The sequence below is a fragment of the Phascolarctos cinereus genome, unplaced genomic scaffold (assembly GCF_003287225.1).
Source record: "Phascolarctos cinereus isolate Bilbo 61053 unplaced genomic scaffold, phaCin_HiC Scaffold_7;HRSCAF=346, whole genome shotgun sequence".
Classification (NCBI taxonomy): Eukaryota; Metazoa; Chordata; class Mammalia; order Diprotodontia; family Phascolarctidae; genus Phascolarctos; species Phascolarctos cinereus.
In genome coordinates, this window is record NW_027556180.1 from 197160572 (window position 1) to 197737287 (window position 576716).

General features: G+C 37.2%; 4 protein-coding genes, 1 long non-coding RNA gene and 3 pseudogenes across 11 annotated transcripts; 5 read left to right on the forward strand and 3 right to left on the reverse strand.

Annotated features, from left to right (window-relative positions):
- Positions 1–74394: 74394 nt before the first annotated feature.
- On the reverse strand, positions 74395–105224 carry NSUN3 (NOP2/Sun RNA methyltransferase 3). Its single transcript, XM_020974816.2, has 6 exons — positions 105042–105224; positions 103671–103780; positions 100557–100900; positions 90365–90519; positions 89239–89360; positions 74395–74862 (listed from the first exon to the last, which is right to left on the reverse strand). The coding sequence occupies exons 1-6, from the start codon at positions 105054–105056 to the stop codon at positions 74595–74597; spliced, it is 1014 nt and encodes a 337-aa protein (XP_020830475.1). The 5' UTR covers positions 105057–105224; the 3' UTR covers positions 74395–74594.
- A 122-nt stretch (positions 105225–105346) lies between these two features.
- Positions 105347–113605, forward strand: LOC110199840 (uncharacterized). Its single transcript, XR_002322063.2, has 3 exons — positions 105347–105478; positions 112447–112599; positions 113304–113605. It is a non-coding gene; the product is annotated as an uncharacterized LOC110199840 (long non-coding RNA).
- On the reverse strand, positions 110070–192963 carry ARL13B (ARF like GTPase 13B). 3 transcript variants are annotated; one of them, XM_020974814.1, is made up of 10 exons: positions 192888–192963; positions 185797–185867; positions 181106–181355; positions 144394–144499; positions 140882–141084; positions 137848–137971; positions 135628–135847; positions 128595–128708; positions 127858–127929; positions 110070–112361 (listed from the first exon to the last, which is right to left on the reverse strand). In XM_020974814.1, the coding sequence occupies exons 2-10, from the start codon at positions 185849–185851 to the stop codon at positions 112288–112290; spliced, it is 1218 nt and encodes a 405-aa protein (XP_020830473.1). In that variant the 5' UTR covers positions 185852–185867; positions 192888–192963; the 3' UTR covers positions 110070–112287. The 3 variants fall into 3 exon arrangements, with proteins under 3 accessions (XP_020830473.1, XP_020830474.1, XP_020830472.1); XM_020974815.2 differs by having other exon boundaries at positions 192859–192962; XM_020974813.2 differs by having other exon boundaries at positions 192595–192962.
- LOC110199835 (60 kDa heat shock protein, mitochondrial pseudogene) lies at positions 141277–143292 on the forward strand (annotated as a pseudogene).
- On the forward strand, positions 160227–161236 carry STX19 (syntaxin 19). Its single transcript, XM_020974818.2, is given in 7 exon segments — positions 160227–160284; positions 160287–160559; positions 160562–160732; positions 160735–160796; positions 160799–160857; positions 160859–161029; positions 161176–161236. Coding segments are annotated over 7 exon segments (855 nt in total).
- LOC110199839 (small ribosomal subunit protein mS26 pseudogene) lies at positions 165275–165993 on the forward strand (annotated as a pseudogene).
- Positions 192964–196670: 3707 nt separating the features above from the next.
- On the forward strand, positions 196671–303625 carry PROS1 (protein S). Of its 5 annotated transcripts, XM_020974821.2 has the most exons (16): positions 196672–197006; positions 222983–223084; positions 234388–234545; positions 238486–238510; positions 243401–243487; positions 260135–260257; positions 260380–260511; positions 265272–265397; positions 267660–267781; positions 270734–270852; positions 277732–277921; positions 282362–282529; positions 284128–284296; positions 288701–288849; positions 292644–292872; positions 303021–303625. In XM_020974821.2, exons 1-16 carry the CDS (start codon positions 196928–196930, stop codon positions 303179–303181), a joined length of 2139 nt encoding a protein of 712 aa, XP_020830480.1. In that variant the 5' UTR covers positions 196672–196927; the 3' UTR covers positions 303182–303625. The 5 variants fall into 5 exon arrangements, with proteins under 5 accessions (XP_020830481.1, XP_020830483.1, XP_020830480.1 ...); XM_020974822.2 differs by lacking the exon at positions 243401–243487 and having other exon boundaries at positions 196671–197006; XM_020974823.2 differs by lacking the exon at positions 222983–223084 and having other exon boundaries at positions 196674–197006.
- A 149811-nt stretch (positions 303626–453436) lies between these two features.
- On the reverse strand, positions 453437–454462 carry LOC110199833 (kinetochore-associated protein DSN1 homolog pseudogene; annotated as a pseudogene).
- Positions 454463–576716: the final 122254 nt, after the last annotated feature.

A 576716-nucleotide genomic window follows, 5' to 3' on the forward strand; every position in this document is an offset into this window, starting at 1 on the left:
CTTCCACTTTTCTCTTTGGAAGAAAGAGATAGCTTTTAGCTCTTTCATCTCCTGCGTTCAGCTTCAGAGTCTTAACATAGTGCTAGGGAAAGGATACGAAGAATGTTAGCAACTGCTGAGAAAATCTCATCCTTACAAGATTGTTTCTCTATACTAGTGTTCTGCTCAGGCCGAATGGCTTAGAGAACGTTGGAGTTATACTTACACTTTTGTCTTTCAAGAAAGAGATATGGCTTAGCTGTTCTGTCTCCTGCGTTAAGCTTCACACTCTTCACCTAGTGCAAAAGAAAGAGTACGAGGAATGTTAGCCACTGCTGAGAAAATCTCATCCTTCCAACGCTGTTTCTGCATACTAGCGCTCTGCTCAGACTGCATTGCTTAGAGAACTTGGGAGTGAAACTTCCACTGTTCTGCTCCAACGAAAGAGATGACTTTTAGCTGTTCGTTGTCCTTCCTGAAGCTTCACTGCCTTTCAATAGGGCAAAAGAAAGAGTCCGAGGAATGTTAGCAACTGCTGAGCAAATCTCATCCTTATAATGCTGTTTCTCCATACTAGCTCTATGCTAAGACCGCATGGCTTAGAGAACTTTGGAGTTCAACTTCCACTTTTCTCTTTCAAAGAAAGGGATACCTTTTAGCTGTTCTGTCTCCTGCGTTAAGCTTCACTCTCTTTACATAGTGCAAGAGAAAGAATAGGAGCAATGTAGCAATTGCTTAGAAAAGCTCTTCCTCACAATGCTGTTTTGGTATAGTAGTATTCTGCTCAGACCACGTTGTTTAGAGACCTTGGGAGTTAACCTTCCACTTTTCTCTTTGAAAGAAAGAGATACATTTGAGCTGTTCAATCTTCTGCGTTAAGCTTCACAGTCTTACCATACTGCAAGAGAAAGAATATAAGGAATGTTAGCAACAGCTGAGAAAATCGGATCCTCACAACACTTTTGCCGTCTACTAGTGTTCTGCTCAGACCACATTGCTCAGAGAATTTGGGAGTTAAACTTCCACTTTTCTCTTTGAAAGAAAGATAGCTTTTAGGTGTTTCATCTCCTGCGTTAAGCCTCACAGACTTAACATACTGCTAGAGAAAGACGACGAGGAGTGTTAGCAACGCCTGACAAAATCTCATCCTTACAACACTGTTTCTGTATACTCGTGCTCTGCTGTGACCCCACAGCTTAGATGACTTTGCAGTTAAACTTCCACTTTTCTCTTCCACAGAAAGAGATAGCTTTTAGCTGTTCTCTGTACTGCGTTAAGCTTCACTGTCTTTACATACTGCAACAGAAACACTGCAAACAATGTTAGCCACTGCTTAGAAAATCTCATCCTTACAATGCTGTTCCCGTAGAGTAGTATTCTGCTGACACCGCATTGTTTAGACAACTTGGGAGTTAAACTTCCACTTTTGTCTTTCAAAGAAAGAGATAGTTTTTAGCTCTTCTATCTCCTCCTTGAGATTCACACTGATAACCTACTGCAGAAGAAAGAATACGAGGAATGTTAGCAAGGGTTGAGAAAATCTCATCCTTACAACACTATTTGTGTAGACTGCTGTTATGCTCAGACCCATAGCTTAGATAACTTGGGAGTTCCACTGACACTCTTCTCTTTCATAGAAAGAAAAACCTTGTAGCTGTTCCATCTCCTGCGTTTAGTTTCTCCGTCTTTACATACCGGAAGGGAAAGAATACGAGCAATGGTAGCAACTGCTGAGAAAATCTCATGCTTAAAAAGCTGTTTCTCCTTACTAGTGTTCTGCTCAGACCTCATTGCTTTTAGAACTTGAGAGTTAAACTTCCACTCTTCTGTTTCAAACAAAGAGATACCTTTTCGCTGTACTATGTCCTGCATTAAGCTTCAGTGTTTTTACATACTGCAACAGAACCACTACGAAGAATGCTAGCCCCTGCTTAGAAAATCTCATTATTACAATGCTGTTTGTATATAGTAGTATTCTGCTCAGACCTCATTGTGTAGAGAACTTCGGAGTGAAACTTCCACTTTTCTGTTTCAAAGAAAGAGACACATTGGAGCTGTTCTGCCTCCTGTCTCAAGCTTCACAGTCTTTACATACTGCAAGAGTCATAGTATAAGGAATGTTAGCAACAGCTGAGAAAATCGCATCCTCACAACACTTTTTCTGTGTACTAGTGTTCTGCTCAGACCACATTGCTCAGAGAACTTGGGAGTAAAACTTCCACTTTTCTCTTTGAAAGAAAGAGATAGCTTTTAGCTCTTTCATCTCCTGCGTTCAGCTTCAGAGTCTTAACATAGTGCTAGGGAAAGGATACGAAGAATGTTAGCAACTGCTGAGAAAATCTCATCCTTACAAGATTGTTTCTCTATACTAGTGTTCTGCTCAGGCCGAATGGCTTAGAGAACGTTGGAGTTATACTTACACTTTTGTCTTTCAAGAAAGAGATATGGCTTAGCTGTTCTGTCTCCTGCGTTAAGCTTCACACTCTTCACCTAGTGCAAAAGAAAGAGTACGAGGAATGTTAGCCACTGCTGAGAAAATCTCATCCTTCCAACGCTGTTTCTGCATACTAGCGCTCTGCTCAGACTGCATTGCTTAGAGAACTTGGGAGTGAAACTTCCACTGTTCTGCTCCAACGAAAGAGATGACTTTTAGCTGTTCGTTGTCCTTCCTGAAGCTTCACTGCCTTTCAATAGGGCAAAGAAAGAGTCCGAGGAATGTTCGCAACTGCTGAGCAAATCTCATCCTTATAATGCTGTTTCTCCATACTAGCTCTATGCTAAGACCGCATGGCTTAGAGAACTTTGGAGTTCAACTTCCACTTTTCTTTTCAAAGAAAGGGATACCTTTTAGCTGTTCTGTCTCCTGCGTTAAGCTTCACTGTCTTTACGTAGTGCCAGAGAAAGAATAGGAGCAATGGTAGCAATTGCTCAGAAAAGCTCTTCCTCACATTGCTGTTGTGGCATAGTAGTATTCTGCTCAGACCGCAGTGTTTAGAGACCTTGGGAGTTAACCTTCCACTTTTCTCTTTGAAACAAAGAGATACATTTGAGCTGTGCAATCTTCTGCGTTAAGCTTTACAGTCTTAACATACTGCAAGAGAAAGAATATAAGGAATGTTAGCAACTGCTGAGAAAATCTCATCCAAACAACATTGTTTCTCTATACTAGTGTTCTGCTGAGACCGAATTGCTTAGAGAACGTTGGAGTTATACTTACACTTTTGTATTTCAAGGAAGAGATATGTTTTAGCTGTTCTATCTACTGTGTTAAGCTTCACTGTCTTTACGTACTGCAACAGAAATACTACAAAGAATGCTAGCCCCTGCTTAGAAAATCTCTTTCTTACAATGCTGTTTCTGTACAGTAGTATTCTGCTCAGACCACATTGCTTAGAGAACTTGGAAGTTAAACTTCCACTTTTCTCTTTGAAAGAAAGAGATAACTTTTAGCTAGTTAATCTCCTGCGTTAAGCATCACAGACTTAACATACTGCTAGAGAAAGAATGTGAGGAGTGTTAGCAACGGCTGACAAAATCTCATCTTTACAACACTGTTTCTGTATACTAGTGTTCTGCACTGACCGTATTACTCAGAGAAGTTGGAAGTTAAACGAAAACACTTCTCTTCCAAGAAAGAGATAGCTTTTAACTGTTCTATCTCCTTCCTTAAGCTTCACACTCCTAACGCACTGCAAAGGAAGGAATAGGAGCAATGTTAGCAACTGCTGAGAAAATCTCATTCTCACAACGCTGTTTCTCTATATAAGTGCCTGCTCAGTCCACACTGCTTAGAGAACTTTGGGAGTGAAACTTCCGTTTCTGCTCCAACGAAAGAGATGACTTTTAGCTGTTCGTTGTCCTTCCTGAAGCTTCACTGCCTTTCAATAGGGCAAAAGAAAGAGTCGAGGAATGTTAGCAACTACTGAGCAAATCTCATGCTTATAACGCTCTTTCTCCATACTAGTGCTCTGCTAAGACCGCATGGCTTAGAGAACTTTGGAGTTCAACTTCCACTTTTCTTTTCAAAGAAAGGGCTACCTTTTAGCTGTTCTGTCTCCTGCGTTAAGCTTCACTGTCTTTAAATACTGCATCAGAAACACTGCAACCAATGTTAGCCACTGCTTAGAAAATCTCATCCTTACAATGCTGTTCCTGTAGAGTAGTATTCTGCTGACACCGCATTGTTTAGACAACTTGGGAGGTAAACTTCCACTTTTGTCTTTCAAGGAAAGAGATAGCTTTAGCTGGTCTATCTCCTTCCTTGAGCTTCACACTGATAACCTACTGCAGAAGAAAGAATACGAGGAATGTTAGCAACGGCTGAGAAAATCTCATCCTTACAACACTATTTGTGTAGACTGCTGTTATGCTTAGACCCCATAGCTTAGATAACTTGGGAGTTCCACTGACACTTTTCTCTTTCATAGAAAGAAGAACCTTGTAGCTGTTCCATCTCCTGCGTTAAGTTTCTCCGTCTTTACATACTGGAAGGGAAAGAATACGAGCAATGGTAGCAACTGCTGAGAAAATCTCATGCTTAAAAAGCTGTTTCTCCTTATTAGTGTTCCGCTCAGACCTCATTGCTTTTAGAACTTGAGAGTTAAACTTCCACTCTTCTGTTTCAAACAAAGAGATACCTTTTCGCTGTACTATGTCCTGCATTAAGCTTCAGTTTTTTACATACTGCAACAGAACCACTACGAAGAATGCTACCCCTGCTTAGAAAATCTCATTCTTACAATGCTGTTTGTATATAGTAGTATTCTGCTCAGACCTCATTGTGTAGAGAACTTCGGAGTGAAACTTCCACTTTTCTGTTTCAAAGAAAGAGATACATTGGAGCTGTTCTGCCTCCTGCGTCAAGCTTCACAGTCTTTACATACTGCAAGAGACATAGTATAAGGAATGTTAGCAACAGCTGAGAAAATCGCATCCTCACAACACTTTTTCTGTGTACTAGTGTTCTGCTCAGACCACATTGCTTAGAGAACTTGGAGTAAAACTTTCACTTTTCTCCTTAAAAGAAAGAGATAGCTTTTAGCTCTTTCATCTCCTGCGTTCAGCTTCAGAGTCTTAACATAGTGCTAGAGAAAGGATACGAAGAATGTTAGCAACTGCTGAGAAAATCTCATCCATACAACATTGTTTCTCTATACTAGTGTTCTACTCAGACCGAATTGATTAGAGAACGTTGAAGTTATAATTACACTTTTGTCTTTCAAGAAAGAGATATGGCTTAGCTGTTCTGTCTCCTGCGTTAAGCTTCACGATCTTCACCTAGTGTAAAAGAAAGAGTACGAGGAATGTTAGCAACAGCTGAGAAAATCGCATCCTCACAACACTTTTTCTGTGTACTAGTGTTCTGCTCAGACCACATTGCTTAGAGAACGTGAGAGTAAAACTTCCACTTTTCTCTTTGGAAGAAAGAGATAGCTTTTAGCTCTTTCATCTCCTGCGTTCAGCTTCAGAGTCTTAACATAGTGCTAGGGAAAGGATACGAAGAATGTTAGCAACTGCTGAGAAAATCTCATCCTTACAAGATTGTTTCTCTATACTAGTGTTCTGCTCAGGCCGAATGGCTTAGAGAACGTTGGAGTTATACTTACACTTTTGTCTTTCAAGAAAGAGATATGGCTTAGCTGTTCTGTCTCCTGCGTTAAGCTTCACACTCTTCACCTAGTGCAAAAGAAAGAGTACGAGGAATGTTAGCCACTGCTGAGAAAATCTCATCCTTCCAACGCTGTTTCTGCATACTAGCGCTCTGCTCAGACTGCATTGCTTAGAGAACTTGGGAGTGAAACTTCCACTGTTCTGCTCCAACGAAAGAGATGACTTTTAGCTGTTCGTTGTCCTTCCTGAAGCTTCACTGCCTTTCAATAGGGCAAAAGAAAGAGTCCGAGGAATGTTCGCAACTGCTGAGCAAATCTCATCCTTATAATGCTGTTTCTCCATACTAGCTCTATGCTAAGACCGCATGGCTTAGAGAACTTTGGAGTTCAACTTCCACTTTTCTCTTTCAAAGAAAGGGATACCTTTTAGCTGTTCTGTCTCCTGCGTTAAGCTTCACTCTCTTTACATAGTGCAAGAGAAAGAATAGGAGCAATGTAGCAATTGCTTAGAAAAGCTCTTCCTCACAATGCTGTTTTGGTATAGTAGTATTCTGCTCAGACCACGTTGTTTAGAGACCTTGGGAGTTAACCTTCCACTTTTCTCTTTGAAAGAAAGAGATACATTTGAGCTGTTCAATCTTCTGCGTTAAGCTTCACAGTCTTACCATACTGCAAGAGAAAGAATATAAGGAATGTTAGCAACAGCTGAGAAAATCGGATCCTCACAACACTTTTGCCGTCTACTAGTGTTCTGCTCAGACCACATTGCTCAGAGAATTTGGGAGTTAAACTTCCACTTTTCTCTTTGAAAGAAAGATAGCTTTTAGGTGTTTCATCTCCTGCGTTAAGCCTCACAGACTGAACATACTGCTAGAGAAAGACGACGAGGAGTGTTAGCAACGCCTGACAAAATCTCATCCTTACAACACTGTTTCTGTATACTCGTGCTCTGCTGTGACCCCACAGCTTAGATGACTTTGCAGTTAAACTTCCACTTTTCTCTTCCACAGAAAGAGATAGCTTTTAGCTGTTCTCTGCACTGCGTTAAGCTTCACTGTCTTTACATACTGCAACAGAAACACTGCAAACAATGTTAGCCACTGCTTAGAAAATCTCATCCTTACAATGCTGTTCCCGTAGAGTAGTATTCTGCTGACACCGCATTGTTTAGACAACTTGGGAGTTAAACTTCCACTTTTGTCTTTCAAAGAAAGAGATAGTTTTTAGCTCTTCTATCTCCTCCTTGAGATTCACACTGATAACCTACTGCAGAAGAAAGAATACGAGGAATGTTAGCAAGGGTTGAGAAAATCTCATCCTTACAACACTATTTGTGTAGACTGCTGTTATGCTCAGACCCCATAGCTTAGATAACTTGGGAGTTCCACTGACACTCTTCTCTTTCATAGAAAGAAAAACCTTGTAGCTGTTCCATCTCCTGCGTTTAGTTTCTCCGTCTTTACATACCGGAAGGGAAAGAATACGAGCAATGGTAGCAACTGCTGAGAAAATCTCATGCTTAAAAAGCTGTTTCTCCTTACTAGTGTTCTGCTCAGACCTCATTGCTTTTAGAACTTGAGAGTTAAACTTCCACTCTTCTGTTTCAAACAAAGAGATACCTTTTCGCTGTACTATGTCCTGCATTAAGCTTCAGTGTTTTTACATACTGCAACAGAACCACTACGAAGAATGCTAGCCCCTGCTTAGAAAATCTCATTATTACAATGCTGTTTGTATATAGTAGTATTCTGCTCAGACCTCATTGTGTAGAGAACTTCGGAGTGAAACTTCCACTTTTCTGTTTCAAAGAAAGAGACACATTGGAGCTGTTCTGCCTCCTGTCTCAAGCTTCACAGTCTTTACATACTGCAAGAGTCATAGTATAAGGAATGTTAGCAACAGCTGAGAAAATCGCATCCTCACAACACTTTTTCTGTGTACTAGTGTTCTGCTCAGACCACATTGCTCAGAGAACTTGGGAGTAAAACTTCCACTTTTCTCTTTGAAAGAAAGAGATAGCTTTTAGCTCTTTCATCTCCTGCGTTCAGCTTCAGAGTCTTAACATAGTGCTAGGGAAAGGATACGAAGAATGTTAGCAACTGCTGAGAAAATCTCATCCTTACAAGATTGTTTCTCTATACTAGTGTTCTGCTCAGGCCGAATGGCTTAGAGAACGTTGGAGTTATACTTACACTTTTGTCTTTCAAGAAAGAGATATGGCTTAGCTGTTCTGTCTCCTGCGTTAAGCTTCACACTCTTCACCTAGTGCAAAAGAAAGAGTACGAGGAATGTTAGCCACTGCTGAGAAAATCTCATCCTTCCAACGCTGTTTCTGCATACTAGCGCTCTGCTCAGACTGCATTGCTTAGAGAACTTGGGAGTGAAACTTCCACTGTTCTGCTCCAACGAAAGAGATGACTTTTAGCTGTTCGTGTCCTTCCTGAAGCTTCACTGCCTTTCAATAGGCAAAAGAAAGAGTCCGAGGAATGTTCGCAACTGCTGAGCAAATCTCATCCTTATAATGCTGTTTCTCCATACTAGCTCTATGCTAAGACCGCATGGCTTAGAGAACTTTGGAGTTCAACTTCCACTTTTCTTTTTCAAAGAAAGGGATACCTTTTAGCTGTTCTGTCTCCTGCGTTAAGCTTCACTGTCTTTACGTAGTGCCAGAGAAAGAATAGGAGCAATGGTAGCAATTGCTCAGAAAAGCTCTTCCTCACATTGCTGTTGTGGCATAGTAGTATTTTGCTCAGACCGCAGTGTTTAGAGACCTTGGGAGTTAACCTTCCACTTTTCTCTTTGAAACAAAGAGATACATTTGAGCTGTGCAATCTTCTGCGTTAAGCTTACAGTCTTAACATACTGCAAGAGAAAGAATATAAGAATGTTAGCAACTGCTGAGAAAATCTCATCCAAACAACATTGTTTCTCTATACTAGTGTTCTGCTGAGACCGAATTGCTTAGAGAACGTTGGAGTTATACTTACACTTTTGTATTTCAAGGAAAGAGATATGTTTAGCTGTTCTATTACTGTGTTAAGCTTCACTGTCTTACGTACTGCAACAGAAATACTACAAAGAATGCTAGCCCTGCTTAGAAAATCTCTTTCTTACAATGCTGTTTCTGTACAGTAGTTCTGCTCAGACCACATTGCTTAGAGAACTTGGGAAGTTAAACTTCCACTTTTCTCTTTGAAAGAAAGAGATAACTTTTAGCTAGTTAATCTCCTGCGTTAAGCATCACAGACTTAACATACTGCTAGAGAAAGAATGTGAGGAGTGTTAGCAACGGCTGACAAAATCTCATCCTTACAACACTGTTTCTGTATACTCGTGCTCTGCTGTGACCCCACAGCTTAGATGACTTTGCAGTTAAACTTCCACTTTTCTCTTCCACAGAAAGAGATAGCTTTTAGCTGTTCTCTGTACTGCGTTAAGCTTCACTGTCTTTACATACTGCAACAGAAACACTGCAAACAATGTTAGCCACTGCTTAGAAAATCTCATCCTTACAATGCTGTTCCCGTAGAGTAGTATTCTGCTGACACCGCATTGTTTAGACAACTTGGGAGTTAAACTTCCACTTTTGTCTTTCAAAGAAAGAGATAGTTTTTAGCTCTTCTATCTCCTCCTTGAGATTCACACTGATAACCTACTGCAGAAAAAGAATACGAGGAATGTTAGCAAGGGTTGAGAAAATCTCATCCTTACAACACTATTTGTGTAGACTGCTGTTATGCTCAGACCCCATAGCTTAGATAACTTGGGAGTTCCACTGACACTCTTCTCTTTCATAGAAAGAAAAACCTTGTAGCTGTTCCATCTCCTGCGTTTAGTTTCTCCGTCTTTACATACCGGAAGGGAAAGAATACGAGCAATGGTAGCAACTGCTGAGAAAATCTCATGCTTAAAAAGCTGTTTCTCCTTACTAGTGTTCTGCTCAGACCTCATTGCTTTTAGAACTTGAGAGTTAAACTTCCACTCTTCTGTTTCAAACAAAGAGATACCTTTTCGCTGTACTATGTCCTGCATTAAGCTTCAGTGTTTTTACATACTGCAACAGAACCACTACGAAGAATGCTAGCCCCTGCTTAGAAAATCTCATTATTACAATGCTGTTTGTATATAGTAGTATTCTGCTCAGACCTCATTGTGTAGAGAACTTCGGAGTGAAACTTCCACTTTTCTGTTTCAAAGAAAGAGACACATTGGAGCTGTTCTGCCTCCTGTCTCAAGCTTCACAGTCTTTACATACTGCAAGAGTCATAGTATAAGGAATGTTAGCAACAGCTGAGAAAATCGCATCCTCACAACACTTTTTCTGTGTACTAGTGTTCTGCTCAGACCACATTGCTCAGAGAACTTGGGAGTAAAACTTCCACTTTTCTCTTTGAAAGAAAGAGATAGCTTTTAGCTCTTTCATCTCCTGCGTTCAGCTTCAGAGTCTTAACATAGTGCTAGGGAAAGGATACGAAGAATGTTAGCAACTGCTGAGAAAATCTCATCCTTACAAGATTGTTTCTCTATACTAGTGTTCTGCTCAGGCCGAATGGCTTAGAGAACGTTGGAGTTATACTTACACTTTTGTCTTTCAAGAAAGAGATATGGCTTAGCTGTTCTGTCCTGCGTTAAGCTTCACACTCTTCACCTAGTGCAAAAGAAAGAGTACGAGGAATGTTAGCCACTGCTGAGAAAATCTCATCCTTCCAACGCTGTTTCTGCATACTAGCGCTCTGCTCAGACTGCATTGCTTAGAGAACTTGGGAGTGAAACTTCCACTGTTCTGCTCCAACGAAAGAGATGACTTTTAGCTGTTCGTTGTCCTTCCTGAAGCTTCACTGCCTTTCAATAGGGCAAAAGAAAGAGTCCGAGGAATGTTCGCAACTGCTGAGCAAATCTCATCCTTATAATGCTGTTTCTCCATACTAGCTCTATGCTAAGACCGCATGGCTTAGAGAACTTTGGAGTTCAACTTCCACTTTTCTTTTTCAAAGAAAGGATACCTTTTAGCTGTTCTGTCTCCTGCGTTAAGCTTCACTGTCTTTACGTAGTGCCAGAGAAAGAATAGGAGCAATGGTAGCAATTGCTCAGAAAAGCTCTTCCTCACATTGCTGTTGTGGCATAGTAGTATTTTGCTCAGACCGCAGTGTTTAGAGACCTTGGGAGTTAACCTTCCACTTTTCTCTTTGAAACAAAGAGATACATTTGAGCTGTGCAATCTTCTGCGTTAAGCTTTACAGTCTTAACATACTGCAAGAAAGAATATAAGGAATGTTAGCAACTGCTGAGAAATCTCATCCAAACAACATTGTTTCTCTATACTAGTGTTCTGCTGAGACCGAATTGCTTAGAGAACGTTGGAGTTATACTTACACTTTTGTATTTCAAGGAAGAGATATGTTTTAGCTGTTCTATCTACTGTGTTAAGCTTCACTGTCTTTACGTACTGCAACAGAAATACTACAAAGAATGCTAGCCCCTGCTTAGAAAATCTCTTTCTTACAATGCTGTTTCTGTACAGTAGTATTCTGCTCAGACCACATTGCTTAGAGAACTTGGAAGTTAAACTTCCACTTTTCTCTTTGAAAGAAAGAGATAACTTTTAGCTAGTTAATCTCCTGCGTTAAGCATCACAGACTTAACATACTGCTAGAGAAAGAATGTGAGGAGTGTTAGCAACGGCTGACAAAATCTCATCTTTACAACACTGTTTCTGTATACTAGTGTTCTGCACTGACCGTATTACTCAGAGAAGTTGGAAGTTAAACGAAAACACTTCTCTTCCAAGAAAGAGATAGCTTTTAACTGTTCTATCTCCTTCCTTAAGCTTCACACTCCTAACGCACTGCAAAGGAAGGAATAGGAGCAATGTTAGCAACTGCTGAGAAAATCTCATTCTCACAACGCTGTTTCTCTATATAAGTGCCCTGCTCAGTCCACACTGCTTAGAGAACTTGGGAGTGAAACTTCCACTGTTCTGCTCCAACGAAAGAGATGACTTTTAGCTGTTCGTTGTCCTTCCTGAAGCTTCACTGCCTTTCAATAGGGCAAAAGAAAGAGTCCGAGGAATGTTAGCAACTACTGAGCAAATCTCATGCTTATAACGCTCTTTCTCCATACTAGTGCTCTGCTAAGACCGCATGGCTTAGAGAACTTTGGAGTTCAACTTCCACTTTTCTTTTTCAAAGAAAGGGCTACCTTTTAGCTGTTCTGTCTCCTGCGTTAAGCTTCACTGTCTTTAAATACTGCATCAGAAACACTGCAACCAATGTTAGCCACTGCTTAGAAAATCTCATCCTTACAATGCTGTTCCTGTAGAGTAGTATTCTGCTGACACCGCATTGTTTAGACAATTTGGGAGTTAAACTTCCACTTTTGTCTTTCAAAGAAAGAGATAGTTTTTAGCTGTTCTATCTCCTCCGTGAGCTTCACACTGATAACCTACTGCAGAAGAAAGAATACGAGGAATGTTAGCAACTTCTGAGGAATCTCATCCTTACAACACTCTTTGTCTATACTAGTGTTCTGCTCAGTCCCCATTGCTTAGATGACTTTGGAGTAAAACGTCCACTTTTCTCTTTCATAGAAAGAAAAACCTTGTAGCTGTTCCATCTCCTGCATTAAGTTTCTCCGTCTATAAATACTGGAATGGAAAGAATACGAGGAATGGTAGCAACTGCTGAGAAAATCTCAAGCTTAAAAAGCTGTTTCTCCTTATTAGTGTTCCGCTCAGACCTCATTGCTTTTAGAACTTGAGAGTTAAACTTCCACTCTTCTGTTTCAAACAAAGAGATACCTTTTCGCTGTACTATGTCCTGCATTAGGCTTCAGTGTTTTTACATACAGCAACAGAAACACTATGAAGAATGCTAGCCCGTGCTTAGAAAATCTCATTCTTACAATGCTGTTTGTATATAGTAGTATTCTGCTCAGACCTCATTGTGTAGAGAACTTCGGAGTGAAACTTCCACTTTTGTGTTACGAAGAAAGAGATACATTTGAGCTGTTCTGCCTCCTGCGTCAAGCTTCACAGTCTTTACATACTGCAAGAGACATAGTATAAGGAATGTTAGCAACAGCTGAGAAAATCGCATCCTCACAACACTTTTTCTGTGTACCAGTGTTCTGCTCAGACCACATTGCTTAGAGAACTTGGGAGTAAAACTTCCACTTTTCTCTTTGAAAGAAAGAGATAGCTTTTAGCTCTTTCATCTCCTGCTTTCAGCTTCAGAGTCTTAACATAGTGCTAGAGAAAGGATACGAAGAATGTTAGCAACTGCTGAGAAAATCTCATTCATACAACATTGTTTCTCTATACTAGTGTTCTGCTCAGGCCGAATTGCTCAGAGAACGTTGGAGTTATACTTACACTTTTGTCTTTCAAGAAAGAGATATGGTTTAGCTGTTCTGTCTCCTGCGTTAAGCTTCACACTCTTCACCTAGTGCAAAAGAAAGAGTACGAGGAATGTTAGCCACTGCTGAGAAAATCTCATCCTTCCAACGCTGTTTCTGCATACTAGTGCTCTGCTCAGACTGCATTGCTTAGAGAACTTGGGAGTGAAACTTCCACTGTTCTGCTCCAACGAAAGAGATGACTTTTAGCTGTTCGTTGTCCTTCCTGAAGCTTCACTGCCTTTCAATAGGGCAAAACAAAGAGTCCGAGGAATATTAGCAACTACTGACCAAATCTCATGCTGATAACGCTCTTTCTCCATACTAGTGCTCTGCTAAGACCGCATGGCTTAGAGAACTTTGGAGTTCAACTTCCACTTTTCTTTTTCAAAGAAAGGGCTACCTTTTAGCTGTTCTGTCTCCTGCGTTAAGCTTCACTGTCTTTACATAGTGCAAGAGAAAGAATAGGAGCAATGGTAGAAATTGCTTAGAAAAGCTCTTCCTCACAATGCTGTTTTGGTATAGTAGTATTCTGCTCAGACCGCGTTGTTTAGAGACCTTGGGAGTTAACCTTCCACTTTTCTCTTTGAAGGAAAGAGATACTTTTGAGTTGTTCAAGCTTCTGCGTTAAGCTTCACAGTCTTACCATACTGCAAGAGAAAGAATATAAGGAATGTTAGCAACAGCTGAGAAAATCGGATCCTCACAACACTTTTGCCGTCTACTAGTGTTCTGCTCAGACCACATTGCTCAGAGACTTTGGGAGTTAAACTTCCACTTTTCTCTTTGAAAGAAAGATAGCTTTTAGGTGTTTCATCTCCTGTGTTAAGCCTCACAGACTTAACATACTGCTAGAGAAAGACGACGAGGAGTGTTAGCAACGCCTGACAAAATCTCATCCTTACAACACTGTTTCTGTATACTCGTGCTCTGCTGTGACCCCACAGCTTAGATGACTTTGAGTTAAACTTCCACTTTTCTCTTCCAAAGAAAGAGATAGCTTTTAGCTGTTCTCTCTACTGCGTTAAGCTTCACGTCTTTAATACTGCATCAGAAACACTGCAACCAATTAGCCACTGCTTAGAAAATCTCATCCTTACAATGCTTTCCCGTAGAGTAGTATTCTGCTGACACCGCATTGTTTAGACAACTTGGGAGGTAATCTTCCACTTTTGTCTTTCAAGGAAAGAGATAGCTTTTAGCTGTTCTATCTCCTTCCTTGAGCTTCACACTGATAACCTACTGCAGAAGAAAGAATACGAGGAATGTTAGCAACGGCTGAGAAAATCTCATCCTTACAACACTGTTACTGTATACTAGTGTTCTGCTCTGACCTTATTGCTCAGAGAACTTGGTAGTTAAACGTCCACTTTTCTCTTCGAAAGAAAGAGATAGCTTCTAACTCTTCTATCTCCTTCCTTAAGCTTCACACTCCTAACGCACTGCAAAAGAAGGAATAGGAGCAATGTTAGCAACTGCTGAGAAAATCTCATTCTCACAACGTTGTTTCTCTAGGTAGGTGCTCTGCTCAGTCCACACTGCTCAGAGAACTTGGGATGTAAACTTTCACTTTTCTCTTTCAAAGAAAGAGATAGCTTTTAGCTGTACTATCTCCTGCGTTAAGCTTCACAGGGTGAAAATACTGCAGAAGAAAGAATACGAGGAATGTTAGCAACTTCCGAGAAATCTCATCCTTACAACACTCTTTGTGTATACTAGTGTTCTGCTCAGACCCTATAGCTTAGATGATTTTGGAGGTAAACTTCCACTTTTCTCTTCCAAAGAAAGAGATAGGTTTTAGCTGTTCTCTCTACTGCGTTAAGCTTCACTGTCTTTACATACTGCAACAGAAACACTGCAACCAATGTTAGCCACTGCTTAGAAAATCTCATCCTTACAATGCTGTTCCTGTAGAGTAGTATTCTGCTGACACCGCATTGTTTAGACAACTTGGGAGGTAAACTTCCACTTTTGTCTTTCAAGGAAAGAGATAGCTTTTAGCTGTTCTATCTCCTCCCTTGAGCTTCACACTGATAACCTACTGCAGAAGAAAGAATACGAGGAATATTAGCAACGGCTGAGAAAATCTCATCCTTACAACACTCTTTGTGTAGACTGCTGTTATGCTCAGACCCCCATAGCTTAGATAACTTGGGAGTTCCACTGTCACTTTTCTCTTTCATAGAAAGAAAAACCTTGCAGCTGTTCCATCTCCTGCGTTAAGGTTCTCCGTCTTTACATACTGGAAGGGAAAGAATACGAGCAATGGTAGCAACTGCTGAGAAAATCTCATGCTTAAAAAGCTGTTTCTCCTTACTAGTGTTCTGCTCAGACCTCATTGCTTTTAGAACTTGAGAGTTAAACTTCCACTCTTCTGTTTCAAACAAAGAGATACCTTTTCGCTGTACTATGTCCTGCATTAAGCTTCAGTGTTTTTACATACTGCAACAGAACCACTACGAAGAATGCTACCCCTGCTTAGAAAATCTCATTCTTACAATGCTGTTTGTATATAGTAGTATTCTGCTCAGACCTCATTGTGTAGAGAACTTCGGAGTGAAACTTCCACTTTTGTGTTACGAAGAAAGAGATACATTTGAGCTGTTCTGCCTCCTGCGTCAAGCTTCACAGTCTTTACATACTGCAAGAGACATAGTATAAGGAATGTTAGCAACAGCTGAGAAAATGGCATCCTCACAACACTTTTTCTGTGTACTAGTGTTCTGCTCAGACCACATTGCTCAGAGAACTTGGGAGTAAAACTTCCACTTTTCTCTTTGAAAGAAAGAGATAGCTTTTATTTCTTTCATCTCCTGCGTTCAGCTTCAGAGTCTTAACATAGTGCTAGAGAAAGGATACGAAGAATGTAAGCAACTGCTGAGAAAATCTCATCCTTACAACGCTGTTTCTGTATAGTAGTGCTCTGCTAAGACCGCATTGCTTAGAGAAGTTTGGAGTTCAACTTCCACTTTTCTCTTTCAAAGAAAGGGATACCTTTTAGCTGTTCTGTCTCCTGCGTTAAGCTTCACTGTCTTTACGTAGTGCCAGAGAAAGAATAGGAGCAATGGTAGCAATTGCTTAGAAAAGCTCTTCCTCACATTGCTGTTGTGGCATAGTAGTATTCTGCTCAGACCGCAGTGTTTAGAGACCTTGGGAGTTAACCTTCCACTTTTCTCTTTGAAAGAAAGAGATACATTTGAGCTGTGCAATCTTCTGTGTTAAGCTTTACAGTCTTAACATACTGCAAGAGAAAGAATATAAGGAATGTTAGCAACTGCTGAGAAAATCTCATCCAAACAACATTGTTTCTCTATACTAGTGTTCTGCTGAGACCGAATTGCTTAGAGAACGTTGGAGTTATACTTACACTTTTGTATTTCAAGGAAGAGATATGTTTTAGCTGTTCTATCTACTGTGTTAAGCTTCACTGTCTTTACGTACTGCAACAGAAATACTACAAAGAATGCTAGCCCCTGCTTAGAAAATCTCTTTCTTACAATGCTGTTTCTGTACAGTAGTATTCTGCTCAGACCACATTGCTTAGAGAACTTGGAAGTTAAACTTCCACTTTTCTCTTTGAAAGAAAGAGATAACTTTTAGGTAGTTAATCTCCTGCGTTAAGCATCACAGACTTAACATACTGCTAGAGAAAGAATGTGAGGAGTGTTAGCAACGGCTGACAAAATCTCATCTTTACAACACTGTTTCTGTATACTAGTGTTCTGCACTGACCGGATTACTCAGAGAAGTTGGAAGTTAAACGAAAACACTTCTCTTCCAAGAAAGAGATAGCTTTTAACTGTTCTATCTCCTTCCTTAAGCTTCACACTCCTAACGCACTGCAAAAGAAGGAATAGGAGCAATGTTAGCAACTGCTGAGAAAATCTCATTCTCACAACGCTGTTTCTCTATATAAGTGCTCTGCTCAGTCCACACTGCTTAGAGAACTTGGGAGTGAAACTTCCACTGTTCTTCTCCAACGAAAGAGATGACTTTTAGCTGTTCGTTGTCCTTCCTGAAGCTTCACTGCCTTTCAATAGGGCAAAAGAAAGAGTCCGAGGAATGTTAGCAACTGCTGAGCAAATCTCAACCTTATAATGCTGTTTCTCCATTCTAGTGCTCTGCTAAGACCGTATGGCTTAGAGAACTTTGGAGTTCAACTTCCACTTTTCTCTTTCAAAGAAAGGGATACCTTTTAGCTGTTCTGTCTCCTGCGTTAAGCTTCACTGTCTTTACATAGTGCAAGAGAAAGAATAGGAGCAATGGTAGCAATTGCTTAGAAAATCTCTTCCTTACAGTGTTGTTTTGGTATAGTATTCTGCTCAGACCGCGTTGTTAAGAGACCTTGGGAGTTAACCTTCCACTTTTCTCTTTATAAGAAAGAGATACATTTGAGCTGTTCAATCTTCTGCGTTAAGTTTCACAGTCTTACCATACTGCAAGAGAAAGAATATAAGGAATGTTAGCAACAGCTGAGAAAATCGGTTCCTCACAACACTTTTGCCGTCTACTAGTGTTCTGCTCAGACCACATTGCTCAGAGAATTTGGGAGTTAAACTTCCACTTTTCTCTTTGAAAGAAAGGTAGCTTTTAGGTGTTTCATCTCCTGCGTTAAGCCTCACAGCCTTAACATACTGCTAGAGAAAGACGACGAGGAGTGTTAGCAACAGCTGACAAAATCTTATCCTTACAACACTGTTTGTGTATGCTAGTGTTCTGCTGTGACCGTATTTCTCAGAGAACTTGGAAGTTAAACGTCCACTTTTCTCTTCCAAAGAAAGAGATAGCTTCTAACTCTTCTATCTCCTTCCTTAAGCTTCACACTCCTAACGCACTGCAAAAGAAGGAATAGGAGCATTGTTAGCAACTGCTGAGAAAATCTCATCCTCACAACGCTGTTTCTCTATGTAAGTGCTCTGCTCAGTCCACACTGCTTAGGGAACTTGGGATTTAAACTTTCACTTTTCTCTCTTTCAAAGAAAGAGATAGCTTTTATCTGTACTATCTCCTGCGTTAAGCTTCACAGGGTGAAAATACTGCAGAAGAAAGAATACGAGGAATATTAGCAACTTCCGAGAAATCTCATCCTTACAACACTCTTTGTGTATACTAGTGTTCTGCTCAGACCCCATAGCTTAGATGGCTTTTGGAGTTAAACTTCCACTTTTCTCTTTAAAACAAAGAGATAGCTTTTAGCTGTTCTATCTCCTGCGTTAAGCTTCACAATCTTGACATACTGAGAGAGCAGAATACCAGGAATGTTAGCAACGACTGTGAAAATCTCCAATACTATATTGACTATTTGGGAATATAGGTGAAGAAGGAGTCTTACCAAATTACTTTTATGATACTAATATGGTGTTGATACCGAAACCAGGAAGAGTCAAAATAGAAAAAGAAAATTATAGACCAATTTCTCTAATGAATATAGATGCAAAATTGTAAACAAAACACTAGCAAGTAGATTGCAGCAACTTATCACAAAAATAATACACTAGTATTTATACCAGGAATGCAGGGTTCGTTCAATATTAGGAATACTATCAGCATAATTGAGCATATCAACAACAAAACCAACAGAAACCACAAGATCATCTCAAAACATGCAGAAAGGGGTGTTGATAAAATGTAACACCCATTTCTATTGAAAACACTAGAAGGCATAGGTATAAATGGAGTCTTCCTTAACATAATAAATAGCATATATTCTAAAATCTTCAAGAAGCATATATGTAATGGGGACAGCTAGAGGCATTTCAAATAACATTAGGGAAACAAGGATGTCCATTATCACCACTGTTATTCAATATTGTACTGGAAACCTTAGCTTTAGCAATAAGAGAAGAAAAAGAAATTGAAGTCTTTAGAATAGGCAACGAAGAAACGAAGCTATCACTCTTTGCAGGTGACATGATGATATACTTAGAGAATCCTAGAGAATCAAGTAAAAAAACTGCTTGAAATAATAAACAACTTTAGCAAAGTTGCAGGCTATAAAATAGACCCACATAAATCATCAGCATTTCTATATGTTACCAACAAAGCCCAACAGCAAGAGTTAGAAAGAGAAATCCCATCTAAATTTACCGTAGATATTATAAAATATTTAGGAGTCTATCTCCCGAAACAACCTGGAACTCTATGAACACAATTACAAAACACTTTTCGCACAAATAAAATCATATGTAAATAATTGGAAAAACATCAGTTGCTCATGGTGGGCCGAACTAATATAATAAAAATGACAATCCTACCTAAGTTAATTTACTTCTTCAGTGCCATACCAATCAAACTACCAAGAAATTATTTTACAGAGTTAAAAATAATAACAAGATTCATTTGGAAAAACAAAAGGTGCAGAATATCAAAGGAACTAATGAAAAGAAATGCAGGGAAGGTGGCCTAGCAATTCCAGATCTTAAATTGTATTATAAGCAGCAGTCATCAAAACTGCTTTGGTACTGGCTTAAGAAACGGGGAGTGGATCAGTGGAATAGGTTAAATATGCAAGACACAGTAATCAATGACTATAGTAATCTATTATTTGATATACCCAAGACCCCAGCTTCTGGGATAAGAGCCCAGTCTTTGAAAATAACCTGATGGGAAAAACTGGAAAAGGGTATGGCAGAAACTAGGCGTAGATCCAAATCTCACACCGTATACCAAAAATAAAGTCAAAATGGTTCAGGACTTTGATAAAAGGCTGATACCATAAGTAAACTGGGAGAACAAGGAATAGTTTACTATCAGATCTATGGAGAACAGAAGAATTCATGACCAAACGGGAGACAGAGAACATTATGAAAAGCAAAATGGATAATTTTGATTACATTAAATGAAAAGTTTTTGCACAAAGCCAATGCAACTAAGATTAGAAGGAAGGTAGAAAATTGGAAAGAATTTTTACAACCAGTCTTTCTGATAAGTCCTCATTTCTAAAATATATAGAGAATTAAGACAAATTTATAAGGACACAAGCCATTCCCAATGGATAAATGTGAAAAGATATGAACAGACAGTTCTCAGATGAACAAATTAAAACCATCTATAGTCATATGAAAAAAATGCTCTAAATCGTTATTGATTAGAGAAATGCAAATCAAAACAACTGTGAGTACCACATCACACCTATCAGATTGGCCAACATGACAAAAGAGGAAAATGATAAATGTTGGAGAGGATGTAGGAAAATTGGAACGCTAATACATTGTTGGTGGAGTTGTGAAATGATGCAACCATTTTGAGAACAATTTGGAAGTATGACAAAGGGCCACAAAGTTGTGCATACCCTTTGATTCAGCAATAGCACTTCTAGGGCTACATCCCAAAGAGATCAAACAAATGGGAAATAACCATATGTACAAAAATATGCATAGCAGCTGTTTTTGTGGTGGCAAAGAATTGGAAATTGAGAGGATGCCCATCAACTGGGAATGGTGAGCAAGTTGTGGTATATGAATGTAATGGAATACTAGTGTTCTATAAGAAATGATGAACAGGCTGACTTCCGAAAAACTGGAAAGACTCATATGGTCTGATGCTGAGTGAGTGAGCAGAACAAGACGAATTTGTACACAATAGCAGCCACGTTACACAATGACTAAGAATGTTAAACTGAACCCTTCTCAGCATTACGAGGATCTAAGACATCTCCAGAGGCCTCGGGATGAAAATGCTGTCCACATCAAAGAAAGAACTATGGAAGTCGAATAGCTACCACGTATTTTTACCTTCTGTTGAGTTGTGTTGCATCTTTCTGATGGTTCCTCCTATTGGTTTAATTTTTACTTACAACTTCACTAATGTGAAAATATGTTTAATGGGTATGTAAAGGTAAAGCTTATGTGAGATTGTGTGCCGTCTTGGGAAGGGGGGGATGAAAGGGAGAAAATTTTCAACTCAAAAGCGTATGGGAAAAAAAATAAAATTTTTTTTAAAAAAGAAAAAAATGAGAAAATGAAAAAAATTCTCTTTCTCTATAGCTGTGTTCTACAAACACTGTATTACTTACAGAAGGTTGGAGCTATACTTCGAATTTTCTGTTTCAAAGAAAGAGATATCTGTTAGCTATTCTATCTCCTGCGTTCAGCTTCACTGTCCTTACATACTGCAAAAGAAAGAGTACAAAGGAATGTTAGCAACTGCTGAGAAAATCCCATTCTTAAAACACTGTTTCTGTATACTGGTGTTCTGCTAAGACTTCATTGATTAGAGAAGTTTGGAGTTACAATTCTACATTTCTGTTTAAAAGAAAGAGATATCTCTTAGATATTCTATCTCCTGCGATCAGCTTCACTCTCTTTACATACTGCAAGAGAAGGAATACAAGGAATGTTATCAACTGCTGAGAAATCTCATTCTTATAACGCTGTTTCTCTGTACTGGTGTTCTAATAAGACTGCATTGCTTAGAGAAGTTTGAAGTTCACTTCGACTTTTCTGTTTCAGAGAAAGAGATATCTGTTCACTATTCTCTGTCTTGCGTTCAGCTTCACTGCCTTTACATACTGCCAAAGAAAGTATACGAGGAATGTTAGCAACTGCTGAGAAAATCTCATTGTTAAAACGTTGTTTCTCTATACCTGTGTTCTACAAACACTGTATTGCTTACAGAAGTTTGGAGTTATACTTCAACTTTTCTGCTTCAAAGAAAGAGATATCTGTTTGCCATTCTATCTCGCGTTCAGCTTCACTGTCTTTATATATTGTAAGAGAAAGAATACATGGAATGTTAGCAACTGCTGAGAAAATCTCATTCTTAAAACGCTGTTTCTCTTACTGGTGTTCTGCTAAGACTGCATTGCTTACAGAAGTTTGGAGTTAAACTTCGACTTTTTTGGTTCAAAGAAAGAGATATCTGTTAGCTACTCTATCTCCTGCGTTCAGCTTCACTGTCTTTACATACTGCAAAAGAAAGAATATCAGGAATGTTAGCATCTCCTCAGAAAATCTCATCCTTAAAACACTGTTTCTGTATACTGGTGTTTTGCTAAGACTTCATTGATTAGAGAAGTTTACAGTTAAAATACTATTTTTCTGTTTAAAAGAAAGAGTTATCTCTTAGGTATTCTACCTCCTGCATTCAGCTTCCCTGTCTTTACAAACTGCAAAACAAAGAATACAAGGAATGTTAGCAACTGCTGAGAAAATCTCATTCTTACAATGCTGTTTCTCTTTAGTGGTGGTCAGCTAAGACTGCATTGCTTAGAGGAGTTTGGAATTAAACTTCGACTTTTGTGTTTTAAAGAAAGAGATATCAGTTAGCTATTCTATGTCCTGAGTTCAGCTTCACTATCTTTACATAATGCAACTGCTGACAAAATTCCAAATTTTCAGTGTTGTTCCTCTGTACTAGTGTTCTCCTAAGACTGCATTGCTTAAAGAAGTTTGGAGCTATACTTCGACTTTTCTGTTTCAGAGAGCATTCCTCATATTCTTTCTGGTAACGTTCCTTCTATTCTTTCTCTTCCAATACGTAAAGAAAGTGAAGCTTAATGCAGAGTATAGTATAGCAGAATAGCTAAGAGATATCTCTTTCTTTGAAACAGACAAGTGGAAGTGTAAGTCGAAACTTCTCTGGCAATGCAGTATTAGCAGAACACTAGTACAGAGAAAACAGAGCATTGTGAGGATGGGATTTTCTCAGTAGTTGATAACATTCCTTGTATTCTTTCTCTTGCAATATGTAAAGACAGTGAACCTTAATGCGGAGATAGAATAGCTAAGAGATATCTCTTTCTTTGAAACAGAGAAGTGTAAGTGTAAGTCCAAACTGCTCCTAGCAATGCAGTCTCAGTCGAACACTAGTATAGAGAAACATAACATTATAAGGATAGGATTTTTTTCAGCAGTTGGTAACATTCCTTGTATTCTCTCTATTGCAATATGTTAAGACAGTGAATTCTAATGCAGGAGATAGAATAGCTAAAAGATATCTCTTTCTTTGAAACAGAAAAGTGGAAGTGTAACTCCAAACTTCTCTAGGCAATGAAGTCTTAGCAGAGCACTAGTATAGCGAAACACAGCATTGTAAGAATGGGATTATCTCAGCAGTTGGTAACATTCTTTGTATTCTTTCTCCTGCAGTATGTAAAGACAGTGAAACTTAATGCAGGAGATAGAATAGCTAAAAGATATCTCTTTCTTTGAAACAGAGAAGTGGAAGTGTAATTCCAAAATTCTCTGGGCAATGCAGGCTTAGCAGAACACTAGTTTAGAGAAACATAGCATTGCAAGCATGGGATTTTCTCAGCAGTTGGTAACTTTCCTTTTATTCTTTCTCTTGCAATATGTAAAGACAGTGAAGCTTAATGCAAGGGATAGAATGGCTAAAAGATATCTCTTTCTTTGAAACAGAAAAGTGGAAGTATAACTTCTCTGCATAATGGAGTCTTAGCAGGACACTAGTATAGAGAAACATAGCATTGTAAGGATGGGATTTTCTCAGCTGTTGGTAACATTCCTTTTATTATTTCTGTTGCAATATGTAGAGACAGTGAAGCTTAAGTTCTCTAAGCAATGCAGTTTTAGCAGAACACTGCTATACAGAAACAGTAAATCAAGATTAAGAAATTGAGGCAAAGAGAAAAAAATGGTCACATTTTATACATAGTGTAATTGTTTATTTAGATAATCCTAAAGATTCAACTAAAATTTATTTTAACAATTAATAACTTCAGTATATTAGCAGGTTGTAAAGTAAATAATCATTGCCCTTTCTGGATATTATCAACAAAAACCAGCAGGAAAGCAAAAACGAAATTACATTCAAATAACTATAAGAATCTATAAAATATTTGTTCACTAAGAAACATATAAGAATTTTATGAATACAATTACAAATCATTCTTTACATAATTAAATGAATACAAACAATTGTAGAGGTATTAATTGCTCATGGTTGACATATGCTAATATAGTAAAAATGACAAGACTATCTAAACCAATTTATAGATTCTATGCTATGTTAATCGAACTAGAAACAGTCACTTTGCAGAACTAGAAAAAAAAACCAAAATTCATGTGGAGTAACAAAATATCAAAAGCAACAATGGGGGTAGGGAGTAAGATGGCTAGGTAGCATTTCAGGAAGAGAGCTGGAAATAGAATAAGGAAGTCCTGAGTTTGAACCCTGCCTCAGGCACTTAGTGGTACTGTGATCCTTCATTTCTCTCAGCCTCAGTTTCTTCATCTGTAAACTGAGGGGGCTGGACTCAGTGGCCCCTAAGTTTCCCTCTACTTTGAAATCTATGATGCTATGTTAATGAAGGGAGCCTAGCAATCCAGATCTCAAGTTATATTTACAAAGCAGTAATTTTCAAAGGTATTTAATACTGATCAAAAAATAATTGGAAAAATTGATCCTGGGAACAGATTAGGTACAGTACCCACAAGCAATCAAATATAGTATAGTGTGCAAAAAACAATAAACCCAAGTACACCAACCACTCTGGTAGGTATTACCTATTAAACAAATACTTCTAGGAAAACTGAATAACAATCTGGCAGAAACTAGAACAATATTTCACACCATACACCATAATATATATCAAATGGATACCTGAATTAGATATAAAGGTCATGCTATGAGAGAGAGAGAGAGAGAGAGGAGAGAGAGAGAAGAGAAAGAAAGAAAATGAGATTTCTCACAACTATGTATAGGAATAGAGCTCTGACCATACAAGGGATATATCAGATTTAAAAGATAAAATAGAAAATTGTTTATGTAAAATTGAAAAGTTTGATGCAAAGAAAATCAATTGAGGTAGAATTAAAAGAGAGAAATTAGTTAACTGAGGAAAATCTTTGCAATAAGTTTATTTGATAAAGATCTACTATCCAAGACAAAGAGAAATTGATCCAAATTTATGAGGACAAGAACCATTTCCCAATAAACAGCAAAAAGATATGAACAGGAAGTTTTCAAAAGAAGAAAAGCAAGAAATTGACAACTTTAAAAATGCTCCAAACATTAGCAATAAGAGAAATAAAAGTGGAAACAACTCTGAGGTTCTATCTCGTATCTATCATATTATCAAAAATGACAAAGTAGGAGAATGACAATTGGGAGAGGCTATGAGAGGACAGAAACACTCATGCCTTTCTGTGGAGCTATGAATCGGTTTAATCATCTGGAAAAACAATTCAGAAGTCCATCCTAAAAAGTTACTAAACTGTGTATACTCTTTGATTCAGCAATACTACTACTAATCATATGTCACAAAGGGATCAAAGAGAGAGAAAGGACCTATATGTTTAAAACAAAACATATATACATATGATATATATATATATATATATATATATATATATATATATATATATATATATATTATATAATACATATTGTAGCAACATTTTTTTTGTAACAAAGAACTGGAAACCATGGGGGTGTGGTTTGTCCTTCAAAGAGAACCATGATGTCAAGAAAGATGATGCCATGACTTGCAAGTGAATTGGATTTAAGTGAGAGAGGGCTGTGCAAAGTCACCAGCTTCACTTTTTTTCAGAACCATCTGGGTCCAGTGGTCAGATATAAATCAGGATGACTGGAGATGGCCCAGGATGCAGGGGGAGATATTAGCCTTTTTAAGCTAAGGTCTTTCCTAGTTCTCACTTTGACTGAAACAATGTCTATTCAGTAATTAAGGCTGTTTAAGAAATGAACCAAGGGATGGCCCTTTTAATTAAAAAAAATCACACTGGGAGCAGAAGACCCACAGGATTGTTTATAGTCAAAAGAAAAACAATTGCTATTTACATTCACTCTGAGCCATCAAGGCCCCCAAAATAGCCATTAAGTGGTGCTTAGGCATGGACCTTTTGTTGACCGATCAATGAGAGTCAAGGAATGGGCTTTAAAACATAAATCTAGCCAGTAAACCCCAAGATATCAAGGTAGGTTTCAACCATCAAAATTTACCTTGCTTTGGGCACAGCACCCTCAATTAAGGGCATGATGTATAGGGACACAAATGACTGAACAAATTATAGCATGTTAATGTAAAGAAATGTCATTGTGCTGCAAGAAATGATGGAAGAGAAGAATTCAGAGAAACTTGGGAAGAACTGTAAGATGAGATACACTGTGAAGTGAATAGGACCAGAATAGTTCATATAATGACTATAATAAAGCAAAAGAAAACAACTTTGAGCCTGATAAATACAGTGACTAATAAGGATTCCAAAAAACTTGGTGATAAATCATATTTCTCTTCTCATGACAGAAAAATGAAGAACTAGAGGTGGAGAATGAGAAATATATTTTCAGACAAGACCAATACATGAATTTGTTTTGCTTGACTATACTTATTTGTTACAAAGGAGAGACTTTTATTTAAGGGACAAAAGAGTTGCGGGGAGAGAGCAGAGGGAAGAGTGATAGTGATGAAAAAGAAGCTAATAAAGAGTGTCAATGGAGCATTTAAAAACACGCAAAAGAGGACAGAGCTTCTGTTCAAAAGGGAACATAGAAAAGCAAAATATTGTTTATTCTGCCAAGTTAAATTTAACATATGCTTAAAAAAATAAACTATATATAAGAGATTCACAGTTACAAATATAATCCTTTTTTATTTACTTCTTTGTCTATGGAAATGTTCTTGCTTATTCAAAACAAAACAATAAAATTTAAAATAATACTAGCAGTAATTCAAACCCTTTTTTCTGTTAGGAGTGAAGGCAGGGTACAATGGCAAATAACATTGTGGAGAACACTGAAGTATTTAAACTCCTTGCACTGCTGGAAACCAGCAATTTTCTGTAGCTTATTACTGTCTTATCGAATTGCCTGAGAGGTTAGTTAATGTACTCAGGGACCACAGCCAAAAGTCATCAGAGACAGCATTCTGCCTCCTTCACATCCTTCTAGCCTCCAAAAGCAGCTCTCAGTCCACTGCACTCTGATGCCTCTCAATCCTTTTTTGTACAGTTTCTTCATTAGTGACCAGAAAGCCCTATTCCAAAGCAGTTCCTCCATCCCTGCTGTGTTTTATGTTTATAAGAAGCACTTTTCAAGAAGAAAATAAGGTCTGGCGTATAGATGCATACATAAACCGTCAGCAAAAGGATTTTTTGAGTATTTTCTGTAGCCAAATTGTAAGCCAATTTTAAAGGGTGCAGACAATGGAAATCTAACAGGAAATAAGTCAGCAGAAGCATCTTAAAATGTAAAGGACATTGAGAGTATTGAGCACAAAAAATGGCATAAGCCACCTTACAGGGTGGCTTGTGAATTTAGAGATATTGGAACATCATCATTAAAGCAAAACTCATTTCACTTAGGATTTCACTGAACACCTGATTATTTTAGTCAGTTACACAGGAATTCTCCAATGGATTCCTATGTAAATATTTTTAAAGCAAGTATAGTATATTTCTACAGTGCTCTACTGGAACAGACTCAGGCTGACTATCCTAGCAGAAAAATCCATTTAGAGCATCTCTGAAGGGATATAGGTGTAAAGAAGCAACAGAAGGCAGGGCGACTTCAGGCATTCTACTACGGATGAAAGAACAGCAGCAATTCTCAGGCACTGCGATATTGCTACTACATGTTGTGGTAAAAGGCTATAAAGAAGTACAAATTTATGTTCTACACTCTTTTAGACCTTTTCTAGAGCCAATCTCTTTCCTCAAAAATCCTTTCCCCTAACCTCATTTCCCAGATATTCTCCTGTTACCTACGGAAGACCTTATTCTCCTGATCTTTTCTAATCTCCTCCATTTACCTATGCTATGTCTCATTCTCTGGGCCTTTGCTAGATGACCTTTTAGCTAATCTAATAAACTAGAAACTAGGAATCAAAGTTATTATCAAACTCAAGTCCTTATTTTACAAATGACAAAACTGAAATAAATTAGATGGTATATTCAATATCAGACAGCAAGTCAGTAGCAGAGCTAAGACCAGGAATTAGGATTCCACCTCCTTTGCACCGTAGTCATGGCACCATAGGATTTGGAGCTCCAAGAGATATACTTTTATCTAATCCCCTCATTTTAAAGATAAGAAAACTGAGGACCAAAGAGACCAAGTGACCAGGTTATAAAACTAGTTGGTTGGTTGTCCTTCATGTTCAAAGAGGACCAAAATGACACCGTTTTGTTGGAGTCAAGGCGCAATATGTCTCTGACTGCAGCAGATCAGACAAATACAATTTTATTAGGGCACAAATAATCCATATGAACATTTGGAGTGGTGATGTCTCTAAATTTTCGAATCTCTGAATTTTTGAATCTTCTTTTGAAATTCTGAATACTGAAATTCTGCTTCATTCATAGAGCACAGAGCCTTTTTAATGCAGGCACACCATGCTGTGTCAGTGTCTTCCATGTCTCAATCAATTCCAAAGTTTTTCAGAGAGACCTTAGAGTGACCTTGTATCACTTCTTCTGACCTCCATGTGAGCTCTTGCCTTGTGTGAGTTCTCTGTAAAATAGTCTTTTAGGTAAATATATGTTTGGCATTCCAACAACATGGCTAGCCCATTAGAGTTGTGCTCTCCGCAGCAGAGTTTGAATGCTTGACAGCTTAGCTCAAGAAAGGATCTCAGTGTCTAGTACCTTATCTTGCCAGGTAATCTTCAGAATCTTCCTAAGACAATTCAGATGGAAAAACTCAGTTTCCTGACATGGCACTGGTATACTGTTTAGATTTCACAGGCACACTGAGGTCAATACAACAGCTCATTTCCTCACTGAAAGTATCTGATAACATTGCTGAAAAAATCATGCTAAAAAGCATTGGAATAATCCCTGCTTCACTCCATTGATGACTGGGAAAGTGTGAGAGCATCATCTATTATCCAGAACTTGTGCAAGTATGCCATTGTGGAACTGCCATACAGTACTGACAAACTTCTCTGGGCAAGCAAATTTTGCCCTGATCTTCCACAAGTCGTCCTAACTAACCTTGGTTAAATCAACTGGCCTTGGTTAGGTCAATGGATATTGTATTCAGATCTCTGTTTCTGCTCCTGAAATTCCTCCTAGGGTTGTTGCACAGCAAACACCCTATTGACCATTCCTTGGCCCTTTTTGAAGCCACGTTGGCTCTCAGGTACGTGACCATCTTCCAGGTAGAGGATCAGCCTATTAAAGGGGACTTTAGCAAGAATCTTGCTAGCAGTGACTAAGAGAGAGACATCTACCCCCACCGCATGATTGTCACAGGACAACTTATTGCCTTTTCCTTTATGTAGTTGGACAGTAGAGGCATCCTTGAACTCCTGAGGCATAACCTCCTACTGCCATAAAACCTGGAAGATTTCAGTCAACTTTTGTACGAGCAGTGAACCCCTGTCTTGTAAATTTCAGCTGGAATAGTATCAGCACCAGGCACTTTGCCTCGCAAGAGGAGCCTAATGGCATCCAAAACTACTTCTTCAGTTTGAAGTTCAGTTAGAGAGGGAATGACTTAAACACAAGGTATGTGATAAATGGCTGCAGCATTGGTTGGTGATGGTCTGTTGAGAATGCTATAGAAGCATTCAGCCCATCTCTCCAGGATCGTGACCTTATCACCAATCAATGAGGCTCCATCAACACTGATTAGTTGAGATGCACCATAGGTCTTTGGCACATGAATAGACTTTAGGGCATCATAAAAGCACTTTGGTTTGTTACCATCAGTATAAAACTGGATTTCACCTACCTTCTTGCTGAGCCAAGATTCCTGTATCTCTCTAAGTTTCATTTGCACTTTTCTTTTGATGGAGTTGAATGCTGCCTTCTTATAGACTGGATGAACTATCCTGTTGGTAAACTTTGGAGTTCTCATTTTTTTATTTAGCAGTTTCTGAATTTCCCCATCATTTTTGTCAAGCCAATATTGATGTGTGCAAGTGTTCTGGCCCAGATTAGTAAATTCAGTGCTGTACACCAAATCTCTGAAAGCTCTCCTCTGCTCCACTGCTGCCAATTGTGTGTTGGCTCAGCTTTCCCTCCAACAGTCTGTTAGCAACAGACTGTTCATGCTCAAAGACATGTTCTAATCTTTTGACATTAGATCTTCTGGCATTCATCTTGCCTTGGGGCCACTGCTTTTGCTGAATATGAAATTTAACTTGGAGAGGATGTCTATGATCAGTCTATCTCTCTGTACCATACATAGCTTTCACTTTCACATCCTGTCTCTTCACCTTATAATAACATAGCCCATTAAATGCCACAGTTTGCTGCCAGGGGCCATGCACAAAGTTCTATTGCCTTTAGGTAAACAGAAGATAGTGTTAGTGATTAAAAAGGTTATGAGAACCACCAGTCTTAAGTAGTAAGTGAATGTTGCTATTGCTGTTTCCAACTCTCCTCCTCCCAAGGACGTCCTGCCATGTCTAGTAGTCTGTGCCTACTCTGACATTAAAGTCACCCAGAATTACAAGCTTGTCCTCTTTTGGTACATTGATGTTGAGGGTCTCCAGGTCTTCATAAAATTTTTCTTTGACCTCATGAGGGTTTGCCATAGTGGGAGCATATGCACTGATGATGGTAGCATGGAGCTTTCCTGAAAGGGGCAATTCCATTGTCCTAAGCCTCTTATTCAGTCCTTTTGGTAGGCATACAAGTTTGTTGACTAGATTAGATTTTGAAACCTACATCAGCTTCACAGAACTCTTCGTCACTGTGGCTACACCAGAAATTAAAATATCCAGCTCTGGCTTCAGTAAGCTCACCTTCATGTTTCATTCAGGGCTGCTTTTTGGATGTCATGTCTGCTGAGTTCTCTTAAAAGCTGTTCATTTTTCAGGTCTACTGGATTTTGTGTTGTCCATAAGCATATGCACATTCCATGCACCAATGGTGAATGGAATCATCTTTGCACAGTAAGCAGGCCAAGATTAGGTTAGATAAAGCAAACAATTTTTAGGACACCTTTTCTAGCTCCTTACTCATACCGGGAGCAGTCCTTCAAAAAGGCTGTTCAGACACCTAAGGGGCTACTGAATTCCCACTGCTGCTCCAGTCCAGTGAGAAGATGACTCTATGGCCTATTTTTTCTGAGTGCAGGGTTGTGACTACATCTCCCAGTGTATCCGCACCTGCTTCTTCATCACTTACTTGTCACCACAGGACTTTAAAGTAGATGAAAATAGTAAAATAGCATGGGTGATATCTTTCGACGTGCATAAATTGGCTTAAAGTGAGGCAGAGGTGCTCAAACCATTAACTTTCACTTTCCCTTCTAGAGTGGTCAGAGTCAAATGGCAAGACAAAAGTCAAGAGGGCTAGCAATCATTGGTGTCTTCTATGTCTAACCAAACTCTAAGTGCTCTACAGCACCTGCTTCAGCACCTTCATGACTGTGAAAACAAATTGTTCTCATCCACTTATTTCTCTGGGGCAAGTATTCACACGCTTGTGGTAGATGTTCCCCTAACTCACCAACAGGTCTAAGACCACTCAGTCACTCTCAACCTGGTTTAGCCTGTCTGCTGAAATGGTTGAGCAGGCTGTGGCTGCTGCACATGCTTCAGGTGCTTGGAACCACCAGTAAGAGTTGGGTGAATCAGATGGATGTTAAAAGTGGAAAGCAGCCTGAAAAGTACCTCACACCAGAGGTACTAGTTTTCCCTGAGCATGGGTATACCCCCCAAAAGGTATCAATTAGCGGAGTTATGACTAGAGCTCAGGTTCAATAACTTCAAATGAAATGTTCTTTTCATTACACCATGCTTCATGATAGCTTATATTTATAACATGTTTTTGTATGTTAGAAAGAGTATAGTCCTTATAAGCTCTAAGGATCCTCATACCAACTTACATTGATGAATCAATTCCCCCAAAACAGTGTTATATCTTATCCTATGAGTTCTTAGGGTATCTCTGAGGGATCAGGGTAATTATTTTCTGATGTTATCAACTCAACCTCCTATTACAATGTGTTCTCCCAAATATTAACTGCCAACAATTAGCATGTCAGTACAATATAACCAATTAAAATCAATTAACTTTTACTAAGGGCTATTTACTGAGAAGATATAGCTTAAAGAAAAGTACAAATATTATTTTTCCCTATTGCCTGGAGTCATATTCTTTCCTATGCCATCTTGATTCATAGGTAGAATAGACTCAAACTTAAAGCAGTTTCTACAAAAGTTTTGCCACTTCCTCTTGTAGGACCCAGAATTTTGGTTGTGAAGTCAATTCACTTCTGGCGTGAGTCTTGGTTCTTCCTCTGGAGGACTGGAAACTCTGCCCTGGACTCTGGCTCCCTAACTTCTGTCAAATTGTTTTTCAAGATCACACAATCTCAGCCTAGTCTATTCCATCTCTAAAACTTCTTAATCTTAAAACTAGACACAATGGAGACTGAAATAGTGAGGCCATTCCATTATGGGTTACATGGCTGTTATGCAGGTGCATCCTTTGACACTTGTAATCACCCTCTTCTCTTTGGGTTTTTCTGACACTATGCTCTTCTGGTTCTTCTCCTACCTGTTTGAACAGCTCCTTCTCTATCTTTTTTGCTGAATCTTCAACTCTATTATTCCCACTAACATTGAGGGGAGGTATTCTTCAAGGTTTTGTCCTAGGCCCTCTTGTTCCTCTATAACACTTCACTTGGTAATCTCATCACCTTCCATGATTTCAATTAATATATCTATGTAGATGACTCTCAAAATCTACTTGTTCAACCCCAATTTTTCCCCCATCTCCAGTTTCATATCTCTAACTGCCTGGTAGACATCTCAAAATGGATGTCCTTTGGACATTTTAAATTACTCAATTCAGTTAGTTATCTTTTCCCCAAACTCCCTTTTCTTCCAAACTTCTTTATTAATACTGAGGGTACCACCAACCTCCCTTTCACTCAGGTTCAAAACCTCGGTGTCATCTTTGACTCATCACTATCTTTCATCTTACTATATCCGAACAGTGTTAAAGTCCTATTGTTTTTATTTTCATTACATCTTTCATAAATGTTTCCTTCTCTCCTCTGACCCTGCAACCACTCTAGTACACATCCTCATCTCCTTACACCTAGACTATTGCAATAGTCTAATATTGCAATAGTCTGCCTTATCTCTCCTCACTCCAATCCATCCTCCACTAAGTCATCAAATTGATATTCCTAAAAAATAAGTCTCCCTACTCAATAAACTCCATTGACTCTACTACCTCTAGGAACAAAAAATATTGTCTGTTGGTTTTCTAAGCCCTTGATAATCTCATCCCTTTCTACCTTTCTAGTCTTTTTATACCTTATTCCCCCTCCATGTACTGTGTAATCCAGTGACACTGGCCTCCTTGCTGTTCTTCCCACATGACACTACATCTACAGACCATTTTCCCTCATGCCTGGAGCTCTCTCCCTCTTCATCTCTGCCTTCTAGTTTCCCTTGCTTCTTCAAGTTCAGCTAAAATTCCATCTTTTGCAAGAAGCTTTAACAGTCTTCCTTAAACTTAACACCCTCTGAGAATACTCCTAGTTTATTACATACACATATATGTATATATGTGTATACACACATAGATATATGTGGGTGTGCACATGTGCATCTAATTTGCATAAAGTTGCTTGCATATTGCCTCCACATTAGACTATGAACTCCTTGAAAGCAGAGGATTTTTTTTGCCTTTCTTTGCGTCCCCACTGTCTGAATGCTGAAACGGTTTGACATGTAGATTAGAGTACATTCCGTGGTGTGTTGACATAGTTCTAGACACTTCTGGAGAAACATGAGGTTTAATACTGAAAGGGCTTAACCCTTTAGGATGAAGCAGCAAAGTCTGGAAAATCCTTTTGTCCTCTCCCTGACATGGGACAGAAAAAAGGGGATGGGGCACTACATCAGTTAAAAAGGAAAGATACCTTTAGCATGTATGTCTTCTTTGACTATGCTGTGTGGCCTTGGACTTCCCATGCAGATGTAGGTGAGAGGTGGTATCTCTTCCTGTACCCTGGCATGATGGTGGATGCTAAAACAGAGGCCTGGTTAGGTGACCTGAGTCTGGGCTTTGAGCATCTGACTGCCTCTTCTACTTTATGTTTCTTTCATGAACAGAGGTGACAAATGATGATGCTTTGAGGAATATTTCCAATCTTAGAGTTAGGTTTCTGAGTTTGAGAACTTGATACTACTAGACTCTTCAGTCAGAACTGATTGATTGCAGAAAGAGTTTCTGCATCAATTTTGAAGTATTTTTAATAGAAATGAGTGTTTAACTTTATCAAAAAGTTGCATCTGTTGATATGATCATATGTTTTTTTATCTTTATTATTGATGTAATCAATTGTGTCAATTGTTTTCCTTATATTAAACCATCTCTGAATTTCTGATATAAATCCTACTTGATTATAATGTATAATCTTTGTAATATATTGTAGTACTCTTTTAGCTAGTATTTTATTTAGGAATTTTGAATTAATAAAATTGGTCTATAATTTGTTTTCTCTGTTTTTACTCTTCCTGGTTTAGGTATCAGTATCATATTTGTTTCTTAAAAGGAGTTTGGTAGGATTCCTTCTTTACCTATTGTTTCAAATAATTTCTTAAATATTAGAATTATTTTATCTTTTAAATGTTTGCATCAGAGAAGGTAAGCAAGAAGGTGATCACAATTCCTAGCCTCAGTTGCTAGAAGACATGGATGAGGATAAAAAAAAATTGGAAAATACAGAGCAAAGGTAAAATGTAAAACATCTTTTGGCATTCATGCAAAGTGCTTCATGTTCTGAAGTTTAAGTCTCAATCTCCTGGGAAAGTATAACAGTAATTCAGCTGTATGTTACTCCCACTACTTATTTATTATAATGTCAATATGTACTTATTGATCCTTTGTATGTCCTATATCTGAGATATTTCTATTTTAAGCACTTTTCACTCTCCATTTATGGAGCAGTAGAAATGAGCCAAATCTAAACTTTAAGTGATTCTACTCAGAGTTCCAGGGTAGAGACAGAAAGAACCAGCGCCAATGAGACAAAAAAGCCTTACTCCTCTCTTTGGAGACAGGCTCCCTAGATTTGAATACAGTCTACACATACATCTAGAGCCTCTAGGAGGGGCCTCTTCTAAGAGAGTGAGAAGACAAATCTGCCAGCCCCAGTAGGGCCAGCAGCAGTGATGGTTATGTCATTGTTCATACATTGTTTTGTTTAATCATAATGTAGCAGGCAGATACAAGTGCATTTTCTCATCACTCCCTTTCCCAATCCCTTTTCAAAAGGCCAGAGGGAGTGTTCTTATGGTAGTATGAATTTCTCCAGAATCATTCTGTGCCTCATGAGTAGAAACAGAGAAAGCACATGGTGGAGCTTTATGGAAAAGGTGGCCAGCTTTGTAGTACAGTGGATAGAGCACAGGACCTGGAGTCAGGAGAACTTAAATTCAAATTAAGCCCAGACACTTATGTGTGACCCTGGGGAAGTAATTAACCCTTGTTTGCCTTAATTTCCTCATCAGTAAAATGGGGATAATAATAACACCTACCATCCAGGATTGCTATGAGGAACAAATGAGATAATAATTGTAAACCAATTAGCACAGTGGCTGGCATATAGTAAGTAAAATATTTGTTGTTGTTCAGTGATTCATATCCAGCTCCTTATGAGCCTATTTGAGATTTACTGGAATGGTTTGCAATTTTCTTCACCAGCTCATTTTGCAGATGAAGAAACTGAGGCAAACAAAATCAAATGACTTCCCCATTGTCACATAACTAGTAAGTGTCTAAGGCCAGATTTGAACTCAGGAGGATGAGTCTTCCTCACTCCAGGCCCAGCACTCTATCCACTGCGCCATCTAGCTGCCTACCTTTTCCACAAAACTCTACCATATTATATGAATGTTAGCTATTATTATTATTATTATTATTATTACCAATAATAATATATTATTATATTAAATAATATATAAATAATAATAATATTTTTACCAACAATAATAATTTGAGGAAGTTGGCAACTTTTCTTACCAAGCATGAAGGACCTCACAGCCTCTCTGAAGAATTGGAAAGGAATATCATCCCAAAGCTTCAAATAACCACTTTCTCTATTAATGAGATCTCACATCTACACTCCACATGCATCTGTCAGCACTCCCTCCCACTAGGTTTATTATCAGTCTTTAGCAAAAGTGCTAAAGTTGTGATATGAGCAACCACCTGACTTCTTGGCATCATTATAGATGTACATGGACCTTTCAGTAGCAGACTTTCTCCTGAATAAACATGGTGTGGCTCATCATCTTCCTCTCCTCCCTTAATCCTGCTTTCATCCCTCATAAATTCAACAAATATCTTGAACACCTTGGCTACCCAGATCATCAATCTCTTAAAATTCCATGAATTCCAGTCTCTGATAGAAGTGGCCTCCTAACCTAAACTAATTCTTTTGATCCTGTCTCCTCTGGTATTTTCTAGGACATTGTCTCTTTTATCTTTTTCTCTCATCTCTTTAATCTTTTTTTCACTCCTGTTTTACTCATACCTATAAAAATGCCCAGGTCTATCCCCTCTTGCCCTCTTCCTGGCTTCTGGACTTCAAATAGGAAGCTACCAAGACCAAGCTAAAGTAAGTTGTTCTGTTGTCTTACACTGCTATTCCTACCTCATATGTTGTCTTTTTCAGTAATGACCTTACTTCTAGGGTATTCTAGGGTCTCTGTTCTCCCTTATAGCGTAGTATCTCATTCTCCATATCCTTTTCAACTAACTGTCTTTATGCAATTGTCCCTGAAGAAGGGTCCCCAGAGGAAAAAAAAAATTCTTAATACTGGCTTTGCCTCTAGGGTTCTTTAAAATACTGTGTAATAATATGATTTAAGAAGATCAGGTATTTTGAGGAAAACCAACCTTGAGAACTATATCCTCAGGGCATGTGTCATGGAGACTGCCTCTTACTGGCATGGGAATTGCATCTCTCTGAATGTTATTAATTATCATAAGTAATTTGCCTATGCTCCCATCACCTAATGGGACTAAAATGACAAATAACTAGTTATTTGAGTAACCTAAGGTAACCCATTTTAGGGATGTCAGAAGAATATCAGAGCTGAGTAAGGAAGGTTGAAACAGCAGTAGTGGTTTTCTCATAAACACAAAAGACAATGGGTTGAGCTCCAAATTAGATGTGCACAACAAACACTCTGGAAACATAAAGAATCTACACCTTGGCCAAAGTGTTTGGCAAATACAAATCAATAAAATGAAAACTCCCCAGTCTGGGCCACTATTTGCTTCCCTTCATGGATTCTGTTCCCAGTTGAACTAGCTAGCTAGGTCTTCTGCATCTATGACATCCAACTTGTACCTTCATGCACAAAGGGTCCCTCGTGTCTGAAACACACTCCGTCTTTTCCTTCCCCTTTTAGAATATCTAGCTTTGTTGGTGCTACCTCCTACATTAGACCTTTCCTGATCTTTCCTCCATCTCTCAGGTATTAGCAACTGTTTGCAATTATGTTAAATTACTTTGTCATTGTGCTGTTTTGGTCTTTGTAACCCCAGCATTCAACAGTGACTTAAATATTTTAGTTCAGTTGAATTCTTACCAGCTATTATCTGCCCAGTAAGAAATTCATATTAATAATAATAATGCCTTGTCAGAGTATGTAAAATTTGTGCTTGAACTCTGGTGAGACATATCTAGAAGCTTTTTCAGCACCGGAAGTTGATTGTTATGTGCCCAAGTTCCTTCTGCCTATTTGGTGATTAGCCCATGATTTGAGGCGGGGGCCTTACTAGGAGTGTGACATTCCTGAAAAGTAATAATAGCTACCATTGGTATAGAGCTTTTAGGTTTGAAAAACTGCTTTACATAACTTAGCTCACTTAATTGTAATAATAGTCTTGTGAGTTAGGTACTATTATTATCCCCACTTTTTAGATAAGGAAACTGAAGCTGAGAGAAATTAACTCATTTTTCCAGAGTCATATAGCTAGTAAGTGTTTAAATCAGAATTCAAACTCAGGTCTGCTTGACTACAAGTCTGAAGCTCTCTATCCAGTAGCTACACAGTGTTACTAGCATTGAGTGTTGGTACTGGGGCAGTATATCTCTGCAGAGTTATACAGATTTTTTCTTTATCCACATTTCAAGTTTACATGTTTCATAGAATAATGATTTATATATTTCAGAGTTTACTTAGACCAACTCTCTCATTTTACAGATGAGGAAACTGAGGCTCAGAGATCACTTAGCAGGGCAACTAGGTGGTGCAGTGGATAGAGCACCGGCCCTGGATTCAGGAGGACCTGAGTTCAAATCCAGCCTCAGATACATAACATTCACTAGCCATGTGACCCTGGGCAAGTCACTTAACCCCAATTGCCTCACAAAACAAAAAACAAAAACAAAAAAACCAGAGATCACTTAGCAAATTAGTAGAAGAGATCAAAACAGAACTGAAATCTCTGTAAACCTACAGAACCTTAGTAAAGCTATGTAATGGCTCTATGGCTTTAGTTTTCTAATCTATAAACTAATAGGATTGGGACTAGGTGAGTTCCAAGGTTTCTAATAGCTCTAAATTCGCAAGCCACTTTCTTCTATGACAAGCTGTCTCCCTTCTGCTAAACAAATTGTTAGTCAACTTTTTCTTTCTCATTTCATATGCTTTGGAGCAGGTGGTACAGGTATCCTAATGTGGTAAGAAATGAGTTGCCTAATGAATGACCTTAAACAGTGTGCATAAGAGGATGATGAATTTTAAATGTTATCAATTTAAATGTTCTAATTTGCAACTTACTCAAAATTAGCTATGTAAGTATTAAGAACTAAGGCAGAAGCCCCATTATTCTAATTCAGCCAGCAGTTTCATTTCTTGGTGAGTGAAATAAAGTCCATCATCTATGAAGGGAAAGGAGAAAGGTGCTATATTTTTCTTTCTATCTGAATTCTTGACTCCTGACCTACCTTATATCACCACTGCCCTAACTCAGCTACTGTAGATGGTATTCCAATATCTAGCTCTGTTTTTCTGAATGTCACAACTCACATTTATGTGACTGGACTTATACTAGTGAACTGCCAAGGACAACTATCAGCCAATCAGTCAATAAACATATATTAAGTGTTGTGAAAAATCATTTTTCTTAGTAATCATTATCTTAGAGACTCAGAGCTTTCCCCCAGCCACCTTCTTCTAAAGTTCAGTTTCTTCTTCAGAAGGACATTACTGATAATGAGATTGCACTGAGTCTCATTATCCTTAATTGATTTAATCAAAGGTATGGAAGTTCCATTGTGTTCTGTTCAGGCTTGCATGAACAGTTTCTTCTGTCTAGAAAGTCCAATGCTGGGAGTGCTATGGTATGGTTGGGAAGTGGTGTGATAGAAGAACTATTTCCTCTGTCCAGAGGTAAAAATGATGATGGGTTGATATCAGCCGCTGTTGAAAAGGTATATAAACTTGGCACCTCAACCTCCAAATGAGGCCAGTTCTAGAATAACTGTAGCTTTGGACTAGGACAACTTAATTTCATTTGTCTTTCTTAGATCAAACTCTGCCAGGATGACAGTGCCTACTATGTGCCAGGCACTATGCTAAGTCCTGGGGATACAAAGAAAGGCAAAAGACAGTCCCTGCCCTTAGTCTGATGGAGGAAGTAACCTAGTAACAATTATTCACAAATAAGCTATCTATGGGATAAAATGGAAATAATCAAGAGACTTAATAGGGATTAGGAAAGGCTACTTGTGGAAGCTGAGATTTTAGCTAGGAAGACAGGAAGTAGAAACAAGAATGACTATGTCAGTCACTGTGGGTGTAAAGAAATATAAAATCTAGGGTTTACAATCTAGTTGAGCATACAAAATAAAACAAGGGAAAAAGGTAAATACAATACTGTTTCTGATGATAGGTGACATAGGAATTCAGAAGAGAGAATTCCATTCAATTCAACTTTTGTAAATGAGTACCTCCTCTTTCAAGTACTATACAAGGATGAATAAAACACTACTTGCCCTCAAGGAACTTAGAATCTAGTTATTAAGAGACTGAATTTGTTACATTAACACAACCAAATTTGCAGGCAAAAGTCAAATCTCATTGTAAGAACAATCACTATAACATTAAAAATGTTTTCCAAAATCCAGTCCATTTTTCTCAATACAAACAGTTCTCTAGAAACAGTCTTTTGGAACTATTTGTAACAGGATTTGATCTCTATTCATCTCATAACCCCTAAATTCTTAAAAATTCCTCAGCCCCTTAATTTCTGATTATATTTCTTTATTGCATATTCTTTCATCTTGTTTGAACTTCTAATTAATTATAGTATTTAAAATTTTTGTTCTTTGAAATATTCAAACAGCAGAAAAATATAAAAAAAGTATTAGGTTTTTGATGGAGATTATGTTATTTTATCAAAGATAGTCTTGGAATGTTCCATATTTATATATATTTACTTATTTTTAGCTTTCAACATGCACTTCCACAAGATTTTGAGTTCCCAAATTTCTCCCCACCACTTCCCTCCCCTCCACCACATGATGGCCTTCATTCTGATTTCCCTTTCACCCGATCTGTTCTCCCTTTTATTACCCTCCCCCTTTTCTTATTCCCTTCCCCTTCTACTTTTTTGTAGGGTGAGATAGATTTCTATACCCTTTGCCTGTGTATCTCATTTCTCAGTTGTATGTAAAAACAATTTCTAACATTCATTTCTAAAACTTTGAGTTCCAAATTATCTTTCCTCCTTACTCTCCACCCATCCTCATTGAGAAGGCAAGCAATTCAACATAGGCTATACATGTATGGTCATGTAAAATACTTCCATAATAGTCATGTTGTGAAAAACAATACTTCCCTCCATCCTATTCTGGCCCCCATTTATTCTATTTTCTCCTTTGTCCCTGTCCCTCCTCAAAAGTATTTGCTTCTGATTATCACCTCCCCCAATCTGCTTTCCTTCTATCCCCCCTCCCTCTCTTATCCCATTCTCCCCTACTTTTCTGTAGGGTAAGATAAATTTCCATACCCAGTTGGGTGTGTATGTCATTACCTCCTTAAGCCAAATCCAATGAGAGTAAAGTTCACTCATTCCTTTTCACCTTCTCCCTTTTCCTCTCCACTGTAAAAGCTTTTTCTTGCCTCTTTTATGTGAGATGATTTACCCTATTCTACATCTCCCTTTCTCCTTCTCCCAGTACTTTCCTCTCTCACCCATAATTTTCTTTTTTAAATATCATCCCTTCATATTCAACTCACTCTGTGCCCTATATGTTCCCTCCAACTACCCTAATAATAAGAAAGGTCTCATGAGCTACAAATATCATTTTTCCATGTAGGAATGTAAACAGTTCAATTTTAATAAGTCCCTTATGATTTCTCTTTCTTGTTTACCTTTTCATGCTTCGTTTGAGTCTTGCATTTGAAAGTTAATTTTTCTATTTAGCTCTGGCTTCTCAAAAATGTATTAAATAGGTGCAGCTAGGTGGATAGAGCACCGGCCCTGGATTCAGGAGGACCTGAGTTCAAATTCAGCTTCAGACACATACCACTAGCTTTGTGACCCTGGGCAAATCACTTAACCACATTGCCTAGCCAAAAAAAATGTATTAAATTTCTCTACGTCATTCAAAATCAATTTTTTTACCTCATTGATTACACTCATTTTTGAAACCAAGTGATTCTTGGTTTCAATCTTAGCTCCTTTGACCTCCAATATATCGTATTCCAAGCCTTCAGATCCCTTAATGTAGAAGCTGCTAAATCTTGTGTTATCCTAATTTTGTTTCCACAATATTTGAATTGTTTCTTTCTGGCTGCTTGCAATATTTTCTCCTTGATCTGGGAACTCTGGAATTTGGCTATAATATTGCTAGGAGTTTTCCTTTTGGGATCTCTTTCAGGACATGATTGGTGGACTCTTTCAATTTCTATTTTACCCTCTGGTTCTAATATCAGGACAGTTTTCCTTCATAATTTCTTGAAAGATGATTTATAGGCTCTTTTTTTGACCATGGCTTTCAGGTAGTCCAATAATTTTTAAGTTATTTCTCCTGGACCTATTTTCCAAGTCAGTTGTTTTTCCAATGAGATATTTCACATTGGCTTCTATATTTTCATTCCTTTGGTTTCGTTTTATAATTTCTTGATTTCTCATAGAGTCATTAGCTTCCATTTGCTCTGTTCTAATTTTTAAGGAATTATTTTCTTTAGCAGACCTCCTTTTCCTTTTGTGAATTCTGCTTTTAAAGGCATTCTTCTCCTTAATGGCTTTTTGGACCTCTTTTTCCATTTGGCCTAGTCCATTTTTTAAGGAGTTATTTTCTTCAGCATTTTTGGGGGTTTCCTTTAGCAAGCTGTTGACTCATTTTTCATGATTTTCTTGCATCACTCTCATTTCTCTTCCCAATTTTTCCTCTACTCCTCTTACTTGCTTCTCAAAATCTTTTTTGAGTTCTTCCATGGCCTGAGACCAATTCATATTTTTCTTGGGGACTTTGGATGCAGGAACCCCTGTCTTCTTCTGGTTGTATGCCTTGATTTTCCTTGTTATCAAAGTAAGATTCTATAGTCTCGAGTTTTTCCCTCTGTTTAACTCTTTGTTAAGGTAGGGCTCTGCTTCCAGTGTGGAGGGTGTATTGTCCCAAGTTTCAGAGGTTTTGTGAAGCTATTTTCAGAGATACTTCTAGGGGCCTGTAGGATGGTCCATGAGTGACCACAAGCAATCTTATCTGTCCTGAAATGAGAGGAGGGTTCCTTCTTCTCTGCTGCCACAAACTTTGCTAAGCCAGTGCTCCTCCTTGCCCCAGAACTGGTCCCAGGACTGGGACCCAGATCCAAGTATGGGCAAAGCAAGAGAATCCTGCCTCAGTACCAGCAAAGAGATCCCTGCAATCCCTCTCTGATCAGCTGCTCAAACACCCCCCCCACCATCTGTGAGCTGAGAACTTCTGGAAGCAGGCATCCCAGGGGCTGAGCTAGGGCCAGGACTGGATTATGTTCCTCTTTCACCCAGGTCTGAAAGACATTTCCCACTGTCCTTTTAAGTTCTTTTAGCATTTGTGGGTTGAAAAGTCTGGAAACCATCACAGCTCCCCTTTATTCAGTCCCCTGAGGACTGCTCCAGGTTTGTTGGGTCTGGTCTTTGCTGGTGGTGTGACCCATGCTGAACTGTGTTCCTCTCCTAGCTGGGGGCAACAGACCCTACCCATTGACCATCCAGGTTGTCTTGGTCTGGAACTTTGTTTTACTCTGTCTTTTTGTGGCTTCTGCTACTACAGAATTTGTTTAGAGTCTTTTTTTTTTTACAGATATTTGAAGGGGTTTGGGGGAAAGCTCAAGTTCATGGCTGATTTTACTCTGCCATCTCTTCTCTGCCTCCAATGTTCCATATTATAAGTAATGCACAAAGCTTGGCATGTATGGAAATATGTTCATATTTCTTCCTTTTAATTCCTCATGGATAGTTAATATTTCAGAGTTATCGACTAAATACCTTGAACAAAATTATTGTTGGGAGGCCAAACCTGGAGTCAAAGGAGTAGGGTCTGAATTTCATCTGTCATTTATGAGATATGTGACTGAGCAAGCCATAACTTCTCTGAATCTCATTTTCCTCATCTGTAAAATGGTACTTTTGCTGTAACTTTCAGAGTTAGGAAATACAGTTTTCAGGAAAGCAGTGTAAACTCAAAAATACTGTAGAAGAATGAGTTATGATTTTAATGTCTTTCACAAAGTAGGTGTTTAATGAGTATTTACTGTATTTATTTCTAAAGTAGGGATCTTTAACTTTTTGTATTATGGAACCCTGTGGCAATTTGGTAAAGCCTATGGATCTGTTCTCAGAAACAGAAAGTTTTCAAATAAAATGAAATGCATGAAAATACAAAAGAAATTAATTATTTTGAAACACAGTTATCAAAAAATTAAAAAACAAACAAACAAGTTCATGGATTATGGCTCACTGAAAATCAGAATGACTGGCATGGCCTCAACCCCCTAGGATACATGTACGCCAAATCTAATAAATCTAGAGTCTGGGCCTTACCTCACTCCTCTCCCTACTTCCACCCTCTTTCTGGTTTCATAACAACTAAATTTAAGTTTCCAACATTCCTGCCCATAATTCCTCATTCTTTATTAATCAATTTAGAAAAGAAGCAACAAAAGTTCCAAGAAGCTATTGGTGAACCAGAAAAAACAAAAAAGGTGACTCAGTAGGTAAAGAAAAGCAGTTCAGCACCTATGGAAACAGTGGACTCCAAACCAGCACTATCTCCAATACATGGTAACCACACTAAGGGATGAAGAAGTTGGAGATGAGATGGTGATGGACTACAGCCAACTAAGAGATCAAAACTCATTGAGCTCCATTAAAGATGATTTTTCTTGGTAATCTGTGTCTTGGAGACTCACAACTTCCCCTTCTAGCCTTCTGACCAAAGTTCTTCAGAAGGACATCTCTGATAATGAGATTGCATTGAATCTTCTTATTTTGGTCAAACTCCAACCCAGGCCTGAATTGATTTTATCCTACTCAGGTTTGGGTGGAAACAGACTTCCAAGCCTGGGGGTGTTATTTCCTTTGATGGCAGGTGTTATTGGTCCCTGTGGACTGTGATCTAAAGCACTTACTCAAGACCTCCTGGTACGTTGACCAGTCACAGTCAAGGGGCGATTGGCACCCCTTGGGAACACCTACCCTTCAAAGGGCATATGAGTTTGTACCCCAAAATCCCAAACCAAGACAGTTCTTAACTGGACCCCTTGGGGAGCCCAGTTTTGGACTGAACTCCCATGCAATGAATGTCAAGCCACTTTGAGAAATTAAACCATGGACACATGCACCCCAGTGAGGTAAAAAAGAACAATTAGAATTAATGAAAGGAACTATGAGAATGAAGCAATAAAACTAAAGAACAAAGTAAAAGGAGAGCAAATAATATGCTTCCATATGTATTCAGATTCCATATTGTTTTCTCTGGGTCTGGATAGCAATTTCCATCATCATTTTTTTGGAGTTGTCTTATGCTGTTTTATTGCTGTGAAGAGCCAAGTCTATCAAAGTCAGTCATCCCATAAGAGGCTGTTACTACATACAATATTCTCTTGATTATGCTCATCTCACTCTGCATTAGTTTCTATAAGTCTTTCCAAGGTTTTTGTTTTCAAAGTCTGTCTGCTCATCATTTATTATAGCACAATAGTATTCCATTAGGTTCATATACCACAACTTGTTCAGCCATTCCTCAGTTGATGGGCATCTCCTCAATTTCCAGTTCTTGGCCACCACAAAAAGAGCTGCTATAAATATTTTTTGTACACGTGGGACTTTTTCCTGTTGCTGTGATCTCTTTGGGTTACAGATGCTGTCCAGACTCTTTTTCATCATGGTTTTTGGTTAAACCAATAATTTTTAAATTACCTCTCCTGGATCTGTTTTCCAGGTCAGTTGTTTTACCAATGAGGTATTTTGTTTTCTTCTAACTTTTCATTCTTTTATTTCTATTTGACTGATTCTTGCTCTCTCACAGAGCGATTAGGTTCCACTTGCCCCATTCTAATATTCAAGAAGCTGTTGTACCTTCTTTTCCATTTGTAGATAGGAACAAAAGTTCCTTTTGGCCCATTTTACCTTTTAAGGAGTTCTCTTCCGTGAGTTTTTGTGCCTCCTTTTCCATTTGGCCAATTCTACCTTTTAAGGCACTGTGTGATTTTGCTGCTGGAGAACGCCATCTCCTGTGGTCATTTTCTGAGCTGGTGTCTACTGGTTCCACTTTCTCTATTGAGGCTTTTGGGGTAAGTGGGGTCCTGATGTTGGCACTTGCCTACCCTACCAACCTGGGTCTCAGGATCTCCCCGGTATGCTGAGGAGGGGCTTGCTGCTGATTTGCTGGGATGCCTCCAGTCTTGTACTGTTTCCCCTCCCCCAGAGTAAAAGGGGCCTTTCTTGTTAATCTCCCAAGCTTCTTGGAGTACAAGACTGCTCTGCTCTGTCTTTTTGCTGGCTCAGGGTTTTTCCTAGGTCGATATTTTCTGGGCTTTCAGAGGTCAATGAGGGAGGATGAGAACGACTTCTTACTCCACCATCTTGGCTTCTTTGCCAGTTTGGGTGGGTAAGTCTTATCCTCCAAATCTCTCTTCTTTACCTATCATACCTCCCACTTTTAGGTTGCAGTTTATTTTCCTTTTATTTTCTTTTTTCTCCAAGTGGCTCTGGGGTAGGGAAACTAAAAAATAAAAAAATAAAGTCTCCTCTGCGATATCCTTTGTAATTGGCTAGAGGTCAGTCAGAGTAAATTGGCATTTGATAACTCTGAATTTTAACTGCCAAATTGTAATCTGAATTGTTTGAAGGCTAAATTGGTCTATCTTAAAAATAAACTAAGTGGAGGCAGCTAGTTGGCGCAGTGGATAGAGCACTAGCCCTGGAGTCATGAGGATCTAAGTTCAAATTTGGCCTGAGACACATAAAACTTACTAGCTGTGTGACTCTTGGAAAGTCACTTAACCCCAATTGCCACACAAACAAACCTAAGTCTAAAAAGCCAACAAGAAAATTAGATTTGTGCTCACTTTTCTTGTAAGCTGTTTCTATCTATGTGTGTGTTTGCAAAACATTTCGCATTTGTGGTAAAGATCTAAAATGCAGCCAGAAAAACTTCCAAGGAAACTTCTAAGTCCTGTAATTAAAGAGAGAACATTGGGAAAGAACTCCCACCTTTTGCTTTCGGTGGGAGATTAAGGTTCCTCTTTTTTTTGTGGGGGGGAGGGGCAAGTCCCAACATTGGCCAAGTTGGAGTACCAGAATAAGTTAGACAATGAGTCATGGAATCAAAAATCAGGGAAAAACTCTCCCAGAAGTTAGTGGAAGGCGAAATCACAGAAGCAAGCAGTCTTTACTGATAAGGATCTAGAGCATACAGTCTAAGATAGCAAGGGCTGAGAGAGGGAAAAGCTAAGGGTTCAAATTCAGATTTAATTGGATCTCAAAGCTAAAGTCTGTATTTTACGTTTGAATTAAATCTAGAAAGTTATCTTTGCACCCTATCCAGCCAATATATTTGATATCACGGTAATGTATTTGAAACAGCAAAAATAAGTTTTCCTGTCTTTTAAGTATTAATGTTATAAAAACTGTTTGTGAAGCATATGGGATTTCTCTTGATTTGTAAATCATTAGGCATTAACTCCCTCCAGAGAGAAGCAGGACCAAAAGTGAGGTGAGTATAATTCTTTTTAATTTGGAATGTAAATGAAAGTGGAGGTAGTCTGAATAATGGGTTTGAAAAATTAGGAAAGAGGAATTAAAGGTTTGAGCAAAAATATGACAGGCAGAGAAAAATAGTTTGGGAATAGACAAGGATGGGATGGTCCACAGCAAGCTCATGTGCTCCCAGCCCCATCCCTGGCTAGTTATTCTGGGTGCCTCTGTGCCAGCTTCAGATGTTTTAAGCATGTTGAGAAGGTGTGAGGAAGTCTGAGTTTGTTTTAAGTACAAGGATTGGAAACGAAAATCTATAGCTTGATTTGAAAACCAATCAGGTTATAGAGGAATTATATCCACCCACCTTTCAGGAATAAACCTATTAGAAAGCCTTATTAAATTTAATCTTTATATAAATATTGGCTATGATAAAGATATTGATTATTGTGATTTTTGATTATTACATAAAAGTCTGAGATGTTCCTTGTACTGTAATGGAACTCTGGAGGTTTTCTGCCTGGGGAAAACTGATGACACCCTGTCAGCATTGATTCAAATTCCTCAGGTTGCCTGAGCTAAACTCTCAGCTAACCTGAATGATTACAGGTGATTTTAAGCTGTTTGCAAAACTTATGTACATCAGCCTGAAACTCACAGGAGGATGGAATGTTTAGGGTAGGTAGTTTTTAATCTGATAAGCCTCAAAAAGGGAGATAGGACTTTTCAGCTTTCTTAAGGAAGTAGGGGTGAAAAAGTTATTCAGAGCTGGAATTGTCACCATGTGTCTTATTAAGGGAATATATGAATCTATGAATAATATTTCCTTTTAAATGGCCAAATTATTGGATTTAAATATATATATATATTTAAAATGTTTATATATATATATATATTTAAAATGTTTATCATTAGCACTTATAAATTCAGATTTGATTGATTTAAATCTATTTACCTCCATTTACTGTTCTGTAAAGGAATAGTAGTAGAACCCAATTCCCAGGGATTTTGTAAGGATAACATGATTGCAAAATGACTGGCATATGCTAGACATTATTATTATCTCTCTAATTTAATGTGATTGTTAAAGTACCAAAAGTGATAAGATCAATAATTTCTATGTGTGATAAAATGAAAATCTAATTGATGTCATCTGAAGTTTATTGTTTGTGTTTCTACATTATGTTGTATTTCTAGAATTCTCTTAAATAGTAAAAATTTGAGAGATCATTGTGAGGTAGAAATGGTGTTAAAAGAAATTTTTAATCTGGATTTTTGTTACATATGAATTGAGCCTTTAAAAAGTCATAATTTTTTTTAAAACTGTTAACATTTAATGAAGTATATATGGTTATAAACAAATAATAATACTGATATTTACTATGGGAGCAGATTTTTTTTCATTTGAAATCTTGGCTATTATGAAAATATATGAGGTGATTTCAGGTTGTAGTTTCAACACATTAATGATGAGATGAATGATTCTCTGTGCAAGGTGATTTAGAAATGCATTTATCTAAATTGATAATGGGTTGTTTCAAGTTTTAAATACACTATAATGTGTAGGGTATTGTTCATTTGTGTTGTTAGAAAAGCTATGTCTCATAATCTAGATGTTGTTAGATTAAGAATTGTACTGTCAGAAAAAAAATGAATGGGTTAAGAAGCTGTTGGTCATTCTATCTGACCATGTGTTGTAACACTTTGAAGTACTGTAATTTAAGAAATCTTAAACTTCCAAGTTTTGTCTATATTTAAAGGGAAGTTTCAGCTAAAATTATTTGGTTCTCACTTATGAAATTTAAGATTGTTAAGTAAGCTATTTGGATTTATTGTTTAAATCAAGTATTTGTAAAAGTATTTTTGTGAAGGGAAATTTGATAATTATGCAAGAAAGGACCTTGTAAAATCTTGTAATTAATTTTGTTTGTTATATTAACAGGACAAATTGTAAGCTGTTTTTAAGAAAGGGAAATACTTTTATGAAGAAATGTTTTGCAAAATGTTTTGTGTGATTTTTAAAAGGCTTACTAAATTTCCATTTGCAAGCCAATTTGTTACAGCAATAATTTGATGTTGATGACAATTATGTCCAAACCTACTGTGTATTTTGAGTTTGTTTTCTTAGGTTGGTTGTGTCCTTGGACTGGCCTTAATGGATGCTTTCCGAGAAACAGAGTCAGAATCAGCAGCTCAATGGGAGCAGCGTCAGAGATACTAAAACTAAAGCAATTGCTGTAAAGAGCTGTAAGTGTAGAAGGTCTTGCTATTTTGATCTGAATTCATTTCATCACCTAGCAAGGGTTAGAATTAGTGTTTGAACTTCTCACATGTATAACATTCAATTCCTGAAAATGTCTCATTTTTTCAGATTAAGTATGGTTAGAGAGGGATAAATAAGCATGAGAAACAGAGATGTAGGGGCAGTTAGGTGATTCAGTGGATACAGCACTGGCCCTGGATTCAGGAGGACCTGAGTTCAAATCCAGTCTCAGACACATAGCACTTACTAGCTAGGTGACCTTGGGCAAGTCACTTGACCTCATTGCCTAACCAAAAACTACAACTATAACAAAAAAAAAACCTCTGTGAAAAACAAGAGATGTAGATCTACTACAGTAGAAACTTGTGAAATTTGATTTTACTCATGACGTTATTTAATCAGGAATTGGAACATGTGTAGGAACCCATGTAAACTACTTGGGACACACTTTAGAGATGTTCCCTAACCAATGTGAGATTATAGTCACATCTGAAATTGTGATTATTGGAGATTTTGCTATTCAAGACCTTGGGGGACTGATAACTGACTTTATTCTGAATCTAACTCCAGGTATGGTTATTTATGAACTGATTCAGCCATTGACCCATGAGGCCAGCAACCTGGGGGTGGGGGGTGGGGTACCTACAGAGGGTGTTCTCATGGGAAGGTAGAGAGAATGACTTTACTGCATGAGCTGAGGTAGGATTCTCCTGACTCAATTTCCCCACTATGACATCTGGCAGACTTTAAGCCTGGCTCAATGCAGTTGGCCATTACATAACTTCTGCCTGGAATTGACATGAAGTTAGGGACACATTGTCCCCTTACTTTGGTTATGTCTGTATTCTTTTATGGCAAATTTCTATAATCAAAAGTTTTCTGAGCATAATATCAAATCTACTACATAATAAATTGATGTTGGAACATCTGAGGTTATTATAGTAAGATGCAAGTATAAGATGCAAGTATAAGATTGAGCTATTTGGAGCAGAATTTTAGAAATAAGTATTTAGCCTTGACATTTGTTATGAGTATAAGTTAGGGTCCTTTTTATCCTGTATAAGTTAGTTTAATTTCTCATTATGGTATGGGGATAATTAGGCCAAGGGCTTGGGAAACCAGGATATTGTTCTGTTACTTCATTAATACCTTACCTGTCTCAGTTTGTTACACTTAGTTAATGTAAGAAGAAGAATGGCTTGTGGTCTATCTGGTAAATGCCTTAAAAGAAGCATTCATTTTAATTAAGAGTTATTTATTTGTACATGCCTTTTTGATTTATTACTTGATATGTACTATTTTAAAATTGGTTACTCAATGTATTTACATATGTATTGGACTCTGGCATTAATCCCTTAGTGGAATCTTATCCTCCTGGGACGGGGGAGAACAAATAATGAATTAATACAAAATATAAATGCAAAATATAAAAACCGAGATTAATGCAAAGTATAAAAACTAATTTTTCTGGCTTTCAGGAGCCAAGATGGTGTAGTGAAAAGGTAGTCACTCTCACTCTCCCCTATCAACCTCTGAAAACCCAGAAAATATCACCCCAGAAAAAAACCCCTGGAACACCTGAACTAGAAGAAAGACGAGGAGCAGCAGTGCAGCAGCCCAGCAAACGGGTCTCCTAGTGCCTCAGCAAAAATAAGGGAGGCAGAACTACAAGGGGCCCCAGGCGGACAAGTACCTTGCAGCATTCATCTGAAAGGAGGTGAAGAAAACAACCTAAAGGCTTCCTAAAGCCCGGGCCTTGCTGATTCCAACCCAACACCAGGTGAGCTGTAGGAGCCCTGAAGCCTCCAATTGTGAAGAAATCCTGAAGTCCAGGGGGTAGAGCAGGCAAACACCAACACCTGGACATCTGAGTGCCTGGGGGGGGGGAGGCGAACCTGTGTAAGCCAGCTCAGAAAACCACCAAGAGCCTCGGCACTCCACCGCAAAGGAATCTCCTACAGCATTAGCAGAAACGAGGGAGACAACACTGCAGGGGGCCCCAGGCAGATAAACACCCTGCAGCACCCATCTAAAATGAGCTGAAGAAAGATTTGGCTCAAGAAGGGCATAATATAATCAGTTAGGTATAGAAATCTAACTTGCCCTATAGGCAGTAGGAGGGAAAGGGGAAAGAAAATGGGGGGGGGGGGTAAGAAGGGAGGGAAGCGGCAGTAAGACTAAAGGGGCAGAAAAGGGAAAGGGATAATAAAAGGGGAAGGGACTGAAGGAGGCGGTGGTCAAAAGCAAAACACTAGTGAAGGGGAGAAAGGAAAAAGGAGAAAGAAAAGCATAAATGGGGGGGGAGGATGGAGAAAAAGACACAAATACTAATCATAACTGTGAATGTGAATGGGATGAACTCTCCCATAAAACGGAAACGGATTGCAGAATGGATTAAAAACCATAATCCTACAATATGTTGTTTACAGGAAACACATTTGAAAAAGAGTGACATACACAGGGTAAAGGTAAAAGGCTGGAGCAGAATATATTATGTGTCAGCTGAAGTGAAAGAAGCAGGGGTAGCAATCCTGATCTCAGACAAAGCAAAAGCAAAAATAGATCTAATCAAAAGAGATAAGGAAGGAAACTACACTGCTAAAAGGCACCATAGACAATGAAGTAATATCATTACTAAACATATATGCACCAAATGGTATAGCATCCAAATTCTTACAGGAGAAGTTCAGGGAGTTACAGGAAGAAATAGACAGCAAAACTATACTAGTGGGGGACCTGAATCCCCCTCTCGGCACTAGATAAGTCTAACCACAAAATAAACAAGAAAGAAGTTAAGGAGGTGAATAGAACATTAGAAAAGTTAGGTATGATAGACCTCTGGAGAAAACTGAATGGGATAGAAAGGAATATACTTTTTTCTCAGCAGTACATGGCACATACACAAAAATTGACCATGTACTAGGGCATAAAAACCTCACAATCCAATGCAGAAAGGCAGAAATATTAAATGCATCCTTTTCAGATCATGATGCAATAAAAATTATATGTAATAAAGGGCCATGGAAAGATAGACTAAAAAATAATTGGAAACTAAATAATCTAATCCTAAAAAATGATTGGGTCAAACAACAAATCATAGAAACAATCAATAATTTCATTCAAGAGAATGACAATAATGAGACAACATACCAAAACCTATGGGATGCAGCGAAAGCAGTTCTTAGGGGAAGTTTTATATCTCTAAATGCTTACATAAATAAAATAGAAAAAGAGGAGATTAATGAATTGGGCATACAACAAAAAACTAGAAAAAGAACAAATTAAAAATCCTTAACTAAACACCAAATTAGAAATATTGAAAACCAAAGGAAAAATTAATAAAATTGAAATTAAGAAAACTATTGAACTAATAAATAAAACTAAGAGCTGGTTTTATGAAAAAAACAATAAAATAGATAAGCCTTTGGTTAATTTAATTAAAAAAAAAAGAAAAAAGAAAAAATTACTAGATCAAGAAAAGGAAAAGCTACCACCACCAAGGAAGAGGAAATTAAAACAATAATTAGGAATTATTTTGCCCAACTATATGCCAACAAATTTGACAATCTTAGTGAAATGGATACATATTTACAAAAATATAAATTGCCCAGATTAACCGAAGAGGAAGTAAAATACTTAAATAACCCCATCTCAGAAAAAGAAATTGAACAAGCCATTGATGAACTCCCTAGGAAAAAATCTCCAGGGCCAGATGGATTTACATGCAATTCTATCAAACATTTAAAGAACAATTAATTCCAATACTATATAGACTATTTGGGAAAATAGGTGAAGAAGGAGTCTTACCAAATTCTTTTTATGATACAAATATGGTGTTGATACCTAAACCAGGAAGAGTCAAAATAGAGAAAGAAAATTATAGACCAATTTCTCTAATGAATATAGATGCAAAAATTTTAAACAAAATACTAGCAAGTAGATTGCAGCAACTTATCACAAGAATAATACACTATGACCAGATAGGATTTATACCAGGAATGCAGGGTTGGTTCAATATTAGGAAAACTATCAGCATCATTGAGCATATCAACAACAAAACCAACAGAAACCACATGATCATCTCAATAGATGCAGAAAAAGCTTTTGATAAAATACAACACCCATTCCTATTAAAAACACTAGAAAGCATAGGTATAAAAGGAGTCTTCCTTAAAATAATAAATAGCATATCTAAAACCTTCAGCAAGCATTATATGTAATGGGGACAGGCTAGAAGCATTTCCAATAAGATCGGGGTGAAACAAGGATGTCCATTATCACCACTGTTATTCAATATTGTACTGGAAACCTTAGCTTTAGCAATAAGAGAAGAAAAAGAAATTGAAGGCATTAGAATAGGCAAAGAAGAAACAAAGCTATCACTCTTTGCAGATGACATGATGATATACTTAGAGAATCCTAAAGAATCAAGTAAAAAACTACCTGAAATAATAAACAAGTTTAGCAAAGTTGCAGGCTATAAACTCAACCCACATAAATCATCAGCATTTCTGTATATTACCAACAAAGCCCAACAGCAAGAGATAGAAAGAGAAATCCCATTTAAACTTACTGTAGACATTATAAAATATTTAGGAGTCTACCCCGAAACAAACCCAGGAACTCTATGAACACAATTACAAAACACTTTTCACACAAATAAAATCAGATGTAAATAATTGGAAAAACATCAGTTGCTCATGGGTAGGCCGAGCTAATATAATAAAAATGACAATCCTACCTAAGCTAATTTACTTATTCAGTGCCATACCAATCAAACTACCAAAAATTATTTTATAGAGTTAGAAAAAATAATAACAAGATTCATTTGGAAAAACAAAAGGTCCAGAATATCAAAGGAACTAATGAAAAGAAATGCAGGGGAAGGTGGCCTAGCAATTCCAGATCTTAAATTGTATTATAAAGCAGCAATCATCAAAACTGCTTGGTACTGGCTAAGAAATAGGGAGGTGGATCAGTGGAATAGGTTAAATATGCAAGACACAGTAATCAATGACTATATAGTAATCTATTATTTGATGAACCCAAACACCCCAGCTTCTGGGATAAGAACCCACTCTTTGAAAAAAACTGCTGGGAAAACTGGAAAAGACTATGGCAGAACCTAGGCATAGACCCAAATCTCACACCATATACCAAAATAAAGTCAAAATGGGTTCAGGACTTAGACATAAAGGCTGATACCATAAGTAAACTGGGAGAACAAGGAATAGTTTACCTATCATATCTATGGAGAACAGAAGAATTCATGACCAAACACGAGATAGAGAACATTATGAAAAGCAAAATGGATAATTTTGATTACATTAAATTGAAAAGTTTTTGCACAAAGCCAATGCAACTAAGATTAGAAGGAAGGTAAAATATTGGGAAAGAATTTTTACAGCCAGTCTCTCTGATAAAGGCCTCATTTCTAAAATATATAGAGAATTAAGACAAATTTATAGGAACACAAGCCATTCCCCAATGGATAAATAGTCAAAGGATATGAACAGACAGGTCTCAGATGAACAAATTAAAGCCATCTATAGTCATATGAAAAAATGCTCTAAATCGTTATTGATTAGAGAAATGCAAATCAAAACAACTGTGAGGTACCACATCACACCTATCAGGTTGGCCAACATGACAAAGCAGGAAAATGATAAATGCTGGAGAGGATGTGGGAAAATTGGAACGCTAATACATTGTTGGTGGAGTTGTAAAATGATCCAACCATTTTGGAGAACAATTTGGAACTATGCCCAAAGGGCTACAAAAATGTGCATACCCAGCAATAGCACTTCTAGGGCTATATTCCAAAGAGATCAAACAAGTGGGAAAAGGATCCACATGTACAAAAATATACATAGCAGCTCTTTTTGTGGTGGCAAAGAATTGGAAATTGAGAGGATGCCCATCAACTGGGGAATGGCTGAGCAAGTTGTGGTGTATGAATGTAATGGAATACTATTTTTGTATAAGAAATGATGAACAGGCTGACTTCAGAAAAACCTGGAAAGACTTATATAGTCTGATGCTGAGTGAAGTGAGCAGAAGCAAGAGGACTTTGTATACAATAACAGCCATGTTATGCAATGACTAAGATTGCTAAACTGAACCCTTCTCAGCATTATGAGGATCTAAGACATCTCCAGAGGCCTCGGGATAGAAAATGCTGTCCACATCCAAAGAAAGAACTATGGAAGTCGAATAGCTATCACTTATGCTGTCCACATCCAAAGAAAGAACTATGGAAGTCGAATAGCTATCAGTTATTTTTACCTTCTGTTGAGTTGTGTTTCACCTTTCTGATGGTTCCTCCTATTGGTTTTAATTTTTACTTACAACTTCACTAATGTGAAAATATGTTTAATGGGTATGTAAATGTAAAGCCTATATCAGATTGTGTGCCATCTTGGGGAGGGCGGTGGGGAGGAAGGGGTAGAAAAAATTTCAATTCAAAAGCATATGGAAGTGATTGTTGATAAATCAAAATAAATTAATTTTTAAAAAAAGACTGAAAAAAAAGAAAGATAAAAAAACTAATTTTTCTGTTACTTCTTTTCTAATTTGAGTTTCTTAAACATGACAATTCGCCAAGGTTCCAATTTTGATCTTATAATAATAGTGACATATGGTTAACTTTCATTATTGCCCTGGTTATTGGCAAAGTAAATTAAAATTGTGTTAAGATCAATCTTGGGGGAGAGTGGACACAAGAAAGAGGATTTCTACAAGAAGACAGTCTGCTGGAGACTGCTTGAACAGCCCTCAGACCAGAAAACTTCTTCAGATGATGTCCTGAAAATCAGACAGCTATATGAGATGCCTTAAATGGACAATTCATTATTGCTTTTTTCCCTCTAGGTCTCTGTATTTCTCCCTCCCCTCTCCCATATTGTTATGTCCCCAAAACTCCTTGATGAAATGTCTATATAAGTTAGTGATTCATTGAGAAGGCTATGCCCCTCATTAGAATCAGATAGGTCAATGTTAAAAATGATTTCTTTTGGTAATCTGTGTCTTGGAGACTCAGAGCTCTCCCCCTGCCAGCCTTATGACCGAAGTTCTTCAGAAGGACATCTCTGATAATGAGATTGCATTGAACATTCTTATTTCGGTCAAACTCCAACCCAGGCCTGAATTGATTTTTAACCTACTCAGGTTTGGGTAGAGACAGACTTCCAAGACTGGGGGTGGTATTTCCTTTGATGGCAGGTGATATTGGCCCCTGTGGACTGTGATCTAAAGCATGTACTCAAGACCTCATTTTAATATGACATTTCTCCTAGTATGCAGACCAATCACAGTTGATTAGCACCCCTTGGGAACACCTACCCTTCAAAGGGCATATAAGGCTGTATCCTAAAATCCCAAATTAAGCCATTTCTGAACTGGCCCCTTAGTGGGGCCCAGTTTTGGATTAATCCCCCTGGAATGCAAGTCAAGCCACCTTGAGAAATTAAACCATGAACTCATGTACTCCAATTTTGCTTGTCTCTTTCTTAGAGAAGACTGTTTAAAATTGGGGTTTGTGGGGTTCATGGGGTTTGGGGTTCACAGCTCCAATATCAGCTTGGCACTATTAAGTCACAGAAGGAGGAAAAAAAGGTTCCTACAGTTCCTAGTTGGTGGTTATTGCTCTATAAAAATGGGACAGAAAAAAGGTCAAGGACAAGACCCATGTCGAATCACATGAAGAGTGTGACAGAAGCCTAGAGTTGAGCCTGCATCTGGGTCCTTGTTCCAGTTCCGTGCCCGACTTCCTCTCTCATGTCAGGACTGAAGAACAGGGCAGGGAGGGGCACCAGGAGTCAGACATTCCAACCAGAAGTGAGGCAGGACATAGGCTGCAACATCCAGACTACACAAAGGGCAGAAACAGGTAAAGCCTTCTTTTCCAAGAGTACTGAAGAAAACAGAACCTGGCCTGAAATCCAGTCAGGTGGAGAAGTTGTAATACTCCTTGCTTCCTATGGACAATGTCAGGGTCTCCTTTGACCAAGAGTACTCAATAACCTTTCCTCCTCTGAGTTCGCTTAAATCATACCTTATCAAAATTCTGGTAGCTGTTGTCTACAGACATCCAGGACACTCCTTTCTTTCCTCAAAGAGTTCAATTCTTAGTTCACAATCTTTTTCTCTTTAATTCCTGGCTTCATACTACGGGACTTCAACATGCATATTGATAGTCCCTCAAACAAGCTAATCAACTAATTCCTCAACTTACTCATTTCATATGACATACTCCTTCATCTTACCTCAGCTACACTCAAAGATATCATATCTGCAATTTTGCCATTACCCATAAATGCACCACTTAAATGTTCATGAACTCTGAATCAGTCTTTTATCTTTCCATTTCTCCTTCTGCCTTGCAACTCCAAATCCTGTTTTTCATCCTCACTGTTATCTCCAATTGATCCAATTATCTCCATTTGTTATCTCCAACAGGCCACTGCCCTTGTACTGTTTATAGTCTCTTCTTGCCCATCTTGACCTTAGTGAACCAGTTTAACTCTACACTATCCTTTTCTCTCAAGTCCTTTGTCTTTTTATTCTATTGCTGATCTTCTGCCAAGCTTCAGCCTTGGATTACTCACACCATACATTGCCTTCATTCCTACTCATGTGCTATTGAATGAAACTCATTCTGAATTGATGTTACCAAGGCTAATAGTCAACTCTTCATGTCCCTGTAGTCACAGAGTCAGACTTGGAAGTAAGGGGAAAAGTGTACTTTTAGAGTGATCTGATAGTTTTGGTCAATAGCACCATTCAAGCTAATCACTACAGCCTCTTTATCTTGCTTGAACAAATATAAGCTGAGCCGAGGGCTACAAAAAGAACTGTGCAATTTGAGTAGAAGAGACCCTGCCTTAGGGAGTCACTAGTGTGATGTGAGGACCTCCAAAAGGCCTGTCAGTACTTTCCTCATGATCTGCTGTAAGTTTCTGAAATTCCCATATTAGTGACTCCTTTGGGTTAAGGTCTATATTAAAAGTTAACATATAACCTTCATTTCCAAATCTATAGCATCCATTAGGAACCTAAAGATAAGATTATATTTTAGAGGTTTCATCCTTCTTTCAAATCCCCAAATGAAGCTTCACTGGGACTCAAAATCTATCAGATTACCTGGCAGTCAACATTCTCTTATTCCTTGAAATCACATGATCTTTTCATCAGCCCATGAAGCATGGGGTTCAAGGGCTTTACAGCCAGAATCATGATAGCAATCACTGAAGATGAAAGGATAGAATGACAGTTCTCAAGAACTCAGTTGAATGTTATTTATTTCTTCTATGCACAAATAGTAAAGAACAGGCTATTATAGTTATATTTTTAATTAAATAAAATTGTAAAGGTGTCTTTTGTTTTTATATCACAGTAAGTCTTAAATATAACTCTCTTCCCTCCCCACTCTAAGCCTAACCTCAGTAAGAATTCTTTCCTTGTAACAAAGAAAAATCAGTTAAGCAAAACCAACAATAACCTATATTGTTATTGCATAAATCATTCTCTTGGTTATGTTTACTTCTTTATGCACCATTTTGTGAAAAATCTTCCTAGGTTTTTCTGAAACCCTCCTTTTGTCATTTCATACAGTATAATAATATTACATTACAGTCATTTGTAAGGCTAACTCTTCTTTGGCTCAGGGTAAGCTTCCACACTACCCAGGGGAGCCCTTCCCCTTGACAGAAAGATATCACCTCCTCCTAGCACTGTCCATATACAGGTCTACCCCTACTGCACCCTGATCCACTGACAGGATGAGAGACGGGAGGAGAGAGTGTTGGACCTGGACGGGGTTAGTTTATTAATATAATATAAAGTACTAAGAGAACTATAGTTCTGTTGGTTCTATAGAACCAGAGAACAAAGGAGGGTATGAACCCAGGTCAGAAGCAGTCTAGAATGCTATAGGCACAGGAAATTCAAAGATTGAGGAGGAATAGAGTATGTTAAAAGGTCATTTTCCATTCTGGGACTTGTCTTTGAGACCACTTCACTTCTTTACTGGTGGTAAACAGGTAGCAGGAAGTAATACAGTGTTTTATGCAGCTTAACTGATGATCGAAGTACCTGGAAATAGCTATAGAACAAGATAGAGGCCACAGACAGTAACGGAGGATTAAATGAGGAAAAGCATGTGGAGGAAAAGGAAGACTCAATGTCCCAGGTGAAATTTCTCCATCTTATTAGACACTGAGTATCTGAGAAGGTGTGAGCAGAAGAGCTCTTGAGGATGTTTGCTCCAGCTAAGGAGAGGCCTGAATCTAAGCACTTGAACTATAATCTTGTAATTTCTGGGTTTAGGTCATGCCTCTATACTGATAGTCTGCTTCTTGGGCCTACAAGGAGTTGCTGGAACCACATCCACAGTGTAGCTGGTTTGTTTGTTTGTTTATTCATTTTTCTTCTATGTTAATGAATAAAGAACTATATGCATTTAAGCTATGTGTGTGATCAACTCTTATGCAGTGTTAGTGTTACTTCATTATAATACAGCATGGAGAGAAGTGAGTAAAGTTTTCTTTGTGGAGACCAAGAAATTGACTGGATAAATTCAAATAAATCTTATCATCAGTCTTAAGAGATGTAACTTGCCACTTACAGAAGGAGTAGAACTAAAAGAATGAGCATAAACATGCATAGAGCATAAGCTGATTGCGCCAGAACACCTGGTGGACTGTCTATGCATGTTTCTGGGAGAGAGTGAGCTAATTTTCTGAGAGCCATGGAGAGTCTGGCATTTTCCCCAAGTATACTCTGATGCCGCCCATAGTGAATAACATCTGGGGTGAGCATGGCTTTGTCATGGTCCTTTTTAATTAAATGGAACAGTCAACCAGCTAGCAGCGCCCCTTTCTGGTTAAATAGGTATTTAGGTAAATTGGCAATAATTCCAAGTCTCTTTTCATATATTTACCTTACAACTATGGTGACCTCATCTTCAGAACTGAAAATCGAAGCACATTATCTCTTAACAAATATTCATTTCACAGCTGCACTCAACTGCTTGAAGCCTTGGCCTGTTAATAAACTTTTATCTTACATTTCTGAGTTTGAGTTTGCCTTAATTGAACAGTGTAAAGTTTGAAAAAGGGTTTTCTTTTAACAATAGGATGACTCCAAGACAAGACTGTTAACCAGTGAGTTCCCAACTCTTTTCATGATTTCTGCTCTCATTCTATTTTATGGTTCTGATTTCAGTGGGAAATAGTGAAAGCTCTGGGTCAGTGTATGTACTTCTGTCTCCAGGCCCACAGTTCCTGGACTTGACCTGTGCATGTCCACTACAACAGCAGAGCTCCCTTCACTTATGTGGTTACCAGCTCCATTAGCTGTCACTTGGCCTTCATTGCACAGTCCTTAAAAACTATATCTCTAGTTGCTGAATGTGGTGGGCCAGTTTACTTTTAGTCTTATTATACTGGTATTCCAATATCTATAGACTGGTCAAGAACAACCTGGGAATACTGGAACTGACTCTCTCTTTGTCCTCCCTATCAGCCTCCTTCAGTATCCACTAGCTAATCGTGTCAGCAGAAGCCTGATACTTGTTCCATCAAGATTTCCCATATACAAATATAGACTGTTGTTTTGTTTGTTTGTTTTTTTTAGGAATATGGCCAAGAAACGAGGAGAGATATGCTTGAAGGGATGGTAAAAATTGTTTTTTAAGGGGAGGATCTGGAGATCTTTAATGGCAGTAGGGAAGGAGTCAATAGATAAAGAAGTTGAAGAGAGAAGGGATTACTGAAGGGGCAATCTGCTAGAGAAGATTGGAAGGGATATGGCCAAAGGCACATACAGAGGGGTTGACATTGGCAAGGTCCACCTCATAAGAGACTGAAAGGATGAGAATAGGGAAGTAACATCAAGGAGTTTTGAAACAAAAGGAAGTGGAAAAGAGGCAAATGGTCTCAATTTTCTCAATAAAAGGTAAGGTCCTCAGATGAGAGTGTGGGGAGAGGATTTGGTGTGGGAGGTTTAGGTAGAGAAGGTTTGGAATAGCTTCTTTGGGTAGTGAGGTAGATTCAACTACAGAATAAAAGGATTGCCTTGCTGTAGTGAAGGGCCAGTTGAACAAGAATAACACCAAGTTCTAGTGCATCCATTTCATGGTTGTGTGATTCTATTCAGGACTGTTCAACAGCCAAGTGAGGAGTGAAACCATGTGGTAGGTTTTCTCTAACACTGGGGTTTGGCAAAGGATCAGTGGTGAAGGAACATGGCAGAGAGGGATAAGGGAATACATGACAACGTAAAGTTGCACTCGTTAACTATGAGATCAAGACTGGGAAGGAAGGAAAGTGAAATTAGAGTAGAGGTATAGGCCTGAGAAAATACAGAGAGGGATAAGAGATGATTAATTGACAATTTGATTCATTGAGGCACAGCATCTGTCTGCCCAAACAAAGGCATAGGCATAGTTCAGGTACAAAGTTAGAAGCATTTACTGAGTGAGTACAACACATGCACACATAGGAAACAGCAGAACCTAGCGTGCTGGGAATTATATCAGAGTCTTTAAAGCTGAAAATCACAAATGTTAGTTAATTCTAGAAAACAGTTTCCAGAAGCATAAAGCTTTCTATTTTTTTCCTGGGGATGCATAACCAGGTAGGGTGTTGTAGCAGCTGGTTCTTTCCAATGCTGCACATGGTAATGTGTTTGACCTTGTGGTTTCAACAACAGTTTTGCAAAGGATCATTGGTATGTCAAGCAGCACTGTTGACTTGTTCAATACTTGGATAATAGTGAAGCTCAAGCACGTGGTTAAGATTAATGGAGTCATATTCACAGAGATGAAGATCAGAACAAAAAATAGGCAGAGGAGACATAAGAAAACAGAAAGATTATGTTCAGATAGAGGAATATCAGAGTTCTTGGTTAGTGAAGTGGAATACTTGTGGGTAAGAAAGAGATACTGGGTGTGACCATACCTATGTGCCTGAGGTAAGAGGATGGCTGGACTAAAAGAAGGATTTACTAAGCACTTATTATGTCCCACAGACTGTGCTTGCTAAGCACTTCTATTCTACAAATAGAAGCAAAAAGAAAGTCTCTGCCTTCAAGGAGTTTATTTTTTTTTAAATAAACGGCATTTTATTTTTCCAATCACACACATGTAAAGAAAATTTTTAATCATTTTTTAAAAAAATTTGAGTTCCAAATTTTTGTCCCTTCCTTCTTCACATCCCCCTTCCCTAAAGTGGTAAGCAACTTGATATAGGTTATATACATACAGTTCCACTTTAGTCATGCTGCCAAAAAAAAAAATAGGCTGAAAGAAAAAAAGGCAAAAAAAAATAATAAAGTGAAAATAGTATGTTTGGATCTGCATTCAGACTCCATCAGTTCTTTCTCTGGATGTGAATAGCATAAGTCATTGTATTGCTAAAAACAGCTAAGTCATTCATAGTCGATCATCTCACAATGTTGCTCTTACAATGTTCTGGTTCTGCTCACTTCGCTTTGCATCAGTTCACGTAAGTCTTTGCAGGCTTTTTCTGAAATCTGCCTGCTCATTATTTCTTATAGCACACTAGTATTCCATTAATTACACCCCTATACCACAACTTGTTCAGCCATTCCCCAATTGATTCCCCTCAATTTCCAAAGAGCTGCAATAAATATTTTTGTACATGTAGGTCATTTTCCCTTTTTTATGATCTCTTTGGGATACAGACATAGTAGTGGTATTGCTGGATCAAAGGGTATGCACAGTTTGACTGCTCTTTGGGCAAAGTCCCAAATTGGTTGGATCAGTTTACAACACTGCATTAGTGATCCAATTTCTCCAACATTTATGATTTTCCTTTTCTGTCACATTAGACAATTGGGTAGGTGTGAGGTGGTGCCTCAGAGTTGTTTTAATTTGCATTTCTCTAATCAATTGTGATTTAGAGCATTTTTTCATGTGACTACAGACAGATTTGATTTCTTTGCCTGAAAACTGCCTGTTCATATCTTTTGACCATTTATCAAATCCTTATAAATTTGAATCAGTTCTTTATATATTTGAGAAACTAAGCCTTTATCAGAGACACTTGCTGTAAAAATTGTTTCCCAGCTTCCTGCTTTCCTTCTAATTTTGGTTGCATTGGTTTTGTGTAAAAACTTTTTAATTTAATATAATCAAAATCATCCATTTTGCATCTCATAATGCTCTCTCTTGTTCAAAAATTCTTCCCTTATCAGTTAAGATGCTTCCAACAACTCTTAACTGTAAAAATATGTTGTTACTTACAATTTTTTTTGGTCCAAAATCATCAATAAGTACATTAAGCAATAAAAAGCTTACTTCCTTTTTTCTTCAGCCTGATATAGTTAAGGCACTATCACCCTACCTCTTTTTCATTCATTTCATAATGATATTATAAAGCATGTAAAATATTTCCTGTTACTGATTAAGGCAACATACTACCACTTCTTTGTTTTTGAATAGTTGGTACTACGAGTCATACTTTAATATGGACTATAGTTGAAAAAATCAAGATATTTTGCAAGCTTAGATGGGGCTTCAATCATCATACCAATATTAGCATTCATACACAGATTGAGTATCAATTTATTTGATAACACTTGTATGAGGTTCATCATTTATAGAAACTCCAGGTGCCAGAGAACACTGACATGAACTTCAAAGAGTTCCTTCCTCAGGATCTCCTCCCAAAAAGGAAAACTAAAAGAGGCCCCACCCAATTTGCAGATAGCAGGGCAGTGTGTATCGAGAGCAGAGAATACTTATCTACCTGGACTTTCACGTTAAGTTTTCGTAGATACCAGCTTCTTCTTTAGGAGATCTGCACTCAACTTGTGTGCATTTCACAAAAATTTTAAAGTCTAGTCAAACAAAACTAGCTTGGTTGGAAGGTAGGGCTAGGTGCAGTTTTAAATATATAAAATAGCTATAGGTTTTTTCAGTTCCCTAAAATGACATTCAGTAGTAAACATAAATGAAAAAAACACTTTCAAAATACGTAGTTTTTATGGGGCATTTTACTTGTCCTATAACAACATCACACTCAGTCCATCTTGTTGCTACAAGATACACCATTCACAAAGCTTCCTCTCTTAGAGTCTGACTGTGAAGTTCTTCAATATTCCTGAATTTAAACACTGTAGATATGAAATTTTTTGGATCTCTTTTTCATTAAGAGTTATATGCACATACTTCTCATAACCCTTTGATTATAAGACAAATTAGGAGCTATGCTATAGGCTAAGCATTAGTGCTACCAAAATGGTTTCTTTTCCCTGTCACCCACAACTCTACAGTGACTATTTCTTTTGTTGTTAACTATGACATAACTTTGATGTCATATGTTGTCCATCTGGTGCAGCTCTTCCTAAGAACTTGTCTCTGTACTTAATGTATCATGACTTAGCAACGTGGCCTTGGAACGCTAAGCACAAATGGACATGCTGGCTGTAAATGTTCATATATTGTACAGTATCTTTATATATACTTGAGGTTCTGATTAGAGAAAGAACTGTAAATTGCTCGTTATTTTTTATATAGATAATATTTTTTAAAAAAAGTTCATGGAAAAAAATTCTTCCCTTTAAGTAGCTTATATTGTAAAAAAAAAAAAAAGGAAGACAACACACAGACCCCACCCCCCCACACACACACATAGGTTCTGAAAACCAGGGTGGCAGGAGGGGATAGGTTAAGGTACCACAGTTTAGAAGCTGCATATGCTCTTTTTAAGGTGTTCAGTCCTTTCAGTTATGTCCAACTCTATGTGACCCCATTTGAGGTTTTCTTCACAAAGATATTGGAAGGGTTTGCTGTTTCTTTCTCCAGTTCATTTTACAGATGAGGAAACTAAGACAGACAGGGTTAAGTGACTTGACCAGGATCACACAGCTAATAATGTCAAGGTAAGATCTGAACTGAGGTCTTCCTGACTCCAGGCCCAGTGCTTTATCCACTCTATCACCTAGCTGTCCCCTCTTTTCCTCCCTCTTTTTAAATACATAGATAGAAACAGCTCTTTTAGCTAAAATAAAGAAATTAGTCAATACTTCTGCATTAACTCATTTAAATGTGAAAAGGAGTCCCCTACCACAGACGATAAAGTTGCAGACTCAGTGGAAATTGTATAAGTCTGTTGGGATTTGGTAATTTTTCTTTAAAAAAAAATCTGATATGCACTAGGACTTAAATGGGCAGCTAGATAGTATAATGGATGGAGTGCCAGGCCTAGAGTTCGGAAGATGAGTCTTAATGGGTTCAAATCTGACCTCAGACATTTACTAGCTGTGTGATCCTAGACAAGTCACTTAACCCCGTTTGTCTTAGTTTCCTTACCTGTAAAAGGAGCTGGAGAAGGAAATGTCAAGCTACTCCAACATCTTTGCCAAGAAAATCCTAATGGGGTCACAAAGAGTTGGACACCACTGGATAACAACCAAAAAAAAAAAAGATTTAAACACAAGTTATCCAAAGTACATTTTTGTTAGTCCTGTAAACCGCTTGTATGATAATGTTGGTGGCCTATGGAAGATGTTTCAAAAATGATGACTAATTTTCAGTGATTTACAAGAAAATCAGTATAAATACAAACTCTATGTCTCTCCTGCATTTTGGTGGTTGGTATGCCATTAAAACCCCACTCTAACCCTGCAGCATTAACAAATCAGCACATGACAAACAAAGCCAATGCAACTAAGATTAGAAGGAAGGTAGAAAATTGGGAAAGAATTTTTACATCCAGTTTCTCTGATAAGGGCCTCATTTCTAAAATATATAGAGGACAAATTTATAATATAAGAATAATATAATATATACTATAAGAATATAATATATAAGAATAATATAAGAATACAAGCTATTCCCCAATTGATAAATGGTCAAAGGATATGAACAGACAGCTCCCAGATGAAGAAATTAAAGCCATCTATAGTCATATGAAAAAATGATCTAAATCATTATTGATTAGAGAAATGCAAATCAAGACAACTCTAAGGTACCACATCACACCTATCAGACTGGCCAACATGATTAAACAGGAAAATGATAAATGCTGGAGAAGATGTGGGAAAATTGGAACACTAATGCATTGTTGATGGAGTTGTGAAATGATCCAACCATTCTGGAGAACAATTTGGAATGATGCCCAAAGGGCTATAAAATGTGCATACCCTTTGACCCAGCAATAGCACTTCTAGGGCTACATCCCAAAGAGATCATACAAATGGGAAAAGGACCCACATGTACAAAAATATTCATAGCAGCTTTTTGTGGTGGCAAAGAATTGGAAATTGAGAGGATGCCCATCAATTGGGGAGTGGCTGAGCAAGTTGTGGTATATGAATGTAATGGAATACTATTGTGCTATAAGAAATGATAAACAGGCTGACTTCAGAAAAACCTAGAAAGACTTGTATGGTCTGATGCTGAGTGAAGTGAGCAGAACCAAGAGGACTTTGTACACAATAACAGCTACATTGTGTGATGACTGATATTGATAAACTTAACCCTTCTCAGCAATACAAGGATCTAAGACATCTCCAGAGGCCTCCTGATGGAAAATGCTCTCCATATCCAAAGAAAGAACTATGGAAGTTGAATTGCTATCTTTTTTTTTCTCTTCTGTTGAGTTTTGTTTCTTCTTTCTGATGGTTCCTCCTATTGGTTTTAATTTTTACTTACAACTTCATTAATATGAAAATGTTTAATAGGAATGTAAACGTATAGCCTATATCAGATTGCGCGCCATCTTGGGGAGGGTTATGGGGAGGAAGGGGAAGGAAAATTTTAAACTCAAAAGCATATGGAACTGATTGTCGATAAATCAAAATAAATTAATAAAATAAATTAAAAAAAAAACAAATCAGCACATGATCTGCATATAGATTTTCGTTTTGTTGACACCACCCCTTCACTTATGAGTATGCCAGAAGGAAAAGGGTAAGAACATGGATATCATTTTTAAAAGGTTGTCAGTTCACTGAACAATCAATTGAGAGCTACTTTGTTCCATACATTAATAATCACGTATTAGACCAAGGTCAAGCCCAAACTCTCTTTATGTCTGTCCGTCTTACATAATTTTTTTTCTTTGCCTTTTCCACTACTTGTTAACTTTTCCATTTTTTTTGTCCTCTCAATGTAATTTTTGTAATTAGGAAAACCTGTTTATTTTCTTTTTTCTTCTTCTAGGAGCTGTGATTTTGCAGTTTTCCTGCCAAATATGCTAAGTTTCATAATCATTAGTGTTTTCCCACAGCAATACACAGTGAAGAATTCCTTTTTAACAAGCCATACTGAGTTTAACTGAGTTTTGATATATTCTATTAAATAAATTTCAAATATGGCAAACTGACCCTTTTTCTTAGCTAGTATATGATTTCACTGGGTTTATTATTATCCACATAAACTGTTTCCTTTATTTGTGAAAATTAAATTTTCAGAAAAATAGAGTTAATGTTTTAGTTCATTAATTACATTTTAGCCAAGATATTTTTGCTATTGGGATTCTTTGCTTAGATTCAGTGAAATTCAACTCTGAAAATCTTTCATGTTGGATTATTGGGCCAGGATTTTCTTTAACTACATTGTTTTATTAGTTATCAAATGAACGTCTCAAACAAGTCATATTTTTCATTTCAAATACACAGGATGAGTAAAATTGATGAAAACCATTTGACAAGATTCTCTCCTATTGACTTTGCAACCTAAGGCAATTCCAAATTCTGACATTACTTTTAATGTTTTTTAAGAGAGATACTGTTGGGACCTTTAGTGCAAGCAGTACATCATCTGCATACATTAGCAAGTTGTGAATCTTCATTTGAATATTCTTCAGATCCTCATGGGATCTGGGTTATATTACAACTCTAACGTCAGTATGAATAGTAATAGCAGTAATGAGTAGGGTGGGAAATTGTAAACCATTGATTTGAACCATATAAATAGGATGAAAATAAATTGTGCTATGTTTTTATTTGTCCCCAAAACCAGATTTACCTAACACATAATACAAGTAGTCCCATTCAATTTCATCAAAAGACTTCTTGGTTTCTAATAAAACTGCTGCTTTTGGTTCCAATTCTTTTCTTGTATCCCAGATGAATTGTGTTAGCCTATTTAGATTATCTGATGCTTGTCTCCCAGGCATAAAGCTCACTTGAATCAAGGTCTATTATATTCGTGATTACTTTATTTAGTCATGTAGCAAGTGTTTCTGCATTATTTTATATCTAACCACTGTATTTTTCACAGCATTGCTAAAAAGAGATAGCATATACTTGTCAGTAGGAGGTCATATGGGAAATTCTTAATAGTCACAGGGTCTGCAGGCCATCAGATCCCCAAAACATTGATAATATCTTCTGCTTTAAAAATGCAGTACAAGCTATTTAAATGCACTGCATTTATTCACACTACACTTCTAATACTAAAGGCTTTTTTAGCTTGCTGATGGTGTGTAGAAGTTAATGTGTTGGTAAGTAACCTAAATTTCTTTAAAACTATTGTGAAAGTGACTCAATGTCACAGAAAAGTAATATCAATTATTCCTTGCTTTTTAATTGACCCTGGCCAGGCTACTTGAAATTGCTATCGTTCAATTCAGCATCTGTACAGCATAGGTAGAAAGAGAAATACCTCTAAGAGGGAATCTGAGAGGGAACAATTCATCACAATTATAAGGAAGCACATCTAGTCAACTTGCCCTAAAAATATTTCAAAGGATTTTTCTTTCTTTAATTTTCTTTCTTTAGTTTTCAACATTCACTTCTATAAGATTGAGTTTTAAATTTTCTCCTCTTCATTTCTCTCCCCTCTCCCCAAGACAGTGTGCAATCTGATATAGGCTCTATATATACATTCATATTAAACATATTTTCACATTAGTCAGGTTGTAAAGAATTAGAACCAATGGGAGGAACCATGAGAAGAAGAAACAAAATAACACAACAATAAAAAGAAAGCAAATACTACGCATCAATCTGCATTTAGACTCCATAGTTCTTTCTCTGGATATGAACAGCATTTTCCATCATGAGTCTTTTGGAGTTGTCTTAGATTCTTGAATTGCTGAGAAAAGCCAAGTCTATAAAAGTTAGTTATTACACATTGTGGCTGTTACTATGTACAATGTTCTCCTGGTTTTGCTCACTTCACTCAGCATCAGTTCATATAACTCTCTCCAGGTCTTTCTGAAGTGCACCTGCTTATCATTTCTTATAGCACAATAGTATGCCATTACATTCATATACCATAACTTGCTCGGCCATTCTCCAATTAATGGGACATCTCTTCAATTTCCAATTCATGGCCACTACAAAAAAAAGCTGCCATAAAAATTTTTGTACTTGTGGGTCCTTTTCCCATTTTTATTATTTCTTTGGGATAGAGACCTAAAAGTGGTATTGCTGGGTCAAAGGGTATGTATGCATAGTTTTATAGCCCTTTGGCCATAGTTCCAAATTGCTCTCCAGAATGGTTGGATCAGTTCACAACTGCATCAGCAATGAACTAGTGTTCCAATTTTCCCACATCTTCTCCAACATTTATCATTTTCCTGTTTTGTCATGTTAGCCAATCTGATGGGTATATTGTGGTACCTCAGAGTTGTTTTGATTTGCATTTCTCTAATCAATAGTGATTTAGAGCATTTTCAAAGGATTTTTGAAATATTAATTAATCATCTTATACCCTCGAGTCAGGCAACTTAATAAAAAAGAGGAAAACTAAGTTATGGGGTATCAGAGGAAAGCTGGTAAGTAGTCCTGGGTTTACAGAAGTAGACAAAATGAACTTTATACTATTACATTTCCCAGGAAACATGTTAAGGCTTAATATCTATGTATTCAGAGTGGGCTTAAAAATTACTTAATTGGGGAAAGACTTTACTATGAAATTCAAGAATCAAAGTAAATTTTAAGAGCTTTCTCTGTGATTTATCTACTCAGTCTACTCTACCTTTTCATTAACAACCATCTGGCACTAATTAGTACTTTTGAAAAGTTTTGATAAAAAATTTTTCACATTTCAATTACATCACTCTATAATGTTTCATGATCTGAGAGGAAGAAAGTTATCTACATATATGTATAAGACATATACAGACTCAAAGTATCCTTTAGTTAGTTTTTCAGAGAATTACAGTTACACTATTTCTTAATGGTGGTCAAATTTGTTGGGATCTCTATAGTTTTTTTTTTTCAGAAGAAAACAGGTATTTACTTGAAGATCCAATTCAAAGCATACACATTCACAGTACACAGATAAATGAGAAAACCCATTTAACAAAACTTCAGAGTTTCTCTCAAATAGTGTAATCAGTTCTCATTAGAATGATTTCCTTCTTTTTTTATTTTTAAAATTAATTTATTTTTAGTTTTCAACATTCACATCCACAAGATTTTGAGTTCCAAATTTTCTCTCCACCTCTCCTTTTCTCCCTACCCCAAGATGGTGTACATTTTGAATACCCCTTCTCCCAATCTCCCCACCTTTCTATCACCCCCTTCTCCCTTCTCTTATCGCCTTCCCCTTCTATTTTCCTGTAGGGCAGGATAGATTTCTATACCCCATTGCCTATATATCTTATTTCCCAGTTGAATGTGAAAACAATTTTTAACATTTGTTTTTAAAACTTTAGAGTTCCAAATTCTCTCCCTTCTTCCCTCCCCACTCACTCTCATTGAGAAGGCAAGCAATTGTATAGGTTATACATGTGTAGTCATGCAAAACACTTCCCTAATAGTCATTTTGTGAAAGACTAACTACATTTCCCTCCATCCTATCCTGCTCCCCATTTATTCTATTCTCTCCTTTGACCCTGTACCTTCTCAAAAGTGTTTGCTTCTGATTATCTCCTCCCCCAATGTGCCCTCCTTTCTATCATCCTGTTCTTATCCTCTCTTATCCCATTCCCCCCTATTTTCCTGGAGGGTAAGACAGATTTCTACACCCAAGTGAGCGTGTCTGCCAAATCCAGTGAGAATGATTCACTCATTCCCTTTCATCTCCCCCTTCATGCCTCTTTTATGTGAGATAATTTACCCCATTCTACCTCTCCCTTTCTTCTTCTCTCGGTACAATCCTTTCTCACCCCTTAATTTTCTTCTTTAGATATCATCCCTTCATATTTAACTCACCCTGTGCCCTCAGTCTAGATAGATAGATAGACAGATAGACAGATATATTCCCTCCAACTACCCTAATACTAAGAAAGGTCTCATGAATTACAAATACCATCTTTCCATGTAACAATGTAAACAGTTCAACTTTAATAAGTCCCTTACGATTTCTCTTTCCTGTTTACCTTTTCAAGTTTCTCTTGAGTTGTGTATTTGAAAGTCAAATTTTCTATTCACCTTTTTTTTCATCAAAAATATTGAAAGTCTTCTATTTCGTTGAATATCAATTTTTTTCCCTGAAGGATTATACTCAGTTTTGCTGGGTAGGTGATTCTTGGTTTTAATACTAGCTCCTTTGACCTTCAGAATATCATATTCCAAGCCCTCTGATCCCTTAATGTAGAAGCTGCTAAATCTTTGTGTTGTCCTGATTGTGGTTCCACAATACTTGAATTATTTCTTTTTGGCTACTTGCAATATTTTTTCCTTGGCCTGGCAACTCTGGAATATGATATTCTTAGAAGTTTTCCTTTTGGGATCTCTTTCAGGGGATGATCAGTGGATTCTTTCAATTTCTGTTTCACCTTCTGGTTCTAGAATATCAGGTACTTGATAATTTCTTGAAAGATGATGTCTAGGATCTTTTTTGATAATGGTTTTCAGGTAGTCCAATAACTTTTTAAATTATCTCTCCTGGATCTATTTTCCAGGTCATTCATTTTTTCCAATGAGATATTTCACACTGTCTTCTATTTTTTTCATTCTTTTGGTTTTATTTTATAATTTCTTGATTTCTCATAGTCATTAACTTTCATTTGCTCCATTCCAATTTTTAAGGAAGTATTTTCTTCAGTGAGCTTTTGGACCTCCTTTTCCATTTGGCCAATTCTGCTTCTGAAGGCATTCTTCTCCTCATTGGCTTTTTGGACCTCTTTTGCCATTTGGGTTAGTCTATTTTTTAAGATGTTATTTAGAATCATTTCTCTTGTGTAACATATGTGACATTAGACTCACATAGTGTTTTACAACCCAATGAAGTAAAAAACCTATTTGAGAGTGTAACTATGATAGAATCCAATTCTGTACTAGTCATTATGACTACAATTATGTAACCAAACTCTACAAATATAGTTTAGTTATTGAAGTTATTAGTCATTCTAGTTTTATTTCAAGTACTTGCTTTATAGATTGCATATAGAAATGCAATTATTGAGAATATGCAAAGAGAGAATGCAATAAGAGAATGCATTATTCTCTTCACAGACATTATTCTATAAGCTGAATGTTGGAAGTCAAGTATATGCATGTGAATCTACTGTTTTAAAGACTTCCTGGCAAAATTTACCCTTTCAATTTGTATTTTCTTAATGTGAAAAAAGGGAAAAAGAAAACTGATGTCAATAGAGTCGCTGACCTTTGCAGTTAAAAGAAGACAGTCTTTACTCATAAACTAGCTGACAAATAAGAAATTTACCTTGTTGGCACTAGAACTAGTGCTTCTTAAGCAAACAGTCTAAATACCTACCACTTACTACAAGAATCTAAAATAATCTGTATTTCAAAAAAAAAAAGGGGGGAAAAGCAAGACAGCTGGTAGATATTCAAGTTTAAAGGTTGTCATGGGAGAACTTTATTACATTGATAAAAATCAGGCAATTATTCCAAGTGAAATATCGTTATTAATGGAGCACTGAACTCATTAGTAAAGGGATCTCTGGTCAGCCTCATTTGTGCCAAAAAGACCATGAACATGGATTGACAAGGCTTTTTAAACCCGAGTGTGTCTTTCTGACTGGCCTGACATTATCTTATTTGGACCTCCCCTGGCAATGGTGGACATTTTAATGAGGTGCGTGAAGAGTTCTTAACTCCTCCCAACAAGCTCTCACATGGTAGAAAAAGCGATACAAGGACACTCTCCAAGTGCCCCTTAAGAACTCTGGAATTGGGCTGTTAGGTGGAGCAATGGATACAGCACTGGCCCTGAAGTCAGGAGGATCTGAGTTCAAATCTGGCCTCAGACCAAACACTTGACACTTACTAGCTGTGTGACTCTGGACAAGTCACTTAACCCCAGTTGCCTAAAAATTTTAAATAAAAATTTAAAATAAAAAAAAAAGAACTTTGGAATTGATTGTGTGACATAGCAGACACTAGCACACGACCACTCAGTATGATGTACCCTCATCAGAGAAGGTGCTGTGCTCTATGAGCAATGCAGAACTGAAGAAGCTCAAAAGAAATGCAAGATGTCCAAATTTAAGGAATCCACCCCAAATGTTCACATGGACTATTTATGCCTGACCTGTGATAGAACATTCTGAGCTCATATTGGTCTGATCAGCCACAGTTGGACACAGTATAACTTGACTCTAGCACAGTGATGTCATTTTGGTCTTCTCTGAGAACAAAGGACAACAACCAACCAACCACTGGGGGTTGGGGTAGGGAGAGGCAGCTGGGGAAAGTGGGCTGATCATGAAAACACAGCTGCCTCTATAATCTTTGCTAGAAAAAACAGTCCAATCCAGACCTCCCTGGTTTAGATCAGGTTACTCCCAACTTTGGTGAGGAGAAAAGTAAAGAAAAAGGGACATGTCCCTAGGGGAGGACCTACCTCAGGTTGGCCTCTATTTACAGAAACCCGGGTCCCATTTTGGTGGAACCTAGCCTAAGCTGGTTAACAAGGAGATACCCTGGGGTTTGGTACTGATCACAGAGACTGCCCTTTCAGGAGTGGGATCTTTCACAAAAACATGAGGAAAAAAATGGATCACAAATTAATATCAGTTAATATTAATTTTCCTCAAGGTTTAAAACATCAACACTTAAATTTTTACTAACAAAAATGTGCATTCTGATGATTTTAACTATAAAATATCAGGTAAAATATAGCAAAATACTGGGCAAAATAAATATCACCCACAACCACTTTAAATAATTTTTAATGATGTATTTCCAAGAAAAAAAAGCTTCAAGCATAGATTCCATATGAGGGGATAAAATGCAAATGTAATAGACTAAAATTCCAAATACCTAAGAATAGTATCAGCATAACTATTTACATATTCCTATGCACAAATCATACAAAAAAGAACAATTTGTCTATATGATTTATAAAACATATGTTCAGGATATTGATTTGTTTAATTTTGCTACAAACATCGGGCCCCAGGCTTTACCTTTGTCTGGAAGCACCAACAACCCATATTCCTGTCCACTAGGAGCAAATGTGAACTCATGAGACACTGCACTGGCCATTTCCTTCATGTCCACTGGGATTATATTACTATGAGAATTTAGGATTTGATCAATAACATCAATGTTTTCTGCCTTGGAAAGGGTGCATGTAGAATAAACAAGTGATCCTCCAGGACGCAATGCCTTGATTGCAGATCTACAAGTAATCAGAAAAATATATACAAAAGGTTGGTTTAAGTTAAAGAAAAACAAGAGGCTATCAAGTGAAAAAAATTAACATAATGAAAATTTCTTGACTAAGCTGAGTTAGCTTTTAAAAAATAAGTTAGGTCTTTCTGCAATTTTTAATTCTAGTCTTAGTTATACCTTAACATATTCTACAATTATTTCTCTTACTTCCAATTTTAGAAATTAGATTAATGTAAAAATTCTTGGTTGGTTAATTTTACCATAATTCAATATTCCTTTTGTTGAAAATGCATGTTACATTTTGTTTTTTATTTGCAACCTTGCATTTTTCATCTTAGCAATTAATATTTTACAAACTATCCCAAACATAAAGGCCTACAATCAGGGGTGTGCTGAAGCTAACTCAATCCAGCCTTTGAAAGCCAACTGTTAAATTATCAATGTGATCATTTACACCTCAGAAATTGGCAAATGCTACAAATTAGGATTTATTTTAATGACTGTCTAGATTTAAGAAAGTGATGGAAAAAATGTTAATAAAGTAAATTAAGCTTAAGAATGTTTCCGATACACTTTTCTTCCCAGAAGAACTGGCTGTTAAACATTTACAAACACACTGCTGCCTACAGTTAATCCTCTTTGAGGCAGCCTAATGACAAAAAGACAAAATGACTAATACAAATAAAACCTATACCTTTTTATATTACTCAATTGTCTGATTTTTTCACTCACTTGCACCAGTAGAAAGTTAATATATTGGTAATAGGTAGTCATCTATATGATTAAGAAGGGGAACATCTGAAGTAGAATGAAATTGAAGACTGATTCATATAGCTAGAAGGACAGGCAGGTCCAAAGGTGGTTTTTTTCCCCCAACCCATTAACAAGGGTTAGTTTAATCATTTGTAAACTTATGTTGAGTAAAACTAATTGATTTTTCAGAACTCAGCCTCCTTACTATGTGGCCAGATTCTTCTGAGTGGTTATGAATCTGAGTCATTTAACCTGTCTCAGTTACCTCAACTGTAAAATGGGGAAAATAAGAGCACCTACCTCCCAGGTCTGTTATGACAAATGAGATATTTATAAAGCACTTAGTAGAGTGCCTGACACATAGCAGGTGTTTAACAAATGTATGTTTCCTTCCTTCCTTCTTTTCTGAGATAAGAGTATAGGAGAAGACAGTTTCTGAGACGAAGTAGAGAAGAGGGAACTTCATGAAAATGAGTTCAACTTTCTCAATTAAAACATGAAGTGAAAGTCTCAGCTAGGAAGGTGCCTGGAAGTGTAAAAGGTTTGAGGAACCTTCAGACAGCCTCTGTATGTAGTGAGATTCGACAATAAATTGTGGAGGAGTAAAAGCTATATATTGTTGCAATTATCATTGAATCTCCTATGATTTTTAATGTCATGTTGGAAGATTCTTGAAGGCCGCATTTTATTTTAAAGAATAAACAATATCTCCTGCACCCCCCTCCCCAAAAGAATCCAGCCTTCTCTAATATCAGATTTTTAGAAGGGACCTCCAACTGCCTACTATTTTACTCTATCTTCTCCAGAAAAAAGCCAACAAATAAAAGACAATGAAACTTTGAAATATAACTCCTCAACAATGTGGATAACTCAGTTACTCAGAAAGACTCATTCACTGACCATTCTTAACAAGTTCTGCTTTATTCAGAATTGCTCATATCAATATCATTAGTATTTTATTGACAAAAGGAAAATAAGCAAATATAACAAGCTTTTCTCCTCACTTTTCATCTTTCTGTCTAAGAGGCTTACCTCTTGTCCTTTTAGATCATCTAATCTAACTCCCAGTCACTAAAGAAGCAACTGGTTATATCTCACAGATTGCCTATGGGACTAAACTGCACAATGGAGGAACCACAGACATTTGTAAAGTACAGAAATTATGAAAATATGGATACTATTACCACACCCTTTTGTGCTATTCTCTAACTAACCACTACCTTAAAGAAGCCAGATTATACAGTAAATGCTTACAAAAGACACTAGTTAGATGATTTGGCACTTTTCCCCTTTCCTGGGGTGATCAAGGAGGACACACAGCTGCACGTCTAGGTGAGGGGGGACCTTAGACCCTTTCTCATCTGAAGCCACAATGAAATCAAGGGCATGAGGCCCTGCTGTTACAAAAAGTTGCCTATGGCCTTACCTTAGCTGCCAACACATGGCCCAGGAGGGTATGGCCCTGAAGCTACCTCTTCTTTTCTGACTCTATTTTATCTATTTCTGGTTGCTCTTAGATGAAGGAATATTGGATTATTTTGCAATCTTGTAATCTTTGAAAGGTTAATAGAGTGAGCTGACAGAATCCTGGAAACCAGAATCCAAGCCAGTACCGCTCACAGGAATGACAGGAAACCAGCTCCGCAGTTAAGTTAATCGTGCAGCCAAGATGCTGGATCCTACAAGAAGAAAGCGCTCATCTATCAGGTACACCACATTCATAAATGAATTTGGTAGGTGAATGATTTGTTAAAAAAAGAATCGCTTTAAGTTTGAGCCTACTTTTCCAGGATCCAAAGTGACAGTATAGGGGTCAGTATGGCAATCAGGTTTGGGAAGTATGGGAGGTGCTTTTGCTGTGCATCCTCAGCACTTAGCACAGTGCCTGGCACACGGTAATTGTTTAATAAATGCTTGTTGGTACATATCTGTGCACAAACATACATTCACATTTCTATACATATCTACATAGGTTTCTAAGTGAACACTATAATACATATATGTATACATATTTACATACAAATGTGTGCACACATACATGTATATGTGTGTGTATACTGTTCACTTAAGGAACCCCCTAAAAATATTTTATTTAAATTACTTAATGCTCATAGGTTGCAGAAAAGCACACCAGAAGTGGACTGCTAGAATAAAGCAGAGCACTAGTAAAAATCACATAGCCTTCCCTGTGCTTACGTATTAAAGATAACTTAATTTGGACTACAGTAAAATTATTTTACATTGTGAAGCACCTAACTAGAAATATGCAAAAACATCAATTAAGGAATATATTCACAAGTCTTTTGCTTAAATAAAAATCATATGTTGTTAAAACAATATCAAATCAATTCTTGGCAGTGAGGAAGTGGAGATGATAGCATTAAGTGTATCAGTTCTCTCCCCCAAAACATGGGAGACAACCAGAGGGGGGTGGTTAAAACTGGTTAAATTTACAAAAGCATTCATTTTCCTAGAGCCAGATTTGCTTTGTTCTAACTTTACTCTGTTTTTCAACTGTTACCACTTCCCAGAAAACTGATGCACAAATATTCCTAATTCACAGAAAGCAATAATTGAAAAAGACTTAGTAATAGAAGTTGATATATTAGGGGCCAGGACAAATTACAAGTAGTATATAGATGACTCTTTAAATTTCAGTGATCTTAACAAAATTCATATCCAGACAAGTAGCAATAGGTAAAATGTAATGAGCAAGGAAAACAGAAGAAAATGACTAGTTGGCTTTAATGCCTTCTTTTTAGAAAAAAAAAAGTACCATCCTGAAAAAAGTATGAACATAATGACTGAAAAACTGAAACATTTTAGAGTGTCATGGAGACTTGATAGTTATTAAAAGTCACAAAGTGAAGGCTGTTTCATACAAACATCAAATTAAACAATGGAAGGCTATGTCATTTTGTTCCAGGGTTAATCATAAGTATTTAAAATACAGTATGTTATTTTTATAAATCAATATTAAAAGTCTTGGCATAATACTTTATATGATACAAATTCCACTTCCTAGTTGTTTCGTTTTGTGAATGATTAAATATTTGGAATTCTGCTGGGTCAGTGTTAATTGGATCACAACACTTAACCATTTTCTGCATTAAAAAAGGCAAAATACAGAAACAATAGCAACAGTGCTATCTTTTGGTCAAAATCACAAACAGACCTTGTTCTTTCATTAATGCTGTAAGTCACGATCATCAGGAAAATAAATCCTTTTTAAATCCACTCTATATGGTGCTTGAAGTCATATTCACTGTCTTTCCCAATAACAATCTGATACAAAATATTTATGTAAAACAACTACAGAAACCAATGCTCTGGAAACTTTTTAAAATAGGAACAAATGATATTTAGATTCCTCTTTTACTCTCTTCCTCCCACTAAAACCAAACAATGAAAGCCAGAATGACTACTCCTATTTTTTGACCTCCATACCTCTTACATTGACTACTGCAGTAGCCTTCTAATTAAGTCTTCCTGACCGACTCCAAACAATCCTTTCTCCAATCTATGCTTGGCAGAGCCGTCAAAATAATTTTCCTAAGGCACAGGCTAAACCGAGTTACTTTCCCATTCAAAAATCTTCAGTCTCTCATTAGTGTTTATAGGATAAGATAGAAACTCCCTAGCTTGTCATATGGTCCTCCACAGACTTTCTCCAATATTCTCAGTCTTAATCCCTTCTGTTTCTCTTCTTTTACTCTGTATTCTGCCAACGCTGGACAGCTAGCTGTTCTCTAATATTGTCCCTCTTCTGTCTCCTCTTACTAATACATACTCTCAGATACTAGAAATGTCTTGGTCTGAAATCAAAGGGCCTGAGTTTAGATTTTTGCCATCCCTCCACCCCTAATCCACTTCTTATTTTTCTGACCTTGGGTAAATCACTTTATCTCTGTGAGATTCATTTTTTCTCACCTGTAAAAATAAAGGAGTTAAATGTTTAACTTCCAAGGTTCTTTCTAACTCTGAACCTATGATATGTATGGTAAATTGAACTGATTTCAAAGTTTAATTTCTATCCACCTATCAGCTTAGAGAGGTTTTTGCTTCATAAAATGAAGCTAATTTATAGGAGTTCAATGAAAAACAGTAATTAGCACTGCCAAATGATTCTTCTGTCAGAAATTTAAACCTTTAAAAAAGGTCATTTTTAAAAGAAAAGGTATACTTTCCTCAGTTCTCAAGTCTGGCAGATTGGTCTTCTCATCAAATTCACATTTAATCAATATATTTAAGAGGCCCTGGACCTTCCTGCATAAAATTCCTGCAAAAGGCAGAATCTCAAGATTCCTGCAGAAGGTAGAGTCTGACCTAAGTCTTGAAGGAAGCTAGCTTGGGAAGCTTGTAGGTAGAAGTGGAGAGACAGTAGGGCTATCCAGTGGGGGAAAAAAAAAAGTAATAATAGTTACCATTTACAGTGTGTTTATGGTTTGCAATGAGCCTTACAAATATTACCTTATTTGATGCTCACAACTTTGAGGGGCAAATGTGTTCTCTTGCCACACTTGAATGTAAACTTCCATAGGGCAAGAACCATCCTACTTCTCTGTCTCTGCCTCTTTCTCACTGTCTCTGTCTCTCTCAAATTCTCCCTCTTTCCCTTTTTTCTTTTCCTTTTTTTTTATCCTCCTGCCTTAGATCTTTCTCACTTCAGTTCATCCTCCACTTAACATGCAAAATTGATTTTCTGCATGCTCAGATCTGACTCTGTTATTTCTTGCAGTAAGCTCTGGTAGCTCCCTATTACTGACAAGGTCATTTGTTTGGAATTTAGAAACCTTCTTACCTTTCCAGTTGTCTTACATTTTAATCCCCTTAATGTCTAGCTGTATTTTTGACTTATGTATGACTTGTTTCCACCAAATTCGGCCAGGATTGTGATCCTAGGCAAATCACTTAACCTCTGTTGGCCTCAGTTTCCTTATCTATAAAATGAAGAATTTAATAGTGAATGGGATGTCCCAGTGAAGACTTCTCAGTGTAATTACGGTAATGAGTTCAGAAGGTAGTGTGAGAAATGAACTCTCAGAAAGTGAAGGCTCCTCAAAGGGTCAAATAATTCGTGATTATTACTTTCAAAATCCTCCCCCACTCAGACCCTGTTTTTAAGCATTTAACAGTAAGAATAAGCCCTGCCCCACCCCCAACCTGAGCCATTTGTCCTTGGCTTCAGGCCTCTTGACTTGTCTTTGAATTTCGTGCCTGGAATATAAGCCCACCTCCCAGTTAAGGGGATAGGAAGAGACTTTGGAGCTTAGAATGTAAGCCCCACCTCCCAGTTAAGGGGATAGGAAGAAACTTTTGAGCTTAGAATGTAAGCCCACCCTCAGTTAAGGGGTAAGGGATACTGGTGGGTGGAAACTTGTTTGCATGGTGGGTGGAGGCTTGTTTGCGTGAGGTGGAGATTTGCTTTCACAAGGTGGCCCCTATTACTGTCTCTCTCTCTCTCTCTCTCTCTCTCTCTCTCCTCTCTCTCTCTCTCTCTCTCTCTCTCTCTCTCTCTCTCTCTCTCTCTCTCTCCCCACCTGTATTGGAGGAGCAGACAGCCATCTCACGAGATTGTAATAAAGGTAACCTTTGCTTTCCACCTTGAGAAGTCTCTGAGTTTAATTTGGGTTAGGGTCGCTGTCCCACACAGTATAAATATCCAAGACACCAGGGAAGCAACACACATTTGTTCCACACAGCAACAGAACACAGAGAAAGCTCCAGCTATGGCATTAACTTCCACTTTCATATAACAGTTTCCTTAAAATTCCTTCCCTTATCTCCCTAGAAAGGCAACTAATGACTTTAGCTTCTTATCTCTGATTCCTTGCAACAATGAGGCATTTCTCTGACATTTCTTCTATCTTAACCAAAAGAAAGAATAGAAAGGGAATTTTTCATATCAAGATCAAAGCTATTATTATTAGACCCTGGAGTCTGAGTGGCACTAACACAGATGCCAAATGGGAGAAACCTCTCAAATTTCACAAAATTTTTGTCACAGAGAAGATGGAAAGTATGTAAGGACAGAGGCCCTATCATTTCAAGAAATTAAATTCACCAAGAAAACAAGAACTTATTGAGGAAAGTGGGGAAATAACTGCCTGCCAGTATAGGCAGCATTAACAACCTCCTAAAGAAATTAAATAACTGTTTAATCGAATGTATTATTAACTATTTGTCAATGCAATGTATTTCACAGATAAATTTGTAGTCATGTGGAAAGCTGAGATGGCTCTTGGAGTTAAGATTAGCAACTCTGATTCCATGGAAAATGTCTGTCATTTCTAGTAATGTAGAGGGACAGGTTACTTTAGTGAGTGCGGTAGACAGGATAAAGATAACAAAAAATGTTTTATTAATATGATTTAGAACATAATAGGAATATTTGTATTATTACTAGATGTTCATTAAAATATTAATATTTTTAGCCAATTATTAACTAGTAGGTCCATAAAGTTGTTGCACTTCATGTGTTCTTTTTTACATGCCTCTTCTCCCAACTCTGTTACCCTCTACGTTTGATTTCTTTTCTTCCTCCAAGCATTTATTGGATTTTATTTTACTTACATTTCTTTCCTAGTCTGTAGTTTTTCCTCAAGCTCCTTGGCTTTTACAGCATTTTATTTCCAACTTTTCTCTTTTTGTTCTCCAGCAATTCCTATTTTTCTAATTTTTTTTTTTGCCCTCTGTCTGTTTCTCATCATTTCACTCTCCCATCAGGGGAAGAAGAGATTAAGCACTTACTTGGTGCCATGTGATAGGCACTATGCTAAGTGCTTTACAAAGATCATCTCATTTCATCTTCATAACAGCAAGGGTGGCAGGGAGTGGGGTGAGGTGGAGGAGAGAATAGGTGCTCTTATCCCCATTTTACACCTGAGGAAACTGAGGCAAAGAAATTAAGTGATTTGTTCAGGGTCACACAGCTAATAACTGTCAGAAGCAGGATGTCAGCTCAGGTTTTCATGACCCTAGGCCCAGCACTATCTACCACACTGACTAACTGGTAATTTATTATTCTTTGTTTAATAAAAGCAGAGGGTAGACAAACAAAAATGCCTCAACAACTGATCTAACAAAGAAAAGATATAGTGAAAGGGGGAAAGTAGGGGAGTGATCAACCAAATAAATGTCTTATTTAAAACTGTTTCAGGTTCTAAATTATACTTCAATATTTCAATGGATCTGGGATCTCACTGATAGAGATATGCTTTCTAATGGTACAAGTTACAAACCCATGTATACATTTTTCACCTTCTATTCTTGTCCATTTCCTTCCATCAATCTTCCATAAGTGATCTACTCAACACACTGGATGCCTTTCTCTAAATCTTTAAAATCTCATATATAACAGTGCAGGACACATGCTTGCCCTCACTATATGACTATATGGAAAAATATTTCCAATCCCTTTTCCAATCACACATTTCCTTGATATCTATCTATTAGGGTTCCTAGGAACAAGAAAGGGTACATTTAGTAATATGCTGTGGCCTGCTTAAATCATGGCTTCTCCACTGCCCTCTGAGCCACATCTTATAACCACTAGAAAACTAGTTATTTTGAAGATTTGAGTTACATATTAAACTAGAATTAAATACATTTTTCAAAGCCTGAGGGGTGCTTCTGAATCAAATTCCCAGAAATAAACTACCTACTATAAAAGTACTTTGTAAATTCAGATTAAAAATTCAGTGTATCAATATTGATCACAATCACCTTGTGAGATTATTAAGTTCCTCTAGAGATTATTCTTTCTCATTCCTGAAGTCAATTTTCTTTTTGCTGAAAGGCTGATTTTGGTCCTTCGGGAATGAATACAGACAACAAATAACTTCTGTGAAAGGGATGACAAATCATGGTTTATGCCATTCTTACTATTTTTTATTTTATAGGCTATCAGTGAATGCACTTACTGAGTGTCTTTCATTTGTATCACTATTTTGAAAAACCTCTGACTAACCCAAGACTGGGGTTATTCTACAGCTTTCTTTTACAACATATATTACTTAAATTTTTAAAGCTACTTTTGGGGATGGAGAGAAAGAGAGCTATGTTTGCTTTAAGAAAATGAAAATATGTTGCAAACATCTCCAGCAGAGACCAAGTTACAAAAATGTTTGCAGATAGAAAAGTTCACTAAAGAAATATTAGTGATTAATCACCAATTACATGGTAATTCCAGTTAACTGTGGGGAACAGCATAGTTAATTAGGGCACTTTGGAGGGAAAGCTCTTGATTGAATTAAGCCAAGCTCTGTGAGACAAAAAAAAAAAAAATTCAGTCTTTCCTAGTGCAAAATTGAAGGAGGGAGGCAAAAGGAGGGAATATACTGACATCCAACTGAAAGTATTTAGAAAGCAAATGAACATCTTTTCACATATAAATTCAAAACAGAAAATGACTAAGGGGGTTAGAGCTGAGTTCTAAGTCCTAGAAGGACTTTGACTTTAAGGAAAGATTTAGGGTAAATTTTCTGTTTAGAACTGGTAGAGAATCTCAGAATTTAATTAAGCAGTGATTAACAGTTGTCTTCTCTAAAGTTCTACTCCAAGGCTACACTGGTGGGGGGAAATAACTCTGGATTCTCAAAGTCTATGCAAACAATGGACCGGCTTCAAAAGTCTTACCAAGTTGGAGAGACTTAAAACATGGGCCTGGTAACAAATCATAAGTCTATCATTTAAGGTAATGACCAAAAGTTTTCCTAATGTAAAGAACATCTTCAGAAGGTGGGTTAGTAAGTCATTAATTTTTCAGCCATGTTAACTTAAGAATGATGGAGAGGTTGAAAAATTTTTGTTGAATAAATGAAGGCATATTCACACTGATGAAATAATGAATCTCACAAAGTACCAAAGTAAATCAATCTTTTGTTAACTGCTAAATGACATTTTGCTCCAACACAAACCACAAACTAGCAGAAATCTGTCCTGAGACAGGCACAGATGAGGACTGTTAACAAAACTGAACAGCTGAAAACAATGAACATAAAACACGGATGGAAATGTCAATAATCTATACATGATGACTACAAAGCAAAATTTTATATGCACATATAAAACCACATATTTTTTAAAAGAAAAGAAAGGAAAACAGGTCTCAATGACACAACTTCAACAAGACCCAGAAAGGGACAAAAATAAAAGTATTAACTTTACTGTTAATTTACTGTCTGTTGTTTCTTTTAGCTCTTCTATGTTAAAGGTTGAGTATAGATATGGGTAAGATTTTGCCCCATATTTTACATGTTTATTTCATTGCTCTTGTTATGGTTGTCAAGTATATAATAAAAACAATTTAAAAAAGAAATTCTGACTTCTAAAAAATGTTTATATTTAAACATGATTCCTGCTTGAAGAATAAGCTATTAAAAGATTTTAATTTGTATAACTTCACCAGATGAGCTGTTTTTACTTTTAACAAAAACTCACAAATTAAATTTTGCTTGTAAAACACAGAAGGAAAAAAACTAGAAGGGGTCCATGTTTTATATATGATTGACTTCTTAAGGAAATGGGTGACATGATGCATTATACTCACTAAGACACTCACATTTCTGTAAAAAATCCTTAAGTTTTGGTTAGGTCCTTTTCACTTAAAATCACGCAAAATTTCCTTGCACTACCCTACCCCTATAAAATGTTTTGAAGAATACCAACCTTTACATCATTTTTAGTATTGTTTTCTCTCAATTACCTCTTATATTTGAAGAGTATTGAGGTGATACATTATGACAGATATTCACAGAGGACTGATTTGTTCAGTACAGTATGTGATAAAAATCCTTCATCATAGGCTATTTTGGAAAATTATTTGTTTCTATTGCTATTGGCAATAAGATAAAAGTTTTCCACATTCCACCTATGGAGAATTACAGTAACACTCTATTATTCTCTTTTTTCAACCCTCTCACCTTTAAAAGGCACAGCACAGTGCCTGGCATCTAGTAGGTACTACATAAATAATTATTCCCCTCCCCCATTCATATTAAGAAAAAACATACATTGTTATGTCTGCACTTTATAGAATCATTTCATTCAGGCTTATCCCTGGTGACTGAGGAAGACCATATACTCATAGATGATCTCAGAGGTCACCTAGTACAACCTCCTCGTTTTACAGGTGGGAAAACTGAGGCCTAGAGAAGTTCAATAATTTTTGAAATTCGGACAATTATCAAGTGATAAATTAGCACTTTTGCCACTGTAACCATGGTGCTTCTCCACAGTTTATAACTAATTTTGGAAAAATAAAATATAAAGAGTTTGTTAACTCTAAACTGAGGGTGTGAATTTATGATCTATTTTTTTCTATCACTTTTATTTTTTCTCTTTTTTTAATTCATTTTTAGTTTTCAAAATTCACTTCCACAAGATTTTGAGTTCCAAATTTTCTCCCCATCTAATCCCTCCCCTCACCCCAAGATGGCATGCATTCTGTATACTCCTCCCCCCAATCTGCCCTCCCTTCTATCTCACTGTCCCCCCAACCTCTTCCTCTATTTTCCTGTAGCAGTAAGATCGATTTTATACCCCATTTCCTGTATTTCTTATTTTCCAATTGCGTGTGAAAACAATTTTTTTTTTAACATGTGTTTTTAAAACTTTGGGTTCCAAATTTTCTCCCTTCCTCCCTCCCCACACACCCTCATTGAAAAGGCAAGCAACTCAATACAAACATGTATACATGTATAGCCATGCAAAACACTTCCACAGTAGTCATGTTGTGAATATGATCTATTTAAATATGATATATGCAGTATGCAAAATTATAACTTTTTCAATAGCTACAAACAATTCAGATCAGGGATGCTTAACTTTTTTGGTGTCATGGACCACTCTACTGTGGCAGTATAAGGAAGCCTATGGATCCCTTCTCAGAATAAAGTTTTTAAATGCATAAAATAAAATATAAAAGATTAGAAAGGAAACGAATTACATTTAAATAAAGATGTAATTTGTTCCCTTCAAAATTCAATGGACCCCCTAAAGACATTCCATGGGCCCCTACATGAAAAAACTCTGACCTAGATGACTGTATGAAAAAACATAGGTAAGGCAACTCCTGCCTATAATTCTAGTATTAGAGAAAGAGACTAATTACTCCTTTGCAGGATATGATTGTAACGGAATACTACTATGCTATAAGAAATGATGAGTAGGCAGACTTCAGAAAAATCTGGAAAGACTTGTAGGTGCTGATGCTGAAAGAAATGAACAGAACCAGGAGAACGCTACACACAGTTAACAGCCATGTTGAGAAATGATTAACATTGACTTAGCCCTTCTCAGCAATGCAAGGATCTAAGACATCTCCAAAGGTCTCACGACAGAAAATGCTATCCACATCCAAAGAAAGAACTAAGGAGTTTGAATGCAGGTGGAAGCATACTATTTGCTATTTTTTTCTTCAGTTTTGTTTTGTTTCCTCTTTCTGATGGTTCCTCCTATTGGTTCTAATTCTTCCTTACAACATGACTAATGTGAAAATATGTTTAATAGGAATGCATATGTATAGCCTATATCAGCCTACGAGCTGTCTTGGGGAGGAAGAGGGGGAGGGGGATGGAGAAAAAATTAAAACTCAAAAGCTTATGGAAATGATTGTTGATAAATCAAAATTAATTAACGAAAAAAAAAATTTTTTTTAAATGATGAGCAGGCTGATTTCAGAAAAACCTGGAAAGACTTACATGAATTGATACAAAGTGAGTGAGCATAACCAGGAGAACACTGTATACAGTAACAGCAATATTATATGATGATCAATTGTGAATGACTTAGCTATTCTCAGCAATACAATGATCCAAGATAATTCCAAAGGACTCATGATTAAAAATGGTATTCACCTCCAGAGAAAAAACTGATGGGAGTCTGAATGCAGATCAAAGTATACTATTTTTCACTTTCTGTATTTTTATTCATGTAGTTTTTTTCAAATTTGTGTCTGTGTCTTCTTTTACAACATTGACTAATATGATCGCATGTTTTATATGACTGAATATGTATAACATTAAATTGCTTGCCATCTGTGGAGCAGAGTGAAGGAGGAAGGGAGAAAATTGGAAATTCAAAATTATAAAAACAGAATGTTAAAAATTGTCTTTATATGTAATTGAGGAAAAATTTTATATATACATATACACACATACATTTTACATATATACACATATATACATGTTTGTGTGTATACATAAATATGTGTGTGTGTGTGTGTGTGTGTGTGTGTATATATACACATATATTTATACTTTTTAAAAAATCTTTTTTTTAACAAAGCATTTTTATATTTATTTTTTGAGGCAATTGGGGTTAAGTGACTTGTCCAGGATCACACAGATAGTAAGTGGCAAGTGTCTGAGGCTAGATTTGAACTCAGGTCCTCCTGACTCCAGGGCTAGTGCTCTACCCACTGTGCCACTTAGTAGCCTCATATATACTTTTTTTTTTTAAAGAATGTGGAGGTTTGACGAGAAACTGCAGGAGGAGACAGAGATAAAAAAGCTAAAAAAATTAAGGGCACTTAAGGAGAAATAATTAGGGTGCTGTTTGCCAGGAGAAAGAGAAGGCAGTTTAGGCAATTTCTGATGACAAATTCCAGTGATATAACCAAGCTGGAGTTTGGTAGAGAATAAAGAAGGTTCTACTTGAAACTGAGAAGGTATCTAGGGCCTACGATAATGATTTCCTATTGACAAAGGGAAGAGAGATGAGTATCTCATGACTTAGGTAAAAATATGAGGAAACCAGCAATGAAGGTGAAAAGAATGTGAAGCCCATGGAAGGAGGCAAACGAAATGGGAGTGAAACAGGGAGATCCTATTAGAAACTAAGCAAACAACTCAAACTTTATTTAACTTGAACTGAGTTACAGGAGACAACATAATTAACCTACCTACTTTTTAATGATTGGTATCCCAAAATTACCTAAAACACAATAAAATAATTTCTCTACTAGAAACAGAAGACTTTTATGATACTTTCCCATACCCCCAACCTTGTATTTAATTACTCTGTATTTATTCTCTTTAGATTTATCATGTATCACACATACACTTGTGTCTCCCTTGTTTGAATATAAACTCCCTGAAAGTAGAGATTGTTTCATTCTTTGCATTTGTACACCAAGCTCCTAGCACAATGCCTCACAAATGAGCAGGTGCTAAATAACCACTTGTTGACAGACTATATTTTGCTTTTACTGTACTATAATAGACACGTTAGGAAAGGAGTAGCATAGCAAAACAAAGTCCCTGAATCCTAGGTGTGTGGTATCCAAAGGATAAACCTTCATGATACTCCAAAATGGTATCAGCTGAAACATGTCCAAGTGGTAAACAAAAAGTTCCCAAAGCAGTGGTGTCAAACTCAAAAAGAAATGGGGCCACTAAACTGTACTTAAAGATCCCTGAGTCAACCATATATTAACATTATCTATGTTCCAGTGTATTTCTATTTTGTTAAATATTTTCTAGTTACATCTTAATATGGCTTAGGCCACACTCAGAAGTGTGACAGGCATGTTTAACACCTCTGGTCCACAAGCCAGTACCACTTTTTGACACTTACTAGTTGAACTGGCAACAAGCACATATTAAATATATGTCTTCCTATTCCTCACCTTAGTAGTTCTATCTGCATAATAGGCAATTCCTTTCTTTGGTTCAACCTACAGGATGCCTTCTGGGTATCAGAAGAGAACAGCCAACTTCGATCATTTGAACACGGGGCATCAACTAAAACCTGAAGTAAAAAAAGACAAAAGACAGAAAACTTAAAGTGATATATTCAAGGCAGTTTATAAACTTTAAAGTGCTATGTAAATGTAAGCTGTTATTATTACTACATACTTTTTGAGAATCATTTTCCACATACAATAAAGGTTTGGAGATCCTTGAAAAGAATTATTAATAAAATCTGCCAGTAAAACAATGCATAAAAGTCATTCATTTTAAAAATACTACTACTTTATTTCCGCATTTTAAGCATTTAATTTGCTGAATGTATGTTTCTATTTGTCTCCTGAAGTCCTTTTAATCTTCAATTATCATTATCTGTTATTTTAAAATACCACTGAATTAAAGAAATATTGTACTTTTTTCTTTTTTTAAGACTGGGTCTCCCGCCTTGGCCGGGCTGGAATTGTAGGGGCTGCTCCATAGGCCCAATCTCATTACTGATTGGCAAGGGAACTTGGTCTTCTCCATTTCTGACCTAAGCCAGAGGACACCTAATAGCTACTGACCACTGAAGCTCATCACTCCCAAGCTCAAGAGATCCAGCCTCCCTGTAGTTGTGATTACAGGTGTGCACTACTATGCTTAACTACACACATATGTGTGTGTGTGTATACATATACAAATATATATAGACACATAAATATATATATGTGTATGTATGTACATATATGTATAGTATATTTATATAAAATCTGGTCTTTCAAAGTATCTTTTAAGTACATGGAAAACACGAAAAGGCCCTTTAATCTCCCAACCCCAAAGGTATCAGATACTTGAACCAAACGGGACACCAAATAAATTCTGCTATAAAAATGAAAATATTTCAAATGATGATACTTCTATTTTCATTTTATTAAAATTTCTCAACTCACTAAAAAAAGACAAGAGACACTGTGTGTGTGTGTGTGTGTGTGTGTGTGTGTGTGTGTGTGTGTGTGTGTGTGGAGTTTAAGTAGGAGGGGAAAAGTAGTAGTGATATTTGGAAATCAGTTTGCCCAATACTATTACCTTGTCAAACATTTCGGGTTGATTATCTCCTATCTTTCTGCCATCCAATTCGGATACTTTTATTATATGTGTCATAGGTTGTGGGATGAAGGATTCTAGTGTCTGCTTCAACCACCTTGATCTCAGGCTATCGTACTCATTACAGTGAAAATAACCTAAAAAATTTTAAGACAGTTTTTAAACCATGATGTTATAACTGCTGAAACTTTTAACTTTGCTAGGCAGGTTTTATAGAAAGCATTATAATTATACTATTTAATATACTAAAAGCTTTTATTGTCAACATTTATGACCTTTTTATGCATAAAAATATGAACAAACTGATTATGTTATTGGTGGACCTGTCAACTGATCTATCATTTTGAAAATAATTTGGAACTGTGTGTGGGGGGGTGAGGTGGGGTAGGGGAATGAATAAACTGTTAAAATTCTTTGACCCTGATAATTCCACTGTTAGGCATATAGAACAAGAAAATAAAAAAACAGAAATATTACATATAGATATACATGTACAAGAACACCTTTTGTTCTAGCAAAGAAATTGAAGCAAAGTGGGTACCTATTAATTGGATAACAAACAAACTCTAGTATGTGAATATAATGAAATGCCACATTTTAAGAAACATAAAAAATAAAATAACTGAGGTTTACCCTTTAATACATCAAATTAAAAATGGACATATTTAATTTTGGAGGGTCTGTGGGAAGACAGACATAACTAGTGAAATTATGAACTGGTACAATAATTTTAGAAAAGTCATTCAATTGTTCATACCCTCTAAGCATATACAGCAAGGAGAGCAGTGACAGAAAAAAAAAAAGGTAACTTGTTCAGTCACTCTCTCAATTTTCAATTCTTCACCACCACAAAAAGAGCAGCTATAAATATTTTTTGTATACACAGTTCTTTTCCTTTTTGTTTTTTTTTTAAATCTCTTTAGGACACAGACCTAGTAGTGGTATTGCTGTATCAAAGGGCATGCACAGTTTTGTAGCCCTTTAAGCATAATTCCAAATTTATCTCCAGAATGGCTGAATCAGTTCACAACTCCACCAATAAGGCATTAGTGACTCAATTTTCACACATTCCCTCTCAACATTTATCATTTTCCTTTTCTGTCACATTAGCCAATCTAATAGGTATGAGGTGGTACCTCAGAATTGTTTTAATTTATATTTCTCTAATCAATAGTGATTTTGAACATTTTTTCATAAGACTACAGATAGGTTTGATTTCTTTACCTGGAAACTGCCTATTCATACCCTTTGACCATTTATCAAATGGGGAATAACTTTTATTCTTATAAATTTAACTCCGTTGTGTATATATTTGAGAAATGAAGTCTTTATCAAAGAAACTTGATATAAATTTTTTTCTCAGTTTTCTGTTTTCCTTACAATTTTGACTCATTGGTTTTGTTTGTGCAAAACAAATTTAATTTTAAATTAAAATAAGTTTTAATTTAATGTAATCAAAATTATCCATTTTATATCTCATAATGCTACCTTATCTCTTATTTGGTTACAAATTCTTCTTTTATCATAGATCTGACAGGTAAAATATCCCATGCTCCCCTAATTTGCTTACAGTACTACCCTTTATGTCTAAATCACGTAATCCACTAGACTCTCACCCCTGTGAGACAGACCTTTCCCACTGGTGTTCTAAGCTGTATAGGTCTGAAAAATTGTTTCACTTGTTGGTTCTGCCATTTCAGAATTTGTTTTGAGAGCCTAAGCGAGTCCCTCCCTTTACTTCACCATCTTGGCTCTGCCCTACAAATTCCTAAAAGAAAAAAAAACTAGCTAGCAACATATTAGTAAAGTAACATATTAAAGTGGATAAATCACCGGATGAGGAATCAGTTGGGTCAGCATAGCCCTGGCTCTAGTATTTAATAAGTATGACCAATTAACTGCTTTGGGCCCCAGTTTCCTCATCGATAAAATTAAATGTATTAGATTAGATGATAACTGAAATCTCTTTTAAAACTAAAACAGTGGGGCAGCTAGGTGGCGCAATGGATAGAGCACCGGCCCTGGAGTCAGGAGGACCTGAGTTCAAATCCGGCCTCAGACACATAATATATCCTAGCTGTGTGACTCTGGGCAAGTCACTTAACCCCAACTGCCTCACTTTAAAAAAAAAACTAAATAAAACAAAAAAAAAAAGCTACAACATTATACTTCTAAAAAAAAATGCTGAGACAATAGCCACTTAAGATTCAGGAAATTCCAATCTGTGCTTTTGTTAGACAAGGAATCTACTTACCTTCTTTTCTATTTCATACTACTAATCATACTGCAAAATATTCTCACTATGTACAAAGGAAATTTTATGCTTAAAAGTTTTTGCATGGGTAAGCACAAAGCCAGAAACAGCAGCAAGTATTATTTTATTGTATTTTCTAAGAGGGAAGGGTGTGCAAATTTTTCTATATGGCATTCTTGTTCAAGGAATATTGTAAGGGTTATTAGATGCTTTGAACTACCTGTTCTTTGACAGCCCACTTTCTCAATCTTCAAAAAGATATTTTTTAATCTTAAGTTGACAACTATGTTTCAAATAAATTAGATTACACACCTATGTTTTACTAGACAATAGTGGCAAAGTGATGAAATCTACATTAAAAATCAATTTTAAATGAAGAGCTTCTAACACTTCAAAGCTAGTAAGCCTTTGGCTCAATTTAAGAGATATCCACGGCACTGAGAAAGTTAGTACATTAATGGACTGCATATCCAATGACAGCCCAACTGTTAACTTTGGCTTTGCTTATACAATTTTGACTCGCATTCATTTTGCATTCTAAATTCAAGCACTTCAGCTAAACTAAATTTGGGAGTAAAACGTTTAGTAGAAGCATATATTCACTTATATTCCTAGGTATACCATTTAGAAGAAAAATCCCTTTACTTGAACCAGTGTCTACATATAGGTTATTCCTCTTAATGTGAGAAAAAAAAAGTTAGCAGTCTTCTTTACTTAAACCTTAAAGAATCCGTAGCCAATAACAAAAATTCTATTTACATAAGACACCTAAATATATTCTGGAGATCTAGCCAACATGAATTTTAGGCAGAATTTCTCTTCAAAATGATGGTAGATATGCAACCTAGAAATTAAGAACACATTAAAATTTCAATGCCATTAAAAATCAGAAGAGAAGGAATTGACAGCTATGAGTTGGAGATGTCTTAATTAAATGAGATAAAGATACCTGCAAGGATAAAATTTAATTATGTGGTATCAGAAGGCTTTTGCAAATAAAATTAATATACCTTATTATTATTATTAATATAAAAAGGGAAGCAGTTGAATATGAAAAAAAAATCTTTGCATCAAATTTCACAGATACGAGTATCCAAGTTACATAGAAACAGAAATATATAAGACCCAAAGCCATGATCACCAGATAAGTGGTCAAAGGATATGAACAAACAGCTCTCAAAAGAATTGCTAACTCGACTTTCAGGAGCCAAGATGTCAGAGTAAGAAGTAAGTCACTCTTATCCTCCCTTATTAACCTGAAAGCCCACAAAATATCACCTAAGGAAAAGCCCTGGAACAACTGAGCTAGCAGAAACATGGGGTATGGCAGTCTTGTGGCCCAGGAAGCTTGGGGGATTAACAGGTAAGGCCTTAATTACTCTGGGGAAGGAGGATCAGTACAGGACAGAAAGCAGCCCAGCAAGCCAGCAGCAAGCCTCATCTCACCAAACCAGGGGGAGATCCTGAGCCTGAGAATGGTGGAGCAGGCCAACTGCCAACACCAGAAATGCCTCAGCACAGGTAGAGGAACTGGTAAACATAAGCTCGGAAAACCACCATCTGTGCTGGCGTTCTCCAGCAGCCAAATCTCCCACTGTTTCAGCACAACTCCAGGCTGGCAGACATCTTCCAGCAGCCAATCATTTCAGTGTTTTAAAGAAGCCAGGGTGGGCTCACCAGGAGAGCAGGTGGCCTACAAGGGCCAGATTTCCCACACCTGGCCCAAGAGCTCCAGTGCTACTTACTGACCCCAGCTCAGCACCAGGCAAGCTGCCAGACCCCTACAATCTCCAGCTGCTAGCACTTAAGGGCCCAGAATACAAAGCCAGTGACCAGGTCCCAGGCTCCCAGCACAAGAAGCTTGGGTCACTGCCCCTTTTGCTCCAGCAGGAGAGCTCAACTTTAAAAGCCAGGAAATAGGCAAACACCAGGAGCAGAAAGCAGAAATGGACAATGACCACAGATTCTTATTATGGGAACAGGGAATATCACGGCACACACTCAGAAGAGGACAACACTGTCAATATACCCACATCTGAAACCTCAAAGGGGAATACAAACTGGTCTCAAGTCCAAAAAACTTTCTTGGAAGGGCTCCAAAAAGGTTTTAGGGGCAGCTAGGTGGCACAGTGGATAAAGTACCAGTCCTGGACTCAGGAGAACCTGAGTTCAAATCCGGCCTCAGACCAGACACTTGATACTAGCTATGTGACCCTGGGCAAGTCACTTAACCCCAATTGCCTAAAAAAAAAAAAAAGAAAAGAAAGAAAAAATAAAAAGAAAAAAAGGATTTTAAAAGTCAAATAAGAGAAGAAGGAAAAATTGGGAAAAGAAATGAGAGGTATGCAAGAGAGAATCAATAGCCTGGACAAAGAAGGAAAAAAATTGACAAGTCCTTAAAAAATACAATTGGCAGGGGCAGCTAGATGGCACAGTGGATAGAGTACTAGCCCTGGATTCAAGAGGACCTGAGTTCAAATCCAGCCTCAGACATAAAACAATAACTAGCTGTGTGACCCTGGGCAAGTCACTTAACCCCCATTGCCCAACCCAAAAAAAAATGCAATTGGCCAAATGCGAAAAAAGTACACCGAAGAAGACAAATCCTTAAAAAATAAAATTGGCCAAATGGAAAAGGAGGTACAAAATATAACAGAAGGAAACAATTTGTTAAAAATTAGAATTGGGCAAGCGGAAGCTAATGACTCTATGAGAGAAACAGAATCAGTCAAACACAAATGAAAGAATGAAAAAATAGAAGAAAACATAAAATACCAAATTGGTAAAACAACTGCCCTGGAAAATAGATCCAGGAGAGATAATTTAAAAATGATTGGACTACCTGAAAACCATGATGAAAAAAGAGCCTGGACAGCATCTTTCAGGAAATCATCAAGGAAAAATGCCATGACGTCCTAGAACCATAAAGTAAAATAGTCATCGAAAGAATCCACCTGAAAGAGATCTCAAAATTGAAAATGCCAAGGAATGTTGTAGCAAAATTCCAAAAATACCAGATCAAAAAGAAAATACTGCAAGGAGCCAGAAAGAAACAATTTAAATATCATGGAACCACAGTCAGGATTATACAGGACCTTGCAGCTTCTACATTAAAAGATCAGAAGGTATGGAATATGATATTCCATAAGGCAAAGGAGCTTGGATTACAACCAAGGATCAACTACCCAGCAAAATTGAGCAAAATCTTTCAAGGGAAGAGATGGACATCCAATAAAATAAGGGACTTCCAAGCCTTCCTGATGAAAAGACCAGAGCTCAACAGAAAATGTGATCTTCAAATACAAGCCTCAAGAGAGACATAAAAAGGTAAAGAGGAAATAAAAAAACAATATGTTATTAATAAGGGCAAACTTTTTACATCCCTACAATGTAAGATGACACTTGTAACTCTTGAGAAGTGTATAGTTATTATGACATTTAAAATGGGTATACAGAGACAGAGGGCAAGAGTATAAATTGACTTTGATGTGATGATAAAAAAATCTAATTCAGTGGTGAAAAGGGATTGTTCTGGGAGAAGAGGCAAGGAACAGGCAGACAAAGGTAAATTTCATCACATGAAAAGGAATAAAAACCTTATGCAGCAGAGGGAAAGAAGGGAGGGAAATGAGCATCATTTGAATCTTTCATCAAATTTGGCTCAAAGAGGGAGTAACATAATCAGTGAGGTATAGAAATCTAACTTGCCATATTTAGGAGAGGAAAGGGGAAAGAAAAGGGATGGGGTGGACAGAAGGGAGGACAGACTAAGGGAAGTAGTGCTCGAAAGCAAAATTCTAGGTGAGGAGGGAAAGGGAGAAAGCAGAGAAAAGCATAAACAGGGGAAAACAAGATGGAGAGAAAGACAGAGAATAATCATAAGTGTGAATGTGAATGGCATGAACTCTTCCATAAAACAGAATAGATAACAGAGTAGATTAAGAACAGTAATCCTAAAATATGTTGTTTAAAAACCTAGAAAGTAAAAAACTACTTGAAATAATAAACAATTTTAGCAAAGTTGCAGTATATAAAATAAACTGACATAAATCATTGGCATTTCTATATATTACTAACAAAGCCTAAGAGCAAGAGAAAGAAAGAGAAATTCCATTTAAAGTTACTGTAGACATAAAATATTTGGGAGTCTACCTGACAAAACAAACCCAGGAACTATGTAAACATGATTCCAAAACACTTTTCACACAAATAAAGTCAGATCTAAATAACTGGAAAAACAACAGCTGTTCATTAGTAGGCCGAGCCAATATAACAAAAATGATGATTCTACCTAAGCTAATTTACTTGTTCAGTGCCATACCAATCTAACTACCAAAAAATTATTTTATAGAGCTAGGAAAAAATAATAACAAGATTAATCTGGAAGAACAAAAGGTCCAGAATATCAAGGGAACTAATAAAAAGAAATGCATGGGAAGGTAGCCTAGCCATACTAGATCTTAAATTGTATTATAAAGCAGCAATCATCAAAAGTACTTGGTACTGGCTAAGAAATAGTGTGGTGGATCAGTGGAAAAGATTAGGTACCTAAGACACAGTAGTCAATGACTAAAGCAATCTACTGTTTGATAAACCCAAAGACCCCAGTTTCTGAGACAAGATTTGTCACTATTTGACAACAACTGCTAGGAAAACTGGAAAACAGTATGGCAGAGACCAAAATCTTAGACCATATACCAAAATAAAGTCAAAATGGGTACACAATTTAGATACTATAAGCAAACTGGGAGTCTAGGAATAGGTTATCTGTCCAATTCATGGAGAATGGAAGATTTGATGACCAAACAAGAGACAGAGAACGTTATAAAATGCAAAATGGATCATTGTGATTAAATTAAATTCAAAAGGTTTTGCATAAACAAAGCCAATGCAACCAAGATTAGGAGAGAAGCAGAAAACTGGGAAAGAATTTTTACAACCAGTGTCTCTGATAAGAACCTCATTTCTAAAATACATAGAGAACTAAGTCAAATTTATAAGAATACAAGTCATTCCCCCAATTGATAAATGGCCAGAGGATATGAACAGGCAGTTTTCAGATGAAGATATTAAAGCTATCTCTAGTCATATGAAAAAATGCTCTAAATCACTATTGATTAGAGAAATGCAAATCAAAATGACTCTGAGGTACCACATTAGACTGGCTAACATGACAAAACAGGAAATGATAAATGTTGGAGAAGATGTGGGAAAATTGGAACACTAATGCATTGTTGGTGGAGTTGTGAACTGTTCCAACCATTTTGGTAAGCAATTTGGAACCATGCCCAAAGTGCTAAAAAATTGTGCATACCCTTTGACCTAGCAATACCACTTCTAAGGCTGTATCTCAAAGAGATCATAAAAATGGTAAAAGGACCCACATATACAAAAAATATTTATAGCAGCTCTTTCTGCGGTGGCCAAGAACTGGAAACTGAGGGAATGCCCATCAACTGGGGAATGGCTGAACAAACTGTAGCATATGAATGTAATGGAATACTACTGTGCTATAAGAAATGATGAGCAAGCAGACTTCAGAAAAACCTGGAAAGACTTGTATGGACTGATGTTTGATGAAGTGAGAAGAACCAGGAGAATGTTGTACATAGTAACAGCCACCTTGTGTGATGACTAACTTTGATAGACTTAGCTTTTCTCAGCAACACAAGAATCTAAGACAACTCCAGAAGACTCATGATGGAAAATGCTATCCATATTGAGAGAAAGAACTATGGAGTCTGAATACTGATCAAAGTATACTATTTGCTCTTTTTTTCCTTCTGTTTTGTTTTGTTTCTTCTTTCTTGTGCTTCATCCTATTGGTTCTAATTCTTCTTTAAAACATGACAAACACAAAAATGTTTAATAGGAATGTATATGTAGAGCTCGTATCACATTGTAAGCAGTCTTTGGGAAGTAGGTGGAGACAGAAGGGGAGAAAATTTAAAACTCAAAAGCTTATGGAAGCGAGTGTTGAAAACTAAAAATAATTTAATTTAAAAAAAAAGAAATGAGCAGAACCAAGAGAACATTGTACACAGTAAAAGCCACACTGTGCAATGACTGACTTTGATAGACTTAGCTCTTCTCAGCAATACAAGTACCTTAAAGAACTCCAAAAGACTCAAGATGGAAAGTGCTATCCACATCCAGAAAAAGAACTTTGGAGTCTGAATGCAGATGGAAGCATACTATTTGCTCTCCTTTTTTTGTTGTTGTTTTGTTTTGTTTCTTCTTTCTCATGGTTCCTCAAATTAGTTGTAATTCTTCTTTACATCACGACTAATGAGAAAATATGTTTAATATGAATGTATAAGTAGAGTCTATACCAGATTGCACGCCATCTTGGAAGTGGGCAAGAGAGGATGGGGGAGAAAATTTAAAACTCAAAATCTTATGGAAGTGAATGTTGAAAACTAAGAATAAATTATTATTTTTTTAAAAAGAATTGCTAACTATTAACAACTACATGAAAAAATGCTCCAAATAATATAAAATAAAACAACCCTAATGTTTCACCTCGCACCCCGCAAATTGCCAAAGATGAAGAGAGGATTAGTCAATGTTGAAGCAGTTGTGGAAAGATAAATACACTATTATATTGCTGATCAAACTGTGAATTAGTATAAACATTTTGTAAAGCCCTTTGGAATTATGAAAATGAAACAAGTAAAATGTCTTGGCCCAAAGATTCCACTGCCAGAAGCTAATGAAACCATTGATTTAAAAAAAAAAAAGGCATCATATAGAGAGAAATATTTAAAGCAGCACTTATTGCGGAAGGAGAGAAACAGAAATATATACTCAATAAATTGGGGAATGGTTACATAAACTGTGGCACATGAATGTAATGGAATATTAGTTACTTTGTTGTAAGGGAATTAATATTCTAAATATGAGAGGTATGGAAAAACTTAAATAAACCGATACTATACAAAGCCAGCAGAGTTTTAAAAACAATAATATGACTACAACAATATAAATGGAGGTAATAATAACCATAAGCAAAATTATAAGGCATAACACTGGCCCCACAAAAGAGAGATGAGAAGATACCTCCTTCCCATTTGTTTGCAGAAGTTGAGAGTCCACAGGTGTGGAACATAACTGTCAGATTTGTTTTCCAAGTACTGATTGGTTTTTGCCAATTTATTTCTCTTCATGTTCTTTTTTCTTTAAATTTTTTTTTTATTCTCTAGGAAGGGGAAAAAGGTTTGGAAGAAGGAAAGATATAGGGGAAATTCAGGCAACATAAAAACAAAAGATATCAATAAAAATGTATTTTAAAAAATAAAATAGTAGTGAAATTCCTACTAAGTCTGACAGAATTTGTCTCTTCCATGTGTAATTGCTTTTTGACATGAAAACTTCCCTTTAATATTAAAAGGTAACACTGGGCCCCTAACACATGTAAAGGTTAGTATAGTGTAAAAAAATACTAACGAATACAGAAGTGAATCAAAGAAATATCTTTTATAAAGTACTATTACTTCATCTCCCGCTATGCTTGTCATACAAATGTCCACTTTTAACATAGGTGATTTCCCTCATAGTACAGAAAGCCAACAATACTAAGGTTTTTATCAGAGGCTATTGTACATTTTTTAAAATAAAAAATTCTAAAATTCAGTTAACTATCATTTGCACCAATGTTTTAAGATATGCAAATTATTTATGTATATTACACACCAATATATATCCACCTTTCTGGTTTTGGTTTCCATAAATGTAAAAAAAAAAAGGGATCACCTTGTTCTTCTTGGTTGAATGATTTCAATTCACTCTGTTACACAGTTCACTAGGCTTTCCACAATTCAAATTTAATCTCACATTTCTACTTAATATATCTTTAAGGCACCAAGTATCCTTTGTAGGTGGCACACTAACTTAATACATACTAAAAAGAAAACAATTTACCTGGAAAGGCACACTGTAGAAGAGCTATCGATTTACCCCCAGGAGCAGCACACATATCCAAAATTCTTTCCCCATTTTGTAATTCCAGAGCCAACACTGGGAGAAGGGAGGCAGCATTTAGAAGATAATATCCTTTAAGTTTACCAAACTGATGTCTCTCTGAAGGTATTCGTCCAGGAATTCTACTAACGTAGCATATGAGTGATTTAGGACAGTTGGGAAAATATCCTTGAAGAAGGGTGTGATATCTCTTCAGTTGCAAATCCTTCTCCAGTTCGAAAGGATAGTTGAATCTATTAAAAAGGACTGCATGTTGCCAACATGCTGGAGATGTTAAGATATCCCTAGAAGTAGAAAAAATTAGGAAAAAGATTAACATTACAGACATTGATTTTTAAAATAATTATTAATTATAAAGTATAGTATAGAGTATAGATCTAGTGTTCAATTAATTCCAATGTCTGCCTAATACTTTCATGATCAAACATTAATGTTCTTTGCCATTTAAAGCTCCTTACAATCTGGCTCCTTCCTCACTTTCCAATCTTTTTATATTCCATTGCCTTCTATTATCCATCCATATTGATCTACTTGCTGTCCTTCATGCAAGATACTATTTCTTATCTCTGGGCTTTACACTGACTGTTACCTACAACTATAATGTTCTCTTTGCCAATCTCAGATTCTTAGGATCCTTGGTTTCCTTTAAGACTCAGTTCAATACCACCTCCTCTAGGATCCTACCAACCAGGAATGTTATTCCATGTAAAGTTAACTTTCATCTACTCTGCATGTGACTCCTTACTTCTGATTTATATTCATGGTGCACCTCTATCTAAACATAAACTGCTTGAGGGCAGGTGCTGTTTTTGCTTTTTATTTATCTACTTAGCATTTAGTGTTAAGCCTCTAATGAGCACTTAGTAAATTGATGATTCTGGACATTTGTGCTTCAGTTTTTGTCTTTTTCTTAGACCTGTGATTTCATTTTTACAAGGAATTCCTCATGAGTAAACTCATATCAATGTAGATTAGTAACTGTTCTATAACTTACAATTTTTGACAGCTGTCTGGAAATTTAAGGTTTAAGTGTCTTGCACAGAATCACACAGCCAATATGCATCAGGTACTGAACTTGAAGTCACATCTTCCTGATTTGGAGGTTAGTTCTTTATCCACTACATCATATTGCTTCTCCATGCTTCTATTAATGAATCCCAAACTTTTATTAGTTTTTTTTGGTTATCACACCACGTTGCTGATTTGTGTTGAGCTTGTAGTTCACTAAAAACCCCAGGATGCTGATTGCTACAAACTACCTCTTCCTTATCCTGTACTTGTATAGATGATTAAAAAAAAATCTAGTATAGGACTTCAAACTTATCCTTATTAAGTGCTCCCTTACCAGCTTTATCCTTTTGGTCTAGTCCAGAGATTTCAAACACTCAGCTCTCCCTGAAGTGTGCTGAACCAGACTGCAATGTAATTGTAATATTTAACAAAATGCATTTTAAAAAATAGGACACAGATAATGTTAATGTGTAGTTTTCTAAGTCAATATGTGGTACACAGTGTTCCTTACATAAGATTTAGTAGCCCCCATTTCTATTTGGGTTTGATATCACTAGTGTAGTCTGCCAGAATCTTTTGGGCATAAAGGTCTATTAATCACCACAGTAACTACTGCTCCTAATATCCTGTCACACATAAAATAAGATCAAGTATAGAGCCCTAGACCACTCCACTATAAACACCCTTTCACATTAACACTAATCCATTTGTCATTACTCTTTGGGTCTACGCACATCAATCAGTATCAGATTTTATTTAGGATAGTAGATATAACTTGACATCTCCACTTACCTTCGGTTTTGTTTCCCTGTTAACCATTTTTCTTCTTTTTCCTAATCTAAAGTTCATTCGTCTGGGAAACAAAACAGGACCTGCATAGTCCTATCTCCTTTCCTTTATAAGATATCATTGACCAATCTTTCCCTTCTTCGGATATTTCTCTTGCCACAACCATCAAAAAGGTCTTTTCTGTCATCTTTAATACTCATTGCAAGCTCTGTTTGTTCTCTATTTCAATGTTCCTAACATTTTATAAGAACAATGTCATACTTTTTGTATTCATCCTCAATCACATATCCTTACTTCTCTCTTCTGATTACTTTCTTTAAAATTTGAGTCAGTTACTTCCCTATGTCTCAAAATGCATTTATTTAACCAGTTCTCCCTTATCTTCCTCATCATTTACGCAGTAAAAAATTCTTCCTTGAGATTATTTTATTCAAGAAGCTGGATTCCCCCACAGAATTTTAGGTTATGGGACCCTACTCATCCTCACTCTGAAATCTTTGAAAATCTGCTCTCTCAAATATTTTCTCTTTCCCTATGTGGAAAACTAATTGGCACATACAAAATTTGAACCCTTGACCTTGACCTCATCAGCAGCAGTTAGGTTAATCTATTCAGACATGAACTTTCCAACCAGCATAAAAGTGAGTCATCATGAAACTCACAAATGACAAAATTTCTTTCAGCTACCTGCATATGTTAAATGCTTATCTTCATTCTCTTCTGTCTTTTTAAAATGTTTTGGAGTTATTTTTTCCTAGACAAAATGAAGTTCAAAATAAAGGCAGTGATGAAGGAGGAAATAAAGAGAAAAAAAGATGATGCCCTTTGAAGGGAAACTTAAAACAGGAAAATCCACAAGGCAGTATAGTCTTAAAATAGTATTTTATAATCTCAGAAATTAAATGCTATGCACTTAGTTTCTCACTTGAAAAAATCAGAAAATGTTTATTAAGCTGTAGTTAATTCTGTCAGCCACAAAAATCTTACTGGTGTCAGTAGGAATTAAAGCAGGTAGCTAAATCCAGTTAGAAACATTTGACTCAAAACTCACTTCAAAGTAGGGAATTCTCATTAGTCTGACTTAGTTCCTCCTTCCCACTCGAATTTAAGACAAAGTAGAATAGCTTAGTTCCACTCCCCATAAAATTAGACTAATACAATTTGCAAAGTACCTTCATTTCCAAATTATCATTTTCTGGCACTTTCTCTGGCAGAAATAAAACTTCATAGTATTAATAAAATTTTTATACTAACCTTATTGTAATCCATGAATCTCCAAGTTCTTTGATATACTGCTTTTCAAAATGATCCAACACAACTTTGCAAATCTGTTTTGTAAGCTTCCTTTCTGACTGTGGTTTCAGCTATGACATCGAAACAAGAAAAATATAACTGAGATATATTGGAGTTATTTCATATTTATTACGCCTAGACCATACAAAAAATTGTGGAATTTTTCTAACTATTAATAAAATATTTTCAATTGCTTCTCAACAATTTTTTGTTTTTGCCAGGCAACCCAGGTTAAGTGACTTACCCAAGGTCACACAGGTAGTGTCAAGTGTCTGAAGGCCAAATTTGAACTCAGGTCCTCTTGACTGGAGGGCCAGTGCTCCATCGAAGGAGCAACCTACCTGACCCTTCTTGCTAACAATTCTTGAAAATATAGGTGCAACATTAAGCTTCAAAAGCACAGAATTAATATGTTCTTTAGTACTAAGTGGTTAACAAAATTGAAATAACCTTTTGGAGTGCACTGGACTTAGAATAAATTTGGGTGCCATTAATTGGTCTGTCTTTGACAGTGCTCTAAGAATGTGAACATTAAAATTTCAGGCTAAAAAGGTCCTTAGAGATCACTAGGTCAACCCTATGCCGTTTTTGTAGATGAAGAAACTGAAGCCCAGAGAAGTGACTTACCCAAGCTCATACAAGTTAATTGTGAGAGTAGTGGTGAGAGGCATTAATATTAATTGTGAATTTATTTTATATTTCTCCCATAATTCACTCAACGCTGAAATATGATCCTCCAGATAAGCTAATAGAGAATAAAGGAAAACTAAATACATTAAGGAAAACCCTCATTAAAGTTCCTGTAGAAATTCAGGTACAATCCTGTGAGAAGCTGATGTGATTGATGAGATAATATCGTTATTTTTTAAAACACTATGTGTCGGCTATTATTACTATCTAATAATAAGCCAGATTCGAAAGGCTGCCGGAGGAAAAAGTAATCAATGCAGAGCATTATAGTTTACGAAGCACTTTACATATATTGTCACTTGAACATCGCAATAACCCCTCAAGAGAGAGATTATATACTATTATTCCAATTTTTAAAATGGAAAAAAACGGAGGCAATGAGAAGTTAACTGGTTGGCTCGGCGTCACAGGCAGAATCCTCCTGACTCGAACCCAGGGCTCTCCGCCCAAAGCGAGCCAGCGGCTCCGAAGCTGGTCTCTGGGAAGCAAGCAAGTGCTAGCCTCCGCAGCATCGCGGTCACGGGGGGAGTCACAGTCGAAAACCGAGACAGTTCCTGCCGGACTACAAAGCAGGCCCCGCGAAGCGGCCAGCCCTGCAGCGTGGACGGATGTAGGTGGACGGAGGAGGTACACGGTTCTCACCCGGCTCAGCACCATCCCGTCCAGAGCAGCACCCCTACGCCGACCCGGCGGTGACGAGCAGCAGGGCTCCAAAGCAGCTCACTGAACACGCATGCGCTTTCCAACGCTGAGGCCTGGAAAAGATATTGCGGGGCACAATTCGGCGGTCCCAAGCCCTTCCGCCCAGACTACGCCTCGCCCGTCCCCCGCCCAACTCTCGTGCTCTTCGCCCGCCCAGTTCCCCTGGAAAGCGGGACCTCCTCAGAGAGCAAACCTCTCGGGTGACCTCCCATCCCGCGATATTCTTGGAACCTCCAGAGAACGTGCGCTTCCGTCATCACCCGGCGCCACAGGTTGAAAAGTTTTTACAGAGTCTGGAAAAGCGGGTTCCGGAGTTTCACACGCGAAATGTAGTAAGAAAGAGACACAGAAAGGGGGAGATGAGCCCTTAAGTACAGGTTTGTGATTAAATCTAGGGCTATTTGACGAAGGGTTCCGTTTTGTATTTTCCCACTGAGTGGTCCTTTCCTCGATAGTAAACCTTTACGTAGAATTCAGTGCGCTCTTGGGTCTGGGTCTGGGTCTGGGTCTGGGTCAGGTGGGGCATATTGCCTTGAGAGAAGACACTGCTTCTTTTCAAACAAGGATTTAAAGTTAATTCTTAATTTCTGGCAGTATCATAAAGCTTTTCCAATTTGGTAGAATTATATTTCTTTAGTTTGAAACAAGGTAAATGGTATGGAACACGAAGCCCAAAAAACATGTGGGAAAATTGTCCGATGTAAGAAATGTGGTTCAGTCACTCCTTGGTAGGGTTAGGGGTTTAGCCCAACTGTGGAGCCACAGCTCACTGCCCCCCTAGAAACATACTGTGCTGAGTTCCATCCCCCCTTAAGAAACAAAAAGGAAACCGGAGTGAGCAAAGGGACATTTATTTACATTTCTACAAGAAGAGGGTGTGTGATACCCTCCAAAAAAGAAAAAGGGACACACACACCGACAGATGCCAGAGCAAGCCTTTTATGCAGTTAGTTCCTTCTTGTCCCTCCCTGCAGAGCCATGGTGATTGGGCTCTGGTCTTCTCGGTTACAATCTTCCTGATGCTCCCACTTAATAACATGTCCCTCCTCCCGCTAACATATGAAATGTGCCTAGTTTTGTGCTATTGCTCTCCTCTGGGCAGAGAAGTTAGTATTAATGAGCCCATTATGCATATGCACTCTAAGTGAAGCTTAACCTTTGTCCTACTTCCAGCCTTTTTAACCAAACAACCAGTTTCATCCATTTTCAATCAGTTCTAGAACCTCTGAGCTACTTTTTCTCTCAGTTTCCTTATATGAAAACATAATGGTTTCTTACAATTTTTTTCCAACTTGGTAGAATTATATTTCTTTAGTTTGAAACAAGGTAAACAGTATGGAACATGAAGCACAAAAACCATATGGGAAAATTGTCAGATAAACAGAACCATTTAAGAATCACTTCAAATGACTGAATCAGCAGCAGTGGCAGCAGCAGTGCTGCTCCTGGAGCTATTAGTTCACAGACTGAATGTTTGAAAGTCACCTATTTGGACTTCTGGGAGCCAAGATGGCAGAATAAGCAGTAAGTCTCTCACACCCTCCCTTACTGACCTTGAAAAACCCAGAGAATATTGCTCTAGGAAAAATCCTGAAATAGTAGAGTCAGCAGAAAGACTAGATACAGTCTTTCAGCCCATGAGGCTAGGGGGATTAAAGGGAAAGGGCCCCATTTGCTATGGGTGAAGGGGACCAGTACAGGAAGGGAGGCATCCCAGCAAGCTAGTGGCAAACCCCACCTCAGCAAACCAGTAACCAAGCACCTAACCCTTTGCACAAGAAGCCTAGGACAGTGCCCCCTGTGCCTCAGAAGCAGAGATCAACTTTAAAAGCCAGAAAAAAGGCAAAGAACATGAGCAAGAAGCAACATAGAAAAACAATGACCATAGAAAAGTATCTCAGTGACATGGAAGATCAAAACACAAATGCAGGAGAGCATAACATTATCAATATATCCATATCTGAAACTTCAGAGGGGAATATAAACTGGCCTCAAGCCCAAAAAGGCTTCTTGGAAGAGCTCAAGAAGGATTTTAAAAGTCAAATAAGGGAAGTAGAAGAAAAATTAACAGTTCATTCATAAACTGTCCCATAAAACAGAAGTGGATAGCAGAAAGGATTAAAAAGCATAATACTACAATATGCTGTTTACAAGAAATATATTTGAAACAGAGGGATACACACAGCATAAAGGTAAAAGGCTATAATAGATCATGCATCACCTGAAGTAAAAAAGCAGGGGTAGCAATCCTGATCTTAGACAAAGCAAAAATAGCTTATTAAAAGAGATAAGGAAGGAAACTACATCCTGTTAAAAGGCACCATGGACAATAAAGTAATATCATTACTAAACATATATGCACCAAGTGGTATAGCATCCACATTCTTAGAGAAGAAGTTCAAGGAGTTACAGGAAGAAATAGCAAAACTATACTAGTGGGGGACCTTAACCTCCCCCTCTCTGAACTAGATAAATCTAATAACAAACAAGAAAAAAGGTAAGGAGGTGAATAAAATTTTAGAAAAGTTAGGTATGGTACTCCTCTGGAGAAAATTGAATGGGGATAGAAAGGAGCATACTTTTCTCAGTGGTATATGGCACTTACACAAAAATTAACCCTGTACTAGGGCATAAAAACCTCACAATCCAAAGCAGAAAGGCAAAAATATTATATGCATTCTTTTCAGATGATAATGCAATACAAATTACATATAATAAAGAGCCATGGAAAGATAGACTAAAAATTAATTACAAACTAAATAATCCTAAAGAATGAGTGGATCCAACAATAAATCATAGAAACAATCAATAATTTATACCATATACCAAAATAAAGTCAAAATGAGTAGACAATTTAGATATAAAGGCTAATACTAAAACCAAACTGGGAGTACAAGGAATAGTTTACCTATCAGATTTATGGAGAACAGAAGAATTTATGAGCAAACAAGAGACAGAGAACATTATGAAATGCAAAATGGATCATTTTGATTACATTAAATTGAAAAGGTTTTGCACAAAACCAATGCAACCAAGATTAGGAGGGAAGCAGAAAACTGGAAAGAATTTTTACAACCAGCGTCTCTGATAAGGATCTCATTTCTAAAATATATAGAGAACTAAGTCAAATTTATATACAAGTCATTCCCCAATTGATAAATGGTCAAAGGATATGAACAGGCAGATTTCAGATGAAGAAATTAAAGCCATCTATAGTCATATGAAAAAATGATCTAAACATTGATTAGAGAAAGGCAAATCAAAACAACTCTGACAAAATAGGAAAACGATAAATGTTGGAGAAGACATGGGAAAATTGGAACCAACAGGAGGAACAAGAAAGAAGAAACAAAACAAAACAGAAGAAGAAAAAAAGCAAATAGTATGCTTCAATTTGCATTCAAACTCCTTAGTTCTTTCTCTGGATATGGATAGCATTTTCCATCATGAGACTTTTAAAGATGTCTTAGATCCTTACCTTCTGAGAAGAGCTAGGTCTATCAAAGTTAGTCATCGTACAGTGTGGCTGTTACTGTGTACACCTCCTAATGCATTGTTGGTGGAGTTGTGAACTAATCCAACCATTTTGGAGAGCAATACCACTTCTAGGGCTGTATTCCAAAAAGACATAAAAATAGGAGGACTCACATGTACAAAAATATTTATAGCAGCTTTATATTTCTGTGGTGGCCAAGAATTGGAAATTGAGGGAATGCCTATCAATTGGGGAATGATTGAACAAGTTGTGGTATATGAATATAATGGAATACTATTGTGCTATAAGAAATGATGAGCAAGCAGACTTCAGAAAAACCTGGAAAGACTTGTATAGACTGATGCTGAGTGAAGTGAGCAGAACCAGAACAGTAACAGCCATCTTGTGTGATGACTAACTTTGATAGACTTCGCTTTTCTCAGCAATACAAGGATCTACAACATCTCCAAAAGTCCCATAATGGAAAAATGCTATCCACATCCAGAGAAAGAAATATGGAGTTGAATGCAAATTGAAGTATACTATTTGCTCTTTTTTTTTTACTTCTTGTTTTGTTTCTTCTTGTGGTTCCTCCTTTTGATTCTAATTATTCTTCACAATATAACTAATGTGAAAATATGTTTAATAGGAATGTATATGTAGAGCCTATATCAGATTGCACAGTATACTGGGGAGGGAGGCGGGGAGGGAGGGGCAGAAAATTTAAAACTTCCAAGTTTATGGAAGTGAGTGTTCAAAACTAAAAATAAAAAATAAAGTGATAAAAAAAGAATCACTTCAAGTAAAGAATGGTATATTCTTTAATTAGGATATTTATTCTTTGGCTAAAAGTTCATTTAAAATTTTAAGTGAATTTATTTTTTTTTCAGTCAACACTTAAAATGGTAATTTAAAACTCTTAAGTATCTTTAAGATGATTTTAAAAGCATGGCAAACACACCATAGTTGACTTTAAAAGTGTGGCAAACACACCATCATGAATATAGTTTTAGCCATATTATTATTCAGTCATTTCAGTCGTGTCGGACTCTTCAGGACCTCATTTGGAGTTTTCTTGGCAAAGATACTGGAGTGGTTTGCCATTTCTTTCTCCAGCTCATTTTACAGATAAGGAAATCGAGGCAAACAGGATTCAATGACTTACCCAGGATCATACTGCTAATAAGTGTCTGAGGCCAGATTTAACCCAGAAAGATGAGTCTTCCTGACTTCAGGCCCAGCACTTTATCCACTGTGCCAAAACCCAAATAATACACCTCTTAATTTTTCTAGAATTCTAAAATGATGTCATGCCTTTTTCAATTGCCTGTAGCAACAGTTTACCTCTTTCTCCATATCTTTATAAACAAAAAGGCCTGGGGAAAACATTTTTAAATAGCACAACAATAAATTTGTGTAACAAAGTTAACTAATTTAAACTGCATAAGTAAAGTTTTTAAACCAAAGAGAAAAAACAAAACAGAAACACCAAATTGACAAATACAGCTTTATTGTATGTTAATATGATGGTTCATGATCTTCAGGAGTATAAATTCAGCATAAGACAATCAAGCATTCATAATTAAAATTCATTTACATTTACAAAATGCCTTTTAAAATAACTTGTTAGTTTGAAGAACAAATTATGAGAAATGTTAAAGCCTATTAATTCAGTATTTGCCAGTGGTATTTGATTTTATAATCAGTTTTTTTCTTTATATTTTCAAAGGATTTCCAGAACTCAACAGATAAAGCACTGGTTCTCAGTTGCATATAAAAAATTAAACTGAAATAAAATTGAAGGAAAAGCTGAGAAAAGCAATCATATATGATGTCAAACCACCTATGAAGAAAGTAAAATGTAAAATCAATTTAAAAGCAACGTGTTTTTTCTACATTATAAATATACATATGAACCAAGTTGGGCTACTAAAATTTTCAAACTCTATAATTCAATCCAAGACTGGATCATGTCTTACTAGGTTTAGACTGTTTCTCAGATTTAACCTGCTATGCAAATGGTATTGAAATAGAAGGCTTTTTCCTTACTAATATGGCATACATGATATCTGTTTAAAAAAAAAAAAGCACAAAACATCCCCCTCAAGTTCTTCATAGTCGGGACTTGAGTTCCATGACAATTCAAGAGATGAAATGAAACCGTAGTTCAAATGCAATGCTATCAATTATAATATTAAAAGTAAATTACTATCATAATTTACTTATGTTAATCCTACTTTAAAAATACTAATATTTTTATGTCAGATAATAGTATGTTTCTGCCTCACATAGAAACTATTCAAGAGCCCTTGTTATTCCCCAAAAAAAGTGATTTAGGTGTAACTATAGCTACACATTTAATTAATTATAGAATTGATATATGCCAATAAAATACATAACTGAATCATGTCATAAGTATGATCATCATACATACAACAATATCAAAAATAATATTCAAATTAAAGTATACAATATGCAAATTTTTAATCTGAAAAATAAATAATTTTTGTGGTCTATTCATGAAATACCCTTTGAAGAGTATAGTATTCTACCAATATTTTTTGTTTTTATTGCTGTAGATTTTCTCAGTGTCATAACTACTGACTTCCTAGCTGTAAGACACATGTTTTTGGAAGCTGCATTAACTTTTGATGCAATTAAGGTACTGTAAGTTTTAAAAATTGTACTGAAAAAGAATGAGGGAAACCTGAAAGAGATAGTATAGCTTTGAAATGAGTCAAAATGTTACCCCTGATCATTGAAATAATTTGCTGTTTGTATGTCAAACATATGGGAAGAATTCTTTAAATGGATTTTCGTATAAGAATATAATTTTACTTACAAAAAATGTACTGGTCAATAAAATATTTCAAATCTCTTTCAAACCAAAGAAAACGGTTCAACAAAAATTGAAAATTCTTACTGGATAATATATTCAATTAGTATAATTTGGTGTAAAATAACTTTTAGGTTTGCTATAAAAAAAGAAATATAATATAAAAAAATCAGAGCAAATAAGGAGGGATACTTTAAGAATAATTTACTATTTTTATAAAGCCATATAAATATATCCTACTTGTACAGATGTATTTGTCTAAGTCTATTCTACCAAAACAAAATAGGGATACTGACAATTTACAGAAAACAGCAAAACTTAAATTATATTAATGCAAACTCTCAGAGAAAATTTTAGAAAAATAGAAAAATATAGTTTAAAACTTTAGTTTTTAATTCCCAGGATTTACCCCAACATGCATATGTATCTTACAAAAATATTTTTAAAATGTAAACTATAGAAATATTGTTTATTATTAAACAAAATATCAAAGGGTCCCAAGTCCAAATGCTTTTTGCCTAAAGGTGTTTTCCTTCAGGTCTATTGCCATAGATGTTCACTTAAACTGAAAGGTCAACATTTTATGTTAATTTGGTTCTAAATGCTTTAAGCCTATCATATTATCCCTTTGCCTCTTTAAATAATGAAGAGCAAGTATAAATAGTAACTTAACTGCAAAGTAGTAAAATTGATGAATTAGGTCCTGTGGAACTTAACAGATCTCTGGAAAAAATCTGAATGAACCAAAAAGATATCATGTCTGCAAGTTACCAAAGTTCAGAATATTTTCTTATTTGCAAAAACAAATTGTCCTTAAGTTAATCTACTCATTAGTAACTTGTCTGTCTTGACAAAAAACACCACATGAAAATTAATTATGAACTAAAATCATCGCCAGTATCACTGTTAAGTGCCTGAGGTACTGGTGGCAGAGGCTTTCCACAGAGATCTACAGAAAAAGAAAAGAAACCAAGACATAATTAATCCAAATTTACTACCATTATTTCTATTTTCACATAACATTCTTTTCCCAGGCAACCCTAGGCTTCAGGGGAAAGGGGCTGGCGAAAAACTCAACACATTTTCTTAGATATTTCTAACAAAACAAAAGTTTCAACCCCTTGGATAAAAGCCTGACTCTGTACCTGGTGTTCAGTTTGACTTGGATTTCTTAACAGCATCAAAAGGTATGTAACAAACCTGAATTACTTTATTTCAAGAATCAATTTACATCCTAGTAAATTAACCTAATAAGATAGCATAAAATACATTATCTTCCTTGAACTATAATAACCCTGTAAAATGGTCTAGCTTTACTTAAGATAACTGACATAACATTAAAACTTGCTATTTTAAGTGAATTCACTGCTAATGAAGAGATAAGTAACTATCAACTCTCAACTACTCCCAAGTTACACTCTAATACTGCCTCACACTTTGAGAGAAATGGTACAGCACAGCACTATGAGAGAAATGGTACAGCACAGCACTATCAGAGAAATTCAGGCCCATTTGAAATAAAAGAGGAAGGAACATGTCTTATTTTGTACTTCATAATAAATTCTTATTTCTTTACTAATAAAAGCGACTCCTACATCCACACAAAATGAATATATTAAAATATTAATAAGTAAAAATCTATTTATCCAAAAGTTCTACAATGATAAAGTTGTATTAATAAAGAAACATCAGATGGCCTAAATTAATTTGGTTAACTTTATATCCTCTTTTTACTATACTTTTGAATCTAAAATGAGCAATTTTTAATGCATGATAAATATATTTAACATATAATGTAACTAATGTATAAATAAATACAATATTGTTTGACATATAATCACCATTAATCCAAAGATAAATTACAATTTACTCTAATACTTTTTATCTTAAGGCATTTCAAGATAAATCAGTCCACAAGCATTTATTAAGCCATCTAACATGTTCCAGGCACTGGGGAAACAACTACAAAGAAGAAATATATCTGTACTCCCAAAGAACCAATTTCAAATTTGTGTTCCTTTTTTTAGTATATAAGAAAAGTAGAAACACTGTCTTTTTCCAGCTGACTTTCTATGAAGCTAAGTGTAGATGTTTTTTTTGTTAGAAAATTAAAATTATGTAACATTTCACTTTTTGCTTTAAATTATTAGTCTAATATAATATTCATTTACAATAAACATTTTCTCTCAGGTACTTGGTAGTAGATGCCTCTGCTCTCTTCAGATAGCCATTTAAAAACAAAAATTATTACTGACTACTCTATTTCTGTACTATGTGAAAACCTATAAGCAACAGTTACAAATTCTAAAAAATAATAAAATAGTCACTTTGGGGGTCACATAATATTTACACATTACTAAAATTGACATTTGATTATGCTGATAGAAATCAAAACATCAAGGAATATGAAGTTTAAGTGATATAACTTATAAAAAGTGCTAGTAGTTCATTAATATATTAAGTATATACATTGTATCTTCTCTGCTTATAAAATATGACAAATATTTTAGTTATTTTCATTTGGCATCATGAAGAATCTTTGTAAAATGATAGATCATAAATGGAATACTAATTTTCTAAGATGGATTAAACAAGTTAGCTAATGAATAATGATTTCTTTCATGAAGTCTGTGCTTTGAATGTATATACACACATACATATACATTCATTTGCAGCAAACAAATGAAATTTTTGATGAAAAAAAGCCAAAATGGGGCTACAGTCATACTATTATTAAGGTAAATGCCTAATATAAAAGCTCAACTAAGAAGTTTCCTTGACCATTAATTTTTAAAGTAACCACAGGAAATTGGTGAGAAACCAAATAAGCCAAATAAATTAGTTCCTAACTATCCTTTTTGTATTAGTTCTGTCTTTAATTTTTCCATTTGCAACTTACTGCTTTTATTAAGACACCAGCAAGGAAGAAAAGATAAAAAATAACTATTTGTCAGCTTCTCTAGCAAAGGAAGGCCTAGGGTGGTAAAAACCAGTGAAACTCATGTTTAAATTAGTATTTAGGAGATTATTTTTAAATTTTTATGTGCTGTATATTTCCCCACAATCAGGTATAGAACTGACTTTAGAAACATGCAGTAGAGACTTTAAACAGTATTCAGATTAATACATGCAATACATGCAAATTAAAAGAGATGTCATGAACAGAAATCTGTGGAAATTGAAACAAACATTTAAATCTTTCAATGCAAAAATGTGTTTTTTCAAAACTCATTTAATAATACACACTGGAAATTAAAAGATACCCTATGATATATTTAAAACCCAAATATCTAAAATAATATTATTTTCTTCATGTTCCCTTGCTTAAATAATAAAATAAATAATAATAATAATTTTAATAATACAATCCTCAAGAGGAAAAGATTTTTATTTTACTATTATATGACACAAGTTTATCATTTTATATCCTCTTTGTCTTTTTAAATTTATTTATTTTTAGTTTTCAACATTTACTTCCACAGGATTTTGAGTTCCAAATTTTCACCCCATCTCGCCCCTCCCCCCACCCCAAGATGGCATGCATTCTGAATATCCCTTCCACTAGTCTGCCCTCCCTTCTATCTCTCCCCCCCTTCTCTTATTCCCTCTTCCCCTTCTGCTTTGCTGTAGTGCAGGATAGATTTCTGTACCCCATTTCCCATACTTCTTATTTCCCAGTTGCATGTGAAAACACATTTTTTTAAAAATGTGTTTTTAAAACTTTGGGTTCCAAATTTTCTCCCTTCTCCCTGTCCACCCACCCTCATTGAAAAGGCAAGCAACTCAATATAGGTTATACATGTGCAGTCACGCAAAACACTTCCATAGTAGTCATGCTGTGAAAAACTACCTCTATTTCCCTTAATCTTATCCCACCCCCCCATTTATTCTATTCTTTCTTTTGACCCTGTCCCTCCTCAGAAATGTTTGCTTCTGATTATCCCCTTTCTCAGTCTGCCCTCCTCTCTATCATTTCCCTGCTCTCTTGTGCCCTTCTCCTCCTATTTTCCTGTAGGGTAAGACAGCTTTCCATACCCAATTGAGTGTGTGTTATTCCCTCCTTAAGCCAAATCCTATGAGAATAAGATTCACTCATTCCTTCTCACCTTCCTGTTTCCCCTCCACTGTAAAAGCCTTTTGTTTTTTTGTGAGATAATTTACTCCGTTCTACCTCTCCCTTTCTCCTTCTCCCAGTATAATCCTCTCTCACCCCTTAATTTTATTCTCCAGATATGACCCCTTCAACTTCAACTCACCCTGTGACTTCTATCTATCTATCTATCTATCTATCTATCTATCTATCTATCTATCTATCTATTTATCTAATACATACATATAATTTTTTCCCTCAAGCTACCCTAATACTGACAAAGCTATCATGAGTTACAAATATCTTTCCATGCAGTAATGTAAACAGTTCAACCTTAATAAGTCTCTTATGATTTCTCTTTCCTGTTTACCTCTTCATGTTCCACTTAAGTCTTGTATTTGAAAGTCAAATTTTCTATTCAGTTCTGGTCTTTTCATCAAGAATGTTTGAAAGTCCTCTATTTCACTGAATATCCATTGTTTTCTCCTGCAGGATTATATTTAGTTTTGCTGGGTAGGTGATTCTTGGTTGTAATCCTATCTCCTTTGACCTCCAGAATATTATATTACATGCCCTGCAGTCCCTTAATGCTGCCAAATCTTGTGTTATCCTGATTGTGTTTCCACAATACTTGAATTGTTTCTTTCTGGCTGCTTGTAATATTTTCTCCTTCATCTGGAAACTCTGGAATTTGGCTACAATATTCCTAGGAGTTTTCCTTTGGGGATCTCTTTCAGGAGGAGATGGGTGGATTCTTTCAATTTTTATTTTGCCCTCTGGTTCTAAAATATCAGGGCAGTTTTCCTTGATAATTTCTTGAAAAATTATGTTTAGGCTCTTTTTTTGATCATGGCTTTCAGATAGTCCAATAATTTTTAAATTATCTCCCCTGGATCTATCTTCCAGGTCAGTTGTTTTTCCAAAGATATATTTCACATTGTTTTCTAATTTTCCATTCTTTTGGATTTGTTTTACAGTGTCTTGATTTCTCATAAAGACACTAGCTTCCAATTGCTGTATTCTAATTTTTAAGGAAGTATTTTCTTCGGTAAGTTTTTGGACTTCCTTTTCCATTTGGCCACTTCTGCTTTTGAGGGCATTCTTCTCCTCACTGGCTTTTTGGACCTCTTTTGCTATTTGGGTTAGGCTATTTTTTAAGGTGTTATTTTCTTCAGTTTTTTTTGGGTCTCCTTTAGCAGCACTCTCAGTTTTTCCTCTACTTCTCTTACTTGCTTATCAAAATCCTTCCATGGCCTGGGACCAATTCATATTTTTCTTGAAGGCTTTGGATATAGGAGATTTGGCTCCTTCTGGTTGTCTTCTGGTTGTGTTTTGATCTTCTTTGTCACCAAAGTAAGATAATATAGTCTGACTCTTTTTGTGCTGATCCCAGCCAATTACTTGAGTTATAAACTCTTTGTTAAGGTAGGAGTCTGTTTCTGGTGTGGAGAATGTACTGTCCCAAGCTTCAGGGGTTTGTGCAGCTGTTTTCAGAGATACTTCTAGGGACCTGTAAATTTTCAGTTCTTCCAGGGTGCTATGATCAAGGGCAAGGTGTTACTCCTTTCCTGGCCTGTGCTCTGGTCTGTGTAAGATATCCACTCCACAGACACTACAAGCTCCACTGCGCCAGCGCTCCTCCTTGCCCCAGGACCACCACCCAGAACTGTGACCTAGATCCAAAACAGCAAGAGAATCCTGCTCCAACACCAGCAAAGAGATCCCTGAAATCTTCCTCTGATTGGCCTCCCGATTCCCCCTCAATCTGTGGGCAGGAAGCTCAGGAGGCAGCCACCGCCCCAGGCCACTCTCAGTGAATGGAGCTAAGACCACCTCGCTTCTCTCTCAGCACCGCAGAAACAGACTTTTCCCACTGACCTTCTAAGTTGTCTTTGATGTTAGTGGGTTGAGAAGTCTGGAAACTGCCACAGCTGCCTGTGATTCAGTCCTCTGAGGCCCGCTCCAGGGTAGCTGCAGCCTGTGAGCCCATGCTGAACTGCATTCCGCTCACAGCCTGGCGCGATATACCTTTTCCGATCAACCATCCAGGTTGTCTTGGGATGGAAATTTGTTTCACTCTGTCTTTTTATGGGTTCTGCTGCTTTAGAATTTGTTTAGAGCCATTTTTTAATAGGTATTTGGAGGGGTTTAGGAGAGAGTTCAAGTCACTGCTTTCACTCCACCATCTTGTCTCCGCTATCATTTTATATCTTAAAATGAAAATGTTACTATTTTTGAACTGATGGATTACACTCAGTTCTGATTTATTCAGAAATATATACTCCTAACTCAACTCACAGTGATTCAGATAAATTCTAAAACTAAAATACTAGATTCATTTAATTTGTTATATTCTAAATCAAAGTGAAGGAAAAGCTTGGGCCTTAAAAAAATAAAAATTTCTAATTATTTGATTTATATCCACAGTTATGAAAAATTTTTTGAAACACCAAGCAACAGGTGATCTGTTTGAGATGGCTGAAATGGCGAGAAAATTCCTTACTTTTATGATATTTTACACATTTTTATATCATTTCAAACTTGCCTGATAAAAACTATATATCAAACATAAGACTTTTTTCTAATAAAGACAAATCTATACCTATACCTATAGATCTGGTATAGAACCAGAACAAGGAGCTGAATGCTTTTAATGGATGCTTGAATCAAACTACAGCAGCCTGCTTCCGCAAATGTATATTTCCAATGCTTCACCATAGTGTAGAACTAGCCTTGGGTTTACAATTCAATCAACAAATATTCATTAAGTGTCCTCCAACAAGTTGTCCTCTATGTATTTGTTAAGATCTATTCAAGATTTTTCTATACAGGACACTGTACTAAATGCCAGAATGCAAAGACAAAAATTAAACAGGCCCTGCCTTCAAAGAGATTACAGTCTAAGTATACAACTCTGGAGTTCTACTATACTACAAAGTATGGTCCTAATAACTGAATTTGTATACCATTCAAGACCAAGAGAAGCTAAGTATAGAGTAGTTTATCAAAAGTAGACTAGCGACTAGATGTAAATGCCATGAAACGATGCAAAGTAAAAAATGGGACTTAGTCCCTTACAGTTCTGTAGTAATGATAATAGAGTATCAGAAAAAATAGCAGAGGATACTATGAATCATGCTATTTTTAGAAACTAAATGTAAGATCCCTGCTCAGTGACCAATAAGTCAGTATTCTACTAAAGGAAATGAACCATGTCAACAAATTTTTGCTGTGAATAAAACTAGAAGATATGGGAGGGGAGCACAAACTCTTTTTCTTAGAGGGACAACTAAAAGAATGGATAGAGTTCATTTTATTATGCCCCCAATGGCAATTAACAAAAAACATCTGACCATCTTGCCTGTCTGTGCTCCTGATAAGTATTAGCAAAAAGTCATAAAGATAAGGCAGTTTATTCTTCAACATCTGTTGCAGAGGATGAGGAAGTAGACAAATTCTACAAAGATCTCAATAAGATCCTGCAAACTACATTAACATCTTAATACTCAATAATTGATTAATAGAAGAGAATGGTGGGGGGAAAGTGTGTTGGAAAATACTAGGGTTAAAATATGAAAAGACCAAATGTTTTTGAACTACAGAAAAGGCTCACACTTCTGTAAATCATGAACACTTCAAAAAGACAATGCATTTAGAAGATGCCAAATGATGACCACCGAATATTATCACACACAAAAATTAAAAAAAAAACCCTTACTAGGATGACAGGTTAACATTGTGGAAGTAATTTCTGAATCAGCAATCTATGCAGTCAGATTGACTTGTTAGAGCAAAGATCAAAATCAAAGACAAATAAAAAGGATAAAGACAAAAAGCATGTAATTAGAGCAGCAAGTTATTAATAGATACCAAGAAACTCAAAATAAAAAAGGGAAAGCTCAACATGGAATGTCTGTATTTCCTATAAAAGTTTGCCATGACAAGGAGATCAAAGAGCTCACAAATCATTTTAGCAGACCACCAAGTACCCACATGGTTGCCAATCACACAGTATCACAAATACTCAATATTTTTGATAATCCACTGAGTCTATCAGGGCCCAAACAATGTCCAAATGGGTTTGGCTTGGGACCTATTGTTAGTCAATCAGGGTTAGCCAGAGTGATCTGAGTTTAAGGCAAGGTCCTTAAGAAAGAAATCTCTATAAACCCTAAGACATCTTGGGATACTTTAGAAGAGAAAGAAAGAAAAAAAACGAGAGGGAGGGGAAGAGAGACAGAGAGAAGAAAGAGAAAGAAAGGAAGGAAGAAAAAAGAAAACAGCTGTATTTCCCAACTGGCCTCAAACCCAAATCAACAATAGGTCTCAGGCCAAACCCCACTTGCTCATTAATTTGGGCCTAACTGACTCAGAGTGAGTGTAAATAGGAATTATTTCTATTTTGGCCAGAAACCCTGAGGGTTTTTCCCTCTGAGTTTGAGTTTTGGGTTTTTGTTTTTTTGACTAGGTTACAAAGGTCATTCTTTGCCTCCTTTTTTCAACCTAGCCTTAATCACTGAATAAAGTTGCCTCAGTCAAAATGAGACCTGCTGAAGCTTTAAAAGGCCAAGGTCTTGCACTCCTGGGGCCATCTTCAGTCATCCTGATGTGTATCTGGCCACTGGACCCGTAAGGCTGGTGATGATGAGGATAGAATCTAGACCCCAAAAATGAAAAACCCTGGACTTTCCCACATAGCCAAATCTCTGGCTTCCCCTGAGACTATAATCTCATCAACTGGCCTTTCATTGTGGCTGTGCCAAATCTGTTACCCTTAACCTAAGCCTAGACCTCCCTATGGTCCTGGCCACTTCCCATCCTTAATCCTATCTAGGTTCCATTCTCCTTTGGCCACCCCTGGAGTTCTTATTACCTCACAGACTAACTGGCCACTCCTAGATCCCTCCCATAGTCTTTCTGTATATAAGGTCCATCTTGTCTCCATTAAGACCCTCCAATTCTGGTAATCTAGCCACTGCTCAGATTTCTACAATCTAGCCAATAGTCCTCAGATGTTCAGATTCCTTAAGAGTCTGGCTAATGTGGCAGATCTTTAATAAACCTTGTTTTTGGCTGAAAGAAGGCTCGGGCAGGAACTGTATGTTGTGATTTTGGGATTCCAGCACCCCTCACCTCTAGACCTCATTATATGGTTCCCTGCACCAGGAAAAACTGCCTAATACCAAGCTCTTTACCAGCTGTGACTGGAAGGTACATAAATCTCCCCTCCTCTCCTGATCTTTTTTTTTTTTGCCCTGCAATTGGGTGGATTTCCAAGCTACTAGGAAGTACTTTTGGGGGGTTGTTTTGAACTGGCTATGGGTCCAATGGTTCTGTTCAAGATCATGGACTTGGGCACACCTTCAGACTCTCTATCCGGAAGCATAGGCCCAATCCTCTCAATTCTGTCAGCCCCAGGGATTTAGAAAAACTTAAGGTACTTCTTTGGACTTTTGTTTTTTTATTCTCGAATCCTTCTTTATGGAGGGAGGGACTTCCAGTCCCCACGCCTGCAAAGGGTCAATCCTCTTCAATTCCTGAAGATTCATCTTTTACAAAACTGGGAAAATTTTAGTTTCTCTAAAGAACTAAAAAAGGAAAGGCTGGTGTTCTTTTACAACACCATTTGGCCTCAGTATCACCTGGAAAATTACAAGGCATGGCCCGTTTTGGGGACATTACAGCAAAATAAGCTCTCACAGTTAAAAAGATATTGTCACAGAGATGGAAAATGGGTGGAGATTCCCTACATAATGACTTTCCTCAAACTTTCTCGTGACCCTATTCTCAAGATTGTATGATGCTCATAGCTAAAGCCACCCCACAAATGGGGAACAGGGATCAACTAGACTTTTTGGATGACCCTCTTATGGCCCCCAGGGCTACAGCACTTCCCTCTTCCCACCCTCTATTACCACCATGTCCCCAGGTCCTATCTCCACCTCATTCTCCCCTGGCTGCCCCTGTTTCCTATGCCCCCCCATCCTTTTCTTGGTTTACCTTCCCTTTTCCTCTAGCCTACCTCCCTTCATAACCTGCCTACCCTACATTTCCTCCACAGGCCCCTGGCTCCTGAGGATAAGGGCCTTGCCTTGGCACCTCCTCCGCAGGCCCTTTACCCTGGAGGAAGGACTACCCAGACCCTGACCTCAGCCCCAGTCTCAGTGGTATCTCCTTCCCTGACCCCTCCCCCTCCTCTGGTGCCAGCTGATTTTTCCCTTTGCCCACCAGCATTCCCCAGTCCCTCACAAGTGGGACTTCTTATCTCCCTTCCTCCCTAGCCCCAATTCCTACAATGCCTTCAGGGCTTTTTCCCCTAAGGGAAATTTGTGTCTTTGCCTAATGGAACAATTGGGGTGCATGTTCCATTCTCCATTTCAGATCTCATTCAGGTCAAAGAGAAACTGGGGCAATATTTGGAAGATCTCACAAAGTTTACTGAGGGCTTTAGGGAGTGTCCCTACAATTCGAGCTTTTCTCGGGGTGATTTGCCTATCCTCTTCTCTAACTGTTGTACCATTGAAGAGGAGGAGAATCTGGGAACAGGCCCAAAAATTTGGGGATCATTTTGCTACCAATGACTCCACAAAATACCCCCCAGGAACAGCTGTTCCCACTACTGACTCAGGATAGGATTATCAGAAGAGTGAGAATAGGGCAAAGAGAGACTATACAGTAATTTGCCTGCTAGGCAGCCTAAGAATGCATTTCAAAAGCAAGTAAATGTTCAAAAAATTAAGGAAATTACTCAGGGAGAAAAGGAAAACCCTGTCCTTTTCCACGACAGGCTAGTATAAGCTATTAAAAAGTATACGAATTTAGATTCAGACTCTATAGAAGGGGCAACAATCCTTAGCATGTATTTCATTAATCAGTCTGCCCCAGATATTAGGAGTGTGTGGGACAGCAACCCTAACCCAACTCAGAGACTTCTCAAGGTGGAAAGCAAAGGTTACCTGTATTACAATCTCGGGAGATGGCTGTCTGCTCCTTCAATACACGAGGAGAGAGAGCGAGAGCGAGAGAGAGAGAGCGAGAGAGAGAGAGAGAGAGAGAGAGAGAGAGAGAGAGAGAGAGAGAGAGAGAGAGAGAGAGAGAAGTCTCCACCCACAACTATCCCTTACCTCCTTAACTGGGAGGTGGGGCTTACATTCCAGGCCGAAATCCAAAGACAAGGAAAGAGGCGGAAGCCAAGGGCAAATGGCTCAGGTTGGGGGTGGGGCAGGGCTTATTCTTTCTGTTAAGTGCTTAAAAATAGGGTCTGAGTGGGGGAGGATTTTGAAATTAATAATCAAAAATTACTGACCTTTTGAGAAGGCTTCACCTCTGAGAGTTCATCTCTCACAGGAGGAAACTGCAGAAATTGGTAATGGAACCCCAAACACCTCAGGCCCAATTACTGGAGACAACCCCTTTGGAGTTTTTAACAACTAGTAGCAGCAGAGGAAAGAAAAAGAAGGGAAAGGGCTAGAGACAGAACATGCTCAATTCTTGGCTGCTGTCATGGCTAGAAAAAGACCCAAGAGTGTTCCTAACAACTCCTGCAGTGGGAAAACCTACTTTCGATGCCACCAGGCAGGTCACTGGTCAAAGGAGTGCCCCTCCAGGGTGCCTACTTGGAGGAAGCTACCTTCACCGTGTCCAAGATACGACCAGGAGGGACACTGTAGGAACGATTGTCCTTGAGGTTGGAAAAGTGAAGGAGTTGCCCCCCAATACTCCATCCTCCACTCTTCTCAAGACTGGGAATGGCAAGGAAGCCTGGGGCTTTGTAGCGCTTCCGCTTTCTCCATTACTCTAGACAAGCCCTGGGCAAAAATTGAGGCTGAAGGTAAGGTTACCCATGTTATCATGGCTATGGTCTCTGTCTTCTGTTTTAACCAATTACTCTGGCCCTACCTGCCCCCTGACCTGTCTGGTCATGGGCACTGAAGGGAAAACTAAGGGATGTCTCCAGACACACCCACTTCCCTGCCTATTTGAGGATCTGTTGTTTGAATATTCCCTCCTTATGCTCTCCTCTTGCCCTGCCCCTTTGTTGGGAAGGGACCTGATGGTGAATTTGGGGAGCCAGTCTTCTCTAGTTAAGCTTCCTATCTCCCTTTTACCTCTGTGCACCAGACCTCCCCAAATTCCTCCAGAAATGTGGGAGAAAGCTGAGCTAATTGTTTGGCTTTTATAACTTGGTTACTGCTAAAATAGTTTAGCTACTGTTGGTTATTGTTTTAATGCGCAAACTTGCCAAAAAGCTCGTTGGGTTTTAATTTGCTAAGAATTTGCAAGTATATAGAAATCTCTAATGATTGGCTTTTTGCACTAGGACAAATTTAAGTTTGAGTTGTAAATCCTAGAAAAGTTTTTCCTCAGCTGTGATTAGTGAAACTTGTTGTTGGAGGTAAAAAAAGCTCATGGGATTTTATTTTGAGTTGCCTGATAGATCATAATAATCCACTGATAATCAATAATCTACTATCTGTGAGAAATGCCACAAGCTACTCCAAGAGAATGTAATACTGGGGGGAAGTCAGCATTGGGAAAAAGCTGAGAGAACAATTTTTAACCTCAGTCTAAGATGGGATCCTCCTGGCTCAGTTTCCCATTATGATCTTTGAAAAGGAATGTTACCCACCTGGCTATTCCTGAGACTATGAGGTGGATTTGATACTACATGGTTGGAAAACTGAGTTAGCTGAATCCAATCAGAGCTAAGGATGTTTTATCCTGTCACATCTGGGCCCTGTGGTCTTTTCTGTCAGATTTGTGTCTTCCAGACCATGGGCCATTACCTACAGTTGGTAGCAAACAGCAAGTACCAGCCAACGTCCCCCATCCTTCCTTGGATGCAGCCTGTGCTTGGCTCCAGTCAACCTCCTCTTTGGGACCCCTTCAAGGCAGGGACAGCTCTAAGCCCCTCACCAGCAGGAAGCAATTTCAGAAGCCAAGACCTTCGCCCCTTACCCCAAAAGAATTTAGGTCCCATTTGTTTAAAGGCAGAATAAGGAGGATGGCATCTAGATCCCAAAAAGGAAAAACCCTGGACTTTCCCACATAGCCAAATCTCTGGCTTCCCCTAAGGCCATAATCCCATCAACTGGCCTTTTATTGTGGCTATGCCCAATCTGTTACCCTTAACCTTGCCTAGATCTCCTATAGCCCTGGCCACTTCCCACCCTTAATCCTATCTAGGCTTCATTCTGCTTTGGCCACCCCTGGAGTTCTATTACTTCATAGACTACTTGGCCACTCCTAGATCCCTCCCATAGTCTTTCTGTATATAAGGTCCATCTTGTCTCCATTAAGACACTCTAATTCTTGTAATCTAGCCACTGCTCAGATTTTTACAATCTAGCCAATACCCCTCAGATGTTCAGATTCCTTAAGAGACTGGCTAATATGACAGATCTGTAATAAACCTTGTTTTTAGCTGAAAGAAGGCTCAGGCAGGACCCGAATGTCGTGGTTTTGGGATTCCATCACCCCTGAACCCCTAAACTTCATTAGTGACTTTACACAGCTCTCTCTCACTTAAATTTAATTCATTTGCATAACATGGCATCACCTCCCTGATATCATAGTCTTCTTCCAGAAGGAAGGAGAAAGACAAACAACAACCTGATGGGGTGTTTGGGTGCTTGTACTGGGACCCCAATTCCAAGACCATATTTCTCCCTAGCCTCAGAAACTATCCCTGGTAGTTTCTCCCCAGCTCATGTGTACTATGCCCAGCAGTTATTCATGAGTGGACCTCAGCAACACACTTATCTTTCCCTGCTGTAACAAACTGCTCCTGAAGGAATTATTAGTTTGAACTGGCTTTGCACTGGGTCACAAAGATTCATACCCACTGGACTATCTATACCAACTCCCTATCTCATTATCTCTATCCTGGATTCCTCATGTGTATCTTAGACTTAAGACATATGTATATCTACCTTATCAAACAAGACACTGATTGGTGGACAACCCTCAGTCAGCCTTGACCTCTAACTTAGTGTCTTAGCAGACCTAAAAACCATACCTCCATGGAGCACCCCCTTGGGCCTTTCCTGATGAACTCTGGGTAAAAAGCCTGTGCAGGAGATACAAAAAGTATCCTTTACCTTCCTTTAAGAACTGACCACTCCTTAACCACTCCCTAATCCCACCCTGAATCACCTAGTTAGCATATTTGGCACAAGTTTTACTACAGTTTATCCTATATAAACTTTAACTGAACCCCTCTAAGGTTGCAGGTTGCTTAAGAATCATTAACCACTGAAAAGTATAACAATAAATCTTTGCCAACTTGACTTAAAGAATGCTAATTAGGTGATAACATACAACTATGCCATTCACTACTGGAAACTGCAGGGAGGGGTGGGAGGAGGGAAAGAGAGGGTTCCTAAAGGGTATATTTTTGGTCTGTTACGTCTGAAACAAGATAGCTTCTGGAGTTGACGTCTATAGCTGGACCTCTGGATTGTATACAGTTACTGTGGGCATCAGTACTGGATAGTTCTTTCTACAGAGGTCAGCTCATTTTTGTAACAGAGAGAAATAGTTTGCCTCACTGGGCCCACTCATGAGTTATTGCCAAAGATAAGGTCCTTGAGCTGCAAAGAAACTGTCAGGGATAGTGCCTTGAGGCTAGGGAGAAATTAGGGTCTAGGCACCCAAGCACCCCCATCAAGACCTTTACTCCAAAAGATTTTGGGTCCCATTTATTTGAGGGGGAATGAGGGAGATGGGATTCATGCTGAACCCCTAAAAGGAAAAGAACATGTCTTAGGGACCTGGGCCCTAAAGCCCTTGAGCCTAGATCTCTGGTGTTAGCCTGAAGACACCCAGCCCATCCCAGTCAATAATCCTTTTAACTGCCCTTTCATTGTGGCCTTCATTGTCTGCACCTGGACCACACCCAGGCTACTTGCCCACTTGCTACTTGGCTACTTGATCCCACCCAGATCTTCCCACAGTCTTTCTGCATAGTCAATCTCACACAGATTCCTTAATAATCCCACCCACTTCTACTGGCAATACAATAAACTTTGTCTCTGACTAAAAGAAGGCTTGAGTAGTCAAATTCTTTCCAGGCCAACCCACACTGGCCCTGTATTTCTGGGTTCCTAGCACACCTAGATCACAACAGTCCAGGAGATACACTAATTGATGAGGTGAGGCAGACAGGAGTGCTAGAGGCAGACTGAGCAAGCAGGATGCAAGATGTGAGATATGAGATAAGATGCCAGGTTTGAGGGTCAGAAAGTCATCAAAGAAAACCCCCACCATGGACTTAGCAGTGTGCTTTCACAATGTACCCCCTTAGCAGATACTCCAGAACAACTCATCCCCTCCCCTTTCCTATTCTCTTTGCTTATTTATATGATAAAGGCACATCATGACTACTTGATATTTCCCCTCATAGCTACCTGATATTTCCCCTCCTCCTTCCACCATTCCATAAAATTTTATTTAAACCAGATCTTTATGCTGGCCAATCACCTCTGCCTCCTACAGGAAGCAGGGACCCCTCTGTGTCCCTTAGGGGAGCAGCCTCACTTGGGTGTGTCATCCCAATAAATGGTCAGACTCCTTGACAGTCTGCCCAATATCATGGATCTTCTAATCTTCTAACAAACCTTGTCTTTATCTGAAAGAAGGCTTGCATCGAATTCTTTTGAACAGGACCTGTGTGTTGTGATATGGGGGTCCCAGCACCCCTGAACCCCTAAACCTCAGTCATTCCCTAATTACCACAGGTTTAAGATAATTTCACACAAATATATTAATTTATGTCCTTACCTGATTCACATTTTTAAAAATTCTTTCCAAAGTTCAATATGGACCAAATTAAAGAATTCCACAACTTTCACATTGATTTAGCATAAGTATATTTAACTAAATATGTGGTCATTCAATTTAGTGTTTATAAGAAACCTTCAGAGTTAAATCCTAATTCCTCAATTTGACTAGAATTTCTTAATATTTTGTATTCTAGATCTTTATTTACATGAGAAGAGACTTATGATGTGCCACAGTTATTTAACAAAGAACAACTTAAGATTCCTTCATATTGCCATTACATAAGAAATTTAAAAATGTTTAAACATTTAAAGATTTTATTCTTTTTATTTTTCAACATTATGGGGATAATTATGATGCTCAAGTGCTAGCCAGAACACTTTTGTAACTGCACTTTAAGTATATCAAATAAAACCATATAGACACCAATGTACTTAATAGAAGAAAAAAAATTTTGAAATCAGAGTAAAATAAAACAGATTTTCAAAAATAAAACATGTTTGTTGAATTAACATGTGTAAAATGTATGGAGAAAATACAGTTGAGACATCAAATAAAGATGTTGTCACATTACCATTATGACGTCTTTCACCATAAGGTTCAAGTTTTGGAAGTACAGTGACTCTGGGGGTTGTTTCCCAGCCACCTGAAGGAAAATAGAAATATTCAAAAATATCACAGTGCTGTTAAGTTGTAGGCCTGCTCAGAGTATCCTTGTTTCATTAGGAATTAGGCATAAACTTAAAGGCCAAATAAAAAATAATGAATGACAATTCTAGATATCTTTGTATCTTTTTAAAATGTTTTCCAAGTTACACTTTTAAGTAAAGGCAGTTAGGCTCATTATATAACAAGTTTTATTCACATAGAATAAAGGGGAAAAATTTAGCACAGCATTAATTAATAATAGCGTTCAAATTTAATTAGGGATTACTAAGAAAAATGTCAAAGGAAATATACACACTTTTAAGTTCAATCATTTTGGAGTCAAAGTGATACTATAAATTGAAAATCAAATAGTTTCAGTAGTTACTCTAAAAATATTATGCAACGTGTCAAACTTGTATAGAGGCAAGTCTACATAACTGAGCTCTAATGCAGGGCTGTGAAAAATAGTATTCTAATGGGTCTCAATTCAAAACTTCACCATTCTGTGCACAGATCTTTAAAAGAGAACTTATCTTCCTATTTTCACTATGCTAGGGTTACCATGACTGATATTTTTTTGGAAACTGTGAAAACCTGCTAATTTAGGACTTAAAACCTGTTCAAAAATGTTTTGGGGGAAATTTTTTTTTTCTGATTACTCACCAGATAGAGAACACTGGGGTGATGTCACAATTTGTGGATCAGAATCTCCTGTATTAATTGGTGCTATCTGGTGACTTCTTAGGAACTTCAATTTTTTTTTCTTTCTACTGCAATCTATATGGAATATAAATATTAAGTTAAGAATAAGTTAAATAACTATAACCTTATAAGAATTGTAACATTATTTGAAGACAAGTATTAATTTTGTTTTTAAATCCTAGACTACAGATACTCATCCTCTATGCTATTCTTCCATCAGGAGGTGGAAGTGGCCTCGTATCCATAAAAACAAAATTAAAATTCTACTAGGTCCTACCAAGTTAGGAAAGTTTTCAGGTCAGGGCCTGGCAACAGGCTTTCTGTCTTTGAAGTTTACCTTGCTAAATCTAGAAAGGTTCATTGCCTAAGACGTGGCTACCAGGTGATGAATTTACATTTGGATATAGTAGCTCACTACCCACATTCTAAGGTGTAGAGGAATTTTAATCTGCCATGGTAGAAGACACCAACCCTGAATATATCACCCTGACTGGCAGTTCCAGTCCAGTAGTAACTCCCAACCATTGATCCTAAAGTCTTCTAAGGTTAAGCATAACAAGTCTAATCTCTCCTCTATACAACAACTCTTTCAAACTTTTGCATAAAGAGATCCCACAATTCTTCCTTGTCTTATCTAAGCCAAATTAACACAATTCATTCAAGAGATTCTTGTGTGATGAGATTTTAGTACTTCTCACACTCCTGGTAGCCCTCCTAGGGACAGTGTTTACCACTAGTAAAGTAGTAAACTCCTATAATCCTATCTAAATAATGGGGTGGGAACAGATAGAGAGAGCTGAGGCTCTTCAAGCTCTTGAGTTTGGGATTTCTGAGCTGTAGAGGGGTATGTCCATATGGTGAGCCTTGGGAGTAGGGGGTCACCAGATTGCCTAAGGAGGGATAAACTAGTGCAGGTTAGAAAGAGCAGGTCAAAGCTATTGTGCTGATCAGGAGGAGGATCCAACCTCCGAATAGTTTCTGAGATTCCAGCCTTGCTAAGATGGGGAGACCCAGTCTTTTGAAACAAAAATGATATTCTAAACTGGATACACTACTCCAAATGTACTCTAATCAGAATGGAATATATTGCCCTTGTTATGAACATTATGCTTTTATAATGCATCCTGAAACATTCTTGACTTTTTTGGTGGTGATATCACACTATAGGCTCATACTAAGCTCAGTCTACCCAAAGCCCCAAGGGGTTTAACAAAAACAAACAAACAGAAAGAAAACCTCCCCAACTCTTGAACTTCTTACATTGCTATCTTGTACTTGTGGAATTTACTGCTTGAACTGGAAAGTATAAGACTTTCTAGTTCTATCTGCTGAAAGTGACATTTTATGAAATTTCCCCATACTTGATACTTTATTGAGATCATCATGAATCTGTTTTGTCATATTAGCTTCATATTATTTACAAACGTGATTAAGCATTCCATCTACATCTTTAAGCATTAATCTAAATAGTAAATTGACAAAGCCTGGCACAGAGCACTGGGGCATTCATGACTGAAGACAAAACTTCCATGCTTGTATTAATCCCCATTAATGAAAATCTTTGGTTTCAATAATTTGACTAGTTTTGAGATTTTGCATAACTGCACATTAGCAACAAGTCAAAATCTTTCTATCTCCAAAATGATATTATAAGAGAAAATGTCAAAACAGCCTTACTAAAATCTAGGCATGTTGTGGGAATTCCTGATGTACCAATCCAGTTAACTGTCATAAAACGAAATGAAGTTAGAGTGGCTGTGACTTCTTCTTAATGTATTTACATTGGCTCCAAGTAATATTATCTCCTCTAAGTGGACACAAACTACTATTTTGTGATTAATTTAAGATTTTTTTCTAAGTATCAAGATCACTGGCTATTGTCACAGAATTGACTTCTCATACCTTTTTAGAAAAACTTGCTTGCCCATTTATGGTCCTGCTATACGATTTCCCATTCTGAAGACAGAGATTTAAATTCTGTTTAGCTCAGGTAATACACAAATACCACTCCCATATGTTGTGAGATGGATGCCTTGATTTTAAATTCACATCAGTATTGGAAGAATTACGAATTTCATTAGTGAGAGCAATCTTTCCACTAATATAGACAATGAACACCCTCTTGTGACTCGGTAAATGGTCTTTGAGGAGTTGCAGTGACTGAATACTCATCCAACTACAAGAACCTAGTAATAACCCCTTTGGACAAATAATGAACAATCAAAACATGAACTCGTAGGAGGACAATTATGTCAAAATGCCTACATGTGAAGTGACAAAAGGGAATATGAATTGGTCTCAAGACCAAAAAGACCTCTTGGAAGAGATGAAAAAGGTTTTTAAAAATCAAGAGAAATAATAGAAAAATTGGGAAAAGAAATGAGTTATACAAGAGAATTATAAAAAAAAGAAGTCAGCAGCTTGGAAAAGGAAGCACAAAAAATGACTGAAGAATACAATTCCTTAAAAAATATGGTTGGCAAAATGGAAAAAAAAAATCAAGACTCAAGAGAAGGATAAAAAGGTAAACAGGAAAGGGAAATCATAAGGGACTTAATAGGGTTAAACTGTCTACAATCCTACATGGGAAGATGATATTTAAAACTCATGAGACCTTTCTCATTATTAGGGTAGTTAGGAGTACATATAGATAGTGGGTACAATATGAAGGCATGATATTTTTTTAAAAAAATTAAAATTAAGGGGTGAGAAAGGAATATACTGGGGAAAAGAATGAGAGAGGTAGAATGGGGTAAATTATCTTACATAAAAGAGGTAAGAAAAAGCTTTTATAGTGGGAGGGAAATGGGTGGAAGTGAGAGCGAGCCAGTAAATCTTACTCTCATCAAAATTGACTCTAAGAGGAAATAACATACACACTCAATTGGGAATAGAAATCTATCTTACCCTACAGGAAAGTAGGAGGGGAAAAGGATTAAGGGGAGGGGGGTGTTGATGGAAAGGAGGGCAGATTGGGAGAAGAGGCAATCAGAAGCAAAACACTTTTGAGAAGGGACAGGGTGAAAGGGGAGAGAGAACAGAATAAATGGGAGGGGGAAATAGGATGGTGAGAAATACAGTTAGGCCATAATAACTGTGAATAAAATATTGAAGTAAATTTCTCTGATAAAAACCTCACTTCTCAAACATATAGAGAAATGAGTCAAACTTACAAAAAATTTGAGCCTTCCCCAATGAAAAATGATCAAAAGATATAATCAGTTTTCAGATGAAGTAATTAAAACTATGTATAGCCATATGAAAAAATTTTCTAACTTACATTTGATAAATGGTAAAAGGATATGAACAGGCAGTTTTCAGATAAAAAAATTAAAGCTATCTACAGCCATATGGGAAAAATATTCTACATTACTCTTGATTAGAGACATGCAAATTAAAACAACTCTGAGGTACCATCCCACACCTATCATATTGGCTAATATGACAGAAAAGGAAAATAATAAATGTGGGAGAAAATGTGGGAAAATTGAAACACTAATGCATTGCTGGTGGAGTTGTGAACTGATCCAGCTGTTCTAGAGAGCAATTTGGAGCTATGTCCAAAGGACAATCAAACTGTGCATACCCTTTGACCCAGCAATACCACTACTAGGTCTGTATCCCAAAGAGATTAAAAAAAAAAAGTAAAAGGACCTACATGCACAAAAAATGTTTATAGCAGATATTTTTGTGGTGGCAAAGAATTGGAAACTGAGGAAATGCCCATCAATAGGGGAATAGCTGAACAAGCTGGGATATGTAATGGAATATTATTGTGCACTAAGAAATGATAAGCAGGTGGATTTCAGAAAAACCTGGAGTTACATGAACTGATGCTTAGTGAAGTAAGCAGAATCAGGAGAACATTGTACATAGTAACAGCAACTTTGTGCGATGATCAACTATGACTGACTCAGCTCTTCTCAGCAATATAGACATCTAAGACAATTCCAAAAGACTCATGATGGAAAATGCCACCCACATCCACAGAAAGAACTATGGAGTCTGAAATGCAGACTGAAGAAGACTATTTTCTTTTTTTGGTGGGTTTTCCCTTTTGTTTTGTTTCTTCTTTCACAACATGACTAATATGGAAATATGCTCATATGATTTCACATATATAACCTATATCAGATTGCTTGCCATCCTGGGGGGAGGAGGGAGAAAAAATCTGGAACTCAAAATCTTATAAAAATACTATTTACAAAAAAAATGTTGAGCTCAACAATCTTTGAAAAATGAAAGAAACTTGCATGAAATCATGAAGAGAAAAATGAGCAGAACCAAGAGAACATTGTATATAGTAACAGCAGTATTGTTTTAAGAATGACTTTGAGTGAATAAGTAATTTTGACTATTATAAATACCCAAATTAACTATAAAAGTCATATGAAGAAAGATGCTACCTGCTTTCAGAGAAAGAATTCATTATATATAGAATAGAAATATATATAGAATAATTATATATATATATGTATTTATACACGTATGCATATATGCAAATACACCTATTTGTGTCTAATGGTAGCCTTCTAAAGGGCGAGAGGGGTGGAGGATTTAGAAAAAAGGAAAAAGAGATGTATAAATGTATAAAAGATAATTTTGTTGTATATTTGAAAGGAATAGTATGTTGTATGTAGCAGATTGGCAGTTTCATGCACATCATCTTTTTTTATTGTACTATGTTATGGAAATGCTTGTTTTATTCAATAAATATGTATTAATATTAATTTTTAAAATGAAAAGAGAAAAGAAAGAGAAAAAAAAAGTTTTGATGGTCACAATGTAGGCCACAGGCTTAATACCTCTACTCTATGCCACCTCTCTTTCATCACGCCCAAAATTGAACTCATCTTTCAAAAGCCACTTATCTATTCCTATCAAGTGCACCACCACCACTCTTCTAGTCACAAAGGCTTGCAACCTCAGTGTCATCCTTGATCCTTACTATCCCTTGCCCTACACATCCAAATAGTTAAAGTTCTACCTCTATAATATCTCTTTTATATGTCCCCCTCTCTCTATTCATACCTAAGACCTGGGCCCTACCTTCTGCTTGGACTATTGCAAAAACAATAGGTGTCTCCAACTTGTCTTTCCCTTTACAATCCATTCTCCATATAGCTGCCAAAGTCACCCATTTAATAAACTCCAAATGTTTCCTATTACCTCTATGATAAAATTTACCATTTAAATCCCTTTACAACTTGACCCCATCTAAGTATCTGGGCCTTATTATGTTACTTGCCTTCACACACTCTAAAGTCTAGTTAGTTCTTGCTGTTTCCCATACATAATAGTCCCTTTCCTATCTCTATGCCTTTGTACAGGCTGTCCTTTATATTAGAATGGCCTCTTTCTTTTTCTCCACCTCTTATAATTCCTAATTTCCTTGAGAGCTCAGCTAAAGCCACACCTTTGATATGAAAACATTCCCTGTTCTCTCCAGCTGTTCAGCTCACTTGTCCAGTCCCTTCCAAATTATTTTGTATTTATTTTGTATGTACTTGTATTTCTCCCATGATATAATGTAAACTCTATGATGGCACAGACAGTTTCATTTCAGTTTTTGTCTCCCTCAACGCCTAGCATAGTGCCTTTCACATAGTAGCTGCTTAACAAACATCCACTACCTGATTAATGGTATGAGCTAATGAAGTATTGATAATTTCCTTAAGCATTATCAACTTCATGGAAATTCTTAAATACCATGGAACCACATCATTAACCAGGAAAGGAACTGTTTCTCCATGACATCAGAACAACTGATTTATAATGTTCGACAAACCAACAACCAATTTAAAAAAGAAAACAAAAAACCCAGCCCATCATTTTAGCATCATACAGGAGGGGGAAATGGCTGATTCACTTTCAGCTAGGCATTGCTGAATAACAGCAGGTGAGCCTAATTGTAAGAATGCTTTTGAAATGCAGGTTGTAATATTACTAAGAGGGAAAAAAAGAGTATGCCAATAAAAAGATGAAAAACAAATAAATAAACAAATAAATAAATAAATTGATGTCTGAGGTGACACTTACTGAAAAGTATGACTACTTGAGGATTCCTGAAAACCCACTGTATCCCATCTTCATGAAGACAAATGTGAGAATGGAAATATTAAACTGAGTATTTTCTGTAGTAATATAAATTCCACTCAACAATTACAGTCATTTTAAAAAACTATAGATGCTTAACCTGAAGAAGAAATGATTTCTCTAAAAATTCTCTTTTGAAGTATTTGAAAGGCTACTACGTAAGGATTAGAACTGATTACTTGGCTCCAGGAACTATAAACAAGGAATAAAGGTTATAAAGAACTGAATTTTGGAATTAAGGAAGAACTTCTTCCAAATGAGAATCATCTGAAAAAGGAATACATCATAATGTGTTCTTTATTACTAGAGGTGTTCATGTGGAAGCTAGAAAGCCACTTGTTTGAGAATGTGGTAGAACTGGTTCCTCCTGTTCGCTAACTGTTGGAGTAGACTGACTAGATGTGCCTTCCAATTTTGAAATTCAAGAATTCTATGATCCTTACACAAAACTGACTATTAAAGTTATCTCACTGTATTACCTCACACTGTAAGTTCCTTTATGGCAGGACAAATATCTTAATAAAACTTTCAGCTTTCTTGAACCTAGACTAGTGCTCTGTACTTAGCAGATAATTAATAAACCTTTGTGTAATTTAATTCTATTATAAATTAAATGAAAAAAATTAAATAGGTATAAAATATAAAAACATAACACATATTGATATATTTGGCTAATAAAAACAGTAGGAGAAAATATTGCCTGAGAGGAAAATTTTAAAGTATATCTCATTATATATATTATAAAAATATATGTAATACACAAAGATCCAAATAGTTTGAAGGAAAAGCCTAGGGAGGAAAAAAAAAACGAAAACATAAGACAAATTTGTGAAGAGGTATTATGGTTCTTAGACATAATATAAACAGTAAGTTACTCTTTTTATATCAGAGTTATCACCTGAGTCATAGCATTCAGAGAACTGTTGGCCTGTGTCAGTTTCTTTCTCTACAGGCTTTGTTAATGCCACCATCTTAGGAGGGTTTATGAATGCACAATCACTGCTTTTTTGGCTGATGCAGCTGGTCTGGCTCTGCGTCTCAGACTGCTCCTCTTCTATGCAAGGATTCAGAAGAATGCTGTCCATATTTCTAGCCATTCTCTGCTTTCTTTTTTCATTCTAACAAAAAACAAAGCACAGCATCTTTACTGTCACAATACGTTTATGCAGTTTCAAAGTTTAAAGCACCAAGTCTTAATAAATTAAATAAATTAAAAATAATCATTTAGAAAAAAGGTAAAATTGGAGTCTTTTAAAAATGTTTATATATTTCAAGAAATAAGAGAAAAAACAGACTCTATACTGGTACAATATAACCCAAGAAAGTGAAAATAAAATCCTAAGAAGTATGTATTTTTTACTTTCATTACAACGGTTTTGAAAGAACATTAGCTATTTCATAGAGATTTTTTTTTAAACAAAGTTTTAGGAAGAAAAAGTCACACATCATAAAAATAAAACGCAGACTACTTCAATGTATGTAGAGAAAATTTAGAGGTTTTACAACTTAAAAAATAAGGTGCACATATTTTCTCTTTTTAATGTATGATCTACTACAAGCCTGTACAACCTGTAGCCCATGAACTGCAGGTTGTGCAGGCCTGATCTGCTAAGAAGTGTTATTATAAACATACAATGTGTGATTTCATCATATCAATATTCGTTCTGGATTTTTAACACGGAACTTAGTTCACTATGTTCTACAGTAATGTTTCTCTTCTTTATACTATGAGATGTGTAGCATGCTTTGTGGGATGGATCATGGTACTCTATACTCTGTATGAGCAATTTATTGGTATATTGCTTATAAAAACGTTTACTGTAGTATACAAAGGCTGTCATTTGCAAGCTCCTCACACAAAATAAATGTCTATGTCAAAACATAGAATAATGCTTCAATTTTTCTTTTTAGGCAATGTTTTCAAATGAACAAAAAATGAACATATTTAACAGAAATTAGACATGATAACTCATGTTACTATTTTTTTGCACTCATCCTTGCAAATAGGAATGCCATTAAAGGAAATGTAACTGGAACTGGTATCTGAAGAACTGAATATTCTGATAGCTAAGAAAACTAAGAGGTCCAGTATCTTCTTCTGTAAGCTGCCTTCCCATCTCAGCAACAAGAGCAACTGGGAGAAATCAATCATTACTTGTTGCCCAATGGGAAACTATAATGAAGCAATAAGAAGGATTTTAGAAGACAATATGTATAAGCAGAAACAACTTAGCTATATGAACAATCTGCCAGGGAACAGAAAATAAGCCCAGGAGCTGCCAAGATTAAGGAGTTATTGAGATGTGTTAACATGTAGATGTCATCACACAGACATAGACAGAGAGACAGATACACACATACATATACATACACAAACACACAAGAATTCAATCTATATATAAATTAATTTTGGTAAAAATTTTAGGCAACTGAAAATTATATTCACAAAGGGATATTCTGACACATGAGTGTTTATGGTAATTTAGAACCCTTTACAACATACTCAAAAAATGGTCAGAAAACAATTTATAAATTCTAAAATGCATTTACGTATTAGCACAATGAGATAACACCAGCAAGACAGGGAAAGAAGAGACACAATACTTAAGAATAAATATCCTACCAAGAATAACACAATTCTGAAATGTAAGAAACAATGCATTCATTATGTTCATTCCCCCATTTTGCTTCAGTTCATTCTCATCTCTTTCTGACAACTATGCTTTCCACCTTCACAGGGAAAGGGATAGGTTCTGAACCTTTCATTTACTTCATTGGTATAAAGACCTCCCTCTGAGGAAGGAACTTCTGCCAATGCAGGGCAGCACCTTCTCTGCAAATCAGAATCATTCAGAGTTGCCTGGATACTCAGAAGTTAAGTGACTTGCACAGAGTCACACAGCCAGTATATGTCAGAAACAAAACTGGGTCTTCCTGGCATCGACACCAGCTCTCTCTTTACTTACACCACACTAGAAAATCATATTGGTTATTCATCCACCAAACCTGTCAGGTGTCTCTTGGTAACTATTTCTCTGGCTTTCCTTCAATGTTCCTCTAAATGCTTTCTTATGGACTGTGGCTTAAAAACAAAAATTGCATTTGTCATCACACATACCTCTGCAATTACTACATTGATAGGCCGAAAAGGGCTGATAATAAATGGATCAGAATCCACTTCAAAATCATAATTTTCATCAAATTCAGGATGCTCTGTAGCATGCTCTCTCTCCTTTTGTTCTCTGTTAGATGAATAAGCAAAAAGAAATCTTTTACTCAAAAGTCCTTTTATAAGCAACTTTTTAAAAATTTTAAAAATTTTTTAAAAATTCAAACAATTTGGCATAAAATTATTTGTAACTGACCTTTGGTCATGTTTCAGGACTTCAAACATTCTTCTAGCCTAAACCATGTGATGGCCTTGTACAAGATTATCTCTCTCTTGTTTCCCTACCCTTGAATAGGCTGGTCCCCCCATTCCTCCTCACCTCTGCCTCTTAGAATCCCAGGTTTCCTTTGTAGCTAAGCTTGAGAATTCAAGAGATTGTTTTGGTTTTGTCTTTCTGTCCCAGGACCTACTACAGTACCTGGCATACAGCAGGCTTTTAACAAATGCTTACTGATGGACTGATATTTTTTTTAAACTTCAGTGCAACTTGACTGATCGTGCATTTTTTAAAATTACTATTTATTCCAACTGACAATAATTCGTATTGGTATCACCAGTTTCTCCAAATTAAAAAAAAAAGTCTGCATTAGCACTATAACTGGTGTAGAAGACACAACTAACTTTTATTCCCCAAATCTTTATCTTCTTCACTATGACACAGCTTATGTTTGACAAATATAGTATGATATACTAGATGATAATTATTTCTTTGTCTGACTTTCCTGTCTTTTTCTTAAATATATGTAAAAATAGAGAGCATGCACAACTATGGATAGAATTTACTTACATATTTAAAAGACAGAAAACAAGTAGAAAAATAAACATCGCTAGAACTCACATTTTAAATGATTGCATAATAGTTGTATTCCTGAACAACAGTATAAGGACCTATTAAAAATTTGTTTTATGTGTCACGTAAATAAAATAAAGCAGTACTTCAGAAAACTAGCTATCAATGGCATATGCACTGTCTATGTGATATATAGCAAATAATACCATATGTGAAAGGTAATTAACATTTCCTGAAATAAAACAATCAGAGATACAATAAAGAACATTTAAAAGTTTATTAGCTTTGGATCATAAAACATAATAAAATTAAGGGTTATAGCTGAAACTTTTAATTCTTATACATATAATGAAAAAAATGACTAATGTAACCTTTCATGCTTCATCTTAGTTTGACCTCATTTTTCAAGTTATTCATTTAGTAGTCATTTAAAAAATATAATCAAGTATATCTATGAACATAACATTAAAAATAGTATTTTGTTTTCCAAATACACTGGAAGTGAGTAACTAGATCAATGAGACTAAATACTAGGAAATTAAAAGTTTCTGTATCACTCAGATAATTATGGAGGCTCTGCTCACCAGAAGGGGCCTTGGAACACAGGTATGGTTAGGTCTGCATGGGGAAGCAGGAAAGGAAAAAAATGGAATGTTACAGGGAAACTTGCCTACCAAGTGCCTGTAGTTTCTTGGGAAGGAAAGAATAAAAATACTTTGAAAAAAATTACTAATTATTTCTTTCATAAAAATCACTCATCAAAATACTTGCTTTGTGTACAACAGGAAAAAGAAGAGACTCAAAGAATCTCAGCGACACGTATATTTTTTTTGATAGAACTTGTCCAAGTTTAATCTATATGTATTACTATTGTTTTGTACTTTAAAAACAACACAATACTCACAAAATGTACTGTTTACAGGATCACAAATTTAGTCCAAACTGCTAATTTGAAGATGAGAAAACTGAGGGCCAGAAAGGTTAAGTGCTTCGTTCATAATAGCACAGCTAGGAAGTATCTGAGGCAGGATTCAAATCCAGGTTTTCCTGATTCTGAGTCCAGCACTTTATCTACTATACCAGGTTAATCACGGTTTAAAAAATGGAATACACAAAATAGCTTGATTAAAGCCAAAAGAATTCAAGGTTTCTATGGAAACTAATATCCTCATGATTATATTATTTATCAATCATCAATAAGGCTAGAAAAATGATGAAACCTAATTCTCTCTGAAGACAAATACAGACATTACTTCATGCCTGACTTTCTTAGGAAAAGGAAAATTAATAACTCTACACTCTACAAATATTTCTCCCTATAGATATCAAATCTATATGTGGCTTAAGGGAAAAATTATCATCAGAGAACAGTATTAGCATAGATTGTGAAAAACATGGATCTGTTTCCCTATGGACAAAACTCATCTTTTTCTGGTTTCTGGCCAATACCTAGGAGAATAATAACCTAGTAGCCCCACCCTATCATGAGCTCTACCATGCCTTTACATGTCCATACAACCTATACTCCACGTTCTCGTAAAAGGTTATTATGTCCCAAGTAAGGAGGAGACAATTACCTCTTCCTTTCTTCCTTGACATCAGAGACAGAGATACACAGGTTAAGCGTAGGAATAGTGTATGAATTTTTATTCATATTTTAAATTTCAATTTATGTTTATGTTGGAGCATTATTTAAAAATAAAAAAACACAATTAATTTCTAATCCAGCATTTAATAACTTAAACCTTAAGTGTTTCATCCAGGCAATATTTTTTTTGAAGAGTACAATTTTTCTTACCCTTCCACAAGAGAAAAGCAAATAAACAGATTTTGATCTAACAATTCCTTTGAAAATCCACTTTGTCTCAAAATGGACAAGGAGGATAGACAAAATTATAAAACTCTGAGAGATGATGAAGCCTTATAAGCAAAAAAAGATGTTCTTTGTGTAAATTTGCCTACAACATAATATTTGTATAATAATGATAGTTGTATGATATTACAAGGAGTATTACAAATATGTCATCCAAACTTGCTGGTGCAAAAGATCCACAGAAATAAAAATTCCTACCCAGTAGCTTCCTTCATACAGAAAGAGGAAACTGAATGGATAAAAACAACAAATATAAATTACTCCCACAATTTTGGTGTTTTTGACATGAGATGCATTTGGCTGAGTCCTTTAATTAGTACCTTTCTCTTCGTAGTTTTCTCACTCGCTCAATTCGTTCATGTCTCTCTACTTTCTCAAGAATGTGTTGAGTAACTGAGTCTTTTTCAACTCGGTCATTTAAGGCATCAAAGTCGTTTGCAATGGCACACAGCAACCAATAAAGACCTGTTCTTATGGCCTTGTCAAAATTCTTCCCAGAGCCCCAGACTGCTGAACAGGATTTCTAAAAACATGGTAAACAACTGTTTAATGAACATTACCTAAACACAAAATATAAGGTATTTATACATATTAAGATAACTGTCTCAAAAATAACTACACAAGATAAAATAAAAAAAGAATTTATCGTTTCATTTAACTTACAAAATGCACTGTTTACAGGATCACAAATTTAGTCCAAACTGCTAATTTGAAGATGAGAAAACTGAGGGCCAGAAAGGTTAAGTGCTTTGTTCATAATAGCACAGCTAGGAAGTGTCTGAGGCAGGATTCAAATCCAGGTTTTCCTGATTCTGAGTCCAGCACTTTATCTACTATACCAGGTTAATCAAATGTAAGTAATATACTTTACAAACTTTAAAGCATAATGTATATGTCAGCTATTATTAATATTATCATCATCATTAATCTATTTGCACATAAACCAACTGAAATACAGGAAGTTCTACTTGTTGCTGCTAATTTGCACCAGGTGTTTGTCCACCTGCCCCTGCAGAAATGCTCCGGTTGTCAGATAAGGCCAGTGTCTAGGGAACTGGCCCCCCACCTGATACATGCTTACGCTAAAGACTCAGATTTGGAGCAGATGACCAAGTCTTCATGCTTCAAAGTGTAGATCTTTTAGCTGATGCTGTTGCCATTACGATGGGGCCAAATGGAAGAACTGTGATCGTTGAACGGAGTTGGGGAAGTCCCAAGGTAACAAAAGATAGTGTGACTGTGGCAAAAGCAATTGACTGGAATGAAAAATATAAAAACATTGGTGCCAGGCTAGTTCAGGATGTTGCCAATAACACAAATGAAGAGGCTGGGAATGGCACTACCACTGCCACAGTCTTTGCACGACCTGTTGCTAAAGAAGGCTTTGAGATGATTAGCAAAGGAGCAAATCCAGTGGAGATCAGGAGAAGTGTGATGTTGGCTGTTGATGCTGTCATTACTGAGCTTAAGAAGCAGTCTAAACCTGTCACAATTCCTCAAGAAATTGCTCAGGTTGCTACAGTTTCTGCAAATGGAGACTGAGAAATTGGCAACATAATATCTGATGCAATGAAAAAGGTAGGACAAAAAGGTGTCATCACACTAAAGGATGGAAAAACATTGGATGACGAATTGGAAATTACTGAAGGCATGAAGTTTGACAGAGGCTATATCTCTCCATATTTTATTAATACAGCTAAAGGTCAGAAATGCAAATTCCAGGATGCCTATGTTCTCTTAAGTAAAAAAAAAACCAAACATATCTCTTGTGTCCAATATATTGTACCTGCACTTGAAATTGCAAATGCCTACCATAAGCCTTATAGTCATAATTGCTGAAGATGTCAATGGAGAAGCACTAAGTACACTGGTTTTGAACAGGCTAAAAGCTGGGCTGCAAGTTGTTGCAGTAAAAGCTCCAGGATTTGGTGACAACAGGAAGAATCACCTTAAGGATATGACTATTGCTATTGATGGTACAGTGTTTGGAGATTTGGGACTGGCTCTGAATCTTGAGGATATTCAATCTCAGGACTTTGGAAAAGTTGGAGAGGTAATTGTGAAAAAAGTTGATGTCATGCTTTTGAAAGGAAAGGGTGAAAATTCCCAAGCTGAAAAACATGTTCAAGAAATCATTGAACAATTAAAGATTACTACTAGTGACTATGGAAAAGAAAAGTTAAATGAATGTTTGGCCAAACTTTCTGATGGAATAGCTGTAATAAAAGTTGGTGGAACAAATGATTAGAAGCAAATGAAAATAAAGACCAAGTTACTGATGCGCTTAATGCTACATATGCTACTGTTGAAGGCATAGTTCTGGGAGGTGGCTGTGCATTGCTTCGATGCATTCCTGCCTTAGAAACATTAACTTCAGCTAATGAAGATCAAGAAATTGGAATAGAAATTATTAAGAAGACACTGAAAATCCCTGCAATGACCATTGCTAAGAATCTGGGGTGTTGAAGGCTCATTGATAGGTGAGAGAATGTTATAAATCTCCTCAGAGATAGGTTATGATGCCATGCTTGGAGATTTTGTGAATATGGTTGAAAAAGGAATAATTGACCCAACTAATGTTGTAAGAACTGCTTTGCTGGATGCTGCTGGTGTAGCTTCTCTGTTAACTACAGCAGAACTTGTTGTCACTGAAATTCCTAAAGAAGAGAAAGAACCTGGCACGGGAGGGATGAATGGCATGGATGGAGGCATGGGAGGCAGCATGTTGTAATTTCCTAGAATAATGCTCTATCAATATGATCTGTGATGCAAGCAAGACTCTGCTAACTTCAGAGAAGTCAGTTGGAGAGAGGATGGAAATATAGGCTGATGTTCATGAAAATCACTATAACCATCAGTTACTGGTTTCAGTTGACAAAATATGTAATGGTTTACTGCTGTCATTATTCATGATACAGATAATTTATTCTATATTTTTTGAATAAAGACATTTGTACATTCCTAAAACTGGATGAAAGATCCATGTTCCAATGTTCTGCTTTCAACTAAAAACAGTTGAGGCATTTTTACTATTATTCTATTAAATCAGAATTTTAGTGTTTGCCATCACTAGAACAAAAGTTCAGAAGCAGCCTTTCTGTATTAGCGCGTGTGCGCACGCGCGCGCACACACACACACACACACACACACACACACACACACACACACACACACACACTCTGCCACTGGCACCCTCCCTTAGCCTGGTCTATCAGTCAGGTGTTATAGACAATATTTGGGATATCTCGAGGCAAGAGTGGAACTTACACACTGACTGTGAAAACTGCCTTAAAGCCTCAATTCATTTTGTAATACCACGCTTAATTACTGGATCCTCTTCACACGATTTTCAACACTATAAATTTATATATATATACATATATATATGTAGTCTATTTTTAATCAACATTTTTTCACTAGAACTGTGATTTCACTGATATAAAGACCTTGATGAAAGGAAACTTTTTTACTAGAATACATTGGTAACTGCTCTGCAACTATATTTAAAATTTTTTTTTCCTGCCTATATGAAAGTCAGTGTAATGTATAGCATACTTCATATGATATGATTACAGGTTCTACACTAGTGAAGAACTAAAAATTTTTTGAAAAATGTTATAGTACTGATGTGACCATTTGCAAAAGTTAATTTAACTGAAAATAAATGTTATAGCATTTATCAACACCAAGAAGTATAGAGTCAGAGAAAACATCTGTCAAATTATAGTGCTTATATAATGACTTTTATCTGAAAAGACTAGCATTTTTCATAAAAATAAAGTTATTTATAAAATAATTAGCAAAGATAGAATGAGGGATGGAGAAACTTACTATCTCACAGCGACATTTTTGCTCATTGACAAGTTTTTCTAGAGATAAACGGTGAATTATTTCTGCTTCTGATAAAGACCCTACTTTGTCTCGTTTATTTGCCAACCTAGAAAACAAAAATAAGAAGTGGTTTTACCACAAGCTTATGATCAAGTTATTCAAAAATCAAGCCATTCAAAAATATCTTAAGATACACTGACATCAAAAGTTTTCATCCACTAACTAGAGATTTTAGAAAATTCTGTAAGATTTACTTTACCCTTTCTTCCTTTGTATTTGTAAAGCAAATTTTTAATAGACTCTTAGAATTAATCTAGTTTTCTGCTCATATTGCTAGGTGTAGAAAAGTCCTCCTCATTTTTATCTTAGCAACAGCCTTCATTCCCCAAAAGTCATATCAATGTGATGTTATTCTACTTTCTCTATAGCCTGTATTTAAGTACCAAAGAGCTAGGACTGTGTCTATGATTTTCTTCCTTATACAGTATCAGAAATGAGGTAATATACATAAAACATTTTGCAAACTTTAAAACACTACTTGTCCATTGTTATTATTTTTTCATACCACCTAACAGAACCAAGCACAATTAGGTACATAATAAATTTATTTACCTGAGTTACATGTATCACCCCAGTAGAATATAAGCTCTTGAAATCAAGAACCATTTTTTGTCTTTTGTGTCCCAAGGGTCTAGCACAGAGCAGGTTCTTAATAATCATCTGTTCAACTGCACGATTGTAAGGGAATGCAATTAAACAAAAGAAAACAAAATCTCACATCTCCCTGCACCCCTGCCAAATCATACCATGTTAGAAATTATATTTGTTAGATTCCTGAGAGTTTCTATTTGCTACAGAGTAAAGATTTCTAATAGTGATATTTAATAATTACTGCCATTTATATAGTGTTTTAACATTTGCAAAGAATGTCATACATGCTCATTTGAGCCTGACCACAACAACCCTGCTAAGTACTTACTACAGGTAACATTATTCTCATTTTGCAGTTATAAAAACACTCAGCAACATTTAATGACTTACCCATGGTTATACAGCAAGTGTCAGAGGTAGGATTAGAACATACATTCTTCCTAAGTCCAAGTTTAGCATTCTGTTCAGTATACTACAACACCTTATATCTGAGATCTTTTTGTTTGCCTAGGTGCAGCCCTCTTTCTGATGTGCATCTCACAAAAATATCTACATAACTGAACTACAGAGCTTTCTATCACTTATCATTTTCACCCTTTAAAATGAAACATGACTAGTACATTGTGAACTAAATGTCATGAATAACTTAAATCTCTGTGCCAAGATTCAAGTTTTTTGAGTTAAGTTGTGTATGCAACACTTCCTCTCTTAACAAGAGCAAATACTTGAGCTTAATATCACACAAACTGAATATTAAGCTACCAATAATCTTGTTTCCCTCTCTTAATGTGTACTTCAGTAAATTCTTGGGAAAAATGTCTAGAAAATTAGCATGAATAGAGAATCAAACATATACATAAATTAATGATGCTTTCAGGGAAGAATAAAAAGAGAATGCCAATTATGCAATTTTATTTAAAAGGAAAATATCTTTAAAACTGACCAGGAAAAATCCTTGTATGGCACTGATTATTTAAAGAATTATAATAAAATAAGAAATGATATAAAAGAGCAATTTCTCCTATTTGGTAGTATCATTAAATGAAAGAGCCCAGTAAATCATAAAAACATATCAATATACAGTCAAAATCTTTCAATAATTCAATAGGATTACAACTACAAGGATGCTTGGAAACATGATGTCTTTCCTCCTAACTGCTTAATCAAATCTAGTAACTCTTAAAACTTTTAGCATGGTGCCACATAAGACTTTTAAGAGTAATATTACCATTAAGCAACACATTTCTACTTACATAATTTCCTCACTGAAAGATAACTGCTACTTTTGGGAGGACAAAAATGAAAGTTATCTAAAAATATCATATGATTCAAAATATTCAGAAACTGAAGGAAATTATAAAATAGTATTTAATGATAGTCAAAACATAATTAATTCAACAAACCTTTTTAAAGTGTCTACTCTGTGTAAATCACCATGTTAAATTTTAGGAAAGACAAAAAATTTAGGTAAAACATGGACTCTGCGCTCAAGGAATTAATGATCTGGGAGGAACATACAACATTTATAGATAATTATAAGGCATATATATGTATGTGTGTATAGATGGATGAATATAGGAAAGAAGAAAGGAAGATGAATAGAGAAGATGAATAAGAGAGATTTATAGAGCTGGAATCAGCAGTGGTTAGTAGCTAATACGCAAAAAGGAAGAAGAAAATCAAAGACATCAAGGTAGAAATAGTTAAATAAGAAGGAAGAACAAGATTAGAAAAAACTTAAGATTGGAATTATGCTGTTTGAAATGCAGGTGGAATGTGAAGTTGATAATAAAAAGTAATTAAAAATAAAGCATAAGTACATGCTTTATTTTTTAAAAATTAATATGTATATGTGTGTGTGTATATATATATATATACATATATATACATATATATACATATATATACATATATATACATATATATACATATACATACATATACATACATATACATATATATACATATATATACATATGTATATATATATATATATATATATATATATATATATATATATATATATATATATATATATATATATATATATATATATATATATATAAACATGAGAGACTGACAGAAAGACTGGCTTAACTGGAAAGAGTAATCCAACTGCTTTTATTTCACAGAGAACACTGAGGCCCAGTGAGATTAAGTGACTTGCCCAAAATAATGCTGGTAGCAAGTTTCAGAGCTGAGATTTGAACTCAGGTCCTCCAATGCCAAATCCAGCTTTCTTTTCCATTATATTCAAGTTGAGGGGTTATTCTGTTCCTCCGGATATACTTGGATTTATCTTAATCCAAAGAACTGTGTTAAGAATTTCTTTCTGTTTACTGGTATCTTCAGCCTCAGTTTCTGGGTTAGGGCTTTTCACCAGGACCAGTCTCTATTACCTTCCTGAACTTCTGAATGGGGTAGCTAAGCTCTGATCTAGTCCCCACTATAGCCTCAATGCCACTGCTATAGCCTTGCTACAGTTGTGAATGGGAGGTCTTGGCCCTGGTCTCCCTCTATGCCTTATTGTGTAACCCTGATCTGGAATGTGTAGTTAGAAAATAAAGTTGGCATCATCAAGTCTGACTTCTTGCCTCATTCCCTGTCTTGCCCTGGTGGCCCAACTCTGGCACTGGCTTTGGCCTCTTTTCTGTCTCTTCATCCTTGCCCATTTAAGAAACAGAAGTGAGCTCTGTCTCCCTTACAAAACTCCAACCAAATGCCAGACACTACGCTAGCTAGCTTCAAGCCCTTATAAGGCCTGAGGCACAAAAACTGCTTAGGTGCCTCTTCCCATCCTCCCCTCCTCTCAGTCAATAAATATTTATTAAGTACTTGGGGCCATCTCCAGTTGTCCTGATCAATATCTGGCCACTAGACCCAGATGGTTTTGGAGGAGAAAGTGAGGCTAGTGATTTTCAATGCCCTCCTTCACATAAATCCAATTCACTTAAAAGTCATGGCATCATCTTCCTGATGTTATGTTCCTCTTCAAGAATGAAGGGCAAGCTGCACAACCACATTAAGTACCTACTATGTTACAGTACAAAAAGAGGCAAAAGACAGTTCCTGTTTTCAAAGAGCCCTCAATCTAATGGGGAAGGCATTCAACAACTTTGTTCAAACAACCTATCTAGAGGAAAAATAGGAAATAATTAAAAAGGGAGAAGCATTAAAATTAAGAGGGATTGGGAAAGATGTTCTGGATTTTGGTCGGGACTTGAAGTCAGAGAAATCAGTAGGCAGAGATGAGGAAGGACAGTATTCTAGGTATGGGAGACGGCCTAAGAAAACATCCATAGGAAAGAGATGGAGTATTTTGTTCAAGGAACAGCCAGGAGGGCCTGTGCTGCAGGATCTTAGAGTGAGTGGAGATGGGGGTGGGTGGAAAAGTCATATGCAAGAACACTAGAAAGGTATGATTTGGTGAGGTGGGGGTGACTGGGAATAAAGGGCTTTGAACACATAACAGGATTTTTGTATTTTATCCTGGAAGCAATAGGGATCCAATGGAGTTTATTAGGTTAGGGGGCGGAACAGGGGTCAAAGAGAGGATGGCCCATCTTGTACTTTAGGAAAATCACTTTGGTGGCTGAATGGAGAATGAACTGGAGTAAGGAGAGACTTGAGGAAGGCTGACCCAGTAGCAGGCTACTATAATAGTCCAAGCATAATCTTATGAGGGTCCTGTACCAGAATGGTGGCAATATCTGAGAAGAAACGAAGGTATATTTGAGAGACGTTACCAAGGTGAATTCTATAGGCGTTGGCAACAGACTGGATATGGGGTTGGGGGGTAGAGGTGAGAAGGAAGTGTTACACCTAGGTTGCAAGGCTGAAAGGATGGTATTACCTTTCATAGTAACAGGGAAGTTCAGAAAAAAGAGAGGGAATAAACATTTTTTATTTAGTTGTTTTTCAGTCATGTCCAACTCTTCGTGACCCTATTTGGGGTTTTCTTGACAAAAATACTAGAGTGGTTCACCATTTCCTTCTCTAGCTCATTTTACAGATGAGGAAACTGAGGCAAACAGGGTTAAGTGACTTGCCAGCTAGTAAGTGTCTGAGGCCAGATTTGAACTCAGGTCTTCCTGAATCCAGGCCTGATGCTGTATTCACTGTACCACCTAGCTGCCCAATAACCATTTATATGGTACCTATTATGTACCACACACTCTGCTGAGCACTTTAAAAATATGATTTCATTTGATCACAACCTGTGAGGTAGTGCTGTTATTATTCCTATTTTACAGTTGAGTCCTAGAGCCAGTATCTGGATTTGAGGCTGGATTTGAACTCAGGTCTTCCTGAATCCAGTGCTTTCTACATTGTACTAACTAGCTGTATCAAAAATATTATTCAGTTTTGGACATGTATTCCCTTAAATCTATCCATAGTAAAAACTTCTCATATAGCGGGAAAAAAAGAAGCACAGAACAGGTCCCTAGGGGTCACTCATAGTTAGCGGGCACAATTTGGATAAAGATTCCTGAGATGGAACAGACAGGTAGGAGAGCTAATGTAGAGTAATGTCACGAAATCCTAGAGGGGGGAAGGATCTAGGAGAATGTGATTAACAGTGGAAAAGGCCATTTGGATCTAGCAATTAAGAGATCATTGGTAACTTAGAAAAGTTTCTGTTTAATATGAGGTTCAAGCCAGACTTCAGAGTATTAACAAGACAGTGAGATGGAAGTATAAGTACCTAGTACAGATGGCTTACTCTAGATGTAATTTAGGTGAGAGGGAGAGGAGAGATACAGGATGATGATGGAAAAAGTCCTAGCAAGAGATTTTTAAGGACAGGAAAAGTATGGATATGCTTATAGACAAAAAAGGAAGGCACCAACATACAGGGAGAGATAGAAGATTAGAGAGGGACTGGAGATGGGGTGGGGTGATGGGGTGTGTGGGGGGGGGTGAAGAAGATCACCACCTGAAAGAGATCCCAAGATGACAACTCACAAGAATATCATAACCAAGTTTTGAAACTCCAAGGTCAAGGAGAAAATATTACAAGCAGGTGCAGCTAGGTGGCACAGTGGATAGAGCACTGGCCCTGGAGTCAGGAGGACCTGAGTTCCAATCTAGCCTCAGACATATAACATTTACTAGCTGTGTGACCCTGGGCAAGCCACTTAACCCCACTGCCTAGCCAAATACATATATATTACGAGCAAAAAAATAAAAAATAAAACAAAAAATTTAAGTACTATGGAGTTACAGTCAGGATAACACAAGATCTAGCAGCTTCTACAGTAAAAGACTGAAGGGCTTGGAACATTATATTTCAAAGAGCAAAGCAGCTGAGTTTGCAAAACAATAACTTATCCAGTTATTATATCCAGAAAAATCCTGAATGGGGAGGGGGGAAAAAAGGACATTTAGTGAATCAAAATAATTTCAGGTATTTGTGACAAAAAGACCAGAACTCACTAGAAAATCTGACATATAAGATCCAGGAGAAACACAAGGTAAGCATTAAAGACCAATTATAAGGGACTCAGTAAGATCAAACTATTTACTTCTTATATAGAAAAATGTTGTCTGTACCCTTAAGAATGTTATCATTACTTGGGTAGTTTAAAAGAACATACATAAGATAGAAGACTTGGAGTATGATGGGATGATTAAAAAAAAAAAAACAAAGCCGTGAAGGAAGAGGCAAAATGGAGCAATTATTTCATACAAAGGAAACATGAATGGAAGAACTGTTACAGTGGAAGAAGGTGAGGGTGCAGGGCTGCTTAGAGAATTGAGTTAGAGAGGGAACAACATATACATCTAAAAGTGTATAAAAGTCTTCTAAATTTATAAAGAAATACAAGGGTGAGGGGACAGGATAAGAGAGGGAAGAAGAGTATGTAGATCAAGAAGTAGGATGGTGGGGAGAGAGAAGAAGAGGGGGATTCTTAGAGGTGGGTAGGTAAAGGAATAAGAGGGTAAGGGGAGAGTATAAAGGAAAAATTCTTTAAAAGTGTGTGGATTAAAGAGGTAGTGGTTAGAAGTAAACCAGACTTGTGAGAAGGGATTGGGTAAAAAAGAGAGGATGAGGAGGAATAATAGAAAAATAGGAAATAGGAAAAATAGAAAGGACGGAAATATTCAACTAGTAATTATAACTCTGAATTGGATGAATTCACCCACAAAATGGAAACAGACAGCAGAACAGATTAAAAATAAGAATTGGACAATATGTTGCTTACAAGAAACACATTTAAAAATAAGATAGATATACACTGAGTAAAAATAATGGCCTGGAGTAGAATTTATTATTGTTCAGCTGATACAAAAAAAGCAAGGGTAGCAAAGTTAAAGCTAAAATAGATTTAATTAAAAGAGAGAAACATGTAAACTACATTATGATATAATTATGACAATGAAGCAATATCAATACTAAAATTATATGCACCAAATACTATAGCACTAAATATAAAAATAAAGTTTAATGAATTACAGGTGGAAACAGACAGTAGTAATACAATAGTGGGGTACTTTAATATTCCCCTCTCAGAATTAAATATAACCAAAAAATACATAAGAAAGAAGTTAAGGTGGTGAACAGAATCTTAGATAAACTAGATATGATACATATCTGTAGAGACTTGAATGGGAACAGAAAAGAGTATCCTTCTTCCTCAGTGGTACATCATACCTTTACAAAACCTGACCATATATTAGGGCATAAAAACTTCATAATAAAATATAGAAAAACAGAAATATTAAATGCATCCTTTTCAGCTCACAACGCAATAAAAATTATATTCAATAAGGGACCATGGAAACACAGATTAAAAACTAACTATAGGGTCAGCTAGGTAGTGTAGTGGATAGAGCTCCAGCCTTGGAGTCAGGTGGACCTTGATACTTACTAGCTGTGTGACCCTGGGCAAAGTCACTTAATCCCAACTGCCTCACCAAAAAGCAAAAAACAAACAAACAAACAAAAAACCTAACTATAGACTAAACAACCTAATCATAAAGAATGAGTGGGTTAAAGAACAAATCATAGAAACAATAATTTTATTAAAGAGAATAACAATAAGGAGATAACTGGAGATAACCTATGGAATGGAATACAGCAAAAGCAGTAATGAGAAGAAAAATTTTATGTTTAACTTCTTGTATCAATAAAAGAAAGAAAGAACATACCAATGAATTAGGTATACAATTAAAAAACTAGATAAGGGACAAATAAAAATCCCCAATTAAACATCAAATTTGAAATCTTAAAAATTAAAGATTAACTTAAAGATTAGTAAAGTTGAGTGTAAGAAAACCATTGAATTAATAAATAAAACTAGGAGTTGGTTTTATGGGGAAAAACAACCAATAAAATAGATAAACCACTGGTGAATATGATTAGAGAAGAAAACCAAGTCACTACTATTAAAAATGAAAAAAGTGAATATACCACTAATGAAAGTGAAATCAAATTATTCTGCCCAATTATATGCCAATCAATTTAACAATTTAAATGAAATGGAAGACTATTTACAAAAACATAAACTGCCTAGATTAACAGGAGAGGAAAAAGAATATCTAAATAAACCTATTTAAAAAACTGACCAGGTCATAAAAGAGCTTTCTAGGAAAAAAAAGCACTAGGACGTGAGGGATTTACAAGTGAATTCTACCAAACATTTTAAGATCAACTAATTCCAACATTAAATAAATTATTTGGAATTGCAGGCAAAGAAGGAAGGCTACCAAACTCCTTTTATGGAACAAATATGATACTGATATCTAAATTAGGAAGAGTAAAAATAGAGAAAGAAAATAATAGACCACTTTCATTAATGAATATGGATGCCAAGATTCTAAATAAAATACTAATTAGGAGACTATAACAATATTTTACAAAGATTATACATTGTGACCAAGTGGGATTCATACCAGGGATGCATGGATGTTAACATAAGTAAAGCTAGTAACATAATTGATTATAGTAATAATAAAAATCATATGATTATATCGACAGATACAGAAAAAAAATTTGGCAATATATAATACTCATTCCTATTAAAAACAATTGAAAGCCTAGGTATGAGAGGATTTTTCTGTAAGATGATAAGAAGCATCTACCTAAAACCATCAGCCAAGCATCATTTGTAATGGGGATAAGCTAGACACATTCCTAATAAGATCAGGAGTGAAACAAGGATGCCCACTGTCACTAATATTATTCAATATTGCATCAGAAATGCTAGCAACATAAATAAAAGAAAAAAGGAATTGAAGGAATCAGAATAGCCAGTGAGGTAATAAAACTATCTCTTTTTGCAGACAACATGGTCATATACTTGGAACCTAAAGATTAAAGTAAAAAGTTAGTGGAAACAAGTTTAGGAAAGTAGCAGCATACAAAATAAATCCACGTAAATCATCAGCATTTCTATATATCACCAACAAAATCCTGCAAGAGAAGATAGTAAGAGATACCCCATTTAAAATAATTGTAGACAATATAAAATGCCTGGGAATATAACTACCAAAACAAACCCAGGAACTATATGAACATAATTATAAAATGCTTTTTATGTCAATAACATCAGATTTAAAGAAATGGAGAAATACTAATTGTTCATGAGTGGGCAGAAAAATTTTACCTAAAGTAATCTATTTATTCAAGGCATTCCAATTAAATTATTTTACTAATAATTCCAAAAAATTGTCTTAGTGAGCTAGACAAACTAATTTAAAAATTCATTTGGAAGAACCAAAGGTCAACAATATCAAAGGAGTTAACAGGGAAAAAAAAAAGTAAAAGAAGGAGGTTTGGCAGTACCAGATCTTAAACTATCCTATAAAGCAGTAATTATCAAAACTATTTGGTACCAGCTAAGAAATAGAAAGGTAGATCAGTACAACAGAGTTGACATACCACACAGAGTAGCCAATGGTTATAGCAGCCTTGTGTTTGACAAATATAAAGATGTAAAGTTTTAGGACAAGAGTTTATTGGTAAAAATTGTTAGAAAAGCTAGAAAGCAGTCTGGCAAAAATTGAGCATAGACCAATATATTATATCATTTACCACGATAAGGTCAAAATGGATAAATGAATTAAGATATAAAGGGAGACATCATAAGAAAATTAGAAGAACACAGAACATATTACCTATCTGACTCACGGATGGGAGAAGAGTTTATGAATAAACAAGAGATAGAGAGTATTGTGAGGTATAAAATGGCTAATTTTGATTAAATTTTAAAGGTTTTGTATAATAGAGCCAAGATTAGAAAGAAAGTAGAAAATTGGGGGGAATTTTTATAGAGTTTCTCAGAGAAAGGTGTCATATCCCAAATACATAAAGAACTTTGTTAAGTTTGTAAGTCATTCACCAACTGATAAATCGTCAAAGGATATGAATAGGAAGGTCTTTTTTTTTATTTTTTCTCCCTAGACAATGGGGCTAAGTGACTTGCCCAGGGTCACACAGCTAGTAAGTATCAAGTATCTGAGGCCAAATTTGAACTTTGAATTTGAACAAATAGGCCCTCCTGACTCCAGGGCCTATGCTCTATCCACTGCACCACCCAGCTGCCCCCAAACATGCAGATTTTTTTTTAATAAAGAAACCAAAACTACATATAGTTTTAAGAAAAAATGTCCTAAATCACTAGCAATTAGAGAAATACAAATTAAAAGAACTTTGAAATATCATTTCACACCTATCAGATTGGCTAAAATGATAGAAGGGGAAAATGACAAATGTTGGAAGTGATGAAAAAAACTGGGACATTAATTCACTGTTGGTAGAATTGTGAACTGATCCAATCATTTGGGAGAGCAATTGGGAATTATGCCCAAAGAGTTATAAAACTGTGTGTACCCTTTAACCTAGCAATACCACTATTAGGTCTGTTTCCCCAGGTGATTAGGGACAAAGGAAAAGAATTTACGTGTTCTACGATATTTATAGCAGCTCTCTTTGTGGTGAGAAAAAACAGGAAATTGAGGGAATGCCTGTCAACTGGGGAATAGCTAAAAAAGTTGTAGTATATGATTGTGATGGAATACTACTATGCTACAAGAAATGATGAGCTGGTTGATTTTATGATTGCCTAAAAGATGCTATCAAGGCTCTTTTTTTTAATATTAATAAATTTATCTTTAGTTTTCAACATTCGCTTCTATAAGATTTTGAATTTTAAATTTTTTCCCCTTCCTTTTCCTTCCCCCTCCCCAAGATGGCATGCATTTTGATATAGGTTACACTTATACATTCATATTAAGCATATTTTCATGTTAATCATCATGTACAGAAGAATCAGAACTAACAGGAGGAACCACCAGAAAGAAGAAATAAAACAACAAAAGAAAGGGAAAGCAAATAGTATGCTGAATTTGCATTCAGATTCTATAGTTCTTTCTCTGGATGTGGATAGCATTTTCCATCGTGAGTCTTTTGGAGTTGTCTTAGATCATTGCACTGCTGTGAAGAGTTAAGTCTATCAAAGTCAGTCATCATACAATGTGGCTGTTATTGTGTACTATGTTCTCCTGGTTCTACTCATTTCACTCAGCATCAGTTCATACAAGTCTTTCCAAGTTTTTCTGAAGTCCACCTGCTCATCATTTCTTATAACACAATAGTATTCCATTACATTCGTATACCACACTTTGTTCAGCCATTCACCAATTGATGGGCATCCCCTCAATTCCCAATTCTTGGCCAACACAAAAAGAGCTGCTATAAATATTTTTGTACATGTGGGTCCTTTTCCCGTTTTTATGATCTCTTTGGGATACAGACCTGGAAGTGGTATTGCTGTGTCAAAGGGTCTGAACAATTTTATAGCCCTTTGGGCATAGTTCCAGATTGCTCTCCAGAATGGTTGGATCAGCTCACAACTCCACCAACACAAGCTCTTTTTTTCATCATAGTTTTCAGGTAGATCAATAATTTTTAAATTGTCTCTCCTGAATCTATTTTCCAGGTCAGCTGTTTTACCAATGAGGTATTTTATGTTTTCTTCTATTTTTTTCATTCTTTTGTTTCTGTTTGATTCTTGGTATCTCAGAGTCATTAGCTTCCACTTGCCCAATTCTAATTTTTAACAAATTGTTTCCTTTTATTAGATTTTGTACTTCCTTTTCCATTTAGCCCATTTTACTTTTTAAGGCATTCTTCTCTTCAGTGAGTTTTTGTGCCTCTTTTTCCATTTGGTCAGTTCTACTTTTTAAGGAGCTGATTTCTTCAGTGTACTTTTTTCCCCCCATTTGGCCAACTGTATTTTTTAAGGACTTGTTTTCTACAGTCAATTGTTGTCCTTCTTTTTCCAAGTTATTGACTCTCTCTTGCATACCTCTCATTTCTTTTCCCAATTTTTCTTCTACTTCTCTTATTAGACTTTTAAAATCCTTCTTGCACTCTTCCAAGAATGCTTTTTGGGTTTGAGACCAGTTTATATACCCCTTTGAGGTTTCAGATGTGGGCATATTGACAATGTTGTTCTCTTTTGAATTTGTGTCTTGATCTTCCCTGTTCCCAATGTAAGAATCTATGGTCACTGTCCATTTCTGCTTTCTGCTCATTTCTGCTATCTCCTCGATTTTAAAGTCGTGCTCTCCCGCTGAAGCGCAGGTGACACTGAACCAATATAAATCAGTTATTTTAGAACAGCAATCTTCAGCAGAATTAAAGTCTTTTGAGAAAATCAAAACTCTCATAATGGAAATTTTCAGTCAAATGAAGAATGCAAGGTAATGAAATGATGCAAGATTTGTCAGGTAAATCTTTTTTAGGGTTATGACTGTGTATGTATACATTCTACAAATATTAGAGCACTATTAATAATGATTAGAGTATGAAAGAATTTTAAAGTGCCCTTAGAAGTCATTTTGTCCAAGTCATTGTTGAGTAGGAAAATTTTCCATAACACCACCCCTAAGTAGAATCCTGCCTCTGCCTGAAGACCTATAAGAGTCAGAAGAAACTCACCACCTACAGAAGCAGTCTGTTCTTTTGTCATGCTCTAAATTAGTTCTGTCAAACTTACTTAGCAACCAGATGATATATAAGGCATACAAGAATCCATGTGATGAATATTGGGTTAGAAAAATCACACTTAAAAACATTTATCTGCGCTGTACCATATTTTGATTTATCTTGTTTAGTATTGCCTAAATACACTTTAATCTGGTTTGGGGGAACAGAGTTGGGGGACCTGGAGTGTTGACATCAATGCAGTAACCATATAAGACACCTCTGCTCTGTATTTTAGGAAGATATTCCTTATATCTGACTTAAATCTCTCTCTGCACTTTCTACCTGTTATTTTAGTTATGCCAGCTGGGGCCAAGCAAAGTAAGTCTTCCACATGTCAGCCTCTCTAATATCCGAAACATCTTTAATACACTGTTTTCTTGTTTCCAAGTCTTTTCTTCTGCAGACCAAACTTTTTTAAATTTCTTTAATCAAGCTATAGAGGATACTAGGCTATCAAACCTTTAACCATCCTGTTATTTTTCTCTGGTTATCACTCAAGTTTAACCTCAAGTTTATCAGTGTTATTTCCTAAAATGTGGCCCCAAGAACAAATACAATACTCCAGGTTTGAGCAAAATAAAATACAAGACTAGCTCTGTTATTATGGATTCTGAATAATTCTGCTTGATTTCACATTTAATTATCTGGTTGTCATCCGGCTACTCAGATTTACTTTACAATACAGTAAAACAGCAACATCTTTTTCATATGAATCATTTCATACAAATATTCTTCCTCTCCAGTACTTGTGCAGTTGAATCTTTGAACTCACATGCACAAATTAATATATGTCTCCCTACTAAATTTTAGAAACAGTGTGGTACAGTCTTGCAATCAGGGAGTCATGGTTTTGGGATCAGGAAGACCTGGGCTCAAGTCCTGCCTCTTACATACTGGCCGTGTGGCCCTGGGCAAGTCAATCAGTGCCTCAAACATTCTCTAAGACTATAAGTTGTAGAGAAGGTGACGATGCGCTGAAAGATGAAGTTCTCCACCAGGAGCTCCCTATACTGCTGAAATCACAGGTCTGGTCTAAAAATAATCTACCCGACTATATTTGGTACATTGTTCTGCTCTTTTTGGATCTTAATTCTGCTATACAATGTGTCTCACTTTCCCTCCCAGGTTCATGTCATATGCAGATTTGATGAGTTTCCCACATATGCCTTCATCCAAATCATTAATGAAAAATGCAGAACAGACTTGAACCAACAACAGATATTTGGGATACTCCCATAGAAACCTTCCTCTAGAACAAGTGTTTCATTATTGACAATGCTTTGAATTTGGTCATTCTTATTCAATCATTCTGAATTCACCTCATGAAGGTAGACACATCATTCATTAGATCTGGAAAATGGAGGATCTAGGTTCAAATCCTTATTCCTACTTACTATCTTTATTACTCTAAGTAAACTTGGACTTCAGTTTTCTCATCTTTAAAAATGATGGTTTGGACCACAGGAGGTCTAAAGTCCATTCCAGCTCTAAATCCCATAGATGACCATACTATTACTTGATGTATTTTTTTTCCCCATGGGAAGAATATCATGACAGACTGTCACCTTTCTGGAATCCAGGCACAGCATATCTAGTAACCTTGTCAAAAACAAAATAAGGTTACTCTAGCGTGACTTGTTTATTCCTGAACCCATGCTGGCCCTGAATAGTCAAAATTTCCCTAAGTTTTCACAAATCATTCTTTTAATAATAAGTTACAGAATTTTTTTTCCAGCAGTTGAAAGCAAGTTCATTGGCTTATAGCTTGAAGACTTTGTTACTGAAAACTGGGATATCTGCCAACCTCCATTTCAGCAGAACCTCTCTATTCCTCATTATTTCTTACAAAACACTGATAGTAATCACATCTATAAACTTTTCAAATGGCCTGAGATGTCCAGAACTGGTGACTTGTACTGTGACCAAAGTGTTCTCTTACTACCTCACTTTCATTACTTCTAGTGAAGGGGCTCTCTGACACATAAAGCAGCCAATTATATTTCTGAATAATTCTAGTTTTAATAAATGTACTTTGCTTTCATGAACCAGCCTTTCTGTAGCTTCTAACCCATTGGTCCTTATTTTACCTTCTGGAGTTATTTATAATAAATTTAATCTCTCTTTTATATTTCCTTCAAAAAGCTATTTTTAGTCAGCAGTCCTACCCTCACTCCAACCTAAAACATCACTAATTCTCTCACATGACATTTTTTTGGATCCTCCATCATTCTGCTTTTTGCCCTATAGATACTCTTCACTTTGTCTAAGTCTTTTAGAATGTGGAACTTGAAAGTGAATACAACACTAGAGATTTGGTGTAGAGATAAAGTGAGACTATTTCTTCTCTTATAGTCCCTGCACTTCTCATTAAAGCAACCTAAGAAAAAGTGCTACTGTTGTTTGGGGGGAATGGAAGTATCACACTGGTAAATGTGTACTCAACTAAATCCTCAAAAGTCTTTCAAACACAATAAAATTTGTTAAGCCAGATCCTACCACCCCAACTTTATTCTTTAACTCAGCAGTGTATTTTTTGAACATATGCATTAGAACTTAACATTTATTCCAATTAAATTTCATAATGTTATTATCACTCCAATGTTCTAGACTACTGAGGTAATTTTTTCGTACAAAAAAAAAATTCATGATTTTTACATCAACCAAGTTAATTTGAAACCATAGCCTTATTATAAAGCAAATTTAGAATCTGAAGACTAACCTTGGAAGTTTAAGTTTTCCTACATATCATTCTGCAAGAAAATGTATCCATCTGATAATATATTAACTGAAGAGTAATAATTATTAAAGCAGTTACAATTATATTATTTATTTCTTAGATCTCCTTCATCTCCTAAAAAGGACCACATTTTTACTATTTAATCTATTATTTTCATGAGTAAAAGATGACACTGTATATAGTAGCTTCTTAATTAATCTAAGTTCCCTTGTCCACATCTTCAAAAAGAAAATTATTGCTGGTTCTCCTGACACTTCATTTCTTTTCAGAAAACTAGCAGAGAGCTTTCACTTGGGAATAAGTCAACTTTCTCATTAATAATTGCTACAGGAAAATTCAAACAACAACAAAAAACAAAATAAATCAAACTTCTTTCTATGATCTCCATGGATGATTGTAGTAGCACCTGATAAAAGGAAATCATTTGTGCTTCTGAGAAGAAAAAGAAATATGAAAGACAGATTTCAAGAACTCAAACAATAAGCAAAAGAATTTGAGCTCTCTAGAGATATCATAAACCTACTACAGAGACAGCAGAACATGAGTTTTCACAAACAGCTATCATTTATGAAAGAGAACCTATACCTGAGAGATATCTACATGACATCCAAAGACTTCAGGAGATTTTTAATAATTTGGCAGATGTTCAAAGATCTGGTCAGCAGCAAAAGAGACTGGAAGCTTCCGTGAAAAGGTTCAGTCTTAAGAAGGAATCTAGTCTTACAAAAGAAATAAAAACCCAAGCAGAGCATATTAACAGAGGCTTAGATGATTTGTTAAAAGAATTAAAAAGTGAGAAGTTGAAAGTGGTCCTTTATTAGCTGTCACAAGAATTCTTAAATCTCAATATACTGCCATGTTCCAACAATTCCAGGATACCATGTTTATGTATAATGACACAATAGCAACAAAGCAGGAAAAATGCAAAGCATTCATTATTTGTCAGCCTGAAGTTGCTGAAAAGATGTGTCTGAAGAAGTGAATGATATGCTTCAACAAGAAAAACAGGAAATAGGAAATTTTTAATGTTAAGTCTGCTCACAGGCATCAACATCACTAAAGTACAACTATCTGAAATTGAATAGACACAAAAAACTTATTCATTTGGAGAGCCAGATAAAAGATTTAAAATACCTTTTTATTCAGATATCATTTTTAGTAGAGGAGCAAGGAGAAAACAATATTGAAAAGACAGTAAGTAATACACAGGAGTATTGTGACAAAACAAGAAAGGAATTTAAACTAGCTAGAAAATGAAACTCTTGGGGAAGCTAGGTGGCACAGTGGATAGAGCACCAGCCCTGAAGTCAGGAGGACCTGAGTTCAAATTCAGCCTCAGACCAAACATTTGACACTTACTAGCTGTATGACCCTGGGCAAGTCACTTGACCCCCATTACCTAAAAAAAAAAAAACTCTTGCAAAGTTTCGTGTTGCTGGTGCTGTCCATGTTGCAGCTAATAAGAATAATTTTAAGAATTTTCTAGCTACTGTGCAAACTGAGATGTCCCAGATTTCAGTGTCTTAAATTGTTTTTCATTATTCTGGGACACATAATAGTTCTACATTGAAGTCTGGTCAAGTATTATAATAACTCAGAAGATGTCCTGTATTTAACAGAATGAACTTAATAACCTAAAGCTCCCAGAAAATTTTATCTGGAGAAAAAATAAATAATAGAAACAAGAATTTCTCAGGTCATAGAAGTCTTTGGAATACCCTTATGATTAGAAAAAAACATAATTAAACTAAGAATTTTCAAAAATTTCATATTCTGACTTAGCATTTTTTTCCAGTGTTACAACAGTTACAATACTCATTTAACTGAAGACACCATAAGATAGTTACATTTAAAATGAAACTATCTTAAGTTATTGTGTTTCTTCCTACATTAACTCACTATTACTCCATGTTCTTTTTAATTAATTTATTTTTAGTTTTCAACATTCACTCCCACAAGATTTTGAGTTCCAACTTTTCTCCCCATCTCGTCCTCCTTCCACCCTAAGACAGCATGCATTCTGAATACCCCTTTGCCTAATCTGCCCTCTCTTCTATCTCCCTCCCTTTTCTTATCCCCTTCCCTTTCAATTTTCCTTTAGGGCAGAAGAGATTTCTATACCTTATTGTCTGTGTATCTTATTTCCCAGTTGTATGTGAAAACAATTTTTAACATTTGTTTTTAAAACTTTGGGTTCCAAATTTTCTCCCTTCCTCCCTCCCCACCCACTCTCATTGAGAAGGCAAGCAACTCAATATAGGTTATACATGTGTAGTCATGCAAAATACTTCCATAATAGTCATGCTGTGAAAAACTAACTATATTTCCCTTCATCCTTTCCCATCCCCCATTTATTCTATTCTCTCTTTTGACCCTGTCCCTCCTTAGAAGTGTTTGCTTCTGATTACCCCCTCTGTCATCTCCCTGCTCTCTTGTCCCCTTCCCCCCACTTTCCTCTAGGGCAAGATAGATTTCCATACCCAACTGAGTGTGTATGTTATTTCCTCCTTAAGCCAAATCCAATGAGAATAAGATTCACTCATTCCCTCTCATCTTCCCCTACTTCCCCTCCACTGTAAAAGCCTTTTCTTGTCTGTTGTAAGTGAGATAATTTACCCCATTTTACATCTCTCTCTCTCTCTCTCCTTCTCTCCCTGTATAATCTTCTCTCACTCCTTCATTTTATTCTCCAGTTATCACACCTTCATCTTCAACTCACCCTGTGCCCTCTATCATTGGCTTTTCGGACCTTTTTTACCATTTGGGTTAGTCAAAATTATTTTTTTGGGGGGCAACTGGGGTTAAATGACTTGCCCAGGGTCACACAGCTAGGAAGTGTCAAGTATTTGGTCTGGGGCTAGATTTGAACTCAGGTCCTCCTGACTTCAGGGCCGGTGCTCTACCCACTGCGCCACCTAGCTGCCCCCAGCCTCATTTTTAAGGTGTTATTTTCTTCGGTAGTTTTTTTGGGTCTTCTTTAGCAAGCTATTGACGTGTTTTTCATGATTTTCTTGCATCACTCTCATTTCACTTCCCAGCTTTTCCTCTACTCTTACTTGCTTTTCAAAATCCTTTTTGAACTCTTCCATGGCCTGGGACCAATTCTTATTTTTCTTGGAGGCTTTGGATGTAGGAGCTTTGACTTTGTTCTCTTCTTCTGGTTGTATGTTTTGATCTTTTTTGCTACCAAAGAAAGACTCTATGGTCTGATTTTTTTTTGTGCAGTTTGCTCATGATCCCAGTCAATTACCTGAGTTATAAACTATTTGTTAAGGTAGGGGTCTGCTTCCAGTATGGAGAATGTACTGTCCCAAGTTTCAGGGGTTTTGTGCAGCTGTTTTCAGAGATACTTCTAGGGACCTGTAAATTTTCAGTTTTTCCAAGGTGGTATGGTCAAGGGTAACATGTTTACTCCTTTCCTGGCCTGTGCTCTGGTCTATGACAGCCTACTACTAGCGCTCTTTTCTGCCTTGGAACTATGAGGAGGATTCTCTCTGCACGCCACTACAAGCTCCACCATGCCAGTGCCCCTCCTTGCCCCAAATCCAAGCAAGGGCAAAGCAAGAGAATCCTGCCTCAGCACCAGCAGAAAGATCCCTGCAATCCTCCTCTGATCAGCCACTGGATTCCCCCTCAGTCTGGGGGACAAGAGCTCTGGTAGCAGCCACCATCCTGGGGCTGCTCCAGGACTGGTGCTGGGATCGAGCTTCTCTCTCACCACAGTTACAGACTTTTCCTACTGACCTTCTAAGTTGTCTTTGGCAGAGTTTGTGGGTCGAAAAATCTGGAAACCACCACAGCTGCCCATGATTCAGTCCTCTGAGGCCTGCTCAAGGTTCCCTGAGATCTGTTTTGCCTGTGGGGCCCACGCTGAACTGCATTCTTCTCCCAGCCTGGCATGATAGACCTTTCCAATCAACCATCCAGGTTGTCTTAGGCTGGAAATTTGTTTCACTCTGTCTTTTTGTGGGTTCTGCTGCTTTAGAATTTGTTTAGAGACATTTTTTACAGGTATCTGGAGTAGTTTGGAGGAGAGCTCAAGCAAGTCACTGCTTTTACTCTGCCATCTTGGTTCCACCCCCCTAGAATGATTAAATGAAAACTAATATGTTCTCTTAAGTCAGGAATCATGCTTATTACAATTTTTGTAATTCTCAAACCAACACATACATAGTGCTCGGCACACAGAAGTTTCCCAGTACATGTCAAGTAAACGGCCATTCCTTTAGGCTTCCATAAATGTTTAATTGCATTAAATGCTCTAAATCACTATTGGTTAGAGAAATGCAAATCAAAATAACTCTGAGGTACCAGAGTGGCTACCACATTGGCGAACATAATAAAACGGAAAATGATAAATATTGGAGAAGATGTGGGAAAATTGGAACACTAAGGCATGGTTGGTGGAGTTTTGAAATGATCCAACCATTCTGGAGAGCAATCTGGAACTATGCCCAAATGGCTATAAAAATGTGCATATGCTTTAACCCAGCAACACCACTTCTAGGACTGTATTCCAAAGAGATCATAAAAATGGGTAAAGGACCCATGTGCACAAAAATGTTTATAGCAGCACTTTTTGTGGTGGTAAAGAATTGGAAATTGAAAGGACGCCCATCAATTGGGGAATGGCTGAATAAGTTGCAGTATAAGAATGTAATGGAATACTATTATGCTATAGGAAATGATAAGCAGGCAGATTTCAGGAAAACCTGGAAAGACTTGTATGGACTGATGCTGAGTAAAGTGAGCAGAAACAGGAGAATGTTGTACACAGTAACAGCCACCTTGTGAGATGACTAATTTTGATAGACTTAGCCCTTCTCAGCAATGCAAGGATCTAAGACATCTCCAAAAGTCTCATGATAGAAAATGCTATCCACATCCAAAGAAAGAACTATGGAGTTTGAATGCAGACTGAAGCATAGTATTTGCTTTTTTTTCCCTTCTGTTTTGTTTTGTTTCCCCTTTCTTGTGGTTCCTTCTATTGGCTCTAATTCTTCCTTACAACATGACTAATGTGAAAATTTAAAAGGAATGTATATGTATAGCCTATATCAGATAGCACACCATCTTGGGGACGGAGGTAGAATGGAAGGGGGAAAAAATTTAAAACTCAAAAGCTTATGGAAGTGATTGTTGATAAATCAAAATAAATAAAAAAAAATAAAAATTTTTTAAAAAAAGAATTGCCATTAAATAAAGCAGTTTTAGCTGAGGCCTCAAAGAATACAATACGGGGTAGATACTATAGATTCGGGATGTTTAGTTCACCCAGAGGTAATCAAGTACTGGGAAAATAAGCTTATGATACTCAAACATACACAAGACTGATTAGTATCATGAAGTCAATTTATAAATGATTAATTATACTTCAAATGAAATACGGACATAAAAAATGGAAGACTGGTTTGAAAACATTATCTGCACAGAACACTTTCAACTTTCCTGATAGGTAGGGTCACTCAAGAAAGTTCTTTAGAGGTACGATTACAGCCATGCTCGGCACTTTGGGCCACTTGGTCAGGCCTCAGGTCCCAGCTCCTTCTTTACCACCACTGCTGCCACTCACAAGTGCCGTAAGAGCCATCATGACCCGCCAAGTCCAAGATTGAGGGATTGCAATTCCCAATCCCCATAGACCCTGCCAAGATATACATGTTAATGGAGAGTTATAAGAGTCACAGAGAGACTGTTCGAAAACTCAGGCTTGCGTTCCTGGAAGAGGTTTGGAGAAAATCACATCAAAAGAAGTTTGGGGACTGAAAGCTGTAAAGGACTCTGAAGAACACAAGCAGCTCATGGCCTGGAACCAAGAGGAGAATGCTCAGCTTCAGAGCTGAGGATCCCACGGCTTCAGCAGCAAGAGCAGCAGCAGAAGTGGCTCCAGGAGCTGGAGGAGATGCAGAAGGCACAGGAAATGGAAGCTTTTGTCCAAGAGAAGGAGAGAGAAGTGCTACAGTTGCAGGAAGATGTGACAATGTTTGTTACTCAGGATAACTTAAGGGAGAAGACTGAAGACACCCTTGACAATCTCTGCAACTACAACTGGGCCTTTCCCAAAGAAGACCATGTGATTCTACTGCCTGGTGGGACATATGGCTGCCAGGAGCAGCCGTTGCCAGGGCCCTGGGAAGCTGGAGATCTTCTCTGTTTCCTCCACCCCACCACCAATTTCAGGCTTTCTCTCTCTTCCTTGCCTGTTATTAATAATTAAGGAATAAAATAAAGGGATGCATCTTTTGTTTAAAAAAATTTCTTTAGTAAACAAAGAAATTGGAATGAAAAGAGTTGGATGTTTATAATGGTTTTCTCAAGTTATAATATCTTGATAAATTATTCCTCTTGGCATTTCTATCTTAAAATATCTGTACTAGTGGTATCCTTGTTCTTTAGTACAATACTAATGATATGAGAGATACTCTGACATTTTCTAATTCTCCAACTATTCTTGAGAGTCTATGTTTAATCCAGAATCCAGTTATATGGCACGTTGTTGTTGTTGTTCAGCTGTGTCTGACTCTTTGTGACCCTGGACCATATTGTCTCCGGGGTTTTCTTGGCAAGATACTAGAGTAGTTTACTATTTCCCTCTCCAGTAGGTTAAGGCATAAAGAGAATAAATGACTTGTCCAGGGTAATACAGCTAGTAAGTGTCTGAGTCTGGATTTGAACTCAGGTCTTCCTGACTCCAGGCCCAGCACTCTATCCACTGAGCAATGTAGTTGTCATTTATGACATATTTCCACCACATTTAAGGACACTACAGTCTTTCCTAATTTCTCTACCCTTGGATAAAAGGATTATGCCAATTTCTGCTCCTAGTCCACTATATTCCTAGATGGCCTTTAGGTTTATATTAATCTCAATCCAAAATATTTCATGTGATTTCCTTAAAATCCATTCTAGTGCCTGTCTTACCTTAGTAACTATCATATACAGCCTATAAAAACTGTTTCTTCCAATATTTTCCAGTCTCATTCAAATATGTTGCATAGGTCAGGCAAATTTATCTATATTAAGTATTAAGGAACTTTTAAGAAAAAGTTAAAGAAGTTACAATAATTTAAAAATGCATATTTTGCAAAAATTACAATTCAAGCTTGAGTGATTACCACTAAAATAGCTACACTAACTTTCTATTTCAAATTTTTCTTCCCTGGTAATTTTATTCTAGTAAAGGTTAACTATCCAATTAGCAGATAAACCAGACATTTTACATTTATCCATTTAATAATATTACCATCATTACATGGGGATAGTGCTTACATAAATGACAAATCAAAATCTGGCAATTTTGATATCTGTTACAATCCTGATCAACTACCTATTAGGGAAAACAACTTAAATTAATGGAAAAAAATCAACATGCCAGAGTTTGGATTTCAATTATTTCCACTACCTCTATGACTGTGAATAAATGAACAACTTCTGTACACATGAAAGCCCTTTTAGGAAGTGCCTTAGAGGAACATAGTAAGACTGTGAGCCATTTAAACCAGACTAAATTTTCTTTACCCTTTTACTAAATAAGCACATATCAGAGCAGCAGCTAAATGAATGCCCAAAGATATGCCACATTATAAGGAAATCAAGTGTTCTCAATAACACATCTATAAGAAACATAGCAACTACCTTTAAAATTACATATAATGCACTTTTGCAAGGTAAATGTTTTGTTTTGAAGCTGAAAGTTACAATACTTTACTAATTACACATAAGACTTCAACTTGAATTATCAATGTTAGTTTATTAAAATGGTAAAATGCACCCATTACACTTCACATTTTCACATGTGGATTTTCAAAAGACTTAAGAGATCAAGTTTTTTTAAGTCCTAAATCACAGCTGACATTCATATAGTGCTTTACATACATATTTTTTCACTTGAACCTAATGATCAATAAGAAAAAATACATGAAAAAACATGTTAATATTCAAGCAAAAACTAAATTTCAGTGAAATTAAGTGCCATAAAAATGCTTCCCATGACACTACTTCCTTACAGATTATAAACATTTTGAGAATTATGCTTTTAATGTATGTTTATTAATACACACACACATTAAAAAGTAGAAAAAGAAAGCCAACGATTCTTTATCAAAGAACTTCAGAACAGACTTTCAGAGGTCATCCAGTCTAACCTGGATAATAAACCTCTATAATAACCCTAACAAGTGATCATTTAGCTTCTACTTGAAAACTTTTACTAAAGGTAAACCAGTCAACTAATCAGACTGATTTAAATTATTTAATATGGTGAAATATTATTCTTACTCTTTAGGTTTTCAAAATAGAATAATACATAAATAGACTGTAACTTCCCTACCTCTTGCCTTCACTAAAACCTCCACATAAAATAAACTTCTCTCTTGTAACTTCATCAGCTCCTAAGGTTTTAACTACTATCTCTACGCAGATGACTTCCAGATCTCAACACTCAACTTCTGTCTTTCCCCCAAGCTTCAGTCCTAGATAACCAACTACCCATTAGTAATTTCAAAATGGATGTCCCAGAGACATCTTAAACACATGGGTAAAATTGAACTCACCGTCTTTCCCTCCAAACTCTCCCTTCTTCCCTATGTCCCTACCATGCTTTCAGTGGCTTAGATTCATAATCTTGACATTAATCTTAAACTCCCCCTTTTCCTTTCCCATACAATTCCAATCAGTTACTAAATCTTACCATTTCCATCTTGACAACATCTCTCCTATCTTACCCCTTTTCTTCTGCACATATCTATCACTTTTAGTTTAGGCCCTGATGTTGCCCAGATTATTGTAAGAGCCTCCTAATTGAAGTCCCTTCCTCAAGTCTCTCATCACACTGCAATGAATCCCATAAATTACTGCTGAAAAGATTTTCTGAAAGTAGAGATCTCATATTGACTTCTCTACTGAGCCAACCCCAGTGGATTCCTATTGCCCCCACTATCAAATATAAACTTCTACAGCTTTTACAGTCATATACAACATGGCTCCAACCTATCTTTCTAGCCTCTTTAGTTTATCTATTTTATTGGTTTTTTCATAAAACCAGCTCTTAGTTTTATTTATTAGTTCAATAGTTTTCTTAATTTCAATTTTATTAATTTTTCCTTTGGTTTTCAATATTTCTAATTTGGTGTTTAATTGAGGATTTTTAATTTGTTCTTTTTCTAGTTTTTTTAGTTGTATGCCCAATTCATTGATCTCTTTTTTCTATTTTATTTATGTAAGCATTTAGAGATATAAAACTTCCCCTAAGAACTGCTTTCATTGCATCCCATAAGTTTTGGTATGTTGTCTCATTATTTTCATTCTCTTGAATGAAATTATTTATTGTTTCTATGATTTGTTGTTTGACCCAATCATTTTTTAGGATTAGATTATTTAGTTTCCAATTATTTTTTAGTCTATCTTTCCATGGCCCTTTATTACATATAATTTTTATTGTCATGATCTGAAAAGGATGCATTTAATATTTCTGCCTTTCTGCATTGGATTGTGAGGTTTTTATGCCCTAGTACATGGTCAGTTTTTGTGTATGTGCCATGTACTGCTGAGAAAAAAGTATATTCCTTTCTATCCCCATTCAGTTTTCTCCAGAGGTCTATCATACCTAACTTTTCTAATGTTCTATTCACCTCCTTAACTTCTTTCTTGTTTATTTTTGGTTAGATTTATCTAGAAGAAGGGGGAGGTTCAGGTCCCCACTAGTATAGTTTTGCTGTCTATTTCTTCCTGTAACTCCCTGAACTTCTCCTCTAAGAATTTGGATGCTATACCATTTGGTGCATATATGTTTAGTAATGATATTACTTCATTGTCTATGGTGCCTTTTAGCAGGATGTAGTTTCCTTCCTTATCTCTTTTGATTAGATCTATTTTTGCTTTGCTTTGTCTGAGATCAGGATTGCTACCCCTGCTTTTTTTACTTCAGCTGAAGCATAATATATTCTGCTCCAGCCTTTTACCTTTACCCTGTATGTCACTCTTTTTCAAATGTGTTTCCTGTAAACAACATATTGTAGGATTATGGTTTTTAATCCATTCTGCAATCCGTTTCCATTTTATGGGAGAGTTCATCCCATTCACATTCACAGTTATGATTACTATCTGTGTCTTTTTCTCCATCCTTTTCCCCCCTTTATGCTTTTCTTTCTCCTTTCTCCTTTCCCCCCTCACTAGTGTTTTGCTTTTGACCACCGCCTCCTTCAGTCCCTCCTCCCTTCTTATTATCCCTTTCCCTTTTCTTCCCTTTACCTTACTGTTCCCTCCCTTCTATCCCCCCTCCCTTTTCTTTCCCCTTTTCCCTCCTACTGCCTATAGGGCAAGTTAGATTTCTATACCTAACTGATTATGTTATTCCCTTCTTGAGCCAAATCTGATGAGAGTAAGGTTCAAACAATGCTCACCCCCTCTTCTTTCCTTGCTTAATAGGATTTTGTGTCTTTTTGTAATGTAATTTACCCTTGTCTGCCTCCTCCTTTCTCAGTACATTTTCTAAGATCAGATAATCCACTTATTTGGATCCATTTAACCCACTTGATTAGATATTTTTTTTTTATCGTTACATCAAAATCAAAAATATCCACTCCCTTTATGTATACTCCTTTAACATGGTGAAATAACAATACAGTTCTCAAGAGCTTACATCCCTTGTAGGGATGTAAACAGTTTGCCCTTATTAACGACATATTGTATCTTTCTCTCCCATTTACCTTTTTATGTCTTTCTTGAGTCTTGTACTTGAAGATCAAATTTTTTGTTGAGCTCTGGTCTTTTTATCAGGAAGGTTTGGAAGTCTCCTATTTCATTGAATATCCATCTCCTCCCTTGAAAAATGATGCTCATTTTTGCTGGGTAGTTGATCCTTGGCTGCAATCCAAGCTCCTTTGCCTTATGGAATATCATGTTCCATGCCCTGTGGTCTTTTAATGTAGAAGCTGCAAGGTCCTGTGTAATCCTTACTGTGGTTCCATGATATTTAAATTGTTTCTTTCTGTCTGCTTCTAGCACCTTCTCTTTCATCCAGTAATTTTGGAATTTTGCTATTATATTCCTTGGCGTTGTCAATTTCGGATCTCTTTCAGATGGTGATCAGTGGATTCTTTCTATGGTTATTTTCCTTCTGGTTCTAGGACTTCAGGGCAGTTTTCCTTTATGATTTCCTGAAAGATACTGTCCAGGCTCTTTTTTTCATCATGATTTTCAGGTAGTCCAATAATTTTTAAATTGTCTCTCCTGAATCGATTTTCCAGGTCGGTTGTTTTACCATGAGGTATTTTACATTTTCATCTATTTTTTCATTTTTTTGTTTGTTTGACTGATTCTTGCTCTCTCATAGAGTCATTAGTTTCCATTTGTCCAATTCTAGTTTTTAACAGATTGTTTTCTTCTGTTAGTTTTTGTACTTCCTTCTTCAATTGGCCAATTGTGTTTTTAGGGACTTGTTTTCTTCAGTGTATTTTTTTTCCAATTGGCCAATTGTATTTTTAAGGACTCTTCTACCTCTCTCATTTGACTTTAAAATCCTTCTTGAGCTCTTCTAAGAAGGCTTTTTGGGCTTCAGACCAGTTCATATTTCCTTTTGATGTTGCAGATGTGGGTTTGTTGACAATGTTGTCCTCTTCAGAATTTCTGTCTTGATCTTCACTCTTCTCATAATATGAATCTATGGTACATTTCTTTTTACTCATGGTGTTTCTTTATTCCCTGGCCTTTAAAGAGATTGAGCTCTCCTGCTAGAGAACAAAAAGCACCAACCCAAGCTTCTTGTGTTGGGAGACTAGGTCTTGGTCACTGGCTTTGTGTGCTGGGGCCTCTTATGTTGGCAATTGAGGCTGTAGGTTCTGGCAGCTTACTTCGTGTTGGGCTGAAGTCAGCAAGGCTGGAACTTTCAGGGGATTCTAGATTGCCTGCTTTTCCTTTCCTTTAGCTTTCTTCAGCTCCTTTCAGATGGGTGCTGCAGGGTGTTTATCTGCCTGGGGCCCCTTGCAGTGCTGTCTCCCTCGTTTCTGCTAATGCACTGGGAGATTCCTTTTTGGTAGAGAGCTGAGGCACCTGGTGGTTTTCTGAGTTGGCCTCCACCGGTTCCCCCCCCACCCCACTCACTAGGTCAGAGGTCAGGTTTGGTGTTTGCCTGCTCTACCACCTGGGCTTCAGGATTTCTTCACGATTGGAGACTGCAGGGCTCCGACAACTCATCTGGTGTTGGGCTGGAACCAGCAAGGCCGGGGCTTTAGGAAGACTTTAGGTTGCTTTCTTCAGCTCCTTTCAGATGAATGATGCAGGGTACTTATCTGCCTGGGGCCCTTTGTAGTTCTGCCTCCCTTATTTTTGCTGAGGCACTGGGAGACCCATTTGCTGGTCTGCTGCACTGCTGCTCCCCATCTTTCTTCTAGTTCAGCTGTTCCAGGGTTTTTTTTCTGGGGTGATATTTTCTGGGTTTTCAGAGGTTGATAGGGAGAGTGAGAGCAATTACCTTTTCACTCCGCCATCTTGGCTCCCGGAAGTGGAACTCCTTTCTAGCCTCTCTAGAGGCTAGCTCTCCCACATTCTTTGATCCAGCCAAACTATTCCTCTCTCTGCTCCTAACCATGATACGTCATCTCCCATCTTTTGTACTTTTAAGCTACCATAGCTGGAATGTACTCTTTCATTACCTGCATCTCAGAGTCCCTCTATTCCAAAGACATAGCTTCTATATGAAGCCTTTCTTTAGCTACCCCCAAACATTAGTGCCTTCCCTCCCAAACTACTTTATATTTCACTACTTTTAAACATTTGTATTTATTAACGTTATATTTATGCTTTATGTATTTCATATGTATCTGCTGTTTCGCCCATAGTAAGCTCACTATAAAAACTTCCTTTATTTGTACTTGTATTCCTACACAGTAACTGAAACACAGAAGGTACTTAATGTGTGCTGACTGATTCATTGAAACTTAAGTCCTACTCAAATTTCTCAAGGTGGCATGGTGGTAACTCAAGAGAATGCATGCTCTCTGGTAAGTTTTATTTACCAGGCTAGAAAAAACTTGAATCTGGAACCATGGACTGACTGCATGTCGAAGTCAAAGAGTCTGAAGTCTGAAGTCATGAAATTTTTGGTCTTAGCAACTCTTACACACTGTCTATTACGCTGTAGAGAAGTAGCAATCTATAAGTGGACAATGTAACCTTAAAGTATTGAAGTATGAAGTAAGACAGTGACTAGGATTGAATGAAGACAGAAAAGGTAATGTATACTGGAAAGAACACGTCACTATAATATGTTTCATACTTTCGCAAAGTAAAATCTCATTTTATCATAAAATCAAGCAAATAATTTAGCTAGCTATATATGTGTGCGCATGTGTATGTTACACATATAACTGCATAAATGAATATTTTACACAAAGATTACATATTAAATACACATGTATCTCATAAGCATTTTGCTAATATACACATATATTATGAGAAAAAAGAGAAAGGGAGAGAAAGAGACAGAAAGAACACTAAGTATTACTCTGATAAATCACAGCATTAATATGAAGTGAGTGACCTTGATTTCTAAAAAGCTGTATCAGAGGAACAAAGTCTCTGGCAGGTGCTTTCCAATATGAGCTTTAAGTATGAACTTGGTATCTTACCTAGCTAACTAAGTTTGGAGAGAATCATCATCAGAACTTTGACTACTAAAATCAAAGAAACTAAATTTTCCAATTATAGTAATATTCCAAGACTTGAGCATCAGTGGGAATGTAGAAAATTTTCTGCCAGAAAACTGGCACCCTCTAAGTACCTTAAACACACACACACACACACACACACACACACACACACACACACACATTAACATTAAGTGTTTGTGGAAATACCATCTAAGACAAAGTGCACTACACACTTCTTTTTTTTTTCTTTTTTGGTGTGGCAATCAGGTTTAAATGACTTGCCCAAGGTCACACAGCTAGTAAGTGTCAAACACACTTCCCTTTCTTAAAAAGAAAATAGTAAAATAATATAATCTTTTCTTGTCATGTCAGGAATACCACAATAAACCACATAAATAAGAAATTACTGAGGTGGGTTGGGATTAAATATCTCCAAACTTGTGAGCTCTGGCTAATATGTGTTTTTGTTGTCATCTTTTTCTTTGGCTGACAAAAATTTCCCCAATTTTTTTTTCTCACTGGGGTCAGATGATAGACTTTAACTATCAAGCTTTGTGAGAATAGCGTATAAAATTCAAGTGACTATGCTCTGAGTAAAGGGCTTGAGGAACTCTGCTAAGAACATGAGATGGAATTTGTGAACTTAGCAGCATTAACATTAGTAGCTCTTATGACCTTTTCAGTTTACTTTCTGGTTTTTACTGTGTTCTAGATATATGAAGAAGTCTGATGAATGACTGGCAGATATATAGGATCTGCAAATTATAACTGAATTACTAATGTAAGAGGCATCAGAACAACGGAAACAAACAAATGCTGTCCTGATTTTTAAAAATCAGAAAATGGCTATTGGATTGAAGAAAGATTACTAAGTATCCATGAAGAACTGAACTACTATTACTGGTTATATATTTAAAGTTGAGTTTAGATGCCTATGTATCAGGTTATACAAAAATTACTGCACTAAATATGTCAGAAAGGGAAAACTCGAAAAGGCTCTTCTAACCAGAAAATTCTGATTCCTAAAAATGAATCTCTTATGAACTCCAACAGAGTTGCAGTCTAAAGATTATTGGAGAATAATCACTGGAACAGAATGGAAGGCACAGATTGGTCTTTTTTTTTCCTATAACCATTATGTTCATGAGATATATAAAAAATAAAGGATTTGTGAACTTAAACAACAACTCTGATAAATGTATTTCAATATGTTTCATTTGTAATCTTATATATTTTTTAAATGTTTTTTAAATCATTGTTCTGAAAAAGGTTCCACAGGCTTCACTAGATTGCCAAAGGGGTCAATGATATAAAAAAGGGTTGAGAATCACTGTTCTGGATAGAGCACCAGCCCTGGATTCAGGGGGACCCGAGTTCAAATCCAGCCTCAGACACATAACAGTTACTAGTTGTGTGACCCTAGGCAAGTCACTTAACCTCATTGGCTAGCCAAAAAAAAAAAGAATCAGTGTTCTAAGGATAGTTTTTGTGTGCCATTTAATGGCATTAATGATACTAGTTAGAACTGTCAGTGATATTAGTTAGAATTGTTAGTATCTGTGAGGATATTTGTTTAGTACCTTTCCAAAATTATTCATTATGTGAGCTGAGGTATCATTAAAAAAATTTAAAAATTATTTCCATAAATTTATCAGATATCGTGGAGACTGTTTATGTGTGTGTGCGCGCGTGCAGGCGCAAGTGTATATGTGTATTTTTTGGTTCAGATTTGTGGTTTCATTCGTTCAGCACAGAAACTCCTTCACACAACAAAGGCCAAGCAACTCCTCTGTAACATAGTGTTTTTTTTAATTTTTAGGCAATTTGGGGTTCAGTGACTTGCCCAGGGTCACACAGCTAGTGTTATGTGTATGTGGTCGGATTTGAACTCATGCCCTCCTGACTTCAGAGCCGGTGCTCCATCTACTGCACCGCCTAGCTGGCCCCTAACAGATAGTCTTAGAAAGTTGCCTAGTGGCACTTGAACCCAGATCTTGCTGATTCGAAGGCTAGCCCTCTCTATTGACTAGGCATGACACCTTGCACTCTTTTATATGGTACACAAAAAGCAAGAGAGTTATACTTGGAAGGTACATTTATAAAGCTCTCTACTTCCCACATTTTTAGTGATATGTTATAAGATTAGTTAATAGCTCTTCTTGGAAGGAAACAAAAACACCACAAAACTTATGTGATTTTGCAAGAGCAATGATATGGACGTTAAGCTGTTGTTATTTTAAAAACCATCGATTTTCTTTAAAAGAATGGCAAAGGAAGAGAACTCATTAATTGAAATCCTATGATCATCTGACAGTAAGACAAAATTAACCTTTGTTGCATGTACAAGCAAAGAAGGTAGGCAGATTTCTAGGCCAGTTAAATGTATACAAAATTTAAAGAATAATGTCTGAATTATATAGCCTTTTATGAAGTACTTTGAAATAACCCATTTAATGATGATGAAAACTAACATTTATATAACATTTACTATTTGCCAAGCACTGTGCTAAGTGCTTTACAAACATTATCTCCTTTAAGCTTTATAACAACCTGGGAGGTAGGTGCTATTATTATCCCTATTTAGGTGAGGAAAGTGAGGCAAACTGAGGTTAAATGACTTGTCCAGGGTCATACAGCTAGTAAATGCCTAAGACTGACTCTAAACTAAGTTCTTCCTAACTCCATGCCCAGTGCTCTATATACTGGCACCACCTAGCTACACCATTTATATTGAATGTGCTAATTACAAAGCATATCCATTCATTCTTCAATTTCACAGTTTTATCAATCAACAAGCATTTATTAAGCCCCAAGTCCTCTACTAGTTACTGAGGACACAGTTAAAAATGAAACAATGTCCACCTGTAAGGAGCTTACTTCAATTAGGGAAAATATGAACTCATAAGTAAAATATAAAACATAAACCAAAAGTAAACACCAAGTAATTTCTTGTAAAAGGTACTGTTGTTGTTTGTCCTTCCTTCTCAAAAAGGACCATGACATCAGGAAGGTGATGTCATGACTTGCAAGTGAACTAGATTTAAGTGAGGGAGGGCTGTGCAAAGTCACCAGCATCACCACTTTCTCTTCCACAGCCATTTAGGTCCAGTGGCCAGATACATATTAGGACGACTAGAGATGGCCCTCTGAAGGAGGTACTAGCAATTAGGGGAACAAAGAGAGAGAGTTTAGAAAAGGTCTCATACAGGAAGTAGTCCTTGAACAACTCTGAAGGAAGCTATTGAATTAAACTTTGAAGGAAGCCAGGGATTCTCTGTGGTAGAGGTGACAATGGGAGTTCATTTCAGATTGAGAAAACAGCTGTTTAAAGACAGTGAGAAGGCAGAGGTAGTGTTCTGTATAAGCAAGATCAGTCTGGCTGGACCTAAGGCTGGAAAAGTAGATTGGAGCCAGGTTGTGAAGGGCTTTTAACTGCCATTTGATTTTTGTCTTAGAACCAATAGGGAGCCAGTAAAGTTTTCTCAGTAGGGAAGTGAGATGGTCAAACCTGTGCTTTGGGAAAGTCACTTCAGCAGTTACGTGGAAGATGGATTGTAGAGGGTAGAGATTTAAAACAAGAAGACTAAAAAGGAAGCTATCATGAGAGGTGATGAATACCTGAATTAAAGTGATGACAATTTGAGTGTAGAGAAAGGGCTGGATGTGAGAAATGTTGTGAAGGTAGAATCTGCAAGACTTGGAATTTGGCAAAATATGTGGAGTAAGGGAGAGTGAGGAGATAAAGATGCCTCTTAAGTGGTAAACCTGGGTGACTGTAAGAGTGGTACCATTTATCTAAATAGAAGGTCAGAAGAAAAGCAGACGTAGAAGATAATTCTCATCATCCATCTCCACTCCCTAATAATGAGTGTCCTCCAAGGCTCTGCCATGGGTCACTTACTTTTCCAGGATTATTATGCTCCTCTTTATTCACTGAACATGCCAGCCAAACTGGCCTACTTCACATTCCCTAAACACAACATCCTGCCTCCTAGCTCTGCTTTTGTACAGACTCTCTCTTATGTCCAGAATATTCTGCCTCTGCTCATTTGCCTCTTGGCTCACTTCATAACTCACTTCTAGTGCCATTTCCTATAGCATACTTTCCTAGTTACCTCTTTTATAATTAACTTGATGTATATTTATATTTTACTTACATCTACACATTGCTTCCCACTCCGTCTAATGTAAACTCCTAGAGGGCAGGAAATACTTTAATTTTTTATATATCCCCAATATTTGGTACATAAGCAGAGGCTTAATAAATAAATATGATGAATATTGTGGTATTACCTGGCAACTAAAGGATAGGCAATTCAGTTCTGTATATATATGTTGATTTTTTTTTCTTTTTTTGGTGAGGCAATCAGGGTCACACACAAGTGTCTGAGGCCACATTTGAACTCAGGTCCTCCAACTCCAAGGCCAGAACTCTATCCACTGTGCCACCTAGCTGCCCCTGTATATGTTGAATTTTGAGATGTCTAATGGAGATGTCTAGCAGGTAGTTGGCATGGTGGAATCAGAGATCAGCAGAAATATTAGGATTGGATTTGGTAGTCATCTGTATACTGCTAATGAAACCTATGGGAGCAGAATAGAACATTAAGAGAAATCAAGGGCAAAGAAAAGGGTACAGAATACAGCCTCAAAGGACATTCATAATCAAGAGGGTGGGAGATGAGTAATAATCCATCCAAAGGACACAAACACAAAAATAACCAGAAAATAGCCATGACCATGGAAGCCAAAGGAGGAGAAAGTTTCTAGGAGAAGTGCTCATCAACAGTGCCAAAAAACGAAAAAGGGGGATGAGAACTGAAAAATGATTACTGGATATCGAGATTGTTGATATTTACGTACCTGGATCTAGCAATCCTATTACAAGTCAAAGGCAAGTCAAACAGAAAGATCCTGTATATACTAAAATATCCACAGCAGTACTTTTGTGATAATAAAACCTGAAAACAAAGTGATACCCCTCAAGTTGGGAATGGTTAAACAAATATTGGTATGTGAATATAATATTATTGTACCTCAAGAAACACTAAATGTGAGTGATTCAGAGAATCATAGAAGACTTACATGAACTAAGAGTCAAAGAAATCAGAACTAAAAACAATAAATACAACACAGTAATGTAAATTAAAACACCACAGAAAGACACTGGACTCAGATTAAATGCAATGACTAATATTGATCCCAGCATACAAGAACTTTATCTCCTCTCCATAAATGGCTGCATATGCCAAATGTGATAAACACAGCTGCTTTAACTGTACTGTTAAGTTTTGCTTAAATGTTTTTCTTTATTACAAGAGTAAATTCTGGAAGGAGAGGAAGGATATCAGAAAATGATTGTGACATAAAAAAACATAATGGCATAGATAAAACTTTAAAAAGAGTTGTTGGTAACCCTAAGAAAGTTTGACAGTGAAAAGAAACAAGAGATAAAAGTTTAAAGGAATAAGAGAGTCAAGAGAAGGCTTTTTCTTTCTCTTTTTAAGCATAAATCTATTTAGACATGTTTGTAGGTGCCAGTGATTGGAGGTGGAAGATGGATATGATAGGGTAAGCTCCTGGAAGGGATAGGATCAAAACTGAAGTATAAGGATTGAACCTGGCAATGAGAAGAATTACCTCCTCCCCTGAGACAGAGTAGAAGAGGAAAGGATGTCAATGATATCACTGGGACTTGAGCTGTTTAAGATATAAGGGAGCTCACATCAGCTGCCTTCTTGGTTTGACTCTAGGAACATCATAAGCTCATTGCCTGCAATCTCATCACTGTGGAGACTGACTCAGGTTTTGATATTCAACACCTCTTCAACATCTCTGGTTGGAGGGACGAAAGGGGGTGCAATAAACTCCTCCTAAAGCCTCCCTTTAAGGAGGCTCAGAACTTTCTAACTAATTTCATTTTCCATCTGCTTTGCTAGGTTTCGTTCTAGGAACATCATCCCTCCCACCCATCTTATTGTGCCCCTCCCCACTTGTCAGCTTCCTTTTGTGTACTATCTTTCCTCATTGGATTATAAGCTCCTAGAGATCCTAGACTGACTCTTTTTCTTATTTGTATCCCTAGAATTTAGCTTGGTGCCTAGCACACAGCATGGGAGTAAAGGAAAAGAAGGTAGCTGACCAGGATTGAGGACTGGCAATGCTAGAATGGCAGCAGGACAACACAAAGGATTCAAGTGTGAAGGACAATGTACAACTGAACCAGGCAAGCATCTAGTGTGAAGGCTGTGATTCATTTCAACTAGACTTAATATATTAAAAATTGTACAGATATAGTTAAATTTTACATGTATAAAGAATAAGTTACTCTCTTATATTTTATTCCAAATGTAGTGATTTTGGGGGAGGGAAGGAAGAAACATTTCTTTACTCACCATTACAAGTACCTTCGATTAGAGACATCTGGAATCAGTGAGAAGTAACTTCTAATCTCTGCTACAAACCTCCTAAATGATCTTACGCTAGTTACTCTTCCTAGGCCTCAACAGCTCTCTCCTACAAATAAGTTTAGGAATAAATCCACTATCTCAAAAATTTACAATATCTATATGTTAAGCTGTACAAAAATTCACTGCATAGAATTAGACAAAAGCAACCCAGTATTTCACCCCCAAAAGAACAACAGGTGAATTAATGAACATAAGAATGTTTTAGATTGTACCCAAGGAATGACTTAAGAGTTAAAAGTACTAGAAAGTAAATGGTGTATATGTATGTAGTACAGAAAATAAACTCATTTATCTACACATTAATTATCCACAACAAAATCTAATGCAAAGTGGGCTCATTTCACTAATTCTCTACTGATAAAATTTCAGTGGTTATAAACTAATTTAAATGCAGTATTTAGTTTTATAACTTTATGACATTTGGAAGCCCCTAAATAGAAAGCATAACTACCATTCAAGGAATTTTTTTGTGAGTGAAAGAGAGATTATCAGATAGGTATGAATAAGACATAGCAGTTGGGTTTACTTAGCTTTACACAAGAAAAGTTGTGTACATCTAATCACATTTCCCCAATATTTACAAAATAATAATTCAAAATCAAGGCAAGGATTAAATGGGTGTGAAATGTCACATATGCTCTCAGATGTTGGTTAGTTTTCCTTAACTTTTATAACATTTGTCACAGTAAGGATTGGAAGGGGAAGGTAGATATCAAGAAATAATTTTGATATAAAAACAAAAGACATGACTAAGAATTTCAAAAGATTAATGTGATAAAGTTTAGTGTTAAAATGCACATTAAAATTTAAAGTATTCATTAAGGGGAAAATAAGTTAGCATCTCTTCCCATTCCAGGACAGACTGTATTCTTTGCTTCTTGACCTCCAGCTAATCACTGATTCCACATGGTTAAATCACTCTCCTGCTCCAATTATTAGGTACAACATCACAAAAGACAAAAAAATTTGAGCCTGTATAGGATATGCCTAACCAGTGTGAGAAGGCTAGACAGTAGAAAAATTACACAAAAAAAGAAAAGGCAAAAAGGATCACTAAACTTTTAGCATAAAAATATTAAATAAACTGCAAATGACTTCCATGATACTAGTAGAATTAATATGGTCATCTGTTCAATATTTTAAAACATAAATCAATCTCTTTATTACAATATATCATTTATCTTGAATTTATATATTCAGTATTGTTACTTACACCAATATGGGCTTTCCTGATACTCTGGGATGTCTTAGAACATCAGTCACTGTCTCTTTAACTTCTTTCATTCTCTTTTCATCACTGGAATCCACCACAAATATTATTCCATATGCTTCAGCATAGTAATTTTTCCATATTTCTCGAATTTTCTGTCCACCTCCTAAGTCAAAAATTGTAACTTCAAACTTTCCTTCTCTAAGATCAATTCTAGAAAAGCCAACTGTTGGAACTACATCTTCAGGGTCCTCTGTTTTAAAGGAAAGAAAAACAAAACAACACATTCTTTAGGCTTGCATTTGCTAATAAATATTTTAACTTTATGTTAAATTATTAAACAACTACTAAAATTTTACATCATTCTACTAAAGCTACACTAATTTGAAATATTAATTTAAAGAAATATTCATTGACTGACATATTTAAAAAAGACTTTGTTAGGCAGGCACTGTGGACTATGGAAAACATAAAGAAATATATGATACAAAGACCCTACCTTTAAAGAGCATTGAGATTAGACACACAAAAAGTTAAGACAATATAAGTGACTTACAAACAATTCAACCATATAAATGCTATACTTCCTCCTTTACTTCTTAATAAGAATATCTCACACTTCTTCAGTGTGTGTGTGTGTGTGTGTGTGTGTAAAGAATTGCAAACAGACAGTCTAGTAGGTGGCACAGTAAGCAAGAGTGCCAGGTCTAGTCAGGAAGACCTGAGTTCAAATTCTATCTCAGACACTTACTAGCTAGGTAACCCTGGGCAAGTCACTTAACCCTGTTGGCCTAGTTTCCTCACCTGCAAAATGAGCTGGAGAAAGAAATGGCAAACCATTTCAGCATCTTTACTAAGAAAACCCCACATAGGGTCACAAAAAATTAGACACAGCTGAAATGACTAAACAACTAAGGACTGCAAAGTGCTTCTATGTTTATTAGCTTACATGACCCTTACAACATTCTCTCTGAGATAGATCGTATCATCCTCACAGATGATAAAATTGAGGCTCAGAGAGGTTACATGACTTTGTCACAAATGACAGCAAACATCTGAGGTGGAATTTAAATCCAAGTATTCCTGAACAGAGTCTAATACTGTTTATCCACTATACCTCTTCCTGACCATAAGAAAAATCTCCATGGGAAAAAAAATAGAAGTTTTAGAGAATAGATGGATTCAGCAATAAAACCAGGTATCAAAATGTGAAAAGCAGGATCAGTTTTTGAAAGCTGATTCCCATGCCTGGAATGGTCTCCTTCTTCATCTTTGCCTCCTGGCTTCTATGGCTTCTTTCAAGTCATAGCTAAAGACCTGCCTTCTGAGTGGCTTTTCCAAATCCTTCTTAATGATGTTTGCCTTGCCTCTGTTGACTGTTTCTTGTTTGTACATAGTTTTCATGCTATCTTCCTCATTAAACTGGAAAAAGTGACTGTCTTTTGCCTTTCTTTGTATCTCCAGCACTTAGCACAGTACCTGGCAACATAACAGGTGTTTAATAAATGCCTACTGGTTGACTCACTGAAGGGAGTCAACCCAGGTGGTACTGCTTTTTTTTTTTAAGTACTAAATTCCCTGAACAAATATCTTCATTGAAAATACCTGAATTTTTCTAAGTCCTTCTGATACAGAAATTTTTACCAATTATGTAATTTATTTGGCATTAATAATGATAAACTTTTAAAAATACCACTAGTTCTGGTAGAACTGAAAGGCTTCTTGAGCTTAAATTTATATACTGCTTCAAAGTTTACAAAGTGTTTTCCTAACTGAAGCTGAGAGGTTAAGAAAATTATCTCTTGTCAACCTGGCCTCCAAATCAAATACTTTTTTTACTACTAATTCTACCTCACCATTACATACAAATTTATTGAATTAGATTGCTTTCTTTCCAGTCCTTAACTACATAAGGGAATGGGAAGTGTGATTAGTAAAGGTGGTGACCTAGAGGTCAGATGCCTGGCTGGGAGACTTGGGGCAGCAGAAGAACATGAAATACCTAAGCAAGGTACAAAGTAGTTGGACACCAAAGACAAACTTTAAAAAAAAATGTTTCCTGGGGTCAGGAAAGGGGAGGAAAAAGTTTTATTCACAGAATCATAGAATTTTAGAGCTAGAAGTGTTCTTAGAGATGATTTAGTCTAATCCACTCATTTTACAAATGAGAATGAAGGCCCAGTGTAGGAAAGTGACTTATCCAAGGTTATATGAGTCAGTGGTAAAACCACGATTAAAAATCAGATTTCCTGAATCCAAGTTCAGTGTTCTTTCTTTCATGTCAGTGTTTTTCAAAACAAGTTATACTGTAGACAAGTAAAATATTAAAATTTTTATAATGGCAATTCCACAAATGTTGTTAAGCACTTCTGTGCAAAACACTATGCTAGACCACTGATCACTCTATCTTCCACAGTTCTATCAGCAGGGTTCGTTCATTTTGGGGGAAGGATATAACCTTGGGTAAGAACATCATCATATAGGGAAAGGGAAGAAGGGAAGGAGAGTCAGATTACCATCCTCAAAATTTGAAGAAGCAGAATAGGTTAGCGGTTAGTTAATAAATTATCTTATACAGCTTCCTACTCTTTTTTCCCCACCTATTCTTAGACTGCATGGCCCTATGCTCTGAGAATGAAGATGTGACTTTAAGAATTCATACTCTAATTCAGTCATATTATAGGTTAAATAGGCTCTCTGTATTAACTTGGGAATCTAACCACCATTGACAACACTGTTTTCATGACAAAAAAAAAAGTGTTTCAATTTTCATACAACTAACTTTCAAAACACAATGATTCTAGTAGAGTCACTTCAATACCATTCAAGGAAATTTCATTAAGTATATAACTTGTGCAATATAATATGCTAGGTGCTAAGAATGCTAAAATGAAAAATGACATTGTTCCTAAAAGAGCTTACAAATCTAGTCAAGAAGGTAAGACATACATAAATAACCATAAGGCAAGATATACAGCAATCAGTAAGGTCAAATAGATTAGAAGAGATTAGAAGTGGGACAGTGACTGAGCTCAGGAAAGTCTTCATGGAAGAAACAGTTTGCTTAGGTGTAGGGGAAGTGGAATAACTGTAAAAATTCATAGAGGTAAAAGAGAGCAAAACAAGATATAGTGCAGTAGAAATTTAGCACTGGATTGGGAACCATAAAATCTGGATTTGAACTCTGTCACTTACAGTTACTTGATTTTATATATGTTACTAAATATTCTCAAAAGCTTAGTTTTCTCATCTGTAAAATGAGGTTTGGTTTAATGATCTCTAAGGTCCTTTTTGGGGGGCACTAATTTTCTGTGATTTTGAAACCAGTGATGATATAACATGAAGCACAATGGATAAAGCTAGAAAGAAAAGTTGGAGAGCAAACAGCAAATTGTCTTGAATGTCAAGATAAATAAGAAGTATGTATTTTACCCTGGGGAACCAGTGAAAGGCTCACTGTGATGTGATTAGATCTGCATTTAGACACTTTCTTTGAGAATGATTCAAAGGACAGATTGAAGAAGGGAGTAACTGGAGGGGAAGCCACAATGGAGTCTCTTCTAATATGCCAGACTAGGGGTAAAGTTCTATATTAAGATAGTGGCAATGGAGTGGATGGGAAGAAATAAATGCAAGAAATATTGTGGAGGTGCTGTCGATAGGATTTAGCAACTAATTAAATGAAAGAAGAAGATGAGGAAAAGAAGACTCAAAGTCGACCCCTGTGCTTAGAGGCTGGGTAACTTGGAAGATAGTGACGTTCTCAAAAGAAACTAAAGTTAGGGAGAACATAAGATTTAGGAAGAATACAAGGAGACCAGTTTGGGACATTTGGAAACTGAGATGCTGGCAATATGTCCAGAAAGAAGTATTAAGTATCAAATGAGTGAATTCAAAGGAGAAAAAGATAACAGAGTTAGAGTCAGGGAAGGCTTTATACTTAGCTTTCTTCAAGCTGTAAATATGTGTCTTCTGAATATAGCCACTCTTCCTTCCTGTCTAATAAGAGGGTGTTTAATAAACTTCCAACAAAGAGGAAGGAGCAAGGAAAAGGAGTGCTTTTAAGGAAATAGTGTTGGTTTTAAGTCAGAGAGATTAGATTCAAAACCTGCTTGCGATATAACCTTGTTTTCTCATCTAGAGAATGAAGACAAGATGATCTCTGAGGCTCCCATTTGAACTCTAAAGCTCCAACCTTATCATCTATTATAATATGAAGGAGTGGTATTGGGGAAGATTTTGGGGGCATAAATTCAGTGAATGAATTATAAAGTATGTAGATAGGAAATACAAATATATTTCCATTCTGTCTTAAAATCAAGTGTATATACTGATCAGTCAGTTGTGTCTCTCTGTTTTCAACTATATCTGGATTCTCCTAAATTTCTCTGTCAACTGCTTATACCCCTGAATGGAATCAATCTCTTACTCTCTGGGCCTACCCAAGTGTAACACCTGAAAACATTCCCAAATAAGTGGAAGCCCTCACGTAACCAAGCAACTAGCAGGCAGTAAGTACCTACTGTGTACTAAAAAGTCTATAGGAGCCAGGAGAATAATGGAAAAACCAAGTTACTAATTGAGCTATTGTGTCATTTGCTGGCCTGAAGAGTGTACAAAAAAAAAGGCTTTGTAAGAAATAGCTAATCAGAATTAAGGATAATTTAGCAATTACATAAATATTCATAGCTTACCTCCTTGCATTCCTTTCACTGTTGCACTTTTACCAGCATTATCAAGGCCCACCATCAAAAGTGTCACCTTTCTTAAAATAATAACATTTTAAAAATCACTTTAGGATATAACGAATTTACATTTAAAAAATTTTTATTTCTATAGCACAATTAAGCAAAATCACTTAAGACAGTCACTTTCTGATAATCTATGAAAACAGAAGGCAGCAATACAATAAAAAATTCAAAATGGACGATAAAAAGCAGCAAAAAAACTATACAATAATCACATACAATTGTATTAGATAAAGTCATGAATCTGTGTGACTGAAAGGATAGTGGTGCCCTAAATAGAAATAAGTTGAAAGAGGGTTAAGTGAGAAGACAATTTTGTCTATTTTATACATGTTGAGTTTAAGATGTCTATGGGACCTCCACAGTCAAGTGTCCAATAAGAGGTTGATATAGGACTAAAGCTCAGTAGATTCTTGATAACTATCTTTGAAAATAGCCTGTGTAGGGGGCAGCTAGGTGGCAGCTAGGTGGTGCAGTGGATAGAGCACCGGCCCTGAAGTCAGGAGGACCTCAGTTCAAATTCGGCCTCAGACCAAACACTTGACACTTACTAGCTGTGTGACCCTGGGCAAGTCACTTAACCCCAATTGCCTAAAAAAACCAACCAAACAAACAAAAGAAAATAGCCTGTGTATAGATAATTGAACTCGTGTAAGCTAACGAGGTTACTAAGAGAGTATAAAGAGGGAAGAGGGTACAGGACAAAGCTATTAAGTCTTGAAGGCACTATTCAAACCCAACTCTCTAGACTCCAAGTCTAGTGTTCTTTCTACAATACTATACTGTCCTACAAGGTACTTTATATTCACGAATAATCTATCCATACATAACCAAAACACTAACGTAAGAGCAAAATTCCAACATGACCTATTCAAATACCCTGAAAATAGGGCATATTTAAAAGGAAAGGCTATTTCTCAGTCACTTCATGTCATGCTCGTGAAATCTAGGTTTCTAATGGTTAGAATTCCTTATAGCCCAACCAGACCCATTACCACTGCTGTTTGTCCTCCCAGCACCTGCCATATCTTGCTTAAGGTAAATCTCATCTCTCCTTCCTTCTCTTCACTGCCCTTCCTGTCCCTCTCCTCCTTATAATTCTGCCCAAAGGAATGTAAATTTTGATGGCTGAAACCTAACAAGATATCTAGGGGTTTACCAGGCTAGATTTTTTTTTCTTAAGGACTTTGTTTTAAACCCAAATCACTCTGGCTCTCACAGATTGGCCAACAACAGGTCCCAGGCCAAACCCTACTTGGTCATAGTTTGGGCCCTTGAGTGGCTGAGAATGAATGTAAATAGCAATTGTTTCTCTTTGGGCCAGAAATACAGAGGGTCTTCCCTGAAAGTCTTCCTCTCCTAGATTTTTTTTTTCTTCGTTTGGACTAGCCTTAATCACTGAATGGGAGTTGCCTCAGTTAAACTGAGACCTGTTAAAGACCTTAGTCTAAAAAGGCCAAGAATGACTTATTCTTAAATAATTTAAGAATAATGTAAGACTCTTAATAATTTTTATAAGAATTTTCCCTCTAACATACTAGTACAAGAAATCTTGTTCTTCTAATCTTTTTATTATCTTTGATACTTAGTTTACATATCCATTTAAATCTTACGTGATATATGGTTTAAAATATTAACAATACCATTCCTTCTAGTAATGATGTATATAGCTGCCAGACTCTGAAGAAATAAATTTGAAAATCATGTTAAGGGCAATAATGAACATTTGTTTTACTTGATCATGCATGTTTGCAACAGGGGTTTTATTTTTCTTTTGTTTTCAATCAGCAGAAAGGAGGAGGTAGAAGGCAAATTTTTATTGACCGAAAAAATAAAATTTAATTTAAAAAAGAAAATCCCTATCTCCCCTTAAAAGGATAACTCAATGTGCTACCTCCTTTCCTGATCTCCGTAATTTTTAATGCTCTCTACATCTTTAAGTTATTTTTTATTTATTAATCTGTGTTCTCCTCTGCATAATGTAATTCCTTGAATTGCAGAAACCAGTAAAATCAAGTACCCTGTTAAACTTCACTGTATCCTTCATAGCAGCTTATATATAAGAAATACACAAATAATATATGTTTCACTTGATAACACCACAACTTATCAGTGGGATACCAAATGATAGCCTAGGGCAGTGTTTCTTAACCTTTTTTGTGTCATGGACCCCTTCAAAGTTTAGAGAGGCCCACTCACTCCATCTCAGAATGTCTTTAACTATATAAAACACAATACATAGGATTACAAAGGAAACCAAGCATGTTAAAATAAAGATGTATTTTTTTTCCATACAAGTTGAACCCCATGAAATCTTTTCAATGACCCCTTTGGTGGTCCATGGACCCTAGGTTAAGAACCCCTACTCTGTTGGTGGAGCTACAAACTGATCTAACCATTTTGAAGAGCCATTTTGACCCAAAAGACTATAAAACTGTGCATACCGTTTGCTCCTGCAACACTACTTCTAGATCTGTATACCAAAGAAATCAAACAAAAGAGCAAAGGACCTATCCGTAAAAAAAGTATTTATAGTAGCTCCTTTTATGGTGGCAAAGTAATGGAAATTTGAGGAGCTGTCCATCAATTGGGAAATGGCTGAAGAAGTTGTGATATATGATTGTAATCTAATATTTTTGTGCTATAAGAAAAGATGAGTAGGATAGGGTGATTTCAGAAACATTCTGGAAAAACTTACATGAACTGATGTAAAGCAAAGTGAGCAGAATCAGAACACAGAACACAGTGACAGCAATATTGTACAATCATCAACTGTGAATGACTTAGCTATTCTCAGCAATGATGCAAGACAATCCCAAAGAATTTATAATAAAAAAAAATGCTATCCACCTCCAGAGAAAGAACTGATGGTGCCTAAATAGAGATGGTAGAGTACTACATTTCACTTTTGTTTTTTGGTTCAAGTTTTCTTCCACAAAATGATTAATACGGAAGTATGTTTTATATGATAGCACATGTATAACCTATATCAGGTTGCTTACATTAACTTCAGGGAGGGGGAAAGGCCAGAAGTAATAGAATTTGGAAGTCAAAACTTAAAAAAAAACAAAACAGTTTAAAATTTTTAAATGTAATTCAGAAAAAAAATTAAATGCTATTTTACAAAAAGAACACCTACTTTAAGGCCACAAGTAGGTTCCCCCAAAACACAAAAAAGTAGAAAGAGCTAAGAAAGTTTAAATGAGATGAGAAGAAAAAGAAAATGTAGAGAGGCCAGAAGGTTAATGAACCTGAAAAGGCCTGTTGGAGAGGAAAAGTACAAGGAGCTAAATCACAACTGCTTCTTTCTACTTAGATGAGCTTAGGCAAGTCCTATAAATTGAGCTTCAGTTTCATATGTAAAATAAGGGAGTTGAACTAGATGATCACTAAGGTTCCTCCAGCCCTATGATCTTATTCATAGCTGAGAAAGAGAAAATAGAGGAAGGTATAAGGAAGCAGAAAGATTAAAGCTGGACTTGCCCATTTCTGTGGACAGGATCATCATTCTTCCAGTCAACCTGGCTCAAAATCATCTTTGACTTTTCCTCTTCTTCCCACATCCATTCAATCATTAATTTATATTGGTTCTGATTATTTAAGGTCTTTAAGAGAAGTCTCTTTACAATCCCCAAACCATCAATTCAGCTTGTAAGTACTTCATTCCAGAAACAGGCTTTTAACTGATCCTCTTCAATACATTGTAGATTTTCATTCCAAAACACCACTTTGCACACATTATCTCCCATTCAAAAATTGCCCTCCATAACAACTTAATGCCTTTATAGATTAAAGTCAAAATTTCTTAGCCTGACAATAGAGATCGTTTACAACACCATAATACTCCCTGGTAAGTAATCCGTTTACTCTGTATCTAGAATACACCAAGTACAATCCCACTTTCAAGTGATGTTTCCTCTACTTGAAACGTACTCCATCTTCCTCATCCTACCTTCCTTCCTTCAAGGCTTTCTCCCTCACAGACAGCTCTAAGTCTACTCCAATTCTCTAGGCTTGGCTCTCTCTTCTGATATATTTGCCACTACTTGATTTATTAACACATCAACTTGGGGTTTAGATCCCAATTCATGTGCTTCTGGTTCTGTCACTGGGTTTCTTCTTAGACCATACCTAGTAGCTTACTCTGCTTCCTGATGCTAACACCTGCTGAGTAAGTTTTAATCCAGATCCCTAAAAAGTAAACTGCTTGGCGGGAGAGGCTGTAAATAAAGGAAAGGATGGGTAAGAGAGTGAGTACCTATTTGGATTACAAAAAGAGTAGGTAAGTATGGAAGAAGAGATGGACAGCCAAGTAAATCAATGACAATAATCTCCATTTCCATGCAAAAGAGGTTTCCCAAGAAATTCTCAAAGAAAATACTTTCATGAAATATGATTTTAGGTGATCTTAATTAGGCCTGTAGATGTAAAAGGTTAAATAAATAAACTGTGTATGACTATTGCCCATAAAAATAATGTAAGAAATTAATACATTATCACATATAAAATTTAAAAGTGGTATTAATGAGAATATTCCAAATCCGTTTTCATTAGGGAGATCAAAACATCAACAATTGTTTTAAAAGCTATTTACAAAGTTCTGGATGAAATTAACTAATCTTAATTTTGGTACAGGTATAAAGCAGTACTTAAAATTTACCAGAAAACAACTTTTTTTTTTCCCTTCTTGAAACAACTTGCCATCTTCCCTGGAGTAATACACACACACAGTAAAATAAATTTGATTACCTAATGTAAACTGTAATTTACATTAATTAAGGTAATCTGCTAAATTTGTGAAAGAATGGCACAATCCTAAAATGACAATTCTATCCAATGCAGAAACATATTTTCTTCTGTCTTTGGTATTATGCTATAAGTCTAAAACATGCTTACTGAGGAATAGATTGGCACACAAGTTCTGATTATGAAACTTCAGTGTTACATTTCTACAAATACTAATAAAATTTTCTTATGCTTAAAAAAGTCAAATATTTGACTCTTAAATGGAGATAGACACTTCTTTCTCTATATCATGTGATGACTTTTTTTTTAATGAGGCCCTTTCCTCACATAGTAATAAACTTAATTCATCCCAATGTGTTTAAACTTTGCCTGTTTTGGGGCGTGACTGCTTATGGTAAAGGAAATCAATGTGAGGACTCTTTACATAGTTCAAAAAAAATGCTATTACAGTTTTTGCCTTCAAGAAAATCCAGGGGAAAATATATACATCTCTAAAAAAGAAAAATCAAATGGAAATTTTTTTTTAGAAACAAACCCAGTGAAAATAACCATGGGTTATTTTGAAGGCTCAGGAAGGACTATGAAATTAAATTAGATGTTATAACAAAAAACTCTAAATCTACAGCACAGCAAAACATCAAAAGACAGAAATCAATGTAATTAAAAGTGATGGTATCACAAGTAATTGAGCAGTCTAGAAAGTAAAATCTTTACATTTCTTCAGATATTAAACATGTTATCAATCATTCTACAAAAAAAACAGGATCCCTTCATTCTGATTACAGCAGGTAAATGAAGGAGGAAAAAAACTGCAAAATAATCCTTAAATGTAATTATCACCATGCTTGGGACCTAGGGATGAGAGAAAAACACACCTCCCTTATCTTTCCCTCTCCTTTGAAGGGTAGAGGACAACGAGTGTGGGGCAGGTTTTTTTACCGTTCTTTTTAATTTTTTTTTTGCTTGAGTAGGGAAGTGGGGGAGGCATATATTACAAAATAAAACTGATGTAAAGAAAATATCAAAAACTAATGTAAACGTCAACCTAAAACATGTATTTTTCTTAAGATACATAAATTTTCAAAAATTCATTTTCATAAAGTACAGTTCAACTTGAAGAAAAATACTGTAGTTTGAAGCCATGAAGTTTTTAAAAGGCTTTACCATATTTACCATCTCCCTGGTCATGTGGAGGTGGAAAGAAAATTAACATTAGTTACATGTAACTGCAAACTACCCCGAAATCTCGTATAGTTTCCTGTTGAGGGAATATTTTCTCTATGCAACTCTCTAATTCCCATGATCTTTTAAAATTTACATGAGCTTAAAAGCGAAAACCACCAAAAAAAAAGGCCAACTACTTAAATAGCCAGGGATGCCCAGAGAATTCAAGGAAGGCAATGCAGGTCTTAAGTAGGAGGATGTAAGCAAAAACAATAAAACAGGCAAAGTAGAACCTCGGTAAAGAACAGAAATGCTCACTGCAATTGTAAGAAATTATACTGGTGTGCAGTCTAAAACACAGAAAGCTTCAAGACATCTTCATAGTGAAGATTTTATCGCAGTGTCCATTTTGACTCCCATGATAAGAACAGGGAGTCTAAAAAAAAACCAAAAAAAAAAAACAAAGCAAAAGAAGGGAGGTGGAAACGCTTATTTTAAAAGCCATTGCATGTCTTTGGTTCTTTTTCGGTTTTTTGCCCCCAGGAGGGCGAAGAATCTCCAAATTCAAAAAGGATTCCATTTGGGGAAAAAAAGTTTTCTTTATAAACTCTAATGTGATGGGCAAAAATTTAGGTAGTCACTTATTTTAAGGACTAGGCTTTCCTCCTTCACGGCTCCAGGTTCCCCCGAGAGAAAAATGGGAAAACAAAAGGTCTGGACCTATTGAAGATTTCAAGAAAACCTACGTCATGGGCCCCCGCCTCCAGGAGCGCCCAGCAGCAGACCCCACCAGCGCGGTGCTGGGGCTGGGCCCCTTGCCTTCCCCCTTCCTACCTGGTGGGCTCCCGCCACCTTTTCAGCCAGCCAAAACAGCTGGTCATCAAATTGAACAATCTACTGCGGCCGATTCCGCCCATCTGCGCCAGGGAAGCGAAGACTAGCGGCCTCGTGGCCCAGGATTTAGAGAATCCCGGCCGCCCAGGGGACAAAAGGCAGTGCCTGGGAATCAAGAGCGAGGATGGAAGGGAAAGGGGAGGGGGATGGGAGGGAAAGTGGAAGGGGGTGGGAAGGACCAACGGGGAAGGCCCCAGAGCAGACCACAAACGACTCCGGGAAACTCCGGTCACCAGTGAGAGTAGAAAAGAGGGCCTGATTCCGCAAGACGAAAAGCCTCCTATCCCGTCAGCGCCAACACGAGAGCTGACAAGCCAACGTCACAATTCCAATTATTTGCAGGCCTTCCTAAGCCCCGCCCCCACTTCTGCCCCAGTGTTTGCCTCTGAGTGGCTGGCTGGCTATCGTAGCTCCGCCCCCCCCGCCCAAACAGAGGAAAAAAACGCGGCTTAGGAGGAGGTGGGGAGGAGGGGGAGGTGCAACTAGGCAACGGGAGCGTCTCTGTCACCAGGGTTTCTGTTATGAAAACAAACCCTAGCAAGAAGACTTATTTTATTCCTACAATCCTTTTGCTGTCTTAATCTATTATTTCCCAAATTCCCTTTCCTTTCGCCTCAAATCCAAAAAATCTAAGGCCTTAGAGTGCACTCTTTCTTTCTTAAACTGTAAAAAATAAATGATCCTTCTCTCCCAGTCATAGCTCTTTTTTGTCCAGTGATCTCAGCAACTCAATCACTTGGCAATTAAGCTATGTCTGAATTTGCTAAAAGAATTGGGAATGACTTCTTTAGAAGTCAAAGGAACAATAACAACCACACCAAAAAAAAAATCTTGCAATTATTTGGATAGTTCAGGTGGCATTTAGGGTCTGTGTGAAACTAATTTTCACTTCTCTCCTTTCTAACTATTAAGTAGCAGCTCTACTACTGTCTGTATACCCTGGGAAAAGATGTGCAATATTATAGGATTAAACAGCACACAATATTAACATCAAATACAAAATTTTAATGTATTGATAAGGGGAGGAAGTAGATAGAAATATCTCTGACGTTCAAGACCATCTTTGGGGAAAATTGTTGAATAAATGAAAATTTTTATCATCTCTCTTTGCCCATACAATACTTCCTCACCGACTCTTCCTCAAACCAAGGCATCATGGGCACCCCAACTCAGGGTCCTGCTTTTCCTGGGCTGACTCAAGCTAGAACCCATTATTCTCCTGTCCTCACCTCTCCACTGTATCTAAATTGGACTACTTTATGTTTCTGAAGACCGCCTCACCTGAAGGTACTACGTCAACTCAAGATATTTACTCCATTTAGTATGGACTCACTCCCCTATTTCTGCCTTTTAAAATCTCATTGAATTCTTCAAGGTCCAGATCAAGTGTTCATGATTCATCCAGAAATATTTTCCCCTTCCTATGGACTTCTATAGCATCTTGTCACATTTATAAATGTGACATTTATCAAATACTATCTTTTATTTAATTACAACCTTCCTCATTTATTAGGCGGTAAGCTCCTTGAGGGCAGAAATAGAGTATTATGATTCATTTTTGTATCTTCATCAGTGCCTACCCTGGACTTACATGTTAAGGTATATTCTTAAATCTACGAAAATACTAGAATAAAAGAACCTCAGTCAGAATTAAAGGGGACTTCTCCATCTAATTCTATTTTGAGCAAGAATCTCCTTTACAACATGCTAGACAAAGAGTTTTTAATAATTAGAGATGGCCAGAAGCTAAATGAGCTGCCTTCAGAGGCACCTTTTGATTTCCTTGGAGGTATTTAAGAAGAGGCTGGATGACCACTTGGCAGATATGTAGTAGTAGGGATTTCTTTTTAGAATGTATTGGATTAATGGAACTAAGATGCCTTTCAACTCTCATATTTTCTCATTCTGTAAGTCAACCAGGCTCTGTTTGAAACTTCACTTCTTCCAAGGACAAACATTCCCATATACTCTAGATCTAGTCTAACCAGGGCAAGGTAACCACGGCCATTACCTCACTCATTAAGAACAAGACATTTCTATACTGTTAGTTTTCTGTGGCTGCTACACTCACTGTTGATTTTTTAATTTATTAAAATTCCCAACTCTTTTTGGAAAGTATGTAATACCTACAATTTTAACATTACTCCCAACTGCTGTGTTAAAGTCAGTGCTTTGTTCCTTCCTAATTCTATTACTTTCACTGACTAGGAAGTTGGGAAAATATCTTTCACTAAAATTCCCTGTCAAAGGATATTTGTCACAGATTTCAGACACCATATTCAGGACTAAAGGCAAATCAGTCTATTAACAAGGTTGAAAGGGGAACAGGATCTATTTGTAGAAAAATATTTATAATGGGCAGCAGCTAGGTGATGCACTGGATAGAGCATTGGCCCTGGATTCAGGAGAACCTGAGTTCAAATCTGGCCTCAGAGACATAACACTTACTAGCTGTGTGACCCTGGGCAAGTCACTTAACCCCACTGCCTAGCAAAAACAAAAACAAGAAAAATATTTATAGCTTCTCTTTTTGTGGTAGTAAACTGAAGGTGTGGCCATCATTTGGAGAATGGCTGAATAAGCAATGGTATTTGAATGAAATGGAATCTGATTGTGTTATAAGAAAATACCAAAAGGATGGTTTCAAAGAAACCTGAGGAGACTTGTATGAATATAGAGTGAAATAAGAAGAACCAGCAAAACAATTTATACTATAACATTGTAAAAATGAACAATTTGGAATGACTTCAGAACTTTGATTATCAAAATAATGAATCATGATTCTGGAAAATTGATGATGAAGAATATTGTATTTGAATAAGCATATTTATCATGAGAGTTTTTTTCTTTAATGTGTGGGTGATGGAGTTGGTAGGAAGAAGAAAAAATAAATATTTTTAAATTGAACTCTTAATTGTAAAAAAGTATAGTACACTTTTATAGTATACTATACTGAAGTAGTATAGACAGTCTTGAGCCACAGAATTTAAAAGCCAACGAGATCTTACTGAGATTAATTACAGTAGCATCACCAATTATTTTTTTAATGATCGATATGATGTTTTATCAATTCTGCAAAATAAGTAAATATATTAACTTTTTAAAATATATAAATAAGTAAATAAATATTGTTACACACAAGATTAATTAGACTAATGGGGACTTCAGGCAGGAAGTATATAGACTCCTGTTAGGCTGATAAGAATATTATTTTGAGGGAGTTGGGAATTTTGTAGTGTAAGTCTTTGCCTGTACTTTCATGTGTTTTCAACAATTCATCAAAACTGATGTTTTTATTTTGTCTACTCCTTATCTATATACTGATAAAGTTGCTGATTTCCCTATCTGTTCCTTTCCTTCTTTTTTCTTCCCTAAATGTTCTACTGTAGGAACTGAAGCAGTAATTCAATGGCTTAAAACACCACTTTTGGATGGAAGTTTTAGTCCTTTAATGTTGATTTATGCAATCTAGAACATCAATTAATCGGAAATTTCAGGTTTTTTGCCAGTAATAAAGTCAGCAGGTCAGCATACCTAAAGGGACTGTTTTGTGCAAAATACTGACCTCTTCCTAAGTTCAATTTCAAAGTCCATAAAAAAGGACTAAATAAATGGACTAATGGAACAATATTGAATATCAGGACTACTTATTTTGTTTCCATGAACACTTTTATAAGTACAAGCTCCTGAGAGTATTCACTGAAATCAACTTCAGTGAATTACTGCACTTTCCTGCCCTTCACCTCCTTATAAACTTTTCTTTCTTAGCTCTGACAGGAGCTGAGTCTGGTGATTTCGCAGCAGAAGTCTTATCAAATTTTTCCTGCTGAAATGCTTTCAGTATTCTGTTTACCTTTAAAACTTCACTTCACAGCTATCCCGTCATATAACCAAATGTAAGATATGTGTGAAAGGAAAAATTAAGTGAACGGACTATTTTGACCTGGTTGCAAGAGAAGGAAAGATACTCAGGCTCTGTTTACTAGACTCACTTTCCCCACCCCCACAAAGTCTGAAAAGCTTCCTGGAAAATGTCCTGTTTCTGGGATGGATCCCATCCCACTGTTATCACTTTCCCCAGCAGCGGCTAGGGGACTGGGAGCTGGCAACCTCTTCCCTCCCTCTTGCATACCGCTGTTTTCCTGCCTCGCTCTGAGGCTCTGGGAAAAAGTAAATAGAGGAGCAGAAGCAGAAAGCAGAAACAGTCCAAGCGGCAACAACACAGACAAGGCAGTACATACAATCGCGCAACATTTTGCTGGGCCTTCTCACAATGAGGATCCTAGGAGGGCGCTGCGTTGCCTTCATTCTGAGTCTCATTTTCATGATCCAGATCTCAGAAGCAGTAAACTGTGAGTAATCAATTGTGGCCATACACATCACTCTCCAGCCCCCAACAATTTTGCCAAATTTCGGCGCTGTTTCTTTGTAGTTTGGATTTTCTTTTCCTTGGGTCTTTTCACCTAGCCCTGTCTCCCTCACCTCTATTCTCCTACTAAAGGGGCAACTGTGCATTCATCTAAAAGGACGTGTAATAGTGGGGGTCAGGTAGGGTAAATATTTTCAAGCTTGTGACAATTTACTGCCCACTTGCCTTCTTTTGGAACAAATGTAAGGGATGCTGGAACTAATTAATAATAATGGAGTGAATTGCCACTTTTTGTCTTGTCACATTCCCCTCTCCTTCACCCATCTCCCAATTTAGAAACTGAAGCTCCTAATCAAGGCAAGACTGTATGTTCGGACTCCGGAATCCGAGAAAGCCAAACTTCATTCTTCACTCCTCTCCACTGCTTACCCAGCCCCCACCAGTATCCATCCCAAAACATCCCTCTCTTTACCCTGCCGTTCTACCTAAGCTTGTGCAATGACTGTACTTTGAACTTTTATTGACTCACATTGCCACACTAACTAAAGTAGGGTGACGGCTTGCTCTTTAGTAGGCTGCTGTTCCATGCTAACCTCGAGATCAAAAGAATGTTACCTAGATCACTTGGTAGCATACCCTTTAATACTAGGTATATTAAAACAGTTAATTCGCTTTTTTGACATGTTTTACAGTAGTTTTCCATACATTCACACCTTGAATTAAGTATCCTATTGTCTTTTATGTGATACATAATAGAAATCTTGGAAGAGTAAATCATTTCCACGTTTGGCATAATAATTTGGTTTCTAAAGTCGTGTTAATACTATCTAAAGGTACCCTGAGGTGAATTATTTTAAAGCTGATTACCTATATGATGTTTTTAATTAGGTAGGATCAAGATTAGCAATATTGTCCCTCAAATTCTCTAGGTAGGGCAGGAGACATAAACCTTGTACTCTAAAATAGCTATTGAGGCTTTTGGTAACTAAAAAGATTCCAAATTTAGTAATCCCCAATTAGGAATTTAATAAGGAGGTTAATTAAGTTAACCAATAAGGAGGTTAACTATGAATTGAAACAAAACAACACTCATTTTGCATAGTGTTATAAATATTTTAAAATCTAAATACTGTAAGTTGATGCAGTTTCTGAGAACCAAAATAGGAAAACTTCAACACAAAGTGATTAGTTTATAAGATTTCTTGAGTTTAGTTTTTAAAAATTGAGATGGAGTTTACATAAGTCAATAGGAATTTGGGGAATTCTCCTGTGAAATTGTTTTGCTTTACAAAGGAAAAAAGAGCAAAAGTCCCTTGCCTTTCCCAGATACTACCTAGTTTCATGTTATTATGGAAATTTGCCTAACCTCTTTTTCAGCAGAGGAATTGACCCTGAATATTAGATAGAAGTGTTTATAGTTATGGAATGATCATCCTTCTCTTTAACTATTGGTTCATTTCCCTACTAATTCTCATGCTGGGTTCTATGTCAATCAGAAGGGTATGTTCTGATCCTAAATTGTAATTTACTTGAAATGTGTAGCATCATTATTTAATCAGTTAGCTCTAAGTCCACTCCAGTTTAAATAAACTGAAAAAAAAACTTTTTTTAGGTAGCTCTGGATGGAACCCTAGGCCTGGAATCAGGAGGACCTGAGTTCAAATCAAGCCTCAAATACTAGCTGTGTGATTAAGGGCAAGTCACTTAATCTCTCTCATTTTTCTCAACTGTAAAAGGGGGATAAAAATAACACCCACCTCACAGTGTTGTTGTGAAGATCAAATGAAATAATATTTGTAAAGTGCTTGGCACAGCTCCTGAAACATAGTAGGCACTTCCCATCTCTCCCATATAAACTTTCTCTCCCTTCTCTCTTTTTAAAACCATGATCTCTTAGGTTTAGACAAATGTCAATGTTATCAGTCATGCAATTTATTAACAGCATAATAAACAATACAAAGACATTTAATATTTCAGCAATGTAGCACCCATAAGATTCACCTCTACCCATCAACTGCAACTGAGGACATTTCCTGAACTCCAGAAATACAATCCAACTCTTTAGCTCTTTCCAGACCAAGTAAAGCCAGTCAACAATTCTCTTCAGGATACCTTCACCAAAGTTTAAAAGCTAAATTCAGTTCTCAGCAAATCTCTCTTGAATCTTTCTCACAGTTGGTTTCCTAGAAGTTCTATGATTTCTGTTTCTCTCATAGTCTCTCTCATAACAGTAACAGTATCCAAAATTACAATTAAAGTTCCTCTCTCCCGTGATTTTATGCTTTCCATAAAATGTTTCTGTTATTTGGCAGTTTTAATAAGACACACACACACACATTTTTCTGAGTGAGTACAAAACATTCTAGCACATCCTCCCCGTATCCCCTCTCCTCTTGCCTTCTTCCACCTTAAACTTTTTTGTGTTAATTTTATCTTACTCCTATTTTCTCTTTCTCTCCAAAGTCAGTGTTAATGGGTGGGGAAGTAGTTAGGGCTGAGTTAGGTTTAAGGGTACTGGTTGAAGTTCCTGCTATTCATCTGAAGACCAATTCTACTCTCATTTATTGTGGTACATATCTGTGGCTTCAAACAGAGTAACTGTTGAAGCACAATGACTTCCCCTGCCAATTACATGTAATAGCCTCTAGGTACAATTAAGGTTAAATGTTCTGTTTATTTCAATATTTTTAGTTTTGTGGATTTTTTTATTTTAATGTACTTGTACTTATTTCATTAATTTTTTATTACACTTTAAAAATACTTTAACATTCAGTTTTTAAAATTTGAGTTCCAAATTATCTCACTCCTTCCTTCCCCTCCTTCACCTCTTGAGAAGGCAAACAATATATTGATTATACATATAAAGTCATGCAAAACTTATTTACAAATTAGTGATGTTCCAAAAGAAAATACACAAAACCCAATAAAAATAAAGTGAAAAAAAGTATGTTTCAATCTGTACTTAGAGTTTATCAGTTCTTTCTCTGGGTGTGGGTAGCATTTTCCATCATGGGCCCTTTGGAATTGTCTTGGATCACTGTCTTATTCAGAGTAGCTAAGTCTTTGACAGTTGATCATCCTTAAAATATCACTGTTATTGTGTACAATGTTCTTTTGGTTCTGTTCACTTCACTTTGCATCACTTCATATAAGACTTTCCAGGTTTTTCTGAAACTATCCTACTCATCATTTTTTATAGCACAATAGTATTTTATTGCAATCATATATCATAACTTGTTTAGCCACTTCCCAGTTGATGGGCATCCCCTCAATTTCAAATTCTTTGCCCCCACAAAAAACTACTATAAATCTTTTTGTACATACAGGTCATTTTCTTTTTCTTTTTCTTTTTTTTACATCTCTTTGGGATACAGACCTACTCGTGGTATTGTAGGGTCAAAGGGTATATGCAGTTTTATATTCCTTTGGGCATAGTTCCAAATTGTTCTCCAGATTGGCTGGACCAGTTCATAATTGTACCAGCAGTGTATTAGTGTCCCAATTTTTCCACATCTCCTCCAGCATTTATCAATACTTTTAAAGATTCCTATATAAATTCTCTGTCTGCTAAAGTAAAACTCATTTCTCTCTCCCCCCTAAGCATTAATAAATAGTTTTTGTAGGTAGCCCTGCTTCATAAAATTCATCATGTGGCAGACAACCTTCTTACAGACAAGCTTGTTCAAAGTTAGCTAAGCTTGTACTCTGATTACAGGCATACAAGTATCTCATAAATTCTATACTCAAAGCCTGTCCAGCTTGGTTCTACTAGCACAACCTCAGAAAACCAGAGTGATCTCCATGCCATAATAACGCATAGAAGTAAGACTTTTGTAGAAGCATATACAAACATTTAAAACCTTATAATATACCTACCTATTATAATGATATATGATGGGGAGAGCAGGGAAGAAAATCTACAAATGTTTTATGAAAATCAGCTTTGAAACATGATGACTGAAAATTGTTTTAAATTTGTTGAAGCAAATAAAGTATCAGATTCTGTTACTGGTTCTCAAATAATATATGCATGTGTATTTATACTAAAAATATTTTAAAAGTAAATATAGGTATAAAGTCTACCAAATATGTATTATTCATAGAAAAAAAATTGGGATTTTTCTCATGTAAGGACCTGTTGATTTTTCAGTCTGAGTCTACAGCAGGTAATCATTCTTGTAGAGAATAACATGATGTAGAAGAAGGCCTGCTTACACTTTGAGTCAGCACAGACCTGATTTCATATCTTGGCTTTGCTATGTGACTGAGTAAGTTACTTCATCCCTGTGAATATCAGTTTCCTCATCTCTGCATAGCAAGGGCCACCTCATGGTTTCTGCTCAGAGCTGATATTCCTGGCTCTTGCCAACTATGCAGAAACTTTATGGGTGCTTGTTTCTTGCAGTGTGTGACATACCTATGGGCTTCGTACAAGATGACAGTCTTCTTATTGGCTTTGAAGAATTAGGAAGAACTGATGACTCATCTGGTAGAGTTAGAGTCTCCAGCAACTACTCTGCCACACTTTAAGAAGACATAAAGAAGAAGATTAGCCCAAGCCTGTCCATTTTACTAGCAAATATTTATCAGAGGTTGTATGGATAGTGACAAGCCAAGATAGAAAGCACAGTCTACTATCATTTTCCAAACATTACTCTATAGTATAGCAGTATCCTCTGGGCTGGGAACCCTTTGGGGACAATAGAATCATTTCAATGGGTCTATAAATCCATGCCTGCACCAAATAGTGCCATCCTAATCATTACTTAGCTCCAACATAATATACAGCCTGACTGTATGTTAGTAAGCATATGTTCTAGGGTTACTTCATTGATTTAGGATTGGGATTGGAATGAAATGAAATACCTGTAGAACACCCAGCACTCAAAAGGAGGTTTACTTAAACATATCTTGGAAAAGATATTTAGCAAACATGCAGAATTGTTTCCTTTGGGCACAGCTTCTTCTAACTGCATTTGCTGTGGTAGTGTAACCAGTCAGAGACAAGTGCCAAGGCTGAGCAACCCTGATTCCTCATAAGCTGCCTTTTTCGCTTAGATGATTAGAAAGCTACATCAGTGGTTTAAATAGTAAGCCTTGGACTTATTAAATCTCTGGGATGGTATCACTATTTTTTTTTCTAACGGGTTTTTAAAAAATTAACTTATCCCTCACCCCATCTTTCAATTTACTATTAAAAAAGTCCTTCAATAAAAATCTACATATTCTTGCAAAACAAATATCCACATTAGACATACCACAAAATTTGTCTCTTTATATATTTTAAGTTCATTACCTCTGTCTCAGGAGGTTAAGTATTTATCTTCATTCATTTGGACCCACTATTTATCATTGTGTTTCTCAGAGTTCTAAAGTCTTTCAAAGTAGTTTTTATTTATAATGTTATCATTGTATAAATTATTCTCTTAGTTTTACTCGTTTTGCTCAGCATCAGTTCATAAAAGTCTTCATAGTTTCCTCTAAAATTGTCCATTTCATATTTCTTATGACATAATAATAGTCCATTATGTTTACATGCCACATTTTGTTTAACTACTCTCCAATAAGAGGTTACTCCACTAGTTTCTAAATTTTGGCTACCATGAAAAAGTTGCAGTAAATATTTCTGAACATCTAGATCCTTTTCCTTGTTCTTTGATTTTTTTGGAATATAGCCCTAGTAGGAATAGCTGAAATGCAGGGGATGCACAGTTTGATAACTTTCTGGGCATAGTTCCAAACTGCTTTTCAGAGTATCTGGACAAATTCCTGTTTCCACCAACAGTGCACCTCTTTTCCCACAGCTCCTCCAAGATTTGTTATTTTCTTTTTTGTTATCTTCGCCATTATGATAGGTATGAGTTAGAATCTCATAGTTGCTTTAACTTGAATTTTTGTAATTATTAGTGATCTAAATATTTTCATATGATTGTAGATAGTTTGGATTTCTTCCTTTGAAAATTGCTTGAAAATTCCTTTGACTATTTAACTATTAAGGAATTGTTCTTTGTCTTATATATTTGAATAAATTCCTCATCTATCTTGGAAATACGACTTTCATCAGAGATACTTGTAAAGACTTTTTTCCCAGTTACCTGTTTTCTTTCTAACTTTTACCACATTAGATTTATTTTGGCAAATATTGTTTAATATTACATAATCAAAATTGTCCATTCTATCTTTATCACTTATTTGATTATATATGCTATCCCTAATCCATAGATATGAAAGATAATGTCTCCTTTGCTTCTCCAATTTGTTCATGATGTGACCTTTCATATCTAAGTGATTTATCAGTTTGGAATTTATCTTGATATATGATATGAGGTGTTCGTCTAAATCTAGTGTCTGCAAAGACTGATATCCTCTTTTCCTAGCAGTTTTTGTTAAATAGTAGTCCTTCACCCAGGTACTGGGGTCTTTGGGCTTATCAAACAATATTCAACAGGGTTTATTGTGTACCTCATTTGTTCCAGTGATAAACCTCTTTTTTTAATCACTACCAAATCCTTTTAATGATTATTGACTTCATTATTATTACTGAGATTCTTGATCTTTTGTCCCTCCATTTGAATTTTATTATTATTTTTCTAAGTCTACAAAATATTCTTTTGGGAGTTAGAATGATATATTACCTAATAAATAAGTTTATGTATTACTGTGATTTTTTAATATTAGCTTAACCTACTCACTAGGAATTAATATTTTTCCTTCAAAGAGTGTGTGTGTGTGTGTGTGTGCATGTGTGTGTGTGTGTGTACAGAAAGCCTGTGGGAATAGAGTTGCAACACAGTTTAAGGAAAACTAATTGTAAAGGCAAAGTATTTTACTTGGAAAAGGAAAGGGATTAAGATAATCAAAGAAATAAAACAATCTAAAGAAACAAATATAGAAAAACTCCAACCTAACTCTCATAACTTTATTTATTTATTTTGCTAGGCAATGGGGTTAAGTGACTTGCCCAGGGTCACACAGCTAGTAAGTGTTATGTGTCTGAGGCTGGATTTGAACTCAGGTCCTCCAGTATCCAGGGACGATGTTCTGTCCACTGTGCCGCCTGGCTGCCTCTAACTCTCATAACTTTAAAAGTGAATGGACATAAAAATCCAATAAAAATGAGACTATTAGAATGAATTAAAAAAATTAAACTTCATAAGTTGTTGCTTAAAAGAAACATAACCAAAGGCAAAGACACACATACAATCAAAATGAAAGGCTGTACTTTTTTTTTTTACTATGCAACAAGTGAATACAAAATTACTACAGTTGCAATCATGTTATCAGACAAAGAAAAAATAACAACTTGCAATATTGATGGAGAAAAACCAGGTAATACTCAAAAGAACCACAAGGAACAGATACCAGTACTAAACATTTATTCACCAAATAGCATAGTATCTAAATCAATAAAGGAAAAATTAACTGAATTACCGATAGTAACACAGTAATAGTCAGAAATTTTCTTCTTCCTCTCTCAGAGCTGGAGCTCTCAGAAAGACTGCAACCTCACAATCATCTCTCTGTGTCTACTATTTCCTCCTCTACTGCCTTCAAACATGCTCCTTCAATGGATCCTACAATCCTCTCAAACTATTGTCTTGTATTTTTTCCTTCCTGTTTCAGCCAAACTCTAGACAAAAAAAAGCTGTCTGCATATGCTGTCTTCACTTCTTTACCTATCACTCATTCATCAACTCTGCAGTCTAACTTCTGACCTTATCATTCAACTGAAACTGTTCTCTCCAGTTACCAGTGATCTTTTAATTGCCAAATCTGAAGGTTGTTTTTTAGTCTGCATTCTCCTCAACCTCTCTCATGACTTCCAGTCTTACATCTCCAGCTTCCCCTTAGACATTTCAAAATTGTTGTCCTATAGACATCTTAAACTCACTTACCATGTTTAAAAATGAATTAATTTTCCTTCCCTTCCCAATCCCTCCCCTCTTTCTAACTTATCTATTATTGTGGTGGGTAATACTATCCACCCAGTCACTCAGGTTTGCAACCTATGTGTTTTCTTCTAGTTGTCACTCTCTCTTCACTTCTCATATCCAACTTTTTGCCAAGGTCTATTGATTTTACCTTTGTAACATCTCTTGTATACTTTCCCTTTTCTCCTCTGACATTGCTACCAACTTCATACCTGCATTATTGCAATAGCTTTATGGTTGGTCTCCCTGCCTCATTCTATCTTCAACATAGCTGTCAAATTTATCTTCCTAAATCATAGGAAGGAAATCATATGTGACCACATCACTCCCTATACAGTAAACTGCAGTGGCTCTCTATCACCTCTAGAATCAAATGTAAAATCCTGTAAAGCCCTTTATAACCTGGCCCCTTCCCGCTTTTTCTGTTTTCTTCCCTCCAGTGACACCGGCCTCTTTTCTGTTCTTCAAAAATGAAACTCCATCCTGACTTTAGGCATTTTCCCTGGTAGTTTCTCAGCTCTACCTCCTGACTTCCCTGGCCTCCTTCAAGTCTCAGCTAAAATCCCACTTTCTCTAAGAAACCTTTCCCAGTACTCTTTAATCTTAATGTCTTTGAGACTTTCTCCAACTTATTCTGAATATATCTTCTTTGCAGAGTGTTGTTTTCAGGTTGTTTTCCCTTTTAGACTTCAAGTTCCTTGAGAGCAAGTGCTGTTTTTTGCCTGTCTTTGTATCTCCAGTGCTTTGCATGGTACCTGTCACGTAGTAGGAGCTTAATAAAGGCTTGTTGATTGACTTGCTGACCATTCTTCAATTTCTCAGGTTCATAATAATGGTATTTGCCTTCAACTTTTCACTCTGTCTCACACCACATATCCAATAAGTTTCTTAATCTTGCAATTACTACCTCGATAGCAACTCTAGCATCTCATAGCTTACCCTTTAGCAAAGGACCTCGTCCCCTCTTATTTATATGATTGTAAAAGTCTCTTAATCAGTCTCCCTGTCTCAGGTCTCTCCCTAATTCAATCTATCCTTCACATTGATTCCAAAGAGATTTTTCTTAAGTATAAATGTAAGCATATTGCTCCCCTACTTAATTGAATCTAGTGACTCCCTATCACTTTTAGGATAAAATAAAAGTTCTGTTTAGCTTTTAAAGCCCTTCACTACTTGCCCTGCAGCTGTCTTTCCAGGCTTGTTGTCCATAACTCCCCTTTCTGCATTCTGTGATCTAGACAAATTGGACTTTTCTTGATTCTAATACTCCATCTCCCATCTCTGCGCTTTTGTACTAGTTGTCTCCTGTGCATGGACTACACTCCTTCTTCACCACTATCTCACACAATCCCTCTCTTCCTTCAAGATTCAACTCAATTACAATCTTCTACATGAAGCCTTGTCAGCTGCTAGTGCCCTCAGTTTTTGTCTAGCTTGTATTTTATTACTTTGTATTAATTTGAATTATATATATATATATGTATATATATGTATATATATATATATATATTTCTATAATTGCTTTTATTTATGCTTGTCTTCCCCAAGCTATTTGCAAGTAGAGAGTGTTTCATTCATTATAACTGTGTGCCCCAATACTTGGCAATAATAATAAGAAGCATTTATTAAGTACTTACTACGTACCAGGTACTGGGCAAAACACTGGGGATACAAAGAAAGGCAAAACCAGACTCTGTCCTCATGGAATTCACATTCTAATTGAGGATACAACAAGCAAACAACCATGTGTACATATGCCATATGTAATAAAGGCTCTGCCACTGAAGAGAAGAGGAAAAGTCCTCTTGCAGAAGGTAGGATAGGGGCTAAGACTTGAAGGAGGCCAGAGAAATCAGGACAAAAATACAAAAGGGAGAGCATTCTAGAAATAGGGGACAGTCAATAAAAAGGCATGGAGTTGGAGATGGAGTTTCATGAACAAGGAAGAGGAAAGCAAGAAAGTCAGAGTCACTGGAGAGCAGGTGGAGGAGAATAAAATGTTAAAGAGACTGCACAGGTAGGAAGGAACTAGGTTGCAAAATAATTTTAAAAGCCAAAGAGAGAATTTTATATTTGATCATGGAGGTAATGGAGAGCCATTGGAGTTTACTGACTATGGGGGTAACATAGTCACACCTGCTATTTTGGCAGCTAAGTGGTAGATGAAATGGAGCAAGAAGACACTTGAGCCAGGGAGACCAATCAGAAAGGATTGTAATAGTCCAACCATTAGGTGATGAGGGCCTGCACTAAGGTGTCATCTATGTCAGAGGAGGGAAAGGGATACACATACACACACACACACACACACACACACGCACACACACACACATATATACATATATATATATACACACACACATATATACATATATATACACACATATGTATGTGTATATGTATATGTATGTATGTGTATATATATAGTATATATCTACATACACATATATATGTGTGTATATACATATATATATATATATATATATATATATATATATGCATGTGAGAATTATTGTAAAAGTAGAAGTGATGAAACTTGCCAACAGATTGGACATGTTGGATAAGTGAGAATAAAGTATTAGATGACTCCTAAGTTGTGAACCTAGATGATTGAGAGGATGGTGTTATCCTCAACAATGTTAGGAAAGCTGGGAGTAAGGGGGGGATTTGGGGGAAAGATAATAAGTTTCAGTTTCGGACATGTTGATTTTAAGATATCTGCAGAACATTTAGTTTGAGATGTTCAATAGGAGGTTGGAGATGTGAGACTGAGAGGGTAAGGCAGATCAGAGATTTATCTGCCTAGAGATATTAATTGAACCCACAGAAACAGGTAAGATCACCAAGTGAAATCGTATAGAGGGAGGAGTAGAAGGTCCAGGACAGAGCCTTGGAGTACACATGGCATGACTTGGTTGGAGATCCATCAAAAGAAGCACTCAAGAGGAAGACCATGAGAGAAATATCATGAAAACCTAGAAAAGAGAAAATACCAAGGAGGAGCTTGGTTCACAGATGCAGAGAGGTCAGGAAGGAAGAAAACTGAGAAAAGACATTTAAATTTTACAACTAAGAGGTCATTGTTAACTTTACAGGAGTAATTTCCACTGAATGATGAGGGTGGAAGCCAGACTGTAGAGTTCAGAAGTGAGTGGGAAAAGAAGAAGCAGAAACCGAGGTAAAAGCTTTCTCTAGGAGGGTAGATACAAAAGGGAAGCTAGATATAGAATGATAGCTAATACAGATAGTTATGTAAAGTGAGGGCTGGCACATAGTAGGAGATTACTAATTACTTACTGAATCACAGATTGATTGTTTGGTATATGCCTTAAATTAATACAGGAATCACCAAACAATATGTGAGTTTTGGAAAAGGGATAATTTTTATGTAATCCGCATAGAGTCCAAAAGAGGGTTCATGAAGTATATACATAGTAATGAATCTTCCTTTCCTGAATTCTGGTGGTTCACATCTATGTTGCAAAGAGCTTATCTGAAATAAGAGGCTTATCTGTCTAGGGGCTTTTGATTTACTTTAGGTTATCAGTCTCTGTATGTGCTCACCACCTCTCCTGCTTATCTACATGATCGGCTAAGGAAAACTATTGTAAATAAGCATTTGTGATCTCCCAGTGAAAATCAGCATTTTGCCTCATGCTCAAGCAAAATGTGTCTCTTTTTCACCCAGACTTGCATATTTCCCCTGCTGCTGATTTTATTTATCCATGTTGCACATAACATGGATCAGTGGCTTCAAGTTTTCTTTTTATAAAAAGGAAACAAATGACAGTGATGAAAGAACAGAACAAAGAGTGAGGGAATACCTTTGGGGGACGCTAGCTGCAGCCAAAATCAGCTTTTTCCAATTTCAGTTCCATTCCTTTCTAGGGTGAAGGGACAGGTAAAACCTCTGGAGGAGTGGGACAGTTAATGGAAGTGGCTTCTGTCCCCATACCAGGGGAAGTGAATGAGGGCTCTCTAATCATCTGTTTTATTGTTTCAGTACTTTTTCTTTTGGGGTCTCCCTTTTTTTCACTCAGCACTCCAGACACTTTATCATATTAGTCTGTTAACACAACAACTGTTTTGGTAGCCACAGCCACAGGAAAGACTTGTCAGAGTCTTTGTAGGAAATATCAGGTGAACACAAGCCCAGAGATCCATATCAGTGAGACACCTTGAATTGTACATAAGACCAAAATGGAAAATTAACTCTAAACTCCAACTCTTGACTCAGCTCAGCTCCTTTAAACCGGATGTCCTGGAGACATCATGACTCAACCTGTCCAAAACAGAATTGTCACTCCTTCTCTTCCCCCAAAAAACTTCCATGAAAAAAATCACAGAAGCCACATAAATCATTGGCATTTCTATATATTACTAATAAAGCCCAACAATAAGAGATAGAAATAGAAATTCCATTTAAAGTTACTGTAAACATTATAAAATATTTGGAAGTCTACCTGCCAAACAAAACCAGGAACTATATGAACACAATTACAAAACACTTTTCACACAAATAAAGTCAGATCTAAATGATTGGGAAAATATCATGGGTAGGCCGAGCTAATATAATAAAAATGACAGTTCTACCTAAATTAATTTACTTATTCAGCACCATACCAATCAAACTACCAAAAATATTTTTTGAGCTAGAAAAACAAAAACAAATTCATCTGGAAGAACAAAAGGTCCAGAATATCAAGGAAACTAATGAAAAGAACTGCAAAGGAAAGTGACCTAGCTGTACCAGATCTTAAATTGTATTATGAAGCAGCAATCATCAAAACTGATTGGCCCTAGCTAAGAAATAGAGTGGTGGATCAGTGGAATAGGTCAGGTATGCAAGACACAATAGTGAATGACTATAGCAATCTACTACTTCATAGACTGATGGTAGATAGTAGATAATAGATATCTGGAGTCAAAGACTCCAGCTTTTGGGGTAAGAACTCACTATTTAACAAAAACTGCTGGGAAAACTGGAAAATAGTGTAGCAGAAACTAGGCATAGACCAACATCTTATACCCTATACCAAGATAAAGTCAAAATGGGTACATGATTTAGATATAGGAGAACAAGGAATAGTTGACCCTTCAGATCTGTGGAGAAGGGAAGAATTTATGACCAAACAAGAGATAGAGAACATTATGAAATACAAAATGGATTGTTTTGATTACATTCAACTGAAAAGTTTTTGCACAAAGCCAATACATTCAAGATTAAAAGGGAAGCAGAAAAGTGGGAAAGAATTTTTACAACCAGTGTCTCTGATAAAGGCTTCATTTCTAAAACATATAGAGAACTGAGTCAAATTTATAAGAATACAAGTCATTCCCCAATGGTCAAAGGATATGAACTGGCAGTTTTCAGAGGAAGAAATTAAAGCTATCCATAGCCATATGAAAAAATGTTCTAAATCACCATTGATTAGAGAAATGCAAATCAAAACGACTCTGAGGTACCACATCCCACCTATCAGATTGGCTAACATGACAAAACAGGAAAATGATAAATGTTGGAAAAGATGTGGGAAAATTGGAAAATGATGTATTGTTGGTGGAGTTGTGAACTAATCCAACCATTTTGAAGAGCAATTTGGAACCATGCTCAAAGGGCTATAAAAATGTTCATACCCTTTGATCCAGCAATACCACTTCCAGGCCTGTATTCCAAAGAGAGCATAAAAATTGGAAAAGGGCCCCCATGTACAAAAATATTTATAGCAGCTCTATTTGTGGTGGCAAAGAATTGGAAATTGAGGGGATGTCCACCAATTGGGGAATGGCTGAACAAGCTGTAGCATATGAATGTAATGGAGTACTGTTGTGCTATAACAAATGATGAGCAAGCAGACTTCAGAAAAGCCTGGAAAGACTTGTATGGACTGATGTTTGATGAAATGAGCAGAACCAGGAGAATGTTGTACACAATAACAGCCACGTTGTTCGATGACTGACTTTGATAGACTTAGCTCTTCTCGGTAATGTAAGGATGTAAGACAACTCCAAAAGTCTCATGATGGAAAATGCTATCCACATCCAGAAAAAGAACCATGGAGTCTGATTGCGGATAGAAGCATACTGTTTGCTCTCCTTTTCTTTTATTGTTTTGTTTTATTTCTTCTTTCTTGTGGTTCCTCCCATTAGTTCTAATTCTTCTATACATCATGACTAATGTGAAAATATGCTTAACATGAATATATAAGTAGAGCCCATATCAGATTATATGTCATCTTGGGAAGGGGGAGAAAATTTAAAACTTAAAATCTTATAGAAGTGAATGTTGAAACCTAAAATAAATTATTAAAAAAATAAATTTAAAAAAATCTTATGGAAGTGAATATTGAAAACTAAAAACAAAATAAATTATTGTTAAAAATTGAAAAAATCACAGAAGGTCCACTTCTAAAACATCATTTACTTAGTGGACCTAAAGTAGCATCTGCATGGCAATGTGGGGTATAGATTGAGACAAGGTTTTTTTTTTGGGGGGGGAAGGGGAAAGGGTGGAATCATAGGATCATAAGATCCTAGGTTTAGAACTGGAAGGGACCTTGGAGGTCATCTAATCCAACCCTCTCATTTTGAGGATGATGAAAATCAAAGAGAGTATGTGATTTATCCAAGGTCACACAGCCAGTATGTGTCAGAAGGAAGACCAAAGCCTAGTTCTCCTTGATGTCAACGCTAAGTGTCTATATCGAAATTTTTATACAACATTATTCAGATGAACATGTTTGTGGCAGGTGGGTGGGTTGGGGGAAGAGAAGAAGGGATAGACAACACTGATTTACCCAGAGAGAGTGTGAGAGGTGCTACAGATGGTGGTCAGAATAGTAATTCTTTGAAGTAAAATGCTGTAATAGAAGACAAACATACACAGCCAACTCATGGACTTTGCTATTTGTGTTTGTGTGGGCATTTAACTGATGAGAAGAATCATTGGACACTGATCATTTGAAGGGCCAGAAGCTGGCTTTCTGTTGGCCTAGAACAGTAATTACAGAATTAACAGAATTAAGAACTTATAGACATGAGAGTTGGAAGGGACTTTGTTGACCATTTAGTTTGAGCCATACTCAGAAGAATTCCTATGATCATATACGTGACAAGTAGTTATCTAGCCTCTGCTTAAAAGATTTTCAAGGAGACAGAACTGAATAATAATCAAAATGTCTCATTCCATTTTAGACAGTTGTACTTTGTTTCTGTAGAATTTTTTCCTGATATAAAACCCAAATTTACTTCTTTTCAACTTTCACCCACTGCTCCTAGTTCTGCCCTCAGAGGCCAAACAAAATAGATATAATCCCTTTTCCACAGGAGAACCCTACAAATATTTGAACAAAGCTTTTATGCTGCTTCCTCCTGTTTTTTACCGGGTCTTCTCTTGTTCAGGCTAAACATTTCCTGGTCCTCAACCAGTCCTCATATGACATGGATTCATGGCCCTTCCTTTTCCTGGTTGACTTCTGGATATTCTGCAGTTTATCTTCTTAAACCGATTCTCCTTGTATTGAACACAAACAATCTGGGTTGTTTTTTGTTTTCTTTTCCCCCAGAACAACTGCTCTTTGGCCATATTTTCCATATCTTCTACTTGCAAAGTTGAGTTTTTACACCCAAGTATGAGACTTTATACTTATCTTCATTGAATTTCATCTTAATTATATTAAACCCAGTGCCCTACCTAGACTGTCGAGATTTTTTGGGTCCTGACTCTAATGTAGGATGTTAGACATCAATATCAGCTTTATTTCATCTGCAGATCTGATAAGTATGCCATCTATTGAGCATCAAAGTGGCACAGTGAGTAGAATTTGGACTTTGAAGTCAGAAGGATCTAAGTTCAAATCTGGCCTCAGACACATACTCAGACTTAACCTCAGTCACTTAACCCTGTTTGCCTCAGTTTCCTCATCTGTAAAATGAGCTGGAAGAGGAAATGCAAACCACTCCAGTATCTTTGCCAAGAAATCCTGAAATGAGATCACAGAGAGTTGGATATGACTAAAATGACTCAAGAACAAAAATGCCATATATGCCTTTATGTAAGTCACTGATAAAAATGTTAAGCAGCATGAGGACTACCAAGATTACTGGGGTACTTTACCAAAATCTTGTGTCCTGCTGACACCGAACCATTAACAACTCTTTGAGTCTAGCCATTCAGACCGTTCTGAATCCATCTAATTGTAATATTGGCTAGCACACCTATTTCTGTCTTCTCTACAAGAATAATATGAGATTCCTTGCTTAAATCTTGTTAAATTAGGTCCGTAGTATTTTTCTTATCTGCCAGTTTAGTAACCCTTTTAGAAAAAGGAATAAGATTAGCCTGACATGCTTTTCTTTGATAAAGACATGCTAGCTCTTTGTAATCAAGGCTTTCCTTTCTAAGTATTTTATAATCTGTTCTAGAATTTTTAAAAAAAATTTTAGGAACTGAAGTTAGGCTCACTGCAAAGGTCATTTTCCTTGGCAGAGAAAACGAAAAGCAAAATAAATCTTTGTCTTCTCTATTGCTAGGTCTCGTTCCATTTACCCAAGTATGTCATATCATTTATTTGATTCTTCTTTTTCTCATGATGTAACTTTTTAAAAAAAGTTTTGCTGTTATTTCTAGCTTTGTTCGCCAGCCTAATACCAAATTTTAGCACTCATAATACTATTTTTAGAGGACTGTGAAATAGTCTCATATTCTTCCTCTTTTAATTGTCCTTGCTTTTATTATCTTCACTTTTTTTTACTTGTTTTTAATCTAAGCTAGTAGTTCTCTGTGCATCCACATTGATCTCTTCAAATAAATCCTATTTTCCTTCCTCATTGGAATTATTTTCCTCTATGTCTTCAACATTTTGTTCTGGAGCATCTCTCATTGCTCCTGAGCTGACTTTCCTTGAAGAATTATAGTTGATATGATCCTATCCGTTTTTCCTCTGAAACTTTTGGAATCTGTGTGCACAGATCTAAGGTACACATGGAACTATGCCTAAATTTCCTCTCCTCTCTTACAAACTCAAGGACAGAGGGGTTATTTCCCCCTAGGATTCCAATTATTTCTAACCCAACAACAAGTTCTTCCCTAATAGTAAAAATCAGATCCAATATAAAATTTACATTTGTTGGCCCTCCTACCTTTAAAAGGATACAATTATTGTGAGAGATCCAGCTGATGCCTGGATAATTGAAGTCCCCCATTATTACTACATTATACCTTTGTACCATATTTGTCATCTGTTTCTCAAATACCTTATCTATTTCCTCTTTTTGTCCAGGTGATCTGTACTATATTTCAGTGAAAAAATTGCTTCCATTTCTTCCTTCAGAGACTATTATGCAAATGCTATTCACTATGCTTCCTCTCTCTGGTTCCTGGATTTTCTCAAATGAGTATAACTTTTTGATATCCAATGCTACTCTCCATCTTTTACCTATCCTATTTATTTTGAATAAGGCATACACCCATCCATAGGTATATAATACAGTCATGGGTTTTATCCTACCAGGTCTCACAGATGCCAAAGATGACAAATATTATCTCTAATTTGTGCTTACTTCTAGTGATCCTAATACACAGTGTGTGTTATGTTACCAAAACTTAAAAAAAGAGTCCCCTGTTCTGGCACATTTACAGAGATATTTACAAACAAAACAGTAAATTTATAGATAAAATTATGAAATATTTTAAAAGAAAATATGAACTAAAACAGTCCAGCCAAATGGACTAAGTATATCAGAAATGGGGAAATTTTAAATTGAGGTGAAGCATCTTACAAGATGAACTATTTCTAACAGTGTTATCAATTTTAAAACAAGTATAACTTCTTACATTTCTGTGATACTTTAAGGTAAAAGTAATAATTATAACAATAACTGGTAGATAAATAATAAGTGATAAAATAATGTTTATAAAGTGATTAGTACAGTGCTTAGCACATAGTAGGCACTTAAATGTTTGCTGCCTTTTCCCCTAGATAGAGATAGTACTTTGAGAGGGAACAGCAATCAATAAATCAAATAAGCATTTTTGAATGCTTTTTATGTGCCAGCTAGTCTATTAGGGAGTAGAGAAAGAACAAAAATCAAACAGCCCCTGCCATCTATTGGTAGGTATGGGACAGCTAGGTGGCATAGAGCAATAGCCTTGGAGTCAGGAGGTCCTGAGTTTCCTTGGACACTTACTAGCTGTGGGACCCTAGGCAAGTCACATAATCCTGTTTGCTTCAAGAAAATGAGCTGGAGAAAGAAATGGCAAACCACTCACGTATCTTTGCTAAGAAAACAGTAGATGAGATCATCCAGTGTCAGACACGACTGAAACAACTAAACAACAATAAGTTGTAATGAGGACTGGGATTCATGGCATGGCATAGAGTACTGAGCTTGGAATTTTGAAAGCATGGTTTAAAATGCTGCTTTCTTTTTTTTACTGGCTATGTGAGGCTGGTTAACCTCTAGGTTAACCTCAGGCAATTCTCTAGGACTTAAAAAAACTTTTTTTTTCACTTTTTACTACTAATTTGGTAGAGGGCAAAACCAAAATTACATAGTTAAAATATTTACAAACCATTTCATGTGATTTGTCTAGCCCAGTATGAATCAGAGAAATAACTTGAACACAGGCCTTTCTGACTGGAAGGCCAATTCTCTATCCATTACACCACTGCATCTCATATGTACAGATATTATTATCTCTATTCACCTATAGTTGAAAAAACTGATGCACAGAAGTTTCATCACGTATTGTAATAATATAGTTAACATTATTTTTAATGTTATTGAATTCTGACTAAAAGTGGTCAGAAAATATAAGATTTTTTTCAAATCAGTCATGTCATTTAATACTATATAGAGAGGCAACATGGTATAAGCAGATAAAGAACTGGTCTTGAAGCCAGGAAGACCTGGTTCTAAGTTCTTTTTCTAATACATACTGCCTATGTGACCCCCAGGAAGTCACCCTGAGAGTTTTCTCAGGGCTCTAGGCAATTCTGTAAGATTATAAAATGCAGAGAAGGTTCTAAACTGCACTGGCAGAAAAGGGAATTTCCTCAACCAGTAGTTCCCTATAGCAGCAAAATCACAGGTCCAGTGCCTATCCTTAAAAGAAAATATAAGTAACTATTTCAAAGTATTTCATAGTACAGGGTCACTTGAAATTTTGTTTAAAATAAAGATCTTAGTTGTTGCAAAGTCTTGTGAGAGCTACTAGTTAATACTTTTCTTGTTTGGGAGAGGTAGGAGAGGATGTTACAAAACCATACTAATTGTTTTATAGTTGCTTTTTTAAGATATGCAGGAAAGTTTGCTTGCTCCTTTTCAAAACATAAACACAGTCCCAGGGAACTAGTTATGTAAATGAGAAGACATGCCAAAAACCCAAGTCAAAGAACCCCAAACAAAACATCCCAAGCTGCATCTCCTGCTACATGACGTCAAAACCAGGTGTGTTTTGGTGTCCCACAATGTGAGAGGGTCAAATGGACAAGGAGGTTTGACTACATCACAGAGTCAACTAATGGGACTTTCCATCAAAACCCCAGGAAGCAGGGCCAATTTGTCACATAAATTTTTTCGGAGAAGAAAGAAGGGGGTTAAAAGAAATTACTCTTTACAGTTGTATAGCTCAGAATCACAGGCCGCTGTCTCCCAACCATGTGCAGGGAGACACAGACACACGCCCCTCCTTTCCCCAAAACATGTCCATTCCACCAACTGTGGGCTTAGAACAACAATCCCTTATGCTTGTGAAGAGGCCTTGCCTAGGGTAATGAGTGGCCCTCTCAGTCTTCTTGATAACAGTATTCGTTAGTAACAGTTTGGGAACATTCAGATAGTCATGCTACCTCTGTAAATTGAACAATAGTATATCTAGTGTGGGAAGAGGAATGCTGTCCCTTGTTTTCCACCTCAAGAATCTGATTAATTCTTGAAGAGAGCAATGGTTCCCTTTACTCTTGTCGTTATTTACTACTGGCAATTCATTACCCTTTTCTTTGTCATATCTATACCAAAATTTGAATGGGTTCCTAAATTGTATCACCAGATCATTTTCTCTGAAAGTAAATAAATGCCAGCTGTTACTACCTGTACTTCAAATTCAAATGATCTAGAGCTCAGTCTAGGATATTGTCATCTTAATTGTTTTGCATTTATCCTTCTCTTGCTTCCTATATATTGGGTAGTTTCTTATCTTATGGTCTTTGAGTTTCTTTTTTTTTCTTTTCTTTCTTTCTTTATTTGTTTGTTTTATCGTATGTTTTTAAAATTTTGGGTTACAAATTTTCTCCCTTCCTCCCTCCCCACCCACCCTCATTGAAAAGGCAAGTGTCTCCATACAGGTCATAGATGTGTAGTCATGCAAAACACTTCCATAGTAGTCCTGTAGTGAAGAACTAAGTATATTTCTCTTCATCCTATCCTACCCCCCATTTATTCTATTCTCTCTTTTGACCCTGTCCCTCCTCAGAAGTGTTTGCTTTTGATTATTCCCTCCCCCAATCTGCCCTCCGCTCTATCAACCCCCTGCTCTCTTGTCACCTTCCCCCCTTATTTTTTGTAGGGTAAGACAGATTTCCATACCACATTGTGTATGTTATTCCTTCCTTAATCCAAATCCTATGGGAATAAGATTCACTCATTCCCTCTTACCTTCCCCCATTTCCCCTCCACTGTAAAAGTCTTTTATTGTCTGTTTCATGTGAGATAATTTACCCCATTCTACTTCCCCCTTTCTTCTTCTCCTGGTATAATCCTGTCTTACCCCTTAATTTTATTTTCTAGACATCACCCCTTCATCTTCAACTCACCCTGTGCCCTCTATCTATCTATCTATACATACATATAATTTTTTTCCCTCCTACTACCCTAATACTGACAAGGGACTCATGAGTTATAAATAAATATCAGCTCTCCCTGCAGGAATGCAAACTGTTCAACCTTAATAAGTCTCTTACTATTTCTCTTTCCTGTTTACCTCTTCATGTTCCATTTGACTCTTGTATTTGAAAATCAGATTTTCTATTCAGCTCTGGTCTTTTCATCAAGAATGTTTGAAAGTCCTCTATTTCAGTGAATGACCATTTTTTCCCCTGAAGGATTATACTCAGTTTTGCTGGGTAGGTGATTCTTGTTTGTAATCCTATCTCCTTTGTCCTCTGGAATATTATATTCCATGCCCTGTGGTCCTTTAATGTAGAAGCTGCTAAATCTTGGGTTGTCCTGATTGTGTTTCCACAATACTTGAATTGTTTCTTTCTGGCTGCTTGCAATATTTTCTCCATGACCTTGGAATTCTGGAATTTGGCTACCATATTACTAGGAGTTTTCCTTTGGGGATCTCTTTCAGGAGGTAATCATGGATCCTTTCAATATCTGCTTTGCCCTCTGGTTGTAAAATATTAGGGCAGTTTTCTTTGATAATTTCTTGAAAGATAATGTCTAGGCTCTTTTTTTTGATCATGGCTTTCAGACAGTCCAATAATTTTTAAGTTCTCTCTCCTGGATCTATTTTCCAGGTCAGTTGTTTTTCCAGTGAGATATTTCACATTCTCTTCTATTTTTTCATTCTTTTGGATTAGTGTTACAGTGCCTCGATTTCTCAAATTGTCACTAGCTTCCAATTTTTCCATTCTAATTTTTAAGGAAGTATTTTCTTCAGTAAGCTTTTGGACTTCCTTTTCCATTTGGCCGATTTTTCTTTTTAGGGCATTCTCCTCATTGGCTTTTTGGACCTCTTTTGCCTTTTGGGTTAGGCTATTTTTTAAGGTGTCATTTTCTTCAATATTTTTTTTGGGGTCTCCTTTAGCATCTCTCTGTTTTTCCTCTGCTTCTCTTACTTGCTTCTCAAAATCCTTTTTGAGCTCTTCCATGGCCTGGCACCAATTCATATTTTTCTTGGAGGCTTTGGATGTAGGAACTTTGGCTCCATTGTCTTCTTCTAGTTGTATGTTTTGATCTTTGTCACCAAAGTAAGATAATATAGTTTGACTCTTTTTGTGCTGCTTGGTCATGGTCCCGGCCAATTACTTGAGTTATAAATTCTTTGTTAAGGTAGGAGTCTGCTTCTAGTGTGGAGAATGTACTGTCCCAAGCTTCAGGTATCTTGTGCCCTGTTTTCAGAGGTACTTCTAGGGATCTGTAAATTTTCAGTTCTTCCAAGGTGGTATGATTAAGGGCGACATGTTTACTCCTTTCCTGGCCTGTGCTCTGGTCTGTGAGTGACCACAAGCACTCTTTTCTGTCTTGGAACTGTGAGATTGTCCTCTTTACAACCACTACAAGCTTCACCACTCCAGCGTCCCTCCTCGCCCCAGGACCGCCACCCAGAACTGTGACCCAGATCCAAACACAGGCAAAGCAAGAGAATCCTGCACCAGCAGAAAAATCCCTGCAACCTCCCTCTGATCAGCCACTCGATTCCCCCTCAGTCTGTGAGTCAGAAGCTCAGGAGGCAGCCGCCATCCTGGGGCCAAGCTCGGGAGCTATAGCGGAGACCACCTGGCTTCTCTCTTTCACTGCAGACACAGACTTTTCCAACTGACCTAAACTGTCTTTGGAGTTCATGGGTTGAGAAGTCTGGAAACCACCACAGCTGCTTGTGATTCAGTCCTCTGAGGCCTGCTCCAGGTTTGCTGTGGCCTGCGCTCCCAGCCCAGTGCGATACACCTTTCAGATTAACCATCCAGGTTGTCTTGGGCTGGAAATTTGTTTCACTCTGTCTTTTTGTGGTTTCTGCTGCTTTAGAATTTGTTTAGAGCCATTTTTTTATAGGTATTTGGAGGGGTTTGGGGGAGTGCTCAAGTAAGTCACTGCTTTTACTCCACCATTTTGGCTCTCCCTGCCCCCCATCCTCCTTTGAGTTTCTTAAAGCATTTCATAATATTTTAAAGTGTTCAGTTTTGAAGCATCAAAGTATAATTCGTATCTAGAAATCTTTCCTAGTAGTTAGTGTTTTCTCCTTTCACTTACCTGGTATTTATCTGTGTACATGCTCCTAGCAGAATGTAAGCTTCATGAAGGCAGGGACTCTGTGTGTGTGTGTGTGTGTGTGTGTGTGTGTGTGTGTGTTGTGTGTGTGTGTGTGTGAGTGTGTGCACACATGAGCAAGTGCATGCATGCACACATATTTGTGCTCAGAGTGGAAATAGTGGGTGCTTAATTAGTGTTTAATTGCAATGATATTTTCTGTTACAACATCAAGTAAGGACTGGTTGCTCCACCATACTTTTTTTTTAGAATAACAAAGAGTTTGATTTACAAACTCTTACAAAGTTTATTAAGTGTAGCAGCAATCTCCTTGAAAGCTAATGTTGTTGTTGTTCAGTTGTGTCTGACTCTTAATGATACCATCATGCCAATACTATCCTTGGAGTTTTCTTGGCAAAGATACTGGAGTGCTTTGCCATTTCCTTCTCTAGAGGATTAAGGCAAACAGGTTAAGTGAGTTGCCCAGGGTCACACAGCTTGAAAGCTAATTGAAATCATATCAGAATTTTTGGATAAAAGGTACTTTTATAGCACTTTAAATACCTTATCTCATTTAAGCCTTTCACCAAACCTGATTCAGGTACTAATATTATTATCCCATTTTACAGATGAGGAAGCAAGTTTTGCTGTTCAGTCATTCAGCTGTGTCCAACTCTTTGTGACTCCATATGGGGTTTTCTTGGCAAAGAGACTAGAGTATTTGCCATTTCTTTTTCCAGTGAATTAAGGCAAACAAAAGTTAAATGACTTTCCCAGGGTCACACAGCTAGTGAGCATCTGAGGTCAAATTTGAACTCAGATCTTCCTGACTCCAGCTCCGGTGCTCTATCCACTGAGCCACCTAGATGTCTAGGTGGCCTCCAGCCACCTACTACAAGTTTGGAGAAGTTAAATGACTTGCTTATTTTCATGCTAAATATCAAAGGCAAGATTTAAATCCAGTCCTTCCTAATTCTGAGTCTAATATGCTAGACACTAAGCCAAACTGCTTCTCAAATAGGAATCTATTTGCCCATTTGAGAAGCTCTTTTTAGTTTCCTTGTTCTCTATCTCTTCTCTGCTTACTTATACTTTTCTCAATGATATTGAGGTCCCATATCAGATTGCTTGCTGTCTTGAGGAGGGGGGAGGGAGAAAAAAGTTTGGAACTCAAATCTTATAAAGTGAATGTTGAAAACTTTCTGTACATGTAATTGTAAAAAAAAATAATGTTAGAAAAAATAATAAATTGAAAGGAATCTTCTTTAAAAAAATGATGTTGAAGGTTTCCCTGTAAAGAATGAGGTATTGTAGTGTTTTAGTCAGTATAAATAGATAATTAATAAGGTTCTTAAGTTTTATATCACCTTCCCAAGTGAAATATAATAATTTTACCCTCTGAGCCTCCATTTCTTCATCTATAAAATAAGAAGGTTGGCCTTTAAGGTCTAAGGTCTAACTCTAAATTGATAATCCTATGATTAGTTTCCTACAGGCTTTCGTGTAAAAAAAGTTTAGAAAAAATGCTTTTGTAAAGCGCCAAGGACAATAAAGTGCTAACTGTTTTGCTGCAATTGACTTGATGGGGACTGAGGAAGTAATTTTAGAAAAGCTGATCTGATATATCTGATTGCCAGATTTAGCCAGGCATATCAACTAACATTTCTGCTTCTTCCCTACTTGAGATGAAAGGATTTATATCGGTGGCATCTGAGAGGTAATTGGGCACAATAGAAAGGAATAGACTCCCCAAGACCACACATTATGCAGAATATAGCTCAGTCAGTCAACAAGTATTTATTGTTTACTTAGCCAGGCACTGCTAAGTGCTAGGGAATCAAAATTAAAAAAAAAAAAAGGAAAATTCTCTCAAGGAGTTCACATTCTAGTAAGGGAGATGATGATGAAAACATTTGCATTGTCTTTTAATGTTTTTAAAATGCTTTACAAATATCTCATTTTATCCTCAGGACAACCTTGGGGTAGTAGGTTCTATCATAATTTTCATTTTACAGATGAGGAAACTGAGGTAGACAGAGATTAAGTGACTTATCCAGGGTCACAGAGTAAGTGTCTGAGGCCAGATTTGAACTCAGATTTTCCTGATTCACATACTCTAAAGTTTTCCTAATTCCAGGTATAGTGCTCTATCCACTGCAATAACTAAGTATGGTAAGTGTCCAAGGCTTGGATTTGAACTCATCTTTGTGACTCCAGGTCCATCACTCTATCTACTATGCTACCTAGCTGCCTCAACCATAATGCCTATTGTCTTCCTGCCTTCTTCTTGTCTAATCCTGAACTAGATGGAGGTGCTTACTTATATTTCTCCTTTGTTTTATTGAATGTTTCTTTCTTCTGGTGCTCTTGTTTATCCTTGCTAGGTAGTTTCTCAGGGGAGTTGTGGTTGCCTGGAAATATTTACTTTGTAATCTTTGTTCAAAATCCTTGTAATCTGGATGAACTGAAAGTTCACTAAATATCCTGAAAGTCAGAATGTGTTGTTTTTATTCCTGACCATCACAACTTCTATACCTGCCAAGCTCAGCAACCACCAAGCATAGCTAGATCTCCTAGAAGGTCTCTATCATTAGAAAGACCAAGGGATGCATATCCCAGATTCTCAGACTTCCCTTAAAACTGGAATGAACCTCCCTGCCAAAGGAAAATCAGTACTTAATTTCTAGACTACTACCTAATATGTCTACTCCCAGACCTTTGATACTTCTAGGATTGATTTGTAGGAACATATTCTACCTATGTTATGGCAACTGAGCAACAGGTCACAGAGTACTATTAAAAACTCAGGACATTATCACTTGGCATTTCTCATGGACCCAGGTGGAGAAGTTTGTTAGGCACTACGTGAGATCCTTTAAAGTATGCACTCATGTCAAGAACCTACTGGGAAAATAGCAGGGATGCTTCCCTTTTACCCCTACCCTAATGGATGACCAGGCAATCAGTCCATTTTTTCAGGTAGAGAAAGTATGGACTCCATGGAGAAATAGGTGAAATTACCAACCTCTCCATGTACTTATCTTATTTTCCAAAGCTCTTTTCCCTAATAACATACCTGGATCCCAACCTAGATCCACTTCACTGGTGCCATTCTTCCATGATGGAGGGAAGGAATCCATCAGTAAGGCAATTTCAGGTTTGTATTATTTTATACATTTGAAGGTATTTCTCTATTTCTTTTATGTTCTAGGTTTTATTACCACATAATTGTGCATAAAATGTTCTGATTATTTTTTAATTTCTTTTTGTTCTGATTTTAACTAGCAAATTTGTTATGTTATTGATTTGATTTTCTGTTCTCTTTTTAAAAATCAGATTAGCTAAGAATTGGTTAATCAGTTTTATTAGAACCAGCTTTTAGTTTTATTTATCATTATGGTGGTTAGCCTTATGTTATGATGCCTACTGTTGGATATCCCCTCCTTAGTATGATGGCGTGATCTAATTCATGAGGGATCAGCTATATGGCTTTAACTTAAATCTGCATGATATATCATTGTTGGTCCCCTATTTTATAAATTCTGTGTCTGGTTACAGGGACTTCATGGGAGCCAACAAAAGATCTACACATAGAAACCCTTGGGAATATACACACCTTAAACTCTTAAATATCTCTTTCAGATGGTCAGCATCTGAGAAGACACAAAATAAACAGAAAAGAACACTAGATTTCCACAGCAGAAATACTTCAAGCACTCTACAACCTTATCTGACCTTTTAATCCAATACTTATAGTCAAACTGTATTGTGAGCTTCCAAAAGAGGAGTTGACTTGACAATCCAACATTATTGCTGCCCTAAGTGTAGACCTTACTTAAATAGTTTTTCTTCTCCAACTCAGGTCTTCCTCCAGAGTTATCTCTGGAGCCTATCTCCAGATGTTTTCCTTTGCCTCACAACTCATTGTTAACATCTGACATTATGGAAGCACTAGGACATCTAAGACATTTTGTAAACTGGGTGAAAGGAAAGAATGTGGGAGCCTGTCCATAACCCACCTTGGAATCAGATGAAGCATTTTTTGGCATTTTGGGGGGTCAAAATTGTGGAGTTTGTGGAAACACACTAAGAAGAGGTTTGATAGTGTCAGAACTACCTCAAAGCATAGCTACACATGATAAACAAGAAGGGAAAAAAAAGATAGGCTAAATAGATATTACTGCTGCGCTGATGTCATCAGTTAAATCACAGTCTTAGAAACTGTAGCTGTTGAAATTCGCTTTCAGATTTTTTGCATCTTATTCAATTTGCTTCCTGTAAACAATTACTAGTCACATGACACTTGGTTGTGAGGCTTCTCTGAGCCTCATTTTCCTAATTTATAAAATGGGACACATGTGTCATCCATGTGCCAGAGTTATTTGAAGAAAATATTTTGTAATACTAAAGATCTGTGTAACTAAAGTTGAGGACTTGCCTCAGAGTATTTTCATCTCTTCTCTGTTTATTTTTCTATGATACAGCCTGACTTATTTACATTCATACTGCCTCATTGCACTTCTTGAATTCCCTGGATTCCATCAAGTACCAACTAAAAATCCTATCTTCTTTGAGAACCCTTCCCCTAAATTTTAGTGCCTTCCCTCTTTTGATTATCTCCAATAATTTGTTTGCTTGTTTGTATGCAGTTGTTTTCATGTCATTTTCTCCCCTAGGCTGAGAGCTCCATGAGAGCAAAGACTGTCTTTCTTTACAAAGAAAGGTTTAGCAGTTTAGCACAGCATCTAGAACATAATTTTTTCTGATGAATTGTTAATTAACTCACTGTATTCTTTAAACAATTATTTAAGTGACCGCAATATGCAAGGTATTGTGCTTATCCTATAGTGGATACGAAGTGGATACAAAGATGAATAAGATATGGTCCTTATTCACAAAAGGCTTATAATTTAGTTGGGAAAATAAGGTACATCAACTAATAAATATTAGGAGAGCAATATAAGTACCTAAGGAGACATAAAACAAAGATGTAAGTTCATAGGACAGAAAAATCACTTCCCAGTAGGGTGGTACTGTTAGGAAAATTTCAAGTAAGAGGTGGGACTTGAGTGTATATAAGGTAGTCTGATTATTAATGGGGCAGCTAGGTAGTCTAGAGGCTAGAGCAACTGACCTGGAGTCAGGAGGACCTGAGTTCAAATCCAGCCTCAGACACTGATTACTTTTGTGATCCTGAGCAAGTCACTTAACCCTTTGCCTCAGTTTCCTTGTCTGTAAAATGAGCTGAAGAAGGAAAGGACAAAACAATATCTTTGCCAATAAAACCCCAAATGGGGTCACAAGGAGTCAAACAATTGAAGATGACTGAACCAAAAAAAAAAAGTCATATAATTGGGCCACCCTAGATGAAAAGAAAACATCTTGGTCACTCAATTTTGGTGGCAATGTAATTAAATAAATTGAATGTTCGTAGTTCCCTCTGCCTTGAACACTCTGCCTGTCCAGTTGTTTCTTATTCTTCAATGTCTAGTTCAAATGCTTCACTCTGTCTGAACTCTTCTTTCTCTCTTTCCATCCCAAGCTAGAATTTCCCAAGGTGACAAAGGTATTATTATTATTATTATTATTATTATTATTATTATTATTATTATTAGGTGACAAAGGATTTCAACTCAAGACCTCTGACCCCCAAATCCAGTGATTCTTTCAAATATGAATTAGCATAATGCTTTGTATCTTTCTTAATGCTTTCACATTAGACCTTCTATTTGTTAAAGTTCCTGACTTTCAACAACCAGGGTTACCAGAAGACCACTTGCTGATACTCCTATTCCCTTGGTGGGTGGGGGAGCAGCTCAATAAGGGTATTATTAGGGATAGAACATCTGTTAACCTTGTCTGTGCTTCACTATCCCAGTCCCTCCGCTGGGTGCATATGTATTGCTTCCTAAGCAACATGCATAGACACAAAACACTACAACTCTCCTGATGACAGTTACAAAAGGAATGTAATGAAAAGAATATATTAAAGGTCACACAAAGGATACACCCAGGGCTCCAGGTCTGAGGTGCCCAACCTTATCCTTTCATCCTGCCTTGATCAGTCTTCAAACATTCTACAACCCAGAGGCTATCATGACCAATTTCCTGAAGCACACACCACTGGTCTTCTTTGATGCTAGAATCTTTACAGTAGCAATGTTTGGTAGCCCACAACATAGCAGGAACTTCTTGGGGGAGTTTCCCATACATGGTTATTAATTCATCTATATGGTTTTTGCTGTTTCCTTATCCTGCTGTACTTTTCTATCCTCACTATTGTAGTAAAATGAAAGAATCACTAGATTTGAGGGTCAGAGGTCTTGGGATGAAATCCTGGCTCTATCACATAATACCTTTGTCACCTTGGAAAAATTACTTGGCCTAAAGGACTGTTTCCTTTGTAAAATAGAGGAATTGGATAGGTGTCCTCAGGGGTCGCTTCCAGCTTTAGAACTATGATCCCATGATCTGTCTTAAAAGATGCAACTATCTTTTAGTTATAGGATCAGCAATGTAATGGTGTAGTGAATACCATGCCAGACTTGAAATCAAGATGTCAGTCAGTCAACAAGCATTAATTAGGAACTTATTCTGTGTACCAGGTACTGTGCTAAGTGTTAACCAGGTACAGGCATACCTTATTTTGTTGTGCTTCACTTTACTGTATGTTGCAGTATTGCTTTTTTTGTTTTTTACAAATTGAAAGTTTGTGGCAATCCTGCATCAAGCAAGTCTATCAATGCCATTTTTTCCAATAGCATGTGCTTACATCATGTCGCCATGTCACATTTTGGTAATTCTTGCAGTATTTCAAATTTTTTCATTATTATTTTATCTATTATGGTGACCTATGATCAGTGATCATTGATGTTATTATTGTTATTGTTTTGGGGTGCTGTGAACTGCACTTGTAGTTTTCACAGCTCCACTGATCAGACATTCCCTACTTCTCTCCCTCTCCTTGGGCCTCACTATTCCCTGAGACACAAAGATATTGAAAGCAGGCCAATTAATAACCCTACAATGGCCTCTAAGTGTTCAAGTGACAGGAAAAGCCAATAAATGTGGCAAACTTCATTACTGTCTTATTTTAAGAAACTGACACAGCCACCCCAACCGTCAGCAACCACCACCCTGATCAGTCAGCAGCCATCAACATCAAGCAAGACCCTCCACCAGCAAAACCACTCACTGAAGGCTCAGATGATGGTTAGCATTTTTTAGTAACAACGTATTTTTAAATTAAGGTATGTACATTATATTTTTATACATAATATATTGCACACTTAATAGGCCAAAGTATAGTGTAAACATAACTTTTATGTACATTGGGAAACCAAAACATTCATGTGACTCATTTTATCAAACTATTTGCTTCATTGTGTTGTTCTGGACCCAAACCCAGGATATCTCTGAGGTGTGCCTGTACTGCGCTAAGGATTGCTGGTATCTTCTCTCATAGTCTAATGAAGAAGATAATATGCAAACAATTATGCATAAACAAGCTACATAGAAGATAAATTGAATAATCAATAGAGAGAAGGCACTAGAATTAAGAGGGATTGGAGAAAAGGAAAGCCTTATGAAAAGGAATTCAGGGAAGCCAGGAGATAGATAGGAGGAAGGTGAATGTTCCATACATGAGGGAGAAGCCAATGAAAATTCCCAGAGCTGAGAAATGGAATGAGAGATGTCACTGGATCTAAGAATATGTGTTGGAGAGTAAGGTGTAAGAAAACTGGAAAGGTAGGAGGGAGCTTGGTTATGAAGGGCTTTGAATGCCAAACAGAGCATTTTGATTTTGACGCTAGAGGCCATTGGAGTTTATTGAGTGACAGGGTGTGTGTGTGTGTGTGTGTGTGTGTGTGTGTGTGTGTGTGTGTGTATGGGTTGGAGAGAGAGAGAGACTTGAGACAGGCAGACCCATTAGTAGACTATTGCAATAATCCAGGCATGAGGTAATGAGGGCCTGTATTGTATAGTACTGGCTGTGTCAGAGGAAAGAAAAGAATGCATATGAGAGATACTGTAAAGGCAAAATCAACAGGCCTTGTCAACAGATTGGATATGGGGGACTGGGAGGATGGTGGTGCCCAGTCAATCAATCATTCAATCAGTCAATCGATAAACATGTGCCAGGCAACATGCTAAAACAGGGTACAAAAAGGAGAAAGAGTCCTCACTCTCAAGGAATTTACAATCTAAGGGGGAAGACAACATGCAAACAAATATGTATATATAGATATATATACATGCATACATACATATATATACACATATACATATACACATACAATATACATATATACATACATGTATCATGTGTGTTTGTGTGTATGTGTATGTATATATGCACATACACACATATACATAGGAAATAATTAACAGATGGAAGGCATTGGAATTAAGAGGGGTCAGGAAAGGCTTCTTGGAAAAGATAAGTGTCTGAGGGAGAATTTGAATTCAAGTCTTCCAGGAGGTAGATAGAGTGCTGGGCCTAGAGTCAGTAAGACTCATTTTCTTCATTTTCTTCTTCTTCTTCTTCTTCTTCTTCTTCTTCTTCTTCTTCTTCTTCTTCTTCTTCTTTTTTAGGCAATTGGGGTTAAGTGACTTGCCCTGGGTCACACAGCTAGTAAGTGTCAGGTGTTTGGTCTGAGGCTAGATTTGAACTCAGGTCCTCCTGACTTCAGGGCCGGTGCTCTATCCACTGTACTACCTAACTACCCCCAAGACTCATTTTCTTTCATTCAAGTCTGGTCTCTGACACTAGCTGTGACTGGGAAAGTCACTTAACCCTGTTTGCCTCAGTTTCCTCATCTGTAAAATGAGCTGGAGAAGGATAAGGCAAGCCACTTAAGTATCTTTGCCAAGAAAACCCCAAATGGTGTCACAAAGAGTCAGGCATGACTGAAAAATGGCTGAGCAACAAGAAGATAGAGATGATAATTAAATCCCCAGAAGCTGATGTGATTAACAAGTGAAATAGTATAGAGAGAGAAGAGAAAAGGGCCCAGGAATGAGTGATGGGGCACCCAGAGTTAATGGGCATCCTGTCTAGGCTCTATAAACGTGAATAGAGAGGAAGTTGCCAAACATTTTCACTTAAGAGTTTTTACTATCCCAAGGAAAAGATTTCCTACTAATTACAAAGGCTTGTTTCCCGAATAGAATTATAATGTAACAATAACCATCTCCTTCGCCTAGGGTGATTGAGTCTCTTGGCCTCTCACTCTACTAAAGTACCTCTTTCAATTCTAGAAGCATATATGCTCAGACTGGGCACAGTTCTGGGGGATCCTGGACCCTAAAAAATAGTGGTCAGAGCCCTCCCCACCATTTTCTTTTTCTTTCTCTCTTTTTTTTTTTAACATTCCTTCCCTGGAATTCCAGGAAAAAATAATCACTTATAGCTTAGGTTTGGCCCACTTACTGGGTACAAGTCAGGTGTAAAACAGTTTTTGATTTCCTCTACAAAAAGAAATGATTAACAAACACAATCACTCATTGACAAAAACTTGGAGACTTAAAACAGTCAAGACAAAGGGAGTTTTCAGCCTTACTGAATTGACATTTCATGACACTCTGCACTGTCTAAACAATCCCTTCCAAGTCCCTGCTTTCCGGCAAACCAGGCCAGGGACTAGAGCTCTTCCTCTGTAGTTGCATAAAATTCTTCCTGCTGACAATCCCATCTACTTTAAGTGCCAAGAATCTCTGGACATGTGTAACTCACATGTTGCCCTAAAAGGTAGAAGTGTCCAATTTCAGGAAAGAAATAAAAGAGAAGGAGGCAGCTGAAAATCCAGGCTTAGGCTTACCTAGGCAAGACATGTGCTTTAGGTGCCATATGATTGCAGCTCACAGGGTGAGAGAATGGCATCAGATCCCTGCCCTTCTTCTCCAAGGAGAGGCTCAGATAATCCCCAATCATTTGGCAGTTGGGAGACTCTCTTTTTAAGGTCCACTGAGTCGTTGATTCTATTTAGTGGCCAATAAGGGGATTGCTTTAATGCTGAATAATGTGCACCTTTGGATGAAATGGGGGCCTGAAGGCTTGCTGGTCCTGAATTAACAAAGGCTGGTGTGAAGGAAATAGGTAACAAATCCCTGGTCCTGCTGGTCAAAGATCAGGTTGTCCACTAGAGAAAAAAAATCTACTAATTTATTCAGTCCTCAAATCTAAATTCCTATTTGGGCGTGCAAAGGAAATAAAAGAGCAGTTCTTATCTCACTCTTGAAAGGCAAATAACTCTGGGTTATTCAGGGGCTAATAATTCTTATGTAATTAGCTTGCCCCTTTGCTTTTCTTCCTTCCTCTGCCAAAGCTTTTGGACCTTAAGCTATTAATTCAACCAGGAGATAATGAGAAGCCAGGAGAGGAAGAGAAAATCAGCTAAGTTTATTTTTTGCTTACCTGGTAAAAGGATCATTTAGGGAGAAGATACTAGATACTGGATACTAGGCTTTTGAAATAGCTGTGAATTCCAGTATTTTTCTTACTCTTCCAATCATCGAATAACAGAGATAATTTAAAGTGAATTTTATTTTGAGGACCTGATTAATAATGATGGGGTATGGGCCCAAGCCGAGACCTTTGCTCCTTACCACAAAAAGAATTTGGGTCCCATTTGTCTACGGGCCCTAGAAAAACCCCACTTTGGACTCTCCTTGAGTTGGTACTTGATCAAGAAAGTCTCTAGCATTCTCTGGAGGTTATAATCTTGTCAACAGGCCCTTCCTTATCACCTAAACCTAATCTCTCAATTCCTTGTTACTCTAAACCTAGCCCAGCCCTGCCAATGATCCCGGATACTTCCCATCCTTGATCCTTTCTAGATCCCATTCTCAGCCTCCCAGTAACTCTCATCAAGATCCTCTCTAGACCCTTCCTCCCGTCACCCCAAACTACTTGGCCACTCCTAGTTCCTGCCCACAGTCTTTCTATATATAAAGTCCATCTGACCTCCATTAAGGTGCTCAGATTCTTTAAGAGTCTAGCCAAGTACTCAGATCCTTAAAATCTGGCCTGCTTGCATTAGCGATGCAAATGCTTAGATTTCTTAAGACCCTGGCCAGTACGTCAGATTCTTAAAATCTCCCCCACCCCCAATCGATGTTCCAATAAACCTTGTCTTTGGCTGAAAGAAGGCTTGGGTTGAATTCATTTAGGCAGGAACCACTTTCACTGTTTCAGGGTTCCAGAACTCCTAAACCTTTAAAACCTCAACAATAGTAGTTTGAACTTTCCTTCAGTATTTTCCCAAGGTTTCCACTAAAGTTGAGTAGCTTTATTAGTGTTAGAAATAACCTCTGGTGCCCTAATAGGCTTAGTAAGTTAAACAGACTTAGGATGAGTGAAGCAGTGAAATCTTTATTTAAAATGCTTCCTGAAGGAAGTATCATTATGTCCCATAATGAAGTGGAAGACGTACAGCACCCCAAGGGCCAAGAGAACACCAATATTGCTTTTTCAATACTCTGTGAAGCCTCATTCACTCTACAACTTGAAAGGCATCCTAAGTCTTTTCCCCTTTATCCTGAACCAGTATGTTCCCCCATCATTTAATTTCTAACCGTGCCCTCCCTGTAAAAACATAAAGAATTCCCTTGTTTCCCTCATCCTATGTCATAAAATCCTTTCTTGACCTGTCTTTAATCTTTAACCCCCATAAAACTTCTAAAACTAACTTGCAAGTAAGTGATCATCCTCCTCATCCTGTTCCAATAAAACTGTTCCTAGTCTTCTTTCCAGGGCTAATCTGCTGCTTTTGTGTCAATAAAGCTCCCAATGGTTACAGAGAAGGTCTAAGTGAATTTTTTCCATCTAAGCCAGCTCTCCCAACTCTAAACCTCAACAATAACAACCATTATTATTATTTTTTCTTTATAGAACAGTAAACTTCTGAATTTATAATCACTAATGATAAACATTTAAAAATATTTTTGCTTTAAATCCAATATTCTTGGCCCTTTAAAAAGAAATATTCTCCACAAATTCATATATTCACTTAAAAAGACATGTGGTGATTAATTCCTACTCTAAATAATTCTCCCGCCTTTTCTTTTCTCCTTAAGGGAGCAGAAAAATCCTCTTTCCCTTTTAGAGGCATGTCAGATAAGACTCGTACTCCTTAGAATCTCAGGCTTCAGCAATTTGTATCAATGTTAACCAGCCCCAGGCAGAAAGCCTCTAGAGTTCCAATAATTAATTGAACTACCCAGGAAAATATTTTAAGATTTTATGTAACAATCTCCAATCACAATAACCAATATCTTTACCATAGCTGAAATTTATGCAAGGCCAGATTTAATAAAGCCCTTCTACAGATTTATCCTGGGAGGTGGACGGACTTTTATAACTTCATTGGTTTTTAAATCAAGCTACAAAAATTTCATTTTCAATTATTTTACCCAAAACAGAATCAAACTTCCTCACATTTTAAAAACCCCTTGAAGCTGGCAAAGTCACCCAGAACAAACATCCAAGGGTAAGGAACTTAGAGCACATGGGCTCACCTTAGAACACCCTACCCCACCCAATTCTCAAACTACATACATAATTTTTTCTTTTTCTTTCTCTCTACCCATCATATTTTTGTTCAAAATCTTGACTCCTCTTTCCTACTCTTTCAAACATGTTACCCCAACTACCTCCAATTTCCTTTACATTCCAAATTTAAAAAAAAAATTATACTCACCAGAGCTGCTTTCCTTTGCCCTGTTCTGAGATCTCAAGGGATATAAGAATTGCAAATCCAGAGAACTGCATTCCCTCTCACTCTCTATACAAACAGCTTTTATAATGTTACTATGCATTTTAAACAAATCACAGAATTCCTAAAGTGATCACATCAAAAGACAGAAAAACCTTTATTTTTGCAGTTTTAAACACATTGCCCAGATATCAGATGTATTGTTGACAGGGGTACAAAGGCAGTAATTTAAACTCTTAGCTTGGGGATCTGATTAAACTTGAATTCAAATTCTCAGTGTTTCTTCTATTCTCAGCTCTCTCTATCTTGGGCAATATGTTCTACATCCTTATCAATAGAGGCTTCTTGCTGCTCTGATTTCACTTTCTACTAACTTCTGGGAGAGTCCCTGCTTTTTGATTCTGGTCTTAATCTCCTGCTGAAAGCCTAAGATGGGAGTTCTTCCCCAATGTTCTTTCTCTAATTACAGACCTTAGAAGTTTCTTAGAAGTTTTTCTGGCAAACATAAAGCATTTACATACAGACAGACAGCTTTGACAAACCAACGTGCACACAATTCTAATTTTAACCTTGAGTGGTCAAAAAGAACCATTGTACTCCAGGTAGACTTTGTGTCTTCCCAATATTTTTTCATCCTCCCTGATGGGCTTTTCAGAGGAATCTCTGAAGGACACAAACCTCCCTTCTCAGGTATCTTTCTTTACTTCCCATTCTGGGGACTGTAACCCGTCTTAGCCCTGTACTGGGTCGCTAACAAAGTGGTACTTAAATCTAAATTTTTCTCACCTTGCCCTGAGCACAGACTCAAGTAGTGCTGCCATTTTACTTCCTTTTTTTTTTTTTAAATCACTGGTTCACTCATCCTTTTGAAATGTCAAACTCTCGGTCCTCTGAAGCCAGAAGAGGAGAGGCCACTGCCTGGATAATGAAGTTGCCAAATTCTGAAGTGACTCCCATTTTGTTCTCCACTGGTGGTCTGGATCCCCAGTGTGATGACATCATCCCAAAAGGAGCCCCCATACTGTTGGAAATAACCTCTGGTGCCCAAATAAGCACATTAAGTTAGACCTATTCAGGATGAGTGAAGGAGTGAAACCTTTAATACGCTTCCCAAAGCAAGCAGGTGTGGAACTCAAGATGAGCACACACACCCTTACAGAAGCGAAAACAAACCTTATATCCCTATTCCAGGCCACAAGTCCCTCTTTTCATAAGTAGAAATCAGCACAGTTCACAGATTTCCCCAAACACCCACCACATGTTACCCTAGGTAAGTTTCAAGCATGGGCACTCTAAGTAAAGCTTAACCTTTGTTCTCCTTCCAGCCACCAGTTTCACCCAATTTTAGCTGGTTTCTAACCCACAGCTACTTTCCGCTCAATTTCCTTATATGGAAATGTAATTGCTTTTTCTCACATTAGGAAGTGTCAACCTTAAAGAGTTCATTCTAAGAAAGACAGACAAAATTAGGCTGCATGCACATATTTATCTCTCAAAGCTGGAGATGGGACATGTTTAATATTATATACAAGGCAAGAGGATAGTTACCTAACTGTATATGCTGACAAGTGTGTTGTCCTGTGTAAATATTTGTACTTATTAACAAAAAATAACACATTTTCAGTTTTAAGACTATATACATACTTGTACAAATACTCATGGGAATTGATATTAGAAGCAAACAAGTTATAGAAGAAAAATATAAAAATGAACTAATGCAAGCATTTTTTTTCTTTCTGCAAAGTTTTGTCAAAGCAACATGCCTCACAGATCCTTATGAGGAAACGCAGAGCAAACACTTTTATGGAAGAAACTAAAAAAGGAAATCTAGAACGAGAATGTATCGAAGAGCTGTGTAACAAAGAAGAAGCTAGAGAAGTGTTTGAAAATGAGCCAGAGACGGTAAGAGTCTATAACATGTAAAGGGCCAGGATTAGAATTTTGGGAGCACAAGGCAGTAAGAACCACCACATGATAGCAAGAAGAGCTTTTATTTAAGAGGATAAGCTCACTTTTCCAGCAGCAGACAGAAGCCCCAATAAAGACCTTATGAAATGAGCTCCTATAGAGGAACTTTCTGGCTTCACTGGATTCATCCAGGTGGAGGCTTTATTAAGGCTAATTATAGTGTTCCTTTTTATGGGAACCAGCCTTGAGTTTATATCCCCACAAGTCACGTAGATCTTCAGGCAGTTACAGAAAGGACAGTTCACCTGGCTGGGTTCATTCCATCACCTGGCATTGTATATAATTACATTGGCCAGGTCAAATAGGAGACACTACTATAGGATTTTCCTCTTCATCTCTATTATCTTATGGAGTCACGTCAGGTGTTAATCGAAAAGTGATAACAGGGGGATGCAAGGGAAGCAAATGGGTTGTCTGCACTAACATTACAACTTTGTTAGTTCCTTAAGAATCTGTTCTACATGTGCTCCAAGGCCCCTTCTAGCCAGGGGTGTCCTGAAACCAGCTCAGGAAAGCTGATTGTTTAATTTTCAGTGTGAGCATTTACACTTTATATCTCATGGGGCATCTAATGGCACAGTAGATAGAGTGTCAGGCCTGATGTCAGGGAGACTCATCTTCCTGAGTTCAAATCTGGCCTCAGATACTTACTAGCTGTGTGACTCTGAGGAAGTTGCTTAACCCTGTTTGCCTCGGTTGCTTGTCTGTAAAATGAGCTGGAGAAGGAAATGGCAAACCACTCCAGTATCTTGGCCAAGAAAATCCCAAATGGGGTCACGAAGAGTTGGACATGACTGAACAACATCAACATTTATACCTTGGAAATCAACAAATGCCACAACTCAAAGCTTGATTTTTCATTTTATTGATTGTCTAGACTTAAGGAAGTGATGGAAAAAATGTTAATAATCAAATTTGACTTAAAAGTGTACTATACCTACAATATTGTTAGAGAGCTGATTATTAAACACTTAACAACATACCACTGCTGCCAGCTCTGAATTTATAAAATCATAGTTTTAGAGTGGATTTCATTAGAACTGAAAAAGATCTCAGAGGCCCTCTAGTAGAAATCTCTCATTTTACACATATGGAAACTGAGGCCTAGGGATGTTAAATGACTTGTTTCAAGGTCCCACAGATACTAAGTATTAAGGTGGGATCTGAACGCAGGTCTTAATCTCTAGAGTCTGTATAGTACAGTGTGGCCTTTAAAAAGTCCTGAGTTGACTCAGGATTGAATTTTATACTTTGACCCAAAAAGATTCTTTCCTTGTTTTGTTGCTTGCTGTGTCAGTAGGCAAAAGGGAGAAGGAAAATAAATGTATTCTCCAAGTATGGGAAAATATCATTGAAAATATGCATTATTTACATATGTTCCTAAAGCTTATCTTGGGTAAATGGCCTCTTATTGTCATAGGCAGTCTCCAACTTGCAAATGCCCAACTCATATATACCTTATCTATAAAAGGTGGCCAGTCAGTTTGCCTCAGGAGTACCTCTTTCCATTCCACTACAAATCTCTTTCTCTTACCTTTTTTCCATTTCTTCTTCCTTCCTCTCAAGACTCCTCATCCCCTTCACTCTTGCTACTGCAGAGGACTTCGTCTACTACTCATGAAGGCCTCAGGCTTTCCCATAATTACTCTATGCTCAAACCTGCTCTTTGATTTCTCACCTCTTCAGTGTTAGAGGAAAAAGGAAGGAGAAGAAGTAACGCAGCAATTCCCTGAGTTTCTCTTTTCTCTTAGGTCCTTTTCCCAGAGTCTTTGGCAATGGCAACATGGAAAGGAACAGGAATGAGGGATGAAAGGCAAGAAGAGGAAGGAGGAGCACCTTTAATGCTACTTATTTTAATCCCTTTTCTCTAGCCCAGCAACAGAGTCATTGCTAGCTTTGAAGAGAAAAGAACCGAGAAGATGAGGGAAGAAAGGGGGCAGATTTAGAGGAAGACCATCAATTTCTGATACTTTTATAACCCATCAGTTTGCGATCATAGGCTCACAAATCTAGATAGGACCTCAGAGGCCATCTAATGTAATCTCTTCATTTTACAGATAATAAAACTAAGGCCCAGGGAAGTTAAATATTTGCCCAAGGTTTCAAGGACAGTAAACTTCATAAGTAGGATCTGAACTCAGGTCTTCTGACTTTAGAGTTAGCATACTCTCCATTGTACCATATTTATGTTTATCCTAATTTTAAATTTAATGTCAAGAGGAAATGGGGGAATGAAATGGGTTGTTCTCAACCTCCTCCTTACATGAAAAGTTACCAGCAATCTCCTTATATTACTACCTACCCTAGAAGCAGCTGGTGGCACAGTTGCTACAGTACTACTTGTAGAGTCAGATTCAAATTTGTCCTCATCAGCCTCAGACTCATACTAGCCATGTGACTTTGGGCAAGTTGCTTAACCTCTGTTTGCCTCAGTTTCCTCTTCTAGAGAAGAGGGATAATAATAGCACTATCTCACAAAGGTTGTAGTGAGGATCAAATGAGATAATATTTGTAAAAACACATAGCATAGTGCCTGGCACATAGTATGTACCATATAATGCTTATTTTCTTCACTCTTCCATATCTTCCTATATCTTTCCTACAACGTAAACTTCATTTCCATTTCTCACGGTTTCAGCCCCCATATTAGCCCCTCCCAATATTGAAAATATTAATCCTACTCCCAAACCAAGGAATCCTTAACTTGGGCTCTATAGACCCCCAAGGGATGCATGTATAGATTTCAGGGATCCATGAACTTGGATGGGAAAAATTGCTTCTTTACTTCTATACAGTTGCTTTCCTTTGTAATTTTATATATTATTTATACATTATTCTGAGAAGAAATCCATAGGCTTAATCATATTGCTACAGGGATCCATGAACCAAAAAATGTTAAGAACTTCTACCCTAGGCAAATGGCATCAACTTACCTGCTCACCATCTCTTGCCACTCCCTTAATCTCTTTTGCCTTAAACTTTACCCTAGAAACCCTGCCCCAGATTCCCTAGTTTCCGAAGCCCCATACCTGCGCTTATCTCTTACTCTTCTGGTGTTTCTTCCCCAATCCACCAGAGCTACTAAAAGTGGTTAGGATATTCCTATTGCTTGGCTACAGAAGGGAGAGAGGTGTTCCTACCATCTCAAGTTGTAACTCAAAAATGTAGTGTCCCACAGAAACACTGTTACACGTGTAGTAAGGTTTTAATGGCATATACAGGTGTATCATGGGCCAGATAGGCTTTTGTGAACTGGCCTGGGAACCTCACCACTATATATAACATTGTTTCTAAGGGAAAATGCCTTCATAGTTCAAAAGTGACTTACAAATAAAGGACATAGATTATTTATAAATTGGGGACTTTCTGAAGATAAAATAATAAATTATTGTATACCTTAATAAATATGGACTCTCATACTTAATATTTATTGAGTTCAGTTAGTTTGAAATATATAGCATATATGATGCACCACATAGGCTTTTTTGATCATCAATGATGATGAATGGATTAGATTTAAATAAAAGGGCAGGATCATGTAAAATGATATTCATAAAGCACTTTGCAAACCTTTAAGTGCTATAGAAATGCTATTTATTATTATTCATGTATTAGAATCTTTTTTTAGGTTAAGAGGGCATAGAATTTAAATTAATTGATCAATAATGCATTTCTGGTTTATTTGCCATCTCTTTGTGTTACTGACCATGTACCATTGGCTGCTTATTATGATGAAATTTACAGTAATATTTTAATGTAAAAATATCAATAATATGCAACATATTTTTGTTTTATAATTTAAAGACATTAGATAAAAGTTATCAGTGTAGTATAATTTAAATTTACTAAGATATATTTTCTTCTTTTTTTCTAGAACTATTTTTATCCGTTATACTTAGGTAAGTTCAAAAGACCATAATTAAAAATATTTAGAATTAAATGGGAAATTAGAGGTCATTGAATTCAAGCTACCTCCCATTTATTCTTTCTAATTCTTTCTAATAATCTTGTCACCTGAAGAATCTGTTACATTTTTCTGTCCTTTATCTAGGTTAAATAGTTACACACATTTGGACTTTAATTTCTCTGTGGTATTTTGGCTTTTTGCGTTTTGTCTCTTCACAGTGCATTTAACTCCTTGTAATAATTTAGGAATGTATATTCACTATATGATATATGATAGACCACTAGCAATAGACCATTCTTACCTAGTATGAGATATGGTCCTCTATGATTGGGCAAGGGGGTAAGAGAGAAGAGGAATCATAAGTGATTCTGAGGTTTTCAGTTTGAGAGACTGGAAGGATGCTGATGCCTTCAACAGAAATAGAGAAGTTTGGAAGAAGAATTTAGGGGAGATAATGAGTTCAGTTTGGGACATGTTTGAGGTACTAGAAGGACATCCAGGTAGAGGTGTCCAGCTGGCAATTGGGATTTGGAAGGCATCTGTATGAAGACTGGACCCATGGGAGCTGATGATAACACCAAATGACAGAGTATTTAGAAAGAAGAGTGGATGGCTCAAAAGAGAGAGAAGAGAAGAACTTTTGGGGAAATAAAAACTATGAACCAGCAAAGGACTGAGAAGAAGTGGTCAGGCAAATAGAGGAAGATCCAGGAATAAATGCTGTCATGGAGGACAAGGAAGAAGAGGGTAACCAGGAAGAAGAGACTGGCCAAGAATGTCAAAAGATTCGGAAAATTCAAGGAATGAATGAAAAGCATTTATTAAGTGTTTACAATGTTCCAAAGCACTTATGCCTTAGCACTAGGGATACAAATACAAAAGGAAGATAATTTCTACTCTCAAAGAGGTAACATGTTCTAGACGGAGAAGACAACATATATAAAGCAGTGGTGGTCTAGGAAACATCTTTTGATTTGGAAAATCACAGGAATGGTGAGTGTAACCATAGAGTCGACTGATATGCCCTTTCCAGAGGCAACGAAAGTATTGATTTGATAACTAATCAGAGAATAAGAGGTAGAAAACAGGGTAGGGGGTATGAGTGCAGAAAATGGTAAGGCTATGGATATAATGGTTGGTCATTGGATGGAGTATGAAGCAATATCTGGCTTCTGGGGCTGTCTAGATATAATGGGTCATGTGTGATTACACTCGCTGACTGACTCGTCAGAACAGCATGGCCCCAGTTTTTGCTGAGTGGATTAAATCACCCAGGGAATGATTTCAGGGGATCTGGTATAGAGGGAACAATGGCAGTGCAGATGGCAAGATGATGGCTTGGCTTGGATGGTGGGATGAGATGAGAAGCATAGTCTGGGGTCTCTGGATGGCAAGACAGGGTAGGCCATATATGCTTGCAGTAAGTTCCTTGCTAATCAGGACAGCACAGACTTAGGGTGAGGCCTGAGAAAGGATCGTCAGATTTTTTGACTAAGAGATCATTCACAATCTTTTGGATACTATATTTAGGAGAATGGTAAGCTATATTACAAGGGGTGGTGAAATGAATGATTGTGAGAAAAGAGAAGCAGTAAGTGTAGACTTTTCTTTCTAAGAACTTAGTGACAGAAGGGAGGAAAGTTTCAAATAATAATTACTAGGGATGTCAGGGTCAAGGAAATTATTTTTTTTTAAGGATAGGAGAAACCTTGACATCTCTGGTAGGTAAGGATAAGCAATGCATGTACAACTAATATTCTCCTTGTCATTAAGTCATTTTCTTAACTAGGTCCCTGCCTTTCAAGAGGAATCTGGCTACCTGCTAATAGTAAATCAAATCCATGGCAGTTCTTTCACCAACCAAGTCATATTCCCCTATTCTACTATAGACAGAGCTTTCTAATTCAAAAGCAAATTTTTCAGACTCTCAGATACCCTAATGATTTTTAAGTCTCAAAGTTTGGCCTTCAAGATAGAATGACATTATTATCTTAATGTACTTAAACCCTTAAGCATAAAATATCCTTGTGGCTGCCATTTGTTGTGAGAGGTGCATGATTGTGTGTGGTAGATAAGGTCAATTCAGGATAAAAGGTCCAACTTTGCATATATCAGAGATAATAAAGTGTTGTTTAGTTTTGTTTTTTGTTTTTTTCCCCCAGATACCTTATTTTCTGTGCTACCATGACACAGCCTTTATTGATGTGGGGATTATTTGATATTATTTTATCTTAAGCTTCTTAAAGTTTCTTTGTAAATGTAAATTGTGAATCCTGGAAAATAGGAAGTTACAAACAGGCACAGGAAAAAATGTGTATTGGTTACTGGCACCAGGTGGGAGATCCAGTAGAGAGCTTGAGTTTTCAACAGAAAAAAACAAAAAAAAGCTCAAGTTAGTGGGGGATCTTATGTTGGGAAGCTTGGAGCTCAAAAGGAATTTAGGGGATTTAGGATTTAGAGTTGGAAGGGACCTTCGATATCATCTAGTCATAAATTTAGAGTTAGATGGGTCCTCAGAATCCATCTACTTTAATCTCATTTTACGAAGAAGTCAGTTGGTCTAGGTTGGACAATGAAAGTGCCAGTTAGCTCCTTATAATCCTGAAACCCAGGAGAAAACAAAAATTTTGTTTGCCTTAGGCCTAGAAGCAGCTTCTTGAATTTATGTTACCTAAAAGTCTAGAACTTGAATTAGCATTTGTATCCATACAGGATTTCTGACTTTGAAGATAAGACAGAGAATAACCAGGCAAGTGAAGGGGAAAAAATAAAGAGGCCTAGTTCACTGTGTTTTCATATGTGGCTATTTACCTGATAGATTTTTAAACTTTCCTTTTTGACCTATTTTCATAACCTATCTCTCCCTAAATTTTTCCTTATGATTGTATTAAAAACTTTAAAATATCTTCTGTTTATGCAGTTTGCATGTATTCTCTCCCATTAGAATATGAGCCCCATGAAAACAGGGACTGTTTTTTGCATTTCTATGTATCCCCAGCAGGTGGCACAGTGGATAGAGCACTGGCCCTGGAGTCAGGAGCACCTGAGTTCAAATCAGCCTCAGACACTTGACATTGTGTGATGCTGGCCAAGTCACTTAACACCGAACGCCTCACCAAAAAAAACCTTACTGACTGACTAAGATTGAATGACCCCTAAAAGAGGAGTGGTATGCTGCTTCTAGGGGGCAGAAAAAGAGAAAAATGATAAAGAGGATGGGAAAAAAGCTTTAAAAATTTTTGTTTTCTACCACAGGTGAAGCTGGGATAGTAAGAAAGTCAGTTCAGAGAAGAGAGGTGGTAGCACATAAGTGAAATCAGTCCTGGACTTGTTCACAAAAAAAAAAAAGGGTACCACATTTTCTTTCTTATAAGAGAAAGCAGAGTGGTACTTTGTTCCAGGATACCAACATTAAAAGGGTACTAATAACACCTAAATCCCACAACAAGGAACTATCTGAGTTTATAACTAGAAGAATGGGACTTTGTTCCATGATAACAAAATTTAGAAGTTATTAAAAATTAGATGATCAGAAACATCTTGAACTGAGCACATAGTTAGCAAGAACAATTAACTAAATGAGAGGTTACCAAATGAAAAGCTTCATCATTTTCCACCCTTTTCCCCCCACTGGTAGCTTACCTAACTCTGGCGCATTGGTGTGTCCTGGAGTCTACTCATAGGGTTTATGTTAAAATTTTGATTTGGAGGTATGTTTCATACTTCTTGACCTAGGAGTATTTAGTGAATCAATCAGAGATTTGTTATTAAGTGCCAACTATACATCCAGCCTTATTCTTTCCCCTAGGCTTTAGTATCACCTTTCTAACTCTTTTGGACTTTTTAAAGGGGAGATCCCATAGGCATTTCAAAATCGTCATGTCCAAAATAGCATTCACATGATATATATATTTATATGCATCATAATACATATTCATGCATATATGTGTGCTTAAGCATGTATGTGTATGTATGTATATTACATCTTTTCAGTTGGAGTTTCAAACTGTAAATGAAAATAGGCTTAAAAGACATACAAATTATAGTAATACTCTTTTATCTGACATCTTTAAGAAATGAGGTATTTCCTCCAAAAAAAAGACAGTTTTAACTTAACATTCAAACTTTTAAAAAATTTTAACCATTTTTTGTGTCCTTTACTATCTTGTGTTTTTAAACAGAGATATTGAAACATGGCTTAAACTTTTCTCGATGATTTAGAGTGATGTTATGAATATCAGTAGCAGTAATAAGTGGGCACAGTCATTACCTCTGAAGTTATTAAGGTTTAACGCTTACATTGACCAACCCCAAATTATATTATCGTCATCCTATTTTTTGATTAACCCTGGATTGCCCTATAGTCATCCTGGTTTTTTTTTATTGTTCTCCCCACTCCCCCGTTAATAGTCACTACTCAGTCTGTCAGCTTTTAACAGTTTTCTCCCCAACACTGCTTCTTATTAATTATATAATATAGGAAGAACATAAGATTGTAAAGAATAACTAGACAGTCAGACTTGTTGAATGAATGAACTTAACATTACACAAAATTCTAAGTCATTAGGTTCTAAACTGAGGGCAATTCCATTCCCTTATGTCATTAGAGGTCTTTTTCACTCTTGAGTTCAAAGCTATGCTTCGGATAGTTAAGACTACAAGTAGTCTGGCAGCAGTAAGTATGGTGTTATGCCTAATTAATTCTCTCATCTTTTAATTTCTCCCCCAGCTATTTTATTTTTGGAAGGCGAGTAGAAATCCATGGTAATATTGTCTAATTACTGAATGCTGACAATTACTAGGAGTATATTTTTCTGTCCATAATTTCCATCATGGATTCATGTCAAATAAGTGGATTGCAAACAAATTGTTGTTTTTATAGGTTGCCTTGGTTCTTTCCGAGTAGGGTCATTTGTAGCTGCACGTCAATCAACCAGTGCCTACACAGACCTGAGGAGTTGTGTCAATGGTAAGTGTCTGCAGTATTTATCTTATATCAAACATTGAAGTATTAATTCTGTATTAGGCATTAACCTTCATATACAGAAATGTAAAAACATAATTTGTTTAAATAATAGCAAATCAGTCTTTACATATTTTTTAAAAATCCACATTAGCATTGTTGCAAAAAAAAAAAGCAAGAAGAACAAAGAAAGCAAAAAAATACCTCAATCTGTACTCAGGGTTCATCAGTTCTTTCTGGAGGTGAATAGCATTTTTCATTGTGAGTCATTTGGAAATGTATTGAGCATTGCATTGATGACAGTAACTAAGTCTTTCATAGTTGATTATTGTTACAATACTGCCATACATGCATGATAAATGCATAGCAAGAAAGACATTCTAATGTATATTTTCAACTTTTAACTTAACTCTATGAATCTTGCAGCTTTACTTTTTTATAACATTCTTCATATTAAATTGAACAGTTATTTACTAACTAAGGTTTTTAGTATTTTATTCTGTGTAGCTTTATTTTTATTGATACCATATAACGGTGTAAGAATTACTTAAGTACATATATCAAGACAGTATGCAGAGTCAATAGCATATTAGCTTGGCATCATGAGGATTTAGGTTCAGACCCTGAATTTGATAGCTGTATGACTGTCTATAAGTTATTTACCCTCTCTTAATCTCAGTTAACTCATCTGTAGTGATGACTTAGCAAGGATATTGTGAGGCTCAAATGAGACCATGTATATAGAATGTTACATAAATCTGTGTACACATATGGTGTGAGGGACCTAGGCATTATCAAATTTAACTCCTTATCTGATATTCTCAAACTGAACATGTCTAAAACAGAATTCATAATCTTTCCCTTAAATCCCACCCTTCTTCCTAACTTTCCCATTTCTACTGAGGTCACCACCATCCTTCCAGTCACACAGGGACTCAACCTTAGATTTAGCCTCAACTCTTGCCTCTCCTTCGTATGTCATATTGAATCAGTTGCAAAGTCTTGTTGATTCTATCTGCACAATGTCTCTCACGTCTTTTCCTTTCTTGCCCCTTTTTGATTGATTCTCAGATGGCACAGTTTCCACTTTTCTCATCATTTTGGTCACTGTCAGGGTTAGATATGATCCATCTTATTGATGTGCTTCCTAAAATGTGACATGCAGAACTCACCAGATGTGAACACAACAGATGTTTTCTGATCAGGAAGAAGTATAGAAGGATCATTACCTCCTTAGTCTGGATCATAGTGTTTCTCTGAATGAAGATTTAAATTTTTTTTTTTAGCATTATTGGCTGCCATATCATATTGTTAATTTATAGTGAGCTTGCAGTTTAACAGAGCCTCCAGTTCTTTTCAGATGAACTGTGGCCTAGCCACACTTCCTTCATATTGTATTTATAAAACTGATTTTGTAATGCAAATGTTAAAATTTGCATTTATCCCATGAAATATAATCTTATTAGATTCAGTCTTATTTCTAGTCCATTGAGATCTTTTTGGATCCTAACTCTTCCTCCAGGCTTTGTATCATCTGCAAAATTTGATATGCATGTCATCTATGTCTTTATCTGCAAAATATCAAACAGCAGAAGACAACTAAACACATTTCCCTGAGGCACATCATTGGAGACCTCCCTTTAAGACGACATTGACTCATTAATGACTGATCTCCATAAGTCTCCTTCCTGGTCTCCAGTAGAGGTGGGCACTATACTATTGTACCCCTAGAAGTGAGAGGGACAAAGGTGGACAGTATACTGTTGTACCTCATGTATCTCCTGCCTACCTCCAGCCTCCCAGGGAAAGAGAAGAAGCACTATTCCATCACACCAGTCCTTTTTCTTTCTTTTTTTTTTTTAACTGAAATGAGGAATGATTCCACTAGGTTTGTTGTTCAGTCCTTTCAGTCATGTTCATGTCTTCATGACCCCATTTGGAGTTTTCTTGGCAAAAATACTGGAGTCGCTTGCCATTTCCTTTTCTAGCTCCTTTTACAGATGAGTGAGTGGGATTGAGATCACTTACCCAAATAAAAATTCAGAGGTTTCTCTCAGTAGAAACAGAAGTTTTATTTTAGCAAGTCTCACGCGAGAATTTGGCATCACCTACCCAGAGCGAACTGGAGTAGGGAGGCAGGATACAAGCAGCAAGCAAGCAGTTATATACCCCAAGACAAAACAATTCTAAGAAAACCCTACCCTCCCACCTTTTAACCTGAATCTCTTTATCCCTATTGGTTGAGGTAAGAGACCTTACATTCTACCCAGAAACTAAGAGATACATTTTACCCAAGACAAGCTTGGAAGCTAGAAGATTGCCTTATTTGGTAAAGATAAGGCTGGGGTGGTGGTTACAAAACAAGGGAGGGGGTGGGCAACAGGTGTATGACCCAATCACATGATTTACAGGAAAATGAAACTTAGGCCTTACTGATACTAAAGCCCCTAACTAAATTTTGGGAGTATAGCTTCCATTTCACATGAGAAAATTTCAGTTGTCCCACACATGAGGAAAATGAGGCAAACAGGTAAGTGACTTGCTTAGGATCACACAGCTAGTAAGAGTCCAAAGCTGCATTTGAATTCAGATCTTCCTGACTCCAGGCCTGGTGCTCTATCCACTGCACAACCTAGTGAACTCTAGGTTAGGGCACCTTAACTCTCTCTCAAATCCCTCCCACACTCTGCAGTCCAGTTAAACCAGCCTTAGCTGTATTACTTTACACATGGCATTCCATCTCCTGACTCTGCCTAGAATTCATTTCCTCTTCATTTCCACATAATTAAATCTATCTCTTCTTTTAAGATCTGATTCAAGCACTTTGTTCTATATAAAGCCTTTTTCTTAACCATACCCTCCCCCAACTGCTCTTCTCTTTTTAACTATGTATTCATCAATGATTATTCTGTATTTACTTAAATATGTACTTATTATTTCCTCAGTGGGGTAGCTAAGTGGCACAGTAGGTTGGGTGCTGGGCCTAGAGTCAGGAAGATATCTTCTTGAGTTCAAATCCAGCCTCAGACACTAGCTGTGTGACCCTGGGCAAGTCACTTAACCCTATTGGCCTTAGTTTCCTCATCTATAAAATGACCTGAAAAAGAAATGGCAAATGACTCCAGTACATTTGCCAAGAAAACCCCAAATGGGCTTATGAAGAATCAGACATGACTGGAATGAATCAACAACAAAAATTGTTTCCCCAATAGAATATAAGCTTCCTAAGAGAAACTTGTTTCTTTATACTTTATATTTGTATCCCAGCACCTAGTACAATGCCTGACACACAATTAGTACCTGAAAATGCTTGTTGATGAATAATCTTGCAACAACTAAATGCTGCCTTATTATTTACTCATATATATTAATCTTCAGTTCCCTCTTCTCTATATATTCTCTATCTTTTCTGTTCTGAAAATTTTTCTCTTTGACTTCAGGAAATGGGAGCAAACTGGAAATTATGCAATTCCACTTTCCCTATGTAGTCTGTTACCATTGCACTGTCACTTTCTCAACCAAAGGCCTTGTTCTTCTCTTCTCAAACATGTCTAGCAGAGAGACTAGAGGCAACTGCCACTATGATATCCTAAGTATACAATAGTAATTAATATTTGTATAGCATTTTGCAATTTACAAAGAACTTTCCACAAAACAACGCAGTGAGGTAAGTAGTACAAATGCTATTACTATTATGGAGATGAAGAAATTCAGGTTGTGACTTGCCCATGGTTACACAGCTAATAAATATCACAGGCAGGTATGACGATTTTCTGTCTTCATCTAATGTGTCTCCCTCTACTATGTAGTCTCTGTCAACATGGTTTTATCTTTTTTATTCCATAAAATGGAAGCTAAAAAGAATATTGCAGCCAGAATACCTTGCACATAAGCATATTTGCTCTCAGTGTCTTATCAGATCTCTGATTATCAGCACTCAGAAGATAGGTTTCTATGAGGACAGATCATTTTTTTAACAGAATCTATTTCAGTGAGCATGTGACAACTAAAGCGCTTGCACAGTTGTTATTGATGCTATTGTTCAGACATGTCCAATTCTTTGTGACCCCATTTGAGGTTTTCTTGGCAAAGATACTAGAGTGGTTTGCCATTTCCTTCTCCAGATCATTTTACAGATGAGGAAACTAAGGCAAATGAGGTTAAATGACTTGCCCAGGGTCACAGCTGGTAAGTGTCAGAGGCCAGATTTGAACTCAAGAAGATGAGTCCTCCTCACTCTGGGCCTGACACTCTATCCACTATGTCACCTACCTGCAACACCCCCCCCCAAAAAAAAAACCCCTTTCTTTAGAGTAGGGCAGGAAAAAAAAAGATCAAAGTTTAATAACTTCTGGCTTTCATTACTTTCATCATAGATGGTCTCCTTGTAGCTCCTTTAAAGCACACTACAAAAAAACCCCCCAAGAATAAGCTATTTTACATGATAAGCAGCTTTATCCACCTATAAGGAGAGAACCACAGGAATTCTTTCTCTATTAACATAAGAATAAAAAATAGTGAAACATCATCACAAGTAACATTGCAAAAGGTTATGGATGCCAGGTTTGGAGCAGCAGTAGAACTTAGAGACAAAGTGGGATGCTGGCTCACTTCTCTAGGCTTTCTTTTGTTGACATTATCTATTCCCCTAATTTCAATTGTCATTTCTATGCAGATGGCTCTCAAGTCTATATCAAGTCTATAAAGGACAGTTTCACGATGCTGCTCAGAGACCTCTGAGCCAAGTACTATCTTTCCAACTGTATACTGGCTGTTTCCATTTAAATATCTTTGAAGCACTTTAAACTCAGTACTAAGAGAACAAATTTGTATTTCCTCTAAAATTTCTTCTTTCTTTTCTTTTCTATTTCTGTTGATTGGATCAATATCTTTCCAATCACCCAGGTTTGTGATCTCAGAGTCTTTCCTGATTTTTTTCTTTCTTTCATCTCCATGTGTTGATTCTGACTCATCAGTAAATTAACTACCTTTACATTCTTTCTGTAACAATCCTAGTCGAAAACAATGTGGTTGAAGTTAAGACAGACCTGGGTTCAAATTTTGCTGTTGACTCTTAACTAGTGGTGGCTATATGCAAGTCACTTAGTTTCTCATTGTCTTAATTTACCAATCTTTAAAATGTATGCATTACCTGCCTCATGAGATTCTGGTGAGACTCAAATGACATAATCATTGTAAAGTTCTTAGCAAACCTTAAAGTACTTTGTGCCAGTTATTATTTTAATACTTCACCACCTTTAGTTGGTCAGTTCCGTAAAGGACAGTTTCATGATGCTGCTCAGAGACCTCTGAGCCAAGATACTGAGTAAGATAGATTTACTTTTGAAGAGTAGTTCAAGAGAGATGGGTCAAGATATGGAAAAGTGAACTTTTGAATGGCAAAGAAGAAATCTCTTTGCAGCTGCAGATATGTGGGAAACATGTCTCTTGACTTCCAGGGTGTACAACCATTGAGACTACTAAGAGCAGAATCCTCTAGTGAGATTATTCTCTTTCCTTTACTTCTTAGATAAGAACTCCTGAAGAACTCATTTATACTTTTGCATTCGTTCATCTGTTTTAACCTATATAACTTTTCTGATTTCTATTTATTGCTTTCTTTTCTAAAGATATTTACTAGCTAACTGGTGAGAATAAGCTAAGTGTTAGTTTCCCCTTAAGAGTGACCAAGGAAGCTTTTATTCTGAACCCCTCATATCTCTAAGCTACAATAAATGAGGTGTGGTTCATAGATATAATTCTAGTCAATATGCCTCTTGGGGATAGGCAAGTGAAGAAATGGGCAACTAGCCACAGCCCTTTCCTTGCTTTCCGCAAAAGTGGAAATTGTAGTCTTCCTTGAAAATAGTATGTACCAAATATCAGATCAGATATCTCCCCATGCCACTCATGGGCTAGTCATCTTGATGTTTGAGAGCTACCAACCATATATAGTTTATATTATTTTTATAGTTCAGCTTACCATCTAGACTACTGAAATGTTGTTGTTGATGTTTAGTCATTTGGTCACGTGTGACCCCATAGACTTGGTCCACAGGATTTTCTTGGCAAAAATACTGGAGTGGTTTGCCATTTCCTTCTACAGTGTATCCCCATGTTACCAATAGGGAACTGAGGCAAGTAGGGATTAAGTGACTTGTGCAGGGTCAGCATAGCTATTAAGTGTCTGAGGCTAGATTTTAACTCAGAGCTTTCTGACTCTAGGCCCAGTGCTCTATCCACTGTACCACCTAACTCCCTAGAGTATTCTTTCTGACTCCACCCTCTCCTCCTTTACTGCTGGAGTAATCTTCCCAATGTACCTTGATGATAACCTCACTCTTCAATTGACTGAGTAAAGTAACACGCTGACTAATTCCAGTTTGTCAAGCTATATTTCATACTACTTCTCTTTCACGTGTTTCAGTTAAACTGAGTTCTTGCCATCAATTGTTCTCTCCCTGTTCTATTTTGTCTACATGATTTCCCATGTCTGAAATGAGAGAAGGGAGGAGGGAGAAAGTATTTTCTAGGCCCAACACCCACGAAACCTCCCTCATGATTCTTTTCCTGACTTTCCTAATTGAAAATAAATGACTTCTCCTACCTCAAATTTCACATAGCCCTTTACCTGGAACTCTCCTTTATACTTATTTATCACATGCTGGCTTATCTTATCTCATTAATTGTGTATATATTCTCCTCCTTTTCTTCCTCCTTCACCAACCCTCCAAATTAGATTTTTAGCCTCATGAAAGCAGAATCTGTATCTCTTTTTGTATTCCTATTATTTAGGGAAGTATCTTGCTCAAAGTAGGCAACTTTTAACATTTTGTGAATTATATTAATATAGCTAAGGCAAGGGCTGTGAGATACTTAATAAAGGAAAGGTAGTAGTCATAGGGCGTGTGGTTGAAAAATCAATCTATAAACATTTATTACATATCCATTACGTACCAGGCACTGTTGTAAACTCTGGGGATACAAAAAGAGGCAAAAGACAATTCCTGCCCTCAAGGAACTTACAATTTAAAGGGAGAGACAACATGCAAACAAATATATACAAAAGAAGCTATGTATGGTATAAATAGGAAATAATTAACAGAAGGAAGGTACTAGAATTAAGGAGGGTTGGGGAAGGCTTCATGTAGAAGATGGGATTTTAGTTGGAACTTAAAAAAGCCAGGGAGGTCAGTCGCTGGAGTAAAAGAGAGAGAGCATTCTAGGCATGGGGGCTAGCCAGAGAAAATGCCTGGAGCTGAGAGATGGAGTGTGTTAATTGTGGAATAGCAAGGAGGCTGTCCTTCCACAAGACATTCTTTGGACACATTGTGGCTCTGGCAAAATGACAATTCTTTTAATTCATCTTACCCCCACACCCACCCCAGTCATATTTATGTTGATAGGAGGGACCTTAAGAGATCAAAGGATCATAGCTTTTGAGTTAGAAGACTTTAGAAATCATTTAGTCCTCATCTTACAGGTGGGGAAGTTGTGTCTCTAAGAGAAGTGACTTTTTCAGTCACAGATTTAGTAACTAGTAAAAAATCAAGATTTTATTTCAGTGTATCTGATTCCAAATTCAACATTCTTTATATATTGCCTCCCCAATCAGCGGGTTCATTTTTAGAAATGTTCTCATCATTATTTATGGAATAGATTTTATTTTTCAAATAAAATTCTTAGGGCAAAAAATCAATTCCATTTTTGTGGAAAATCTAGTTTTATGAAATAACCCTATTCCCAAATCACTTATTCAAAATGAGATTTCATGCTGAACATTGTGGTTCATAACCACAATCATAGCTGCCAAGCAGGCTGAGGCTAGTAGGTCTCTTGAGCTCAGGAGTTCTGAGCTACAGTTGGCTATGTTGATTAGGTATTCCAACTAGGTCCAGTATCAATATGGCAAACCCTTGGCAAGGAGGTGTGGGGGTGGGGTGGAGGAGAAGGCTGTGTGGAAAAATAGAGCAAGTTAAACCTCCAGTATGGATCAGTAGGGAGATCAGGCCCATGAGTAGTCCCTACATTCCAGCCTAGGCTAGATGTAGATGGGAAGACACAGCCTTTTTAAAAATAGGAAAGACTGGACTTCTGATGGGGAGACGGTGAAGTGAGGAAGGAACTCCCTGAAGCTCAAATTCCCCTCCAAACCACCTTGAAAACTGCCTCAGAACAAATTTAGGAATGGGGAAGCAACTTACCAGCATAGCAGGAAAAGTCTATCTCATTGAGGTAGGAGGGAGCCCAGTAAACAAGCAGGAGAGACAGGTTGCACCCCCAGGCTGCCTACAGTAATTTCTGAGCCCCGGGGCAACCCACCAGCAAGTCCCTACTCCTGTGCAAGCCAGTAGTATCTGAGGCAAGTCTGCAGTCCCATACCAGCAGCACAGCAAGGCCCTACCCCCAGCATCAGCCACAAGCAATGCCCCACCCCCAGTGCTGGCCAGAAGTGAGACCCCACTCCCAGGGCCAGCCAGCAGCACTGCCCCATTCCTAGGGCAATCTAGCAGAGAGGCTTTGGTCCCCATAAAAGCCAGCAGAGAGGCTCTTAGCCCATTGACTGTAACTCACAGCCCACATGACTGTGATAGGGTAAAAAAAAAGCAAAATAAAGGGCTGAGGGAGAAGATTTCATTGGGAGAAGAGGAGAGAGGGAAATAGGATGGGGTAAATTATCTCACACAAAAGAGGCATGAAAGAGCTATTACAATGGAGGAGAAGATTGGGTGAGAGTGGCAGCAAGCCTTGAACATTAGTCTCATCAGAATTGGCACAAAGAAGGAATAACATACACCCTCAGTTGTATATAGAAATCTATCTTACCTTATAGGGAAGTAAAAAAAAAAGATATGGATAAGAGAAGGAAGTTGGGAAGACTGATAGAAGGGAGAGTGGATGGGGAGTGATCATAAGTAAAACACTTGTGAGAAGGGACAGGATGAAGGGTAAGAGACAGAAAAGGATAACCAACAGAAAAATAGAATGAAGGTAATTACACAGTTAGTTATCATAACCATAAATGTGAATGGGGTGAACTTACCCATAAAAAGGAAGGAAATAGCATAATGAATTAAAAACCCAAATCCTACAATAAGGTACAAGGAACACATTTGAAGCACAGAGACACACATGGAGTAAAGGTAAGGTGTTAGAACAAAATCTATTATGCTTCAGCTGAAATAAAAATAAAGGAGGGGGGTAGAAATCATGATCTCAGACAAAGCAAAAGCAAAAATAGTTCTAATTAAAAGAGATAAGGAAAGAAACTATCTTGCTTAAAGGTACCATAGACAATGAAGTAATATCAATACTAAATATATATGCACCAAGTGGTATAGCATCTAAATTTTTAAAGTTAAATGAGTAACAGGAGGAAATAGATAATAAAACTATATTAGTGGGAGACCTCAATTTTCCTCTCTCAGAGCTAGATAAATCTAAACAAAAAATAAAGAAGTTAAGGAGGTGAATAGAATTCTAGAAGATTTAGATAATGATAGATCTTTGGAGAAAACTGAATGGAAATAGAAAGGAATATACCTTTTTCTCAGCAGTACATGACACCTACACAAAAATTGACCATGCATTGAGACATAAAAACCTCAAAACCAAATGTAAAAATCATACGATTATCTCAATAGATTCAGAAAAGACTTTTGACACAACACAGCACCCATTTCCCTTAAAAACACTAGAGGGCATAGGAATAAAAGGAGCTTTCCTTAAAATAATAAATAATATCTGTCTAAAACCATCAGCAAACATTACCTGTAATGGAAATAAGCTAGAAGTTTCCTCTGTACAATCAGGTGTGAAGCAAGGATGTTCATTATCACCACCACTATTATTCAGTATTACACCATAGCAATAAGAGAAGAAAAAGAAATTGAAAGAATTAGAATAGGCAATGAGGAAACAAAACTATAACTCTTTTCAGATGATATGAGGCATACTTAGATTATCCTAAAGAACCAACTAAAAAACTAGTTGAAATAATTAACAACTTTAGCAGAGTTTCAGGATACAAAATAAACCCACATAAATCATCAGCATTTCTGTATATTACTAACAAAATCAAGCAGCAAGAGATACAAAGAGAAATTTCATTTAATATAACTTTAGAAATAGATAATATTTAGGAGGCTACCTGCCAAGACATATGAATACAATTACAAAACACTTCTCACATAAATAAAGTCTAAATAATTGGAAAAATATTAATTGCTCATGGGTAGGCTGAACCAATATAGTAAAAATGACAATTCTACCTAAATTAACTTACTTATTCAGTGACATACCAAACTGCCACAAAAATTTTATAGAGCTAGAAAAAAATCACAACAAAAGGTCAAGAGTATCAAGGGAGTCAATGAAAAAAAAGTGAAGGAAGAAGGTCTAGCTGTACTAGATCTCAAACTGTATTACAAAGCAGTAATTACCAAAACAATCTGATACTGGCTAAGAAATATAGTAGTGGATCAGTGAACAGCTTAGGTACAGCATGTGTTGCAGTAAATGACCATTGTAATGTAGTGTTTGATAAACCCAAAGATCCCCTTTTGGAATGAAAACTCATTCTTTGACAAAACCTGCTGGGAAAACTGGAAAACAGTATGGCAGAAACTAGGTATGGACGCACATCTCACATCATATACCAAGATAAGGTCAAAAAGGGTATACAATTTACACATAAAAGATGATATCATAAGCTAATTAGGAGAGCATGAAATAGTTTTACCTGTCAGGTCTATGGATAAGGGAAGTATTTAGGACCAAACAAGAGATAAGAAAGCATTACAAAATGTAAAATAGATAATTTTGAGTATATAAATTAAAAAGGTTTGCACAAACAAAATCAATGCAATCAAAATTAGAAGATGGGAAACAATCTTTATAGCAAGTGTCTCTGAGAAAGGCCTCGTTTCTCAAATATATGGAGAACTGAGTCAAATTTATAAGAATACAAGCCATTCCCTAGTTGATAAGTGGACAAAGGATATAAACAGGCAGTTTGCAGATAAAGAAATCCAAGCTATCTATAATCATATGAATAAAATGCTCTTAATCACTATTGATTAGAGAAATGCAAATTAAAACAACTCTGAGGTACCACTCCACACCTATCAGATTGGCTAATATGACAAAAACGGAAAATGATTCATGTTGGAGGGGATGTAGGAAAACTGGAACACTAATGCACTACTGGTAGAGTTGTGAACTGATCCAACCATTCTGAAGATCAATTTGGAACTATAACCAAAAGACTATAAAACTGTACATACTCTTTGACCCAGCATGTACATGTATACCCCATATCAGAGTATTTACCATCTCAGGGAAAGGGGAAATCAGGGAAGGAATGATAGAATTTGGAACTCAAAACTTTAAAAAAAAAAGTTTAAAATTATTTTTATGTGTAATTGAAAGAAAAATAAAATGTTATTTTTTTTAAAAAAAAGACACCCCAAAAAGGGGATGATTTCATTACAATATTTTGTTTACCCATATTTGCTGAAGATGGGTTGCAAAGACATTCATAACTTACTTTTTGGGCATTTAAAGTCTTTTTTAAATGTATTTTTAGCATTCATTTTTAAAAATTTGAATTCCAAATTCTTTCCATCTCTCCTGTACCTCTCCCATCCATTAAGAAGGCAAGCAATATGATATCAATTATACATGTGAAGCATGACTTACTTTTCAGATGTGCTTTGAGCTCTACACAACATAAGGAATTATATAAATACAGTGGATTTCAAGAGATTCTAGTTTATAGAATGACTTTTTAGTCACAAGATTAGTCATTCATTGAATCAGAAAATAAACCCCCTAACTATTTGTATATTAATTAAGGCTATTTATTTATGCTATTCTTCAAGGAACCATACATCTTCATTCTAATTAGTGTTAAACACACACACACACACAATAGGGCAGTGATAGTCCCATTGTTATTAGATTGTCACCTGGAGTATTGTGTTAAGTTCAGAGTGCTATAATTAAGAAACACAAAAATAGGCAGGGGAGTGAGTGTTCAGAGAAGGGCAAGCAGGGTTGTTCAAGGGCCTTGAGTCCACATCAGATTCATTTCAATTCATTAAACATGTATTAAATGCCTACTATGTGCTTGGGGTACAGATAAGAAAAAGACAGTCTCTATCCTCAAAGGAGCTTACAATCTAATAGGTGAAGACAATGCACAAGGAAGCTCCAAAGGCAGGGAGTAGGGAAAAGACACAAGGACTCTCTCTCTCATGGAGAGAGAGAGGATGGTGTTCCACGGAGTCCAAATGAAGCAGAACTACTGATGAAAAATGAAGAGTTAGCTGAAGTTAGTTGAGAGTTGAATAGAAATCTCTTGAAAGAACTGGGCATGTTTAGCCTGGAGGGGAAAAAAAAGACTCAAGGAGGACATGATTACCATTTTCAAGTATTTGAAGGATTGTCATGTGGAGAAGGGATTAGGCTTTTTCTGTTTGGCTACAGAAAAGAATTGAGAACAATGGGTGGAGGCTGAAAAGAGACCAATTTATACTTGATGTCAGGAAAAACTTTTTAACAGTTAGAGCTGTCTAAAAGTAAGATGGCTTGCCTCAAGAGTTAGTGCTTCAACCTCCGTAAAGGTCTTCATCAAAGCCTGGGCCACCACTTATTGTTATAGTTGTATATGGGTGCTGGTTCTCTGAATCTGGGTCTTGGTATAACTTAAGTAAGGAAAATCAATTGTTCTCCATTGCTTAGTGGTTTAGAAACAGGTATATTTTGGGAGGAGCAGCCTTCTTTGGCAGGACCCAGAAGACAAAAGGAAAACAAAAGAGGGACTCAGCTCTTTTGGAACACAAGTATGATTAATCACAGATAAAGTACTTGAATCTACAAAAACTACCCTTTTTGCCCCTGGCATCCCTACATATTTGGCTTTAAATGCCAACTCCAGGAAGAAAGAGCAATTAACAAATTTATTATCCTCAGTTTATATTTCTAATAAGTAAAAAAATTAGTAGTTGAAATAAGCGAAACTACTGTATTATTACAAATATTCTCTTCCTCCTCCAAATATGGTTTGTATAAAACATGGATGCACGCTAAAATCACTTATAATTTAGTCCTCTTTGCTTTTTGTTGGGAAGCCATTCAATCACTCTCATCAGGAAGAAAGAAGCTTTTGGTGGATCTGCTAACTAACTGGACTTCAATTGTGTTGGGAATATTATCTCCTGAATCAAACATCCAAGGCTTCAAAAAAATATTAACCTCCAAAGATAGTATATTATGTTAAGACTGGAAGAAGAGAAAGACAACAAAAATAAGTGGTGGTGCTAAAAATTATGAAAACCTTCTCTATTTTTTTCTCTATTTCTTTTTTTTTAATATAAATTTATTTATTTTTAGTTTTCAACATTCACTTCCACAAGTTTTTGAGTTCCAAATTTCTCACCCCTCCCCCCACCCCAAGATGGCATGCATTCTGAATACCCTTCCCCTGGTCGCCTCCTCCATCCTCCCCCCTCCCTTCTCGATCCCCTTCCCCTTCTATTTTCCTAGAGCAGGATAGACTTCTGTACCCCATTTCCTGTATTTCTTATTTCCCAGTGCATGTGAAAACATTTTTTTAAACATGTGTTTTTAAAACTTTGAGTTCAAATTTTCTCTCTTCCTCCCTCCCCACCCACCCTCATTGAAAAGGCAAGCAACTCAATATAGCTTGTACATGTGCAGTTATGCAAAACACTTCCTTAGTAGACATGTTGTGAAAAACTAACTCTGTTTCCCTTAATCCTATCCTGCCCTCCCATTTATTCTATTCTTTCTTTTGACCCTGTCCTCCTCAGAAGTATTTACTTCTGATTACCCCTTTCCCAATCTGCTCTATCACCCCCTGCTCTCTTGTCCCCTTCTCCCCCTATTTTCCTGTAGGGTAAGACAGATTTCCATACCCAATTGTGTGTATGTTATTCCCTCCTTAAGCCAAATCCTATGAGAATAAGATTCCTCATTCCCTCTCACCTTCCCCTGTTTCCCTCCACTGTAAGAGACTTTTCTGTTTTTTTTGTGAGATAATTTACCCCATTCTACCTCTCCCTTTCTTCTCTGAGTATCATCCTCTCTCATCCCTTAATTTTATTCTCCAGATATGACCCCTTAATCTTCAACTCACCCTGTGCCCTCTATCTATCTATATATACATACATACAATTTTTTTCCTCAACTACCCTAATACTGACAAAGGTCTCATGAGTTACAAATATCATCTTTCCATGCAGGAATGTAAACAGTTCAATCTTAATAAGTCTCTTATGATTTCTCTTTCCTGTTTACCTCTTCATGTTCCACTGAGTCCTGTATTTGAAAGTCAAATTTACTGTTTAGCTCTGGTCTTTTCATCAGGAATGCTTGAAAGTCCTCTATTTCACTGAATGACCATTTTTTCCCCTGAAGGATTATACTCAGTTTTGCTGGGTAGGTGATTCTTGTTGTAATCCTATCTCCTTTGCCCTCCAGAATATTATATTCCATGCCCTGCGTCCTTTAATGTAGAAGCTGCTAAATCTTGTGTTATCCTGATTGTGTTTCCACAGTACTTGAATTGTTTCCTTCTGGCAGCTTGTAATATTTTCTCCTTGACCTGGGAACTCTGGAATTTGGCTACAATATTCCTAGGAGTTTTCCTTTGGGGATCTCTTTCAGGAGGAGATCTGTGGATTCTTTCAATTTCTATTTTGCCCTCTGGTTCTAATATATCAGGGCAGTTTTCCTTGATAATTTCTTGAAAGATGATGTCTAGGCTCTTTTTTTGATCATGGCTTTCAGATAGTCCAATAATTTTTAAATTCTCTCTCCTGGATCTATTTTCCAGGTCAGTTGTTTTTCCAATGAGATATTTCACATTGTTTTCTAATTTTTCATTCTTTTGGATTTGTTCTACTGTGTCGTGATTTCTCATAAAGTCACTGTCTTCCAATTGCTCTATTCTAATTTTTAAGGAAGTATTTTCTTCAGTAAGCTTTTGGACTTCCTTTTCCATTTGGCCAATTTTGCTTTTTAGGGCATTCTTCTCCTCATTGGCTTTTTGGACCTCTTTTGCCATTTGGGTTAGGCTATTTTTAAGGTGTTATTTTCTTCAGTATTTTTTTGGGTCTCCTTTAGAAGCTGTTGACTCTGTACTTCTTTCCCAGTTTTTCCTCTACTTCTCTTACTTGCTTCTCAAAATCCCTTTTGAGCTCTTCCAAGGCCTGGGACTGATTCATATTTTTCTTGGAGGCTTTGGATGTAGGAGCTTTGACTTTTTGTCTTCTTCTGGTTCTATATCCTTGATCTTCTTTTTCACCAAAGTAAGATTCTATGGTCTGACTCTTTTTGTGCTGCTTGCTCATGATCCCAGACAATTACTTGAGTTTTAAACTCTTTGTTAAGGTAAGAGTCTGCTTCCAATGTGGAGAGTGTACTGTCCCAAGCTTCAGGGGTCTGTGCAGCTGTTTTCAGAGATACTTCTAGGGACCTGTAAATTTTCAGTTCTTTCAAGGTGGTATGATAAGGGCGAGGTGTTTACTCCTTCCTTGGCCTGGGACCACAAGTATTCCTTTCTGTCCTGTAACTGTGAGGAGGGGTTCCTCTCCACAGCCACTCCAAGCTCCACCACGCCAGCGCTCCTCCTCACCCCAGCACCGCCGCCCAGAACTGTGACCCAGATCCAAACAGGGGCAAAGCAAGAGATTCCTGCCTCAGCACTGGCAAACAGATCCTTGCAGTCCCTCTCTGATCAGCCACTGGATTCCCCCTCAGTCTGTGGGCCAGAAGCTTGGAAAGCAGCTGCCCCCCGCCCTCCCCCAGGGCCAGGCTTTTTGGGAATGGAGCTGAAACCCTGCCTTCCTCTCTGACCACCGACAGAAACAGACTTTTCCCACTGACCTTCTAAGTTGTCTTTGGCATTAGTGGATTGAGGAGTCTGGAAATCTCCACAGCTGCCCGTGATTCAGTCGTCTGAGGCCTGCTCCAGGTTTGCTGCGGCCTGTGCGCCCACGCTGCGCTCCCAGCCCTGCGCGATACACCTTTCTGATCAATCATCCAGGTTGTCTTGGGCTGGAAATTTGTTTCACTCTGTCTTTTTGTGGGTTTTGCTGCTTCAGAATTTATTTAGAGCCATTTTTTTATGAATATTTGGAGGGATTTGGGGGACAGCTCAAACAAGTCACTGCTTTCACTCCGCCATCTTGGCTCTGTCCCCAAAAAACCTTCTTTAAAAGGAAATGCATATTTAAAATAACCTCCCCCCCAGAAAAAAATATTTTTACATAATAATTATCTGTAATCATTTTAAAGTTGTGTAGTTATATTTATATGCATATACATGTATACATATATATGTATATGCACACACACATATATATCTATAGATATAGATAGATATATAAAATGCCTACAGTTATATACCTTACGTCTGTTCTGCAAAAGGAGGTTCAGAATAAGGTCTCTTCCAGCTCTATTAGTCTATAAAGAACTTGTCCAATGCCCATGATGAAAAAAAATTTCTATGAAAACTTCTCCAAAAAGATGGGGAGAATTTCTTAAATTTTTTACAGGCTTTTGTAATTTTTATAGGAGACTGTTTGATTGTTTGTGCTAATTTGCAAAGTTGTCTGTTTCTCTTAGCAATCCCAAACCAGTGCAGTCCTCTCCCCTGTAATGAAATTGGCTACGAACGCTGCATAGATGGCCAAGCCCAATTCACCTGTGTTTGTAAACCTGGATGGCAAGGAGCAAAGTGTGAAGAAGGTATGTTTAATCATACCCCCAAAATGACAGGAATTAACCATTTGAAAAGGTCTAAAAGATTCAGGGAAAAGGATTCCCAAAATTATGGATTTTTAAAAAACACTTTCCTCCCTCTCTTTTAGACATCAATGAATGTGAAGATCCCTCTTATATAAAGGGAGGTTGTAGTCAAATCTGTACAAATTTGCCTGGAACCTACCGCTGTTCCTGTGAGAGTGGCTTCTATTTGCTTTCTGATAAAAAGGATTGTAGAGGTAAGGATCACTAGGAATAAAGATTTGTTTTCTGTATGAAATTAAAATTAGGGTTGACGTTGTCCTTGCATGATGTCCCTGAACCTGACAATATTATTGCATCATTCAATTATATAACATCTATACATAGATGAAATATTCATAATTATCCTTAATAAATCAATCCATTTAATAACCATCCTTTAGAATTTTTTCTTCATTGTGCCTAAACTAAATATTTTGAGATACAACCCAAGTTAATTTCCCTTTTTTACTTTCACAAGAGAGTTGATCGTGACTGTTCTTTAAGGGCAGGGACTATTTCATTTTTGGTTTTGCATTCCTAGCACCTAGCATAGTGCCTGATAAATACAACAGTTGCTTGATAAATACTTGTTGATTGGCTGATTAGAAGTCAGGAGCTTGCATTCTGTTCTCGACTTAGCCACTGTGTGACTTGGGTCAGTTACCTAACTTCTCTGGGCCTCTGTTTCCTCATCCGTAAAATTACATTTGTAGACTAGGTGACCTCTAAGACCCCTTTTAATCTGAAACATCTATGATTCTGTGATTATTTGGTAATGTTCTCATGTAAGTACTTGAAGACTTGATCCCCAGGCCAAATAAAAATGCCAATTCCTTTAACTATTTTGTGTATGATATTTGTATCTTCTTCTTCCTTTTTTCTTTTAAATTCTAAGGTAGACTTTATTTCTCTTTCTGTCTTCTATAGTATTTCCCCTTCTCCCAACCCCATGATTTCTTCCCAGCAGACTGCTTGGATTATTTGGTTTGGGGAAGATTAAAAATTGCCTAACCACATTTTATCCATGCTCATTGAGCCGTTAGAAGCTCATTTGGGATGGGGAGGAGATTAACTGTCTGTGGTTCATCTTTGCCTATGACAACTAGTAACAGTTCACTTAACTTTATTTTCTTGATAAAATGGTTAAAAGAAATAGTTTAATGAATAATATAGTAAGTTTTACTTTTTAATTTTTTAATCATATTCATGGATTAACCATAAAAAAGGTTAACTGAATTTTTCCCAGTTTTTTTCCTGTTAATCTCAGATCATAGAACCCCAGTATGTTATCCCATTATAGCAAGGCTGTAAACCACTCTTTAGAATAGATAATATAGTGCAGCTTGTAGTATAATATTGCTTAGTAAATTTAGTTTTAAGCATTGCTTTAAATGGCCTTAAAATGATCTAGAGCACTGAATCTTCCCCTCTAAAGCAATGTCCTATCTGTGGCCAAGCCATTTCCCTTCAGTACCTATATGAGGACTGATTTGAGGCTATAATAGCAGACTGTTATAATCATTATAGTCACTGAAACCGAGCTTCATTCTGCTGTAATAAGTATTCCACTCAGAAACTTCAAGAAGACATATAGATGTGAGTTATTATTAGTTATCATTAAGTAAGGAAATAAAATAAATTCACTCATTAAATATTCATAGGTACTTACTTATTAGATTACAGTATCTTTCTCATTAAAGAATGGGTGAATATATTTTTTAGCAAAAAATCAACTTATTCTCAACCCCCAAGGTGAGACACATATATGTTGATCATCAAGCAAGCAAAAATCTCCTTTAAATACTAATATCCCTAGTGATCAGAACACATGCTTATATGAACTTCGTTTACATATGGCTTTTCCTTCATGACAGTTAACTGATGAGATACAAAACAGTTAAGACAATAAGTATAAAAACATCAAAATGAGGTCTTAGCCAAGATGTGGATAACCTTGGAATCAAATGGCCTGTAATCAAAGATTCATGTCAGAAATAAAGTATCTGACAAATTAAGGAATAAGCACTTTTTGCTGACGTTAGATGTCAGTGTAGGTCTGGGAAATAAATGGGAAATAACAAATGGTTCAAATTTTATTCTGTGTTATTATTATTTTATTTTATTTTGTTTATTATTTTAACCCAAGCAATTTTATATATTGATTTTTTTTTAATTTACAAGTTGGAGTATAGACTTCTGTTTTAATGCCTAATAATGAAATGTTTCATCTCAGGTTTAGCCAAGTAAATAATTCTCAATCAAGTGAATATGAAAATGAGGGGTTTATATGAAAACCTTTATACATGGACATTTCTAGTATTTCTTTACTTTAAAAAAGCTTTAAACAGTCTTTTTATAGCATGATGTTTATCTTTTTTTTTTTAAATTTTAAAGCACATACCCTACTGGTGCATTACTGACTTTATCTTACTAGACACTGCCTACTCGAATAAGGGCTAGCAGATGGAAGTTGAGTAAATTGGGAACTTCACAAGATTTGAGTTGTGTGGTCTTGACCTTCCTCACTCCTCTTCTGTAGACATGGGGATGTGAGAATGAAGGTGAAGCATCTTGATGTGAGATCATTCTCCATTAAGGCTGAACATTGGTTGTGTCTTTTGTTCTCAAAGAGGAACAAAATGACATCACTATGCTAGAGTCAAATTACAGTGTGTCCCACTGGCTGATCAGACCAAAATGAGCTCAGAATGTTGTACCACAGGTCGGGAACAAATAGTCTATGTGAATATCTGGGGTGGATTCTCTAAATTTGTGCATCTCACATTTCCTATGAGCTATTTCAATGCTGCTTTGTAAGGCTGAACACGTTAATAAATGAGTGAAAAAAGCACTTATTAAGTAAGCACTTACTACGTACTAGTATTGGGCATACAACTGCAAACAATCATGATAGTCTCTGCCCTCACAGTTTATATTCTAATAGGGGAAATACAGTACATATTCAGGAGTTTTAATCAGGGATACTTCAGACAGTGAAGAAGAGGGAATGTTGATTGGAGTAATGCGGCAATTGATTAACATGTGCTTATCAGGAAGAATAGTGTTAATTAAGTTACTGTTTAGTCTTAGAGTTGGAAAGCAAGGAAAGAGAGTAGGGAAACATATACCATAGTGGGTGTAGTCCAGGTAAGAAGATGTGAATGCTCAACAAAAGCTCAGGGGAACTTGAGTTTCCACTGACAGTGGAGGTTAGAATGCAGGCAAAACATGGATATATCTAGGAAGTGGCTGGAAAATTGACCACAATCACAGCAAAAGTAATCTGGAGGATGCATATCCCTTGAGAGATGGAGCAACCCTATAGCTAGAGACATTTAGGGATTTCTCTGTTCTCAGTGAAGGAGAAGCAGGGGATGGAACTCTTTATTCCATCCCAGTGAACTAAATAGAGACTCAAGCATGTTCTATGAGAAGGAAAATGGAAATTTCCTTAATGGGTGGTTGGGGGATGGTGAAAAACAATATCTCAAATGAAGGCTACCTGGCTGCGTGTTTCTCAAATGTGCTTAATATGTTCTTGATATGTCCTTGCTGACTGATTCACTGACTGATAATGGTTATAGGGTCAGTTTTGGATTGTCTATAAATAAATTATCCATTGTGGTGGATTATGTATAACCTCTTCTCCTTTATAGTTCCAAATTAGTAGAGCCCAACCAGAATGAGGTTGAGGATGGGAACAGGGAGATAGGCATGTATGAGTATACATATATTCTAGTGTGTTGGGCCATGTTTCTGACTACTTTCCAAAGTCAAATAGAATTTATTTTTGAATAATTTTCTGTTTTGGATTATTCACACCACTGTTCTGAGTTATTGTGGATAATGACAAAATCATGCGTGGATGGATATACACATGTATGTAAGTGTGCATGTATGACTACATAAAAATATAAAGGTGGATAAAATGAAAGTATGTCAAACACTAGAATTTTGCTGTTTTTAAAATCCCTTTTAATTTTCATTAAACCTACTTTGAGACCACCATTATAAACAGATTACCATGCTAGATGTGTTACTGGCCTAACCTAGTTAGATTCATTTTATACTTTTATAATTTTTACAACTAATGCAGAAAAATAATAAGTTTGATTCATTTTTGTTGTTTGTGCTTTTTCAGAAGAGAAAGTATAATCTTTTTTCCGTGATGGTTTACATTTTTTCCTCATATTGTACAGATGAGAAAAATTCACTCACTCCTTTCTCTCTCCCTTCTTATTTTATAGGCATATGTGTGGTTTTCCTCATATCTCATTATCCAGCAGCTAGCTGTCATTGATGCTTCATTTCCTACCTTACCTATACATATCATACAATCCTAACGTTTCCAGAATAAAAGTTTAAATGATAATTAGTATTGAATAAATTACAAGTTGCTATGACATAAAGTAATATCCTTAATCTCAATGGCAATTGATTTTATCCAAGTATATCCTAACACCAGAGAGCAATGAACGTAGACTAAATGGAATAAAGGAACAAAGTGTTCATGCATGTAAAACAGATGGACCATAACATTTGTTTTCCTTACTGTTTTGTATCATTGACAAATTTTCATTTGAAAATCGACGTTCAGAAAGCAAATACTATCTGAAACCTGGTTGATTCTCTCTCTTCAGATCAATTCATATTTTGTCTCCTACTAGAAAAGGGAGGGGAAAAAACTCTTTTTTTTCCTTTTCCTTAATTATGTAAAGGCAATAAGAATGTAATTTAAAACTTTTATCTATGTCTGTGCTAAATTTAGGAAGAAGAGAAGAATAGTCATCATAACTAGGTAATTTTTAATGGTGTAAAATAATATCTTTAGCCTAAAACATTTTTTTCTCAATTCCTTAAATTCACGATAGAGCCAGGAAAGGCAGATCATAAATGCAGATTGATTTATATAGTTCACTGGCATCTTCTAGCATGACTTTTGTTTGTAATATGCATATTTTGGTATCATTTACAGATGTGAATGAATGTGCTTTGTCATCAAAAGTCTGTGGGACAGCCTTGTGCAAGAACACCCCTGGGGACTTTGAATGTGAATGTCCCAAAGGCTACAGATATAACTCCATGTCAATGGAATGTGAAGGTAAAGTTATAGGGCTAGATTATATTCATAGTTTTTCTAATGATTTCATGTATACTACTAAATAAATCAGCATTCTTATTGCATGAGGATGTAGGCTAAATGCTGTTATGAGTATCATTAGAACAAAATCTTTTTTTTTATAATAAAAGAACATGCCCCACTTCAAGTAATAGATGTAGAACATTGTAGCAGAGCATAGCAAAATTATTGGGGTAGTCCTATGTAACATTCAGCCTATAGCAGTATAGTATCCCAAGTCTCCCTAATACATAAGTATCCAGAAAGCTATTCTAGGTCCAAGGCATTTTGTGGATCAGTATCTGCTCAAAATAATGGTAAATGAGCCCTTGTCAGTGTCTTTAATTTTACCAGGTCAAGAAGAGGACACACTAGTTCAAACCAAATAAACATTTAATGAAACATTATGTCAGAATAAATGAGAAGAGATGCCCATAGACGCAAAAGTATACTCTTCCATGATCTACCACATCACTTAGGGAGAGGACTCACACAGGGAATATGAATGCCCAGAAAATGAAATTTCATATATGTGTGTGTATGTGTATGTGCGCGTGCATACACACACACACACACACACACACACACACACACACACACATATATGGGATACTTATGGCCAAGAAACATGTATGACTGGGGCAACTCACAACTCTAGTGCTGCAGAGCTGGTGATGTTATTTTAATGCCCCTACTGTGTTATCTCCAGTGTATTATTCTCTGCTGGCACAAGATTATCTTCAGTTGTTTTATGATTTCTTCCCCATAGTGGGAAAGTTCTGCTAGCTCTTAAGCTAGAGAGTACAGAATTAATCTTTAGCTCTTTAGTGATGCAAACTCTAGTCATCTGTACCCAACCAGCTAAGTAAAGAAACTCTTTGACATGTTTGAGTCTGTCTTTTGAATTCCTTTTCCCCAGCTACGGTTCATTGAACCCCAATTTAAACTCTTGTTTTAGTTGTCCTGTGAAGTTCCTTTTGAAGTATTATCGTATCTCTGGGTCACAAGTCTGGATCACTTTCATATCATCCCAAGGACTTTTTTTTAGCAAAACTGCATAAACAATGGGTAGAACTGCAAAGAAAGAATTTCTTTCAATCCTTATCATTCCCTTTGGTTGTCATGGAAATCAACTTGGAAGCAATATAAAAGGGGCCAGGTGGCCCCACTTCCCAGTAACATTGGCAAACTCACTATATTAATACTATTATGAATCTCATAAATATTTTGAAAGTATCTGTGGAGTTTTAGTCAAGCAAGGTGTTTTTTAGATTAAAATTTTATGTGTTAGTGTTCTGAAACATCTGGTTATCAAGCTACTTTGGCTTTTGGCAACAGATGTGCCTGGGAAAATAAAAAAAGTCTTCAAAGGTATGACCTAGGTTGTAGTAGTCATTAATCTTGTGACAGCACAGTGCAGTCCAAGCCTTTTGGTATATGATGTATCTCTAGACAAATCTGGCCTCAGACACATAACACTTACTAGCTGTGTGACCCTGGGCAAGTCACTTAACCCCATTGCCTAACCAAAAAAACAACAAAACAACAAAAAAAACCTGTAAAAAATAGTATGTATTCTCTGAAATCCAGGAGTAGAAGGAAGAAAGAAATGAGGTTGGGGATGAAGGAGGGAAAGAGAGAAGTACTTCATCTTAAATTCTATGTTTTTGCAATTAATGTTATATTTGAAGTCTAACATTCATTTAATAATTTTGAAGACATAGTATGAACCAATGTAGCTTTCTTTTTAAATTTATCTTAACTATCAATGAATAATCTCATAAAAATAATTTCTGATATCATGATGTAAATAGCCCATTAACATTTAGTTTTAATAAGTGTTATTTTCTTGTCCTCCTAACACAAAATTGGGAGACAACTCCATAGGATTAGTACTCCTAACATCCCTACACATTTTATCCTCATCTATTCTGTTTTCCCTACCTCAATTTCCCCATGAAAAATGAGATAATAAGTTTAAGAACTATGGAGCAGTCATGACATGTATTTAGTTAGGTCCTAACTCTTTGTTTGAAATTAATAAACAAGAGGGAAATATATTGTTATGAATCATTCTAATTTCCAGAGCCAAACGTTAAAAAAATTGTCATCTTCTACCCCCATAACCAGTATCTGATAGAAGCACTTGTTTTGTTTCATTGGAGAAATATTGTCATTTATTTCTAGTACTAAAACCTTAAACTGAACATTGAGTTCTCAAGTATGTGTTCTGTTTTACCCTAGATGTGGATGAATGTGCAGAAAACTTGTGCTCTCAACTTTGTGTCAATCACCCTGGAGGATATTCATGCTACTGTGATGGGAAGAAAGGATTTAGGCTTAGTCAAGATCAGAAGAATTGTGAGGTAAAAATCACCAGATGCTAATTCCATCCATCTCTATTGTCCTTTTTCTCAAGTGACCAAACTTCTTGCTAGAAATTCTTTCTATACTAGGTGGTATAGTAGATAGAGTGCTGGCCCCTGGAATCAGGAAGATGTGAATTCAAATCTGGCCTCAGATACTTACCAAGTGTGTGACCCTGGACAAGTCACTTAACCTTTGTCTGTCTTGGATTCTTCCACTGTAAAATGGGGTTAATAATAGTACTCACTTCCTACAATTGTTGTAAAGATCAAATGAGATAAAAATAGTAAAAGTACTTAACACAGTTCCTGGCATATAGTATTTTGTTTGTTTCTTTTCTTCCTGGGCAGCAGAAACATGTCAGGAGAGTGGCAATATGCCCATTACAGCTGCTGTGCACCAAAACTGACTCCTAGTCATGATCTTTTTTTTATGTTAGACTCTATATCAAGAGGGTTGACCCTAAAACCCTGCAACGTAAGAGTTTCTCTAAGGGTAGTGTGGAATACTATCTCCATACTCATTGGTAGAGAATCAGTAGGGCACAGGTAAATGAGCTGCAGTCCAGCAAAATCACTACAGGAACCAAAAGGATTTAAAGTTGTCGTTTCTTGTGAGAGAAACAAGCATCAATGAAGAGACTTCAGTGAAAGCATTTTTCAGTGACTGGTATCTGTTATCTGAATTTAAACAGACTCATTCATTCCACAGGCTTGTGGATACTTGACAAATGGAAACTTTTTGACTGTTTACTGAGACTTTGGTATGTAAAGGTCAAGGAGAGCTATTGTACTGATCCATACATTCTGTACTTTTTTTTAGTTAACGAGATTCAGGAGGCTTATGGTTTAAATGATCTCCTTTGGTTGTAGAATGGGTATAGGCACCAATTTTTCCTTTACTAAAAAAAATAATAGCATGTGTTTAAAGACATTATTGTAAGATCTGTAGTATAAGACAAATCTTCATTAAAATAAAAGTCTATTTTCCTCACACTCAAGTAAAGTTGAAATTTGTCAATATGCTGAATTGAAATTTTTTATATAGAAGACAAAGCTTATAATTCTAAAAATTAGCACCCAGATAATCAGCATTTTTAATTAGTGTATTTAACATATTAGCACTTTTATGCTAATATATTGCCTTCAGGTAATGTTGCATAGTGAGTAGACAGCTTGAGGAACAGGAAGACCTGAGTTCAATTCCTGTGGGAAACAGTGGAAAGAGTGTTGGATTTGTGATCAAAGGACCTGAGTTTGAATGCAGGCTATAGTACTACCTATATAATTGTAGGCTAGTCACTTATTGTCCCTTGTCCTCTGTTGCCTGATCTGGGGGTTGGACTAGACGATTTCTAAGCCCTCTTCCTGCTCTAAAATCCATAATACCATGATCTGTGATCCCTACAAAAGACTTACCCTGGGCAAGTAACTTAACCTGAAAGTGCCCAGATAACTCTCTAAGAGTGTAAGTTGCAGAGCAGTTGTTGATCCACAGTAGTGGAGGGAATTTCCTCACTAGAAGTTCTATAATCCAATTAAATAATAATAGCTAGCATTTATATAGCACCTACAATGTTCCACACTGTGCTAAGTATGTTACAAGGCCATCTTATTTGATCCTCACAACAGCCCTGGAAGGTAGGTGCTCCACTTATTATTATCCCCATTTTACAGATGAGGAAACTGAGGCAAACGGAGATTAAGTGACCTGGGTCACATAGATGTTGTTAATTGTCTGAAGTGGGATTTGAATTCAGGCCTTCCTGACTCCAGGCTTAGTACTTTATCCACTGTGCCATCCACCATCCCAAATCTGGTCCCAAAAAACTCCAACTATTTTTTACCTAGACAGGATATGGAGAAAAGCAAAAAACAGCCTTTGTTCCCAATGAGCTCACAGTCTAATGGGAGAAACAATGTTCAAATAACTGTGAAAAAAAATAGATATGGGATAAATTGGAGATAACCCTGAGCATTTTTATACAAATATAAACAGAGTAAATCTATATTGACTCAAATAGCTAACAAAATATTTCAATAATTTTATTTCTGAAGCACCTCAGATGAATATTTGAGTGTATCACTCATATAATGCTTCCTACTGGTATTAAGAATTTTATAAAATAAAGCTCTAATGTAATTGATTGGAATCCTAAAACCAAATACTTTGTCTACCTCTGTAAATCTAATGCCATTTGTTAAATACTACCAGAAAAAATATCACAACTTTCTTCATTCCACCAAATAAAGCCATTGTTTCAAAAAACTGGAGATCTTTTTCTGCTCACTTGTGATAAGGGCAATCGAGTTCAAAATAAGTTTGAGAGATGAGTCTGTTCTATGATATGAGAGATGTTACGAAATAGCACCTTAATTCCAGGGTCTACTCATTATTAGATAGTCTTAGTGTTTTGCTTGCCATGTGACCTTTGATACCCTTGTGTTCCCTACTTCTTAAAATACTTTGTTTGGCATTATTATCTACTTTGCTGGAATGGCATGAGACAATCGACTTTTAAAACTCTTTGAGATACACAGGTGAAAAGTGTGCTTTAGTTAAAAATGGTAAAGTTATAGATATTTCCTGGAGCTACGGCAGTGGCAAGATTGGGGAAAGAAATGCTGGAGGTAGGTTTTATTGGGAATTGAGACATGGAAAGGAAATATATCTGGGCAAATTAAGAGTTACAACTATTGAGAAATACTTTAATTATAAAGGTATGGTATATAGGGAAGCAATGGCTGATGAGACGTACAGGGGTATGAATGCTATTACTTTATGACTCCCAAGGAAAATCTCAGCTTGTTTCAGTATATCACTCAGGGTATACTTGCCAAAAAAACAAAACAAAACAAACAAAAGAACCCACTGTGGACCAGAACGAAGTTGTGCAACATTACATATCCATGGGATTTCTAACATATGCTTTTTCCTTTGTGTTTTCCCAGCCTGTTCCATTGTGTCTTCCTCTGAACCTTGAAAAAAATTATGAATTACTCTATCTGGCAGAACAGTTTGTAGGGATCCCTGTTTTGTACTTAAGGTTCCGTTTGCCAGAAATCACCAGGTGAGCAGCTGATTCGGCTATTTATTTCTAGAGGTCAGAGAACAAGGAAGGAAGAAAGAAGGGAAATGTTGGAGAAACACTGCTTTGCATGAATTACCAAATCAATTAGAAAAAAGTCTTGTAGAAAGGAGAATTAAATCAATTCTGTGATGCATTCATATAATTAAAAATTCCAAAACTAGTTATGACTTTTAAAATAATTTTGATCTGGCCTTCCCCATATCTATTTTAGTTTCTTACACTGTTTGCTTCCCCTGCTCTTCTAGTAGTTTCCCACTGCATGAACGTATATTTACCTAGGAAAATTTTAAAAATAGTTTACGTTGTTCATCTGAAGTGTCAAGTGTCAAGTATCAAGATATGTAAACCACTTAGGGAAATGCCTGAAAAATATAAATGCTAGCTGTTATCATTATCTAGTTAAATACATGCATATATGGTGTATGTGAAGATAATCTGAGAAGATTGCAGCTAAGTTGTGAAGGAAGCCAGGGAAGCAAGGGGGTAATAGGGCATTCCAGACATGGGGGATAGTCAGTGTGCAGTACACAGATGGGAGTAAATAATATGCAAGTAAGCCAGCGTCACTGGATCAGGGAAGGAAGGGCTCAGTTATGAAGAGCCTTAAACAGCAAAAAAAAAAAAAGGAATTTCTCTTTTATCCTGAAGGTGATAGGGAGGTTTTTTGTTTTTTGTTTTGTTGAGGCAATCAGGGTTAAGTGACTTGCCCAGGGTTACACAGCTAAGTAAGTGTTATGTGGCTGAAACCGTATTTGAACGCAGGTCCTCCTGACTCCAAGGCGGAGCTCTGTCTACTGTGCCACCTAGCTGCCCCAATAGGGAGTTCTTTGAGCAGGGGAATGACATGGTTACACCTATACTTTAGGAAAATCACCTTGGCTGCTAAGTCAAACGTGAGTTGGAGTGATGGAGAGCATTTGAAAGACTGTTGTAATAGTCTAAGTGAGAGAGGATGAAGGCCTGAACTTGGGTTATAGCTATGTGATTTGAGAGAAGGGGACATGTACATGAAATGTTGTGAAGGTTAGAAATGAAAATATTAAATACGAGGGGTGACTGAGAATAAGGAGTAGAGGATGACATGTAGTTTATGAGTCTGGGTGACTATGAGAATGGTGGTACCCTTGAAGTAATCAGGAAATTCAGAAGTAGAGAGGTCTTGGGGGAAAAACTAATGAGTTCTGTTTTAGACATGTTGAGTTTGAGATACCCAACAACCCTTTTGGTGGTGGCGGCGGTGGTGGTGGTGGTAGTGGGGTATGTGTGTGTGTGTGTGTTGTGTGTGTGTGTGTGTGTGTGTGTGTGTGTATACTTACATATTTATGTATAAATATAAGCCTATAAAATCTGGGCATTTTTATCAGAAAGTAAAATATCTAACCAAAAATCTGTCTTTGCCTCTTTCTCTTCTCTGTCTCCTGTCTCTCTCTGTTTCTCTGGGTTTTTTTTTTGTCTCTGTCTCCATCTATCTTTGCCTCTCTGTATATCTCTCTATCTCTGTTTCTTTCTGTCATCTCTGACTTTCTCTTTGTCTCTTGGTCTGTCTCTGTCCCTGTCTCTCTGTCTCTCTCTGCATCTCTGTTTTTCTTCACCTCTCCTCACCCAACTCATTCCAACCAGACTGGATTACTAGCTGTTTCCCAATCATGTATTCCATCTCCTGTATCTATGTATTTGCACAAGCTCTCTCCCAAGTCTGAAACACATTTCTTCCTCATCCATGACTTTGAGAATCCCTATCTTCCTTTCTAGGATCAGCTCAGATGTTGTCTCTTCCATGAAGCTTTCCCTGATCCTCTTCCTGCATTTCCACCCCTAGTTAACACTCCGTACCTCCTCAAACTACCTTGAATTCACTGTTCACTTCTCTGTACATGTGTTATCCCCAAATAGAATGTAAGCTCCTTAAAAGATTTTTTGTAGGATCATGTATCATATCTTCAGAGCTAGAAGGGACCTTAGAGATAATCTAGTTCAACTGAGGTCCAGAAAGTTTAAGTGATTTGGCTAAGTCTACACAACTAATAAATGACAGAACTAGCATTAGAACCCAGCTCCTGACCCTAAATTCAGCATTCCCTACAGTAGGTGCTTAATTATTGAATTGAGTTGAATTTTGTTTTCCTCTTCCAAATGGTGTGATTTGCCTTTTTTTACATGTCAGAGCACAATGGTACCCTGCAGTGCTATCTTGGGGGAGAAAAATTTCTCCTGCTGTTAAGAATAGAAAAACTCTTTTGGGGGCATTCCTTTTGATAATTCATGACAATTTGATCACCTGTTTGTGGATCTGAGTTCACTGAGGAAACATTTTCCTCCTATCTCTTTTTCTTGTCTAATGGCCTCACTTCCATTTTTAAGAAAAAAATCTTCTTTTCCTTACCCTTCCATGTTGCACACATTTGTAATCTAACCATCAGTACAGAATGCCTGAGAAGCGATTAACTACCCTGTTTTGGATAAATCAAGATGTTGATGATTTCCAGAGAGACATTATATGGAAGAGGACCCTTTGAACTGTCATTTTAGTGTGATTTTGCAAAGAAAATTCTCTTCACAAGAGAAAGAATCTCTGGAAGACTTTGAGTGCACACAAATTTGGTTTTTGAACAGGCACAGACTATTTTCTGATTCAGAAAAATATTTAAAGAGTTAATGAAAGAGAATCACAATTTGCCTTTTTTCCCAAGCAAAATGATTTTTAAAAATTCTGTGCTCACATATAAATCCTACCATGTTGTTAACTGTCCACCTTGCTTATCTGTGGACACTTTTGGACTTTTAAAAAACTATTTTTGTGCAGTTTGAATGTTGAAAAGGATACCGAGTAGAAACATCTTATGGTATTGGAGAGCAGTATCCCTTTCTTCTTCCTTGAACCTTCCTCTTTGAAAATGTGTTGGGAAACCTTTCTAGCCTTTCCAGGTTCTTCCTACTTCCAGGATATCATTGGCATGTATCTTTAGGGTGGGCCTTCAGCGACTGCTGGGGAAGGGTACTTTTTGTTATAGCTGTGGCTGCCCTCCTCAAGAATGTCATTTTATGGTAGGAATGTAGTGGGGCAATAGTAGAAGAATCACCTTCATGGGGGCTACAAAATATTTCTCTGTGGTGACTAGAGCTCCCAAGAGAAGTACTCTCATCTTACCATATTGTAAGGTAGGGCGGTTGAACCAGAGAATGTCTCTAGAGAAGCTCTTAGACCTGGATTCTATAGTTCCATTCAGTAAGGGAAACAGTCCCTTACAATATTTAAGTTGCAAAGAGAAGGTGAGAATTACTTCCCTTTTAGACTTTTGGTAATATTTTGAAGCAACTGACAGTGTACCAAAATCCTGATTTAAACTCTCATCATCCCAAGAAGCCCTTTGCAAACTATGATTAGCATAACCTTTACACAGTTATAAGAATCTTGCCAAAGGACTATGAAAAAAAAAGTTTTCAATCTATCTCTAACTTTAGAATTATTGTATATTTTATTTTATATGTAAGACACAAATGCAAACATTTTCCTGAGCAAAGGCCTCATTTAAATCCCAACAATATTCTACCAATATTGTTTTATGTCTTTACGTTATGGATCACAAGACTGAAAAATGATCATCATTCAGAGGACACTGGGAAAATGCAACATGGTGGGTGTTTGTAGATTCTAACACATAGCAAATAAGGAGCTATGAAGAAAAGGTGAAGGATTTCATTGCAGAAATGTGATGTGATATGGTTTCTGAGGTGGCCTTTCATGCAACTGAAATTGCTTTCTGCCAAATTACCAATTATTTCTTTTTTTTTTGTTCAGCCAGAGAAAAAGTTTATTAGTGGCAAAACATATAGGCCGGGTGACACCCATAAGGACGAGAGGGCATGAGAGATTCTCAGCCCTGAACAAGGGCCAGGGTAGATCTTATATACTTTGGGTGACCAGGGAAGGGTCTGGGAAAATGGTCTGGGAAAAAGGTCTGGGTGAGAATTCCCAGAGACTGGAATGTCTAAGAGATTGAATGGACAATGGGAATAGATAATGAAGGAACTGAAAGGAATCTGAATGAAATTAAAAGGTAGGCTAACGCTTTCAAAGGGAGATGAGGGGCTGGGGCCTGTAGACAAAAGGGGAGCCAGATTCCCTTTAGGGCAAGGGGCAAAGACCTTGGCTTGGGCCACACCCCATCATTCCCCCCTCAAACAAATTTGACACAAATTCTTTTGGGGAAAGGGGTGAAGGTCTGGACTTCTGAAACTGCTTCCTGCTGGCAAGGGGCATAGAGCTGTCCCTGACTCTCTGGGTCCTGTTTGAGGGGTCAAACTTCAAAAACCCAGCTGATGCCAGGGTCAGCGGGGCAGAATCCTCGGGTTGGTGTACAGCCTAAGCAGTCATCTGAAAGTTGATGGCTCCAACCCTAGAAGAAAGGAATTTGACACTGGAGGAGGGGGAAGAATCAGTGGAGAAGATGCCACTGCGATACCCTTGTGTGGAGCCTGAGGAGGGGTCCCGTTCAAAGCAGAGGTCTGAGGAGGAGGCAGCGAGTTGAGAACCTCGTCCGGAGCTTGAGCTGGAGTCTCTCTGGAAGAAGAGGCTGGGGCAAGGCCCGTGCTCAAGGCCTGAGTAGAAGTAGCCTCTAGAGCAGGGGCCTGGGACGGAAATGGAGGGACCAGAGGAATAGAGAGAGGGGTCTGGGGAGAATGGGGAACAGCCGGAGAGGCCAGAGGAGAATGGGGTGTAGATAGGTGCTGGGGATAGAGGTTGGGAAGAGGGGGTTGCCATAACCCTAGGAGCCATAAGAGGATTGTCCAAAAGGTCTATTTGGTCCCCCCCAATTATTTCTTAATTGCTTAGTCCAACAAGGTATTTTTTTATTCCTAGAACTCAGCCTATCTATATGCTGCATTTCACACTGTTGATCACTCTAATCTCTCGGATACCCTTTCCTCTCTGTTTTCATGATACTACTGTCTTCTGGTTTGCCTCCTACTTGTCTGACCACTCCTTTGAGGTCTCTTCTACTGATTTGTCATCCAGAAATACATGGTTTTTTCCTAAGGTTCTTTTCTAGGGCCCTTGCCCTTCTCTACTTGTTTTTGTTTGTTTGTTTGTTTTAACCACATAAGCTCTAATAGGTTTTATAATTATCTTTATGCAGGTGACTCCCTGATCTATAGATTTGGGCCTAGTATCTCCCTTTGGTTTTCACATCACCAATTTTCTATTGGGCGTGTCAAATTATATGTTCAGGGGACATCTTAAACTCAAAATATCTAAAACTGAACTCATTATCTTTTCCCCAAACCCTTCCTTTTTCTATTTTTTTTTCTTTTCTTTCCTTTCTTTTTTTTTTTGGCTGGCAATGGGGTTAAGTGACTTGCCCAAGGTCACACAAGCTAGTAAGTGTTATGTGTCTGAGTCCACATTTGAACTCAGGTCCTCCTGAATCCAGGGCTGGTGCTCTATCCACTGCACCACTTAGCTGCCCCACCCTCCCTTTTTCTAAACTCCCCTATTTTTGTTGAAGGTGCCACCATCCTTCCAGTCTCCTACATCTCCAATTAGTTGCAAAATTTTGATGTTTCTGCCTTCACAACATCTTTCCTATATGACTTCTTCTCTCCACTTACACAGCTACCATCTTGGTTTGAGCCCTCATCATTTCTTGCCTAGATTATTCCAATAGCCTTGTAATTACTTCAAATGTCTTGTCATTCCAATTCATCATGTATTTGCTGCCAAAGAAACTTTCCTTAAGTTCAGATCTGACCATGTAACTCTTCTATCAGTCAACTCCAGTGGCTTCCTGTTGCCTCTAGGACAAAATAAAACTCTTTTGTTAAGTTTTCAAAGCTCTACACAAGCTGTCTTTAATCTATCTTCCTAGCCTCATTGGACATAATTCTCTTTCCTTCCTGCATTCTGTGATCCAGCCAAATTGAACTTCTCTCTGTTCTCCATACTCATTGCTCCATACGTATTTGTACTGGCCATCTCACATGCATTAAATGCACTATGTCCTTTCCACTTCACAAAATCCCTCTTTCTTTAACATGCAACTTAATCTTCATCATTTTCATGAAGCCTTTGCTGATTCCCCCATCTGCTAATGTCCTCCTTCCAAAGCTACCTTGTCCGTATACTTTAAATAGATTCATATTTATTTGCTTTATATTTATTCTATATGCAATTTTATATGTGCTTGTCTCTGCCATTAGAATGTATACTCTTTGTGAATAGTGATAGTTTCATTCTCTATATACGTAGCCTCAGTATAGTACACACAGTACCTGGCACATAGCAAAAGCTTAATAAATACTTATTGATTGATATGACAGGCACTGTGTTAGGCACTTATTTTTATCTTGTTTAAATGTTTTACTGTTTCAGTCCTGTTTCTTATCAAAATCTGTTAAGATGGTGAGAAAATGAATATTTAAGCTTGCATGAACTCCAGAAGTTGCTAGGTTTTTGTTTTTGTTTTTTAAAACTGGATGAGGGCAAGAGACATGAGTTAGATAAATTATCTTTGAAAATCTTCACAATTCAAACCAGATTTGCAAGAGTCTAAAGCTGGAGGGAAGAGTGGGGTAGATTCACAAATAACAGAGATAAAGGGAAGATAGAAACTTTATTAGGCATTTTTTGACTTGGAAATGTATCTATAATCAAGAAAAAAAAGCAAAATAATTTGTATGTGAAGAGATAGATTAAAAGAGAATCTACCCAAAAACCTATTTCTGACTATTTGATTAATTCCAAGGAACCAGATAATTAATTTCTCTTTTGAACCTGTAAATATTTGCCAATGTAATTAAGAGTTATGTACCGAGCTTTCCAAAATTTCACATGTCGAATATCTCTCATTCCACTGTTAGATTTTCAGCTGAATTTGATTTTCGGACCTATGACTCAGAAGGTGTTATACTCTATGCAGAATCCCTTGATCACTCAGCATGGTTCCTGCTTGCCCTTCGTGATGGGAGGATTGAAATTCAGTTCAAAAATGAACATGGGGCTAAAGTCACAAGTGGTGGCAAAATTATTAATGATGGCCTATGGAACATAGTAAGTTTGAAGCTTATCAGTCTCACATTTTGCTTATAACTTTTTGGTATATTTCTACACGATTCAGTAATGTTGCTCTTAGTAGCAACTAAATGACAACTTTTAGAGAAGGAAATGGCAAACTACTCCACTATCTTAGCCAAGAAAACCCCACGGACAGTATGGTCCATGGGATCGCGAAAAGTTCATGACTGAATGACTAAGCAACAACAAATGTCATTTATGTTAAATTCAGGCTTATCTGATGTTATGTAAAATGGATGCGAAATACACTACATATCGTTGTAACAGAATGGGGATTGATTCCCTAAGAATATATCTGTGGTATTCCTATCACTTTATAAAGTGTGAGGCATATGTTAGAGGGCATACTTATTCTACCTCTGGACTATGCTTTTACCTCTAGATACCTCCATTAGGTGACTATTTGGGGCAAAGTAGAAAAAGCACTGTCCCAGAAATTGAAAGACTCTGGTTCTCACCCTATATCTATGTAAATTTCCTCATCCACGAAATTGTGATGTGTTTGTACTGTGTTTGTCCTTCATTCTCAAACAGCATAACGACATCAGGGAGATGATGACATGACTTGCAATTGACTTTATTTTGAGGGAGGGAGGGCAGTGCAAGGTCACCAGCCTCACTTTCTCCTCCAGAGCCATCTCAGTCCAGTGACCTGGTATTCATCAGAAAGACTGGAGATAGCTTAGGATGCAATGGCAGACCCTGGCCCTTTTAGGCTAAGATCTTTTCAGATTCTCACTTTGAGTGAGGCAATACCCTTTCAGTGAATAGGCCTCTTTAAGAAGTGAGTCAAAGGATGGCACCTTTAACTAAAAAAAAAAAATCAAACTGGGAGGGGAAGACCCTCAGTGTTGCTAGCCAAAAGAGAAAGTTACTATTTACATTCACTCTGAGCTAGGAGGACCCAAAAAAATAACCATTTAGTGGTGCTTAGGCAGAGACCCATTGTCCAATCTATGAGCTCCAGAGTAAATTGGGTTTAAGGCTTAGTCTTTGAGAGAGAAATCTAGCCAGTAAACCTGAAATTCAGTAGGCAACTTTCTGCTATCAAAATTTACCTTTCTTTGGATTATCATCATCTATAAGGTCCCATCTAGCCCTAAATTCAGTGTTTCATTGTCATTTAATCATGGTCCTTGCCCAGTTAACACCCTACATTCAACAGGGTTTGTTTTTTTTTTTAAAGATATGTATTTTTGATAACTAATAAGAAATTGCTTTATAAACACACATAAAGGTAAATGGATAAATGGTTTTTACATATACAGTAAAAGCTAAGTTATGTGTCCTCTTGCCAATGCAGATGATTTGCAATCAAACATTTCAGTTAATCCTCCACAATAAGTGTTCATTCTGGTTACTGTGAGCAATGCTTTCTGTAATAAAGCACATACAATTCTTTTTCAAAAGGCAAAAAGAGATTATTGCCTGTCTCTACTGAGAATTAGACACTACCATGTTATACTAAGAGGAGACTAGAAGTCATTACTTCTCTGTGTAGAGGAATGGATAGTAATTCATCTGTTCATGGCAGCCAGCAATTAATCATCACTGCTTATTGCCAAAATAGAATACTGAGAAGCAGCATGGTACATTGGAAAAAACATGGAGTTAGGAGTTAGCCTGGGTTCAAGTCCTAGTTTTGACATGTACTTGTATAACCCAGGGCAAATTGCTTTACCTGTCTTGGATCCAATTGCATCATCTGTAAAGTGAGGGAGTTGGATTTTAATGTTGTTAAAGTGCTTTTAAGCCATGATGGTCTGTGATTTAAGAGGCCATGGCTGGCATGTGCTGAGGAGCTATGAAAAATCAGATGATCGGGTTTCCCTATACTAGGATTATATCTCCTACCTTGGTAGCAATGCATACCTTGCCACTAAAAGAGAATTCAGGAAAGTGACTCCATAGGAAGTGGTACTGCTCATCCTATAGAACTTTCCCAGAGGTGTAGTACATATGTTAGTAAATGTCAATTAGTCAGCTCTTACAAGTCAGTACAAATTGGCTCCAACCTAGCCCTGGACTTTCCTTTTGATACTTAAGCTTCTTTCACCATAAGCATCTCCCACATTCTGCCAGAAGGATGTCTCTTATAAGGTCATGTGATAAGAGATCATGGTAGCTGTCCTTCATGATTTTGATTTCATAGGTTGAGGGATACCATTGACATTCTTAGTAAATAAGTCATAACAGACCTCCCATACATAAATGTATTTAATTATTTAATCAGAATTTTGTACTGACTGCTATCATCTGATCTGCCATTGTTCCAGTTAATCCAGCTTTTACCACAGTGGATGCCTCAATTATTTATGTTACAGAATCCCGCCTAGTGTTAAGGAATGGTTCCATAGTACCTAGCACAGTGTTTTGTGCATAGTAGACACATAAGAAGTGCTTGTTGAATTGAATTAGTAGGAAGAGTGCTCGTCAAAAATCAGGAAATAATAATCACTTGCCTCTGTATAGCACTTAAAGGGTTGTGCAAAGTGCTATAAAACACATTGACAAATGCAGTACATATATTGTTAACCCAATGGGGTTAATACAGGTTTATACAATAACTGTTAATACAGGTTAATACAATACCTATAAATACCTATGAATACAAGTTTACAGGTGAGTAAACTGAAGCTCTGAAAGGAAAAGTGATGGTAAAGAATGTTAGAGGTATTCAGAGTATCTCTCTAAACCTGTGAAATCAAAGATCAGGAAGGACATTTATTACAATTTCTCATGACTTGGCTTTTAACAGAGACAGAATATTAAACTGTATGGAACAATATACAATACTGAATTTTTCTTATACTTCCTGCAACTAAGTGCTTTTTGTGAAAATGAAATTTATATATATATATATATGTATATATATATATACATATATATATACATATATATATGTATATATATACATATATATATATATATATATACATATATATATACACATATAATACCATCATATGGCCTTGCTTTTAGAGCAATCTATTTAGGATTAAATACAATTTTCTAACTAATTAAGGTTTCAAGTAGTTTGGAGACTTTTAAATATGGCAGGTTCTGAATGTATGTATCTCCATTTTTTTACATTAAAACATTTTAGTAATTTGTATATAATATCCAATTATAGTGTTCTTCAAAATTTTTGAATAGTATTATGTTGTAATATATTACTGATTATAAATTTCGTACCTTAGTAAGTTATGCTACAAAATGTTTCATGCTAATTTATTTGGGATAGAAAGCTATATAAAATAAAACATTCATTTTGTATAGATACTCCTAATGGGTCTCAGGGGTGGGGAACCTGTGGCCTCGATGCCACATGTGGCTTTCTAGGTCCTTGGGTGGGGCCTTTTGACTGGGTCTGAGTTTTACAGAACAAATCCTTTTATTAAGGGCATTTGTTCTGTGAAGTTTGAATTCAGTCAAAGGGCCACACTTGAGGACCTAGAGGCCGCACTTAAGGAATAGAAGGTCACATGTGGCCTCAAGGCTGCAGGTTCTCCACCCCTGATTTGATATTAGTTTATATATTAACTTAAAAATATAGGCATTAATCATGCTATAGAGTATGCTTTAATCGAGTAACTAAATATACATTTTTAAAGTTCACAAAAATAATTTTAAATGAAAGAAATTCAACTTAAAATAAATTATTTGGAATAATTTTGTGATGTAGAATAAGAAACATCACCCAGGTGTTGTGATCATAAAATAACATACAGTAAAGTCAGTCATGTTACTTTATAATAGTGGGACAATGTAAGAAAGATTTTGATATTTACATAATTTTACATAAAAATAAAAAACACATTTCTTGTAGTTAATTTGCATAGATAATTTTTCTCCAATAATTTTCTTGATATATAATTTTTGAACAAAAGTTTAAAAATAATTGAAAGAACCTAATTAAAAATGAATTCTTGTTAAAGAAAATTAGCTTTCAGATCTTTTGATATTCTGTAATTTAAATTTCTTTGAATTTCCTAGAAATGAAATATATATACCCTATGTAATAGATAGGACTTTTGAAGTGCCAGTTCTCCTTTACTTACTTTAAAATTTTATTCTTAAGTCACTGATTAGACAAATGTTCAATATCTTACAGTTGCCCTATACCCTCAAAAGTCCCAAATACATATGTCAACAATAACTAAAAAGGTCATCTACCCATTCTACAATATAATGCATTTCATTTTGTTTATACTCCACTTTGTAGGACACTAAGATTTTTAAAAATATTCTGTGGCAGACTGATGTTTTTATCTGTCTTTTCCACATTGTTTTGGACTTGTGATGAAATGCTATTAATTTAATTCAACTTTTGTTGTCTGTTCTAAGAATAATTTAATTTATAAAACCCAACATTTCACACTGCAACTAACTACAATATATTCCATTTGATTCTAGGTGTCTGTTGAAGAATTAGAAAACAGTATAAGTGTCAAAATAGCCAAAGAAGCAGTGATGAATATAAACAGCCCTTCCCATCTTTTCAAACCTACCAATGGTTTTCTGGAAACTAAAGTATATTTTGCAGGATTACCTCGAACGATGGAAAATGGTCTTATGAAACTGGTAATAATTCAACCTCATAACATTTGGTACCTATGGTATGCTTCTAGTCCTTTAATTGTTTCAAAGATATTTAAATATCAGCAATGATAGTTTGTGTAATACTTGCAGAAAAAATAATACCATAATATATCTTAAAAACAGTTTAGGAAGGAAAGACACAAGCATTTATTAAGTACTTACTATGTAGCAGGCACTGTGCTAAGTATTGAAGATACAAATACAAGCAAAAAGACAGTCCCTGCCCTCAAAGAGCTTACATTCTAATGGGGAAAACAACATACAAAGGGGAGCTAAAACCTAGGGAAAGGGGGAAGTCTGGAAGTTAGCAGCAGTGCCTGGAATGGAAGGAATGGTGGCTGGCATAGGCCCTTCCACAAAATAGATGCTCCACAGAGAATTCACTTATAGGCACGGCAGATGGATATTTCAAGGTGAGAAAACCATAAGGGTACTTGGATATTTCAGGGCAAGAAGGCTCCAGGCATGAATGAGACCTAGCATCTGAGGTATGGTTTCAAAGTCTCGAAAGTCAAGATCAGAGCTAGGAAGGGAAAATGAGAATTTTTTTTCATTTGTACAAATTTTGATTTGACTTTGAGCTAATATAAACTGCAGATTCCTAGGGAGAGTCAATATGATTTTGTGAAAAGGTGCTGGATTTATAATCAGCAGCCTGAGTTCTAATCCAAGTTCTGTTACTTGCAGGCTGTATGGTCTGTTCCAACTCTGAATCCTTTCTAATCTCTCTTGTCTGATGCTTCCACTGTCTCTGAATCCTATGATAAATAGACAACCAAGTTAGGTCCTTCCTTACTGTTTTTTTAGCTTTGGAGCTGTTTTGAGTGACTGATTCTATATATTTGTACATCAGAAATATGTGTCTTTACTCTCTCAATTGCTTCAAACTCTCTTGATGTGACTTCGCAACGTATGGATAGATGTCTGGGAGAATAGCTACATTACTATTGCAGATTAGTGGGTGGGGTGGATGGGGGAAAAATCTGTTCCTTCCACCAAATTAGGTCCTTCCTTACTGTTGTCTCCTGCCTCCACTGTCTCCAACTCTAGAACTTAGTTGACTCTATCTTTAGGGCTTAGGTTTTTAAAGCTCCATGAGTTGTAACCAGTTTTCAGTTCAGCCAATGCATTATCCTCTCTGAATCCATCAGATGAAGAGGAAGATGCTTCATAAAGACATTGCTAGCTGTTGACACCTTAAAAACCTCATCATCTCTGATTAAACTTAGTGACTATGTCAACTGATCTTGGTGGGAGAAGGGCCTTACAATGATATTGCATACAGTATATCTGTGTAACCAAGTGCTAAATAGCTTAATAAAGACTCAAATTTCTGAAGGAAAGGAGTAAAAAAAATACTTTTGATTGCAATTTTTTTTAGCCAAATGAAAATATCTCTTAGTAATTGAGAATGACCAAAAAGTTGTGATGTTTTAGCAAAGAAGGGAATTTTCCTTGGAAGTGAAAACCTAGTTTGTTGAATAGTTTAAACAAACACATTGTTGGTATCTTGCTTACTCTGTCCAACTTGGGAGTGTTGAAAAATTGACTTATTGATCTCTGTCCCAAATCTTATGTAGATTAATCCTCGCCTAGATGGATGTATTCGTGGATGGAACTTGATGAATCAAGGAGCTTCAGGAGTAAAAGAAATTATTCAAGAAAAACAAAACAAACATTGTTTGGTCTCTGTGGAGAAAGGCTCCTACTATCCTGGTTCTGGAGTTGCCCAATTTGACATTGACTATAGTAAGTTATTCCCTCTCTTCCAAGTTAAAGAAATTCATGCATTTAAAGTTTTGAAATTTTATTATTGATGCTATATATGTCTTTTAATAACTTACCTTCTTTTAATAACTGACACTAAATCACGTAAAACTATAGCCATATATTTTTATATTCATATTCAAATATTCCTACTTAATAAACCAGATTTATAGCAGAATTCTAGGGTAGCTCTAATATTTAGACTCATCATGGTGTAGAAGCAAACTTGGGTTCTCTAAGGTTATGTCAGTGGAATACAAGATGGAGAGGCATCATCAAAAGACTAGCCACCAAATAATGAATGTTTTTGGCCCAACAACTCATGAAATCATCTACTAAGGTGGAGAATGCTTAGGATCCATACTAACGAAGTCTCAAATCTTTTGAAGTAGTAACATTTAATGAGAGAAATTTTATTCATATAAGGGGTTATAGGACCATAAGATATAGAATTGAAAAGTATCTTAGTGATTGTTTAGTCCTGTGGCTCTTAATATGGAGTCCATGATCCCTCCCCAAAGGAATTTGTGGATATATTTTGAGGGGAGAGAGTCTGTGGGGAAAATTACATCTAGTTCAACATAATTGGTTTCCTTTACAATCTTTCATGTTTTACGCATCTAAAAACATTATTGTTACCAGGGTGCCAAAGAGGTTCATGATACAACAGATGTTTAAGAATCCTCTGGTCCACTCTGACCCTCTCAGTTTCAGGGAGGAAACAGAGACACAAAGAAGGGAAGTGACTTGTCTAAGGTCACACAGTAAGTGGCAGTATTAGAATTTGAACTTTGGTTCTCTGACTCCAAATCCAGGACTCTTTCCAAGATATCATATAGCATGCATTTTTTTCCCTTGTTTATTTGGGTTTTTTTGTAATTTTTCATTTTAAGCTTAAATACAAAAGAAGAAAAAAAAGAAACCTAAATACAAAAACTAAAATAATACAAAATAAGAAGAAAAGCATTACCATGTGCACAACAGAATGTGAGAGAGAATTAAAAATATACCACAATAAATTTCCATTTCAAGAAAGCCTATATAATAAATACTACCCCTTGTGTTCAGAGCTGTCCATCTTTCCTTTGCTTCCTTGTAAGTTTTCTTTGGTTCTCTACCGTGCACTTTTTACTTTGTTTTTTTTCCCCCTTTCCTCTCCCCCCCCCCAAGAGTACAATTAAGTATGGACATACAGGTATACAGATATTATAGTTTAAAAGGATTGTGGACTGTGCAGTACTTTCACTTTAGGTTAGGATCTTGAGACACGCTGACAAGCACTTACATAAACTTAACAAGTAATTGTGTTTATTTGATAATGCTTAAGGCTACAGAGAAGTTGTTATTAGAATAATGTACATATGCATACAATCCAGTGAATGATAATCAAAATAGAACAAAGAAAGAATAGAAATAAAACAGAGAAAGAATAGATACATCACCAACCAGGCGAGCTCCAACACCTGACACAGGGGAAGTCTCCTGGGGAGACTTCAGGAGACAGTCATCAGTGTCCTGGTTGGGAAAGTGAACAGAGTGGGCATCCCCATCTCTGAAACGAAGACCTTCAAAAGTCCCTTTCCCCAGTGACCCTTTTTATATCTATGTAAACTGTGGGAAAACAACCTTAGAACAAAGGTAGAACTTGGCCAAAGCTCCAGATGCCTATTTTTTATGTATGTATCCAAGAATGGGCCAGATCCTTGATCATGTACATGTTTTCCTTGAGATAAGAGTTGTTCCACCCTGGTAACATAGTTTGTTTGTTCTTTGATGTTCTGTTCCCTTGGTGCTCCGGGTCATGCATACTAACTTTAAATTATATTCCTTATAATTGAGAGGATGCCTATCAATTGGGGAATGGCTGCCCAAGCTGTGGTATATGAATGTAATGGAATATTATTGTGCTATAAGAAATGATGAACAGGCTGACTTCAGAAAAACCTGGAAAGACTTACATGGTCTGATGCTGAGTGAAGTGAGCAGAACCAAGGGGACTTTGTACACAATAACAGCCACCTTATGCAATGACTAAGATTGTTAAACTGAACCCTTCTCAGCATTACAAGGATCTAAGACATCTCCAGAGGCCTCAGGATGGAAAATGCTGTCCACCTCCAAAGAAAGAACTATGGAAGTTGAATTGCTATAACTTATTTTTACCTTCTGTTGAGTTTTATTTCATCTTTCTGATGGTTCCTCCTATTGGTTTTAATTTTTACTTATAACTTCACTAATGTGAAAATACGTTTAATGGGTATGTAAATGTAAAGCCTATATCAGATAGTGCGCCATCTTGGGGAGGGTGGGGAAGAGGAAGGGGGAGAAAAATTTTCAACTCAAAAGCATATGGAAGTGATTGTTGATAAAACAAAATAAATTAATTTTTAAAAAAAGAAAGGAACTATGGATCATAGTTTAGAACTGGAAGGACCTTCTTTCCAATCTATTCTCCACATAGTTCCTAACATGATTTTCTAAAAGCATGTCTGACTATACCTTTCATCTATTCAATAAACTGCAATGGCTCCACAAAAAAAAAATATATATTCCTTATGTCAGGTCATGAGGCAATCATGCGAGGGGCTGGGGAGGATCTCCTCAGTTTTCCCTGCAGATATATAGATATAGATATATACACACACATATATACATATGCACATATACACACATATATGCATGTATATACACATGCATACATACATACAAAGAGATATACACACAAAGATATACATATACTTACTTACATATACATGTACTTAGATATCGATAATCCTAGTCATATATAGACATATACATTCATATACATCCATGTAACACCAGACTATACTTATTTATCCTCTGTTTCTTTGAGGGTGGATAACTCTTCCTTCATAAGTCCAAGTCTTTCCATATTTTTCCAAGTCCACAGCAATATTCCCACCTTATGCTAATAGTTGTTTTGAATAGTCCAAAACAATGTTGACAAATATGGCTGACACATAATATAGATTCTCTATTTTTCTCTTTTGATTAAATCTATGTTAGCCTTAACTTTGTCTGAGATCTTGATTACCACCCCTGCTCCTTTTTTTCTAACAAATACTACTTCTGATCTTTATTTTATGTTTTGTGCTTATCTCTTATTTCCTGTCCCTTCTGACTCCTGTACTTTACTTTTACCCTCTACCTTACCCTCCTATAACTTAACCTACCCCACCTCCAAGGATCCCTCCCTTATCCTCTCCCCTCTCCCTATCCCCTTAGCATTTTATTTCTTTCTAAATTTAGAATAATTTTATACTCTTCCATATATATATATATATATATATATATATATACACACACACACACACACACACACACACACACATATACATATATACATACACACACACACATATATTTCTCCTCATGAACCCATTCCCAATAAAAGTAGGATCCAGAACTACCATATTTGTATTTCCTTTAAAATATTCTTGATACTTTTTTTTGAACAACAAATACTTAGTCTACTTCTTGCTCAGTCCTGGAGAATAAATCTCACTGATGGAGAATAATTCCATAAGTAATTAAGCAAAATGGCCTTATAAAATAATTGTGGTTAAAAAGGAAGTTTATATGCTTTGACTGTAATCATTCACTGCCAACATTGTCTATTGTATTTCACCTGTTTTGTTAACTTTATTTAACATGATTGTCTATTCTGCTTAATGAGAACAGACTTTAATTTATTGAATTGAATTGATTTTACCTTGAAGATTGTCTTTGCTTCTGATGCACAATGATTGTCATTCTAATTACAAAGTAATGTGTATTTAGAACATTTCTCTAGTAAGTTAGTATCAGTCCTCCTATATCGTCATGCCAGCTCCTATATTTCATCATTACTACCATCACACCTCCCTTTCTTCTTTCCCCTGAGAGGCTCAGAAAGTATAATCAATCAGAAAAAAAAGAACTATGGCACAGTAAACAGCGTTTTTTCCCAATAGCAGACTATAAAATGGAACAACATTCAAAATCTCTTGAGCCATAATCACTGTGAAAGGCGTCTTGCTTTTAATAAAAGCTAGTAAAGAGAAGTTAATGCCATTGTTGGAACCACACACAACCAACACAACAAAAAGAAACAGAGGTAAACTAAAGTATCAGAACCTGATTTGTATTTTTCCACTTTGAATTTTTCTAATTTGTCTCCTTTGGAAAAACCTGGGGATCTTTTCATCCCTGAGATTGGACAAAAGTGTAATCTTTCACTTGTTGTTATGTAAAGATGGAAGTAAAATGGGCTTAGGGTAGCCAACAGATACTCTATTCACCTTCCAAGTCATTTGGTTCTTCTGGGGAATGTCTCAATAATATCTTCATATATGCTTCTCTCTCTCCTTACTTCATTTGGTGCAGATAACGTGCTTAATGCTGAAGGGTGGCAGATAAATGTAACCTTGGATATCCGGCCATCTACAGGCACTGGTGTCATGCTTGCCTTAGTTTCTGGTGACACCGTTCCTCTTGCACTGTCCTTGGTGGACTCCAGCTCCTCAGAATTACAGGTGATTTTACTCTAAGTAAATTTTACATCAAAACACAGGGAAGGCAAAGGAAATTTCATCAAAGCAGCCATTGTTATCTTTTTAGCCATATTTTCAGTAGACTCAGATATGCAAACAGATGTGTAATCTCAATGATATGGGTATACCCTTGATTGATGAAGATTATGATATATCCAATTAGTCAATTCAGTAATGACTTGCTCCTCAAATGAGGGGCATTAGAGTAAATGGATCTTAACATTTCTTTCAGCATCATGACTCTCTGTTGCAATGTCATTAACCAAAATGATACCAGTACTATTACTTGCCAGTCAAATGTCTAGGATGCTGAAGAGTGGTAGTGTGGAAATGAGGACCTTTTGCATATGTATAGATTATATGCCACCATTTTACACCTTTTACCTTTTACTCCTTTTACCCGGACACAAGTTATCATTTGATAAGCTGAGAATAAATGCTGCCCATAGAGTTTCAGACTTTTCTTATATACCACTCATCAACACTCAACACTGTGTGACTGTGAAAAGGAAATGGAGGTTTCCCTCCTTCTGTTAGGAATAGAGAAGGTTGGGTACTCAGGACATCTCTCAACCCATTGGATTCTCATTTCTGACCACCTGAGGGCAACTGATTTGGCTTCTACGCAGTCGTTAGTAGGGTAATTAGAATAATTAATTTGCACTTAACTGTGTTCCTTATTTCCAAGGGACTATAATGAATGCTTAAGATTCAGAAAGTATTCACAGGGAAGACATTCTAAATGAAGGTCTGGCTCTGCTCTTTTAAAGCAGGCCATAAACTAGAAATTTGGTCTTTATGCACCTAGACTGATTCCCCACATCTACCACACTTCTGGCAATCTATACCTTGAAACTCAAGAGTCTGTGTGATCAGGAAGGAGTCTAACAAAAGACAGTGAGTGGGGTCATATTTTTGTCACCTCCTGTTAAAAACTGTTCTGGAGTAGAAATCTGGTGGAGATAGTAAATCTGTCATCTCAGCTTCTGGCCATAAGACACACAGTTACTGATATCTGTCATATGGCAAACTAGAATCTAGGATACTTTTATTCACAGATAGGTATAGAGACAACACATATTTGAATCTACTCAGCAATGTTTTGGGGGGAGCAAAGCTGGGTATAGGAAACTGCCTTGACCAATGCAGATCAGTAATTTCTTGTCTCACAAAGTTGGGGAGCTCTGAGAGTTTAAGGGACTTGCATTTAGTCAGTCATTCAGATGTCATGTGTCAGAGGCAGGACTTGAACTTGGTTTTTCCTGATTCTGAGACCAGTTCTTTATCCACTACACACAGAGCCCAACAAAATTACCTTGTATTTGTTTTGTTTATATTTTGTATATTCTTTTGCACATGTTGCCTCTCCCAATAGAAAGAATGTAAACTGCTTGAAAGCAGGGACAATTTCATTTTTGTCTTCATATCTCTAAGACCTAGCACAGTCACAGACACATAGATGGAACTTAATAAAAGCCTTTTCATGGGCTTATTGATTGATTTTACTTAGACTTGCCATCATCATAAACTGCTGTTATCTGTGATAAGCATTCTGGTCTCAGTGTTATGGTTACCTAGTTTTTGTGCTTTAAGAGGGAATTTGGGGGAAGGAAAAGGAAGAAGTAAAGCAACTGTGGTCTTTTGGATGTGTAAATGCTTGTACTACTGTCTTATTGCTTGTGTAGCTGGCTCCGCTTAAAAGGAGATAAATTAATTAAAGAAATGTAGTGTCTCCATTTTTATGTTATCATTTGTCTTAGATGGAAAAAATATAAATTGATAAATTTATGTCTAAATAGATAAATTGGCCTCCATTTTATATGAATAATTCTGAAAAGTGGAGGGTACCAGAGTCTAGAGTGTATTGGAATGAAACTGGAATTTTTTGTTTAAATAGCCAGGATTAAATACAGTTACTTGACAGATCCCTGGAATCAATGATTGGCATGGTGCTCCATGCAATCTTTTGAGACACTAGACTCGGGGAATAAAATGAATCTGTTTGGCTTCCTCTTAATGATTCTGAGCTTGACTACTTAGTTTTATGGAGTCTTCACCCTCTTTGTCTCTTCTTTCTCTTTTCTCCTTACTATCTTGAATTTGATACTTTTACATGTCATCAAGTAGGGGTAGGGATAAAAGAGAGAATTAAAACAATTCTTTTGTCTGCTTGATAGCTGGGTTTTATCTGGAGTTGGAAATCATTCAGACTGCCTCTATTAAAGCTTAACATTTTGCTCTGGGCTTTGTGCATAGTAGATACCAACTGGCAACAGGAAGCATGTTAAAGTAGATGTTCATGGTGAGATTTACTCAGGTAATGCTCAGAATGCTGTCTAACAGCTTTCAGAAAGCACTGGAAATTAGAGCACTTTGGAAAGAAAAAGGTGTATTATTAAAAATGAAAGGATCATGGGGCAGCTAGGTGGCACACAGGAGTACCTGAGTTCAAATCCAGCCTCAGACCAAACACTTGACACTTACTAGCTGTGTGACCCTGGTCAAGTCACTTAACCCCAATTGCCTTAAAAAAAATGAAAAGATCATGGTGAGAAATTCTAGTAGCAACTTTGTTAATCTACCAAAGATCCTTTTCTTCTTTTAACAAAACATAGATAATATATTCAGACTAAGTTTTTCTTTCATAAATTGTTTATATATACTCAACAAATTTAAAGCAATTTTTATATTTGGAGAGGGATAACACATACATATCTTTCCCATGCTATTTCTAATATTCATTACAACCTTTTTATATATATTTATCTTGTTTTTCTGTATATTCCCCTATATGAGATCTATACACATAGAATATAGCAAGCCAATGCTTCCTCCTGCCAAAAAAAAAAAACCAAACGTATTTTACTTTGACTAACTTTTTTAAAGCTATATTTCCTCAAAGGACCAATGACATAGTCTCCTAATTATGATTTGGTAATGGAAATAGAATTTACATTCAAAGAATTAGAAGTTATTCTAGTAGTAAACCAACAATTTTTAAGAACCATGTCTTTAAAATGTATGTTTATTATTAGGGATATAGCTGAGATATATCCATCCTTTAAACAAGTATTTCACATCTCCAGGTCTTTGGCAATGATGATACCACGTAGGGGATATTGTACTTGTGGAGACTAAAAAAGAAACTAGCAGGTCATCTTTCCTTTGTTCTTACTTTAGTTGCACTTTTTTCCACTGTTAGCTAAACCTCAAATACTACTTTCTTCATATGTAACCTAGAACACACCTCTTATATATCTCTGCTTATTGAAATTACAATTTTTTTCTTTCAAAGTCTAATTTAATTACTACCTTTAGTCTGGAGATTTCCCTGATTTTAACAGCTGAAGACTGGTGCCTCCCTCTTAGTATTTTCTTAGAGTTTTTTGTATGGATCTCTTCATGTTTATTTGTGTATAAATTGCTTCACCCTCAATGGATTTTAAATTCCTTGTGGGTTAGGACTGTGATATTTTTATTTTTGTGTCCATTAACTATCTAAATACCTTGAACATTTTGCTGAATTAAAACAAATTAGTAGATATAAAGTTTTGACTTGTTGACTCTTTGGAAACTATTGTGAATTGATTTCTGAGGCTAATAGGCATTTTATTGTTAACACATTTTATCACTGGCATGAGAAGGAAATTTTCTTTTAAAGTTAAAGTGTTTATTATATATACCTCCCCTGTAGAAATACAATAAATTTAATTATTCATTCTAAATAAAATTGCTATTAATATTCACTTACAACTAGTGTTTGTTTTGCCTCTCAGGATGTTCTAGTAACTATTGAAAATACCATTGTATCTCGGATGGAAGCTAAGAGATTGTGTACTCATGAAAATTCCAAAGTGGAGCTCAGAGTCCTCAGAGGGTTGCTGGAATTGACAAATGGCTTTAAAGGAGAAGAAACTATTTACCATGAAGATCTGAAAACAAAACTTGCTGTCTTGGATAAAGCAATGATGGGAAAAATAGCTACCTATCTGGGTGGCATTAAAGGTATCTTTTTAAAATCCTAGAGTCCTAGGGACCCCAGAGGTATAAGACTGAAAGATGTGAACTAGTTGATAATATAATTAGGTGGCTTTGTAACTGGTTGAATGGTAAGGGCTCTGTCCTTAAGTACAGAGGTAAGCTGTATATAAGCAAAATCATTTCCTCCACAAAGTAGTTATACAACCTTTACTTGAAGACCCCTGGTGGTAAAAAATAATCTAAGATCTCATTACTTTTTTTGCTGCAACATCAAATTACTGATTCATATTGAGTATGTAGCTTACTAAAACTTTTCTAAATTTTTTTTTCACATAAACCCAACCTGTATTTGTGTAGTTGATAGCTCAAATTAGGACTTCATACTTATTCACATTAAATTTCATTTTAATATATTTTCCTGCTATTCTAACATGCTAAGAATTTTTTGGGTTCTGGTTCTTTCATCTACCATGTTAGGTTTCCCTCTCTTTGTGTCAACTGCAAATTCAGTAGGCGTGCTAACTATACCTTCATCCATACCACTGAAACAACTGTTACACAGAACAGGCACATGGACAAAACCCTGTGGTCTTCCACTAAAAGCCATTCTCTAGTTTGACATCCATCTATTTATCACTATTTTTTTTCATTTTCAGATATTCAATGGATTCCAAATCCATCTAATCATACTATTGTCCAGCTTTCTTCTTTTTATCATATCCACAAGAATAACATTAGACTTTGTCAAATACGTTACTTGAACTCCAAGTTTAATTGTGTTTATGGAAGTGAGTTACACTGTCAAAAGGATATGAGTGATGTTAATCTGGCATGATTTTTTCTTGAAAATCCTCTGTTGTCTTGTAGCAATCATTGCTTCCCTTTCTAAATGCTTGTTAACCATTCATTTACTAATATTTCCTAGAATTTTACAGAGAATGAATGTCAAGGCCACTCAACTGCTGTTAAAGAACATACCTTCTTCCCCTTGTTGAAAATTGTAAAAACACTTGTTAATTTCTAGTCCTGAAATACTTCTCTGATTCTTAGTGATCTCTGAGAGTTCACAGATAAGGACTCAGAAATTACATATACCAGTTCTTCAGTATCCTACAATTTATAGTTTTTCTGGGCCTAGTGACTTTAGCTTAATCTTTCTTGAATTGACTTCCTCTGTAGAATCTTGGATCATGGAATCCTAGCTATAATTTGTCTGAATTATTTGAAACCTATTCTCCCTAAATCTAGGGTATTCTTACCTTTTATTTAATTTTGAAATATGTTTTTGGTCAAATTAGATATTATTTTCAATATATCTTTTTAGTAAAGAGCTGTAGGAACAAAAGAAGGGAAGGCAAAATTATCAATTCTGTTATTCTTTTTTCTTTCCTTTCTATTAATATGTCATTGGTAGATTTTTCCATGTATTTTTTTTTCATGATCCCATGGAAACTAATCACATTTAAAAGTTTTGATTAACTGTGTAAAAATAATTTATTTTTTTCCTTTTTGTAGATATGATTCAGTTGGTTAGATGTAAACAAATATTTGGTAACTTTTTTTTTTCAGGTTGACCTGATAGTCATTGAATGGTATTGTAACAGTTAAAATTAAGGTAGACTGACGTACTACAAAGTTCCAAGTATAATCAATTTATTAGTAAAGCACAAATTTATCAATATATAGGATCTCAACTTCCCCAGCAAAGCTGAAACCCTGAATGAAGAGGATAGCTTTCTTTTATAGTTTTAGGAAGTGCAGAAAATAGGAAAGCCAGCATCATAGATGGGAAAAAATATGTTTGGATGGAAATTAGGAATGGATGCTAACAACAACCCCCTCCTTCCTTGGTATGACTAAGAAATGGTCACTGAGTTCAGCTTATTCAGCAAGGACTGAGATAACACATCAGACTTCTTTGGATAACAAACTAGACATCCTTGAAGGATATCTTGGTGGTGTCTTAAAGATACTAGGACAGACTGCTTCAAAGATAAGTAATTTCCTTGACTGAACAATAGAACAGTGATTAACAGGAGAACTGGATTTCTAAACTTAACTCTTTATAGTCCAGCTAAATTTCTGAATTAAATTCAGAGAAAAAGAATAATGACTTAATTAACAGGACAAAATCAATTAAAAAAGATAGAATAAATCTGGTTATTTCAGCATCCTTGATGATCCAATGAAAACTAATTGTGTTTCATGGTATGTGGCTAAATAAAATAAAAAGGATCTATTTCTCATTTTCACAGATAAGATGTCATTTGTTTAGATATAATCTAATATTAATATTTGGTAAGTTTATTAATTGATTAGCCTGATATAATAAACTTTTTTTTCTTTTTGGGAAAAGACATAACTTTTGAATCATATATTTTGTAGTAGGAAGTATATTTCCATTATGTGTAGATAATTATATGAAATCATTTCATCTGATTTGATGAGGACTTTTGGAGAGGTAGAGCATTTGTAATTGGTTATAATTTTTAATCCAAATAGAGACTTAACAACAAAATACTAAATAATAAGTGGGCCATAGGTTGCCATTGAATCACAAAAACAATTAAAAATTTTATGAAATAAAATTATAATGGTGAAACAATATACCCAGATTTTTGGAATATAACTAAATCAGTCCTTGGGAGGGAAATCATAACTCTATGAATATATATTAAAAAATAGAAAAAAGTATTAAGTAAGTATGCATTTTTTAAAATTTGAAAACCAACAAATAAACACACCTAAGAGAAGCACAAAGAAGAGATATTAAAAATTAGAGAAGAAAAAGATGAACTTGCTATATTATACAGGTTCACTTTTAGGATAGTGGTGTAATGAAAAATTCCAATTGTTATAGCATGGTGCTGTGAAAAAAAAGAATTGAACTGAGAGTCAGGAAACTGAGCTCAAGTCATTTATCTTCCTCTGAGCCTCAGGTTGCATCTTCGTAAAATAGAAGTAATACTTGTATTACTTATTTCACAGGATTGTTTGAGGAAATCCACTTTGTAAATTATAAAGCACCATGTAAATATGAAGTAATAACAGCAATAAGAATACATAAATTGTAATAAATAAATATAAGAAAAATAACAAATAGTCATAATTATAAATAAAAGTAATAATACTATTTGGACTTCAGATGTATTGATTTCAGAATTGGTGTGAATTTTTAAGCATTATCTTTGGCTTTCCATTGCAGAAACAACACTAAATGACCCCTCCCCCCAATCCACATTAGAACTACCAACATACATGCCAGCCTTCTCATTACCACATGATCTTTATGAGAACAGCCTGTATATTCATGGGGCAGGTAGGTGGTACAGTGCGTAGAGTGCTGGGTCTGAAGTCAAGAAGACTCATCTTCCTGAGTTCAAATCTAGCCTCAGACACTTACTAGCTGTGTGACCCTGGGCAAGTCATTTAACCCTGTTTGCCTCAGTTTCCTCTTATTAAAGTGAGCTGGAGAAGGAAATGGCAAATCACTCCAGTATCTTTGCCAAGAAAACCCCAAATAGGGTCACAAAGAGTAAGACATGACTGAAAACAGCTATTCATTCACTGATGACAACAGTAGTGAGAAAGGAACCAGGCAAGCATTGCAGGCAATTTTCTCCAGTGAGCCACAGTCTTATGTGATGAGTCAGTCTTAGCTGATTGAGAAGTGAAGAAAATCTAAGATTCTGCAGTGTTTGTTGTTTATTGACATCAAGAAAACATGACTCATTCATGCAAAAAGCAGCCTTGAAGGTTCTCCTTGGAAAAGACAATTCCCTCTGATTAATTTAAAAAACTTATAGGATTCCCAACCTGTTCTGCTTTCTTCCTAAACTTTCTCCTGTGGAACCTAGTCTCCTGTGTTAGTAAAGACTGCCTTTGCCTTCTCCTTCTCTTTCATCTGTCATAGTCATTTACTAAATTCTGTTGATTCCATTTTTATTGTATCTGTTATATCTCTTCTCTAGCCTTCCAATAATGTCACCCTAGTATTCATTACCACAATGACTCTTTAGATTAGCAACTAATAGCTTCTTACAGGTCTTCTCACCTCTACTTTTTCTCCTCTAAACTATCCTTAGTACTTCTCCCCAGAAAAATCTTTTTTTTTTCAGCCAAAGACAAGGTTTATTAGAATATCCTTCATATTGGGCAGACTCTTAAGGAGTCTGAACATTATTGAGCTATTGACTAGATTTTAAGAATCTGAGCAGAGGCTAGATTATAAGAATCTGAGCACCTTAACAGAGACAAGATGGACCTTATATACAGAAAGACTGTGGGAGAGATCTAGGAGTGGCCAAGTAGTTTAGGGTGACTGGAGGAGGGGTCTAAGGAGGATCTGGATGGGAGTGGCCAGTAAGCTGGGGTGAACAGAACTCCAGGGACCTGGACCCTGGGACAAAGGAGAATGATACTATTAGGATGAGTAGTGGCTAGGGGCAATTGAGAGGTATCAGAACAGAATTGGGAGATTGGGCTTAGCCTCAATGAAAGGCCAGTTGATAGGATTATAGCCCCACGTGATTGAGATTTGGCCAGGTGGAAAAGTCCAGGGTTTTTCCTTTTTGGGGTCCAGAACCCAAAGACATGGTCTTTTCCTTTTAGATGTTCGAATCCCATCCCCATCACTCCCCCTGCAAACAAATGGGACCCAAATTCTTTTGGTGTAAGAGATGAAGGTGTTGGTTTTTGAAACTGCTTCCTGCTGGCAAGGGATGTAGAGCTGTCTCTGCCTTGAGGGGTTCCCAAAGAGGTTGACTAGAACCAAGCACAGGCTGCATCCAAGGGATGAGGGAGGGACATTGGCTGTTTACCACTGTTTGCTACCAATTGTAGGTGAATGAACTGTAGTCTGGAAGACATAAATCTGACAGAAAAGACTGCAGGGCCCAGATGTCGGGAGAAATAAAAGTGTAATAGTCTCATTAAAATCATTTACATTTGACCTGCAGGATTATCTGATCTTGTTACTTTTTCTAAAGTTTAAGTCAAAACAGCAAGATCTCACACACTTGCATTGATCTTTTACTGACCACCTGCTCTGATTATAGAAATTTGCTATAAAAGGATAAAGCAAGGACTAGATTTAGGGCCCAAATATGACAGGGTAAAACAGCCTTGGCTCTGTTAAGATTCAGATAATTCAGTTTTCCAACCATGCTTTATCAAATCTACCCCATAGCCAGACTCTGGAATAGCCAGATGGGTAACATTCCTTTTCAAAAGAATGTAATGGGGAAACTGAACCAGGATGATCTCATCTTAGACTGAGGCTAAAATTGTCCTCTCAGCTTTTCCAGATGCTGACTTCCCACATTCTCTGTGAGTAGCTTATGGCATTTCTCTCAGATGGTGCGTTATTGATTATTGATGAATTATTATGAATCATTGGACAACTCAAAATAAAATCCCATGAGCTTTTACCTCAAACAGCAAGTTTGAGCACTAATTAGCTTAGGAAAAACTTTTCCAGGATTTACATCTCAAATTTAAATTTGTCGTGGTGTAAAAGCCAATCATTAGAGATTATTTCTATATACTTGCAAATTCTCAGCAAACCAAAACCCAAACAAGCTTTTTGGCAAGTTTACACACTAAAACATAACCAACAATAGCCAAATTGTTTTAGCTGTAACCAAATTATGAAAAGTTGCTTGACATTAACTGATACAAAAAGTTCATCAATTTGAAACTTGAAACAAACCCATTACCAATCATGTGACTTCAATTTTGGTAAATGCATTTCCAAATTACTTTAACAGAGAATCAACATCTCATCATTAACAGTTAAAACTACAACTTTAAAAGAGCATGCTTACCCAAGTTTGGAGGCTAGCTTCTTTACCTTGAGCAGGATGCCAGTGGGGCCCATGCTATAGAGGGCAAATTCAGAGGTGGGGGGAGGGGGAGGGTGAAACTCTCTTCTCCTATGAGAAAAATTGAAGGTACCCTCTTGACTCAAGGGAAGGGAGTGGGAGAAGGGAGTGACCAGGGTTGTAAGGAGGTGTTCCTAAACTCCTATAATGATCCATCACAAAACCTCCACCCCCTTCAGGGGTGTAGAGGGAAGGGAGTAAGTAAGCCTCAGGGAACCAAAAAGCACCTGCAGTTTTCCCAAGTCCTTAGCACCAAGAGAATTGACAGAATTGGACATACGCTTCCAGATAAGGCATCTGTCCTTGTCCTCCATGCTGAGGAAGGTGTACCCAGGTCCATGGCCTCAGACTGAACCAATGGACTGAGAGCTTGAGAGCGTCAGGCTGAGTATGAGACAGCCTCATAACTGTCTGCCCAAAAAGCACCAACACTTCCCAGCTGCTTGGAGAGCAATCCTAACTGCAGGGCAAGAAAGAAGAGGGGGGTCTTACATACCTTCCAGTCTTGGCTTGAAAAGAACTTGAGGTTAGGCAGTTTTTCCCATATGGGCCACCAAAATGTTGAGGTTTAAGGGCTTATGGGTGCTGGGACCCCAAAATCACAAGATATGGGTCCTGCCTGAATGAATTCAACCCAAGCCTTCTTTCAGCCAAGGACAAGGTTTATTAGAACATCTGTTATATTGGGCAGACTCTTAAGGAGTCTAAATATTAGTGAGCTATTGGCTAGATTTTAAGAATCTGAACGAAAATCTTTTTTATGCATAGATTTAGTCATATCATGGTGGGGATGGTGGGGGTGGACAGCTTAGTGCCACAGTGATTAGAATTTCAGCCTTGGAGTCAGGAGGACCTGGAGTTCAAATCTAGCCTCAGACACTAAGTAGCTATGTCACCCTGAGCAAATCACTTAACCCTGTTTGCCTCAGTTTCCTCATCTGTAAAATGAGTTGGAGAAGGAAATGGCAAACTGCTCTAGTATCTTTGCCAAGAAAACTCCAAAATGGAGTTATAAAGAGTTGGCCATGACTAAACAACAGCAGCAAGCCATGTTATTCCTTTAAAAAATTCTTTTGTAGTTACCTACTTCTTATAAGGAAACCTCAAAGTTCTTTATTATTTAAAGCCCCCCACATTCCATTCCACCTTTACAAGCTCATCTCATGATATATGCCTTATATACTTTACCCTGCAATCAAAATGTTTACTTTTATCCACTTTCATTTGTGTTGAGGAATAATCCATTAAATGATCCATGATCTAAAATTAATAATAATTAACATTTATATCATGCTTACTATGTGCCAGGCACTATACTAACCACTTTACAAATATTATCTGATCTGATGCTCACAACAGCCTTGGGAGGTAGGTGCTATTATTATCATCCCCATTTTACAGATCAGTAAACTAAGGCAAAGACTATGTGACTTAAGGAGAGTCACACAGCTCCTAAGTGTCTGAGGCTGATCTTGAACTTGATCTTCATCATTCCAAACTTGATACTCTTATCTACTGAGCCACTAAGCTGAACAAATTATATTGCCACTTCTGCTTCCTCATGTAGCACAGAAGAGGCTAATGTTGGAGACCACATGTGGTAGCTTCCCTCTTACTGACAGAGGGAGCATTCTGTCAGAGAAATCTTAGCAAATGTGTTCTTTTTTTCATCGGTTTGCTGTCTTGATTTTATCCTTAGCAATTCTTGTGATATTATAGTTAAACTAGGTCTTATGACAACCTTTTCATACATTTATTTTACCTCCACCACTTCTTGACATTCTATAAAGCAATAGTGGTCATAATCTTTCACCATTCTCTACTTGAAGATTTTGGAAATTAATTTTATTATAAACTGGTGCTGTTGTTGGCTGTACTCTCTCTCTGCTTAATAAGAAGATCAAGTGTTTTTTGGCTGAGGTGGTTTCTGGACTCTTGATTTTCTCATTGTGGTAGTTTTACTTTAATTCTCAACCAATTAAATGTTAAAACTTAAAGTTGATGATAGTCAGTTTCAGATTGTTTAAATAGGTCACCATGGATTGTTTTGATTAAATACTATACCTTTTCATTTATATTATTTATTTATATATAAAATATATGCAATTTTGGATTTGATCTTTGCTATACTGTTAATGATATAAAAAATTTGATTCAGAATTGGACTTCTACATCAGAAATCATTTGCTTCCTACCTATTAAGATATATTCAGTTTCACTTTTTTGTGATTATTTAGTGATCACCGTGTCAAGTACCTCTCAGAGCAGAGAGAGAGAGAGAGCTAAACCACTGCATGACCATGTCAAGATCCAAAAGAAGCTTCACAGGCTGGAATATTGGGCTGAATATAAACCCTACAAATATAAGATGAGGAAGATATAGATAGACAAAAGATGTTCTGAAAAAAGATCTAGTGGTTTTAGTGGCCTTCAAGCTCAATATGTGTCAGCAGTGCATTGTGGTAGCTAATTTGTCACTTTGATTTTATCGTAATTCATGTAAAAAGCTCTCAGTGAATAAGCTCTTTCCAAGGATGAAGATCATCAACTTATCAATAATTTAGTCTTATAAAGTTGTCTGGGGCACTGTGAGGTTAAGTGATTTACCTTTGTTCACAAATATAGTATGAATCAGAGTCAGGACTTGAACCCAGGTCATTCTGACTTCATAACTGACATTCATATGGCCTCCAACCATATGATTCAACCACCCTGACTCATAATTACATAAAAATATTGATATCTACCAATATGCGCTCCAGATTTTCTGTGCAACATCTGGGAATAACTACTTCAAGCAGTGTTGGGTGAAAGAAACAAAGCAAAGAGACACCAGGAAATGGGAAGTATTGAGCACTTAGGCTAGAAGACAATACACTCCATCCTGGTCCATTCGGCTTTCTGTCTGGCTTGTCCCCCTTGCCTGGAACACTCTCTCGCCTCCACTCCAACTACTGACCTCTTTAACTTCTTTTAAGTCCTAACTAAAATCCCATCTTCTATAGGAAGCCTTCCCCAATCCTTCTTACTTCTAGTGCTTTCCCTCTGTTTGTTAATTTTTTTTCCTATTTGTCTTGTACATAGCTTGCTTTGCATATATTTGTTTGCCTGTTGTCTCCCCTATTAGATTGTAAGCTCCTTGAGGGCAGGGAATGTCTTTTGCCTGTTTTTGTATCTCTAGCACTTACATGTTTAATAAATGTTTATTGATTGATTGATTCATTTGGCATGGGTCAGATGTAAATGTGTGTATATATATGTTAGTTATGTAAATGGTATATGAAGAACTGGCTATAAATGGTTTCAGGGACTTAAAGATTAGAAAAGATGAAGATGACTCTGAAATCCTTTGAAATGCCAACAGTGGTTTGATGATCAAGTAATTTGACAATGGCAGGGTTTAGGCAGAGATAAATGTGAGCTATGTCTTTTCTTAGTTAAATCCAAGATGTCCTTTAGGCCAAGAAATTTGAAAGAAAAATGTGGAGTTTCTCTACTTCTGTGGCAGAAGTTGTGTCAGAACTGGATTTTAGCTAAATTGTATTTGGCAGAACAAATTGTAGCTGCAGATAAGTTCATCTGAGAAACAGGGTATAAGAATATGAAGAGAAACAAAAGATATTTACTGTGAGACTGATGTAGTCAGGATGACAAAAGAGAAAGCAATAGGAGAGTATTTAAAAAGAAAAAGTGAACTCTGAGGGAGCCATGAATATCTAAATACTTCATTTGTTGATGACACAGAAAAAAAGTGGAGAAGATAAAAGATTGAGAAAAAGACTCTTCAAATTAGCCCTCAGAGTCATTGCAGAAGAACTATTTGTCCTCAAGAGGATGATAGATTTTTTTTTCTTTTTTGTAACCAAATTCTTAATGTGAGCGTAGGCAGAAAGAAAATGTAGCTTTAGGAAAACTGGTAAATCTGTTTTTCCCCAATCATAAAAAGAGCAGTGATTTTCAGGTATTTCCAAAGGCTTCCACATTTTGGTTTTCAGATTAAAGTTGACTGACTGCTTCCCTACTTTTAAAGAATGTAATTGGTGGGAAAGATAATCTCAGAGAAATGCATGCTGCTTTTCTACTCTAATCAAATTTGTCAGATTATTCTGATATGTGTGGATAGAGAAGATAATGTTTATATGATTAATGAATACATTTTATGCAGAATTATTGATTCTTCCTTGAAGATGAGCAACTGATTTTGAAATAGGAAGTTTGAATGTTCTTTACTAATCTGGAAAATAAATAAGATTTTACAAGTCATGATGATCTAATATTTTGTTTGTGCAGATGTTCCTGTTAATGCTACACTGGTGAATGTCTTTTACAATGGATGCATGGATGTGAAAATTAATGGCAAAGAGCTGGATCTGGATGAAGCTGTCTTCAAACAGAACGATATCAGATCTCACTCATGTCCAACAGTTTCAAAAAACCCAAACACTTTCTAAAATCCCTTTCCTCTGCAAGATAAGATTTTTTTCCCCTCTGTGTGACTCAAGTTGCAACGAAAGCTGAACAGCATCACTTGGAATGAGTTGGGGGAGGGATTATTTTCAAAACACTTTGACCCTCCCTAGATAGAAAAAGCATGGTCTTTACACAAAGAACAAAACTACTTTTGTGATACAAATAACTTTTTAAAAGTTCTCACCTCTGTTGCCATTAATAACTTAAAATAATGAAATGCAAAGAATTTTTTAACTTTGATTTTTGCCATATTTAGTGTTGTCTGTGTCACTTATCTATTTGAAAAAAGTCAAATGTACTTTTTGTTTCCATTAAACAATTTTGTGTTTGGGTATTTGGATTTTTCATATGACAGGAGAAATATTTGTTTTCTTTTTCATGCTATATAAAAAAGAAATAAAGTGAACAACAGCACTAAAACACAATTGCATGTTATTGGTTATATATGCTTATTTCCCTACTGTTTGCAAAATAGAGTCTAGCTTATAAGATTTGACAAGTCAGTGAGGCAAGTTGTTATTGTTTAGTCACTTCCATCATGTCCAACTTTTTATGACCCCATTTGGGCTTTTCTTGGCAGAGATACTGGAGTGGTTTGCAATTTCCTTCTCCAGCTCATTTTGTAGATGAAGAACTGAGGCAAATCATGAAGTGACTTGCACAGGGTCACACAGCTAGTAAGTGTCTAAGGCCAGATTTGAACTCAGGAAGATGAATCTTCCTGACCCCAGGCCAAAACTTATCCACTGCACCGCCTCACTGCAAAACCTGTCACCAAAGTCTTCCACTCCCCTTCCACCATGACCACCAAACTTCTACCTTTCTATCTTGACTGACTTAGAAACTGCTGGGCCACTGCCAGTCAGTCATCTTGACTCTTGCCTTGCCACTGGACTGTGATGACTCTGGAAGAAAGAGTGAGGCTGATGACTTTGCACAGCTCTGGCTCACTTAAGTTGAATTCACTTGAAAGTCAAGACATCATTTTTGTGATGTAATTGGTCCTCTTGATGAGCAACAGTCTGTGAGTAGTAGCAGCCCTCTAGGAATCCAAACTGCTAGTTCCAGTTCGAGAATGCTGCTATTTCTTCCCCTTCTCCTTCCCATCCCCTTTGCCACATGTGGTCCCTCTCTAAAACCCAAATCATTCTGGCTTTCATGGAACGGCCAATAATAGGCTCCAGCTCAAGCTTTTGTGACTTATTATTTGGTTTTAAGTAAGTACAAATGGCACATTTTTTTTTTCTGTTCTGGACAGAAACTCTGAGGTCTTCCCCTTCCAGAATGATATTTTTGTGATGGCATACTAAGCCATATTTTATCTCAATTCTCACTTAGTCCTTAGTCATTGAATGGGTTTGCCTCAGACAAACTGAGACCTGGAAAGACCTTAATTTAAAAAGGCAAGGGAAATTCACTGCATCCCTGGGGCATTGCCGGTTGGCTTGACTCTTGTCTTGCCACTGGACTGCAATGACTCTGGAGAAGAGAGTGAGGCTGATGACTTTGTGCAGCTCACTCAAATCCAATTCATTCACAAGTCAAGACATCACCCTCATGATGTCATTGGCCTTCTTCCAGAAGGAAGGACAAACAACCATAAGAAGGAGACTTAGAAACCTCACCCTGCATATTTGCTACTTGGTTGTAGTCTTCTTTCCCCTTCTTATTAGCAAATTAGCAAGTTTAACCACCGGGTGGCATTGTTAGCCACTAACCTTATTCTGTTCCACAGAAAGGCCTTACTACACTTACTCTGGTACAGGGGTTCTTAAACTTTTTATGTGTGTCATGGACCCCTTTGACAATCTGATGAAACTTATGGACTCCTCAGAATAATGTTTTTAAATGCATAAAATAAAATATATGGCATTAAGAAGGAAGCTAATTTTATTGAAATACAATTATAAATTAAAAAAAATAAGTTCATAGACTTCGGTTTAATAATTCCTGATATAGTGGTTATGGAACTCAACCCCACTTAGCAGAAGTGTGGGAAAATGCTGACTTCTCTATGGTTCTTATAAGATAAATAACTTTCTATATATACTTGATCCTCCCTAACCATGCCTCTGTCTTTGTGACTATGCCAAGTTGTTATAATGGGTGTGGAGAGTGTAGACCTGCCCAATCAGACTAAAATCTGATTCCTCATTCTATTAGAAAATTCCCACTTATTCCCTGATTTTACTATATTTCACTGATCCCTAGTCAGATGGTCATATAACCTTGTTCTAATGTAATTGCGTCTTCACAGAAACAGAGAAAAATAATATGCTTAACATGCTGTGTTTTGTTCTTAGCAGAGCAGCAATAAAAGCAACAAAACAATGTATAATAAAATGTTCACCTCACAGCGACGTGCTGCCTCTCATACAATATTCAAAACACAGCAGTTCTAAGAAAGGCACAGCCTTGTTTTTTAGTTTCCCACATCAACTTAATGTGCACTAGTAAAGTGGAGTTTAGGAAACAACACCACCTGCTAACTGATAGTTGACACATTTATATTAAGGCCAGTTTTTAGATGGATGATTCGTATCTGGATTTCAATTTTTCTTAATGGCATAGAGCATGGGAAGTAAGGAACAACTAAACACTTACTGTGTGCCAGGCATTGTGCTATGTAAATATCTCCCTATAAATATAACCATAGTATTATCACAACAGCCTTGTCAGGTAGATGCTCTTTTTATCCCCATTTTATGGAAACCAAGGTAGACAGAAGTTAAGTGACTTGCCCAGGGTCACACAGTTCTGTGGATGGATTTTAACTCAGGTTTTCTGGATTCCAGTCCAGTGTTCTATCCTGAACCACCTAATTGCCTCTGATACTTTCTTTTCCTGTTGCTGTCAGAAAACTCCTTACTGCTTCTGTTTCTGGCTGCTACTGGGGAGGGGTATAGGAAAAAGAAAGAAAAATGTGGAGAAAAATTTCTGTTAGTTGAGGTGCTGATGGCTGAGTGGTTTGTCCCATTTCCCCTCAGTCTCCAAGCCCTTGTCTTTAGCAACTCTCTCATGTCACAATTTCTTCACTTCCCACCAGCTATTCATTATGCTTGGTTTCAACTCTATCAAAATTCCCTTTCCCATCTCTACCCAAAGATAAGCTCATTTTCAGGAAACCCATCATCTTGAAGATTGCTTCACTTTTGGTACTTCTACCTCATCAGTACCCAAAGCTGTCTCTACTCCTCTGAATGGAGGGCTGGAGGGTGGAGCAAACCTCCTTTCAAAGCCTCCCATTATAGAGGGCTCAAAATTCCCAGCCAACTCTTCATTTCTTACAAGCGGCACTACTTGGTTTTGGCTCTACCATCATAATGCCCCACTCCCTCCACTAGGTACACTCAGCTTCCTTTTGTATGTTGTCTTCTCTCATTATGTTATAAGATCCTTGAGGGCAAAGACTGTCTTTCTTTTTCTTGTTATACTCCCAGTACTTAGTACAATGCCTGGTATATAATGAGTGCTTAATAAATTTTTACTGCATTGTATTATATTAAATATTATCTCACTTCTGTATGTCAATTTTCTCTTGCTTCTAACCAGTAGCCAAAGCTCCACCTAAAGTGGGGTAATGACAAGAACAAGAGGGAACACTACACATGGATTAGTCTGGGAAGTAACAGCATACAAAACTAATCCAGGAGTCAGGAACTATTTTTTCCCCTTCTTCCCTTTCTTTGTATTCCCAGGACTTAGCATACATAATTCCTGGTTGTTGCTGTTCCTTCATTCTAACAACAGCAACACCTGATACATAATAGGTTCATAATAAATGCTCACACACACACAAACACACACACACACACACACACACACATTCAGCATTCAGGGCAAAATTCCCTAGGGGTATGGAGGGTTCCTGTATCACTGACCCTCTTCTCTTGCCTCACAGGACAAGTAAACAAGAGGGAATAAATAAATCCTTGTATCCAAAGTCCATGCATACCTTGTACACTATGAGCTTTGTTTTTCATCTACCACTTATTACTACTCCTATCATTAACAGTTTCCAACCACATAGTTCTCTTCCTATCCTTGTATACAATAACTGTGTAAATAAGATCTGCACATTCTATTCTTTCATCTCCATCCTCCTCAACTTTATCTTGCCCAAATTCAACTTCAAACTTGTTCACCCCTTTTACTGGGCCCTCTGGAATTCCTGTTCCATAGTGAACAAAGTTTCTTTAATCCTAGATCTCTTTCTCTTACACCTCTTCCATCTACTTAGCCCTAAGTGAAACCTGGTTTTCCTCTGAAGATGTTAAATCCCTGGCCTCTCTACCACTGGCTTTACCCACACTTTCCTGACACACTTGTCCTGAAGGAGGAGTTATAATATTCTTTACCCCAACTGCCACTTCTTAGCTCTCCCTTTACCACCATAATTCAGCCATCTTTGTTTTGAAGTTCACAATATCAATATTTTCTATCTAATCCAGATGATAATGGTAAGTGAATAACAACCTCCAGGTCATTCTCCCTTCTTTCTTACAGAGTTTAAAACCTGGTTAACCATGTTCCTTTCCCTCCCAAATTCTGTCCTTGTTTAGGAGACCTACAATATCCATGCTAATGTACCCTCAAGTTCTTTAACTTCACAATTTCTCAATCTTTTTACATTCCATGCATTATTACATGGATATATGTTATGTATGTATAACATATATGTTATATATATCATCTATACATATAATAATGCATATGAATGTAATAATTATTACATTCTCTTATTATTCCATGATACTCTCCTTCACTCTGCAATCAAGAAGTGTTAGAAATTTACTCATTTAATGCAGAGAAAAAGCAAGTATCCTCTTTTCCCTATTATTATTTGCAATAATTACACAAATAATAAATTAGCAATAAGACAAGAGAAAGAAGCTAAAGGTGTAATTGGCAAAAAGACAACAAAATTACCCATATTTGCAGATACATGACAGACTTACTTAAAAAATAATTGAGACAATTAATAACATCATTAAAATAGCAGAATACATAATAAATGTTCAATAATTATTTATTACTTTGTTGAAACATCATTTTTTCCCAATGATTGGTTGGGTATAAAAATATTAAAAATATTCAATCTCGAATATGAAATCAAATCCAGAGTTGAAGAACTATCATTTCCTCACCTCTGTTCCAAGGCAATGCTCAGACCACTATGCCAGGATCTGTACTCATTACTTCCAAATCACAGCACCAGAGCCACAACTGCATGCTCACCATGCCTCAAACACTGAATGACAGTCACAACAGTGCCATCATCAGTTCCTAGCCACCAGGCCAAGAGAAAGTTATAGAATTACAGGTTTCAAACACTGGGCCAGAAGAATAGCTGATGCTTCACCCTGCTTAGAATACTAGACCAATGCAATCTCTGCACTCTTCATATGCTTAAGGCTCCACCAGGCCCTGATTACAGAGCCAAGAACACATCTGAGATATCACCATACTATGACTCCCAAGCTAAACATTCACCAGGGCCCCAGCTATGGGACTGAAGTTCCATTAGCCCTAAATCTTCTGTCTACTACTTTATCAGGTGCTGGACAGTAAATAGAAGTCTTGCCTTTCCTTAACTTCTGGGTCACTCCTCAGTTTGCAGTCACCAAGCCTAAGCCACCAGGATGAGGCTGCCCCAGACCCCAACAACCAGTTGAGATCTCTAATAGGCATTGACCACCTAGCTAAACTGCAACTTAAGCCAGGAGTTGAGTTTTCTTTGGAAATTGCTTCCTGTTTTCATGCTTTATTATACCTCATCAGCTGGGTCACCTATTAACTTTGCCCCAACCACCATGGCAAGATTCCACCAGAGAACAAATATTAGACCAGTTGCTATAGATTTAAATTACCAGGGGCAATTCTGCACTTGATTAAACCCAGAGTTGCAAGATTCCACTGGGTTTCAATTGCTAGGTTGAATCTATATTTGGTCTTGACCTTTTGTCATATTTATGGGTCCCAACCATTTTACAGAAAGCTGTGCTAGGTCTTGACTCCTCTGGTCACAAACTATTGGGCCTGTGCCATTGCACTGTCATAATTTCAACAGACTTTGGCCATTGATATACTCTTTCAGTAGGCCTAAACTTCTGGACTGAGGCTGTGCATGATCCTAAAACCCAGGTTATGCCAGGATTGACATTCCTCTCCTCCTCCCCCAATCACACCCCAATAGTCAGACTAAATCTATAATGGGTTCTGAGCTGTGAGTGAGGCTTCACTGAGCTAAAGCCATAGGGCCAGAGACCCAGTGAGCCTGCAGGCTCCACTAAAACTGATAACTGGGTCATCCCATCACTGTGTCTAGAATAACAGACTGAGGCTGATTGCCTAAAAGCCCCAGTCAACTTGCTAGCTGAAACTTGGCTGAGGCCTAGACATAGGACCAGTGCTAGCAAAAGGCCACAGTCGCAACATTACCTTGTACTGACCACTGGTCCAGGGTCACAGCTTAAAAAAAAAAGAAATTAGGACTAAATCGTGAAGGCCAAAGTTTCAAAGCCATCATGTCCTAACCACCATCCCAGGGCAACATCTTCACTGTTACAATGCCCTGACAGCCACTCTAAGACCTTAACTGCACCTTCATTACTTCCAAATCACAGCACCAGGACCATAACTGTATGCTCAACATTCCCCAGACAATGGGTGACAGCTACAGTGGTGCCATTACTAGGGCCTAACCACCAGGTCAGGTAATAGCTGTAGTATACCAGGTTTTAAACATTGGGCCAGAAGGATGGCTAATGCTGCACTGTGGACTGCATAATGCTAAGCTGCTTCTACCATATGTCTTATCCTCCACTAGGAGCCATATGTACATTAGGTCTGAGTAAGGAGTTCAGATTTCTCCTTGGTGTTGAACAACAAGCTACACCCTCACTAATTCTTCAGCGTATGGTTGAGGCTGCCACCGATTGTGTACCTCAGGCTTTGTGACCACCAGCTTTTGACCTGTGGCCTTAACTCTACTGTATCTCAAACATTGTATACAGCATATATGGAAGCCAAAGTGGCACATAATCGTGACCACTAAGCATAGCTCTACATGGCCTTGAATACCAATATTGCTTTCAAAGTGAAAAACACTGAAGTTTTCTTATAAGCCCTCATATCAATGGGTCCCAAACACTGAACTGAGGTTCCCACAATACAAGGTCACTTCTCCATTGAATCTAAGTCAAACAAGATAATGAATGTAAAGCACTTTGCAAACCTTAAAGCACTATATAAATGTCAGCTATTACTGCTGCTGGACTATCAGGCAAAGGCTCTGTTGGTCAGTCATTTAGCAAGAACTACACTAGACCTGGATCCCTGGAATAAGATCACCAGAACATCTCTCCACTAAATCCTGAACACTATGCAAATGCTGACTCAAGCCAAGTCCCTACTCTACATTTCAGTAGGCCTAGGCTACCAAAACACATTCTCTGGATAAGAACTAGCAGGTTAAGGTTGTACTGGATAACAAAACATGCTCAACATTTCCTATAGTTCTGGATTATTTATCTACACATTTAATGGGCCTGAATCATGGGACAATCTCTTTATCAAATCCCAGTGTTCAGGCTATATACATCTGCCTAACCAAACAAGTAAGCCCTACTTCCATGCTTCCATCAACTCATTACCCGGGCCATATAGCCACCAGAACTGTATGACTGGAGAACAATTCCACCAGTTCCAGATCTTGAAGACAAGTTCCTATCCTGCCTATGCTACTGGGCAATAATGTTAAGGTGCAGACCTTAACCTCTATCCTGCTCTAATCCTCAGGACATACCTTCAATTAGCTATGACCATCAGAATGAAATTGTATTAGACTGTAGGCCCCAACCCCAACAGGCACAGACAACTCAGTAACACTTTAACTGAGCCATGTATCAACAAGACCTGAAGCAGTGGGTAACAATGTCACCAGGATCAAACCACCAGGATGCAACTCCAATAATCCAAGACAAGCATGGCAATTCTTCCACTGGGCAGAGACAAGGCTACAGCTCTGCCCAGTTCTGACCACATGTCAGAGGCCATACCATACTCCAATGCTGAGGTCACACCCTCACCAGAAAAAGACCACTCAGCAGCTATATCTCAAGGCCCAAACCACCAGAGCACTCCTCTACCCAGTTTTCACTGAAGAGTCACATTTATGTGTTCTGACAAAAAGGCTAAAGCTGTGACAGATCTCATCATATCAAAAGCCCACCTCCAACAGGTTTGAACAACTGGGCAATCGTGCTACAAGTCTCAAATGTCTTCTAACTATTCTTCTGCCATGGTTCCAGATACCAGATGTTAAAGCCAACAGGATATGACCACCAGGCTGAAGCTGCACTGAGTTGTGACTGCCAAGATGAGACTCTCTGGGTCTCAACACCAGACCCAGACTGTGCAGAATAGAAAAGTAACATGATGTTTAAATTATAAGTAACCATATACCAGCTGTGGGGGAAGGATTGAGGAGCATGTCGTTTCTAGAACTGTGAGCAACATCATCATTTCTACCCTCCAGAAAAAAATTAAAATGTGGCATCTATAAGCAGGTTTTCCTGGAGCAGATGAGATAAAATCCCATTTGGTGGCCTGGTTCACACATGGCATCTAGTTTACAGTGTATTTAATTTGTGTCTCCTAAATCCCAAAGGGCTGTCATATGTATGAGGAATAAGGAATTTTTGGTAACCATAGCGACTAGCCATACCAACGCCTCTGTCCAGGTTTTTGGAGGAGATCAGTATAAAATTTGTCCTCCAAGTGCCTCAGAGGAAAAAAAAACATGCTACATTTTTAGTCTCCTATATGCCTAATATAGGCTTACACCTTCACATCATTTATCAGCCTTTTCATTATTTTCCCACTCAGACTCTGAGCTTCCTGTGACTATAAGGGTAAACTGGCCTGAACTTGTACCTGGCAATGATTACCTGCCATGGGGGAGAAAAACATCTAGAAGTAGATAATACATGAAAAACCACAACACAAGAGAAGAGTGGGCCAAGATGATGTGGGACATATTTCTAATCTCTCTTATAGAGATTTAAAAGGAGGATAAAATAGGTAAATTAAATGAACAGATTTTCTCTTTTAAATGTAGCTGATCCTTAGTAGGTATTTAAAATTTCTGATTTTATGTCTTATTTTTGTAACCCTTTGCAGTTAGGAAGATGCTAAACCTGTCCATTCTTTTGAGTTTCTCAAGAAACACGTTATGGGCCCTCCTGGGCATGCAGAGAGAAAAGTCTCTATATTCTTTTTGCTTTGAAAACTTATGTGCTATAGCAACATAAGATGTTGCCATCATTAGATTATTTTATCCCTTCCATGTATCTCTTATTCCACAGTTGCCTTTCCCATACATGCTGTATGGGTAATATTTTTTTTTATCCTCACTCACAGTCTCTTCTTCAGCAGCAGCCTTGGTCCAATTTCCTTAAAAAAACCTCTGTCACCAGGCTGAGTCAGCACTATTACACTGTGCCTGCATCAGATTACACCACTTTGGGAAAAAAGAACATCAGTTGATGGCTAACCATCAGGCCAGAAATACTGAATCATTTACCTTGTCTTTGCACAAGAACATAACTCTGTCCTCTGTGTACTTAATATCTAGCCACAGCTGCTCTAAGCATCATGAATACCAGGGAATGGGTATACTATTACCCTATCTTAATTGCCAGAGTATTACTAAACAATCCCTATAACTCACAAACCATGACAATGCCACAGTTTTGCACTTAGGTTGCCTTAGCACCAGTCATGGCAATGTGGCGCTGTTATTTAATATCAGGGTAACCATTGCTACGCTTCTACTAGGCCCTAGTCATAGAGCTGAGGTCCTGTTGGGTTTGGGACCACAGGGTGAGAATTCCCTCAGGAGAGGTCTACCTTCCCAAGATTTATCAGGTTAGGCACATCTAGTTGTCCACAACCACCATTCCATTAACATCAACTAAGGAACTATCATGGTCTAAGGCCAGAGCTTAAAAAATATCAGACTTGGACTACAAGATGAAGACTAGACTTTCAAAGCTATTATGTCTGCTGCAAGGCCACACCTTCATTGCTAAGATGCCATGGCTTTGGTCCAGGGCCACAACTTTAATAACATTAGATCTGGACCACAATATCAAGGTCAAAGTTTCTAAGCTGTCATGTCCTAACTTTGGTTCCAAGGCAAAAACTTCATTACTATGATGCCAAAATCTGATCTAGGACCAAAAATGAAAAAAAAAACATTAGATCTGGACCACAAGATCAAGGCCAAAGTTTCAGAGCCATCACTTCCTAACCTCTGTGCCACAGCAGCATCTTTGCAGTACCCTGACCACCACTCCAGGGCCTGTACTGCACCTTCATTACTTCCAGATCACAGCACCAGGGCCACAACTGCATGCTTGCCATGCCCCAGACAATGGGTGACAACCACAGAGGTGCCATCACTAGGTCCCAACCACCAGGCCAGGAAATAGATACAGCATCACCAGGCTTCAATCACTGGGCCAGAAGAACAGCTAATCCTTCACCATGCTTAGAACACTGGGCCAAGAGACCTCTACACTCTTCATATGCCCTGACTATATGCCAGAGGCTCTATTTGGCCCTGATTACAAGGCCAAGAACACATATAGGCTGTCACCACACTATGGTCAAGCTAAACATTCATCAGTCTTCCACTATAGGGCACAAGTGCCACCAGCTGTAAATCTTCAGTCCATAGCTTTTTTGGGTACTGACCAATAGATGGAAGCCTTGTCTTACCTTAAGTAATGGGGCATACCTCAATCAGGTCCCAATCATTAGGCTGGGTAGCCACCAGGCTAAGACACGAGAATAACAATCATGGCAAATCAGGAGTAAATTTGTATTGAGACTGTTAAGAAAGAAACAACACTAAGACCACAGTTCTAAGACTTCACTGAATTCTAAACAATGTTGGGGCTACATAACAGGCCTTTACCTTCTGTAATAGTTATAGCTCTCAACCACTACATGAATGCTACAGGTCTTGCCTCCCAGGTCAAACACCTCTATAACTGGATCACTGAGGTTTTAATTGGACTTTGATCACTGGTGCTTAACTCCAGTGGGCTTGGACTTCTGACCCGAGGCTTCACCTGATACCAAAACCCAGGCCAAAGTAGGAATAATTCTTCACAATCAAACTTAATTTGTGCTAAGCTGTGAGGTGAGGTCTTAGAAAAGGTCACAGAGCCAGAAACCCAGTAAGCCTTGATCAACAGTTTGACGCTCCACTAACCTTTACAAGTAGGTCATCAAATCACTGTGCCTGGAACATCAGGCTGAGGCTGCACTGGACCCAGACTTCCTGAACTCAGTAGTACTAGGCCTTATAACTGCTGCAAATCTAATTTTATCCCTGACCACCAGGATATAGATTCACTGGACCCAACTACCAGACCAAAACTAAACTAGGTCCCTAACATCAACCTGAGTTTCTACTGGACCCTGACATCCACTGGACTTGGACCAAAACACTGAGAGAGGCTACACTGTGCTCTGAAACTCAGACCCAGACAATGAGAAAAAGGTTCATTACTATCTCAACCATCAGTTTCCATACTAGTAGATCTCTAGATGATGACCCCCAGGTTATACCAGAAACAAGTATTTGATTTACATGCCACAGCTTAGCTGTGTTTCAAATACTAATTCAGAGGCTTTATGGGGCTCCTTCTGCCAGACTTCATGGGCATAGGCCTATGACCACCAAATCACATCTCTATCAGGCCTTGAACACTTAATCATGCTTCCAAAAGACCTAGACCAACAAAATGAGGAAACACTGGGACTTGCTTATAGTATCTTACTTCAACTGGGCCCCAAATGCCAAGCCCTAGTTCCACTGGGTCCTCTACCTAAGATTACTCTTCCACTTGGCCAGGTCACTCGGGCAGGGCTCCACTTGGCCTCTTTTATGGAATTGGAACTCCACTAGTCATAGAACATTGAAGCATGGCTGCATGAAGCTCTGAATTTCAGGTCATATCTCTGCCCTTCTCATACCACCAGGCATGTCTCTACCTGACACTAATCCATGGGCCATACATCCACAAAATTCCAATAACTAGCAGGCAGATGTCACCCCAGGCCTTGAATCCTAGCCCACACTTCCTCTAGCCCACTAGACCTGTTCCACCAGAATATACATTCATTGGTCTGAACAAATAGGTTGGGATTGTATTAAATATCAGATCACAGACAGTACCTTGAACAGTTTTGTATCATTTGTCCATATCTTCAATGGGCCTGAACCAATGGACAACATTACCACCAAGCCCAAACATCCTGATTACACATTTACCTACTCCGACAATTAGGACCCATCTCTACCCTGCCTGATCACCACCCTATCACTGCCGTAAGACCTATATATAACTGGGAAATGATTCCACTGGTGCCAGATCTCTAATAGACTTGAATTACTAGGCAATAATGTCACAGGACATAGACTACTAGACCACTTCTCCACCTACTAGTCACACTTCCCTGAAGAACTGAAAATAAGGCTAAAAGTGCCACAGACTCCACACACAGGACATAGCTTCAATAGATCTACACAATCACACAGTAGCTCTACTGAACTCCAACAACAGAACCATAGCTCCACTCGGTCCCAGCCACGACACTGAAGTTTCAACAAGCCATGACCACAAATTTGAAATTGCACTGAGCTCTAATCACCAAAATTAGGTTAAATCTGAGCCCCCAAATCAGATCCAGGCTGTGCATAATAGAGAAACTACATAATTAAAGTATAACAGATCAACACCATTGGGAGAGGGGAGGCTAACTCTATTAAAACTGTCAATAACACCATCAGTTCCATCTCCCCTTCAAGGGAAAATAAAAAAATGACATCTATGAACAGATTATTCTGCGGAGCATGCAGAATGTCCTATTCATCGGCCTAGTTGATACATGCCATCTAGTTATGTGGTCTGTTTTGTTTCCTGTATCCTAAATAGGTATCCTTATAATCAGTGAATTAATGAATGAATGATCTTTGGTAAGTACAATTTTTGACCATATCCATGTCTCCTCCCAGTTCTGATGAGGAAATAGATGTGAAATTTTTCTTTCAAGAGCCTCAGACAAAGGTGTATGTCATCATATGCCTCCTGTAAGCCATCATGGTAATTTTAACCTCTCATAGTAGCCTTTCTATTATCTTCTCACTCAGTCTTTGGACCAGTAAGGGTAAAATGAATTGAATTTGTGCTTGGCAATAATCACTAATTTTGGAGGAGACAAACATTTGGAAGTCAACAGCCATTTACAGAAGAAATATCCATGAAGAGTCACAGCACAGTGGGCAAAGGAGATATGTCATATTTCCAATGTCTCTAAGGAAATCTCAAAAGAGGCAACAGAAAAATTATCCATAATTTTTTTGTCTTTGATAGGGAATTGACCCCCTGATGTATTTGAAAGGTGTCTACTTCTGTCTTATCTGATATATTTTTTAGTTAGAGACAATGATCCCATCTTTTCTTTTGGATTCATGAGAAGGGAATTCAGAAACTCCTGGACATGTGGACAGAAGAATTTCTCTGTGTGTGTGTGTGTGTGTGTGTGTGTGTGTGTGTGTGCATATATGCTTTGAAAATTGTAGAATTCTGTGCTAATGAAAGGTATTACTATCATGAAATCTTACCATCTCTTCCATCATTCCCTATTCCACAGACGCCTTTTCCTAGACATACTTTAGGTATGGTGTTTCCTTGCCTACACTCACACAGGCTCTTGTGGAACAGTAGTCTAGGTTTGGTTCCCTCCAAAAGGCATCTATCACCAGATGTTGCTACTTCCCTTGCATCAGATTGCACTAATATGGAAACAAGAATTCTATACTAGGATGAACTCAGATTCACACGCTGCCTCAACCACCAGGACTGAAATACCCAATCATCACCCAGTCTTTATGAAAGGATCATATCTGTGCTCTTACTGTGCCTCAGGAATCTGCTAAAATCATGTATTTTTATCCTATCATGATCACTGGGCAATAAGGGTGACATTAATCTGCCATATTTTGATTATACAGTTTCAATTGTTATTGCTAATCTTAGTGCCCCCTCCCTCTAACCATGCTAGAGACTTATCATTATGTCCAAACTCCCTAACATTAGGGCTAGGTTAACAGCTCTGCCTTTAATATCCCTTGATTAAAATATTATACCTCTACTTGACCCTAGCCGGGGAATCCAGAGCCTGATTTTCTTTATAAGATTTTATAGGACTGTGACCACTGGCTCAGAATATACCATACCTTAGTTAGTGCCTCCAATCTTTACCATTCCCTGGACACCTGACTGAGTTTATGTCATGCATGGATCATAGGACTAGGGAAATAAATTTGTTCTTAACTACCAAGCCAAGAATACTGTTACCCTAGCTAGTCCTAGTCACCAGGCTCACCATGTTGCAGGTACCTGGTCAGAGTCACAGTTGCTCTGTTGGGATGATGCAAATTCCATCTAAGAATATTGTTTCACCATCATTTTATTCCAAACATTGGTCTATGGCAACAGCTTGAAAAACATCAGACCTGGGTCATAAGTCAAAGTTTCAAAGCCAATGTTTTATGAATTCTATTCCAAGGCAACTTCTCATTATTCCATTACCTAGACCTACCCCAGGAGCTATGATGCACCATCATAACCCAATTACAGCCTCAAGGCCGCAAATGCATTTTCATCATGTCCAAAACACTATTTTATAGCCACAGCTGTGTCATCACAAAGTCCCAACCACCAGGCTAGGAAGTAGCTATAGCATCACCAGGTTTCAAACACTGGGCCAAAGGAAATCTGATACTTCACCATGCTTGGAACACTGGGCTGAGTCTACCTTTGTGCTACCTCTGTGGCATCTGATTTCAAAGATAATAACATGTATAGGATACCATTACACTTTGACCACCAAGTTAAACATTTGCCAGGCCTCAATCATGGGGCTAACGTTTCACTATCCATAAATCTTTAGACCATAACTTGATCAGGTACAGACCAGCAGATGGAAATCTTGTTTTGTCTTTATGACTGAGCCCACATACCTCATTTAGGTCCTAGTCATAAGGCTGAGAGTTCATGAGACATTGACAGCTAAGTTCTCAGAGGCTGAGCATTCATGAGATAAAGAATCATCTGGTCTCAGGTTTTGTCATATCTACCCTGTTGAGCCATACTTTAGTCAAGCCCCAACCACCAGGACAAGTCTCCACCAAGGCAAGTCTCCAACAAGGACATTACTCCAACATGTTTGAATTACTACAGTATATTTACTTTTGGCCCAGATGATATGCAACCATGTCTCTCCTTGATCCTGATCACCTACCTAAGTCCATCTGAGGCCTTCACCCTCAGATAATATTTATGAGTCACAATGAGAATACGGAGGTTGCACCAGGTTTTGATATTAGGGCCCCAATTCCATTGGGCTGAGGTTTCAATGGATGCTGCCCACTGAACCAAAACACAAATGATTTTGGAAATTTGGCTTGAGGTGCCACTTGGCCACAAAGTCCAGGCCATGGCAACACTAACCTCCATTCATTCATTCAACAAACATTTATTAATTGCTTACTGTATCTTAGCCATTATGCTGAGTGCTGAGAAAATAAAAACAAAAACAAAAAAGGGCAAGCTGTCCCTCGCTCAAGGAACTTACATTTTATAGTAATTGACTGAGGATTCACTGATATCTGAGGTATGGGCTGTAGTTTCACTGAGAGCAGGCCATAAGGGCCTAGACAACTTTGATGATGAGAATGATGCCCCACTAGACTCAACTGGGTAGCCCTATCACTATGTTCAGAACAATAGACTCAAGCTGTTCTGGGCCCATATTATCAGGCCTAAACATCACTCAGCCTCAATGATCACGCCAAGTTTTTACTGAGCCCTAAAAACAAAGACCTATGGGGTCTTGACTAGCAGTTCAAACCCATCAAGTTGATTTGTTCTTCTGAGTTTTGACCACTAGACCACAGGTCCAATGTCATGGACCGAAAGACTGAGACTATATCAGACCCCTATTTCCCTTAGCCTTTCCTCACCATTAGTCTGACACTGTGACCCTAGTGATAACTTCACTAAGCTAGGACCTCAAGATGACTTATCAAGCTTCAAGGCAGGTAAGGTTTTAGCCTGGTGATTAACCTTTGGCATCTATTTAGTTCTGTGTTAGGGACCTACCTTAGTATTCATCCTTGGCAATATCTTAATTATCAGCTATCACTGAGTTACTACCTAGCTTTTTAGAATGGGGCACATGATCACTCCACCATAAAGCCATGATTACCAGGCTATATCCCTACAAACCTGTCAGGAGTGGATCACCTGAACGTGATTCTACTAGTCCTAGGCTAACAAGGTACAAAAATACTGGATCTTGCCTACTAGGCTTTGTGAAACAAAGTGTATAGAGCCCTGGACTTCAGACTATAATTCTGCTCTTCCTGTATAACCCAGGGCAGGACTTCATTAATTCTCGACCATGGGGTCTCACTTCTATGCAGTTCAAATCACCAGACTTGAATCACCAGAATATAAATTCACTGGACTCAACCACCAAGTTGTGGATGCATTGGATACTAATCCACAAGTAACACTTCTTGTAGGTCAAGATTGTCATTATCTTTTGTGTTCCTGAACCAACAGACAACATCAATACCAAACACCTTCACCTAGCCCCAATGATCAGGACCCATGTCCTTCACCTCCTGATTATCATCTCATTGCCCAGGCTACACCTCCATTAAACCTGTATGATGAAGAAAAAAAACTACAAGTCCCAGATCTCTAGCCAAAATCTCCCATAAGACTCAGTCGCTGGACAACACTGTCATTGGGCACAGACCACAGATCCACACCTCTTCCCAACTTGACTTTTGGGTAATAATAATAACTCCATCCGACTATGCCCTTAAATTGAGATTGTATTAAGCAAAGGTCATAGTCCAAGCTACATCTCAATCAGACTGAGTGAGTAATATACAATGCTATCGAGACAAGGACACTAGGAAATAACTCCAACAGCCTCGAAACACTGGGTAATATTTCTACAAGATAATAGATACCAAGGCTACAAATTTACAGTCTTAAATACAGTTCTGTACTGTCATCTGGTCTTCCTAGGTCATACCTTTATCTAGCTCTTATAATTGGACTGAAGCTACATCAGACCCCCAGCAATGTTCAGGGCATGACTCTAGCTAGCACTTTTAGATAATTAACAGATTCACTGAGCTCTATGTATACATTACATTATATTTGTAACATAATACCAGACTGAGACTGTTAATAGGCTGGGACCACCAGGTTCAGTCAGCACTGGGCTCTGATAACCAGTATAAAGCTTAAATTTGGCTTCAGCACCAGATCCAGACTGTGCAGAATAGAGAAGCTCCATGATGGTTAAATTACATCAAATCAGACACTATTGGAGAGAGAGAGGTCACTTCTACAATGCAAAATGTCAAAAAAAAAACCCCACTAGAATGCATTATTTATCATTAAATGTGGGAAACCTTCCTAATTATAATCACTAAATATAGTTAAATATATCTGCATTATCAACAGTTAGAAACAGAAGGTGGTTTTAAGTTCTTTTGAGAGTATCTAATTAATACCAATATTTTCCCTGTAATAGAAACAACTAGAAAAGTAGCAATCTGGAAGGATTAGAAAATCTTTAAAAGTGGTTTTGTCCCACAGCGCAAGCATTCTGACATCTGGGTCTTTGTTCACTGAATTGGGAGAAATTCTTTGCAAGGACTTGACCCTTTCAGGGAAGGTAGTTAAGGAAAGGTAGTTAAGATACCCCATTCTAAAGCAGCAAAATTGAATAAGAAAATTGAGTAGGAAAATTGATTATGGTTAAAGCAGGTGGAAATCAGAGAACACATACTTCTTTTTTCTTTTCTTAGTCAGATATTACCTGGCTGAAAATGGGGCAGACAGAAATTACTGTTGGTTCTTGAACTCTGTAATCTCCTTTGGAAAAATGGCAACTGCTTCTTAGTAAATTTATGCTGCTGGTCTTGTTTTGAATGTATTTTTATGAATTTTAATAACTAAAATGAAATTAATTTTTGGACTATATTTGTTTAAGGGTAGATGGAGAAGAGTGAAATAGAGCCTTAAAGGGGAATATGGTGGTTATTGAAGAACAGGGAGTCCTAGGAGAACCTGGGGCATCAGGGATCAAAGACAAGACTTGTGGGAATTTGGATGCCAAGAAGTAATATCTATGCTCTGGGCTTTCCCTTAGCTCCCCTTCCTAAGGCTCTATAGAAAGCTCTTGTTCCTTGATTTCCAGTTTGGATTGTGTTAAGTTATTCTTTATAGAAAGCCAAATTGCTCATATTTAATTGTGATGAAAAATGGAGAGGAGGTGAGCTGTCTACCCTTTTCTTTTTTTTTTTTTGCCATTGTTGTTCTAAATGGCTGGTACCATCACACAGAGATGGGCAGAAATGGATGGATTGGATTCTATTGCCATTGAAGGTAATTCCTACATAGATGAGACTATAGATCTATTTGGACATTTTTAAGTGTATGGTTAAACTCACTTATATAACATTTGGTTTTGATAAAACAAAAAAAAAGTTCTAAAAGTTCTAAGTAAAATCTAATTTGGGTGGGTGTATATAAAAAAATTATTTGCTTCTTTCAAGCATAGCTGTTCGTTGGGGCAAGAGACTACTGATCTTGGGAGTATCTACTGGTCTTACTAGGTGGGCCTCTATCATTACAAATATTTTTATGAAGATTATCTTTTTTAATAAAAAACATATAGTTCCTTTGTTGACTTTAGATTGAATATTGATAAAACTCACTACAATTCAATTTTTTCCCTCTCTTCCCCCTGCTAATAGTTTGTTCCTTGGGTTTTCCTCAGGTTTTCTTAGTGTACTTCTTTTCCACTTGCCTGGGATATATGTATGCTAAAGGCGAATGTCTATTGATCAGGAAGGAAATCCTCTGGTGCCCTTTACCATCTGAGAACTTACATTCTCATCAACTTAAAGAGAGAGAGAATTACATCCCTCATAATTAAGAGAGAAGAAGGAATAGAGGATACCAGAAGGCAGGGTCATTCCCTTTAAGGTTTAATGTGGGAATAGCTCATCTAGTCTTGGATACCAATCCACTTTGTTGAGCCCCCTCCCTATGCTGCCATAACAGGGGACAAGAGATTCTTGTATCATCCATACAATGCTGAGTCAGAACACAAGCAGCTCAGTGGGAATGGCCCTGTGTCTTGTGATTGGGGGAGAGAAGACCTCACCCATTTGCCTCTATTACCTCTACATCTCAGCTTTATGCTTTCCATTTGGTTATATTTCTGCTAGTGCCTCCCCTTTAAGGTTTGGTTAAAACAAGGCTACCTGCTCCAACGTTCATCCAACAAAAACATAATGAAACTAGAAACAAAGGACTTCTTTTAAAAGTAATACCCTCCCTGCCCCTGGCACCCCTCCCTCTCCCCAGTCACTTTAGCTTGCTCTTTTATCTCCGTATGGAGGCCAGTGTTGTCTTGGAAAGGTCATACCTTCAAATTTCTAACGCACATATTAATGGGTGGGTGACCGTGCAGTAGTTCCATTTGGCCCAAAGACTATGGCCCCAAAAGCTCAGTTTGACATTTCCAGGTGAGCTTTAGCAGAGGGAGAAGAAGAGAGAAGAAGCATTTATTAAGCCTGTACTATGTGTCAGGCACTGTACTAATATTTGCAAATATTATTTCATTTGATCCTTGCAACAACCCTGGGTGGTAGGAACTATTATTATTCCTATTTTATAGTTTAGAAAACTGAGGCTTGCAGAAGTTAATTGATTTTCCCATAGTCACACAGCTCATGAGTGGCTAAAGGCAGATTTGAACTCTGGTCTTTCTGATCCCAGGCCTAGCACTAGATGCCACCTAGATGCCCCTAGCAGAGAGCAAGGAGGTTGATTTGTTAACCCCTCTGTTCACTTCTCCCTTTGACTATGCACATTTATGGCTTTGGCACAAGAAGCCAGTGCTCTCAATTGCCTTGGTAGTCGTCACATATTTTCAGAAGAAAATGGACTTGGAAAAGTTCAGTAGAGGACTAAGGGTTGAAGATTTGGGAGATACAAATCCCCCCTGTGAGAAGGAGGAGGCAGGGGCTCTTAAAATAAAGGCTTACTTTGGTTAAGTACTGATGTCACCAAAATACAGTGAGCAGTAAGTTGGCAAATGCATAGAACTTTTTGACGGGGCTCGGATCATGATCAACTAAGGTGAAGAGAGAGAATAATGTAAAACAAATTTCTCTGCCTTGTTCTCTACCTTCTGGCTTCTTCTCTGTACAACTCCCTCTGTAACTGGAGCCATGTGGCTCTCATCATCCATTTGCTCAACCACAAATATTTATTAACAATCTATTATCTAGTTAACTATTCTAGGCAGAGTTGATACAAATACATATAGAAATGGTCACCACCTCCATGATCACATTGTATCAGGGGCTTGGAGGTGAGAATTACATGGTTTCTTTATTTGCTGCTCGGGCCCAAATTTACTTTACTGATGACCTTTTCATTTTAGAATAGGACTGAGACTTCCCACTGACTCCATTAGCATGCAGAAATAAAGCTGGGAGGGATATGTAAGTAACCAGATGATTATGACAAGGATACAAAAAAAAAACACAACTCAATAAGCTAGTATATTGGGCTGAATGAAACAAGAGGAAATTCAGTATCATTAAATACAAAGTCTTACAACTGAGTTTTTAAAAATCAATGTCAAAAGTACAGGATGATGAGACATAGTTAGAGGTCAGTCTGTCTGAAAAATGATTGGAAGGTTTTAAGTGGACTGCAAACTAAACATGAGTTTATAAAGTAAGTTGGCAGCCAAAAAAACTAATGCAATATTGGACAGCATTAAGAAAGGCATGACTTCTAGAAATGAGATGATTGTCCCACTGCATTCTGCCTTCCTCTGACCACATATGGAATATTGTGTTCAGTTCTGGGAATTACAATTTTGAAAGGATATCAATAAGCTGGCTGATGTCTAAAGGGCAGCTATTCAGATGGTGAAGGATTTTGAGTCTATGCTGTAGTAGGATCTTGAAGGAAGTGGGCATGTTTAGCCTGAAGAAGAAAAGGCTCAGGGAGGATGGTTTAGCTATCTTCAAATGCCATCTGATAGCACTATATCAGAAGTAGGAGCAGGAAACTCATACTGGAGTTTATATGCCTCTATCTGATGGGTCTCCTCAATTATCATCCCTTTCCCTCTATTGAGATCTCTTCATTTCCCATTGACCTTATCTTTTTCTAATATGATTACTAGCAAATAGCAGCCTCTTTGGGTCTCAGTTTCCTGTAATGTGAGGATGTTGTAGTAGAAGATTTTTAAATTCTATTCTAGGTCTGAATTCCACAGTTTGAGCCTAGTATCCCCTTTTCACCAATTTCATAGTTCCAAGTATATTTATAGAATTTAATGGGAGTAGATCATTGACCAAAAAGGCTATGAAGCATGAATGTTAGAATCTGTCACAATTCCTATTTTTCTGCTCTAAGAAAAGGTGCCTGAGTAGTATTAAGGAATAAGGATGGGGGGGTTGGGTAGGGCAGGATTTCTCCCTCAGATTTCACATTAGCTAGGGCTATTTTTTCTTCCCACACAATTTCCCTTTTCCCAACACTTCAGAATACTGCTTTTCATTTGTCAATGACCACAGAAGGGAAAAAAAAAGTATGCCAAGAGAAAAATGAAAACAACTGATAGGCATTAAAAACAAAATGCAGCCATCCTCCCAAAGAAAATTCTGCTGAAGAAGTCAGACATATCCCTCTAAGGACAGAGGTTCACCATGGCATATGTTGGAAATGATAGTAAGGGGGCAACAAGATGTGATAGTCACAGAGAAATCACTTATTAATTCCTACATTTTATTAACCTAGTGTCTTAATATATATTCTTTGACACCTTCTTTTTACTAGAGCTACATCACTTAAGTTTAGCTATTTCTATAATCCTTTAAGATTTACAAAGCACTTTCCTCACAACAACTCTGTGAGTTAGGTAGTCTAGGTATGATTATCCTCTTTTGGATGAGGAAACTGAGATAATGAAAAGTTAAATGACTTGCTTTAAAAGTCTTGTGAGGAATAGCAGAAGCTGCAGTTAAAGCTAGTTAACACAGTGGGGCTGAGTAGAAAATAGAGTAAAAGTGGTAACACAACAATATTCAGCCTTCCTATGGCCTCTGAATGGAAAAGGGAGGGGAGATGGGAGCAAGCAATTCTTAAGTTCTTACTATGTGCCAGGCACTGTGCTGAATGCTTTACAAATATTTTCTCATTTGATCCTCACAACCCTAAAAGGTAGTTGCTATTATTATCTCCATTTTACAGTTCAGGAAATGGAAGGAGACAGGAGTTAAATGACTAGCCAAGAGTCACTTAGCTAGGAGCTAGATTTGAACTAAGATCTTGATTTCAGGCCCAGCACTCTATCCAGCTGGGCCAGCTAACTGCCTCTAGGCAGAATAGGGAAATCTTTCTTTTATACAGAGGAGCTGAGAACCAAGAAGCCTTGGATTCAAGAATGAGAAATCAGCAGCTGAGACAATCTGTTCTCTGGTTAGGGAGCAAAGCATTCATGGTTTAGATCCTACTTGCATCCCCTCCTTGCTATAGCATGTTTTATAATATTGCATATATTTTTATCTTACATTAATTCACCATATTAGTTAGTTACATTGACACCTTAGTACTATTTCATTGTAATCTCCACAGCTCTACATATAATTGCATACACAAAAACCTCTATCAATATTAATGATAAAATAGTTATTATTAAAAGTAGTAAAAACAAAACAAAAGTAGTAAGAATTAATTCATGAAATATTTATGAGCAGTTATATGTAAGAGGCACTTTTTTAGATGCTGAGAAAATTATAGAGCCCCAGTCCAGCCCCTAAAGAAGTTTACACTCTAGCAGAATTAAGATTTGATTACAAATACAATGTGATGTACTTATTTGTACTCTGAGGTAGTCAGGAATAGGTAAGTACTACAATGGTCACTGTATGGAAGAGAAGACAACACCTCTATTTCCAAGTTTCAAATATACTTCTGTCCATATTCTGTTACTGTTTTCCAGCTTTTCTTCCTAAAATGCATTTACTACCTCTATAATATTATGTTCTCCACCCTTTCCCTGCATTTGCTGGTCATAAGCAGATCTTGAAATATTCTTATTGGGATCTCTGTTGGGCATAAAGATGCTCAAAATTGGAAGAGACTTCAGAGTTTAACAAGTCCAACTGGTACATGAATTCCCTCCACAATAGAAGACAGTTTTGTGCCCTGGAAGAATAACTTTGAATCATGCTTCCAGCCCTCTACCTCTTATTCCCTATCCCTACAACTTGCCAGGAAATATTTGATTTAAAGTTCAACAAACAGTAAATGCCTACCATTAGCATGACAGTGTGATAGGCACTGGGGATACAAAGATACTAGATGACACCCTTCTTTCCCTTAAGGAGCTTACAAAGTTCCTCTGGGAGATTCAAAAGTATGAAAGTAGTATATGTAAAGTAGATACAACTTAACTAAGTAATTTGAAAAGAGTGAAAGCGTTAATAGTAGTGGGAACAATTAGGAAATGACTCATTTAGAAAGTATCATACAAACTGTGCTTTGAAGGAAGCTAGGGATTCTTTGGGGTAGATGTGAGGAGGGAGTTAATGCTGAACATGAGGAGGGGGAACCATTTGTGAAACTGCATTTGTGAAAAGAAGACAATGGAATATTATGTACAAAGGATACAAATAGCTATAATATAAATTATAATATATGAGGCAGCAAAAGTGAGGACAAAGTGCTTCCTAAATTCAGTGAAAAATTTATGAACACATATTACTCCCACGTATATTATAATTTTCAGAGTGCCTTTACATCCATTAGCTTTGATCTTTAGTAGCTCTATAAGATAAACATGTGAGGAGGGATATTATGACTACTATTCAGAAGAATTGTCTGCTGCCATTTAGGGTACCTCTTAATTCCCAGATCTCAAAAATATTCATCCATGTTCTTTTATTATTTTCAAGATTACCTTCTAAAAATGCATTAAATGTTTTATGAACTTGCCGAATTACATACCCACTCACAGGTTGGGGTTGGGGAGTAGTTCCATTTTACATGTGGTAAAGATGGGGTGGTAAGGAAGGAACTCTTCCATTTTAAACATGAGAGAGAGTCAGGGAGCATAGTAAATTTCTTTCAAAAGAATATATGTGCAAATTTCTTTACAATCCTTTTTTTCTATTCTAATTTGTATATACAAATACTCATTTTATTTGGTGTTTGTTAAGTTCAGAAGTAAGAAAAAAATAAAAGGGGGTGGAACCCTGCAAGGATCCATGATCTCATTGTTTTGGAAGTTTCCTCCAGTGATACAGATAACAATTATCAATTCCCGACCATTCTGTGCGACTAATGTTTATAACCTCCCCAGATGGAGTCCACCTTGGGAGTCCACATAATGGTCTTTCCTAGGTTTTTCCTAACATTGCCAGGTTACTAGCAGAATACTAGGTTCTCTGGCTTTCCATATGTTAGTCCTTGATTTGAATCCTAACCCTTCCATTTTCTTTTCCTATACTGTAATCCCTGGGTGAACTCTTTCTCCCTTTTTTGAAGTCTCTCTTTTAGTATATTACTGTTGCCTATTTATACCCACCAAGGAGCATTTTGATTGTCCTCCCAGTAATACTCTTTTGACAATTTGGGATGAGGTGGTGGTGGTGGTGGTGGTGGAGAGAATGCCTTGGAGCGGTTCCATTTTGCCAAGTCACATATAAAAGGTAGGGCCTAGGACAGAGAGCAAGAGATATTCACCCCAGCCTTTGGTCATCATCTCTTCATCAGTGCTGATTGTCCTTTAACCCCATAGGGTTTTCCACAGCACCTCCCCCACACAGGAAGCCCAAGTGATCAGGTGCTTTGGCCTTGTGGTCTCCTTGTAGGAAAAGATGGGAAGAGAACAGCCTGTCCTATGCTTTTCCTGCTTTCCTCATCTTTTGGGTCTGGACAGTATCCCAGACACCTTGGCCTTCTCTCCAGCATCTCCTGGCCAGAAGTAGAACCCTAGTCCCCAAGGAAGAAACATTTGGGGTTTCTATGAGTCAGAGGGGTTCTTCTGGAGTGCTCTCCCTGACAGACCATACATATTTAGTCCTATAGAGCTCTGCCTTTGCTGTAGCAGATGGCTTGAATCCCTTTAAAAGACTCCTGTATATGGGCATTAAGAAAGAAGCCCTGCCCATGCCATGTCTTGCATATCCACCAGGAACAGTGTGGTGTTTCCTCTTGCTTTTATTTTTAAGTCTTTGGTTTTTTTTGTTCTAGTAGTATTGCATATAGTTGGATTTATTGTAGCTTTATTGTAACACTGTGAGTGTGCAAACAAACAAAACATGAAGAGTTTCACAACCTTTTGAATTTAGCTGTGATAGAGTCTTACTCGTGTGATCCTGGCAAGTGATATCACTTGTCTTGGCCTCAGTTTTCTCATTTGTGCAATGAAATCATTGTAGTAGATGATAACTGTGCTCCCTTATGCCTCCAAATTGATGGTTTTATCTAATGACTCTAAGTTTATATAAAGGTCAGGGCAAAATTGTACAAAAGCCAAAGTTTGTCTCATCTCTTTCATTCCTCCCTCTTTGGAACCCTTCCTTAATCCCTTGTGTCTTCTACCCAATTCAGAAGAATAATAACTAATGAGTGACCTTGGGCAAGTGACCACTTCTGAAATCCGTTTTCTCAGGATTTGACCATATAGTAAAGCCATTAGACTGTATGATCTCTGGGCTTTCTTCTACTTCTAAATCACAATCTTGGGGCAGCTAGGTGGCACAGTGGATAGAGCACTGGCTCTGGATTCAGGAGGACCTGAGTTCAAATCCGGCCTCAGACACATAACACTTACTAGCTGTGTGACCCTGGGCAAGTCACTTAACCCCATTGCCTAGCTTAAATTAAATCATGATCTGATGAACATATTTTTATATACAATTCAGGGCAAAATTGAGAATAAGCCAAAACTTATTCTTTTTCCTCTTATTATTCCACATCCTTCCTAGCCATACCCCATCCTCTGTTCCTTTCAGACTTGTAAGACCAACTAAAGTGTTACTCACTACAATAAGCATTTGCATTTTAATAGGGACTTTTGAAAATGTAAACTCTTGGACTTTCATAAAATGAATCTGAGACAGAAGAATTTCAGGCTTCTTACAAAATTGTTCCTGAGTATTTGGAGGATGAGAAACCTTATCCTGTAAAGCTTAACCATACTAGGGCCTTATAATGCCCTTACAACTATTAAAGGAAACAATATCAATATTTATAGAAAGAAGAAAAATGACATAAATCAGCTTGTCATTTAGTGTGAAAGAATTGCACAGAGACACTCAAAGGTTTTCCACATTTTCCACATTTTTTCCCACATCTTTCTAGAATTACTTCAATATTTTAAATGAAACAGACATTGTTTTAATCTGGTAACCCTAACCCTAACTACTAGTAAATCACTTTATTTTAAAATTGAGCAAAAGTACTCTCCAGGACAGAATCCTCAGGCTGAACCAAACTCTATTACTGCTCACTAAGGAAGCTAAAATATAGAATAGATGAGATGTGTTAAGTCGCATGGATCTGCATAGAGCAATTAAACCCTTTAGAGATAAGATCACCAAGAGAAAGGGTGTAGAGAGAGAAGGGAACTCAAAATGCAACTTACTATTTTATTTATTAATATCAAAATTGTGTAATGTAACCTTTAAAGTAAATATATGGAGGTTTACATACACCTCTATATAGCATAGCATAGAATGTATGCTATCAATGCCAAAGATCATATTTCAAATTGGGTCACTGTTGTCCAGAGTCTTGCTCCTCATCGCTTCTTCAAAATTTTGATAATCCTCTCACCTTGGAAAAATCATTCCCTTTTAGGATCCTGGAACCCACTCACAGCAACCCCAGAAATTTAGCAAGAATACTGAAGGTAAGAAGTTTAGGAATGAAGTAGAGGAGGGAAGAAATTTAAAAATTTAATATTGCTGAGGGTTCTAGTCCAGGGAATTTGCTTTTGGCATTTCATATGAACATTAACGTTTATTGGTTTACTATGTCAGAACTCATCCTAAGATAACTAGATCAGCAAGTGGTCAATAATGTATGATTTTACCAAGGTTTCCAGGGGATGATGGAGAGCAAATAATGGCTAAGGGTTGATGACTGCTTAGATTCCAGGAGAGTTTTACTTAGGGAATATAGGTAAAAGTGATGAAGTACATGAAAGGGGGAATGGAGTTGACAGCAAATGTCAAACCATCTTGGGCTTGACCAGGTGATCAATAATGTATCCATTTCTTGGTTCACAAATATGTGGTAATGAATGGCATATATGAGGTCCAATAATTTAAATATTTTAGAATTAGGAAAACATTATAAAACAAGATTTTAGCTGAAATATCATTCTGACATTTCTATCAAGGAGAGGTTATATTTCTTAAATATACCTGGCCTTCCTCTGTTTCTCTCTACCTGGATTTCTTTATCCAATCAGTTACTTCAGTAATTTTCTGTAACAGGGTATACATTTCTTTTTTTTATTTTATTAATTTATTTTGATTTATCAACAATCACTTCCATATGCTTTTGAGTTGAAAATTTTTCTCCCCCTTCCTCCCCCCCACCCTCCCCAAGGCGGTGCACAATTTAATATAGGCTTTACATTTACATTCCTATTAAACATATTTCCACATTAGTGAAGTTGTAAGTAAAAATTAAAACCAATAGGAAGAACCATCTGAAAGATGAAACAAAACTCAACAAAAGGTAAAAATAAATGATAGCGATTCGTCTTCCATAGTTCTTTCTTTGGATGTGGACAGCATTTTCCATCCCGAGGCCTCTGGAGATGTCTTAGATCCTCATAATGCTGAGAAGGGTTCAGTTTAACATTCTTAGTCATTGCATAATGTGGCTGTTATTGTGTACAAAGTCCTCCTGTTTCTGCTCACTTCACTCAGCATCAGACCATACAAGTCTTTCCAGGTTTTTCTGAAGTCAACCTGTTCATCATTTCTTACAGCACGATAGTATTCCATTACATTCATCAGGGTATATATTTCTTAAATAAAAACAAATGACAGAAACTAATATCACAGTCAGAAAACAAAGGCTTCACTTATAATATCACATGTTGGTATTTATTTTAATACTCAGAAAATTCCTGTTTGGCTCACATGCCAAGACTGACATGATAGGAGAAGAAGATGTAAATACAGAGTTTTGAATCAGAGTCAAACCCAGTTCTTGTTTGTTTGTTTGTTTTTATTAATTTATTTTGATTTATCAACAATCACTTCCATAAGCTTTTGAGTTTTAAATTTTTCTCCCCTTCCCTCCCTGCCTCCCTCCCCAAGACAGCATGAAATCTGATATACATTCCTTTTAAACATATTTTCACATTAGTGATGTTGTAAGGCAAACCCAATTCTTAGGTATTTTATTGGGGAGGAATGTGTGCAGTATAACAAATCACTTATTCAAGAAGCCACTATTTTAAATAGTGGGATTATCAAGTGCATTGGTTTTCTAAGTTGAGGGAAAACCTACTACCTTCTTCTAAATAATACTTTTGGAAACATTATGTAAGATGCATAGGAGGCACTTATTGAAGCTGTCATAGTTTAAGTAATATATTTCAGGGCCACCCTCCCTTCAATATTACCTGGAACTTCTTGGAATAAAGTAAGAGATTTCTGAAGTGGATACAGTCATACTTGGATAGAATATAAAAGGATAGAATACAAAACCATTTTCCTGTGCTTTGTTTTTATATGAAAAGTCTAAAAGTGTTTCTCAGGACCTTTCAGAAGTACGTTTGAAGGTATATTACCTTTCAAAAAAATAAGCCAAAACTTTAATATCTGAGTTCAGTGCCCAGGCCACTTGTTTTATTTCTTAAAATAAATTATAATACTTCTCTATACTATTTCCCCTTTGGTAATTACATCTACCCTCATTCAGTTATCCTGGTATGCAAATGATTTCAAATTTTCATTTCTGTTTTCATCTCCTGTGCAGTATTCTAGACCTTTCATACTTCTGTATTTCCAGCTGCCTGTGGGTCTTAGTGAGATGTCTTAATAGTGCCTCATAGTCTCTCTCTCTCTCCTCACAAGCTGTCCTCTACACTTCTGCTTTTACTAATACCACCACCACTCTCCAATCTACCTAGGCTGAAACCTAAGAGTAATTTTTTAGCTTTCTCTCCACATGGCCTCCTTCATCTAATCACTCACTTCTGTCATTTCTCGCTCTCTTGCTTAAAACCCTGTTTGTCTCTGTTTGCTCATCTGTAAAATGATTCTGGAGAAGGAAATGGCAAACCATTCCAGTATCTTTGCCATGAAAACCCCAAATGGTGTCAAGAATATTGAGATACAACTGAAAAAAAAAAAAAGACTGACCACTACTATTTTCCGGTTGTAGTGTTTGGCACTGGAAATACAAAGAAAAAAATTAAATAGCACTTATTCTCAAGAAGCTTCCATTCTATGACTTAATAAAATTATTTGTTAAGTGTTTATTATATGCAGAGTGCTTACTATGTGCTTACACTGGGTGAAGTACTAGAAATACAAATAGAAAAGCAAGTTAGGTCCTGTTCTCACAGAGTTCACAGTCTAATGAGATAGACAATGCTATATATATGCGTGTGTGTGTGTATGTATGTATGTACGTATAAACATATCTATCTGTACATACATACATACATACATCCACTACGCGCACACACACACAGACACACACACACAGACACACACACACACACACACACATGAGGTAATTAGGGAGGTAAAGCACTAGGAGTTAAGAGGGATAAGGAAATGTTACACGTAGAAGGTGATTCTTGAGCTGAATTTTGAAGAGAGTGAAGGGTTGGTTCTCTGAGGTGAAGGTGAGGAGGGAATATATCACAAGCTTAGGAAATAGTTACTGTGTAGAGTATGGGAAGAGAGATAATTTAAAATAGGTCTGGAAAGATAGGTGGGGACCAAACTGAAAAGTTGTAAGTGTCAAATAGAGGAGTTTCTATTTTCTCTTTGAAATAATAGGGAACCACTGTAGTTTGTTGAGTTAGGAGAGTGATATGGTCAGTCACAAGCTTAAGGAAATTCACTTTGGCATGGAGGATAGACTGGAGTTGAGAGGTAATAGTGCAAGCAAGTTGTAATAAGGGCCTGAATTGTGGTGGCTATGTGAGTAGTGAGAAGAGGACTAGATACAAGACATTTTGTGGAGGCAGCAACAGACAGGGCAATTGATTAACTATTTGGGGGGAGAATGAGGAGTCGAGCATAGCACTAAGATCATGAACATAGGACGTTGGAAGGATGGTGGTTTCTTGACAAAAACTGTGGCGTTTGGTAAAGTGGTGGGTTTTGGGGAAAATATGAGTTCTGTTCTGGACATATTCAGTCTGACATATCTGAAAACATATCTGAAATGTATAAATATTCATTTGGTGGTGCAGTCAGGTGAGAAACTTGATATATAGTTCTGATAGCAAAGAGATAATAATTAATCCCATGGAGGTTGATGAAGTTACTGATGAAGAGAGTATAAGAAAAAGAAGGAAAAGTGTCTAGAACAAAATCTTGTGGTAAACACATAGTTAGGGGGCATGATATGGGTAACAAATCAGCAAATTAGCAAATAAATTGTGATCATAGAGGTAGAAGGAGAACCAAGAGAAATAGTGTCTTGAAGACTTCATGTAGAAGTCGGTGCTTGACTTAGTCTTGAACTCAGAGAGGAGAGAGTATACACGGAGTCAGGGATGGTGACCAGTCTCAAATGCTTCAGAGAAGAAGAATGGAAACTTTAAAAAAGGCCATTAGACCTGGAAGTAGTTTCAATTGAGCAGTGGGGTCAGAAGACAGATTGCAGGTACAAAGAGAGTAAGTAGAGATGTGGAATGTAAACAACATTTTTTCCCCTAGGAGTTTGATTGAGAAAGGGAGGAGAGATATTGATTCAACTTCCTTTTGGTTATTAGACACCAAAGTGGATGTATATAGTTTTTTCAGCTTCCTCACTCATGGAACTGAGCCATCAACTTTTATGTGTTGTTAACACATTTTACTTAGTACTTCATGTCCCTCTCTGATACTTATTAACTATATGACCACGTCAAATCATTTAAACTCTCTGACCCTCAATTTTATCTGTAAAATGTATTTAATAATACCTGTAATACCTATCTCACAGGATATTTATAGAGATCAAATGAAAAACCTTAAGGCACGATATAAATGTGAGCTAATAATAATGAACAAGCTAGAGAGAAAAGCAACATCCTTGAAGAATCTAAACTATCAAGGAATAGCTTCAACCCAGGACATATCATACTCATCTTGGTCTTTATTCCACAGAGTTGAAATTATTGTAAAAACTTGCTAATTACAGAATAATTAACAATGATTTGACAAGTGGACATAATTTAATAAAAAACCAAATCCTATACCTGCACAGTCATTAAAATAGCAACACTGAATGGGTGGGTGAGTTTGGTGATTATGACTCAAGCAGTAAGAATCAGAAAAGAGGTATTTTTTTTTATCCTGGACTTTTTTGTTTTATCTGACTGAAAAAGCAACAAAGAGATAGCATGCTATAGTGGGTGGTGGGTTGAGAATCAGGGGACCTGGGTTTACATGTCCTGGTTTTGTCACTGGCAAGTCACTTGTATGACCTTAGGCAAACCTTTTGAAATCTGTGAAACAGAATAAAAAAAGACTCCATTAACTCCCATGACCTTTTGCTCACATCCCTGATCCTTTTAGTATAAAATGTGAATAACTTCTTGGTAAATTAATGCTGACCTTATTAATTTAGCTTATTTTGAATATCTTCTGAAAAATTTTAGAATTATTTTCATAAAATTTTATTTGTGAAAATCTTGGCTTTTCACTTCATTAAAGGATAGAAGAGTTAAATATGGCCTTAATAGGCAACGGTAGTTTTGTATTTTTTTTAGGTAATTGGGGTTAAGTGACTTGCCCAGGGTCACACAGCTAGTAAATGTCAAGTATTTAGTCTGAGGCCACATTTGAACTCAGGTCCTTCTGACTTCAGGGCCGGTGCTCTATCCACTGCATGACCTAGCTGCCCCAATAAAGTAATCCTTAGGCAATGGTAGTTTTGGTAGTTTTAGAGACAGTTTTTGGAGGTAGTTTTGGAGGAGCAGAGAATTTTAGGAGAATCAGGGCTTTAGAGATAAGTGTTGAGAATGGTGAGGATTTGTGGTTAGAGAAATGATATACTGGGCTAAGCCCTGAGTCCTTTTTTCTCTCCTCTCCCTATAACTTCCTACTGGGTTCCTATTTCATAACTGTCAGTATGGTTTATTAGTGATACAGATAAATAAATACACCTTTAGAGTTCCTAAATGGTTCAGATTCAATTGCAAGGAAGATGTGAGGGAGCTACTCATATCTCTTTTAATGTTGTTTTATAAAGTTTATGGCATTACTTTTGATAGACTTTTTTGTCAGAGGGAAGTATAGAAAAAGTGGTGGGTAGGGATCGGATCCAGTTCTATTGTAAATCCCCATTATTTTAATTTCAAGGGATTTAGGAAAAGCCAGTGAGAATAATATACTACTAATTTGAATGATACTTTGTTTTTGTGTGTTGGAGGTAAGAAGGTCAAAGAGGCTATGGAGGGGAATGAACATGTGTGTGCATTATTATAAGCCCTTTTTCAAAGAAAACTATTTCTAATAAGATACAGTTCTCATTGCTGCCCCCTACCATGATAAACATGTTTATGTTGATGATACTTGCTTATGGATGACATATGAAGATATGGTGATGACATATGTAACTCTGAACACTGATTGGACACTGATAAAGCTTAGCTGTATAATTACAGTGCACTTATATTTTGGGGTTTTTCTCATTTCTTCTTTCCTCTGTTGAAACTGTCCCAACTCCTTTTTCTTTACAGCTGAATTTTACACCATGCCCTTTGTTTCTATCTCTCTTGCAATGTATTCAAGCAAAATACAACTACTTATTCTTTCTGATTTAACCAAAGCCTTACAGCTAAACTAGGAAAAAAACAAAACAAAGCACTTCATTCAAAGCTTATACCACTCTCACATCTCCAGTCCTTATTTTTAAAATGTTTGTTCCATCTTCTCAATGTCTGTCTTCATATGGAGCATGATTCCTTGGAAAGCTCAAGACTCGCTGTTCCCATCACACACACACACACACACACACACACACACACACACACACACACACACTGGTGAATTCCTGCTTATATAGGGGCTCTATTGGGCCCATGCTTTTTCTGGGATGTCACCAGAATTTTATGGTTGTTAGGGATGTCACCAGAATTTTATGGTTGTTAAGGATAAAAGAGGCTCCATATTCCATTTAAAGATTGGAGAGAAAGGAAGCTTTCCCTTAAATATGAAGAAGTTATTAATCTCCCTCAATTATAGTAGTTTGGGGCTATATCACTTCTTTTAGATCAGAGATAATGATTTACAATTAAAGGAGCCCAGGAAGGTCAGGTTTTGACATTTGCAGAGACACCCAATATGATGACATATCAGTGTTTGTACTTTGATAGCTGAAAGTCACAGCTTAGCTACAGCTCCTATACTTTCCATTGCCTTGTCTGAGGTTCCCATCCCTCCATCAAAAAACGTGAACTATGGTTAAGGAATTGGTTCCACTAAGGTAGAATGTGTGGCTACCTGGGAAACCTATTAAATAGGTTGGCAGGATCATGCTTCCCACAGGCACACAGAACTGGATTAGATGGCTTCTGAGGTTTCTGTCAACCCTACCACTATGATCTCATGAAATAGTTGCAACATTATTTTTTCTACCATGCCTTATAACTAAATGGTACTGTTGAAGTTTACATCTTAGACTTGTTCTATGTAACCAGCACAGGCTATTGTCCCTTGTGTCATAGAGCCTCCCCTTCATTCATTCAACAAATATTTAGCTAGGCATTGTGATGAACACAAAGATAAATAAGACATAGCCCCTGCTATTAAGGAGATGTTGCAGATAGAGCTATAGGTAAGAATCAGATAGTAAACCCTCTGCTTCCATAACGTGTTGCAATATCTCGGAAATCACTTCACACTAGCTCTGAAGATTGAGAGTTCCCACTTTTTGTAGCACACAAACTCCCCTGCCTAGCTATATAATTCTCCAAGCATGTAACGTGTAAGAGAGGAGATTATGGTTAGACTTAGTACTCAGTTCAGAGCAAAATTATGAATTAGGTTAACTTTATCTCTTTAGTTCCTTTCTCCTTTCCCTTTTAGTATCTTAACTTTCTCTTCTTCGAGTTCTTACTTCCACCAGACTCCTTTCAAACAGGCTTGTTCTCATCCCAAAGTCTAAGCTGATAACTGCTAGTTATCCTGTCCAAGATATATTTACATTTCAAAGATTTTTGCCAAAGAGAAATGAATTTCAAATGATGACATTTCATGAATCTAGAAAGGCGGTTCATAGATTTTGGAAGCTGGGATGGGTAAAGGTCATTATCATAAGTTATTCAAGTCATATTGAATGGAGATGTCTCAAAATTTGCTCATTTCATGTTTCTTTTCAGCTACTGCAGTTCTGCCTTTATCATAGAGCAAAGCACCTTCTTTGATGCAGGAGTGCTATGCTGGGTGTTCCTGTGCCAGTGTCTCCCAAGTCTCACAATCAATTCCAAAGTTCTTTGGAGAGACCTCAAGAGTGTCCTTGTACTGCTTCTTCTGATCTCCATGTGAGTGCTTGCCTTGTGTGAGCTCTCTATAAAATAATCTTTTAGGCAAACATACTTTTGGCTTTCTAACATGTTTAGAAAATAGTAATAGTCTATTTGGCTATAGTATAAGACAGTTAAAGAGGGCACATGAAAGATTGTGTGAGTTAAAACTGATAAGGCAGGTTTGAGCAACAGTCTTAGAGGATTCCAAAAAGTCTGACTTTCTTATGTGCTCCCCTTTGAGATAAAGCTGGATGGGCTAAACTAGCATGGCGTGAGTTCAACAACATGGTGTGAACTTACCATCTCCTCTCCCCAAATAATGACAGAAAGGCTTAAAAGGGGTGGTGTGACATTGTAAAGGTGTCACTTCTTCTCACTGCTGCAGGGGTAAAAAGGTCTCTTTTTAGACCTAATATGTTATATGTCAGCTACTAAAAGACCTTCTTAGGTTTGGATCTTTAGGTAACATAGAGTGTGAGTCTATTCTAATCATTTTCAATCTCATAAATTGTTTTTGGTATATAATTTTCTACCTAACAAGATTATATGATACATTCAATAGGCAATTATTGAATAAGTCCTGCTTACAGTTCACTTAACTATCCTAACTGAAATTATAGTTTCAGTGAGGCATAAGGCAGAGGTGTCAAACATGCAGCCCAGAAGCAGCATCATGACCCACAGCTTCCTGAATGTGGCTGAATCAAATTAAATTGTAATTGGGAAATATTTAACAAGGTAAAAAAATATAATAGAACACAGGTAATGATAATATGTGGTTTTCTAAGTCAATATGTAGCCCACAGGGATCCTTATGTATGGTTTAGTGGTCCCTTTGCTATTTGAGTTTAATACCACTAAGTATAAGATACCCAAGAGGACATCTAGGCAGAGGACAGAGTAGGAATTACTTCTCCAAATCCTGCAGTAGTGGCTATGTAGTTTCTTCCTTAAGACATTCAGTGAAATAACACTATATCCTGAGATACCCTATTCTACTTTTGGACAGTTCTAATTAATGGGATGTTTTCCTTTCACATAACTGAAATCCATTCTTTTTCATCTATTTCTGTTATTTAGGACAAAAACAAACAAATTTCTTCCCTCTTAATGTGACAGGACTTCAATACTTGAAAACAGCTATACCTTCCCTTTCTAAGTCATCTCTTCCACAGGCTAGCCATTTCTGCTTCTTTCAGCCAATTGTCAAGAGAGTCTTTGTATATGCCTGGAACTCTCTCCTCAATGCCACCCTATGACTTCCCTGGCTTCTTTCAAGTCTCAGCTAAAGTCCCACCTTCTTCAAGTCTTTCCAAGTCCTTTTAAATCTTTCCTCCTAGACTACTCACAATTTATTCTCTATATATCTTGTTTGTGCATAGTGGTTTACATGTTGTCTCCCCCTTTAGACTATGAACTCCTTGAAAACAGGGACTGGTGTTTTGTTTTTGTTTTTCTCACTTAGCATAGTTTGTGTTTAACAAAGCTAATTGACTTGACTTCAGTAATGTTCAGTCTAGTTAAAGAAACTGCCATCTATAAATAAATCTGAATAATAACAGCACATAACATGCACAAAGGCTGGAAAGATCTTTCTATAATAGCTGACAGAGAGGAAAGCAGAACAGAATGCTCAGGAGGCATTGACAGACTGCAGAATTTATTTCACAAACTATAGAAAGAGAATATACTAAGAGAAATGTCATTTTCTGAGGATAGAGATAAGACAACCCTGAGAATGATAACGGGAAGGTGGCTGTGTCAATATAAATTTAACCTTAATACAGGTATTTCAACTTGGGAGCACAAATAAGAATATGGTCTTTCTTTCCCAAGGTTCAAATCCAGGTAAAACCTAATAGTAGTAAAAAAGGTAGCTGTAATGCTAGTCCAGTTTTGACTTGAAGCCTAAATATACAGGTGTTGAGGGTATAATGAGATGGTGGGTGTTGGGGTGGGAAGAAAGAATGGGTAGAGGAAACAGAATTTGTCCCAAATTTAAGGAATTCTGTTTATGTTCATTGGCTTAATGGAGATACTATGGGTTGTGATGGACCACAGAGGCTACTACATGTACTAGGCCCTATAAATAATATGATGAGACCTTTATATATGGATCTTTTTATCACTGTTGGCATTTTCTACTGTGAAAAATCTCCTAATTCAAACATTTCCAAATATATCCTAAATTCCCTTTAATCCTATCTCTTTGATTTAGAGGAATCAAGTAGGAACTTGCTACTAGTCTTGACTAATTAGAAGTAAACATTCTCCAAAAGGAGATGAAATTTTAATGATAAGTATTGATTTTCTTTATACATAGTTGAATTTTGCCTCTTTGCACTTATTGATACTTGGCATTTTTGCATGATTTTATAAATGTATATATCTTAATATAGGGATAAGAAACATTAACTTTCTAAGTTCAGATCAAAAACACAACTTTTCTGAGGCCAAAATCCTTTTTTCTTTCCACAGGGAGATAATTCTTCTTTCTTTCCTCTGTTATTCCTAACTAACTTTAGCATTTGGAACTAGAGATCTTTCCTTATATCAATTACTCGGGTTTGTAATGTGAATTTTAAAGCAATAAGAATCTGTCCCTGACTTTTTAAAATCATTAATGCTTTGGGATTGAAATAATACATAAAGAGAGGCCAGTTTTCCTTTAGTTGATTGCCCCCAAAGGGCATGTAAAAAGTTCCCCAGCTTTCAACAGTCATGGAACCCAGCCACCAACCGTAACCTTCTAGGCTGGATCTGTGCCTTTTGCTGACGTAGTGGATTGTTAAGTCTTCATTTCCATCCTCTCTATAGAAGTTTAGACATAAAAAGTTAAAAAAAGAAAATAGTCCCTTGACTTTCTTTTTCTGTTGAGGGGGAACCCACTATCTCCTCAGGAAACTTTCAACTTTTAGATAGCTTTATTTCTTCAATAAAGAAGTTTTCTTTTTCTTCTTACACAAATACTAAGGTTGCCTTTTGATGATTTCCCTTCATTGTTTCTAGTTCTACAAGTGGAACAAGTCTAAATCTTCCTTCCCATGATAATCCTTTGGATATTTGAACACTATTACCATGTCCACCATAAATCTTCTCTAGGTGAAACGTTCCTAGGTTCTTTAATTCTGATGTTGCATGAACTTGAGGTCCTTCACCATCCTGGTTGCCTTTTATCGGCCAACTTTCCATCTTGTTAACATCCTTCCTAAAGGGAGGTATATAGAAATGAATATAATATTCTGCATGTGGTCTGACCAGGGCAGAGTACAGAGGAGACTATCACTTGATTTATATTGAGCTTGTAGTCCACCCAAAATTCCAGATCATTTCCAAACTTTTATTTAACAATATACTTGTGAAACCTAGCCTGTAATTTGTAAGGTTGACTTTTTGAACTTGTACACTGTATCCCTATCAAATTTCATCTTGTTAAGTCCAGCCCAATGTTATAGCTTACCAAGATAATTTTGAATTCTGAGCATCATATAGTGTTGACTATCTTTACAAGTTTTGTATTATTTGCAAATTTAACAAGTATGCTATGTATGCCTTTATCAAAGTCATGATGAAAATATTAAATAGCACAAGACCAAGCACAGCTTCCTGGGGCAATCCACTGAAATAAAACCATTAATGACTTCTTCAAGTGTTGAATTAGTTCTGAATTATATTATTTTTTTTAATCCCAAACCTCTCCATCTCTCCCAGAAGAAGAGGATGAAATTGCTTTATAGGTAATTGGTACTTAATACTTATTGAATTTCTTTGCCAACATGAAGGTAAATTTTATCTACAACATTCTTATAGTCTACCAATTTAGTAGCCCTATCCAATAAAAAAACAAGGTTGGTCTGTATGACCTGTTTTTGATAAAACTGTGCTGGTTCTTTCTAAGTGTTGCTTCTCTTTGCAGATGTTCACTAACTTCTAGACCAGATCTTTTTTTTTTTGTATTATAATTCACCAACTTATAATATAAGATTGTTCTTATACTAATATTTTGGGTTTTTTGTGTGAGCATTACTACCACTGTCTATTGGTGCTACTCACAATTAATATAAGAGGCTATTGACAGATGCCTTTATTATTCTACATCTTTTTACATTCTTTTCTCTTCTCCTTGCCCATGATGTCTCTATTGATTGATTTAAACATACACAAAGCAAAGAGAACAAAAATAAAGGCCTATTAAATTTTCAGTGTTTATTTTAATTTTTAGAAAGCTGATATTCTTTGGTCGACTTGGTCTTTAACAGTCATCAGGGGAAAACTCATTCCTACAACATATATTAACAAGAAAGAAAAATAGAAAATTCATGAGCTGATTACGTATTTTAAAAAAGAAAGCCAACAAATAAGCAAACTTAAAATAAGCACAGAAGAGAGATTAAAAATTAGAAAAGAGATACATAAGAAATAATAAAAATAATCCTTTAGAAATGATAAAAAAGTTTGAAAGACTAATATTGATAAACCTTTCATTAATTTGATTAAAAAGAAATGAGCAGAAAAACAACAAAATAGCAAATGATCAAGGTGAAGTCACAACCAAACTGGAATTCATTTTTAAGTTATTTTTCTCTGCTTTGTTTATCCCTGGTTTGGGTATGTATAAAAAATGGGGCTTGCAGATGCAGAAAAAGCTTTTGATAAAATACAACACCCATTCCTATTAAAAACACTAGAAAGCATAGCTATAAATGGAGTGTTCCTTAAAATAATAAATAGCATATATCTAAAACCTTCAGCAAGCATTCTATGTAATGGGGACAGGCTAGAAGCATTTCCAATAAGATCAGGGGAAACAAGGATGTCCATTATCACCACTGTTATTCAATATTGTACTGCTTTAGCAATAAGAGAAGAAAAAGAAATTGAAGGCATTAGAATAGGCAACGAAGAAATAAAGCTATCACTCTTTGCAGGTGACATGATGATATACTTAGAGAATCCTAGAGAATCAAGTAAAAAACTACTTGAAATAATAAACAACTTTAGCAGAGTTGTAGGCTATAAAATAAACCCACATAAATCATCAGCACTTCTATATATTACCAACAAAGCCCAACAGCAAGAGATAGAAAGAGAAATCCCATTTAAACTTACTGTAGACATTATAAAATATTTAGGAGTCTACCTCCTGAAACAAACCCAGGAACTCTATGAACACAATTACAAAACACTTTTCACACAAATAAAATCAGATCTAAATAATTGGAAAAACATCAGTTGCTCATGGGTAGGCCGAGCTATATAAAAAAATGACAATCCTACCTAAGCTAATTTACTTATTCAGTGCCATACCAATCAAACTACCAAAAATTATTTTATAGAGTTAGAAAAAATAATAACAAGATTCATTTGGAAAAACAAAAGGTCCAGAATATCAAAGGAACTAATGAAAAGAAATGCAGGGGAAGGTGGCCTAGCAATTCCAGATCTTAAATTGTATTATAAAGCAGCAATCATCAAAACTGCTTGGTACTGGCTAAGAAATAGGGAGATGGATCAGTGGAATAGGTTAAATATGCAAGACACAGTAGTCAATGACTATAGTAATCTATTATTTGATAAACCCAAAGACCCCAGCTTCTGGGATCAGAACCCACTCTGTGAAAAAAACTGCTGGGAAAACCGGAAAAGAGTATGGCAGAAACTAGGCATAGACCCAAATCTCACACCATATACCAAAAAAAGTCAAAATGGGTTCATGACTTAGATATAAAGGCTGATACCATAAGTAAACTGGGAGAACAAGGAATAGTTTACCTATCAGATCTATGGAGAACAGAAGAATTCATGACCAAAGAGGAGATAGAGAACATTATGAAAAGCAAAATGGATAATTTTGATTACATTAAATTGAAAAGTTTTTGCACAAACAAAGCCAATGCAACTAAGATTAGAAGGAAGGTAGAAAATTGGGAAAGAATTTTTACAACCAGTCTCTGATAAAGGCCTCATTTCTAAAATTATAGAGAATTAAGACAAATTTATAAGAACACAAACCATTCCCCAATTGATAAATGGTCAAAGGATATGAACAGACAGTTCTCAGATGAAGAAATTAAAGCCATCTATAGTCATATGAAAAAATGCTCTAAATCGTTATTGATTAGAGAAATGCAAATCAAAACAACTCTGAGGTACCACATCACACCTATCAGATTGGCCAACATGACAAAACAGGAAAATGATAAATGTTGGAGAGGATGTGGGAAAATTGGAACGCTAATACATTGTTGGTGTTGTGAAATGATCCAACCATTTTGGAGAACAATTTGCAACTATGCCCAAAGGGCTACAAAAATGTGCATACCCTTTGATCCAGCAATAGCACTTCTAGGGCTATATCCCAAAGAGATCAAACAAATGGGAAAAGGACCCACATGTACAAAAATATTCATAGCAGCTCTTTTTGTGGTGGCAAAGAATTGGAAATTGAGAGGATGCCCATCAATTGGGAAATGGCTGAGCAAGTTGTGGTATATGAATGTAATGGAATACTAGTGTTCTATAAAAAATGATGAACAGGCTGACTTCAGAAAAACCTGGAAAGACTTATATGGTTTGATGCTGAGTGAAGTGAGCAGAACCAAGAAGATTTTTTATACAATAGCAGCCACATTATGCAATGACTAAGAATGTTAAACTGAACCCTTCTCAGAATTATGAGGATCTAAGACATCTCCAGAGGCCTCAGGATGGAAAATGCTGTCCACATCCAAAGAAAGAACTAATGAAGTCAAATTGCTCTCACTTATTTTTACCTTCAGTTGAGTTTTGTTTCATCTTTCTGATGGTTCCTCCTGTTGGTTTTAATTTTTACTTACAACTTCACTAATGTGAAAATATGTTTAATGGGTATGTAAATGTAAAGCCTATGTCAGATTGTGCGCCATCTTGGGGGGGGAGAAAAAGGGAGAAAAAATTTTCAACTCAAAAGCATATGGAAATGGGGAAGATATTCAGATTTTTCTAAGCCAAATAGATGTATGTATGTATGTATGTATGTATGTATGTGTGTATGTACCCAATTAAATTAGCCTTATGGCAAAAAAAAAATGGGGCTTGCTAGGGGTGTATTGGACCCAGGTTGTACTGGCTCATAAGAGCTGATTGTTGAATTTTCAGTGTAAGGGTGTGTTTACACTTCAGAAATTGGCAAATACTACAAATCAGAGCCTGATTTATTTTTATTGTCAGGACTTAAGAAAGTGATGGAGAAAATGTTAAAAATTCAGTTTAAATAGAAAGAAATTTCAGAGAAAAAAATGTTAAACATTTACCCCTGCTTGAGCAAGCATCTTCCTGGCTTTAAGGCTTCTTCCTATCCACTACTTAATGCTACCTTTTACATAATCTACAGGATTCATTAATCAATCAAAAAACATTTATTAAGTGGCTACTAAGTACTAGGCACTAAGTGCTATTTACAAGAGCTATAAATACTTATTAAAAAGCTGAAAGTTGTAGAAGGCAGTTATTATTATTGTGCTTACTATTGTTTTTATAATTAAGCATCTCATTTTGCTTATTATAATGATCTTTGTAGCTTAGTGAATAGCGAGCTGAGCTTAAAGTTAGAAAGACCTGGATTCAAGTCCTCCCTCTGATACATATTGGTTGGGTGACCCTAAGCAAATATTTAACCTCTCAATAGCCCAGGTAATTCAATTCCAAGACAAAGATTTGCAGAGAAGGTGCTAGCTTGTATTGCTAGGCAAGGTTTCCTCATTTGGAGTTCCCTATATCAAAGAAATAGCTCAGTTCTGTCCAAAAACCCAAGACCATAAATACACATTACTTAGGGGAGTACAATGTAGAAATCAACTAAACCATCATTTTCTTCTCTGTACTCTATAGGCATTGTGATTGCCCACTACGTTCTTACTTTTGCTGTGTAAATTTAAGATAGTAACACACAGGACATTTTTTTTTTAAAGACCAGTGAAAAATGACTTCCTTTGGGGGATGAAATACCAGGTGGAGCGGGAGTCACTGGAGTTGAGTAGGGGAGCAGTATGGCGAGATTAGCACTTCACTTTGGTAGCTGTGTGAGGATGTATTGGAGTGGGGAATGACTTGAGTCAGGGAGACCAACTAGGAGTTCACTACAAAAGTCCAAATGAGAGCTAATGAGAGTGTGAAGTGAATAGTGAGCAGGGGACCGGATGCAGGAGATGGTGGAGAGAGACACCGAGCATAGCTCCCTGGGGCAATCACCTGTAATCCTCTTAACAAGTTGATTGCAAACCATTAATGATTTCTCCAAGTGCCTAATTAGTTCTGAATCTTCATCATTGTATTATTATTTCAAACTCAAACCTCTCCATCTTTTCAGCAAGATTTGGCACACAATCCAACTAACTAGATCTATGGGATGAAGAAAAAGTAAGAAACTGAGGATAACACTTAAGTTATAAATCTGTGAGACTAGAAGAATGGGTCTAACCTTAACAGAAATAGAGGGCTGGGTTCGAGGAGAAATACCATGTTGTTGCATCGTTTCAGTTGTGTCCGACTCTTTGTGATAGAGGAAAGGAAAGGTTTGGAATGGCTTCTATGAGCTGTGGCATGAATTAAGGAGGAATAAAAGAATTTCCTAGCTGTATCGCCTAGTTGAGGCCCATGAATTTTTACTCAGTTACCTCAGTTACATGACTTCTAACTCTATTCAGCAGTACATGAGGAGGAAATGAGGTGGCAGATAACGTGTTGAGCCTGGAGTCAAAAAGATCTGAGTTCAAATCCAGCCCCAGACACTTTCGGCAAGCCACTTAACCTCCGTTTGCCTCAGTTTCCTCATCTGTAAAATGGGGATAATAATAGCACCTAGCCCACCACGGTTGTTGTGTGGATGAAGTGAAATAATAATTGTAAAGCACCTAGTACAGTGTCTGACACATAGTAAACATATAAATGTTAGCTATTACTATTATTATTGTCATCTTCTTTGCCTCACTCCCTTGTAAACCTGATTCAATTTATGGTCAGGTGCCAAATCTTGTCACTCCAACTTCTATAACATCTCCTACATCCATCCCCTTCCCTCAATTCATATAGCCACCACTTTAGTTCAGACCTTAATCGTCTCTATTCCAAAGCTCTGAAATGTGATCCCCAGCTTCAAGGCTCTTCTCATTCCAAGCCACCCTCCTCACAGTTAAAGCCATAGTAATATCTAAACATTCACATATAGCACTTTATAAATATCTCACTTTATCCTCACAAAAACCCCTGGGATTAGGTACTATTAAGATTCCCATTTTACAGATAAGGAAATCAAGGCAGACAGAGGTTAAGTGACTTGCCTAGGGTCATACAACTAGTAAATGTCTTAGGCTAGATTTGAACTTAGATCTTCCTGAATACAGATCCAGTGCTCCAGCCACCTAGCAACTACCTCTATCTAGAACATGTTAGTCTTCCATTCAATAAACCCAATGACTTCCTGTTACTTCTAGGATCAAATATAAATACTTCCATCTAGCTTTTTAAAACCTTTCATGACTTGGCCCCAATCTGTCTTTTCAGCTTTATTTTACATTACTCTCTTTCATGCACAATATGGTCCAGCTAACCTGACCAGTTTATTGTTTTTCATATGCAGCACTCCATCTACCATGTCTATGCCTTTTCAATGACTTTCTCCTATTCCTGCAATACAATTCATCCTCAACTTTGTTCTTAGAATCCCTAGTCTCCTTCAAGACTTAGTTCAAACATAAATTTTTATGTGAAGCTTTTCCTGACCTCCCTATATCCCTTAAATTATCTTGACTCTATTTTGTACAAACATATATGTATACATTGTTTTCCCTTGGCTAGTGCTCCTAGGAGCTAGTGCTCCTGGAGGGCACTTTTGTCTTCTGTATCCCCAATGCTTAGTACAATGCTAGATCTATAGCAGGTGCTTATTAAATTCTGATTGATCAGTTGGCCTCTCTGCACGTTCTGGCATTGTTGACTATCCTCTTCTGGACTGTCTCTTGTCCTTTGGCTTCCATGACACTGCTTTCTCATTTCTCTTTTATCTAATGATTTCTCCTCAGTTTCCTTTTCTAGATCACCCTTTTCCTGCCCAGTCGTTCAGTAGAGAAGGTATTTTAAAAATTTAGTTGACTTGATTCCCTTCTTTGCTTTCTTTTATTTGCTCTTTCCCAAGTTCTTGAACTTCCTTGAACTGTTAATGTCTCTTTCTTAATTTATTTCCTCCCCCTCCTTTTTTTCTGCTAAGTTAAATAAGTAGCTCAAAATTCTATCCTCTTTTCTCTTCCTATCTCTTATTTTAAATAAATTTCTTTTGCTATATCATTTTCCAAGATTTTCTTCACTTTGTCCTCATTATCTCCTCCATTCTAGTATATTTGAAATTTTATTTTCTGATTTCTAGTATCCACATATACAAGGATATACTCTTATTTTTTCATTTATCATTCTGTCCATTTCCCTCGTGAAGGTAATCTTCATAAAGTATCAGATTTGAGCTTGCATTCTGATATTATTATAGTCTTTAATTATTATTGTCCTTAATCATTTCTTCTACGCCTCACTCTTAAAATATCAATTCATAAAGGAAGCAATATTGTATGGAAGCATTGTTATAAAGTAGGAGTTACTGTTTTAAATCAAAAGGCCTCATCTTACTCTCCTGTCCTTAACACAGTCAGTATCAATTTCTAAGGCTATGTGACTATCACTGGTTCTATTTGCTTCCCCTATCCCTTCCTACAGTTTTAAATGTTAGTTGCTCTTGGGGACTCATATATATATCACACATATATACATATACATATGCATATGTGTGTGTGTGAGAGAGAGAGAAACTCACTGTTTCTTATTGCAGATGTAAGCCTTTTCTGATGAGAAACTTCTTTAGTGTCATTCTTTCTTTCTCCTTCCCACCATCCTGTTTCTTCCTTCCACTGATTTTACCCTTCATTGTCTTTGTCTGGATTTGGTAGGAGAATATCACCTAGTTCCCTTTATTATTTATTTCCCTCTCCCTATTTTAGCACATTCTTGTTATTTCCTCCACAAAAGATATGATTCATTTATGGGGGTAGGGTTTACATATTTTAGTTCAGAGAGTATTAATTCAATTCTTCCTCCTCTTCTCCTAATTTACTTTCCTTTGAATTTTAGTCTCTTAATATTTTTAACCATTGATGATCTCTAGTTAGTCTTTTTTTTTTTTACCCCATAGACTAATCTATTTTTATTAAATAGACACTCAAGTGAGAGAGAAGGGAGAGGGAGAGAAAGAGGGGGGAAGGGGGAAAGGCTGGGGGAAGAGAGAGAGAGAGAGAATCAATTTCTTTGCCTAGACTTTTCTTGAATATTATTGTTACCTTATCTTTCAGTTGTTTGGGTGTAGCTAAAGTCAGATAATCTTTTTGCTTCCATTTTGTTGAGAGTTTTTTTTTTTTTGAAGATTAGGTTCAGGTTTGCAGGATATTTGTTTGCAATGTTCTTTTGCTTTTTAAAATACATCATTTCACTCTTTTCCAATTTCTTATAAATGCACATTAATACTATGTTATTTGAATTACCTTTATGTTTGAAATTCCTTCTTTTAGCTTTTTATACAATTGTCATTTGTTATTAATACTGTGAAATTTAACTACTACATACATGCCTTTGAGTTTATTACTTGTGGGGTTTTCCCTCCTTTTTCATCAGTGATCTGAGGAATCCATTAACCAATGTTTGCCACCTGTATTCTGAAGTTCTCAAGTTTTATTGTATTATTTTCTTCAACATGGATTCAAGATTTTTCATTTTTAAATTATCTGTACATATCTTGTCTTTAAGTTCAGTCTCTTTGGATTGCATAAAATTATGAATTTTTTAAAATATAGTTTTTTTAAAAAATATTGTTTCCTTTTGTTTCTCTTTTGACAACTTTTCATCCACTTCAGCATTTTTGTGCTCCTTCTGCCTCTTTAGAGAGACAGTATATTCATTTTTTCTACCCTCCTATTTTTTTTTTAATTTATACATTGAGAGCTTTGATTTCTGACATTTTATATACTGATTTTTTTCTTTTAAAAATTGTATTAGTATTTTGAGCTATTCTGGGGTTTTTGTTTTTGTTTTTTAACAACTAATTGTTCTATGATCAGTCAACAGAATTCTTTTTCATTGGTTAATTTTGGTTAGTTTTTCTTCAGTGTCCCATAGTTTATGTTTTTGATCCCTTTCCTCCTGTTGCTATCCACTTATTTTTTTCATGCAACTAAGTTGAATTTGTATCTTTTACCTTTTGGGGGTTATGGGTTTAAGTTTACTTACTATGGGGAGACCAGGGTCTTTAAGACAAATGCTAAGGGAGACAGGAAGTGGGCTCCCCTCCATAAACTCCTCCTAATAGATCTAGAACACATACCAGACCAAATCCTAAGGGGGAAATCTAGAAAAAGTCACAGTGAGTCATTTGTCCAGGCCCAGCTCGATATAGGGAGATGGAGAAGGAGATTTATGGATGCTGGGAACAGGGTCAAGACAAGAGCATGCTGTATAGAGCTTTCCAACATCTGCAGCACTCACTAGCCAGTATTACCAGACCCATACTGGGGTACCTTGCAGATTGATAGCTTCAGTTTCAGGTCACAGATCCAAGGCAGATTGAGAAGAGAACCTTCACACAAGGATAGTGTTCCTAGGCCTGGAGGCCCTGAGTGATTTATTGAGAAAGGAGGAAGTTCAAAAACTATCAGCAGCAGTAGTATGACTCAGTCTCCAAGCTTAGACCAGGATCTCACTTTCAGCATCCAGCCCAGTCTGCAGAGAAATAACCAGGGTAGGAATTCCAGACCAAAGAAGAACCTGCAGTTCTGCCATTATGAACCAATGGAGTTTTCCAGCTGGTTGACAGGGACAGAGTTCATCAGCAACTTACTCTTGCACAGGTCCAAACCTAGGTTGGGAACTGTCAGAGCTCAGACCAGAGGGAGGGAGACATGTTGCAATCAGATTTTGCCCTGGATCAGATCACTCTGGAAGCACTGAAAGCTTTAGCCTGTCCCTAAGATCCTGGAATAACATAACATATCCCAAGAACAGAACAGCCTAGAGCTTCCTTCCAGAAGTGTGGCAGAGCTCAGCTGTAACATCAAGTCCAAAGTTAGGAAATAATGGGGTGGAACAAGGAGCAAACAAAAAAGAACTCTACCTTAATGAATTATTATGGCAGAGATGCTCAAGGCACAAAAGAAAAGGAAGAGAATGACTCTAAACATCTAGAACATCAAAGAAAAACAGCCTGGGCACATATTCAACTAAAATTCCTGGAAGAAGTGATGTTAGAGTTAAAAAAAGGAGTTTAAAATTTTTTATATAAATGGAATGAGAAGGTTTGAAGACAATTGGAAAGGAAGTGAGAACTATGGAAGAAAGAATTAGAAAGGAAATGAACAGCATGGTACAAGAGGTACAAAACCTTACCCATGCAACAAACTCCCTGAAAATCTGAATGAACCAAATAGAAGCCCATGACTTGATCAGGCATCAAGAAATACTAAAACAAAATCAAAAGGCTAAAAAAAAAAGAAGCAAATGTAAAGTATATCATAGCAAAAATAACTGACCTGCAAAACTGGTTGAAAGAAAATTAGGTATTATTGGACTATTGTGAATGCCATTTCCAAAGAAAAAGCCTTGTTGTTGTTGAATTGTTTCAGTAGTGTCTGATTCTTGATGATCCCATGTAGGGTTTACTTGGCAAAGATACTATGGTGATTTGCCATTTCCTCCTCATCCTCATTTTACAGATGAAGAAACTGAAGCAAGCAGGGTTAATATTATTAGACTCATCCAGGCTCACACAGTGTTGAGGGCTTGCACTGATGGGTTTGAGGATTCAGCTCAGGCCAGGTTGTTCCTGTTCCTGTCCATTATCTAAGAGCCACCTAGGTCAGAATGTAGGCTCTCTGACTTCTTCCAGGCTTTATCTTTCCCTTGAGAAGATGAAGGATTTTCAACAAACCTTGAAAGATTACTGGGAATTGAGGAGACGACTCCAGGGGTGACTCCCCCCAGTTACTGTTACCATGAGAAAAATTATTATTGATACTTGGCTTTTTCCACTCTGGGTTCTGTTCCCATGAATGGGGTATAAAAACCCCAGCCCTCAGATCAATAAATGGAACTGGTTCTGAACCTATTACCCACCTGGCCCGCGTATCTCTTTATATCTCTCATACTCACTGGAAAATAAACACTGTCAGGGACACAGGTGCCCATGACAACACAGCTAGAAAATGTTTGAGGCTGGATTTGAACTCAGGTTTTCCTTTACTCCAGGCCCAGTAATCCATCCACTATGCTACCTAGTTGCCTATTTCAAGATTTTTACAAGAAATAAAATCTTAAAAGAAAACTGCCCAGATCTCTTTGAACCAGAGGGCACAGTGGAAATAGAAAGAATCCACTGCTCTCCTCCAGAAAAAAATCCTCAGATGAAAACTCCCAAGAACATCATATCCAAAGTCCAGAGCTTCCAGGTCAAAGAAAAAATGTTGTTAACAGTCAGAAAGAAAGAATTCAAGTACCAAGGATCTACCATCAGAATCACGCATGGCTTAGCACTCATTAATATAAAGGAGCAAAGAACTTATAATATTCCATAAGGCAAAGGGTATAGGCATTTCAAAGAAGAATAACTTTGTAAGAAAAACAGTACAGGGTAGAAATAGACCTTTAATGAAACAGATTAATTCCAGGGCTGTGGAGAAACTTTAAAGTTCAAACAGAGGGTAAAGAAAACTATAAGAAAGTAAACACAAATGAACAATAATAAAGGACTGAACTGCTTAAATTCAAGTATGAGCAGATGATACATGTGTCCCCTCCGAACCCTATCAACATTGGGGTTCATAGAGGGAGTCAAATTAGATAAGACCTGAGAATGATTCTGTTATGTCTTGATGATCTTAAGAAAAGAATGGAAAGAAAGGGGAAGAAGAACACACTGGGGGAGAATAGTAGCAAAATGAATATTAGGGAAAATTATCTTACATAATCAGGGTACACAAGCAGACATCTATACAAATGAGGAAGAAGATGTAGGGAGTGGTTGACACTTGAACCTTACTTCTATCTGAAATGATAAAAAAAAAAAAGAATAATACACAGTTGGGTACAGAAATACATTTCACCCAACAAAGGGAAAGGGGAGAATTGAGAAGGCAGAATTAGAGGCAGGAGGGTGGGTTAAGGGAGAGATTAGTCCTAAGCATGGATGAACAACTTATAGTATATAGATGTGATGGAATATATTCTATATTCTTATCAGTGAAATGACCAGCCAGGAATCCAGAGGACTAATAATGAAACATACTGCCCATCTCCTATTGATGAGGACAGGTAAAGAACTGGGAATTCAGAATGAAAAAAAAATACTTGTTTGTTTATGGCTAATGTGGATATTTGTTTTGATTAACTATACATGTTTGTAATAGTTTTGTTTTTCTTGTGTTCTCAACTGGGAGCTGGGGAGGGGGGAGGAGAAAGGTGGTGGTAGTGGTTTTAAGTTCTCTGACATTTCATTAGGTTTTTACCTTGTATTGGGGTAATGGTCTTCTTATCTTGTAATCTAGCTGTAATTACTGTATAACTGGTACATAATTCCTCTTTCTGAGGTTTTGGGGATACCAAGGCTTGCTGAAAACTACTCTACCATCTTGGTGGTAACATAATCTGAAAAGATAATTTTCAAAATGAGAAACTAATATTTTAATAATTACTTGGAAAAAAGTTTAATCTAATTTATAAAGAGATGCAAATGAAGACAATTTAGAAGTATCATCTCAGTCCCATCAAATTTGAAAAGAATAATTCAAAGCAATGAATTCAATTCTAGTGAAGCAGGTACACTTACTCCTTGCTGGTGGAATTGAAAAATATGTAGAATTATTTTGAAGAATGGTTTGGCAATGTACAGTAAATATTACAAAAATTATTATATCTGTGGACTAAAAAATTCCACCTTTGAGAATGTACCCTAAAAGTATTATCAAGAAAAAAAAAGTGTTATCTTTTCAATGATTTTCATAGCGGTATTGTACATAATTGCAAAAAAAATTGAAACAACTCATGTTCAATAATACGGGAATAATTAAATTGTGCTATATGATTGTAATAGAACACAATAATCTATTAAGACTATCAGTTATGCAGAATACAGAGTAACCTAGGAAGTCCTTTAAGAAATAATTGTCAAGTGAAAAAAGTAGAGACAAAAGAAGAGACTATACATTAGCTATGATAAGTGGAAATGAATGGACAAATAAGGACTTAGGATATAAGAACTTAGAAAAGTGATGGGTATTGAAACATTATGATACCTCATGTTGAAATTAATTTAAGCAGTTGCTAAGAAAGTTTTGTGATTTGTATTGATGTTCAAATGTTTTAAATAAAATATTTGAATAATTTTTATGACTGGTTTGAACCTACTTATTTCTACACATCTACATTTCTTTCCCTATAGCCTTGACATCACACAAACTATGTAGTAGATACATTTTCCATGAAGGAAATTGACTTTCTATCCTTGAGATTTGAAGCATTAAGATTGAGCTGCTTGTGTCATTTTCTACATTTTTCAGTTTCAGCAAAAAAGATACAGATATATAGATAAGATATAGCAGAAAAATTCCCACTAGTCTCTTTCAAATAAAAATAATAACTAGTGCTTCCTATGTGCCAGGCACTGTGCTAAGCACTTTACAATTATCATCTCATTTGGTCTTCAAAACAACCGTGGGAGGTAAATGTCCCCACTTTACAGTTGAGGAAACTAAGGCAAACAGAGGTTGTGATTTGCCCAAGTGTTGGAGGCTGGATTTGAACTCAGGTCTTATACTTCAGGCCCAGCACTCTAACTACTGTGACACCAGCTACCTTTAAAAAAAAACACAAAAAACCCTCATTTTCTCCTCATGCCAAACCTATGTGGTAGATGCTATAATTATTCCCATTTTATAGATAAGTAAGTTGAGGCAAACAGCACTTAAGTAGCTTGCTCAGGATCATAATAGCTAGTAAATGAGGTCAAATTTGAGTTTAGGTCTTCCTGACTCTGGGTGGAGGAGAGAACATCTCGGGGAAGGGTGTGATCAACAATGTCAAATACTTGAGGGAGTTAGAGAAGAGTAAGGATTGTAGAAAAACATCAGATTTGGCAAATAGAAACTCATTGGTAAGAGCAGTTTTAGTTGAATGATGAAGCCAAGAAGATAGGTTTCAAAGGGTTGAGAAGTGATTGAGAAGATTAGAAGTGGTAGGAAGTAGAGTGGATCACTGCAAATTTATTACTTCTTAGATATGGGTGAGGTAGTTCTCAAAATCATAATCTGGGGTATTTGTGTTTCCCTTATCTGTACATTCACAGATTTAAGAAGCTCACCCTTTATATAAATCATTTTTAGTTTTTTTTTTTTTAGGAGTTTAAACAGGAACCACATAGCTTATGAATGTAAGGATAGCAAATTGCAAAAATAAAAAAAAGGAAAACAATACACAAGGATGCCATTAAGTTTGTCCAATGGCTTTATACAATAAAGTCAATAAGTGACCTTAACTTTTAATTCTCCAGAGCCAGTCTGAAACTTTTTTCAGAGGACTCACAGAATACATTGCAACATGACTTCAATGGAAGATTTTGAATAGCCTAATCACCTGCTTCTCTCCAACCTCTGATGCTCTGTGTGGACTCATTCCTTAGTGGCTAACACAGTTCTGTCTCCTCATTCTCTCCTCATCCCAGTGGTTCTGAATCCCCAAATACTGAAGTACAAATCTCCTTCCCCATGCCAAACTTCCTTCTTCCTTTCATCCCTCTCAAACTTACTTCCCCAAAAAACTTACTTCTTCCTCTGGAATGTCTGTTCCATAAATAACAAATTTGCTTTTCATCCTAAACCTTTTCCTTTTCTCCTCCCATCTTCTGGCACTTACTGGTCATGGTGGGGGAGTTGGAATATTTCTTCTTCCCCATTGTCACAGACTGTCTATCACTACCACTTAGTAACCTCGCCTTTTTTTAGATTTATTCAATACAAATTTATCACCCAGTCAAGATGCTAGTAGCTACTAATCTACTGAGCCTAAGGATACTCTCTTCTTCAATAAAGTTCAGTGTCTCACAGTATTTGTGTCTTCTATAACTCCTGACCTTATTACTAGATGACTTCAATATACATACTCATATTTCCTCAAATAGCCTAACTTCCTTGTTTCTCAGTACACTCAGTTCCCATGATCTACTCTTCCACTCCACAGAAATATTCATATTCTCGATCTTGCCATTCTCCTTAAATGCTCCACTTCCATGTCCATGAACCCTGAAATTCCTTTATTTGATCATAACATTAAAAGAAATCATTCCATATTTCCCTTTGCCTTATGACTCCTAAGCCTGTTCTTTGTCCCCACCATGACCTCTAAACCTTCTACCACTCAGTTACTGTACTCCTTTATCTCAAACTCTTGGAGAATCAGTTTAACTGTACACTGTCATCTACACTTGCATCTCATTTTGTATAAGAAGACTCAAATAAAAGAAAAACAAATGAAAGAAAGAGTGAAAAATAGCATGCTTCAGTCTGCATTCAATCAATATTAGTTCTTTCTCTGGAGGCAGAAAGTATATTTCATCATTAGCACTTTGGGGTTTTCTTGGATCATTATATTGCTGAAAATAGCTGTCATTCACAATTCTTCATTGTGTTACTGTGTACTTCACTGCTGTTACTGTGTACAACATTCTTCTGGTTCTGTTTGCATCATTATGTGTCAGTTTATGTAAAGTCTTTCCAGGTTTTTCTGAAATCAACCTGATTGTCATTTCTTATTGCACAATAATATTACATTATAATTACATACTACCGCTTGCTTAACCATTCACCAATTGATTGGCATCCCTTTATTTCCTTTCTTAGCCACCACAAAAAGAGCTGCTGTAAAAATTTGTACAAAAGTACAAATAGGACCTTTTCCCTTTTTCGGATGTCTTTGGGGTATAGACCCAGCAGCAGTATTGCTGGATCAAAGGGAATGAACAGTTTTATAGCCTTTTGGGTATAGTTCCAAATTGCTCTTCAGAATGGTGGGATCAGTTCACAACTCCACCAAAAGTACATTAGTGTCCCAGTTTTCACACATCCTCTCCAACATTCAACATTTTCCTTTTTTGTCATATTAGCCTCTTTGATAGGTATGAGGTGATATCTCAGAGTTTTTAAATTTGCATTTCTCTGATGAAATAGTGATTTAGAGCATTTTTATATGACTATAGATAGCTTTGATTTCTTTGTTGAAAACTACCTGTTCATATCCTTTGACCATTTAACCAATTGGGGAATGACTTGTGTTTTTATACATTTAACTCACCTCTATATATATTTGAGAAATGAGACCTTTATCAGAGATACTTCCTGAAAAATTTGTTTCCCCGTTTTCTACTTTCCTTATAATTTTGGTTGCACTGGTTTTGCTCTTGCAAAAACTTTTTAATTTTATATAGCCAAAATCATCTATTTTACATTTTGTAATGCACTCTATCTTCTTCAGTTCTAAATTCTATCCTTATCTATAAATCTCACAGATAGACTATTTCATGTTCTCTTAATTTGCTTATTGTAATCACCCTTTATGTGCAAATCATGTACCTATTTTGACCTTATCTTAGTAAATGGTGTGAGATATTTGTCTATATCTAGTTTCTGCCAAACTGTTTTCCAGTTTTCCCAAAAGCTTTTGTCAAATACTAAGTTTTTGTTCCAGAATCTTGGATCTTTCAGTTTATCATATTCTGGATTACTATAATAATGTACTATGATGTAATTTGTATCTATTCTATTCCACTGATCCACCACTATATTTTTTAGACAGTATTAGACTGTTTTGATAATAACTGCTTTATAATAAAATTTGAGATCTAGTAGTGCTAGACCATTTTTTCCACATTTTTTCACTGATTCTCTTGATAGCCTTGAGCTTTTGTTCTTCCAGAAAAAAATTTGTAATTATATTTTCTAGCTCTATAAAATAAATTTTTGAGTTTGCTGGGTATGGCACTGAATAAATAGATTAATTTAGGTAAAATTGTCATTTTTATTATATTGGGTTGGCCTACCCTTGAACAATTAATATTTTTCTAATTGTTTAGATTAGATTTTACTTGTGTGAAAAGTGTTTTATAGTTGTGTTCATATAGTTCCTGGGTTTGTCTTGGCAGGTAGACTCCTAAATATTTTATTGTGTCTACAGTAGTTTTAAATGGAATTTCTCTTTCTTGCTGTTTGGGCTTTGTTGGTAATATATAAAAATACCAATGATTTGTGTGGATTTACTTTGTATCCTGCAACTTAATAATTTTAAGTAATTTTTTAGTTGATTCTCTAGGGTTTTCTAAGTAAAATGTCACATCATCTGCAAGGAGTGATAGTTTTGTCTCCTCAGTGTCTATTCTAATTCCTTTCATTTCTTCTTTTTCTTTTATTTCTATAGATAATATTTCTAGTACAATATTAAATAATAGAGGTGATAATGGACATCATTGCTTCACCCCTGATTGTACTGGAAAAGTTCCTAGCTTATCCATATCCCAGATAATGTTTGCTGATGGTTTTAGATAAATATTGCATATCATTTTAAAGTAAGCTCCATTTATTCCTATGTTCTCTAGGGTTTTTGATAGAGATAGGTACAGTATTTTGTCAAATGATTTTTCTGCATCTATTGAGATAATCACATGATTTCTGTTGTTTTTGTTATTAATATAGTCAGTTATGCTGTTAGTTTTCCTAACATTGAACCAGCCCTGCATTCCTGGTATAAATCCTACCTGGTCATAGTATACAATCCTTGTGATATATTGCTGTAATCTGTTTGCTAGTGTTTTATTTAAATGTTTTTGCATCAACATTCATGAGCGAAATTGGTCTATAATTTTCTTTCTCTGTTTTGGCTTTTCCTGGATTGGGTATTAACAAAATATTTGTGTTGTAAAGGAATTTGGTAGGACTACTTCTTTGCCTATTTTTCCTAATAGTTTATATAATACTAGGATTAATTGTTCTTTAACTGTTTGGTAGAATTCACTTGAATTCATCTAGTCTTGGCAATTTTTTTCTTAGGAAGTTCATTGATGGCTTGTTCAATTTCTTTTTCTAACATTTGGTTATTTCAGTATTTTACTTTTTCTTCTGTTAATCTGGGTAATTTATATTTTTGTAGCTATTCATCCATTTCATTTAAATTGTCAAATTTATTGGCATATAATTGTACAAAACAGCTCCTAACAATTGTCTTGATTTCCTCTTCATTGGTGGTGAATTCACCTCTTTCATTTTTGAAACTATTAATTTGTTTTTCTCCTTTCCTTTTTAAAATCAAGTTAACCAATGGTTTATTTATGTTGTTTATTTTTTCATGAAACCAGTCTTGAGTTTTATTTATTAGTTCAATGGTTTTCTTGCTTTTGATTTTATTAATCTCTCTTTTGATTTTCAGGATTTCCAATTTGGCATTTAATTGGGGATTTAAAATTTGTTCTTTTCTTAGTTTTTTTTTTTAGTTGCATGCCCAATTTCCTGATCTGCTTTTTCTCTATTTTATTGATATAAGTAATTAGAGATATAAATTTTCCCATAAGTACTGTTTTGGCTGAATGCCTACCACAAGTATGTGAAGACTTCCCCCAGAGGAATGGATGGATGAGAACATTTTGTTCCAAGGGCCATGAAGGCCACTGAAGGAGGTGCTGTGGAGCACTTACAGCTTGGTCAGACATCAAAGACACTGAGATCATCTACCTCATCTCTGGCCATCACCAGCCACACTAATTTTTGTCTTGTTGCTAGACTTTGATAACTCTGGAAGAGAGAGTGAGGCTGACAACACTGGCACAATTCAGTCTCACTTAAATCCAACTCATGCTCAAGTCATGATGTCATTGGGTCTTCTTTGAAAACAAAGGACAGACAAGGTGACCCTGAAGGTAGATAGTTAGATGGAAATCACCTGGCCACTACCGCAATTTGAATAAGGAGCTTTCTAAATTGGAACTTTAAAATGATAAAGATCAATTTTCTCATCCATTTTGGTTCCTAGATTTGGCTCTGCAAACGAATACTTATATGGTACTATGCACCCACATGAGAGAGAAAGCCCCCATACAAGACTGATGTGTTCAAATGAGATTTATGACAGGATATTGTGTATAGCTGATTGAGGCTTCAGGAAGGCTGGAGATGAGAGAGGAGGATTACAATCTAGCTAATTAATGTGTCCAACTGAGGTGCTGGTGGTGGTGGTATGGCAGTTCCAAAATTGGCTTCCCAGATTTCTACTTTTGTATAGTTAAAGATTCATCTCTTATATGTATTAGCAATGCCCTTTATTTTGGGAGTTCCAAGTTGGTGATTTGTGGGGACCATATATTATCTGTTTATTGCCTCTGCTTCCCCATCTACACTTTGTAATCTTTGAATGAAATGATTGTTTCAAATAGATGAAAACATGGGCTTGTATTGTTTCCTAGTCTGTGCAAGGTAGTTGTTTATTAAGGGGGATGTGGAGGAGTTTATCTATGATCTCGGGTGCTATGGGACCATTTGGGAGATATTTATAGCTTTTCCATTGGCATTCTATGAATGCTAACTTACATTCTATAGGGGAGAAATGATAAAATTCCAGTACACAAAGATCTTAACAAGGGGGGAAAGGCTTTAATTTTTATATAGCTTTGTACAATATGTGTATATGCATGCATATGTAGGCCTTTTTTTCAGTGAGGAGGTGGATGGGAGGTATTTTTTCTCAGGTGCAGGGACCAAAAGATCATGGGAGGGAGAACCTGGACTTGCAAGGGAACTTTACTGAGAAGGGCCTGGAAGTACAGAGACGTACAGTGTGCTGATTGCAACTAAAGGGTGCTGCTGCTCCAAAATGAATATAATCATGAGAAGTTGTAACCTGTCTGGCTCATTGATCCATTTAAGGAGTGATCTGCTTGGACAGTATTTTTCTGTTTCCCAGACTTTTCCTGCCTTGATGCTACTTGGAGCAGGTGAATTTAATCACTCTGCATTTCTTCTCCCCCACCCCCACCCCACCAGTTTCATTGGGATTGTTCAGCTGCTATTGCTTACTTTGGGGAGTTTCCTACTCTCTTTAGACTTTGTTTACCTGCTTACTACACTTTTATAATGGATTTTGTCTCCAAATAAAGATAAGCTTTTTTTTTAATTGCATTCTGACTGTTTGCTGTAAAGGATTGAAACACACAGGGGAAGGAATAAAAAGGAAACTGTGTGTTCAACTACCCTACTTATAACTGATCCTTTATAAAGCTCATTCTGACCAATGCAAAGAAAGGCTTTGTACATATGCTCCAAAAAGTAGTATCATTTCATTATATATTTCTTGGAGGAAGAATGGTATGTTCAGTTATAAAATTCTGAGAAGCTAATATCCTTGTATTCATCATCCGAAAGGTCATAGAAACTGCAACTGGACACTATGAAATGAAGCATTGCAGTTATAGTTTTAAGGGACTCTAAAACAAAAGTAGAGCAATGACATCAACAGCCACAGCTTTGAAGTCTGGGAAATAGGCATTAGTCCTCCAAGTATGTATGTTGATACATGTTTCCTGAGCATGCTCCCCTTAACACCAGTTGCATACTTCCCCATATATATCTTTCACACATTATGATTTTTATATAGCATCTCTTGCAGTTAAGTATATATATTTATAAGTGAGATCAAGTTTTATGGAGACAATGGTCTGTTATCAAATGCTGTTTAAATCTTTTTTGTTTTGAAAAATGTGTGTCATCTGCCTGACTAGTGAAATTGAAATAATGGTGAGAGCATGTAAAATATGAATTGGAGAAGATCCTGCCCCTAGAACTTGGGGAAAACCAAGTGCGAACCCACAATGAAAAGGGCCCTGGCCACTACACTAACATTTCAATTAGTTAGCTAGTTTATTTTATTAGCTGCTCCCAAATCTTGCATCAAAGCCCATTCCCCCAAGAAATGATACTAAGATTAAGAAGACAGACAGTAGAGAGCCTGATGGATGCTGTGGCAAAGTAGCAAAGAGGTACTTATCAAAGAGAAAGGTGAGCCAAGGTCTTAACAAATCACTTTCTAGGGCTCTACTAAGGTGTTCCTGGAAACCTTAGGTTACCTTCTTTAAAGCATATTTCTGATCTGAAGGAAGTAATGGAATCTGAAATACCTTCTCAGGGTGGGAAACTTTCGAATCTTTATATATTTTGGAGGAAGCTCTTTTTCTTTTAGTTAGGTGCCCAGGGAATAGAGAGCTGGGCCTGGAGGTAGGAAGACCTGAGTTTAAATCCAGCATTAGATACTCCCTAGCTGTGTGACCCTGGGCAAGTCACTTAAACTCTTTTTGTCTCAGTTTCCTCAAATGAGGCTAACAATAGCACCTATTTTGCAGCATGGTTGTGAGGATCAAATAAGATATTTATTTTTTTAAAAGCATTTAGCAAAATGCTTAGCACATAGTAAGTAGGCACTATATAAATACTTATTCCCTTTCCTTCTATACTCATGGCAAGCCCACTTCAGCAAAGATTTAGGTTGAATTTTTATCTGGCACACATGAATAGATAGACAAAGCATTCATTAAGCCCTTTTTATGGGCGAGGCACCATGCAAAGTACTGGGGATGCAAAAACAAGAAAACAAGATGGTCTTTACTCTCTATCTTCTGATAATATAGTGGCTCTGAATATATTAGAAAATAGAATACAGCAATGTTTATGAAAAAAACAAAACTTGAAACATAAATATTCACACAAAATGAAGGGCTGAAATAGAATTATGATTCAGGAAAACTAAAAAGAGCAGGGACAAAAATCATGATCTCAGACAAATTAACAATAAAAACAGATACGGTTAAAAGCAACAGGAAGAGGAACTACAGTACACTTAAAAGTATGGCAGACAGTAAAATAATTATAAACTGGTTGAAAGTTTGAGCCTTTCTGAAAAACATTCCATGCAGGAACAAATAAGGAAGCCAAGGTTGGGTGATCTTTAAATGGGCTTTGATGCAAGATTTGGGAGCAGCTAATAAAATAAACTTCTTTGCAGTTGAGTTTCAATGTTTTACTTAGAACATCAGTGGAGCTGGTAGTAATGTTATCAATAAATACTTAAGGCCTGGCACTAGTAGAGATGAGACAGTGAAAATAGATTTTGGATGCAGAGAAGTCAAGTAGGAGTGTCAGAGAATCCAGGCAGGAGTACCAAGAAAAAGAGAGGAAAAAAAAGAATGAAATTGAAAATTATTCTGTAAATATCCTTTGGTTTTTAGAGGACTCTATATCCACTCCTCATGGCTGTGGGTCCCCGAATATCTTAATTAAGTTTTCCCTGAAGAAAAATATTTGGGATGATTGGGACCCCTGCAGTTAGAACTGTATTTGCCTTCTCCCCAGTGACAGAATTATTTGAAAGACACAAATATACCTAAGTAGGCATTTAGAAACTTCCACATACCCACATGTACAAAAATATTCATAGCAGCTCTTTTTGTGGTGGCAAAGAGTTGGAAATTCAGAGGATGCCCATCAATTGGGGAATGGCTGAGCAAGGTGTGGTATATGAATGTAATGGAATACTATTGTGCTATAAGAAATGATGAACAGGCTGACTTCAGAAAAACCTGGAAAGACTTATATGGTCTGATGCTGAGTGAAGTGAGCAGAACCAAGAGGACTTTGTACACAATAACAGCCACGTTATACAATGACTAATATTGTTAAACTGAGCCCTTCTCAGCATTACAAGAATCTAAGACACTTCCAGAGGCCTCGGGATGGAAAATGCTGTTCACATCCAAAGAAAGAACTATGGAAGTCGAATCGCTCTCACTTATTTTTACCTTCTGTTGACTTTTGTTTCATCTTTCTGATGGTTCCTCCTGTTGGTTTTAATTTTTACTTACAACTTCACTAATGTGAAAATATGTTTAATGGGTATGTAAATGTAAAGCCTATATCAGATTGTGCACCATCTTGGGGAGGGTAGGGGGGGGAGAAAAAGGGAGAAAAATTTTCAATTCAAAAGCATATGGAAGTGATTGTTAATAAATCAAAATCAAAATTAAATTAAAAAAAACCTTCCACATATAAACCAAATGTCTTTCAAACTTATACTTTAGTACTCTCATAGACCTTTTCTAAATCCCTCAAATCAACATGGGGAAGATTTTTAACAAACCAAGATCAGATTCCTACTTGACATTCTTTCCATCCTATTTTTGTTAAGGGCACCACTATCCTGTCAAACATCTAGGTTTGCAACCTTGTAGTCATTCTTGAGTTTTCTATTTCCTTGAACTTCTTCCAACTCCATCCTGTCCAATTAGTTGCTATATTTTATTGATTCTATCCCCCTAACATCTTAAATTTATCCCCCTTTCACTTGCCCAGGAGAAGACCATTGCAATACCCTCTTAATGGATCTCCTCTATCCAGTCCTAAAAGCCATGAGTTCCAAAGACACTGATCAATTACTTTTTAAAATTTATTTAATTTATTTGCTTTTATTTTTCAACTTTCACTTCTATAAGATTTTGAGTTCTAAATTTTCTCCCCTTCGCTCTGCTCCCCTTTGCACAAATGGCATGCAATCTGCTATGCATGTACAATCATATTAAGCATACTTCCACATTAGTCATATTGCAAAGGATTAGAACCAAAGAGAAAAACCACAAGAAGAAACAAAATGAAGAGAGAGAGAGAGAGAGAGAGAGAGAGAGAGAGAGAGAGAGAGAGAGAGAGGAGACAATAGCATGGTTTGATCTGCATTCAGACTAAGTTGGTCATTGCACAATGTTGCTGTTACTGTGTACGATGATCTTCTGGTTCTTCTCACTTCACTCAACATCAGTTCATGTATGTCTTTCCAGGTTTTTCTTAAGTCAACCTGCTCATTATTTCTTATGGAACAATAATATTCCATTACATTCATAAACCACAACTCGTTAGCCATTCCGCAATTGATGAGCATCCCCTCAATTTCCAATTTTTGGTCCCCATAAAAAGAGCTGTTTTGTCATGTTAGCCAATCTGATAGGTATGATGTACCTCTAAGTTGTTTTGATTTGCATTTCTCTAATCAATAGTGATTTAGAGCATTTTTTTAACATAACTATAGATAGCTTTAATTTCTTCATCTGAAAACTGCCTGTTCATATCTTTTGACCATTTATCAATTGGGGAATGACGTGTATTCTTATAAATTTGACTCAGTTCTCTACATATTTTAGAAATGAGGCCTTTTTCAGAGACATTACCTGTAAAAATTATTTCCTAGCTTTCTTCTTCCCTTCTAATCTTGGTTGCATTGGCTTTGTTAGTGCAAAAACCTTTTAATGTAATCAAAATTATCCATTTTGCATTTTATAATGCTCTCTGTCTCATGTTTGGTCACAAATTCTTCTATTCTCTATAGATCTGACATGTAAACTATTCCTTGTTATCCCATTTGCTTATATTCTCACCCTTTATGTCTAAATTATGAACCCGTTTCTACCTCATCTAAATATATATGGTGTAAAATGTTGCTTTATGCCTAGTTTCTGCCATTTTCCAATTTTCCCAATAATTTTTTTCTTATTTATTTTTAGTTTTCAACATTTCCTTCCACAAGATTTTGAGTTCCAAATTTTTTTCCCCATGTAACCTCTCCCCCTAACCCAAGATGGTGTGTATTCTGAATAGCTCTTCCCCTAATCTGCCCTCCCTTCTATTCCCCCCCCCCGCTTTTCTTGTCTCCTTCCCCTTCTATTTTCCTGCAGGGCAGGACAGATTTCTATAGCCCACTGCCTGTATATGTTACTTCCCAGGTGCACGTAAAAACAATTTTTAACATTTGTTTTTAAAACTTTGGGCTCCAAATTCTCTCCTTTCCTCCCTCTCCACACAACCTCAATGCAAAGGCAAGCAACTAGATACAGGTTATATATGTGTAGTGCAAAACACTTCCATAGTAGTCATGTTGTGGAAAAACTAACTAAATTTCCCTTCATCCAGTCCTACCCCCTGTTTATTCTATTCTCTCTTTTGACCTTGTCTCTCCTCAGAAGTGTTTGCTTCTGATTAGCCCCTCCCCTAATCTGCCTTCCCTTCTATCATCCCTCCTTCTCTTACCCCTTCCCTCCTCTTTTCCTGTAGGATAAGATGAATTTCCACACACAATTGAGTGTGTATGTTATTCCTTTCATAAGTCAAATCTGATAAGATTCAATCATTCCCTCTTACCTCCCCCCACTTCTCCTCTAGTGTAAAAGCTTTTTCTTGTCTGTTTTATGTGAGATAATTTATCCCAGTATAATCCTTTCTCACTCCTTAATTTTTAGATATCACCCCTTCATCTTCAACTAGCCCTGTGCCATCTATCTATCTATCTATCTATCTATCTATCTATCTATCTATCTATCCATCTATACATATTTTTCCCCTCCAACTACCCTAATACTGACAAAGGTCTCATGAGTTACAAATATCATCTTTCCATGTAGGAATGTAAACAGTTCAATTTTAATAAGTCCCTTATGATTTCTCTTTCCTGTTTACCTTTTCATGCTCCTCTTGCGTCTTATATTTAAAAGTCATATTTTCTATTCAGCTCTAGTCTTTTCATCAAGAATGCTTGAAAGTCCTCTATTTCACTGAATGACCATTTCCCCCCCTGAAGGATTATACTCAGTTTTACTGGGTAGATGATTCTTGGTTGTAATCCTATCTCCTTTGCCCTCTAGAATATTATATTCCATGCCCTGCGGTCCTTTAATGTAGAAGCTGCTAAATCTTGTGTTATCCTGATTGTGTTTCCACAGTACTTGAATTGTTTCCTTTGGGCAGCTTGTAATATTTTCTCCTTGACCTGGAAACTCTGGAATTTGTCTATAATATTCCTAGGAGTTTTTCTTTGGGGATCTCTTTCAGGAGGTTATTGGTGGATTCTTTCAATTTCTATTTTGCCCTCTGGTTCTAATGTATCAGGGCAGTTTTCCTTGCTATCTTCTTGAAAGATGATGCCTAGGCTCTTTTTTTGATCATGACTTTCAGGTAGTCCAATAATTTTTAAATTATCTCTCTGGATCTATTTTCCAGGTCAATTGTTTTTTCAATGAGATATTTCACATTGCCTTTTTTTCACATTGTCTGTCTTTTCATTCTTTTGCTTTTGTTTTACAATTTCTTGATTTCTCATGAAGTCATTAGCTTCTATTTGCTCCATTCTAATTTTTAAGGAAGGATTTTCTTCAGTGAGCCTTTGGACTTCCTTTTCCATTTGGCCAATTTTGCTTTTAAGGCATTCTTCTCTTTTTGGACCTCTTTTGCCATTTGGGTTAGGCTATTTTTTAAGGTGTTATTTTCTTCAGTATTTGCTTGGGTCTCCTTTAGCTAACTGTTGACTTGTTTTTCATGATTTTCTTGCATCATTCTCATTGCTCTTCCCAGTTTTTATTCTACTTCTCTTGCTTCTCAAAATCCTTTTTGAGCTCTTCCCTGGCCTGGAGATTGATTCATATTTTTCTTGGAGACTTTGGATGTAGGAGTTTTGACTTTGTGGTCTTCTTCTGGTTGTATGTTTTGATCTTCTTTGTCACCAAAGAAAGATTCTATGATCTTACTTTTTTTTTGTGCTGTTTGCTCATTTTCCCAGACAATTACTTTAGTTTTAAACTCTTTATTAAGGTAGGGCTTTGTTTCCAGTGTGGAGAATGTACTGTTCCAAGCTTCTGGGGTTTTGTACAGCTGTTTTCAGAGATACTTCTAGGGATCTGTAAATTTTCAATTCTTCTAAGGTGGTATGAACAAGGTTGAGGTGTTTACTCCTTTTCTGGCCTGTGCTCTGGTCTAAGAGTGACCACAAGTTCTCTTTTCTGCTTTGGAATTATGAGGATTCTCTCTCTACCACGACTACAAGTTCCACCACGCCAATGCTCCTCCTCACCTCAGGACCAACACCCAGAACTGTGATCCAGATATAAGCAAGGGCAAAGCAAGAGAATCCTGCCTCAGTTCCAGCAAAGAGATCCCTGCAATCCTCCTCTGATCAGCCTCTTGATTGCCCCCTCAGTCTGTGGGCCGAGAGCTCTGGAAACAGGTGCCACCTTAGGGCTGTGCCAGGACTGAGACTGGACCATGCTCCTTCTTACCGTGGGACAGACCTTTCCTACTGACCTCCTAAGTTGTCTTTGGTGTTTGCGGTTGGAGAAGTCTGGAAACTGCCACAGCTCCCCTTGATTCAATCCCCTGAGGCCTGCTCCAGGTTCGCTGAGGCCTGATCTTTGCCTGCTTTGTCTATGTGGCCTACACTGAACTGAGCTCTTCTCCCAGCCCAGTGCAAACAGATCTTTCCAATCAACCATTCATGTTGTCTTAAGCTGGAAATTTGTTTCACTGTGTTTTTGTGATTTCTGCTGCTCCAGAATTTGTTTAGAGCCTTTTTTTTTAATGGATATTTGGAGGGATTTGGGGGAAAGCTGAAGCAGGTCACTGCTTTTACTCTGCCATCTTGGCTCTGCCCCCTCCCTAAGTATACAGTTTTTGTTAAATGAGTTCTTATCCCTGAAGGTGGAGGCTTTGAGCTCATCAAACAGTTGATTACTATAGTCATTGACTACTGTGTCTTGTGTGCCTAACCTATTCCATTGATCCACCACTCTTTTTCTTAGCCAGTACCAAGTAGTTTTGATGATTGCTATGTCATAATACAGTTTTAGATCTGCTATGGCTAGGCCACCTTCCCTAGCATTTCTTTTCATTATTTCCCTTGATAGTCTGAACCTTTTGTTCTTCCAGATAAATTTTGTTATTTTTTTTAACTCTATAAAATAATAGTTTGGAATGGCACTAAATAAGTTAGTTTAGGTAGAATTGTGATTTTTATTATATTAGCTTGGCCCACCCATGAGCAACTGGGATTTTTCCAATTATTTAGATCTGACTTTGTGTGAAGAATGTTTCTTTAATTGTGTTCATATAGTTCCTGGGTTCGTCTTGGCAAATAGGTTACCAAATATTTTGTGCTGTCTATAATTACTTTAAATAGAATTTCTCTATCTCTTGCTGCTGGGCTTTGCTAGTGATATACAGGAATACTGACGATTTATGTGGGTTTATTTTATATCCTGCAACTCTGCTAAATTTGTTAATTATCTCAAGTAGTTTTTTAGTTGATTCTCTAGGATTTTCTAAGTATACCATCTTATCATCTACATAGCTTTGTTTCTTCATTGATTATTCTAATTCCTTCAATTTCTTTTTCTTCTCTTATTGTGAAAACTAAAATTTCTAGTACAATATTGACTAATGGTGGTGGTAATGGGCATCCTTGTTTCACCCATGATCTTATTGGAAATGCCTTCTAATTTATCCCCCTTACATAGAATGATTATTGATGTATTAGATAGGTGCTACTTACTATTTTAAGAAAGATTCCATTTATTCTTATGTTTTCTAGTGATTTTAATAGGAATGAGTGCTGCATTTTGTCAAAAGCTTTTTCTACCTCTATTGAGATTATCATATGATTTCTGTTAACTTAGTTATTGATATGGTCAATTATGCTCATAGTTTTCCTAATATTGAACCAGCCCTGAACTCCTGGTATAAATCACACTTGATCATAGTGTATTATCCTTGTGAGAGGTTGCTGTAGTCTCTTTGTTAATATTTTATTTAAAATTTTTGCATCTATATTAATTAGGGAAATTGGTCTATATTTTCCTCTGTTTTGCCTCTTCTTGGTCAAGGTATCAGCACCATAATTGTATCATAAAAAGAATTTGGTAGCATACCTTCACTTATTTTTCCAAATAGTTCGTATAATATTGGATTTAATTGTTCTTTAAATATTTGGTAGAATTCACTTGTGATTTCATCTGGCCCTGGAGATTTTTTCTTAAGGAGTTCATTGAAGGCTTGTTCAATTTCTTTTTCTGAAATGGAATTATTTAAGTATTTTATTTCCTCTGTTAATATGGTCAATTTATATTTGTGTAAGTATTCATCCATTTCACTAAGATTGTCAGATTTATTAGCATACAGTTGGGCAAAATAATTTTTGTTTTAATTTCCTTTTCATTACTTATTAGTTGTTTGACCCTGGGCAAGTCACTTAATCCCAATTGCCTAAAAAAATAATTTCCTCTTCATTGGTGGTGAATTCTCCCTATTCATTTTTGATACTGGTAATTTTATTTTCTTCTTGCTGTTTTAAAATCAAATTAACCATAGGTTTCTCTATTTTTTTTTTAATAAATCATCGTTTAGTTTTATTAGTTCAATAGTTTTAATTTCAATTTTATTAATTTCTCCTTTAATTTTCAGAATTTCTAATTGAGGATTTTTAATTTGTCCTTTTTTCTATCCTATTTAGCTGCATGCCTAATTCATTGGTCTCCTTTCTCTATTTTATTCTTATAAGCATTGAGAGATATAAAATTTTCCCTAAGAACTGCTTTGGCTGAATCCTATAAGTTTTGGTATGTTGCCTCATTATTGTCATTCTCTTGGATGAAGTTATTGTTTCTATGATTTGTTCTTTGATATATTCATTTTTATGATTATTTAGTTTCCAATTAATCTTTAGTCTGTCTTTCCATAGCCCTTTATTACATGTAACTTTTATTATATCATGATCTGAAAAGGATGCATTTAATAGTTCTGCCTTTCTGCATTGGATTGTGAGGTTTTTACACCCTAGCACATGGTCAGTTTTTGTGTATGTGCCATCTACCATTGAGAAAAAGGTTCCTTTCTATCCACATTCAATTTTCTCCAGAGGTCTACAACATTTAACTTTTCTATAATTCTATTCACCTCCTTAACTTCTTTCTTACTTTGTGGTTAGATTTTTCTAGTTCTCAGAGTTGGAGGTTGAGGTCTTCCACTAGCACAGTTTTGCTATTTCTTTCTGTAACTCACTTAACTAAGAATCTGGATGCATATATGTTTGGTATTGATATTACTTCACTGTCTATGGTACCTTTTAGCAGGATATAGTTTTCTTTCTTACCTATTTTAATTAGATCTACTTTTGGTTTTGCTTTGTCTGAGATCAGGATTGCTATACATGCTTTTTTTTTCACTTCAGCTGATACATATTTTGCTCTAGCCTTTTACCTTTACTTTGTATCTCTCTGCTTTAAAAATGGGTTTTTTTAATTTAATTTTTTTAACTTTGAAAAATTGATTTTGTTTATATCTTTTGTTTTCACATCACCTATGTTGCCCAGTTTCTCTCTCTATCTCTCCTCCCAGAAAGCTAGACACTATAACAAATAATTCCTTTAAAGAAGGAGAGAAAAAAGATTCAGTAAAACCTATCAATACATAAGAAATATCTGACGTTATATATAAGGTCCCATACCCATGTCAACCCTCCCCGTTTTTTTTAAATATAAATTTAGTTTTAGTTTTCAACATTCACTCCCACAAATTTTTGAATTCCAAATTTTCACCCCATCTCCCCCCCCCCCCACCCGAAGATGGCATGCATTCTGAATATCCCTTCCCCTAGTCTGTCCTCTCTTCTATCTCTCTCCCCTTCTCTTATCCCCTTCCCCTTTTATTTTCCTGTAGGGCAGGATTGACTTCTGTACCCCATTTCCTGTATTTCTTATTTCCCAGTAGCATGTGAAAACATTTTTTTAAACAAATGTTTTTAAAACGTTAGGTTTCAAATTTTCTCTCTTCCTCCCTCCCTACCCACCCTCATTGAAAAGGCAAGCAACTCAATATAGGTTGTATATGTGCAGTTGTGCAAAACACGTCCATAGTAGACATGTTGTGAAAAACTAACTCTATTTCCCTTAATCTTATCCTGCCCTCCTATTTATTCTATTCTTTCTTTTGACCCTGTCCCTCCTCAGAAGTATTTACTTCTGATTACCCCGTTTCCCAATCTGCCCTACTCTCTATCATTCCCCTGCTCTCTTCTCCCCCTATTTTCCTGTAGGGCAAGAGAGATTTCCATACCCAATTGTATGTTATTCCCTCCTTAAGCCAAATCCTATGAGAATAAGATTCCCTCATTCCCTCTCACCTTCCCCCATTTCACCTCCACTGTAAGAGTTTTCTGGGTTTTTTTGTGAGATAATTTACCCCATTCTACCTCTCCCTTTCTTCTTCTCTGAGTATTATCCTCTCTCATCCCTTAATTTTATTTTCCAGATATCACCCCTTAATCTTCAACTCACCCTGTGCCCTCTATCTATCTACCTACATATAAATACATACAATTTTTTTTCCTCCAACTACCCTAATACTGACAAAGGTCTCATGAGTTATAAATATCATCTTTCCATGCAGGAATGTAAACAGTTCAATCTTAATAAGTCTCTTATGATTTCTCTTTCCTGTTTACCTCTTCATGTTCCACTTGAGTGCTGTATTTGAAAGTCAAATTTTCTATTCAGCTGTGGTCTTCTCATCAAAAATGCTTGAAAGTCCTCTATTTCACTGAATGACCATTTTTTCCCCTGAAGGATTATACTCAGTTTTGCTGGGTAGGGTAATTCTTGGTTTTGGTAACCTATCTCCTTTGCCCTCCAATATTATATTCCATGCCCTGGTCCTTTAATGTAGAAGCTGCTAAATCTTGTTATCCTGATTGTGTTTCCACAGTACTTGAATTGTTTCCTTCTGCAGCTTGTAATTATTTTCTCCTTGACCTGGAACTCTGGAATTTGTCTATAATATTCCTAGGAGTTTTCTTTGGGGATCTCTTTCAGAGGAGATCATGGATTCTTTCAATTTCTATTTTGCCCTCTGGTTCTAATGTATCAGGGCAGTTTTCCTTGATAATTTCTTGAAAGATGATGTCTAGGCTCTTTTTTTGATGATGGCTTTCAGATAGCACAATAATTTTTAAATTCTCTCTCCTGGATCTCTTTTCCAGGTCAGTTGTTTTTCCAATGAGATATTTCACCTTGTTTTCTAATTTTTCATTCTTTTGGATTTGTTCTACTGTGTCGTGATTTCTCATAAAGTCACTGTCTTCCAATTGCTCTATTCTAATTTTTAAGGAAGTATTTTCTTCAGTAAGCTTTTGGACTTCCTTTTCCATTTGGCCAATTTTGCTTTTTAGGGCATTCTTCTCCTCATTGGCTTTTTGGACCTCTTTTGCCATTTGGGTTAGGCTCTTTTTTAAGGTGTTATTTTCTTCAGTATTTTTTTGGGTCTCCTTTAGGAAGCTGTTGACTTGTACTTCTCTTCCCAGTTTTTCCTCTACTTCTCTTACTTGCTTCTCAAAATCCCTTTTGAGCCCTTCCAAGGCCTGGGACCGATTCATATTTTTCTTGGAGGCTTTGGATGTAGGAGCTTTGACTTTTTGTCTTCTTCTGGTTCTATATCTTGATCTTCTTTTTCACCAAAGTAAGATTCTATGGTCTGACTCTTTTTGTGCTGCTTGCTCATGATCCCAGACAATTACTTGAGTTTTAAACTCTTTGTTAAGGTAAGAGTCTGCTTCCAATGTGGAGAGTGTACTGTCCCAAGCTTCAGGGGTCTGTGCAGCTGTTTTCAGAGATACTTCTAGGGACCTGTAAATTTTCAGTTCTTCCAAGGTGGTATGATAAGGGGTGAGGTGTTTACTCCTTTCCTGGCCTGGGACCACAAGTATTCCTTTCTGTCCTGTAACTGTGAGGAGGGGTTCCTCTCCACAGCCACTCCAAACTCTACCATGCTAGCGTTCCTCCTCACCCCAGCACCACAGGCCAGAAATGTGACCCAGATCCAAATGCAGGCAAAGAGATCCCTGTAATCACTCTGTGATCAGCCACTGAATTCCCCCTCAGTCTGTGGGCCAGAAGCTTGGGAACCAGCTGCCCCCCCAGGGCCAGGCTTTTGGGGAATGGAGCTGAAACCCCACCTTCCTGTCTCAGCACCAACAGAAACAGACTTTTCCCACTGACATTCTAAGTCATCTTTGGCATTAGTGGATTGAGGAGTCTGGAAACCTCCACAGCTGCCCATGATTCAGTCCTCTGAGGCCTGCTCCAGGTTGGCTGTAGCCTGCGCGCCCACACCACCGCGCGATACACCTTTCTGATCAATCATCCAGTTTTCTTGGGCTGGAAATGTGTTTGATTCTGTCTTTTTGTGGGTTCTGCTGCTTTAGAATTTGTTTAGAGCCATTTTTTATGAGTATTTGGAGGGGTCTGGAGGAGTGCTCAAGCAAGTCACTGCTTTCGCTATTCCATCTTGGCTCTGCCCTCCTTAAAAATGTTTCTTGTAAAAAACATATTATAGGATTATGTTTTTAATACATTCTGCTGTCTGCTTCCATTTTATGGAAGAGTTCATCCCATTCACATTAATAGTTAAGATTACTGTCTTTCTTTTTTATCAAAGTATTTATTAATTTTTAGTTTTCAATATTCACTTCTATAAAATTTTGAGTTTAAATTTGCTCCCCCTCCCTCTCCTCCCCTCTCCCCAAGATGGCATACAATCTGATAAAGGTTCTATTTATACATTCATATTAAGCATATTTTCACATTAGTCATGATATAAAGAAGAATTACAACTAATTTGAGAAACCATGAGAAAGAAGAATAAAAACAAAACCAAAACAAAAGGAGAGCAAATAGTATGCTTCCACCTTCATTCAGTTTCCAGATTTCTTTCTTTGGAAGTAGATAGCTTTTTTCCATCTTTTGGAGTTTGTCTTAGACCCTTGCATTGCTGAGAAGAGCCAAGTCTATCAAATTTAATCATCGCACAGTGTGACTGTTATTGTGTACATTGTTCTGGTTCTGCTCACTTCACTCAGCATTAGTTTATATAAGTCTTTCCAGGTTTTTCTGAAGTCTGCCGGCTCATCATTTTTTACAGCACAATAATATTCCATTACATTCATATACCATTGCTTGTTCAGCCATTCCCCAGTTGATGGGGATCCCCTCAATTTCCAATTCTTGACTACCACAAAGAGCTGCTATAGATATTTTTGTATATGAGGGATATTTCCCTGATTTTATAATCTCTTTGGGATACAGACCTAGAAGTGGCATTGCTGGGTCCAAGGGTATGTATAGTTTTATAGCCCTTTGGGCATAGTTCCAAATTGCTCTGTGGAATGGTTGAATCAGTTCACAACTCTACCAACAGTGCATTAGTGCTCCAGTTTTCTCATATCTTCTCCAAAATTTATCATTTTTGTTTTGTCAAGTTAGCCAATCTGAGAGGTATGATGTGGTACCTCAGAGTGATTTTGATTTGCATTTCTCTAATCAATAGTGATTTAGAGCATTTTTTCATAGCTTTAACTTCTTCCTCTGACAACTGCCTATTCATACCCTTTGACATTTATCAGTTGGGGAATGACTTGTATTCTTATAAATTTGACTCAGTTCTCTATATATTTTAGAAATGAGGCCTTTATCAGAGATATTGGCTGTAAAAATTGTTTCCTAGCTTTCTGCTTCTCTTCTAATCTTGGTTGCACTGACTTTGTGCAAAAGCTTTTCAATTTAATGTAATCAAAGTCGATAAACTGACTGCTGACAAGAAGTGTAATACATCACATTAATCAAACAGTAAGAACATCTGAAAAAACATATTACACTTGTACCACTTAGCAAAGTAATTTTTTAACATTGTGATTTCACAATAAAAATCTTAATAAGTGCAATTAATTGATATTAATTGAAATTTCCTTTTTTAAAAATAAGATTTGCAAAATAGTTTAATCATTAGTTATACCTTTACTTGGAAAGTGAACCACTAAAAACCTATCTGTGCCTCAAAGAAGTTTAGCCTCGGGGGCAGCGAGGTGGTGCAGTGGATAGAGCACTGGCCCTGAAGTCAGGAGGACCTGAGTTTAAATCCGGCCTCAAACCAAACACTTGACACTTCCTAGCTGTCTGACCCTGGGCAAGTCACTTAACCCCAATTGCCAAAAAAACAAAAAAGTTTCGCCTATTTTAATTTTGGCCTCTACATACTGCCAAGTTGTGCAGGTCTGCCCTAGTCTCTTCTAGGGGCTTATCCTGTCTCCCTCATTTTCATCTTCTCTTTGTTCATTTTCTTCATTGCCTTATAAGCATACCTAGATTATCCTTCTCCTTAAAAAAATTAACTTCCTCTTGATCCTAGCACCTTGTCAGACAATCATTTTCTTATTTTCATAATCAAACTCCCAGATTTTCCTTGCTTTTACCTTTTCACTTAAAAAAATGCCACCAATGATCGTTGTATGGCTAAATTTAGAGGTGATTTTTCAGTTCCCATCCTCATTCAATTTTACATTGTTGATCACCTTTTCTGGATACTCTTGCCTCTAAGTTTTCCTGAAATTCTTTTGGGGTCCTGTTCTTTCTACTTGACCTTAATCTCCCTTATTGGATTTACCATGCATGTCCCATCCCCTTTGTGTGTGTATGTATCAGAACTGTCTTGGGTTCTTCTGTCTTTGCACTTAGTAATTTCATGAGCTCCCACATATTAATTTATCATCTCTATACAGATGACTCCCCCAAATCTAGATAATTCCAAGTTCATCTACATATCCAGAATAACTTTGCAGTGCATTTTCCACTGTTATTTCTAAAGTTCTGATTTGATCATGTCACCATCCTGCCCAAGAAGATTCACTGGCTTCCTGCTGACTTTAGGGAAAAAAAATCCAAGTTCCTGTTAGGCACTTAAAACCCTTCAGTTTCCAATCTTTCTTTCCAATATAAATATTATTCTCATACATTCTTGATTCAATTCAGACTGCCCTACTTGCTGTTTCCCAAACACAACTCTGAACTCCCATGTCCAGTCTTTATACATGCCTCATGCCTGTTATACTCTCCCAGCTTTCCTCTGACTCCTGGAACCCCTAGCTTCTTTAAAGACTTCAGTTTTAGTGGCATTTCCTGATTCTTCTAGTTCTTTCCTCTTCCCCACATAAGCACATTTGTAGCTTTTATTTTGTGTAACACTTGAGTCTTAACCTGTATACATGTGACTTCTTTGAAGTAAATTGTAAACATTCTTCAGGTGACTACTTTGTCTTTGTAGCCTCAGTGACTAGCACAATGTCTGGAACACAGTAGCCATTTAATAAACACTTGAGTTGAAATGGAAAATTTTCTAGGTCTCTTTTTAAAAATCGCCTCATATTTCTTTAGCTCTCCTTTTATTGCTGCCTTCTTTTTTCATCCCCTTCATTTTCTGAGCTGTTCTGAAAGCCCATCCTCCACTCTCTCAAAAAATCATCCCTTGCAACAAAGATAAAAAAAGTTAAGCATACTCAATAGACAATCTCCCCCCCCCCACAATTTGACAACTTAATGGTTGTCTTAATAGTATCCTACCAACTCTACCAAGAGCAGGACCATATTCTACTCTCCTCCCCTGAAACCAGATTATTAATTCCATGAGAGTTCATGTGCTTTTAAATTTTCACTTAAATAATTGAAGTCATTGTTCTCTTTATTTACTTCTCCTAGCATCACTCTGTTTCTTGTGCCACAGCATTCATATACAATTCATTCAATCATTCCCTAATTGATGGTTACCACAGAAAGTATTGCTATCTTTACTAGACGTGATCTTTTTGTTACATACCTCCTAGGACCATAAAGCTATAGGTGGGATTGATGGATCAAAAGATTTGGACAGTTAGTGACTTTTCTTCTATAGTTCCAAATCATTTTACAAAGTGTATAGACCAATTCACAGTTCCACAAAAGTGTTCTGGTGGTGTCTTTGCAGAACCCCTCCAGTGTTATTTGTATTTTATCTCTGCCAATTTGACCAGTGTGAAGTGAAAGCTCAGTGTTTTAATTTGTAGGCTGTTCCCCATCTTGATTATACTCTCCATTTCCTAGAATTTCTGGCTCTTTTCAAGGCTCAGGTGTGTGCATTCCTACATGCGATGAAGTCTATCCTAATGCTTGCAGTTGTTGGTACATTCTACCTCCTGCTTCCTCCTCCTCTCCCAAAAACATTTACTCTGCCCTTACTTGGTACATAGATTGAGTTTACTTACTTTGTACAAATTATTTCCCTCTTCCTCCATCCTCAACTGAATGTAACCTCCTTGAGAACTTGAGACTATCTTGTTTCTGTCTTTGTATCTCCAATGTCTAGTGCATAGCAGGTACTTAATGCTGAATAAATGAAGTCTGATCCCGGGCACTTGGTAATGGCATAGCCTTGGCCTGGTGGCAAATGGGTAAACATGTGTCATACTAGTCAGGGCTGGGCTGAGGTGATAATAGAAGTGGGAGACTTAGACAATGCCCTGTGACTGGGTAGTTTACCCCAATTTGACAGGAATATAACCTGTAGGTTGTTCAGGAGTGATACAGGGTCACCTGTGTAAGTATGACTGAGTAGAAGTGTGGCCTTTGGGTAGGGGTTGGGTAAAGGTTGTCATAAGCCAGGTTTGGGCTGTGACACTGTTGTCTAGTGATCCAGGACTCCTGGAGGCTTGTCTTAAGAGATCTGGGTCTAGTGGTACTGTTTACCAGTCATATAGATGTGGTGGAGCTGTGGCTGAGAATCTGAGTAATGGTCAAAGCTAGATGAAAGTGCTGTGCACTTGTCTGAGCCAGTTAGAGGTGTAGTCCTTCAAATTATGTGGATGGTGATGTCTAGTAGCCCAGTCTCATAGATGGTGGACCCAAGATTGGCATTACTGCCTTTGGTTGTGAGATCCAGTAAAGTCTTAATCCAGTAATCTGGATTCACTAATGGTACGTATTGCTGACTCAGGCCTAATTGAAGTTTGGGCTGGAGATGTAGGACAGGGTCAAAATGTTGATGCTTAGGTCCCTCTGGAGAATTCTAGCCAAGTAGTTCAAGAAGAATGGAAGTATGGTCTGAAGTTCAGAATGCTGTGAAGCAAGGCTTCACTGATTCAGGCCTAGAGAAGCTATGGGCTAGGGCTTCAGAACCAAAAAAAACATCAGCTTGTTTCCAGTGGATTTTAGGTCTAGAAAACAGGGCCTAGTTTTTTCATCAGCCTGATAGTCAAAAGTATCTGGCTTTTAGAACCATTGCAGTTTGTGTTTTGTGGCTTTTCTTGAGTCAAAGTGGGCAATGGTCCCCAATATAACCTCTGGCTTGTGCCAGGGAGGCAGTTTAAATATGGCTTTTTTTGTTTAGTTTTTGTTTTATGATCGTTGTTTAGAGGATATTTGTCCTGGAAGGGCAAAGGACAGATTTAGTTTGGCTTTTGTCTTTGCTACAATCTAGAAGTGTACTTGGCCAGTTTCTTTGGAGTATCCACTATGTGGTCCCACAGCACATGAAGGATTCAGAAAGGGCTTTGACCCAGTGCCCCCAGATTGGTGAAGGATAAATTTATTCTTCTGGTCAAGAATTTGAAGCCTAGTACTGATTTAGCTATTGTCTCAACCTAGTCTTTTAGACTCAATAACGAACAGCACAACTGTGGCTGTCAATTAGTGTTTGGGGAATGGTGAACATGCAATTGTGGCCCTGGTGCTGTGATTGGGATGTGATGAAGGTGCAGTCTAGGAACTGTACTGGTGATCAGGGCATCATAACAGTGAAGCTGTTCCTTTAGGGTGGAGGTCAGAACTTGTTTTCCAGGTTTGAGGACTGATCCCATAGTCCGTGTCCAATATTCTTAAAGCTAGAGCTCTGAACAGCAGTCAGGGTGCAACTGTGGTCCTCTCCTAGTTAGTTAAAGACATGGCCTTGTAGGCCTTTGCATGGTTTCAGCCAGTTGCCTGAGGTGGTGGTAGTGGTGGGTGCCTGGTAGTCAGGAAACATAGAGGTTATATGTAGAGTTGGGGCTTTGAGTTCTGTGAATAGTGGACTGAGCCCTGGTCAAAAAATGGGTTACTGGCTGAAGCACGGCTCAGCTAGAGCAATACAATTATGTAAAACTTTGAGCAGGTTCTCAGGGCTACTAGGAACCTCTGACTAATGGCTGAGGCCCCATAGTAGCATGAAACATTGTTTAGGAGATGTTAAACGTACAGCAGTTATGTTGGTTCTGAGGTGGGCAAGTTAAGGGAAAGGCTCTGACCGTGGTATAGTTTTCCAGTGAGTCCATAGTTTAGTCATGCCTTGCTCCATATTTCAAAATGAGTAATGGCAGAGTTATTGCCAAGCAGTCAGTATTAGGATAATTGTATGAAACATAGTAGATAAAAAAGGGGTGATGTTTTGCCCTGATAAATGAAGCATGACATTTGCCTTGTGGTGGTTTTGTTGCTATGATGAATCAATATGAACTGAACACATGCCTTGGCTGGGTGACTTGACAGGCCTTTTGGAGAGAAGTAGACCAATGCTACTAACAAAAAGACTATATCAGTGATGAAAAGCAATGCTACGCAAACAGCATACACGGGAAAGACAACTGAGGCATAAGGCAGGTAGGTGGTACTGTGGATGGATGGAGTGCTGGACTTGCAGTCAAGAAGACCTGATTTCCATGTATGCCCCAGACTCTTGTTATCTGGGTGACCTTGAGCAAGTCACTTAACCTCAAAGGGATTGACAAGCCTTAAAGCAGTATACAAATGCTAGCTATTATTAAATAAGGATGAACAAAGGGGATTCAGAATGGGTTGCAGGGATATAATAGTAATGCCACACATTTTTATAGTACTTACTTCTTTCCGAAATACTTTCAAGTATATTGCTTCTTTATTCCCATATAAGATAGTTATTATCTCCACTTCACAGATGAAGATATAGGTTATGTTTATCTAACACTTGAGACTTCACTAAAAGCTTCCTGATGATAACCTTTCGAGGCAAGTAGCACAAATATTATTATAAATATTTTATAAAGAAGGAAAACTGAGGCTCAGAATGGTTAACTGACTCTCCCAGGGTCATATCCATGACTAGTAAGTGTATGAGGCAGGAAGAATTCAGATCTAGGAAAATGAGATTCAAAGCAAAGCAAACAAAGTGCCTTTCCACGGGCCCCAGAGCTAGTAAGGGCAGAACCCTGGGCCACTCTTTCCACTCATCACTGGTTTTGAGGGTCGGGAGGGCAGGATCAGGTAGATGAGAATTCAAAAAGTTGGATAAGTTCACAAAGACAGAGATGATGGAGACCTATGAAAACAAAAGTTCTCACCTCCTAGAAATATCTTTTATCTTTTCATTCTTCTACTTGAAGAATATCTCTAAGAGGAAAAAGTACACACATACATAGACATATATTTGCATATATATACAATATATATACACATTCACAGATAGATATCATTAAAGACATGTAAAGAACTCTTGCAAAAGTGGCTCTCCCTAATACCCCTCTCTCCCCAAGAAGACACCACTTCTGAGACCACCGGCCACTGCCTGTGCTACTCTGCCTGAAACATTTTTCTTTTAGGATTGCCCCCACCTCCTATCCTCCCCTTTCTACAACACTGCAAACATATGCAAGGTTAATAGTCTTTGCCTTAGAATCAGCCTCCACACAATGATAAAAAATAGTTAAAGTGGGTCACTGCCCTTCAGAGATAATTAACAAGAACTAGCATTCATATAGTGCATTAAGGTTCACAAAGCACTTTACAATTAAAACTGATAAATAGAAGTATGTATAGAAAATATATAGAATAATTTTACATACTTATTTGTGTTTAATAGTAGCAATCTCTAGACTGGGAGTAGGGGGAGGGAAAAAGAAAAAGGAAAAAAAGGAAATTTACATGGTAACTGTTGCATATTTGGAGGGAAAGGCAAGTTGTACGTGGTCTCATTTGATCCTCACAATGGGAGGTAGGTGCCGTTATTATTACTGTTGTACAGAAGAGGAAACTGAGGCTGGGAGAGGTTAAGTAACTATTCCAACGTTACACAGCTAGTAAGTGTTTGAGGGCAGATTTGAACTCAGGTCTTCCTGACTCTATCACTTGCCCACCAACTGAGTCACCTTCAGAGTCATGATTTTCTATATTCTGCATCCTCTGTTATTTCTCTCTTTTATTAAACTTGCTTAAAAAGAAAGAAGAAAATAAACTCACTTACATTACTCATAAGCAAATGAGAAAAGAATAATGCTATCTTTCCACTGGTATTATAGCAGGAATTAAAGGCTTAAATGAAAAGAATGAAACTGCAAAGATCATTCAATAATATGAAATGAAATTTTCTTAGACACAGCTGTCTTTTCTGACTCACAAGTCACCCAAGATCAACACTGACATTATCTGATTTTGCTAAATGACCCCAGAAAACTGGTTAAGCCCTGGAACTCTCATCCTATCCTAAGTGTTTTTCACATGCACTTATATTTTTAATTCAAAGACAATTACAATTTTATTTTGAGATCATGAATTTTGTGATACACTACTTTATGAAACTGGAACTGGATTATCATAAAACTGGAGTTAGATAATAAAGAAATATTGACCCTATCTCCTTCCCCCTCTTCTTTTCTCCCTTCCTTTAAAACTATTATCCTGATGAACCACACTGTAGGATTGAATCATGAGGTCACAACCCTAACAGGGAAACACAGAACATTCTGACATTCTAGAATAAGAGTTATCCAACTTGGGGCCACTTATAAGGGTGGGGGGACTTAATAGATGACCTTTGTCCAATAGGCTTTGTAGTTATGGTTCGTCTTTCGTTCTTGAAGAGGACCATGACATCAGGGAGAGGATATGACTTGCAATTGATTTAGATTTGAGTGAAGGAGGGCTGTGCAAAGTCACCAGCCACTTTCTCCTCTAGAGTGATCTGGTTACAGAGGCCAGAGATCAATCAGGACTACTGGAGGTGGCCCAGAATGCAGTGAGAGACTTTGGCTCTTTTAAGCTAAGGTCTTTCCAGGTTCTCACTTTGAGTGAGGCAATGCCCACTCAGTGAATAGGCCTCTTTAACAAGTGAGTCAACAGTGGGGCTGCTAGCTGGTGCGGTGGATCTCTATCCTGGAGTCAGGAGGACCTGAATTCAAATTTGACCTCAGACACTTGATACCCCTAGCTGTGTGACCTGGGCAACTCACTTAATCTCAGTTGCCACACACACACACACACACACACACACACACACACACACACACACACACAAAGTGAGTCAAGGGATGGCTCCTTTAATTAAAATTAAAAAAAAGAAAGAAAATCAATCTGGGAGGGGAAGACCCTCAGGGCTGCTGGCCAAAAGAGAAAGTTACTATTTACGTTCACTCTGAGCCAGGCAGGTACCTATTGTTCTCCAAATCCATGCAATCCAGAATGAACTGGGTTTAAGGCTTGGTGCTTGAGAAAGAAATTTAGCCAGTAAATCTCAAGTTAACTAAGTAGCTTTTGGCCATCAAAATTTACCTTCCTTTGGGCAAAACACCTTTTAGTAGAGGCGAGAGGAGAGGAGAGGAAGGAAGGGGAGGGGAGGTAAGGAGACCGGATGAGCTGAATTGCCCAGTTGGAACTGGCCAGCTGGGTCCCTATTCAGGCAGCCTGGACTACTCACAGGTTGTGGTTTGTCCTTTGTTCTTGAAGAAGGCCATGACATCAGGGAGATGATGACATGACTTGCAATTGACTATGAATTGAGTGAAGGAGGGCTGTATAAAGTCACCAGCCTCACTTTCTCCTCCAGAGCCATCTGGGTCCAGTGGCCAATGGCAATTGGCTTCACTGGAAAGGTGAACACAACTTGGACTTGTAGCTACATTAAGAACTCGATTTCTTTTACCTCATTATCAACTGCTTGTTCCCTTTATGTCCTTTAACACAGTAAGCCTTTGTATTTTTCTCCACAAACGCAAAATTATGAGTTTAGGTTCTATTTGAGGTTCTATCCGTTGTAGCTTTATGAGGATAGTCACTGTGTTGTTTCATTCTTTTATCTCCTGTATCACCTAGCACAGTGCAATGCACATAAGCAGATACTCAGGGTTATTTTTTGGACGAAAGAATGAATAAATATAGATAGATTTCTCTTTATTTTAGTAAATATAGTCAATATCTACATATTTGGGTCTGGGAAAATTTAATGAGGCTCTGAGGGGGCAGCTCAAAATATAATTTCCTTTCTTTCTCTGGGAATGTTATTGTATAAAATCCAACCAGCAGCTAATCAGAAAAGTACCGAGAAAGTATCATTGTTATATAATATCATTCACTTTGATGTGTAAAGGACCAGAAATCACCTAGTCCATTGGCCCGTACAGAAAAGGAAATTGAGGTTAGAAGAAGTGAAGTCACTTGCCTGAGGTAGTTAAGTAACAGAATTTCATCAAGAACAAGTTAAAGCAAAAAGTAAAACTCTTTCCATAGACTTGTATAACAGTGATGCTGAATGGTCTATCTTGGATTCAAACAGATATCATTCTGTTATTTTTGAGATTATACCCCAGTACTGCTTTTCTTACCTTTTTTAATGACTATGAGGCCTACTGCATTTTTTTTTGTTGTTGTTGTTGCTTTAGTTTTTTGCTAGGCAATGAGATTAAGTGACTTACCCAGGGTCACACAGCTAATAAGTGTTATGTATTTGAGGCAGGATTTGAACTCATGTCCTCCTGACTCTTGGGCTGGTGCTCTATCCACTGTGCCACCTAGCTGCCCCACTACTCCATTTTTTAAGGGATTCTTGCCCAAAGTAAGATATGTAATGATAACTTGAATTAAATTCACTCATTGCTGTCCATTTCAGTTCACTACTGACACCCAAGATGTTGATGTTTAAACTTTCTATGTCTTGTTTGAACACATCCAGCTTACCTTGGTTCATCGATCTTACATTCCAGGTTCCTAAGCAATACTCTTTGCAGCACTGGACTTTCCTTTCGTCATCACACATATCTACAGATGAGGCCAAAGTTGCTCAGTTCTATGAAGACCTACAACACCTTCTAGAAATAACTGAAAAGAGATCTGAAAAGAGATGTCACATTTATCATAGGGGATTGGAATGCTAAAGTAGACAATAAAAAGATAATAGGAACAGAAGGCAAGTTTGTCCTTGGAATACAAAATTAAGCAGGGCAGAGACTAACAATATTTACTCAAGATAACTTGCTGGTCATAGCAAACACTCTTTTTCAATAACCCTAAAGATGATGCTACACACAGACATCACCAGATGGTCAATACTGAAGTCATACTGATTATATATTTTGCAGCCAAAAGTGGAGAAGTTTGATACAAGCAATTAGAACAAGACCTGGAGCTGACTGTGGCTCAAATAATGAGCTTCCTATTGCAAAATTCAGACAAACTGAAGAAAGTAGGGAAAACTATCAGACCACATAGGTATGATCTAAATAACATCCCTTATGAATGTGAACAGGAGGTGATGGAAAGATTTAAGGCATTAGATCTAGTAGATAGTGTCTGAAGAACTATGAACAGAGGCTTGCAATACTGTACAAAGAGGAAGCAACAAAGAATAAAGGGAAAGATATAACCAACTTCATGCAGAATTGATAGATGAGCAAGGAGAAATAAGAAGGCTTGTTAAATAAGCAATGAGAAGAAACAGAAGAAAACTAGAACGGAGAAGATGAGATCTCTTCAAGAAAATCAGAGATAAAAAGAGAACATTTCATGCAAAAATGGGCATGATAAAAGACAAAAATGGTAGGGACTTAACAGAAGTAGAGATTAAGAAGAGGTGGCAAGAATACATACAAGAACTATATAAGAAAAATCTTAACATCACTGACAACCACAATGGTGTGGTTACTGATCTAGAGCCATACATCCTGAATAGTGAAGTCAAGTGGGCCTTAGGAAGCACTGCTGAACAATAAGGCTAGAGGAGGTGACTAAATTTTAGCTGAGCTATTTAAAATCCCAAAAGATGATGCTGTTAAAGTGCTGCACTCAATGCCAGCAAATCTGGAAAGCTCAGCAGTGGCTACTGGATTGGAAAAAATCAGTTTACATTCCATTCCTAAAGAAGGGCAATGCCAAGGAATATTCAAATTACAGAGAGTTGTGCTCATTTCACATACCAGCAGGGTTATGCTTAAGATTCTGCAAGCTAGGCTTCAGCAATATGTAAACTGAAAATTACCAGAAGTGCAGGTGGGTTTTTTTTCTAATTTTAAAAACATTTTTATTTAAAATTTTGAGTTCCAAATTCTATCCCTCCCTCCTTTGCCCCCTCCTTTAGGCAGTAAGTAATCAGATATAGGTTATATATGTGCAATTATGTAAAATATTTCCATATTAGTCATTTTGTACAAGAAGACTCAAACAAAAAAAATTGAAAGAAAGAAAGTGAAAAATAACATACTTCAGTCTGCATTCTGTCCATATCAATTATTTCTCTGGAGGTAGAGTCATTATTAGTCCTTTGGAATTGTCTTGGATCACTGTATTGCTAAAAATTGCTAAGTCATTTACAATTCTTCATCAAACAATATTGCTGTTACTGTACTGTACATCATTGTTCTGGTTCTGTTCACTTCACTGTGCATCAGTTCGTGTAAGTCTTTCCAAGTTTTTTCCTGAAATCAGCCTGCTTGTCATTTTTTATAGCACAATAATATTCCATTACAATCATATGCCACAGCTTACTTAACCATTCCCCAATTGATGGGCATGCCATTGATTCCCAATTCTTAGCCACCACAAAAAGACGTGCTACAAAGATTTTTGTACCAATAGGTCCTTTTCACGTTTTTGGATGTCTTTGGGATGCAGACCCAGCAGTGGTATTGCTGGATCAAAGTGAATGCCCTTTGGGGATAGTTCCAAATTGCTCTCCAGAACGGTGGGATCATTTTACAACTTCACCAACTGTACATTAGCATCCCAGCTTTCACACATTCCCTCCAAAATTCAACATTTTCCTTTTTGGTCACATTAGCCATTCTGATAGGTATGAGGTGATATCTCAGAGTTGTTTTAATAAACATTTTTTTCATGTGATAGGATTAGATTTTTAAATTTTCAATTATTTAATCCCTTTCCTTTTTCCATTAGTGAATGTAATTTTTATTGCATTATGATCTAAAAAGCATGTGTTTACCATTTCTACTTTTCTGCATTTGGTTGCAAGGTTTTTATATCCTAATACATGGTCAATTTTTGTGTAGGTGCGATATATTGCTGAAGTAAAGGTATATTCCTTTCTATTCCCATTCAATTTTCTCCAGAGAGCTATCATATCTTTTCCAGAATTTCATTCACCTCCTTAATTTCTTTCTTATTTTTTGGCTGTATTTGTCTAGTCCTGGGAGGTGAAAGTTGGGGTACCCCACCAGGACAATTTTATTATCTATGTCCTCATTCAATGTCAAAAATTTAGATGCTGTACCATTTGATGCATCTATGTTTAGTATCAATATGACTTCACTATCTATGGTACCTTTCAGCAAGATACAGTTTCTTTTCTTTAATCTGTTTTAATTAGATCTGTTTTTGTTTTTGCTTTGTCTGAAATCACAATTTCTACCCCTGTTTTTTTTGTTTCAGCTAAAGCACAACAGATTCTGCTCCAGCCCCCTACCATTACTCTGTGTGTATCTCTCTTCTGTTTCTTGTAAATAACATATTGAAGGATTCTGTTTTTTAATCCATTCTGCTATCTGCTTCTTGTTTTGTGAGTGAGTTCATCCCATTCATATTTATAGTTACAATATCTGTGTCTTTCCCTCCCTGCTATTTTCCCCGTTTATCACCCTCTCTGTTCTATCCCTGAACCTTTTACTCTTCACAAGCATTTTACTTCTGATAACCATCTTCTCCAATATACCCTTCCTTTTACCTGTCCCCACCTCTTTCTATTATCCTTGCCCCTTTTTACTTCCTTCTAGGGTGAGATAGATTTCTACATCCAACTTTGTGTGTTATTCCCTTTTTGAGCTAATTTTGATGAGATTAAGGTTTAAGCTTTTCCTGAACCCTGCCCCCTCACTCCATCTTCTCCTCCATTATAATAGCTTTTTCTTGCCTCTTTTTTGTGGGATACTTTACCTTAAATTAATGTCCCCCTTCCTTCTTCCAGGGCAATTTTCTTTCTCTTCTTTATTTCAGGGGGGTTTATCATCCCATCAAAGTCTCCTTATGTTCACATCCTCTGTCTACATATACTCCTTTTGCTCTTATAATAATAAAGTTTAGAGTTACAAATATTATCTTGCCATATAGAAATTGTAAGTTTAACCTTATTGAATTTCTCATGTTTTCTCTTTCTTGCTTCTTTTTTATCTTTTTATGTTTTCCTTAAGTCTTATATTTGGAGGTCATATTTTTTATTCAAGTGTGGTCTTTTAATTAGAAATGCTTGAAAGTCCTCTATTTTTTTTTAAATGTCCATTTTCCCCCCTGAAAGATTATATCCAATTTTTCTGGGTAGGTGATTCTTGGCTGTAATTAAAACCTCATTGATTTCCAGTATATCATATTACAAGCCTTCTGGTTCTTTACTGTGGAAGCTGCCAAATCCTGTGTAATTCAGACTGTAGCTATGTGATATCTGAATTGTTTCTTTTTGGCTATTTGCAACACTTTCTTTCCTTTTTTTTAAATGATTTTTGGTGAGGCAGTCGGGGTTAAGTGACTTGCCCAGGTTCATACAACTAGTAAGTTTCAAGTGTCTGAGGCCACATTTGAACTCAGGTCCTCCTGACTCCAAGGACAGAACTCTATCTACCACACCACCTAGCTGACCCTATTTGCAATACTTTCTCCTTGATCTGTGAGCTCTGGATTTTGGCTATGATATTCCTGGGAGTTTTCATTTGGGGATCTCTTTCAGGTAGTGATAGGTGGGTTCTCTTAATTTCTATTTTGTCTTCTAGTTCTAATATATCAGGGCAATTTTCTTTGAAAGTATCTTGAAAGATGTTGTTCAGGCTTTTTTTTTTTTAATCATGGCTCTCAGGTAGCCCAATAATCCTTATATTATCTCTCCTGTATCTATATTTCCAATGACATATTTCACATTTTCTTCTATTCTTTTTTTACCTTTTTGATTTTGTTTTATCATATCTTGATGCCTCATAGAGTCATTAGTGTCCATTTGTTCAATTCTAATTTTTAAGGAATTATTTTCTTTAGTGAGCTTTTTTGCTTCCTTTTCCATTTGGTCAATTTTTATCTGTTGGGGAGTTATTTTCCTTGGTAAATTTTTGTATATCTTTTTCCATGCTACTGACTCTTTTTTCATGATTCTTTTGCATTGCTCATTTCTTTTCCCAATTTTTCTTCTACTTCTCTAATTGGCATTTTAAATTCTTTTTTTAGCTCTTCCAGGAATTCTTTTTGGGCCTGAAACCAAAGTACATTTTTCTTTGTGGCTTCACATGTGGCCATTTTGATACTATTGTCCTTTCCTGAATTTATGACTTGATCCTCCCTATCACCATAGAACTTTCTATAGCTCTTTTTTTACTTTTTTGCCTACTTTTTTTTCTGTCTTTTTTTGTGAGAGTTGGGGTCTGGTCTTGCACTGTCCCAAGTTTTTTGTGCTGGGGCTCTAGGTCTTACTGCTGGCTTTCATGGGCTTCAAGGCTGGTGGGGGGGAAGGGGAGGGAGTTGCTGCTGGGTTACTATGGCAATGGCTGTTTCTGGAGGAGGGATCTTGTTGCAGGTCTGCCCCAGGCACAGAGCTCTGATACTGGGTTGTCATGGAAACAGGGCCTCTCTGGTAACAGGGTTTAGAGGAGTTATTTTGTTGCTGATCTGTCTGAGGGGTGGGACCCTGGGGCTGGGTTGCTATGGAAACAGAGACTCTCTGTTGGGCCCCACAGTCTTGGGGGGATCTCACTTTTGCCAGCCCTGGGATGGGGCTTCATTACTGGTTAGCAATGGGGTCAGGGCCTTGCTGGTGGTAGGGGGAGGGAGCGGGGTCTTGCTATTCTGCACAGACTGCTCACTTGCCTAGGGGACTGCAGGACATTGGGGCCTTGCTGGTGGATTGAACCAGGTTTGGAGTCAGGCTCACTGTTTTGAGACTGGTAGGTGGTACTGCTTGTGGACCTCCCTCTCCTCCCACCTGAGTGAGGCAGACCTTTCTTGCCCTGATGGTAAGCTGCTTCCCTGATCCTAGATTAATTTTGAGGCAGTTTTCTAGTTGTTTGGAAGAGAATTTTAGAGGATTTCAGAGGGTTCTTTCTTCACTCTGCCATTTTGGCACTGCAAGTCCCAGGTGAGTTTTCAAAAAAGCAGAGGAACTAGAAACCAAAATGCCAGCATTTACTGGGTTATGGAGAAAGCAAGTGATTTCCATATAACCATCTACTTCTGCTTCACTGACTACACTAGAGCTTTTAACTATGTAGATCCCAACAAAATGTGGCTACTCCTCAAAATGACGGGAGTACCAGATCATGTTTTCTTCTGAGGAACCTCTATGCAGGCTAAAAAGCAACGGTTAGAACTGAATATGGAACAACTGATTGGTTTAAGATTGGGAAAAGAGTAGGACAATGCTGTATGTTGTCACTATTTATTTAGGTTACGTACAGAATGTATCACATGAAATGACAGGCTAGATGAAACAAAAGCCGGAATTAGGGTTGTCCTAAGAAATACCAACAATTTCAGATATGCAGCCAATACACTGTAATGGTAAAAGTGAAGAATTAAAAATCTTCTTGAATAGGGTGAAAGCAGAGAGAGTAAAAGCTGGCTTGAAGCTTAACACTAAAAAATTAAGGGCATAGCAACTGGTCCCATCACTTCCTAGCAAATAAAATGAAAAGAAATGGTAGCAATGTCAGATTTTATATTCTTGGGCTCAACGATCACTGCAGACTGTGACAGGAGTAATAAAATTAAGATGCCTGCTCCTTGGAAAAAAAGCTATGGTAAATCTGGTCAGCATACTAAAAAGCAGAGACATCACTTTGCTAACAATGATTGGTATAGTGAAAGCCATGTTTTTTCTAGTAGTAGAGAAGACTTTTGAGAGTCCCTTGGGGCAGCCAGGTGGTGCATTTGATAAAGTAAAGGGCCTGGAGTCACTAAGATTCATCCTCTGAATTCAAATTTGACATTTTTATAGTTGTGTGTCCCTGGACTAGTCACTTAACACTGTTTGCCTGTTTCCTCATCAGTTAAATGAGCTGAAGAAGAAAATGGCAAACCACTATAGTATCTTTGCCAAGAAAATCCCAAATGGAGTCACAAAAGTTTGGCCACAATTGAACAAGAAGAAGATCAAATCAGTCAGTAAGAAATTAATTCACACTATTCATTGGATGGACAAATAGTAAAGCTGATGCTTAAATACTATGGCCACATAACTAGAAGACAGGACTCACTGGAAAACAACAACAAAACAAAACCCTGATGTTGGAAAAGACTGAAGGCAAAAGGAGAAGAGGATAAGAGGATGAGAAGATAGTGTAATGCAGAACATTATTTTATCATTTTAGGTAGTAGGGCCCATTAAGCCATGGTAAGCAGAAATTACTGCTTAATCTTGCCCCAGACCTCTTTCCTCCTAAATTTAAACAATAGTGAAATGAACTCTTGCATAGCTCAGCACAGCCCATACCTCCAACACAAATGAATAAGAAAGCTTGCAATATAATTGCTTTAGATAATTATGTTTATACCAGAGACCAGGATACCTGGTCTGGTTTATGTGATCTCTGACCTGTAATGATGGGGTGCTCGGTGCTTGTGCTTGTACTTGTGCCCCAATTATTCCCTAGTCTCAGAAACACTGTTTCTGACAACCACCCCCCAGCCCAAGGACACTGTGCCTAGCAGTTATTCATGCACAGGCCTCAGCATGACCCTTATCTCTCTCCCTGGTACAGCTACTCAGAGCTGGGCCGCTCAGGCCCCAGCCCTCAGGTCATGTCTCTGGAAGCCTCCCAATAACTTAGTAAGAAAGCTTTCCCTTGCTGCAGAGCATTCTCTCATCAAGACAGAGAGAGAGGGGTCCTTGGCCAGCCCAAGGACTCTTCCCCCTGCCAGACTCCAAAGATCCATCCCCCTCCCTGTCCGGTATATTCCCTGTACTTTCCCATCCATAGCCCCCAAAGACACCTGCACCTTTGGATTACCTCATCAGTGTTCCTGGCATTTCTTTCCCATGCTCTTTTCCATATAAACCCTAACTCAACCCCTGATCAGGGCTGCTTGATTTGGGTGTGCATAACCCTTGCAGCCGCGCGCTACTAATTTCACATTTTAAATGACGTCTGGGTCTCGCTCCCTGATTTCTCAGTACAACAATAGCATCACGGAAGCAATGAATCAGAGTTTGGACAGATTTTGGGAGATAGTGGAGGATAGAAGGGCCTGATACGCTAAGTCACGAAGAATTAGCCACTACGGGACCAAACAACAGCAAAACTCTTCCCATCTTGCTTCTATACCCAGTGTGATTACAAAGCAACTGAGAAATCCAAGGAATATGAAAGGGATGAAAAATGGGCCTGTGGTCGCATGTGGCATGTGATCAGTGAAAAAGGAAACGCTCAACTCCTTATGCAAATTAGCACCTTGTTTGCAACTTACAGTCTGAAAGTAGCCTCCAAAGCCAAGAGCCTAATTAAAGGATTTGCCCAGGGTCACTCGGCCAGTCTGTGTCCTCAGAAATCGGGATCTGAATCCAAGTTGTGTGGCCGAAATACCATTTCACACCATTCTCTAGATGGGTTCAACAAAAGCGAGCACAGGGCCAGGCCTTGCGGGCTTCTCTCAGGGCAGCCTGGGGCTGGGGAGATCCCCCTCAGGGCGAAACTCACATAGACCTGCCTGGGCCAGAAGCGAGGGGAAAAAACCTAGGTCTGAGGCCGCCTCCATCCGGGGTCTGACCGCCTCCCTCTAGCCCCAGGCGGGAGGGACCACGAGGACGCTGGTTCTGACCACCTGCGCTCCCTGCGTGGGGGGAGCCGACTCGCCATAGTGGCCCAGTTTTTGAGAATGGGTCTCGTTGTGAGCTCTATAGAGCATGAAGACTGGATGTGATCTCCTTCTCTAGTGCTTTCCGTGTGTGTGTGTGTGTGTGTGTGTGTGTGTGTGTGTATGCATGTACCCTCTTGCTGCCACACGAACATGGCATAGCCCCATACCCCGCCTTCCCCTTCCCCTGTACAATGGGGCAACCGGAATCGTGTTTCTGCTTATGTAACATGACCCCGTCTATCCTACTGGTTGGTTCCCGGATTTAAAGTGGACATTTACTGGTGTTCCACTTCCATAAAGGGGAGTAGGTGACCGCCCCCCGAAAGGATGAGTTAAAAGCCACGGCAGAGTTGAGGATTCAGTCATGATTTGGATAGTGTTGGAGGGAGGGAAGTGAGAAGGGTGGAAGGCCGCCAGGCCTCAAACCCCACTTAGCAGGATGACCTTGAAGAAGAAAAATCCAATGATGGCTGCTTGAGGGAGGCCTGTCCTTTTGCATTGATGAAGAATTTATGTATTTATGTAGCATTGATTAAGCACAGATATGCCGGAGACTGTGCTGAGCGCTCGCTATACAAAGGAAAGCAAAAGCAAAACAACCCTCCTCCAAAAACCAAACCCAACCCAAACCCATCTGCTCCCAAGGATCTCAGCCTTGTGGGGAGAGACAACAAACCATGGGAACAGCTGTGTACAAATAAGACATATAGGTGATTATTTGGAGATAATCATTAGAGGAAAGACACTGGGATTAAGAAGCACTGGGAAAGACTTTTTACAAAAAGGTGGAACTTGAGTTGAGAATAGAAGGAATGGAAGAAGGGAGTGGAGACGAGGTTTAGGCAGGGGAAAGTGAAAGCACTTTGGAAATTAATTTACTATGCAAATTACAATGGATTTGCCTCTCTGCTCAACTTAAAAACCTTTGTCTTTACCTCATTTAGGGCTTTCATATTCTGATTTGTATTCCTTATATCTCTTGACATCCATGGAATTGATTTTAGTGTAGCTCTTCACAGCCATGGAAATAATATTTGAAGTATTATTTAAAGTTTTTTGTTGTGGATGTCTCTTGTTTTTATATTTATATTTTTCTTTTTATTTAACAAAAAATCATTTTCTTTTCCTTCCATCTCCTTCCCAAATGGAAAAAAAAGCATAGTCAAGTAAATACAAATTTCCTTGCACTGGCCATACCCTAAAACATTCTGCATCTTGAATCCAACACCTGTCACAAAGTGTTTCTCATGTTTCATCACCATAATTATGGCTGGTCATTGCCTGGATCAGAGTTTCTAAGTTTTTCAAAATTGTAAGTATTGATAGTGTTGTCATATTCTTTTGTGAAGCTGCCTCTTCTGCCCTCCCAGCCAGCCAGCCAGCCAGCCAGCCAACCATTACTTGAAATAAAGATTTTAAAAGGAGGAAAAAGCTGTTAAGTAAAATTAACACATTAACTGTGTTTGAAAGCATATGTAATATTGCACACCCATAGTTTCTGCAGTGAAGGGAAATATATTTTCCCATCTCTTCAGTTGAGCCTCTTTTGGTCATTATAAACATCAATAAACAAGTATCCATTAAGGGCCTATTATTTGCCAGACACTGCAGTAGGTGTTGGGGATACAAAAACAAAATTAAGAGATGTCTTGCCTCAAGGTGTGGGAAGAAGATAAGTCATGAAAGGAAAATAAAATTCATGAAATGTTATGGAATGTACAATAGAAAGGAGAGTGGAGATAAGATTCCATTAACAGTGCTTTTGCTCTCAGGTTAGAAAACAGACTTCCAGGTGAGTAACTTTTATTGCTACAAGTTGCCTGTTTAGGCTCCAGGGCCTTTAGTTCTCAGAATCACTTTATGAAAAAACATAACCAAAGACCAGGACCCTAGTAGAGGGGCTAGAAAATGATGCTCTGGACTGTCACATTTTTTTTCTCTGTTCTATCCTTCCCACCTCTACAGTTTAGCTGCTATACTAGCTCTGGCTACAATTTCTTTTATTTCCATTTAATATTTTACTAATTTATTTTATTCTCATTTAATATTCTACCAAAATTAGTGTGTCACATACCATGACAAGACATCCTACTGATAAATTGTAGGGGAGTATAGTTTTCCACAAAAGATTGTTCTGGTTCAGAAGGATTTAATCTTAACTAGTGAATATATTACATTTTAAAAATATCTGAATATTATTTCAATTCTCAGTTTTGTATTTTTGTCTTTTAGTAGAAGAGAATGCTTTATGAAGAAGTCATTGCCTAAATTGCATTTCTGTTCACTTCATCAGTTCATAGAAATCTCAAGTTTCTCCAAATCCATCCCACTTTTCATATTTTTATGGTTCAGTAATATTTTTTTACATTTATGTACCACAACTTGTTCAGCCTAGGCATTGTCTTAATTATTACCTTGATATTCTTGCCTTTTTTGCGGGGGAATATGAATGGAAGGAGGATGTGTGGAGAAAAGGGGATTGTGTTGCAAGAATCAACCTTGATCTCTGAATTTGAGCCCCTGTGCTTCATCCTTGCTGGTCTTAACACCACTTATTCTCAGAGAGAAAAAGATGAATTATGATCAAATCTTGTCATTAATGGCTCACATTTCTTTCAGTGATATGTTGTATTGGATTTTGTAAGTATCTTATCAACTATGAATGACTTATGAGAATGAAAAACAGGCTAAGATCATGGGATCATAAATTTAGATCTGGAAGAGACTTAAGTGACTCAATTTCTTCATTTTACAGAAAGGAAACTGAGACCCAGAGAAGTACAGTGACTAGTCCACAATCCCACAAGAAGGAAATGAAGGACAATGAGGAATAAACTAAGAGCAGTAAAGGGGAATGGGAGACAATTAAGGATATAGGGTCAGTTTAGAGAAAGTGAAGATAAGTGGCAGGATTCATTTCCCTACCTGTATGTTTGACTTAATATGAAATGATATAAAGCACTTGTCAGGTCTTCTGCTACAGAGAAGAGGGGAGGGAAATGTGGGAGAAAGGAGTAATGTGGCCTATAATTCTGGAGTGGGTCTTATGTCCAGGGAGAGCACAGCTGGCCAGAGTAGCTTGTGTATCTGAGTCAGATCCAGCCCGATCAGAAGGCCATATAAGCCAAGTACATTTGGATCTAGACATTAAACAAGAAAATCATGTTCTATTTCTGTACCATGTTCTTGAGGATAGAGACCATTTCTTAATTATTTCTATTTCGATCCCAGCACCTAGCATAATTCCCTAGACTTACTTAGTAGATATCAATAAAGGTTTAGGCCGCTAGGTAGTTCCATGGATAGGGCACTAGGCCGGAAATTAGGAAGACCTGAGTCCAAGTCCAGCCTCACACTTACTAGCTGTGTGGCCCTGGGCAAATCATTTAACCTCTGTTTGCCTTGATCCACTGGAGAAAGGAAAGGCAAATCACTCCAGTATCTTTGTCAAGAAAACCCCACAGATGGTATCAGCATGCTATGGTTCACGGGGTCACAAAGAATTATTTTCTTGAGTGAATGAATTAATGAGAGCCACAAAACCGCTTAGAAGGAGGTTTTTCGAAGTGTGAAACCCATCTGGCCCCTATGAACAGCCCTGCTTGAAAACCCCAGTTACTCTAATTTATACATCCCCTATCCTCTCATATGCAAAACAAATGTCAATCAAACCCAAACCATTGTATTCTCATGAATCTTCCCTGGATTATCAAATTGATGTGGAGATGATTCATAATGGATCCGAGTCAGCTTCTCTTTCCATTCTTCTCTCTTTTGGGTAGATTTCTTTTAAAACCAAACATTATGCAAATGAACTTAATCATTTCCTTTACAACAGAAAAAAATATAGCTCAGCTTCATTTTAGTTTTCATTAAAATTAAACGTAAATGGTTTGCGCATCTATAAAGATCATTTTTTTTATAAAGATCAGTTTTGCAGAAGCTATCCAAACAGGCAGTCAGGTAAGGATGATTTTAGTGTACAGAACACTGGAAAGGAGAGCAAAAGGAGGACTTAGAACTTAGCTTCTGACATCTTTATCATCTAAATCCCTACCACTTTCATCTTTGACCTTTGATGCTTTTGGCATTTTGTTATTCCGTAATTGCCACAGATCCCATTCAAGTCCGCATTTCTGTATTTTCTACCCATGAACAAATACAGCAAACCAAAAAATTAAATTAGTTGTTCAAAAAGAACATTTTATTTAAAAACCTTTCTTAAAGTCAAAAATTCAAACTCAAAGTTTAAGATCATCTTACATTTATCAATGATTCCCCTACCCCTAGTTTTACAAAAAGAACTTAAAGTATGAGGCAGAAGATCAGAAATCAGTTGAATATTTTCTGATCTCTCCCTTTCTAAACCAGATGAAAAATTAAAATGAAATCAGGATAAACATGTGTGTTCTTGCCTTTTATCTGCCCATATTAAATCACTTTTCCCATACTTCTGCTCATTTAAAATAGGTAAATCTATTCCAGATTTTACCTATTTTGATAAATGAAGACCTAGATAGTGGATTGCCTCTGTATGTTTCATGATATTCTTTGAAGCCTTCCAGATTGTGACTTCTTTGGCTGTATTTCCACCAGGCAATTCATTCTGATTTAATCAGATTTTCTTTGTTTCACCCTATCAGTAATGCAGATGGGCTTCTTTTAGGCATTATAACTAGGAAACTTTTCATATCTAATAACGAATCACCCACTTTAACTTGTTCATGCTGTTTAAAGTTGAGTTGAACAGCAAGGGAGTTATCGTCCTGGTTTCTAAGTACTCCGTGGATAGGTAAGATGTAGGACTCCAGGAAGCAGATGAGTTTTCTACATATGATGAGATTTATGGCACCAGAATTGAGAGGGCCTTAGCAAAAAAGATGGTTGACACCAACAAAACTATGCTGTTGTAAGGATGGACTTCATTTTCAAAGTCCTACTTTGATGCTATATAATAGGGTAAAGATGAATGCTAATTGACAGTGAGAGATCTGGCAGGTCGTGCCATCCCGGAAAGGATTAACATATTGACCTAAAAATGTAAGTAAGCACAAATAATTTGAGGCAGAAGAAAATACTAGCATCTAGGGGGTTTGGGAATGATTTCCTGTGGAAAACAACTGACAGTACATTCCAGATGTATATTATATCCTACTCAAAAGAACAGAGATGGAAGATGAAATGCCAAGTTTGGGAACATGAAGTAGGCTAGTTTGACAGAAATATAAAGTACTTAAAGTGGAGTATTGTAAAATGTATTTCTTGAGAGATAGACTAGAGCCAGATTGTGAAGAACTTTTAAATACCCAGCTGACAGGTTTTTATTTTTTCCTGTAGGCAATAGAGAGCCACAGGAGTGGAGCAGAGGAGTGATAACTCATCAGACCTTTGCCTTAGGAAGGTTATTTTGATAGCTCTGTGGAGGTTGGGATTTACATGAGGAGAGACTGGAAGCCATTGAGTGACCGTGCTTATGCTAATGAAATCATGGCTCTTTGGAAATATTAACATGTTGAATTATTGAACTATGATCATGTATTTGATATTAGAAAGTAGTTAATAGTAAAGAATTCTATGGATAAATGGATGGGTTCTACCAAGCCTCAATGAGAGAAGGAATTCATTTAATTGGTAAAACATAGGCTGTTGAAAGAAACTGAAAATAAGGCTGTTTTATCCTATGGAGTGCCATTTAATCTAGGACATAGATGGCAAACAGCACACAGGCAGCACTGTGGACCACAGCACCTGCCCAAGCCAGATTAAATTGGGAAAAAATTTAACAAAATAAAAATATTATAGAACACAGATTATGTTAATATGTGGTTTTCTAATAAGTCAATATGCAACCCATAGAGAACCTTAGGTATGGTTTAGTGGCCCCATTTGTATTTGACATCACTGGTCTAGTGATCATTGCCAGGTATAAAATCAAGCTGGTTTGCTCTTATAGGTACAGATGGCAGGAGTCTAGTGAGGAGATGTTACAAGTAGAATATACTGTAATAAGGGTTTGTTAGGGTAAAATTGGAGCTTTGCATTTAGGACTCTTGAATGAAAAATTTCACAGGAATCTACTCAAAACTGGGCATAGGTGTGGTTATGGCCAGTGCTTTTACCTGACAGGGTTATTTCATTTCTGGAACTTGGTGACAGCCATTTGGGATTCAGGAAGCATAAACTGAAGAACATTAATCAAAAGCACCTATTAAATATTTATTATGCACCAGACATTGTACTAAGTAAGCACTAGGGATACAAAAAGAAAGCCAAAGCAAGGCCTTCCAGGAACTTACATTCTTTTTAAAAAAAAATTTGTATTTTCCCTAGTTATATGAAAAACAATTTTTAACATTTGTTGTTAAGTTTTGAGTTCAGATTCTATCCCTCTAACTCTCCCCTCTCCACTCACTGAGAAGGCAAGCAATCTGATATAAGTTATATTTGTACAATCATGTAAAACATTTCCATGTTAGTCATTTTGTAGAAGAAAAGTAGAACAAAACAAAAAAAGGAGAGAAAGTGAAAAATGGTTTGCTTTGGTCTATATTCAGACCATCAGCTCTTTCTCTGGAGACAGATGGCATTTTTCATCATGTGTTTTTTGGGATTGTTTTGGATCATTGTACTGTTGAGAAATCTAAGTCATTCATGGTGTTCATCACAGTATTACTGTTACTGTATACAATATTCTCCTGGTTCTGCTCATTTCACTCTGTATCAGTTTATTTTAAATCTTTCAAAGTTTTTCTGAAATCATCCTGATTGTCTTTTTGTGTAGCACGATAATATTCCATTACAATCATATGCTGCAACTTGTCCAGCTATTCCCCAATTGATGGGCATTCCTTCAATTTCCAATTCTTAGTCACTACAAAAAGAGTTATAAATATTTTTGTGCAAAAAGTCCTTTCCTCTTTTTTTGGATTTCTTTGGGATACAGATCACTAGTAGTGGTATTGCTGGATCAAAGGGTGTGCACAGTTTGATAGCCCTTTGGGCATACAGAACTTATGTACTAATGGGGGAGACAACAAATTAGTACATACAAAATAAAAACAGAGTAGCTAAGAACCTGTAAGTGACTATATATGCTATTTTTTTCTTCTGAGAATGTTAATAGTTCTAGGTGAGACAGTTCATGCAACACTCCCTCCATAAATCATCAAAGCTTTTTTATTATTTCAGTTTTCAGGAAGTTCAATGATCCTTAAATTATTTCTCCTTGACTTGATTTATTTTTCATATTTTGGTGGCAGATACTTTCCTTTTTGGGGGGGCAGCTTTTTAAAAAATCTTTTGATTTTGTTCTAAAATTTCTTACATTCTCATTGGAGCAAACCAAGCAACCTTTTGTTTTGTCTATTCTGTTACTTGGGTAAACTTTACTGTTTTCTGTTCTTTGTGATTTATTCTCTTTTCAATTCTTTTGTCGGGCTTATAATTTCTTTTTTTAATATCTTCATTTTTTCTGGGTATTCTGTAGTCCTTCTAGAGAAATCCATTTTTTCCTTTGAATAGTCTCCATTATGGAGTTACTCTTTCAGTTTTTGGGTATTGACTTTTTGGATATCTCTGGATATAAAATAATTCTTTACAGTGGCCAATATCTTCTTAAGTTTCTTCATCTCTCCAGCCTTAATTCTTGAACTGAGACTTTTTCCCAGACCAAGCTTCATCCCCTGTTGTGCTTTTTAGTGAGATGATAGTCCCTGTTCTCAAACTGAGTCACCTGGATTTTGGTGCTGATCTCCACCTTGTGGGATTAGCCCATTCCCACCTTCCCTACATTTTTGAGGTCCAGAGCAGTGGTTCTTCAGAGCCCTTGATGGTGCTTTTAGATAGAGTTCTAAGGACCTGAGTCTGGGCTCTCTTGGTCTGAGCACTGTGAGGTTTAGACTGGTAGCCACTGATGGTAGTTGTTTCCAGGGTCCATGCTTTGGGTTTCTATCTACCCTGGAGCTTTCTTGTGAGAGCCTTCTGCTTTTGCAACCTCTCCATATGAAGACTTGTGGGCTACATCTCTGGTCAGTCAGTCCCATGTGATAGGAAGCTACCATCGTATTTGCTTATGCTGGACATCACTTCCCTGGTGGATTTCCTTTACTATTGTTATTGGGCTTTTTTTTGAGTTGTACAGTTCTGGGGTGGAATAAATCTTTTACTGTAGTTTCTTGATTATTATTTGATCTAGAGCAATTTTTAGATATTTGTTCCAGACAGCCATTTTGGAAATCCAGGTTCTGAGTCCTTTCACCATCAGTGGTATATGATTTTATGTTATTGAACTGCCATGGAGCTTCTTCATTTTGCAGTCTTTCTGTTAGTCATGGCCTGTCAGGCTTTGTGTCACTCGATGATTAGTATGGTGGCCTTTGTTTAATTTAACCTCATTCTTGTGGTTAGGATAAGGAAAAGGTATGTTCTGGTGGCCTGTGATGTTGTCCAGCTTTCCAGTCCTATTCCCAATGTTGTCTGGTCGTTAGAGTGGTGGTCAGAGCAGGATGGGATGAGGCCTGGTTGTTGGAGTTGAGGAAAATGTTGTCAGATATTCTGTGTTTGATGATGATGCTGTGCTTTGGTCCAGGCCCGTTGAAGGTATGTTACTTGTGGGTTGCTTTCTAGTGCAGCCTCAGCTTAATGGTTGAGATTCACTGAATGTATTTTTCAGTGCTCCAGATCTAGTGCATGGGTACACTGAGCATCTGGGCCTCAGGTAGTATCTGCCTGATGATTGAGACTATGTGGAGATGTGATCTAGTGGCTAAAGCCTATTGGAGCCATTTCCTAGTAGTATAAGGAAGACAGAGATATAACCTGAAATTCAGTATTCCGTGCAGCCTTGCTCAACTAGTTTAAGTCCAATGGAAGGTCTGCACTAGTGACTGAGGCCCAGTGGATGTGTGGCCAAGGAAACTACTCTCAATGTTTAGGACCTAGTGGAGGTGAGAAGTGCCTCCAGGGCCACTGTTTCTTGACTCTCTGTAGTTTTGGTCTGTTGGGAACATGGGCCCTCAGGTTCAAAACCTGATAGAGATATAAAGATATGATCTAGTAGACATGATTCAGTGCTGGACTTGGGTGGGAGAGGATGAATTATGTCTCTTATTACAAATAGTATCTCAATGACAGATGATAATCAAAATATTGACATGCCTGGATAAGTAGGCAAGCACCTACCACAGAGTTGAACAGTCTTCAACCACCATGTTAGAACTGAATCTATTCTTATCTTTCAGGAAACTTGGTGGGTAATCAGGGCTTCAAGACTCTAAATAACTCCCAGGTCACAGTGAAGATGTTGCCTTGAAATCCAAGCCTGGTGACAGTATAGTCTGGGATCAAAATCTGGGGCAACCTCATCTTAATGCTAAAGTTTAGTGTATGGTCAAGGTGAGAGGGAATCTTTGTCCCATTGTCCAGAGCTAGAATATGTATGGTCTTTGTTTAGAACCTGACGTAACCTCATTCTTTTGGTCCAGAAACACTAGAGCTATGAATTGTTGGTCAGAGTTCTGACCCAGTTTAGATTTGGCCAGATGTTTGGGACTCAGATGATCTTTGTTTGGTGGTGAGGGCTTACTGCAGATTTTGCCACATCATTGAGACCTACTGACATTGAGGTGGTCTGGGCCTACGACTGCCTCAACCTTACCTTGTCACAGAGATGGGTAAGCCAGTATTTGTAGTGATTTAGTGAACCATCAATCTAATGATCAAAGACCAATATTTTGGCCTTGACACAGTAATCTAGGTGTGATATTTTCAAAGCTTTGACCCTCTACCAATGGTTGGAACAAGGTGACAATCCTGTGGTCCTGCACCTGGAGTTGAAGCTGACATATCTAACAGAGCAGCTATGGCTTTGGTCTGATGCCTAGGTCATGGGAGACCTTCAGATTGGTGACTGGGGCTTACTGACACAGAGTGTGGCCCTCATGGTAAATCTTGCATTCTTGTAGTTTATAGTGCAAATGGTGGAGTTGGGAACTGATAGTTAAGTATGATATATATTTAACTCTTTAAAATCTCAAGATGGTAATCATCCTGAGGTATGACTTGGCAATCTGGATACAGTATTGCCTCAGTCTGATGCTTTTGCTGCTCCATCTTTGGCTGCAAAGTATATAATTAATCTGATCTTGTTATTGATCACCTAGTGATGTCCATGTATATATAGTCATCTTGGGGGGTTATTGAAAAAAAGTATTTGCTATGACTAACAAGCTATCTTGACAACATTCTATTAGCCTCTGCCTTGCTTGATTTTTTACTCTAAGACCATATTTGCCTGTTATTCCAAATATCTTTTAATTGCCTACTTTAACATTCTAATCCCCTATGATGAATATAACATCTTTTATTGATGTTACTTTTGGAAGTTGTAGGTCTTCATAAAACTGAGCAGCTTTGGCCTTTTAAGCATCAGTGATTGGAGCATAGGATTTTATTACTGTGATGTTAAATGGTTTGCCTTGGATTCAAACAGACCATTCTGTCATTTTTGAGATTGTACCCCAGTACTGTTGTTCTCATCGTTTTATTGACTATGAGGGTTAATCCATTTCTTCTAAGGGATTCTTGCCCATAGTAATAGGTGCAATGATCTCCCATTCCCAACCATTTAAGATCACTGACCCCCAAGATGTCAGTGTTTAATCTTTCCATCTCCTGTTTGACCATGTGCAGCTTACTTTGGTTCATAGATCTTACATTGCAGTTTCCTATGCAATACTTATCTTTACAGCATCAGACTTTCCTTTCATCACCAGACACATCTACAGTTGAGCCTCCTTTTGGTTTTAATCCAGCTAGTTCACTCCTTTAGGAGCTATTTGTACAAAGTTGCCCCACACTCTTCCCCAGTGACACGTTGGACTCCTTCCAACCTGAGGGGCTTACCTTCCTGATGTCATATCGTTTAACATTTTAATACTGTCTATGGGTGTTTGTTTTTTTTTTTTTTTGCAAGAATAATGGAGTTGTTTGCCATTTCTTTTTCCAGTGGGTCATATTTTGTCAGAACTCTCCACTATGACCTATCTGTCTTGCTTAACCCTGCATGGTGTAGTTCATAATTTCAATGAGCTAGGTAAGCCTGCCTGCTATGACAAGGCAGTTATCCATGTGGGATATCTACTGGTTACCACCTGATAAAATTGTGCTCTGATTTATTTCTGATGGAACCTCTCAGACTTGTGGTTAGAACCTGGTGGAAATATAAGTTGGTTACCAAGGTGTGGGCCAGATGTGTCCTTGGGCCTTAATAATCAAAATCTTATGCAGCCCCAGATGTATGGTTAGGGCATGTGAAGAGTTCAGAGTCTCAGGAATGAAAAAGATTCTTCTGGTTTGGTGTTTGAAGCCTAGTTATGGACTAGCTATCGTGTTGACCTCATGATTGGGACTGGTTTAGCACAGCTTTGATTGTAACCTGATCTTTAGAAAATGGTTAGCATGCATTTGTGGTCTTTTTGTTGTGATTGGAAAATTAAAAGGGACATCTCAATCTCTGGAATAATCAGAGTGTCTTAACAGTGAAGCTGTAGCCCTGGAATTTGGGTCACAGTGTGGTGGTTTTCAGAGAAATTTTGTCTTTGACTTAGGTTCAAGTCTGATATTTTCTATTTTTTGGTCATGAACTAGTGGTTGTTTCAAGATGTTACAGAGTAATTAGGCCTTGTGTCAGAGCTTGAAGTCTCCCAACTGGATAGTTGCAGCAATGGCCCTTTTCCTTGGCTGAGGCTTAATTTACTGCTAGTAACTAGGATTTACTGTTTGATAGTCCTGGACTTTTAATCTGGGCCTATTTTAGTGCAATTACAGAGTTTATCCTGTGCTTTTTGAATGGTAGTACTTTACTCTGTCAGCCAGGAAATGGTGGGCACAGGATCGTTGTGTAATAGGGCTTCTTACTCCATAGTTGTTATTGATATCCTTACAACCCTGTAAAATCTTCACAAGTTTGTCAGTTTGTGAAAGAGCATCTTCCAGGTGTTCAGAGTCTGGGAGAGCCTCAGCCCAGTGGTTGGAGCCTAGTAAAGGTGTGCCACATTGTTCGAGGGATGTTAAAGGCACAGCAAAAACACTGGCTCTGAAAGTAGCTTAAGATAAGGACAAGTGGTTGGGGGGGGCAGTACAGTAGAAGTCTATCCCATAGCTCAAAGCACACATAAACATTGGCTGTGACACTGGGTTGAGACAAGACTCTGGCCCTGGTTATGGTTTTGGTGATATGAGGATGGTTTAGCCATACCCTGGTTGATAAGACAGGAAGATAACATGCTGAATCCTTGGCAGTCAGGGTGACAAAATTACTTAGCTGTTGCTGGATGTTAGTCTATGGTGAGGATAGAGGTACAGAAAAGGATAGGCGTGGTGATTGTGTGATTCCGGCTTAATGGTTGAGCTGTATTTTGATGGTGTTGTTCCCACAATGGTGCAGTACAATGCAGAAAACATAGTAGCATTGCTGACTTGGTCTGGTGACAGACCTTCTGGAGGGAACTGGACCTAGGATGCTGGAGGAAGAGATTGTGTGAGTAAGGATAAGGAAAAACGACACGTACAGCATGTATGGATTAAAGTAACTGGAATAGAGATCTGGGTAAGGAATACCAGGGATCTGAGCTAATTAGTAGTGCCATACTTTGTTTGTAAAACTTTACAGTTTTCAAAGTATAAAGAACATAGAGGCTCTTCTCCTTGCATGTCAGGAGGGCCATAACTCTCTTCTTCATGAACAAAAGAAAGAGCAAGCTTACTTTCTAACTGCTGCCAAACTTTTCAGAAGAAAAAAATTGGTCTAAAATTTAAAGATAAACAAGTATCAATTGTTCTCAAAGAAAAAATGTGTTTATTTAATATTTCCACTTAATTCTTTGAAATCTTTTTGGTAAAAATAAGCAATATGTCCCTTGTTCCTTTAACCCATTCTTGTTTGTTGCTGTGGCTCCTCATGGATTCTCAACTTTGAGATATTTGTCTCCCTCAGTGCCACTACTAAAAAGAAAGTCCATTTACTTTACCCTTGTAGTCACAGGGAGTGTAAAGTCTGAGTTGAAAATGAGTTGAAAAAGCTGGTGCATGGCATAAGGGGCCAAATATGTCATAATGAAGGTATGGAAAGCTCAGAATTAAACATGCATTTTTCTGAGACATTTGAAGGACAAATTGCTCACCAATCTCCTCCTCAGAGACAGGCAGAAGTACTGGCACATCTAATTGGTACATCCACAAGGATAATTTGTTCCCTGAATATGGGCATAAGTCTTGGGATTGCAAGAATGACATCATATGACCAGATTCAAAGGATCACAGATTTAGAAACAACAGATGTCATCTAATTCCTCCACTTTTTACATAATTGAGAAAAGTGAGAACCAGTGATTTGCCCAAATTTACAGAGATAGTAGAGAGTTTGGAATCCAAATCCTTTAACTCCAAATGTAAAACTCCCAAACCAGATAGCCTGTATAACTGGATGAGGTGTCAACCTAATTAATGAATGAGACAGTCCATGATCTCCATTAGGAAAGTCTGCCTTCCTTTCTCCATAGGGAGAAAATAGGTGACATTTTTACATTCTCCTTGAATTTGATGATGTCATTAATAAGTTGTGATGAGGCCATGAAATTGATGATGTCATTAAGAAGTTGTGGTAAGGACATTAATTTGTCAACTGGCATTTATTGTGCCACACACTATGCCAGGTGCTGGAAATTAAAAAATGAAATATTGAAACAGTTCCTAACAAAGAGATAATAAGTACATATATAAGTATATGCAGAATAAATACAAATCAATTCAAAGTTATAAATACCAGGTAGTTTGGTAGGGACAGTAGTATCAATGAAGTGGGGATAGAGATCAGGAAAGGCTTCATATGAAAGGTAATACTTGAGCTGCGGCTTGAAAAGGGGGTTTGTGTGAGGAAGAAATGAGGGAAGAGCGCTTTCCATTCCAGGAATGGGTAAAGCTAGTGCAGCAGATGCACAGAACCAGCAAGTGCAGTGTTGTGTATAAGGAACAGAGAGACTTGTTTGGCAGGCTTGGAGAGTATGAAAGGTTCACTGCATAATGAAGTTGGAAAGATAGGTTGAGAATAATCTCCTTCCTTTTGTCCAATAGTTTGTGTATAATTTAAACATTAGTGTGCTTCTCTGTTCTTGATAGTCTTGAATCTGTTGCTGAGATCTAGATTGAGCTTCATTTTGGTGGTTAGAGCTCAAGGCAGCATTATCCTTATATAGATCATAGTCTGTTAGCCCCTCTGGCTGGTGGCTTGAACCTGGCAGAGGTATGGTCCTATGATTCAGGTTTGGTGGAGCTGTTGCTTGGATTTGTGCTCCATGGGCATCTGTTGTACTCTTAGTCTTTTTGTCAGGATTAAGTGGAAGTATAACCTGTTGACTGAGCCTGGTGGTATTGCATGGTTGCTTGGGTCTGGTAAAAGGTACTTTTGTTCACTGATAGAGTGACTTTGACTTGTAGATCTAGTGTAACTTTGGCTTAATAAGTTCAAGTAGCCAAGTCTCAGTGTTAACTAACCTTGTTGGTCTAGGTTTAGTGAAAGAATGGTCAGGATTTGGGGTTCTGAAGAAGACACCCTGTTGTGATCATTATATCATTATAGCCTGGAAATCAAGGTTCCATTCATCTTCTGAATGGTTTTTGGGATATAGTGGGCATATAATTTAGAAGGATGACCTGATAGTGATATGGATGGGGAATAGGAAGGAAATTGTAATCTTGATAGCTTCAGTCTGATTCTGAGGAACCAGAGGAAGTAGGGATTTCTGCTTGAGGCCAAAGATTGCCCTATTGTCCAATTCACTATCCACCTGTAGATCTCTATGAAAGTTTTCTTAGGTTATGAATACCTTGTAAGCCTGAATCCTTTCTAAGCCATAGCTTCCAAGACCGTAATGATGTCTTCACTTTTACTAGGCAGCCAGAGGACATATTTGATTCAAAGCAAAGTCGTTTGATGAAGTAGCATGGTAATGTAAGTAAAAACAGAACATTCCATCCAAAAATTCTCCCCAAGATGTGCATATCCTCAGTGTGAAGAGTGGTTTGGTATAGGGATCATACATGGGTCATACAGGCTTTGAGAACACTTTTAGCTAGGGCAACTGCATGGACGAGCACACATGCATAGACTGTGAGTTCTTTGAGAACAGGAACTATCTTTTGCTTTTTTGTGTGTCCCCAGTGCTTAGCATAGTTCATGGCACATGATAAGCACTTATTAGTAAATGCTTATTGACTGACACTTGTGGAAGATGATATGACCACAGCACGGGAAGGGGGGGATATCTCATTTCTCTAACCACAAGGCTGATATCTTCTTGGGATGTCATTTTACTGTTTTCTGCTGGGTCTTCTCTTTGCTCCCTTATGGGTATCACAGCTTTGATTTACCTGATCTTTAGCTGGCTGTCTATCTTTAGGTCCAGCTTATACTCTACTCATAATCCACTGTGGGTTACTAAACATCCTCTTGGGCCCTAGCCCTATTTTCAGCTGCGGCCTCTTTTATCTTTAGGGCTACCTGCTATTCTGCCTACCATCCACTGGGAAATGCTGTGGTTAATAGAGGTGGCACAGTGGAAAAAAGCATTGGATTTGGCTTCAGGAAAATCTGAATTTAAGTTCTACCTTAGGAATTTACTAGCTGTGTGGCCCCAGGCAAGTTTCTTAACCACTCTTAGCTGAAGTTTCCCCATCTGTAAAATGGGGCTAATAGTGCTTACTTCACTGGGCTATTGTGAGGATCAAATGAAATAATATATACGTAGTACTTTAAAGACTTAAAGGGCTTACATGGGGTCGGAGGATGAGGAAGAAAACTAGAATATAGGCAGCATGGTTTGGGAGTGCCTGGGAGAAATGACTTGGAGGCCTGGTTCCATGCAAGATAAGGTAGAAACCTAGATGAGGATGATGATGATGATGATGATGGTGATGATTATTACAATTCATCATTCCAAAAGCAGAATCCAGTGTTCTTGAGGGAGGAGGATGAGAAGCTTGGAGTAGAGGCAGTATGATTTGGAAATGTCTAGGAAGTAGAGAACTTCCTTTATTCCAAAGCTCACAAATGAGCTTTTGAAATAGTTTATTTATGAGCTCACAAAAAATCCAAGGTGACCTGAGCCATTTCATTTTACTTTTATTTTTTGGATTTGAAAAAGCAGCAGATGTCTTGCATCTTCAAAACTGCCCCTGAGGACATGATTTGAAATAGGAGCATTTTTTTTTCTCCTCATTTTTGTATTTAGAAATTCACCTTTAAATTTCATAAAGTACTAAGGTTGGAGTGGGATTTGAGAATGATTATTGTTGGAAAAAGGTGATATTTATTTTGTATTAGTATTGGAAAATCTGACCACATATTAAGAACTTAAATAAATGATTTCATTAAATTGAGTTTTCTATAAAGTTGAAATAAGTTTTATTTATCATCTATCTGTATTTCTCTATATCTAGATCTAGTTGTAAAATATAGCTAAAGGCACTTGACAAGCTGAATGGAGATAGAAATAGGGAGATAACCCATCAGACAGTTGCAGGCAAGAACCACTAATGTTACCTTTAAGCAAGATACCGATTGAGAAGTTTGGGTTAGGAATAAGAAAATCTTCATAACAATTAGTGGTTTCACTTTTGATGACCCAGCAGCTAAATTATGTGACAAACCATGAGTGTTTCCCAAATCTCTTCTCTTGACACTCTTGGTGTTTCTCATCTCCTATGACTCCCAAATCTATATCTTCAGTCCTAAACTTTCTCCTCCTGAGTTGCAGTTCCATATTACCAGCCTCTCACTAGACATCTTCACCTAGTTGTTGTATGGGCTTCCCAAACTCAACATGTACAAAACAGAATTCATTATTTTCTTCTTCAGTCCTTCATCTCCTTCAAACTTCTTTATTTCTGTTGAGGGTAACACCATCTAGTCAATCAGGTTTGCAACCTTGGAGTCAACTCTTTCCACATATCTAATGAGTTGCGAAGTTTCATCAATTCCACCTTGATAATATCTTTCACATCTGTCTGCTTCTTACTGCTACCATTATCATCATTTTTATTTAGATCTTTATCACCATCTTGCTTAGATTCCTAATTGGTTTCTTCTCTGCTTATTTTTCTCTGATCACAGCTGTCAAATAATCTTTGTAAAGTAGAGGTTCCCTGCTCAGGAATTTTTGACAGCTTTGTTGACTCTATGGTAAAATTCAGAGTCTTTCATTTGGCACATACAGCCCTTTACAATCTGGCTCCCACCTCCTGCTTCTTTTTATGAACTCAGTATTCTCTTTTCCAGCTCTGTTCTATGCAGAGGCTGTCCCGCATGCCTGGAATGCACTCTGTTTTCATCTCTGCCTTTTAGCATATTTAGCTTCCCTCAAGACTCAACTTAGGTTCCAACTTCTATCAGAAATCCTTCTTTGTACTGCTAATCTTTAGTGCTCTCCTTTTCCTCAAATTATCTTGTACTTACTAATCTGTTTACATATAAGAGTACATCCTATATGTAAATTGATTAGTAAATACAAGATAAGGTTCTTGAGGTCAGACAATGTTTTTCATTTTTGTTTTTGTATCCCAAGTGATGTGTAGTCCTTTGCATACACTAAGTACTCAATAAATATTTCCTGAATTCATTTGATGATGAAACTGGAAAGGTCATAAGCCATGTGGAGGTAAAAGGAAGCTGATTTAGTTTGACCTTTCAGTGTAGCATGTTTTGATAAGAAAGGCTAGAGAGAGGAATATTTTAATTATCAAAAGAAATAGGAAACAGTCAAGGAAAAAAAGGCGGTAACATTTAGAGAGGACTATGTTTTATGTAGCAAAGATGTTTAAAATAAGTGTTCTATAAGAGATACAGCGTAAGCAGGGGTTCTTAACTTCAAGATTTAACTTGTTTTAAAAAATATTTTGAGAACTGTTTTTAATGTAATTGATTTCCTTTGTGATCCTATGTATTTTATTTTATGTATTCAAAAATATTCTCCTTAAAAGGGATTCATAGGGCTTAGCAGACTACCAGAAGATTTCATGACACAAATAAGGTTAAGAACCCCTGGATAAAGCAACAGCTCAAAATAAGGAGGCAGAAGTGGACACTCACCGGCCAGTTGAAAGAGCCACAAACAGCAATTACTACAGAACTAGTATCAGAAAACAAAAGGTGAGTTTAGCTAAAATTTAAAGAATGCATAAAATTCACCGAGGTTTAACTACCCACATGCAAACAATTCAATTCAGTAAACATATATAACAAATGCCTAAGTGCAAGGTACTCTGCCAGATGGTGGAGATGTGGAGTCAAACATCAAACAGTCTATGCTTTCAGGAAGCTTCATTTTATTGCTGGATGCAGATCCATAAAATTTTAAATCTATGGAGAAGCGCTGGCTGAGCCTGTGATATACCTTAACAGAAAATTCAATTCAGATTGGACAGAACAGAGGCTTCTGTAGTTAATAGACTAATATAGTAAATTTTAGTCAGAAAGGAAAGTATTCAAGCAATCCATTATTGAGGTAATGAGATGGTCTCCTAAACAGGCAAAAAACTCCTGGTGACTAGGCAGGTCATCTGATTAGGACTATGCTACTATAGCTTAGATTAGTGATGTCAAATCCAAGAAGAAATGGGCCCACTAATCTCAGGACATAGGGCTCTCTGCAGGCCACATATTGATTTAGTTTTAAAAAATGTAATGGGGTGGCTAGGTGGTGCAGTAGATAGAGCAGTGGCACTAGAATCAGGAGGACCTGAGTTCAAATCTGGACTGTGTGACCCTGGGCAAGTCACTTAACCCCAATTGCCTCCCCCCCAAAAAAAGTGATGTTCTCTGTGTTTTATTGTATTTTTATTTATTTTGCTGCATTATTTCCCAATTACATTTTAATCTGGCTCTGGCCCCACTTTGGGGTGTTGGGCTGCAAGGGACCTTGTGTTTGACACTTCTAGTTTGGATGGCTAAATGTGGCAGATGTTTCCCATTGAAGATAGGATTAACCTGAACTAGTTAGTATATCTTTAGATAATGCTGCTCTTTTGCAGTGCAGAATTAGGGTAGCAGGGTAATAGAACTTCAGTAATTAATCTGTAGAGTCCTACAGCATGATGATGGTACTAAAAATTATAATCCATGGACATAACCTGATTGTATAGGACTTTACTGTGAGAGGTGGGTGAAACTTTAAACTATTACTCTTTCATGACAGGGAAGTTTTGTATATAAGATTGAATTCTGATAGTATGGTGGGTCAGGGAGGGATATATCTTGATAATTCAATGTGGGATGAGTTGGGGATACATCTAGCGATTTTCAAGTTTAATTTCACAGGTGTGAGAATCCTAGTGTTTTGGAATCATCACAGTCATGCACAAAGCAATTGGGTGTATTACTTTGACAAAAGTTCAAACTAAAAATTGTTCATTGGCCACAGAGTAATTTAATATAACATCTGGCTTTTTATAGCCTCTAAGTAAAATATAAATAATGTTAAAATTATAATTGGAGAGTAATAAACCTAACTAACTAATTAGTAATAACCTAACTCTAATTTGGGAATGTGTGTGGTTGGTGATATTAGTTCGGTACAATTACAATCCTTGTCATTTTTTAAATAAGTTTTCTAAATTAATGTGTTTTAATTAATGTGTTCTTAGCCTTATGTTTTAAAACAATATTAAAAAAAATTGTGCTGTTAATTGTTGGGAAGGGATTTTAACAAAATAATGTCTGGAGTGTTTTATATAATATGGAATTAGGAGTAAGAAGCTCTCTGAGGACTAGAGTGTTATAATAGTCTTATTAAATGCAATTCAGGGCAGCTGACTTTAACTGACATAGACCAAGCCTGAGCTATAGGTTTCTTTTTTCTCAGTCTGTTTCTTTTGGGGTCCAGATCATATTAAGGAAATGGACAATCTTGGAAAAGTCTCACCTTTGGCTAATGAAGATATAATGAATTTAGGTTATAAGCTGAAGAAAGGATATATATTGGATTTTGGATATATTTATTTTGGGGGGAGGTGAGTTAAATGTTCTATTATTAAGGGAATTATTTGGATTTTAAAGTACCATAATGATTACTTTGGTTCTGGAATTTACTTTTGTGCTACTTTTTTAGGAAATTGGAGTTTACATTGAATTAAAGCTATATAATTCTTATAAAGCCTCCTTGAACTTTGGAAAAATTGTACACATGAGAATTGAGGAATAGACTTTCTCCTCCACATTGTACACAGGGTGCCAGAGAGTCTAATCATGGAAGTGATACGTGGGGGTAGAGAGTCCCTATAGGTGCTGATGCCAGAAGATTACTGAAGGTAGAGAAGAATCCTTGAGTCTGTTCATGGGTATAAAGGACTTGCTCCTAGTTGGGACCATTGTAATGAAGGACAGATCAGCAGGGAAGCATGTGGTTCTTCTCCCTTAACCCCTTTCCTAGTAAGGCTTCTCCTGCTTTTTTCTGGTTGGTTGCATGGAAGGTCCCACTGTTACTAGAATTTGTATTGATTGGTAACTCATTTTTTTATAATCTTTCTAGGAATACTTGTGTGTCTTGTATTTTTAACTTCACTGTTATTGTCATGTTCTTAAAGTCATTTTAATGGATTTTATATATTTTTACTGAGCTAAAAATTCTAAATGTACATTTTTGCTATTATTAAATCTCTCATTCGCTGGTTTATTGTCTGTTCAGTTCATTTCAGCTTACCAGGTGTTCTATTTTTCCTTGCCAAAATAATACTGAATTTGAGAAAACCCTATTCTTTATCAGATTTAACAAATTGGGTTTTTTTTTTAGAGGAAAATGGATAAATATTTATGGCACACAGATGAGTGATATTGCTCCCACAATGGTACATTCCAAATGTGAGGTTCATAGTAAAAGCATTAATTTGAACTGGTGTTTTAGGCCTTTTAGAGGGAAGTGGACTCAGGCTTCTGATGGAGACTGTGTGAATGACAGTGAGGATGTTATATGTTATATGTTACAATTGTGGGAAAGATAACTGTGGAATAAGAACTAGTGGAAAGTATCCAATAATGGTAATACCATACTTATCAAAGGGTCTGTATCATACTCTGAGCTTTTGCTGCAGCCTAGTAGCAGAAACCAAGCTATGACCTGGGTTATCTTCTTGGGAGCTCTGACCTGAAGGATATGATAGGAGCCCAAAACTTTTCTATAAATGGAGGGCTTAAGAAAATGGCATTATGAAGAAAACCTCCTTCATTCAAATGTTTGTGCAGCATTTAATTTGGTATTGTGTATGTTTCCAAAGGGATGCAGAAGTAAATACATCTCTACTATCATCCTTTTACCCTTCTCTAAAGGAGACCTTAATTCTTGCCAGGAAAAGAAGCAGAGGGTGGGGGACCAGAGGCTAGCCCTGCTACTTTTTCTCAGAGAGAGGGGTTATGAGGTTATAATTATATCTCTCTGCTTTTTTAAATATTGCTAGTCTAGGGAATATAATTTTTAGGTTCAAGATAAACTCCTGAATGCTATTTCTTAATGGAGCAAAGGGGGCCCCAACCTTTATATCCAAGGCTTGAGTTCCTTCCCACCAAATAACAGTTCCACAATGAACAGACATAGCAAGTAGCAAAGAAACCTGTTTATCCAAATTAATAACAAAACAGAAATCAGAGAAAGTATGCATATGAGAACATACACCAAATCACACAGATTTAAGGTACTCTGATAGGGAAAGAGAGAGCTCAGCTTAACCAAGAGAGTCAATCTTAGATCTCACCCAAGGGGAAATTCCCTGAAGTCTCTAATTTAGCAAGCTGGATGTTATGTTTGAAAATTAGGCTAAACTGAGAGACAGTGGTCTAAGCAAGATCAGTTTATTAGTTGGGCTAGCAGTAACCTATAAATTGGGTATATGGCTTCTCAGTAACTAAAGACCCCAATCCCCAATTACCTAGGGGTTACTAGATTTCATATAGTTTCGGGAAGTATGGGAGAACAAAGAACAGAGTTGGGTAGGTGGGGAAGATAGTGTGATTGGTTACATCAAGGAAAGTGGGCTAGCACCTATATGGGGCTAGTCACCCCCCCCCCCAACAATTAAAGGATGTTAATAGTTTCATGGGACCCAACTGCATCTTGTCATTTTTGCTAGGGAATCAAAACTCCCAGACCTGCTGTCATCTTGGAAAAGATAAGAACTCCCCTTATTGCCCAAGGAGGGGCAAGGACAGATGACATATCTTTTGGTGATAATATAAAGTTAACTTGTGGGGCTTAAAAGTAACAAACAAATTTCCTGGAAGTATCCTAGGTGCTACCTGTATAAGAGATAACTACTTTTCTTTTAATTATAACTTTATAACAATTAAAAGGAAAGCTAAATTCTTGAGCTTACCTCAAAGACATAGAAAAGTAGCTTTAGACAGATGCAGACTCAGTTATAAAAATCAATTCAGCATAAAATTATATTATAGAATCAATACAGTAGAAATCAATATAATAGAACTTGATGTAATATTAATTTTGATATTTTCGAGGACATAGTGAAGAATGCCAGCTCATTTCATATTGGCTTCTTCCCAGAGCTTTTTTCTCCCTTGAGTTACCTGAAAAGAGGTTGAAATTGACCATCTTCTCTCTTGATGCTGGAAACCAGAAGACCCCAAAAAGACTGGTGAGAGCCAAGAGATCTCTCCTCTTCCCTGCTCCTGCCAGGTTCTCCCTGACACTCCATGCAAACTTGAAGCATTGATTACTACCATTCAGGAGAGAGTCTCATACCAATAGGCTATGAGGGTTGGATTACATTTGATCTAGGTATAAAGTTCTCTCTGCTATCAAGTAACCCCATTATCTGCCTTTCAAATGCCTTCTTGCCTAAATCCTTGCCTTTTGAAATCTTAGCCTGATTTTAGGACCCCAGTCGAACACGACCTCCTTCAAAAACCTGCCTGGATCCATGCCCCAGCCCTTCCTTCTCTGTTAGAAGTAGTAGCTCTCTCCTCAGAGCTCATATTCAGCATTGTGCCTCTCTTACAAACTGACCTCACTCTATTCAGTATTGTAGTTATGTTATCCTTTCTATTGAGCCAAAGAGTGTCAGCAGGGCATTATAAAATTAAGTCATATTCAAATGGTACTTTAAAGTTTTTCCAAGTGTTGCATATCATCTCATTTGGCCCTCACCTGGGAGATAGGTGTTATTGTTATCTCCATTTTACAGAAGAGGAAACAGGCTCACAAAGGTTCAGTTGGAGTCAGGAAAACCCGAATTCAAGTTTTCCTCAGATGTAGTAACTATGTAACCATGACAGTTAAACTCTTAGTGCCCTAGATAATTCTAAGATTTGCTAATCTGCATTGGTGGAGGCTTTCCAAACCTGGACTTCCTCTACACAGAAACTGCAGGCAAGTCCAGATTAAAAGAGAAATGAATTGTAAGATCCTTGTTATTATCGCCAGAGAGTTTAATCTATAACATTGAGATTATGTAGAAAATAATAATTTATATTTCTGTATGCTTTAAAGTTTAACAAAGTGTTTTTCTCACAACATCCCTGTGATGTAGATTGCAATGGTGTTCTGTAAATCCCTGTAGTAAATGTTTGCCTTATAATAAAATCGATTCTCTCTCTCTCTCTCTCTCTCTCTCTCTCTCTCTCTCTCTCTCTCTCTCTCACACACACACACACACACACACACACACACACACAAGTACCATAGGTTTGAAAGTAACATGATAATTTTATTATATACTTATAGAAAGCAAATTATATGTAATCAAGAGTTACTGCTTCACAAATAATCCTCTTTTTCTGTTCAGTTTTCCATATGGAAATTTTCTCTGTTTTAGTATTAGATTATGAATAAAAAAATCATTTTCTCAAAAAGTCTGGGAAACTTCCTCTTCTGGATAACCCTCATAGGACACTCTTGAACCTTTATATATTTTGAGCCTGTATTGGGATAACAAGCTTCTTAAATTCTGGAATCCAAGTGTGCTCAGAGAATAAAACCCTCACAGAAAAATGGTTGAGAATGAAAGATACCCTCAGGCATCCTCACTAAGAATAGGGAAGAAAGAGGAGAGAGAAGGAAAGGATTGGGGAGGGTGTTTTTTAAAAATCTTCTTTCTGCTTCATATTCCTAGCTTTCAACATGGTTGGCTTTTCTGTGCTTATTGGTTTTCTTATTTCTCAAAAAACTTATCTCCTTTTGGACCTCTTTGTCCTTTTCTAAATCTTTAATGTGGGTATTCCTTAAAAGACAATTTTTAGCCCTTCTTTGCTCTCTCTCCCCTGGTTATCTTTCTCTGGTCCTAGGGCTTCAGCTTTGCTCTTCTGTGCTGATAACTAAAATCTTTATTGCCACTCCTAACGTTTTCTGAGATCCAGACCCACATCTCTAATTGACGATGACATATCTTTAACCAGGAAGAACCAACAGTGCATCAAATTTAATATGTCCCAAACACCTTTTTATATTTTCTTCTAGTCTTTTTCCTGATTTTCTCATTTCTGTCTGTGACACCATCATTTACTCAGTGTTTCATGTTTATAACCTTGGGCTTGTTTTCTTTGATGTCTTCCTTCCCTCTATCTCTCAGTTAATTCCCAGTTGCCAAAATCTGTTAATTCCCTCTGGCCCACTCTTTTCCTGTTGCAGCTGTGTATACACTTCTTTCTTTTGCTGAAGGAGTTTCATAAAATGACAGATAAACCAGCATTTCACATAGCTAAAAGGCTGGTTTGTGTTGTATGTACCATCAGAGTCTCTTAGGATCATTTCTGAATTCAACTACACTGTCTGCCATCTCTTCATTTCCCACTTGGCTATACTCCTTTTGGACTTTGTGTTCTTAGGAACATTATCATCCTATAAGATTGAATCAGCCTTGGTACTCAATGTGTTTATCATTGTTCTTTATCCCTCTGACTGGAGGGCAGAGTGATGGAACTTCTCCCAGCTCTTCCATTTAAGGAGGGCACCTGCATCAGTCATCTTTTAATTTCCTATCTGGCTACATACTCCTTTGAACTTCTCAATCATGCCCCAGGAACATCATCATCTTTTCCCCTTCTTCCTTTTTAGCTTCCTTTTGTGTACTGTCTTCCTTCATTTTGCATGTTCCTTGAGGGAGGGAATTACCTTTCTATTTTGGTATTTGTATCCCCACTGTTTAGCACAGTACCTGACACGTTATAGGTGCTTAATAAATATTATTTATTGACTGGTGCTATCCTGGACAATGGACAGTTGATACTCTTGTGATGTCATGGTAACCTCAGGTCCCTTGTTGCTAATACAGTGTCTGGAGGCTCAGTGTGCTACAGGTGTCTGAGCAAACAAATCTAGTTTTCTCTTCAATCCAAGACACAGTCCTTTCAAGAGAGAGTGCTCAGGACTGGACAACAGAGAAGATTTGTAGCCACCAAGGTCACAAAGTGAGAGTGGAGGTCTAGGTTCCTGACTTTTGAAGCCTTCGAAATAACATTTCCTCTTTTTTCCAGCTCTTGCTGGTGAGAGAAAGGTTCTCCAAAATCAGGGTGGGAAAGGGATCAATATCAAAATTCTCCAGAGATAAATATGATAGAAATTCTCTTGGGGATAAGAGTGGGAGAATGAATAGGATGGAGGCTTGAGTGAGCTCCATAGTAGGAAGATTATTGTTGTTGTTGATTGTCCTTCTTGAAGAGTTGTTGTCATCAGAGAGGTGATGCCATGTCATGCAAATGAATTGGATTTGAGTGAGGGAGGGCTGTGTGAAGTCACCAGCCTCACTTTTTTCTCTGGAGCCGACTGGGTCCAGTGGCAGTATAGGTCAGGAGGACCGGAGATGGCCCTGGATGCAGTGGGAGACCTTGGCCTTTTTAAGCCTTAAGGTCTTTTAACAGTCAGTTTGACTGAGGCAACACCTATTCATTGGTTAAGGTAAGAAATGAGGCAGAGAATGGCTTTTTTTAACCTACATAGTTAAAAAAAAAATCTGGAAGGGGAAGACCATCAAGGCTTCTGGCCAAAACAGAAACAATTGTTATTTTGTACTGTCAGGGCCCAAACAGTGACTGAGTTGGTCTGGGACCTCTTGTTGGCCAGTCAGTTGAGAGTCATAGTGATTTGGGTTTAAGGCATGGTCTGTAATGGAAAAAAAAAATTCTAGCTCATAAACCCCAAGGTAACTCTCAAGTAAGAAGAACAGTGCAATTAAAGCATGGGAGTGGCAACACTCAGATTCTAGGTACTTAAAGCTCAAGAACAAGTGCCTTCTGCTTCCTGTGTGACCTTGACCAAAGGCTAAGCCTCTCTGAGCCTCAGTTTTGTCAACTGTAAAATAAGGGGACTTAAAGCCCTTCCCAGCTCTAAAAATGATCCTATAATTCTACTGTCCCCATTATGACAGCCAATGTGTAATAGGCACATGGGATCTCCTCCCATTAGGATTAGGCCAGTCTTCTTAAAATTAGAAAAATAGAGAAAGCCTATTGACCTCTGCATACAGTGACCTACCTTGTTCCTCACCTCTATTTTGATCTGCTCTGCAGAAGAGGAACAATGGGAGAGGTGGGTTGGAGGCAGTATTATGAGTCTCAAATGAGATAATGGACTTAAAGCATTTTGCAAACCTTAAAGCACTATATAAATGCCAGTTTTTTACATTATTTGTCCCCAATCATCAGGCTTACTCCGGTCTGGTGATGGCTTCATTTCCTGATCCTTTTGAATTTCAGCTGAGCTCCAGCAGTGTTTTGTAGAACAATACAGGGGGTGCTGGTAAATGTTTAACAACTTAGGTTCTCCAGGGGAAGACTGTTGGCAGGCACACACTTTTACATTTAATTTGCGCTATTGACACTTAAGTCTTTAGGCAGTCAACAAAATAATCAGTCCCTAATTTGTAAGGATTGTAGTTTCTTGAAGTGTAAAGGCTCATACTGAAAACTGAACAATCAGGGCTCTTGGCAGTCTTTGCATTTGGCTCCTGCCAGCCCCTGTTTGGAGGTCACCCAGGCAGTGACAGAGCTGGACTTTGGAACACAAGTGCAAGTAAATTTTCCAAGGTGGCAAGTAGGTAAATACTCCAGGCAAGGCAAAAACTAGCTCTAAGTATGGAGACTGACTCATTATCTTCAATGGGCAACTTTAACACTGTTATTCTCTAATAACATTATTTTCTCAAACCCTTCAGGACAAAAATGGGAAGAAAACCCAGGATATTTTCAAAAGATGAGAACTTTCACTTTCAGCTCATCTCAATGGCCTCTATCACATCATTACTCAGTCTTTGACTATTGACCTCTGAAATCCATGAAATAAGTTTCATTACCTCTCACCCTTCACCCCTCCCCTCCCATATACTAATGTTTGTGCAGGGAGATGGGATGCTGATCAATCTAATCCTGACCATTTGTAGCTGGTTAGATGTAGCATGGTGGTTTAAAAAGGGCACTACGCTTCTGAAGTCAGAAGGATCTGTATTTTATTTAATATTTGGTATTTCATTTAACATCCCAGTTGGTTTTCTTTCTTGTTACCACTTAACTCCACTGTACCTCAGTTTTTTTGTATGTTGAACGTGAATTATATAATGTGGCCTCTGGATATGATAGGATTGTTGTATGGATCAAATGAGGTAATCATGTTTGTGGAAGTGCTTGAAAACTGTAAATTGCTATACAAATATAACATCTACTCTTATTAAATTCTTGCCCTCCCTTCTATTGCTTCTTATTCCACAGCCCCCTTTCCCATACCTGCTATAAGTTTCCTTTACCCTCAATTATACAATTTCTTCTTTATCAGCCAATCTGTTCCAGGTCCCTCTAAAAAGCCCCTGTCACCAGGACAAGTCCTTACCATTACCATGTCTCCCTCATTGGATTGCATCATTGGTTGTAGGAGACCACAGCCACCAGGCTGAACAGATCCCCAATATCATGAATCAGTCAAGAACTAAGTTTTCACAACTTCCTGGGCAAAGGACCACATCTACACCATTATCTTACCCCTGCAAGCAGGCTATGGTTGCACCATTACCGTTTCTCGACCATCAGAGTATAGCAAAGCCATCCTCAGGCTATAAATATAGATCTAAGCCTACAGTTTTACCCTTACTCTGTCCTGAGTACAAGGCCAGTGCAACTGCTGTGACTTTGCCATGCAAAGAGAAATGGGTAGTGCCTCCATTAAGCCATAATGAGTTGTTTGAAGCTCTACTTTATTCCAGGCACCAGACTGAGATTCCTTCCAGACATGATCACCTTCCTGAGATGCCATAGCCCTGTGACCCTCAAACTGAGAAGCTGCCACACCTTAACCAGAGGTCCACAACAGCAGCATTAACTGATCAATGCAGGGTTGAACTTCCAGCTCACCCCTGTTCCCAGGCTCTAAACACAGCTGTACCACTAGAATTTCCTGGTCACCAGACTAAGACTGTAGTGAAATCTACATGTCTGCCTAGTCCTCCAACTCCCCTGTCAGAAAGATTTAGCTGACAAAGGACCACAATGTTACCGTTACCATGTCTTAATCAAGGTTCCAAGGCCATAGCTAAGAAAATCTTAGCCCTGAATCTTTTGGTAAAAGACTTCAGCTCCAAAGTTATCCCATCCTGAGCTCCACAGCAACTTCTTTTCACAATACACTGATCATTCTGGGGCGACAACTGTATTGGGCTCAGCATACTCTCCACACTATTTTATATTGTCACCTTCACTATATCTGCAGGGCAGAGCCATTGCTAAACCTTCATCAGTCACCAAGCATCAGACTACTGCCCAAACTACACCATCACTAAGGCATAGACACTTAGAATGTGGTACAGGTGATTGCTCACCATATTTAGATCACTTGAATAAGGCCACCTTTATGCCTCTTCCAAGCCCTGACACTCTGTCTAGGGCACCAAAAGGCCCTGATTATATATCTAAGAAGGTATCTGCACCATCATCAAACTCTGATCCCCAAGCTATACCTCCATTATGCTCCAGTCACTGTGCTGAGGTTCCATCCAGCTTGAATCATCAGAATATAAATTCATCAGGTGTTATCCGCAGAGTGGAAGTCTTAGAACAGGGTAATTGCTGGGCCACACTTCAACCAGTTTCCAGCAAACATGCTGAGGTTCCATCAGGCCCAGGCCAAGATGATGAGGCTTTCTTGGACTGTAGCTACAAAGAAAAAACTAGACCAGTCCTCAAACAAATCTCCATCACAATTCCACCAGTCCCAAATCACCATCTTGAGTCACCGCTCTGTCTAGACCAAAAGAACATACCTCCATCAATCCTAAGTAATCACACCAATATTCCACTGGACCTCAATCATTTCTTTTTAATTCCATTGGATCAGGACCTTTGGGCTGAGACTACATTAACCCCTGATGATGAAAATGAACCATCAGTTCCTAAGTACCTAAAAAAAGCTGCATTGAACACTAATTCAAAGGCAATTTCTCCAGTAGGTCTAGATCACATGGCTATAAATTCAGTGAACTTGTACCACCAGGCCCCATCTCCATCTGACCCTAACCACCAGGTTCCAGTTCTGCCTCACCTTACCCATCAGGCCACAACTCTCCCTGACTCTGACTACCATGCCAAGGACACACCAGGCACTAAAGTCCAGAGCACACTTCAGTCATCCCTAAGCCACTGGGAAACACTGTTTCTACTATGTAGTCTAAAGGTCACAACTCCAAAAGTCCAGAACAACCAGGAAACAACACAATCAGACACAACTCAACTTGACCTTAGCCATCAGATTACAACCCCAGAGAGCCCTGATCAACAGGCTGAGGTTATGGTTTGTCCTAACAATACACAGAGCAGTTGTATCCCAGCCTCAGAATACCAGTCATAAGTTGCAGGAGATCCATGAACACCCAGGGCAGGTGTATCACAACCTTAGAATACCAATCAAAACCTTCACAGGGTGCTAAACACTGGATTATACCTCTGCCAGGTCCTGGACTCAATACTAGAATTCTAACAAACTACTATGATCCTTTGGCTCCAGTTGAACTGAGCACTGACCCCCACAGTGAAATTCAATCTGGGCTCCAACACCAGATCCAGACTGTTCAGAATACCAAAACCACATGGTGTTTAAATTACATCAAACCTCACATTATTGAGGGTGGGACAGTTCCTGTTAAAATTGTTAATTACATCATCACTTCTATCCCCCAGGAGAAGATTAAAAGTGGCATCCATAAGCAGATTCTTTTGAGGAGAATGAGAAGTGGTACTCACCAATTTACTGGACACCTCTCATGTAGTTATAAGGTCTGTTTAGCTTGTGCCTCTTGGATCCCAAATGGCTGTTTTCATGGTCATGCAATGAAATCTTCTCCTCGAGCACAGCTGCTGGTCATACCAATGCCTGTGCCTGGTTCTGCAGAGGAGATGGGAGTGAAATTTGCTCTTCAAATTCCACAGGCAAAGGTAGGCTCCATTTCTAACACTGACTACCCCAGCTCTAGTAAGCTCAGTCCCTCATGCCATTCATCTCTCCTTACATCTTCCCAATCAGGAGCCATGCCTACTAAATCATCCATTTTACAGTTCCCACCAAAGGAGTGGATAAACTTATTGTTTGACGCTGATTATCAGAAATGGGCAAGAAAAACACCTAATTCACCCAGATTTAGACAGAAAATGCTGCCAGCCAACAGGCAAGAAACTATGAGAAATTTGTGAAATCTGTCCCATATAAATTGCAAAGAAAAGGGAAAAATTAAATGGACAAGTGAACCCCTCATGCATTTTATTTTTTGTGTCACATTCTTTTTACTCAGGGAAACACGAAACTGGACTTTTCTTTAAAAGTTATGAAGTGCTAATTATATATCCTCTCATATGTATGCAGTGAGAGGAATCTTTGTGTCCAAGATATTCTTCCCTCTTTCCCAGCTTTACTCTCTGACTCCTCCCGCAGCATCTGATTTTTCTGCCAGTTTAGTGAACAACATCTCTTTTCCCATGTGACTTGGTAAAAGACATTGATAAATCTTATTCTGACTCATGTCCCTAACAATGCCCATAGTCCTATACTTGTCAGGTGAATGAGAAACTCGGAGAGATGGTGTCTGAGTAATTAGTAATCAATTTATTAAGCTAGCTAATATCAATGAATTGATGGTCATTGGTTTCTCTCATTAACCAGAGACTCCTAAAGGAAATATTGAATGCCTTGAGTCTTGTTATTATTTTTTCTAGCTCTATAAAATAATTTTTTGGTAGTTTGATTGGTATGGCACTGAATAAGTAAATCAGCTTAGGTAGAACTGTCATTTTGATTATATTAGTTCGGCCTACTCATGAGCAATTGGTGTTTTTTCAGTTATTTAGATGTGACTATATTTGTGTGAAAAGTATTTTATAATTGTGTTCATACACTTCCTAAATATTTTATAATGTCTACATTAACTTTAACAGAAATTTTACTTTCTTTCTCTTCCTGTTGGGCTTTTTTGGCAATGTATAGAAATGCCAATGATTTATATGAGTTTATTTTATAACCTACAACTTTGCTGAAGTTGTTTATTATTTCAAGTAGTTTTTTACTTGATTCTCTAGGATTTTCTAAGTATATTATCCTTTGCCTATTCTAATACTTCAATTTCGTTTTTTTCCCTCCTGTTGCTAATGTTTCCAGTACCATATTGAAAAACAGTGGTGATAATGGACATTCTTGTTTCACCCCTGATGTTATTGGAAATGCTTCTAGCTTGTCCCCATTACATATGATGCTTGCTGAGGGTTTTAGGTAGATACTACTTAATATTTTAAGGAAGACTCCATTTATTCCTCTGTTCTCCAGTGTTTTTAATAGGAATGGGTGTTGTATTTTGTCAAAAGCTTTTCCTGCACCTGTTGCGATGATCATGTGGTTTCTGTTAGTTTTGTTGTTGATATGATCAGTTATGCTGATAGTTTTCCTAATATTGAACCAATCCTGCATTCCTGGTATAAATCCTACCTGGTCATAGTGTATTATTCTTGTGATGAGTTGCTGTAACCTATTTGCTAATAATTTATTTAAAATTTTTTCAGCTATAGTCATTAGGGAAATCAGTCTATAATTTTCTTTCTCTGTTTTGACCCTTCCCAGTTTAGGTATCAGCACCGTAAATATATCATAAAAAGAATTTGGTAAGACTCCTTCTTCACCTATTTTCCCAAATAGTCTATATAGTATTGGAATAAATTGTTCTTTAAATGTTTGATAGGATTCACTTGTAAATCAATCTGGCCCTGGAGATTTTTTCCTAGGGAGTTCATCAATGGCTTGTTCAATTTCTTTTTCTGAGATGGGGTTATTTAAGTATTTTACTTCCTCTTCTGTTAATCTGGGCAATTTCTATTTTTGTAAATATTCATCCATTTCACTAAGATTGTCAAATTTATTGTCATACACTTGGGCAAAATAGTTTTTCATTATTGTTTTAATTTCCTCTTCATTGGTGGCAGATTCACCCTTTTCTTTTTTGATACTGGTAATTTGGTTCCTTTTTTTCTTTTTAATTAAATTAAGCAAAGGTTTATTTTATTGTTTTTTCTTCATTTTATTTATTAGTTAAATAGTTTTCTTAATTTCAAATTTATTAATCTCTCCTTTGTTTTTCAGTATTTCTAATTTGGTGTTTAATTGAGGGTTTTTAATTTGTTCTTTTTCTAGTTTTGTTAGTTGCATGCCCAATTCATTGATCTCTTCTTTCTCTGTTTTACTCATGTAAAGATTTAGAGATGTAGCACTTCCCCTAAAAACCGCTTCTGGTGCATCCCATAAGTTTTGATGTGTTGTCTTATTACTGTCATTCTCTTGGATAAATTTATTGATCGTTTCTATGATTTGATGTTTGACCCACTCATTTTTTAGGATTACATTATTTAGTTTCCATTTAATTTTAGTCTATCTTTCCATGGTCCTTTATTACTTATAATTTTATTGCATTATGATCTGAAAAGGATGCATGTAAAATTTCTGACTTTCTGCATTGGATTGTGAGGTTTTTATGCCCTAGTACATAGTCAGTTTTTGTGTTTGTGCCATGTACCACTGAGAAAAAAGTACATTCCTTTCTATCCCCATTCAATTTTCTCTTGAGGTCTACCATATCTAACATTTCTAATATTCTATTCACCTCCTTAACTTCTTTCTTGTTTATTTTGTGGTTATATTTATCTAGTTCAGAGAGGGGGAGGTTGAGGTTCCCCACTCATATAGTTTTGCTGTTTATTTCTTCCTGTAACTCCCTGAACTCCTCTTTTAAGAATTTGGAAGCATATATCTTTATATATCTAAGAATTGGGATACATTTGTCCACTTGGTGCATATATGTTTAGTAATGATATTACTTCATTGTCTATGGTGTCTTTTAGCAGATGTAGTTTCCTTCCTTATCTCTTTTGATAAAATCTATTTTTGCTTTTGCCCTATCTGAGATCAGGATTACTACCCCTGCTTTTTTTTTTTTACTTCAGCTGAAGCATAATATATTTTACTCCTGCCTTTTACCTTTACCCTGTGTGCGTTCCTCTGTTTCAAATGTGTTTCCTGTAAACAACATATTATAGGATTATGCTTTTTAATCCATTCTCCTGTCCACTTCCATTTTATGGGGAGTTCATCCCATTCCCATTTACAGTTATGATTAGAATCTGTGTGTCTTTCTCTCCTTTCTGTTTCTTCAGTGTATGCTTTTCTTTCTCCTTTCTCCCTTTCCTTCTTCACTAGTGTTTTGCTTTTGAACGCTGCCTCTCTCTGTCCTGCCTCCCTTATATTAGCCCCCTCCCTTTTCTTACCCTTTACCCTTACTACTTCTTCCCTCCTTTCTATTTCCCCTCCCTTTTCTTTCCTCTTTCCCCTCCTACTGCCTATAGGGCAAGTTAGATTTCTGTGCCTAATTGATTATGTTATTTCCTCCTTGAGCCAAATCTGATGAGAGTAAGGTTCAAACAGTGCTCATCTCCTTCTCTTCTTTCCCTCCACTGTAATAGGTTTTTGTGCCTTTTCCTGTAAGATAATTTACCCTTGTCTGCCTCCTCCTTTCCTTTTCTCACGGTACATTCCCTTAGTTCGATCAAATTAATCCACTTACTTAGATCCATTTAACCCACCTAGTTGCTTTTTTATCATTACATCAAAGTCACATTATACCCACCCTCTCTATATATACCTCTTTAAAATGATATAATAACAGTACAGTTCTGAAGAGTTATATGTTTCATCTTTCCTTGTAGGGATATAAACAGTTCGCCTTTATGAATAACATGTTGCTGTTTTTTTCTGTCCCATTCACCTTTTTATGTCTCTCTGGAGTCTTGTATTTGAAGATCAGATTTTCTGTTGAGCTCTGGAAAAGTTTGGAAGTCCCCTATTTTGTTAAATGTCCATCTCCACCACTGAAAGATTATGCTCATTTTTCATTGGGTAGTTGATCCTTGGTTGTAATCCAAGCTCCTTTGCCTTACAGAATATCATATTCCACACCCTGCGATCTTTTAATGTAGAAGCTGCAAGGTCCTGTGTAATCCTGACCATAGTTCCATGATATTTTAATTGTTTCTTTCTGGCTGCTTGCAGTATGTTCTCTTTGACCTGGTAATTTTGCTACCATATTCCTTGGCATTTTCAATTTGGGATCTCTTTCAGGAGGTGGTTGTTGGATTCTTTCTATGGCTATTTTATCCTCTGGTTCCAGGACCTCAGGGCAGTTTTCCTTGAATATTTCCTGAAATCATCTTTTTTCATAATGATTTTCAGGTAAAACAATAATTTTTAACTTCTCTGTCCTGGATCTATTTTCCAGGTCAGTTGTTTTACCAATGAGGTATTTTACATTTTCACCTATTTTTTCATTCTTTTTTTTATGTTTGACTGATTCTTTGTCTCTCATAGAGTCATTAGCTTGCACTTACCAAATTCTAATTTTTAACAAATTGTTTTCTTCTAGTAGATTTTGTACTTCCTTTTCCATTTGGCCTATTTTATTATTTTTTAATTTATTTTTTTTGTTTGCATGGCAGTCGGGGTTCAGTGACTTGCCTGGCATCATACAGCTAGTGAATATCATGTGTCAGAGGCCAGATTTGAACTCAGGTCCTCCAGATTTCAGGGCTGGTGCTCTATCTGCTGAGCCACCTAGTTGCCCCAGCCCACCTTATTTTTTAACGAGTTGTTCTCCTCAGTGAGTTTTTGTGTCTCCTTTTCCATTTGTCCAATTCTGCTTTTTACAGAGTTATTCTCTTCAGTGTACTTTTTTCCCCCATTTGACCAAATATACTTTTTAAGGATTTGTTTTCTACAGTTAATTTTTTTCCTTCCTTTTCCAAGCTATTGACTTTCTCTTCCCTACATCTCATTTGCTTTCCCAATTTTTCTTGTTTGTCTCATATTTGACTTTTAAAATCCTTCTTGAGCTCTTCTAAGAAGGCTGTTTGGGCTTCAGACCAGTTCATATTTCCTTTTGAGGTTCCAGATGTGGGTTTGTTGACAGTGTTGTCCACTTCAGCATTTCTGCCTTCATCTTCACTGTCCCCATAATAAGAATCTATGGTACATTTCTTTTTGCTCATGGTGCTTGCTTATTTCCTGTCCTTTAAAAAAAGTTGAGCTCTCCTGCTGGGGAGCAAGAGGCACTGACCCAATCTTCTTGTGCTGGGAGCCTGGGCCCTGGTCACTGGCTTCGTGTGCTGCAGCCTCTGATGCAGGCCGTCGGAGGCTGTAGGGTTCTGGCAGCTTACCTGGTGTTGGGCTGGAATCAGCAATATTTGCGCTCTAAGGGTAGGGTTGGGTAGTCTGGCCTGTGGAAGTTGCCCACCCACTCGGGCCTTGATTGCATGAACTATACAGAGAAAATAGCAAAACCAGATAATTACAGGGGTCATGAATCAGAGAATAAGTTTCAGTAAACAGAAAGAAAAGAAGTATACTGAAAAAAATGAAAGAAGTTGTTTTTGGAAAGGGGCACAAAAATGAAATTAAAAAAAACAATAACTAATGAACAGAACTAGATGATAGGAAAGAGATAAAGGGGACGAATCTACCTAACTGAAAGGAAAAAAGAGGGATAACACTCCTCTCTTTCTCAGTCTCTCTCTTTCTCTTTCACACACACACACACACACACACACACACACACATGCATGCATACACTCACACGTGCACACACACATACAAATGAAAATAGAGGAGAAAAGCTAAAAAACAAAATTCTCAGGGAAAAAGGTTAAGAAATGAGAAGAAGGAATCAGGGGTGAGGAGAAGAGAGCCAGTGGGAATAGATAGGGCCATCTTAAAAAAAATTATAATAAGGTAACTGAAGGAATGTAATATGTTTATAGAAGAATGCAAAAAAATCATATTTTGAAAGAAACTCCAATTTTAGAGATAGGGGGAGCAAAAAATAAACCTAGCTTCTAGAACTTTGAATGTGAATGAGTTAAAGAATCCAATAAAACAAAAAAGAGTGACAGATTGGATAAGAAAATGAAACCTTGCAATCTATAAAAGAAATGCATTAAAAAAGCAGAGAAATGCACAAAATAAACTTGGAGGATGGAAAAAATATTGCTCTGCATCAAGTGAATTTTTTAAAAAAGAAAACAAACCAGGAGTTGCCATTCTGCTATTAGACAGTGAAAATAAACATTCAAAAAAAGTAGATAAACAAGGAAACTATATTACACTGAAGGGAACCATAAATAATAAACCAACAATAACAAAATAGTGACAAGAGACTTAAATATCCCTTTATCAGTTTTTGAGAGGTCTCACAGAGAGATAAACAAAATGCAACTGAACAAATTTCTGAAGAAACTAGTTAAAAGACTTGTAGCATCTTCTAAATAGGACAGAGAAGAATATGCATATTTGTCTGTTCCACATAAAATCTTTTTAAAAATGAGCATGTCTTAGAGTATAGAAATATTGCAAATAAATGTTAAAAGGCAGAAATAATGAATACATCCTTTATAGACCATAATGTAATAAGAATAGAAATTGGTTCAGGGATCACAAACAAAAGATATAGACCCAAATGGAAATGTAATGAAATCTTAAATAATGAATAATTCAAAGAAGAAGTCATAGAAATAACTATGTAGAAAAAAATGATAGTGATGAAACAACATACCAAAATTTCTGAGATGTAGCTAAAGCAGTTGTTAATGGGAAAATCATATCCTTACAATCATAGATCAACAAAATAGAAGTGGAGGAGATAAATGAACTGAATATGCATTAAAATTATAAAATCGACAAATAAACCCAAGAGCAGCACAAAAGAAAGTATATTCAAAAAGAATTTTTAAAGTGTATAATAAAAAATTTAAAGATAAAATAAACAGAAACAAAATTAAAACCTATTTCTTTGAAAAGACTTTAACCCTTCGGTAATCTAAGTAAAGAGAAGAGAGCTGAAAATCAAATCAAATAGCAAATGAACAAGATGGAATTATACAAAACCAGAATAAAAATTTATCAGATCATATTGGCCACTACTCTGGTGAATTAGCCTTTTATTGCTGATTTCTTTAGTTGTCTTGGGCTGGAAAACTGTTTCATCCCAACCTGGAGGGGAATTTAGTAGAGTTCACATGAGTTCCTGCCTTTACTCTGTCATCCTGGTTCCATGTTGTATTTTATATTTTTGAAAGTTTTCCTCTATTACTTTTACTAACAAAACTGAGAACACAAAATTTCACTCCAAACAACTTTAATATAATGCCTCAAATTGAAGTGGCAGAACCAAAATTGAGGCAAAACAATTTTCCAGCCCAAGACAACTTAGAAGGTCAGCAGGACAGGCATGTCTTGGCAAAGTTAAGGTTGGGCCTGGTCCAGTAAGCTACCAGTGGGCCTTCAAGGTGGCTGCATCAGTGGCAGTAGCAGCTTTGGGAACTGGACGATTGGTCATAAGGAGATTACAGGGGACCCTTTGTTAGCACTGGTTTAAGGACCCTGTTGAATTGTCCATACACAGTTCTGGGTTTCAGTCACATGATGAAGAGGAGTACTAGTGCACTAGCACTTGCTGCCACAGGGAACAGGGGTCGTAGCCACAATATCAAGGTGGAGAATGATGCTTCTGGTTGCTCACAAGGGAGCAGGGGCCTTGGTCTCAGGTCCATGGCAGAAAGGAGCACTAGTACTTGTGGTTGCAGGAGAGCAGAGGCCCAAGTCACATTTCCAGGGACCTAATGAGCAATAGCACTTTTGACTTCAGGGGAGCAGGGGTCCTTGTCACAGTTCTAGGGTGAAGAAGAGTTCATGTAGTTTCTTCCATACTAGAGCATAGGCCAGGAAAGCAATGACCACACCTGTCTTTAAGTCATACTACCCTGGAAGAACCAAAAACTTAACCCTCCAGAACTAGTTCTGAAAGCAGTAGTATAAAAAACCTGAAACCTGGAAGAAAGCCACCTCCACCCCAGGAGCAGAGCTCAACTTTAACATCAAATTGAAAGTCAAGAAATGGAATGGAAAAGTGAACAAATAGCAACAACAGAAAAAGAAACTGACTGTAGAAAATTATGATAACAGGGAAGATCAAGACACAAACTCAGAAGAAGACAACAAAATCAAAACAACTACATGTGAAGCCTCAAAGAAAAATGTAAATTGCATACAATTTCAAAAAGAATTCTTAGAAGATTTCAGAGCCAGGAAGGGGGCAGAGCCAACATGGTGGTATAAAAGCAGTGACTTGCCTGAGCTCTCCCCCAAACCCCTCCAAATACCTGTAAAAAAATGGCTCTAAAGAAATTCTAGAGCAGCAAAATGCACAAAAAGACAGAATAAAACACATTTCTAGCCCAAAACAACCTAGATGTTGACTAGAAATGTCTACCGTCCCAGGCTGGGAAAGCAACACAGTTCAGCCTGGGTGTGCAGGCAAAACAGGGCCTCACTGAACCCGGAGCAGGCCTCAAGAGATTAAATCATGGGCATCTGTGGCAGTTTCCAGACTTCTCAATCCACAAAAACCAAAGACAGCTTAGAAGGTAGGTAGGAAAAGTCTGTAACTGTGGTGACAGAGAAGCTCTAGGGGTCCTAGCCCCAATTCTGGTACTTGGGACGTTGGCTACTTCCAGAGCTTCCAGACCACAGACTGAGGGGGAATCCAGTAGCTGATCAGAGGGGGATTGCAGGGAGCTCTTTGCTAGTGCAGAGGCAGGATTCTCTTGCTTTGCCTGTTCTTGGATCTCGGTCACAGTTCTGGGTGGTGATCCTGGAGCGAGGAAGAACATTGGGGTGGTGGAGCTTATGGTGGTGGTGCAGAGTGAATCCTATCACAGTACCAAGAGAGAAAAGAGTGCTTGTGGTCACTCATAGACTTGAGCACAGGCCAGGAAAGGAGTAACACTTCGCCCTTGATCATACCACCTTGGAAGAACTTAAAACTTACAGGTCCCTAGAAGTGGCTCTGAAAACAGCTGCACAAAACCCCAGAAGCTTAGGACAGTACATCTCCACACTGGAAGCAGACCCCTACCTTAATAAAGAGTTTAAAACTCAAGTAATTGGCTGGGATTGTGAGCAAACTGCTCAAAGAAAGTCAGACCATAGAATCTTTCTTTGGTGACAAAGATCAAAACATACAACCAGAAGAAGACAACTAAGTCAAAACTCTTACATCCAAAGCCTCTAAGAAAAATATGAATTGGTCCCAGGCGATGGAAGAGCTCAAAAAGGATTTTGAGAAGCAAGTAAGAGAAGTAGAGGGAACAGAAATGAGAGTGATGCAAGAAAATCATGAAAAACAAGTCAACAGGTAGCTAAAGAACACCCAAACAAATACAGAAGAAAATAACACCTTAAAAAATAGCCTAACCCAAATGGCAAAATAAATCCAAAAAGCCAATGAGGAGAATGCTTTAAAAAGCAGAATTGGCCAAAAGGAAAAAGAAGTACAAAAGCTTACTGAAGAAAATACTTCCTTAAAAATTAGAATGGTGCAATTGGAAGTTAGTGACTTTATGAGAAATCAAGACATTGTAAAACAAAATGAAAAGAATGAAACAATAGAAGAAAATGTAAAATATCTCACTGAGAAAACAACTGATTTGGAAAATAGATCCAGGAGAGATAATTTTAAAATTATTGGACTATCTGAAAGCCATGATCAAAAAAATAGCCTAGACATCAGCTTTCAAGAAATTATCAAGGAAAACTGCCCAGACATTCTAGAAGCAGACGGTAAAATAGAAATGGAAAGAATCCACCTATCACCTTCTGAAAGAAATCCCCAAAGGTAAACTCCTAGGAATATTGTAGTCAAATTCCAGAGTTCCTAGATCAAGGAGAAAATACAGCAAGCAGCCAGAAAGAAACAATTCACATAATCATGATAACACAGGATTTAGCAGCTGCTACATTAAGGGACCACAGGGCTTAAAACATGATGTTCCAGAAAGCAAAGGAGATGGAATTACAGCCAAGAATCACCTATCCAGCAAAACTGAGTATAATTCTTCAGGGGGAAAAAAATGGACATTCAGTGAAATAGAAGAATTTCAAGCATTCTTGCTGAAAAGACCAGAGCTCAATAGAAAATTTGACTTTCAAGTACAAGACTCAAGAAAAACATGAAGAGGTAAATAGGAAAGAGAAATCATAAGGGACTTATTAAAGTTGAACTGTTTACACTCCTACATGAAAGGATGATATTTGTAACTCATGAGACCTTTGTCAGTATTAAGGTAGTTGGAAGGGGGAAAAAATATATGTATAGATAGATTGATAGATAGGGGGCACAGGGTGAGCTGAAGATGAATGGGTGATATCTGGAGAATACAATTAAGGGGTGAGACAAGATTATACTGGAAGAAGGAGAAAGGGAGAGATAGAATAGGCTAAATTATGTCACATAAAACAGATAAGGCTTGTATAATGGAAGGGAACTAGGGGAAGGTGAGAGGGAATGAGTGAATCTTATTCTCATTGGATTTGGCTTAAGGAGGGAATAATATACGCACTCAATTGGATAAGGAAATCTATCTTACCCTATAGAAAAATAGAGGGGAAGGCAATAAGAGAGCGAGAGGATGATAGAGGAGAGGGCAGATTTGGAGAGAGGGTAATCAGAAGCAAACACTTCTGAGGAGGGACAGGGTCAAAAGAGAATAGAGAAATCGAGGGGCAGGATAGGATGAAGGGAAATATAGTTTTCCACAGCATGACTACTATGGAAGTGTTTTTCATCACTACAGAAGTATAACCTATATCGAGTTACTTGCCTTCTCAATGAGGATGGATGGGGAGGGAGGAAGGGAGAATTTGGAACTTAAAGTTTTAAAAACAAATGTTAAAAATTTGTTTTCACATGCAACTGGGAAATAAGACATATAGGCAATGGGTTATAGAAATCTATCCTGCCCTACAGGAAAATAGAAGAGGAATGGGAAAAGTGAAGGAGAGAGAGATAGAAGGGAGGACAGACTAGGGGAAAGGGTAGTCAGAATGTACGCTCTCTTGGGGTTTGGAGAAGAGATGAGATGGGGAGAAATTTGGAACTCAAAATCTTATGAAAGTTAATGTTGAAAACTAAAAAATAAACAAATTAATGAATAAAGAAAAGAAAAGAAAAGAAAAGAAAAGAAAAGAAAAGAAAAGAAAAGAAAAAAAAGAAACAGCCTGGAAGCCAACATCATGGGGTCAAAGAAGATCTCTTGGGGAATAAGATATAAGAAGACTGGAAAAGTAGTAGGAAGCTAAGTTACAAAGGGCATTGAATACCAAAAATGGTCCTGGGGCAGTAGGAAGTCACTGAAGTTTTCTGTTGGGGTGAAGGTGTTACACGTGAACAAGACCTGCAGGTTAGGAAAATCACTTTAGTAACTTAATGGAGTGGAGCCTGGAGAGACTTGAGGCAGGGAAACCCACCAGAAGGCTATTATGATAATACAGGCAAGAGGTGAGGAGAGCATGCACCAAAGTTGTGGCAGAGTCAAAGGAGAGTAGGGTGTGTATATAAGAGATGTTGCAACAGTGAAGATAATAGGCCTTAGCAGCATATTGGATATGGGAGGTTAGAAATAGTGAAGAATGCAGGATGACTCCTAGGTTAGGAGCTTGAGAGATTGAGAGGATGGCATTGTCCTCTATAATAAGTAGGGGAAGAGATTTATGGGGAAAGGTAATGAGTTCTATTTTAGACATATTGAATTTAAGATGTCTACTGGATATCCAGTGTGAGATGTCTAAATGACAGTTGGAGGTATAAAACAACTCTATGTCTCAAAGTGTAATTCTTTAACAGCTTTGCATTTTTAAAAAATGTCACATGTCAAAAAAAAGGAAAGAAGAGTTCAAAAATAATTTTTTAAAAAATCAAATGAGAGATAGAGGAAAAACTGGAAAAGAAATGAGAATGATGCAATAAAATTATGAAAAGAAAGCCAACAGCTTGGAGAAAAAGGCACAAAATTACTGAAGAAAATAATACCTTAAAAAAACAGAATTGGCCAAATGGTAAAAAAGACACAAAAGTCCACTGAAGAGAACTCCTTAAAAAGGATTACACAAAAGTTAACAGCTTCCATGTTAAAGGAGCAGAGTATTTAGAAGATGATCTTTTGGAAGCCTAAGGAGATAGGATTGCACTAAAAATAACCTGTCTGGCGAAACTGAGTGTAATCCTTCAGGGGAAAAAATAGATATTTAATGAAATAGATAACTTTCTAGCATTTCTGATGAAAAGACCAGTGCTGAATCAAAAATTTGACTTTTAAATGCAAGATTCAAGAGAAGCATGAAAAGGTAACCATGAAAAAAAGAAATCATAAAGGATTCAATAAGGTTAAACTGTTTCCATTTCTATATGGGAAGGTCATAATTAGGGGGCGTTAGAAGGAGTATGCATAGAGAGAGAGCATGGGTGTGAGTTGATTTTGATGGAATGATTTCAGAAACATAAGATTAAGGGGTGAGAAAGTGGAATCCTCTGGGAGAAGTGAGAAAGGAAAGGTAAAATGGGAAAATTATCTCGCATAAAGGATATACACAAGGAAGAACTTTTACAGTAGAGGAAAATATGGGTGGTGGCGGCAGACACACTTGAACTTTATTCTCATTGGAATTGGCTCAAAGAAGGAATAAGTGCAGTCATTTAAGTATGGAAACCTATCTTATCCTACAGGGAAATAGGTGGGGAAAGGGATAGAAGAATGGAATAGGACTGATAAAGAGGAGAGTGGATTAAGTCAATGGTCAAAAGGGAAACAGACTGCTGATGAGGGTTGGTTAAAAAGAGAGAAAGAAAAGGATTAAAGGCAGGGATAGAATTGAGGGAAATCATAGTAATTATAACTATGAATGTGAATAGGATAAGCTCACCTATAAAATGGAAGTGGATAGCAGAATGGATTAAAAAACAGAATCTGACAATATATTGTTTATAATAAACACACTTGAAATAGGGAGACACACAGAATAAAAATAAGGGGCTGGAGCAGAATCTATTATATTTCAGCTGAAGGGGAAAAAAAAAGCAGGAGTAGCAATCATGATCTCAGACAAAGCAAAAGCAATAATAGATCTAATTAAGAGATAAGCAAGGGAACTACATTTTACTAAAAGTTACAATATACAATGAAGGTAGTATCAATGCTAAACATATATGTACCAAATGGCATCCAGATTCTTAAAGGAAGAGTTAAATGAGTTGCAGGAGGCAATAGACGGTAAAACTATACAAATGAAGGAACTCAAATTTCCCTTCTTGGAACTGGATAAATCTAGCCATAAAAAGCCACAAAAAAGAAGTTAAGGAGATTAATAGAATTTTAGCAAAGTTAAATATAAAAGACTTCTGAATGAAAATAGAAAGTAGTACACTTTTTTTCTTAGCTGTACATAGCATCTCCACAGAAGTTGACCATGTATTAAGGTACACAAACTTCACAACCAAATGTGGAAAAGCGGAAATATTAAATGCATCATTTTCAGATCATAATGCAATAAAAATACCTTCAATAAAGGGCCATGGAAACATAGGTTGAAAATTAATTAGAAACTAAATAATCCTAAAGAATGAATCAATTGAAAAACAAATAATAGAAATAATACTTTCATTAAAGAAAGTGATAACAATGAGAGAACATATCAAAATTTCTGTGATGTAGCCAAAGCAGTACTTAGGGGAAAATGTAGATCTCTAAATGTTTACATCAATAAAATAGAGAAAGCAGATCAATAAATTGGGCATGCAACTAAAAACAACAAAACTAGGAAGAGGACAAATTAAAATTTCCCAATTAAACACCAGATTGGAAATCCTGAAAAATTAAAGGAGAGATTAATAAAATTGAAAGTAAGAAAACCATTGAACCAACAAATAAAACCAGGAGCTAGTTTTATGGGGAAAAAACAACAAGAAAATAGATATGCCATTGGTTAATTTGACTAAAATGAAAGAAGAAAATCAAATTACCTGTATCAAAAATGAAAAAGATGAATTCACCATCAATGAAGAGGAAATTAAAGCAATTATTTAGAGCTCTTTTGCCTGTGTGCCAGTAAATCTTACAATCTAAGTGAAATGAATGTTTATGAAAATATAAATTGTCCAAATTAACGAAAGAGGAAATAGAATACTTAAATAATCCTGGGTTTGGGATGTCTAGAAAATTGGTGCTCAGGAAAATGAGCTTTATTGTTATATGATGCAGCAAGCAGGCAAACATAGCATATGCACACACTACAGCAATATAAACAGACAGAAGTTTGTACCTTAAATGCAAGAAATACTCCAGTACCAATTGTCTGTTATGCCTATGTGCTTCTATGGGCATTAGGACTATTTAGACTCCATATTGGAGTCCTGTAATTTTAAATAAAATATTAAGAACAAAATTAAAAATATTAAATATAATATTAAATACAGTATTAATAACATCACAATAATATCACAATACTGTAATGAAGTAATGAAGACATGGTCTTAGACCTCAAGGAGAAATGTTGCAAATGATTCTACAGATAATGATCAATAAAGAATCATATAATTGTCTTTTTTGTTCTCCTTATCCCAGGGTAAAAGATTCTTTCTAGGTTTATATCCATTCTTATGCTTACCAAACAAACACTTGCTACTTTCCTCTTTCCTACATTCCTCTGTAGTAGGTAAACTATAAAAAATAGATCTCATTGGAGAAGACCATGGGAAATATAAGAAAAGATACATGGGTGATTACTGTCACTCCCTCTGATTTCCTATCTCACTCCCTTCCCTCTTATACCTAATTTTCTTCCTCTACTTCCCTTTTTTTTTAAGGTCAGTTGGGGTTAAGTGAGTTGCCCAGGGTCACACAGCTAGTAAGTGTCAAGTGTTTGGTCTGAGGCCAGATTTGAGCTCAGGTCTGCCTGACTTCAGGGTCAGTGCTCTATCCACTGCGCCACCTAGCTGCCCCTCTACTTGACTCTTAATCTAATTGCCATATCTCTACTAGTTTCAAAGCTAACAGGACTGGATAAGTAAGTCTCTGAATTATATACATGATATTTCTGAAGCATTTTAAAATTTTCAAAATTCTATACATATATTATGCCATGCAGTTAGATGGTATAGTGGATAGAACCCTCAGGACTTGGGGTCAAGAAGACTTGAATTAAAATATTTTCTCAGATACTTAATAACTGTCTGACCCTGGGTAACCTACCTGTGCCTTATTTTCCTTATCTGTGAAATGAAGGGATTGGACTTGATGGCCTCAAAGGACCCTTCAAGCTCTAAATCTATGATCCTATGAACCTTTTAGTAACTCTGCCAGGTAGGTAATGTGAATATTATTGTTTCCATTTTACAGATGGCAAAAATGAAGTCTGCTAATGGTCATACAGCTAATAAGTATCAGTTAGAATTTGAACCCAGGTTTTCTCTCTTAAGTCAAGTTCCCTACCCATTACATTAAGGCATTTTTGACTGAAGAGGTATATATATATATATATATATATATATTATATATATGTATATATATATATATATATATATATATATATATATGTATATATATATATATATATATATATATATATATATACGTACATATATGTTTATACTGTAAGACCCACTTGAGCCCCTTATCACCTGAAGAAGGCTGAAAACCTGGACTGAACAATCATATAGGATGATTTGAGCCTTTCTGGGCTGAGATACCAACAATCCTCTGTGATGCTCTCTGAGTAAACCCAAAATCCTCTTACTGTGTCAGCAACCACAGAAGTAGATTAAGCTTGCTGGGACATCCTGAGCCAGGGGCATTTCCTTGCTTTATGGAAACTGTAATCTTGACTGACACAAGGCCAGACATACTGAGTCAGGGGCATTTCCTTTCTTTATGGCTTTATAATCCTCCTCATCTAAACCTTTCATGAGCTCAGTTCCAACTATAGCTCCACATGCATGGCACTAGCTTGACAGAAATAAAAGCACTCATACAATCTAATTCTGTTTGTCTTTCTTAGACTGAACTTTGGAGGTTGGCATTTTGGGTGCAGTGACTCGGCTAGGATGAGGGACTGGAAATCAGACCCTTCCTGTGTCTCCCCTCATTCCCACCTACCCCCAACAATGCCATGACTTAGAGCCACAGCACCTATTTTTCTGAAGTACCAGTGTTGATGGATGAGTGAGTCTCTTCTCTATTCCCTGTTCCTATCTTGGACTCTCGCTTGTTCAGTTATAGTCCACATTTCTTTCTAAGTTGGCTCTGGGGGTAGAAACCACATTGCTTTGTGTAGGTCTCTTCTGAAGGTATGAATATCTTCTGTAATTCTGTCATGGGTCAGTCAGAATTAGAAATTAGGGATCTGGCCAGCTGAATGACTACCTCCTATATGTTGAGCCATTATCAATCTGACAGCCACAAATATTGCCAGCATTGGTGTCAATTAACTGAAGATAGGCTTGAATTATGTTGGAACCATTGGGGCTCTTTTGACTGAGCCGTATTTGTTTATGTTAAAAACAAACCAAACCTAAAAGCCAACAAGACATCTAGACTAGAGTGGGAATGTTTCTACAACTAGAACATTTCCACCACTGGTTTGCTGAAATGGCAGAGCAAAAACATAATGTGGAAGCTTCTTCCCTTAAAACTTGCGAAGCCACCTTGGCCCCACCACCCCCCTCAGTACCCTCAACCCCTTCAGCACCTTCTAACCCCCCTTTACCCTCCTCCCACCTCTTGCCTAATGGTCCCAGCCTGCCTTTCCCCTCCCACCATTGCCCCTCCCCTTTATCCATTGCTCCATTCCCCTTGAAGGCTCCTATGCTGATGGGGGTGACTCCTCCCTGTCTACAGAACAGATCCCTGAATTTAACTCCATCAGGACCTACACCTTTAAGGTAGTCAATAAATGGAGCCCCAAGACAGTCCTGTTAAGGACAAGGAAGGCCATGTTACGTCCACCATCAAATTTGTTTCCATTGTGCAGTATAACTTTAAGCCATGGGAATGGGGTGAATTATAGGCCACAAAAAGGGACTTCCCCAACCCCCATCAGAATCTCAGAGGCTTTGCTGACCAGTTCACAGTCACCCTTCAGTCTTACCACCTGGGAATTCCTGACATTTGTCTTTTATTTGTGGCCTTAGTTGGGAAAAATTTGGTTTAAGAAGGAAGACTTAAAGGCCACCCTTGAGGAAATGCAAGAGACAGACTGGGTTGCTTACCGGAATCAGGAGGGTCATTATCATGAGGCCAAAACCTTGGGCGAAGCCCTTGCTGATATTATTCCAGCTCTCTTTCCCCATAGATTTTTCCAAAATCAAGAATGTTATTGAGGGGCCTGATGAGACAGTGTTTCAATTTTACAATCACTTGTCAGAGGCCTTTGATGCCAACTCCAGTTTAGTCCATGATCAGGAAGGAGGGGGCCAGACACAGTTCCTCTCCTACTTTGTTAATCACGGAATATTAAAATCACCCAGCCAGAGTAGCATACTCACAATTTCTTTCTCCACAATTTGTAAACACTCACAATTTGTAGCTGAACTTACTTCCCAGCTTTCCCAGACCTTAGAGGCCTAGTTGGAGGAGGACTTTAGAGTGAAAAAGGAACTCCAGGCTAAAACGGATCAAATGTATACCATGAAGCTTAAATAGCTGATAGCTCCCATCCCAAATCCACCCCCCATTCCTGACCCTGCGAGGGACCACAAGCCTGGTACTTGTCACTATTGCAAAATGCCAGAGCATTGGAAGTCTGAATGTGGGATACACCTCAGGGTTATAGAGAATAAGGGAAATCAGGGGCACCAAGACATCCCTTGCAACCATAGGGGTGCTTTGAGGAAAGTTTGCATGAACCAGTCCTGATCTGACCCTCTTTTCCCCTCTCTCAACTAGGAGAGGTGTCCATGGTAATACAGGGACATCCTATCTCTGTGTTGGTGAATGCAGGGACCACACTGTCAATCTTGGATCCTTGCAAATTTTCTGCTTCCCCCAGCTTGGAGTAATGATAGCCTATTGGTGGTGGAGCTTTCTAACAAGCCTCTCCAAGCTTTTCAGACCTCCCCTCTCCTTGTCATTCTTGGACAGGACCACTCAAACACACCTTCCTCCTTGTCCCTAAGTCCCCTTGTCACCTTCTTGGTCATGATATCCTATCTTTCATCTCTGCTGTGCATAGTTTTACCCCTGCTGGCTTTCATCTGGAACATCACTTTTGAGGCCCTATCCCTTCTGCCTCAGTCCGAGGCACCTGTGACTTTGAGGAAATGCTGCCCTTTGCTGAAGTCCCACCCCAGTTATGGTTCATGGACCATGTGAACATTGGGCACATTTCTACACACACCCCCATGGAAGTTCAAGTTGATCCCTCATGCCCTCTCCCATGTCTCACCCACTACATGCTTCCCCATGCGACTATTAAAGGTGCTAGGCCCCTATTTCAGAGTTAAATTTCAAAGGGATTAGTTGTCTCCTGTGACACCCCCATCTTCCCTGTTAGGAAGCCTGGTAATTAAGGCTGGTGTCTTGTCCAAGACCTCTGTGCCATTAATGCTGGTGTTTTACCTTGCTGACTTGTGGTCCCTAATCCTCATGGCCTCTTATCCATTATTTCTCTGCTACTGTGTCCATTGCCATTGACCTTTGCATTATCTTCTTTTCTATCACCATGCACCCCTCCAGTCAATACTCTTTTGCTTTTACTTGGGAATCTTCCTCATACTTCTGTCAAATTTTGCATGATAACCTTGCCTCTCTTGTCCTCCCTTATCACTTAGTACTCCTCCAGTATATAGATGACCTGCTGCTCTGCTCCTCTGACTTAAACTCAGGGAGGGTGATGCCGTAGCACTCCTCACATTTCTAGCTTTGAATAAGACTTCCTGAGATAAACTCCAGTTTTCATATCATGGGGTATTATCTCCCTGAATCCTACATGCATCCAAGCTATCCACAATTTTCCCCTCCCATTGTCCAAAAGGCAACTTGGTGCTGCAGATCTTGGATACCTTAATTTTCTGTCCTTGCCCGCCCCCTATATGAAACCCTGTGATACCAAAATTCATATTCCAGTCTAAAGAACAGCATAAGGCTATTGAGTCCATAAAGGCCTCCATCTCTGAGCCCCCTCTCTTGGCTTTCCCGATTATTCTCTGGCTTTTGCACTCTTTGCCATGGAAAAAGGAAGGAATGCAGTAGGAGTTTTAGCACAGAAACATAGGAATCATTACAGACCAGTAGAATATTATAGCAAACAACCCTGCCTGAACAGTATTGTCACTATAGCTGAGACTCTCAAACAAAGTGAGGACATCATACTCTTGTAATGTTTCTCATACCCCATGTGGCTGAGACCCTCCTAAATTCACATCACATTCAATATTTATCAAGTAGACGCCTGAAAAAAATTGAAACCCAGCTACTGACGTGGCCCCACATCATCATCAAAAGACTTAATTTACTAAATCCTGCTGAGTTTTTGAATTTATTTCTAGCTTTGAAGGAGAACAGTCAATGAGCGACCATGAGTCTAACCCAGCCTACCATGAATGCATCACGATCTTAGACCACCTGCTGACTGAAATAATCAACCTCCAAAGACACCCATCTCAGATGCCAACCTCACAGCTTTTTGGATGGCTTCTGCCTAAGGAACTCTGAGGGACAAGTGGCTGCAGGTTATGACATCACTATGGTGACTGAGGTCTGGAGTCAGGTCCCCTGCCTCGTGCTCACTCTGCACAATAGGCAGAGCTAGAAGCAGTGTCAAGGGCCTGTTAACTGAAAAAGGGACTGAAAATCAATATCTACACAGCAGGTATGCTTTTTGGGTTGCCCATGACTTTGAAATGTTGTGGAATCCTCAGATTCCACCAGACAGCTCAGAAAGAATAGTAAGCAGGTTTCCAGGTTACTAGAATGTCTGTTACTCCTCAAGCAGGTGGCTGTTGTTAAAACTGCTGGTCACTCTCATGAATCCACCCCTGAGGCCTGAGGAAATCGACTGGCTGACCAGGCAGTGAGGAAGGCAGCCCTCCCAGGAATCATTGATTCCTATAATCATCTCCTGCACCTCCCATTTCACCCTGGCTTATTGATCTAGTAGCCTTAATGGAGGCTTAAACCCTGGTCTCTACAGAGCAGCACACAAGGGTGCACCGAGACTCTGAAACTGGGCTTTGGAAACATGGACAATGAGTTGTCCTCCCTACCAGCTGTTCTAGCCACTGTTGAGCCACTTGCATCACCTGTGCCACTGGGGACCAGAGAAATTTTATGAATTTGTTTCTCAACATTGGTGGGGAATATCCAAAAAGGGTGGTTGAGGAAGTGGTGTCCAGATGTCAATCTTTTCCCCTATACAACTCCTCCAAGCCCCTCAGGTGTTCCCAAAGCCACTTCCCACTCCCCTCCCCATCCTTTGAGATCTGGCAGATTTACTTCATCCATCTGCCCCTATGCCTAGGATATGTTTTTCCAGCTGGATGGAGGTCTTCCTGTGTCAGGTGGCCAAAATAGGGATGGTAAAGAAGACCCTTTGTGAACACATAATCCCTTATTGGTGGGTCCCATCGGAGGTTCACTGTGACAGGGACCTTGTTTTACAGGCCAGGGGCTCAAGGGCAATCCTGGATACCTGAAGAATTTGCTGGCACCTACATGATGCTCACCACCCTCAGTTCTCAGGACTGGTTGAGAGAACTAATGAGGTGTTGAAGGTATTGCTAGGGAAATTAACCTCTGATTTCTAGGCACCCTGTGTCAAGGTATTTCCCATTGGTCTCCTTCTGCTCTGGTCATAAATTGTGAGCAAGACCAAACTTTCTCCATTCCAAGATCGAGGTCATCACCAGGAGACCTATGGCCCCCACCTCCACAGATTCTCTCCACTTATTGACATTGTCTTTAGGGATATCATGTTAAGCTTAGTCAACAGATTCACCAAGTTCAAGATCTTGTCACTCAGTCTCATGCCCTAGGTCCATTGCCTGATGAAGCCAGCCCTCCTATCTCCCCCAGTGGTTGGATATACTAGAAATACTACCTGTGGAAACACTCCCTGGAAGTCCCCTCCAAGGGGCCCTTCGAGGTACTACTCACAACTTCCACAGCTGCCAAACTCCAGGGGACAGACTCTTGAATTTATCTATCACACCTAAAGACTGTCTCCTGAGTGGACATCTAAATCCATTGGAGGTCATGCCCTTTGGTTCTGTAAGACTTGAAGAAGATGACATCTGAGATAGAGGGCTCCCCCACAACTCCATACCAGGCCTGTGAGAAGAAGGACTCCCTCCCCACTTGAACTCCTTATATGCCCAGTGCTATTTGCTCATATCTTTTGGCAGCTCTAGCTTTGGGTTTTGCATTAGCTGTATTATATTCTTCCATTATGCCACTCAGTCCCCCAACTTGGTCTCCCTTTTGGCCTGCTCTTCATGCTTGCTTAAAGTTGCTTTGCAATGGTTGCATATCTCTGGGGATGCCCAACTATGAGGTAAAGACAATCCCTCCTCTGTACCTGCTCACCCCATGTAGAGGCTAGGCCAGGAGGCAGTCAGGTTGTTTAATCTGTCCAGCTGTTTGTTGTGCATTGACCTCCTACAGGCCACTTCAGTACAACCTATCTCTGCCAGTGATTGGAAGTCTATTGAAATTCACTGCTGAACCCCACCCTCTCTGGTCATGTCCCACTGCTCCCAGTGCATGGTTGAGGCCCTATCCCTTACTGTAGGTGGCAGTATCCTGGCTGCTGTGGGGATGAGAATAGGAGGTCTTATTTGCACAAATGAGGTTGTTGCGAATCTGTCCTGACAGATAGCTGACATGAATGACTGGAAAGCAAAAGTAGTGAGAGATCTAAAGGGTGAAATCAACTCCCTGGCTGGGGATGGTCTTGCAAAACTGATAGGTGTTGGTGCACTCCTCACAGGCTGTGGAGGTATCTGTGTCTTCTTCAATGAGGAATGCTTTTTTTTATGTTAATAAATCCCAACAGATACAGGATAGCATAAATGCATTTCTCATTTATGCCAGCCAGTTGAGGGAACAGGCTTCAGGGACCCAGTGGTATGATATGTTTAGCTCCTTTTCCACGGGAGTGGGTGGTTTAATCAGATCCCTCCTTATTTCTGCCTCTGGGGTACTTACTGTCTTTGCTTTTATCTTAATTGGGGCCCAAATGGGGTTGGCATTGGACCACAAATGCTTTGATGCTTTGATGAGTACTGTGACAAGCCATAAATATTCATGTGTACACATAGCTCTTTCCTGGGTATGCACCAGGGATCAGAGATATTCTGGATATGCCTTCTTCAAATCATCTCAGATCAGCATGATAACAGTGGACAAGAAATAAAGATCAGGGCCCTACCTAAAAGTAGTTCCGTCTTTCTCTTCTGGGGCCAAGTCTGTCAAAGCAAATGTGTAAGTATATGAGATTAACAATTTTCTACTTTAAAAAAATGTCTTGCAGAATAGCCTTTGTAAATATAAAGCATCAAAATATAAAGTATCAAAAGCAATTCAATTTTCCCCCTTAATAACTAGATCAAGACAACTATTAAGATATGGCATCTTTGTGGTTCTGATCACAGTAGGGCATGTGTGAGAATGCATACATCAGAAAATTGTTAATCATTTGAAATATTGAAGTACAAGATCATGAACATCATTGAAGAATGGGTCAGAATGGGCCAGTTTACCAATATCATGGGAGTTTTACAAAGTCATATTGGAAATGAGATATCCACCTAATGCTACAAATTAAGATGTTAAGAGAAACAGAGTGAAGCTAGGGAGTGAGAGAGGAATGGACATGGATATGGAAACTTTCCTCACTGCATGTATCCATGAAAGTATCTAATTAGCATTCTTGTAAAGCTCCAGATGTTTCCATGTCTTATGGAGACACACACTTAAAAAATTAAACTTTCCATTTAATTTTTACTTCTTCGCAATTTCTCCAGGAGAGATTTTCATCTCTCTCATGTCTCCTTGGCTCTTCACTGGTGGTATGATTCTTTATGTGTGGTTTTCTAAATGCCTGTGAACTGCGAGATGCTTTTATTTTCCATTGTTTATAATCAGTGTCAAACATAAAACTGGAAGAAAAGATCCTTGGAGGCAGCTGTTGGAAAACAAGTGATTCAGGGGATATGGCTTCTGACTGAGATGATGGAAGGGTAAATGATGGATGTGAAGGGCTGTCAAGTTGATTAAGATCAGAAGTTGAGCATGCCTTTGATTGGGGAATTTGAAGGACAAATTTCACCCCCCATCTCCTCTGCAGAATCAGGCATAGGCATTAGTGTGACTAACAGTTTGCCTGACAAGAATATTTTCTTCTATGACTATGGAAACAGCCATTTGGGATCCAAGAGGCACAGACTAAACAGACTTTATAACTATATGATAGATGCCGAGGAAATGGATGCATGGCTCCCCTTATTCGCCTCAGGAGAATCTGCTTATGGATGTTACTTTTTATCTTTTCCTCAGGGATGGAACTGATGATATCATTAATAGTGTTGATAGGGACAGGTCCACCCTCAATGGTATATGGTCTGATGTATTTTAAAGACCATGTGACTTTGGTATTTATCACATTTGGGATCTGATATTGGAGCCCAGGTTGAACCTCATCATGGTGGTCAGAGCTCAGTGAAACCTGACTTGAGTGGAATGTTGGAATTCTGGTCTCAAGCCCAAGATCTGGGAGAGATGTGAACTATTGCTTAGCATCCTGTATACATTCTGACTGGCATTTTAGAGCTGTGATATTCATGCCTTAGCTGTTGATGGAATGTTTTGTAGTCTTAGCCTGTTGGTCAAGGCTAAAATGAAGCATGGTGTCTAAGCCTAGGATGAGCTATGTTTGCTGGTCTGATGGAGATGTGACCCTGTGTGTGAATTGTGGAAATAATTTTTTCCACTGATCAAGTAATGACTTACTCAAACACTGGACTTTAGCATCTCGTGCATCCTTGGCGTGGTGCTCAGAGCCAGAAGAAGTTGTAACTGGATGGTAAGGGCAAGGTGGACAAGGTTCCTTGGGGTTGATATCAGGTGGAGGTGGAGTTTGGTAGCTTATGGTGGTGTTTTCTGGTGATCCAAGCCTACTGAATGCATAGCCACCTGATCTAGACACACTGGAGGAACTCCCTTTGCTTTGGTGTTTGATATAACCTTGGCTTGTTGATCAGGACTTTGGAAGAGTGTATCCCAGGCATCAGGGATTAATTGAATTTCAGTGCAGTAATCCATGCCCAATAAAGTAAAGCCCAGTGGAGCTTTAATACAATTATTTAGAGACAGTGCTGTTCCATTGGGTCTTATGCATTTGAAGTTCAGCGTGATGGTTTAGGCCTAATGGAAGTTGTGGAAACTGTGTCAAAGCCTTGTTTAGATGTTGCTTGGAAAGTATAATCTAGGGTAGCCTCCTTCTCTTCACATGGGGCTGATGGAACCTCACAATGACTGCTAGAAACTGTTTGAAGTATGGTCCAGCAATTACTCTGTGGTAGGACCTCCACCCAATGGGAAGTCCCTAATGAATTATTAAACTGATATTTTAGACTAGATGAAATCTTAGCATAGTTTTTAGAGTACGGTGAAGATATGGCTTGGGAATCAGAGCATGATAATGATATAGATAACTCCTTAGATTTATAATAAGGGCCTGGAGGTGTCCTAGCTTGATGGTAGGGGACACAGAGGGACATAGAAGTAGTCTTATGCTGGTTATATGAAGATTCTGATGTTGAAGGTTTTGACTTACCTTGGATCCCAGTGTCTGATGACCACGTAGTTATAGCTTTTCCCAGTATGACTAGTGAAGGTGTGGGTACTACATAGGGTTTGGAACATGGTGAACCTGAATTTATGACCTTGGAACAATGACTGCATTGTAATGAAGAGGTAGCCCTGGCCCTAGTGTTGTAATCAGGACCTTGTAATGAAGCTGTTAACTTGGAGGTGTGATCAGATGACTTTTGAATTAAAGTCTTGATCCATGGGTTTAGTTCTGAAACTAGTCCAGCTGTGGCCCTGGACCAGTGATCAAGACATGGTAATGGTGGCACCTTGGCTCTATGTTGATGGTTGAGGTATTCTGACATGAGAGCTGTAGTCCTGGCCTGGTGTTTGTAATTTGTCAAAGCCTTTGTTTGATAACTAGGGCATGTTAATGGTGTAGCCATGGCCTTTGTCTGGAAGTAAGAGAAAGGTAGAACCTCGGCTCGGTGAGGGCATGGTATTGATGCATACTGCTGGTTGAAGTGTAGTAAATCCTCATTCTGATACTCACAGGCCTGCAGAATCTTAGGAAGGTGTTCAGGACCTGAAGGCCCTTCCACTTGTTGAGTGCAGTCCAATGGAGCTTCACACAAATTTGTGGAACTGAACTGAGGTGCTTTGAATTGCTCTGGTTGTGCCAAATCCACAGGTGTCCTGGCTTTGTATTCAGGATAAAGTAAGGGCAAAACTGTGGCCCCAACATGTCATTTATGATCCAGGGAGATTTTTGCCATGCTTTGCTTGTCAAGATATGATAATGGTGCAAACACTGTCCTGTTGCAAGTGTTTGATAGTTGAACAGGTATGACCCTTTGATCAAGAAGGTGTGACAACTTGTTTCTAAACTGTTGTTTGGTGTAGGACATATGATCAAGCTTATGCCATCGGTCTCCTTCACTTGATGGTGCAATCCGAAGAGGGGGACATGCTAATAACAATTACTTTTCCTAATGGCCTTTTGGAGGGAACTGTATTAGATTTGCTGATGAAGAAGAAATTATGAATGAGGGAAAGAAAAAAACTATACTTACGGCATGTGTGGAAGAGGATACTGTGGAACAAGAAGCAGTGGGAGGAGTGACAAACATCTAATAATATTGATTTGATGTAGTAACTTACACTTATCAAAGCACTTTCATGAAAATCATTACTTTTTTTGATGCATGTGCCAATCTTATGAGGCATCAAGGGTTTATCAACTTGTATTCAGTATATGTTGAAACTGAAGCACAGGGAAGTTAAATAATTTTCCAAAGGTCTCATAGCTATCAAACTGTGAAGTCAAGTCTAGAACATGGAAGAAAACTTGATTGAGATGTTATATGTTTTACTTAAGGCCATGTGTTTGATCTAACACTAGAATTCAGGGACCTTCTTTTGTAAATGTCTTTTCATTCAACTCACACAATCACCTCCTAGAGCAGTCTATTATAAGTTCATGCCTGTATTATTGTGATAATCTTTTAATTGGTGTCCCTGCCCCAAATTTCTCTCCATTCCAATCTACTCAGCTGCCAAAAGCTTAGGTCTGACTTTTTCACACTTTTCCCCTCCCTACCACTTTCACCTCAAACATACACACTCAATAAGCTCCAGTCACTTCCTATTACCTTTACGTTTAAAAATAAAGACTTCTGTTTGGAATTTAAAGCCCTTTACCATAACATCACTTGCAGCTGCCTCTCCAGTATTCTTATATTCTTCCCTTCCATGCACTCCATAATCCATCTTCACTGGTCTAATTGCTATTTCTTGAAAAAGAAGACACTCCATCTCCTAACTGTGCCCTGGAGATCCCCTGTGCCTGAAGCACTCTGTCTCCTTGCTTCCTCCTCTTAGTTTTCCTAGCTTTCTTCAAGACTAAGCTCATTTTCTGTTGAAGGCCTTTCCATGACCCCCATATCTCCCTTCTCTACTGCTAATGTCTTCTGAGATTATCTTCTGTTTATTCAAATACATATCTTATATGTACACAGTTATTTATGTGCTCTCTCCCCCTGAGAATGTGGGCTCTTTGAGGTCAGAAACTATTTTTTCTCTTCTTTATTCCTCTTCTTTGTATGTGACTGGATATATGTGTTAGAAGTAGCTAGGTGGTATAGTGGATTGAGCACTGGGCCTGGTGTCAGGAAAAACTGAGTTCAAATCCAGCCTCAGATATTAACTAGCTATGGGACCACTTAATTTCTTAAATTGTAAAATAGGGATAAAAATAAAGCACCTATCTTAATTCATATATTGAGATAACATTTGTAAAGGTTACAAATACAGTGTAGTAACCTACCTAGTTAGCCCTTAAGAAATACTTATTTCCTTTCTTAATTCTCCTTGACTGAAAACCTTTACACCTACACTGTATATGTTTTGTATATATATAATAGGTTGTCTCAACCATCAGAATGTGAGCTTCTGAAGATCAGGGTTAGTGTATTTCTCTTTTTTGTGTCTCTAATGCTTACCCCAATACCTGGAACAGTTCAGGGTACCTTAAGGGGCAAGATCAGGATCAGATGAATGGCAGTCACCAAGAGGAGATAGTTCATGGATTCCTAAGGACAGCAGTCACAATAACTAAGGAACTAAGGGGTCATTTGGGAAGTTGTAAGAGGTGATTGGGTCATTTGGGAAGGTGTAAAGCCAAATTTCTCACCTTTTATTGGAAACATCCACTGTTTTCTCTTCATTCAAGTAGGTTTTTTCTGAGAAAATATGTTAACAAGGACAGAGTTAAAGCTGACTCATGAAGATGATCAATCAAATGGCTATCCTTGCCTATAGTGTTTTTTTAACCAGCCTCCTATTATTCCCCTTTAGTGGTAGTTGCCAATAGCTGGCTTTTGTGATTATCTCACCTTAGAACCTCTTGACATTTAGAAAATAAAGAAAAGAAATGAAACTAGACATCAGACTCTTGCCTACTATACTTCCTCAAGGAGATGTCTGGTATGTAATTAGAGTCTTAATTCAAATTAAAAGAATTGAATTTCATTTTATATTGTGAAAAATTGTGTGATGCTGCTTTAGTCAATTAGAAAACTTATTAGCATAAAACTAGGAATTAGGAGATCTTCTGGATCCATGGTTCTGAACCTGATCTAGGGGGTTCATGGACAGAATTCAGGGGGTCTGCTGACTTATTTGGAAAAAAATCTTTATCTCAATATGACTGATTTCCTTTGTATTTAATCTGATACTCTTAAAAATATGATTCTCAGAAGGGATCCATAGTCTTCAGATCACACACACACAAAAAAATCAAGATACCTTGCTCTAGATCTCACAACATTACCTGCTGACACTGAAACAGATTAAAATGTACTTAGGAAATATTTAATAAAATAAGGAAACATATAATAGAAAGTAGATAATGTTAATATGTGATTTCCTAAGTTAATGTGCCACCTTCAGAGATCCTTGTGCGTTGTTTAGTGGCCCATTTCTATTTGAGTTTGACACTGCTGGTTTGGACTTCTTCAAATCCCACATACCCACTCTGTTATCACAGAGAGAATTTATCTAAGGGATCTAGACTACATTCCCTAACACATGTCCCCCTCACCTATTTAAATTGTCTCTTCTCTCATCCAAAGAAACTTCAAAAAGCAGTAAGAAACATGGTTTTTCAAATGAATGGTCCCTTCAAACAGATACTTGTTTGTCAGTCTACTTTCAAATGGTGTCTACAAGCTTTCCTACTAGGGAAAACTAAAAGAATAATGTCTAGTAGAAATGATACAACTGAAAAAAAAATCAGCTTGTTCAGAAAAATAACAAACCATTCTCCTGACATTTAGATGTGTTTCCTCACCTATACTAGCAGACTTGAAATACCAGGCTTGAAACCTGTAATCTCAACTCAGATTGGGAATCAAGGTCTGGCTAACAACCCTGAGCATTGTTGTGGGGATCAAAGGAGATATTTGTAAAGCACTTAGCACAGTGCCTGGCATATAGTAAGAACTATATAAATGTTAGCTACTACTACTACTTCTTCTTCTACTACTATTACTACTACTACTACTACTACTACTACTACTGCTACTACTACTACTACTACTACTACTACTACTACTACTACTACTACTACTACTACTACTACACTACTCCATCATTAGTTAGGAGATCTGATATGCATAGTGAATCAGCAAAGGTTGTGAAGGAGCAGTGAGAAAAGTGTCATCAAAAGCTAGAGAGAAGAAAGTTTGTAGTAGAGGGTGGTCAACAGTGTCAGATTCAGCAAAGAAGTCAGGAAATATCAGGACTGAGAATAGACCATCAGATTTAGCAGTTAAATTATCACTGGAACCACTGTGAGAATAGTTTTTGTTGAGAAATGAGATTGGAAGCCAGATTATAAAGGCAATGAGTGTAAATGGCTTATTCTTAGAAGCTGGGCTGAAAAAAAGGAGAGATGTAGGATGGTAGTTTGAGGGGATGATAGAGTCTAATTGAAGTTGTTTCATTTGTTTTTTTTTTTTAAAGGATGAGATAGGTTTAGGCATTTTTTGAAGGCCTTGGTAAGGAATCAGTGAATACCAAGAAATTAAAGATGAATAAGAATAACAGCTTTTTTTCCTTTTTTTTAAACCACAGGCAGTTTTTTATTGTACATTGTTTTAGAAAATAAACCCAAGCATTTGTGTACATTCTGGGGGAGCTGGGTAGTCGACACAAATATTAAGAAGCAACCCCTCATTCACTATAGTCTATCAAAGTTTTACTTTGATAGGAATGAAGGAGAGAGATACATACATGGTGACTAATGTAATTACATACAATTTTTAAGGCAAATTATATATATGTATGATTTTAATGCAAATTATATATATATAGATAGATAGATACATACACACATACATACATATATGTGTGTATACACATACATGTGCTTCAAAGTCATTTCCTCAGGAGGCCATAGATTTACTTCAGTGATGCCATTAATCCAAACATTTTTAAAACTCCCTATAGAGCCACATAAGAAAATCCACACACGTGTGTGTGTATGTATGTTTGTATGTATGTATATACATATATATTTTTTAATGTGACATTACATCCAACTCTAATTCCAAAAATGTCTTGAGCAATGGCATGATCGGTGAAATCTGTGTAAAGACTCTGGAGATAAAGTTATAAATGAATATTTGGAGTAGTTAAGTGCTGATATCTGTTAAAAAAAAAGTGTCACATTAATTTAGTCACACTCCATAAAAGGCAGCAACTTCTCCTCTGCAACCATCTGAATGACAGTTTGGAGGAAGTGTATGTATATACTGTTATCATTAGCACAGGCTTAGTGTGTGACAAATGTTTTTGTAGCTGAGGTTCGAGCAGTTTTTGAATTAGTGAGGCTTCCAATTCCTGGGCAGTCCTTTCTCCAAGTTGAATTGACACCTTGAAGAATTGGGTAGCATAAATAAAATAAAAATAAATAAATAAAAGGATACTTATTGATCACTGTAGTTCGTCATCATCTCTATTCAGTTGAAAATCTCATTTTGGCTGTCTAATATTTTCTGATAGGTTTTGTGCTAAGAATTTTATTTTGTGAAGATTGAAGATATAGAATGGTGTCCACTTACACATCAGTATTAGATTCCCTCTGAAGTCCTGGACTTTCTGGTGAGGCAGCAATAGTTGATTCCAAATCAGACAGTGCAAAGAAAGCTTGGTTATGTATTCTTTTGTCTCTGTCATTGATATTTCTAAGACAAAATCTGTTGATTGCCCTTTTGATTCTTCAGAGCATTTTTGTAAGATCTTCTAGTCTGTAAAATGCTTCAGTTTTTCAGAAATTGAAGACACTCTGGCTTTACCTGTATCAAGACTGATTCCATCAACACCTCTCAGAAAAGGTTCAAGTTTCTGGGCAGAAAACTGAAGAATAGGAGACAGCCAAGCCATTTGCTTTCTGCCAAGTATATGCTGATCCATCTGCTGTGCTCTGTGATACCCTGGTGAAAGGGAGTAAGTGATTTCTGATGGTTTCTTTCTTACTAACTCTATGTCAGGACTGCTATTTGTTTGGGTTTTTTGATTGTCATTATGCTCTTTTGGGGCCATGTAAGATCTCTATCTTTTTCCTGTGTTAGAACTGTACTAAGAATTCTTTTTTCTTGAGACCTCTTTGAGAAGATGCAGTACAGAAATAGGGCTTGATGTTAATTGATGATCTTGAGTCTTGGGTGCTATTACTTCCTCTTCAGGCATTCAGGAATTTGTTGGTCTGATGCCTGATGTCCCTGAGCTCTAGGTCCATGGGCTGTGCTATAATCTCACCTATGCCTCTATTGCCAAGACTGAGTCTTAAAGGAAGCACATGTTATTTTTCTTGCCTTCCAAGACATGTTTAGCTCAGAAGTGAGCAACTTTATTATTATTTTTAAACAAATTGAGTTTTTTCTTAGTTGTGTTATTCCTTTTGAGAGTTTGTCATTTTCTCAGTCTTCTTTAATCAGGTGGGGAAAAGTAAGCTATCAATCACTTTGGCTGGCCCAGGTTTCCTGTAGCTTTTAAAAAGAATTGAAATGTCCTGTTTCCTGCTCTTTTGAAAATTCCTCCTGGTAACGATATTTAGAGAAATGTTTGTAGCAGTTCCTTTTGTAATGGCAAAGAACTGAAAACTAAGGAGATGCCCTTCTACTGGGGAATGGCTGAGCAAATTATGATTTGGCTTAATAGAATACTATTTTGCTGTAAGAAGCGATAAAACAGAGGTTTCAGAGAAACCTGGGAAGATGTATATGAAATGAGGCAGAATAAAGTGAGCAAAACCAGGAGAACCATTTGTATAATAACAAAATTGTAAAGACAAACAACTTTGAAAGACTTGAGAACCATTATTCCAGAGAGCCAATAATAAAGCATAACAATAGTAACAGTTAACATTCATATAGTTTTAATGTTTGTGAAATGCTTTACACACGTAGACAACTTAAGTGATCCTTACATTAATCCTATGAGGGAGGTGCTATTATTATTCCCACTTCACAGATGAGGAAACTAAGGTTGACAGACATTATAAAGTTGACTTCTTAATTATGTATATTTGTTACTTGGATTTTGTTTTGTTTTCTTTTTTTTTTAATACTGAGTGGGGAAGGAAGGGGAAAAAATAAATACTTGTTAATTTGAAAAAAGAAAAAGAAACTGCTTCTGGTGGGAAGTTCCTTGAAGCTGGGACTAATCAGGAGGCTGAGAGTGATGTAAAGGGAAGGATCAGATTTAGCAGAAGTCCCTAGGAATAAATATGATAAATATTCTCTTGGGATCAACAATAGGAGGAATAGCTCCAGTCTGAGACCCATTGTAAAAGGAAAATGTAATTCTGAAGGGCTTCTTGGGGGATAGCCTCTAGACTCCAGTTTCCTGGAGTTTGCAAGCAGCTCTCTTCTGGATCTCCGGGAAACTTGGGCAAAGAGAACCTTTAAAACTGTCTCCTAAGAGAGAAGTCTTCAGAAACTGTATGGTAAGATTTTAGAGGAGCCTTACTTGATTTCTAAAGGTAATTTTAAGCCAGTCTAGAGTAGTGTAATTTAAGGAGTGCCAAGAAGTTCTCACCTAAAATAAAAAGTAAAGAACAGATAAATATTGTATTGGTGGGGGCTGGGGCAGATATCACAAAATTAAACATGATAACATCAGGGAGAAAACAACTGTCAACAGTTTTTCTCTCAGTTTAATTCAGGAATAAGTCATAGGATGTTCAGTCATACATTCAGCAATAATTCAGTAAACATCTAGTTTGTAAAACACTGAACATACAGTTGGCTGTGCCTGATTTCCTCAATCTTGCTGGATTTGCCTCCATGTCTTCTAAGTCCCTGGGCAATACCAGATATTTGCAGATGAATTACTTGGCAAGCTGGATTCCCATACATTAGGAATGTCCCTGAGGCTCATAAGCATAAATAGAAACTGGATGAGGCTCACCTCAGTGCCTAAATTCTTAATGCTGCCTAGGGAAATTTGTGATTAGCCTTTACTTATATACACATACTGTTCCCCAAACAGGTCAATATACTGATTTTTCCCTCCTAACAAGAAGGGAAATCTATATAGAAGTTAATTCATTCAGACAAAACAACAATTGATCTCCTGCCAATTTACCTTAAGCAAGCCAAATACCTGATCAAGTGTTTACTATGTATACAATTTAAGAAGATATGAAGGATAACATGATTATGGGACAGAAGTTCTCTATTCCCACAGAACTTTTAGCTCACATGCCCTGAAGAAGCCAATCATTAGGGGTGTGCTGGAAGCAACTGGGTTGTGAGAGGACCGTTGTTAAAATTTCAGTGTGAGCATTTACACCTCAGAAACCTGCAGTGTCTAGAAATCAGGATTTGATATATTGTTTTATTGGTTGCCTAAACTTAAGAAAGTGTTAATGATGCTGATTACATTTAAAAGTGTGTGTGTGCATACTTAAGGGGAAAAAAAAGCACTTAGTAGCACACTCCTTTGTTGCTCTATAAACGTTGCTTGAGCTTACCAGGGATGCAGTAGAAGGATCAATGAATGAAGTCATCACCAGACTGGAGGTCTGTTGACTGTAGGCTTATAATACCTGGCATTTATATAACACTTTAAAGTGTGTAAAATGCTTTACATCCATTATCTTATTGAATCTCATGATATCCCTGCCAACTATCCCCACTGACTGCCAACCAAGTGCTGCACGTGGGACAGGAAAGCCAACTGAGCTAAAGCAGCAAGTCACTGAGGAAGGGACAAGGCATAACATGTGCTAAGGCTAAGTTAAATTACCACAACCTTGACTATCATCTCACTTCAGACCTTGTTGGGGACAGCTGAGGACTCTGAACCCAAGAGCCCCAGGAATAGTGACATTAAAGAAGCAGCATTAATATCTATTTTGCTGTTACACTTTTAGGATCATCTGACTTTCCATATAATGTTCAGCAAAAATCATCAATATATATTGTCTCCTGCATTAGATTGTGAGCTCCTTGAGAGCAGGGATTGTCGTGCTTTTCTATTTGTAGCCTCAGGGCTACATAATGCTTGGTATATATTAATTCTTAATAAACACTTCATTCAAGGGGAAGAACCTATAGGAGAAGAGTCATCTTTATTAACATTAAAACTATTGTGAAGCAGACTAATGGATACCTTCCCTGTTTTAGAAATATGAAGAAAGCCTTTAAAATTATCATAGTCTGAAGCCTTTGGACTAATCTGAAAGAGATGATCTACAATATCAAATATCCACCAGAAAAGAGTGGAGCACTGATTGCAAGTAACAATGAATAATTAGGACTGTGTGATGTAAGAGTCCCTTCTGGAGGACATAAGGACTCAGTCCTACTATAAATATAGTTTGAGGAAGCACACTAATTTTATCTATGTCATGGGACAGAAACTTCTCATAAGAAGACATTGCTATTATTTCAAACAGGCCTTTTCCCCTATTTATTTCTTTTGAAAACTTTTTATTGAATCTTTCTTAATAGAGGAAGGTTGTAGTTATCACTTAGAAGCAGACTGGCCCAAATCTATGAAAATCTGCCAAGATGTTTGAAATATCTTGTTTCTTCCTTTTTTTGAAACTCTTTTGAATGAGAGAAACATTTGATGGGGATGTTTGTAGGGGAAATGTGGTTCTAGTTGTTAAGGTGACTGTTTTAGTCTATATGTTGCTTGTGAATTTTAAAGAAATCCTGGAGATCTGGTGTTTTTCAACCCCATTTTGTTACCAGTCACTTTGAGGGAGTGTTACAAAATTGCCCACAATATCAAAATACAATTAATTTCCTTCCACTTAAGAATACCAGAAAGCCTTTTTTGGGGAGGAAGAGTTAGGGGTTGGGGCTAAGCCCAAGGCCAGTGATTTTGCAAAAAAAAAGATATTAAAGTTATTTAGGGACTATTTGTTTGTGATTCCAAGAGCTGAGAAAAGTTATTGTCTAAGAAAATGCCTCCTGAAATAATTTACTCACATTTGAAATTTCAAACTTAGATCTTCATTTTTTTCAGCTTATTGCATCAATTCCTAGTAAATTGTCCATAGAAAAGTTAACACTAATCTTCTCTTAGTCATTTGTAGTCTTCGTGTAAATGAATTTATCAGTTGTATTCTACTTAGTAGATTACACTAAAAGTAAGGAGTGATGAGCAGTAGTGAGGTAGTGCTTGAAGCAAGTGATTAGGGCCTTAGGGACCCAATTTGTTTTAGTTGTGGAGAGTCTGAGCCTTTGATATTTAACACAATATCACAGTCTTAACACTGGGATCACAATGTTGAAGATCCGAGTCCAAATTTAGCCTCAGATACTTTCTAGTTGACTCTGATCATGTCAGGTAAACTCTATCTGCTTTACAGATAAGTTTTCCTTACCTCTCAGGGTTGCCATGAGGATAAAGTGAAATAATATTTGTAAAATGCTTTATAAACCTTAATGCTTTGTATAAAGACTTATTGTTATTATTACTAGCATTATTATTATTATATCTCCTAAAAACTACCAAGTCAAGTGACACTTATTTGAGTTGACTTGGTGGTCATTAGGCAATGACAAAGTCAATACTTCTTTGTTGTTGTTTTTATTAAATTAATTCTTATTTTTTTGACATGTGTTTTTAAAACTTTGGGTTACAAATTTTCTCCCTTCCTCCCTCCCCACCCACTGCCATTGAAAAGGCAAGCATCTCACTACAGGTTATAGATGTGTAGTTATGCAAAACACTTCCATGATAATCATGTTGTGAAAAATTAAGTACATTTCCCTTCATCTTATCCTATCCCCCATTTATTCTGTTCTGACCCTGTCCCAACTCAGAAATGTTTGCTTCTGATTATCCCCTCCCCCAATCTGCCTTCCCCTCTATCAACCCCTGCTGTCTTGTCCTCTTCCCCCCTTATTTTCCTGTAGGGTAAGATAGATTTCCATACCCCACTGTGTATGTTATTCCCTCCTTAAGCCTAATCCGATAAGAATAAGATTCATTCATTCCCTTTCACCTTCCCCCATTTCCCTTCCACTGTAAAAGCCTTTTCTTGTCTGTTTCATGTGAGATAATTTAATCCATTCTGCTTCTCCCTTTCTCCTTCTCCCAGTATAATCCTCTCTCACCCTTTAATTTTATTTTCTAGATATCACCTCTTCATCTTTAACACACCCTGTGCCCTGTATCTATCTATTTATATATACATGTAATTTTTCCCTCCCTCTTTCCTAATACTGTCAAAGGACTTATGAGTTACAAATATCATCTTTCCATGCAGAAATGTAAACAGTTCAACCTTAATAAGTCTCTTATGATTTCTCTTTCTTGTTTACCTCTTCCATGTTTCACTTGAGTCTTGTATTTGAAAATCAGATTTTCTATTCAGCTCTGGTCTTTTCCTGAGAAATGCTTGAAAGTCCCCTATTTCATTGAATGACCATTTTTTGCCCTGAAGGATTATACTCAGTTTTGCTGGGTAGATGATTCTTGGTTGTAATCCTATCTCCTTTGCCTTCCAGAATATTATACTCCATGCCTTCCCATCCCTTAATGTAGAATATGATAAATCTTGTGTTATCCTGATTGTGTTTCCACAATACTTGAATTGTTTCTTTCTGGCTGCCTGCAATATTTTCTCCTTCACCTGAGAATTCTGGAATTTGGCTACAATATTCCTAGGAGTTTTCCTTTGGGGATCTCTTTCAGGAGGAGATTTGTGGATTCTTTCAATTTCTATTTTGCCCTCTTGCTCCAAAATATCAGGGCAGTTTTCCTTGATAATTTCTTGAAAGATGATGTCTAGGCCCCCCCCCCTTTTTTTTTATCATGGCTTTCAGATAGTCCAGTAATTTTTAAGTTCTCTCTCCTGGATCCATTTTCCAGGTCAGTTGTTTTTCCAATGAGATATTTCACATTCTTTTTCTATTTTTTTCATTCTTTTGGATTAGTTTTACAGTGCCTTGATTTCTCATATAGTTACTAGCTTCCAATTACTCCATTCTAATTTTAAAGGAAGTATTTTCTTCAGTAAGCTTTTGGACTTACTTTTCCATTTGGCCAATTTTTCTTTTTAGGGCATTTTTCTCCTCATGGTTTTTTGGACCTCTTTTGCCATTTGGGGTTAGGCCATTTTTAAAAGTGTTATTTTCTTCAGTATTTTTTTGGGTTTCCTTTAGCATCACTCTCAGTTTTTCCTCTGCTTCTCTTACTTACTTCTCAGAATCCTTTTTGAGCTCTTCCATGGCATTGGACCAATTCATATTTTTCTTGGAAGCTTTGAATGTAGGACCTTTGGCTTCGTTGTCTTCTGGTTAAATGTTTTGATCTTCTTTGTCACCAAAATAAGATAATATAGTCTGACTCTTTTTGCACTGCTTGCACATGGTCCTGGCCAATTACTTGAGTTATAAACTCCTTGTTAAGATAGTGGTCTGTTTCCAGTGTGGAGAATGTACTGTCCCAAGCTTTATGGGTTTTATGCAGCTGTTTTAAGAGATACTTCTAGGGACCTGTAAATTTTCAGTTCTTTCAAGGTGCTATGATCAAGGGCGATCCTTTCCTGTCCTATGCTGTGGTCTATGATTGACCACAAGCACTCTTATCTGTCTTGGAACTGTGAGGAGGATTTTCTCTGTACAGCCACTATAAGCTCCACCATGCCAGTGCTCCTCCTTGCCCTAAGACTGCCACCCAGAACTGTGATCCAGGTCCAAGCATGGGCAAAGCAAGAGAAGAGCAGAGAGATCCCTGCAATCCCTTCTGATCAGGCACAATTCCCCCTCAGTCTGTGGGCCAGAAGCTCAAGAAGCAGCCATCACCCCAAGGTCGAGCTTGGGGAATGGGGCTGGGACCCCGCACTTTTCTCTCACCTTAGAAACAGACTTTTCCCACTGACCTTCTAAGTTGTTTTTAGTGTTCATGGGTTAAGAAGTCTGGAAACCGCCACAGCTGCCTGGGATTCAGTCCTCTGAGGCCTGCTCCAGGTTTGCTGTGGGCTGTGTGTCCACACCTGTGTTCCTCTCCTAGCATGGGGCGATATACCTTTTCAATCAACTATCCAGGTTGTCTTGGGCTGGAAATTTGTTTCACTTTGTCTGTGGGTTCTGCTGCTTTAGAATTTATTTAGAGCCATTTTTTATAGGTGTTTGGAGGGGCTTGGGGAAGAGTTCAAGCAAATCACTGCTTCTACTCCGTCATCTTGTCTTCACCCCCTAATACTTCTTTGTTAACTTGTTTTCTCAAGGGAAATTTCAGGAGAGAGATGGGGAAAAATAGATGTGCCTCCAAAGTGACAACTTTGCCTTTCACCCATCTTAGATGGTTTCTACCACATCTGTCTTTGGCCCTGGGCACTATTCTCTTTGTGAATCTAGGGCCTTAACATTTTTCATGGTTCTCATTCATCTGATCTTGAACCTATGTTGCTGATACTAAGAACTAACAGATGCATGGAAACACTAGTCTAGAAATCAGAAGACCTGGGTTCTAGTTTTGTCTTTATCCTGTGATCCTGGGTGAATTAATTTGTCTAGTTACCAATTAGTTTGATTATGGACAATTTACCTGCTGTCAATTTACCTTAAGCAAATCCCTTAAATCAATTTGTATCTGTTTCCTGACACATCAAATGGGAACAATAATATACATTATTTGCTTCTCTCAAAGGGTTGTGTGGATCAAACACAATGAAAGTGATTTGAACACTGTAAGGTACAATAGAAATGGATAAGCTATTTCTCTTTTTAGGTCACTACTATTCCTTCCACTGTTGTCTGTTCTACAGAGTTGCTATTCCCATTATATGCTGTACTTTTGATATTTTCACACCTCCATTCTCATAATTTCTTTATCCCAAGGTCTGGTCTAGTTCTCTGCCAAAAATATTGGTCCCCTGACAAGTGTCAATCTGTGCTATTATCCTGCTCTCCACAGCAAATCGAATGAATAACCTGATGGGATTAAGTAGATACTGAATGACCATCAGGAAAACACCAAGATGTCATATCCTAACCATGGAACCGTGATTTTGCCATTATTATGCCTCAAATAATGAACAAAAGCTGTACCTTTATGTCATGCTTACCAAAGGGCACTGGCTATGCCATTACCCTATTTTATATACCATCTGTCTACCTTAACCACCATTCTAAGGTCACAACTTTGCCCATACTTTTCCATAAGCACAGTACCAAAGTGACTATCAGTAACACCTCCACTTGGTCCCAACTATAGGGCTGATGGTATACCACATACCATCCAGCAGCCCATACTTCCACAACTTACTAATCACCAGGCTGAGGGTCTATCATGCCCCAAATCACAAGACTGCTCTAATCACCGGATTGAGATGTATCTAAGCCCCAAATGCCAGACTAGGATCATAACTTTTTAATTAGAATCACAAGCAGAGGGACGTATTCGCTCCGTTTCCATGCTTCAACTATCATTGGTGGAGGACCACATTTGTGACACCATTATAGCTGGACAACGTCTAAGTCATTGCTTTCTGCTCTCTCTCCTGTTGCAATAACTGAACCATTACAATTCTCTAGCCATCAGCCTAATGCATTACATCCCATCACTGGGCTTTGGTTGCCACATCCTCATCACATCCCAATTCCTTGGCTATAGCTACAGCATCTCCACAGGCCAGGAACAAAGTTGGGCCAGAGAAACTGGAACAATCACCAGGGCATGAATTTAGTCCAGAGTTACAGCTTCACACCGAGATTACAAGGGTGTCTCTTTGCTTTCTCTGTGTTCTGATAATATGCCTGAAGATCCACAGATCCCTGATCATAGGGCCAATGCCTCATTACTATACCATGACCACCAGATTATACCTCCAGTAGGTCAAACTCACCAAATTGTAACTTCACTAGGCCTTGAAAACCAAGTTAAGATTCAACTGGACCCTGATCCCCAGGCCACTCTTCCAATGGACCAAAGATGCTGTGCCAATGTTGCACTTGGTCTTGACCACCAGGACACAACTCAAATGAATGTAGATCATTGGACCAGGGCTACAGAAGGAAGTGATACCTGCTATATGATTCTTTACTATCAGGCAAAAGATAAACCAGGCTTCAATCTTTGGGCTGTCCTACCACTGGGTCCCATCCAGCAGGTCCAACCTCAATCAACAAGCGATGGATGCACTAGACTCTAATATCCAGAACACATTCTTACCAGACATGTCCCATTTGGAAAATACATCACTAGAAGAAAATCACTAGACTGTATTTCCAAAAGTCAAGGATCCTGTGGTGACAAATTACTTAAGAATTGACTATCCGTCCACAATTTCACTTGACTTTGAACATCAGACTGAGGGCTAAAGGAAAATCCTTTGAATCTCAGGATACATCTGAAATAATTTAGGACCAGTGGGAAATACCTTCTTTGGGTCCTGAATACAGGATCACACTACTATTGAGTCATGGCCCCAAGGTCAAAGCCTCAGTTCAGTACTTAAGATAGCACTGATAAGTAGGATGAGGCCCAATCTGATCAACAACATCAAACAAAAATTCTGCAAAAGAGACCATCTTCATGGCATGTAAATTATATCAAACCATGCACTATTGTCCCTACTGTCCCTACTACAAAAAGATTTTCTTTTAGCAGAAGAAGGAATTTCCTGCTCATTGAAATGGTAAGTACTTGTCCTGTTGCTATACAGTATGTTTAAATTGTGCTTCCTGGATCCCAAATGGCTGTCCTTATATTTATGGAATGAGACATCGTTGTCTAGCAAAAGTGTTGATAAATGTGAATTTCATCCTGCAAGTGCCCCCCAAAAAAGATTACAGTATTTTTAGCCTTCCATATCCTAAAGATGGTGTGCTCAGCCTCTTGCACCATTTACCAGCCTTTCTAGTTTCTAATTCTAGCCCTGTGATTCAAGAATCACCATTTTCCCACCTGCTGCCTTCAAAGGTCACCAGTTTTGATGGTATATTTGGAAATAAGCTTCAGGCATGGAGGTTTAAAACATCTAGAAATCAAAATAAATTCACAGAGAATGTGTCCATGAGTCGCAACAACACGGGAGAAGAAGGACAAAGGGCCCATGGGACAATTGCAAATCATTCCTTAAGAAATTTCAAAAAAGGAAAAAGGACAATTAAATGGTCATTTGTGTATCTTTGAAAATTGCATCTGATTTTTTGTCTCACTTATTAGTGTTTATAACAGGCAGGGTCACCATGAGCCTAACTTTTCTTTGAGGTTCATGATGGAGTTATTTCTAGACCTTTATGTAAATTCAGGGAGAAGTGCTTCTATGTTCCTGTCCTTCTCTCCTCAGCTTCAGTTTATGAATACTCAAATATCAATACCCAAATTCTCATTTTATAGAAATTTAATGAATAATGTCTCCTTTGCCATATGACTTGGTAAGAGACACTTCAGGGTAAACCTCATTTTCTACTTCCCCACCCCAAGACCTACCCTGAGAAATCATTCTCATGGCTCTATATTTCATATTTCAAAAGTATCAAAATCTATGACTTTGTTGGAGTGGGTATTCCCCTCAGTTAATCTAGTCACAGTATTCCCACACTTTAGTAGATAGGTTCATGATCACATATTCCTGTATTAAGAAGGAAAAGTATTACATCAAATCTTAGATAGCCTTCTTATAATATCTGTTCAAAATTAGTTTTTTTGGGCCCTTCTTAGTTTTTCTTTTTTCTTTCCTTTCCTCTCCTCTCTTCTCTTTTTTCTCTCTTTCCCTTTTGCTTGCCAGACTATTTATAAGATCTGAAGTAGCCTTTAAGAATCCAGGGTCCTCTCTAAATAATTATGAAGCATCAGATTTGGACTTTAGTGGAGGTATGGAATAACTGGGTCTGTTATAATAAAGCTGAAACCCAAGTTTAGAAGGAAAGAGGTGTAAGGGGAAATGGGCGGCTAGGAAGTTGTGATCGGAGGGTTAGTTGATGGAGGCAAGACACTTACAGTTAATGATGATGTCAAGGATATGACTGTTTCTTTGTGTTGCTATGGTAGAGTAAAAGAATATAAAATATATTTTTTTAAAAATGACACAAATTTCATAGTTTATTATAAATTTGTGTTTTTCCTGCATTTGTGTCATGTACCCATGTAGTATTGTGTTGTAAACAAATCATTACACACACATATCCCTGCCAGGGAGTGCTGGACTTCCTGACAATGGGCTTACTTGCCAACACTTGCTTGTTAAGACCTGTCAGGGGACTTGACTACCGATAGGTTATAGCTTGTGTTTTGCATGTTTATTTGTAAAATAATGTAATCACTATGACTTTAACTCTGTTAGAAAAATGATGAAACATGTAAGAACTGTTTTTCAAAATTTTCTTCTCTTCTTTCCTTATGCTTCCATCTCCCCCCTTATTTTTATTCAATGTCCCCCAGTTGTACCTGAGGCTACTACTGCCCCCCCGATCATTCCAGCACCCCCCAGGGGGTGGTATTGCCCACTTTGAGAACCTGTGGAGACATTCAATATAATTTGAGCAAAGCCAAAACACTAGCTGTTGGGGAACCAAAGACCTATTGTTATTGTTTTGTCTTGTTTTAATCATGTCTGACTCTTTGTGATCTCATTTGGGATTTTCTTGGCAAAGATATTGGAAGGGTTTGCCATTTCCTTCTCCAGCTCATTTTATAGATGAGGAAACTGAGAAAAACTGGGTTAAATGACTTGCCCAGGGTCACAAGGCTAGTAAGCATCTGAGGCTGCATTTGAATTCAGGTCTCTCTGACTTCAGGCCTGTGCTCTATCTACTGTGCCATGCAAAATAAGTGCTCTTGTTTGTCTGAAGGCTTTCTAACGTCAGTATGACCTACAGTTTCGGGTTAGCTAATTTTCTAGCCACATAAGGCTAAGTTAAAACAATATTAATACATAGTAAAGTATTTTCCCTGTACAGCATGACCAATGATTGGAAGAGTTCTCATCCCTGTTACTACTGGACTAGACAGGACAGGTCATTCAAAACTTTGCTTCTTACCATCTGGTTTCTAGCAAATGCTAGCATTGCCTCCAGCTTTCAGACTTTTGGTAGCTCAATCTCCCAACATTTTAAACCCATTTAACACCCATAAGGATATTCCCAATCTCCTTCACATAAAACATGAGAGAAAAAATGCAAAGAAGTATAGAGCAAGAGGCCCTTATTCAAAGGCTCCATTTTGGCTTTGGATGGGAAGGACCTGAGGCCTCTCCCCTCATATCATTATTCAGACAGCAGCTAGGCAGGAAAAAGCCAAGGTCTCCCTCTTTTTCTTAATGACTTTTGAAAACATTCCATTTTTGGCTACACAGACAATCAGTAGTCAGTCTTCTCAGACCAGAACTAGATATAGAACTTCTATTCATGTGACAAATTAGGGAGCATCAAGACACTTCCTTTACATGTTGTCATGCCTTTCTAGGAGCAAGCACCCCAGCCTTTTCCACTGGGGGATTGCATTACTTCCCCCAAGTTGCATGGATATGGGGCAGCCTTTAAGAAAACGCACAGGACAAAAAGACAAAATGCCCAGGAACAAATATAGAAACTTAAGGCACTCAAATAGTTCATTCATTAGAACCTTTCTTCCCTCCACTCCCCCACCCCTCCAAGATAAAAGTACTTTATGTACCAGTTAGAAAAATATTCACCATTCATCACAAATTGCACTGTTCAAACAAATCACAATATGATGGAACATTATTAGCATGATACAGATCTCCTGGCCCTTAGCTTCAAACTTATTCTCTGTGGAGAAGCACGCTGTTAAGGTTATTTTCCTCTATGAAACTCATGTCAGAATTCTTAAATTCAGGAGCTATTCATCTCTGGGGAACACTAGAATTTAGGCATTCTTGAACCTGTGAGATAATCTTCAAGACTGGAAACTTCCCTCCTCTTATTGGTACTCTTTACGCTCAGAAAAGGAAGTGGAAAGAAAGTATGATAAATCTAAGAGATTCCTTCTCAGTATATCCTGGGTAAGGATACTGAGTTATCCAGGTATATTCTCTGTAAACTGTCCCATTCAGGGAATGGGGGGAGGGAAGAAATCCCCTCTACACCTTTTATTAGACTCAGGGATGGAAGTCCAAGTGAGAGAAAGCATAGGAAAAGAAAGGGTTGATTTTTTTTAAACTGCTTGCTACTTGAGGTCTCTCTCTCTCTGACCTTTTTTGATGTACAGTGAAAAAAATCTTTTCAACTTCTTTTATATCCTTTTGTCAGTCATTTTGATTGACTATTTCAACTGTCTAAATCATCCCACAAATTCTAACTACAAGAGTCAGGTGCAGCAGAGGCCAGAAGAGTCTTTTCCATCCTTATAACCACCTTGTTGCCATGTAAATCAAAAAGTAAGATTGAAAATGGGAAGAATAAAGCTGATGAAATGGGCAGCTTTTTTCTTCTTTTTATTTTATTTATTTTATTTTTTGTCTAGGCAATGGGGTTAAGTGACTTGCCCAGGGTCACACAGCTAGTAAGTGTTATGTATCTGAGGCCGGATTTGAACTGAAGTCCTCCTGAATTCAAGGCCGGTGCTCTGTCCACTTCACTGCCTAGCTGCCTCTTGTCTTCCTTTTAACAACCAAAATATCTGTATTCTTTCTATTACAATGAAATTAGTATTAGAGACATACACTGAACTAAGTAAGATTGATATTCATCAATTCAACATTAAATACTAGAAAATGCTTTAAATTTAATTCATTGATCTTTTTTGTTTCTCTTTTGTGAGCTTAACAGTCATCAAACCAATACTAGCATTTTAATATGCAAGGAACAGAGAAAGTGATTGTGTCAGATACTTTGAACTTCTGTTACAGTTTTCTTAAGAAAATATATCTATTTATCTAGATAAAAATTATTCATGGGTCTTTTGATTAGGTACTCTTGTCAATCACCATTCAGAGAGAGTTGCCATAGTTCTTTTATGTTCATAGTATATGATTCATTGAACATAAAGTCAGCAAGCTCAGAGCATCAGTTTCAGCAGCCTTATATAGAATGTGAATACACAAGCAGTGTAGGAACAATGGAATTTTATAGAAAGCAGCAGAGGAAGATGAGGGTGTACATGTTTGGAAATCAGTAGCAGAAGAAGAAGATAAGGTTGTTTACATCATGAAAATCAAGGAGCTAGCTTGTCAGGAAAAGAGCTGAAGTTTCTGGCCCAGCCTTGATTGTTGCAGACTTGAATGGGTGGTATTTCCTTCTGGATTCCAGCAACAATGTCTGGAAGTTCAAGATAGAGACTGCGGCAGTGTTTTTCTTACCACAGTGGCAGTAAGAAGCCTGAGTGAAAAATTCTCTTGTCACTATTATATTTATGTGTGTGTATGTATATATCTAGCCATCTATTTTTATCTGTTAAGTTTAATAAAGTAGAAAGAGTCATTGTATTTGTATCCCCTTTTTGCACCATTTTTCCTTCTGTGAATTTTCCTGGCCCTGTTTATCTTCTGGAGCAACATGCACAGTGGTAGTCCTAGTGGGTAGTTGGATATGTACTCTAGTTAAAGTCCCAGAGCTGCTGTGGCTTGGACTCACAAAGGGTTTTCAGACAAAGGGCCTGCTATGGGAGCCACAATTATTAATTCAATTGCAATTTTATAATCTTTATAATTATTAATGCAATTTTACATGTAAAATCCTTGATCCAACTCAATTCTTACTAAAACATAATCAAAGCCTGTCTATTCCTTTAGAAACATTTGAAGCCACTTATATATGTATATATGTATGTATACACACATATGTATCTATTATTAGTTTTTAAGAAAAAATGTCTAATCCTGTTGCTTTTTCAAAGTGAAGTTTACTACTTCATTAAAACTTAATTTTGTTAGACCTTTATGTTATCCCCCTCTTTTGAGGATATACAGTGCCCTTATATCATCCTGAAGGAATGAGATACTTCAAGGATCGCAAGCCTAAGAATTCATTTTATCAAATTGCTTAGGATGTGGAACTGACAACAAATTCAGATTAAAAACAGCAAGATCTTTCATACTTATGTCCTATTATAGTAACTCAGATGTTTTAGAATTGCAATGACAAGAACTTCTGTAGTTCACCTGCCCTGATTATAGAAATTTGCCTTGAAAGGAAGAAGCAGGAAAATGACTATGATAATATCAAAACTGTCCCTTCAATGGCACAGATTGACCTGACATAAACATAACAGAGGGAAAACTCCCTTAATTTTGTTTGATTCCAGGTGAAAGTCACAGTTAATAGCCAATAATACAGCAAAGTGCCAAATTATTCAATAGCCAACAATACAGCAAAGTGCCAAATTATTCACAGAGTAACCTAGGCAGGCTCAGAATTAACCAACTGGAAACATTTCCTATTCATATAGGAAATAATACAATAGGGGAAACTGGGTCAAGAGAATCTTACCTTCACCTATGCAAGTTCATCCCCTAAACCTTCCCAGGCACAGATATCCTTTTGTAGCAGATCCAGCTCCCTTTGGGTAGCATATGGTATTTCTCTCAAATGTTGAACTTAATGGCTTAATAACAATCAGTCATACTTCAAATCAAAACTCAAAATAATATCAAATTATAGTACCAAGAGATTTCACTTCAAATAGCAAAATTTCACTAATCACAGCTTAGAGCTAGGTTATTTTAATTTTTCTCATATTGTTGAAGTGATAGTTAACAATAGTCAAATATGTGGATATATAAATATATAAAATCGCAGATAATCACTAAGGCCCTATCTTATTTAAGAAACAAATGAAAAACCTATAAAGACAGAGTTGCTGGATAACCAATAACTAATTTATTAATTAGAGTAGCCATCAATCAATAAATTACTGCTCAGTGATTTCTCTTGGTAACCAGAGATGCCCAGTGGAGACCCTGGAAGCTTTTAAATAACCCTTCTGAAAGTGAATTACCTTGACATGTGAAAATCAACCTTGGTTGGTGGACATTTAATGAGGAGGTGGGCTAAAAGTCTTCAACTCCTTCATAATGAGACTCAAATAATCTGGACAGGGGGATCCTTTTCCATTCAAACCACATTGGTTAGTTTTCTGCTTCATTAGCTGGGTCACCCTAAACTCTAGTAGAGAGTTACAAGGATAGGGGCTCCTTACTCTAGGGTAAGGACTTACCCAGAATGGATTCTGTTCAGAATGGATTCTAAACAGAAGTTAGGTCTCCTACTTGGATGGGGTCCTGCACAAGATTGAAAAGCATGTTCCTTGAGGGGTAAGAGTAATCTTATCAATCAGTCAGGTCCTTCAGAGATTTACTTTAATAAGAGCTGGGCCTTAATGAAGAAATAAGGAGAAAAGCCTGGATACCAACTTAATACTTAGTCATTAATATAATAATAAGATAATAATTTGCCTCATTTTTCCTTTCTAGTTTAAATTCATCTTGGAGCAGAAGTCAATTATTTAGAAATTTAGAGCAACCACATTCTGGAGTTTCACATAGACAGTGAATTTGTAATAGTTGATTGAAAAACCTCAGAAAAATGCTGGCTACCATAAGCCTCCAGACTAACAAATATTCCTATTGCCTATTAATTCCTTAGGCAAAATAAAATCTTTAAATCTAAGACCTATTGTTACTAAGTTGGTTCAAAGATGTAACTTTAATAATATTATTTATTAACAGATATAATTTCATAATTTTTACAAGTGATGGCCAAACAATCTATCAGATAAAACTAACTCTTTAAGCAAACTTGTAAATTCTTTAAAACTTCACAACCTGTTATCAGCAGCTTATTTAATTGGTGTCTATGGAGACTTTCTTCCTGTCAGTTCTGAAGGACACAGAGCATACTTACGTTAGTCTCTTCTTGCTGATGGCCACAGTTAATTTGTTCTCTAATATCTTAGGGAGCAAGGGATGCTTAACAGTAAGGAACCACCATTTCTACAGGGAACACCTAAAGAGCCTTGGAAGCATAAAGGCTTAGCTTCCTCATATTGTGCATTCTCCAATTTAATAAGCTCATTATTATCCAAACCTGAAAGACTGAGACAATTATTCTGGGCTATGCCTATCTCAGGCCAGTCCCTTGCTAATTTAAGTTCAGTATAAGAACAAAATGAGATTCTTGTGGGGTATTCAGCAGTTAGTTACCAAGAAAGATTTACTTAGCTATAACAGGAAAAAGATTGGTTGTCGTCTTTCATTCGAAGAGTACCAAAATGACATCACTTTGCTAGAATAAAGTTATAGTGTGTTCAGCTGTGGCTGATCAGACCAATACAAGCTCAGAATGTTCTACTACAGGTCAGGCACAAATAATCCATGTGAACATTTGGAGTGGATTCTCTAAATTTGCTCATATCATGTTTCTTTTGAGCTATTTCAATTCTTTGCATAGAGTACAGCACCTTCTCAGATGAAGGCACACTATGCTAAGTGGTCTTGTGCCAGTGTCTCCCATGTCACACAATCAATAATAAAGTTCTTAAAAGAGACCTTGAGAATGTCCTTGTATTGCTTCTTCTGACCACCACATGAACACTTGCCCTGTGTGAGTTCTCCATAAAATAGTCCTTTTGGCAAGTATATGTATTGCGTTTAAACAACATGGCCAGCCCATTGGAGTTGCACTCTCTGAAGTAGAGTTTGAATGCTTAGAAGTTTAGTTCAAGAAAGGACCTCAGTATCTGTCATCTTATTCTTCCAGGTGATCTTCAGAATCTTCCTAAGACAATTCAAATGGAAGCGATTCAGTTTCCTGCCATGGCATTGGTATACTGTCCAAGTTTCACAGGTATACAACAGTGGGGTCAACACAACAGCTCTGTAGACCTTCAGTTTGGTGGTCAGTCTAATACCTCTTCTCTTCCAAACTTTCCTTTGGAGCCTTCCAAACACAGAACTAGCTCTGGCAATGAGTGCATCAACCTCATTATCAATGTGTATATCCCTGGAAAGCACACTACCAAGGTAAGTGAACTTACCCACAGCATTCAAAACTTTTCCATTTGCTGTAACTGATGGTTCCACTTATGAATGGTGTGGTGGTGACTGATGGAGCACCTGTATTTTCTTGGTGTTAGTTGTTAGTCCAAAATTGTTAGGCCAAAGTTAGCACAGAGAATCAATCCATGATTTGTTGCATCTCAGCTTCAGAGGCTGCAGTGAGTGTACAACCATCAACAACCAGAAAATTATACACCAAGACTCTCTCCACTTTGGTTTTGTCTTGTAGTCTTTTCAAGTTGAAAAATTTACCAACAGTACGGTAGCTGACCTTGATGCCGTGTTTGTCTTCATTGAAGGCTTTTGACAATATGGCTGAAAACATCATGCTAAAAATCATGGGAACAAGCACACAGCCTTGTTTCACTCCATTGGTGACTGGGAAAGTGTGAGAGCACCATCTATTATCCAAAACCTATGCAAGCATGCCATCATGGAATTGACATACAAAGCTGATGAACTTTTCTTGGCAACCAAATTTTGACATAATTTTCTACAAGCCCTTACTACTGATAGTATAAAAGGCCTTGGTCAGATCTACAAATATTGTGTACAGACCTCTGTTCTGCTCCTGGCGTTTCTCCTGGAGTTGTCGGTCAGCTAATACTGTATCAACTGTTCCTTGGTCCTTTCTGAAGCTACACTGGCTCTCAGGTAGATGAACATCTTCCAGGTGAAGGATCAGCCTATTAAGGAGGATTCTGGCAAGAATCTTCCCATAAATGGCTAAGAGAGAAACTCCCCTGTGATTGTCACAAGATAATCTATTTCCTTTACCTTTATAGAGATGGACAATGGAGGCATCCTTGAACTCCTGGGAGATAATCTCCTCTTCATATAACCTGGAAAATTTCAGTCAGCTTTTGTATGAGCAATGGACTCCCTGCTTTATAAATCTCAGCTGGTATAGAATCAGGACCAGGTGCTTTGCCACATGAAAGGAGCCTAATGGCTTTCAAAACCTTTTTCTTCAATTGGAACTTCAGCTAGGGAGGGATTAACTTCAACCTGAGGTAAATGGTCAGTGGCTTTAGCATTGATTGATGGTAGTCCTTTGAGAATACTATGGAAGTATTTAGCCCATCTCTCTAAGATCATGTCCTTATCAATAATCGACATGGCTCCATCAGCAGAGTAGTTGAGATGCAGATGCACCATAGGTCTTTGACCTATACATAGTATTCAGGTCATGATGAAAGCACTTTGGGGGCAGCTAGGTGGTACAGTAGATAGAGCACCAGCCCTGGATTCAGGAGGACCTGAATTCAAAATTCGGCCTCAGGCACTTAACACTTACTAGCTGCGTGACCCTGGGAAAGTCACTTAACCCCATTGCCTAGCCAAAAAAAAAAGCACTTTAGATTGTTACTATCAGCATAAAACTGAATTTCATTCGCCTTCTTACTGATCCAAGAATCCTGCATCTCTCTAAGCTTCACTTGTGCTTTACTTTTGATGGAATTAAATGCTACCTTCTCAGAAATGGATGAACAGTAGTGGATGAAAGAATGGATGGTGGTAAACCCTGTGGAGTTCTTGTTTTTGCATTTAACAGCTTCTGAATTTCCCCATCATTCTCATCAAACCAGTCTTGATGTTTGTTGGTGTTATGACCCAGATGAACAAATGCAGTGCTGTACACCAAATCTCTGAAAGCCGCCGACTCTTTTTCTGCTCCACTGTTGCCAACTTTGTGTTGGCTCAACTTTCCCCCCAGGTTAGCAACAAATTGTTCCTGCTCAGAGAAGATTTCTAATTTGCTGACATTAATTCTTCTGGTAGTCATTTTGCCTTGAGGTCACCGCTATTGTTGAATTCAAACATTTAGCTTGGAGAGAATAAGTCCATGATAAATCCAGCATTCTGCACCACCCATTGTCTTCTTCACTCTCACATCATGTCTATCTCTTTTCCTTACAATCATATAGTCCATTAAATGCCAAGGGTATTTCTGCAAGGGTATATCCATGCAGTTTTATTGCACTTAGGTAATGGAAGATAGTGTTGGTGATGAGGTCATGAGATGCACAAGTCTGTAGTCGTAAGTCGTAGCTGCTGCTGTTTCCAACTCCATTACTCTCTAGGAATCCTTGTCAAAGATACCTAAAATTATAAGCTTATCCTCTTTTTGTTCATTGATGATAAAGGTCTCCAGGTCTTCATAAAATTTTTCTTTGACTTCATCAGGGTTCATCATGGTAGGAGCATAGACATTGATGATGGTGGTGTGACAGTTTCCTATAAGTGGCAATTGCATTGTCATAAGCCTATTGTTTACTCCTTTTGGTAGGCATAAAAGCTTATTGACTGGGTTAGTTTTGATTGCAAAACCTACACCAGCTTCATGGTGCTCCCTTTCACTACAGCCACTCCAGAAAAATGTGCATCCAGCTCCTACTTTAGTAAGCTGGCCTTCATTTGTTGAATTTATTCCATTCAGGGCTACTATTTGGATGCGATACCTACTGAGTTCTCCTGCAACAAGAGCTGTTCATCTTTCAGGTCTACTAGATTTTGTGTTGTTTGTTAAGTGTGCATACATTCCATGTACTGATTGTGAATGGAATTATCTTTGTAGAAGTTTTAGTACATTTTGTGTGTGTGTGTGTTTCAACCACAAAGTGGGCTTTCTGCTTACTGTAATAATCAGGCCAGGGTTAGGTAAGCAGACAATTTTTAGGGCACCTTTTCTTTTTCTTCTTCTTCTTCTTTTTTATTTTTAAGCAATTGAGGTTAAGTGACTTGCCCAGGGTCACACAGCTAGTAAGTGTCAAGTGTTTAGTCTGAGGCTGGATTTAAATTCAGATCCTCCTGACTTCAGGGCCAATGCTGTATCCACTGTGCCACCTAGCTGTGCCCCTAGGGTACCTTTTCTAGCCCCTTCCTCACACCAAGATGTGAGCAGTGCAATCCTTAAAAGGCTGCTCAGATATCCATGGGGCTACCAAATCCCACTGATGCTTCCAGTGAGAAGACGACCCTATGACCTGGGCCACCTGTGTGCAGGGTTGTGACTATAGTTCCCAGTGTTTCTGTACCTGTTGCTTCGTCACTCACCTGTTGCCGCAGGACTTTGAGATAGGTAAAAATGGTAAAATGATATGGATGATGTCTTTTGATTCATAAGCAAATTGGATTTAAGTGAGGCAGAGTTGCATAAGGTTGTTGGCCCCACTCCTCCAGAATCATCACAAGACAGAGTTAAGATGACTGGTGATGGCTGAAGATGCAGTGGATGACCTTGGTGTCTTCGATGTGTAACCAAGCTCTAAGTACTCCACAATACCTGCTTCAGGTGCCTTTATGGCCATTGGAACAAATTGTTCTCATCTGCCCATTCCTCTAGGAGAAGTCTTCACTAACTCCCCTAACTCACTGATAGATTTGAGACCCCTTGGTTATCCTCAATCTGGATAAAGCCTGTGTGCTGAAACAGTTTTCCAGAGTGTAACTGCTGTACATGCTACAGCTTCTTGGAGCCATAGGTGAGAGTTAGGTAGGACAGATGGACACCAAAGGTGGAAAGTAGCCCTAAAAAGAGCTTGGCAGCCCTCACATCAGAGGTACTAGTCTTCCCAGAACATGCCCTACACCCCAATGGGTAAAAGTATCCACAGTGATAGGCACTGAGCACACCTCAAGTTGATTCTGCTGAGCAAAGCTCCTTTGCTGGAGTTATGTATTCATCATGGCCCAGTGGCCAAACATCTGAGAGCCTCTGGAGCTCCTTAGGGGCTACTTTGTAATCAGTCAATGAAGAAGTGAAATCAGAACTCTTAGTTTTGTTCTTAGTTCCTTGAGTCAAACAAGGAAAAGCTAGCCTAACCTGCATGGAGATTTGGTTAGTATATTACTCCTACCACACTTCCATATCCACTTCTAGCACAAGGAATAATAATGAAATTAATATTACCATTCTTGTAAAGGCTATGTCAGTCAGCTGCCTGTGGATCCACTTATCATCCTTTGGACTTTCAGGTTCAAACCACTGCTTCTTGGCCTCACATCTCTATTTGTGTTATCTTCTCCTATTAGAAAGCAATCTCCTTGAAGGCAAGGACTATCTTGTTGTATCTTGTATCCTCTAGCACTTAGCATATTGCTTGGCTCATAGTAAGTGCTTAACAGTTTTTTTTTTTTGCTTTTCATTCATTCATTTACTCACTTTCTTTTTAGCTACTTGATCAGAAAGCACTAGCAAACATTTTCCAGATATAAAGAGGAATCTATACAATATTCACTATCTTTTTGTGATGGTAAATTTGTTGGTGTGCAGATTCCTTGTAGTCAAGGAAAAGTTTTGGAATCTATTGCATGAATTCTGAGATGGATGATCTCAGACAAACAGCATTGTCTTTTCCCTGCCCTGGAAGAGACTGGATCTCACTGGGAGTGTGTGCGTGGACACAGAGGATGCTGATCTGAGGTGACAAGACATAATATTCAATTTAAAATTTAGAGAAGAGGGAAGCATGGCAGCAGCAACATGATGACAGTGAAGAGCGAGAAATTCACTATTAGGAAAGGAGTTCAGAGACTAGAATCTAGTTGTTGTAGGCTTGAAGTAAGCATCAATGTCTTGTGTATTTAAAACAATACCAATAAAAACAACAACTGAGCAATGTGGCTGAAATATTGTCACCTTAAGCTTGGATCAGTGCAATAATAGGCTGATGAGTCTACTTGCCTCAAGTCTCTCTCCACTCCATTCCATCTTCCATTCAGGCACTAAAGTAACTTGCCTAAAACTCAGATCCAACCATATCACCTCCTCTCCAAGATCAAATACAGAATCCTCTGTTTTGGCATTCAAATCCCTTCATAACCTATCATCCTCACACATTTACATTCTTCTTACAAATTATTCTCCCACCACATACTCTTCAGTCAAATGACACTGGCTTCCACTAGCAAGATACTCCATCTCTCACTTCTAGGGCATTTTCTGTCACTTGGAATGCTCTCCATCCTCATCTCTACCTACTTGCTTCTATGGCTTCTTTAGTCCTAACTAAAACCTCATCTTCTACATGAAGCCTTTCCCAACCCTCACTAGTTCTGGTGCTATCCTTTTGTTAATTATTTTCCATTTAAACTTTAAATGGCTTGTTTATATGCTTGGTCTTTTGTTGTTATCTCTCCCCTTAGATTGTGAGCTCCTTAAGGGTAGGGACTGTCTTTTGTCTCTTTCTGTATCTCCAGTGCTTAACTCAGTGCCTGGCGGTAGTAGTGATATGGGAGAAATATTTCCTTTTGGAGTTCATGCAATAGGTAACTGCTACTAAAATAAATGTACCACAACACAAAAATTATATAGGTGAAAAAAAACACCTAACTTTTGTTATGCTTAAACCTATATTCAGGTCTTAGAGAAAAATAAGAAACCTGAAAATTAAGATTCTAATAAGGCCTCATAGTCAAAAATTATGTCAGTGACAGAAAATTCTTTTATATATTGCAATCTTGTACATTCCTCTTAGGCCATAAAAGTTAGAAAAAAGTTTTACAATCCTATGATTCCTTCAATGCCATGAAAGTTGAACAAATTTAGTTAAACAGAGTCATGATCTCACACATCTCCTAAGGAAACAAATCTAGTTAAACAAAGTCAGGTTTCAGATTAAACTACATTTAAAGGGTTCACAATGGAACAGGGATTTACATGTCACCAATTTATGAAGGAGTTGGGGAGAGTCAAGATTTTTCTTCTGGCTTCTTATTTCAGGAATATTTAAGGCTTAGGTAAATTTTTGCTTCCCATGGGAAAGGTTTCAGCCAACTTGACAACTTCCTAACCAAGAGAAATAGTCCTGACTTCCCCAAATAAAAAGAATTAATAAAAGGAAATAAAATTCCTATAACACTAAGCTCTTAATAAATGTTTATTGATTAATTAAGATTGATTAAGTGAACTTTTTGGCATTCCTTTAGAGCATTATAAAGCTGGTAAAAGTTTAACTTCCTCCTGCCCCTGCAGGGACTTGCTTCCAAATTTCTCTATTTAAGTTGTTTCTAATTCCTAATTTTTGCTTTTTGGGCAAGTTTGGGTATGCCTTGTTTGGGTAACATGGGTGTCCCTAGGCTCTTTGGAGCATGACCAGATTGCTTAAAATGGAAGCCTCTTCATCCCCTATGATGGGGGTGGGGAAAGCCTCCTTTGATTGTCTTCCAGCATCTTTAAAACTGGAGATACTGAGCTGGTTCTTCATCTTCTTTCTCTCCCCCCACCCACCTTTACCCCAGTCCTCACGTCAAATTCAGAACAGTTCTCTATGTTCTCTGAGGAGGCATAAGCAATATCTTTTCATTTGCTTCCCTACTATCATACAGTAAAGTCTCAAATATATATAATTCCACACATATAGATGAAAATAAGTTATCTCCAAATATAAAGATTTGCAGATTCACAGAACAAGGAATATTTCAAAGTTCCTCACATAAGACAACAAAATATTTTAAAATTACAAAATTTATGGGATTATTTCTGTTTGCTTAGCCTTATTAGCTTTATAGGGCCTTTGTCAAACCACAAGCAGAAGAAAGACAGAAGACAAATAAAAATTGCTTCCTTTTCAAACAGAAACCTAGTCCACAATGAACTTTCCAAACTATGTTGAGCTTTCCCCACAAGAATTTGGGACCTGTGGTCAGCTTGGTTGTTGTGCATATCTCAAATGAGAAAACTGTCCTGAGTGGAAACTCTTTCAATTATTCTCCCCTACTGCATGAAGCTATCCAACTGGGGTCTGAATAAAATGTCCCTTTCTGCGAAGGACATACTAAAATTCTCTAGGGGTCCCTCTAGCATAAATGATTCTCACAAGGTTCTTCCAGGCTATTTCCTCCAGGTTTCTTAACCCAAAGGGAACCCCAAATTCCCTTGTGTATCCTTGCAAATACAAGGTGGTAAACCAAATGGAATTGCAAACTCACCAGTGGGGCAAGAAGACAAATAAGCAGTAACAAAGAATGTGAACTACTTGTGAATTTTAGACACAGACATTCCTACCCTAAGAAGTTGTAGGGCATTTTCTTTCACAACTAACAAGTAGTCTAAGTCTGCTTAAATTCAAAAAGAACAACATGGACATTTCTACTAGATAGCAGTAATCTAGCAATTTCAAGTTGCACATAAAACTTAATAGCAATACTTATGCAGGACTCAATGATATAAAACACCAGTATACCAATCTTTATACAAAATTCAAATATATGAAAAGTATCAGTACTGAAACAGTCAAGCAATCAACAAAAGAAACTTTTGAAAAATTAAATAAATGGAATTATTTATGAGGGAATACTCACTGGAAAAAAAAAATTTTGGCCAAATTTCTTTTGGATCTTGCTGACTAGGATGTCTCAAAAATCAGAAATCTCTGGCAGAGAATATCTCCAAAGGTCCACACAAAAGTAAAGTGTCCAATGTATTCCAGACAAGGACCTACATGTAACACTGACTAACCTGGCCCCACTACCTGAAGGTTAGATTAGGTTAGATTTTATACCATCTCCCCTAGAGTTCTCTGGTACACTTGAGGGGATTGAGAGGTATTGAGGTTCTCTGCATATGTCTTTAGACCCCACTGATTGTGTTCCCTGAATTGTAGTGGGTGATCCCTGCACACCAGTTTCTTTAGCCACTAATGATCAAATTAGCTTTTTATTTATTTGTAATTAATTAATTTTTAGTTTTCAACATTCACCTCCATAAGATTTTGAGTTTCCAATTTTATTTCCCTCCCTCTCCTTCCCCTCCCCAAGATGGCATGCAATCTGATATAGGCATTACATATACATTCCTCTTAAACATATTTTCACATTAATCATGTTGTAAAGAAGTATTAGAACCAATGCGAGGAATCACGAGAAAGAAGAAACAAAACAAAACAGAAGAAAACAAGCAAATAATATGCTTCAATCTGTATCCAGACTCCACAGTTCCCTCTCTGGATATGGAGAGCACTTTCCATCATGTGTCCATTAGAGATATCTTAGATTGCATTGCTGAGAAGAGCTGTCTGTCAATTAGTTTATCTATTATTTGTAGCATAATGTGGCTGTTACTGTGTACAATGTTGTCCTGGTTCTACTCAAGTCTTTCCAGGTTTTTCTGAAGTCTACCTGCTCATCATTTCTTAAAGCACAATAGTATTCCATTACATTCATATACCACAACTTGCTCGGCCATTCCCCAATTGATGGGCATCCCCTCAATTTCTAATTCTTGGCCACCACAGAAAGAGCTGCTATAAATATTTTTGTACATGTGGGTCCTTTTCCTGTTTTTAATGATCTCTTTGGGATACAGCCCTAGAAGTGGTATTACTGGGTCAAAGGGTATGCATATTTTTATAGCCCTTTGGGCATATACTTCCATATTGCTCTCTAGAATGGTTGGATCAGATCACAAATCCACCAGCAATGCATTAGTGTTCTGATTTTCCCTTATCTTCTCCAAAATGTATCATTTTCCTGTTTTGTCATTTTAGCCAATCTGATAGGTGTGATGTGGTACCTCAGAGTCACTTTGATTTGCATTTCTCTAATCAATAGTGATTTAGAACTTTTTTTTTATATGACTATAGATAGCTTTAATTTCTTCCTCTGAAAACTGCTTGTTCATATCCTTTGACCATTTATCCTTTGGGGAATGACTGGCATTCTTATAAATTTGACTTAATTCTCTGTATATTTTAGAAATGAGTCCCTCATCAGAGACAACAGTTGTAAAAATTCTTTCCCAGTTTTTGCTTCCCTCCCAATCTTGGTTGCATTGGCTTTGTTTGTGCAAAACCTTTTCAATTTAATGTAATCAAAATGATCCATTTTACATTTCATAATGTTCTCTGTCTTGTTTGATCAAAAATTCTTCCATTATTTTGCTTATAGTATCAGCCTTTACATCTAAATTGTGCACCATTTTGATTTCATTTTGGTATATGGTATAAATGTTGGTCTGTACCTAGTTTCTGCCTTGTTGTTTTCTAGTTTTCCCAGCAGTTTTTTGTCAAATAGTGAAGTCTTATCTCAGAAGCTGGGGTGTTTGGGTTTATCATACTGTAAATTACTATAGCCATTTACCACGGTTGTCTTGTGTACCTAACCTATTCCATTGAGCCACCACTCTATTTCTTAGCTGGTACCAAATAGTTGTGATGATTACTGCTTTATGATAGTATTTAATTTCTGGTATGGCTAGGCCACCTTCCCTTGCATTTCTTTTCATTAGTTCCTTGATATTCTGAACCTTTTGTTCTTCCAGATGAATCTTGTTATTATTTTTTCTAGTTCTATAAATATTTTTGGTAGTTGGGTACGGTACTGAATGAGTAAATTAATATAGGTGGAATTGTCATTTTTATTATATTAGTTCAGCTTACCCATGAGCAACTGATGTTTTCCCAATTATTTAGATCTGACTTTATTTGTGTGAAAAGTGTTTTGAAAAGTGTTCATAGAGTTCCTGGGTTTGTTTCAACAGGTAGACTCCCAAATATTTTATAATGTCTACAGTAACTTAAAATGGAATTTCTCTTTCTATCTTTTGCTGTTAGGCTTTGTTAGTAATATAGAGAAATGTTGATGATTTATGTAGGTTTATTTTATATCCTGCAACTTTGCTGAATTTGTTTATTATTTCAGGTAGTTTTTTTACTTCATTCTCTAGGATTCTCTAAAATACATCATCATATCATCTACAAAGAGTGACAGCTTTGTTTCTTCTTTGCCTGTTCTAATACCTTCAATTTCTTTTTCATCCCTCATTGCTAAAGCTTACATTTCTACTACAATATTGAATAACAGTGGTGATGATGGATGTCCTTATTTCACCCCTGATCTTGTGGGGGAATGCTTCTAGCTTGTCTCCATTACCTATAATGCTTGCTGAAGGTTTTAGGTAGATGCTACTTATTATTTTAAGGAAGACTCCATTTATGACTGTGCCCTCTAGTGTTTTTAATAGGAATGGGTGTTGATTTTATCAAAAGCCTTTTCTGCATTTATTGAGATGATCATGTGGTTTCTGTTAGTTTTGTTGTTGATATGATCAGTTATACTGATAGTTTTCCTAATATTGAACCAGCCCTGCATTCCTGGTATAAATCCTACCTGATCATAGTGTATTATTCTTGTGATAAGTTGCTGTAATCTATTTGCTAATATTTTATTTAAAATTTTTGCATCTATATTCATTAGGGAAATTGGTCTATAATTTTCTTTCTCTGAGTCTTTCCAGTTTAGGTATCAGCACCATATTTGTATCATAAAAGGAATTTGGTAAGACTCCTTCTTCACCTATTTTCCCAAATAGTCAATATAGTATTGGAATTAATTGTTTCTTAAATATGTGATAAGATTCACTTGTAAATTGATCTGACCCTGGAGATTTCTTCCAGGGAATTCATCAATGGCTTGTTCAATTTCTTTTTCTGAGATGGGGTCATTGAAGTATTTTACTTCCTCTTCTGTTAATCTGGGCAATTTCTATGTTTGTAAATATTCATCCATTTCACTAAGAATGTCAAATTTATTGTCATGCAGTTGGGCAAAATAGTTCCTCATTATTGTTTTAATTTCCTCTTCATTGGTGGTGGATTCACCCTTTTCATTTTTGATGCTGGTAATTTGGTTTTCTTCTTTCTTTTTTTAAATTAAATTTACCAAAGGTTTATCTATTGTATTGTGTTTTTTTTTTCATAAAACCAGTGCTTAGTTTTATTTATTAGTTTAGCAGCTTTCTTAATTTAAATTTTATTAATCTATTCTTTGGTTTTCAGTATTTCTGATTTGGTATTTAATTGGGGGCTTTTAATTTGTTCTTTTTCTAGCTTTTTTAGTTGCATGCTCAACTCATGGATATCTTCTTTCTCTGTTTTACTCATGTAAAGATTTAGAGATGTAGCACTTCCCCTAAGAACCACTTCTGGTACGTCCCATAAGTTTTCATATGTTGTCTTATTATTATCATTCTCTTGGATAAATTTATTGATCTTTTCTGTGATTTCATGTTTGACCCACTCATTCTTTAGGATTACATTATTTAGTTTCCATTTAATTTTAGTCTATCTTTCCATGGTCCTTTATTACTTATAATTTTATTGCATCATAATCTGAAAAGGATGCATTTAAAATTTCTGCCTTTCTGCATTGGATTGTGAGGCTTTTATGCCCTAGTACACAGTCAATTTTTGTGTTTGTGTCATGTACCACTGACAAAAAAGTGTATTCCTTTCTATTCCCATTTCAATTTTCAGAGGTCTACCATATCTAACTTGTCTAAAATTCTACTCATCTCCTTAACTTCTTTCTTGTTTATTATGTGGTTATATTTATCTAGTTCAGAGATGGGGAGGTTGAGGTCCCCCATTAATATAGTTTTGCTGTTTATTTCTTCCTGTAACTCCCTTAACTTCTTCTCTAGGAATCTGAATGCTATACCACTTGGTGCATATGTGTTTAGTAATGATATTACTTCATTGTCCATGGTGCCTTTTAACTTCCTTCCTCATCTCTTTTAATGAGATCTATTTTTGCTTTTGCTTTGTCTGGGATCAGGATTGCTATTGCTGTATTCCAGCCTTTTACATTTACCCTGTGTATATTTCTCTGTTTCAAATGTGTTTCTTGTAAACAACATATTGTAGGATTATGATTTTTAATACATTCTGCTATCCATTTCTGTTTTATGGGAGAATTCATCCCATTCACATTCACAATTATGATTACTGCCTATATCTTCCTCTCTATCCTATTTCCTGCCCCATAACCTGTTTATGCTTTTCTTTCTTCTTTTCTCCCTTTCCCTCCTCACTAGAGTTTTGCTTTAGACCACTGCCTCCTTCAACTGCTCTCCCTTCTACCCTCTTCCTCCATTTTCTTTTTCTTTTCCCCCTTAGGGCCTATATAGCAAGTTAGATTTCTAAACCTGAGTATGTTATACCCTCCTTGAGCCAAACCTGATCTGAACAAAGTTCAAACGATGTTCATCTCCCTCCCTTCTTTACTTCTACTGTATTATGTCTTTCTCCCTCTACATGTAGTGTAATTTACTCTTTTCTGCCTCATCCTTTCCTCTTCTACCATTATAGTTCCTTTTCATCACTTCATTAAGTTTTTCATTATGATGTCAAAGTCAACTTAAATTCACCCTCTCTATCTATGTATATCCCTTCTAAATGTCATAATGCAGATACAGTTCTCAAGAGTTATAGGTATCCTCTTCCCATGTAAGGATGTAAACAGTTTATTCTTATTGAATAACATGTTTCCCCCCCCCCCTTTGCTGTTTACCTTTTTATGCCTCTTTTCAGTCTTGTATTTGAAGATCAAATTTTCTATTGAATTCTGGTCTTTTCATCAGGAAAGTCCGTAAGTCCTCTATTTCACTGAAGGTCCATCTCTTCCCCTGAAAGATTATGCTCAGTTTTGCTGGTTAGTTGATCCTTGGCTGTAATCCAAGCTCCTTTGCCTTATGGAATATCATATTCCAGGCTCTTTCATCTTTTAATGTAGAAGCTGCAAGGTCTTGTGTAATACTGACTATGGTTCCAAGATACTTGAATTGTTTCTTTCTGGCTGTTTGCAAGATTTTTTCCTTGACCTGATAATTCTGGAATTTGGCACAATATTCCTTGGCATTTTCAATTTGGAATCCCTTTCTGGAGGTGGTATGTGGATTCTTTTGATGACTATTTTACCCTCTGGTTCTAGGACCTCAAGGCATTTTCCTTGATGATCTCCTGAAACATGCTGTCCAGGCTCTTTTTTTCCATCATGGCTTTCAGGTACACCAATAATTCTTAAGTTTTTTCTCCTAGATCTATTTTTGAGGTCATTGGAAAATGAGGCATTTTACATTTTTTACCTATTTTTATTTTTTAAAATTTTTTCTATTTTTGATTTCTTCTATTTCTTCTATTTTGATTTTGTTTGACTGATTCTTGATATCTCATGGAGTTATTAGCTTCCAATTGTTAATTTTTAATGAATTGTTTTCATCAGCTAGTTTTTGTGCCTCCTTTTCTATCTAGCCAATTCTACTTTATTTTTTTTATTAATTAATTAATTTTTAGTTTTCAATATTCACATCCACAAAATTTTGAGCTCCAAGATTTTTCCCCATCTCTTCTCTCTCGCCTCCTCAAGATAGTATGTATTCTAAATACCCCTTCCCCTAATCTACCCTTCTTCTATCACCTCCTTCCCCTTCTCTTATCCCCTTTACCTTCTATTTTCCTGTAGGGCAGTACAGATTCCTATACTCCTTCACCTGTATATCTTATTTCCCAGTTGCATGCAAAAACAATTTTTAACATTCGTTTTTAAACCTTTGAGTTCCAAATTCTCTCCCTTTTTCCCTCTCCACCCACCCTCATTGAGAAGGCAAACAATTCTCTATAGGTTATACCTGTGTAGTCATATAAATCATTTCCATAATAGTCATGTTGTGAAAGACTAACTATGTATCCTCCCATCATATCCTCCCACTTATTGTATTCTCTCCTTTGACACTGTCCCTCCTCAAAAGTGTTTGCTTCTGATTATCCCCTCCTCCAATCTACTTTCCCTTCTATCATCCCCCCTTCTCTTATTTCCTTTCCCTCTATTTTCCTGTAGGGTAAGATAGATTTCCATACCATATTGAGTGTGTATGTTATTCTCTCCTTAAGCCAAATCCGATGAGAGTAAAATTCATTCATTTCCTCTCACCTCCACCCTTTTCCCTTCCATTGTTTTCTTGTCTCCGTGAGATGATTTACTCCATCTACCTCTCCCTTTCTCCTTCTCCCAGTATAATCCTCTCTCACCCCTTAATTTTATTTTTTAGATACCATCCCTTCTTATTCAATAGACCCTGTGCCCTCTGTGTGTATGTGTGTGTGTGTATCTGCACACACACACACACACACACACACACATATATATACATATATACATATATACATATATATATATATACATATATATATATATATAATATATATATATATATAATATATATATATATATTTATATTTATATTCCTTCCAACTACCCTAGTACTGAAAGGTCTCATGAGTTATAAATATCATCTTTCCATTAAACAGTTCAACTTTAATAAGTCTCTTATGATTTCTTTTTTCTGTTTACCTTTTCATGCTTCTCTTGAGTCTTGTATGTGAAAGTCAAATTTTCTATTCAACCTTGATCTTTTCATCAAGAATGCTTGAAAGTCCTCTATTTCACTGAATGTATGTTTTTTTTCCCCTGAAGAATTATACTCAGTTTTCCTGGGTAGGTGATTCTTGGCTTCAATCCTAGCACCTTTGACCTCCAGAATATCATGGTGCAAGCCCTCAGATCCCTTAATGTAGAAGCTCCTAAATCTTGCATTATCCTGATTGTATTTCCACATTGTTTCTTTCTGGCTGCTTGCAATATTTTCTCCTTGACCTGGGAACTCTGGAATTTGGCTACAATATTCCTAGGAATTTTCCTTTAGGGAATCTCTTTCAGGAGGTAATTGATGGATTCTTCCTATTTCTATTTTACTCTCTGTTTCTAGAATATCAGGGTGATTTTCCTTGATAATTTCTTGAAAGGTAATATCTAAGCTCTTTTTTTGATCATGGCATTCAGGTAGTCCAATAATTTTTAATTTATCTCTCCTGGATCTGTTTTCCAGGTTCGTTGTTTTTCCAGTGAGGTATTTTACATGTTCTTCTATTTTTTCATTCTTTTGATTTTGTTTGACTACTTCTTGATGTGTCATAGAATCATTAGCTTCTAATTGCCCAGTTCTAATGTATAATGAATTGTTTTACTCAGTTAGTTTTTGTGCCTCTTTTTCCATTTGGCCAATTCAACTTTTTAAGGAATTGTTTTCTTCAGTGCATTTTTAAAGGAATTGTTCTTTCAACTGCATTTTCAAAGGAATTGTCCAATTTTTCTTCCAAGTCTCTTATTCGACTTTTAAGATCCTTCTTGAGCTCTTCCAAGAAGGCTTTTTGGGCTTGAGACCAGTTCATTTTCCTCTATGAGGTTTCAGATGTTGGTATATTGACAACGTTGTCCTCTCCTGAATTTGTGTTTTGATCTTCCCTGTCACCAAGATATTTTTCTATGGTCATTGTTTTTCTATGTTGTATTTTACTCATGTTGTTTGCCTTTTTTTCTGGCTTTTGAAGTTGGTTTCTGCTTCTGGGGCACAGAGGACACTGTCACAGGCTTCTTGTGCTGGGGGTTAAGGGCCTGGTTACTGGTTTGCTGAGGTGGGGTTTGCCATTGGCTTGCTGGAACACCTCCCTTCCTGTTCTGGTTCCCTTCTGCCACAGCAGGAGGGACCTTTCCTTTAATCTCCCTAGCCTCACAGCTAAAAGACCACAGTATCTCTTTTTTCTGCTGACTCCACTATTTCAGGATTTTCTTGAGGCAATATTCTCTAGGTTTTTCAAGGTCAATGAGTGAAGATGAGAGCGACTTATTGGTTGCTCTGCCATCTTGGCTTCCAGCTAAATTGGCTTTTACACAATAATATTTACTTTAGAAAGTATAATCACAAATATACAAACATAGTCCTCCCAACATGTAGGAGGGAAAGTTACTTGCTCCCCTCTCCACAAAAAATACACATTTTTGCACCACCTCAGTACTTAGGGAGGGAAGAAAATTAGGTATATAATCTGAGTTCCAAGTTCATTGGTATGGTAGTTTCCTCACTGATGGGGAATAATGCCCTGTGCCTGTATGAAGGGCAGGGTAGAGTTGACCAGAGTGGGAGAGAGGAGAACTCTTCAGTTTTCTTCAAGCTCTTCAGTCTCTTTGAGTTCTGTAATCATTTCAGGCACTTTTGACTTCCAGTTTTGTGAGAGAAGATGGACCAGGCCAATTCCACTTCAGGAAAAAAAAACTCTAGGAAAAAACTACATGAGTGGAGCAAATAATTTCCATAATGTCCCTGTCCCAAGTTTGCTGCGCTAGAGACTTCAGGGAGTTCTCCCTTGGATGAAATCTGAGATTGTTTTTTTCTCATTTTAGCTGAGTTACTTTGTTTCCAATGGGAAACTTCCTTCAATCTGTATATCAGGGATGCATTTTCTTACATATACTTTTTCTGATTTCTATTTTGCTACTGACTTAGTTTCTTTGCAAAAATGTGTTCTTTTTGGAATTCGTATTTGGTGCGAAGTTGGTCAAGTTTGGGGTCATGCTTCCCCAATTAATGAAAGAGAGATCAAAATTGACTAATTGAACCACAGACTAATAATGTTTAAAGGAGCAGATAGATATAATTCTAGCCAGGTACCCACTCTATCTGAGAAGAGCAGAGTAGCTAATGTTATGGTCCCAATCCCTTGCTTCCTCCTCCTGACAGGAATTAAAGTCTCCTTGGAAAAGGGTAAGGGGAGAAGAGGGTAGAGATGTCTCTTCTGCTTCCTTTTGAGCCACACAATGACTTTCATTTTCCATATTGGGATGGCATTTGCCATAGGTTTATAGCTTAGCTCAGTCCTTATAGAGCATTGTCCCAGTTCCAAGTCCAAAACCACACCTTGGGCTCAAATCTCAGGCACCCTGGCTTCTCAAGGCCTGTATGCAGCCTGGCTTGCTGCACTACTCTGCCCGTAATCCTGGCTCAAAGGTTGCCAAAGCTCAAAACTAGGACCATGGAGATCACCTCTGGCACCTACAAGTGAGAACAACCAACACCGAAACAGAAACAAATACCCCTTGGCTCATTTCTCAAAGTTGGGGTAAAAGAGAGGTAACAGAGTAAAGCATGTTCTTTCTCTTTTATTGGTTTAGCTCACAGAGTCCATAATGGGCACAGATCAAAGTTGCTGGAAAGAACACAGCCAAAGACAAGAGAATGAATGAAATGTTTCAGTCTCTCTAATTTTAAAGATGTAGGCAGCCAATGAAAGAAGGCTTCTTTGTGCACTTGGTAAGGGACAAAAAAGCCCCTCAAGGGTGCCTAAACCCAAATTGGGCATGCCCAGACTAGTCCAGGTTACATAAAGTCAAAATCAGTGATAACTTCTCTGTGATTCATATCTATTATTTGTTGCATACAGAGGGCCTGGAAAGAAAGAGACTAGTGCAGGGGTGAGGAACCTGCAGCCTCAAGGCCACATGTGATCCTCTAGGTCCTTAAGCATGACCCTTTGACTGAGTCCAAATTTCACAGAATAAATTCCCTTAATAAAAGGATTTGTTCTAAGAGGATTCGTTCTGTGAAGCTTGGACTCAGCCAAAAGGCCATACCCAAGGACTAGAAGGCCACATGTGGCCTTGTTGAAGGTTCCCTCCCTCTGGCTAGTGAATGCCTTGTAAAACACAGAAATAAACGTGATAGAGAGTTGTTCCCTCAGTCTAAAATAGTTCTTTATGTCCCAAATTGGGGACTTTGAGTTAAAATCATCAGAGAATTTCATTTTTTTTAATTAATACATCTTGTAAACACCTAAATAGCAGAGGAGATTAACCTCATGACTCTTGTATCAGTTAATTTTTTGTGTCATGTACCCTGCTGTTGGCAGTTGGTGAAATATATGGACCCTTTCTCAGATAATATTTTTAAATGCCTAAGTAAAATACATAGGCTTAAGAAAGAAAACAATTATATTGAAATAGTTCTCAGAATATCAAAATTAAGGAAAACAAGTTCTCAAGCCATAGGTTAAGTAAGAAGCTATATCCCTTCCCACCCTCCCACCCCATCCTAGGCTATTTGAGTCATGTATAAATAGATATATGACAGAAAAATGCAGGTGGTGAAGACAAAATTCATGTCCCTACATTATTCTTTTCTAAGAAATTCAAAGATTTCTCCCTTCTCTAGAATGAGTAGCTAGGAGAGATGTGGATCATGGGAAGGTCATGCCTAAGGGCAAGCTGAGAGGAGGAGTTGGGGAAAGACTATGACCTGCCCTCAAGATTCCAGGGTTAAAAGGACAAAGAAGTGAGGGCTTCTTTTGTTTTCCCTTTTATTCAGCCAATTTTGATATATATATATATATATATATATATATATATATATATATATATATATATATATATAGCAATATTGAATTTCTCTTTTATCTAAAATCTATCTATATACTCCATAGAAACACGTAATAATTAAACCACTTTTTGGTGACCTGGGTACTAATTGTGCGTTCAGAAGACACTTAAATGGAGAATGAACAAAAAGTTTAAGAGTTTTAAGCTTTCCAAAAGATATCAGAAGGGCTTATGGGAGTATCCAGTTGGTGAGAACCAAAGTACCTAAGTATTTTAATTCAGCAAACATTTTTATAAATTGTAGAAGCCACCATGTTAGGTGTTAGGCTACAACAACAAAAACATAGCATTCTCTGCCCTCAAGAAGCTTACTTTCTACTTGGGAAGTGAAGTAAGTGTGAAGGTAAATAAATACAAAATAATTTAAGAATGGAGAAAGCTTTAGGAACTGAGGGGATCAGAAGAAGCTTCATGGATGAGGAGGGACCTGATGAACCCTGAAGAAAAATAAATGTTCTGATAGATTTAGATGTGGAGGGAATGAATTAGTTATGGAGAATGGCTTATTCAAATGCACCAAAGCATAGAAATGGAGTGTTAAATCTGGGAAATAGTAGTCCAAGGCAGAGCTGTTTGTGTTCTGAATACCCTAGGATTGGACCGTTTCTGAATCTTGCACTGACTGGTCTCCAAAGGCTCTGGATATTCTAAACCAGGCCTGGGCCGCCCACAAAAAATTTTGGGTGGCCCAAGAAAAATATAGAGGATGTAGAAGAAAGTAAAGATGTAACAAGTACTTTGTCTGTGCCCTGCTTAACCTGCTTTCTACTAGTCACTATTGTGCCTGTCATGTAAGTTCATAAATGGATTGCCACTGTGCATTCTTTTTTTGTGTGTGTGTGAAGCAGTTGGGATTGCCCATCGTAACAGAGCTAAGTAAGTGCTATGTGTCTGAGGTCAGATTTGAACTGTAGGTCCTCTTGACAACAGGACTGGTGCTCTATCCAGCATGACACCTAGCTGCCCCAAACTATACACTCTTTTCTGTTTGTTAGCTGACCTGCCGCAACAAAGTATTGTCAATCTGTCTACAGTCTGAGAGGAGCAAAAATCTTTATCTTTTTGCTGTGTTTTCGGTCGTTATTGGCATTGAACAGGGACAAAGTGAGTGCAGTCACGTGCCAATGCAGCTGATCCCTGCTATGTGATGAGTAGCAACAATGGGACAGCTTCTTCCCCTCCCTTGCTGCAGTGCTGCCTTCCAAGTTATCTGAGTGTCTGGCGCTCTCTCCAAGGTAGGACACTCAGTTAAATATTTCTTTGTATGTGAGCAGCTGCTGTGGAGATTTTTTGGTTCCAACATTAAAGTTTTTGGGGTGACTTTGTAAAATGGTTGATAAAAAGAAACAGAAGGTCAAATCAGAACACAGAATGTTTAATCTGGTGTGGACAAATAGATACTAGTTTATTTACATGAGAGACAAAATATTGTGCCTGGTTTGCCAAGAAGTAATAACCATTCCAAGGGAATACAATCTTTGTTGCCATTTCTAATCAAAACATTCCGACTTAAGCAAATTGGACAACAATGAAAAACAAATTAAAGCATCCAAATTGTTGAAAAATCCCAGTGGGGAACAATGGTTTTTCAAGAAAGTAAACTCAGAAAATGAGGTAGCTACCAAGGTAAGTTTTCAGATTTCTAAGGAAATCTATTTCAAACATGGCTTTGGGGTATGAAAAACTGATTGTTGACAAGAAGTGTAATATGTCCCATTAACTAAACATAAACAGTAAGAAAACCTGAAAAAATGTATTAAAACTTGTACTACTTAGCAAAATATTTTTTAACATTACTGTGATTTCATGGTAAATAAAAATCTTAATAAGTATAACTAATTGATATTAATTGAAATTTCCCTTTTTAAAAAAATATGGTTTATTTGAAAAATTAATCATTAATTATACCTTTACTTGGAAAGTGAGCCACTAAAAACCTGTCTGCTGCCTGAAGAACTTTAGCCTGTTTTAATTTTGTCCCCTACCTACTACCAAGGTGTGCGGGCTTGTTCTAGACAATGGACAGCTAAGGCTTTATGATGTCAGAAATTCTGACATTAAGGGATAAAGTCCCTTGTTGGGAACAGAGGCCTGGTGATTCAAATATGCCCTAGGTATTTGATGAAGTATTTTCTTTTTTTCCCCCAGTACACAACAATTTCACAATAGGTATTATTCCCACCCTCCTCCCACTACTCCACCCTCACCTCCAGATAGCTAGGTGGTTGCTTTTCCTATCCCTTGGTTATTTCTATTGGAAACTCATTAATATTTTTCTTTCCCCTTACTGGCTAAGTTTGTAGTCACCAAAGCCCGTTAGAACTAGTCTGGCCTAAGCTTCTCTTGTAACATCTGAAATACCTTGTTTCTGACTATTCTTGAAGATCTTATTGTTGAGAAGCCCATTAGAACCAGGGAATCTGCAGGAAAATAAAAAGTCTGCATTTCCAGAGGTCTCCCAGGAAGTGTTTTAGAAATTCTTTTGGGGACAACAAAGGGTGAAGGAAGTCTGAGCTCAATGGTAGGGAGAATAATCAATCAACAAGCATGTGTGAGAATGAGGGAAAGGGAGACCAGGAAGGGGAGAGAGAGATAATTTCCTTTTCTTAATGGACTATTTTCTTGGAGTCTGAGTTCCTTTTCCTTCAGATTCATATGGAAATGTGATTTAAATTCTATACCAATCAAGTAAACTTGGTTATGTTGCCTCTTTCTTTCCTTATGTCCAAAGGCTCCAGAAAACCACTTACAAATTCCAGGTTTACGTATAATATATTTGCAAATTCATTCTAGTTAGTGAAAACCAACAGAAAAGTCAATGTCTGATACAATTATAAGTTGGAGCTATTTGTATACTTTGTAATAGTAGAGTTCATAAAATGGAACCCTTTCTGAATCTGTCCTGCATTGGCTAGTCCCTAGAGATAGGTACTACCACTCTGGACAATGGACAGATAATGTTTTGTGATGTCAGAGTGACTTCAGGTCCCTTATTGGGAACAAAGGACTTGTGTTTAAATACACTGGTATAGACAGCCAAACTTTTTTCCATTGATTTTCTTCTCAGTTGGGAAAACATCATTACTTTTGTATTTTCCTGTTGGGGAGATTTATGGCCTTAATAGAAAGGTAGGATTGGTCTAGCCAGGGTTCCTGATCTTGGGAATATTTGACTCTGTTTCCTGATTGTTTGGCAGCTCCTAGTGGTGAGGAACTTTAGAAAATTGGATCAGGTTGGGGATGAGGTGGAGGCAGGAATACAGTCTTCATAATATTGCTTAAAGGCTTAGAAAAAGCCTATATGATCTAGACTTGTGATGTCAAATTCTGATTTAGTAATAATGATAATAGCATTTTTTTCTTGTTTATTTTTAGTTTTTTATATTTATTTATTTTTAGTTTTCAACATTTACTTCCACAAGATTTTGAGTTTCTAATTTTCTTCTCACCCCTCCCCCCACCCCAAGATGGTATGCATTCTGAATATCCCTTCCCCTAGTCTACCCTCCCTTCTATCTCTCTCCCACCCTTCTCTTATCTCCTTCCCCTTCTACTTTCCTTTGGGGCAGGATAGATTTCTGTACCCCATTTCCTGTATTTCTTATTTCCCAGTTGCATGTGAAAACATTTTTTAAAAACTTTGGGTTCCAAATTTTCTCCCTTCCTCCCTCCCCACCCACCCTCATTGAAAAGGCAAAGCAACTCAATATAGGTTAGACATGTGCAGTTATGCCAAACACTTCCATAGTAGTCAGGTTGTGAAATCCTGTTCTGCCCTCTCCAGTTTATTATATTCTTTCTTTTGACCCTGTCCTCACTCAGAAGAGTTTGCTTCTGATTACCCCTTTCCCAATCTGTCCTCCTCTCTATCATCCCTGCTCTTGTCCCCTTCTCCCCTATTTTCCTAGGGTAGACAGATAGATTTCCATACCCAATTGATGTGTATGTTATTCCCTCCTTAAGCCAAATCCTATGAGAATAAGATTCACTCATTCTCTCACCTTCCCCTGTTTCCCCTCCACTGTAAGAGCTTTTCTTTTCTTTTTTTGTGAGATAATTTACCCCATTCTATCTCTCCCTTTCTTCTTCTCCCAGTATAATCTTCTCTCACCCCTTAATTTTATTCTCCAGATATGACCCCTTCATCTTCAACTCACCCTGTGCCCTCTATCTATCTATCTATCTACATACATATAATTTTTTTCCTCCAACTACCCTAATACTGACAAAGGTCTCATGAGTTATAAATATCATCTTTCCATGCAGGAATGTAAACAGTTCAACCTTAATAAGTCTCTTATGATTCTCTTTCCTGTTTACCTCTTCATGTTCCACTTGAGTCTTGTATTTGAAAGTCAAATTTTCTATTCAGCTCTGGTCTTTTCATCAAGAATGCTTGAAGGTCCTCTATTTCACTGAATGACCACTTTTCCTCCCTGAAGGATTGTACTCAGTTTTGCTGGGTAGGTGATTCTTGGTTGTAATCTTATCTCCTTTGCCCTCAGGAATATTATATTCCATGCCCCGTGGTCCCTTAATGTAGAAGGTGCTAAATCTTGTGTTATCCTGATTATGTTTCCACCATACTTGAATCATTTCTTTCTGGCTGCTTGCAATATTTTCTCCTTGACCTGGGAACTCTGGAATTTGGCTACAATATTCCTAGGAGTTTTCCTTTGGGGATCTCTTTCAGGAGGGTGGATTCTTTCAATTTCTTTTGCCCTCTGGTTCTAAATATCAGGGCAGTTTTCCTTGATAATTTCTTGAAAGATGATGTCTAGGCTCTTTTTTGATCATGGCTTTCAGATAGTCCAATAATTTTTAAATTCTCTCTCCTGGATATTTTCCAGGTCAGTTGTTTTTCCATGAGATATTTTTGTTCTATTTTTCATTCTTTTGGATTTGTTTTATAGTGTCTTGATTTCTCATAAAGTCACTAGCTTCCAATTGCTCTATTCTAATTTTAAAGGAAGTATTTTCTTCATTAAGCTTTTGGACTTCCTTTTCCATTTGGCCAATTTTACTTTTTAGGGCATTCTTCTCCTCATTGGCTTTTTGGACCTCTTTTGCCATTTGGGTTAGGCTATTTTTTAAGGTGTTATTTTCTTCAGTATGTTTTTGGGTCTCCTTTAGCAAGCTGTTGACTTGTTTTTCATTATTTTCTTCCATCGCTCTCAGTTCTCTTCCCAGTTTTTCCTCTACGTCTCTTACTTGCTTCTCAAAATCCTTTTTGAGCTCTTCTAAGGCCTGGTACTGATTCATATTTTTCTTGGAGGCTTTGGATGTAGAGCTTTGCCTTTGTTGTCTTCTGGTTGCATGTTTTGATCTTCTTTGTTACCAAAAAAAGATTCTATGGTCTGACACTTCTTTCGAGGTTTGCTCATGATCCCAGCTAATTACTTGAGTTATAAACTCTTTATTAAGGTAGAGGTCTGCTTCCAATGTGGAGAATGTACTGTCCCAAGCTTTGGGGCTGTTTTCAGAGATACTTGTAGGGACCACTGGTAGGGACCTGTAAATTTTCAGTTCTTCCAAAGTGGTATGATAAGGGGTGAGGTGTTTACTCCTTTTCTCCTCTGTGCTCTGGTCTATGAATGACCACGAGCATTCTTTTCTTTCTTGGAACTGTGAGGAAGATTTTCTCTCCATAGCCACTGCAAGTTCCACCACACCAGTACTCCTCCACGCCCCAGGACTGCCCCTCAGAACTGTGACCCAGATCCAAGCACAAGCAAAGCAAGAGATTCTTGCCTGCGCACTGGCAAAGAAATGATCTCCTGCAATCCCCTCTGATCAGCCACCCAATTCCCCCTCAGTCTGTGGGCCTGAAGCTGAGGAGGCAGCCACTGCCCCAGGGCCATGCTGGCTAGGGAACTGAAACTGAGACCTAGTTTCTCTCTCACTGCAGAAACAGACTTTTCCCACTGACCTTCTAAGTTGTCTTCGGTGTCTGTGAGTTGAGAGGTCTGGAAACCGCCACAGCTGCCTCTGATTCAGTCCTCTGAGGCCTGCTCCAGGTTCGCTGAGGCCTGTGCTGCCTGTGCACCCACGCCGAACTGTGCTCCTCTATAAACCCACTGTGATATACCTTTTTGATGAACCATCCAGGTTGTCTTGGGCTGGAAATTTGTTTCAGTTTGTCTTTTTGTGGATTCTGCTGCTTTAGAATTTTTTTTGGAGCCATTTTTTGTAGGTATTTGGAGGAGTTTGGGGGAGAGCTCAAGCAAGTCACTGCTTTCATTCCTCCATCTTGGCTCTGCCCCTCCTGCTATAATAGATAGCATTTGTATGAAGCTTTAAGGTTGGCAAAGCACTTTATAAATGTTATCTCATTTTATCATTTTATTCCAACTAATTGGTGCAGTGAATAGAGTACTGGACTTAGAATCAGGAAGACCTGAATCAAATCCAGCCTTAGACACTTACTAGCTATTTGACATCTCCTACCTCAGATTCCTAATCTACAAAATGGGGATAATAACAGTATGTACCTCCTAGAATTATTATGAAGGTGAATGAGAAAGTATTTTAATTTTGTGACCATAGGGTTGTTACTGAATCTTCAAAGCAATCTTAAAAAATAAATTTAAAAAAAATATGTAACTGTATTAAAGACAACTTCTTAGAGGATGGGATAGGCCTGGCCTTCAGGGGGTGATTCAGGAAAATAAAATAAATATTACTTGAATCTGGTGTCATGTGATTTGGTTTAATTTAGGCCATCCCTGTCCAATAAATATTTCTTTTGACTCTAATTGATAAAATGTGAAATTCTCCTTACATAGGTTTCATTCATTTAGCTTAAGCCTTCTGTACCTTTAAAATATCACTTGAATGGCTACTTTCAATACTTTGGTGGTTACTTAGCAGTAAGATTTTTGTCATTTATACAAATGAATTTATCAGATCCTTTCTTTAAAATAGACAAGAAAGAGATGGAAGTGGGAGGAGGAGTAGTCCTAGAAACCCTGAAGGACAAAGAGTACCTTTAACCATATCCCCACAATAAGAAAGATAGCTCTAAGGTTAGGACATCATAAAACTTAGGTACATTGGAAGTTATATTGCTGAGAAACAAAAGAATTTTTTTTCAAGACCTTCAGACAAAAATATGACTGTGATGGCAGTCAATCCTTTAATATGGTTTAGGTACTAAACCATTTCTTATCGTTTCATAGTTATCAAGTCTTGTTTTCTTTAAGAAGAAAGTAGACATGGGAAAAAAATACAGAGTATGGACAAAAGGTGAGAAAAGTTTTCTTTCAGCTCTTTCAGATGGCTAACACTATATTTTTTCATAGGCATTGGTCTTAACTCTCTGTTGTAGAAGGTTTTTTTGTGGTCTTACCCATCTGATTCTGATTCTGTTTACCTGGCCCCAAAAGGTAGTGTGATATATGGTAGCATGAAAATGTAGTAAGTGCCTAGAATGTGCAGAGTCTTGTCCTACTTCCTAGGGGATATATAAAATTTAGGTAAAGACAGAATATAGAACCACAAAATTTGGTCTGTTTCACCATTTCTTCCACCCACCCATGCACTCTTTTAATTCACTCAGTACTAATTGTTTCACTTACCTTCAAGAAACAACAAGGAGACCAGCATCACTGGATTGAAGATTAGGTAGGGGCAGATGGGGATACAGCTGATAGTGTGCAGCCCTAGAATCTGAAAAACTTGTCTTGCTGAGTTCCAATCTGGTTTCAGACACTTACTAGCCATCTGGGCAAGTCACAACCCTGTTTGCCTCAATTCTTCATCTGTAAAATGATGTGGAGAAGGAAATGGCAAACCACTTCAGTATCTTTGCCAAGAAAATCCTAGATGGAGTCATAAAGGGTGACTACAATTAAAATGATTGAACAACAACAAAAGAGAGAGAGAGAGAGAGAGAGAGAGAGAGAGAGAGAGAGAGAGAGAGAGAGAGAGAGAGAAAGGGTATAAGGAAGACTAGAAAAGTGGTGATGGGGCAGGTTGTGAAGGGCCAACAGAGAGTAATAGAGGTGATAAAGAACCACTGGAGTTTGTTGAGTAGGGGAATGACATGAATAGACTTGCACTTTAGGAATATCAATTTGATAGCTGAATGGAAGACAGATTAGAATGGGGAGAGATTTGTGGCAAGGAGACCAGCTTACTGTAATAGATCAGGCATGAGATGATAGGGCTTGCACTACAGCGGTGAAACTGTCAGAGAAGAGTAGAAGGTGTATGGGAGAGATGCTATGAAAGTAAAATAGATAGGCAACAGATTGGATATAGGAGCTGAGATAGAGTAAGGAGTTTAGTATAACCCTTAAATTGCCAGCCCAGTTAACACAGTCAATATGTGTCAGAGGTAGGATTTGAATCTAGGTCTTCAGACTCTGAGGACCTCTCTTCTCTTCATCATGCATCATCTCTTAATGTACAGAGTCACGTGATAAATGCATTAGAGATTTACGAAACAAAATATTATGTGAGGTCAAAGAGACAAACACAAGGGGTTGGGATAGAGAAGATCAGGGCAGGTTTCCATTCCATTCCTTAGAATGTGGCATTTGAGTTTAAATTTTTAAAATGGGTAGCAATGGGGCAGCTAGGTGGTGCAGTGGATAAGGCACTGGCCCTGAAGTCAGGAGGATCTGAATTCAAATGTGGCCTCAGACACTTGACACTTACTAGCTGTGTGACCCTGGACAAGTTACTTAACCCCATTGCCTAGCCAAAAAAAAAAATGGGTAGCAATTCAACAGGCAAAGAACGAAATAATGAATAAAAAGAGTATTTATTAAGCATTTACTATATGTGAAGAATTGTTCCCACCTCTAGAGATACATATAAAAAAGTGAGACAATCTCTGCTTTCACAGAGCTTACATTTTAATGGGATCAATGACAAATGTAAAAGTTTTCTGATATAGGTCAAATGGAAAGTCTTTTGGGCACATTAGCAAAGCATATAGTAATGCATCTTCTTTAGTGTCATTTCCATTAACAAAACTGTTTAAGTTTCTGATACTGAACTATCTGACATTGCCAAAATCATGGGAATAGAAGAACATAGTATGTGTTCAAAGGGCAAAGAGTAGCCTAGTTTGAGTAGAACATAGAAGCTGAGAGAGTAGTAAGATAAAAACAGTAAGGTAGGATGATGCCAAATTTTGTAGAGCTTTGAATGCCAAACTAGTTAATTGCTTTCCTTGATAGGCAATAGGGAGCCACAGAAGATTTCTGAGGAGAGGAATATCATGACCAGAGTTTTGGGTAGGAAAGATTGCTATGGCAATTGTGTGAAGGATGGATTAAAGATAGAGGAAAGTAGAAGAATACCCCATACGTAGTAACAACTATGACAATCACAGTTAGCATTTATATAGCATTTTTTAAGTTTTCTAAGCATTTTACATATGCTAACTCATTAGATCCTTATATAAGAAGTCCCTGTAATGTAGGGGTTATTATTATCTCTGTTTTACAAATGAGGAAACAGGCTGAGAGAGGTTAAGTGACTTGCCCAGAGTGTCTGAAGCAGGTTTCAAACTAAGGTCTTCCTGACACCAGGCACAGCACTCTATCCACTGCCCCACCTAGGTACCTCAGGAGTCTAGTATCTAGATAGTTAATAACATAGACCTTGAAAAAAGAAGTGCTATGCAGAGGAGGAATGGACATGGGTTGGTGACAGTGGTGAGAGAGAGGGCAGATTCAGTGATAACTGTTAAGCTTATGAATGTGGGAAGAACGTTGATCTGGTAATCAGAAAGACAACATTTTTGTCCTGGCTCTACCACTAATTAAACATGGTATGTAGTACCAGTCACTTAATCTCTCTCAGCCTCAGTTTCCTCATCTGGAATACAGGAATAACAATATACTACATATCTCAAGGAGTAGTTAAGGGGGCAACACTTTACAAATTGTGAATAGGGCACTACATAAATAAGTTATTATTACTTATTTACTGGACCATAAAATCTCTTTATCAGCACCCCGGATCCAGTACACCTCTGCCTGTCTCTTTCAGAACACTATACTGCTGAGGATATCTGGAGGCTAAGATTAAATACAGCAATAAAAGAGTAAGATTCCTTTGTTAAATCATGTTCTGTACAGCCTCTATTTCCCCAAGGAATAAATTGGTTTTCAACCTTAAGGAAGTATAGACCTGTTCAATGAGAACAGGATGCTAGTTTGGAGATAGATGCTGGTCATGCCTGAGTGATGGTTATGAATTATTCAATCAACAAATATTTATTAAACATCAACTATGAGTATTGTGTTAGTCACTGGGGATGCAAATGCAATGAATTGAATATTATCTACTCACAAGGATCTTATAGAACTGAATCTTTCCTTCCAAAGTGAATGTCATTTTTCCTATTATGTTGGGCAGTTAAGATAATTCCTTTCTTTGAGTTACAGATACAGTAAGTTTATATCCCATCTTGTTATTCAGATGACCAAGTTATCCTTAAGATTGGTCCATTCCCTGGAGCAGCTAGATGGACAGTGGATAGAGCACTGGCCCTGGATTCAGAAAGACCTGATTTCAAATCTGGCCTCAGACACTGTACACTTACTTGCTGTGTGACCCTGGGCAAGTCACTTCACTCCATTGCCTTGCCAAAAAAAAAATTGGCCCATTCCCTGGCTGAGTTACATCCTACTGAAGAATACTACTACTATCAAGGCAGTTTTAACTCTCTTACACATCTTAATTGCTTTTTTTTCCCTACTCTAGGGAGAAACATACTGACAAGTTGCCCCAAAATATCTGGAGAAGAAGGTTAAGTAATTTCTTGCCTTTTTATTTTCTCCTTAATCCTAAATTTGGAGAAGGGAAATTACTTATTAGAAGCCCAACACTTTTGAATAAACCCTTAAAAGGGCCCTTGGATTTCAGTGTATCTCCAGAGAATGAGCCAGATACTAAAAAACAATCTTCCCAATGTAGCCGCCCTCTGAAACATTTTTATCACCAGTCCAAGATGGTGCTATTACCATGTCCTCCTCACTGGATTGCACCATTACCCAATCAACACATGCAGCTCAAGTCTAAACTGATGACAAGCAGTCTTGACCATAAGTCCAGACCTGAATTGCTACCTTCCCTAAACCCCTGGGCAATGGTTGCACACTCACCACATATAGGCCCCTGCACAACAGCAGCACCATGTATGTGCTCTGACCACTGGACCATGACTTCATCTATAATAAGCTCTTGTCATAGGACTATGGCTACATTGTTGACCCGTCCTAACTCCCGGACCATTGCAACTTTAGTGTCCCAATCTGACCACCAACCTAGCACTTCACCTTTATTCTATGATGACAATTGGTCAAAGGCCACTCACTATCCCTCCATAATCATCAGGCAACAATTTTGTCATTACCCCTTCTCAAGAACCCGGCTAAGACTACAAGGACACTACTTTCCAAAAGGTAGGCTGGGGATGTAGCTCCAACATCATTACCTCCTGATAGCAAGAATAGACCTTCTGTCCCACATTTGCCACAGCCTGAGCATTATGAAGAAACTCCATTTTGTCCTGGAAACCAGGTAAAGACTTTATCAAACTGTGATCACCTTTCTAAGACTCCACAAAACTCTAACTACAAGGCTGAGCATCAACCAAGACTCAACCATTGGTCCATACCTCCAGTATACCCTAGACATAAATCTGAGGTTCTGTCAGGCTCTTTTCACTGGGCAAGTACTAAGGCTGCAATTTCGTCACACCTTGTCAGTGAGGCCAAAGTTACAGCTATTCCATCTCCAGGAGCTGATCACCAGGTCGGGGCTACAACTGTGTCTTCATCATGCTTTGAAAATCAATCTAGGGCCACCTCTGTAACCTCATCTCCTTGTCTTGACCTTGAAACACAGTGTAGACCAGATGTTGAAGCAGCAGCCATAGCTGTACCATCAGCACATTCATATCCTGTCCACGAAGATAAACTTTCATCAGACCCTGACAACAAGGCCTAGTCTGTACAAAAAACTGAGTTTCCACTAAATCTTGAACACTGTAATAAATCTACAAAATTTCATGACCAGTGGAATCAGAACTTACTGAATCTCAGGTACCTGAAAAAGGCTATCCCAGGCCCCAACCACTCTACCCAGAAGGTGCAGAATAGAGATCCTCTATCAGGATTACTTTATCTCAAACCATATACTATTGAAGGTGGGAGTATACCTTTAAAAACTATTAAGAGCATTATCAGTTCTATTCCCCAGGACAAAATAAGAAATGATTTTCATAAGCAGATTCTCCTGAGGCGGATGAGGGGATGTCCTAATCCAAAGTCTGGCCCACGTTTGTCATCAAGTTATATGATCTGCTTGATATATGCCTCCTGGATTCCATCTGATTGTATTCATGTTAAAGGAAGAAGAGACCCTTGTAGAGCAACGTTAGTGGCCATACCAACACCTACACCTGGTTCTGAGCTGGAGATGGGTATTAAATTAATTTTCAAAATTCCACAATAAAAAATGTCTTATTGTGAGGATTAAAATAAATAATTACTTTTAACTATCATATAAGCATAAACTACTACTGCTACTACTACAACTACCACTATTCCTTCCCATTGTCAATAATGGAAAGCAGGCAGCTCAGGTCACTGAGAATCACCATACTCAATGAGAAGAAGCAGAAGAAAGATCTGTTCGCTACTAGTCCCATTACCATACAAGCTCCTCTGATGAGAAAACTAGGACTACCAGGTTAATAATGGAAAAACAATGAATAAGCTCCTACTTTGCTCCTCATATCTTTTACCTCTCTGTCACCTTCCCATTCAGAGTATGTCACTACTGAATCATTCTTATATTCATTAATCACCTTCTGACTTGAAGAATGGTAAATAATTTTATCCCTGGCAAATATTAACAGCTACTTGGAGGAAAAAAAGCACCTAGAAATTGAAAGTCATTCACAAGAAAAAAAACAAAACAAAACAATACTTCCAGCAGATAAAAAGAACATTTGGGAGCATTTCTCAAAAGGCACTTGGAATTAAAAAAAATTCTCTTTTAAAGTAGTGGACCCCCCTGTGATTTTGGTAAATTTGAGCTTGATTTTGTGTCTCAGTTGTTTTACTAAAATAGGAAGACAGTGGATGTGATTTTCTCTTTTGACTTCTTGAGGAAAGTAGTTATGGATCCTCCCAGGAATGCAAGAAATAGTATCATTGTTTCCCTTTTTAGTATTTCTATTTCTTAACCTCTAGTCTGATTGAATGTATTTATACTAAGTAGTTTGCCACTGGCCAGAAAAGCTTCATTCTCTGTTTCCCCTCTAACTCATTTTCCCATAATACAATAAACCCATTAGAGGATTTTTGTGCCACTCCTAAACTTCTTCATGCTAATCCACTTTTTCTGTCACAAATTATCTCTTAAGGAAGAAGTTTCTGTAGTTTAGGGGAAAGTAGAAATTCAAGCATTATCCTTTATTATGCTCCTCTCTCCTAGGTACGTTGTCTCTCCCAGGAATCCCACCTTTACACTCTGTTGGACTTATAGTCTTCAGAATAATCTCTTGGGATTCAGTTTTAGGCTGATAGACAAGCCCGTATCTCCTAATAAACTCCAAAAATGATTTTTTTGAAGGTGCCAGATGAAGCAATTATCAATAAAAACCAATGGGAAGCACTGGCAAACTCTACCATTCAGTTCAGGACTGCAAAATAAGATGGCCAAAAGACTGTGGACAATCTGACTGGGAACATGTGTGATGGGGCTGAAGGCAGTATCTCAGAGCCACAGCAGGGGACAAAGTCAGTTCCCTATGTGCCAGATGCTGCACAGACAGAGATAAAGCAAAGGAATTTTCTAATTGAAGCATCACTGTAGGGGCAAAGTAGGCTTTAAATAGGTCACTACACAAGGAGATAGACACAGGGCAGAGGATCCTAGGCAACTTGGACCTAGAGGCCCTCTTAGTGGCCTAAAATTATCATAATCTAATAAATGCAATATCCACACAAGGGGATCAAGGAGACATATGTGGGACAAAGATGCAAAGGGCCATGATCTCTAAACAGGCCCAGAAAGGGCCCTCATCCCATTTGCTGATTGCATGAGGAATGGGACATGGAGTTTAATTTGAGGCATCATCCATTTTTGGCCATCAGGAGACAGAGACAAGTCAATAAGCATTTATTAAGCTCCTACTATGTGCCAGGCACTGTGCTAAGTACTAGATATACAAAGAAAGGCAAAAGCAGTACTTGTGTTCAGGGAAATCACATTCTAATGGGAGAGACTATACACACACACACACAGACACACACACAAAATCCCTGTGTATAAATAAGATATATTCAGGATAAACTGAAGGTCATCTTGGAGGGAAGGCACCATCATTAATAAGGAATGGGAAAGGCTTCTTGTAGAAGGTGGAATTTTAGTTGACACTTAAATAAGTCAGGGAAGCCAGGAGATTTTGATGAGAAAGGAGAGCATTCCAGACATGAGGGGCAGGCTGTAAAAATGCACAATTGGGAGATGGACTATCCTTTGTGAAAGGATAGCAAGGAAAAGGCCAGTGGATCATAGAGGTTGTGCAGAAGGTATAAGAAGATGGTAAAGGTACAAAGGAGCCAGGTTATAAAGGGCTTTAAAAGCCAAACAAAGGATTTTGTATTTTTTTTGGAGGTTATAGGGAACCACTGAAATTTATTGAATAGGAGAAGAGTGATATGCTCAGGCATGCATTTTAAAAATATCACTTTGATAGCTAAGTGGGGAGAGATTTGAAGCAGGGAGATGAACCAGAAGGCTATTATGATAGTCTAGATAAAAGGTGATTAGATCCTCCATCAAAGTTGTAGCAGTGTAAAAGGAGAGAAGGAGGCTATATAGAAGAGATGTAGGAAAGGTAGAATTGACCATGGCTTGGTTAAAAGCTAGGGATTCAAGCAGAGGGTGGGACTTGGTCCCAGATCAAGGCTCAGTCTTCTGTGTCAGGGTCAAAGTTATAGAATAGGGCAGGAGGAGGAGGTAAGGAACCAGTCACCGTATTGAGAACTGAGGCATGACAGCAACAGCAATAGCACCTAAACTGCAGAAGGGACAAGACCACATTGTTCAACAATCTGCCATGGGGCAAAACTTGACTCTGGCATCAAATCTTAAGCCAGAAACTAAGGTTAGAGATATGTAAACAGAAGAAAACTCTGGATACAATGATGAAACAGTGTAGATGATGAAGCCCAAAGGAAAATAAGTTGAAGGGGCAGCTAAGGTGGTGGAGTGGATAGAGCACCGGCCTTGAAGTCAGGAGGGTCTGAGTTCAAATCCAGCCTCAGACCAAACACTTCACACTCAGTAGCTGTGTGACCCTGGGCAAGTCTCTTAAACCCAATTGCCTAAAAAACAAAACAAAACAAAAAGTTGAAGAAATATAATTTAAGAATTGTTAGATTTTTTGTAAATCATGACCAAGAAAATCCTTGGATACTATACCTTGAGAAATTGCAAAAGAAAATGCCCCAGATTTATTAGCACAAGAGAGAAAAGTGAAAATAGAATGTTCTGGTCTCCTAGAGAAAGTCAGTCAATAAATATTTATTTAAATTATCACAATAAATGTGTATCAAGCACCACACTAAGTGCTGGAGATTAAAAAAAAAAAAGCAAGGCACAGTCCCTGATTTCAAGGAGCTTGAAGTCTAATCAGAGTAATTAATTGAGAGGAGGCAGTGGTATTAAGGGAAATCAGGAGAGGCTTCCTATAGAGAGTGAGATTTTAGCTGGGACTTGAAGGAAGTCAGAGAAGTCACAGGGTAGAAATGAGAAGGGAAAGCATTCTAGGCATGAAGAGGACTATTCAGCGAAAATGTCCAAGTTTGTCTTATATGAGAATCAGCAAAGAGGCCAGTGTCATTGGATCACAGAATATTTGGTGGGATGTGGGTTATAAGAAAAACTGAAAGGCAGGAGGGGACACTGAATGATAAGGAGAGGATTTTTTTGTTTGATCCTGGAGGTGATAAAGAGCTACTAGTGTTTATTGGGGGATAGGGGTAAGAGGCGATATTTTGACAGTTGAATGAAAGATAGGCTGGAGAAAGGAGAGACTTGTGGCAGGGAGACTGACCATGAAAATATGTCTAGGCGTGAAGTGATAGAACCTTTCACCAAGGTGGTGGAAGTTTCAGAAGAGATTAGAGATTGGATTTATTTAAGAAATGTTACAATGGTAAAACTACAGGTCTTGGCAACAAATTCAATGGGAGGGGTGAAAGAGAATGAGAAGTTGAGGATGACACTAGGATCCTGGGCAATTGGGAGAAAGGTAATATACCATTATTCCCTCAACAGTAATAGGGAAGTTTAGAAGGTGGGGGAAGTATTTTGGAGAAAGATAATATACCATTACAGAGAGGTGAGTTCCACGTGTTGGGGCCCACATGTGGCTAGGGGCCTGTCATGTGTAGTTTAAAGGGAGGCAGAATAGAAATCTCCAGCCTCTTCTCCCCCTACCCTTCTTCAAGGGAGTCTTTCTTTCCTACTAGGAAGGGAAGCAGGACATTGGAGCATGAGGTCACCACTCCGCTGTCCTCAGAGAGAGGGATACCAGGCTAGAAGTATATCTGCTCCCTTAAATATTGTTCATCTAGGGGATACGACTGGGTTTCATCCAATTTTTGATCACTTTGTCATTTAAGGGGGTAAGGAGGATCCTAAGCTCAATAACCAAGGCCTTTGCCACGTAATAGCAGTTCCACAATGACCACATATAGTGAATAGCAAAGAACCTCATTTATGCAAATCATAGCAAAACAGAAATCAGAGAAGGTGCACATGAGAGAAAATATTCTAAACAATACAGAATGAAGGAACTTTCCCATTGGGAGGAAGATAATACAGTCTGCATCTATGACCTCAAGGGGAAACTCCCCCAAGACTTTAGAGTAGAGAACTGGGAATGGGAACACGATGGAGACTGTTTGCCCCTCTCACGTCCCTTTTCCTTTGGCAATCTGAAATGAGGTAGGCCTCTTCCATCTTCTCTCTTGAATCTGAAAGCCAGAAACTCCTGAATGATGAGTTCCCAAAGAGGAACTGCTAAGAACAGGGCTTACAATGATAAGTTCAGTTTTAGACATGTCAAGTTTAAGATGCTTATGGGACATCTAGTATGAGAGATCTGATAGTTGGAGATATGAGTTTGGAGGTTAGAAGAGAAGTTAGGGATAGAAAAGTAGATCTGAGGCTCATCAGCAGAGAGATAATTGAAACTTTGCAAGCTGATGAGATTACTAAGTGGAAAATTGGAGGGAGAAGAGAAGAGAACTTGAGACAGAACCCTGGAGAACATCCATCTTCAGTAGGCGTGACTTGGGTCCAGCAAAGGAAACTAAGGAGCAATCTGATACATAATAGGAGAACCAGGATAGAATAATAGTATGGAAACTGAGAAAATAAGGTATCAAGGAAAATAGAGTGATCAACAATGTCAAATGCTGCACAGAAGTTAAGAAGAGGAGGACTGAAAAAGATCACTATATTTGACAGTTAAGAGATTTTTGATAACTTTGGATGGAGTTGTTTCAGTGGAATGAGGAAAGAAAGTAGTGGCATCAAGGCTTTCTCAAGGAGTTTAACTACAAAAGGGAGGAGAAATATGGGATGATAGGGGTGTGTGTGGATAGATCAAGTGATAAGCCTTTTTTTAACTCCTTTTTAAAAATAATTTATTTTTAGTGTTCAACATTCGCTTCCATAAGATTTTGAGTTTCAAATTTTCTCCCTCTCCTTCCTCAAGATGGTGTGCAATCTTCTATAGGCTCTACATACATATTCATATTAAACATGTTTTCTTATTATTCATGTTGTAAAGAAGAATTATAACTATAGGGGAAAACCATAAGAAAGAAGAAACAAAACAAAACAAAACAGAGAGAGCAAATAGTATACTTTGATCTGCAGACTCCATAGTTCTTGTTCTGGATGTTTTTCATCACGAGTCTTTTGGAATTGTCTTAGATCCTTGTATTGCTGAGAAGAACTAAGTCCATCAAAGTTAGCCATCACTCAATGTTGCTGTTACTGTGTACGATGTTGTCCTGATTCTGCTCACTTCACTCAGCATCAGTTCATATAAGTCTTTCCAAATTTTTCTGAAGTCTGTCTGCTCATCATTTCTTATAGCACAATAGTATTCCATTACATTCATATACCACAACTTGTTCAACCATTGTCCAGTTGATGGGCATCCCCTAAATTTCAATTCTTTTATATATTAATTAATTTATTTTTAGTTTTCAACATTCACTTCCATAAGCTTTTGCATTTTAAAAATTTCCCCCTCCTTCTCTGCCTCCCTCCCCAAGATTGCATGCAATCTGATATAGGCTCTACATATACATTCATATTAAGCATATTTTCACATTAGTCATGTTGTAAAGAAGAATCAGAACCAATAGGAGGAACCACAAGGAAGAAGAAACAGAACAAAACAGAATTAAAAATAAAAGAGCAAATAGGATGCTTTCATCTGCATTCAAACTCCACAGTTCTTTCTCTGGATCTGGATAACATTTTCTATCATGAAACTTTTGGAGATGTCTTAGATCCTTGTATTGCTGAGAAGAGCTAAATCTATCAAAGTTAGGCACCACACAATGTGGCTGTTACTGTGTACAATATTCTCCTGGTTCTGCTTACTTCACTCAGCATGAGTCCATACAGGTTTTTCCTAGTTTTTTTCTGAAGTCCGTCTGCTCATCCTTTCTTATAGCACAATAATATTCCATTACATTCATATACTACAACTTGTTCAGTCATTCCCCAACTGATGAGCAATTTCCAATTCTTGGCCACCACAGAAAGAGTTGCTATAAATATTTTTTTGTATATGTGGGTCTTTTTCCCATTTTTATGATCTCTTTGGGATACAGACCTAGAAATGGTATTGCTGGGTCCAAGGGTATGCACATTCTATAGCCCTTTGGGCATAGTTCCAAATTACTCTCTAGAATGGTTTGATCAGTCAAGTGATAGTTTTTTGAAGATGGGGAAAACATAGGCATGTTGGTAAGCAACAAGGAAGCAACCAATAGGCAAGGAGAGATTGAAGATAAGTGAGAGGGTACAGATGGTGGAGGGAGAAATCTGGTGAAAATGGAATGGGAATGGGATCACTTGGATTGATAAAGGTGTTTGTCTTGCTAAGGAAGGAAGAGGAGGGAATAAAAATTTATATTTGCTGTACTAAGAACTTCACAAATATCTCATTTGATTCTCATAGTAACACTGTGAAATAGGGGCTGTTATTATCCCCATATTACAGTTGAGGAAATTGAGGCAAACAGAGGTTAAGTGACTTGCCCAGGGTCACCTAGCTAGTAAGTGTCTGAGGCAGAATTTGAATTCAGGTCTTCCTGACTCTAAGCCCAGGTCTGTAGCCACTGGGCAACCTAGTTGCCTCAGGAGGCTAACATCTAGATTGTTAATAACATGGACCTTAACCAAGGGCAGTCTCTTCTTTTGAGACACAATGAAGGTGGAGACAGTGGCAGAGAGCATCTGGGTGATTTCAGATAAGGAGGAAGGGAGAAGAGGGAGTTCTTGAAGAGTGGTGTTAATTTTTTTCCAGTAAAAAAATAGGCAAAATTTTCAACTGAGAAAGGGGAGGAAGGAGAGCCCTGGGAGATGTGAAGAGGGTTGAAAAGATTTGAAAGAGCCACTGTGGTGAATGGAATAGTAAATTAATTAGGAAAGTACATTGCCATAGTGAGGGTCTAATTGAGGTTATATAATATAAATTTGTAGTGGCCCTAGTCAACAGAGTTTCATGATTTTCTCCAACTTTGTTCACAGCACCCCATATTGAACTTACCCAGGTGTTCCATAGCCAAAATCCAGAGCTTTGAGGTCAAAGAAAAAGCAGTTAAAAAGAAAATGTTTAAATACTAGTGAAATGTAGTACAATGAGGAAAACAAATCTTCAAAAATATACTGATAATAACTTATCCTGAAAATTGAATGTAATCCTACATGGAAAAACAAATTACTCTTGAATCAGAGTCCAGGCCATATGAAAAAAACCAGGAAACTATTTCAATTATAGATTATTAATGATGATTACGTTCCTTTTCTTTTTCTTTTTAAAAAGTAGTAGTAGTATAAGGCAAAAGAGAAGAAAACTATAAACTGTCATGGAGGAGAAATAATAATAATACTTGTGGATATAAATGGGCTAGCTACACTCATAAAATGAAGATAGGTAACGGTATAGTTTAGAAAGCAGAATCTGACAATATGTTGTTTATAAGAAACAAAACAGAAAAAAAAAGACAGAAGCTTACAGTGAAGGACTTGAGAAGAATTTATTATGCCTGAGATGAATACTAAAAAAAAAAAAGTATCAATCATGATCTCACACACTACTAGGTCTGTATCCCAAAGAGATTTTGAAAACAAAAGATGAGCACCTATTTATGCAAAATTATTCATAGTAGCTCTTTTTATGGTGGCAAAAAATTGGAAATTGAGAGGATACACATCAATTGGGGAATGGCTGAACAAGTTGTAGTATATGATTGTAATGGAATATTATTGTGCTATAAGAAATGATGAGCAGGATGCTTTCAGGGAAAAAAAAAGGATGAATTAGAGATGCAGAATAAGACATACTTTTTTTCAGACACTGCTAGTGTGAATATTTACTTTGCTTGCCTTTATCAATTTGTTATAAGGTAGGGCTTCTATTTGGAAGCAAGAGAGTAGTCAGATATAGAACTGGTGAGTATGATGTAAAAAACAAACAAACAAAAGGAAGGAGTGTCAATGAAATATTTAAAATTCGCAACAGAAAGCACAAGGAAATTTAGAAAGGAATATGAGATAATTTTTATTATTATGTTAAACTTAATATACTCTTTATACATAATAAACATTCTAAGTGTCACAGTCTTCTCTGTTCTTTGCATAATGAAAAGTTCATGTTTGTTTATATTTACTAAAATATGGAAAGACATACATGAACTGATGCAAAGAACCATGAGAACAGTTACAGCAATATGTGTGATTTTAATAAAATTTGTCTAGGTCTAAAAAATACAAATTGCACTCATCAGTTATTACAATTTTGTTGTGTCTCTGGAATTCTATTTGCTTTTCCTTCTGTACTTTGATGCTGTGCCATTTGGGAGGCATATATTGGGAGACTCATGCACGTGTGTGTGTGTGTGTGTGTGTGTGTGTGTGTGTGTGTGTGTGTATGGAAATATGCATGATTACACATGTATAATCTACATTAAAGTGCTTGCTGTCTCAAGGAGGGAGAAGTGAGGAAGACAGAAAGAGAATTTGAAACTCAAAAATTTTTTTTAAAAGTTAAAAATGTTTTTACATGTTATTAAAATATTTTTGAAATATGTTCCCTTTACAATTTAATTTATTGACTATGGATTGGAGAGCTATATTCTTTAATGTCGTGTTTGGTTCTAACATTGACTATTATAATTGAAGAGAGTTTTGTAGCTTTTCCATGCTAATTTTATTTACATAGTTGTATCTACATTATCTATATTGTATAATTTTTATTTTTTTTTATTCTGTATCACTGTAAGGCTTACTATGTTTTCCTGAATTTTTAACATCCACTAATCTTTATGGGAGAGAATAATCTATTAAATTTATATTTCATAATTTTTTCAGCTGTTCACCAATGCATGGGGATATATTTTATTTTTAGCTTTTTGCTGTCATAAATTATCTTCAATGAACAACTTTTGTGTGTAATGTTATTTATTTGCTGTCAGTATCATAGTAGTGTAATCTGTGCATCAAAGTTCATGAATTTTTTATTAACTTTTTTCACATAATTCTAAATTGTTTGTCAGGATGGTTGAACCAACTTGTTACTTCACCAGCAATGAATGAGTGTGTCTGTCTTCTCACAACTCCTCTAACTCTGAGTTTTCTTCTCTTTTTAGCATCATTGTTGGCTTAATGGGTGTTATATTTTATTTCAGACTTGTTTTAATTTGCATTTCTCTAGTTATTACTAATTTTCAACAGTCTTCAGATTGTTACTGATAGTTTGTTTTTTCTTTGACAAATGTTTGTTCACATACCAATGAATGTGCACATTGTGCACAGCACAGACTAATACTTAAAAATGTTTAGTTAATATTCTAGAAATTTTATTTTTTTATTCTTTTAGATTCCATTTTCTTTATTTTTATTGATCTTTAACATTTATTTTTAAAAATTTGAGTTTCAATATTTCTCTTTCCCCTCAGCTCCTCCTCTACTCATTGAGAAGGCAAACAATATGATACATATTATAAACATAAAGTCATGTAAAACATATTTCTAAATTAGTCAGGTTGCAAAAAAAGTCAAGAAAAATAAAGGAAAAATACTTCAATCTTTACTCAAAGTTCATCAGTTCTATCTTTGAAGGTGGATAGTATTATTTTATCATGAGTCTTTTGGAATTTTAGATCAGACTTAAATCGGATTTTATCAGTCACTTAAAGCAAATATTTTTTTTCTGATCTGTAGTCTTTTTTCTGATTCTAGCTACATTGATTTAATTTTGTCAAAAATTTTCATGCTTTATATAATCTATATTGTTGATTTTGTTTTATGTGCTCTCCTCTATTTCATGTCTTGTAACAAATTCTTACTAAATTTCTTATAATCCTGGAGTCTTCCATTGTCCTGTAATTTTTTGTGTTGTAACTTTTAACATTTAGATGGTTTTTTCTATTTAGTATTTACTGTGGCTTATAGTGGAAGATCCTATTTTAAATCCACGTTTTCCTAGACTAATTTCCAGTTAATTCAGAAGTTCTTATATAATATAGTCCTTTCCCAAGTAGTTTGTGTTCTTGGGTTTCTTGGACAGTAGACTATTGTGTACATTTTTTGTAGACTTTGCTTATCTAATATATTCTTCTGATTAATTTTTTCTACATTTTTTATCCACTGCCAAATAGTTTTGATAATTAGTACTTTGAAAAATAATTTCTAGTAGTATGTGTGTGTATATGTGTGTGTGTGTGTGTGTGTATGTATATATGTATGTATGTATGTGAAATATAATGCTTACTTTGGCAGTATATATACTAAACTTGGAATGATGAAAAGAAAATTAGCAAGACTTGATCAGAGCCAAGATGGTGGAGTAGAGGCAGGAACTACCTGAACTCTCCCAAATTCCCTTTCAAACAATGTGAAAATAATGCCTCAAATTAAATAATTGGGTGACAGAAGCAACAAAAGGTTGGAGTGAATCACTTTTCCAGCCTAAGACAACTTAGGAGGTGAGCAGGAAAGGTATGTGTCATCAAGGTGGTAGTTGGGCCTGGAGAGCGGTGCAGCACAGACTGCCCCCCAGCAAGCCAGTAGCAGGCCTTGGAGGCTTCTACTTCAGTGGCAGCAGCAGCTTCGGGCTCAGCACACAGACAGTGGGGGTCAGACAACTGGTCAGAAGGAGATTACAAGTGACCGTTTGATGGCACTAGATGCAGGACCTGTTGCATTGTCCATACACAGTTCTGGGTTGCAGTCCTAGGATAAAAAGGAGCACTAATGCACTAGTACTAATGACCACAGGAGAACAGGGCCCCTGGTCACATTTCCAGGATGGAGAAGAGTGCTTGTGGTGGCTGACAGACCAGAACACAGGCCAAGAGAGCAGTGACTACACCTTTTCTTAAATCATACTACCTTGGAAGAACTGAAAACTTACGAACTACTAGAATTAGCTCTGAAAAACAACAGCGTGAAAAACCTGAAACTTGGGACAGAGCCCCTTCAAACCCAGGAGCAGAGCCCAACCTTAACACAAAATTAGAGATCAAGAAATAAGCTGGGAAAATGAGAAAACAAAAACAACAACAAAAAAGGCAACCTGATCGTAAAAAGTTATTATGGTGACAAAAAAGACCAAGACACCAACTCAAAGATAACAAGGTCATTATTTATATCTATATGTAAAACCTCAAAGAAAAATGTGAATTGGACACAAGACAAAAAAATTCCTAGAAGAGCTCAAAAAAGATTTTAAAAATCAAATAAGAGAGGTAGAGGGAAAAATTGGGAAAAGAAATGTGACTAATGTAGGAAAGTTATGAAAAGAAAGTCAACAGCTTGGTCAAAGAGGTACACAAATACACCAAAGAAAATAACACTTTAAAATACAGAATTGGCTTAGTGGTAAATGAGGCACAAAAATCTACTGAAGAGAATAAAGGAAAAAGAGGTACAGAAGCTCGCTAAAAAAAAAATTCCTTAAAAATTAGAATTGAGTAAGTAGAAGCTAATGAGTCCATGAGAGATCAAGAAACAACCAAATAAAATCAAATGAACCAAAAGGAAAAAATGTAAAATATCTCTTTGGAAAAACAACTGATCTGGAAAATACATCCAGGAGAGATAATATAAGAATTATTGGACTACCTAAAAGCCATGATCAAAGAAAGAGCCTAGACATCATATTTCAATAAATGAATAAAGAAAACTTCCCTAGTATTCTAGAACCAGAGAGTAAAATAGAAATTGAAAGAATCCATGGGTCCCCTCCTGAAATGAAAACTCCCAGGTATGTTATAACTAAGTTCTAGAATTCCCTGTTCAATAAGAAAATCATGCAAAGAGCCTGGAAGAGCCAGGATAACACAAGATTTAGCAGCTTTTATGTAAAAGAACTGAGGGGTTAGCATATGACATTCTGGAAGGCAAAGGAGCTAGTATTATAATCAAAAATCGCCTACTCAGCAAAACTGTGTATAAGTTTTCAGGGGGGGAAATGTATATTCGATGAAATAGAGGACTTTCAAGCATTCCTGATGGAAAGACCAGAGCTGAATAGAAAATTTAACTTTCAAATTCAGTACTTAAAGGAAGAATAAAAAGGGAATGAACATGAAAAATAAATCATAAGGGATTCAATAAGATTAACTGTTTACATTTCTGTATGGAAAGATGGCACTTATAAGAACTAAGAACATTATCATTATAAGGGCAGTTGGAGGGAGTCTATATAGATAGAGGGCATGGGTGTGAGCTGACTATGATGAGACAATAAAAAAACAAAACAAAACAAAACAAAAACCCACACACAAGAACCAGAAGTTGAAAAAGAAGGATCCACTGGGAAAAGAGGGAAAACAGGAAGAAAAGGCGAAATTAATCTCATATAAAATAGGCATTAAAGGAAGAGCTATTACAGTGGAGGGAAAGATGGGGAGTGACAGTACCCTGAAAGAACAGAGGTATTTACAGCAAGAAGTGATTGGTTTGCAATTTCTTTTTCATTTTTTAAATAGCATTTTATTTTTTCCCCAGTTACATGTCAAGAAAATGTTTAGCGTTCATTTTTACAAGATTTTGAGTTCCAAATTTTTCTCCTTCCCTCCCCTCTCGTTTTCTGAAAATGGTAGCAGTTTGATATAGTTTGTATATGTGCTATCATTTAAAAATATTTCCATATTTGTCACCATTGTGAAAGAAGAAACAAATCAAAAAGGAAAAAGAAACACAAGAAAGAATAAAGTAAACATAAAGAGATCTGCAGACTCCATCAGTTCTTTATCTGGATATGGACACTTTCCTTCCTGAGTCCTTTGTACTTGTCTTGGATCATTGTGTTGCTGAGAAGAGCTGAGTCATTCATAGTCAATCATCACACATTGTTGCTGATACTGTGTACAATGTTTTCCTGGTTCTGCTCAGTTTGCATCACTTAGTACAAGTCTTTCCAGGTTTTTCTTAAATCTGCTTGTTCATCATTTCTTATTGCACAATTGTATTCTGTCACATTCATATACCACAGTTTGTTCCAGTCATTCCCCAATCGATGGGCATCCCCTCAATTTCCAATGTTTTGCCACAATGAGAAGGGCTGCTATAAATATTTTTGTGTATGCAGGTCTTTTTCTCTTTTGGTGCCACTGGATCAGATCATGCACAGTTTGGTTGCCCTTTGGGCATAGTTCCAAATTGCTCTCTAGAATGGTTGGATTAGTTCACAACTCTATCAATAATGCATTAGTGTCTCAATTTCCCACATTTTCTCCAGCATTTATCATTTTCCTTTTCTGTCATGTTAGCCAATCTGATAGATGTTAAGTGGTACCTCAGAATTGTTTTAATTTGCATTTCTGTAATCAAAAATGATTTAGGGCACTTCTTCATATGCCTATAAATAGCTTTAATTTCTTCATCTGAAAACTGCTTGTTCATATCCTTTGACCATTTATCAATTGGTGAACAGCCTGTATTATGTAAATTTGACTCAGTTCCCTATGTAGTTTAGAAATGAAGCCTTTATCAGAGACATTTGCTGTAAAAATTGTTTCTTATCTTTCTGCTTGCTTTCTAATCTTGGTTGCATTTCTTTTGTTTGTACAAAAGCTTTTTAATTTAATATAATCAAAATTATCTATTTTACATTTTGTAATGTTCTCTACCTCTTGTTTGGCCATGAATTCTTCCCTTCCCCATAGATCTGATAGGTAAACTCTTCCTCGCTCTTATAATTTGTTTATGGTGTCATCTTTTATGTCTACATCATGCCAAAGATCTGTCATATCTAACTTTTGTCATGTTTTATTTACCTCCTAGCTTGTTTCTTGTTTGTTGTTAGTTGGATTTATTGAGTTCTGAGAAGGGATAGTTGAGGTCCCCCACTAGTATAATTTTGCCGTCTATTTCTTCCTGTAACTCACTTAACTTCTCCCCTAAGACTCTGAATGCTATACCACCTGCCGCACATATGTTTCTTATTGATATTGCCTCATTGTCTATGGTACCTTTTGGCAAGATGTGGTTTCCTTCCTTATCTCTTTTAATTAGGCCTATTTTTGCTTTTATTTTGTCTGAGATCACTGTCCCACCCACCCCCTTTTTTTTTTACTTCAGTTGAAGCATAATAGATTCTGCCCCTTAGCTTTACTCTGTATGTATCTCTCTGCTTCGACTGCGTTTCTTGTAAACAATATATTGTAGGATTCTGATTTTTGAGCCACTGTGCTATCCATTTCTATTTTATGGAGAGTTCATCCCATTTACATTACAGTTGTGATTACTACCTGTATATTTCCCTCCATCCTATTCATCTTCATGTCTGTCCTATCTCTTCTTTTACCCTTTCCTCCTCACTAGTGTTTTGCTTCTGTCTACCACCTCCCCTGATCTGCCCTCCCTTCTGTCAGTCTCCTCCCCTTCCCTTTACTTCCCCCCTCTGCTCCTGCTTCCCTGTTGGGTAAGATAGATTTCTATGTTCAACTGGTTGTGTATATGATTCCCTCTTTGAACCAATACTGATGAGAGTAAGGATCAAGCAATGCTCATCACCCAGCTTCACATTCACCCCTCCCTGTAATAGATCTTTCTCGCTTCTTCATATGAAATAACTTACCCCATTCTATCTCTCCCTTCCTTCTTCCCCCATTGTACTCCTGTTTTTCATCTCTTAATTTCTTAAATGTCATTCCCTCAAATTCACCTTATACCCATACCCTCTGTCTATGTGTATTCCTTCTAGTTGTACTATTAGTGATATAATTTTTAAGAATTACAAATATCATCTTCCTGTGTATGAATGTAAATAGTTTAGCTCTATTGAATCCCTTATGTTTTCTTTTCCCTGTTTACGTGTTTATGCTTCTCTTGGGTCTTGATATTGGAGGTCAAATTTTTGGTTTAGTTCTAGTCTTCGTAGAGAAGTTTGAAATCCTTCTATTTCATTGAATGACCATTTTCCCCCTTGATGTATTATGCTTAATTTTACCAGATAAGTGATTCTGGGTTGTAGTTCTAGCTCCTTTGCCTTCTGGAATATTCATTGATGTTCAATCCTTTAATGTTGAAGCTGCCAAGTCCTGTGTAATCCTGATTGTGATTTCCCAATATTTGAATTATTTCTTTCTGGCCACTTGCTTTTCTTCCCCTTTGACCTGATAGTTCTGAAATTTGACTGTAATGTTCCTTGAAGCTTTTATTTTTGGATCTCTTTCCTTGGGTGATCAGTGGATTCTTTAATGCCTATTTTGCCCTTGTTCCAGGATATCAGGACAGCTTTCCTTGATAATTTCTCAAAAGATGCTATCCAAGTCCTGCTTGTGATTATGGCTTTCAGGTAGTACAGTGATTCTAATATTGTCTCTCTTGGACATGTTTTCCAGGTCAGTTGTTTTTCCTATTAAGAATTTTACATTTTCTTCTATTTTTTATTCTTTTGAATTTTTTTGATTGATTCTTGGTGTCTCACAGAGTTGTTAGCTTCCACTTAATCACTTATGACTTTTAAAGTGTTGTTTTCCTCAATTAGCTTTTGTACTTCCTTTTCCAGTTGGTTGATTAGACTCTTTAAGGAGTTTTTTTCTTCAGTGGATTTTTGTATCTCCTTTTCCATTTTGCCAATTCTACTTTTTATGCAGTTTTCCAAGTGTTGGCTCTTTTTTTTTTAAATAATTCTCTTGCATCACTCTTGTTTCTTTTCCTGTTTTCTTCTACCTCTCTTATATGATTTTTAAGCTCCTTTTTGAGCTCTTCCATGAATTCTTTCTGGACTTGAGACCACTTCCTATTTTTCTTTGGGGTTTTGCCCATAAGTGTTTTGACATTGTTGTCCTTGTCTGAGTTTGTGTCTTGGTCTTCCCGTCATCATAATAACTTTTTATGCTCAGATTATTATTATTATTATTTTTTGTCTTTTTCCTTTCTTTTAAATTTGAGCCCTGCACCCATATAAAGGGCACTGTGTCAGGCTTCTTCTTCTTGTCAGACTACAAGCCCTGGTTGTTTACCTGGTGCTGCACCGATGTTGCCGTGAAGCCCCTGGGGAACCCATATCTAGTGCTGTGATGAGGGGTTGGGGTGGGGGAGGGTGGCTGGTGCTACTGAAATCCATAGGGATCTGGCAGCTTACCTGGTGCTAAGCTGGGGTTCCAGTGGTGGTATCTGGTATGTGCTGAGGTGCAATGGGGGTGTTTGTGCATTTCCCCAGGGCTACACTGAAGCATGTGGAAGTCTGGCCACTGGAGGCTGTCTGTTTGCCTGGACCTGTGCTGAAGCATGTGGTAGTTATTAGGGCTGGAGTCCGCTGGTTCCACTGGCTATGCTAAGGTACATGGTGGGGGGTGTGGTGTGTGTCCTGTTGTTGGCATTAGCTTCTTCCACCATGCTGAGGCTCAGGATCTCTTGTTGTTTTGCTAAGGTGGCTTGCTGCTGGCTTACTGGCATGCTTCTTGTGCTGGAATGTACTCCCCTTTTACTGGAGTGAGATGGATGTTTCTTGCTGATCTGCCAAGTTTCTTGGGCTAAAAGATTGTTTCACCCTGTCTTTTTGCAGGTTATGCTGTTCCAGGATTTGTTTTGGAGCACTATTTTATGGTTGTTTGGAGGTGAATATGGGAAAGTTATGGTGATTTACTGCTTGCCTGGGCAGTCAGGCATCCTCCAGTAGCCAGACCTCCACATGCTTCAGTACAACCCAAGGTGGGCAGGCATCCTCCAGTGTTTAGACCTCCATGTGCTTCAGTGTAGCCCCAAGGAAATTCAGAAAAAATCCACCTGGCCTCAGCACACACAAGACATCACCAATAGGAGCCCAGCTCAGCACCAGGTAAGCTACCAGACCCCTACAGCTTCCAGCTGCTAGCTCCTGAGACCACAATACACAAAGTCAGTGACCAGGCCATTGGCCTCCAGCACAAGAAGCTTGAGACAGTGCCTCCTGTGCTCCAGCAGGAGAGCTCAACTTTAAAAGCTAGGAAATAGGCAAACAAGATGAGCAAAAAGCAAAAATGAATACTGACCATAGACAGTGTCAATGGGGTCAGGGAAGATCAAAACACAAACTTAGAAGAGGACAACATTGTTAATATCCCTACATCCAAAACCTCAAAGGGGAGTATGAATTGGTCTCAAGCTCAAAAAGCCTTCTTGGAAGAGCTCAAGAAGGATTTTATTTTATTTTATTTTATTTTATTATTAATTTATTTTGATTTATCAACAATCACTTCCATATGCTTTTGAGTTGAAAATTTTTCTCCCCCTTCCTCCCCCCCACCCTCCCCGAGATGGCACATAATCTGATATAGGCTTTACATTTACCTACCCATTAAACATATTTTCACATTAGTGGAGTTGTAAGTAAAAATTAAAATGAATAGGAGGAACCATCAGAAAGATGAAACAAAACTCAATAGAAGGTAAAAATAAGTGATAGTGATCCAAATTCCATAGTTCTTTCTTTGGATGTGGACAGCATTTTCCATCCTGATGCCCCTGGAGATGTCTTAGATCCTTGTAATGCTGAGAAGGGTTCAGTTTAACGATATTAGTCATTGCATAACGTGGCTATTATTGTGTACAAAGTCCTCCTGGTTCTGCTCACTTCACTCAGCATCAGGCCATATAAGTCTTTCCAGGTTTTTCTGAAGTCAGCCTGTCCATCATTTCTTATAGCACAATAGTATTCCATTACATTCATATACCACACCTTGCTCAGCCATTCCCCAATTGATGGGCATCCTCTGAATTTCCAACTCTTTGCTATGAATATTTTTGTACATGTGGGTCCTTTTGCCATTTGTTGGATCTCTTTGGGATGTAGCCCTAGAAGTGCTATTGCTGGATCAAAGGGTATGCACATTTTTGTAGCCCTTTGGGCATAGTTCCAAATTGTTCTCCAAAATGGTTGGATCATTTCACAACACCACCAACAATGTATTAGTGTTCCAATTTTCCTACATCTTCTCCAACATTTATCATTTTCCTGTTTTGTCATGTTGGCCAATCTGATAGGTGTGATGTGGTACCTCAGAGTTGTGTTGATTTGCATTTCTCTATCCAATAATGATTTAGAGCATTTTTTCATATGACTATAGATGGCTTTAATTTCTTCATCTGACAACTGTCTGTTCACATCCTTTGACCACTTATCAATTGAGGAATGGTTTGTATTCTTATAAATTTGACTTAATTATTTATATATTTTATAAATGAGACTCTTATCAGAGACACTGGTTGTAAAAATTCTTTCCCAATATTCTACCTTCCTTCTAATCTTAGTTGCATTGGCTTTGTTTGTGCAAAAACTTTTCAATTTAATACAATCAAAATTATCCATTTTGCTTTTCATAATGTTCTCTGTCTCCTGTTTGGTCATGAATTCTTCTGTTCTCCATAGATCTGATAGGTAAACTATTCCTTGTTCTCCCAGTTTACTTATGGTATCAGCCTTTATATCTAGATCGTGAAACCATTTTGACTTTATTTTGGTATATGGTGTGAGATGTAGGTCTATGCCTAGTTTCTGCCATGCTCTTTTCCACTTTTCCCAGCAGGTTTTTTTTTTTTGAGTGCTATCTTTTATTCAGTGGACTTGGAGGTGGGATTTTATGTGCGAGGGGCAAGAGGAAGGAAATGAATATTCACAATTAAATTTTCATGCATCACCGTATGGAGTATTGAAATAAATATCCTTCAGCAATAAATGGGTACACGTCAGGGATCAGAGGAAGGAAATGGAGTACCCATGATAACATTTATATTACCTTTTTATGTATTATTGTTTGTGGCACTGAAATAAATATCCATTAGTGAAGTGACTTTTTAGTGGATACTTTTCAGAGTTGATAAGAGACTATTTATGCACCATAAAACCTAATGAAAAAAATTTATTCTATGTCAAAATCTCTTTCTTCCCAACTCATTCATTTCTAATTCAGGCAAAATATCTTGCCAACATAGCTTCATCCCAATACATTTCCCATCATCTTGATCTTTAAGATCAATGGTTTCTTCCTTATAAAAACTAAACTTCCTTTCAAGAATCAAAGAGTTTTGGGAACCGAAAAGGGACCTTAGAGATCAAATCCATGCCTGTCCACCCCATCTTCTGCCGTTTTACAGAAGAGAAAATGGAGATCCAGAGAATCAGAAGGCAGGTTGTACTTCAGCTTCTCGACATTTGTCCATTTCTGCTTCTGGCCATCATGTGCTTCATTCCTGACTGTGCCTTTTCTCCATTTTGCTTTCTCATACATTCATGATTTATCTTGAGTCTTCTTTGCTTTGTTTTTCCTCTTTAGGGAGAATACAAAGAACACTGGATTTTGAGTTAGAAGAGCTGAGTTAAAATCCTGGCTCAGCAGGGTGACCTTAGCTATCACATCATCTTCTAGGACCTCAGTTTGCTCATTTTCTTTTTCTTTTTTTTTTTGAAGTTCTTAATATTTTAATCTTAATATCTTTTGGGTTTCTTAAATGTAAGGTTTTGATCATGATTTTATTTTTTAAATATAAATTTATTTATTTTTAGCTTTCACATTCTCTCCCAGAAGTTTTTGAATTCCAAATTTGTCTCCCCCCTCCTCCCACCCCAACATGGCATGCATTCTGAATATCCCTTCCCCTAGTCTGTCCTCTCTTCTATCTCTCTCCCCTTCTCTTATCCCCTTCCCTTTCTATTTTCCTGTAGGGCAGGATAGACTTCTGTTCCCCATTTCCGGTATTTCTTATTTCCCAGTAGCATGTGAAAACATTTTTTTAATATGTTTTTAAAACTTTAGGTTTCAAATTTTCTCTTCCTCCCTCCCCACCCACCCTCATTGAAAAGGCAAGCAACTCAATATAGGTTGTACATGTGCAGTTATGCAAAACACTCCATAGTAGACATGTTGTGAAAAACTAACTCTATTTCCCTTAATCCTATCCTGCCCTCCCATTTATTCTATTCTTTCTTTTGACCCTGTCCCTCCTCAGAAGTATTTACTTCTGATTACTCCTTTCCCAATCTGCCCTCCTCTCTATCATCCCCTGCTCTCTTGTCCCCTTCTCCCCTATTTTCCTGTAGGGTAAGACAGATTTCCATACCCAATTGAATGTGTATGTTATTCCTCCTTAAGCCAAATCCTATGAGAATAAGATTCACTCATTCCTCTCACCTTCCCCTTTCCCTCCACTGTAAGAACTTTTGTTTTTTTTTGTGAGATAATTTACCCCATTCTACCTCTCCCTTTCTTCTTCTCTGAGTATAATCCTCTCTCATAATTTTATTCTCCAGATATGACCCTTAATCTTCAACTCACCCTGTGCCCTCTATCTATCTATATACATACATATAATTTTTTTCCTCCAACTACCCTAATACTGACAAAGGTCTCATGAATATATCTTTCCATGCAGGAATGTAAACAGTTCAATCTTAATAAGTCTCTTATGATTTCTCTTTCCTGTTTACCTCTTCATGTTCCACTTGAGTCCTGTATTTGAAAGTCAAATTTTCTATTCAGCTCTGGTCTTTTCATCAGAATGCTTGAAAGTCCTCTATTTCACTGAATGACCATTTTTTCCCCTGAAGGATTATACTCAGTTTTGCTGGGTAGGTGATTCTTGGTTATAATCCTATCTCCTTTGCCTTCCGGAATATTATATTCCATGCCCTGCGGTCCTTCAATGTAGAAGCTGCTAAATCTTGTGTTATCCTGATTGTATTTCCACAGAACTTGAATTGTTTCCTTCTGGCAGCTTGTAAGATTTTCTCCTTGACCTGGGAACTCTGGAATTTGGCTACAATATTCCTAGGAGTTTTCCTTTGGGGATCTCTTTCAGGAGGAGATCTGTGGATTCTTTCAATTTCTATTTTGCCCTCTGGTTCTAATATATCAGGGCAGTTTTCCTTGAGAATTTCTTGAAAGATGATGTCTAGGCTCTTTCTTTATCATGGCTTTCAGATAGTCCAATAATTTTTAAATTCTCTCTCCTGGATCTATTTTCCAGGTCAGTTGTTTTTCCAATGAGATATTTCACATTGTTTTCTAATTTTTCATTCTTTTGGATTTGTTTACTGTGTCTGATTTCTCATAAAGTCACTATCTTCCAATTGCTCTATTCTAATTTTTAAGGAAGTATTTTCTTCAGTAAGCTTTTGGACTTCCTTTTCCATTTGGCCAATTTTTTTTTAGGGCATTTTCTCCTCATTGGCTTTTTGGACCTCTTTTGCCATTTGGGTTAGGCTATTTTTTAAGGTGTTATTTTCTTCAGTATTTTTTTGGGTCTCCTTTAGCAAGCTGTTGACTTGTTTTTCATGATTTTCTTGCATCACTCTCAGTTTTTCCTCTACTTCCCTTACTTGCTTCTCAAAATCCCTTTTGAGCTCTTCCAAGGCCTGGGACTGATTCATATTTTTCTTGGAGGCTTTGGATGTAGGAGCTTTGACTTTGTTTTTCTTCTGGTTGTATATTTTGATCTTCTTTTTCACCAAAGTAAGATTTAGTCTGACTCTTTTTGCGCTGCTTGCTCATGATCCCAGCCAATTACTTGAGTTTTAAACTCTTTGTTAAGGTAAGAGTCTGCTTCCAATGTGGAGAATGTACTGTCCCAAGCTTCAGGGGTTTGTACAGCTGTTTTCAGAGACACTTGTAGGGACCTGTAAATTTTCAGTTCTTCCAAGGTGGTATGATAAGGGGCGAGGTGTTTACTCCTTTCCTGGCCTGTGACCACAAGTATCCTTTCTGTCCTGTAACTGTGAGGAGGGTTCCTCTCCACAGCTATCAAGCTCTACCATGCCAGCTTCCTCCTCACCCCAGCATGCCCCAGAACTGTGACCCAGATCCAAACGGGCAAAGCAAGAGATTCCTGCCTCAGCACTGGCAAACAGATCCCTGCAATCCCTCCCTGATCAGCCACTGGATTCCCCCTCAGTCTGTGGGCCAGAAGCTTGGGAAGCAGCTGCCCCCCCGCCACGCTCTTGGGGAATGGAGCTGAAACCCCACCTTCCTGTCTCAGCACCGCAGAAACAGACTTTTCCCACTGACCTTCTAAGTTGTCTTTGGCATTAGTGGATTGAGGAGTCTGGAAACCTCGACAGCTGCCCACGATTCAGTCCTCTGAGGCCTGCTTCAGATTCACTGTGGCTTGCGCGCCCACGCTGCGCTGTGCTGCTCTCTCAGCCCTGTGTGATACACCTTTCTGATCAATCATTCAGGTTGTCTTGGGCTTTAAATTTGTTTCACTCTGTCTTTTTGTGGGTTCTGCTGCTTCAGAATTTGTTTAGAGCCATTTTTTATGAGTATTTGCAGGGGTTTGGGAGAGAGCTCAAGCAAGTCACTGCTTTCACTTTGCCATCTTGGCTCCACCCCAGCATTTTTTTTCAAAGAGTGAGTTCTTATCCCAGAAGCTGGGGTCTTTGGGTTTATCAAATAATAGATTATTATAGTCATTGACTACTGTGTCTTGCATATTTAACCTATTCCACTGATCCACCTCCCTATTTCTTAGCCAGTACCAAGCAGTTTTGATGATTGCTGCTTTATACTACAATATAAGATCTGGAATTGCTAGACCACCTTCCCCTGCATTTCTTTTCATTAGTTCCTTTGATATTCTGGACCTTTTGTTTTTCCAAATGAATCTTGTTATTATTTTTTCTAACTCTATAAAATAATTTCTTGGTGATTTGATTAGTATGGCACTGAATAAATAAATTAGCTTAGGTAGGATTGTCATTTTTATTATATTAGCTCAGCCTACCTATGAGCAGCTGATGTTTTTCCAATTATTTAAATCTGATTTTATTTGTGTGAAAAGTGTTTTGTAATTGTGTTCATAGAGTTCCTGGGTTTGTTTCGGGAGGTAGACTCCTAAATATTTTATAATGTCTACAGTGAGTTTAAATGGGATTTCTCTTTCTATCTTCAAGGAGGATTTAAAAAGTCTAACAAGAGAAGTTGAAGAAGAATCAGGAAAGAAGTGAGAGGTGTGCCAGAGAGAGTCAACAGCTGGGAAAAAAGGACAAAAATTGACTGAAGAAAGCAATTCCTTAAAAAATACCACCGGCCAAACCGGGGGGAAAAAATCCAATGAAGAAAACAACTCTTTAAAAAGTAGAATTGGCCAAATAGAAAAGGAGGTACCAAAATTCACTGAAGAGAACTTCTTAAAAAATAGAAGTGGCCAAATGGAAAAAGTGGCATAAAACCTAACTGGAGAAAACAATTCCTTAGAAATTAGAATTGGGCAAGTGGAAGCTAGTGACTGAGACATCCAGAATCAATCAAACAAAATCAAAAGAATGAAAAAAATAGATGAAAATGTAGAATACCTCATTGGAAAAACAACTGACCTGGAAAATAGGTCCCTGAGAGATTATTTTAAAATTATTGGCCTGTCTCAGGGGTGGGGAATATGTGGCCTTGAGGCCACATGTGGCCCTATAGGTCTTGTGTGGCCCTTTGCCTTGAGGCCACAGGTTCCCCATGTCTGTTCCCCTGTTCCCATATTAAGTAATGATTAAAAAAAAAAAGAACCTGGCCAGCATCTTTCAAGAAATCGTCAAGGAAAATGATCCTAAAATCTTAGAACCATAGGTTAAAATTGTCATTGCAGGAATCCACTGACCAACTCCTGAAAGAGATCCCAAAATGAAAACTCCAAGGAATATTGTAGCCAAATTCCAGAATTTTCAGGTCAAGGAGGGCATACTTTAAACAGCCATAAAGAAACAATTTAAAAAATATGAACAATAGTCAGGATTACGCAGGACCTAGCAGCCTCTACATTAAAAGATCAGAGGGCTTAGAACATGATATTTTGGACATCAAAGGGGCTTGGATTACAATGAAAAATCAACTACCCAACAAAATTGAGCATAATCTTTCAGAGGAGGACAACATTCAGTTAAATAGAGGACTTTCAAACTTTCTTGATGAAAAAACCGGAGCTGAAAATAAAATTTGATCTTCAAATGCAAGACTCAAGAGAAACATAAAAAAGTAAACAGGAAAGAAAAAAAATGTTTTTCAGTAAGGTTAAACTGTTTACATCCACATTCGGAATGATTCTTGTAACTCTTGAAAACGGTATCTTTGTTACAACATTTAGAAGCAGTATATATAGACAGAGGGTGTGCGTATATGTTGATTTTGATGTAATGATAAAAAAACTAATTAATTAAAGGGTGAAAAAAGTATTGTATTGGGAGAAGAGGAAAGGAGGAGGCAGAAAAAGGTAAATTACATCACATGAAGAGATACTTATTATAGTAGAGGGAAAGAGAGGAGGGAGGCAAGTCTTGTTTGAATCTTACTGTCATTGGATTTGGCTCAAAGAGGGAATAACACACTTACTCAATTGGGGATAGAAATCTATTTCACCCTATAGGAAGCAGGAGAGGAAAGGGGAAAGAAAAGGAAGGGGGATGATAGAAGGCAGGGCAGATTGAGGGAGTCAGTAGTCAGAAGCAAAACACTGGTGAGGAGAGAAAGGGAGAAAGGAGAGAGTAAGGCACAAACAGAGAGAAAACAGGGTGGAGAGAAGGACACTGTTAGTAATCATAGTGAATGTATGAACTCTCCCATAAAACACAAGTGGATAGTAAAGTGGATTGAAAACCAGAATCCTACAATATGTTGTTTATAAGAAATACATTTGAGGGCAGCTAGGTGGCACAGTGCATAGAGCATCAGCCCTGGAGTCAGGAGGACCTAAGTTCAAATCCAGCCTCTGACACGTAACACTCACTAGCTGTGTGACTCTGGGCAAGTCACTTAACCCCAAATGCCTCACAAAGAAAAAAGAAAAGAAAAGACAAGAAACACATTTGAAACAGAGAGATACACAAAGAGGAAAGGTAAAAGGCTAGAGAACAATATATTAAGTTTCAACTGAAGTTAAAAAAATCAGGAATAGCAATCCTGATCTCAGACAAAGCAAAAGCAAAAATACATCTAGTTAAAAGAGATAAGGAAAAAACTTCCATCCTGCTAAAATGTACCATAGACAGTGAAGTAATATCAATACTAAACATATATGTACCAAGTGGTTTAACATTCAAGTTCTTAGAGTGTTTAAGTGAGTTACAAGAAGAAAGAGACAGCAAAACTATACTAGTGAGGCACCTCAACTTCCCCTTCTCAGAACTAGATAAATCTAACCACAAAATAAAGAATAAAGAAGTTAAGGAGGTGAATAGAATTTTAGAATAGTTAGATATGGTAGGTCTCTGGAGAAAATTGAATGGGTATAGAAAGGAATATATCATACATACACAAAATTCGATCATGTACTACAGCATAAAAACCTCATAAACCATTACAGAAAGGCAGAAATTTTAAATGCTTTTCAGATCATGATACAATAAAAATTACATGTAATAAAGGGCCATGGAAAGATGGACTAAAAATTAATTGGAAACTAAATAATCTAATCCTAAAGAATGAGTGGGTCAAACAACAAATCACAGAAACAATCAATAACTTCATTCAAGAGAATGACAATAATGAGACAACATACCAAAACTAATGGGATGCAGTCAAAGCAGTTCATAAGGGAAATGTTATATCTCTCAATGTTTATATGAATAAAATGGAGAAAGAGGAGAAAAAAAGCTAGAAAAAGAATAAATTAAAAATCTCTTATTAAATACCAAATTAGAAATTCTGAAAACCAAAGGAAAGATTAATAAAATTGAAATTAAGAAAACTATTGAACTAATAAATAAAAATAAGAGCTAGTTTTATTTTTTAAAAAACCAAGAAAATAGATAAACCTTTGATTAATTTGTTTAAAAAAAGAAAGAAGAAAACCAAATTATAAGTATCAAAAATGAAAAGGATGAATTCACCACCAATGAAGAGGAAATTAAAGCAATAATTAGGAGCTATTTTGTCTAACTGTATGTCAATAAATCTGACAATCTAAGTGAAATGGGTGAATATTAACAAAAAATATAAAAAGAAATAAAATACTTAAATGATCCCATTTCAGAAAAAGAAATTAGACAAGCCATCAATAAACTCCTTAAGAAAAAAATCTCCAGGGCCACAAGTGAATTCTACCAAATATTTAAAGAACAATTATTTCAATACTATATGAACTATTTGGAAAAATGGGCAAACAAGGAGTCCTAACAAATTCTTTTTATGGTACAAATAGGGTGCTGATACCTAAATCAGGAAGAGCCAAAACAGAGAAAAAAAAGTTATAGACCAATTTCCCTAATGAATATAGATGCAAAAATTTTAAATAAAATATTAGCAAAGAGATTACAACAGCTTATCATGAAGATAATACACTATGACCAAAAGTTAAACATCAAGGGAGAAGGCACCTTTCAGGAAGGGAAATGTATTAATCCAGAGGCATCAAAAAGAACAGGAATCTGAAGTCTATTGGGAACCCTAGTTGTTATTAGTGCTTAACATGTTTTTCCATTAACCACATAAGCAATTTTAATATTCACTATTGATTTGTAAAACTTATCAAAATGCAGCAGCTGCGTGATCAAAAAATGGTTTTCTATCATATATGTATACTTGATGCGTTTAACCTGATTCCTAAGATTCAGATACGCCTTTATTTCTACTTTGATTTTATCACAATTCTTTCCTAGTCTCAGTACTGTAATCTGAAATTACATTAAAGGTCTGGGGATAAAAAGAAAACAAAACAAAACACACCACCCAGCTCATTGTATGAAAAACATTAGCATGACCTAAAAAGTAGAAAGAAAAAACCTGAACTTCTGTAATATTTTGCATCTAAAAAGGCACCTCTTTGTATGCTGACAGGCATATCTAGAGTCATTGTTTGTCTGTCTTCTCTGGCAGTTTCATAAGCTTTAAATAGGTTTCTTGGCAGTCTTTAGCAGCATTAAGTTCCTGCTTGTTAAAAAAAAGCATCATCTGAAGTAAATAAAAGTTCCCCTTCAACTATTAGGAGGTCTGGATCATCCTGAATTATATCAGTTACAAGGACATCATCTTTATAAGCTGGAAGTATATCTGGAAATGCAACTTTAATTTCTGCAAAGCTTTGCTGTATGCTTCCTCACCAAGTTCTCCAGATGAAATAAAATAATCAAACAAGTGAGGTTCCCTGGAAGGTGAGCATGTAGGGCTTCTCTTTGTATACCCAGAATAAGAAGAAAAATCATTCCTTTTACAGGTAGGAGGTATAGCTTCTGTGATAGCCTCAGAAAGCTGGTCAGGTGGGTTGGTTTTAGCTTGTTTCAAGAAGCTCTGAGAAACAGTACTAGAGTTTTTACTGCAGATCTTATCAGGGTTGGCTTGTATTAGTGGGATACCAGCCAGGATGCACAGAGACTGCAGATTTGGATTTACTGTACTGTCAATTTCTTTCACCCTATTCTGCCTAATCTCTGCTGTAGAGAAATTGTCAAAGAGCTGTAGGGGACTATAGACTTCCTTTTCTGATTTAACATTTACTTCCTTTTTGAATTCCGTTTTATTCTTGAGTAAAGGAATTTTAAAGTTGTTAGCCAGCTAGTGTTCAGCATTTTCACTGAATTTGGCACTGCAGGTGTCAGTTGGGCAAGAGCAGCTTTCCTACTCATAATTTTGCCTGCAATGTTGTTTACATCCTGATTATCTTGAGAAGTAGATAGATTAAGTTTTGCTGAAATTCCTTTATCTTTTTCACTGCCAAATGCAGGGTCATATTAATTAAATGAGAATTTTCACTGCCATTAGAAGTCACCTTTGATTCAATTCTACTCAGATCTTCTGACTTCCTTCTTTGTTACTGCTGTTTATGGGCTCCTCTATATCCATTAAAGGACATAATAGTGTAGTAACAGAAGACAAAAAAAAAACCCTGCTTTTATGTCCACTTTTTCTTTACTTGAAGGTACTTTCTTTGCTTCTGTAATGTTAATTTGGAGTTATCAGTGAAGAGTTTATTACGTAGGTTCAACTTATCAGAATTATCTCAACATAAACTTTCTTGAAACCCAGAAAGTAAGGCATTCAGCTCAATTAAAATACCCTTTTTATAGAGCAAACAGATGTCCTAGCACATGAATAACAAGGCCAGATTCTTTTACCAGTCATTGGAACTGTTCTTCTGCAGCTTAATTTTAGTTCCTTAGTTTCACTTTTTAAGTCTTCTGAAGCTTTCTTTTCAACATGATAGTAATCAGGAACATCAAATATATCTTGAGATAGTTTGACTATGGGACTTTTTCCCCAACTTAACATAAGTAACTTTAAAATGCAGGGCTGGTTTAATATTAGAAAAACTATCAGCATAATTGATTATATCAACAGCAAAACTAACAAAAAACACAATTATCTCAATAGATGCAGAAAAAGCTTTTGACAAAATACAATACTCATTCCTATTAAAAATACTAGAGAGCAAAAATTTTCCTTAAAATGATAAATAGCATCCATCTAAAACCATCAGCAAGCATTATATATAATGGGGATAAACTAGAAATATTTCCAATAAGATCAGGGGTGAAATAAGGATGCCCATTATCACCACTAGTATTCAATATTGTACTTGACATGTTAACTGTAACAATAAGAGAAGAAAAAGAAACTGAAGGAATTAATATAAGCAAAGAAAAAAAAACAAACTCACTATTTGCAGATGATATTATGGTACTCTTAGAGAATGCTGGAGAATCAACTAAAAAACTAGTTGAAATAATTAATAACTTTAGCAAAGTTGTAGGATATAAAATAAACTCACATAAATCATCAGCATTTCTTTATATTACTAACAAAGCCCATCAGCAAGAGAGAGAAAGAGAAATTCCATTTAAATAACTGTAAACAATATAAAGTATTTGGGAGTCTACCTGCCAAGACAAATCTAGGAACTATATGAACACAATTACAAAACACTTTTCAGACAAATAAAGTCATATTTAAAAAAATCTGAAAAAATATCAGTTGCTTATGAGCTAATATAATAAAAATGGCAATTCTACCTAAATTAATTTACTTATTCAGTACCATACCAATCAAACTACCAAAAATTAATTTATACTGCTAGAAAAATAATAATAATGTGGAAATATTTTAATATGATTGTACACGTATAGCCTATATGAGATTGCTCGCCATCTTCGGGATTGGGGGACGTGAAGGACAGGGGGGAATTTAGAAGTCAAAATCTTATAAAAGTGAATGTAAAAATGAAAAATAAAAAAAAAGAAAAGAAAAGACATTCTTCTATATAAGAGTAATTCAAATGCATGAAGATGGATATCATGATCCTTTAGTTTTTCCTCAGGCTCAACTTTTCCAGTACCTTCAAGCAATTATTGTATGTTTTATATTGGATCATAGTATTTGACTGGCAAAGTCTCTCCATCTAATCATCTTATTTTACGGTTTAAGAAAGTGAAGCCCAGAGATGCTAAGTGACCATTCCAAAGATACACAAGTAATAAGCATAATGTCTGATATTTATATAGTGTTATAAGGAGGGTTGTACTGGAGTCAACTCTAACCAGCTCTAAAGAGCTGAATATTAAAATTTTCATTGTGAGCATTTCCACCTCAGAAATCTGCAAGAGCTGCAAATCAGGGCTTTACTTATTGTTTTGTTGATTTTCTAGATGAAAGAAAATGATGTAAAAAAATATTAATTATGTTGACTAAACTAAAGTTGTGTCATGAGCACATTTTTATTTTCAGAAAGGCAGTTGCTGAACATTTAACAGCATAACCCCAGCTGTAAGGTTTTACAAAGCATTTTATATATCTTATCTCATTTGCTCCTCACAATAACCTTGTGTGGTAAATGTTACCATGTGAGAAGATAGCCAGTAGCAGAGTTTGAATATAAATTCAGCACATCTAGCTCCAAATGCCATTGCTTTTTCCACGGCAAGATGCTTTCTTTCTTCTTTATTTTTTCTTTCAGTTTCTTCTCATGAAAATTCTCCCCAGTTACACTAAAAGCACTTTGTGGTAAGGGAGTTTATATTTCTTTTGTGTCCTCCCCTCCTCCACAGAATCCAGCACAATAGTGGACACACAATAACTCAATCGATATTTGATGTATTGATTAGATTCTTAGAAGTTGGAGGCCAAGGGCAGGGGATAATGTAAAGAAGGAAACCAGAGTTAGGATGTAGAGAGCAAATCTGACAGGAGACTGAGATAAAATGCAAGTCTATCTCTCCTCCACCTAATATGTCATACTCTGTCTAAGGGAAAGGATGCCTGGAAATTGAAATGATTTCAGGTCTCGGGGTTTACAGTAGAGTATTAATCTGGGATAAAAGGAAGCATTCAGAGACTCTATGCTTGTGGTTTTCCCTAACCCTAGGTGAGTACAAACTAGTCCTGCTTGAAGCCACAAAATAATGATTTAAGGCAAAATACATCATATCCTTAAGACACATTATCATGTGTGGGAAGGATTATAAAGCAAAGATACCCTCTGTCTTTTCCTTAAGTCTTGGAATTTCATCTTACAAGCAAAACAGATTATACTCATTCATTTTAAAACATCCCCCACCAGCAAATCTTGCCTAAGATGTCTCAGAGGAAATCTTGAACCTTTGCATCTACTTAATGTTTTGTTGTTTCCCACGTAGTCAAACGCAAAAATAGGAAATAACTTGTCTTTGATAAATGCTTTGATAATATTGGGAATTGTGGAAATGAAGTTGGTAACAAAGAACCAAAATAAATTATTTCCATGTTACAATCCCATTTTCTTCCTCTTTCAAGACCTTATAACTCAACCAAGTTTTTCTTTTTCCTTCTCTTTTTTCAAAGCTCATACTTGGACTGGTTCTTCTCACTGTCCATTTTGGAACTTACATACATTTACTTCTCTTTGTTGTCAGGGATCCAATGTCACTGTGAACATCAGAAGAATTAATAATAATTAGTAATGCCAATGAGTGAGGTAACTGTAGAACTAGGTCTTTGAGAGGACAGAGGCAACTTAAAAGTGAGACCCTAGCTTCCATTGCTAATGCCTTACTTAATTCATTTTGGTTTGCATAACAGAACATACAAAAGGAGTGGATATCAGAAGTGGGTTAATTAGAGATATTAGAATTAACACTGAATTACAATATTTATGTCAAACATTTACCCTCTTTCATTATGAGGTTTAAATTAAATTTGTCCTCTTATTTTTATACAATCCCTGCTCATTTAGAATGTTCTTTACATTGTCTTTAATTATCTAAAACATAATGGTGTAATTTCTTAAAGTACCCACAAGGGGTCAGTTATCGTCTTTATTTTCTTGGCATATTCAGAAAATCTAGTGGAAAAGTTTTATTGGCAGCTAAATATATTTAACAATTTTTCCACAATGTCAATGATGCAAATGGATGCACTTTCCTCAACTTCAGTGTGATTTAGTTTTCCTTTTTTTTTTCAGTTATATAACATTTTAATTTGTGCTATTCTACTTAACAGAATCATTGGAAAGATAAATTGGTATTATATTTTCTGCCTTCAGTGGAATTATGTTTAATTAATTCAGTTAAGAATCTTACTGGAGGCAGCTAGATGGCTCAGTGGAGAGAGGAGTGGCCCTGGATTCAGGAAGACCTGAGTGCAAATCTGGCCTCAGAACTTACTAGTTGTGTGACCTTGGGCAAGTCACTTCACCCCACTGCCTCTCAAAGAAAAAAAAAAGCAAAAGAAATATCTTATTATATTATTTTTAAAGACTGCTGATGATATTCCACAATCTTCCTCCTATATTAGTATCTAAAACTTGGCAAGAAGCACGTATCTGTGTGTACATATGTGCATGTCTATATGGTCACATGTATGTATGCATACTGAGAAAATGGCATTCAAATGAAATAAAACTTTACCATAAAATATGTACTTGCAACATATTCTTCATTTAATAAAAATTTATTGATAGTGTTCCTTGATGACATGTGTAATTTTATCTTTATTATATGTTATGGTATTAGAAATACATTGATATTTCAGTGAGCCTGCTAGCATAACAGAAAAAAACAGACACAAAGAGATGTGTTTGCAAAGGAAGTGTTTTCCTCATGTTTATGATTAGAGTTATAGCTATAATTAGCTATCATAGCTAAGCTGTATGAAGCAATTACCATTGTTGATATTTGATTCCTTTGATCTGGAAAGAAGTCTGATAATTCTGCAACTGTTGTAGTATAATTGGGAGAGAAGAGAAAAGGGTTTGACGAAGGCCTGGTAAGATGAGATATGAGTCATGGACTTTGCCATTGACTAGGCGAATTTTGGGCATCAGGCATGGAGAGGAAATACCTGACATAAAAATTGAAAAAAAAAAGAACAACTGTATCATTGACAGTTCTTCCTTTGGTCATGTCTGCATCAGAGGACAGGGAGCACTAACAATAAAAATCTGGGACATTAATGTGCTGTGACATCTTATTTATAACTATGACAAAAAAGCATGAAGCCTGTAAGATGAACTTTGTTGGGAAGCAAAGGAGGTCGTTTAACCCAAATTGCATCTGAACTGGACTCGATGACTCAGAGCCCTGAAATGCAGAAGTGATCAGAGTATGCAGCTGATAATGTGAAAAAAAAAAGTATCCACTAGTTTTTCAGCTTTAGAAAGGGTCAACTTTGTTCTGTCAGTAAGTGGGGAGTTAGGGACAGAATCACAAGAGAATGCAGATTCAGAAGATAGTAATATAGTGTGGACATTATTGTATGTGGACCCAGGCTGAGACAGGGAGGTGAGTTGTAGCCTCAGTGGGGGAAATTTTTTGAATATTTAATGCAAAATTAGGTAGGGAACATTGGAAATGGAAATTGTTTTAGGCAGATCAGAACAGAAGGATAGGTTGAAGAAGAAACAGTTCCAGGGATCACATCATGGAGACCCCTAGAAGAATACTTTCTTACTAAGAACCTGGCATAAGAGTTAGTGCAGATTTAGTGGCTATGAGTTATGAGGAGATATTTTGAGAATGACTAAGTGAGGACATATGAAGAAATATTTATTCCTAGGTGGCAGTCCCAGACTTTGACACCTTCACTGAAGGCCAAAGAAGCTGATTCCAGAGTAGAGTAGCCTGGACACAGTGTAAGTAATAACTGAGTTAATACTAAGACCAATATGGGGAGAAGCCAATATGGCAGAGAAGTGGCAGCAACCCAAATTAATTCTCTCAACGTTCCACTCCAAACAATTTTAAAATAACATGTCAAATCAAATTCTGGAGTGGCATAGCCAAGAAAACATTGGGAAGAGACATTTTTCCAGCACAAGACAAATTAAAAGGTTGAGAGGAGAGGTCTGTGCCACTGGCACAGGTGCTGGCCTCACTATCAGTGTGCTTTGGGGGTGGCTGTAACAGCAACAGCAGTAGCAGTTATTGATTTCAGAACTCTCAATCCAGAAACATTCCAGGGTGGAGAGGAAGACAAGTGCTTGTGGCTGCAGAGGAGCAGGAGACATGGTCACTTTTTAAAGGCCAAGAGGAATGCTGGCACTTGTGGCTACAGGGGATTAGGGATCCTTGTTGGGTAAAGACCACAGTACAGAACAAGAGAGAAGTGACCACTCCTCTCCCTTATTCATACTGCCTCAGAAACATGAAGAACTTTTAGACCCCCAGAACTACCTCTGAAAATAGCAGCACAAAAAAGCCTAAGGTTTGGGACAAGTCAAGTCCTCCTCAGGTAAGCAGAAGCCCAACTTTAACATTTCTATGTCAAGAAATAGGTTGAAAAAAGAAGCAAACAATAACAACAGCAAAAGAGATCATAAAAAGCTATTATGGTGACAGGGAAGATCAAGACCCAAACTCAGAAGAGGACAACATGAAAATAGCTAGAAGCAAAACCTCAAAGAAAAAATGCAAATTAGACACAAGCTCAACAAGAATTCCTGAAAAGCTAAAGAAGGAGGTGAGTGGTAGAGAAGAAATTGGGAAAAGTAGTGAGAGAAATGCAAGAAAATTATGGAAAAAGAACTAACGGCTTGGTAAAAGAGGCACAAAAATTCATTGAAGAAAAGAACTCCTTAAAACTGGAATTGGGCAAGTGGAAGCTAATGACTCCATGAGACATCAAAAAATAATAAAATAAAGTCAAAAGAATGAAAAAAAATGGAGAAAAATGTAAAGTATCTCATTGAGGGGAAAAAACTGATCTGGAAAATAGATCAAAGAGAGATAATTTAAAAAATTATTGGAGTAACTGAAAGTCATGATTAAAAAAAAAAAGATCCTGTAATCATATTTCAAGAAACTATAAAGAAAAATGGCCCCAGTATTTTAGATCCAGAGGATAAAATAGAAATTGAAAGAATCTGTTAGTTGCCTCCTGAAAGAGATCTCCAAATGAAAACTCCCAGGAATATTATACCCAAATTCCAGAGCTCCCAGGTCAAGAAAATACTGCAGGCAACCAGAAAGAAACAATTCGTGTATCATGGAACTGTAGTCAGGATCACACAGGGTGTGGCAGCTTTCATATTAAAGGAGCAGTGGGCTTGGAATATGATATTCTGGAATGCATAGGAGCTAGGGTTACAATCAAGAATAACACAACAAAACTGAATATAATCCTTGAGGGTTAAAATAAATATTTAATTAAATAGAAGACTTTCAAACATTCCTGATGAAAAGACCAGAGCTGAATAGAAAATCTGATATTCAAACAGAAGACTCAAGAGAAGCATAAAAAGGTGAACATACAAGAGTAATCATAAACGACTCAATAAAGGTAAAATATTTACATTTCTATATGGAAAGATGATACATGTAACCCCTAAGAATTTTATCATTATTAGGGCAGTTAAAAGCAGTGTACATAGACAAAGGTGTGAGTTGATTATGTTGGGATGTTCTAAAAAAAATAGTAGTAAGAAAGAGAGATGGGAGAAGGGGGAAGGGAGAGATAGAATGGGGGAAATTTTCTTACATAAGGAGACATGATAGAAAGAACTTTTAGTCACTTCTGCTTCTGGTAGCCAAGAGGGCCGAGTGAAAAAGGCTCTCACCCTCCTCTATCAACCCCTAAAAACACAGAAAATGTCACCCTAGGAAAAAAAAAACAACCCTGGAACAGCTGAACTAGAAGAAAGATGGGGAACAGCAGTGCAGCAACCCAGCAAACTGGTCTCCCAGTGCCTCAGCAAAAATAAGGGAAGCAGCACTACAAAGGGCCCCAGGTGAATAAGCACCCTGCAACATTCATCTGAAAGGAGCTGAAGAAAACAACCTTCCTGAAGTCCCAGTCTTGCTGATTCCAACTCAACACCTCCAACTGTCAGCCAGGAGGAGATCCTGAAGCCCAGATGGTAGAGCAGGCAAACACCAACACCTGGACCTCCAAGTGCCTCAGTAAGGGTGGGGGAACCTGTGGAAACCAGCTCAGAAAAAACACCAGGTATCTCGGCACTCTACCACAAAGGAATCTCCCAGTGCATTAACAGAAACGAGGGAGGCAACATTGCAAGGGGCCACAGGCAGATAAACACCCTGCACCACCTATCTAAAAGGAGCTGAAGAAAGCTAGAGGAAAAGAAAAGCAGGCAACCTAGAATTGCCTGAAAGTTCTAGCCTTGCTGATTCCAGTATAACACGAGGTAAGCTGCCAAAACCCTGTAGCCTCCAATTGCCAACATAAGAGTCCCCAGCACACAAAGCCGGTGATCAAGAGCTAGGCTCCCAACACAAGAAGCTTGGGTCAGTGCCCTCTGTTCCCCAGCAGGAGAGCTCAATCTCTTTAAAGGCCAGGGAATAAAGAAACACCATGAGTAAGAAGAAATGTACCATAGATTCATATTATGAGAAGAGTGGAGATCAAGACAGAAATTCTGAAGAGGACAGCATTGTCAACAAACCACATGTGCAACATCAGAAAGGAATATGAACTGGTCTGAAGCCCAAAAAGCCTTCTTAGAAGAACTCAAGAAGAATTTTTAAAGTCTAAGGAGAGAGGTAGAAGAGTCCTTCAAAAATACAATTGGCCAATTGGAAAAAAAGTACACTGAAGAAAACAAATCCCTTAAAAATACAATTGGCCAATTGAAGAAGGAAGTACAAAAACTAACAGAAGAAAACAATCTGTTAAAAACTAGAATTGGACAAATGGAAACTAATGACTCTATAAGAGTGCAAGAATCAGTCAAACAGAAACAAAAAAAATGAAAAAATGGATGAAAACTTAAAATACCTCATCGGTAAAACAACCAACCTGGAAAATCGATCCAGGAGAGACAATTTAAAAATCACTGGACTACCTGAAAATCATGATGAAAGAACTTTTATACTGGAGGGGGAAATGGTGTGATGGTGGGCAATGCTGGAATCTTATTCTCATCACAGTTGGTTCAAAGAGGGAAGACTATATACACACTCATAGAAATCTATGACATATGGGGTTAGGGAGATGATAAAAAGGAGACCAGATTAAAGAAGGCAGTGGCCAGAGCCAAAACAGGTTTTTGAGGAAGGACAGGATAAAAAGAGATGAGAAGGATGAACAGAAGAAAATAGGATGGAGGGAAATGCACAGTAATTATAACTGTGAATATAAAGCTGATGAGCTAACTCATAAAACAAAAGCAATTAGCAGAATGGAATTACTAGAATTACAAGAAAGAATTACCATAATCCAACAATATATTGTTTATAAGAGAAACACTTAAAATAGAAAGACACACAGAGTTAAAATAAAGGACTGGAACAGACTCTATTATGCTTCAGCCAAGGTAAAAAAAGGCAGAGGTAGCAATCATCATCTCAGACAAAACAAAAGCAAAAATAGACATAATTAAAAGTGATAATCTAGGAAACTATGTTTTACTAAAAGACACCAAAGACAATGAAGTAATATTTTTTAAAAATTACAGCAGATTTTTTTTCTGATAAAGACCTCATTTCTAAAATATACAGGGAACTGAGTAAATTTATGAAAATAAAAGCCATTCCCCAGTTGATAAAAGGTCAAAACATATGAACAGGCAGCTTTCAAAAGAAGAAATCAAAGCTATGTATAGTCATATAAAAATGCTCTAAATCACATTGACTAGAGAAATGCAAATTAAAACAATTCTGAACTACCACCTCACACCACTGAGAAATGACAAATGCTGGATGGGATGAGGAAAAATAGGTATATTAATGAACTATTAGTGAATTGGTCCAACCATTCTGGAGAACTGTTTGGAACTATGCCCAAAAGGCTGTAAAACTGCATACTTTTTGATCTGTCAATACCACTACTTGGTTGTACCCCAAAGATATCAAAGGAAAAAGGAAAGGGCCACATGTACAAAAGTACTTATAGCAGCTCTTATTGTGGTAGCAAATGATTGGAAAATTAGGGGATTCACATCAATTGGGGAACAGCTAAACAAGTTGTGGTATGTGATTTTGATGGAGTACAATGATGCTATAAATGATGAGGGGTGTGGTTTCAGAGAAACATGGTAAGATCTATATGAACTGATGCAAAATGAAGTAAGAACTGGGAAATCATTGTGCATAGTAACAGCAATGTTGTAATGCTGAATAGCTGTGGAAGACTTGGCTGCTGATCCAAGACATTCCAAAGGGAGTCATGATGAGAAAATGCTATCTGCCTCCAGAGAAAGAACTGATGAACTCTGAGTACAAATTGAAGTATAATTTTCTTGCCCACTTTCTTTCCTTTTTTTTTTTTTGCTTTGTTTTGTGATATAGCTAACATAAAAATAAGTTTTGCATGATTTTACCCATATAATTGATATCATATTGTTTGCCTTCTCAGTGGGTGAGGGAGGGGTTGGAGCGAGAGAGGTAGAGAATCTGGAACTCAAAATTTAAAAAGAAAAGGATGTTAAAAATAAATGACAAAATAATTTTTAAAAATGATAGGTACATTTAAGTTGCTGTCTAGGAACAATGGATGTAGTAACAAGCAATTACATCACCCGAGACAAGTTTCTTATTCATAATATGAAAATGGAGCCATTCAGAAAAAAAAATAGTTGAACAGGCAGAAATCATTCTGAACAATTCAGGGGATCTTTTCTCTTTTAATATTTATTTTTGCTAGCTATTTGCCAGGCTTCTACTTAGTCAGCTACTAGGTGTTTCAAAAGCTGCTAGTGGAAAAGGAACTAGATCTGTGATTTAAGCCATATAGAGATTTACTAGGTGAGCAAACTCCCTACCAAACTCCATACCGAGTTGCAGTTCTCTGCCACTCGGAATTTTGCAGTTCCCTAGAGCAGAGAAGTAGAACACACAAGGCATTGCAGCATTCCTGAGTTTTGGCCAGACCAGCTTATAATTAATTAGGAAATATTTAACAAAATAAATAAAAATACATAGGACATAGACAATGTCTAAGCTGTGAAAGGAAACTTCTATATGGTTTGGCGGCCTTTCTTTCTATTTGAGTTTATCACCCCTAGCCTAGAGCAATGAATGGTTATGTTGTACAACTTCTTTGTGTCAGAGGCAGAACTCAAAACCAGGTCTTCATAACTTCTAGACTAACTTTCCTATTACTATTCCATTCTGCTTCTGATTTGTTTAAATTTTTGCAGCTTCTAAGTCTCAGGACCCCTACCCTGGTCACCCCACTCTAGTTTTGGATTCTGACTAGAGATCTAAAGAGAGAGTAGAGTGGCGTGGCAGCTACCCCATTATCTTATCGGGATAGTGCATTTCACTTCTTAGACACCGTTCTCCACCATTCCTAGATTTCCTTATGGCTTGATCTGGGTGAAGACTCCTTAAACTCCATGGGATCCTGTCCTCTTCTGAACTAACAGGATGTAGAGTTGTGCAGTGTGCCCTGCTTCTGCTAGGGGCCCTGACTACTCAAACAGCATTTTGCCTCCAGAGTTCTTTCTGCTTTGGGGATTCACTCTTTCCCTCTGGGTTTCTCATTATTCTCATCGACATCTCACTGACATGCTGAAGATCCTAATCTTTACCTTGCTTTCTTACTGGAGCAGCCTATATCAATTCATCTAGAAGGCACAGGGAAGGACAAAGAAACAAGACATTTAAGTTCATGAAGAATAATCACTTACTGCATTTCTGGGGTCTCTAGATGGCACAGTGGGTACAGTGCTGGGCTTAGAGTCAGTAAGACTCATCTTCCTGAGTTTAAATCTGGCCTCAGATACTTAATAGCTGTGTGTCAATTAACCCTGTTTGTCTCAGTTTCTTCATCTGTAAAACTAGCTGTAGAAAGAAATGGCAAACCACTCCAGTGTCTTTGTCAGGAATACCCCAAATGGGGTCATGAAGAGTCAGACATGACTAAAGTGACTGAACAATTACAGATCCTATCTTTTCAAGGATGAGTAAACAAAATAAAGTTTTATACAGAGGTGCAGAATTTTGGTTAGCTGTGTAGTACCAAGGCAATATAATAAGGGAGGCTTTTTTTTATCCTCAGTTGTATCTTTCTGCCACCTTTGGGCTTAATCTTGGGAGATATTTTACTTACCCCTTGTTATAATGATCTTAGGATTCATATACTCAATTGACTATTAACATTTGTCCAGGTGAAGCTTAAGCATGACTGTACACATTTTATCTGAATACACAAAAGTTTAAATAAAGTAGCAAGTGATAGTATTGGTAAAAGAAATTGAAGCTTCAGATTCATAGGTCCTTGATTATTAGTATTAGTAACATATATTTGATAATAATAATACTTCTCTAATAATTTATCAAAAGTAAAAAATTCTCATCCTTCTAATACTAATGCTAATCTTTCTGATATCTTTCCCCGCCCTGCATTTTCTTATTTACCTGAAATTATTTTAATTTCTCTTAACCCTCAATGTATGCCTTCTCTGCTAAATGGCATAAGTAAGAGCCTTTTTTGCTCTGAATTATTTTAAAATTCATGAATAGTCCATGGAAAGCTACCATATGTAATGCAAGGAAGCTTCAGCCTAAGTACATGTTGGAGACAAAGATGTCAGATTTGATGAGTAGGTCATGTTAGAAGGGTAAGAGTATAATAGTGGATTTTATGTATATATATATATATATATATATATATATATAAATGCAGTTGGGAATTGATAGATGCTGTCTGGTTGGGAGATGAGAGAGGAAAGTGAGTTGATTCTTTCTCCCCCCAGAAGTGAGATGAGGTTTCCAAATTCATAAATAACTCTGCATAAATACTGAAAAGAATCTGCCATTGTTCTTAATGGGGAAAAAAGAGAAAAGATCAACTTAATTCTGTTTCAGTCAATTGATAAGGTTTCAGTGACACAGGGAAAAAAAAGAAAATGTTCTTTTCCATCCACTTTGCCAATTAAGGGTACACTTTCCAGGTCTTCCTTGCAGTGAGCACAAGAAAAACTTGAAAGAAATGATATTCCAGTGGAGAATCTGCCATATTTTAACCTTGGTAACCTGCTATATTTTTGAAGTCTTTTTTTGGGAAACAACTCTCAAGATGAAAAAGACTATATTTGTCTTTGTAGTTAAAGGAAACTCCTTTTCAGAACTAGCATTTTGATTTCTAATGCTTGATTTTGAGAGAAAATTTCATTTTCTCATTGGTGACAATACCATCTCTATTAATATTGCAATAAAAAGATTAAGATTAAATGAAATTTATTAAATCTGATTTTCTTTTTTGCTAGAAAGGATAAAAGTGTTGTTAACTGGGAATTTTTGTTACTTAGATTTTATTTTATGTGTTTTTGAAATAGGGTGAAGCATTTTCCCTCACTAAAGCCAATCTCTCCCTTTTCCATTTAATTCTATGCATCCATGAACATTCCGTCTCCCAACTCTATGCATTTTACTGACTGTCCCTTATGTTTTTTTCAATTCAAATACCAATTTTCTTGAAGAAATATTTCTTCCTATCTCCTTATCTGGAAGTGATCTCTCTATCTTGAATACTTATATGAGATTCAGAGACCTTTTAACCACTCTGAAAGAAAGCTTAATTCTGGAACATAGAGTTCTAATGGGGCAATCCCCAAGAAGGGTGGTGTCTTTGGAAAACCTTTCTCTCACTAAAAAGTTATGTTCTGAGACTGCATTGACCAAGAAATCCTCCCCCTCTTCCTCTAGCCAACTGATATCTGAGTCTGCATTTTTTATTTCAAGCCCAGCATTGTGCTATGTCTGGGTGGGGACAACCCTCCTCATTCTACTCTTAGCTCTACTGCTCTCTCAGCATCTCACAAAGTATATGGAGGTGGGGTAGGGAAACAAAAGGGGAAAAGGACTGAGGAATACTCTTTTTTAGAGTTTAGCATAAAGGGTGTCTGCCCCTAAGAAAGTGTGTTTCCCTTGGAGACAAGGGAAAATATCAAGGGGTGGTGCCTCCAACAGAAATCCAACCAATTTATCCTCAGTCCATGACAAATAGTCTGGCTATGTCCTTAGTCCTCTTGAGGAGGTGCAATTGGGTATGTCCATACCCTTCATCAGGAAAGACTTTCAAAGTACCAAATAAAGGTTTATACTTCAATAGCTTATCAGATTTAACAGACCTCCCTGGATCAGCCCTCTCCACTTAAATGCCATAATCAAATCCCAAAATCAAACGTTAGAAATAAGTTAGGGGGCATAAAGCATTAATAAGCTCTGAAAGGGGGAGAGTGAAGTATGGAAAATGAACTGCTCTAGGTTATAGAACCAGGCTAAGACCCTAAACTAACTATGTTGTCTTCACCTCAGTTCACATGAAAACACCCAAGCCCCCACTGTGCTGTTTTTGGCCCTTTATAAATGGTTCATGACCACTGTATCCAATCCTTTCTTTAAGCTACTTTTGACATGCTGTCAATCACAACCATCACCCAAATCAAATGTCACACATTTCATTTGTAGCTCTTGATCATCTGAATCCGTTTCATCTGATTTGCATTTTAAATGTTGTGCTTTGCTATTGGAGATCACTAGATGGCACTAAATGAATACCTTGACAATAGAAACATATCCTACAGAGCCATTGAACATTTCAGGCTGACCACTTCAACAAACTAAATAAACAGAATAACGTGAGAGAAATTTGCAGATCCGATATGAATGTGGCTAAATGAAAGTGTTGTGTCATACACAGTATGCCCCTGCATTGTATTGTCAGAACTCTTCTCTTTATTTCAAGTCTGAAACATAGGTGGGACTCATTTCCCTTCTCTGCCTTTAAGTGAAATATACATTTTATTTAAATGTTCAGTCATCTTCTATATAAAATTTGTTTTTAGTGGAAGGAATATGAAATTCCTACACAATTGAAAAATTAAATTCTTCCCTCTTTTAAGTACCTTCAGAAGTTATTATCGAGGTCTAGTGCAGCCCATTAGATTTGTAGAATTTTTTCCTCTCCATTTTTGTTCGTTCTGAGGCTCTAACAACCTCATTTTACTGATAAAGGAATTAATTTAATTTATATACAGTTGGGCAATGTTTATTTCTGACTTTCTAGGTCAGCAATTGTAAATCGTCATATATATATATATGTATATATATATATATATATATATATATATATATATGTACTTCTTTGCCTACAGTTGAAATATTGTTGGGAAGACTCTGTTAATAAATGACTCAACAGAGACCAAATTAGTCAAATTTCATTGTTTACTATAGAGTTAAACCTTATCCTGCTTTCTGTTCATATTATATAAGTAGAGGGATAAGCAATGTAAAAGAGATAAACATTTGTCACCAGGTGTATTATTGTTCTCTGTTACTACATTTTCATGCTTATGTTTTTTAAATGATTCAGGAAATAAAATCTTAAAGCATTTCACTGGGGAGGTAATTCCACTATCTAAGAAATCAGTCTAGAAGTATTTCAGCTAATCCATTTCAGTTTCTTTTTAATTAAAATTTTTTTAAAAAACCCTCTTCAAACGTCTAGCTGAAACTCCATTATATCATCTCACTGTTATTCATTTTGCTGCTTATCATACAAATTATGGAACAAAATGCCACCTCAAGTCTTACTCATTGTTTGTTTCCTTATTTACTGTTTGTTTCCTCAGCCTTGTTGGATTAGAGAAGACAACCATTTCCTTGAATTGTTTTCAATTTTCCTATTATTTCTAGAATAGACAGGCTTAGCACTAGGTATCAGATGTCTGGTGGTCTTCTTAATGCTTCAGAGAAAGTGTCTCTATGTATTTGTTTCCTCCTTTTTCTTTTTTTATGTCAACATTTTATTTTAAAGTGGCAGAAAGTATGAAGAGAAGGCATGCTTGGAAAAAAATTTGTCAGTGAGTGTTGCACAGAATAAAAACACATTTATATTCCTCTTTCCTAGTCTTTTTTTTCACCTAAAAGATATCATTGGGTTAGAACATTTTCCCAACAACAATATCCTAAATTACCCCGTAGTTTCTTTCTCTTTTTCCTTTTCTATCCATGATACATTTTTTAAAAATTAATTTATTTTTTGTTTTCAACATTCACTTTCACAAGATTTTGAGTACCAAATTTTCTCCCCATCTCTCCCCTTCCCCCACCCAAAGATAGCATGCATTCTGAATACCCTTTCTCCCAATATGACCTCCCTTCTATCAACCCTCCCCCCACCATTCTCTTATCCCTTTCACCTTCTATTTTCCTGTAGGACATGATAGAATTCTATACCCCATTGCCTGTATATGTTATTTCTCAGTTGCATTCAAAAACAATTTTTAACATTTGTTTTAAAAACTTTGAATTTCAAATTATCTCCCTTCCTCCCTCCTCCCCCACCCTCATGGAGAAGGCAAGCAACTCGATGTAGGTTATACATGTGTAGTCATGCAAAACACTTCCATAATAGTCATGTTGTGAAAGAATAACTATATTTCCCTCCATCTTATTCTGCTCTTCTGTTTATTCTGTTCTCTCTTTTGATCCTGTCCCTCCTCAAAAGTGTTTACTTCTGATTACCCCCTACCCCAATCTGGCCTCCCTTCTGTGGTCCCCCCTCTCTTATCCCTTTTCCCCCTATTTTCTGGTAGGGTAAGATACAGTGTGTATGCTATTCCCTTCTTAAACCAAATCTGATGAGAGTAAGATTCATTTATTCCCTCTCACCTCTCTCCTCTTCCTCTCTACTGTAAAAACTTTTTCTTGCATCTTTGATGTGAGATCATTTACCCCATTCTTCCTCTCCCTTTTTCCTCCTTCCAGTACAATTCTCTGTCACCCCTTAATTTTATTTTTTACATATCATCCCTTCATATTCAACTCACCCTGTGCCCTCTGTCTATATTCTCTCCAACTACCCTAATATACTCAGAAGGTCTCATGAGTTACAAATATCAACTTTCCATGTAAGAATGGAAACATTCAACTTTAATAAGTCCCTTAAGATTTCTTTTTCCTGTTTACCTTTTCATGCTTTTCTTGAGTCTTGTATTTGAAAGTCAAATTTTCTATGGAGCTCTGGTCTTTTCATCAAGAATGCTTGAAAGTCCTCTATTTCATTGAATATCCATTTTTCCCCCTGAAAGATTATACTCAGTTTTGTTGGGTAGGTGATTCTTAGTTTTAATCCTAGCTCTTTTGACCTGCCCAATATCACATTCCAATCCCTCAGATCTTTTAATATAAAGGTGCTAAATCTTCTGTTATCCTGATTGTATTTCCACAATACTTGAATTGTTTCTTTCTGGCTGCTTATAATATTTTCTCCTTGACTTGGGAATTCTGGAATTTGGCTATAATATTCCTAGGACTTTTCCTTTGGGGATCTCTTTCAGGAGGTGATCAGTGGATTCTTTCAATTTCTATTTTACCTTCTGGTTCTAGAATATCAGGGCAGTTTTCCTTGATAATTTTTGGAAAGATCATGTCTAGGCTCCTTTTTTGATCATGGCTTTCAGGTAGTCCAATAATTTAAAAATTATCTGTCCTGGATCTGTTTTCCAGGTCAGTTGTTTTTCCAATGAGATATTTGACATTGTCTTCTATTTTTTTTTATTCTTCTGGTTTTATTTTATAGTTTCTTGGTTTCTCATAGAGTCATTAGCTTCCATTCGCTCCATTCTAATTTTTAAGGAATTATTTTCTTCAGTGAGCTTCTGGACCTCCTTTTCCATTTGGCCAATTCTGCTTTTGAAGGCATTCTTCTCCTCACTGGATTTTTGGACTTCTTTTGCCATTTGAGTTAGTCGATTTTTTAAGGTGTTATTTTCTTCAGTATTTTTTTTGGGGTGGGTTCTCCTTTAGCAAGCTGTTGGCTCATTTTTCATGATTTTCTTGCATTAATCTCATTTCTCTTCCCAATTTTTCCTCTACTTCTCTTACTTACTTTTCAAAATCCTTTTTGAGCTCTTCCATGGACTGAGACCGATTCGTATTTTTCTTGGAGGCTTTGGATGTAACAGCTTTGTCTTTGTTGTCTTCTGGTTGTATGTTTTTATCTTCTTTGTCACCAAAGTAAGATTCTATAGTCTGAATTTTTTTCTGCCGTTGGTTCATGTTTCCAGACAATTACTGGACTTTTTAACTCTTTGTTAAAGTAGGGCTCTGCTTTCAGTGTGGAGGGTGTAATGTCCCAAGCTTTGGGGGTTTTGTGTAGCTGTTTTTAGAGATACTTCTAGGGACCTGTAAATTTTCAGTTCTTCCAAGATGGTATGATCAAAGGCGAGGTGTTTACTCTTTTCCTTGCCTGTCCTCTGGTCTATGAGTGACCACAAACACTCTTTTCTGCCTTGGAATTGTGAAGAGGATTCCCTATCCACTGCCGCTATAAGCTCCACCACACCAAAGTTCTTCCTCACTCCAGGATCACCACCCAGAACTGTGACCCAGGTCCAAGCACAGGCAAAGAAGGAGAATCCTAGCACCAGCAAAAAGATCCCTGCAATCTCCTTCTGATCATTTACTGGATTCCCCCACCATCTGGCGTGGCCACACTGAGCTGTGCTCCTCTCCCAGCCTGGTGCAACAGACCTTTCCTGTTGACCTTCCAGGTTGTTGTGGCCTGGAAATTTGTTTCACTCTGTCTTTTTGTGGGTTCTGCTACTCTAGAATTTGTTTTGAGTCATCCTTTTTTTTTTTACAGTATTTGGAGGGGTTTGGGGGAGAGCTCAAGCAAGTCACTGCTTTTTTTTTTTTTGGTGAGGCAGTTAGGGTTAAGTGACTTCCCCAGAGTCATACAGCTAGGAAATATTATGTGTCTGAGGCAGGATTTGAACTCAGGTCCTTTTGACTCCAGGGCCAGTGCTCTATCCACTATACAACCTAGCTGCCCCAAGTCAGTGCTTTTACTCTGCCATCTTGGCTCAACCCCTTCCTCCTAATTTTCAAAGATTTAAACCTCATGTGTAGCAATTAGATTAGGGCAACTGACAGTAGTTGTCCATTAAGGAAAAAAAAAGTCTTAACTTGTTCAGAATTCTAATTTGGAAAACATTTTGCTCTTTGCATTATAGCATTATCTATTAAGTGTATTGCTTTTTTCACTTGTGTTTGGAGGAAATTGAAGGTAGACAAAGGAGACATAGGTAGTAAATCCAGTTAATTCTTCTACTTCTTTTTTTTAAACCAGATTTTGTCCTAACAAAGGCTTCTCAGGGCTTTCATTACTTCCTTATATCATTTGTACTGCACAATTCTACTTCCATAATTCTACTTTGGATCTGAGTCAGTGAAAGTTGGCAAAAAGGGATTGAAGGACAAAAATAAATACAAAAAACAAACAACAACATAAACAGTTGACAATTTTTTAAAAATCAACTTGAAATTGCTGGGGATTGGGCTAAATAAAAACACATGCAAATTATATTCAAATAAGCACATGGCCACTGACAAATTTTTCCTAGAAGTCATTAGTAACTCTCCCCAAGCTCTTCTTTACTGGGGAATGAACATCATGTAACTTCTTGAACCTACACTTTAAAGATTACTTCTATTAAACAATAAGATATATTTCTGTGGCTTTCAAAATGGAGCCAAAATAATCACAAGTGAACTGTTGTTTTAGCTTGTCATTCTCATCTGCTTAGGACTACTAATTGCACTACTGTAATATGGTACAAGTTATTTTTCAGTTCTGATTCTGAAATGATCCACATTACCATGATGAATATGTGTTTTCATGGAACTGGCTCCATTTCCTGATCTTTTGGACTGGATGATTGTGTTTCCTTTCTGAATGAATTGGAGTAGTATATTTGAAATTATATTTCATTAGTTTTATTGCTGCTTGTTAAAGTTTTATTTCCCTCCCTGTTTTATATTTCAGGTTGGCAACACTTGCCAAGACAGTTAAATAAGCTGACTTGATATATATGTATCATAACTTTGTGACCTAAGAATGTATAGTTTATATATATACCTATGTGTCTTGAAAGTGATATTTTATACTCAAATAGATCTGTGATCTCATCAATTTGGGAGTTTCCCCAATTACAGAGATTTCTACCCATTCATGCCCTTTCTCTTCTTCGCAATTTTTATTCATGTTCTGCTGCAAGTTTTCCATGACACTATACCCAACACTTTAGAAGTCTTCTTCACTTTAGATTCACATCTGAGTGGTACCAGTGTGGTGTCTGGATATGCATCTGATATAACTTACCCTTCTCATATCTTCTTTTTCTATTTCTCAGTCATGCTTGATAGCATTTACTTTTGGAGGCAGCTAGATGGTACAGTGGATAGACCAAGGGACCTGGAGTCAGGAAGACCTGAGTTCAAATGTGTCCTCATATACTTTCTAGCTTTCTGACTCTGGACAAGTCATGTAACCCCTATTTGCCTCAGTTTCCTCATCTATAAAATGAGAATAATGGCAATAATATCTATCAGCTAAAGTTGTGAGAATCAAATGAAATAGTTGTAAAGCACTTAGTACAATGCCTAGGAGATCATAGTAAATGCTTAATAAATGCTTGTTTCCTTTTTTCTTTTCTTCCTCAGAGTTTTATATTGGTTATATGCTTTAGCTTGCCCTTACTTACCATGGGCCTTGCCATTATACTTTATGATATTAATTTTTGATTCTTTGGAGATTCTTCTATCCCATGTGTCAATGAAAAAAAATTATATACGTATATTTTAAGCACAACTTTGCCTGAAATAATTTAATTGGTTATTCTATATCCAAACCTTTTTGAGTTTTGGCTTGGCTCTTTCATGTCTTCTGACATCTTTCTACCCTAAGACAATTACAGGTAATATTCATACAATCTTGAACTAGGAAGAAGTCATATGTTAAAATGTAGCTTTGAGTTAACATTCCAGAACAGTAATAACTACTCAGTACCTTCTTGAAAGGAAATTTCTTGTCATTCATATTGCTATCCTTTCTAATTATGCAAAGAGAAGACCCTGGGAAAGTCACTTAACCCCAAATGCCTAAAAGAAAAACAAAAAAAAGAAAAAAGAAGAGAAGAAGCCGTTTCCCTTGAATATCTCATAGTCCAATTGCTTCAGGGGATAAAGAATGGCGTAAGAGACCTTAGCCTTTGTTCTCTAATTCTTAGACATTTATAAATAGGGAAAAGCTTAGAAAGGGTTTTTATACTTGATAAAATAATATTTCTTAATATTCTCAGTTGAAATAAAAAGGAAGTTTATAACAAGCTTCCACACATTTCTGGTGTTCAAACAGCAACTCTGGTAGAATGTTCGTATGAAAAATGCATTTTTGTTTTATGAAAAAACCTGGGATCATTAAAGGAGTTTTGCAATTTCCCAGAAGTACATCCAGTCCATTTTCATCTTCCTGTTCTATTTTGGATCTAATTCATCATCCATCTCTACTATATTTCTCAGATACACATACTGATGGATGGGTACTATAGGCTATACATTCAAATGCATGTTATAATGTGGGCCATAGTCATTCTTCGAACATATTTCCTATATGCTTGGTCTTTTGGGTAACCATTAATCTCTTCCAGAGACTGTAATGTTCTGGTTGTGATTTAAGCAACCTAATGTTATATATAGACAGGGGTACCTGGAGTACTTCACCATCCACAGAGAATCCCTCTTCAACTTTGGTTCTTTGCTGGATTGCCTCCATCACAGTGGAGCAAGTATGCATTTATATTTCATTCTCTGAGGTACCACATCACACCTATCAGATTGGCCAACATGACAAAACAGGAAAATGATAAATGTTGGAGAAGATGTGGGAAAATTGGAACACTAATGCATTGTTGATGGAGTTGTGAAATGATCCAACCATTTTGGAGAGCAATTTGGAACTATGCCCAAAGGGCTATAAAATGTGCATACCCTTTGACCTAACAATAGCACTTCTAGGGCTGTATCCCAAAGAAATCATACAAATGGGAAAAGGACCCACATGTACAAAGATATTTATAGCAGCTCTTTTTGTAGTGGCAAAGAATTGGAAATTGAGGGAATGCACATCAACTGGGGAATGGCTGAACACATTGTGCTATATAAATGTAATGGAATACTATTGGGCTTTAAGAAATGATGAGCAAGTCGACTTAAGAAAAACCTGGAAAGAGTTGCATGGACTGATGCTTAGTGAAGTGAGCAGAACCAGCAGAATGCTGTACACAGTAAAAGCCACATTGTGGAATGACTAACTTTGATAGACTGAGCTCTTCTCACCAATGCAAAGATCTAAAACATATCCAAAGGTCTCATGGTGGAAAATGCTATCTACATCCAAAGAAAAGACTATGGAGTTTGATTGCTGATCAAAGCATACTATTGGCTATTTTTTTCTTCTGTTTTTTTTCCTTCTTTCTGATGGTTCCTCCTGTTGGTTCTAATTCTTCCTTACAACATCACTAATGTGAAAATATGCTAAAAAAAAAAGAATATATGTTTAATAGGAATATATATGTATAACCTGTATCAGATTTCAAGCCTTCTTGGGGAGGGAGGAGGAGAAGAAGAGGGAGAGAGAGAAAAATTTAAAGCTGAAAAGCTTTTGGAAGTGATTGTTGATAAATCAAAATAAAGTAATTTAAAAAAGTAGTTAAGGAGCCGATGCCCTATATGCTAGGAATGATCACATTCATCTGGGAAAGGTCTCCTTTTGAGGTAGGCTAAGAGAGGGTTTTTTGACAAAAAGAGGAAAAGGATGGATTACAGAGTAATATTAATTATTATTAATTATCAAATGATACAGTATAACATTAATTTTCTTCACCTCAAAAACAATGCTCTTGTTCCAGCTGGTTCACATAACGATTTTATTTCATTATGATTTTGGCATACTGGTCCCTAGTTATTGCTGATGCTAGAGGCAATGTAGTACAGTGGAAGGTGCACTGGCCTCTTAGGAAAAGGACCTAGGTTCAAGTCACAATTTTGACACTTACTACCTGTATGACTTTAGCCTTTTACTTAACCTCCCTAGTCTTTAGTTTTTTCATCAGTAAAATGAGGAGGTTAGATTAGATGTCCCTTGATTTTTCTCCTAGGTCTATATCTATGATTTTCTCAGTTGTCTTTTTGGGGTTATTAAAAAGGTCTGAATTTATTCCTTTCCTTTGGCATTTTCCCTTCCTTCATCTTTCTTGCATATTCATCTTTCATGGTCCTGACATTTGTGTCTTTTCCAGACCAGATCTTCCCTACATTAACTTTTGTACATAATATATAATGTATGCATATATATATATATATATATTATATATATATATATATATATATATATATACACAAATATACCTTATAAGTGTTTATGGGTATATACATACATTATTACAAATGATAAGGCTGTTCCCCTGTCATTCCCTAAATAGAAAACAGGATCCCCAGGATTGAACCTGATCCAAATTGTACAACTGGGTACAAATGGAGTAGGGTAGCACTACAGCCCCTATTTAGAAGTTGGCAGTTGAGGTGCTATTTTCTGGATGTGTATGATTTATTACTGATGGATTTACACTGTGAGACGATGAAGGATCCCTACATTAGCTGCTAAACTGGAAAAATTGGTGACTCAGAGGATTACAAGAAGGATATTGATCTACCCTGCTCTTTTTCGAAGGGTATAGAGTGTTTGTTCCTTCCTTTTGATAATTAGTAATGAGATGTTCAACCCAGTTTTATGTAGGCTGATCTACTAAAATGTCTACCTCTTCCCTCCATCTGCAACAGAGTTTATTGCAAGCCGTTTCCTAACTACATTGTGTAAGCTTCAAGATGCTGTTTGATCATCCCTTTCTGCTGGTGTACCCCTCTCCTATTCCTCCCTCTGTAATCAGCATTTCTCCTCTGTGTAGTGTTCTTGATTTTATTCTCATTACTCCAAAGTCAGAAGAGGGGAGAAGGGGATTGAAAATGCCTTGAATCTCCCTATACCATCTTCTCTTCTCTCTGAGGCCCCACTCTCCTGATCGGTGACTACCTTAATTGACCACTATTTCAGAAGAGACCTAAACTCATTTGCAATTCTACTTTTCTAGACTTCTTTTCCTTCTCCTGACTAAGCTATATTTCCTTTCTTCCCTACCTCTCTTTTTCAGCTCACTCTTATGTGTAGCCTTTCCCAACATAAATTATGTTGATTTTACTATTGAGGGAATCAGATTTTTTTCCCTCAAATATTAATTTACCTCTTCTCCCCAAACTTCTTGTTTTTCCTATAATACTATTTTCTCCTTAGATTCTTTAGTCCATTGATGTTCTTCTTGTCTCCTTACCTTCACCCAATGTGAGATTTAAAAATATCATCAGACAACAAACATAAAAAACACTCCTACCCCACATTCATGCTTTGTTGATCCTTAGTCACGTAAAAGCCAACATTTCCGCCTTTTTTCTTTTTTTTTTTGTCTTTCCTTATTAGCTAAAATAATTCAACTTCTTTTAGTTTGGTGAATTTGCATATTGATTTTTCAGCTCACCTCTAGGGTTCAAAGCCTTCTCTTTCATTGTCCGTTCAAATATTTTATCTGATATTTATGCTCAGTTTTGCAGGACATGCTATTTTTTGGAACTAAACAATATTATTTTTTTCTCCTTTGGAATAATATTTAAATTTTTCCTTTGATTTTTTTTGGTAACCATATAATAATGATGTGTTATTTTCCTTGTAATCTGATAAATTGTTTGCTGCCTAAAAAAGCTTGTTCTTTAATGTTGTAGTTCTGAAATTTGGCTTTAATGTTTCTTCGTGACTTATATTTGAGATTTTGTTCTGTTGATATTTATTCTGTAGATTCTTTTGATTTGAAATTTGCCATATGCTCCTGATATTCCCTGGCATTGTTTTCTCTTTGATTTCATAACATTCAAGTTTTCTTCTTTACGGTGTTTTCCTAAAACATATATAATATCCAGCTCATCTCAACATCCTATCATCAAGTTCAGAATTCTTGTTTTGTAGAGGTCTCATGTGTTCTTCCAATATGTTTGATTTTTGCCTTTGATTTATTATTTTCCTTCTGCCTCTGAATTTTTTTGCATTCCAGTTCTGTCATTTTCTCTTTTAGAGAATTAATTGTTACACAAAGTGTATTTTTTGTTGTTATTCTAAATTCATTCATTTCTGGCTAGACTTATTGACTTCTTCCTCAAAAAACTTGAATTTCTGTCCTTTGATTTTCCACTTAATTCTTTGATTGTTCTAGTCTTCAATGGTACTTAGTAGAGTTACTCCATCGTCATTTTGGGAGGTCTCATTTCCTGTTGTGATAGCATCACCTTTTTTCAAAGGATTCTAACTCAGATTCCTTTGTTGAAAAGTACTTGTCCAGTGAGATTGAGATTTTTCTTTTCTTTGAATTATATGATTTATTTGTCTTCCTCAATCAGCTTTTGTTTGTGTCAGCCAATTGTTCTGCTGATTTTTTTTTCCTGTGGTGTCCTTGTTAAAAACATATTCATCACCAATCCTTTCTTTTCAGATGCCCAGCCTGGGGATGTCTCTCTAGCTCTTACTTCCTGTTCTCTGTACTTTTAGTCAATCAAGAAATGTTATTAAATGTTTACTAGTTTCCAGGTACTGTATTAAGCACTGGGAGATAAAAAGAGAGTCAATAATAAAGCTAGTCCCTGTCCTTGAGGAGCTTATATTTTAAGGAAGGAAGATAACACAAAAGGAAGCTAAAAGGAGGTTGGGAAGGGTGAATTGTAGAGAAAGAAGTCCAGAGAGTCAAGAGCGTTTTTTTCACTCGGAGAGGACGGACAAAGTCAGGTTGAAGGGCTGCAAAACAGGTATTAGTATATTTCAACTTAGCTCTGCAATGAACAAACAAGTCCCTCTAAATTCATTGTCATCTGGTAAGCCAAAATACGGATTGGTGATTGTGGTCATCTTCTCTAAGAAGCACTGCTGTAACTGGAACCAAATGAGGGCCAAGCATCTCTGGAACTCTTGAACTCAAATGGTTACCAGTAAACTTGGGCATGACCATCTTGAGACTGATGTTTGGCATTTATGATCAGTTAAAGAAATGCAAAGTGGAAGAGTCAAAGAGAGGTCCTGGTTCAGCCTTATCTAACTGACACTGCCACCCCATGCTTCTGGTTGGGGTCCCAGTTCCTTTTCCCAGTCTTGAAGCATACTCTTATTCCCAGGTGACAGAAAGAAAGAGAGGGATGAGGGGCAGCTAAGTGGTGCAGTGAATAGAGCACTGGCCCTGAAGTCAGGAGCACTTGAGTTCAGATCTTGCCTCAGACCAAACATTTGACAATTACTAGCTGTGTGAGTCTGGGCAAGTCACTTAACCCCATTGCCTAGCCAAAAAAAAAAAAGGAAAATGTAGTTTCCCTGCTTATCTTTTTTAATTAGGTCTATTTTTTTCTTTGTCTGAGATTATGATTGCTACCTCTGCCTCTTTTACTTTAGCTGAAGTATAATTGAGTCTGTTCCAGTTATTTATTTTAACTCTATGTGTGTGTCTTGCTGTTTCAAAGGTGTCTTTTCCAAACAACACAAAGCTGGATTCTGTTTTCTAATCCGTTCTGCTATCTGTTTCCCTTTTATAGATGAACTCATCCCATTCACATTCGCTTATGATTACTGTGTATTTCCCTCTATCCTATTTTCTTCTGTTTATCCTTCTCTCTCTTTTTATCATGTCCATTCTCAAAAGTCTGTTTTGGTTCTGCCATCCCCTTTTATCATCATCTCCCCCTCCCCCCCATATCTCTTATCCTCTTCTCTTCCTGTTTCCCTATTGGGTAAGTAGATTTCTATACCCAATGGAGAATACACACACATACACACACACACAGAGGAGAATATGTGTGTGTGTATCTATGTATACATATATGGAGAATATATGTAGGTGTGTGTACATATATATATATGTGTGTGTGTGTGTGTGTGTGTGTGTGTGTGTGTGTGTGTACATACACACATATGGATATACCCACTGGAGAATATGTGTGTATGTGTGTGTGTATATGTATATACATACATGCATACACATGCACACACACACACAGTCTTCCCTCCTCTTTGAACCAATTCTGATAAGAATAATATTCAATCATTACCCCAAATGCATTTGTTCCTCTCCCCATTATAATAGCTATTCCTTGTGCACTTTTATATGAGAAAAATTTTCACTATCCTGCCTCTCTTTTCCCCCTTTTTCCTGTGTATCCTTACCTTTTCACTTTTTTTAGATCATCCCAACATAATTGACTCACACCCATGCCCTTTGTATATGTAGATTCTTTCTAACTTCCCTACTAATGAGCAAGTTCTTTGGAGTTACATGTATCGTCTTCCCATATAAGAATGCAAACAGTTTAACTTTATTGAATAGTTAAGAATACTCTTTCATGTTTACCTTTTGCTTTTCTCTTGAGTCCTATGTTTGAAAGTCAAGTTTTCTATTCAGCCCTGGTCATTTCATCAGGAAAAAAGTCTATTTCATTAGATATCTATTTTTCCGCTGAACAGTTATACTCAGTTTTGCTGGGTAAGTTATTCTTGGTTGTAATCTTAGCTCCTTTGCCTTGCAGAATGTCATATTCTAAGCACTCCACTTTTTTAATGTGGAAGCTGCTAAATCTTGTGTGATCCTGACTGTGGTGGGATGCTTGCAAATATTTTCTCCTTGTCCTGGGAGCTCTGGAATTTGGCTATGATATTCTTGGGAGTTTTCACTTTGGGATCTAGGTGAATTCCTTCAATTTCTATTTTACCCTCTGGATCTAAGATATTGGAGCAGTTTTCCTTTATAATTTCTTGAAATAGTATATCTGGGCTCTTTTTTTTAATCATGGCTTTTAGATGGTCTAACAATTCTTAAATTATTTCTCCTCAGTTTGTTTTCCAGGTCAGTTATTTTTCCAGTGAGATATTTCATCTTTTCTTCTATTTTTCCATTCTTTTGACTTTATTTTATTATTTTTTGATGTCTCACAGAGTCATTAATTTCTACTTGCACAATTATAATTTTTAAGGAATTATTTTCTTCAGTGTGTTTTTGTATCACAACTGCCCCCCCTCCCCCCCAGTTTGGCCTATTTTGCTTTTCAATGAGGTCTTTTCTTCAGTGAATTTTTGTGCCTCATTTATCATTAGGCCACTTATTCTATTTTTTTAAGGTATAATTTTCTTCAGTATTTTTTTGTGCCTCTTTTACCAACCTTTTGGTTTTCTTTTCATAGCTTTCTTGCATTACTCTCACTTCCTTTCCCAATTTTTCCTCTACCACTCTTATCTCTTTCACTCTTCCAGTAATTGTTGCTGGCCTTGGGTCCAATTAGCATTTTTCTTTCTTTTCTTTGGCTCCTCTAATCCACCATCTTGGATCTGCCCCCTCAAGTCCTAATCTCATAAAATTAATCCAAACTGCCAGATTAATCTCCATCTCTAAGAACCTAGGTAATAATCCTACTGTATCATCTCATCATCATGCATAATTCTATTGCCCCTAACTAAACTCATCATCTTTACTAGAGATCTTTATTGATCTCTGTCCCTGATTTTCCTATTTTTGTCAAACTGTGATTCTCTGAGTCACTCAGATCTATAATCTTGCATTTATCTCTGACTCATTTCTCTATTTTGTACCACATATCTAGTCACAGATTAAGTAGCTAGAACTGGAAGCATCCTTATCTATCATCTTGTGCCACACCTCATTTTATAGATTAGGCCAGTGAAGAAGGGGAGTTATTTGAACTGTCCTAAGTGCTCTGTTGTTACAGAGTTAGGATTCAAACCCAGGTCTCTTGATTCCTAGGACACAGTTATTTCTTTTAGGAATCAGTCACTAAGTCCATATGTTCTTTAAAATTATTTCTTATATCATGCTTATTTCCAGCTTTGCAAGTTTGTTCATGTTATTACTTTATCTCTCTGCTTCTTTCTGCCTTTTCAGATTCTACCCACTTTTTAAGTTTCACCTCAAGCCCACAGAGCCTTTCCCATCTGCTCCAGTTATTGTCAACACCTCCTTTTTCTGATTTCTGTAATACTGTATTGTCTATATGAATTTATTATGCCACTTAATCATATTGTTACCTACTTGTTCTACATGAGTATATAGCCTATGTCTCCTTAAGAAACAAAGACTATGTCTTATGTTTTGGCACCCACCCACTGAGATTAGAAGTGCTGAGCATATGGTATGCTAATAAAAGTACTTGCTGAATTGCAAATACTAATTTGGTATTGTACTATATTATCATGGGGGGGTGATAACTGAGAATCAGTTAAATAGAGGAAGATATGGCTTGACAAAACTGGCTTGGAAGTTTGTAATTAAAACAAACTAGAGTCAGAAATTATAGCTTTAGAAAACTTCCTATTTAAGCTGCTAAAATAATATTAGATACTTTTAAAATAGAAAGCTTCATTTGCCCAATAAAAGGTCAATTTTACCAATGTCTTGCATTTATTTTATCTTCAAAAAATAATTTTGCAAGCTATTTTTAAAATTATATTTTAAATTATACCATTAGAAGATATACATTATCTGAGCCAACCTCCCCATTTTATATATAATTATCAAGTGTTGCTGTCCAGCAAGGCTTGCACGTTTAAATTGGAAAACAAAAATGAAAGGGGAGAAATACTTGCTCTTTCTCTAGAAGAGGAATTCCTTTGAAATTTTGGGTCTTGGTTACTCTTCTCAGTCAATTCCTTTCTCCTCACATGAAGTGGAACTACTCTTTAGTCACTACCCTCAGAATGTTCTTAAGGAGACACAATGGAGAAAGACAGTGTGGTTCTCATTTATATATCATTCCACCAGATCATTGTGGCTACTTGGCTTCTGGTTTTAGAATGAAGGGCAGAAGAAAAAATTTCAAATGTACTTTAAATTTTGATTCAAGGAAATCTGTGATAGGTTATTAATATTCAAAATCATAAAATTCTTTATCATAGCTCAGAATCTCTAAGTTAGAATTAAAAACCATAGGCATTTTAAACAAAGAGATCAGACCTCTGTTTTCATCTCTTCTGTATCAAGTTCTAGCTTGCTCCATTTCAGCTTTCTTGTTCACAAATTAACAGACACACACACTATAAAAGTTATGCCTGGTCACAATTTTATATCATGTAAGAAGCCACTTCTAAGGCACTATGAAAAACCAGAAATTAGAAACAACTTGAAGAATAGAAAAGGCTCATATTAAGTATCCATAGTCTGCATGTTGTGAGGGGGAGTAATTAAATGCTTGACCAATCTATTCCTGCTACATCCCCTTTTTAGGAAGGAGAAAGAGAAAAAGAAAGAGAGACAGACAGAGAGATATCAAGTCACTTCATTGTTTCACTCTTGCTCAAAGTTCTTGTTGAAGCATGTCTGGCTATTCTAAACTCCTAGATTGACCTCTGTTGTCATGAAGTCATTGCATGTACCCTTTTAAATCTGTCATGCCAGTGTCTTCTGTCATGCCAAAGTCTTTTCACAAAACTCAGTGTTCATGTACACTTTCCCATGAGACTTACTGTCTTGCCCAGAATGAGAAGAAAACTAGGACTGCAATTTCCAGAATTCACGTAAGTAGGTCTTGGGGCCTCTCAGTCTTTTTCCACAATAGGAAGAAAAGGAACCTGTTCTCTAAAGACTTACCTGCTCTTTTGTTCATGTAGCAAACTAAAGAATTCTGACTCAACTTACAGGCTTCATCCTCAGGTACATTTCTGCTTGGCTAGGGAGATAAGAGTATTTGTCCCTGTTAGAGAAGTAATAAGGGTAGCACACATTTCAGCAAAAACCCCAAAGTATTTAAGTGACTTCAAGTTAGTTAAGTGGCAGAGCTTGAACTTGAATGAGGTCATATCTCCAAATCCAAGAATCTTTCCACTATTTCACATCCATACTTAGATGGATCTGTAATCTCATGAATGAGGATATTCCCTACACTGGCACATATCATAATTCATTTCATATTTTGTCATTCTGTCTGATTCGTGTCACTCCTCTTATCCTAAGTCTTCTACAGGGACTCCTCTCATCATGCTGAGGGCTTTCCTTTCCATCTTTTAATTTTTCCTTCATATTAGTTGAGGACATATTTTATCACTCTTACTGTATGATGAAGTCATCTTTTGGTCATACATCTCTCTGCAGATATCCTTTTTGTCATTTTTTTCTGGGAATATCTTCTTCCTCCAGTACCCTTCTTCCAAAGTTCAGTTTCTTTTTCAGAAAGACATTGCTGATAATGAGATTACATGGAGTCTCCTTATCATCCGTCAAACCAGAACCCAAGCTCTGACGTAATTTAATCAAAGGTCCCAAGCTCCATTGTGTTCTACTCAGGCTTGAGTGGAAACTAGATAGCCCAAGGCTGGGAGTGGTTTGGTATGGTTGAAGGGTGGTCTGATAGAAGGGGTATTTTCTGTGTCCTGAGATAAGGTGATAATGGAGTGACCTCAGCCTCTTGTTGAAAAGATATATAAACTGTGTACCCCAACCTCAAAATGATTTTAATTCCAACACTGCAGGCCCCCATGGATGTCTGCCTGCCTGAAGAGAAATAAATGTGTAGATGGACACAATCTAATCATAATTTAACTTGACAATCTGGATAGAATATCAGACTCAGAAGAATATTCCTTTAAGCTTGATGGCAATTCAAGTAAAGGCTCAAAGCCTCTTTGAAGATTTAAAGGTAAAGTATACTGAAAGAACACAGGCATTTACATCAAGCAGAGGTGGGTTTGAAAGATCTAAAAATCATGCAGGATTTCATAATGTGCAAATGTCGGGAGAGGCTGCTAGTGCAGATATTGAAGGAGCAAAGAAGTTTCCAGAGTTCCTGCAAAAAAATGTTAGCTGAAGGTCACTATTTGCTGAGGCAAATCTTTAATGTAGATGAAACTGGCCTATTTTATTAGATCAAACTCTCCAAGGTTGGCAATAGACTTACCTAATTTGAGGAAGTCTTTTAAATATATATATGCAAATGCAGAAATAGCTCTCGCTTTATATAAGTGGACCATTCCTCAGACCTCTTTGTAAAGCAATTTTTACATAATGTGAATTTGCCCCTACCTACCCACTTCACCTAGCCAATATAACAAAGGCATACACAAAGTAATAACTTTACACAAGACATAATATGTACTAAAATGCACATATACTAAATACTGTATTATGATAATAAGCAGAATTATGAAATGAAAGATAAAGTTAGTGATAAAGTATGCACAGTACTACACAGTAAAGTTAACATAGGTGTGCAGTATGTTGCCACTTTCCCACCCACTGCACTTAGCCTTTGTCACTCATGGTTGGCTATCTAACTTTTTTTTTAATCAATCAACTAGCATTTATTAAATGTTATGGGCCATAATGTACTTGTTGCTAGAGGTACAAAGACAAATATGAAATAATCCCTATTTTCAAGGAGCTCACATTCTATCAGGAGAAAGACTGTGGTGTCTACATACTTACATGGGGTGGCTCAAAATTCTTTTTTTTTTAAGATTCATTAATTTATTTACTTTTTGTTTTCAACATTCACTTCCACAAGATTTTAAGTTCCAAATTTTCTCCCCATCTTGTCCCTCCCCCAACCCCAAGACAGTGTACATTCTGAATACCCTTTCTCCTAATCTGCCCTCCCTTCTATCTTTCCCTCCTCTTATCCTCTTCCTCTTCTATTTTCCTGTAGGGCAGGATAGATCTCTATACCCCATGCCTGTATATCTTATTTCCCAGTTGCATGTGAAAACAGTTTTTAAAACTTTTAGTTCCACATTTTCTCACTTCTTCCCTCCCCACCTGAAGAGGCCTAGAGGTTTTGGGGTGCTGCTGGAACCCCAAGTTTGTGGTACCAGGCCCTGTCTGAAAGAATTCAACTCAAATCTTCTTCAGCCAAAGGAAAAGTTTATTAGTGATAAAACATATAGTCCAGGTGATGCCCATAAGGACTGAGTTTCTCAGCTGGGTGACGCCTGTAAAGACAAGTGGGCAGGAGAGGTTCTCAGCCTTGTGGGCCTGAGATTCTCAGCCCTGAATGAGTGCCAGTGTAGATCTTATATACTTTTGGGTTACCAGGGAAGGGTATCGGAAAATGGTGTGGGAAAAGGGTCTGGGGAAAGGGTCTGGGAAAATGGTCTGGGTGAGAATTCCCCAGAGATTGGAACGTCTAAGAGATTGAATAGACAATGGGAATAGATAATGAATGAACTGAAAGGTATCTGAATGATTTTAAAAGGTAGGCTAAGGCTTTCAAAGGGAGATGAGGGGCTGGGGCCTGTAGATAAAGGGGAGCCAGATTCCCCTTGGGGCAAGGGGCAAAGACCTCAGCTTAGGCCACACCCCATCACACCCACCCTCATTGAGAAGGCAAGCAACTAGGTACAGGTTATACTTGTGTAGTCATGCAAAACACTTCCGTAGTAGTCATGCTGTGAAAAGCTAACTATATTTCTCTTCATCCTATCCTGCCCCCTTTTTATTCTATTCTCTCTTTTGACCCTGTCCCTCCTCAGGAGTGTTTGCTTCTGATTACCCCCTCCCCCAATCTGCCCTTCCCTCTATCATTCCCCCCCTCCTCTCTTATCCTCTTCCCCCCTATTTTCCTGTAGGGTAAGATAGCTGTCCATACCCAATTGAGTGTATATGTTATTCCCTCCTTAAGCCAAATTCAATGAGAATAAAACTTTTTTTTTTCTTAATGAAACTATAAAGAGACACTTGGGCAGTGGTATTCTCTTTTTTTGCTTTGTATATCTGTTAATAAAAAGCAATATTATCCTCAATTAAATCTTTGAACTTTTAAAACTATTATTTGAAGTAAGTATTTGAATCTATCTTTTTAATACAAGGAAAAAAATTCACTCAAAGGATGAAATGCTTCTACTAGTTGTTTTGTTGTAAACCTTTTTGGCTTTACTTCAGTTTCTGAAGCTTCCTGTTTCTTCTTCTGCAATCTTTGCATCTAGAAGCTCAATCAGATCCTCATTTGTCAGTTGTTCTCCATGGGACTCAATCATCTCTACCACCTCATTCTCATCCACTTCTAGCTCCAATTCTTATGCTAATTTTATAATCTTGTTACTCACTTCTTTGAACATTTTATCTTTGTGAAATCCAGAACAATCAGAAACTGCAGGCACACTTTTCCCAAAACTTTCTTGATGAGTATATCTGTTATGTTTTCACATGCCTTACCAGTATTCTGGATTGCATGGTAAACATTCTAGGATTTCCTGAAATCTGTCATTGTCAAGTCCTTATCTGCATCCAAAGCTGCACTTGCCTGAGCAAATGCAAATAATAGGCCTTGGAATTTGCAATCACCTCCTCATCTGTAGTTTGTAATGATGAGGTGGTATTAGGTAGAAGGCATTTCCTGGATGGGTAAGGTGACCTAGCACATTGAAATAAATATCATTATCATTACAAAACTCCAGGAATTAAGCAGTGCATAAACCATTGTTCAAAGATGAGAGTTATCCAGGCCTTCTGGTTAACAAAATAATGCACAAATAGTGTTGTCTTGCTGACTCCTTTCAATGCTCTGGGATTTTCTGAGTGGGACACACGAACAGATTTTAATGTGCAAGTCCCAGATCCAAGCAGAAGAATAACTTTATTTTTCTAAGTTTTATGCCCTGGCATAGTTTTGTCTTCCACCAAGATGTATGTTTGAGATGACAGAATAGGCCAGTTTCATCTACATTAAAGATTTGCCTCAGCAAATAGTGACCTTCATCTAATATTTTTTGCAGGAACTCTGGAAACTTCTTTGCTCCTTCAATATCTGCACTAGCAACCTCTCCCAACATTTGCACATTATGAAATCCTGCATGATTTTTAAATCTTGCAAACCCACCTCTGCTTGATGTAAAATGCCTGTGTTCTTTCAGTATACTTTACCTTTAAATCTTCAAAGAGGCTTTGAGCCTTTACTTGAATTGCCATCAAGCTTAAAGGAATATCCTTCTGAGTCTGATCTGTCCACATTGTTAATAGTTTCTCTATCTCTAGAATAGCATCTTCTCTTTGGTTCAACAGATAAATCCACTCCATAGAAGTGCTGCTTTCTGCATGCTCCTTTATTTGGGCATCATCCTTCACTATGATGTTTAGAATCAACACCAGAAGACTAAGTTCACATGCTATTGATGACAATTTTTGTCCTTCATATTTCCTAATTATTTTCAATTTCATTTTCAAAGGTAATACATGTTATATATGGTATTATGTTATATAACAATAATAATTAACATTTATATAGTATCTATCATGTCCTAGACACTGTGCTAAGCACTTTATTAAGTACTGTGCTAAGTATTATCTCAGTGACTTAACCAAAGTCACATAGCTAGTGAGTATCTAAGGTTGTACCCTAACCCTAACCCTAACCCTTATTCTAGGAAGTAAGGAAGTAACACTCTATCCACTCTGCTGCCTACCTGTCTATATCTATCTATCTATCTATCTATCTATCTATCTATCTATCTATCTATCTATCTATCTAAACTATATATAGTGGCTAGGTGGTTTAGTAGATTGAATACTGACCCTAGAGTCTGGAAGACCTGAGTTCAAATGTAGCCTGAGATACTTACTAGCTTATATGACCCTGAACAAGTCACTTAACACTATTTGCCTCAGTTTCTTCATCTGTAAAAAAGAAACTACTCTAGTATCTTTGCAAGAAAACTCCAAATGGGATCATGAAGTGTTGGAGATGACTGAAACAACTGAGCAGCAACAACACACACACACACACACACACACACACACACACACACACACACACACATATATACACTGTGAAAAATTATTTTTATCTTGGAGAACTCAGACCTCCATCCCCAGGTCCCTGCTCTGAAGTTCTTCAGAAGGATATTACTGATAAAGAGATTGCACTGAAAGCTGCTCAGGCTTGGGTGGAAACAAGTTCTTCCTCCTAGATAGCCCAAGGGTGGGACTGTTGTGGTATCGGTTGAGAGTGGTGTGATAGAATAGGTATTTCCTCTCTGAGGAGGTAGATTGATAGTGCCAGATATCAGCCCCTATTTAAAAGGTAATTCAGTTTATTGTTCTGATGGGGATAATAATGGAACCCACTTCCCAAGGATGTTGTGAGGATTACATGATTGTAAAGTGTTTTGCACACTCCTTGGCATAGGACAAATGTGATCTGAATGTTAACTGTTTAAATTAAATGTAATTGCTTCATACTTGGTAACTTTATATGAGTTTTTAGATGTGATCAGTATGCCAGTGGTGATGAGATGAATGATTTTCTGTGTAAAGCAATTTGGAAGCAAATTCAACTAAATTAAGGTCGTTGGTAATTAAGTGGTTTTGTTTCAAGTTTTAAATACATGAGAATTGTTTATAGTATTGTCATATTTCTAAATTTCTTTATATTGTGTAATTTGGTAGAAAAGCAGTTTCTCTCATAATCCAGATGTTGTTAGATTAAGAATTATACTGTTAGAAAAAAAAAAGGAATGGGTTAGGAAGCTGTTAGGTCATTTTATCTGACCCTGTGTTATATTTGAAGTTCTGAAATTTGAGAAATCATAAACTTCCAAGTTTTGTCTATATTTTAAAAAGGAAGTTTCAGCTAAAATTATTTGGCTCTAACTTATGAAAATTAAGACTAACTAAGCTATTTGGAGAATTTAGTTTGTTATAGTAACATCAGGGATAAATTGTAATCTGTTTCTAAGGAAAGGAAATACTTTTATGAAGAAATGTTTGTAAAATCTTTTGTGTAATTTTTAGAAGGCGTACTAAATTTCCATTTGCAAACTAATTTGCTGCAGTAATAATTTGATATTCATAGCAATGATGTGAATTTCGAGTTTCATCACTAGGTTTTTTTGTGTCCTTGGACTGGCCTTAAATGCGTGCTTTCAGAGAAACAGAGTCAGAGTCAGCAGCTCAATGAAAACAGCATCAAAGATCTAAGGCTAGTGATTAATACTAAAGCATTAAAGTTATCTTAATGGGAAATTTGATTTTACTTGTTTGTTATTTAATCAGGAATTAGTACATGTCTAAGAATATGTATGCAAACTACTTAAGACTCACCTTAAAGATGTTCCCATTATTTAAGGGATTCTGAGAGCAGTAGTATTTTTCTGTGATGATAGTCACATACCTGAACCTCTGAATATTGAACTTGCTATTCAAGACCACATGGGACTGTTAACTGACTGTTATTCTGAGTCTGACTCCAGGTATGGTTATTAAGGAAAGCTACTAAGCCACTAATACTTGATGCCAGCAACCCTGTGGGGTCCATGAATTGCATCTATGAACTGCAGAGGGTGTTCTTGAGGGAAAAGTTGGGAGAATGACTATTCCACATGAGGTGAGGTAGGATTCTCCTGACTCAATTTCCCTATTATGACACTGGGAAGACTTTAAGCCTGGCTCAATGCTATTGGCTGTCTACATAATTTCTGCTTGGAATTGACATGAAGTTAGGGAAACATTGTTCCCTTACTATAGTGATGCCCCTATTCTTTTATGGCAATTTTCTAGAATCAAAAAGTTTTGTAAACTTTTAAATCTATTAAATAATTGATACTGGAACATCTGAGTTATTATACTAGATGCAATTGTAGCATTGAGCTATTTGACCTAGAATTTCAGCCCAAACAACAACCTAGTTAAGTATTTAGCTTTGACATCTGTTACTAGTATATATTCCTATATAAGTTAGGGTCCTTCAGTTCCTCATAATGATATGAAGATAATTAGGTCAAAGATTTGTGAAACTAAGATATGATTCTGTATTTAGTACAATTAGTTAATTTTAAAAGAAGAATAGCTTGTTTGTGGTCTGTCCTGTAAATGCCTTAAAAGAAGTATCCACTTTAATTAAAGGTTATTTATTTGAAAATGGCCAGAAATTGGAATTGTTTTATTACTTGATATGTACTGTTTTAAAATTGATCATTCAATATATTATGTATGAATTGGAGTCTGTTATTAATTCTTTAGTTCCTCCTGAAGGGGAAATGAATAATGAATTAATGGAAGGTATAAAAACTGGGTTCTAATTTTTGTTTCTTTTTTTTAATTTGAGTTTCTTAGATACATCAGCATGACAATTGCTCAAGTTTCCAATTTTGATTTTATAATAGAGACATAAGAGTTGAGTTAACTTTCATTATTTGACCTGATTATTTGGCAAGGTAGTTTAAAATCATGTTAAGATCAATTTTGTAAGAGATTTTAACAGAAAGAGGATGTCTACAAGAAATCTCAAAGAAGGCAGTCTGCTGGAGACTGCTTAAACCACACTCTGACCAGAAAACTTAATCAGATGTTTTGAACACCAGACAGCTGTATGAGAAGAGACTTCTGAGCTTTAAATGAACAATTTTATTCATTCTTTACCCTTTCCCTTTCTTCTTTTTATCTGTATGGACTGCTCCTTTTATTTGTCAGTGCGCAGATCAATTTCTCCCCTTCCTTTCTCCTCCTCCCCAATATTGTTACCCATTGTAAGTCCCAAAGCCCTAGATGTGTCGACCATATTAGTTAGTGATTCATTGGGAAGGCTATGCCTCTCATTAGAATCAGATGGGGGAATGTGAAAAATTATTTTTATCTTGGAGACTCAGAGTTCCACCCCCCAACCCCTTTCTCCAAACTTCTTCAGAAGGACATTACTGATAATGAGATTGCATTGGAAGCTTCGTGGGCTTGGGTAGAGACAGATTCTTCTGCCTATATACTATATAGCCCAAGGTTGGGAGTAGTCTGATATGGTTGGAGGGTGGTGTGATAGAACAGGTATTTCCTCTTTCTGGAAGTAGATGATGTCAGGGTGATATCAGCCCCTGTTGAAAAGGTATATAAACTGGGCACCTCAACTCCCAAATCAAACCAGTTCTGGACCGACCCTCTTAAGAGGGCCCAGTTCTGGATTGTAACTCCCATGTAATGCATGTCGCTAGCTTGAGAAAAATTAAAACTTGGACACAGCTTAATTCATTTGTCTCTTTTCTTAGAATGAACTCTGTGAAAGGTTGACAACACACATACATATATGTGTATACATATAAATATAATTTTTATATATAGGATTGGCTACATAGGATAATGTAATACTATAGATATATATTTGAATATACATACACACATATTCATACCTATATGCATATGTATGTATGTGAAATGTGGAGATTATATCTAGCATCACCTTTCCATTACTCTTTGGGTGATCTAAAACTATTTTTTTTAAGAATTTGGGAGACTAACAAGTTAATTCTTTTATTACCCCATGCTATTTAATGTTCTATCCATCATCATCAAATATATTCAAATTATGTAAATAAAATGTTCATCTTTATTTCTTAGGGATGTATGCTACCTGTTTTGATTTAAAACTTACTGTAGAATCATCTATTCACTTCTAAAATAAAAATATATCAAAAAATTATAGAAGGGTTAGCATTAGTATCTGAACGTTCATATCAGATAAATGAGAGGCAGTAAGGCACAACAACAACAACAGCAATAATTAACATTTTTATAGTGCTTGAAGATGTGCTAAGTGCTTTACAAATATCTCATTTTATCCTCACAACAACTCTAGGAAGTGGGTGCTATTATTGTCCATTTTTTATAGATGAGGAAAGAGACACAGAGAAGTTAACTGACTTGCCCAGGTTCCCACAGTCAATAAATGTCATCTGATTTTGAACTCAGGTCTTCCTGATCCCATCTCCTTTGTTCTGTCAGATTATGTAATGAAGTGTTCATCTTTACTTCTTAATGATGCATGCTGACTTCTTGTTTTCATTAAAAGTTTACTATAGAACCACTTACTTTAAAAATAAAAATATATTGTAAAATCATAGGAGTAGCATTGTCATATAAACAATCATATCCAACAAATGGGAGGCAGTGTTGCAACAATATCAAATAATTACAAAAGCTAGCATTTATATATTGCTTTAAGGTTTGGAAAGTGCTTTGCAAATATTATCTCATTTGATCTTCACAATAACCCTGGGATGCAGATGCTGTTATTATTCCTAATTTACCATGAGGAAACTGAGGCAAACAGGAGTTAAGTGACTTGCTGAAAGTCAGATAGCTAGTAAATGTCTGAAACTAGATTTCAGGTTTATGGTTTATCCACTGCACTAGCTAGCCTTGTGGACACAGCTGATACTGGAGTAAGGAAGAACTGGATTCAAATCTTGCTTTTGACTCATAATGGCTATGTGACCCTGGGGAAGTCATTCAACCTTTTTGTGCCTCAAGCAGCTCTGTTAGTTCTGTTCTTCATTATCAGTGGAGTCCAGGAGTTCCTTATACCAAGGAAATGTCAGCCTTTTTTTTTTTTAACAATCTGACCTATTCAAAAATCATTTAACAAATCTATTTTAATGAAACTATCACAATTTGAACACATTGGCTATTAATTTTTTTTTACTAACAACATTGTCAAACTTTATAAATATGACTATATATACTTTTTACAAATAAAATGGAATTCACTTATTAATGAATGAAAGGCTAAAACTGACTTGAATTAAAACCAGTAAAATCTGCATGCCTCATAAAACAATGGAGGGAAAAATAGTTTACAAAATGCTTGCCAAGAGACTCTAGTAAATGAAATCTTCTTGAGGGTTTTTAAGAAATAGAATTGGAAGAATAACAAACAAAAAGGAAAATATCTCTGAAGATTTCTATTTATTATAGATGTATTTTCTCTGTCAATGGCAGTGAAGCCATGATATTTGATCTCCAATATTATAGTTTCTTATGTGCCTGTTTTATGAGGAAGGAAAAATGACAATAAAGAAAATAAAAATAAAAAAAACAGGTGGACAAATATATACCTCTATCTATGATAGAGGTAACAAAATTGTTACTGAGGGATCAATTCTTGAGTTAGCTGAAAGAAAGAGGATATCAAAGCTTGCAAAAAAAAAACCCTTTTCTTATTATTAAACAACATATCTAAGAATATATCAAATAATTACCATATACTTATTTTCTCCTTTCTACAAAGCTTTTCTGAGACTAATCTACACACACACACACAAACAGAAAATATTGAGGGCAAACTTGATGAAGGTATAAGACGAGAACAGGCAAGCAGGAAGCTACACAGTGCTTTTGATAATATTTTGACAATAACAACAATTCACATTTGTTCATTGCTCTTTAAAGTTTGCAAGTGCTTTATTCATTTTATTTCATTTGATGCAAGAATTCTGTGAAGCAGAGAGGCAGAATCTGAATCTCAAAGCTGTTAAATGATTTTCCCAGGATAATACAGCTATGATATACTTCAGATCAACTTCAAATGGGTTTTCCTGACTCCAAGACTAGCCCTCTGTCATGACACTTCTCCCACAGACCCATCTTTTTAACATCAAGATTTTTCAGATAATGCAACAAGGCATCATAGAATACTACCATCTCAGAAGAATTAAGGTTCACTGTCACTCAAAGGCAGTTGAAGGGCATGTAGTGTATGGAAGTTAGTTGTTAAACATAGCCAAAGAGAAATTCCATGGGAGAATCAGTATAAAGGATGGCATTGGAAAGATGTGTGGCCAGAAAAAAAGTGGTGTGGTCATGTGAGAATGACAGATAAAGTAATGGGCAACACACTTGCTTTACTGTCGAGAGATCTAGAGAAAGCTGCCAAGTATGTTTTGTGGATATATAAAAGACATAGACCAGAGTTGCATAGGATCAGAATACATGAGCTTCAGTCTTTACTGATGGAGGGATTACCTACTTCAGTGAGAGCATGTATGCATCAAAGTAATGGAATATTTGGGCAGTTAGGTAGCACAGTTGATAGAGCACTGGGCTTTGAATCAGGAAGACTCATCTTCTTGAGTTAAAATTGTGTCTCTCTTACTAGCTGTGTGATGCTGGGCAAGTAACTTAACCCTGTTTGCCTTATTTCCTTATCTGTAAAATGAGCTGGAGAAGGAAATGACAAACCACTCCAGCATCTTTATCAAGAAAACTCCAAAATTAGTTCACAAAGAGTTGGACATGACTGATAAATGACTACAGATTGGAATATATGTAATACCCCAAGATCTACAAAAGGGAACATCTTGTTTCATTTCTACAACAATCCTGTAAAAGAATCAGTACAAGTATAATTATCTTAGGACAGTGACTAATGCATAACAAACACTTTATAAATGTTTTTCTCTCTTTCTGTGTCTTTCTGTCTGCCTCTATCTTTCCATCTCTATATCTCTTCCCCTCCCATCTATCCATACATCCATTCATCCACTATATGAAAGTTGTCTGTAAATTTATTTTTCTGTGATTAAAATATTCATTTTTTAAACCAAAGGTTTAAATATTGACATATTTCCCCATACACCAACAGCTTTTAATTACTCCATTTGTAAACTTAACCAAAAAATTAAAACCTACTTTTGAACATCTATTACCTAGCATAGTGCCCAGTTTCTACAATAGTCTCTGATTGAGATTAGGCACTTAATGCTTGTTGAATCGAATATAATTTTTCTAAAGATTTTTTAAAATGTAATTTACAGCATTTTCTGATGAAATATAAATGTATACCTATATTTATTATTTTAAAGAAAAATATCTGTATTTGTTTATAGATAAAAATGAAAGTAAAAAAAGTGAAAATAAACTAGAATGTAAGCTCATTATGACTAAGGATTATTTCATCACTTTTATCCTTAGAACCTAGCATGCATAATACCTGGTACTACCTTGGTCAATTGTTTTCAGTCGTGTCTGACTCTTTGTGACCCAATTTGGGGTTTTCTTGGCAAAGACACTGTAGTGATTTGCCATTTCCTTCTCCACCTCATTTTATAGAAGAGGAAACTGATGCAAACAGCTATAAGTCAGTTGCCCTGTGTCATGCAGCTGGCAAATGTGTGAGGGCAAATTTAAAGTCAATTTTCCCTGACTCCAGACCCAGCACTCTAACCAATGTACCACCTAGCTGCCCCTGGTACATAGAAATTGCTCAATAAATACTTGATTGATTACTGATTAACAAATAGATTAAAATATTTATTACTCACCCATTTTGTACTAATATTATAGAGAATTAAACAATTATAAGGAATATATGGTCCCTGCTTGTGACTTAGTGAAAAGAATATTGTATCTAGAGTCAGAGGTCATCAGTTTGAATTACAGCTGAACTGTTTACTACACAGTACATTCACCAGAACAGACAATTTATTTTTTTTATTCCTTTGTAAAAGAAGGGGGTTGGATTTAAATGATCTCTAAATTCCTTCTAGTTCCAAATCTTATGCTGTCACCACTTCCCCCACCATCCATGGTTTCTCAAACATTTTTTTCCTCTGCTTTTCTTCCTCATAACAATCTTAGATACTAACTCAAAAGAAAATTTCAACCAAGTCAAGTCAACAAGTATTCATTGCACCTATTATGTACCAGGTAATGTATTAAGCACTGGAGACACAAAGAGAGACAAAAAACAGCCTCAGTTTTCACAAACTTTCAGTCCAATGGGGAAGATAACATGAAGCTAATCATGCACAAACAAGGTATGTATGTGTATATATATAAATACACAATCCATATACACATATAATGTAGTATATGTATGCACATATATACATACATATGTACACATCAATATGCAATCCATACACACATATATATTAGTCAGTCAATAAACATTTATTAAGTGCCTACTTTGTGACAAGGACTATGTTATGCACTGGGAATCAAAAAGAAGTAAAAGACAGTTTTTGCCCTCAAGGAGCTTAAAAATTGAGTGGGAGAGACAATATGAAAAGAAGTTATATAAAGCAAACTACATATAGGATAAATAGAAAATAATTAACAGGGGGAAGACATTGGAATTAAGAGGGGTTTGGGAAAGTTTCCTGTGTAAGATGGGATTCAAGTTGGGACTGAAGGGAAGCTAAGGAGATCAATAGTTAGAGTGCAAAAGGGAGAGCATTCCAGTCAAGAAGAAAAGAAAAAGAATCCACTTGGAGCTGAAAGATGAAGGGTCTTGTTTATGGAATAGCCAGGAAGTGAGTGTCTTCAGAACAGAGTACATGGCAGCAAGTAAGGTATAAGAAGACTAGAAAGACAGGAGAGGGGTAGGTAATGAAGGGTTCTGAATGCCAAACAGAACATTTTGTATTTAATCTTGGATGCAACAGAGAGCCACTGGAGTTTGTTGAGTGTGTGTGTGTGTGTGTGTGTGTGTGTGTGTGTGTGTGCGCGCAATATAGTGGGACCTGGGCTTTAGTAAGATCATTTTGGTGACTGAATGGAGGATGGATTACAATGGGGAGAGATGAGGCAGATAGATCCACCAGTAGGCCATTAAGATAGTCCAGGTAGGAGGTGATAAGTTGCAAAGGTGAAATTGGTAGGCCTTGGCAACCTGCTGGTTATGGGGGATGAAACATAGTGAGAAATCCAGGATGACTAGGTTGTGAGCCTGAGGGACTGGGAGGATGGTTTTTCCCTGTACAGTAATAGGGAAGTTAGGAGGGAGGAAAGTTTAGAGGGAAAAATAATGAGTTCTGTTTTGGACAAGTTTAGTTTTATATCTACTGGATATCTAGTTTCAAGATGTCTGTTTTGGAGATGTGACATTGGAGTTCAGCAGAGAGACTAGGTGAATACTGTCAACCCTGAAAACAAATGACCCAAGAGTCACAGAAGTTATGTAACTGCTTTAACTCTGAAAATACAAAGAGGGCGCTCAAGTTATTACAACCACAATTAGCTCTGAAAAAATAAAAAACAAAGAACTAACAGTGATAAGCAAAAAGCTTGCTTTATTCTGTTAGAGGAGGGAAACTAGAAACGTGTCCCATGTTAGTGGGAGACCTGCTTTAGTGTGGGCAAATCTCAATACATATACCAGTGGCTACACAGTGAGCTGTAGCCCTGACAATGTGGGTTAACAAACAAGTTTGATTCATAGCAGGACTTCATGCTTGGAACATGGGTAGTATAGGTGCTTGTCAGAGCTCAGGGACCACTTGGTGCTGGTGTGAAACAATTCTGGGATTTTGCTGTAGCTGAATTCATCTAGAGGGCGACTGCAAAAGATTGTTGTTAACCAAGCTCAGGACATAGCTTACTGGATGGGCCTTAGCTATAGAAAACAGGGTGTCTCCTAATAGTAAAAAGAGAGGAGTAAAAAAGAGTGGTGGTCTTGGTATGGAGATCTTGACAATACATACACAACCACACATACATTCATTGTATGTATATATACGTACACATATATGTACACACAATATATGTGTATTTATGTGTATACGTATATACACCTACCTACATATACATATACATATACATATACATATGCATATACATATACATATACATATGCATATGCATATACATATGCATATGCATATACATATACATGTGCATATACATGTGCATATACATATACATATACATATACATATGCATATACATATACATATACATATACATATGCATATACATATACATATACATATGCATATGCGTATGCATATGCATATACATATACATATACATATGCATATACATATACATATGCATATGCATATACATATACATATACATACACATATACATATACATATACATATGCATATACATACACATATACATATACATATGCATATACATATACATATACATATACATGTCACTTGGGCTTGTCTGGGAATGTCCAGTTTACCTAAAATGGAGATACCTTTTGGGGCCTTTAGAGCATAACCATATTGTTTAACATGGAGGCCTCTGCATTCCCTACCACTGGGGTAGGATAGCCTCATTTGATTGGCTGAGTGCATCTTTAAAATTGACAAGACTGAATTGATTGCTCTTTTTCTGCTGTTTTTTTGTCCATTTATCTGTCTTGTCCAGAGGGTGAAAGGTTACTGTTCAGCCAAACCATGAGTGCCGTGAATTGAACTGGCAAGAGGAGAAGGATTACCTTCCCCTGCTCCCTGTTTTACCTTGGCTTCAAGAAATGTGTCTGGGGTGGTGGGACATGTTTGTTTCTGTGCTCAATAGTGCAACAAACTCATTCTTGCCAATTGGCTTGCAAAAGGCAGCAAATCAAAGGAGGCTTCCCAACCTGAGTGGTGCAGGATGCAGAGGCCTCCATATTAGGCAATCTGGACATGTTCCAAAAGTCCCTCAGGGAGCCTCCATTTTATTTTATTTTATTTTACTTTTTTAGAGCACCTCCATTTTAAGCAAAGTGAGAGTATCCAGACCAATCTCAGAGGAAAGGCACTGACATTAAACAAAAAACCAGGAACCGATTCTTTCACAAAGTAAAATTTTAGCTGAGACTTGGAAGGAAAACAGGGAAGTTAGGAGACAAGGGATGAGGAGGGAGAGAATACATGGAGAACCAAGAATGAAATATTGTAATAATTACACCACCAAGACAACTCTCTATCCAGGTGTGTGGAA

Coding starts and splice junctions, on each gene's coding strand:
- PROS1 (XM_020974821.2), top strand. CDS start 196,928: ATGAGGATCCTAGGAGGGCGCTGCGTTGCCTTCATTCTGAGTCTCATT. Junction 260,258..260,379: donor AGGAGCAAAGTGTGAAGAAG/GTATGTTTAATC, acceptor CCTCTCTTTTAG/ACATCAATGAATGTGAAGAT. Junction 260,512..265,271: donor TGATAAAAAGGATTGTAGAG/GTAAGGATCACT, acceptor TATCATTTACAG/ATGTGAATGAATGTGCTTTG.
- NSUN3 (XM_020974816.2), bottom strand. Junction 100,901..103,670: donor GATTCATGGATTACAATAAG/GTTAGTATAAAA, acceptor TTCTACTTCTAG/GGATATCTTAACATCTCCAG. Junction 90,520..100,556: donor TCTACAGTGTGCCTTTCCAG/GTAAATTGTTTT, acceptor AAAATTTTTTAG/GTTATTTTCACTGTAATGAG.
- ARL13B (XM_020974813.2), bottom strand. CDS start 192,677: ATGGGCGGAATCGGCCGCAGTAGATTGTTCAATTTGATGACCAGCTGT. Junction 141,085..144,393: donor AAAAATGTCGCTGTGAGATA/GTAAGTTTCTCC, acceptor CCATGTTTTTAG/AAATCCTGTTCAGCAGTCTG. Junction 135,848..137,847: donor TCAATGTAGTAATTGCAGAG/GTATGTGTGATG, acceptor GTTTTTTGTTAG/AATGAAAAAAGAAAGCAGAG.